Genomic DNA, 576,716 nt, shown 5'->3' with positions numbered 1-576,716 from the left:
TAGTATAACTTATATTGTGAGGATCATAATGATGAAATGCCTCCTTTAAATGTATTTGTTTGATTAACAGAACTAATAACTTTAATGCTGGGAACTGTTTATGTGTCATAGGGATATTATACACCAGTCCCCTGAGAAATCTGCTGACCAAAATCAAATAAATGTCAAGTTTTATCTCCCTCTTCTGTGTTTTTCCTAAAGTAAAGAAGTCTTGAGCAGCACCCGTACCTGCATTTTCCTCCTCCTTGTTTACTCTCTTTATTGTACGATGGGAAACGCCAGTCACTGATGCACCCTTATCCAGCACTGTTTTTAATTATATTTTTGCTCCCTCATCTGCCTCTTCTGAAGTAAATTTTATGATAATGTACAAACCTCCCATGCATATTATGAAGTAATTTCCCTACACCTATGGTGCACGGAGGCTGTGATTCTATGCTGGCCAGAACAGAAAACAGCAACGAGAACACTCAAAATGCACAGCTCAGCAGATGAGAGGTAACTGAGGTGACGGCCCATTCAGAACAAAGGAATGGACTCGCCCAGGGGCCAGCACAAGAATGCATTTCTATGCAGGCACCAAGTCATCTTGTGTGACCTCTAATTCACAATGGAATAGCCCTCATAAAAACTACAGGATAGATGCTCTTCCTCTCTGGAAAAAAAAACACTTGAAACTGTGTGTCTTATTAAGTTACTATAAATATTTGATTAATGTTATATGGTCATTCATACATTGACTGGGCCATCAGCTCTCTTACTGCTACCTGTTAGACATCTGTTCGACATCTTTTGAGCCATGTCCAACTGACTGATTGCTGTGCACCATGTCCCTTATTTCAGATAATTTCTTTTTTATGATACAATATCTTCACTTATAGTGTCACTCCATAGTGAAAAGTCAGTAATAATTTCTCTTGCTCACAGCCAAGTTACTCACTTTCTCGGAAAGATGACAAAGAGTTTCGGATAGCGCAACTCGTGTTGGTTGGTAGCCACTATCTTATCACTTAATTTGCGCACGGTATGTGATAGGCCTACTTGAGCTAACTTTAATTCCGAAACTGCAGCGGACATTTGAGTGGACAACAGAGTGCCATGTTTCTCCGAAACTTCTCTGGACACAGTGTCAAGTCACTGAAATCTAAGCCTGTGCTGCGTGGATGCAGTTTCCTTTGCACAATTTAAAGCTGCAGACATCGTCTTTGTCGCTAAACCTATATTTTGAAACAACTTGTTTCATTAACTAGTTGATTGTGTGCCCTTACTGGTAGATGCTTCCTCCTAATGCCGCATCAGTGTTCTTAGAGGGATTCATGTTCAATTGCCTAGCTATTTTTACCATCACATCAAAATTCCCCCACTTTAGACATAAACAGCATCTACATATATATCATACTTCACAAGCAACCTACCGGTGTCTCGCGCAGAGTACTTCTGGTATCATTAACTGAGCCCTCCTCTGTGTTCCACTCACGAATGACGTGTGGGAAAAATGATGTCAATAAGCCTTTGTATTAACTCTAATTTCTTGAATTTTCTCGTCGTGGTCATATCGCGAGATGAATGTGGGATGAAGTAATATGTTGTCCGGCTCTTCCTGGAAAGTGCTCTTGTAAGTAGGCTGTTTAGGTTTTTATGTTGGTAATACCTCGTAGCGCTCTGCTGTATGAAAATCGCTGACTGCGCTGTGTACAGTCTGTGGCTGGTTGGACTCATTGTTGGAATATTCGCTTGTGTAGGGTTGGGCTGTTGGATGCGAAGAGCGCGTAGCGTAGTTGGAAGTGAGCCGCCAGCAGTGGTGGATGTGTGGAGAGAGATGCCAGAGTTTTGAGAGCGGACGATGTGGACGTGTGTCGGTCAGAAAAAGGAAATTTGTTTAATTGGATGTCACAAAATTATATATATTTTATAACTTTTGAACGCTAAAAAGGTAAATTCATTGTTTGTCCTCTATCAAAATGTTTCATTTGCTAACTATGCCTATCAGTAGATAGTGCCTTGAGTAGTTAGAATCTTTTATTTAGCTGGCAGTATTGGCGCTCGCTGTATTGCAGTAGTTCGAGTAACGAAGATTTTTGTGAGGTAGGCGATTCATGAAAGGTATAGGTTACTGTTAGTCAGGGCCATTCTTTTGTAGGGATTATTGAAAGTCTGATTGCGTTGCGCTAAAAATGTTGTGTGGCAGTTTAGTGATGATCAGAATAAGTAAAGAGAAAACTGTTTGAGTATGTTGAGTTTTGCTCAGCTGTTTGAAAATCAAATAACGTAAGAGTTTTTCCAGAACTGTCATTCTTAATTTTCAAAGGGGACGTTTCACTCTCTCGATATTTTGATAGTAAACCTTTCCGTGATGCACAACGCCTCTCTTGTAACGTCTGCCACTGGAGTTCGTTAGGCATCTCTGTAAAAGATTGACGAAGAATACTCAAGAACCGGTCGATCAAGTACCTTGTATACTACTTCCTTCGTCGATGAATTACATTTCCTTAACATTCTTTCTATAAATCTAAGTCTGGCATCTGCCATGATTCGACCAACGCGAGCAGCAATGTCGCGATACGATAAACCGGAATCGCGATAGGCTACAATCCAACCTTTATCAAAGTCGGAAACGTGATGGTACGCATTTCTTCTCCTTACACGAAGCATCACAACAACGTTTCACCAGGCAACGCCGGTCAACTGCTGTTCGTGTATGAGAAATCGGTTGGAAACTTTCCTCATGTCAGCACGTTGTAGGTGTCGCCACCGGCGTCAAACTTGTGTGAATGCTCTGAAACGCTAATCATTTGCATATCACAACATCTTTTTCCTGTCGGTTAAATTTCGCGTCTGTAGCACGTCATCTTCGTGGTGTAGCAATTTTAATGGCCAGTAGTGTATTTGTCTGCAATACCTGGCAATAGATAAAATTAAACGTAAATGATTGCGTCATAATTTTAAATTTAAATAATCCTTGGTAAATCACTCACGTAGATGCATGTTCTAAAGTATAATTATACGAATAATGAGGGTATGAGCATTCAATGTCCAGACTGGTTTTATTGCCGGATAGGTACACAACCATTACACCAGAATAGTATTGACCAAGGCCATATGAAATGGAGAAAGGTACATCTGTATTCATAGCTGAATCGAGTCGAAGAAGTAAAAAGAACGTTGATTAATTCATTTAGCTCACCGAGCAAGATGATTTGAGTTATTGATGTAACATATACTGCAATATGGCAAATCTCGGTAAATGTGAATAAGTGCAAGATATGTATCTACATATTTTTGCGGCGCAAAGACTGATACATAAAAATTTGGGCGTGCAGCCGCATAAATTCGACTTCTTCTTCTAATACTCCGGCTGAATACCGTCCAGCCATCTTGAGAGTGAGCCGAGGTGGCTGACCTTCAGCACTTGCTCCGTCCTTTTAAACCCGTGGACCGCATCACTACGCATGCGGCCACAGATACACAAGGCGCGAGAGACGTTAATCGGCGGCAAAAAGGTATGGCATATGCATGGAAATAGATCTATGGCTGCGCAGTCGATCCACACTGTGGTATCGATGTAATACTGCGAGCTGCACCGTCGCGACGTCTTTGTGATTTTATTACAGAATTTGCCGGATTCCATGATTTGTCCATGCTGAAGCCGTTATCTATATTAATTAAATTCGTCGCCAGCCGAATTCCAATTGCTCTTTCACTACTGAGTCCACAGAAAGATGAAGTCAAGGCTAAAATATCGACGTTATAGTACACCATAGATTGCCCAGTGTCAAAACGGTGATCTGCCACCGCAGATTTATTAGGTTGTAAGAGCTGGCTGTACCTGCGGTGCTATGTGAATCCCTCCTCGACAGTATGTGTCGTCTGTCCGATGTAGGAACGGCCGCATTCACGGGGGATCTTGTAAACCCCAGGCTTCCGAAGCAGCGTCAGTCACCTCGGCTCATTCTGAAGATGGCTGGACGGTATTCAGCCGAAGTACACTACTTGCCATTAAAATTGCTCCACCAACAAGAAATGCAGATGATAAACGGGTATTCACTGGACAAATATATTATACTAGAACTGATATGTGGTTACATTTTCACGCAATTTGGGTGCATAGATCCTGAGAAATCAGTACCCAGAGCAACCACCTCTGGCAGTAATAACGGCCTTCACACGCCTGGGCATTGAGTCAAACAGAGCTTGGATGGCATGTACAGGTACAGCTGCCCATGCAGCTTCAACACGATACCACAGTTATCAAGAGTAGTGGCTGGAGTATTGTAACGACCCAGTTGCTCGGCCACCATTGATCAGACGTTTTAAATTGGTGAGAGATCTGGAGAATGTGCTGGCCAGGGCAGCAGTCGAACATTTTCTGTATCCAGAAAGGCCCGTACAGGACGTACAACATGCGGTCGTGCATTATCCTGCTGAAATGTAGGGTTTCACAGGGATCGAATGAAGGGTAGAGCCACGGGTCGTAACACATCTGAAATGTAACGCCCACTGTTCAAAGTGCCGTCAATGCGAAAAAGGGGTGACCGAGACGTGTAACCAATGGCACCCCATACCATCACGCCGAGTGATATGCCAGTATGGCGACGACGAATACACCCTTCCAATGTGCGTTCACCGCGATGTCGCCAAACACGGATACGACCATCATGATGCTGTAAACAGAACCTGGATTCATCCGAAAAAATGCTGCAAACGTTGTCGAACTGTTCGTGCAGATGGTTGTTGTCTTGCAAACGTCCCCATCTGTTTACTCAGGGATCGAGACATGGCTGCACGATCCGTTACAGCCATGCGGATAAGATGCCTGTCATCTCGACTGCTAGTGATACGAAGGCGTTGGGATCCAGCATGGCGTTCCGTATTACCCGCCTGATCCCACCGATTCCATATTCTGCTAACAGTCATTGGATCTCGGCCAACGCGAACAGCAATGTCGTGATACGATAAACCGCAATCGCGATAGGCTACAACCCGACCTTTATCAAAGTCGGAAAAGTGACGGTACGCATTTCTCCTGCTTACACGAGGCATCACAACAACGTTTGACCAGGCAAAGCCTGTCAACTGCTGTATGTGTATGAGAAATCGATTGGAAACTTTCCTCATGTCAGCACGGTGTAGGTGTCGCCATCGGCGCCAACCTTGTGTGAATGCTGTGAAAAGCTAATCATTTGCATATCACAGCATCTTCTTCCTGTCGGTTAAGTTTCGAGTCTGCAACACGTCATCTTCATGGTGTAGCAATTTTAATGCCAGTATGGCCCGTATAAATTCGACCTCTTCTTCTAATACACTATTAGAAGGAGAGGTCGAATTAATACGGGTGCACGCCCGAAAGTTTATGGATAAGTGCAACATAATTCCTATAACAAGAGGAACTTTCGATGGATGAGTAAGGTCGTCGTCATACTTACGCCATTTTTGGAAAATAATAAGACTGAAGATGCAATTTTGAGGGTTCTACATTCTTGTGATGGTGATGGAGCAGACCTCCCTCTCAAATTATTGCTCTTGGTAGAGGCAATATGACGAAAACCTGGACGCAAAAAAAAAAAAAGAATTTAGAAAATCTGTATTGTTTTAACTCAGAGTGCGTTGCAGATTTTTGTGTCGAGGTAGGAATTTAATTCGTTAATTCAGATTCCATTTCCTCCGCAGTGACAACGCGAAGACGGTGGCGAAACCACCGTTGAACGGCAAGATACGAGCTACGATGCTGGCGGCTTCGTAGTTAGCCAGTAATAGTCGGTGGAGGTGAGGAACAACACTCAGATGAGCTGATGTTCTCGATCACAGCTGGACGCCTCTGTGGTCTGGATGGTTTTACAAACATAAAGCAGACGCCAAACGAGCAGCTGCGGCTTGTGTCCATAGAGTGCTGCACGAAATGAAACTCACAGTAGTAGACCAACTTTCTTTTTCTTTGTTATATCATTCACATCAACTTCACGGACTGCAGGTGGAACGACAGCGGTACAAAGGTATCCATTGTTCAGCAAATGTATCTAACAGAATCGAACTCTTGCTTAAAATATCGGCAAAAAGTCATGGTTGTGCTGATTACGTCCATATTTATTGAACTGACATAAGGCGCCTCAGTAAAGTTTCTCTGTGGCACTATAAGAGGAGGAGGAGGATATTAGTGTTTAACGTCCCGGCGACAACGAGGTCATTAGAGACGGAGCGCAAGCTCGGGTGAGGGAAGGATGGGGAAGGAAATCGGCCGTGCCCTTTCAAAGGAACCACCCCGGCATTTGCCTGAAGCGATTTAGGGAAATCACGGAAAACCTAAATCAGGATGGCCGGAGACGGGATTGAACCGTCGTCCTCCCGAATGCGAGTCCAGTGTGCTAACCACTGCGCCACCTCGCTCGGTGCACTATAAAATACTGCATGATTCAAGTTAAAGATGAAGTTGATGATGACTGATTTTTTAGGTTTAGTGCCTTCACCGTGGGCTTCTGAATATTGAGAGATAGGAAGCGTGTGGGTAAATAGTTTGTAATATATTGTGTGAAGTAACAGAGTAGTGCAATATTGATATGAATGAACAAATATTATGAGGATTGTGGACGATGGGACAGGGTGGAGGAGGGGAAAAGTGGGAGAGAATGTATTGGTTTAACTATGGACCGTACTGGCTCAGGGTACAAAAGCACACGCTTTGTTTGGTAAGTCAAGAATCGGCTGAAGTACACGGGGAGTTTGAGATTAGTAAAAGGTATTTTACTGGTAGAGAGTTGTGTATGGCAGCTGCATAAGTATGAAGTGGTCAGATCGGCAAAGCTGCAGATGTTATTGGTTACACGAGGAAGTCCATCGGATGCGATGTAGCTGGAGAGCCATCTCGGTGTTTCGGTATTGTTGGATATAGGTAAAAGAATATAATGCTTTAACACACATGAAAAAAAGTTTTGTATCACCTCGGTTGCGAGAGTTCCGTAACCTGTACAGGAAATTGGAATAGAGATCAACATAAACATAATTTCCGCCCTTTTTATTGCTCATGAAAACCACACAATGGATTTTGTACCACCATACAGCGAGACCTTCAGAGGTGGTGGTCCAGATTGCTGTACATACCGGTACCTCTAATATCCAGTAGCACTTCCTCTTGCATTGATGTATGCCTGTGTTCGTCGTGGCATACTATCCACAATTTAATCAAGACGCTATTGGTCCAGATTGTCCCACTCCTCAACGGCGATTCGGCGTAGATCCCTCAGAGTGGTTGGTAGGTCACGTCGTCCATAAACAGCTCTTTTCAATCTAACACCGGCATGTTCGATAGGGTTCGTTTCTGGAGAACGTGCTGGCCACTCCAGTCGAGCGATATCGTTATCCTGAAGGAAGTCATTCACAAGATGTGTACGACGGGGGCGCGAATTGTCATCCATGAAGACGAATGACTCGCCAATATGTTGCCGATATGGATGCGCTATCGGTCGGAGGATGACATTCACGTATCGTAAAGCCGTTACGGCGCCTTCCATGACCGCCAGCGGCGTACATCGGCCACACATAATGCCATCCCAAAACAGCAGGGAACCTCCACCTTGCTGCCCTCCCTGGACAGTATGTCTAAGGCGTTCAGCCTGACCGGGTTGCCTCCAAACACGTCTCCGACGATTGTCAAGTTGAAGGCATAAGCGACACTCATCGGTGAAGAGAACGTGATGCCAATCCTGAGCGGTCCATTTGGCACGTTGTTGGGCCCATCTGTACCTCACTGCATTGTGTCGTGGTTGTAAAGGTGGTACTCGCCATGGGCATCGGGAGTGAAGTTGCGCATCATGCAGCGTATCGCGCACAGTTTGAGTCGTAACATTACGTCCTGCGGATGCACGAAAAGCATTATTCAACATGGTGGCTTTGCTGTCAGGGTTCCTCCGAGCCATAATCCGAAGGTAGCGGTCATTCACTGCAGTACTAGACCTTGCGCGGTCTGAGAGAGGCATGTCATCTATAGTTCATGTCTCTCTGTATCTCCTCTATGTCCGAACAACATCGCTTCGGTTCACTCCAAGACGCCTGGACACTTCCCTTGTTGAGAACCCTTTCTGGCACAAAGTAACAATGCGGACACAATCGAACCGCGGTATTGACCGTCTAGGCATGGTTGAACTACAGATAATACGAGCCGTGTACCTCCTTCCTGGCGGAATGACTGGAACTGATCGCCTGTCGGACCCCCTCCGTCTAATAGGCGCTGCTCATGCATGGTTGTTTACATCTTTTGGGCGGGTTTAGTGACATCTCTGAACAGTCAAATGGACTGTGTCTGTTATACAATAACCACAGCCAGAGTTTATCTTCAGGAGTTCTGGGAACTGGGGTGATCCAAAACTTTTTCTGATGCGTGTAATTATTGCCCGAATTCAAAGGTTTAAAACAGTAAGACATGTCTGACAGTGAGAAACTGTGTATAGATCGCGAGGCAGTGCAGCTTACGCTGCGCAAATTAGTCACACTATATTCATCTGGTATTTGAGAAGGAGAGCAATCAGTGACTTTCAAAAAACTTTCCACATGATTTTTTACAAGTCTTTTTTCCACCGCCAACCCTCACAAAATAAAAGGCAAAAAGTTTATCGCTTAGTGCATTTTCACCATTCATGCAGAAAACCTTCAACGGTAGGTAAAACTTTTTAATTTATTACTTCTTTAGCACGAACACTATTTGCAACATATTTTGCAAATAGTATCCACATATTCCACTGAATGTTCCTGTAAAATTTCATCATTGCACGACACACGGTTCAGGAGATAAGGCATCGTAAACACTGACATACTTAAAACAAACACTGAGATACTTAAAAAACTAACTTTTGCTTAAAACGGAGCGGGAAGTACCTGGATTACACTCATCCAATTTTTGATAATGAGAGCACGTAGCGACTTCCAACAAATTTTAAACATAATTTCGAACCTTTTCCAAACTTTTTCTCGCTTACGTTCTTAATGTCAAATACAGGGCGTTCGGGCTAGAGGTATACATAAACAAATCCTTGTAACGAAAAAATCGACATTTTATGTACTTAGATAAATACGCAGCCGTCATCGGCACTCTCCAAGATGTGATGTTTACCAGCCCGTAAACGGCACAGTCACATGGCGCATATGCGCCAATGACATGGCACACCTGTCTCGACATCTTGGCGAACTCTGCAGTTCAACAGATGCCTCCCGACGTCATTTTTCGGCAAGATGCTGCCGAACCTCACTACCATGGGGATGTTACAAAATTTCTCCATGAGACATTTCCCAAGCGTTGGTTCGGAAGGGAGACGAGTCCCATTGCCTGGGCCCCTCGGTCTCCTGATCTGACTCCGATGGATTTCAGTGCATGGTGTTTATCAAGGACATTATTTACTGAACAATGGTTCTAGATCTGGTACATTTGAGACAACAGATCCACGCCGAAGTAGAGGCTGTAACACCTGTGATGCTTATAAACATCTGCCGAAAACTGAAGTACCGTTCCTATATCTATCGAGCCGCAAACTGCGCGCACATTGAACTGTACCAACATGCATAAAAATGTTTGAACTCCGGTGTATAATTTTGGTCAAATGAAGTTATAAACCTTAATCCGGAAAATAAACGTTTTTGTATACCTCTAGTCTGGACACCTTGTATTTAACACATCACCTCATTTTTCAGGCGTTTGAAGCTGTTTTATACATGGGAGTTCGATTCCATAAAGAATGGGGCGGGGACTGGGGGGGGGGGGAGGACGGGGGGTTTACTGCTAAAGTACAAAATTACTAAATGAAGAAGATGAATGAAAGATGTGCATGGAAGACATCTACCAGAAGACGTAGCAGGCTAGTCGAACCTCTGCTACGGTATCCAGGAATAGTTTGATTGGAAGAAGCAGAAGAGGGGAATAATGTTAGGGTTAGACGTATACTTCAGTCTCAAAACTAGATTATAGTGAGTGATGGTTACACTAGTTAGTTGTAGATATAAAAGGATTACCACATCACAGGAAAAGATGGAAGACATCATGTCTTAGAGATTGCCCTACGTTATCCCGCAGCATAACAAGATCAAAATTTCATTTTTAATAATGCTATTTCTGTGTTGGGCCATAAAAATCAGTTTCCCTCGTAAAACACTGCAGATTATTGCATCATTTCTCCACTTGACAATAAACCTGTCTATAGAGAACAGGACATCGAAAACTATCGAGAGATACTAGAGCGCGAGGTCAGCCTCTTCGCATCTGGAAATAAAAGCTCTAACCGAAGCAAAATGCTGTAGGATATTCGCCTGCGTTCACAGTGGAAGAATGTGCTTCACTGCTGTTACATTTTCGAGTAGAAAAAGGTAAAGTAGTGCTATGAGTAGCTAGTCATGAACAGTGCACTAAAAACAACTTTCAGCGACTCCTGATAGGAAGTCTTCCGTGAAATAACACGAAACTGTTTGCTTTGGTTGACGTATGAGTGCGTAGGCAGTGACAATATTGACCATCTGACTTGTGGATAGAACAGAGGTCGGTTGCGTCCTGTTCCCTTCTCGATAAGGCTTCGCCCTGCGTTCTCTGTTCACCCGTAGGCAGTTTCGACAGATGATGAAAAGAGCAGCTGAGTAAGAAACAGGATATACCAAGCCGTTGCTGGATTTTTTTTTTTTACTTAGCCGGAGCCGCGCCAGCAACTACTGCGGACAAACAAGTGTTGACTGCAGAGGTCGCTGCCGACAATCAGACTGTAAAAGAGGACAGACCGGCTGGCCACAGTGCAACATTTCACTCACCAGTACACTGCTGGCTAACAGCAGTCAATAAGCAGCCATAACATTTAGAATGTTCAAATGTGTGTGAAATCTTATGGGACTTAGCTGCTAAGGTCATCAGTCCCTAAGCTTACACACTACTTAACCTAAATTATCCTAAGGACAAACACACACACCCATGCCCGAGGGAGGACTCGAACCTCCGCCGGGACCTAACTTTTAGAAGCGACCCATTATAAATGTTCTTCTGTTTCCTTCAGTGCACAGCGATTAACATACTCCTAGGAACACCGACGTCAGATGTTCATAGGATGAAAAGAGGATGCATCTCTGTTTCGAACTGAACGCTATTCAGAACGTCCTAAAGATCTTCTCGAGTGGATGGAGAGGGGTCCCTGATATGCATTGACGAACGCTACAGAATTCTATTTGATGCGTTTACATGCAGTACATCTTTCGGGAGACGAAACCCGAATGTCGGAAATCGAATTCGCTGACGAATTTACATGTTAAGGCATGAATCGAATTTCCTAATCTGGTCACGTATCTGTTTCCCAATCGTTAGCTCCTTCACGCTAATGGCCTCTGGACATCAGTTCTTCTCGTCTCTATTTATTCTACGCTGAGGCCGTCTCTCTCCATTGAAATATGGTTGGTTGATAACTTCATGTTCAGACTGATATTTACTTTTCTCTTTCGCTGTACAAGAAGAGCCGACACTTGGAAAATCAAATAGGAACGTGAAAACTCAAGTACGTTTCAAAAAAGATCGTTTAGACGAGAGCGAAAATGTATTGCTCAAGTAGAAATCCAGCAGCTAAATGCTCATTTCCGGAATCACTATCGGAAGTAGTATTGGGAAATATGTTGCCGAAAACGAGATTTAAGAGCCACACATAAACGTAGTGACTGTCCTATCGCATTAATTTTTTCGCCTAAAGCATCCTGCAGATAACGTGTACCTCTTTTGTCAGAATTGTTTAGAACCTACAGAGAATACTCCACGAATAGGGGCACCCTTTTCAGGTTGCCTGACTTCAGTCCTACTGAATGCATCTGAAAAGTCATCGAGGGAGATGTACCTCATATACTCAGTATACGTTTCGACGTACAGCGATGTTCGTATATGGACGCTAAATGGTATATTGTCACGTTTACATGTTTTGTGGCCAGTCACTTACATGCGCGTCTGGTTGTAATGCAAGATTTATGTACATGGATGATTTGATAACGGGCAAGCCATCTGAAACTAGTCATCAATAAATAAATAAAACTTCCCACGCAACTTACAAGTTAGACGGTTCATGTAACAGTTATTGTAGTCACACCTCTATCTCCTGATCATCACAAAATCTGCTTGCTTCATTGTTATTAAAACCAATGAATGATGTGTCTCATTATGTGTGAGAACTCCTCCTTCTCCCATATTATTTCTACGTGAATAAGATGCTGGAGTGTAATCTTTTACTTTTAACTTCTCTAACGCCACGGTTATGTAGTGCTCAGATATAGGCACAAGATGCCTATCTTTTCACAGCTCTCTGAACTCTCCATCGAGACATGCAGCTCTGTTTGTGTCCTCCAGTAAAATGACATAAGGTAAAAGAAACTGCAGAATGAAAATCGAGAAATACGATGGGGTCTTCAACTGTAAGAAGTACATATGTCTAATAGTATCTGTTTTCAGCAGTGATTTTATGTGTACTGACGATTTCTGATCCAATATCGCTGTTGCGTACAAATAATAAATACTTTTGGTTTGAAACGGTAGCAGGTACGTCAACAATTTTCGGTCAGCGCCTGTCCGCCTTAGACAGGGCCGCAATGGTTGTAATTACCGTCACGCGGTAGTGAAGGAACACGAAAGGTTACATGTCTTGTCGACTGGTGCGGTCGCATTTTCGGAACCGTCCTCGGAAGGCGTGGAAGGAAAGCGTAACACTTCTTTCCTAACTCAGATATTTCCCAAGCTACCAAAATGTAATTTATCACTCTCTCTCCAATACTCTCGAAACGAGTTTTGACAGTGTAATGCCTTTTCATTGAATATGTGACCCGCTATTTCAAAAGGACATTAATATCATATTCGCTGTATATCAGAAGATCTGAAAGACTCTACTGGGCAGCACGTTTGGACTCAGATATCGCACGCAATATAGCAAATGGTGTATGATTCTCTTATTCACTCTCCTATCTCTACTGTGAGATACAACTGCGCAAGCTACGTTACAGTGCATGGCGGAGGGTACTTTGCCCCACTATTATCGATATTATGGGCTACTCCATTCGTGTATTGAGAGAGGGAACAGTGTCTCTCTCTGCGTGTATTTGCTCGTACCCTAAAGCAGTTCCCAGCAGTCCCTATCATCGAAGTTCTCCCTAGACTGCTCAATAATATTGTCAGTCACATTGCTACTGGTAGATCTTTCGAAGACCTAAAATTTGGAAGTGTAGTTTCACCTCACACTGTTTGAGACGTAGTTATGGAAGCATGTCACGCAATAATAGAGCATTAATTGATTATATTCCGATAAGTAATGTGTTGTTGTTGTGGCCTTCAGTCCTGAGACTGGTTTGATGCAGCTCTCCATGCTACTCTATCCTGTGCAAGCTTCTTCATCTCCCAGTACCTACTGCAACCTACATCCTTCTGAATCTGTTTAGTGTATTCATCTTTTGGTCTCCCTCTACGATTTTTACCCTCCACGCTGCCCTCCAATACTAAACTGGTGATCCCTTGATGTCGCAGAACATGCCCTACCAACCGATCCCTTCTTCTAGTCAAGTTGTGCCACAAACTTCTCTTCTCCCCAATCCTATTCAATACCTCCTCATTAGTTATGTGATCTACCCATCTAATCTTCAGCATTCTTCTGTAGCACCACATTTCGAAAGTTTCTATTCTCTTCTTGTCCAAACTAGTTATAGTCCATGTTTCACTTCCATACATGGCTACACTCCATACAAATACTTTCAGAAACGACTTCCTGACACTTAAATCTATACTCGATATTAACAAATTTCTCTTCTTCAGAAAAGCTTTCCTTGCCTTTGCCAGTCTACATTTTATATCCTCTCTACTTCGTCTATCATCACTTATTTTGCTCCCCAAATAGCAAAACTCGTTTACTACTTTAAGTGTCTCATTTCCTAATCTGATTCCCTCAGCATCACCCGACTTAATTCGACTACATTCCATTATCCTCGTTTTGCTTTTGTTGATGTTCATCTTATATCCTCCTTTCAAGACACTATCCATTCCGTTCAACTGCTCTTCCAAGACCTTTGATGTCTCTGACAGAATTACAATGTCATCGGCGAACCTCAAAGTTTTTATTTCTTCTCCATGGATTTTAATACCTACTCCGAATTTTTCTTTTGTTTCCTTTACTGCTTGCTCAGTATACAGATTGAATAACATTGGAGAGAGGCTACAACCCTGTCTCACTCCCTTCTCAACCACTGGTTCCCTTTCATGCCCCTCGACTCTTATAACTGCCATCTGGTTTCTGTACAAATTGTAAATAGCCTCTCGCTCCCTGTATTTTACCCCTGCCACCTTCAGAATTTGAAAGAGAGTATTCCAGTCAACATTGTCAAAAGCTTTCTCTAAGTCTACAAATGCTAGAAACGAAGGTTTGCCTTTCCTTAATCTCGCTTCTAAGATAAGTCGTAGGTTCAGTATTGCCTCACGTGTTCCTATATTTCTACAGAATCTTCCCCGAGGTCGGCTTCTACCAGTTTTTCCATTCGTCTGTAAAGAATTCGCGTTAGTATTTTGTATCCGTGACTTATTAAACTGATTGTTTGGTAATTTTCACATCTGTCAGCACCTGCTTTCCTTGGGATTGGAATTATTATATTCTTCTTGAAGTCTGAGGGTATTTCGCCTGTCTCATACATCTTGCTCACCAGATGGCAGAGTTTTGTCAGGACCGGCTCTACCAAGGCCGTTAGTCGCTCTAATGGAATGTTGTCTACTCCCGGGGCCTTGTTTCGACTCAGCTCTTTCAGTGCTCTGTCAAACTCTTCACGCATTCGCGTTTGTATTTTGCATCCGTGACTTATTAAACTGATTGTTCGGTAATTTTCACATCTGTCAGCACCTGCTTTCTTTGGGATTGGAATTATTATATTCTTCTTGAAGTCTGAGGGTATTTCGCCTGTCTCATACATCTTGCTCACCAGATGGTAGAGTTTTGTCAGGACTGGCTCTCCCAAGGCCGTCAGTAGTTCTAAATGGAATGCTGTCTACTCCCGGGGCCTTGTTTCGACTCAGGTCTTTCAGTGCTCTGTCAAACTCTTCACGCAGTATCGTATCTCCCATTTCATCTTCATCTACATCGTCTTCCATTTCCATAATATTGTCCTCAAGCACATCACCCTTGTATAGACCCTCTATATACTCCTTCCACCTTTCTGCTTTCCTTTCTTCGCTTAGAACTGGGTTTCCATCTGAGCTCTTGATATTCATACAAGTGGTTCTCTTTTCTCCAAAGGTCTCTTTAATTTTCCTGTAGGCAGTATCTATCTTTCCCCTAGTGAGATAAGCCTCTACATCCTTACATTTGTCCTCTAGCCATCCCTGCTTAGCCATTTTGCAATTTCTGTCGATCTCATTTTTGAGACGTTTGTAGTCCTTTTCGCCCGCTTCATTTACTGAATTTTTGTATTTTCTCCTTTCATCAATTAAATTCAATATTTCTTCTGTTACCCAAGGATTTTCTACTAGCCCTCGTCTTTTTACCTATTTGATCCTCTGCTGCCTTCACTACCTCATCTCTCAAAGCTACTCATTCTTCTTCTACTTTATTTCTTTCCCCCATTCGTGTCAATTGTTCCCTTATGCTCTCCCTGAAACTCTGTACAACCTCTGGTTTAGTCAGTTTATCCAGGTCCCATCTCCTTATATTCCCACCTTTTTGCAGTTGCTTCAGTTTTAATCTTTAATAAGTAATGTATAAAGATAAATATCTATATAAACTTTTATTCATACCTTTTTATTAATTAATTTTTTAAAACATGTTTCTTTGTGGCCGTTGCCTATACCTTCTGAGCAACATATCATACGATTCATCATTCATAACACTTCTGTTTTCGTACACATCTGCGCTCACATTCCACAATGACGGCAATGATTTACACATTTCGATGGACGTTTATAATACCGCTATTTCGTCTGGTTTTGAACTTATTTTCCATACAACAACAGCAAACCTAACCTAACCTCCTTGGTCTGTGTAGCACGCGAGACTGTCAAGGATATTGTCAGTACTGCTCACAAATGGCACATCTCCAGCCAGCGCAGTATAGGCCTATTTCCAAAATTTCTGATGTTCCAGATATTACTGCGCAACCTGTCAATCTCACTCCTAGATGATCAATATTATTGCCCTTCCGGGATATATTCTCAATATTATTGACCGTCTAGGAGCCACTTAACATACCTTTATCTCGTTCATATGAACATTACGTGGGATATACGACGATGACAGCAGAATATTCGAACAGCATTCTTCGAGTTCAGCTCTCTAAATTTACTGAACAGTGTTTCGCGACAACTGTGTCCCATTTCTTCCAACGATTCTCATTTAAATTCCTCGAGCATATCCGTTACACTTTCGACATATGTTGTCGTCCTTACCTGATAAGGACACCTACTGGCGGAAGCACAAGCTTCTTGTATGCGATTTCCTTTATAGATGTACTGCTCTTTCCCTCAATCTTTCCAACAAATCTGTCTTATTCTCCTTCTCTAATACTGAATTACCTGATCGTCCCACGTCACATCGCTACTATAATTAAAGCCGCCCGTTGTGGCCGAGCGATTCTAGGCGCTTCAGTCCGGAACTGCGCTGCTGCTACGGTCGCAGGTTCGAATCCTGCCTCGGGCATGGATGTGTGTGATGTCCTTAGGTTAGTTAGGTTTAAGTAGTTCTAAGTCTAGGGGACTGATGACCTCAGATGTTAAGTCCCAGAATACTTAGAGCCATTTGAACCATTTACTATAATTATACGATGTGATGTTCTCAAGATGCTCTTGTAATCAGAAGCTATAGGGATATGTCTCTTTTTTATCGTCGTTATCTTGTATTTAACATCTTTGAAAGGAAGTTACTTTTCATTGCACAAAGTGAAAAATTTTGTCGTCGTCTCTTGGATGTCCTTACGATAGTCTGACGATGATGTTTCCATGTTGACACCTGAATCGTCAGCGAACAATCTACAGAGCGGCGAATCCTATAATTGAAACTCGTTTATGCATAGTCGGCTCTGGCTAATTCCAACCTCGATAGGCCGAGGTTCTTGAGAAGTCGATTTAATTGTCTGGCCACTTGAAAAAACCGTCGAAAGATTAAAGAAATCGGGTGTGTTTTGGTACAATCGACAAATCAAATCGATTATTAACAGAGACCGCTCGCAAACACACTATATTTCGCAGTTGGCGGTTACCTAACACTCTGCAGCTCGAGTACTTGTTTCGTCATCCAACTCTTCGTGAATCGCCTATGTTCGCTGAAAAATGCTTGATGCACCGCGGCCTATATGCCACTTAGTTGCGAAAAAGACTTCAAAGAAGTGTAAGTGTTTGACGTTCGCAAAAAAAAAAAAAAAAAGAAAAAAAAAGTTATTGAGACCGTGGAATGTGGAAAGAGAAAAAAGGATGTAGTGACAACTTTTGGGAATCTACCATATACACAGACCTGAAACAGAGAGATGGGATTTCTGAATACGTATCATGTGTCCTATGAACCATGGACCTTGTCGTTAGTGGAGAGGCTTGCGTGCCTCAGCGATACAGATAGCCGTACCGTAGGTCCAACCACAACGGAGGGGTATCTGTTGAGAGGCCAGACAAACATGTGGTTCCTGAAGCAGTCTTTTCAGTAGTTGCGGGGACAACAGTCTGGATGATTGACTGATCTGGCCTTGTAACACTATCCAAAACGGTATTCCTGTGCTGCTACTGCGAACGGCTGAAAGCAAGGGGAAGCTACAGCCGTAATTTTTCCCGAGGGCATGCAGCTTTACTGTATGGTTAAATGATGATGACGTGCATTTGGATAAAATATTCCGAAGGCAAAATAGTCCCCTATTCGGATCTCCGGGCGGGACTACTCAGGAGGAGTCGCTTACGTCAATCTGTTGTAGAATAATGGAACATGTTTTGTGTTCTCGTATTATGACGTTCTTAGATAATACAAATCTCCTTCATCATAACCAACATGGATTCCGCAAACAGAGATCATGTGAAACTCAGCTCGCCCTATTTGCCCAAGAAATTCACAGTGCCGTAGACACTGGCGAGCAGATTGATGCCGTATTCCTGGACTTCAGGAAGGCATTTGATACGGTTCCGCACTTACGTTTAGTGAAAAAAATACGAGCTTACGGAATATCGGACCAGGTTTGTGATTGGATTCAGGATTTCCTAGAAGAAAGAACACAACATGTCATTCTTAACGGTTCAAAATCTGCAGATGTAGAGGTAATTTCGGGAGTACCGCAGGGAAGCGTGATAGGACCTTTACTGTTTACAATATACATAAATGACTTAGTTGACAACATCGGTAGCTCCGTGAGGCTATTTGCAGATGACACGGTTGTCTACAAGAAAGTAGCAACATCAGAAGACTCGTACGTACTCCAGGAGGACCTGCAGAGGATTAATGCATGGTGCGACAGCTGGCAGCTTTCCCTAAACGTAGATAAATGTAATATAATGCGCATACATAGGGGCAGAAATCCATTCCAGTACGATTATGCCATAGGTGGTAAATCATTGGAAGCGGTAACGACCGTAAAATACTTAGGAGTTACTATCCGGAGCGATCTGAAGTGGAATGATCACATAAAACAAATAGTGGGAAAAGCAGGCGCCAGGTTGAGATTCATAGGAAGAATTCTAAGAAAATGTGACTCATCGACGAAAGAAGTAGCTTACAAAACGCTTGTTCGTCCGATTCTTGAGTATTGCTCATCAGCATGGGACCCTTACCAGGTTGGATTAATAGAAGAGATAGACATGATCCAACGAAAAGCAGCGCGATTCGTCATGGGGACATTTAGTCAGCGCGAGAGCGTTACGGAGATGCTGAACAAGCTCCAGTGGCGGACACTTCAAGAAAGGCGTTACGCAATACGGAGAGGTTTATTATCGAAATTACGAGAGAGCACATTCCGGGAAGAGATGGGCAACATATTACTACCGCCCACATATATCTCGCGTAATGATCACAACGAAAAGATCCGAGAAATTAGAGCAAATACGGAGACTTACAAGCAGTCGTTCTTCCCACGCACAATTCGTGAATGGAACAGGGAAGGGGGGATCAGATAGTGGTACAATAAGTACCCTCCGCCACACACCGTAAGGTGGCTCGCGGAGTATAGATGTAGATGTAGATGTTATCAGGAGAAACAAAACTGGCGTTCTGTGGATCGGAGCGTGGGATGTCAGAACCCTTAATCGGGCAGGTAGGTTAGAAAACTTAAAAAGGGAAATGGATAGATTAAATTTAGATATAGTGGGAATTAGTGAAGTTCGGTGGCAAGAGGAACGGGACTTCTGGTCAGGTGAATACAGGGCTATAAATACAAAATCACATAGGGGTAATGCAGGAGTAGGTTTAATAATGAGTAAAACAATAGGAGCGCGGATAAGCTACAATGAACAGCATAGTGGACGCATTATCGTAGCCAATATAGACAGAATCTCCCTCTTACCACAGTAGTACAAGTTTATATGCCAACTAGCTCCGCAGATGACGGAGAGATTGAAGAAATGTATGATGAGATAAAAGAAATAATTCAGATAGTGAAGGGAGACGAAAATTAATAGTCACAGGGGACTGGAATTCGATAGTAGGAGAAGGGAGAGAAAGAAAAGTAGCAGCTGAATATAGAATGTGGGTAAGGAATGAAAGAGGAAGCCAGCTGGTAGAATTCTGCACAGAGCACAACTTAATCATAGCTAACACTTGGTTTAAGAATCATGAAAGAAGGTTGCATACGTGGAAGAGGCCTGGAGACACTGGAAGATTTCAGATCGATTATGTAATGGTAAGACAGGGATTTGGGAACCAGGCTTTAAATTGTAAGACATTTCCAGGGGCCGATGTGGACTCTAACCACAATTTATTGGTTATGAACTGTAGATTAAAAGTGAAGAAACTGCAAAAAGGGAGGAATTTAAGGAGATGGGATCTGGATAAATTGAAGGAACCAGAGGTTGTACAGAGTTTCAGAGAGAGCATTAGGGAACGATTGATAAGAACGGAGGAAAGAAATACAGTAGAAGAAGAATGGGTAGCTTTGAGAGATGAAATAGTGAAGGCAGTAGAGGATCAAGTAGGTGAAAAGACGAGGGCTAGTAGAAGCCCTTGGGTAACAAAAGATATATTGAATTTAATTGATGAAAGGAGAAAATATAAAAATGCAGTAAATGAAGCAGGCAAAAAGGAATACAAACGTCTCAAAAATGAGATCGACAGCAAGTGCAAAATGGCTAAGCTGGGACGATAGAGGATAATTGTAAGGATGTAGAGACATATATCACTGGGGGTGACACTGCCTACAGGAGAGTTAAAGAGAGCTTTGAAGAAAAGGGAACCACTTTTATGAATATCGAGAGTCTTGATGGAAAACCAGTACAAAGCAAAGAAGGGAAAGTAGGAAGGTGTAAGGAGTATACAGAGGGTCTATACAAGGCCGATGTACTTGAGGGCAATATTATGGAGATGGAAGAGGACATAGATGAAGATGAAGTGGGAGATATGATACTACGTGAAGAGTTTGACAGAGCACTGAAAGATCTGAGTCGAAACAAGGCCCCGGGAATAGACAACATTCCATTAGAATTTCTGATAGCCTTGGGAGAGGCAGCCATGACAAAACTCTACCATCTGGTGAGCAAGATTTATGAGACAGGCGAAATACCCTCAGACTTCAAGAAGAACATAATAATTCCAATCCTAAAGAAACCAGGTGGTGACAGGCGTGCAAATTACCGAAATACTAACTCAAATTCCTTACAGACGAATGGAAAAACTGGTAGAAGCTGACATCAGGGAAGATCAGTTTGTATTCCGTAAAGATGTTGGAACACGTTAGGCAATACTGACCCACTTATCTTAGAAGATAGATTAAGGAAAGGCAAACCCATGTTTCTGGCATTTGTAGACTAGAGAAAGCTTTTGACACTGTTGACTGGAATACTCTCTTTCAAAATCTGAAGGTGTCAGGGGTAAAATACAGAGAACGAAAGGTTATTTACAATTTGTACAGAAACCAGATGGCAGTTATAAGAGTCGAGGGGCATGAAAGGGAACCAGTGGTTGGGAAGGGAGTGAGACAGGGTTGTAGCCTATCCCCAATGTTATTCAATGTGTATATTGAGCAAGCAGTAAAGGAAACAAAAGAAAAATTTGTAGTAGGAATTAAAATCCACCGAGAAGAAATAAAAATTTTAAGGTTTGCCGATGACACTGTAATTCTGTCAGAGACAGCAAAGGACTTGGAAGAGCAGTTGAACGGAATGGATAGTGTCTTGAAAGGAGGATATAAGATGAACATCAACAAAAGCAAAACGAGGATACTGGAATGTAGTCAAATTAAATCGGGTGATGCTGAGGGAATTACATTAGGAAATGAGAAACTTAAAGCAGTCAATGAGTTTTGTTATTTGGGGACCAAAATAACTGAAGATGGTCGAAGTAGAGAATATATAAAATGTAGACTGGCAATGGCAAGGAAAGCGTTTCTGAAGAAGAGAAATTTGTTAACATCGAGTATAGATGTAAGTGTCAGGATGTCGTTTCTGAAAGTACTTGTATGGAGTGTAGCCATGTATTGAAGTGAAACGTGGACGATAAATAGTTTAGACAAGAAGAGAATAGAAGTTTCCGAAATGTGGTGCTACAGAAGAATGCTGAAGATTAGATGGGTAGATCACATAACTAATGAGGAGGTTCTGAATAGAATTGGGGCTTATCGTCGACGTTTCACTTTTGTGCAAAACTACGCTCCAGACAAACGCCTTCATAAAATACTTCCTAACACTTGAATTCGCATTCACTGTTAAAAAATTTCATTCTTCAGAAATGTTTCTCCTGCCTTTGCCCGTCTACACTTTATATTCTCTCTACTTCAGCCTTCATCAGTTATTTCACTGCACAAATAGCAACATCGCCTGATTTAATTCGCCTACCTTCCTAATCTTTGTTTTCCTTTTGTTAACGTTAAGCTTATAACCTCCTTTCAGGACACTGACGATTCCGTTCAGCTGCACTTCCAAGGCATAAGTACGTACGCGGTTAATGACAGAAAATAACTTTAGCGAAGGTGCCACCATAATCGTGGACTCTCAATGTGACAATATGTCCATCTTTGAAAAAAAATCAGTTAAAGTTATTTGTTTACTCTTCAGAAAAACATTGCGCTAGATGCGAAGGAGCCACACTGTAAATGTCGTTATTGAGCACACATGAGTTAATTGTTCTTCGTAAGCAGCTGGCAATCGCCCTGATTACCCTCCCGTCCATACTTTCTCCTCTCCAGGAAATATACAGGGTCTATTACCACTCGTCGACCTGACTACGATTGGCGTGCACGTTGTAGTGTACGAGTCTGTAAGGGAAAAAAGGACGAGGGACAACGCAGGGTACTACACCCATAGCGCATACCAATAGCTTCCAAATTATGTCTTTCACTGAAACTAAGCCAGCGTGACATATTTCAACTGTTGAGAAACCTGCGGTGTCCTAAGCCGAGGAAGCTAGTGAAAAAGTCTAAGGGTCTGTTAACAGCCAGCATTTCGAACAGTACAGCGTATAATGACACCTCTTCGGAGGATGGCAGCAAGGGAGAAGAAGGATTGCCTTGCACACTCAATGTGCATGTCTGAAACAAGGTGGAGAGAGTGAGTGTTCCAGCAAGCTTTGAGGTGCAACCAGCTGCAAATTTTGGCAGACATTGGGACAAATGATGCCTGGCATTTAGGCTCCGTAGTCTTATGAGGATCATAATAGAGAGTAACAGATTCGATCATAGAATTTTAGTGAAGTTCGCAATATGTAGCATTGTCCCTAGAATGATTGCCGCCCCCCCTCGCCGCCCCCCCCTCCTCCCCCCGCCCCCCCCCCCTCCCCGTCCTCTCCCCGTCACCGTCACCACCACTGGTGAAAGGTTCTATGGCAAATTGTACTAAGACTTCCTACACTTGCGCCATGGGGTTGAAAGTGGCTTACAGATATGCAGTACATCAGACGCTAACATCCATCACGCTATGTGATTCAAATGACCAGCAGTTTCAGATAAAGTTAGAGTTTGAAACAGTCATAAATAGCAGTGGAAATCAAATAAAAAGGCACAGAAAGCTGGTTGGAACCTGAAACTGACAGCAGTGAGATTTTTGGGGCAAGTCGAAGTTTATATCGCAAGCGAAATTGTGGTGACATACTCGTTGCAGTAGATAGGAAATTCAGTAAACTAAAGCTGCATGCAATATTTCTCAGGTAACATACTTTATCATGTGTATGCATAATTGAAAAAGTGCATTGTTGTATTGGCTTCCAGAGTCACACTTCGATGTAAACAAAACTGCTACAGAAACCCTCAAAAAGATAACACAAGTGGTCCCCAACTATTCCATCATAATTATTAGAAGTTATATTCCACAAACAGTCAGTGGGAATAATAAGGATTTATAGTAAGTGGTGGACGTGACAACATTCTTGTGAAACTATACTAAATGCTTTCTCTGAGAAACATTTATAATAGATAGTTTGAAAGCCCACTTATGAGAGAAACATATTGAATCTAACGGCATACATACAAACATACATACATACATTCATACATACATCGATCCTTGTTCCATAGGTCATGAATACGACATTTCGTAATGATGTGGAACGTGTCACTTTAACATAAGTTTTCTTTACACAAAATAATTAATTAATCCTTTTTTTACAGTTACTACTTCATATCTAAAAATTCATCTACTGAGTAGGCGTTGTCATTCAGAAATTCTTTTAATTCAATAATTAAATGTTGGTTTGGATCTCTAAAATCTTTGCGAATGGAAACATTGAAACTATTGGATACTGACTCTAATCCATCCTTTGAGAGATTAGGAAAATACCTTAGTAACCACCGAAAAATACATACACCTTATTGCCAGAAACACCGATTTAAGACTGATTCTTTGGTAATTGCAAGACAGACCAAATATGAAAACCAACAAACTTCTACCGTACAATTTGTCAAAAAAGAAGAAGAAGAAGCCCATACACACACACACACACACACACACACACACACACACACACACACACACACTCACACACACAATTGTTCCCAGCAGAAACTAGTATCGGTGACCATGAACAGTTGTAAGCAATAATTATTACCAAAATATAAAGGACAGTTGGCAGTAGTGTCATATCTCAACGAGAAACTTCGTGTAAAATAATGTATAAAGCTATGGATCCCTCGAACAAAAAAAAGTACCCAGTTCCTGGAAAAAAGCACAGGTCACACCGTCTACAAGAAGAGTAGTAGAACAGATCCACAAATCTACCGTTGACTATCCTTGATATCGATTTGTTGTAGAGTCTTAGAACATATTCTGAACTCAAGCATAGTTACATATCTTGAACAGAATGCCCTCCAGAATGCCAACCAGATTGGATTCCGAAACCATCGATCATGTGAAATCCAGCTCGCACGACATACGGAAAGCTTTGGAGCAAGGTAGTCAGGTAGGTGCAGATTTCTTGATTTTCGTAAAGCATTTGGCTCAGTACCACATCTACGCTTATTGTCAAAAGTACGATCATGTGGGGTACCAAGAGAAATTTGAGAATGGATTGACGTCATTTTGGTAGGAAGGCACATCATGCTATATTGGATGAAGAGCCATAATCAGATGTAGAAGTAACTTCAGATATGTCCCAAGTAAGTGTGTTGGAACCCTTGCTGTTCATGTTGTATATTAATAACGTTGCAGACAATATTAACAGTAGCCTCAGACTTTTTGCAGGTGATGCTGTTATCTGTAACGAAGTACTGTCTCAAAGAAGCTGCACAAATGTTCAGTCAGATCTCGATAAGATCTAAAAGTGGCGCAAAGATTGGCAAATTGCTTTAAATGCTCAGAAACGTAAAACGGTGCACCTCACCAAACGAAACGTCCTATGACTATAATATCAATGGAATCGGCCAACTCACACAAATACCTTGGTGTAACATTTTGTAGAGATGCGAAATAGAATGATTATCTACGCTCAGTCGTGGGTAAAACAAGTGGTAGACATCAGTTTACTGCTAGAATACTAGGGAAGTGCAATCAGTCTACAAAGGAGATTGTCTACAAATAGCTCGTGCGACCGGTTTTAGAATATTGCTCAGGTGTGTGGAACCCGGCTTGACAGGGGATATTGAACGTATACAGAGAAGGGCAGCACACACGGTCACAGGTTTGTTTGATTATGGGAGAAGAAACTGAACTGGAGCACTCGATCGAGATAAACTATCCCGAGAAAGTCTATAACAGAGTTTCAAGAACTGGCTTTAAATGATGATTCTAGGAATATACTACAACTCCCTGCACATCACTCACATAGGGATTGTGAGGATACGATCAGAATAATTACTGCAAGCACAGAGGAATGCAAAGAATCATTCTTCCCACACTCCATACGTGAATGGAACATGAAGAAACCCTAATAACTGGTACAGTGGGACGAATCGTCTGTCATGCGCTTCATGGTGGTTTGCAGAGTAAAGATATAGGTGTAGATAGAGATGTTTAACGAAACGCAATTGGCTGTCAAAAGTTAAATGCAGTCAGCCGTCAATAACAACCGTAGCAGAATCTTATTTAAAGACCACTCACGAAATTCAAAGAAACGATATTCATATGTAGAGATTCTCAGTGGCACCAGAGTTAGTGTCCAGAGGCTACAGAGAGTTTTAGAAAGAGCATTAGGCAACGTTGGATGAAATAGGGGAAATTAATACTACAGAAGACGAATGGGGAACTTTGAGAGATGAGATACGGAAGTTAGTAGATGATTGCATAGGTAAAAAGATAATGAGAATATCTTGATAACTCATGAAATATTGTATTTAATTGATGAAAGAGAAAATATAAAAATGTAGCTGACGAAAGGGAATACTGGCGTCTAAAATGAGATTGGCGGAAAGCGCAAAATGGCTAAGCAGTAATGGCTACAGGACGAACGCATGGCTGTAGGAATATGCATAATTCTGGGAAAAAGATGCTGCCTGTAGGAAAATTAAAGATATCTATGAAGAAAAGAGAGGCAACTGTACGAATGTCAAGAACTCAGATGGCAAGCCAGTACTAAGCAAGACGGGATAGCAGAAAAGTGGAAGGAGTATACAAAGTGTTGGGAAATTGAAAACTTCCAGGACCTGTAGTGGGGAGTGAGTATATAACGTTCTGAATAGGAACCCATGTCCGGCAACGTACCGTCTCCGTTCTACGAACACTGAAAAATTCAAGAAACTTCCAGCTGCTCGCTTGAAGGAAGCAAAGAAAGCTTCAGAAGGTCGCTTCAAAGACATTTCACTAGTACCCAGATGAGAATCAACCAGAATGACTATACCAATTAATATGAAACAATTCTGTCAGAGCCTTAGTGACAATTTAAGGCAAAGACTAATTTCAAATGACATTCAAGAATTCAGATCTTTCATGAAAGAGATTGATATTTTGGATAGTATAAAATGGTTCTTTGACATTGCAAATCCATGGCTAGAAGGGAAAGAAGATATAAGAAAAATGTGTGGTCGGTTTCTTCGTTCTTTTAAAAATCTAAGAGAAGGTTTCAGCGATTATATAGATAACAGTGCAGAGAACATTCCCGAAAACCTGAAACCACTTTTTGTCTGTGTTGAGGCACTCCCTATAAGTCCATCGGACTGTGAAACAGGCTTCAGCAAAATGGACTTATGTTAGTTATGATAATATTGCGGAATTTGCTTTCTGTTTGCTATCATCTTCAAAGTTTATTTTAATTGTGGGACTCCACTTCATCTATGAATGCCGAGGACTATATCAAAGTAGGGTTCGAAGCAAATGGGCATGCCGAGGACAACCAATACAAAAAGCTCACCTACATGTGCAGCAGTCTGAGGGATAGTCCAACTTCTGTGGTCTTCATAATGTAAGTCCCCAACCTCCCCCCTTCCCGTTCTTTTCATTAGGAATACAGCACTGGGCATTACGTTTACTCCTAATAGAAGCTCCACATAACATAACAAAGTCTGTCATTATAGCGTCGTACTTGTTTTTATACTGTATCACAATTCTTTTACTTTTGTTTTTGGTAATAATAATTATTAAAATTAGCAGTGCCGTATATATCATTACAGAACAGATTTTGCACGCATGCCGGCAAAGCACCCGAAAAATAGTGAAGCTACAGTACTAAGGGGGGGGGGGGGGTCGGTGCAAAACAATCAACGAAGTATTACCTCCCGAGCCGTCTGTTGATCTGAAACTGAAAATCTTACTGCGTCCGCGGTCGGAAGGTAATGCCGCTGCTCTCTGGAAGCTGGCGCTGAAAAATCTCCCTAAAATTTGATATTCATTTTTGCTCGTAATTAATCACAAGGTCAATGACAGATGTAAAATCGGCTAAACTTATGTTCTTATTTTAAGAGAGTTACAAGAGAGCTTTAGATGCCACAGTATGACGAATTTCTTTTACACAATACAAAGCAACCTTTTTTACTTATGACAGATGGACGTAGGGGCCTTGAAGAGATAACAAAGCATAATTAATCTCTATGGATGTATGTAACTTTTACCAGGTGTCTCGTTATTTAATAAGAAATCACACTGAAATACTCTTCAGCATAAAGCATTCCTTGCGCTGCTTAGGCCTAAAATGTCTGCTAATTGTACGGAGATTAAACAAATATTCGACTCCAAAACGGAGATTAAATAGTTGTCATTAGAATATTCCTGTTATAAGTCAGTCATCAATAACAGTTCAAAATCATTATACACCATCACTACTGTCGATCGATTCCCTGCCAATAATCAGCCATCAATGAAACTGCCAGCTGTAAATATTAAAAAACTATGGAGCACCGTTCTTTGCCTGAGTGATTGTTTATTCTGCCTGCCACTGGTGAAAAAAGATTTTTTTCCCTTCAGAAGTAATTTAGAACAAACGGAAGAAGAACACGAGATGTACTTTTCGATCGCAGGTAGATGTTTCGTAGGTGATTAAAAATGACACTTCTACAAGAACCTGACCGTTTTTATGAAAAATAAAAACCTCGTTTAATCTACATCTACAAGATTTGGTGTTAGAGTATAAATATTCTTTGACGCAGAAAACAGCAAACAAATACTGCCATAATGCTCTTCATTTCTCTATATAATGCCGACAACCACAAGCTTATCGAAGATACTACAACGATATGACAACGCAACGTAGATCGCAGAGTATAAAGATGTATACACTCACGTTATGACGTTACCATCGAAACCAGAGCATCATTGCAGCGGTGACGATTTACACTGTTGCCTCATTGCACATCAAGAATATTACTACATTGTATTTTTCAACATTTACACTTATCGAGATTCATAATTGTTTTGCAGTTTCTGAAACTATGGTCCTTTTCTCGTATTTGTTTTTAGTTTCAGAAAACCACCATGATTGATGTAGTTCTTTTTCTTAATCTTATGGCTGTAAATTTCTTTTTTATTTTTGGTTATTGACTGACAGTAAAAACAAACGACAAACATGACGAAAAGCTATTACTTACAAAGTATACTTACCAGATCCATTAAGTGGTGATTTTTATGCTTCATACATGATTAGAAGTGACAGATACTCGTAAAATTCGACCTATCGATTACTTAGATGTAGACCAAGCAACAGTGGAATACGCTGTTATTTGTCAACACTAGCGATAAAAGGCGCTCTGATTAAACTGTGTCATACTGTGGTTTGTTTAACTGCTTGAGAAAGTACATGCAAGCCTTATTGTAAGTCGTGTTCTCCGATAGAATGTTTTCTAGTTTACTAAAGCAACAGTATCTTTGTTGTCACGGAGTGAGAAGCATAAGAACAATTAGGACACCGCGTCGAAGACCTACTTTCATACTAGCGCACGGGAAAGCGGGTCGTGTGGCATCAGTTTCTGTAGCGTTAATAACTCAGGGAGGGAACTGGTTGCAGTATAAGGTGTACATTGCGCTAATGCGGTTTATTTTACTTATAACTGCCTCTAACGTTCAGTGAGCATCAAAATATGCTGCTATTCGTATATTCTCTTGCGGTGCTGTGGTGGGATTTAGCGCGTGTCGTTGTCGCCTGTTCGTTTGCAGTGATTGAAATGATGTATCGCACAATTATACCTGTCAAGGAGAAGCCTGTGTTGGGGCAGATCATCTTGGTATGAGGCTTACATCTTGGCTCATATCTTAATTCTATTTTTTCATATGTTTGTCATTTGGTTGTGAATTAGGTCGTAGGTACAGGTCGTGGAGTTGGTCGTGAAATTGCACTGCAACTAACATCCCTAGGAGCTGTTGTCATTTGTGTTGATATTAACGAGAAGATGAATTTAGCTACAGTATCAGCCGCAAACAAATATAGCACCACTGGAAGAGCATTTAGCTGTATTTGCGACGTCTCGGACAGGGAACAGGTAAGCATGGCAGATAACGTGGATCTGCTAACGACTAACGTGTAAAATTTAAACACATTCCCTTTTTGTTGTTCATTATTGAGCTGTAGAGGCAGAAATGGAACTTTTTACAAGTTAGTTGCACTCTCTAACTGTATTAATAACACCATATTTCAAACTAATACTATATTTGGTAAATATATTCATTTTCGATAGTCTGTTTCCTGTTTTACCGTTATTTTAGAGGTATCAGGAAACCCATTTACAATGTCATTTTGTTCACCATGATGTGTTACTTGCAAACAGAAGACAGTATAGTGTATATTTAAAAAAATATCAAAATGGTTTTGCTCATTAATGATTTTTCCATGTTATACAATCTGTATGTAATTTGATTCATAGATCAGAAACTTTGACATAAGTAAGTAATTCACATGTCAGTGTTTCACTTTAATATGACTTGCCATTAGCTACTGTTTCATATACAATATTTGCTAACAGTGTGGTAGTACAAGCTGAACATCAAGGTGTTCTCCCTCCCCCAGTCATAACTGTGGTAGGAGGAGGATAATATCACATAAAGTATGTAAAAACACTGTCTCGTAAAGGTCTGTAATGTTCAAAACATTTGAGTGTTTTTTCTTGCAAGGAGGAATTTAGCATAGTGTCCTCTCAGTTTCTACACTTCATTAGTTACTTTCCTCAAGATAATGCAGAACTTCACAATGGGAAGCATAAATTAAATAACACCATGCTTTTCAAATATACATGTCATTACACCCACTCAGTGTGACCATCACCCTCTCTTTCCCTGCTAATGTTCATTTTTGTGTGTGAGTGATAAGAGGACTTGTGGGTAAGAGTTGTACACCACATAATATGACACACAAAGTGTACAGAATTATTTTTGACGCTCAGTGCACTAAATCCATATTTAGTAAATGACATAGGGTAACAAGATGCTGGAAGTGACTCCAGGGATAAACTTTGTATCAGCACACGCTAAAGTTACTTGCTGGATTGTTTATTATGACTACTAATTACTGCTTTTCATTAAGTTTTGTCATAAACACTGCACACTCATGTTAATAACTGTTGTTATTATCTTCTAGGTTCTGAAAATGGCAAGTGAAATAAAGAAAAACATTGGCCATGTAACAGGTATAATACATTGCTGTGCTCTTCCAAGTCCTCAGTCCTATATTTATAGAACTGAACAGGAAGTCAGGAGAACAGTTGATGTCTGTGTAATGTCATATTTTTGGGTCAGTATCTGTGGATCTAATATTTAAAGTACAAATATTTAATGCCATTCAGTGTGAGATACACAGCAAATTATTTATTGGAAATATGTAGAGCAATATGTCTAGAATAATCTCTATGAATCACATTTGGCGAGTCTTTACTGTTGAACTGTGAGTACTTTCGTGTTTACGCACAAATGGCAAAAAACACTGAAGGTGAAGAAGCATAAGGTACTGCCTGTTTCTGAACAGTCTAATCAGTGGGCCAAAGATCAACCCATATTGCATTTTTATTTGTGAGTTGGTAGCATCAATGAACTAGTAATTTCAGCCGTACCGAGTTACTCAGTGTATTTAAGCGGTACGAAACATTCCGCACCAATGAGAATCATCTCATTTTATGGTCTATCGAACAGAAACTGAATCTAATCTTAAGTACTGGTCATCAGCTTTGACCCATATATAATGAGGAATACAGGGTGATTCAAAAAGAATACCACAACTTTAAAAATGTGTATTTAATGAAAGAAACATAATATAACCTTCTGTTATACATCATTACAAAGAGTATTTAAAAAGGTTTTTTTTTCACTCAAAAACAAGTTCAGAGATGTTCAATATGGCCCCCTCCAGACACACGAGCAATATCAACCCGATACTCCAACTCGTTCCACACTCTCTGTAGCATATCAGGCGTAACAGTTTGGATAGCTGCTGTTATTTCTCGTTTCAAATCATCAATGGTGGCTGGGAGAGGTGGCCGAAACACCATATCCTTAACATACCCCCATAAGAAAAAATCGCAGGGGGTAAGATCAGGGCTTCTTGGAGGCCAGTGATGAAGTGCTCTGTCATGGGCTGTCTGGCGGCCGATCCATCGCCTCGGGTAGTTGACGTTCAGGTATTTACGGACAGATAAGTGCCAATGTAGTGGCGCTCCATCCTGCTGAAATATGAATTGTTGTGCTTCTTGTTCGAGCTGAGGGAACAGCCAATTCTCTAACATCTACAGATACTGTAGTCCAGTTACAGTAGCACCTTCGAAGAAAAAGGGACCAAAAACTTTATTGGCAGAAATGGCACAGAAAACATTCACCTTAGGCGAGTCACGTTCATACTGAGTTGTTTCCTGCAGATTCTCAGTGCCCCATATACAGACATTGTGACAGTTGACTTTCCCGTTAGTGTGGAAAGTTGCTTCATCACTAAACACAATCTTTGAAACGAAAGATTCATCTGTTTCCATTTGAGCAAGGATAAAATCACAGAAATCGATTCTTTTAATCTTATCAGCTGCAGACAGTGCTTGAACCAATTTCAGACGATAAGGTTTCATAACTAACCTTTTTCGTAGGACTCTCCATACAGTTGATTGTGGAATTTGCAGCTCTCTGCTAGCTCTGCGAGTCGATTTTCCTGGGCTGCGAACAAATGCTTGCTGGATGCGTGCTACATTTTCATCACTCGTTCTCGGCCGTCCAGAACTTTTCCCTTTGCACAAACACCCATTCTCTGTAAACTGTTTATACCAACATTTAATACACCACCTATCAGGAGGTTTAACACCATACTTTGTTCGAAATGCACGCTGAACAACTGTCGTCGATTCACTTCTGCCGTACTCAATAACACAAAAAGCTTTCTGTTGAGCGGTCGCCATCTTAGCATCAACTGACGCTGACGCCTAGTCAACAGCGCCTCAAGCGAACAAATGTACAACTAAATGAAACTTTATAGCTCCCTTAATTCGCCGACAGATAGTGCTTACCTCTGCCTTTTGTCGTTGCAGAGTTTTAAATTCCTAAAGTTGTGGTCTTCTTTTTGAATCACCCTGTATAACCAATATTATTATCCAATACGGCAGCCATGAAGTCACTTTACATTTATAATGGAGACACGATAACAGTAAATGCATCAGAAAATGTATATTCAAAATAATCTAAAAATCAGTACATAAGTAACAGGACATTTGGGAATATGGGGTTTTGGGGAGGAGACAAATAACCCCCTCCACTTGTCAAATATGGAACGACAATATTAAACAAAATCCTACTCTCAAAACATAACAAAATTGTTATTGTCTTCAGTTAGCCTCTATAGCTTAAAATTAACTCAACAACCAATCCTGTAGTGTTATCAGGACAATAATGAGTCATTTACAATGGCAACACTGAAATTGTTATGTACACCTGTTCCATATGGCTAAAATGGACTCCACAGAACCAACCAAACGTGAAAAATCACTATCTGATAAGTAACAAGCCAATTACATAAGACCAGTATTGTTATACGCACTTAACATATGTAGCTAAAATGATCTCCATGACACCCCTCAAGCATGAAAAATCTATTTCCACAAACAAACAAAATAACACCAATGTTAATGTACATTTGGTATATTAACTCAATTTATCTATAAAGCTAAAATGAAGCCCACAGTACCCACCAAATAGATGTAAAAGATTCAGAATAAAATCGAAAAACAGAGTAAACAGTCGCTCACATCATACTTGCTTGTCAAAGATTAAAAGACCTATGTACAAAAAAACGTAGACTAGTGAAAAGCAAAACCAAAAGAATGTAACATGAGCCAATATCCAAAACAAAAATACATTAAATAGATAAAACAAAATAAAGTACTTACCTCATCTAATTGCTTCCAAACAGCAACTCCCACTTTCTGTCCCCCACCCCTCCACAAAAATAAAAAACTCTCCACCAGCAGCTATTCATTTTCCTACACAAAAAACAACACAAACTAAAATTATGTTAGAAAATAAAAAAAAACACCTTTCAAAATAAATCATTACAAACAGAAAATACTTACACATCTTACTCTCTCCTTTTGTATCTAATCACTGGCAGCTATCTAGTGGCCAAAAAACCTTGTATGTGAACAAAAAGTCAAATAAACACTGTCATGGATGCCTGCCTATATTGTTTTGAACAATGTTCCTTACTGAAGTGATTGCCACACATTGTTCTCCTAACAGTGCCACATATGACTATCACTGATAAAGGTTGGGTCAACTTTAATTATTTTCGCAAAATTTCCACATTTCTTTATATCAATCTGCCATTAACAACGTAGGAAAACGATAGATTGCTGTTTACCATAAAGAAGAAACATTAAGTTGCAGACATTCACAATTAAAACACACTTACTTAAAGCTTTTAGCCACAGCCTTCATCAGCAAAAGAGAAACATACACCATTCACAGATGTACAACCAAGCACGCCTCAACTGGAATTGGTGGTCGTGTGTCTGTTAGGTGTGTGTGAATGGTGTATGTTTCTTTTTTCCTGATGAAGGCTGTGGCCGAAATCTTTATGTAAGTGTCTTTTAATTGTGCCTGTCTGCAGCTTAACATGTCTTCTTTATGGTAAACAGAAATCTCTCATTTCCTACATTGTTGATATTCCTACCTGGAGTTCCCATTGTTTGATAATCTGCCATTACATCTACAGCTACGAACACACTCCATGATTTACCGAATGGTGAATGAATACTGTGTACCACCGCTGATCATTTTCTTTCCTGTTCCACTTGTAAGTAGAGCAAGGGAAAAAAGATTTCCTGCCTCCACATGAGCTCTAATTTCTCTTATCTTCATGGTCGTTATGCAAAATGTTCCTTGGTGGCAGCAGAATAGTTCTACAGTCAACTTCAAGTACCCATTCTCTAAATTTTCTCATTAGCATTTTGCAAAAAGAAAGTGATCTTCTCTCCGAGGATTGCAATTCAGTTCACAAAGCGTCTCCCTAATACTCGCTTGTTGATCAAACCTACTGTTAACAAATCTAATGTTATTTCTGAAGGATAGTTACAGTGCTCGCACATCTTCTCTGTCAGCATACTGCTGTTAAACCTCATTTTCTGATCCATCATACAATTAGTGTGAGCAATGACCAAATAACAAAACACACAATAATTTTTGTGAAATCGAAATTTACTATAAGAGAGCATAATCTGAAGGAAAAAACCTGCTTTGAAATGCCTAAGTAATCTTGCACAGCAACTTTCAAATACTCCCCCTGTGTATGATGCCAAATGCCATCCTATTGTAAAGCCACAGATCAAAACCGACACTTAGTACCCAATGCTTTGTTTAACTCTGTGTACCTGCCCTTTGCTGTCCTTCAGTGTAGTGCAGTTACTTCCCATTACTGATATGGGTAATGAGTGGTCAAGGTATTATAACATTGCCAATTTGATTATTACCTATAACAAGATTTAGTTTAGAGAAATTTGTAAGGAATTAAGTTATCAAGTAACTGTTTCTTTTAAGCTTCTAGAAGCATTTCTGCAAGAGATGGTAGAGAAGAATGATGGACACATTGTTGCACTGTCATCTGTAACTGGCCTTGCTGGTGTTAAGCAGCATATATCGATGAGTGCATCCCAGTATGCTGTGCAGGGTTTAATGGAATCACTTTCAGAGGAGCTCCGAACAGCAAAAATGTCAAATAATATTTATATGACACTGGTTCACATATATCCATTCATTGTCAGCAGGGAGCAGGCAAAGGACATCAGGCTAAGGTAATATTGTAGTAACTGTGTTGTTTTCGTGTTATTTCCTCTGTTCACTCACAGATTTCAAAAGTTGTATTTTAAAGCTGCTTTAGACTGAGTGCACTATTCAAGCCACACATTTAAATCGTATTGCAACCTATTTTGTCTTAAAGAACATACTAACACACTTTACTGAACGGAAGTTATTGATTGCTTCTTAGGTGGATCACTCACAAATGAAATGTTGAGATTTCATGAAACTGTACTGAGGTTTTTGGTTTTGCAGGTCATGAAATTTTACTTGGCAAACTAAAATATTGTGATGTTATAAACACACTGTTGTATGGTGTGTCTTTCATTGATAGAAAAAGAGAGATCTCATTTTCAGCTTCACAGAGCAGTTAGAGGGAGATGATAAAATTCTGCTGAATTAATTGGAGGCTTTACTGTTGACTTTGTCAGGCAATTCTAACCAGGGACACTGAAGAGTTGTTGTCCAATTTTTGACTGTTACAGTCAAGTTCTCATTGAGAGTAGAAGAGCATAGTGAAATTGCTAATGTATTTTAACAGGGAACAACATTAAGTGATTTTGATGTAAAAGTAGCCACTAACAGGATATAAAATGAACATGAACAAAAGCAAAACGAGGATAATGGAATGTAGTCGAATTAAGTCGGGCGATGCTGAGGGAATTAGATTAGGAAATGAGACACTTAAAGTAGTAAAGGAGTTTTGCTATTTGGGGAGCAAAGTAACTGATGATGGTCGAAGTAGAGAGGATATAAAATGTAAACTGGCAATAGCAAGGAAAGCATTTCTGAAGAAGAGAAATTTGTTAACATCGAGTATAGATCTAAATGCCAGGAAATTGTTTCTGAAAGTATTTGTATCGAGTGTACCCTTGTATGGAAGTGAAACGTGGATGATAAATAGTTTGGACAAGAAGAGAATAGAAGCCTTTGAAATATGGTGCTACAGAAGAATGCTGAAGATTAGATGGGTAGATCACGTAACTAATGAGGAAGTATTGAATAGGATTGGGGAGAAGAGGAGTTTGTGGCACAACTTGACAAGAAGAAGGGATCGGTTAGTAGGACATGTTCTGAGGCATCAAGGGATCACCAATTTAGTATTGGAGGGCAGGATGGAGGGTAAAAATCATAGAGGGAGACAAAGAGATGAATACACTAAACAGATTCAGAAGGATGTAGGCTGCAGTACGTATTGGGAGATGAAGAAGCTTGCTCAGGATAGAGTAGCATGGAGAGCTGCATCAAACCAGTCTCAGGACTGAAGACCACAACAACAAAACAACAACAAGAATTGACCATGAAGAACACTTAATGTAATACATGTAGTAGAATGATAAATAATGCTCAGTTTGAGGATTTAAAGACAGATTGTAAGAAGGAGACCTACAAGAAAAAAGTGAAACCATTTTAGAAGCAGGCCTGATAGATTATAAATTTGTGCAACAATTTTAATTGTGGATTTTTCTTCTAGGGCATATGATGATAAAGCTGAAAGGAAACAGGGAGAAAGAGTGGGTTAACGATGGGAATACTGCATCTTGTCAACATGACAGAGTACTAATTAAGAGGACAGACTGTAATCCTGAGTTGACTCTCTCATCTCAGTAGTATCATAAAAACTTCAATGCTAAACGGCATGGATGGAAGTTATCCTTACAACACATCCTTTATTCCAGAAGTTGTCCCGACCTCAATTTCGTGTAACCCACTGTAGCACACCCTCCACCCAGTAGTTTCCCCTTCCTGTAACCTGTCACCTACTCCCAATTCACCTCCCTACATCACCTTCAGCGTGCACCGCTCCCTACGTTCTTCTACAGTTGTGTATTACGTGCCTGATCTGTATACCTGCCACCTGCACCTGCCACATTCCTAACCAGCAAACCAGCTGTCTCCCTCTGAGCCATTAGCCACCTGCTTCCAATACCACTCCCTGGCTCCAGCCTCCATCTACCTTTACCACCACCCCACCTGACCTGACACAACCCCCACCACAACCTAATCCACCTGCCAAAATGCAACACTGGCACTCTTAGTCCAGCTGATACCATGTAGGGAACAGAGAGAATATGTGTGTGTGTGTGTGTGTGTGTGTGTGTGTGTGTGTGTGTGGAGGGGGGGGGGGGGTCGGCATTTTTTTTTGTGCATTTCACTCTAGCTCGTGAAAGGATGACTCCCAATTGTAGCAAATTTGCGTTCTTTTTGTGTGTACCTATCGACAACTCAGAGCTTCTGCTTTTGGGTGAGTGGTCTCCTTTAATCCAAAAGTATTTACATTCTTCTAGAAATTTCTACAACATCTTTATAGTATAAGCTGTTTTTATCGTCCTTCATACAGACTGAAAGCATGTTTCTTCATTCTTAGATGTGAAAAGACTGAGTTGTTATTGTTTTGATCTGCTTCAAGAGTTCAGACAGTAGAAGAAATATACAGGGTGTTCTAGGAGGAATGGTGAATATTCGTGGCTGTGACAGGGATGATCATTCAAAGCAAAAAAAAAAAAAAATATTTCTAGTAAGGATAGGCTCTAAAATGCCTATCTTAGTAACTACGAGCATCTCTTGGTCTTCGGCACTGTCAAACTAATCTCTTAAAATTTTCTCTTCTTTGCTAAAAGTTAATTTTTTAGATTTGTCTTTCTTGGGTCAGTGTGACCCAGGGAGCATTAAAATTTTCAGAATGTACAAATATCATAAGTCTGATTTCTAAATGCCTGAGGAATATGCATAATGGTTTTCTATGAGATAGTAAGTATCTGATTCCTTGTTGTTGAAATGTGCGAAGGTTATGCAACAATGCAAGTTGATGATTGCATTTGAATTATTATAGCACATTATTGCCAACAGTTACATTTTATCAACTGTTGTATACAGATGCAGTTTGTGTACCTGTTGTAGTAGTTTCTGTGTGGCTATCATGACAAAATGAGTTCTTTCCAATGAGCAATTGGAAGCATTTGTAAATGCATCTGACAAGAGAAGAATATTTCTGACGAAAAACAATGACAATATTTATCCTTCATCTGATTTAGAAGAGACTTTAGATACTGATACATCAGATGACAATGTGAGGTGCTGCTGAACTGATTCAGTCCAAAGACAAAAAATCACATGGAGCTTGGAGTATTTTCCACAAACTGGAAGAGCATTTAGTGCAAATGTTCTAAAGCTGACTTGTGGTCCAACAAGATATGCTATCACCAGAGTATTTCGAGTTACAATGAATGACAACATTCAGAGTATTGTGGTGGAAATGACTAATATTGAAGTTTGAAGAATTTATGGAGTTAATTGGGAAGCATTATTGATGACTCAACAAAGTGCCTATGGGATGCAGAAACAGATAGAGCCATCTTTCCTGTTGTATCACTGAAACAGTTCTGTTACATCTCACATGTGTTACATTTTGATGACAAGTCTGACTGAAGAGCACAAAGAATGAATGATGACAAGTTAGCACCTCTAAGAGTTCTGTGGGATAAGTGGGAGGAAATACTTCCAAAACTTTATTATCTTGGTAAAAATGTAGCCATGGATGAACATCTGGTGGCTTTCTCAAGACATCTGTTCAAAAAATATGTACTGTGCAAACCCTCAAAATACAGAGTCCGCCAGCAAAATGTACATACTCTTTGTAAGGATCTATCAAGAAATTGTCATTTGATTTGAGTTAAAAGTGTGGTGTAGTATGGTCTTTGGCTCAACAAAAGTACTTTCTTCTCGGTATTGAGAACACAACATGGCTGGAGCACGCTTGACATTCAAGCAGATGTATTGTGAAGTGGTTTTTCAAGTTTGATAATACTGTTGCAGTACAACGTCAGTGGAGGCAGGAGTCTGAAGCAGAACCGCCAACCTGCCTAACAATTAAACACATCATTGACAAGTTTGAATTGCAAGGAACGATTTGTGATATTCACGAAAGATGATCAGGAAGACAGCGTACAGCTACAAGTCCTGCTTCATCGGCTCTCGTGTTATAAACATTTCTTAATTTTCCACAAAAGTCTGCCACGCAATGTGCACGTGAGTACAAGTGTACAAAGAATTCTGAAAGCTACAAAGTGCAAAGTTTACATTCCACAATTACTGCATGCAATTAATGATGACGGTCCTGACCGCCAAATGCAATTTTGCGAATGGTATCAGAAAATGATAACTGATGATGAATAATTTGTGACGAAGGCAGTGTGGAGTGACGAGGAACAATTTAAACTTAATGGAAGAACTGGGTGCTGGAAAATCCGCATGTTTATGTGGATAAAGTGGTCAATCTACCAGGGGTTCATGTGTGGTGTGGACTATCATCTAGGGGCTTAGTAGAACTGGAGAAGTGTACCTGGAAATGTTACACACATCAATTATGTCAGGTATACGTGCGCTTTGTGGAACTGATGAAGGGGGTCTTCTACCAACAGGAAGGAGCGCTACCACATGACCACCTAGCCGTACGAGTTTTTCTGCATGGCAATTTTCTGAAGCATTGGATTGGAGTTCCATCCACAGTTGCCAGATCTAATGGACTTTTACGTGTTGGGAACTGTAAAAGATAAGGTCTATCGACGTAAGCCACGCAAGCTGGAGGAACTTCGCCAGGAGATTACCAGCAACATGTGCAGCGATCTCGACTGTAACATTGACTGATGTAGTTGAGGTGACCGCTCGTTGTTGTGTTATGTGTATAGCAACCAACGGTGAACATTTAAAGTAACTATGTGCTAAACTGAAGGTTGTACAACATGTCTGATCAGTTATTAAACATAAAATAATACATCAGTAATACTTCTCATTCCTTGAAGTGTGTGTACATTTTTCTAGCAGACTCTGTTTTGTCATTGTGTGATAGTGCTACTTCTTATGTTTTGAAGGCACATATCTATACGGGGAAATTACCTTGGAAGCACCTGAGGAATATCAAGGTGTGAGGGTTGTCATGGATCTGACACATGAGCTAATAGGGCAAAATGTCACACATGACAATTTCTTCACATCATGTGTATTAAGCTAAGGACTTGTCACAATACATCTTTTGATGCTGGGGATGGTGAGAAAAAATAAACCTGACTCTCTAATAATATATCAAGTAAAGAAGATATTCACACTTAAAAGTTAGTTTTACTGAGGGTACCACGATAGTGTTTTACATTTCTAGGAAGAACAAGCAGATTGTGGACAAGAAACCAAAAATGATGTTGGATTACAATGCAAGTAAGGGAGCAGTTGACACTTTGGACAGCTTTTTGGCACCTACTCATGCAAGAGGAAAACCACCTGCTGGCTAATGATCATCTTCTACAGTATTGTTGATACTTCTGCCTACAATGCTTTTGTGCTGTGGAAAGAAATAAATCCAGGTTGGAAAAAAATATTATTGGCAAAAGAAGGGTATTTCTCGATGAATTGGAAAAACCTTTAATTACTCCTTACATTGAAGCTAGAAAAATGCTGCCAGGAAATGAACAGTCAGCGGCCATTGTTAGAAGAATACAAACAGGAAGTCAATCAACACCAAGCTTCAGCAGTGGCAGCCAAACCTGCAAACATGCCAGATGCAAATTCTGTCTATCAAGTTGTTACATCAAGACACCATGAAGTGCTCAAATTGTAATAAACATGTTTGTGAAGCTCACGTTAGATACCACTGCCCAAATTGTGGAATTCTTAGTAAAACTCTATTGTAATTTCTCCCATGATTGACAGTTTATACACTAAGTAAAACACTATTGCACAACATATCATTCAGGTCCAGATCTTACATCATTGGTGAGATTGTTGGCATGTAATACTGTAATATTTGTTTATTTTGTAACAAGTAAACCTACATTTAAAATTAGAATAATTTTTAAGAATTTATAATCGTCATGCCGTTCAGATGCCATGTGTGTACAGATTTTTTAAGGAAGATAGCAGGATTAATCCTAAAGTATTTATATTCACTCAATAAAGATTTACATAACATTTTTAAAAAGTGAAATTTGATCAGAGCATAAAATATAATTAAGTGGTGCAGTTCCTCTGGCACAAGGATGAGCAGCCTCTCACTAGGGTGCTGTGTCATGGGCTCCTGCAAGTCAAGCAGTCATAGTGTTGCCGGCCCCAATGACATTTGGAGTGCCAGAGCACCCATTGTTGGTAAAAGCAGTTGAGGTAAATCAGCAATTCTTGAAACATTCCAAGAGACCAATTAGAGCTAAACTCATTCTGCTCATTCAGTAGTGACATTGTTTTGAACCTGGGTCAAAAATGCCTCTTTTTTTCATAACTTAAGCAGTCAGCCAAGTGTTAATTTTCTGCTCAGGTGGCATCTCAGACTAACATTCTGGTGGCAGCACCTTCCATTTGACAGTACTGCATACGAAAGGAAAAATTCTGAAATTGTGTGAAATTAAGAAAATAAATTATTAAGTGCCTATGCAGCTTGTTGTTTTTAGTACTTACTGCAACATGAGTATTAAAAGTACTGAATTCACTGGTATCATTATTGATTGACGTTCCAAAGGGTTTCATAACATCTGCAGTGGAAATTATCTTCTGGGAGAGCTAATCAAATGTACATTTCTATGTTTGTTTCAGAATACCTAGCTATTTTGGAACAATTTATCCCAAAGATGCAGCAAGGCAAATAATTTCAGGAATGAGAAGGAATTACACAGAAGTTAGTATTCCAGGTTATCTGTTGTACATTAGCAGAATACTAAGGTAAGTTTTTGACTATATTTTGAAAAATAAAAGTGAATATTGAAAAATTTTTCTAAGGTGAAAAACTGGAGTGAGATGTGCTAACTAAGAAAATAGAGCAATATATGTGCTCTGGCTCTCACATTATTTTTGCATATTTTAGTTTCATTTTTAATAACATATCATTTATTTTATTTGTTTGCATGTTTGTTTCCCACTGTTATTTCCACATAAAATAATTAGTTTCTGATACGAATATAATAGAGGGAAACATTCCATGTGGGAAAAACATATCTAAAAACAAAGATGATGTAACTTACCAAACGAAAGCGTTGGTATGTTGATAGAGACACAAACACACACACAAAATTCAAGCTTTTGCAAACCACGGTTGCTTCATCAGGAAAAGCTTCCTGATGAAGCAACCATGGGTTGCAAAAGCATGAATTTTGTGTGTGTGTGTGTGTTTGTGTCTCTATCAACATACCAACGCTTTCGTTTGGTAAGTTACATCATCATTGTTTTTAGACATATTAGTTTCTGATACTTTTGAAGTATTTGATAACTGTCTGTCATGTGGACTACCTTTTGTCCACTCTTGTCCTCACTAAAGGTAGATCCCTGAGTGACCTGCCCCCCACCCCCCTCCCCCTTTCTTTTTCTCCCAACCTATCCTTCTCTCCTTCGGGATGAAGGGACTTTTAGTTCTGAAAGTAAGGAAGTTTATCACTTCTGCTTTTATAAGTGTCTTATCAGTATTGCTACTGCTGGGACAACAACAAATTCTGCCTTTTGAAGGTGTGTACTGGTCAGCAGTTCTGTCTCATATTTTCGTTGTGTTGGAGAACAGTTCAATTGAAAAGACTAATAACTTATAATTTCTCATTTATTAATTGTGGTAATGGAAATTTCAGAATAGAAAAATCAATAAAATAAACCTTCAGCTTCATTTCATTTCTAACCCTTGATTTTTACTCATTATCAATTTCTTCTGTCCCTCCTGAGTGAAGATTTGTAGAAACTTCTTAGATGTATGGATGGATGTTTTTATGGTGTGTAGATGCCATAAAATCTTTGAGTTTCTAAACACATCAGTTTATATAATTGTAGAAAGTTTCAGAAAAGTATTATCTTGTCTCGTATTCTGACTAAGACTTTCCACAGCATATACTTTTCCCCTTTCTGTTTCTCATTTCTTGACTTAATCATCTAGGTCAAGATTTGATGTCAGTTTCTTCTTCTTTCTGTTTGTTTTTTGTCGTCCTGATGCAGTTGTCACTATTTTGCAGTTGAAAAGTAGCCTTTCCTCTAACATCACAGAGGTAGCATTTATTTTACCCTTTTAAGGTAGGTTTTCACACAGAAGGAACAACCTGCAAGTGTTGGGGCTATGTTGTAAAGCATTGTATACCATTTAATTTGTGTCAGGGGCTATTCAATTTTAAATTTTACAGAGTGTAGTTAATGGTGCGAATTCCAAAAGTTTTTCTGCAGTTATATGCCTACCATGCTATTTTTATGATGTTAAAGGAAATCTTGAACGTAAGCATTTGGAACTTGTTAGTGGTCTATACGAGACTGAATGGTAGAAATTCAAAGATAATTCGGAAAGGAAAGTCCAAGTTGATGTAATGCATGGAAACTATGCACACAAATGGGTAGGGGGCAATATTTTCCATGTCATGTAATTGTTTTTTATGCACAAACAATGAAAATGAAAAAGATGTAGTCACTGCCTGAATTTCATGCACAAAATTTATTTTGAATATGTTCATATTTATAAACACTGCCATCATTTTCATACGCCAATCAACTGAATTTGACTTTCACACATTCTTAACCAGAACAATTGTACATCTGCATGACACTTCCAAAAAGTGGCTGCTGCATGATAGTATTGTAATGATTCATCAGTGAAACAGCTTTTCTAGATGACATACTGTACTTCTGTAACAGTCTAATAAATTATAGCATCATAAAATGAGAAATAGTCACTGATAAATCGTACATGATATGTAAAATTTTGTTAATGAAATGTTTCATCATCACCACCATCATCATCTTCTACTACTACTCCTTCTTCTTGTGTGTGAATGTTGATATCTGTGATTTTTTTTTTTTTTTCTGTTCCTCAGGATTCTTCCACACAAAGCATCAGTAATGTTAAGAGAGCTTCTGGACACTGGAGTCGATTTTGCCTAGTTTTTCAGTATTGTAAAACTGCCATTTTAGAATGGGTCGATTCAAGACACATGAAAAGCAATATTTTTTACAAAATGAAATGGGTTTTACTTTTAAGACTGTTACAATTTTAAAATGCACAAATTTTGAACATCAATGCACCTAGTATTAATTCTGCAACTTTATTGCATGTCAGTGGAAACTGCTCAGTTTTTCTTGCTAAGTTCCTTGCAGTATCTTGACTTTGCTTTACAAAGGTACTAAACTGAAAGTACCATAACCTTTTGTGAAACTTAAAGTGTATCAGTAATTTGCTACATAATGTAAAGTTATAGCTATTTATTTTTTTAACTGTAAAGGATTTGCTGCTCTGGAGTGACCCAGTTGCCATTCTTCCATTTGAAATAATTGTATTACTCAGGTACTCTTGTTCAAAGAGTTACAACCACATTGTAGTTCCTTTAAACTTTTGACACATGTATTTTTTTCCTTGTTAAGTATTGTTATTTGAAAAATATTACACAATATTTTTTGTAATTTTATCTAGTGTAACAGGTTTCTATGGCAGTATTTTAAGAAGGTGTACTCTATATGATTACAGGTGTACTCTTTTTGACTCCAAAAGAATATAAATGAGTTTCAAAGGGCTGTAGGTCATACTGTTTGTGCAAAGAAATGACTACACTGAAATATTTTACTTAGTTTGAATTTTAATTCTGTACTTAGAATAACAACCTGAAAAATTGACTTCTTACGTATGCTTGAATATTTTGTACTTTTTAAAATTACTATGATTAATTCCCTTCTTTTTATTCAAGTTATGGTTAATTTAATTACAGCCAATGATAATCTCAAATTCTATTTAATAAAGGAAAAAAATACAAAGCACAGTAGAGGCACTTGAAATGAAACCATTGTTCTCATGTTAAAATAAAAATGTTAGTGGTGGTCAAAAAATCTGTCATTCACCACACAGGAGGCACAAATTTTTAATGTTATACATATGACAAGTTGATTGGCAAGTGATATCCAGTTTTGGCCATTTTATTTTGTGCTGAAACAATTATCTGCAAGGTTATACCTACTAATTACTGAAAATGCTCAAAAGGAATTTTCTTATAGTGGGACTTGAAATTAATGTTCTTCATAGTGAGTATTACAGATATAATGAAGAAATTTCAGTGAGACAAAGAAATAGCTATCAATTATTTAAATAAAGTTCCTTGTTTACAATCTTTTAAACAAAGACTGTATTTTACATATCAACATATTGTACTATATTAAGCTGGAAGATCTTAGTTTTTAGTCAGCTTTTTTTTCTGCTGAATAGATCGAATATTTATTTTCTTGCAAACAGTCTGGATTTGTTTTAAATATCGCCATCCATTATAACTATACAGTAGTGAGTGGTCAGGATATAGTGTTATCCATAACTGCATCAACACTGAGATCTGTCAATAAATACAAATACTTTATAAGTTATTTAATATGTGTGTTCTGTTAAATACAAGCTTTTGTTTATTTTCATTTTTATTATAATAATAATTTATAAAACATAATATGTGAGTAATTTAGAATCAGATTTAATGTTTTGGAAAAACTGACTTCCTCTCATTGCTGGCCAGTGCAGTATGATGTTGCTATTTCCTCTGAAACAATGCAGCAGCATAATTTGTTTCATAGTTCACATTTGGAGTCATATTTTTGATACAGTATTTTACACAATGAAGTTATTATACACCAAATCAGATTGTACTTTGAATAATTGTTATTGTTTCATTTTTATTCAGTTTAGTTTGTTGAATAAAAGAAAGAAAGCTAAAATATTGTTTCATGTTTACACAAATAACTTCTCCACATTTCATATATTAAAAATTATTATTGCTTTTTGGGTTGTGAATATATGAAACTATTTCTCAGTAGCTCACAGAAAAAGTGTAATACTGTGTTCTTGCCTTGTCACTTTTGTGATTTTTATTTGAATTTTATTTTCAAATCTTCATTTACTTTTTATTCTTTTGTGGAACATGGAATATCAAATATGGTAATCAGATTTCACATAGACAACACAAAGTAAATGCTCCACAACAAAAGAAATATCAGTTATTGATAACTTATTGGAAAAACTGAAGAGAGATCTTGAGGTGCTGGAAATACATGAGCTCACTAATGGTGTTTAGAGGGTATGTTAGAGGGTACAGGTTAACAGGGGCAGATTAACAGGCTGAGAGAGGTGATTCCTGATGGAGGGTGGAATACGGAACATGAGGAAGTCATCTTAATAAAAAATTGGACTTACTTAACAGAAGAAGAATTTCTGAGTGGAGGACTAAAAGACAGGAGTTGCAGTTGTCAGATGGGTAAATAGAATTACTATGGTGGAAAGAGATGGAAACCAAACCAGTTTGTTAAAACTGCAAAAAAAAGCAACAATATAAAAATGAAATCAGGAATATAAAATAACAGCAAATGGAAAATAGTAATAGTTCAGTACGTCTCGCCTGACCAAGGGTTCTGGGCAACTTTTCTATAACTTCCCATTTCCTAAATCTTGCTAGTCCTTTAACTTCATCGCTCTTCATTTCCCTTCTACCATGGCTTCAGAAGCTTGCACATTTCTGCATCTTTTATATGTGTTTTCTCCTGCTACTGCATAGGGAGTAGATTCTTTTAATCCATCTATATTATATTTTCAGTCATTGACTATTTTGTCAATATTTCAATTTTTAAAAATTGCTGAAGCACTTGCCTCACCATGGCTCATACACTGAAGCATTTCACATATTTCGAGTACAGATTAAGTAAATGGTGTGACACTGGTTTACCACAGTAGATTTCTGATGTGACACTACATAACATGAACCTGAGAGAAATGAAATAAGGAGGTGTTGATTTCATTTATGTTTACAACTAAATAACTAAACCTTTACTCTTCCAACAAAAGAGAGTTCATGAGTGATTTCATTTCTCTTATGCAAACAAAAATATGAACTCACTTTAGGAACTAAGAAGAAGAACAGAGAATTACAATAAAAACAAATAGCACTGCTTAGACAAAATGTTTCATTTGCAAATACTTGGCTATAGGGCGCACCTTTCCTTCTTCCATAGTACTTTGAATGGATAGAAATCACTATGAATGAATCATTAAGGAGACCACAAAAATATTTTGAGAAGTACTGAAGACTAATATCACACACAGAGCCTCTTTCCATTTTATTTTGTAGTAGGTGAGGTGTTCCTCTTATTATGATACCTAATGAGGCCATTCTAAAAAAAATCTGAATAATGTGGAAATAATTATTTATACAGTTTACTTTTATTGTGCATTTGGTGTCGTAACATAGAAAATTATTATTAAAAACCTGTTAACTCGCCCATGCAAAAATGCTCTTTATATCCTAGAATTGAGGAACTATAGTCACTGATAACTGGCATGGTGAGTCACCTGGACCATGTTACAAACTTCTTGCCTCTGGGATTCTAATTGGTGTTGCCATATTCAGTATTCCTCTGGATTACAAGGGAAGCAACTCCCAAGCAAAATGTTCCAAATGAGCCCCTTTTGAATAGCTCCTTATGTGAATGGCCTCAATGTGTGTGCAGTTACTTCTAGTCTTGTCCCACTTTAAACCTTGTAAGAATGAAGTCAAATATTGTCATCTGTTAAAAGTATGTCCATGCGGTGAATTGTTGAACTGTTCACTTATACACTGCAGTTTTCATTATTATAGTGAAAGCAAGAAACATAAAATATTAATTAAAGAAAGAAACTAGCTTGTTTAGAAGTGGATGTTGCATTTACAGGTCATGAATGTAATTGTACGTTAGAGTAATGTTTATGAGTTATTGCTTTGACCGGGGTTAATAGATTATGTGAAAGCTTTTGACTCAAATTTTGCTTGCTCTGTACTAACAGTCCAAGTGAAACAAGGCACATGATTCCACCTGTATCAGTGTACTTAAGAATATATTTGCTAATGCTACAGGTTCCATTAGACTATGTCAGGATAGTGACAAATGTGGAAAAGAAAGGGGAGGGGAGTTACGCAAGGAGATTCCATATCACCAAAGCTATTGTCAGCAACATAAGAGGAATTTTTCATTCTCTGATACTGAGAAAACGAAGAAATCTAGGTTAATGGAACCTATGTGAATGATGTCCATGTTTCAGATAAACTTGTGTTACTTGAATGAACTTAATAAAGCAAGTTTGAAAGTAGGCCAGAATGTAGAAGACAGATCTAATGTACAATTATCAATAGAATTGTTTCATAAATTATCAGTGAAGTCATAGAAGGTTTTGATGATGTAGTTAGGCAGGGTAGTTAAAGACAGTGAGTGGGTTGACAGGAAGAGAAGTAAACACAAGAATAAAAATGGCCTAATATGATTTTGGTAAACTAAACAATATTTTCAAAACAAACATTTTGATGTGACAAACAGAATAGTTACAGTTAGTGTGTATTAGCAGGCTTGGCTTAATGGCAGTGAGTCATGGACTTGTACTACAAAATTTATTTAAGAACTGAGAGCCGCTTAGTGATCAATAGTGAGATGCATGTTGATAAATACCAGGAGAGATAGAAAATATAATGAATGGATCAGAGAACAGACTGGAGTCTAAGAAATATTTACGACCTCATTGAAAATATAAGCTAGGTGGATGAGACATGTATAAAGGAAAATGGATAGTAGATGGTTCAAGGAACTTCTTTGATGGATTCCAAGAGATATGAAATGGCCAAATGGAAGGTGGGTATAAGATATTGGAAAGTATGTTGGGACATTACTCAACTTTATATAACTGAAGAGTAATGTGTGGAAAACCTTGTAGGATGACTATTCAGCAGTGCATGTAGGTTTAACTAAAAGCCTAGTATTATATTAATGTTAGACTTAATTTCAAAATGAATTTTTAAAATTACACAATCATTTTTGCCTAAGTAGAACTTGATTCACAAGTTGCCCTTCCTACTTAGTTAGGTTCATGTTCCATGGATCATTTTACACGACAAATCGTAATGATGAGGGATGAGTCATTTGACATTCACATTGCTAATTAATTTGTAAATATGGCTACAAGCTGAACATTTATAACCTTTAAAAATGTATAGATGTGAGTCAGTAATTCCTAGCACCACATTTTAAACATTACAGTATCAGAAATTCACCTATGGAATAGGAGTTGTCAAGGAGAAACTTTTTCAGTTTGTTTTTAAATTTTACTTTGCTGTCGAAGCCATCGCTGGATAAGTGATCAAAAATTTTTGTTGCATTGTGCACCCCTTTCTGTGGAAAAGACATCCTTAATGTGGAGTAATGAATGTTGTTTTTCCTTCCTTCCTAAACACGCAAGAAGACAGTGTACAGCCTCAGCTTGATTTCCTACCTTCAAAATGCTCTAGGACCTAAGAAGCGCTCCTAAAAGTTTAGTTTAATGGTATATGCACTGCAGAATTATAATATGAAAAATATAATCAGTTTTGCACATGCTGTTTATCCTTAGTTCCCAAATCCAAGAAAACTCTTCTACACAAGCTTCTCCTAGTATCATAAGCAGGCTGAACTTCAATAAAAACACAAGAAGGGAAAGTACTTTGAAATAAGCAGCAATGGTAGGGGGAAAAGGTGGAAATCTGAAAAGGTTAGAAAAGGATCATATCACTCACAAACATAATATCAAAAATGCTTTTAAAAAGTGAGCTAGAATCTTAGGAATTAAAAGATGAAAAAAATACTGAGTTTCTTCTAAGTACTCCGTGGTTGGTCAATAAGTTTTATAGCTGTCTGTATAATCTTCACAGTGCTTACTTATTTTCATAAGGAGATACTAACACTAGTGGAAACAGATCTCCAGTGCAGAGACTAGTAACATAATTGGTAATGTGGTATATTCTTGAAGAATCAACGGAGATTTGCAGAAGATATGGCAAGAATTTTGTTCTCACATGTTGAAGAAAGAGATGTATGCAGTGGTTGGTTTGTGTCTGTAATGTTAGAGGAAAACTGCTAGTGTTTGTCGGTGTCATTGGGACTGTTCACATGGACTATCTAATGCAATAACAGAAGTTGATGAATATTTAGTTTGTTGTTCACCCCCCCCCCCCCCCCCCCATAGTTTTAATCTGCAAATGAGTAGGATTGCAAAGTTTTGAATGATTTAGATTCTATAGTGGCATTGTAATACTAAGCCATAAATACAACTTTCCTGTTTTCTGTAAATCCATTTTCACAGCACTGCATTTTCCTTTTCACAGTCACTTTTAACAGAAAACCTGTGCATTGCCATTGAAACAAGTATACAGCCTTTATATATGTGTGAATGTTTACTAATGTGTTGTGTAACAATTTTGAAATAAGTTAGTCAAGTACTTTTGGAGAGTTTTGATAGCAACACTAGACTGTGACTTGTCCATAGATATACTGGAAGAAGGTGTGACACTGCTTTCTGTCCTTCACAACGATGGATATTGAAATTTAAGGAAGTGTTGTAGTGCACATATATGCTTCAACTCCCTAGATTTTGAAACATTGTCTCTAGAAGTTAGATATTTGGTTTTATCTCCTGCTCTGACAACGAAATTGATTTCAGTATTCTACAAACATTCATGCTAATGAAGAACCAGCAAGTGATGCAGTGTAGAACAAAAATAGTTGAGTGTACTTTCTGACTGCATCCATTCAGGCACCAGTGAATGAATTTAATGTACAATAAGCTTTCTATTATGAAAAAAGGCAATTTTCTCTTCTTATTAGATGGAGCAAGGTGGCAAAGTGGTTAGCACACTGGACATACATTTGGGAGGTCGACAGTTCAAACCAGCATTCAGCCGTCCAGATTTAGGTTTTCCATGATTTCCTTAAGTCGCTCAAGGCAAATGACAGAATGGTTCCTTTGAAAGAGCTTGCTGATTTCCTTCCCCATCCTTGACAATATCTGAGCTTGCACTCTGTCCCTAATGACCTTGATGTCGACAGGGTGTTAAACCCAGTCTTCCTTCTTCTTATTAGGTTGTTTTCATTAAGTGAGTGTGGTAGTACTGAAATAGGCTGTGTTGCCTTTTTCATAACATTCAGGAATGAATGAATCATTAAAATGACAACACCATGAAGATTCCATGTAATAAATTTGAAACTAGCATGGTTGGATATTAAAATTATTAGCATTGCAGACCAACAGTACAAAGTAGATAGATTTATATTCTGTGTATAAATAAATATTACAAAGCAGATTTCTCATTCCTTAATCACATTTGAATGTTGCTTGTTTGTGAAAAATCATGTTATGCCTCATGCAAGGAGGAGGAACACCTACTAGCACAGTCAGAATTGAAAAGCAGCAGCAGGATCATGGCCTAGAAGAGTGTGGTTTATTATATCGCACTGTTGCTGCTCACATTAGTCAGGATCTCATGGCACATGCAAATTGGAATCAATTGGTTTAGGAGAGCCATACACACTGCCACGCAGGATATCAATGGCCCCACATGACTAACATTCTAGAGGCCAGACAAATTGTTCACTCAGCCATGTGGGATTGTGCTGTCATGTCACGTTCCTTGAGCCTGCAAATGAGCTTGTTTGCAGTAAGACAAGTATTGACACGGACAATGTGGCAACACCTGGAGAACCACGGACTGTCAGCATGCGACAAATGTTGCAGTTTCCCTTGACATAGCAGCAAATAAGTGTGCAGGTAGGGATGCATCCAACAAGAACACTGCTTACAGTAGTGTCACCGTGTCATCCTTTCAGGTGAGTTTTGGTTCTGCACATAGCATCACGATGGGCATACCTGTGTATGGAGGCTCTGAGGAGAACATATGTTGACTGATTGTATTCATCATCATTATAGGGGCACAGCACCTGGCTTCATATGTGGTGCCATCAGGTAACAACATGATAAGCTGTTGTCTGCATAGCAGCCATTACAGTTCTTACATGTCAAAGCTGGTAGCTGTGCACTGTCTTTGAGTTCTCCATGACATTATTGTGAAAAAAAATAATTCAACACTGCCGCTATGAATGATGAACTCAGAGACAGATTTGAAACAACAGGGAATGGCATATCCGTATCTATCATTTGAACTCAGTTTAACGGTGCCAAACTGGGGCAGAGCTATTGTTACTGCCAGAACTGTCAGCTTTGTGTACTAAATTTCACATCCATGTATACTCCAAACCAACTACAAATTTAATGATTTATTCTTCCTACTATACTGTATATGCACAATAAGTAAAATTTCCTTATTTACTATCCTTGATGTAAATGTAAGCTCCATCCACAGATCCTGGCAGGTCCATTGGTGCTGACTGAACGCTGTGTCATGCACCACCAAAGCATCATTGGGTGCATTATGGAGGGCCACAGGAGCAGCACACTGCTCTCTCAGTTGTTGTCAGTTTTTGTAACCTGGAGCCTCTAGTACTTGGTCAGGTAGCTCCTCAGTTGGCAACATAATGAGGCTGAGTCCAACCAGTTCTAATCTCACCAATGAAAAATCCCTGGCAGTACTGGGAATTGAACCCAGCTTCTCAGCATGGGAATCAGCTGTGCTGACCATTCCGCTAAGAATTGGACTATTATCCATAATGATGTAGCAGTTTTAATGGCCAGCAGGTACAAGGATCACTTTAATAATTTTATGTTTCTCTTATTTTCTCATTGATTGAGTTTGGAGGAGCAATTGTGTTACCGATATGCATGAGTGCTTGCCATGCTGAAGCATACTGCTAATTAACTCATGACATGAATTCATGCCTATAGGTCCAGCAAGAGCATATCAGTCACAGAATAATGTGCACTGATCTCCAGTAAAAAATGAATACATGTAAGACACATAAAGAGCATGTTGTGCTCTATGAAAGAGGTGTGAAATAGCGATGGGGCCCTTAAGCTGATCCCAACAGTGGTGGAGTAATTAGTTGTACATAGGCCAGGAAAAAGTCCCTCTTTCTCATATGGATGTGGGTTGTTGAGGTGATGATGACTGGAACCATTCAGAGAGCCGTTAATTAAACACTCCTGTTTATGACGGAGGATTGGAAGGTAAGGCACAATAATTTTTTCTCCCCTGGTATTGCAGCCGGAATGTTGAAATTTCATGGTGATATAGTTTGAAGCTTGCACTACAGAGAGTATTTTGTTTTCAGGTGTAGCTCTAATTAGAGAAACCTGAACTATGAAATGAACATGGTGTGCATATTACTGTCATCAACTTGGGAAGAGCAGCAAAGTGTAGTTTGATATTTGAGGATCAAAGGGGATAAACTGTGACATTCACTGGGACATACATGGTGTGTATGGGAACAACTGTATGGACTGTAAAAATGTCTCCAGGTGGTGTGCATCCTTCTAAGAGGACCATGTGAACATTTAGTGATTTGCCACGCTCCAGGCCGCCAGTAACAACTACAACCCTGCAGAATGTCAGAGCCATTGAGGCAGCAATGTAGAATGACAAACATGTGCAACTGCGAACCTTATCACAGCAGTTCAACATTTTGCATGGTGCGGTGTACAATACTGTTCAAGACATGTTGAAATTTTGTAAAGTTGGTGCTTGCAGGGTGCCTAAGAATCTGACAGCCAGCCATGAGGGGCAGCAAATGATCAAGCTTGGATCACTTAACACATTATACCACAGAACGGCCTGACCTTCTGAAAGGAATCGTCACTGGTGATGAGTTGTGGGTGTACCATTACACACCCAGAACCAGGTAGGCCACTATGTAGTGCAAACATGCTGGTTACCCAATATGAAAAAAATCAGAGTGACTCCATCTGTTACGAAAGAGCTTGTGCCAGTGTCCTCAGATATGCATGTTGTGTTATTGGTGGACTTTGCTGAACACAGGACCACTGTGAATGCTGCAGCTTACCTTAAAACTTTGGTTAATTTGTATCGTGCAGTTTGTGACAAACACCACAACATTAATGCTGACAGTGTCAAACTTCATGAAAATACTCGTCACCATGTTGTTGCTCCTGTTCAGGAGAAAATCACCAAATTTGGGGTGGGAGGTGCTCCAGCATCCACCATACAGTTCGGCACTTGCACCCTCAGACTTTCACTTGTTTGGTCCCATGAAGAAATTCCTGGCCAACCAACTCTTTTCAACAGATACAGAAGATAAATCAGCTGTCCGCAGATGGCTGTACTCCAACCAATGGACTTCTATGAACAGAGACTATTGAAACTGCTACCACAGTGGGAGAAACGTGTTGAGAACATTGGTGGCTATGTAGAAAAGTAGGTAAAAGATGTAAGTTCATTTGTGATTTTTTTGTTATCTATTAAATTTTTTGGTAATAAAATACAACAGTCCTTTATTCGCTTTGATACAGAGATGGTATTGCAGTAGGCAGGAGACTATTGCCCCTTGATGACATAGGTGGCTACCAGTGTACTGAGTACTGAGGTCAGCAACTGCTACCTCTGAGGACAGCTCGCATTAACAGCAATGACCATTGGTGAAATAGGAGCTGCCACCAAAGTGTGCCAAGTTCTGTACAACACCTCAACTGTGTTAAAGGAGTGACTTGCCTAATAGCTAGATGTAACAGACTGACCATGCACAGGAGGGCTGTAGTTGTTTATCAGGCACATCTTGCGCTGTTTCTTGAGCTCACCACGTCTTCGAAACACTTGCATTGGTTGCAGAAGATAATGCTCGATCGTGACTGTTTATGAAATTGTGCTGCTAGGTTAAAATGATTGGAAAATGAGGATCTACTTTGCGTTGAAGAGCATGTCAATAATATTTCACAGACGCCTTATTTTTATTTCATGCTATAAGTCTTGCCACGTAATGGTTACCACATCGTATCATTACACCAAATGATTTCACAGTCTGTCACTCATATAATTTGCTAACACAAATCCAGTACTGCTCACAACATTCTTTCATAAATATTCTAATTAGTGAACCAAGTTATCTGCTTTACAGGTCATTCAATTAACAAACCTTTACGTGGAATTGCCTTCAGACATCACATACGCAACCATTCACTACTAATAATACAATATTTCTTAACAATTGGCTACAGCCATCACAAATGCGGCCATTCACATTGGCCATTGCCCATTGCCCCTATAATGTAGTCTTATGATGCAATTAACTATTTTAATGAAATAATCAATGAATCTGAAGTGAAATTCTTTGCAGTGCCCTTAGGTGCATTACTCACTGCTGCCACTTGGCTCTCCAACAATTACAAATTCTGCTTCAGACCTTTCGGGCAATCAGGTGCCAGGAAAATTCTTGCTGCCTTATAAGGTTCTGCTTCCCTCAGCCAATAGGAAGCAAATATGCTGTCACCAGGTGAAATGTGATTCTGTAACTTGGCACCAGGACGATTCAACTTCGTAAAAATCTCCCAAATAGTCAGGATTGCTGTATATTGCACAGTACTACAGTTTGAGGGATACTCATTTGCCATGTATGTTATACTTCCCCCCCTCTCCCCATATCTTTTTTTTTTTTTTTTTTTTTTTTTTTTTTCAAATTGGGAAATTCTCATAGGCAATAAAATTCTTAAAAATTAATGGGCAAAAACCCCTTTGCTGGTTCCTTTGTTGAAAATCATGACATGTTTCAACATTTAAGAAAAACATTGATTAAGGTTAATGGACTTCAATAATATTACAACATAAAGTAATGTTGTTACTTATTGTAAGAATATGTAGGTTATCTCTCATAAATGGTTATTGTCAACACTGCATGTAGTGTTACAGGGCATTTTATCAAATACTGCGGTCCACTGTTGGTATTCATACTTGCTAAAGATGTTTGTAATAGCAGATATTTGTAAAGTAGTGTATAGGAAAGGAGCAGGTACTGTGTGCCCTGGTTTGTGTTTGTACAGAGGATGTGTGCACCATAACAAGGGTGAGCAGTCGTATGATGCACAGCATTCACTTGCTATATGAGGCTATATGTATGCTTTGGCTCTCCATGTAGATGGTTTGATGGGTGGCTCAGAGTAAGAGGGCCACTGATAATTTCAATGTGGGCCCAAAACAAATGAATCGGTTTTATATTAAAAAGAACTTCGATGTACAACCTAAGTCAGACATGTATAAGAATGTTTTAATGTTTGGTTAAACTATTTAGAGTTACAATCATTGCAGCTATCATTGTGACACTTGAAGACTTTAAATACAGAGAAGTGTAAATGAAAGATCATATTTTATATAGTAGCTCAAAGTAGTCATCATGGTCTAGCATTTCAGCATCACCCTACAATGATCAAAGTCCAGAAGAAAAGGAGGTTCGTACACAGCAGTGGGATGAAGTAGCTGGACCACCAGAACAGTTTCTAAAGGTGGCCATTAATCAGCAAGATTTATAACAGGTAATTGACAGATATGACATGATAAAAATGTACCAAGTGCAGACAGCAGCTGAAGTATGCTACTGCAAACCCAATTTTTTCACCACAAGTGCCATCCATGTGGCATCTGTTATATTACCACTCTTCATTCTTGATGCTTTTTCATCCTTACCCCACAACCAATCTCATATACTTAAAACACAATTTACAAAACATGATTAATCTTCCATATTTTGTCATTGCAGTCTGTTGTACTTAAAGGAAGTCTCTTGACATACAGGGAGTCATCTGGAGTGTGGTTCCAGTCCACATCAAGTGAATTAATTCAGTATTACACCATGTAAAATAAGAATTTAATTTGTTACAAGTCATGTTATGTTAAATGTGGAATATAATAAAGTTTGTGTTAATTATTCATATTTCTTATTGCTATTACAATTTGTGTTAAACATTCATATTTCCTGTTGCTATAATAATGTTTTCATAATCTCTCTGGTCCTCACTCTGCTATTATGGACCTCATCATGAGGATATTGCCTGTCTTTGAAAGTGAGCCTGACATGCCGCACAAGCTTCCAGCTGTAGTCTTGACCTATATTTTGCCTTTCTCGTTTTTTATATGCTTCCACTCAAGTCATCCTTCTTAGGATTCAGATGCCCTGCTGTGAGCAAACTTTCCATTTGTTGGCCCATCATGCCAGTAGCCCATAAACATGCCTTACGCTTCACCTCTGCTCAGTCTCCAGTACTATAAACATTTGCCGTAGTTCTACATATTACAAAATCCTTACATTTAAAATATATTTCTTATTGTACTTTTTACTTCAATTTTTGAAATAGGGATTTTGCCCTGTTATTTCATTAAAATACCCGGCACCAAGACCCACAACTGCTTGCTTGGAGCACAGCTTGCAATAGCATCAATCAAACTGCTGCCAAAGTGTGCTAGGTACAGCTTGTGGCAGTCAATTAACTCGTGGTCACCTCAAACAACACCAGGAACGACGATGTTTAAACTGTGACATGCAGCATGGATGAAGTTGAAGGCATATGGCCACACTGGGCAATGATCAGTTATGATAAAGGCTCTCAGGAACAGGTATATAGCATAAAAGAGACTGGATAGCCCTTAGCCCAGGTTCAAACAAGCAGAGCACCAGGGAGGTGGTTGCCAACAGAAGATACTCAACTAGTGGTGCAAAGGTACCAAGTCTTCTGCATACAGTTCCTAGCCCAGGTGGTCTCTTGCTGCTGCTGGAGACAAAGTCCTTGGTACATGACTGGCACTGCAGTGGTGTTCACCTCGAAGCTAAAAGCTGATGAAGATGATGGTTGGTGTTGGGCATCAAGTACACGCCACAATACGGTAATGCACTTCTCCAACGGAAACATACCACAACCTAGAAGAGACAACAGGCTGTAGCAGACTGGATGTCAGTTCTGGTTGGTGATGACTTCATTCATTCTGATTTACTTGTTTAGTCAGCTCCTGCTGCAGGAGCTTAGCTGGAACTGTGGTATTGCCCAATTTCCAATTCAGAGATGCTGGCTAGCTTCTTTCACTTTGTCAGCTTCTTTAATAAGCGCTCTTTCATTCTGAATAGTGAAAGATATTTCTTTCACAGACTGGAAAGCCTATAAAATCCCCATTCTGGAAGAAATCATGAATGTGTAACACATTGTTGTGAACCAGCAATTTTACCATCACTTGTGCATGTTTAACATATACTAAAGGCAGCAGAACTTTAATGTCATGGAACCTTGTCTTTTATTTTGTAAGTTTCACAGTGTATGAACTCATTGATTTCTTTGTATACATGACATATTTTCATAGCATATGACTATCCAGTAATGTACTGCACTAATAGTTGCCTCAGAGTTTTTGGGACTATATAACACAGGGTGGTCATAGCATTTTGGAACTCACACATTATTGCAAATAGGGATCTGCACTAAATTACTTGAATGTATGTCATTGATGTTAATTATAGTTACAGGGAGCAAGGAAACATTAGGACACGGAACAATAAAAATTAGTTTCTGACCCAGTAAGTCATAAAGCTTATTCTGTGTATATGGTTGTGTCGAAGTAAGTTAACTTCCAGAAAAATGTTACTTGACACGTGTGCAGGCAAATGTAGACATTCATTTATTATGTTTCATAGATCCAGTTGTGGAGTAAAACCTTAATGGACCTGCAACAAGTTAATGAATACATCAACAACATCAAGAAACAGCTAGGAATTATATTAGTAGCTAACAGTTGTTAAACTGCTATGTACTATTTTACACTCACTTTAGCTGATTAATATGAACACATATATAAATAACCAGAGGTAAGAACAAATGTTAAATGTTTGTACCACATCTAAGTGCAGAAGAACTGTATTAAGGGATAAACTGTGTTGTGAGGTTGTAACAGGGAGAAAGGGCACGGTGGACATTAAAAGCATGAAGGTCACCGGATTGTGGACATGCAATTCCTTGTTCATAGGTCTGCAAAATGAAAAGCGAGCAGGCAATTCCCCATTCTCTCTGTCACACAAAGTCACAAAAAGCGGCTACAGGATGTTTCACAAAGTTATACCAGCCCTTTTGCATCACATTATGAATCACTGGTGATGGAGTATGCAGACATTGGGAGGGGGGATTATTTACCACAAACTGTATTAACACTATTTGGAATACAGGTATGAACAGCTAATAATAGTAACAGAAGAAACACCTTCTGACATAATTTACATACACACTGTTCTACAGTGCTAGAGGGAAATTGATTCTTATTCATCCTGTATGGCCATTGTAGGGTTTTTGTGGAAAAGACAACTTCCCCTCATTATGAGTGCTGCTTGTTTTTCAGTTTACAGACAGACTGTACCTCCAGAGCATTTCTTGTCCAGTTTTCTCATGTGAGCAGACAAAACTAGTTCACTTAGTTCATGTTTATATAGTGGAGTTATTTTCTGTTTATTAAGTGAGTATTTACTTGCAGTTGTTAAATGATGTGTTATGTAAAAAAGCTCAACAACTGAAGCTGTTGACTGTCTGCCATGCTGAAGAGCCTGCACCAAATGTAGTATGCTGTCAATATGTGCTTGGTAATAACAACTTCATTGTCTCCACTACAGGAATACTTTTTGCAGCTTGAGGGTGTCAAATGCATCACCGGCCTCTCAGCTCTTCAAACATCTGAAGTGGGCCAGGGGCAACAGTTGGCTCACTCTGCTAAAAAAAGTAGGCCACCTAGATGTTATGGAATTTAAGATATTTTAACACAAATCAAGCAATGAATTACAGCCGATTACTCTCCTGGATTGAAACATGTTCAGTCCTATTCCATCAGACATATAGACACTCACCTTGCAAGATATAAAGTCCCAGTAATTTTTGAATGGAAGAGATTTATCAGTTATAACAAAGTTGTCTTACTATCAAACAGGAAAATGTGGTTAGACACTATGTAATTTCATGAGGAACTGAATGTAGACAGTAATGGTAGTTGAAGAAAGGCCACTTTTGAAGCCATGGTGAGTGGAATACTGAGTTTCTGTGAGACAATGCGTTGGCTGTTGGCATTCAGAATCATCTCCTCATGGGCTACAGAAGCCACTTCAAAACACATCACATGGCACAGAGATTAGCATAGGAACATGAAAGCTGCCACTGGATGCTCAGGACATGGGAAAAGGCTGTCTGGACTGGTGAGTCATTGCACATGTTGTGACATATTCGTATGTTAAAAACCTGCACTTTCAGCAGATTGAGCTGTGTCAAAATATTTGCTAAATATTCCATAGACATGAAAGTGATTGATTATGTGGATTCAAAATCATCTGATTTTGATTCTATTGAGGACACAATTTCTATGTCAATGTACTTTGCCAATGCCATCAAGGTGAGAGAGGATGCTACTTGATAGACTGTCTCTAATTCAGTTTCTTATGAGTGTGAAGTATTCCGTCCTCCGCAAAAATTGAAGAGGGAGGAACTGGCTCTCTGCCACACTGGTATGATAGTTTAACTCTGATTTTAGAGGTCACTATAAGACAAGAATGTTGATATCACTATTGCAGATTAGGTAGTATGAAATAAAAATCAAATGTAGGTCAAACATCTCAGAAAAGCGAAATTGGTTTCTCATCAATTAGTTCAAGGTAAACACAACAGACCCATCAGGGTAGCTGAGAGCGCTAATGCGCTGCTTCCTGGACTCGGGTAGGCGTGCCGGTCCCAGATTGAATCCGCCTGGCAGATTACTGATGAGGGCCAGTATGCCGGCCTGCCTGGATGTGGTTTTTAGGCGGTTTTCCACACCCCGCTAGGTGAATACTGGGCTGGTTCACACGTTTCGCCTCAGTTACACGGCTTGCAGATATTTGAAAACTTTCGCACTATTCCATGGTTTACACTAGATGCACACAGCTGGGGTACACTAATTCTGTCGCGGGTGGGAAGGGGGGGGGGGGAGGCGAGGGGGTTTGGGATGGCGACAGGAAGGGCATCCGGCCACCCTCTGCCACTAACACTGCCAAATCAATAGTAAAACTGCCGACTCCAAATTGAAGTAGGACAAAGTCCCCAAAAAAGAAAGAAAGAGAAAAACTTATCAGAAAACTGTACCAGTAAATCACAAAAGTGGACTGACTGTAGAAATATCAACTCATACTACTGCTTACAACTCGAATAAAATAATTCTGTGATTGACAGGTTGTACCAGAGGGCCTGTGTTGTCAGTATGCAACCAGCCCTGCTTGTGAAAGTAGCACTGTTGGCTTTGTGACGATTGGCCCCTGTCACTTGACCCTCAAAAAAGTCAGTCAGAAAGTTATTTTAAACAAAATGTATAATTATAGGGAAAATATCAAGTTACAAAAAAATGTAAGATGTGTTGGGAGGTATTGTGATCCTATTGTTGAGTTTTATAATCCATTCAGTGAAAAACAATTCCTTTCACTTGTAAGTAACTGTACCGTAACATAATTATTGTTATTGTCTCTCGAGAACTTTCTGTTGTTCTCTGAGCTCCATAATCTTGGACAAATGTGGCATCATGTCATAAAACTGAACAGGAGAAAGAGGAGTTTGATCATGCGTGTGTGTATGAGTCATCTGTGAAAACGCAAAGACGGAAAGCTCGTGGACACAATGTAGACAACGGCCGTCTTTATTTCACGGCTAGGGGAGTGCGCGCATTATATTTCGGACGGTCTGGGAGCGGCTATTTGTAGTAGCGAGCAGACAGTTGGCAAGCCCGGCGGGTCTCGCAACGCCGCGTGGCGAAGGCGACGGTCGCTGCCCGCCATCCCGAATTAACTGGACCGTAAGCCGCGCCCAGGCCAACTGCTGTGTGTGTTTGCGCATGCGCTGCCGCATGCTAGCAGAAGACGGGTCGTAAAGTTTTGCACTACAGTCACCCCATTTACATGGGGCTCCCAAAAGCGCATTTCGTAAACTGATTTTGCAATACCGCTTCTGGGTGGTCATGTAAACACTTCAAACGCGATTCTGGAAACCTGTTGCTAGTTTCCTGTTTTGCAATTCCGCAAGTGATTTTCGCTCCCATGTAAACACAGCCGGATTTGAAATGTGCTTGGGCTGTCAGGATTCGTCTTGTTTATAAAAATTTTCGGATAATATGGACGGAGTGGCTTTTTGTACAGTTAAGAATAAGTAGAAATATTAGACTAAAGCTGTTTCATATGGTCTAATTGAAGAGAAATAGCGATGGTGCTGGCTAAATCAGGGGCTTTATTGAACTGGGCTAGCAAATCCGCTTCAGACGTATGTAGACATGACAGCAAAAAACGGTTTTCGAAATTCTGTTTTCGTTTTTCGGAAGATGTATCGCATGTAAACGTAGTGAGTTTATGCTACTCGCCAGACAATAACAAGAAGTGGTGGGTGGTTGGCCATAAAAGGGGGTGGTAAGCTGTTATGTCCGACCCGAGAATACAGGGAGACCTGCATAGGTTGCAGAAAAGGGCATAACCTCCTTGGTGCAAACGTCTCATTTCTGGAGTTTGTTTTCTCTTGTTTGAAATGACGTCACCGTCATTTGTTTCATCTTCATACGCGCTTAAGCATATCTATGGTCGCTGCATTGTTATATTGTTCAAAATGGCTCTGAGCACTATGGGACTTAACTTCTGTGGTCATCAGTCCCCTAGAACTTAGAACTACTTAAACCTAACTAACCTAAGGACATCACACACATCCATGCCCGAGGCAGGATTCGAACCTGCGACCGTAGCAGTCGCGCGGTTCCGGACTGAGCGCCTTAACCGCGAGACCACCGCGGCCGGCTGTTATATTGTACTCGACAACTGCGGAAGAGGGAAACTGAAGTTTTGCCCACTGGTAAATAAGTGATGAAAGTCACATTGTAGAAATTTACCCGAATTTATAACCATTAACAACAGTCTCGGTGTACAATTGAAAGTCTCGGTGTACTAAGAATATCCAGTGTGTTGAATTTAAGGGGAAAGTTCGTCTGCTAAACAAATTACTGAAATACAATATAAACTTAGTTATAGAGACAGGAGGGCATAAAGATGGTTAAAAGTCTGATACGAGGAATTCAGTTGTAAAAGTGAAAGCTGTTCTAAATATCCATTTCATTACCATCTGTACTATTTGATTGCAGTTCATTCCACTGATAACACTTTGTAATGGTTTCTGTGTCTTCCTATGGATTTTGTCCCTAGAAGTTTATTTTCGAAGATATTTTTAATGAAACCGTGATGTCGAATTAGGTGTCCACTTAATTTAGTTTTCTTCTCTGTATTGTATTAATCAATAGGGCTTAACATTTTCTCTTTAATTTCTTTCAGTATTTGTTCATTGGATTTTATTTCGGTTCAGGATGTTTCTGTGACTCTTATCCATACCCATATCTCTTTAGCTTCTAATTTTGTTCCGTTTCCCCAGAGTCCAAACTTCACATCTATAGCTTAAAATGCTCCAAATAAATGTGTCGTTTCAATATGAAAGCGGTTGTTTGTTTATAAATTATTCTTATTCTGAAGGGTTGTTTGGTCATTGCAGTTCTTTCAATATCCATTGTAGTCTACTTCAGTCATCAACTGTTACTGTTCTTCCCAAGTATGAAAATTCATTATAAGCACTAGCATTGTATTTTCAATCTCCATGTTCGTCCTCACTTATCTCTTTGATGTATTTATCAAGATTATTTTAGTCTTGTTTGTGTTTATTTTCAGGTAGTGGCTCTCCAAAGCAACTGATTTTAACATATAATTCATGTCCTCTTCAGAATCTGCTAAAATTTCTACAGAGTCCAATTAAATTAATGTTACCACATGTCAAAAGGCTGAACAGTTTTGCACCACAGGCCGCTGCAAGACTTGAAGGAAGAGTGTCAGTGAGGTTCTGGAAGGTACGGACAGGGATGTGTAGCTGTGATGACTCCAGCAGCGTGGCCAGCTGCACTAGGCTTCTCGATTGTGTATCCATGGTGCCAACAGCCCAGTGGAGGTGATCCCACAGCTTCTCGATTGGGTTAAACGCTGGGGAGTTGCGTGGTCAGTTGAGTATGATAAACTCACCCTGGTGCTCCTTATACAACGCACATACACAGTGAGCTGTATGACACGTTGGATTGTTCTACTGGTAGATGACATTTTGCCGAGGAAAAACAAACTGCATGTAATGGTGGACGTGGTCCCCAAGAATAGATGCATACTTGTGTTGATCCATTGTGCGTTCCGTAATGATGAGATCACGCAGGGAATGCCACGAAATATTCCCCAGACCCTAAAGCTCCCTCCTCCGGCCTGGATCCTTCCGGCGATTGTTGCAGGGGGTTTGCTTTCAGACATTTCATGACATACACGCCAATGGCCAACTTTCTGATGTAGCATAAAATGCAATTCGTGTGAAAAGCCCACCTGTCACCATTCAATGGACTTTCAGTTGCAGTACTGGCGTGCAAATTCCAGCTTTCATCGCCGATGAACTGCAGTCAGCATGGGTGTGAGAACCAGGCGCCTGCTGTGAAGGCCCATGCATAGCAACGTTCGCTGAACAGTCGTTGAGGAGACACTGTTGGTAGTGCCTCGGTTCATCTGGGTGGTCAGTTGCTCAACAGTTGCATGTCTATTCGCCCGTACCGATCTCCGCAGTTGTCGTACACCCCCGTCATCTATGGGCCACAGCTGCCTCGGCGCCAGTGTTGAATAGCACCATTTTTCCATGCACAGTACGCTTTAACCACAACGACATACAAACGGTTGACAAATGTAGCCGTATCGGAAATGCTCACACTGTTTGCCCCAAAGCCAACGACTATGCTCTTTTGACGTCAGATAAATCACTCCGTTTCTGCATTGCGACAATGACTGCCCTGTATTCCGCGTCCCCCCGAAGTGTTTTATATACCCTCCACTGCTAGTGCTGTCGCCTTCCGTCTGTGAGTGGTTATTGCACATTGACGTCAAATATAGGCGATGGTCACATTGATGTGACTGGATCGTGTATATTGCAAGCAAATTGCATATAATATATTTGTTCTCCATTAATTTTGATCATTACATCAGTGAGTACACATCATGAAAGAGAATTCAAGTTTTGTTTAGCGTTAGTAGACATCAACGTGGGATCCATTTGTTGTCGCCGACCGCGGTGGCCACGCGGTTCTAGGGGCTGCAGTCCAGAACTGCGCGACCGCTACGGTCGCAGGTTAGAATCCTGCCTCGGGCATGGATGTGTGTGATGTCCTTAGGTTATTTAGGCTTAAGTAGTTCTAAGTTCTAGGGGACTGATGACCTCCGAAGCTAAGTCCCGTAGTGCTCAGAGCCATTTCATTTTCTGCCTCAGTATCATCCATTTGGGGAAAGAAGTACTCTGTCGACATGTCACAGTAAATGTCCTGTTTATTGTTTTTTTTTTTTTTTTTTTTTTTTTTTACAAAAATGAAAGGACTACTCACACGATCTTCCATCAAACTTCACCAGACATTATCTTTGGGAGAGTCACGTTGATGCTGATAACTTCATGTGGATGCTCTGCCCCCCAAATTCTGCTGTTATGTTGATTAACTGTTTCACTGATATGAAATGTAGCCTCATCAGAATAGAGAACCGTTTTTAAAAAATTGACATCATCATCAATTCTGTGTAGAAAGTCAACAGCAAACAATACCTTTTGATTTTATCAGTAGGTTTTGTTTCATGTAACAGTTGCAATGTGCAGGCACACAACTTAAGTCTTTTACGCACAACATCATACACAGTACCTGTAGGCACCAATGACTTCTTCGGATCTGTTCAACAACATCTTCAGAAGTTCTCAGTCTACCTGGTGATTTTTCTTTTAAAACACTACCGGTTTCCTTGAAAGACTTTAGCCAATGACGGAAAGTTTATGCTGTAGGTGCTTCACCACCACACTGACGTCTAAAATTATGTTGTACTGTCATAACTGACTCACTTTTCACAAGCCAAATAACACACTGCGCTTTCTGTTGCGGAATACACATTGTTGCTGAGTTTCTCTGCACTGCACTGCACATAGGCCTGGACTGAACTGGGGGAACAGAGGAAAAAAAAAAACAGCACTGGTGCCATCTCAAGGTCAAGCAGACCTGCAGCTGCAGGGGTGCCAAACTTGGAGAGTTGATGAATCAGACACCACAAACTAGAATAGTGTATGTCACTCCGTACAGATTCTAGGACACATTCAAATTAGGGAGTTCTTTTTCAAACTCTTCGTATTTTGTTCAAACCATGCGAAGTTAAATGCGGAATCAGAAACACAGTGCGGCCTCATACTTTTACATATACACTCCTGGAAATTGAAATAAGAACACCGTGAATTCATTGTCCCAGGAAGGGGAAACTTTATTGACACATTCCTGGGGTCAGATACATCACATGATCACACTGACACAACCACAGGCACATAGACACAGGCAACAGAGCATGCACAATGTCGGCACTAGTACAGTGTATATCCACATTTCGCAGCAATGCAGGCTGCAATTCTCCCATGGAGACGATCGTAGAGATGCTGGATGTAGTCCTGTGGAACGGCTTGCCACGCCATTTCCACCTGGCGCCTCAGTTGGACCAGCGTTCGTGCTGGACGTGCAGACCGCGTGAGACGACTCTTCATCCAGTCTCAAACATGCTCAATGGGGGACAGATCCGGAGATCTTGCTGGCCAGGGTAGTTGACTTACACCTTCTAGAGCATGTTGGGTGGCACGGGATACATCCGGACGTGCATTGTCCTGTTGGAACAGCAAGTTACCTTGCCGGTCTAGGAATGGTAGACCGATGGGTTCGATGACGGTTTGGATGTACCGTGCGCTATTCAGTGTCCCCTCGACGATCACCGGTGGTGTACGGCCAGTGTAGGAGATCGCTCCCGACACCATGATGCCGAGTGTTGGCCCTGTGTGCCTCGGTCGTATGCAGTCCTGATTGTGGCGCTCACCTGCACGGCGCCAAACACGCATACGACCATCATTGGCACCAAGGCAGAAGCGACTCTCATCGCTGAAGACGACACGTCTCCATTCGTCCCTCCATTCACGCCTGTCGCGACACCACTGGAGGCGGGCTGCACGATGTTGGGGCGTGAGCGGAAGACGGCCTAACGGTGTGCGGGACGGTAGCCCAGCTTCATGGAGACGGTTGCGAATGGTCCTCGCCGATACCCCAGGAGCAACAGTGTCCCTAATTTGCTGGGAAGTGGCGGTGCGGTCCCCTACGGCACTGCGTAGGATCCTACGGTCTTGGCGTGCATCCGTGCGTCGCTGCGGTCCGGTCCCAGGTCGACGGGCACGTGCACCTTCCGCCGACCACTGGCGACAACATCGATGTACTGTGGAGACCTCACGCCCCACGTGTTGAGCAATTCGGCGGTACGTCCACCCGGCCTCCCGCATGCCCACTATACGCCCTCGCTCAAAGTCCGTCAACTGCACATACGGTTCACGTCCACGCTGTCGCGGCATGCTACCAGTGTTAAAGACTGCGATGGAGCTCCGTATGCCACGGCAAACTGGCTGACACTGACGGCGGCGGTGCACAAATGCTGCGCAGCTAGCGCCATTCGACGGCCAACACCGCGGTTCCTGGTGTGTCCGCTGTGCCGTGCGTGTGATCATTGCTTGTACAGCCCTCTCGCAGTGTCCGGAGCAAGTATGGTGGGTCTGACACACCGGTGTCAATGTGTTCTTTTTTCCATTTCCAGGAGTGTAGTAATTACAGAAAGAAGCGAAGGTTACCGTTGGACCACGCAGGCGTAAAAATTCGAAACTCTAGATATGCAGTTTGATGCTTGTGTTCTAAGTCACATGTGATGGATGGTGCTCCATCATCAAGTAGAAGGTTAGAGTAATCGTGGTGGAAGAAATTTTCGTTATCAGCATTTGTATGGCAAAAGAAGGAGAAGTGGTAGTGTACATGTACTACTAACTGCCAGACTGTGCGCCAGTGTGCCTGATTAAATACGAAATCTCTCCGCTGCGACGCATGGAATAGTAGTAAGAGATGCTGCAGGACTGTCATCTGTAACTTAAATGCCGGTATGGATTTTACCGTCTCTAATTTCTCTTTTAACCTTAGTAACAGCACAGACACGATATTATATTATACCTACATTGGTGGTCAAAAGTAAGGACGAAAGTAACATTCACATGGCGTGTCACAGCCAAGTAATATAGCACGATGAAACTTGGACCCCACTTAGAGAGAACTGCTACAGTATAGGCCAGAAGTTAACTGGAAGAAATACGCAATGAGACGAATAGAAATGACACAATGTTCGAAGGCAATAATTACCTTAAAGTCATCCTGATTCATTACGGTTCACTGGACACTGCAAAAAGAGGATCATGGTTCTTAAAAAGGTTTGTGATCACCAAGGACGGCAATGATGTACTCTACAAAGTGCTCCCATGTTGGCCGCAAAATTGGTAAGGACTTCTTACGGTAGAGCGTGCCATTCTTTCACCAGCGTTGTTGATAGCTGCTGGATGGTCATTGGTACATGAAGGCGTGCTGCAATACGTCCTCCAATGCATGTCACACGCGCTCGAGGGGATTTAAGTCGGGGACGGGCAGGCCTAAGAGCTCCTCCACTAGCGTTGTTCGATGCGGTTGCGCTTTGTCATCCATGAAAAGGAAGTTAGGGTCGAATGCACCCCTGAAAAGACGGATTTGGGAGAGGAACGCAGTGTCATAATAGCGTTCACTGGTGAGTGTAGCGCGTTCAAAGATTTGGAGGTCAGCACGCCCACGCCTCCCCCAAATCGTAACACCTGGACCACCAAAACGATCGTGTTCGACTATGCACGTAATCTGATGTGGCGAGTGATGGGAACGCTAATGCGCCCTGGAACATTTACTTTTGTCCTTAAGTTTTGCACACCAGTGTGTATGCAATGATCAGTGTCACCTACACCAAACATAAAGAAGTAACACATTTAACAAGTGTAAGGTGCCGCTGTGTGCAAATTAATAAAAGGTTGACTTGTTTTATGTACCGAAAACATGATAATTTGCAGTTGTATTACAGGCAAAAAAATGACTTTTTATCCGTCATCAACCCCTGGCGGTGTAAGAAATGTAAACTTCTAAGTCAATGCAATCAAAAGATACGGAAATTTGTGTCACATATTTTGGTACTAGCAAAATCACTCATCAAAACGTGTAGGCTACCTCCCATTGACATAGAATCATGAAATTTCTTCCACAGAAATCATACTTAGAGATCAACCGAAGAAGTGTTCTGTACAATTTTTCCACGTCGACAGATAATTCATTGATAAGTGTGGAATTCTTTCGCGAAAAGTAATCTTATACCTTAAAGCAGTGGTCGTCAACTTTTTTTTGCTCAGGAGCCAATATATTGATATTGTGGGGGAGCACCTGCCGCATATGTACTGACCTTACTATTAGTTATTGGTAATGTACATGAATTAGTACGTTATGAGCCCCCCATAGTCTAGCTGTAGTAAGGACGCGATAAGTTGGCCATCGGCTACCAAGTACTAATCGTTAAAAGTCGACAGTATTCGGAGCACTTCGTGTCGACTTTTCTCTGTTTCAGATTACTGCCATCCTCAGCGGCCCCAAAGTTGTGACATTGTAATTGCCTGACGAAGAGTTACAGTGTTGTCTGTGTGAACGGATGATTTAATTGCTTAATAACAGAAATTGTACTTACATTTAGATGCATTATTCAGTATGAGGCACGATAACAGATACTTCTTCTCAGTGGGCTGTATTATAACAGCCTTAATTTAATTTCATATTCCTTGCTACAAATATGTACTTCATTTGAAAATGACCGTCTCTGTAAAGCAAATTCACGAATCCGTGTTACTTGCGTGTCATAATTTATACCGCAGAGGCTTATTGGTACAAGTTCGCGCTGGATAAGGTGGCCGATCCTCAGTGACCAGTTTTCGCCCAAAGCTCTGGGCGCGCCCTTCGTTTGTTTGGAAGCGGAAGCCAAGTGTTTGCTGCCTTTTGGCTGGTCGGCGATGACAGAGTAGACGCTCACGCCCTGCGATCTTTCTCAAACGATTTTACAGAAACTATTCGGTAAAAAAAAAATCATTTTTGTGTTACATACTTAGGTGTCAGGTTCATGATAATGTGCCCATAGTTTCGTTAATGACCATAGGTATTGTGATATTTACACGGAACTAACACACTGCGCGAAATTCGAAGAAGTTTGTGATAGCACCGCGTCAGCGAGGAGTCCAGAATGAAGTATCCACAACGTACCTCATATTTCATATACAGATTGAGATATCGAAATGAAATATTGGCAAATGATAGCACACAAAGAAAAGAGTATTTTACTACATGGTTATTATGCAAAACTTCATTATCTACCTTGTTAATCCACTAACTATCGACTTTTTCGATTAAAAAATGTATTTTTTTAGGGGCCATCGATAGCTGGTGAAACGAGAAATGCAAAGGGTTTTGAAACAACGTAAGTGAAAACAATATACGTTTATTTTGCACCAAGGATGTGCTTTTTTAATAAGCTAATGATCTTACTTTTCCTCAGTTCCTCACTTGTTTGTTGTCGTTGTGGCCTTCAGTCCAAAGACTGGTTTGATGCAGGTCTCCATGCTACTCTATCATGTGCAAGCCTCTTCATCTTCGAGTAACTACTGCAACCAACTACATCCTTTTGAATCTGCTTACAGTGTTCATCTCATGGTCTCCGTCCACGATTTTAACCGCCCCCCCCCCCCTCCCCGCCCGCTTCACTCAAGAACTAAACTGGTGGCCCCATGACGTCTCAGAATGTGTCCTACCAATTCATCCCTTGTTCTAGTCAGAATGGACCAGAAATTTCTCTTCTCCCCAATTCCATACAGTACCTCCTCAATAGTTACGTGATCCACCCATCTAATCTTCAGCATTCTTCTGTAGAACACCACATTTCAAAAACCTTTTATTCTCTTCTTGTCTAAACTATTTATCGTCCATGTTTCACTTGCGTACACGCTACACTCCATACAAACACTTTCAGAAAGGGCTTCCTGACATTTCAATCTACATTCAATGTTAACTTGAGCATGTCTGGGCCGCATGGCCGTTCAGAAGAGATCCCCACCCCCTCGTACTCTTACGGATTTATGAACAACCCTGGAGGATTGATGGCGTCTGTTCCCTCCAGCACTGCTTCAGACATTAGTCGAGCCCATGCCACGTCGTGTTGCGGCACTTCTGTGTGCTAGCAGGGGCCCTACACGATATTAGGCAAGTGTGCCAGTTTCTTTGACTCTTCATTGTAAGCATGAACACTTATCAAATGTTCCTGTTCTCGAATTGGATGAGACAAAAATGTCCGAATTAGCTAAATGTAATAAAGAAGTATAAACTTAAAATGACAATAGGTACCTTGAAGAGTACACAAGTCGTTATAACTGGAAAATATTTCTTTATTCGAACAGATTATCACCGTTTACCGTGAAATAGACTGAGGTGACATAAGTCAGGGGATAGTGATGTGCACAGGCGGTTGTATCGCGTACACGAGGTACAAGAGGGCAGTGCTTTGGCGGGGCTGTCATTTGTTCTCAGGTGATTCATGTGGAAAGGTTTCCGACGTTCCCGCGCGACGGGAATTAACAGACTTTGAATGTGGAATGGTAGTTGGAGCTAGACGCATGGGGCACTCCATTTCGGCAATCGTTAGGAAATTCAATATTCCGTGAGCCACAGTGTCGAGACGGTGCTGAGAATACGACAATTCAGGCATTACCTCTCACCATGGACAAGGTAGTTGCCGACAGCCTTCACGTAACGATCGAGAGCTGTGACGTTTGTGTAGAGTTGTCAGTGCTAACAGACAAGCAACACTGCGTGAATTAATCAGATAAATCAGTGTGGGACGTAGACGAACCGAATTTGGCGGTAATGGGGTATGGCAGCAGACGACCGCCGCTAATGTCATTGCTAACAGCACAACATCCCTGAATATGGAAGTTAATAGGAATATAAAAAAAGTGAGGAAGGTTTATCTGTTTAGCAAGAGTAATAGAAGGCAGATTTCAGACTACCTAACAGATCAAAACGAAAATTTCTGTTCCGACACTGACAATGTTGAGTGTTTATGGAAAAAGTTCAAGGCAATCGTAAAATGCGTTTTAGACAGGTACGTGCCGAGTAAAACTGTGAGGGACGGGAAAAACCCACCGTGGTACAACAACAATGTTAGGAAACTACTGCGAAAGCAAAGAGAGCTTCACTCCAAGTTTAAACGCAGCCAAAACCTCTCAGACAAACAGAAGCTAAACGATGTCAAAGTTAGCGTAAGGAGGGCTATGCGTGAAGCGTTCAGTGAATTCGAAAGTAAAATTCTATGTACCGACTTGACAGAAAATCCTAGGAAGTTCTGGTCTTACGTTAAATCAGTAAGTGGCTCGAAGCAGCATATCCAGACACTCCGGGATGATGATGGCATTGAAACAGAGGATGACACGCGTAAAGATGAAATACTAAACACCTTTTTCCAAAGCTGTTTCACAGAGGAAGACCGCACTGCAGTTCCTTCTCTAAATCCTCGCACAAACGAAAAAATGGCTGACATCGAAATAAGTGTCCAAGGAATAGAAAAGCAACTGGAATTACTCAACAGAGGAAAGTCCACTGGACCTGACGGGATACCAATTTGATTCTACACAGAGTACGCGAAAGAACTTGCCCCCCTTCTAACAGCCGTGTACCGCAAGTCTCTAGAGGAACGGAAGGTTCCAAATGATTGGAAAAGAGCACAGGTAGTCTCAGTCTTCAAGAAGGGTCGTCGAGCAGGTGCGCAAAACTATAGACCTGTATCTCTGACGTCGATCTGTTGTAGAATTTTAGAACATGTTTTTTGCTCGAGTATCATGTCGTTTTTGGAAACCCAGAATCTACTATGTAGGAATCAACATGGATTCCGGAAACAGCGATCGTGTGAGACCCAACTCGCTTTATTTGTTCATGAGACCCAGAAAATATTAGATACAGGCTCCCAGGTAGATGCTATTTTTCTTGACTTCCGGAAGGCGTTCGATACAGTTCCGCACTGTCGCCTGATAAACAAAGTAAGAGCCTACGGAACATCAGACCAGCTGTGTGGCTGGATTGAAGAGTTTTTAGCAAACAGAACACAGCATGTTGTTATCAATGGAGAGACGTCTACAGACGTTAAAGTAACCTCTGGCGTGCCACAGGGGAGTGTTATGGGACCATGGCTTTTCACAATATATGTAAATGACCTAGTAGATAGTGTCGGAAGTCCCATGCGGCTTTTCGCGGATGATGCTGTAGTATACAGAGAAGTTGCAGCATTAGAAAATTGTAGCGAAATGCAGGAAGATCTGCAGCGGATAGGCACTTGGTGCAGGGAGTGGCAACTGACCCTTAACACAGACAAATGTAATGTGTTGCGAATACATAGAAAGAAGGATCCTTTATTGTATGATTATATGATAGCGGAACAAACACTGGTAGCAGTTACTTCTGTAAAATATCTGGGAGTATGCGTGCGGAACGATTTGAAGTGGAATGATCATATAAAATTAATTGTTGGTAAGGCGGGTACCAGGTTGAGATTCATTGGGAGAGTCCTTAGAAAATGCAGTCCATCAACAAAGGAGGTGGCTTACAAAACACTCGTTCGACCTATACTTGAGTATTGCTCATCAGTGTGGGATCCGTACCAGATCGGGTTGACCGAGGAGATAGAGAAGATCCAAAGAAGAGCGGCGCGTTTCGTCACAGGGTTATTTGGTAACCGTGATAGCGTTACGGATATGTTTAACAAACTCAAGTGGCAGACTCTGCAAGAGAGGCGCTCTGCATCGCGGTGTAGCTTGTTGTCCAGGTTTCGAGAGGGTGCGTTTCTGGATGAGGTATCGAATATATTGCTTCCCCCTACTTATACCTCCCGAGGAGATCACGAATGTAAAATTAGAGAGATTAGAGCGCGCACGGAGGCTTTCAGACAGTCGTTCTTCCCGCGAACCATACGCGACTGGAACAGGAAAGGGAGGTAATGACAGTGGCACGTAAAGTGCCCTCCGCCACACACCGTTGAGTGGCTTGCGGAGTATAAATGTAGATGTAGATGTAGAAAAGGAGGTCCACAAACATTATTAGGAAGTATACTACGACTTTTGTATGGCTTTATGATAGGCTTGTTCTATGCTTAACAGTTCAGTTCAGATGACTGCGGACTGAAACGTGTTGTTAACACATAGTCTTTCCTTTCTAACAGGACGAAGATGATTTCAAAATTTTTCTTGGTCTTCCAAATTTCTTATTCTTCAGATAGAGTGTGCGCGTTGTAATACCTCAGACTTTATGCCATACCTCTGAATTTCTGCATCCTTCTTTTCTTCTTACCGAAAGGCGGTTCGTGGTGGTAAAGTCACTGGGCTCGTATTTCGGAGAAGTTAGGTTCAAATCCGTGCCTGCGACTCTTGATTTTAGTTTTCTACAGTCACCTTAAATCGCTTACGCCGAACGCTGGGATGATTCCATTTAAAAGGCAAGAACTGATTTTCTTCTCTATCGTTGTACGGTACAAGCCTGTGTTCTATCTCCATTAACCTAGTCGTTAACGGTAAATTACTTCCCGCTCCTTTCGTTTTCTCATCTCGGACCTAAGGAATTCTTGCAGCAACAGAAGAGTTTATTCGTAAGACTTAGTCGCTTGGGCTTAGATACAATAGATACTGTTCTGATTAACACAAGGACACCAGAGATAATGATATGCATGCTCCAGGATTAAGAAAAGGAATCTTGTTTGCGCGACTGCACTCGGCACCCTAGAAAACAGTGATATATGCGCCAGCGTAAGTAAACAGGCTATCGAAGATAAAATGTTACAACTGTTCGTAGCTATTGGACGACTGTGTTTATTCTACTAGGAGCGAGAATTGGAGGCTTGTACCATGTTGTCTTACAAGTATATTTTTAGATTCGCTAAAGCTTCTAGGAAAACAAGCACACTGATTTAGAATTGTGTTTGGAGCGGTATTTGCTAAACGCGATTGCCTCGAGATAAACAGTTGTTTTTGGAAATTCACGAAGGCTAGTGCGTCTAAATAGCGCAGTCGGGAAGATCGTAGATTACGGAGAAAAGATCTGTGCTCTAATCTGTCAGAAAATTTAATTCACAATGTATTACAAGACTATTAAGAAATATTCCTACTCCGTAACCAGCTCTAGAAAGGCAGTGTATCATTCAGAGATGAGCTAAGAACTTAGTAGCAAAAATCATGTACAGGGCGAATCACTTAAAACTTGCACCTCAAATATTGCGGAAATGAAAAGTGCTATTGATGTACGGTTTTCACAGCATGGGCTGGTGGTAGTCTGGGGCTCATATTGTTAGCCAGTCAACATATTGTATTAATACTTAGAGAGAGTATTTTTTGTGTAAACATAAACCTTTTGAATGGAATAATGCCTGTTGACATTAACAAACTAAATGTAGGGTAAATTAGAATGTCAGTGGTGTTTGTTGCAACGTTCTCCTGCGAGTCGTTTACGAGATATCATATTTTGAAAAGTTTCCACACCTGCACTTGAAGTACAATACCTGTGGTAGCACACACTAAAGAACAATACAAGTGCATACACTAGTTATGTTGACTCTGACCAGTAACGACACAATTAACTATCACATGTTGTTTTCAAAACGACCACCAGCAGTGGCAATACGCACTTCCAGACTGGTATGGAACAACTGCTGTACACGTGCTAGCATTTCAGCGGAGATGTCCGAGCAGGCTGCAATAATAAGTCGTTGCATATCATCAGGTGTAATTGGTATGTCCTTGCAGACAGCGTCTTTCAGCTTCCCCACGGAAAAACGTCTACGGTCGTCAAATCCGGCAAACGAGCAGGCCAAGATACAGGTCCTCTGCGTCCAGTCCAACGATTTGGAAACAATTCGTGAAGACATGCTGTAGTACTTCGTGCTTTATGGGCTGGATACCTATCCCGTTGGTACCACAGGTTCCTCCAAGTTTGCAGAGGGTCGTCTTGTAGCATCTGTAGAAGATGGTCTTTTAGAAGGCTGAGATACTTGGGCGCGTTCAGTGTGAAGCCAAGGGAGACTATCAGCAGACCAATATTGCATGTTTCTGCGGTTTATCTGAGCGTGATTGGTAAATGTGGCTTCATGATTCAACAAGACACATGACGCATCTGGTGTATCCTGCATTAATGCCCATGTACAGAAGTTAACACGATTCTCGTAACCGTTTCCATGCAGCTCTCGATGGAGAGGTGGGGATGGAACATATGTCGATGGACAATGCATAGGACACTTGCCTGACTCATGCCATTCCAGTTAACGTGCGGATCAACTGCAACAGCAGCAAGAATGTTAATTTGCTCCTCTTCAGTCGTCACTTGTTTCCTTCTGTTAAGTTGTCTAGATGTTACACTATCACTTTCACGTATCTGGTTGAAGAGGTTGATAAATAATCGCCAGATGGTTGACGTCTATTGGGATATCTTGCCGCATAAACCGTACAGGAACGAACTGCATTGTTTCTACACTCTCCATACACCACGAGCAAGTCGAGTTTTTCTGCATTGATAAATCCCATCGTCCTCTCACGACCTGCTGCTTGGACTGCCACACACTAACTCACTAACAAGTCGAAGTGCACTCAAAGATAACACATGCACACTCTGAGCAAACATAACAACATCGTACCTAGCAACTACTCATGTTGAATGGCACAAACTAAGTGTCATTGTGGAAACTTGGACCATACTATATCTCGTAAACAACTCGCACTAGACTCCTGCAACAAACACCATTGACATTCTAATTTAATCTACTTTTAGTTTGTTAGTGTCAAAACGCATTGTTCCATTTGAAAAGTGTGCAAATGTTTCAAATGGCTCTAAGCACTATGGGACTTAACATATGAGGTCATCAGTCCCCTAGACTTATAACTACTTAAACCTAACTAACCTAAGGACAGCACACACATCCATATCCGAGGCAGGATTCGAACCTGCGACCGTAGCGTGGTTCCGGACTGAAGCGGCTAGAACCGCTCGGCCACAGCGGCCGGCTTGAAAAGTGTGTGTTTGCGCAAAAATATATACTTTCTAAGTGTTATTACAATCCGTTTATTGGCTAATAAAACGAGCCCCTGACTACCAACCCATTTTGTGAAAACCGAACATTAATAGCACTTTCCATTTTCGCAATATCTGCTGCGCAAGTTTTAAGTGATTCATCTTGTGTAGTAAAAAAACTCGGTGGTATGAATCCTCAGAAGGAATCTTGACTGCTTGCTGATGCCGCTATAGTTTACGGGAAAGCGTCTTTATTGAGTGGTTGTAGGAGAGCAAGGGTGATTTTGACAGACTTTATATTTGGTCTGACGAATAGTAGCTTTCTCTAAATGTGGAAAAATGTAAGTTAATGCAAGTCAGTAGCGAAATAACATGAAAAAACATGTAGTATTTAATGCGGTATTAGTGTGTATCATTTGACGCAGTGACGTCGATGAAATATCTAGGCTTAACGTCGCAAAGCGATATGAAATGGAACGAGCATAAGGTCGATAGTAGGGAAAGTGAATGCTCCACTTCGGTTTATTGGAAGAATTATCGGAAAGTATAGCTCAACTAAAAAGTAGACCGCGTATAGAACATTAGTGCGCTCCATTCTAGAGTATTGCACATGTGTTTTGGATCCCCAAGAGGTCGGATTAAGGGAAGACATCGAATCAAATCAGAGGCCGGCTACTATACTTGTTATCGGTAGGTTCGATCAACAGACGAGTGTTATGAAGATGCTGTGTGAGCTTAAATGGGAATCCTTCGAGGGATGACGTTCTTTTCGCAAAACACTATTGAGAAAATTTAGAGAATGGAATTTTAAATCGACTGCAGAACGAGTCTAGCGCCATTAATGTGCATTTCGAGCAAGGACCGCGAAGAAAACATAAATTAGGACTCGTACGGGAACATATAGACAGTCGTTAACCTCCTTGCTCCATTTGGGAGTGGAACAGGAAATGGAATCACTATTAGTGGTACAAGGTACTCTCCTCCATGCACCATGTGGTGGCTTACGGAGTGGAGTATGTACATAGATGTAGAACACGTTGCTGAAGAAGTCAGGTCGAAAGAAGAAATATCATAAGGTGTGGTTTCAATGCGTGCTGACGTAAAGTGGATATAAAAGTTATGAAGACCGAACTTAATATTTTTTAAAATATGCGCCCGCCAGAACAAATTCTCATTTGTGCTATAACTAACTGCAAGTATACGGCAATGGAAAAATACCGAGCGAGGTGGCGCAGTGTGGTAATGAAAATCATTATAAAGGCAGGGTTCCACGAAAGTCTTAGTACAATGTCTGAAGCATATATGCATCGATATTACTATGAAAGTAGTAGGTACATATAAGATATAAATAACCATGACGGAATTACAAAGTTTCTTTCATAATACGAAAAACAAAAAAAGGCGATCGCGTTTCCTAGATGGAAAATGGCGTAAAGGCACTCGTTGTCCTGTTGTATTATTACTTTGTTGGTACTTTTTCCAACCTCCGTTCTTTCAAATAACGTCAAAAACTCTTTTCGACAACGATTTTGTCAGGGTTTGTAGCTCTTGCACTGAAATTGCAGCCAGTAAGCCAATACTTCACATATCACTCTTCTCAGCTCACATACGGCCTCAATATGAATCGTGTTCTGCTGTATGCTGTCATTCTAAGTTGTGCTGTGTGCGAACAAAATTTACGCTTAAGAATTATATTCTTGCATTGATTAATTGTTCCGTCGGTTGTTGGTAGAACATTTTACACGTTACCCATATGAATGACAACACACACGACATGGCGCAATATTTTACAATATTTATTGTTTGCACCACAAACTGGTTTTCGGCTGTTACGCTATCATTAAGTACGAAGATAAATATGTGACACAGTGACATTTTTGTACGAGCGAAGATTTTAAGCTACTGAACATCAGAGTACCTCCGTTTGCAAAGATGAAAATTATTAATGTTAGATTTAGGAATAAAACGAGAGGAATTATTTAAACTAAAATGCGATGTAAGATTATTTAACTAACAATAAGATAAATTCTGTGACACTTTAACTAATGGACTATATAACAAATTACAACAATTCTTCAGTAGCCATCCCCATAAGCGAAGACAACTTCTAAATTGAATCAAATGCTATCAGATAAATAGCATCAAATAATGGCTACGCTCCACTCTTGGTGGACTCCATAATGCATAAAAACAGTAACAACAAGTGTTCTCTCTTCTCTACACTGCTCTCGACCCACAACCTCAAGAACTCAATCAATGGTGCACAATCCCACATTCAGGAAAAGTCTCCTAAAAGAAGCCAGAAAGCTTAAATCCAGTAACTTTAAAACACCATTTTATGTGCGCAACTCTGTCTGACAACTTTTGGTCAATGTTAAAGGCAACACTTCAGCTTTGGAAAAGAATCGAATGTAAAAAATAATTTGTAATTGTGGCAAATTTTATATAGATCAGTCTCTCAGGGCAATGTGCACCCGCTTAAAGGAACACCACAGAAGTTGGAAACTTGGAGGAGGAGACTCTACTTTTGCAGATCATCTGCTTAAAGATGGCTCTAGCTACGAGTGAAACATGAAGAATTATATCACATCTATAAAGGAAGGAAGATGAACTACCTCGAAATAATGGAAATTAATGAACATATGTTTTTCTATCCAAGCTTAGTACTGAATAAACAACACAGTTCCCTTACACGCCACTTCTAACTGCAGGTACTGCTCCTAATCACATCCAGGCCATGCTGAAAATTACCCCTCTTACTGATACATCCCAATTTTTCCTTTATTTCAGTTTCCGTAATGTCTTTTATAATCTTAAATAATTTTTGCTTTGTATAATCACAGCTGCGTCACTTACCTGCTTACTCTCACCAGCATAATTTATCTGTTTGTGATTTAGGATCTATTAAAGACAAAATTATTTTGTTCAACCACACGCTCGTAACATGCCCCAAAGTTTATTGTTCAGTTTATTTTCTTCTAAGAACAATTGTAATTTGTTATACAGTTCATTTGGTAACGAGTCACATATTTTATCTTGGTTAAATAATCTTACATATCATTTTCACTGCAATAATTCCTCTGTTTTTATTCCTAAATCAAACGCTGGAATTTTTCGTCCTTGGGAACTGAGATACTCTGATGCTGCAATAATTTAAAATCTTTGATCCTACAAAAATTTCACTGCTCCACATATTTATCTTTGTGCATGATGATAGCATAAGGCCAAAAACTGGTTTGAGAAATAAATATTAAATGTTGTAGAAGATTACATCAGTGACGTGTGTGTTTTCGTTCTTAATATTGTATTCTTAGCGTCTCACCAATGTTCTGTTCCTCCATGAGGCGTACCAGGCGCACTCCGTAGTGCAGAAACAATGTACACAACGCAACCTGCAGCGAGTATGTAACATCACATCACTTGCAACTTAGGTGTTCGCAAATATAATGTAAAAGCAAAACACACAGGACAATCTAGAAGATAGTTGTGATTGGTAATGTACTAATATGTCACTTTGGAGGCAAAGCCTCAGATTTCAGGTTTTAATTTTCCACCTTCCATATTGAGGTAAGTCATACCCAGTTCATGACTGCTATGGCGACGTGGCATGATCATTTAGCTTTGTGTCACGAGGGCGACTACCTAATCCCGTCAAAAACAGGAAAGACCAGAAGACCTATGAACAGATCAGCTTGCTTCCGGTATTAAGTAAAGTTTTTGCTTCCGGTATTAAGTAAAGTTTTTGAACGACTTTGGCCAAGACATTTCACCTTCCAGTGTCCAGAGAAGCTATGCTACCGAAAGAACAGTTTCGGTGTCAGAGAAGAACTCTTTACCACACAACAAGTGGTATGAGTTGTAGAAAAAGCCGGTCTGGTCGTTAACAAAAGGAAACTGCGACATTGCCCTGTTTGACGTATCTCGGACCTTCGACAATGTTAGGCCCAGAGGACTCATCTACAAACTCTTCAGGATAACACATACAACTGACAGGCGACAACTTCACTGGTCGAACATTCATCGTAAGGGTCGGCAGTAGCGACTCTGTTGTTAAAGAAATGCGTGCTGGAATGCCACAAGGGTCAGTTGTGAGCCCTGTACTCTACAACACTTACACAGCTGATTTTCCTACATCCCCAAGGATCAGAAAGTACATTTTCGCTTGCGACACAGCGCTGATCATCAGAAGCCGACAGCCTCAAGAGATACAGAGAAGACTTCAAAGATGACAGCACAGATTTCGAACAACTGACGGCAGACTGACGCACTGGATTCAATGCTGCAAAATGCCAAGCGCTCCTAGTAACGAAGAGACGACCATCGGACTTAGGGAACATACCCTTTTAGTCCGCCTATACGATGGACGCAGACAGGAGTTACACCTGATCTCCAAGAAAACTTCCGGGGCCCTGGATGCGTTATACCTACCGAGTAATGAAAATTTAACTCCACCTGTAGAATGTATACTGCAAGAACGCTGCCTGAGGAGCTATTGGAGTGCAGTAGCAGCACTCAAGATGACAGTGTACTACAACGAGAACAAGAGAACACATATAAACAAGCTAAGCTAAATAAACAGCAACATTAACATAAGAATAGTAGGCATTATCGTGGGGTAATATCTCACACCACTCACTAACTAGGCTAGTAGCTTAGAAAGAAGTGGCTACACGCAGGAAGTCAGTTCGTCAGCGCATCTGACGATGGCGACAACTCTAGTCGATGAAAAATAGTGACCGCCGGACACTTTGAATTGGAGTACACATGTGGACTGTTCCTTCAGTCCAACTGATTTTCAACAGTCTCTTCTAACTCTTTGTTTCAAAGGTTTCTAATCGTTTCAATTTTGTATTTCCTATTGCACAAGTTTCGCACACACGTAGAAACATTTAAACTAGCCTACCACTAGCTTTTTTTTTTTTTTTTTTTTTTTTTTTTTTTTTTTTTTTTTTTTTCCGGACCGGTACAAGCTCAAAGTACACCAAAATTAGAATTATATTAATACCTTCAGCTGTTGACGGGCGTTGATATATATCAACGTGGACAGGTGAAAATGTGTGCCCCGACCGGGACTCGAACCCGGGATCTCCTGTTTACATGGCAGACGCTCTGTCCATCATGACATCCCTTAAAGTTCGTTTGTTGATCCTTCCACTAAGTTTTTTATTACAGAGGCCAACCAGCTCTCTGACTGAACACGCTGAGATACCGTGCTGGCTGCCATCTGAGCCACCGAGGTCACAGAGGATAGTGCGACTGCAGGGACTATCTCGTGCACGCCTCCCGTGAGACCCACATTCTCACCTTTTATGACCACACACTACATCCGTAGTGTCCCACCCGAACACACTCATTACTCGTGGAAGACATTCTTTCCAAGTCCTGTAGGAGTTCAGGGAATATATGTGCATCCGCACAGAAGAAGAAGGTCATGGCCGGTATTGCCAGAACTATTTACTTATATGGATATGGTGTCTGTTCTTTCAGCGTGGCGGCAGGAAGGGCATCCGGACACCCCTTAAACATTAACATGCCAAATCTGATTTACGATGGCTGACCCTGCGTAACTGCGGGACAAGGCTCAAGAACAGACATCCATTGATGACCTGCAGCTGTCTAGAACAAAATTAGAATTGTATTAATACCTTCAGCTGTTGACAGGCGTTGATATATATCAACGGGGACAGAGGAAAATGCGTGCTCCAATCGGGACTCGAACCCGGAATCTCCTACTTTGGACACGTCCGAAAGAACAGATACCATATCCATATAAGTACAAAGTACACCATGTCAGCCGTCATGGAATGAGCTCCATTTACAGTACCGTTGAGTATCGGTCGGCCACGAAGCTGAAACAACTTTAAAAAGCACACATTGGTGTCACGAGCCTTAAGTGCTATTTCGTCAAGTCTTTAATGAGAAAGTCCCATCCCTGTCAAAGAACTTTCCAGCTCTATGCACAACAACTACTAAGTCCTACAGTGAAACTCACTTGAACAAAACAATCATAGGTTGCATAAGCTACGACATTGTCGCGAATAAGACAGTGACCCGATATACAATACGTTTCCTTTAATTTACGTCTATGGTCACGAACTTTTTGTTAACAGATTAACGGTTTCGGTCTATAATGACCATCATCAGATCTGCAGCAAAAATAGGAAAAAACATAAATACACTCGCAGATTGTCTAGAGCTTAAAAACAATAAATAGACCATAATGAAAAGTACTACTGACAAATATATGCATTTGTGCGTTTTAAGTATGAATAAGCATACCTGTTTTATAAAAACTAAGTCCTAATGTAGTGCAGCTATAGTGGCATCGTCAAATGTTAAATCCAAAATCAGCACCAGCATCGTCAAATATATATAAATAACATCTTATGGACGAGTCATGTTGTCAGTAGTACCACTGCTCAAAACAAGCTGCCGTACATTAGCCACAAGATGTTTGTGTTGTAAGTTCACCAGATGTCGCTAATATCGGCATACACTAGTTTTCAATAATATTTTTTTTTAAGTGTTGTTGCTGAAGTCTGATCAACTTCGTTTATTTTTACTTCTATAGGGAATGGAGAGGGTAAAAATTTTCGCTTTATTTATTTATTCTTCTTTCAGCTTTAGTTTGGACACACAGAGGGGTCCTTTAACTCGCTGCTTTTGGTGTGTGTTTAAAATCAGTGTATAGAAGGGCTAAAGGACTTTATGTCCTTAAATTATGGAGAATTATGGAGGGATAACATTTACGGAGGCTCAAATACTATCGCGTTCGGTACTTTATATTTGTGATTGCTTGAAGGTTCCACCGTACCTACTGTGGTGAGTTGTGGTGTAGCTACTGTCACGTATCATGTCCAGCTTCCGATTCAATAATTCGCTGAACAGCGTAAAATAAAGGGGGATACAATAGTTGAAGTCTGTAATGAGCATATAACGTATAAAAGGCATTACAGTAATAAAAAACGGTGAAATAGAACACGACAAAAGTCAGATTGTTAAAAAGAGGAAGAGTTAAGAGACAGTAGTTAACATATGCTCTAGTGCCAATATTCTAGATAATGACATAAGTAATAAACACTTTCGATAATGCACAGTATAATATTAAAAACCATAAAACGAATCGCTAAAGAAACCACAATGAAAGAAAACATAGTGCTACACATAAGCAGCGCCCTCTGTTGTCGCTAACGCCAGAATTCCGCATAGGCGAGAAGTGGTTGGAGGAACGTGACCGCCAGAGGGCCTCTCGTACCCTGCCGCACTCCGTTGCAAGAAAAGAATGCATGACCCACATTATCTAATTAATGCAGTCTATGAAAAGAACAGGGAAGGAACAAGAAAATACTAGAGTCATGCGTAAAACGTACGGGAACGAAGCAAATATGTGAGGCACTCAATATTAGGTGAAACTAACAACAAACTACACATAACAGAGGCGTTCAGTGTTTAGAGGAAGACATTGTCAAATAAAGCAAAGTAGGCATTGAGTACAAAGATGCTCTGCCAGTTAAGCTGTTGTACACTGTTGTTATCATTTCAAGAACTACGCGATTCGCTCGCGTAGGGCGTTATCAGCTTATGTGGAAATATAATTTGAGGGCGACATTACGATTAATTCAGCGTGGTCCTATCCTGGACTACTATCACAGTGATGTGTGAACCAGAAAACAGGCTCAATGAAACTGCATAGCAGTATATGGGCTAACTCACGAAAAGAACTATAAAGATACTGCGAAGAAGCATGCAACAGTTTCAGATACGATACCAAATGGAATAAAGTGATAGAAAGAGGCTGTAGAAAAAAACCGGAACAGGGAGCAGTAGATAACATAAGGAGAAAACGGGAGAATGAGTTACCTCATGAGTGTTGGCGACAACACATGTGGCAGCGCGGAACGAGAGCCGCGCGAGGTAACCGTGCGATCTCGTTAGTTTAAGTTAGATCAAGTAGTGTGTAAGCCTACGGACCGATGAACTTAGCAGTTTGTTGTTGTTGATGTGGTCTTCAGTTCTGAGACTGGTTTGATGCAGCTCTCCATGCTACTCTATCCTGTGCAAGCTTCTTCATCTCCAAGTACCTACTGCAGCCTATATCCTTCTGAATCTGCTTGGTGTGTTCATCTCTTGGTCTCCCTCTACGATTTTTACCCTCCTCGCTGCCCTCCAATACTAAATTGGTGATCCCTCGATGTCCTACCAACCGATCCCTACTTCTAGTCAAGTTGTGCCACAAGCTCCTCTTCTCCCCAATCCTATTCAATACCTCCTCATTGGTTATGTGATCTACCCATCTAATCTTCAGCATTCTTCTGTAGCACCACATTTCGAAAGCTTCTATTCTCTTCTTGTCCAAACTAACGTTTCACTTCCATACATGGCTACACTCCATACAAATACTTTCAGGAAAGACTTCCTGACACTTAAATCTATACTCGATGTTAACAAATTTCTCTTCTTCAGAAACGCTTTCCTTGCCCTTGCCAGTCTACATTTTTTATCCTCTCTACTTCGACGATCATCAGTTATTTTGCTCCCCAAATAACAAAACTTCTTTACTACTTTAACTGTCTCATTTCCTAATCTAGTTCCCTCAGCATCACCCGACTTAATCCGACTACATTCCATTATCCTCGTTTTCCTTTTGTTGATCTTCACCTTATACCCTCCTTTCAAGACACTATCCATTCCGTTCAACTGCTCTTCCAAGTCCTTTGCTGTCTCTGACAGAATTACAATGTCATCGGCGAACCTCAAAGTTTTTATTTCTTCTCCATGGATTTTAATACCTACGCCGAACTTTTCTTTTGTTTCCTTTATTGCTTGCTCAATATACAGATTAAATAACATCGGGGATAGGTTACAACCCTGTCTCACTCCATTCCCAACCACTGCTTCCCTTTCATACCCCTCGACTCTTATAACTGCCATCTGCTTTCTGTACAAATTGTAAATAGCCTTTCGCTCCCTGTATTTTACCCCTGCCACCTTCAGAATTTGAAAGAGAGTATTCCAATCAACATTGTCAAAAGCTTTCTCTAAGTCTACAAATGCTAGAAACGTAGTTTTGCCTTTCCTTAATCTTTCTTCTAAGATAAGTCGTAGGTTCAGTATTGCCTCACGTGTTCCAACATTTCTACGGAATCCAAACTGATCTTCCCCGAGGTCGGCTTCTATCAGTTTTTCCATTCGTCTGTAAAAAATTCGCGTTAGTATTTTGCAGCTGTGACTTATTAAACTGATAGTTCGGTAATTTTTACATCTCTCTAACACATGCTTTCTTCGGGATTGGAATTATTATATTCTTCTTGAAGTCTGAGGGTATTTCGCCTATCTCATACATCTTGCTCACCAGATGGTGTCAGTAGTTCTAATGGAATGTTGTCTGCTCATCTACATCTATATCTACATCCATACTCCGCAAGCCACCTGACGGTGTGCGGCGGAGGGTACCTCGAGTACCTCTATCGGTTCTCCCTTCTATTCCAGTCTCGTATTGTTTGTGGAAAAAAGGATTGTCGGTATGCTTCTGTGTGGGCTCTAATCTCTCTGATTTTATCCTCATGGTCTCTTCGCGAGATATACGTAGGAGGGAGCAATATACTGCTTGACTCTTCGGTGAAGGTATGTTCTCGAAACTTTAACAAAAGCCCGTACCGAGCTACTGAGCGTCTCTCCTGCAGAGTCCTCCACTGGAGTTTATCTATCGTCTCCGTAACGCTCTCGCGGTTACTAAATGATCCTGTAACGAAGCGCGCTGCTCTCCGTTGGATCTTCTCTATCTCTTCTATCAACCCTACCTGGTACGGATCCCACACTGCTGAGCAGTATTCAAGCAGTGGGCGAACAAGCGTACTGTAACCTACTTCCTTTGTTTTCGGATTGCATTTCCTTAGGATTCCTCCAATGAATCTCAGTCTGGCATCTGCTTTACCGACGATCAACTTTATATGATCATTCCATTTTAAATCACTCCTAATGCGTACTCCCAGATAATTTATGGAATTAACAGCTTCCAGTTGTTGACCTGCTATTTTGTAGCTAAATGATAAGGGATCTATCTTTCCATGTATTCGCAGCACATTACACTTGTCTACATTGAGATTCAATTGCCATTCCCTGCACCATGCGTCAATTCGCTGCAGATCCTCCTGCATTTCAGTACAATTTTCCATTGTTACAACCTCTCGATACACCACAGCATCATATGCAAAAAGCCTCAGTGAACTTCCGATGTCATCCACAAGGTCATTTATGTATATTGTGAATAGCAACGGTCCTAAGACACTCCCCTGCGGCACACCCGAAATCACTCTTACTTCGGAAGACTTCTCTCCATTGAGACTGACATGCTGCGTTCTGTTATCTAGGAACTCTTCAATCCAACCACACAATTGGTCTGATAGTCCATATGCTCTTGCTTTGTTCATTAAACGACTGTGGGGAACTGTATCGAACGCCTTGCGGAAGTCAAGAAACACGGCATCTGCCTGGGAACCCGTGGCTAGGCCCTCTGAATCTCGTGGACGAATAGCGCGAGCTGGGTTTCACACGACCGTCTTTTTCGAAACCCATGCTGATTCCTACAGAGTAGATTTCGAACGCTACGCTCTTCTAGAGACCTACGGTACACCGCTGCAGGAAGGGGGACAAGTTCCTTCGCGTACTCTGTGTAAAATCGAACTGGTATCCCATCAGGTCCAGCGGTCTTTCCTCTTTTGAGCGATTTTAATTGTTTCTCTATCCCTCTGTCGTCTATTTCGATATCTACCATTTTGTCATTTGTGCGACAATCTACAGCAGGAACTACAGTACAGTCTTCCTCTGTGAAACAGCTTTGGAAAAAGACATTTAGTATTTCGGCCTTTAGTCTGTCACCCTCTGTTTCAGTACCATTTTGGTCACAGAGTTTTTTTTGTTTGTTTTGTTTTGATCCACCTACCGCTTTGACATAAGACCAAAATTTCTTAGGATTTTCTGCCAAGTCAGTACACAGAACTTTACTTTCGAATTCATTGAACGCCTCTAGCATAGCCCTCCTGACACTACATTTCGCTTCGAGTAATTTTTGTTTGTCTGCAAGGCTATGTTTATGTTTGCTGTGAAGTTCCCGGGGCCTTGTTTCAACTCAGGTCTTTCAGTGCTCTGTCAAACTCTTCACGCAGTATTTCATCTTCATCTACATCCTCTTCCATTTCCATAATACTGTCCTCAAGTACATCGCCCTTGTATAGACCCTCTATATACTCCTTCCACCTTTCTGTTTTTCCCTTCTTTGCTTAGAACTGGGTTTCCATCAAAGCTCTTGATATTCATGCAAGTGGTTCTCCTTTCTCCAAAGGTCTCTTTAATTTTCCTGTAGACAGTATCTATCTTACTCCTATTGAGATAAGCCTCTAAATCCTAACATTTGTGCTATATCCATCCCTGCTTAGCCATTTTGCACTTCCTGCCGATGTCATTTTTGAGACGTTTGTATTCCTTTTTGCCTGCTTCATTTACTGCATTTTTATATTTTCTCCTTTCATCAATTAAATTCAATATTTCTTGTGTTACCCAAGGGTGTCTACTTGCCCTCGTCTTTTTACCTTTTTGATCCTCTGCTGCCATCACTATTTCATCCCTCAAAGCTACCCATTCCTCTTCTACTGTATTTCATTCCGCCATTCCTGTCAATTGTTCCCTTATGCTCTCCCTGAAACTCTGTACAACCTCTGGTTCTTTCAGTTTATCCAGGTCCCATCTCCTTAAATTCCCACCTTTTTGCTGTTTCTTCAGTTTTAATCTACAGTTCATAACCAATAGATTGTGGTCAGAGTCCACATCTGCCCCTGGAAATGTCTTACAATTTAAAACCTGGTTCCTAAAGCTCTGTCTTACCATTATATAATCTATCTTATACCTTTTAGTATCTCCAGGGTTCTTCCATGTATACAACCTTCTTTCATGATTCTTAAACCAAGTGTTAGCTATGATTAAGTTATGCTCTGCGCAAAATTCTACCAGGCGGCTTCCTCTTTCATTTCTTAGCCCCAATCCATATTCACCTACTATGTTTCCTTCTCTCCCTTTTCCTACTCTTGATTGACTGATCTGGCCTTGTAACACTAACCAAACTGGCCTTGCTGTTCTAGTACTGCGAACGGCTGAAAGCAAGGGGAAACTACAGCCGTAATTTTTCCCGAGGGCATGCAGCTTTAGTCTATGATTAAATGATGATGGCGTCCTCTTGGATAAAATATTCCGGAGGTAAAATAGTCCCCCATTCGGATCTCCGGGCGGGGAGTACTCAGGAGGACGTTGTTATCAGGAGAAAGAAAACTGGCGTTCTACGGATGGGAGGGTGGAATGTCAGATCCCTTAATCGGGCAGGTAGGTTAGAAAATTTAAAAAGGGAAATGGATAGGTTAAAGTTAGATATAGTGGGAATTGGTGAAGTTCGGTGGCAGGAGGAACAAGACTTTTGGTCAGGTGAATACAGGGTTATAAATAGAAAATCAAATAGGGGTAATGCAGGAGTAGGTTTAATAATGAATAAAAGAATAGGAGTACGAGTAAGCTACTACAAACAGCATAGTGAACGCATTGTTGTGGCCAAGATAGACACGAAGCCCACGCCTACTACAGAAGTATAAGTTTATATGTCAACTAGCTCTGCAGATGACGAAGGAATTGATGAAATGTATGATGAGATAAAAGAAATTATTCAGGTAGTGAAAATTTAATAGTCATGGGTGAGTGGAATTCAAGAGTAGGAAAAAGGGAGAGAAGGAAACAAAGTAGGTGAATATGGATTGGGGTAGGAACTTACCACAAATTTAAATTTTTACCCCAGAACGAGACCAAGCGCACAAAGTGTAAGTATGGCCTCAGAGCAAACCGGTGCCAGATGCCCGTCCGTATTCACACAGAGCATGCATATGAATGATAGAGCACGAGCATACCACTGGGCTAGCAGCAATGGCAAGCAGTAGAGGACGCTGTAAGGAGGAGGGGGACGGGGAGGTGCAGTGCAACAATAGCAAAAAATCGGAAAATACACTCAAAGACAAAAGAAAAGCTACGTACCACGAAAGAATTATCTGAATGGGCAAATGTAATGTAAATGTACAAAAAACAAGTGATTACAACTTCAGAAAAATTGGATGATTTGTTAAAGAGAACGGGCTTCACAAACAGCAAATCAGCAACAGTCTAGCTGTTATTCGGCTTGGCATTGATTACCAGAGTTGTTGTAGGCCCTCCTGAGGGACATCGTGCCAAAATCCGTCCAACTGGCCTGTTAGATCGCCAAAATACCGAGAGGGTATGAGTGCCCTGCCCGTAATGCTCTCAACTGGGAGAGATCCGGCGACGTTCCTGGCCTAGGTAGGATCTGGCAAACAAGAAGACAAGCAATAGGAACCCTCACCGTGTGTGGCCGGGCGCTGTCTTGCTGAACGGTAGGCCCAGGATGGCTTGCCACGAAGGGCTGCAAAACAAGGAGTAGAATATCGTCGAAGTACCTCTGTCTGTAAGGGTGCCGCGAATGAGAACCAAAGGTGTCCTGCTATGAAAAGAAATGGCATCAAAGACCATCACCCGTGGCTGTCGGGCTGTTATGGCGGGCGACAGTCAGGTTGGTACCCCCACGCTATGTGCACCATCTCTAGACACGTCTTCGGCCTGCAATCTCATTGACCGTTGCAGAATTGTCTTCAGTGATAGATCCCGCTTCGAACTGAGCTCCGAGTATCATCTACGATGTGTCTGGAGACGATCCGGACAGCGAAGGAAACCAATCTTTGGTACGTCGTTTTTCTTTTGTCTTTCAGTGTATCTTTCGACTTTTTGTTATTATTGCACTGCACTCTCCCTCCCACCCCCTCCTCCTTACAGCGTCCCCTACTGCCTGTCATTGCTGATAGCCTAGTAGTTGGCTTGTGCTCTTATTCATATGCATGCTCTGTGTGAATGCGGACGGGCCTCTGGCGCCGTTTTGCTCTGGGGCCATATTTACAGTTTGTGCGCCTGGTCTCGTTCTGCGCTGCTATGTCTGTTGTCACCGGCGCTCATGAGATAATACAGTTCTCCCGTTTTCTCTTTACGTTCTCTACTGCTCCCTCTTCCCCGAGTTTTTCTCCAGTCTCTCTCTAATGGTTTGTTTTTCAGATTATCTCATTTGGTATCCTTCCTATACTTGATTCGTGCTTCTCGGCATTAAGTTTTGGTCAGTTATCATACGTACTGCTATGCCGTTTCATTCGGCCTGTTTTCTGGTTCTCACTTTCCTGCTCTAGTAGTCCAGGATACGACCACACCGTGTTAATTGTAATCTTTCTCTCCTTATATTTCCAGATATTTATTTATTTATTTTTTGCAAGTTTAAAAACCTGTTACCTGATTTTTACGTCAGGTCGTACATATTACAGGTTTCGTTCGTCATCTTTTTGTAGTTTTTGTTTTGTTTTTGTCAGCAACATTTGACAAAGAATAATTATTTTTTAAAATAACACTAATTTGAAGTTGAAATATAAATTAAATTCTGTGGTTTTAAGAAAAATATAAAAATATGGTAGGATACAGGAGAGATTTATATTTTCATATAACCTGATGAATGTCGTACCCAGCCTTTGTGGCCGAGCGGTTCTAGGCGCTTCAGTCTGGAACCGCGCGACCGCTACGGTCGCAGGTTCGAATGCTGCCTCGGGCGTGGATGTGACTGGTGTCCTTAGCTTGGTTAGGTTTAAGTAGTTCTAAGTTCTAGGGGATTGATGACCTCAGATGTTAAGTCCCATAGTGTTCACAGCCATTTTTTTATCGTACCCAGGCGACAAACGTCGTTCTTGGGTTAATAAAGAATGCTGTGCAACCTTTGACTAATAGTCCGCGTAATATGGTTCCTGTAACTCCACCCTCGATGGCATGGAATATTTTTTTTTTTTTTTAACAGAAGGTCTTACATCTTCTATCATTTCGCTGAGCCCCACATTGAGACTCTGTAAAATGGCACACCTTTCCTAATAAAACCACTAACTGGTGCTCACTCTCGTGGTTATCGCATTGCAGTAGGACACTCGTTTCTGTTTTACGTTTCTCAATAATTCCAAAGTCTGCTGCCCTTAAACATCATATGTGTTTACTTGAAGCTCCCCTCCTCTCCACTATGGCAAATGATTTCTTGACGTTATAGATCTGGTCTTCCTTAACCACTGCTAGTTTTTTCCTGCTGAAATATCAAGGAAATGCCTCTCTACACTTCAGCTTGTCACAAGACACAAAATAAGTCTGGGCTGAAAATACATAGAGAAAGACGAGGCATTCGACAATATATGTAGTTTACAAGTTCGTCCATTCGCGGTTAAACTATTATATAACTTTTGAGACTAAATTTTAGTCAAGACCTTTGCATTTCCTGAGACGCAGTTCGAAAGCGGTTTTGTATCTCGCGTGCTTCAACAGGTTTTGCGAAAACAGACCAGTCACTGTGAAAAGCGGCTAACAGGTGCAGGCACACCAGTAGGCTCTGTGCACTTATTGTGACAGATGCGCACTTTAACTTTGTCTGAAACAGCGTATTAGTCAGCCATACCGAACAAAGTGCTGGTGTGTTTCAGACTCTGGACCAGAAATCAAGTCCTCATTATGAACTACTGAGTTAGCATTTCATTGTTTTCCGTAAATAGCATCTCTTGAATGCTGATGCTTTGAATGATTAATTATATTGCTTATCAGATCTTGCGGCTTCCTCCAATGAATTGATGTCAAGGAGATATTAAACCCCAACACACTAGAGTAACGCACCACAGAAATAAAAGTATAAAGCAACTATATCACTTACTAAGAGCTTTCCATTAAATAACTGTTTTTATAATATGCGATTAAGTATCAGTATGCATCAGTGACGTAGAGAAGAGACTTTAATTATTCAAACGCTCAGCATCTGTCATATTTCTCAGAATGGATACTATATTTTTGTTTACATAATGTACAGAACGATTAAAAATTATTGGACAGTTTGCTATAGGATGAATTTTCAGTAGCACTGGACGTACTTACGTACAATGAAGATTTTACACAAACCTGAGATGCACGCGATATGAGCCCAAAGTGAAAAATGAAACGAAAGCAGTTCACACCAACAACATTCAAGTAGAACTAATGTAAGTTGTGATAATGTGTCTTGTCAATTAGAGCAATGGTGATGAAACATGAAGGATGTAAAGCTTGTCAACAGAGAAAGAAATTACAAACTGGGAGATTCCGTGAGTGCTCTAGCGATCTAGCGTGTGCGGTAGCAGTGGGAAGAAAACATTATCTGTGCGTGGTGTGAATCCATTCACTGACCTAGTAGGTCAAATGGAATAAAGATTCATCGTAAATACTTTTATATACCATGTACTGTTGATTTCAGCCAAGGTTTAATAGTGTTAGACCTTAACTTTTCCCGGCGAATCGAATGTTCAAATAACTTACGGGTTTGCTGCCGGGTGACGTCGTCGAACACCGCCGATATTTCGACAGGAACACACCCTGCCATTATCAAGGCCCAAATGCAAGGAAGAAAAAATGTGCAAGCATTTAAAATTAAATTTGCTTGCACATTTTTTCTTCCTTGCATTTGTGCCTTGAGGATGGCAGGGTGTGTTCCTGTCGAAATATCGGCGGTGTTCGACGACGTCACCCGGCAGCAAACCCGTAAGTTATTTGAACATTCGATTCGCCGGGAAAAGTTAAGGTCTCACATTGTTTACCTCTACGGGGAGGAAATGTATCGTTGCCTGCGGAGGTTGGATAAACTTCGCAGCAGTAGAGTAAGGTTGGAATGTGCATTATCGTTTTTATTGAAGTGTCGAAATCATAGTGCGGTTCCAACGTTTGCTAAGGATGTGCGTCATATTAATTCTCCTGCCGCCAATCGCATCAAGCAACGTGCTGGTTTAGCTCTTGTTCGTGAAAGGATTCACTATACTCGCCGTCAATTAGATTTTGTTTCTAAGGAATTATTTCAGCTTCATTTAATGATGGCGTCTAATGTTTCTGAATTTTCTTGGGATTGGGTGGACGGTGCCCCTTGGTCGCAGTCTGACTGGGAATTTCAATATGTAACTGCTCGTCATTCGGCGAAGTTTGAACGTTTCCTTGGCTCAGCCAGCCGCGGTGGTCTCGCGGTTCTAGGCGCTCAGTCCGGAACCGCGCGACTGCTACGGTCGCAGGTTCGAATCCTGCCTCGGGCATGGATGTGTGTGATGTCCTTAGGTTAGTTAGGTTTAAGTAGTTCTAAGTTCTAGGGGACTGATGACCACAGATGTTAAGTCCCATAGTGCTCAGAGCCATTTTGAACCTTGGCTCAGTGTCTAATTCTAATTCTCGACGTTCTGTGATCAATCTCACGGAGAAAACATTTGACGACGCAGCTTTGTCTGTGCTGGGGAAAGGTTTGAACTTCGCACCGACGCCTAAGAGTTTAGCAGTCGTTCATTTTATTAGTTCTATCGAACAGGCTGTTTATAAACTACCTTCCGAGGCTGCGGAAGAGGTTAGGAGGGAAGCTTGTCGTGTGTTGACTGGGGTCCGTCCACCCAAGTGTAACATTACAGCAGCTGAGGCGGCTGCTTTACGTTCACTTAGAATGGATCCTGATATTGTTATTTTACCTGCGGACAAGGGTAACGCCACCGTTTTGTTGAACAAGCACGATTACATTCAAAAGATGCAGTGTCTACTTTCTGATTCGGCGTATCGCAAAATCGGTGCTGACCCTACTAAGAGTGTTGAGAGAAAGACAAATAGCCTCCTGAAGAAAAGTTCTTTGTCACAGGAGACCATCAAGAGTCTTAATTCTTACTGTGCTGTACCACCTAGATTATATGGCGTCCCTAAGGTCCATAAAGAGGCTGTCCCGTTGAGGCCTATTGTTTCTAATATTGGTGCTCCGACAAATCGTGTAGCTAAACATCTTGCTAGTTTGTTGAGCCCACTAGTAGGTAGGTGTGAACACCACATTAAGAACTCTGCAGATTTCTTACGTCGATTGCAGGGATTGCGCTTGAATGACTCTAATTTTAGTCAGTTTTGATGTGGTTTCTCTTTTCACTCGCGTTCCTCTCTCTGATTGGTTGCAGCTAATTGAGGTTAAGTTTGGTGTCGAGTTAACAAATTTGTTTCGACATGTGCTGACTTCCACTTACTTTTTATTCAATGGTCAGTACTACGAACATACTGATGGAGTTGCAATGGGAAGCCCGTTGTCACCTATTGTGGCAAATTTGTTTATGGAGGACTTTGAGGAACGTGCATTGGAGTCAGCGACCTTGAAACCTGCGTGTTTTTTCAGATATGTAGACGATACTTTTGTTGTGTGGCCTCATGGTAGTGAGAATTTAAACCGGTTTTTGGAACATCTGAATTCAATCCACCCGAGTATTCAGTTCACTATGGAAGTGGAAAAGAATTGACGCCTTCCCTTCCTTGATGTGTTGGTCAGAAGGAAGACTGATGGTACGTTGGGACATTCTGTTTATAGGAAGCCTACTCACACTGACTTGTATCTGTGAGCTGATAGTTGTCACCATCCAGCTCAGAGTGAAGGAGTACTTCGCACCTTGGTTCACAGGGCCCACGTTATCTCAGACCCTGAAAGTTTGGCAGCTGAGCTAGCACATCTCGACGTCACCTTTCGTCAGAATGGTTATAGTGAGAGGCAGATCAAACGTGCGTTGCGCCACCAGCCTTCTGTGCAACGGGTGAGGGACGATAGCAACGAAGTGGCCTCTAAGTCTATGGCCTTTTTGCCTTACGCAGGAAGCATTTCCAACAGGATTGGCCGTATTTTGCGGAAATATGATGTGAAATGTGTTTTTCGACCACCTTCTAAGATTAAGGCCCTGTTGGCGTCCGTAAAAGATGATCTTGGTTTGCGTAAGGCTGGGGTCTATCGTATTCCTTGCAGTTGTGGCATGTCATATATTGGTCAGACAATCAGGACTGTGGAAGGGGTGTATTGAACATAAGCGTCACACACGCTTACAACAACCGAGCATATCCGCTACTGCAGAACATTGCCTTGACACCGGTCATCCTAAGGAATACAACAACACGGAGATTCTGGCTTGCACGTCCAGCTATTGGCATAGTGTTATTAAGGAAGCTATTGAAATCAGGCTATCAAGCAACCTTATTAACAGAGATGGTGGATTTTGTTTAAATGCTGCTTGGAGTCCGGCCCTGTCTCTCATAAAAAAACAGAGGGACAGAATTAGTGCTACCTCGCCTGCTGATTAATAGTAACTATCGATATTTCTGATGTTGGTTATCTTTGTTTGTGTTGACACTTGTTCTGTGTGTGGTGTCTTCCTTGTTTCTCCTCTGTAAATCGAGGTATCAAATTTGCTTGCACATTTCTTCTTCCTTGCATTTGTGCCTTGAGAATGGCAGGGTGTGTTCCTGTCGAAATATCGGCGGTGTTCGACGACGTCACCCGGCAGCAAACCCGTAAGTTATTTGAACATTTAATGGTGTTGTAGTTTCACACCTCAGAACACCATCTCCCTATTCAAAGAAATTGAAGAAATTAAAACTTTAACATAATAAGCTACAATTGAACAATAAGTTACGATCGCAGTAAGTTACAATCATAATAAGTTGCAATATGTTCCAAAAAACCGCGCGCGAAAATGCAATTTTTAATAGGGTTATACCTCGAGTTCTATTGATCACTCCTCGAGTTCTATGGATCACAGAGTGAAGGGGTCAAATGATTTGAAGAGCACTTGACCCAACGCCCATTTGTATACCTATAGGAAGAACAGATATACTGTAGCTATCCTTAAGTTCAGTCTCAAAATTTGAACTTACACGGCACAGGTAGATTGAGCAAATCGGTTAGTTCTTTTGCGTTCGGTGTGACTAGAGTGGACCCTAGGAGGCTTATAAAATTATAATTTTTCATGGGCGCTACGTGAAAAAACCTCGAAAAACAACGATTTTTGGGTACTAAAAGTACCAACTGTAGAAAATCCAGAGGTTCAAAGTAACAGCACCGATGCAGAACACCGCAAAAAGCGGCTTTTAGCTGTTTTTGCACCTTGGGCTTACATTATCTAAATAACTAACTGTAGCAAATGGCTCAAATTTTAATTGTTCATTGTTCAGACATTTATCTAGCAATGGCCTTTAGCTGCGTCTGTATCCGTTATCACGATGTACGCGAAAAAAGAGCGATTTTTTGATACCAAAAGTACCAAACGTGGGGATGGTCACTTCTATAGTTTCTGTTCTTAGCAAATCATCGAAAATTTTACAATGTGTTCTTAAGATGATGTTTTCAGGGAATCTTGAAACTTTTTTCGCTATCATTATCCGCTGCCGATATCCAGCGGTTCAAAATTACCGTACTTATGCACATAAAACATGTACGTGATATCCAGTCTGAGGCGTAAATGTGTTATTAACGAACATAGTGAAACATAGCAAGGACTCTAGGGTATCGCAAGGGTTCTGATATCACCAAACAGTGTTTTTAGTCAGCACTTTTTTTTTGCCAGTAAAACCTTAGGACGCGCTGTCTCTGTGTAATGGACACTTCAGGTCTTTACAAATATGTCCAAAGTGGCATTGAAGCGATAAAAAATAGGTAAAAAGGGTCTTAATATGCCTGAAAACAACTTAAAATAATTATCAAAAATTATGAAAGACCAGAAATTCAAAAAAAATGTTTGTAACAAAATTTTTACTCTTTTAAGAAACAAATCATAAGCCGGGCGTTTTCGATGAATTGCTATCAATGAGCAAAGTATCCAGAAAAAATATAAAACAAACGATTTTGTGTTAATCTCATATAGGTACTTATTTGTTGTTTATGTGTCAAAGTCTGTAAATGTGTTGAAGTATGTAAATAAACTGTCAAATTTTTACTGACCTATACAGTGCACTTCATATAAGCAGCACTTCCTGCTGTAGCAGGAAAAAGAAGAGAACCAGCGGAAAGATGCTCCTGTCGGAGAACAAAAAAGATGAAAATATTAATTTTTAAAATACTTTGACAGAAAGGTGGGAATCCAGCTGCCTCAATCCTCACTCTGTCCTCCTCATAAAAATTTTGACAGATGAACATATTCGCGCTTTTTTGTGTTGAACGAGAGGCAATGACGATGAAATAGAGAGACGACAGTGTCAATGGGACAGGCAGTCAAGACAGACCTGACTGCCCAGGGATTTGTTGTCAAAACCGTCGAGCAGATGGGCAAAACTGGGGCACAGAGTAAGTGGCCAATATTCCAAGTCACTCTACCCGACATACCGCAGAACAGGCGCGAGATAAAAGCTGTTCCGGCAGTCCCAGTCACCATGGAGCCGCTCCGCCGCAAGAACAAGGTGGTGCAGTGCTTCAGGTGTCAGGGACTGGATCACAATGCCGCGGGCTGCCAGATGCCCGTGCGCTGCAGAAAATGCGCCGAACCCCACGACACCAGGGCTTGCACAATAAAACACATGCACCTGCAGATAAGGTGCGCGGTGTGTGGGAAATACCACACGGCAGGGTACCAAGGCTGCGAGGCCCACAAAAAACACACACAGAAGGTAAAGGGTGTGAAGGTCGCCCCCCACACACGAAAGCAAGACACTGCCACCCCATCAAACCACACAGAGAGACAAAGCAGGACAACACACACAGACAAAACTTGGGTGAAACCAAGGCTTGACCCTCCAAGGGCAACATATGCAGAAGTGGTCTCTCCACCAAAGAGCCACGAAAATGTCGAGAAATCGACGCAAGCCCTGTCACCACAACACCAGATACACACGCAAGAACAACACCGAGAAAAACACAACAACGATCAGATCCACCAAGACAGAGGAAGCTCTAGGGAACCCCACACGCACTCCACCCCCTCGGCTCAATTGTTAGGCATTATGGTCCAGACCATGAACCTTGTCATGGAAATGATGAAGGAATTCAGGCAGGCCTAGAAGCAGGACACTCAGATCCTCATTGCCCTTCAGGCAACAGTCCAGCAGTCGCTCCCCTCTGCGACTTGCTCAGTAGTTACAAAACTCCATCATGGATAGACGACCAAATATCCAAGGCCTGACAATGGGCATCTTTAACGCAGATGGCATTGTCAATCAAGAGGTCGAGTTCAGAGGACTCATGAAGGAGTTCTCCATCGATATATGCATGATGGGGGAAACCCACCTAAAACTGGGAATGAAATCGACAGTTCCCAACTATGTTAGCTACTGTAAAGATTGGTCAACCCAAGGTGGAGGAGTGGCCCCACCACCAGGTATTCATACCAGGTACCAATAAAATCGAAGCAGTGACTGTGAAAGTAACCATTGCCGCCAGACCCCTAACAATCGTTGCAATCTGCCGACCCCCACAAGACAAGATAGACAAGGGAGACATAGCTCCTCTAGGGCAAATTGAAAGCAAACTCATAATAGGGGGCGACTTCAATGCCAAACACCCTGATTGGAACTCTAGAGTAACCTCCAGAGCAGGTGCCAAACTGCAACGACTAGTGTGCGACCATCATTTCGAAACATGGGGTCCGGTCGAGCCCACACATTTTCCAAAAACTGGAGGTAGGCGCGACATGTTAGACATAGACCTCACTAGGAGGATCGCGGGGTTTGCGGCCACAAGGACAATCAACAGAATGTCCTCTGATCACAACCCAGTGATTCTGGAGATTGATGTGGGAGAATGGGTACACTCCCACGCTACCAGACGTCCTACAAACATACAGACTGGGAGCGATACCGAGAAACTGTCGCCTCTGATATCGCTCACACACTGCCACCTACTGCCGAAACAGTAGAACAAGTGCTACAAGACCTAACAGGAACCATCTTGCAGGCAACAGAAGATGCTACTCCCCCACAAAGGGATGGCCGTCCCCTGAAAGTACAACTCCCGGAACATCTACTAGCCCAAATCCGTCACAAGAACAGAGTGGCTAAAGAGTGGAAGATCACCAGAAATCAAGCCACCAGGAGGCTGCTTAGTCGTCTACAGAGAGAGCTGAAGGTAGCACTCAATGAGCACAGAAACCAGCAATGGCAAAACCGCCTCGCAGTCCTCAAAGTAGACGATCACATACTATGGCAAGAACCAAACAATTTACCAAGAGACGCGCTAGGCTGCCACCACTGCATGGTGAGAGGGATCTGGCCTACAGCCATGCTGAAAAGGCCAACGCCCTCGCCGATACCTTCGAGAATCAGTTTCAAGCGGCAGAACCCCAGGAGGACGAACACGAAGAGGTAGTTCGTCGTCAACTAGCTGTCTTCCTCAAGGCTGAGGAGGACCCAGAGGATGAACACCCACTTTTCGCCCCCAAAGACGTGGCAAAAGTAATTAGGTCCCTCCCTACAAAAAAGGCGCCAGGACACGACAGTGTCACCCAACCAGCTAGTTAAAAACCTCCCGCCCTCGGCTATCGAACACCTCGCGGACGTCTTCAACGAGATTACTCGTACCTGCGAGTTCCCAGCACACTAGAAACACGCAGAAGTGGTCGCGATACACAAACCAGGGAAAGACCCTTTATTCCCGCAGCACTACAGGCCTATTAGCCTCCTGCCAACTATCAGCAAGATCTATGAGCGCCTCCTGCTTATTCCCATATGAGACCACATCACCAACGAGCGACTTTTGCCAGATTTCCAATTCGGATTCCGACAGAAGCACTCCACCCCTCAACAGATTCACAGAGGCTACTGCAGGATAGTGCTACTTGATGTAGCCAAAGCCTGGGACTCAGTGTGGCATAAACAGCTGCTATACAAGTTACACACACAGGGGTTCCCTGGGAGCATAGTCAGGTTAATCCAAAGCTATCTCATGAATAGAACCTTCTCTGTCAAGGTAGAAACAGCCACCTCCACCAAAAGGCGTATTCGTGCTGGGGTGCCACAGGGATCGGTCCTGGGCCCCGTTTTGTACAGTCTGTACACTGTGGACCCTCCAACGGCCCCCCTGGTGTACACCACACAGTACGATGACGACACCGCCTTTTACACTCATAATGCGAATAAGGACCTGGTTATTCATAGGCTACAAAGGATTTTAGATAACACAGAAACCTAGGTCCATCAGTGGTGCATCACCATCAATCCTGAAAGGACACAGGCTATGCTGATCACCCGGAGACTCGGGAGACGTGGATCCCCCAATGCCCCCCCCCCCCCCCCTCTTCACCTGCACCTACATGGATCCCGACTCCCGTGGCCAGATCCGCCAAGTATCTCGCCGTAACCTTGGACTCGAGAGTAACGTGGAAAGCCCATATAGACGAGATCCACAGGAAGGTCTGCGCCAAAATGTCCATCCTATACCCAGTCCTCAACAACCAGCTCCCTTCCCTGCTCTGTAGGACTAAACGTCTATCAGGTCCTCATATGGCCAGTAATGAAGTATGCGTGCCCTGTCTGGGGATATGCGGCAAAGCAGCACCTGGACAAATCCCAGAGGCTGCAGAACCGCGCCCTCAGGAGAGCACTGCAGATCTGGAAATAACCTCATCCACTCCTTAGGTCGGTATGACATGTCTAGCGATAAGCATAAACGCCCCATGTCGATCTTTGACGACTAAGTAGAAGAGAAAAATTCCAAAAATCTCCAAATTTTAACACCAATCCTTAATCCTTAAAATACCAAACATCTCGCCAACCTCAGGCAAGTACTAGACACCCCCAGAACACCAACACAACTCACAGACAGCCAAAACAGTCAAAGACAATCACATACTCACAACCCACATTGTGGTGTAAAAGCCAACAGGCTACAAACTCCTCTATACAGTTCCCCAAGGAGGGGAAAGTAAAAGGAGAGAGAGGGAGTGAACCCGACACTTCACCTGAAAATGGCAAGTAAGAAACTTGCTGAAACGTTGCTGGAGAACAACGCATTGACTCGGCTGTCAACCCGAGAAGATTTCATCAACTGAATGAGTTGAAAATAAATAAATCGCCAGGTCCTGATGTACTCCCAATTTGGCCCCTTACTTACTTCCATTTATTATAAATCTCTCACCCAATGTGAAGTGCCAAGTGACTGGCAAAAAGCTCAGAAGGGCAAAAGAACGGACGCGCAAAATTACAGATTAATATTTGTAACATCGGTTAGCTGCAGAATTCTAGAACGTATTCTCAGATCGAATACAATAAATTCCCTAGAGACGGGAAAGCTTATATCCACGAATCAGCGCGGTTTTAGAAATCATCGCTCATGTGAAACTCAACTAATCCTTTTCTCACATGATATACTGCGAACTATGGACGAAGAGCAACAGGCAGAGTCCATATTGCAAAAAATTTAGAGAATCGGCATTTGAAGCTGACTGCAGAACCATCCTACTACCACCAGCATACATTTCGTATAATTAGCACAAAGATAAGATATGAGGAATTAGGGCTCATACGGAGGCTATAGACTGTAGTTTTTCTCTCGCTCTATCTGCATTGGAACAGGAAAGGAAAGGGCTAGTAGTGGTACAGGGTACCCTTCGCCATGCACAGTAAGATGGTTTGGGGAGTATGTATGAAGGGCTTATTTCAGTAGTGGTACAAGTCCATTTTTGTCCATTCTGAGATACAGAGTCCTAAAATTAAATGAGCGCTGAAAAATCTGCAGTTGAGATACCAGAAATATTCAAGTATATGGTTTCTTGCTAGAGATGAACCTTTCTTAGTGTTTGTTTGGATCATTAATTTCAGAAGCATTATAGGCAGAAAAGTGGAGGTAATGGACTTGTACCACTATTGAAATAACCCTTCATATGCATATGTAGATGTAGGGATGTTATGAAAGCCAAATGGCTGCAAGCTGCCTACGCTTTCTTGGTGGCTTTAAATCAATTACAAATGTACAGTCATGGATTGACGTCTGTTCCATTCCAGGACCAAAAGCGCTCATCTCAAGACTATAGGTGGACATTACTTCTCTAAAATTGATCTATCTGATGCTTATTTTCAATTGCCACTAGATGAACAGTCCCACCAATTCCTGGTCATCAACACTCCATTTGGTTTGTACAGATACAATGGACTGAGTTTAGGAATTGCTAGTGCACCAGCAATTTTTCAACGGGTTTTGGAACACAAGACTCAAAACATTCCGTGCACAATCAATTATCTGGACCATTTGTTAACTAAGTGGCGCTTCAGGAGAGCAACATGTGTCGAACTTACGTCTACTGTTCCCGATACTACAAAAAATGCACTATAAAACAACCTACAAAGCTGCAAATTCTTTCAGGAGTAAATTGAGTACTTAGACCAAATATTGAGTCATAAAGGACTTCAATCGACTCAGCAACACATACCAGCCATTGAAAAAATCCAAGTGCCTGCGAACTTAAATGCTCTTCAGTCAATCCTCGGCAAAATAAATCATCACGAAAAGTTTATATCAAATGCCGCCCAGATCGCCAACTCATCAATAGTCTAAGAAAGGAAGAAAGAATGATCACAACAGACTTTTCACAAGTGGCGATCTCTAACCCATGAAAACGTCTTATCCTAGCCACCAAAATATTGAGGTCGTTGTTTATCACAAAAGTGGTAATGGGTATGAAGAACTCATCACATACGCATCTAGAACGTTCACTACAGTACAGCTCAGCTACTCATAAATCGAAAAAGAAACACTGGCTATCATATTTGGCATCCAAAAAGTCCACATATTCTTTACGGCATAATATTTCACCTCATAAAAGACATAAACTATTAATTTCCTTCTTCGGTCCTAAGAACGACGTCCAGAAAAGCGGCGTAATGCCTACAACACTAGGTCCTCTTCCCCAGCAGTTACAATTATCCAGTTCAATACCACTCAACAGCCCAACATGCTAACTTCAGTGACCTATCCCAACTACTTAAGAGAACAGATTCCACATTTGACTTTTGGGAAAACATTATGCTTCCAAATACACCTTGCAAAATCATCTACAATAGTTTCCTGTCACTGCATCCATAATTTCAAAGCATGCAGCTGAGGACCTTATTCTCAAACAATTTACGGAATACATTCACCCAAGTGGTTGGAACGCCTCTCTCTCTATTCCCTACCAGAACTCAGCAAATATTTTCTCTAAAACACAAGATCCAGATGGTACAGAGAATACTGATGCTGATCGTATGACGGCAATTGCTGGGTGTTCGTCCCACCGTCACTGTATCTGCATGTAATGAACCTGCAGCACGTTGACCAATGGAGAATGTGATGCATGAAGGCGAAGGCGTTCGCAAGGAGGCACGACTATTGGCATCATGCTGGACATCAAGACAAGCACCTACTCCTGTGAGAACTTTGCGTCAACCCAGCCAGCAGTCCTGCAGCAGTTCCATGGCTGGCCAGTGTCGCAGTGCCTATTCAAGCATGTCCACGTAGACCCTGCTAGCTCTTTCCTCAGGGAGACCTGGTCCATCATCATATATTCTTTTTCCAAGCTACCTCATGTCAGATACCACAGCAAGACGACAATAAGTACCTCAGAGAAAATATTGGTCAGTCATAGTAAGGGCGCCAGAACCAATCCTTTCGGACAGTGGTCCTCAGTTATCATCCAGCATCTTTCAGGGTTTCTGTTCTGTAACGACATAACGCACCTCACAATGGCGCCATTCCATCCAATCTCGAATGTTGTAGCGACTGGTTCATCCACACATTTGAGATGCAGATGCGGAAGTTTCTGTCAGCAACAACCAAGGCCAATTTCCTGACTCATTCTTGGACTCCTACTGAACCATCTGATAAAGGGGCGCACTCCAGTGAAACTGATGCTCGGTCGCTGTCGCCAGACCCTCTAGGACCTTCTGAACCCTAATACTTACCCACTCATGTGTAACCATCGCTGGGCACAGAGGGTTATGGCTCATTGCTTCAGGAGTGTCGCAGGATCATACCAGGTGTAACCAAAGCCATCAGGCGGACGACAAATGTTCACAATGGACGCCAATGGCACCATGCTGGTATGACATGCCAACCAGCTGCGTCCACTTTCAGGTGTTTCCACTGCCTCACAGAATCGATACTACTTCAAATGATTCCGTAAGGCCCACTGTAAGTACAGAACACAACAGTACCAGATGTCGAGGTGGACTGTGACCCTTTAGCCAGCTTGTCCATCTACACCTACCCATTATCAGTACAGTGATTATGATATCGACAGAGACAATTCCGGCGCTATACGCTGATTGGAGGGGGAAGAATGCTGCATAACGGTCATCCGACAGCCAGGTCGATATCCTGTGGCGTCCGCTATCAACGACTCTGCCAGCGGCCGGTATGAGGCGCCAGCGGATCTTTACTTGGGCCTAGCCACTAACTTCAAGCCGAAGATAAAGCCTGGCCACTGGATGGCTGCAAGACACTTCGAATTGTACTGTGCTAAAGCCTCTACTTCACTTACACCTTACTTTCATGACCTGGCTGTATGATGCATCTCAGCTATTCTGTTCTATGGATTATTCATGGATTTGTATGATCCTGGACTATCCATATTATTGCATTGGTATGTTCTGCTAGAGCTTTAAGAAACCTTGCATAGACCGTATCTTGAAACTGAGTTGCCAGATTAAGCATGTATTTCCGGCAATTGAATTGATAAGACAGCCATCGTGCCAGGTGACCTCCGCCTTCCAACTACACGTGTGGTTATGAAACATTCTCCTCTGACACTGTCCACCAAAAAAAGTCACTTCGCTAAAATCGTTTCCTTCGGGTCATAAATTTCGCAGCTGGGCTTTTAATTTTCCGGTTGGTGCATCAGGGTCTGCTGTAATCTGTTTCCAGTCACCAATAACGATAATAACTGTCCAGTCTCTTCCTTCAGGGACACTGTAAGTGGGCTGCTTCTGTGTTGGCAGCGCTATGTAGCGCTTTGCATTAGATCTCTGACTGCTCTTTCTTTGTAAGAGAGACGGTGGCTGGTTGGACTCGTTGTTGGAAGTTAATCGCCAGTAATGTTAGGCAGTTGGAAGTTAGTCGCCAGCAGTTATGGAAGTACTGTTTGGCAGTTGGAGGTGAACAGCCAGCATTGATGGATGATAAATGTGAGAAGTTAACATTGATGGAGGGTAGAAGTCTGCAGTGTTAGCGTAGGCTAACGATCTGGAAGTATCCGATTTGGAGATTGAAAATTATTCATTATTATATATCTTTGTAATGGATGTCAATGACGATTTATATTCGTGTTTGAACGGGATGTCATATTATTAAGGTAAAAAATACATTATTTAGTTTGCAACAAAATCTTTCCTTTGCTAACCACATGCCTATTAGTAGTTAGTGGCTTTAGTAGTTAGAATCTTTTATTTAGCTGGCAGTATTGCAATGGTTTGTGTTGTGTCTAGACAAGACAGCCTAGACACAATGAGAGGAAGCCGAAAGGCACGCGCTAATCCAAAGCAGGGTGCGTGACGTCTGAAACAGGATACGTTATGAATGCTATAAAGAAAAGTACGTAGCTTCTGGAATACTTAACTTTAATCCATCCTTTTGGTACATCTGGAGATTGTGGCGATACAAGTGAAACTCTTTAGATACATGCTATGTTACTAATGGCGCCTTGCTAGGTCGGAGCCATTGACTTAGCTGAAGGCTATTCTAACTATTGGCTTGGCAAAGGAGCGAGGCTTCGTCAGTGTAGTCGCTAGCTAAGTCGTCCGTACAACTGGGGCGAGTGCTAGTCCGTACCTCGAGACCTGCCTTGTGGTGGCGCTCGGTCTGCGATCACACAGTGGCGACACGCGGGTCCGACATGTACTAATGGACCGCGGCCGATTTAAAACTACCACCTAGCAAGTGTGATGTCTGGCGGTGACACCACATTCCTCCCCCGCAAATCGGCGAACGGTCGTGTTATAAGGCTTCCGCCCGCCGTGGGGAGGACCCCATGTTGACGTATGCGATGAGGTGGGGAGCCTAACAACAGGGGAGGCTGTGCACCCGCACCCGGCCATTCGGTCCGAGGGGAGCTAGGAAACGCCTGAAAACCTAGTCCAGGGTGCACGTCAACATGCGGTGTATGCGCCCGTAAAGAGACAGGAGGGGCCGAAGGGTCGACCTCCATTGCGTTGGGGTACCCGACGCGCGATGACGTCATGTAGTCCGGAGCGGACAAGAGTTCCATGGCGGAGGACAGCTGGTCACTGGAAGCGATCGGCGGCACGTGACCCAGGGAGGCGCTTGGCGGCTGCAGCGAAGCGTCCACTGCGGGCGGCGCCGGCTGGAGGACAGGCGGCGGCGGCGGCGGAGGCGGCAACGGCGCGTCGCCATGGGGCAAAATGGAAGGCAACGTCGGTAACACCTGGGGATGAGGTGAGCCAGTAGATGGGTCCCCAGGGCGCTGACCGGACGGCTCCGTCGCTGAAAGCAGACGGGGAGCGGCAGAACCCGTGCGACGACAGAGGCGCAGCTGATTGAGATGCCGACGCACCTCACCAGAGGCCCCCAAAACCAAATACATCGCGCGGCCGAGGTAGCGAAGAATGCGCCCTGCGAGCCAACGCCGTGAACCTCGATAGTTGCGATAGAATACAACGTCGCCTGGAGCAAAAGCAGGAGTCTGCCGCTGCATAGGAACCTGATGCGGCGGATGCAGCAAAGACATCAAGGTTCGATGAGGACGACCGTGGAGCAACTCAGCCGGCGAGCGACCATCGCGGGGCTGAGAGCGATACGATGACAAAAAGAGCAACAACGCGTCCTCCCGAGAATGCTACTCTTTCAACTTCAACATCTGTGACTTGAAAGTCCGGACCAGTCGTTCAGCAGCACCGTTTGACTGAGGCGAAAACGGCGCGGATGTCAGATGTTGAATACCATTGACCTGGCAGAATGACTGAAATTCTGCGGACATGAATTGTGGGCCATTGTCGGAAACAATAGTCTGCGGAAGACCTTCAATGCAAAAGATAGCAGACAACGCTTGGATGGTGGCAGTTGACGTCATGGAAGACATCCGGACAACAAAAGGAAAATTACTGAAGGCATCTACCAGACCCAACCATCGAGCATTCCAGAATGGACCAGCAAAATCGATGTGCAAGCGTTGCCAAGGGGAAGTGGCCTTTGGCCATGCAAAGACTTTCCGCGGCGGTGCAGATTGTTGTTCGGCACACGCCATGCAAGAAGAACACATATTCGTAATCGCAGCATCGATTCCGAACCAAGTCCAGTGCTGACGAGCAAGTTGTTTCATTCGCACTATACCCCAATGTCCTTGGTGAAGAAGCCGTAAGACAGAGGACTGTAACGAACGTGGGACCACGACTCTGGACTGATCATTATCAGAACGCAACAACAAAACACCACGTCGTACAAAAAGTCTCTCCTTGTGAGCAAAAAATCGGCGAACCAACGGATCCTCGATCTGAGACTTTGACAAAGGCCATTGCGTAGCAACAAAACGTAAAACGGTAGCAAGGACCGGGTCAGCAGCCGTGGCTGTAGCTACACGACGAAAATCAATCGGAAACGATTCGACCACTTCATCGGTTTCCGAATCAATGAACATGCAAGCAAGTTCAGAAGAATCGAATGCTCTATCCTCAGCAACAGGCAAACGGGACAACGCATCGGCGTTTCCGTGCTTAGCAGTGGACCGATACAAGATATCGTAGCGGTACTGCAAGAGGAAAATAGACCAGCGAATGAATTTCTGCGCTGTACGCGGAGGTACAGGCTTGTTCGGATGAAAAAGCGACGTCAAAGGTTTGTGGTCTGTGATGATGGTACAGTGATGACCATACAAGAAATCATGGAACTTAGTAACGCCAAATACGAGAGCCAAAGCTTCTTTCTCTATCTGTGAGTAATTTCTTTGCGCAGACGAGAGCAATTTTGAGGCAAAGGCAATAGGGCGATCATGCGACCCATCTCTGTGCGCAAGCACAGCACCGATCCCGAAATCCGATGCATCTACCATCAACAAAAGGGGTTTCTGGGGATCGAATGGCGTAAGGCAAGTATTGGAAAGCAGCGCCGATTTCAACTGGCGGAAGGCGCGTTCGCATTCCGTCGTCCAGACGAACGGAACACCTGTACGGCGTAAGCGATGAAGCGGAGCTGAAAGGGAAGAGGCATTGCGCACATTCACTCACACCTTGTGATTCGAAATCGTGTAATGTTCTTGCGACCGCATCACACAATGCGTGGGGAACATTGGGCGCTCTGAAAAATTTCGGTTGCGCGTTTACTTTCAGTTCCAAATGTGCTTTATGGTTCTTAGCGCAACCCAGGCCCGGTGCAAAAATGTCTGCAAATTCTTCACATAGACGAGAAACACTGTCTGAAGGCACAGTCTGATTCACTGATAGGACCTGATTTACTATAGACATGTTAAACAACTGAAATAAATCTAAACCAAACAAGTTCACTGCAGTAGAAGAACGAAGAACGTAAAATGAAACAAGTTTTGTTTGTCCCTTATATGTTGCAAGAAGGCTGCACTGTCCTAACACAGGGATATTCTGACCCGAATAACTATTTAACTTAATATTTGCGGCACGCAACGGAGGTTTGCCCAGTTGTTGGTATGTGTCGTGATTGATCAATGAAACAGCAGCTCCGGTATCGAGCTGGAATGCTATCACGTGGGCATGAATGTCCAAATCTACAAAACGTTTATTGTCCTGCTGACGACAAGAGCGACTGTCTCGTGCAAGTTGAACTGACACTTGTACAGAAGCACTTGCGACTTGACGCGATTTCCTGCGACGTCGACGCACAGTATTTGTGGGACGAACACAGTCACTGTTAGAGACAGTGGCATTGGACGATGTGGAATTAACTACATGAATGTCCATGGGCGAAGGTTCACGAGCCTGAGTATTCTTGGTTCGATTCCGGTGCGAAGCAAAGGGCCTGGAATGGTTGTGATTGTCTGATCTGAGCTTTTTCTGGCAAACACTTTGAACATGTCCTTTCTTATTACAGAAAAAGCAAATAGCTTGGCGTGACGGGCAATTTTCACGCGAATGTCTAGTAGCACACCGCGGGCATGATTTCACTGCATTTGTATGCTGTCGCGGCACACCTGGTTTAGAGCGTGGCGGCAGCTGCGCGGACGTGTGCGAGGGCAGTTTACCGGACCATGCAGTGTGCCCGGCGGGCCAGTTAATGTGACACACGGTCGGCGAAGTTTCAAATGATTCCTGTGCAAAATCAAGCGTGTCTTGTCTATCCAATATGTCTATCACTTGTTGAAGGGAGGGATTGACGAGTTTCAAAATCTGTTCCCGTATGCGAACATCAGAAACGTTCTGTGCAACTGCATCACGTACCATTGTATCTGAATAAGGGAGTCCACATTCACACTCAAAAGCACAATCCCTTGTAAGGCCTTGCAATGTTGCAGCCCACTCCCTATTAGTCTGACCGGCTGTACATTTCGTACGAAAGAAAGTATACCTCTTTGCAACTACATTAACTGTTTCCTTGAAATAGGCATCTAAAGCAGACAAAAGTTCTTCGTAGGACAGAGTTGCTACATCGCGTCGGGGAAATAATTTCACTATCACACGGTACGTTTGCACCCCTACACACACCAATAAATGAGGCTGCCGCTCGTTACCTTGAATTCTGTAGGCGGCGAGATGAAATCCAAACTGGCGTGACCACTCCGTCCATGTTTCCTTAGCTGGGTCAAACGGCCTAAAAGGCAGTGCAACTGCGAGGTGTGGCTGCGGTAGCGGTGGAGCGGCGGCTGCCGCATCGTTTTGCAGTGCACGTTGACCCTGGACGAGCTGTCCAAGGGCATCCAATAACGCCTGCGTCTGCTGATTCTGCAAGCGATAAAAGTCGGACAGTACATCTGGCGAAGCCATGACACAAGTAAATGTAAGCAATTAGAAAGAACAAGACCCTTTCCGGTGACTCGTCGCCAAAAATTGTTGTGTCTAGACAAGACAGCCTAGACACAATGAGAGGAAGCCGAAAGACACGCGCTAATCCAAAGCAGGGTGCGTGAGGTCTGAAACAGGATACGTTATGAATGCTATAAAGAAAAGTACGTAGCTTCTGGAATACTTAACTTTAATCCATCCTTTTGGTACATCTGGAGATTGTGGCGATACAAGTGAGACTCTTTAGATACATGCTATGTTACTAATGGCACCTTGCTAGGTCGGAGCCATTGACTTAGCTGAAGGCTATTCTAACTATTGGCTCGGCAAAGGAGCGAGGCTTCGTCAGTGTAGTCGCTAGCTAAGTCGTCCGTACAACTGGGGCGAGTGCTAGTCCGTATCTCGAGACCTGCCTTGTGGTGGCGCTCGGTCTGCGATCACACAGTGGCGACACGCGGGTCCGACTTGTACTAATGGACCGCGGCCGATTTAAAACTACCACCTAGTAAGTATGGTGTCTGGCGGTGACACCACAGTTTGCGCACTGAACACTTTTGTGAGATAAGTGCTTAATGAAATTGTCAGGATGGCTTCTTATTCAGGGCCATTCTATTGTACTAATTATTTGAAGTCAGGTTGTAATTTTTTTTGAGCAGTCTGATTGCGTAGAATACTGTGGGTCAGTGTTGACATGATAAGAAAAAGTTAAGAGAAAGTAGGCTCAGTACGTTCAGTTTTACTCAGCTGTTTCAGAATCAAATAACATAGAAGTTTCATCTTCTCAGTCATCTAGCAATTTAAGTACAGACACACATATTTAAATAAAGAAGTTTCAACACTAAGACTCTGAGGGCGCGTTCAGACTTTTATTAACTGACGAGATGTTTCCTCCCCTATCTTTTGATCCTCCCCTAACGTTTGAGCCTCCCCAATGCAGATATATCATACTGACCCTTTTAGGTAGCCCCGAACCTTCACAAGCCAGTATGATGAGGCCCTGTTTTCTTGGAAAACAAAACGCTATCCATTCTTCCTCCCTATCCTGTGACAGCGCTCTCGTCGAGATTAAAGGCTAAATGTACATAGTTTACACGAAGTCTATAGTATGCTTAATTTTTGGCTACAACGTTAGACCTAGTGACCGTATGGATTTCACAATAACAGATCCAGTTATTGTCTTAAAGAAAGTCATTTTCCTGTATAGGCTAGTCTTTATTTTTTTAAAAACCACTTACCTATTTCGTCTATTGGACTGTTTCACAATAAAAATTGTCATGCTTGCAGTATTCTATATTCCACACATCACTCTAAAGAAAAGTAACATATTTTGATGACGGCCCTAATAAGAGAATCGCACAACTATAGCAGGTATGCGCAAAACTACCTCAGATATAAAATGAAAAACATGCAGCCCTTAATTTAAGACGTAGACCACTCTGTGCGTGTTTTCACTTCAATAATGACTCTAAAGTATTTTAATTTCTTATGATGCATCCATAGTGACAAATCCCTCATAATGGTTGCTCTTTTTCCACTTTATAGTATACTGTACAAAGCAAGATGTTTCGTAAAAATTAGTGGTAAGAATGGTCTTGGTGTGATGATTAAGATGGTGTGCACAATGCAGGCCTAAGACCATTCAACATTGAGTCGTCTCGTTGAAAACTCTGTCAGTTTCTGAGAAACTACTGTCACTATTCTTCTTTCAAGCACTTTGTTTTTTTTTTTAAAAATACATCATTCCATTCAATATATTTGTTTCATTGTCTTGATAGCTGTAGATGTACGAACATGAAGCACGCAGCCAGAGACAGACCAGCTGTTTTGCCTAAAACTGCGTGTTGGAAACATCACTCCAATATCTTAAACCGTTTGTAGAATATTAATGAGGCCTATGTTACATGAAGCTTTCTGTATAAGGAGTCCTACACGAGGAACCGGACATATGTTAAAATTTGGACAGTATAAAGGGAAAACATCAAATATGCCCTCACTGCATTGCCAACGGTTTCCGAGATACAGATGTGTTAAACTCGTCATAGTACTCTCTCTCTCTTATTTAAAAAAAATCGACGCGCCTAGAGGTGCAAATTAGTCACAAATTGCTATTCATACAGGTATCGAAGGAAAATGCAAAACTGTATACTTTGGTAACCGATGGATGAATGTATGACGCTGCAGCGCAATTTCATCGCGTAGCTGGCAAAGATAGCAAACAGGGTTCATATCGATACCAGGGCATAAAGGTTTTGCGAGCTTCATTCTGTGTACTTTGTTGGACAGTAACTACGCCTCACAGACAGGTGCGTGAACAATATCGCAGATATCAGCATTTGAGAGAGCACGTGTAGTTGGGCTCAAAGAAGCCGGCTGGAGCAATCGGCGAACCGCTCAACATTTGAATAGGAGCGACGCCACTATTCGACGATGTTGATAGGTGTGGGTGAATCAGGGCCAAACACTACGTCAAAAAGGAAGCGGTCGACCTAGAGAGATGACAGAACATGAGGTTGGAGCAATAGTCAGAGAGGCACTCAGAGCCCCGGATTCATCATTATCATCAATGCAACGTGCAACTGGTGTTTCAGCGACCACATCAGGTGTTCCACAGGGCTCAATCATGGGTCCCCTTCTGTTACTGATATATGTGAACGACCTCCCTTCCTATCTGAAACAGGAAGTTGAAATGGCACTGTTTGCTGATGATACAAGTATCATTATTAATCCAGTAAAAAAAACTCCGATTGAAAATGATACAAATACGGTCTTTGGAAAAGTCATTAATGGGTTTTCTGCAAATGGGCTTGCTCTAAACTTTGAAAAAACACAGTACTTCCAATTTTCTGCTACAAAATGTTCAGTTCTTTCAATACATATAACACATCAACAGAAGTCAGTAGACAGGGTAGAGCGTACTAAGTTTTTGAGTGTACATATAGATGAGAATCTTAATTGGAAAATTCATATTTTGGATCTTCTAAAGCGACTAGGTTCAGCAACTTTTGCAATCAGAATAATTGCCAATTTTGAGCATACAGAAATTAGTAAGCTAACATACTTTGCATACTTTCACTCTCTGATGTCATACGGAATAATTTTTTGGGGTAACTCAACATTTAGACAAAAAGTATTCACTGCTCAAAAGAAAGTGGTTAGAATAATGTGTGGGGTTCATAGTCGCACATCTTGTAGGCATGTTTTTAAAAGATTGGGGATTCTTACAACAGCATCACAGTACATTTACTCACTAATGAAATTTGTTCTCAAAAACAGTGACATTCATGATTATAATACCGGAAAAAAGAAAGACTTACACTATCCTTTACTCAACCTATTTTTGGCACAGAAAGGGGTAAAATATGCTGCAATAAAAATTTTCGACAAATTACCAGATAAAATAAAATGTCTGACAAACTGCAGGAATAGCTTCAAAAATAAACTGAAATCATATCTCCTTGACAAATCCTTCTATACCATAGATGAATTCTTGAATAGGAATAAATAAATCTATAAATATAGCATATGCATTTTGTGCCATTTAAGGGAATGATGTAAATAATACAAATACTAATCTTTAACTCTGTATTGTAATAAATCTTGTTTCATATGTACGTTTCGTGTGCACTGACACGTTCCACATCATAACGGCTACCGTACCATGCGATTGATCAATGGAACACGCAACCAACTAACTAACTAACATGTGGACATGCTATAACACGTCTCCCCAATGTGTCTCCCACGCCCTTGATCGGATTTAAGTCGTGGAAATGGTAGGCCAGTTCATTCCCTGAATAGCTTCTCATTGCAAGAGCTCCTCCGTCTGCGTTTTTCGATGTGTTGATGAGTGAGCATACCGTGTTCAAAGATTTGGAGGTCAGTGCACCCATGCAACATTATGCCTCCCCATACCATAATATCTGGATCAACAATAAATCATGTTCGACAACGTTCCTGGATGCATTACGTGCCGAAAGGTGGAAACACGTAATGCATCCAGGAACACTTTCGTACACGATAGTTTTGGTGGTCCAGGTGTTACGGCATGGGGAGGCATAATGTTGCATGGGCGCACTGGTCTCCAAATCTTTAAACACGGTACTCTCACGAGTCGACGTTGTTTTGACACTGCACTTCTTCCCCATGTGCATCTTTTCAGGTTTTTTTTTCATTTCTTTCATTTTCATGAATGGCAATGCCAGATCACATCGAAGAACGCAGGTGGAGAAGCTTTTGGAACGAGTGGATGCTTTGGGAATGGACTGGCCTGCCCGGAACCCCCACCCCCCCCTGCCCCATTTAAGTCCCATCGTGAACACGTGGGATGCGTTGATGAGACGTATTGCGGCACGTCGACATACACCAGCGACCTTTCAGATGATGTCAACCGCGCTGGTGGAGGTGTGGAACGCCCTACAACAAGGACTTCTTAATAACCTTGTGGCCAGCATGGGAGCGCGATGCACTTTTATCCTAGGTGATTACACACCCTATTAAGATCTACGTTCCGTCTTTCTAATATCCAGAGGATTATCATGAATCGCAATGACTTCAGTGTAACTATTGTCGTTGAATTAAGGTCCCATTTCTGTTCGTTTCATTGCGTGTTTCTTTTACTTTACCTTCTGTATCATACTGTGGCAGTTCTGTCTCTGTATGCTCTAAGTTTCATCGAGCTGTTTTATTTGGCAGTGGCACATTATGCGAAAGCTACTTTCGTCTCTAAGGGCAGATGTGGGGCAAAAGTGAGAAATAAATTCTTATTTTTTATTGCATAATTTATTAGATTGGTTCTTTAAGAATAACTGCGAGGTGCCGGGGCTAGCAGTGTATTTAACACTAAATTCTTCTTGAATTTACATATGTAAATGATGCTCTAAGCCCCCCCTATTCTAACTCCGACTTTTGCTGTTGCACAAGGATTAAAAAAAATACACGAACTGACTCTAATCAACCCTGCCAGTGGAGTAGAAGAGAGTTTGGCACCTGCAATAATTTAATTTGATAAATAAGTTAAATAAATGAAGGTTTCATTAACACAGTGAGGAATGATAGGGTTGCTCTACCGATTAACAGAATGAAAGTTCTGTCCAAAATAACAATATGATTTATTAAGACTAAACACAAAATAATAAACAAAAACACATGAAACATTTACAATACATCAAAGTGGCTCAAATTGGATACTCAAACAAACGCTGTGAATGTGAAGTTGTCCCTAAACTAGATTGTGAGGATTATGACGAAGTGGTGTTTGGAGCCAATTCCTTGCAACTCAAATCTTAAGAGAAAACACATAGCCAACCCAACATTAATTGCTGCTACCCAAGACAGAACAAAGTTAGAAAAAGACGAACAGGCGCGCTCTGCTGAGCTCTGATTATCACCTAGGAAAATCCCTGTCTGCCAGTGCTGCAGACATACCTTACCAATCTGTCTTCTTAACTGCAAGAACACGATTTGGCGTACCGGAGGCGATGGCTGGTTGCTTCGACGTCCTCGATCGAAAGGCGAGAGCCGACTACCTAGAGCACCCGTACAGGCCGAACACACAACATTCCCGCCCCCACGACAGTGGCCGTGGTTAAACGTTCCAATCAGCAACTCGAAAACCGGCGGAAAATTCCACTCAATTGCCGGAGCACTACCATTCCACCAATGGAGATTCTTGGCGCCAATTTCTGCGCTGATTTTGCTACGTCACGGAGCTATGCCCTGAGCAAACCAATCACAGTTACTATTTTGCAGAAAGCGCGGGAATTTTCCCGCCACAACTGCCTGGGTACACAAGTCATTCCCACGCCTCGCTGGTAGCCCGCCAGAAAGTGTTTTCGCTAAGTTTCTGCGAAGTAACGGAACCTCTAGCCCAGCCGCTACTTCAGACCCCTCCAGGCATGTCTTTTGACAATGTCGGCGTCTGCAAAGCATTCACTCGACTTCCTCACACCCGTCGGCTTAACCCTTTCAAGATCAGCAGAGCCCGCCCGTCACCAGACTATCCGGGTGACGAGAGACACTGCGTGGGAAGTCCGCGTGTGAAGGAATAGCGACTTTTCACTGCATGCAATTAGAGAGGAGAATCGTAAGATAGAAATATGAGAGGGGGCTCATGCCACCTCTCATAGCCCCTACGCCATTTTAGATTGTAATTGGTGAGCGGTTGGCTCACTTAGGAGCAAGGTAGTGAGTCAATCGCCCAAGAACAATCTCGCAAACTGGCTGCACATGCCGCACTCTATAAAGAAAATCACTGCAACTGAAAAATGCAGCCCATAGAGGGAGGATTATTTATGATGTAGCCAACTTCACCTTCTTAATATGGAACACTAACACTCACATCACACATCCATACCCAGGGAGCCCCTTCCAAACATCGGTTCACACAGACATTCACTCTCTAAATATGGCCCGGGCATGTGAGCCAAATATGGAGCAATTTATTCTTTACAATCAGAGTTGGAGTGCTCCACAATTAAATGCCCAAGATGTTACAACAATTTTAATCATTAAACTAACCTGAACTCACTCACACATGATACTATTTAAGTTAACAATCTCTTTGTGAGCTTTCAGAATCTAATTACAACCTCCGATTCATTCTGTCTCCCTGCAGCAAGAATAACCGTTACAAAATGTTCCCTGAACTGATGGTCCATTCACAATGACAGTGGTGGTATCTACTTCAGTTTATGGGGACTTCAGACACACTGTTTGCATACACACAACAATAAATACAAAATACAAAAAAAACATGGTGTGGAGAACAATACAGTAATTTGTAATAAGAATGACAGTGTAAAACACAGACACATACAAGGTATAACATACATTACAAAAACAACACTAGAGAAAGAAATTTAAGAAAAAAAACAAGGTTCATGGGGCATCAAGTTGTGCGTGCACATTGCACAAAGTTCACGACTGTGCTGAGAATGAGGCACTAAATCACACTGTTAGAAATATTTGAAGCACTTCACAAATTCCACAGTACTGACATCACATAGGGCTAAACATCGGGTGTTGTTGCTACGTTGATGCAACGGCAATAGGGTATGCTGGAGCATCTGCAGTACTCTGTTGAGATTGCACCAAGACCCACGTGTATGATCACGGCAGTACGGTAGGAAGACACAGTGATAGGCTCTCCTCACGTCGATTAATTGTCTCTGAGGTCTACTTGTTGGGATACATCACTAGTCTAGGTCTCTTCTCTCGCTGGACAGTACTTTACGTTTCCCAATATTGCAGTTCAACGAGGGATGATGGCACGTGGAGTGACTCCACAAGTGTGTGAGGTCATCCATACAGGATCGAACTAGGAGCGACGATTGCTAAAACTGCTCTCTAATAGAGAGGAGAAGTTATAAATGAGACCGTTCATTTGTTAGAGTGTGTGGCACGATACTGCTTTGTGTATGCAGATCGGCCAATGCTAGTGAGTTGTAAAAACCCAAACAGGTGAGTATATAGCGTCCCTTTCTGTCCTGAGGCACATGAGGCGCAGGTTCTGACACGATATGTGATCTTCTTCGTGTACTCACGACAACGTGGTCTGCCGCAGGGAATCCCTCCAAATGGTTGCCGCGTCCGGAGAGCTAGCAGGCTGTCGCGTGTGGGTCGCGTGTCAGTGTCAACGGCAAGCCTCACTTTCGCTTGTGGCCCGGCGAGGATCCCGCCTAATCCCTCAGGTATACGGCCCGGTGACTGTCAGCTTGCAGGACCGGACGCTTGCCTTCTTGCAGGTAGCCGAAGACCTCTTGTTTTTGCGCTGGCTGGCCTCTGCATTGCCACGATACCCGTCATCTGCACAATTCTGACAAAAATCTTATGCCTAACTTTTTCCCATGACCTTCTATGTTATAATAAATTTACATAATGACACATTGATGGTCTGTCATTTCAGACACTCTTATTTTACTTTTCTAGTTATTAATCTATGGCTATCATTATAACAAAATCTTGGTGTATCAAATTTAGACATGGAAATAATTTATCTTGATATTTGTGTAGCGACCGATCTGACTATTGTATATGGTGTGTGACAACTGATGCTATGTATTGGATGAACAACAAAATGTGTGGGCCCGCACTAATATTACTATTAATTATATAGATCGACAGTAGACATGCTCAAGAATTAACTACCATTTGCCAACGATCTACATTCTATGTCTTTTGAATAAATTATGTTATTATGCAGGTCGAAGTTTTACTGAGCTTATAAAGAACAAGCAACTATTCTACGTTCGCTCGCCGGTCGTCCCTCCATCTTGGGTCTGTGATTTGATGACCTGAAAAATAACATCCCAACAGGGGCGCGCCAAACACTTGTGGTAGAAAACCCCCACAATATTAATCTAGTTATTGTTAAATCATACAGTTTAACTTATCCTAGTATATCGTACCTTCTTTTCTGTTTTTATTGATTTATTTATTTATTTTGTTTACCTTATACAATAGTCTTACATAATTCCTGTTACGTTGAGATGTCTCGCTGCTCGCCGCTATTGACGACAGTGATGTGCGCGCCGTACATGACCTCCGAGTTTTCATTACGCCTCACTGAAACTCCAGAGACTGTGTTAGCCATGGCTATACAAGACAATAAATTTATAGTTGAACTTAATTTTGTATGTGATGCAGTTTTAGCAATGAAAGCGCACCTTTCCAGAGGCAATGTAATATGACCAAGCCAGGACTGGTTCCTGTTGAGGATTCCGTCGCCCAACACACGCCAGCTACACAGTATGTCACGAATATCCAAGTATAAGTCCCTGGTTATTCATCTGTGACAGTCACGAGCAGCACGCTAAATCCCCAACCAGCACATTGGCATGGTAGGCTTTATGCCCGCATTTCTCTCGTCTAGGGCACCATTGTAGTCAAACGCTCACAGGTTCACCCCGACTTGCAAGACAACGATGCAGGCGCAGCTCTGCAAAAAACTATACTGCCCATATTCATCCTCGAAATCACGCAATATACCACAATCTTGCAGTGCACTGACGCGTGCCTGCAAGCATTGGTATGAACGTCTCACGAACTGGTTGTGGCCGCTATGGAGCGTATCACGACTTCTCAGAACGCTTCTAAGAGCACGTTCTTGTATGCGCCCGTTTGTGCGACATCTCGTCACTCATCTTTATCCCTTAACATGGACACCAGATAGGAAAGGACAAAAACATTGCTCATGGAAAGGTAGTGCCTCTCATCGCAACGACAGAGGAGATCCCGAACATAGACAAAAAAAGTTAACAGCAGTAAATTCTTATGCGAGAAAACGCAGCGTGTTAATACTTTAACAATCTTAATCTATTAATGCAACGATTATTGTTCCCCGAAGAAAGGTTCATATATTTGCCTATTCTACTATGTACACCACTTACACTACTACTATTCCACGAACTCCTTTATGTGAGAGATGTGGTGGAGTCCTATGGACTTCTTTCCTTTCAGCGTCTCCAATTCATAAGCATTGTGGTGAGCTGCTCTCCTTATACGGTACGGGCCGTTGTAAACAGAAAAGAATTTTTGGCATTTCATTTTTTGTTTGTTCGAAAGTCGGAAAGACTTCACGAGCACCTTTTGTCCAATTTGGAAGTGTCGTAGACGAGCTCCCCTGTCGGCACGTCTCTTCCTGACCTCTGCTGCAGCCCGTATCCTCTTGAGAGCCAAATCCACTATGGCTTGGTGCCGCGTTCGCGCCCTTGGTGGGAAGTTTACGACCTCGGTTATCAAGTCCTTAGGAATCTGGTTTTTCAGTACTGTAATGGGTGCCAATTTTGTTATCCCATGGGGTGCCTCATTTATCACCTCCTGGAAGTCTTTAAGGAAAACGTCCCATGTCGTGTGCTGTTTGTTACAGTACAACCGGCACAAGTTTCCGAGTTCTTTAATAACCCGTTCTGCAGCATTCGAGCTCGGATGGTGTGAAGATATAAAAATGGGATCAATTTTACATCGACGCAACGTCTCCTTCCATGTTTTTGACTTAAACTGTGGCCCGTTATCAGAAATAATTCTACTCACATGATCAACCTGTGGTAGGAAATCCCGGATTAGGGCTCGTGATACAGTTCGTCCTGTCGCCCTCTTCAGTGGCGTAAAGGTAACGTATTTGGACGTTAGTTCAACAAACACTAATACGTAAGTATATCCTCTTCTTGTTCTTGGCAAAGGTCCCATCAAATCTGTTGCTGCTAATTGTCTTAATTTGGTCGGTACGATTGGGTATAATGGTGCCTGCATGCTCACAGTGGTGTGCTTAGCCTTTTGGCAGTCTTTACACACCGACAGTACCCTCCGAATTCGACGCTCCATGTTTCGAAAGTAACACATGGTCCTTAGCTTGAGATTGCACTTGCGTGGTCCGAAGTGTCCATAGCTGAGGTGAGTATGCCATATAACCTTGTCTATTAGGTGTTCAGGGATGTATACCCCCCATTCATTGTCATTTGCATAATTTCGGTGGAAAATTATGCCTTTCCGCAAGAGGTAGAACTGCCTGATGGTGGCGTGTCTTCTGTCTATCCATTTCTGTTTCAATAACACTAGGGCAGGGTCCTTGTCTTGCTCCTTCTTGATGTCCTGCATACTACAGGTAATAAAATTTTCAAAGGCTACTTTCTGCATATAGAAAAGGCAGTAGTGATTTTCCTCCAGATCTTCTTCAATGTTGTGCTCATATCCGATCGGTGACCGTGATAAGGCGTCTGCAGTAATGTTCTGACTGCCGGGGATATATTCTATCGAAAAGTTGTACTGCTGCAGATATGATGCCCACCTAATGAGCCGCCTGTGATTAAGCTTTGCAGTCATCAAGAACTCGAGTGCCTTGTCGTCTGTGTAGACCCTCGTCTTGCGACCAAACAGAAGGTATCTGAATTTTTCAAACGCCCATACAATAGCCAGCGCCTCTAACTCGGTTACTGAGTAATTCCTCTCACTCTTGGCTAGTACTCTGCTATCAAACTCAATTGTCTTCCACATCCTGTTTCCTTCATGTACATAGTCTTGGAACACCATGACACCCAGACCTGAGTATGAACTGTCCGTTACTATGCAAAGCTCTTCTGCTAAATTAGGGTGTGATAGGATGGGTGCTTGTAATAATGCGAATTTTAATGCTTTCCATTCGGATTCGGCCGCCTCATCCCATTCCCAAGGAATCATCTTTCCTGTAAGTTGATGCAACCTAGGACTGCTCTGAGTTTTGACATGTATAAAGCGGTTGTAAAAATTTGTGATCCCCAAGAACCCCCTTAACTGCTTCTTTGTCGTAGGAATGGAAAACTTTTCAATCGCTTCGATCTTTTCGGGATTTGGCGCAATGCCCTCACCCGTGATGATATGTCCTAGAAATTTGACAGAGGACGTCCCAAAATTCGATTTTTCGATATTGATAGTCACTCCGTATTCCTTGAATGTCGCAAGGAGTTCACCGAGGACCGCATTGTGCTCTCCCCAAGATTTCTCCGCGATCAGCAAATCGTCCACATAGCTGGTGACATGACGTTTCAAATTATCGCTTAGTATGCCGTCCAGCCCCCGAATGAATGCGGCAGATGAAACGTTCAAACCAAATGGTAGACGACGAAACTGGTAACATCTTCCAAATGCTAAAAAGGCTGTGTACTGTCTGCAATTTGGATGGAGCTCGATCTGCCAGATACTCGATTTTAGATCAACTGATGAGAAGATTGATATTCCATGGAAGTTTTGTAAGAGTTCCTCTAATCGTTCCGGTCTGTCTGTTTCGGGTTCTATTATGGTATTAATTTGTCGCGAGTCCAAGACTAAACGAATACTACCATCTGCCTTCTCGACTACTCTTAACGGGTTATTATAGGCTGAAGCCGTAGGTTCTATTATTCCTTCACTCAGCATCCGCGTAATTTCAGCTGCTACTTTCTGTCCATATGCCAAGGGGATTGGATAGGGTGGTACACGAAACTGGTTGTGCGGACGTACACGAAATTCATATTGGAAGTTCTTTATTGATCCTGTCTTGGGAAGGAAGACCTCCGCATGTTCTACTAGTAATTTATGAAGTTCTTTGCGGTGGTCGCACCTTATATTATTTATTGCTTCCACTTTTTCTCCTATTTTCTCCTTTATTTCTCCGATTATTCCGACTTCATTCTCATCCGTGTCCTCTCCCCTACCGGCAACGTCGACCTGTTCTTCCTTTCTGTCTTTCAGACACGCATAGTTTATCCGTACACAGTTAGACGGTAGTTGAGCTGGGATCAGCTGGTCGTCGAACTTAATGTGGACAGGATTCCCTTTCCTCAAAACCACTTCACCTCGTCCTAGATCAACTATCGCTTCATGTTCATTTAGGAAGTCCGTTCCTATTATCATGTCGATCGCCAGATTTGCCACGATCCAGAAGTTAGACTCTATTTTGTGTCCTTGGCAGTAGAATTCCAGTCTTGTTTGTTGGGTGACCTCCGTACATTTACCCGCTAATGCCCCTTTTATTTTGGTTTTCTTAACCGATAGGGCAGGCCAGTCCATCTCCTGAGAGCACCTCTTGTATGCTGCCTCAGATATTGCTGTTATGTAGCTTCCACTATCTATTATCGCATTCATACTCTTTTCAGCTATTGCTACTGTGATAAGAGGCTGCCGATCTTGTCGAGGAGTTGCTTTATGTTCCTCGAGCAGGATTTCTGATAAATCTTCGTAATGTATCATCCGTAGTTGGCCAGGTCCGAGATTACGTGCGAAATTCCGGCGGCCTGTGTTCGCACTAGTCTGGCGTCAATCCCTAGTTAAGCTCCCCCTCCTCTGACGTGCATTAGGATTTGCGGGTCTAGTTCCAATCTCCTGGTTCCACTGTTGTCCTTGGTTTCGCTCTCTCCAATTACGGTCGCTTTGCCGTTCGCTATTCCTCCTATCCCAGATTCCTTGTCTAGATTGACCCTGCTCCCTGACGTTCTGGTTTCCGTGTCTTTGGTTTCCATAACCTTGAATAGCGTAACCTTGACTTCCGTAACCCTGGTTTCCTAACTGACCAGTGCGATTATGCGATCTGTTGTCGTCTTCCCTTCCTGGCCCGTGGTATTTGTTACTTTGCCCCTTCTTCCTGTCCTTTGCGTCTTGTTTATCAAAGACTACTTCGAGTTCGCGCAATAGACTCTTGAATGCTTCTATGTCAGATCCACACTTCCCGACAAGTGTCTGTTGGTACCTAACTGGCAATTTGGAAAAGCAAAATTTAATGATTTCTCCGTTGCTATATGGACTATCTAAAAATTGATTCTTCTTGAGTAAATCATCAAGAAATTTGGTTGCGCTCCTATGCCCGGACACTTCCAGTTCAGGACAAAATATTATTTCCTCTTTAATTCTGTCTTGCGTTTCCTTTGACCAGTAGGTCCGCAGGAATGCACCAACAAATTCCTGATAAGTCCGACACGTCACTGCCACACCCCGCATCTTTTCCGCAGCTTGGCCTTCGATGTGTCCACACATGAATTCTAATTTTGCCTGGGTTGGCCATGATGCCGGTAATGAATTTGTAAACTGCATCACCCAGCTCTTCGGATGCATCGACCCTCCATTTTCTTTGAACTTTTGGAATTTTAGTATCGACAGGAAGTGATTGTGATCAAAATCCTGTCAGATCCTCGCGCTAGTGTTGTCACTCGTTTCCGATACTTGCACGTCTGTTGAGTGTCCTGATCTATCTTTCTAATGGAAATGTCGTGTGGCTAGGGCCTCCCGTCGGGTAGACCGTTCGCCTGGTGCAGGTCTTTCGATTTGACGCCACTTTGGCGACCTGCGCGTCGATGGGGATGAAATGATGATGATTAGGACAACACAACACCCAGTCCCTGAGCGGAGAAAATCTCCGACCCAGCCGGGAATCGAACCCGGGCCCTTAGGATTGACAGTCTGTCACGCTGACCACTCAGCTACCGGGGCGGACATCTATCTTTCTGATAACTGTGATGTGCTACCTCTGTATCACACTGGGAGTGGCATTCAGCATTCACTCTTCTAAGTGGGCTGCAATTATTGGAGCTATTACTCGCTGTTTCTGTGTATGCATTGTTAGTTCCGCATTCTGTCACTGGGCTGGAGCAAGGCGGGCTTTTCCTCGGAGACAGAATTCTGTATAATCCATCATTGGTATCCGAACGCGCAGTACTCGTGTGCCCGTTTCGCTCTAGTTTTGCTATTCGACTCTCTACTTCTTTCATTCGTTTCGTGATGTTCGTAACCGCGATACTACCTTGGGTTTTTAAGAACGCTAGGGATTTTGAGTGAGCTTGTGTAGCACGTCGCAAGCGCCGTACGAGTTGAGAAGTTACTTTTGCGATTTTCATTGCCCCCGTTGCTGCCGTTTTGGCTAGGCCTGCTACTTTTTGTGCAGCCATTGACATTTGTTTTACTTCTCCACATTCTTTCTTTATTGTTAGTAATTCCCCTCGAATTTCTCCTATATGCGAAATTATTGCCTGAGTGTACTTCTTACGCTGTTCGTCAGCTTCTTCCTTCTCCTTCTTACGTTGTTTCTCATCTTCTTCCTTCTCCTTCTTACGTTGTTTCTCCTCTTCTTCCTTCTCCCTCTTGCGCTGTTCGTCAGCTTCTTCTTTCATTGATCGTAGGAAGCTCAATATTGGGTTTACGTCATCTTTTTGATCCTCTTCAAACGTGGGAGATGTAACTCTGGACACCTGGGCGCTAGAGCTCTGACGTGGCCGAGCTAGCCCCTGTCTGCTCTCGTTCGTTTGATTATAAACTTCTGCTACCGTCTCGACCTGTGTGCCTGTCTCTGTTTCATCCTCTACTTCACTATCATAATCACGGCCGCAACGCTGCTCTGAGATCGCGTCCAAATCACCTTCCTCATCAATGACCCTGGCTTCCTGTCCTGCTAAAAATGTGCCCATCTCATCTCTGAACCTATTCCCGTCAGTAAACTGCCCCTTATCCATTATGCTATCCTCTTTTGTTTTAGCTTCGCTCGATAATAGTCGTGCCTTACTTCTCGTTATCATTCATGAAAAACAAATCTATCTAAAATGCACAATAAAATTAACCTACTCCATATATTTTTTACACATAGACATAAAATTTCAACAACGCCTCTCCAACGCTGTAATTATACGCACGATTTGTTGTGGTACAGAAACCGCACACAAACCCGACAAAGTGGGAGGTGATACGGACACACCATCAAAGGAACACAAAAACAATGAACAAAAGAATATATACACTGAAAACAAAAACTGTAATCATGCGCTGCTTCTTAAAACTAAACACGGAACTACCAAAAAAAACTTGGGTATTAATCAATAAAAAAAATTAAGCAAAAAAAAAAAAATTCTGAATGTCCCTACTACTAATAATACTTGCTTATCAGCGATTCACACGAAAGATCCGAGGCTAAGGGTCGCCATTTTATGCGAGGTGCCGGGGCTAGCAGTGTATTTAACACTAAATTCTTCTAGAATCTACGTATGCTCTAAGCCCCCCCCCCCCCTATTCTAACTCTGACTTTTGCTGTTGCACAGGGATTAAAAAACATACGCAAACTGACTCTAATCAACCCTGCCAGTGGAGTAGAAGAGAGTTTGGCACCTGCAATAATTTAATTTGATAAATAACTTAAATAAACGAAGGTTTCATTAACACAGTGAGGAATGATAGGGTTGCTCTACCGATTAACAGAATGAAAGTTCTGTCCAAAATAACAATATGATTTATTAAGACTAAACACAAAATAATAAACAAAAACACATGAAACATTTACAATACATCAAAGTGGCTCAAATTGGATACTCAAACAAACGCTGTGAATGTGAAGTTGTCCCTAAACTAGATTGTGAGGATTATGACGAAGTGGTATGTGGAGCCAATTCCTTGCAACTCAAATCTTAAGAGAAAACACATAGCCAACCCAACATTAATTGCTGCTACCCAAGACAGAACAAAGTTAGAAAAAGACGAACAGGCGCGCTCTGCTGAGTTCTGATTATCACCTAGGAAAATCCCTGTCTGCCGGTGCTGCGGACATACCTTACCAATCTGTCTTCTTAACTGCAAGAACACGATTTGGCGTACCGGAGGCGATGGCTGGTTGCTTCGACGTCCTCGATCGAAAGGCGAGAGCCGACTACCTAGAGCACCCGTACAGGCCGAACACACAACATTCCAATCAGCAACTCGAAAACCGGCGGAAAATTCCACTCAATTGCCGGAGCACTACCATTCCACCAATGGAGATTCTTGGCGCCAATTTCTGCGCTGATTTTGCTACGTCACGGAGCTATGCCCTGAGCAAACCAATCACAGTTACTATTTTGCAGAAAGCGCGGGAATTATCCCGCCACAACTGCCTGGGTACACAAGTCATTCCCACGCCTCGCTGGTAGCCAGCCAGAAAGTGTTTTCGCTAAGTTTCTGCAAAGTAATGGAACCTCTAGCCCAGCCGCTACTTCAGACCCCTCCGGGTGTGTCTTTTGACAATGTCGGCGTCTGCAAAGCATTCACTCGACTTCCTCACACCCGTCGGCTTAACCCTTTCAAGATCAGCAGATCCCGCCTGTCACTGGACCACCCGGGTGACGAGAGACGCTGCGTGGGAAGAATACTATACTCCTTTCCAGCCAAAGGAATGGTCTTCAACTTTTTTGGTGCAGATTCTCCCTTGGTAATCCATTTTTTTAGATTGTTGTTTGGTCTCAGGAGTCCGCATGTGAAGGAATAGCGACTTTTCACTGCATGCAATTAGAGAGGAAAATCGTAAGATAGAAATATGAGAGGGGGCTCATGCCACCTCTCATAACATCGCCACGTTTCATAATCGAATTCTTCCTAGAAACATGTTTCAAAAAGTTCGTTGGTTTGGGCATCTGCACCTGCCACATTCCCTCTTTTCATGCTGCGATCCACACCTTCTCTACGCTAGAAACTTTTTGTGCATTAATTTTCCGTTCACACAATCTAAATGTACTACAGATGAGTCTAGAAGGCTGTGAGAAAGATAATCTTTACTTGTTCCTTTGTGTACAACGTGGTTTTTTGAATAGTACGTCCCACAAACTTATTTCAGTTTTAAGTGTTGCATTTATCAACCTATTTTGCTTGAAATGAGTTGTAACAGTGAGCACATGTTCAAAGAAATGAGGAAATATCGAATTTCACGTGTAAAAGGTACAGGAATTTAAATAACTGTGTTACAGATGCTGCTCCTAAGTATGAAGAACAATTTTCGACAAACCCACTGAGTTCATGGAAGAATAAAACTAGTGAAGCAATTGATAACGCTATGAACAGTGCCAAAGACGAGTTATCCAATGGATTTAGGCTAACTGACTTAGAACTGCTTGCCCATATCATTAATGTTTCATGTGAATGTGGTTCTTTTCGGTAAAGGGTCTTAGACTGTATGATGACAATGACAGAATTGGCATTGTAAGTAATACATGAGGTGCGTTTGAAAAGTCCGGGCAAAAATAAAAAATACTTACGTGTTTGGGGTAAAGCCTTTTTATATTTCGACATAGTCTCCTTTTAGACTTATACACTTCGTCCAACGCTGTTCTAAATTGTTGATCCCTTCTGAATAATAGGAATTGTCCAAGTCTGCAAAATAGCTATTAGTTGCTGCAACCACCTCCTCGTTTGAATAAAATCTTTGTCCCGCCAGCCATTTCTTCAAATTGGGGAACAAACAGTAGTTCAAGGGAGCCAAGTCTGGAGAATAGGCGGGATGTGAAACGAGTTGGAATCCTATTTCCATTAATTTTGCGACCACAATTGCTGAGGTGTGTGCTGGTGCATTGTCGTGATGGAAAAGGACTTCTTTGCAGTCCAATCGCCTGCGTTTTTCTTGCAGCTTGGTTTTCAAACGGTCGAATAACGATGAATAATATTCATCTGTAATAGTTTGACCCTTTTCCAGATAGTCGATGATGATTATCTCTTGCGAATGCCAAAAGACAGTCGGCATAACCTTTCCGGCCGAAGGAATGGTCTTCACCTTTTTTGGTGTAGATTCTCCCTTGGTAATCCATTTTTTTAGATTGTTGTTTGGTCTCAGGAGTACAGTATTCTCCCTGAACAGCTGCAAACAATCCTTGCAACACTACACATGATTCTGTTTTTGGTCAAGCGTGAGCAATCGCGGAACCCATTTTGCTGATAGCTTTCTCAGGTCCAAATGTTGATGTAAAATATTACGTAGCCGTTCATTCGAGATTCCCACAGCATTAGAAATCTCACGCACCTTAACTCTTCCGTCATCCATCACCATATCATGGATATTATCAATTATTTCTGGGGTCGTAACCTCCACAGCGAGTCCAGAACGTTCAGCATCACTGCTGCCCATATGGCCACTCCGAACATTTTGAAACCACTTATGAACTGTACTAATCGAAGGTGCAGAGTCGCCGTAATGTTTATCAAGCTTCTCTTTTGTCTCCTGGGGCGTTTTGCCTTTATAAAGTAATGTTCAATCACCACACGAAATTCTTTTTAGTCCATTTTTTGACAATCACTCGACTTCCTTGATTCGCACGAATGCCAAACACAAATAAATAGACCAATATGGCTGAAACTTGGTGTGCGTTCTTTCCAAAGATGCTAATAACTAAACATGACCTCGATACGCGCCGGTGGTGCCACTTCTTGGACTTTGCACGGACTTTTCAAACGCCCCTCGTACATATTTTTTGTAAAGTTTGTAATTATGATGTTAAGTTCAGGACCTGTGTTCTGCATGGGAAGATGAGGGGAATACAAGACTATAGATGAGATGCTTATGTGTAGGCGTAGAAGGCACAAATTTGTCGTGTGGCTTGATGAAGATGCCTGCACCAGTGACTAGATTCAGTGATTCCAACAGAAGGCTCCTCAGTACTCTTGAAGTTGAGTGCAGCGATGATATGAAAGCAGCTATAGAGGAAGCTGTAATTACTAACAATGAAGGGGGAGAAGGACACTGTGTAGTTAAGACAGATCTGTGTGTCTCTTTTGATGGAACCTGGATGAAGGTGTATCATCTATGAGTGTGGATACAGGGAAAATCTTAGACTTCCAAGTAATGAGCAAATATTGGTCTCAGTGTGTCACAAGTAAGAACAATAATGGCAGTGAAGAAGAAAGGTGGCAGCAGTGTCACAAGAAAGTGTGCAGCAAGAATTACCAGGGGTCAAGTAGTAGGATGGAAGCAGCTGGGAAGAAACTAATATTCCAAAGGTCAGTTGAACAATATGGTGTTAGGTATGTGAAGCATCTAGGCGATGGAGATTCCATGCTTTTAAGACTGATTTAGAGAGCAATCCTTATGGCTCACAAACTAAAAATGAAAAACTGGAATGTGTGGGGTATGTCCAAAGCGAATGCAAGGTAGCCATCTCAGATTGAAGAAAGAAATGAAAGGCAAGAAATTAGAAGACGGAAGGCCACTGGGAGGTGTTAACAGACTGACAGACAAGGAAATTCACACTTTCCTGATATACTGTGGGAAAGCTATCAGGGATAACCTACATAGTGTATAAACAGTACAGCAAGCCATATGGGCAATATTCTTTCACAAACTTTGAAACGTCCCCTTTCAACAATTATACACGACTGTGCTTAACCTGACACACAATATTTTGTTAGCGCAACGCAATCTGACTTTCAAAATTCCCTACACAAGAATGGCCCTGACTAACATTAAACTATACCTTTCACAAATCACTTACCTCACAAAAATCTTCGCTGCTCAAGCTACTGCAATACAGCGAGCGCCACTACTGCCAGCTAAATAAAAGATTCAAACTACTGAAGGCACTAACTACTGATAGGGATAGTTAGCAAATGAAAGATATTAATAGAGAGCAAACAATGTATTTACCTTAATATCATCACAAGTCATAATATATATATCAGTTCATGACAAATTAGAAACCTCCGCCATCTCTCTCCCCACATCCACCACTGCTGGCGGCTCACCTCCAACTGCGCAACGCTACGCGCTGTTCACAGCCAGCTGCCTAACACTACAATGGCGAGTATTACAACAATGCAAAGCAGCCACAGACTGCACACAGCACAGCCAGTGATTGTCATACAGAGGTGGCGTTACCAATAAAAAACCTAAACAGCCTACTTACATAGAGAAAACATGAAAACATAAACAGCCTACTTACATAGAGAAAACATGAAAACATAAACAGCCTACTTACATAGAGAAAACATGAAAACATAAACAGCCTACTTACATAGAGAAAACATAAACAGCCTACTTACATAGAGAAAACATAAACAGCCTACTTACATAGCCCCCATGCTCCCCACAAAAAATTTTTACAAATGGTGTTGGGCACTGGCCAATACAGATTTGACAAAAATTTTTCACAATTACAGTAACAAAGATATAAAATGCACACACTTATTAATATTATGTTGGTCAAAAGATCAAAATTTCTCACAGTCCATAAAGACAGTCCACATTGTTCATCACAGTAAAAATGCAGAATTTTTCTCAAAGTCCAAGCAGTAAAAGAAAATGCACATAGAAGTAGTGGATTTCCATGCAGTCTTGAAGAAGTAGTGTTGTCCTTCCAATGGAAAGACAGTGCTGACTCTCGACATGCAGACAGGTAATGGGCCACAACAGAGCAAACCCACAGCAGAGTCAGTCGAAATTTTGAAGAGTATTGATAGGTAGGTCATCACAGAACAGACCCACTGTAGTCCTTGTAGAGATAACGGTATTGGTGGGCCACCAGAGGTGCAGACCCACTGCAGTCCTTGTAGAAATGGCCAGCAGCCATCTGTTGCGACTGTGCAGGTGCACAATCACCATTGAAGAGTCTTGCGGATAATATAGCAAGTCCATAAACCACCACTTGTGCACTCACAAAGTTTTTGAAATTGTCCTTATAACCAGCAATGCTGTTATCCAGTCCCTTGCTGAATTAGTAACACACGTGCAAACACTAACAGTCCCTACTTCTCACATATTGCCCATATACTATGACCAACAGAAACGTGTGCAGTGAAATGTAACTTAATTTGAAGAACTGGTGTCTGTACAATTATAAATTTACAACATGAAAATACAATTACAAAGGTACAAAATACATCATTAAAGAACATAACAATACAGATAACATTTGTAGTAACACAGGCTTTACAAAAGAATAGAAATAGACATATACATCAGTGTTACAGGAATTATGACATGAGTACATACATAAAAGATCAGAATAACATTCGAAACATCAACTTCACACATGAGCATTAAACAGAACGGAATTAATGTCTAACATCTTTACAAAGTAAATAACATATTATTAATGCCAATTATATTTGAGGATAACAGTATTCCTCCTCATAGTGAATATAGCTTAGTATTAGAAGAGAAAAAAAAATTCTATGAAACAGTACACAGAGACAGGAAGAAAACAAATACTCAAGGGTACACAAACACATAGTGGGATAACACCAATAGGAAAGGACAGGGTTCGTTTTCAGTGTAACATTTGGTACTGCAGTCCAACCCAAAACTTCATATATCTTTCCTCTTATTTCATCCTCTGTTTCCACCAAAAAAAATTCTATCTAAGCATGCTTTCTGTATTTAAATGTTCACACATTTCGTACCTCAACATTTATTTCCAAGAAAATCCTACCTAAACCTGTTTTCTCAATGCATTTCTTCCAATTCATCGCAACTCATTCTCTTAGAGGCTACCCCCTCTTAAGCTAACTTAAATCTACTGAGCTCAGATGCTAAACTAAGGGATGAGGCAATGCAGCAGCACAAAACAAGTAACACAAGCAGCAATGACAAAAAATACAGATTGGCAAAGCTAGCAGCAGCAAATGTAATAACTTATATCAAAACATGACATAGCTCAAGCAGAAAAAATAGTACACTAAAATGGCCATGTCTAATACCTATGTCACATCTTAACATTAGAGTGATGCATCACAATTTATTCTACAAAAGAAATTACCAAGTACTTGAAAAGAAAATTATTTGTTACTGTTATTAGTTCCTTCTTATTGTTCTTTCCTTTCCAAGTGCTCCTTTTTTTAAAGAATGTGGATCATAAAATAATTATTTAATATATCTGTTGACAGAAAGTATTCACATTAGCAAATGCATTTCATTTTATAAAAGCAATGCTGCAACACAGCTGAAAAACAGGTACCAAGTGAAATAAGCAACTACGAAAAGCAAAGCATAAAAACATCATTCAATAGTCATGTGACATTTCGTAAGTCAGTAGCTCTCAACTCTCATAGAAAGACACTTGTCATAATCAGGTGTGCAGATGTACGAATTTTTCCCATCAATTCATAAGCATTTCAGCAATTAGCACAAAGTGCGAGTAATCATATGTTTTCAAGTAACGAGGGTGTCGCATTAGCGATGAAAGGCACACCCTAATGGCTTGTTCTCCAGGTGTTTTCCTGTGCTCTGAAAGGCACGCGCTAATGGCTTTTTCTCCAGGCGTCTGACACAGCTGGGTGCCCACGACGCATTATGTGTAGGTGGTCCGTTAACTTTCTTACGGAAATATTTACGACAGCAGTTTCCGCTACAGAGACAGTCGCATATAAAAATATTTCACAGGTCAAGAATTTGCATTACAAATCTGTAGAAACAAAATGCTATTGATATAACAGTGTCCAAAAAAAATTTTCGTCTGCATTGTAATACATTCACGAGTATACACACACATTTCATAACTCTTAAAGTACGTTTCTTGGTTTCCAACATCCTTTTCATAAATCAGAGTCCCTAAACACTACTCATTATTCCTTACCTCATTATACATATACATATTCGTCGACACTTCTTCAATATTTCATCGTGAGAAATACGTAGCATAATAAACATTCCTCAACAACATAATACACATCGTCGTCGTAATAATAACATCATAACACTTCAGTCAAATCTCAAAATCGTCGTAACTTCCTCCAATAATTTCTAAGCCTAAAATAATTCTCTGCTCATGTCAAAAGTGTCAGCTGCCTCAAACGTACTTTAAAAATCATGATCTCATACCAAATACATCATTCAAAGCTCTCATAGTATCACAATGATTCCGAAAAAATATGAACAGTTTACAAAGTACAGACAAAATACAGTTTCATAAGTGTGAAGTTATCCAACGGTGTAATTGCGTAAACATGTGTCACTGATGCAGTAAAATAAATGTTTGTCTCTCTCAGTTAAATAATCAGATAGCTGTGTAATTTGTGTGTTAGAGAAATATGGTACCGATGTGTAAAGTTGTGTAAGCAAATACCATATTAGCTAGGGCTCCTTGTGGTTGCCACACACATGGTACACAAAGTAAGCGTGTACCCCCCTGAGGATTAATGTAATTATACCCTCAGGTGTTACAGATTACAGCAATGAAATGAAATATATCACGGAAAACTTTCTTTGTAATTAAAAAATCTTTAAAAATAAATGTTTTAAGTACAAAATCTCTCAAATGCGTGTCCTGTAGCGCTAAATGTGCGTCTTGCTGTAAGATAATTCTGTGGAAGTGTCGTAATTATCGTCCACCGAAAGCTAAGTTCTGCAGAAGTCAATGTACTTACCCCATCAGAAACGAAAGTGAAATGCTTTGTGTATAGATATCATAATTATTATGCACATTACTGAGATCAAGAAAATACTATACTGTAAAGTATTGTTGTGCTAAGAAAAGGGCCTCACATTGTAGCTTACTACTAAAACATGTTTTGCTTTCCAGAAGAAATTCAGAAAAACTGTGCGGATATAAAACAGAAACACTGCAAAAGCAACATTGTAAATTGTCACTCATTAGTAGCGTCGTGATAAAATCGTGTAACTGTCACATAAACTAACACTGTGTCATCTGGTATCTCACAGAAAGTACTTTAAATCCAGAATACATTTTCAGGTCAACCAAAATGTTGCCTTAAAATCTCATTAGCAGTACTGGTAAATGTTCTAAGTATGTGAGCCTTATAGTCGTTACGTAATCGTGCAACAAACAAGCAAGAATGTACAAATACAATACTGTGTCGTCTGTTCACTATAACAATGCATTCGTAATTTCTGTTTAAAATGTTCCCTAGGTTCTAGACTGGATATTGTACTTCAAACATTGTTGTATGTTAACAGTTTCTTAAGTCTGACAAAGCATTTAAGTAATGTGAAGCGAAAAGTTTTATGGCAAAGACAAAGTTAAAAGGCAGATTATCTGTCAATAAATGGTTTTACATGAGAAATGTGGTGTAAACCTTTACTCTTCCTAGTACGCAGAGTTTCAACTTCAACGCAATTATCATGTGGTATACGTCGGATTCTGTAAGGTCCATTGTAAACTAGAAAGAATTTGTGACTCAAGTGTTTCTTCTTATGTGACAATGAATGAGCTTTAATGAGAACTTTCTGACCAATATACAACTTCTTTGCATTTGCTTTACCGTGTAGTTTTCTCCTTTTGTCTGCTGCAGATTTTATATTTTTAAGAGCCAAATCAATTATGTCTTTGTGTCGAAGTTTACGTGTATTCGGGAAAGGTACAAGCTCTCTGATTCTGTTCGGTGGTTCTTCATTCTTCAGTACAAGAGTAGGTGGTAAAGCAGTGGAGTCGTGAGGCATTTCATTCAGCACGTTTTGAAATAAGTGTAAATATCTGTCCCAATGCTGATGCTTTCTGTGACAATAAAGTCTACAAAGCTTATTGATTTCTTTCATAATCCGTTCGGAGGGGTTACAATGTGGTGAGTACAATGAAATAAAAACAGGTTTGATTTTATGGTTGCGAAGCATACGTGACCAAACAGCAGATCTGAATTGCGGTCCGTTATCTGAAATGACTTTGCTAACGTGTCCAACTTCACGTAAGAAATTTTTAACAAAGGCGTTGGATACAGACCGTCCAGTGGCTTTACGTAACGGTGTGAAAGAAACAAATTTTGAAGTAAGTTCAACAGCGACTAGAACGTACGAAAATCCATTGGATGTTCTGACAAGCGGTCCCAAGAGATCAACAGCAGCAAATTCTTTTAATTTAGCAGGAATAATAGGAAACAACGGAGCACGTTGTGAGACAGTAGATGGCTTCGCCTTTTGACAAAGTTTACAAATAGACAAGACTCTTCGAATTCGCTTTTCCATATTGTTAAAATAACAAGTCGTTCGAAGAATATGATAACATTTTCGTGGGCCAAAATGTGCGTAGCTGAAGTGAATGTACCAAATGAGCTTATTAACAAAATCGTCTGGAATGCAAAGTACCCATAGCTTGTCATCAACAGTGCAGCGTTTGAAGAGTATGTTGTTTCTAACCAGGTAATAATGCCGAATCTGTGTGTGTGTCTTTTCATGCCATTTGCTCTTGATGTCCTTCCAAATCGGATCTTTATCTTGTTCATGAGCAATGTCCTTTAAAGATGTGGTGATGAAGTTTTCAAAGGCGACTTTCTGAATGTAAAGAATACTGAAATTTTTCTCGAGGTTGCCTTCTGTGGTACTTTTCTCAAGCCCAGCCGGTGCGCGTGACAGTGCGTCCGCAACAATGTTCTCCTTGCCGGGAATGTAGACTATTGTGAAGCGGAATTCTTGCAGAAACAATGCCCAACGTTTTAACCTGTCATGATTTAATTTTGAAGACATAAGAAATTGTAATGCACGATGATCACTGTATACTTTTACGTGCTTACCAGAAAGAAAGAAACGGAATTTGTGAAATGCCCAAACGATAGCTAAAGCTTCTAATTCAGTAACGGAATAATTTTTTTCAGATTTTGTTAGCACTCGGCTAGCAAAAGCAATGGTTTTCTGAATGGTAGTGTCATTTTCTATGGCTTCTTGAAATAAATGGGCACCAAGACCGACTTTAGAAGAATCCGTGCTAAGGCAGAAATCTTGTGACAGATCTGGATGAGCTAAGATTGGCGCGTGAAGTAACGCTTCTTTCAAAGAATTGAATTCCAACTGTGCTTGTTCGTCCCAGTTCCAAATAGTATTTTTTCCAGTGAGAGAACAAAGTTTTGGTGTAGCTAGAATTTGCATATTCAGAAAACGACGGTAAAAATTTACGAGACCTAGAAAACTGCGGACTTGTCTTTTTGTGGATGGCACTGGAATGGCTCTGATTGCTTCTAACTTTTCAGGATCCGGCTGAATGCCTTCAGAAGAAATAATATGTCCCAAAAACCTCACCTTTGACCTACCGAATTCAGACTTTTCCAAGTTAACTGTAATTCCAGATTCTACAAAAATACGTAACAAACTGTTGAGGATGCGATTATGTAGTTCCCATGAAGCTTCTGCTATTAGAATATCGTCCACATATAAGGTGATGTGACGTTTTAAGAACTCAGGTAATATCGAATTTAGCCCGCGAATGAATGCTGCTGAAGAAATGTTCAAACCAAAGGGAAGTTTCCGAAACTGATAACAAACGCCGAAACAAAGGAAAGCTGTGTATTTTCTACATTCTGGATGAAGTTCGATCTGATAAAAGCTGGATCGGAGATCAATGGAAGACAACACTTTTACACCATTAAAATTTTGAAGAAGTTCTTCCAACGTTTGCGGCCTGTCGGTTTCAGGAATAATGATCGTATTGATTTGTCTCGAATCTAAGACAAGCCTGATCGATCCATTTTTCTTCTCAACAACATGTAATGGATTGTTGTATGAGCTTACTGCAGGCTCAATAATGCCCTCGTCAAGCATAGATTGTATTTCTGTTCTAACACGGTCCCTATAATGTGCTGGAATTACATATGGTCTAACACAAAATTTAGTATGCTCACGAACACGAAATTGGTATTGAAATCCCTTGATTGTTCCTGTTTTATGAGTAAAAACTGTGGAATGTGCTTGTAAAATCTCAAAAAGGTCCTGCCTATCAGTGTCATTACAATTCTCAATTGTTTGAATTTTATTCTGAATTAACTTATTAGTGTCAAATGCGCCGTCGATACCATCCCTGTCAGTACTTGCAGAGTGATTGTTAGTGTCTAGTTCCGTAGAAAAGTCCGAACTGTTGTCTAACAGAAGGTAAAGCCGATTAATTTCCTCGTCATGGTTTGAGAGCCAATCTTCAAATTTCAAAGCTATTGACTTACCTTCTTTCTCTAAACTTATTTCAGCATCGTGAAAGTTTAAGATTGCTTTGTATTCATTCAAAAAGTCTACTCCCAATATAATTTCCGTCGACAATAATGGAACAATGAGAAAGTTCATAGAGAAGCTGTGGCTTTGACAAAAGAATTCTAAATTGGTTTGTTGGCGTACATCTACACTTTTTCCAAAGATTGCACCTTGTAATTTAATCTTACGTAACGGAAGTGTCGGGCAATCGTTCGATTTGTTGCATTTGCTAAAGGCTGTTTCACTGATTACTGAAATGGGACTGCCAGAGTCAAGTACTGCCGTAAATTTTACGTCATTTACTGTAATGTGAATCACAGGATATGCAATGTTGTTATGTTTTACGTCGTGTTCTTGGAGTAAAATGTCCCTAATGTCTTCCATTTTTACGTAATTACTAGCTACGGCAGCTGCGTCGTTAGTTTCATACGTGCGTTTTGTGGCTGCCTGCGGTATAAGTCATTGCCTATTGTCTCTTTGTTGGCGCGCGTCGTTATTGGGATTTGGAGACCTAACTTCTACAAATTCACCGTGACGAGAGGGCCCTGCTCTGTTTGAATCCCGCCAGTTCTGATGCAATTCAGGTCTGTCGTTACGATCATATCGTCTGTCGTCATGTCGGTAGATTCCATAGTTTCTTTCTTGTCGGTCACATGGTGGAGAATTTCTCCCTGAATCGTAACTGCGCGCTGGTCCGTTGCGTCTAAAGTTATTCTGTCTCCCTTGATAGTATTTATTTTGGTTCCCGTATTGTCTGTTTATCTTATTGTCTCTGTGATAGTCATTACCACGGAGAGGTGATCTTTCCCTGTAGTTATTACTACTCTGCCAACGGTTGTCATACGGGTGGTGTCTGTTTTGGTCACGATTTGTGTTGTGAGAATAGCCTTGTCGTGTAAAGTTATTACTTCTTTCATCGCGGAATTGCGACGGATGTGACCTGTAATTGCTGTGTTCCTGGTTTCGCGTTCCGCGATTGTCAGTGTCAATTTCTAATTCTTGTAAGAGTCCCTGAAATGCTTCAATGTCGTCTTTGCAACGTCCTGCCAAAATAATATGTCGTAAATGTTCAGGCAGTTTGATTAAGCAAATGCGGATGAGTTCTGAGGGGCTGTATGGGTTTGAAAGATACTGATTCTTATGCAACATGTCTTCAAAATATTTCATAAGACTGGAAAATTCAGATTGTTCGAAACATTTCATCATTATGATGCCATGTTTTACTCTGTCTTGTGTGGCTGGAGACCAATATGCTGAGAGGAAGGCATGGTAAAACTCTCCTTCACTGTGGCAATCGTGAATTACCGATCGCATTCTTACAGCTGGTTCATTCTCTAAGTAGCCACACATAAATTCTAATCTGTGTTCCAACGACCAGTTGGGAGGAAAACAATGAGAGAATTGATGGAGCCATGCTTGTGGATGAATGTCGTTGGCAGAATTCTTAAATGTTTTGAATTTACGTGTAGTAATGAACAGCTTATAGTCAAAATCATCATGTCGGCGAGTCGCATATCGGTCATTGTTACGTCGCTTCGGCGGTTCCATCTCAAAATTCGGTGCACATTCCCAATTTCTTTCATTACTTCCGAAATGCCCTGTGTTATTATTTTGCAGCTTTTCCGTGTTTCTAAGTCCCTCTTCCCGTGTTGGAGCGCGAGTGTCCTCTGAAATACGTAATTCTTGTATTACCTGTGTTAGCTGATCTTGTACTTCCCGGATTTCTCTTTGGTGTTGCGTATCAATTTGATTCAGATTTTGTTTCAGTTTCCTAATTTGTTCGCTCTCTTCTGTGTTATTAAAGACTACCGGTTTTGTGTCATTCAGATTATCATCTACCTTCGTAGATAAATTATTTAGCTGATCCGAAAGTTCAACTACTTTCTCTGATAATGAACTAATTTCCTCCATGTGTCTTTCTACTGTGTCCTTTAAGTTTTCCTGAGTTTTTGCAAGTTGCGTAACCGAATCGGTAGATGCAACTGAGTCAATTTTAGCTTGCAAGGTCTCATGATTTTCATGAACAATAATTTGCAGTTCTTTTATGGCTGCTTCGTGATTCTGTAATGCATTTTCATGCCGCGAAAAAATAGGTTGAAAATGCTCACAAATTTGTGTTTTTACGTCATTACAGACTTTTTGACATTTCGATTCAATGTTATGTAACTCAGTAGTTAAATCTTCACGCGTTTGTTCAAGAGTTTGTTCCAATGAGTCTAACTTTTGAAGCTGTTGCTGTGTTTGTATCTGATTTTGTTCCATTGTGTCTAACTGTTGCTGTGTTTGTCTCTGGTGTTGTTCCATTGTGTCTAACTTTTCAAGCTTTTGCTGTGTTTGTCTCTGATTTTGTTCCATTTGTTGCATTAATTGCAATAATAATGTATTAGTGTCTGGAATCTGTTTCTCTACGCTTTTCGGCAGTGCATTTGCACCGGCAACATTCACATTTTGACAAGCAGAAAATGCGTCTTGACTTATTTGAGAAAACGGTGATAACCCAAAACCTGAATCTACAGTATTTGCGAAATTGTGTCCTGTCATTTCGGATTCCTGAGGCGAGCTGTTGCCGACCGATCGATTGATAATGCTTCCCTCTTCACTAATTGTTTCACTGTCCACGCCATTGTTTGCCGCCCGCTCCATTTCCCTATGCACAATTATCAAATTACTACTTTGAACATCAGTTAATTCATTACTCGGTGGCGCTAACACACTGCTTTCATTTTCACTGTCATTTCTCAGTTTACTTTGGAGCCTAGTATTACGTTTTTCACACGCCATTATTGTCACAGTATTTCACACGACAACACAGAAAGACACAATTTGAAGAGCAAAAATAAGAGAACACATTAACATAACACTGAAAATAATATCTAGTTAATTACAGCTGCGAAATACTTGGTGCAAATCTACATGCATGCCACAACTGTTTTACTATACAACAATGAAAGACTACAACTACAAAGGAGATTCTCTCTACAATTACGCGCTAGCAATAAACAAAAGCTAGACTAAATACACAAACTACAAGAAAAAATTAGAAGATTCCAGTGAGGTATCCTAGGCTAAGGATCGACATATGAAACGTCCCCTTTCAACAATTATACACGACTGTGCTTAACCTGACACACAATATTTTGTTAGCGCAACGCAATCTGACTTTCAAAATTCCCTACACAAGAATGGCCCTGACTAACATTAAACTATACCTTTCACAAATCACTTACCTCACAAAAATCTTCGCTGCTCAAGCTACTGCAATACAGCGAGCGCCACTACTGCCAGCTAAATAAAAGATTCAAACTACTGAAGGCACTAACTACTGATAGGGATAGTTAGCAAATGAAAGATATTAATAGAGAGCAAACAATGTATTTACCTTAATATCATCACAAGTCATAATATATATATCAGTTCATGACAAATTAGAAACCTCCGCCATCTCTCTCCCCACATCCACCACTGCTGGCGGCTCACCTCCAACTGCGCAACGCTACGCGCTGTTCACAGCCAGCTGCCTAACACTACAATGGCGAGTATTACAACAATGCAAAGCAGCCACAGACTGCACACAGCACAGCCAGTGATTGTCATACAGAGGTGGCGTTACCAATAAAAAACCTAAACAGCCTACTTACATAGAGAAAACATGAAAACATAAACAGCCTACTTACATAGAGAAAACATGAAAACATAAACAGCCTACTTACATAGAGAAAACATGAAGACATAAACAGCCTACTTACATAGAGAAAACATAAACAGCCTACTTACATAGAGAAAACATAAACAGCCTACTTACAACTTTCCACAGATGATAATATTCAACATCCCTCTGTGATATATCGTGGTGCAAATATCTTCAGGTAGAAGCCAATGCAAACCCGTACACCTGCAAACATGGTTTGCCACTTGCTGTTTTAGATGTTATAAAAACAACTTTCAGGTATCTAGCCAAACCAGAACTGCTGAAAAACCACTGCTAAAAAGCTACTTTGAATACACAGAATACAAATGAGAGCTACAATCACCTTACATGGATGCGTTTCCCAAAAACAGTATTAGTGTCCTTAGTTGTTGTGATGATAGCTGCATTTGATGCCTCTCTAGCGTTCAATAATGGAAATAGAGGTAGGATTAAGTGCCTGCAGAGACTAGGCTTTCATCCAGGTGCATTCACACTGAAATACTCAGAAGCATCAATGAAGCGCGACTGGACAAAGCTCAGGCAGCAGAAGAAAAAATGCGAAAGATGCCTGGGAAAAGGATGCAGGGGAAGAGATTACTCCAGGAAGACGAGGAAGAGGATAAAGGTTATGAATATGAACAGCATTAGTCACTAGAGGTATAGCAGCACTGTCCAAAATTGAAATAAAAACTTTATACGCAAATTGCCGTAAATTGACGTTTTTGACATACACTGAAGCGCCAAAGAAACTGGTATAGGCATGCGTATTCAAATACAGGCAGAATACGGCGCTGCGGTCGGCAACGCCTATATGAGACAACAAGTGTCTACTTCTGCTACAGTAGCAGATTATCAAGATTTAAGTGAGTTTGAACGTGGTGTTATAGTCGGCGTACGAGCGATGGGACACAGCATCTCCGAGGTAGCAATGAAGTGGGGATTTTCCGGTATGACCATTTCACAAGTGTACTGTAACTATCAGGAATCCGGTAAAACATCAAATCTCCGACATCGCTGCGGCCGGAAAAACATCCTGCTAGAACGGGACCAACGACGACTGAAGAGAATTGTTCAACGTGACAGAAGAGCAACCCTTCCGCAAACTGCTGCAGATTTCAATTCTGGGTCATCAACCAGTGTCAGCGTTCGAACCATCCAACGAAACATCATCGATATGGGCTTTCGGAGCCAAAGGCCCACTCGTGTACACTTAATGACTGCACGGCCAAAGCTTTACGCCTCGCCTGGGCTCGTCAATACCGACATTGGGATGTTGAAGACTGGAAACGTGTCGAACGAGTCTCGTTTCAAATTGTATCTAACGGACGGACGTTTATGGGTTATGAGAGAGCTTCATGAATTCATGGAACCTGCGTGTCAGCAGGGGACTGTTCAAGTTGGTGGAAGCTCTGTAATGGTGTGGGGCGTGTGCAATTTGAGTCATATGGAACCCCTGATACGTCTAGATACGACTCTGACAGGTGACAGGTACGTAAGCATCCTGTCTGATCATCTGCACCCATTCATGTCCTTCGTGCATTCCGACGGACTTGGGCAATTCCAGCAGGACAATGCGACACCCCACACGTCCAGTATTGCTACAGTGTGGCTCTAGGAACACTTTTCTGAATTTAAACACTTCCGGTGGCCACCAAACTTCCCAGACATGAACATTTCTGAGCCTACCTTGGATGCCTTGCAACGCGCTGTTCAGAAGAGATCTCCTCCCCTTCGTACTCTTACGGATTTATGGACAGCCATGGAGGATTCATGTTGTCAATTTCCTCCAGCACTACTGCAGACATTAGTCGAGTCCATGCCACGTCGTGTTGCGGCACTTTTGCATTCTCGCGGGGGCCCTACACGATATTAGGTAGGTGTACCAGTTTGTTAGGCTCTTCAGTGTATAATGTACCTTTTCTCAGGAACTATAAAAGCTAACATCCTGAAATTTGGCATAGTTCTTAAGAATTACTTACTGAAAAATCCTGTGCAGCACTTTTCTATTACCTTTTCTCTGAGAAAAGTTCTCCTATAAAAGTTGAGAAAAATAGAGCCGTCCCAGGTAACACAAAACTGTAAAATTAATTTCAAAGCAACTATCACCTTAAACTAAAATCTGTTCCACACGTTTTATTAGCCTCTTATGCAGATATAAACTATATAAAAAAGCACTCCGTCTTCAGGCCATGAGTGGCCTACCGGGACCATCCTACCGCCGTGTAATCCTCAGCTGAGGATGCGGATAGGAGGGGCGTGGGGTCAGTACACCGCTCGCCCGGTCGTTATGATGGTATTCTTGACCGAAACCGCTACTATGCGGCCGAGTAGCTCCTCAATTGGCATCACGAGGCGGAGTGCAACCCGAAAAAAGGCAACAGCGCATGGCGGCCTGGATGGTCACCCATCCGAGTGCCGACCACGCCCGACAGCGGTTAACTTCGATGATCTGACTGGAACCGGTGTATCCACTGCGGCAAGGCCGTTGCCAGATATAAACTATGAAAATCCAATGTTATTGCTTTCTTAGTTTACGAGAAAATGTACATTAAAAAACAGTAGTAATTAAAAATTGAAATCCTTATGAAATGTAGCTCGATTCGCATTTCAAAACAAAAATTGCACAGAATATTAAGCATTATGTTGTACACAGTAAGCTCAAGTTTTACTATTTTAGCTGTAATATTTTTGGAGATATATATATATTTAAGTACAAGAATGCATTTTGCCCTACGTCGGTCCTTAAAGTTTGCACACCACTGTATTGCTGGTAGCAGCTTGATTATATCTAGGTACCGCTTGAGAAAGAGGGATCGTTCGAAATCGGAATGGGCAAATACAATTAAAAAAAGTAGCTCCTGTGGGTTATTATTATTATTGTTATTATGACAGTATACATTTCGTGCAGAGAATAGAAGTTTTTGAAATGTGATGGTGTAGAAGAATGCTGAACATTAGAAGGGCGGATCGTGTGACAAATGAGATGTACTGAATCGAATTATGGAAGACAGAAGTTTATGACACAACTTGAATGAAAGAAGGGATATGTTGATAGGACACATCTTGAGACATCAGGGAACTGTCAGTATGGTAATGGAAGGAATGTGTGGGTCAAGACTGTAGAGGGACACCAAGGCTTAAATCAAGTAAGGGTCAAATATCCGGGCGGGAAGGAGCGCCTGGTCCCCGGCACGAATCCGCTCGGCGGATTTGTGTCGAGGTCCAGTGAACCTTCCAGCCTGTGGATGGTTTTTAGGCGGTTTTCCATCTGCCTCGGCGAATGCAGGCTGGTTCCCCTTATTCCGCCTCAGTTACACTATGTCGGCGATTGCTGCGCAGACAAGTTCTCCACGTACGCGTACACCACCATTACTCTACCACGCAAACATAGGGGCTACACTCGTCTGGTGTGAGACGTTCCCGGGGGGGGGGGGGGGGGGGGGCTCCAGCGGGGGCCGAACCGCACAATAACCCTGAAAGAGTGGTTCGGTGTGGGGTGGCGGAGGGGTGAAGTGGACTGCGGTAGTCGTCGTGGGATTGTGGACCACTGCGGCTGCGGCAGGGACGGAGCCTCTCCGTCGTTTCTAGGTCCCCGGTTAACATACATACATACGTGCAAGGGTCAAATAAATGTAAGTTGCAATAGTTATGGAGAGGTGAAGACGCTTTCACAGGATAGACTAGTATGGGGAGCTGCATCAAACAAGACTTCAGACTGAAGACCACAACAACAACCTTTAAAAGCGGTGGTCAAACCAAGCAGAATAATACAGATAGACATATGTTTCGTTCCGAATATTATCGCTCGGAATGAAGGCTATATACCACATTGAGATAGAAATAGTGAACCACCTGACAGATATGTCCAAGGTGATTCTACTGATACATTCTTGATCCGTGTACTTTCTGCTGCAGTAGTACGCCTCTAAGCAAAAGAACTTCTCGATCCCTAGTTTACGCCCACTGGCTGTCATGACGAGAGAAGTGAGCAGCCGTCAGCCTAGCCTCACGTCGCTGGTGACAGCGACAGCGACAGCGGAGGGCGGCGACAGTTCGGGCGCGCTCGACAGCTTCCGCCGGCTTCCGGGCGGCGGTCGGCGGCGGGCGTCGCGCGGCGTCGCGGCGCCGCCGGCAGACAGCAACACCTGCAGCAACCGCGGCCGCGACAGGACCTGCTGCATCCCTTCCGGTGAGTCCACGTGGCGGCCACGCCGCGCGCTAGCTCCAGCCGCGCCTAACACACGTCTCTTTCCACCGCCTCCTAACGCCTGCGTCGACTGTATTAACGCGCCGATACCACATTACTCCGCTGTTGTGGAGGGATCTCTCGACACGTTATCCGAACAACGGATACGATGTGGCCCGATGCTGAGGTTGCTGTCTTCGGCTATTGACAACCCTGTACGTTTCAAGTTTTCGGTACAATTTTGCAAATGTTCTTGTTCCTGAAGCCAGCGCAGCTGACTGTTAATACTCTTTGGCTGCGGGTGGACTAAATTTCCGATTTCATTCACATGACAATATTTCATGAAACACGTGTGGGAGTTAATCTACGAGAGAATGCGAGAAGTCGGGATTTTCAGTCGACCTACCCGTGACACATTTAAAACATTGTGCGAGGACAGTACACGATCGAGTATCCTTATGATTTGGAGGCAATATTCTTATACGATAAGCTGTTCAGGCTTCTGCTAGAACCTGTCTCCAGTACAATTATTTACTTCTGGCCACACTGATGTTAGATATCGGCAATCCAGTTGGAACACTAGAAAAGCCTTTCCCTTCTGCTTGCAGAAGAGTATGTGTGACCTTCGTCAATACGAAATTCAAAGGCACTTTATAGATATCTGCTTGTAGATCTAATTGAAACCAGAGTGAGAACCTGCGTGAGACTTTTATTTTTAAGCGTCGTTACAAGTTTTTTCTGAAGTGTCATCCTACCAGGAAGATTATTTTTCATTTTTCTCCCCCAATAGTACTTCTTTGGTAAACCCTGTACCTCAGTTGACTTCTACTAGGAGGATAGATACTTTCAAGGCAATCGTAAACTATGTACTACAGTCACTTATGAAGATGATTAAATATTAATACGAAGCGTATGAGTAGTTCAGACAAGAGTTTCTCAAGTAATTAACAGACACAAGATATCCCTGAAGCCAGGATGCAATAACTAATTACTAGACTTCACTTTCTGAGATCGATAAGTTCTCATACAAACTGTTACGGAAGCTGTGTTACAGAGTTGTTCCAGCTCTTAATAATAATGGCGTACAACAAGTGGGGAAGCACAGCGATTAAGGACTGTGAGTCGTATTCACGAAGAGCTATCTTAAGATCCCTATTCGACCTCCTGATTGAAATTATTTGGAAGTTTTCGTTGATTACTATGGATGAATGCCGATAAGATTCATTGTCCAATGCCTATTTCTTCCTCCAAAACTTCACTACTAATTCGAATGACCTCAATGTCAACGGAACAAATCTCCTTCTTTTTCTTTCCTAATATTCTAATCATGCAACTGATGAAGTCATTAGGACTGTAATAAGGTATTTCTGTCTTCGTATAACCACAATGACGAGAAGATAACTGCATCGCGAACGAGTATTTTCTCAAATCCGTAACAAAATATCCATAAAATCACATAATTCCTTCACGAATTGTATCCGCAGAATATGTGTGGCACAGGACATGCCATTCGTACTCGATCACCTCTTAGGTCTAATTTCCATCGTACTAAATCTTTCTCCTCCCAATAACTGACATCAATTTTCTTTGTGCTAGATAACAACTATAAAGAACTAGCTGTTATCGACGAGATGGTCTTCTTGACCGATCCACACCCAGTGTAAATTTTGATGCATGGTGAGTTATGAGGCACTTAAGATAAGCTATCCTGATGGATCCAATCGTCCAACATCTCAAATTAAATTTCTTTATGAAGTTGCTACAACTGTCGTACTGGCAGAACTCAGTTTTCACGGGAAACTAACCTCTTCGTCACACCCACGTAAGGGATAGCTATAATTTGTGACTGTGAGTGATCCGTTAGGTACCTCCGCATAGGTGGGAAAACAATACTACCCCATGTTTCGAGGCGTCAGTACTGCTTTAAAACTAATATTGAACTGAAAAGTTAGCAGTAGATAGAATTGGGCAAATTTTCATGGATGAGGACGCAGGTCGTAGCAAATTCAGCGTCTGGTGTAGAATGAGGAAGAATAGATGATTTCCTAGCCATCATACAAAGAAATGATGTAGTTTATAAGGTCAGTAACCCTCAGACAATGTTATACGTAAAAATTCCTAGTTTCTGTAATAAGAAGGAAAAGGGAAGACTAGAGTTTAATATCCCGTCGACACCGTGGTCATTAGAGACGGAGCACAAGCTTGCATTACGAAAGGAAATCGGCCGCGTCCTTTTCAAAGGAACCACCCCGACTTTTGTGTGGAGCGATGTAGGGAAGTCACAGAAAACCTAAATCTGGATTGCCGAAAGGTGATCTGAATCGTCGTCCTCCGAAACGCGAGTCCAGTAAGTTAACTACTGCGCCACCTCGCCCGGTGGTACTCTAAGAAGACGTACAGTATGTTAATGTTTATAACAAAGATTCGCACCTGAACATCAATAAGTAAATTAAAAGATCTGGTTGTGTAACACTGCAGAACTCGTGATAAACCACGGAAGTCAGTCACACAAGTCATATACTTCGCCGTGACAGGTCGAAGAAATATAAGGTGGAAGCACTTTGCAAGTATTGTTAGTGGGGAAAGGAAACTTCAGACTCTTAGGTCAGCGGACGAAATCTGAGATAGTAGGTCATCTGTGATAAAGGAATAAAATATATCTCTCTGGAGAACTAAACTTTATCACACTGGGATTTTCACCAAATACAATTGACTGATTAGATGCTAAATGTTCAAATAAGAACTGCATAATATTTGCAGGTCTCAGCTTTCTTTTTTTTCCGCAGAAGAGCGTCAAAGACATCCGCAACGATCACTAATGAAGGAAAGCACAACCAAGTTGCTACGTGCATCGCAACAAATGGTATAGAAAACAGAACCGTAGAATGTATTTCTATGCAGAAAAACTTCATCGTTTAAGGACCACGTTGGTACCGTTACAGTAGATCGTTGCTCTTCAGGATCGAAAGCACGGTCTTCCTCCCCACACACTACCCAAGAATGGAATAGGAGGGGGAATAATTAAGACTGGTCTGCCACGTACCTTCCATTGTATGATGACCTCCGGGATATGGTCAAATGGCTCTAAGCACTGTGGGACTTAACATCTGAGGTCATCAGTCCCCTAGAACTTAGAACTACTTATACCTAACTAACCTAAGGACATCACACACATCCATGCCCGCGGCAGGATTCGAACCTGCGACTGTAGCGGTCGCGCGGTTCCAGACTGAAGCGCCTAGAACCGCTCGGCCACTTCGGCCGCCTCCTCCGGGATAATTAAGTAAATTTAAACGGATAAGGTGATATGCCACAAGACGACTGACAGACTCTCACAGCGAGCTGGAGAAGTGGAAGAGGACAAGACATTGGCCGTTTAATGCCTCTGGAGTAGGACTAAGCTGAGGCAATTAACAACCCTGTTCCTGGAATAGAAAAAGGCCCAAAAGAAAACAGGAGGAATACTACAAGTCACCCTGGCAGAGCTCCGCGGCTCCGTAAGAGATCCATTTGAAAAGTGAGCTATTTATGAAGAGACGGACCTGGCCGTTTAAATCACCGGCTCCGCCACTGGCGCCCTCAGTTTGTCTCCAGCGACGCGTGTCGGGCTGGACGTGAGAGTGTGAACTCGCTGCTGGAGTTTCGGTGGCGCCACGCCGGGCCCAACTTCTCACGGCTGTCCCTGGTAAACGACAGCTGACTGCTTTTGTGTGCGCGCGGCGCGCCGCGCCATGCCAAGAATTCGCGCTCCGGCTTTAAATACCTCCGGGGCGGTTCGCGAGGGGCTCTTCTCTTGTTGCCGTGCGCAGTTCAATGCCCGTGCGAAGCAGCCAGACTCGAGAATACGTTCAACGAACGATGGTACTTCTCCGCGATGGTTACAAGAGATCTCGAAGAACTCTCGATGTGCTCTCGTCTTCTTGAGAAAGTAACTTTAATAATTTTACAACTGTAAATTACAAATACAAATGTCACGTAAGCCTTTACTTCTTTTACGAAAAGTAAATGACGGAAATAAAAGCACGAGTCATTACACAACGATCAGAAAATGATGGGAGCTACTGCCTAGCAAAAAATTCTGCATTATCGCATCGCGACAACCTTGAGGGAGCTGGTTAGCTGCAAAAACAAGTCCTGGAAATTGTATGTACAGATGACACAAAACATTAGGATCGCTGCCCACTGTAAGATTGAAAGGTACACTACTGGCGATTAAAATTGCTACACCAAGAAGAAATGCAGATGATATACGGGTATTCATTGGACAAATATGTTATACTAGAACTGACTTGTGATTACATTTTCACGCAATTTGGGTACATAGATCCTGAGAAATCAGTACCCAGAACAACCACCTCTGGCCGTAATAACCGCCTTGATACGCCTGGGCATTGAGTCAAACAGAGCTAGGATGGCGTGTACAGGTACAGCTGCGCATGCAGCTTCAACGCGATACCACACTTCATCAACATTAGTGACTGGCGTATTGTGACGAGCCAGTTACTCGACCACCATTGACCAGACGTTTTCAGTTGGTGAGAGATGTGGAGAATGTGCTGGCCAGGGCAGCAGTCAAACATTTTCTGTATCCAGAAAGGCCCGTACAGGACCTACAACATGCGGTCGTGCATTATCCTGTTGAAATGTGGGGTTTCGCAGGGATCGAATGAAGGGTAGAGCCACGGGTCGTAACACATCTGAAATGGAACGTCCACTGTTCAGAGTGCTGTCAATGCGAACAACAGGTGAGTGAGACGTGTAACCAATGGCACCCCATACCATCACGCCCGGTGATACGCCAGTATGGCGATGACGAATACATGCTTCCAATGTGCGTTCACCGCTATGTCGCCAAACACGGATGCGACCATCATGATGCTGTAAACAGAACCTGGATTCTTCCGAAAAAATGACGTTTTGCCATTCGTGCACCCAGGTTCGTCGTTGCGTACACCATCGCAGGTTGAGTACACCATCGCAGGCACTCCTGTCTGTGATGCAGCGTCAAGGGTAGCTGCAGCCATGGTCTCCGAGCTGATAGTCCATGCTGCTGCAAACGTCGTCAAACTGTTCGTGCAGATGGTTGTTGTCTTGCAAACGTCCCCATCTGTTGACTCAGGGATCGAGACGTGGCTGCAAGGGCCGTTACGGCCATGCGGATAAGATGCCTGTCATCTCGACTGCTAGTGATACGAGGCCGCTGGGATCCAGCACGGCGTTCCGTATTACGCCCCTGAACCCACCGATTCCCTATTCTGCTAACAGTCATTGGATCTCGACCAACGCGAGCAGCAATGTCGCCATACGATAAACCGCAATCGCGATAGGCTACAATCCGACCTTTATCAAAGTCAGAAACGTGATGGTACGCAATTCTCCTCCTTACACGAGGCATCACAACAACGTTTCACCAGGCAACGCCGGTCAACTGCTGTTTGTGTATGAGAAATCGGTTGGAAACTTTCCTCATGTCAGCACGTTGTAGGAGTCGCCACCGACGCCAACCTTGTGTGAATGCTGTGAAAAGCTAATCATTTGCATATCACAGCATCTTCTTCCTGTCGGTTAAAGTTCGCGTCTCGAGACGAATGAGGAATCGTCCAGGGAAGATACGAGCCACAAAAGGGAAATCCCCAAACGTATGCGACTTTGAAACGAGCAGACTGTTACGGCTTCGCGCCTGGGAACGAGCATCTGGGAAACGGCGATATTAGTTGGTTCTTCACAAGCAAATTTCTACGGAAAGTGGTTGAAGGAAGTTCAGACCTCGAGTAGGCGACAAGTTGCTGGACGTCCACGTACTAGCACAGATCGTGGAGGGGGGACGCTTGCCCTCTATGTGAGGCAGGATAGGAGGCACTCTGTGGGAAATCTGACGACAGAGTACAATGTCGTTGCTAGTCAAGAGGTGGAAAATTTTCCAAACTAATAGCCAATGAACCTAGTGCAGAATCAACACGAACGACAGCGACAGCAAGAGACGCATGACCAGCTTTTAAATCAACATCAGTCAATCCAAAATCATCACAGCCACCACTACTGATGGAACAAATAGAATATCAAAAATCCTAGCGGTATCAACATTGACAACACAGTGTCCCCACATATAAAACAGTCTTTTAGAAACACTGAAGGAAAAAATCACAATACCAAAGAATAATTAATGTAGAGTCTAGGTAACATATTTAAGTGAATAACATTGCAAGGTCACAGGTAAATGTAACCGCAAGATAAGCCATTGAAACTGTGAAATGCTGGTAGATTAATAACCGGTGTCACCGCCGGAATGTTGCACGCAAGCATGCAAGCGTGCATGCATAGTGTTGTACCAGTGAAACTTCGTGGCAGATTAAAACTGTGTGCGGGACCGAGACTCGAAATCGGGACCTTTGCCTTTCGCGGGCACGTGCTCTACCATCTGAGCTACCCAAGCACGACTCACGCCCCGTCCTCACAGCTTTACTTCTGCCAGTACCTCGTCTCCTACCTTCCAAACTTTACAGAAGCTCTCCTGCGAATCTTGCAGAACAATATCCTTTCTTTCAGGAGTGCTAGTTCAGCAAGGTTCGCAGGAGAGCTTCTGTAAAGTTTGGAAGGTAGGAGACGAGGTACTGGCAGAAGTAAAGCTGTGAGGACGGGGCGTGAGTCGTGCTTGGGTAGCTCAGATGATACAGCACTTGCCCGCGAAAGGCAAAGGTCCCGAGTTCGAGTCTCGGTCCGGCACACAGTTTTAATCTGCCAGTAAGTTTCATATCAGAGCACACTCCGCTGCAGAATGAAAATCTCATTCTGTTGTACCAGTGCCGGATGTGGGTTTCTGGGATTCAGTTCCATGCCTGTTGCTCTTGGTCGTTCAATACAGGGACGGTTAATGTTGATTGTGGATGACGCTGGAGTTTTCGTCTGATGATCCACAAGTGCTGGATTCGAGACAAATGGCTCTGAGCACTATGCGACTTAACTTCTGAGGTCATCAGTCGCCTAGAACTTAGAACTAATTAAACATAACTAACCTAAGGACATCACACACATCCACGCCCGAGGCAGGATTCGAACCTGCGACCGTAGCGGTCGCTCGGTTCCAGATTGTAGCGCCTAGAACCGGACGGCCACTCCGGCCGACCGATTCGAGACAGATATGGTGATCGAACAGGCCAAGGCAACATGTCGACACGCTGTAGAGCAAGATGGATTACAACAGCGATATGTGAGCGAGCGTTATCCTGTTGGAAAACACCCCTGAACTGCTGTTCACGAACGGCAGAACAACTGATATAATCACCAGACCGGTTCACAAATGTCAAGACAGGATGCGTGAGATAACTACTAGAATGTTCTTGCTGTCATACGAAATCGCAACCCAGACCACAACTCCTACTGTAGGCCCAATGTGTTTAACACGCACAAGGTTGGTTGCAGGTCTTCAACTAACCTCCTTCTAATCAACACACACACCGTCACTGGCACCGAGGCAGAACCAGCTAGCACCAAAAAACACAACAGACCTCCACCATGCCCTCCTATGAGCTCTCGCTTGAAACCACTGAAGGCGCACATGGCGATGGTTTGAGATGCAAGATATAGGGCGTCTGGCTCGGAGCTGTACTCGAAGTAACCGATTTGTAACAGTTCTTTGTGTCACTGTGGTGCCAACTGCTGCTCATACTGTTGCTGTAGACGCAGTACGATACGCCAGAGCCATACGCGGAACAATGGTGCTCTCCCCTATCGGTAGTGCCACGTGACCGCCCGGAGCCCTGTCTTCTTGCGACTGCACTTTTTCATGACCGCCGCTGGCAGCAATCATGAGCGGTGGCTACATTACTGCCAGGTATTTCTGCTGTACTGTAAAAGGAAATCCAGCTTCTCTTAGACTTTCACACGATCTCGTTCAAGCTCAGTGAAGTGATGATAATGGCTTCTTTGTCGCCTTAAAAGCTTTCTTCACTAACATCGATTCACCATGTCCAGTCTCAAATGTAACTGATGATGAAGCCGTAACAGCGTATTTTTAAAGCAAACTTGGTTTACATTCTCATAGTGGCGCTATTAGCGCCACTCTTGTGCAGCTAATGTGAAATTTGCATATTCATCATCTTTCAGACATAGACTCCTTTGTGTTTCCTTTTTTTCCCGTCAGTATGGTTGGACGCTAACGAAACACACAATGCACGCGGTGTGCATGGTGTGCATCTCGGCGAATGAGAGCACCAGAGCGGTTACTTACATAGCAAAGGGCAAACATGACGTAATAGACAGATAACAGACTTCTTGGGGAGGGAGCAGTGATCTCTGTACTTTGTGGATGTCGAACTCCAGCTGTTTGAATGTGATGCTCGTATTTAGTTTCCTGCCCAACTGCAACATGGCTGCCACGAAATATTACGAGATTGTAAAATGCAGATAATTCTTCGACTCTGCTCCCACATCAGCCTATTCATCACATATTAATATAAAGTTCAAAGCCAGACATAAATAAATAGTTCCAGAATGAGATTTTCACCCTGCAGCGGAGTGTGCGCTGATATGAAACTTCCTGGCAGATTAAAACTGTGTGCCGGACCGAGACTCGAACTCGGGCGCTTTGCCTTTCGCGGGAAAGTGTTATACAATTTTTTTAAATCTGATTTTGTTCGCTTTTGTTCGTTGCGTCTGCTCGGGGCGGACGTCGTAAGACATTCGTTTAAGTCCGTTGTTGATCGATTAACTCAGTTTTTTTATTACAGAGGGCAGCTAACCCTCTGACCGAACACGCTAAGCTACCGTACCGGCACCATCTGAGCTACCCAAGCACGACTCACGTCCCGTCCTCACAGCTTTACTTCCGCCAGTATCTCGTCTCCTCCCTTCCAAACTTGGTAGAAGCTCTCCTGCGAACCTAGTTAGTTTCAACTAAAGAATTCCTTATGCGTATAGACCGGAAGAATTTATTTTGACTAGTTGGAAGGCGGACTATGGAGAAGATAAGAATCTGCAGGCACGTCGAAGATCCGTGTCTAAGATCAAGGATCTACTTGCAGGTAGTATAAAGATCACTGGAAGATAATGTTGCAGTATATTCTTCGACAAAGTGTGGAATGTTATATAATGGGAGGGCTGGCGATGTAGTTCGTTGATGGAATAGTGTGTTGAGATTTTTTTAAAGCAGTTATATTTGTATGATGTCCTCGGTGCAGGAAAATCCACTCTGAATGAGAGAATAATTAAGTGTGATGAGTATTATATGAATACCAACATCATCACTGTTGCTGTTGAGACCTTGCATGAATATCATCAGGTAATACTGTTGGGAACACACCGTTCAGCGCAGTATGTTGAGCAAGGGACTTTGCAGCAAACAACCCCTACGTTCTCCCATATTGACTCCACGACTTCGCCAATTACGACTGCAGCGAAATCATCGAGTTTGGTCTGTGGATCAGTGGAAACATGTCGCATAGTTGAATGGATCGTGTTTCTAATTACAACAGCTCGATGAGCATGTCCGGCTACTCCGTCATACGAGCGAATGATTGCTGCTAACAGGCATCGCCCTTCCGATGCAAGCCAGTATTGTGTTATGGGGGACATCCACTTGTGTCTCACGGGATATATGGTAGTAATTGCAGACACCATGCCATCTTTGGACTATGTGTACATTATTACAGACCACCCGCACCCATTCATAATTTATGTGTTCCTCGACAGCGACGGCATTTTCCAGCAGCATAACCATACACGTTTCAAGGCCAGAATCACGCTGCAGTGGTATGAGGAGAGTGAAAGTGAACTCACAATGATTTTTCGGCCTCATCCGAACCCCGATGGGACGCATATGATGAGCTATCAGGCGCCAGCTCCGCGTCCACTTACCATCGGCCCGTTGTTTACGGTAACTGACCTGTGCATAGACGTCTGGTGCCGTACACATCCGCAAACCTACAAACCTAAACATCGCTGCTGTGCTGCGTTCCATTAGTGGACCAACACACTATAAGCAGGTGGTCGTAATGTTTTGGCTCATCAGTGCGTATACTCCGCAAGCCATTGTACAGTGTGTGGTGGACGGTACATCGAACCAAATTATCAATTTTCTTCCCTATTCCATTCTCGTATTGACTGAGGGAAACTGTCTATACTCCTTTGTGTGTTTTCTAGTCTCTCTTATCTTATTTTCATGCCCCTGTGCAATATATTAGTAGTATTATGGCCGCACAGCCTCCTTCGAATGTCCGCCCTCCGTAGCTCAGAGGTTACCACGGCTGACTGCCATGCGGAGGCCATGTATTCGATTCCCGGTACTGCCAGGGATTTTCCTTGGTGGGAGGACTGTAACAGGATGCACTCAGTCTCGTGAGGCCAGATGAGGAGCTACTTGACCGAGCAATAGCGTCTCGCCGACCGTGGTGGCCGACCGGTTCTAGGCGCTCAGTCCGGAACCGCGCGACTGCTACCGTCGCAGGTTCGAATCCTGCCTCGGGTATGGATGTGTGTAATGTCCTTAGGTTAGTTAGGTTTAAGTAGTTCTAAGTTCTAGGGGACTGATGACCTCAGATGTTGAGTCCCATAGTGCTCAGAGCCATTTGAACAATAGCGTCTCTAGTTCACTGAAACAGACATTCATTGGCGCCATTGGCGGGGGGCGACATGGAGGTCGGTCAATGCCTGTGGAGTTAATTCGTTAGTCAGTCAGTCAGTTCTCCTATGAAACTTCCTAGCAGATTAAAACTGTATGGAGGACCGAGATTCGAGATCGCAGGCAAGTGCCCTACCGAAGGCAAAGGTCTCGAGTTAGTCTTGGTCCGGCACACAGTTTCAATCTGCCAGGAAGTTTCATATCATCGCAAACTCCGCCGCAGAGTGAAAATTTCATTCTAGAGGTACTCCTAATTTACCCAACGGGGTTTCGCTATAACTACGTCATTCTCTAAAATATTCCCACTCAAGCGCTACTGGTATTTCTGTAACAGTTTTGTATGGGCTGCACTGACATGATAATATCCTAGCGGTCCATCTCTGAATTCGTTCACTATCACTTCTTAAGGGTTCAAAACCTTGGAACAGTATTCTAGAATAGGTCACACTAGAGCCCTGTATGCAACTTCGTTTACACATACGTTGCATTTTCCGAGAACTCTTCTGCAAATCTAAATCTTTCATTCGCCTTCTCTAACACTAATTTTACTTGTTCAGTGCAACACCAAGACGCAGTAGATGGTAACTGAAGAAACAATGAGAAGATCATTATCGGCTGGGTACTAGCTCGGTAGGACAAGTTATCATTACGGCATTTGCCTGAGTTAATCGTTGGGAACCGAAGAGGACTTTCAAACATATTGTTTCTTACCCACTGGACTACCGGTCTCAGTTGACTTTTTCAGTCCCGTTAATGACTTATGATTCTGAAACAAACCTCCCTCTTCTTGTGTGCAGCCAAAGAAGGTGGGAGCGGAGAGAAAAGACAACAGCAACCTCAGAGGAGAAATAAATTTAGAAGATGTTAATGTAGAGATAACTTCAAACACAGGAAAATGGGCAAGATAAATTCATACTATAAAAAACGATCGACTGGGCATTTGAAAAAATAAAAGTTGTGACTATTCTATGGTAGTAGAGTTGTTAATCATTGAGGCAGACAATTAACTTAAAGAACTGTTTTGAAAACGATTTCGACCACTCCGTGCTGTATTTTTGAGTGACATAAATATCTGCAAAAAAGTAATTCGACGGTTTTGTATTTCATAACAGAAATGGATAAACGAAAGTGTGGGAGAACGTCTTAAGCTGGATAAAATCCGCGCCAGGCATCTGAAACTCGAAGCTTTTCAGACTCAACAGGGAACACAAAAATGTTGACAGAACATTAAAGCAGTCTTCTTACTGCAAAGCGCAAAAATTGCGTAACAAGAAAGTAGCGTTTTTGTATTTCCATCCTTTCAGCAGGAGGTCTCTGGGACGACAGCCGTTTACTATCGTGACAAAAAATTAAAACACCTACAGCCGTCCTTATGATTTTATTTTATTGTGTCGCTACCAGTTTCAACGCTTCATTGCGTCATCTTCAGGCTGTTTAGATGCGGTACAGCTTGATACGATCCCCATGCATAACCCATGAGTTGCCAGCATTATTGGATTCGCAGTTAATCTGAAACTTACGTGTCAGCACTCCAACCATCAACTGCCAACTAGTTGGCACCTAAGCATAGGCAAAAAATGAATGAGAGAGCACATTTCCCGGATGTTACAGGAATACAATGATCTGAACGAAGTCCAGAGTGTATTATACACAGTTCAGTATTCCCTCGACAAACGTCAAAGGTCGTTACTCACTGTAGACTATGACTGTTCGCCGCGCGGGGTAGCTGCGTGGTCTAGGGCGCCTTGCCACGGTTAGCACGGCTGCCCCCCCCCCCCCCCCGCCCCCCACCGCCCATCCCATCTCCCAGCCCCCCTTCCCTGTCGGAGGCTCGAGTCCTCCCTCGGACATGGGCGTGTTTGTTGTCCTTAGCGTAAGTTAGTTTAAGTTAGATTAAGTAGTGTGTAAGCCTAGGGACCGATGACCTCAGCAGTTTGGTTCCATAGGAAGTTACCACAAATATCCAGTTTCTATGACTGTTCGTACTTTCCTGATCCACTCACATGGTTCGCATTCTGGTCAACATCGTACTCACAGCAGATCATCACTGACTCTAACGAAGAATCTTTCATCTTTACCTATTATCTTCGACATGCTGTGTTTTCCACTTGGGTAACGGATGCAGTCTCGGGTTGGTGATGCGAGGAAACAAACGTGGTGGGCGGAACCCTTGATTGCAGCCTATCTTCCAGAAAACGGTATCGGATGGTTCCACTTGACATAGGGCGCAACATGAGTGGTAAATAGTGCTGTGGATGTCATATAACCAGCAATGGCTGCCCCTCTGTCGCTGTGATCTTGGCATGAGTTTCTATACGAGTACACGCATTATGCCATCTGAAACCAGATCGAGAAAGTGCTTCTCTCTTGGACTACCGGCCTAATGCATTCGCAGCGCTACGTCACTTCCAATTTGTCGGGCTATTCCTCGGAGGGATCATCCGATATTCCACATGCCTCGCTGAAATTAAGTTAAGAGCACATATTCTGCTCGTGGACGACGTCCCGGCCTGAGTGTAACGTTAAGACATAAATATGCTCCAGAGGAAACGGACAGAGCATTACTGCGCAAAGGAGTCAGTTGCTAACGTACTGAGGAGTGTTGTGTGAGAGTACGTCTGTGTGGCTCTTTACGACATACATCCGGTGTTGCAGCAATTTGGAAGACAACCAAATGGCAGATCTGCGTGCTTCGGCTGCAGCTACAATCCGAGCTATAAGATCTTTACCTTTTCATAAGTGATTAATAAGCAACATATCTGACATCTCTGAAGAAGATGGAGAATCGCAGCGAGCCTTAGTCTGGCTATATTGGAGATTTTTATTATTCTCATCCCGAATATTTTTTCTGAGTAAGGTCCTGAAATGCAACAGTGTACCACAAGTACTGGAAAAACATGTCTCGGTGAACATTTAAACACTCTCATAACTGTGTGTTATTTGTCCCGGAGGACCATTATGGAGCATAAGAGTTTCAATGATTTTCCGCAATTGATATTAAGCTATACCATTTTAGAAACGTGTCTGGCTAAATACCTGTACGAGGCATTGATGCTGTGATTTGTGGAGCAAGGGCGTAATTTGTGCACTGAAAGTGAATTACTAATCTACCATCTTCCTTGTTGCGCATCGAAACTAGACTCTTCTGATAGTCTGCAAGCGTAATATAAAACATTTCCCAAATAAGACTTGTTAGGACCGCTCAATTTATCAACATCTGTAAACATTCAATCAGACAGAGCTTCACCACATAGGCATAATAGTCACCTATACTTGAATACTGTTCAGAAAGTTGGGATCCGTATGGACTTGATTTGAGACCGAAGGGATTCATAAACAGACCAGTAGAACTTTAACCGGTATAATCAGTCAATACGATGGTATAAGGAAGATTTGCTGAAAACTGTGTAGAATCTATGTAAGAAATATTGCGAGATCGACTGTTAAAACGGCTGTTGTCTCTACGATACGGTTCACTAAAGAGCCATAAAAAAAAGCAAGAATGTGCGTCGAGGTGTACTAACGGTTCTATTTCTGTCTCTGCATCCACAAATGGGACAAGAAAAGGAACAGATCGTATGTAAAACGAGCTTCCCTGCACTGTGCCTTACGGATTACCTGTTGTAACGGACGAAGCAGACATTAAGAGTGAATAGTAACAATCTACTTAGCAATTTTCTCTTAAAGGTTCTTCATATCTAACTAGGCAATAATCGAAGAAATTTTAGTAAAATGTTGGAACGTTAGCTATTTGTTTGATGTAAGAATAACTAAAAATTCTTTAATAAATCTATATATAATTTGTCTAAACCGCTCTTTTGTATAATCGTCTTAACGTAAACATGGAGAAAATTCGTCTATCTGCAAATTGTATCAATTTTCTAAATTGTGATTTAGAAAGTTACTATTTATTCTTGTATATACCAGATAGCTGATGTTCCAACAAGTTACCAAAAGTAGACTATGTTCTCACTGTAGTGTTACTCTCCCCATTTCTAATTAGTTTATAGCAATATAGAGAGACAAGCGTTGCGGACAGGCGAACTTACCGTTTTGCCTTTATATCTGTGACGACAGCGGAGGCAAGTTTCAGATTTCAATACACGTCGATCTGTCTCTTTTCTAAAATTGATGCTGTCGGATGTATAGAGTTTCTCACTGCCTAGATACTCCTAACGTTGAAGGTTGTTCTCTCCTTGCTTTTGTCGTCAAGGTTTAGACGTTTTAAGCGCCTTCTAGGTGGATTTCTGACGTCAAAACATGGTCTTCACGCAAATATGGAGAAACGTCGTATTCATCTACCTGCAAACTGCATCTCTCTCCTTTACGTAATTATTATGCTAGTTGCTTGCTTATTATGTATGTGTGTGATGGAAGAGGGAAAGCAGCTCCATATTCACCTAGATGAGTAAGGAAAACAGCCTAAAACCGCTTCTCGTCATCTACTGGTCAGTTCCACATTACATAGGTGGTTTCGGATACGTTTGATCAGATAGTGTATATTCCCTTCTTAGAGGAGTATTTGATATCCATAAATATGTCCTTCTTGCACGCCCACATAGTCAAAATAAACGATGCACTTCTAACTGCACTCGTCTCCGTAGCCAAGGTCTCTAATGCAAGCCTATGCGGCAGCGCTCGGCTCGGAGGTAGCCTGATCGAGCGCTCGTGGCAGGCGAAATATTCACCACTAGCATTTGGGTGACAAGAAGAGGAGTGGTTGTGGAGTAAAGTTCCTGATCTGCAGACCTTGCACCATTGTCTTTTATTAAATTTCAACCCATCCACAGTATCTCATGAAGCGAGGGCACACGGCAATGTTGATGGTGATCCATCTACCGAATGGGGACATAACGCTCACACGGACCTCTTGGTGCTATTCGAGGTATGAAAGGGGTGGGCCTGGAGGTCACACTTCTGAAGCCAATTGTACTTGTGTCTCCGGGAGGACTTCAGTGTTGCCTAGCATTCACTGCTGAGCAAGGATGTTCTTCACCCAGGATCGACACATGTAGCCTGTCAACACTGAGGTGGCTGCGAAGTCACTGACCATACAGTCCGCTAGCCTGCGTCCGACTTTGGCGTGGCCTGATTTCGCCCTGGCACTGCACTGCTGATTCTGTCTCGTTTATAACTTTGAACTTTCGCAGCTGGCGGTGTGTCGACATCGGATTTCACCCCCTCAGTTGTTTCATCATCATACAATCCTAACACGACAACACCGCACTGTGCACACACATCCATTACACTCACCTACGTTCAGCAGATGCACTTAACACTCAACTATCACGTAGAAAGGAGGCATCGAATGTGGAGGAAGAAAACCCTTTCAACCTATCCCTCAGACTCTCCCAACCAACAATGTCAAACCACTTCTTTTTCTTTTACTGTTCATTGCATTCTGCATTTTACTGGTCTACAATCGTAAGAAGTAAATTTTAGTGTTCACAGGTACACATATTTTGTTTGAAAGCGTTTCTGTTGTATTTTTTGTGACGCGAGGAACTGCTCATTTCTTTTCCAATAAAAAAAGCTACCACCTGCCCATTTTACACTTCGGCTTAGTGTCTCAAAGATTCCATGTTGCCATAAGTTCAACGACCTCGCTACGGAGACAAGCGAATACTTACCGCGTCACGACAGTCCGACCTCGTTCCAAAGACCGATAACTACGTACTGTCCAAAACAATGGATTAGTATTTGGAAGGGTCGTTGTTAAATTTCCCACGTATCCATCATGATTAAGATTTTCAATGTTTTCGTTGGCGAATTTCGGAATGGTGTCTTGAAGCAATTAACTCCCCAAATGATTTACTGCTCTCTCTGTAACGACCTCTATGTCGACGGTAAATTAAAATGAATCCCTTTTCCTTCTTTCGCTCTGCAGACTATAACACAAGAAGTTTTTGAAGGTTGTTGACATCATCTGCTGTAGATCATCTGTTACAGTTTCTCTTGGACATACTCCAATGAAATGAGAGTCATTTAATATGATGCTTAGCATATCTGGCCAATTGGCACAAGTGCTGACATTCCTCTTACACTAATTTAGAATCCAAGAGCTACCCAAGAAAAACAACCTTCCACATTATCGCGTAGATTTATTTCAAAATATTGTCAGTTAAATTAGAGATAAGCAGTTACACAGCTTGTTATTACAGTCAACATTGTATAGTATTTTCGTCGTGCGGAATACTTCACAAACATTGTAGTGCTCGAAATAACCAGACTAGTCAGTAGGACCGTCTTTGAAGCGCCTCGCTGTAAAAGACGCCGATGTGGCTTGCAATTAATTATACTTGATATAAATTGCGTGCATTGGCGTGATTCGATACAAATACTAGGGAGTGATTTTTCGTGCACTACAAGTTGTCAACGTACAATTCGTATACGTGATGTTCTCCACGTAACATTGTCTTCTCTAGCTGACTGCAGATAATGTACTGCGTACATGAACACCGTGCCGGAATGGAGTTTGGTGTTATTTGGCATACTCGTTTTATGAATGAAAACACATTCTCACTGATCAGATGCCTTCCGCTATGACACAGAACGCGGCCGTATCCCCTGTTCACGATTGCGTATAGACCGGTGAAGCGGACCCGTCCACTGTATTAGAACCCGGCTGTATTATTGTATGACATACCACCTTTTAGCGGTGTACTAAAGGACTAGTGTTGGGTACAAAGGTTCCGAGCTTTTCAGCTCTCATGATTTAGTTATATGTTCACTGAAGTTGTGGAATTTAGTGCCTCCGAAACCTATGGTAATCCAGTAATAAAGGAACCGGTTTATTAACACCAAAGATGGCTACTCATAGTTGACGTTGCCTTATCTACAAGGTTGTTTGCATAGTCATTATCAGTGCACTACCACAAGAGGTACCAACATGTCAGAGAATAAATTTATGTCAAATGTCACGAGCCTTTACATGACAAACTAAACTGAATGTGCCAGTGTTATTTGTCACAAGTTCATGCTCTGACATGTTGCTACATGACTCTTATGTAACGCACCAATGATGACTAGGCTATAGCCAAAATGTAGATCTGAAATAAACTACGGATTCTTGAGAGTGTCTACTGTCCTCTAAATTTGAATATACAACGGTCACTGTTCCACACAAGCGTCCAACGGATTCCAGTTTAGTTAAAATACGTAAGTTAGTTAGTTATTCAACTTCTTTATGTTGGGTTCCATTGCCGTAATACACCACTTGATAGGTAATAGCATTTTTGCACCAAGGCTGTCGACTTTATTTAGAAACGAGGGAAACGATATGTTGTACTCAGTTTCAGATTATTATGGTATGCGATATATGTGCCAGTTACTTTAAACGGTATAAAAACGGGAACAGGAACGTGGTTTTATATTCTTTACGGTGTAGTTGATCTGAGATGAATGTGGTTAAAAGTCAAATTAAAAACGTATAAAATACAAGCTCACTTAAAATCACAGTGTGTCCGATATTCACTGACCTTAGATGTTTCTGGCATACCCACTCTTGCAAAATGTAAAATTTTCAACTTTGTAATTGTTAAGATTCTAACTGAACTATAGAATAAAAGTTATAATAATAACTTGGGAAAGTATGGTTGGCTGATCACTTACAACACATACCTGGAAGAGTCAGCCATCGTGACGACATTCTAACCCTTCTCCCTAATACATTATGGAGCAAACAAAATATTTCACAAATTTAAGGTGCACCACATTGTTATCATCGTTTGCTAAAAGAGATGACAAATCAACTGATAAACTAGTCTCTGGATTCTGTTCTCAATGTGCAACACATACTTTTAAAATGTGAAGTACCGAAATCCGCGAGCCACAACCACTGCACATTGGAGGGTTCTTCCTTCGGGGTAAGTAGTCTTGTGTCATCGAATTGCGCGTAGTCGGTAATCGACCGAGAAGAACTTCATCTCACTTCAATGGCTGAAATGAGGTACGACACTTGAAAAGAGATTCTACGATCGAAACTGGCCACTGATACTACAACAAAATTTAAAGTATTTGAAGAACCTACACAACCTAGTCGGAAAATTGTTTTATCATTTAACAAGTTGTAATTATTAACATTAATAATTTGGACATTTGCAGTGAATTTGTTCATGACCATCTCAGGCTTTCCATATAATGCTATAGAACAAACCAGTACAGTGTCATTTGTGTAATGAACTACTAAGTGCAGCGAAACGTGATTGCCCTTATCGTTTGGTTATAGCAAAGGCTTTCGCCGCTGCTTGCGTACGATACCAGACTCATGTGTCAGTTGTGAATCTGTATCGTCTGCATGACAATGAAAATGGGATTTTGCGTAGTATATTGCCACTGAAATGTTGGGAATATCCTGGGAAATGAGAGGAAAGGAGAAGACAGAACAGACACCACGCAAATATACACATTTGTATAAGACCGCGACGGCTCCTTGACGTTTGTTTCAACGCGGATGCACTAATTACGTCCGAACTCCTACGGTAATTAATAAATTTGCGAGTAGAGGTTTAATGGACGAGAGACGCTGCAATACAGCGTGCGATAAGTTGGAAATTTGAGTCGGTCAGGGGCTGTGTCCATATAGCTCCGTAGTTCCCAAGCTGGGGGTAATTACCCCCTGAGGGATAAAATGAAATTTCCTGAGGGATAAAAAGTAAATGATTCGATTTCGTTTCATAAAAGAATACAGTGTCCATTGTAGGCTGTATTGTGCTTTTTTAAACTCATGCTGTAAGCTAATTTTGGCAGTGAGCTATTATCAAGCACATCTGCTACGTCGTGTATTACATATCGTGCACGATGCATCACGAATTCCTTCGTCATTCATTCTAACACACACACACACGAGCTAAATATCATTCACCTTTCATCATTTTGAAAACGAAAGTGTCCCAAGAATAGTATTTCATTCTATACTTTAGTTAGGTGCCATAGTTGGTGATAATGTAGGGGAGGGGGAGGGGCAACATACGGCAGGGTACTAGCTAACGTGTAATAACACTCAGGAGTAAAGGTCTAACAAAGGTTGGGAGCCACTGGTACAGATGGAGCGGGCCGGCACGGCATCTCAGTGTGTTCGGTCAGAGGGCTGTCTGCTCTCTGTAATAAAAAAAGAAACTGAGTGAGTTGTTCAACGATGAACGTAAAGGGGTGTCAAGTGACGTCTGTCGAGACCAAATGGTGAGGGAAAAAGCACACATAAGGCAACCGCTCATGAGAAATGGTAAATCCGAGTTTGAATTCCGGTTCGGCACAAATTTTCAACTTTCGCCATTGCATTAGCACAATGTACTGTGAATCTAGATTTCAGGAACTCCCACTCACCCCTTCCCTTTCTTTTGCCATTCTCTGTTTCATAAAACACATATAAATTCGTAAAATAAGTGCACAGTCAACTAATCGGGAGTTTTACGCCGAAATTGTTTCGGCTTGACGAAAAAATTCTGCTAACGAAAACAGGTTTCGAAGCAAAGGTTGGAAGATTAGTGAAAAAGAAGCACTAACGGGATTTCAGTACATCATGGATTCAACAGCTTAAATCGGAAAAGTTATTGTTAATCGAATCCGTTAGGCAATTTTTCTAATGAATGTCTTGTCAACTTCGAGGTCATTAGAGACAGAAACAGAATTCAGACCAGCCACCCCCTCGACAGACAATACCACGTCATGCAGTATGGAAACTTTGGTCAAGGACAGTAGTTTTCACAGTAAAAACGAGAGGCTGTACCATATCAGTGTAATGTTCTTTCAAATTAACTGTCTCCGTGGGCTTTATAGCAGATAGTCGTCGAGTATGATTAATAAGAATTACTGGCGTATTTGCAGCAATTTGTGAATTCTAAGTAACATTGCCGTCCCACGAAGGGCTCCAGTGACCGGTACGCTGACAGTAAAGACTGCAGCAGTGTGCTGTCTTTACAGCACTCGTTAACGCAGTGAAATAAATTTTCGTGGGTCATTAGCTGCGCCAGCCGGTTTTTCTGGAAATAGCAACAGGAAATGCTGCAGAAGCGGACAGCGGCCAACGGCAGACGGGCTCGCTCGTGGGGTGGTGGTGTTGGCGGCGACCGCCCACGGTGGACATCTGCGCGACCGATCGCGCCGCACTGTATTTAGGCGCGCGCCTGGACGTCGTTCAAGCCGGCCTCTCTTCTGTTCTGAACAGACAACAAACACGTGGGGGCGTCCGGCGTGGGCTGCCAGCACCCGAGTCACCAGCCTACTCATACTTAACCCGCGAAGCCTCGGCCGTACTCCTCTCACCCACACAGCCCACTCACTGGTTTCCCTCTCCTCGCATGCCCTTCTCCTTCCGTCGAGCTACACTCACAAAGAACTCATGTCAGTAGCCGACGTCGCTAAAGTACCCTCGTACGACTCTGCTCGTCCTAAATATACTCTTCTTGTTCATCCTTGCCTCGTCCCATTCGACTACGACACTACGAGGTAGCCATTGTTATATGAGTTGAAGTAATCTTAGTGAAAGTGGACGGCCGGTTGACCTTCCTGACGCCGCCTTGAGAACCAACTTGATAACTACCTTGTTGTATGTGGAAAACCGCCTGAAAACGGTACCCAGATTGGCCTGCACACTGACCCTCAACGTTAATCGCCCGGACGGATTCCATCCGAGATCGGCGCGTCTCTCCGAATCGCGAAGCGGCGCGTTAACGCTCTAGGCTATCCGGGCGGGCCAGTTCCGCCTCAGTGTATACTGCAGCCTATTATATCCCGACATCGGAAACGGCAACATGTAACATAATTTTACTTATTGGAGTTAAATACACTACTGGATATTAAAATTGCTACACCACGAAGATGACCTGCTACAGAGGCGAAATTTAACCGACAGGAAGGAGATGCTGTGATATGCAAATGATTAGCTTTTCAGAGCATTCACAAAAGGTTGGCGCCGGTGGCGACACCTACAACGTGCTGACATGAGGAAAGTTTCCAACCGATTTCTCGTACACAAACAGCAGTTGACCGGCGTTGCCTGGTGAAACGTTGTTGTGATGCCACGTGTAAGGAGAAGAAATGCGTATCATCACGTTTCTGACTTTGATAAAGGTCGGATTGTAGCCTATCGCGATTGCGGTTTAACGTATCGCGACAATGCTGCTCGCGTTGGTCGAGATCCAGTGAGTGTTAGCAGAATATGAAATCGGTAGGTTCAGGAGGGTAATATGGAACGCCGTGCTGGATCCCAACGGCCTCGTATCACTAGCAATCGAGATGATAGGCATCTTATCCGCATGGCTGTAACGGATCGTGCAGCCAACGTCTCGATCCCTGAGTCAACAGATGGGGACATTTTCAAGACAACAACCATCTGCACGAACAGTTCGACGACGTTTGCAGCAGCATGGTCTATCAGCTCGGAGACCATGGCTGCGGTTACCCTTGACGCTGCATCACAGACAGGAGCGCCTTCGATGGTGTACTCAACGACGAACCTGGGTGCATGAATGGCAAAACGTCATTTTTTCGGATGAATCCAGGTTCTGTTTACAGCATCATGATGGTCGCATCCGTGTTTGGCGACATCGCGGTGAACGCACATTGGAAGCGTGTATTCGTCATCGCCATACTGGCGTATTACCCGGCGTGATGGTAGGGGGTGCCAATTGTTACACGTCTCGGTCACGTCTTGTTCACACTGACGGCACTTTGAACAGTGGACGTTACATTTCAGATGTGTTACGACCCGTGGCTCTACCCTTCATTTGATCCTTGTGAAACCCTACATTTCAGCAGGATAATACAAGACCGCATGTTGCAGGTCCTGTACGGGCCTTTCTGGATACAGAAAATGTTCGATTGCTGCCCTGGCCAGCACGTTCTCCAGAACTCTCACCAATTGAAAACGTCTGGTCAAAGGTGTCCGAGCAACTGGCTCGTCACAATACGCCAGTCACCACTCTTGATGAACTGTGGTATCGTGTTGAAGCTGCATGGGCAGCTGTACCTGTACACACCATCCAATCTCTGTTCGACTCAATGCCCAGGCGTATCAAGGCGGTTATTACGACTAGAGGTGGTTTTTCTGGGTACTGATTTCTCAGGATCTATGTACCCAAATAGCGTGAAAATGTAATCACATGTCAGCTCTAGTATAATATATTTGTCCAATGAATACCCGTTTATCATCTGCATTTCCTCTTGGTGTAGCAATTTTAATGGCCAGTAGTGTAGTAGAGGAGAGTGTTGTACTTGGAGGGCAGAGTACCTTGGAACACATTATGTTTCCTCGTCGATGTTTCAGTACAGATTAATTTCAATAAAGCGTTTATCCGCTGGTTCTCTTCTTTTCCCTGCTACAGCCAGTGGTATAAAACGCATTCGACAAGTATTTATAGGCATTTATATACCTCGAACATTTTAATACTTCGACACATATAAACAACGAAAAAGTATGCCTAATGTAAGGTTACACAAAGTCATTACATTACATTTTTGGATACTTTTCTCATCCACCGCAATTCATTGGAAACGCCCGGCTTATGATTTGTATCTTAAAAGAGGAAAAATATTATTAGAAATATTTTACTCACTTTACAGTCTTTCGAGTTTTAAATAATTTTTGACAGTCATTTTAAGTTCTTTTCAGGCATGTTAAGAACCTTTTTAGCACATTTTTGTCACTATAGTACCACTTTTACTATATTTGCTCAGGCGTGAAGTGACCATTATACAGAAACAGCGAGTCATAAAACTTTATTGGTGAAAACATGGTGACTAAAAACATAGTTTGGTGATGTCAGAACCCTTTCGATGATCCTAGAACCGTTTGCAACGCGTTCATACGTCAGGTAAAACTACATTTACTCCTCAAACCGGACATTACGAGCATAAGTACGCCCTCTGGATCTCTGGATCTCGGTAACGGATAATGATATCGAAAGAAGTTTCGAAGTTCACCAAAAATATCATCTTACGACACACAGTAAAAATTTCAGATATGACATGAATAGAAATAGTGGTGACCATAGCCACAGATGGTACTTTTCGTGCCCAAAAACCACGGTTTTCCGAGGTTTTCTCAGAAAGCACCCATGAAGAATTCGTGATTTTATAAGCTACCTAGGTCCAACCAAGGATACACCTAATACAAAAGATCCAATCGATTTGCTTAATTTGCCGGGGTGGAGGAAGTATGTAATGTTGAAACTTTGACCCAGTACACTCGTTCTTCCGGTAGGGCAGCTATGCCAAGGGTTATCAAAAACACTTGATCCCTTATCTCTGATCAAAAATGGTTCAAACGGCTCTGAGCACTATGAGAATTAACATCTGAGGTCATCAGTCCCCTAGAACTTAGAACTACTTCAACCTAACTAACCTAAGGACATCACACACATCCATGCCCGAGGCAGGATTCGAACCTGCGACCGCAGCGGTCGCGCGGTTCCAGACTGAAGCGCCTAGAACCGCTCGGCCACACCGGCCGGCTCTGATCAAAAGAACGACAGATATGCCCCCAAAAAATCTGCACGGACCAACTGTGTGATAATGTTAGTCGCAGTTTCACGGTTTTCTATTCGTTCTATTGGAAGTCCCTCCTTTTCCCCAACGGTGTGTCCACAACAACTGTATTTGACTGAATGAAAGACTGATCTCTTGTGTTAGGTTAGTAAACATTTTAGTCACGACGAGACTGCGACGCCGAGAACAGTCGGCGCATTTGACTGATCCCCTGCTAGGTGGCACTGTAGCCCTGCTAAGGCGTGGCTGGCTCTTCTGAAGATTTCCCCAAGCAGCTGGGCGTGAGCTATCGCCTGAGCATCTCCGTTGGAACGCCGTGGCAACCAGCTGCACAGGTTATTCTGCCTTGCTTGTGAAAGGCAGTGGCGTAATACTCATGCCTGGATATCCTCATCACACTGCTGAGCATATCGCGGCTGAGACACAAATTACAAACCATGCTGCATCAAGTATATGAGTTAGAACCATCAGAAATCTTTTGCAGGAAGCTATTCTATGAGCAAGGCCTCTGCACAGTATAATTCCTCTAAAACTCATCACCGCGCAGGAAAGCTTGAAGGTGACGTTTAGGAAATTCGTTGAAACGTTGCCTCAAAACAACTTTGGCCCCGGGGGTGATAATTCAAGACGATTTCGCCTATTAAATTTACCGAAAACGCCTGCGTACTTACACTGACATTGTTGTTACAGACGGTCTGTTCTTGTATAACCTTGTGATCATGATCGTATACTATTTACGATATAGGTAATACATTTGTTAAATTTTACTCGTGCGGGACAAGTGCGTCTACATATCCTTCTTATTAGTTCCATTGCTTTATTTGCAATAGCACCACGGGTGACAGAGGTAAGTGCTGTAATTCATAAAGAATGGTGCAAAATTCGTTCAGGAAAGTTAGCTTGTTCCATTGCCGCATTTACGATGTTCGCTAACGTGCGAGGGAGTAGGCTGTCACTACCGCAGACGGATGCGTGTCTTCCGGCCTCGGCAGGTGTGGATTTCCAACGCTAGCTGCAATGACTCACCCGGCTGTCACTGCGTTCAGAAGGAAAGCTTTGGGTGACCTCCGAGCTGTGGCGGCGTATGTACCTTCGAGACTAGCATCCCCGTCTCTGCTTTGAAGTTCAGCTGCCAAACTCCGGCCGGTGTGGCCGAACAGTTCTAGGCGCTTCAGTCAGGAACCGCGCGACCGCTACGGTCGCAGGTTCGAATTCTGCCTCGGGCATGGATGTGTGTGATGTCCTTAGGTTAGTTAGGTTTAAGTAGTTCCAAGTTTAGAGGACTGATGACCTCAGATGTTAAGTCCCATAGTGCTCAGAGCCATTTGAACCATTTTGCCAAACTCCTAATCTGGCATCTCGAAGTGAAGTGCCGCACTAGGATGATCTCTCTTACGGCATTCTGCAAAGAATTCTATGGACGCGTCCATGGACCTGACTGGTCAACTTATGATCTTCTTCTTGGCATTCAGCTTATTTAACACTAACTTAAATAGTTGTTGAGTGCCGCCCTCTTTTCCCATATTAAAAAGACCACACACACACACACACAATCTGTAATAATGTTTCGTTATGGCATCGTTTCGTTATGGCAAGTTGCGTTTTCTCCGATACGTGCAAATTACGAGTGCTTCAGTAGTCGTTCAAACACGATTTGGGCGCGTCTCTGTCCTATCGAGTCCCACAATGACACTTGGTGACCAGCCCACTTGTGGCAGCTTTTACGGGCTACAGCCACCAGCCTCCAGCCCTCTAAGGAAGGAAGAAAGATTAGGGTTTAACGTCCCGTCGACATCGAGGTCTTTAGAGACGGAATACACGCTCGAAATGTTTCAAGGGAGAGGAAAGGTAATCGATCGTGCACTTTGAAAGAAACCATCCCTGAAGTTTTCTGGAGCGATTCAGGGAAACCACGGAAAACCTAAATCTGGATGTTTGGATACGTATTTGAACTGTCGTCCTCCCGAAGGCAAGTCAAATCTGCTAACAACCGCGCCACCTCGCTCTGTCCCATCCCACTGTGGCTGAGGGTGATAGTCCTCTCGTCTATTTCCTGACACTCCGTTTGGAGGGAACATTAAAACATCGATGCTATAGATTCTAAAAACACATTATTCTGCCTTCACACGGAAAATTGTGAAATTCATGTAACATATGAAAATTTTGTGGCATTCCCATCATAACTACAATAATATAGGATACATCTCTATGTATTCGTACAAGAATATGTAATTGGCTTTAGGGTATTCTGGCTGGACTTACTTCTAATTTTCAACGGACTCTGAGATATCCTCAATTCCAAAACCCCTTAGCTGATTCACCCTAACTAAATTTCTCTCTCCCTCAGAACTCACTTTTGCACACTTATTATTAGCATTGGTAGTAGTGCAGCTAGAAGTAACCAAAATGTTTTCTGTAAACAGTGTAGGCCCACTTCAATGTATTTAAAGCGCGGCATCATGCAACCACCAGAAGCTGCTGTAATGTGTATTAACGAGTGCTTAGGGACAACCGCCACGAATTAACATTACATGAGGAGGAAGGTTTCTTGGCGCAAGTATACAACTACTATCGGTTGCAGTATCTGTCAGTTATACATAATTATTATCAGTTGCAGCATCTGTGATTAACCTTCAGAAAGCGTGTAGTACAAGATACTTACTGAAGAATATTACACGTATTAAAGACAAATATTAGCTAGCATTAAGGTTGTTAGTTCTTAGTACTGTTATTCACACCGTGATTAGATACATTCAATTAATTTTTAATAATGTTAATACCACTGCATTACCATATTTCTCAATTGAACTGCAATTTGTATTTGTTGTTGTTGTGGTCTTCAGTCCTGAGACTGGTTTGATGGAACTCTCCATGCTACCCTATCCTGCGCAAGTTTCTTCATCTCCCAGTACCTACTGCAACCTACATCCTTCTGAATCTGCTTAGTGTATTCATCTCTTGGTCTCCCTCTACGATTTTTACCCTCCATGCTGCCCTCCAATGCTAAATTTGTGATTCCTTGATGCCTCAGAACATGTTCTACTAACCGGTCCCTTCTTCTCGTCAAGTTGTGCCACAAACTCCTCTTCTCCCCAATTCTATTCAATACATCCTCATTAGTTACGTGATCTACCCATCTAATCTTCAGCATTCTTCTGTAGCACCACATTTCGAAAGCTTCTATTCTCTTCCTGTCCAAACTATTCATCGTCCATGTTTCTCTTCCATACATGGCTACACTCAAAACAAATCCTTTCAGAAACGACTTCCTGACACTTAAATCTATACTCGATGTTAACAAATTTCTCTTGTTCAGAAACGCTTTCCTTGCCATTGTCAGTCTACATTTTATATCTTCTCTTCTTTGACCATCATCAGTTATTTAGCTCCCCAAATAGCAAAACTCCTTTACTACTTTAAATGTCTCATTTCCTAATCTAATTCCCTCAGCATCACCCGACTTAATTCGACTACATTCCATTATCCTCGTTTTGCTTTTGTTGATGTTCATCTTATACCCTCCTTTCAAGACAATGTCCACTCCGTTCAACTGCTCTTCCAAGTCCTTTGCTGTCTCTGACAGAATTACAATGTCATCGGCGAACCTCAAAGTTTTTATTTCTTCTCCATGGATTTTAATACCTACTCCGAATTTTTCTTTTGTTTCCTTTACTGCTTGCTCAATATACAGATTGAATAACATCGGGAATAGGCTACAACCCTGTCTCACTCCCTTCCCAACCACTGCTTCCATGTCCCTCGACTCTTATAACTGCCATCTGGTTTCTGTACAAATTGTAAATAGCCTTTCGCTCCCTGTATTTTACCCCTGCCACCTTTAGAATTTGGAAGAGAGTATTCCAGTCAACATTGTCAAAAGCTTTCTCTAAGTCTACAAATGCTAGAAACGTAGGTTTACCTTTCCTTAATCTTTCTTCTAAGATAAGTCGTAAGGTCAGTATTGCCTCATGTGTTCCAATATTTCTATGGAATCCGAACTGATCTTCCCCGAGGTCGGCTTCTACCAGTTTTTCCATTCGTCTGTAAAGAATTCGTGTTAGTATTTTGCAGCTGTGACTTATTAAACTGATAGTTCGGTAATTTTCACATCTGTCAACACCTCCTTTCTTTGGGATTGGGATTATTACATTCTTCTTGAAGTCTGAGGGTACTTCGCCTGTCTCATACATCTTGCTCACCAGATGGTAGAGTTTTGTCAGGACTGGCTCTCCCAAGGCTGTCAGTAGTTCTAATGGAATGTTGTCTACTCCTGGGGCCTTGTTTCGGCTCAGGTCTTCCAGAGCTCTGTCAAACTCTTCACGCAGTATCGTATCTCCCATTTCATCTTCATCTACATTCTCTTCCATTTCTATAATATTGTCCTCAAGTACATCGCCCTTGTATAGACCCTCTATATACTCCTTCCATCTTTCTGCTTTCCCTTCTTTGGTTAGAACTGGATTTCCATCTGAGCTCTTGATATTCATACAAGTGGTTCTCTTTTCTCCAAAGGTCTCTTCAATTTTCCTGTAGGCAGTATCTATCTTACCCCTAGTGAGATAAGCCTCTACATCCTTACATTTGTCCTCTAGCCATCCCTGCTTAGCCATTTTGCACTTCCTGTCGATCTCATTTTTGAGACGTTTGTATTCCTTTTTGCCTGCATCATTTTTATATTTCCTCCTTTCATCAATTAAAATCAATATTTCTTCTGTTACCCAAGGATTTCTACTAGCCCTCGTCATTTTACCTACTTGATCCTCTGCTGCCTTCACTACTTCATCCATCAGAGCTACCCATTCTTCTTCTACTGTACTTCTTTCCCCCACTGCTGCCAATTGTTCCCTTATGCTCTCCCTGAAACTCTGTACAACCTCTAGTTTAGTCAGTTTATCCAGGTCCCATCTCCTTAAATTCCCACCTTTTTGCAGTTTCTTCAATTTTAATCTGCAGTTCATAACCAATAGATTGTGGTCGGAGTCCACTTCTGCCCCTGGAAATGTCTTACAATTTAAAACCTGGTTCCTAAATCTCTGTCTTACCATTATACAATCTATCTGATACCTTCTAGTATCTCCAGGATTCTTCCATGTATACAGCCTTCTTTTATGATTCTTGAACCAAGTGTTAGCTATGATTAAGTTATGCTCTGTGCAAAATTCTACCAGACGGCTTCCTCTTTCATTTCTTAGCCCCAATCCATATTCACCTACTACGTTTCCTTCTCTCCCTTTTCCTACTCTCGAATTCCAGTCACCCATGCCTATTAAATTTTCGTCTCCCTTCACTATCTGAATAATTTCTTTTATCTCATCATACATTTCATCAATTTCTTCATCATCTGCAGAGCTAGTTGGCATATAAACTTGTACTACTGTAGTAGGCGTGGGCTTCGTGTCTACCTTGGCCACAATAATGCGTTCACTATGCTGTTTGTAGTAGCTTACCCGCACGCCTATTTTTTTATTCATTATTAAACCTACTCCTGCATTACCTCTATTTGATTTTGTATTTATAGCCCTGTATTCACCTGACCAAAAGCCTTGTTCCATCTGCTACCGAACTTCACTAATTCCCACTATATCTAACTTTAACCTATCCATTTCCCTTTTTAAATTTTCTAACCTACCTACTCTATTAAGGGATCTGACATTCCACGCTCCGATCCGTAGAACGCCAGTTTTCTTTCTCCAGTTTGTATTTATAGCTCTGTAAAACTGATCGTGTCCATCTCTTTGTATGTTTGAGCACACTTTTCCAAAACTACTAGACGAATTTTCATGGCGTTTGCAGAGGTAACTTGAGCATAGCTTGTGGCACCTTATCGGCTCCATTTCATTAAAATAGGAACGCGAAAAAACAAATGCTCTGATTCAAAGTTTTATCTAAAATGGTCGTATCTGTCTGTCTGCCTGTTTAAACACGCTACTCTCTTCCAAGGGGTTTTCACAGGTAATTTGAACATAGCTTGGGGCCCCATACAGGCTTTATTTCATCAAAATCGTATAACGAACAAAAAAGATGTCGTAATTGAAAGTTTTATCCTTAGACTAACAATGTAACTGTGTCAGTTACGATTTTACGACTAACCTGCCGAATCGATTTCGATAAAATTTGATATGAAGATAGCTTGAGCCCTGAGGAAGACAAAGGCTACTTCAGAAAGCGTGTAGTACAAGATACTCACTGACCTGAAGAATATTACACTAATCGGAGACAAACATTTAGGCTACTCTTTGAAATAGCTATTGACTCTCGGCTTTTGATCTTTATCATTTTTGTGAAAATGTTTTCATCGATTGATATGTGCTACATTATATGATTAAAAGTAATTAATACAATGCTTATCCCCTTTTCAATGTATTTAATCTATACTTCCACACTATTTGTTGCAACATGTACACGTTGTATAATGTATAGCTACATCAATAGCACGATGCGCGCTCCTGCCCGTGAGGGCTACGTATGTTGTTGCTTACCTACTCACCATCACTCGCCAAAACAAAACTACTGATATGCGATTGCAGCTATGGATAACAGCTATTAAGAAATAAATATGATTTCAATAATTGTCAGATGTTTTTCCACACTCTCGTGTGGTAAAGAGTTCCCTTCAAATGCTCTTTCACCCTTCTCTTGAGATTACTCCATTAACCTCTAAATACATTTGGATAATGTGACATAAAACAGTCGTGCTTTTTCATATTTCTGCAGGTTTTCCGTGTGTTATGTTCTTCATCTCTTGTAGGACGCTAATATGCTGCTACCTCGGTCGTTTCCATTCGATATTTCTGAGAAGACTATTTACCTCTTCCGTCTGTTATCCTAAGCTCTTTGTACTCTCCTCATGTAAAAATAATCTTAGTGTTTAACGTGTTTCATGGCACTTTCCAAAAGAAAATTTCTGCAGAACAATTTAATCTTCCCCAACTCAAGAGTGGATGTATCTTTCAGTGAAATGTGCTTTGCTTCCAGCAAATCATATTTCGTGTTTTGTACTCTGAGTTCAAATTATGTCCGAGAAACCTGTATGTGACGCAAGGAACGTGTGAACATAGAAAGACCTTCCGCTATTTAATCACTTCGATAGGCGTTAAACAGAAGACTTCTATACGAAATTAGTTACGGGAGCTGGTTAGTAATATAAGTGTATGTTGTAATAGGAAAGTCCGATCTCGAAAAGTCATTTTTGGTCAGTCTTCGTTCATGAATTTATAATCACCCTACGAGGCGCGTAAGCGACGCTCCAGCGAGTATGATTACAAACACGGAGCAAGAAGGGTGCCTGGGTTGCGTTCGAACCTATAATGGAGGGTAGCTTCCTGAGTCCAATTTCATATACATCGTATAGTGGACTTTATGATATGTGTCCACAGGTATTAACTTTTGTGGAGATCATATATTCAGAACTCTAATCGCATCATATCTCCAAATGTAAAACTTAGCTCAGTGAATGGCAGACATAATAGCACGAAGGGACTTATCTGCAGCATATTAGTTCTTTTACTGCGGTTTACCTTTCATGTCCACAAATGGAGCATTAATCTCGCGTAATATACAGTTATAAGATGACGAGGTAAGTGGTGCAGTGGTAGGACGCTTGATTCACATTAGGAAGGACGGCGGTTCGAATCCCCGTCCGGCTATCTTGAGTTAGGTGTTCAATGGTTTCGCTAGATCGTTTGAAATAAAGATCTCAATGGTTCAATTGCTTAAGCTCCGTCTCTGATGACCTCGTCGTCGTGGACGGGCGTTAATCCCACTTCCTCTTCCTGCCGACTGACGACAAACGAATATAATGTAAGCTAACTTAGTATAAAAGTGAATTCAATAGCTGACTTTATATGATTATCAGTAAATAGATGTAGCATCTATACAGTCGTATATGCTGTTATAAGCTAAACAGCCAGTTGAGGAAGCAGAAATTTAGCAACGAAAGTATTGAAACTTTATGCGATTATATTTGTTACTCTTACGTCTCGACATGATATGGGTGAATAAAAGGCACATTTCATGCAGAAGGAGTAAACTTTTACAGTAGCTTAATCCAATTTAAGAATGTGTTTTACTGGTTCAGGTTAATGCTAGAACAGTCTTATTTCACTCATTAATTACAAGTTTTGTTTCCTCTCTTGCAACCAGTGACCAATCGAAATGCAATTCGCATGGAATTCGACCAATTTAGCTAATTAATCAGGTAGTAACATGATGCCGTACTACATCCCTTCAGGTTCAAATTTCATAATTTGACCTTAAAATAAATACACTACACTCTAATAAAAATGGCTCCCACTCTCTCTGTTGAATGTTTTCAACCACTGTCTATGTTTTCAGAATGCTTGTGCTTAGAATACGGCCTTTATCAATTGAAATAGTTATTGATTTTTCCTTCATGGAATACCACATTCATGTAGAACATTTTGAAAAAAACTCTCGCCGTTTGACTTTAAATTACTATTCATTTATTTCAAACAGTCATGACTTCGACTTTTTAGCCATTCTCAGGCGCTAGTTGAACTGAAAATCAATAAAACGTACAGATCATACAGTGCAGGTATAGTTATAGCTTTACTTGAGCTGTTGTCCTTTCTAGCAGCTAGGTAACAACATCACGCAAACATTTACCTTAGATACCTCGATAAACTGAAGAAAAAAACTGTCTTTCTCTTGTAGCCCGTGGCAAAAGAAATGTGGCGTCTGATTCTCAGGAAGAAAACACAAACAGTCACAAAATTCTTGGCTCCTGACACTGTTCGAAAATATCTTTCTAGGGCGCTTATCTAGGTCAAACCCGCTTGATTTGCTTACTATACCGAAAGGCAGCGATCCCAAGTCCATAAAGAATTCTTTTTTAGAACAAAAAAGGCCACGATCTTATGTGAGATGATTTGCTGTTCCCTTCTGCAGCAAAAAAATAGCGATCATCCATTACTCACTTTGCCTTCTCTCAATCTTTGAAGTAATAAGAGAAATTTCGCTGCATTTCTCTGGTTGAAACATCAAACGTATTATCACTGTCATTTCTTACGTGTTTCGAAAGTCTCTTTTTCGCTAACATATAAAGTGGAAACCTGCGGAGGTTGTTTCAAGTGATCAGCTGGATTCATAAGATTACATTGGTAGAATCTCGTTACCGAGGACATCTATTCAAGAATAAACCACTTCCTTAGCCGAGATCGCCAATATGTGTTGGATCAGTGGTGCTCCGTCCAAAGGTTGCGTTTGGAACCTGTAAGTGGATGACAAGTGAGTGCGGTATTATCCTTGATCACCACGAGCGCCTGGATAACTGAAACACTGTTGCAGAATTTTCGTAAACTCCTACATACGGTGGACCCATATGTATACTTAGTACTTCTTGGCCTTATGCAGTTGCACTTGAAATACAGCAGTATCTACGCATGTAATAATACCAACATAAATATTTGAAAATTTTTGGGCAAGTGATTTTCTGTTTTCCAGAGGCAGGCTGACACTTATGCTGAGACTACACGACTGGAATGTCGGCACAGTGGAGGCACTGGGTTGATAATAAATTAGGAATAGTTCGAATTAATACTCCCCAATTCCTTTCATTTTATAATGCTTTACAAATGAGTGAATTTTGTAAGAATACTAAATCGAAAGCTGACACACGCGCCGACACACAAATACACACATAAATGCCAGAGTTATATTATATCCGACTCTGGAATAACTTCTCGCATAATATTAGAGAGCTGAATAATATCTCCAGCTTCAGAAGACAGTTAATGATATATGTACTAAAGTAACAATAATGATTACTATTGTCACTGTACGTACTTGTTACCCTTGCGCATTCTTCTTTCCAACCACATGTTCTTCATTTCCTAGTATTTTTAGTTAGTGCAGCCACCTTAAATTTCCCTTCTCTGGAACTCGCTATAACGGAAAACGTTTTTAGTATCTGCCTTTATCATTATTGTTATTATTGTCATTATTATCGTCATTAGTATTATTATCACTATCGCTGTCCGCCCCCGGTAGCTGAGTGGTCAGCGCGACAGAATGTCAATCCTGAGGGCCCCGGTTCGATTCCCGGCTGGGTCGGAGATTTTCTCCGCTCAGGGACTGGGTGTTGTATTGTCCTAATCATCATCAATTCATCCCCATTGACGCGCGAGTCGCCGAAGTGGCGTCAAATCGAAAGACTTGCACGCGGCGAACGGTCTACTCGACGGGAGGCCCTAGTCACACGACCTTTACATTTACATTACTATCGCTAAGAGTGGTAGCAGCAGTTCTAGAATAATTACTGCCAGTATTAACTTTACAAGTTCATAGTGAGTATTACTTACTCACATTGTCACTATAGACACTCACGTCATTTTAATACCATTTGTCACATTAAAATTGTTATTTCTTAGGCAATTATGATGTGAAAAAGGTACTATATGTGTGAAACCCTGGTCCGCTGTAAGAGAGAGCCTAATGGCCCTAATCAGATCGCTTTCATGGTATTCTGAGGGGGTTGCGCTTTGACAGTGCAGCAGCCCGACTTGAACATATATCAAGTGACAAACTTCAACCAATTAGAGAAGTTTTTGAGATATGAGAAACTACGGTGCAAGACCGTGAATGAACAGTTGGTCACATTTCGAGGCCTACGGCAGTTTTACAACCATAGGGAGAGTGTACGTAAAACTTATTCGCAGTTGCGAATATGGACAAGCATCAGCTTTACAATAGAATGACGACAATGAATATTTGTGCCCGACTGGGACTCGACACCGGATTTCCGCCTAATAGCGAGACGTCATCTTACCATTAGGCTATCCGAGTAAGACTCACGAGCAGACTCAAACTTCCATCTGTTGTTATTCTTATATCCACAACCTGCACTCGTGGATTCGTTATGTTTCTTCCCATACAGGGGAGATACTTCAATTGAAAGTCGAAGTCCAAAGGAACACTGCATCGTATTTCTGATAATCACAGGCACTGTAATATCGTACCTAGTGACGGTAAGTGGCGGGTGGCTAGATGCCATTCCTGTCCGTACCGGCGTAATTCGTGCAGCCCTGCTGCCTGCGTCTAGAGTACAGATCATATTCAAATGTGATATCTGTGCACCTCGTATCTGTGGCAGGACGTTGAAATGAGCCCGGTTTTTACTTTGTGGATGAGAGAAACCGCCTAAAAATCACACCCAGGCTGGGCGGCACACAGATCCTCGTTGTTAACCCGCCGAGAGTATTCGATGCATGGGCTGAGCACCTCCCCGAATCTCGGAAGCGGCGAGTTAACGCGCTCGGCTATCCTGGCGGTTCCAGCTCGCACTCGGTTGGAGAGGGAAAATTAATGTTTAATTTTCAGATATATTTATCTTCGTGAAAAGAACAGTAATGCCATATTGTTTCTTAGAAATGGGCCAACGATGAAATATGAAATTATTTTTTAACTGTTGGCTCTCCAATGATATCGAAGTGAAATCATATCCTGTACGTTTTATGTGAATATTTGATGATTATTATTATACAAATGTCCATTATCTGTGCTTCACTGCTAGGGTTTGTCATGAACAGTTTTGTAGGAGCGCTCGTCTGTTTATGAAAGCTTATCAGAGCATCAACAAACAAGAGTGCTGGAAGTCATTCCCGGATCCTTAAATACCGGGTCCGTCACCTTTAGCTTGCACGTGTCAAAACGTGGCGAGCGGCCAAGAGAAATGAGGCGCGCCGCCTGAGGCGAGCATTTCCGCGGTCTGCTCAGCTGACAGCGGCCGATGCTTCCTGCCTCCTAATGGGGGCGAGGGGCGTCACAAGACTTCCACAGTCCCGAATGTTTGTCTGCCACTCGGCGCCACTAAAATTGACGCGTCACATGTCTGAAACCAAAGTTAGACAGGAGGGAGGCAGTGGAAGATTGGAGCACTTCGGGCTGTTAGGATGGCTCTGTTAGTAAGAGATTTACACACAAAACCAAGGGAGTGGCCGAGCGGTTCTAGGCGCTACAGTCTGGAACCGCGCGACCACTACGGTCGCAGGTTCGAATCCTGCCTCGGGCATGGAAGTGTGTGATGTCCGTAGGTTAGTTAGGTGTATCTAAGTTCTAGGGTACTGATGACCTCAGAAGTTAAGTCCCATAGGGCTCAGAGCCATTTTTGAACAAAACCAACTTTTTCGAGCCCCCGTTTGACACAAAGTAATAATCTTCCGAGAATTTTCATTAAATTTGACACTCCACTGGAGAACTATATACTATTTCTGCAAATATTGAATACGATTATTACACAAGGGCTTCTGCGAATGACATTTATAGTTCGATAGCGTTTTTCGATGAACATCTACCTTACGAACAATCACGGAATTCCAACTCTTATAAATGTTAACTCATGCTCAATAATTAAACTGAGATAGAAGAACAAAAGGCCTTAAGAATTTTGAATCAAACTATTTTCAAATAAGATATAGTCGATGTCTCCTCCAATGTCGACAGAGGCTCAACTACTCGCTTTACTTTCATCTACATCTACATCTACATTTATACTCCGCAAGCCACCCAACGGTGTGTGGCGGAGGGCACTTTACGTGCCACTGTCATTACCTCCCTGTCCTGTTCCAGTCGCGTATGGTTCGCGGGAAGAACGACTGTCTGAAAGCCTCCGTGCGCGCTCTAATCTCTCTATTTTTACATTCGTGATCTCCTCGAGAGGTATAAGTAAGGGGAAGCAATATATTCGATACCTCATCCAGAAACGCATCCTCTCGAAACCTGGCGAGCAAGCTACACTGCGATGCAGAGCGCCTCTCTTGCAGAGTCTGCCACTCGAGTTTGTTAAACATCTCCGTAACGCTATCACGGTTACCAAATAACCCTGTGACGAAACGAGCCGCTCTTCTTTGGATCTTCTCTATCTCCTCCGTCAACCCGATCTGGTACGGACCCCACACTGATGAGCAATACTCAAGCATAGGTCGAACGAGAGTTTTGTAAGCCACCTCCTTTGTTGATGGACTACATTTTCTAAGGACTCTCCCAATGAATCTCAACCTGGTACCCGCCTTACCAACATATATGATCATTCCACTTCAAATCGTTCCGCACGCATACTCCCAGATATTTTACAGAAGTAACTGCTACCAGTGTTTGTTCCGCTATCATATAATCATACAGTAAAGGATCCTTCTTTCTATGTATTCGCAATACATTACATTTGTCTATGTTAAGTGTCAGTTGCCACTCGCTGCACCAAGTGCCTATCCGCTGCAGATCTTCCTGCATTTCGCTACAACTTTCTAATGCTGCAACTTCTCTGTATACTACAGCATCATCCGCGAAAAGCCGCATGGAACTTCCGACACTATCTACTAGGTCATTTATATATATTGTGAAAAGCAATGGTCCCATAACACTCCCCTGTGGCATGCCAGGGGTTACATTAACGTCTGTAGACGTCTCTCCATTGATAACAACATGCTGTGTTCTGTTTGCTAAAAACTCTTCAATCCAGCCACACAGCTGGTCTGATATTCCGTAGGCTCTTACTTTGTTTATCAGGCGACAGTGCGAAACTGTATCGAACGCCTTCCGGAAGTCAAGAAAAATAGCATCTACCTGGGAGCCTGTATCTAATATTTTCTGGGTCTCATGAACAAATAAAGCGAGTTGGGTCTCACACGATCGCTGTTTCCGGAATCCATGTGGATTCCTACATAGTAGATTCTGGGTTTCCAAAAACGACATGATACTCGAGCAAAAAACATGTTCTAAAATTCTACAACAGATCGACGTCAGAGATATAGGTCTATAGTTTTGCGCATCTGCTCGACGACCCTTCTTGAAGACTGGGACTACCTGTGCTCTTTTCCAATCATTTGGAACCTTCCGTTCCTCTAGAGACTTGCGGTACACGGCTGTTAGAAGGGGGGCACGTTGCTCAGTGCCTGGTGGACATCGTTTCGGCGTTTCAAATGTCTAGCGTGTAGTATCGAAGATTATGGTAATAATAATGTTTTAGGTTTTTCAGTTCTTCTCATTTTCCCTGCTTGCTAAGAAGATATGGAGAGGAATTCCGCCTTATGCAAGACACCGTTATAAAGTTTCGGCTCTTTATGTGCTATATTAAGTGTAATTTTTATTTATGTTCTTTCTTATATAACGATATTATAAAACTACCAGCATACACAACTAACAGCGTCACCTGGGAAAGAAAATAAACAAAAATCACATTGAAGGTAGCACATAAAATGCTGAAATATCTTTTGGCAGATACAAAGCTGCGTAACCGTCGCTTGCGCAAGACAGAATTCCTCTTCAATCCGTGTAGCGTGTAGTGTCTCGTTTATGTTGTCGACAATCATGAGACAGGAGGGAGATGGTGAAATCACGTACAGGTGTATAGCCTCCACGTTTCGGACAGCATCAAGGCGTCAACTGAGGTTAACGTTCCAATCTGAAGGACGGATCACAGTCAACAGCATCACACGCACGCACTCCATGGGAAACTGCGAAGAACTTTTCCGTTTAGCTGAAGGCGATGCGATACACGAGTGGGAGGGGGTTCAATATGTGATGCAACACATTTTTTCTCGGCTAATTTCGATTGGAAAAACGCAGAATTTGTTGTGGGACATCGTGGAACATCACCGCTTCAGTGCGTATATTCTCAGGAAGTTTCTTTAGGTGGCGGCTATATATAGTCTCCAAAATGGCGTCTGTAATGAAGTTGCGGTCCAAGCAAAGAGCTGTCATTGAGTTTCTTTTGAAGGAAAACCAGAGCATCGCAGATATTCATAGGCGCTTGCACAATGTGTGTTCAAATGTTCAAATGTGTGTGAATTCCTAAGGGACCAATCTGCTGAGGTCATCGGTCCCTAGACTTAGACACTGCTTAAATTAACTTATGCTAAGAACAACACGTACACCCATGCCAGAGGGAGGACTCCAACCCCCAGCGGGAGGGGCTGCGCAATCTGTGACGTGGCTCTAACCGCGCGGCCTCTCCGCGCGGCTGCGCAATGTCTGTGGAGACCTGGCAATCAACAAAAGCACGGTAAGTCGTTGGGCGATGCGTCTGTCATCTTCGCAAGAAGGTCGCGCAAACCTGCCCGATCTTCCGCGTGCCGGCCTGCCGCACATAACTGTGACTCCTGCAATGTTGGAACGTGCGGACACTCTCATTCGAGGTGATGGACGAATCACAGCCAAACACTTCGCTGCACAACTGGACTCCTCTGTTGGTACTGCTGATAAACTTGTGCACCATTTAGGATACTCAAAGGTGTGTGCCCGCTGGGTTCCTAGCCGCCTAATAGAAAACGGTGAAGAACAACAAAGGATCATCTGCACGGAATTGCTTGCGCATTAAGAGGCTGATCATGAAAATTTTCTGACGAACATCGTCACGGGCAACGAACTAACGGGTTCATCACTTCGAGCCGGAAAGAAAACAGCAATCTATGGAGTGTCGACACACCACCTCTCCTCCGAAGAAAAAGTTCAAAGACCACCCTCAACCGATGAAGTCAAGGGGACTGTCTTCTGGGACTCTGAAGGGGTTATTCTGTGAGATGTCCTCCCTCATGGTGCAACTATCAACTGTCAAGTGTATTGTGCTACCCTCAGGAAACTGAAGAAAAGACTTCAGCGTGTTAGTCGCCACAAAAATGCAAACGAACGTCTCCTTTTGAGTGACAACGCAAGGGCTTCACACAAGTCATAGCACCCCAAAGGAGCTCGCAAAACTTCATTGGACTGTTCTTCCTCATCCGCCCAATATTCTGGATCTCGCACCTTCCAACTTCCATCTGCACGGCCCAGTGAAGGATGCACTCCTTGGGAATCGCAGTACTTGGATGACGGGGAGGTTACTGATGGAGCAAGACGTTGCCTCCGACGTCGACCAGTAGAGTGGTGCCATGCAGGCTTACAGCCCCTCCCAGTAAGATGGCGTAAGCCCGTCGCATTGATCGGACATAATGTTGGAAAATAGGGTTTTATAGCCAAAAGAGTGGGGAATAGTATATTGTATTGGAATCGTGAATAGAACCAACCTGCTTTCAGAAAAAAAGAGGTACATTACTTATTGAACGCCTCTCGTACTTCTGGCGAATTTACCCTTTTTTGAGCCGTCCGGAGTGGCCGTGCGGTTCTGGGCGCTACAGTCTGGAGCCGAGCGACCGCTGCAGTCGCAGGTTCGAATCCTGCCTCGGGCATGGATGTGTGTGAAGTCCTTAGGTTAGTTAGGTTTAATTAGTTCTAAGTTCTAGGCGACTGATGACCTCAGAAGTTAAGTCGCATAGTGCTCAGAGCCATTTGAACCATTTTGAACCCTTTTTTGATTTAAAATATTGTCAGCGATCACATGATTGATTGCTTCAGGATAGAAGCTCTTTGGTCTTATAACCTAAATTTACAATAAGGGATCCTCGCCATATAGTTTAGCATACACTTTCGACTACTTTCTTCTAATTTCGTGTGGCTTTTAATTACATTCTTTTACATTTATTTACTCAAACATATGTCAAAATATAACTCAAGTTTTAAGTTTTCGGCTCCTTTTATTGATTGCTTACACATACTGATAATCAAAACTCTCATTTATCCACAGCGAGATAATGGGTTTTGTCAGAGGTCCGCTTTCATGACCCAATCTCACTTAATCACACGAAAGCCCCGTAGCAGTTGGTATCAGCTACTTTTAGAACTTTTTGAAATAACCGAGCTATCTCAGTCGAACAGGAGGTTTAAATACCCCAGTTCATACACTTGTTTCTTACTCAAGCTGATTTTTCAATTAATGAGTCCTAATTGAAATATTAATATGAAAACGCTGGTTATTTTTCACTGACGCTGCGTAGAAAATATTCGATTCAAATTCATAATCCTATGGTCGAACTATCGTTTAAGATGCACGACAATGACATTTGATGAAATACTTTAGCAAGCGAGGAGCTGGGAGTGGTAAGGTACCAGGCCACAAAAAACATAACGCTTCACTCAGAAAAAAGACAGATTTAAATAAGAAGTTGTGACATTTAACAATCACAAATAAGTGTAAGAAAATGAGATAAGTATTTAATATTTGAAATCCGAGAAATTTTCACTTGAGGTTCGACAGCATGACCTTGCGTAGAGTTTCTGTCTCAAAAATAATTAAAATAACGCATACTATGAATTCAGCCACTATTAGAACACATAGTTAGTTTGCATATGTTCCAAAAAATATATGAATTATCTCTAAAAAGTTAGTTACCACATCAATTAACATCTACAAGCATAGAAAATCAGAACAATGAATGAGCAGCTATGAAATGAATTAAGTATATACCTTTATGTAAATCAAAGAAATGTTATTTGAACTCCTTAAGTAGAATGCAAATAACTCAGGCTAGTTCTATAACAAGAGCGTATAAATAATAATTAAACAACAACGCCCACAAATCTTCAACTAAAACAGCAGGTAGTATGGTTGAATTTAAATTAAAACCTCTATGTACATGCGTTACATTTTCGTCGCGTTTACTCGTTTCAGCATTCTGTGGATGTGAACATTTATTTTACGTCAGCATCTGTCCTTTGTGAAGCCTATGTAACTTCGTATCAGGGTACTTTTAACTGTCTAAAACGAATTGCAGGATGATATGCGTAGTGTTGAGATGGCTGCATGTGCACGTTCTGAAAGTCAATAAATTAATAAAAAGAGAAGTTCCCGGGATATCTTCCACCAAATCAGAAAAACATGCTTTTCGCGCTTGTAAGTTAGTAGAATTAAGCGTCACACACAGCTGTTCAAGGTGATTGTCAGCAGACACGTCTCACATAACTGGCAGAACGTGTGCGTGGATAGACATCCTTCAGTTACCAGTGCTAAGTGAGAGACAAGGGATTTTGATGAGTCTCAAGTATGTTGTAGAGGGACCTGCCCTTAGTACGTGGCTAACAGTTTTCACGCGACGTTCCCCAGTTTCCGAAAAAATCGATGTTGAAGTTTCATACGTACCGCCTGCATCTGTAATGTTACATTTCGATTAAGCGAGCGTAGCGCAGCGGCTGAATATCACGGCTACCACGCTGGCAGAAAAAATTCAAAATTCTCCCGAATGTTAGAGATAGATAGAGAAATCGTTTCTGGGTAAGATTCCATATTAATACGTTCTTTAATTCTCTACCTGTGTAGTGAACCTGCTTACACGGGAATGATCAAATACGTTCGCATCGAAGTTGTCCGAAGAAATAACAGTCTTTTGAATTTAAACGAACTGTTTACTGGTATCGCTTCTTAAAAATACGTATCCTGTAGTGCAGTAGCTTTCGTTAAATATACGTGGTGTTCTAAGAATTTGTGCTTCGATTGCTTCTACGGCAAATACCATCCGGAAGTCTGTTCTAGCACAGCACATGATGCAAGTGACAGCGGGAAAGACGATTCTGTAGTCTATTCTGCAACAAACGAGATACATAGTTTACGAAAGTTCGTTGTAATGATGTACGTACACTACTGGTCATTAAAATTGCTACACTACGAAGATGACGTGCTACAGACGCCAAATTTAACCGACAGGAAGAAGATGCTGTCATATGCAAATAATTAGCTTTTCAGAGCAGTCACACAAGGTTGGCGACGGTGGCGACACCTACAACGTGCAGACATGAGGAAAGTTTCCAACCGATTTCTCATACACAAACAGCAGTTGACCGGCGTTGCCTGGTGAAACGTTGTTGTGATGCCTCGTGTAAGGAGGAGAAATGCGTACCATCACGTTTCCGACTTTGATAAAGGTCGAATTGTAGCCTATCGCGATTGCGGTTTATCTATCGCGACATTGCTGCTCGCGTTGGACGAGATCCAATGACTTTTAGCAGAATATGGAATCGGTGGGTTCAGAGAGTAATACGGAAAGCCGTGCTGGATCCCAACGGCCTCGTCGTATCACTAGCAGTCGAGATGACACGCATCTTATCCGCATGGCTGAAACGTATCGTACAGCCACGTCAGCAGATAGGGACGTTTGCAAGACAACAACCATCTGCACGAACAGTTCGACGACGTTTGCAGCAGTATGGACTATCAGCTCGGAGACCAAGGCTACGGTTACCCTTGACGCTGCACCACAGACAGGAGCGCCTGCGATGGTGTACTCAACGACGAACCTAGGTGGACGAATGGCAAACGTCATTTTTTTCAGATGAATCCAGGTTCTGTTTACAGCATCATGATTGTCGCATCCGTGTTTGGCGACATCGCGGTGAACGCACATTGGAAGCGTGTATTCGTCATCGCCATACTGGCGTATCACCCGGCGTGATGGTGTGGGATGCCATTTGTTACACGTCTCGGTCACCTCTTGTTCGCATTGACGGCACTTTGAACAGTGAACGTTACATTTCAGATGTGTTACGATCCGTGGCTCTACCCTTCATTCGATCCCTGCGAAACCCTACATTTCAGCAGGATAATGCACGACCGCAAGTTGCAGGTCCTGTACGGGCCTTTCTGGATACAGAAAATCTTCAACTGCTGCCCTGGCCAGCCCATTCTCCAGATCTCTCAACAATTGGAAACGTCTGGTCAATGGTGGCCGAGCAACTGGCTCGTCACAATACGCCAGTCACTACTCTTGATGAACTGTGGTATCGTGTTGAAGCTGCATGGGCAGCTGTACCTGTACACGCCATCCGAAGTGTGCTTGACTCAATGCCCAGGCGTGTTAAGGCCGTTATTATGGCGAGAGGTGGTTGTTCTGTGTACCGATTTCTCAGGATCTATGCACCCAAATTGCGTGAAAATGTAATCACATGTCAGTTCTAGTATAATATATTTGTCCAATGAATACCCGTTTATCATCTGCATTTCTTCTTGGTGTAGCAATTTTAATGGCCGGTAGTGTAGTAATGTAATTACTACGGCGAAAATGATTAATTCCATTAATTTTCCGTGATATATACTAATGTATTTAATGGTATTCTGTACGATGGAATTGGAAAAAAGTATACAGGCAGGATTTGAGCCCCATAAGCGCGGTCCCCATAAAACTTTACTAGTGCGCTACGCTTACTTATTCGTAACATGAATAACGTTACTGGTATTGGCGGTACGTATGAAACTTCTACATCGATTTTTCTCGTGAAGTAGGGCGGCCGCATGAAATGGCCCTAGCCAGTTACTCAGGGCTGCTCCCTCTGCAACATATCTGATCTGTGATTAGCAGGTCTGATGGTCGCCTAGTGAGATAGAGCTCACCCGCATCGCCGGCGCGGTAGAGAGCGCTCATGCGCTCTGGCGGGATGCGGAAGAGGTGGTTGCTTAGCTACACAGGGAAGAGGAGTATATCGCACTTCCGATTTCACGTCGAATCGCGCACTGGTCATTTGATTTAATTTTTATTTTTATACTGAAATAGTAAATTTTTGCACGAAAACGTCTATTCGTTCGTCGGTTGTACTTTCTTGTGTGATAAATACTGTCAGATTTGAATCGCAAATAACTACGATGCTAATTGTGTGTATACAGTGGTTGAGCTCATAACGGATATATCATGTCTTTTAAGTGTTTATTGCACAGTATTTGATTTGCCCGTGACGGCATCGTACCATTGTAGGCGCACGCGTGTGATTGTCACGAATTACCTTTGAGTGAATTTATAAACTGGTGTAGCGTGCAAACGTGTTTAGATAGGTCATTGATTCGATTATCGTTGTGAAGAGTTTGCGGAGCACTATTAGGAGCTACAGCGCAACAATAAAAACGTCGACCGGAATACAAGTGATAATTGGTATTAAACTGAAAATTACAAAATAATTAAAGATGTCTCTCATATGTTTCATAAACATGCCCAGAATTATAGAAAAGACAACTTAGAGGAAAGTTCATGTCGAAAGGTATTGTGACCAGATAGAACTTCTTCCGTCTGGCCATAACTGTGGCTTCTTTGACTGCTCTGGGACAAGCCTCATCGCCGGCCGCGGTGGTCTAGTGGTTCCAGGCGCGCAGTCCGGAACCGCGGGACTGTTACGGTCGCAGGTTGGAATCCTGCCTCGGGCATGGATGTGTGTGATGTCCTTAGGTTAGTTAGGTTTAAGTAGTTCTAAGTTCTAGGGGACTGATGACCACAGCAGTTAAGTCCCATAGTGCTCAGAGCCATTTTTTGAACAAGCCTCATCAAATTAGAACAAATGAAATACTAGTTCAGTTTATTACGTAAATGAAAAAAGAAGATTTACCTCACTTTGACACATTTCTTCGCCACAGGATTGTTGTGCAATTTATTACTGTCATTGACTAGCAGAACGTCACTTGATCCACCGATTAACAAACTGTTCTCCTGTAGTACAAAATTGAGCATTTATGGAAGTATATTTCATCATAAACTTTAAGAACAGTTAATGTCCTGTATGATGATGTTGATTGCCATATCTGAGGTCTCAAACTGGGCTTAGCTCTTGCTTATTCGACACCATGTTGACCTGAACGTGAGGGCACCGCTGTGCTGCGAGGGAGGAGTGGTCTTCTGCAGTGCCTTCCATAGGTTGTTACGGACTGCAATGAGCCCTCGCTAATGTCTGTGCTATCTATTCGCGTTCCCTACTTTCGTGTGACACTGCACTCTCTGAATAATACCATAAAAGGGATCCAAGAAACCTAAAAACGAATTCGGGGCTTTGGCAGAGTCGAAATGGAAATGAAAAAACGGTGAAAAGCAATTTAAACTCGTGATTTGTCTATCCTGTAACCATTATGCTAGTCTGAGTAACCATTGCACTAAAGAAATTGATAATTCAGTTACATATTAATTCAAAACAGTTGTAATGATTTTATCCCAACATTTTCACGAAAAATGAGACCTGAAATGAGCACACACAAGGAAATTTTTGAATATATTTTTAACGCCCAATCTGTTTATCATCTTATATTTAAGTCGCAACAAGTACGAAGTTTAAAGTCTTTATCTTCCACATAAATTCGGAAATTTACGTTTGGTGTAGAGGGTGATTTTTTTCCGCCGTGTACAAACTCTAGGAATTGATCGATGAGAGGGTACGGAACAAAGAAAGGTCTAATGAACTTATATCCGGAAATGCACGGTTTCCATTCTAGAGACCATTAATCAAAGATACTTTGCTACAGTGACAGCGGTCTAATACGCGCTGTACCATGCAGCCACAGTTATATTATGCATGGTTTCCTCCTAGAGGGTGATATTGCTCCTCAAACGTCATGCCCTAGCGCCCGCCCTGCCATAGTAATTGATAATGTTGTGTCCGATTCCCTTCACTTTCTGACTCACCTTGTAGTGGGTGTGGTACAGCGTTGTACACAATGGTTCCGTACTCGAATCGAGAGATTGCCCACGCATTGTTTACTTACGGATAGGCAAATGGCAATGGTCGGTGGGCAGCACGGTTGTATCAGGAGACCTATCTCCGCCGACAAAAACCAGCCGGCTACTGTGACCGAGCGGTTCTAGGCGCTTGAGTCTGGAACTGCGCAACTGCTACAGTCGCAGGTTCGAATCCTGCCTCGCGCATGGACGTGTGTGCTGTCTTTAGGTTAGTTAGGTTTAAGTAGCTCTAAGTTCTAGGAGACTGATGACCTCAGTTGTTAAGTCCCATAGTACTCAGAGCCATTTGAACCATTTCACAGAAACTACAGCATTCAATGTTTGCAACATTGTTTCGATGTTTGCCTGAGATAGCATCGTTTCAGGAAGCAGGAAATCATGAAGGACGTACTCGAAGTATTCGGACACCAGACTTGGAGGAAAATGTGATCAACACTATGGAACGCGACTGCCGTGTCAGTACCAGGCAGTTGGTCCGCAGTACAGGGTCTTACAGCGTACTAGCAACAGACATCGTGATCAGTTTCTCGCTGGTTTCTTCACCAGGTAACCATTATTCCGAGATTTGTGTCATCCATCCTATTTACAGATGAAGTCACCTTTACGCGGAGTGATATCTTCATCTTTCATCTGTGGGATAGTAAGCAGAACCGCCATGGTATGGTGACAGCGATTCATCAGCATCGGTGCAACAGGAATGTGTGGGCGGGGATGACTGGCGGCCGTATTTTGGGACCAATCTTCCTTCCACGTCGCCTAACAGGCCGGAACTATCGGCGTTTCTTGCGGATGACTTTCCTCCCCTGCTGGAAGAAGTGCCATTGATGATTCGAATGGTTATGTGGCTGCTACATGATAGTGCTGCATCCCACTTCACCATTACCGTCCGCACCCAACTTAATTGTGTCCTCTCTAGTCAATGGATCGGACGACGGGGTCCAGTTACTTGGCCTGCTCGTTCACCGGATTTCAACCCGTGCCATTTATGGTTATGGGCCCATCTCAAAGGTATCGTGTATGCAGAAACTACTTCGGATGTGGAGACTTTGGAGCCGTGTATTCATGCCGTCTTCTTCACTGTTAGGATGCAGCCTGGCCGATATCAACGTCTGAGACAGGACATGCTACGGCGCGTACACGTATGCGTTGAGGCACACGGAAACCATTTTCAACACGTACTGTATCTGTGGCTGCATGGTACAGCGCGTATAAGACCGCAGTCTCTGTAACAATGTATGATTGAATAAATGCTCTCTGCATGGAAACCATGGATTTCCGGACATGAGTTCACTAGATCTTTTTTGTTCCGTATCCTCTCATCGATCAATCCCTAGAGTTTGTACACGGTAGAAAAAATTACCCTGAGATCTCTTCTGTTCAAAAATGGCTCTGAGGACTATGGGACTTAACATCTTAGGTCATCAGTCTCCTAGAACTTAGAACTACTTAAACCTAACTAACCTAAAGACATCACACACATCCATGCCCGAGGCAGGATTCGAGCCTGCGGCCGTGGCAGTCGCGCGGTACCGGACTGAAGCGCCTAAAAACCGATCGGCCACCGCGGCCGGCAGATCTCTGCTGTGTCTCTTCAGCTTGTTACCAGTCGGTTCTGGGATCAGTGTGACGTTTTTTGTAGAAATAGGCGAAATTTTCGGTCAGGAAACGTTTCGTGCTTGAGAACTGACAGTCGCAATGCTTTGTGCAGAGGAAGAGGGAACATAGTACGAGCTGGTACTGCCATCTAGTGGTTTGGAGACGGGAGTTGTGCAGCGCACCAGCTGTCAAATGACAGCTACACTATATGATCAAAAGTATCCGGACATCCCAGAAACATACGTTTTTCATATTAGGTGCATTATGCTGCCACCTACTGCCAGGTACTCATAGCAGCGACCTCGGTAGTAATTACACATCGTGAGAGAGCAGAATGGGGCGCTCCGCGGAACTCACGGATTTCGAACGTGATCAGGTGATTGGGTGTCACTTGTGTCATATGTCTGTACGCGAGATTTCCACACTCCTAAACATCCCTAGGTCCACTGTTTCCGATGTGATAGTGAAGTGGAAACATGAAGGGACACGTGCAGCACGAAAGCGTGCAGACGTACCTCGTGTGTTGACTGACAGAGACTGCCGACAGTTTAAGAGGGTCGTAATGTGTAATAGACAGACATCTATCCAGACCATCACACAGTAATTCCAAACTGCATCAGGATCCTCTGCAAGTACTATGACAGTTAGGTGCGAGGTGAGAAAACTTGGATTTCAGGGTCGAGCAGTTGCTCATAAGCCACGCATCAGAGCGGTAAATGCCAAACGACGCCTCGCTCGGTGTCAGGAGCGTAAACATTGGACGATTGAACAGTGGCAAAGCGTTGTGTGGAGTGACGAATCACGGTACACAATGTGGCAATCCGATGGCAGAGTGTGGGTATGGCGATCGCCCGGTGAACGTCATCTGCCAGCGTGTGTAGTGCCAACAGTAAAATTCTGAGGCGGTGGTGTTATGGTGTGGTCGTGTTTTTCATCGAGGGGGCTCACATCCCTTGTTGTTTTGTTTGGCACTATCACAGCACAAGCCTACATTGATTTTAAGCACCTTCTTGCTTCCTACTGTTGAAGAGCAATTAGGGGATGGCGATTGCATCTTTCAACAAGATCGGGCACCTGGTCATTATGCACGGCCTGTGGTGGAGTGGTTACACGACAATAACATCCCTGTAATGGACTGGCCTGCTCAGGGACCTGACCTAAATCCTATAGAACACCCTTGGGATGATTTGGAACGCCGACTTCGTGCCAGGCCTCACGACCGATATCGATACCTCTTTTCAGTGCAGCATTTTGAGATGAATGTGCTGCCATTTCCAAAGTAACCTTGCAGCACCTGATTGAACGTATGCCTGTGAGAGTGGAAGCTGTCATCAAGGGTAAGGGTGGGCCAACACCATGTTGTATTCAGCATTATCGATGGACTGCAGCGTCTTTTTCAGCCAGGTGTCCGGATACTTTTAGTCACATGTTTTTGTTGTTGTTGTTGTTGTTGTGGTCTTCAGTCCTGAGACTGGTTTGATGCAGCTCTCCAGGCTACTCTATCCTGTGCAAGCTCCTTCATCTCCCAGTACCTACTGCAACCTGCATCCTTCTGACTCTGCTTAGTGTATTCATCTCTTGGTCTCCCTCTACGATTTTTACCCTCCACGCTGCACTCCAATGCTAAATTTGTGATCCCATGATGCCTCAGAACGTGTCCTACCAACCGATCCCTTCTTCTAGTCAAGTTGTGCCACAAACTTCTCTTCTCCCCAGTCCTATTCAATACCTCATCATTAGTTACGTTATCTACCCACCCAATCTTCAACGTTCTTCTGTAGCATCACATTTCGGAAGCTTCTATTCTCTTCTTGTCCAAACTATTTATCGTCCATGTTCCACTTCCATACACGGCTACACTCCATACAAATACTTTCATAAACGACTTCCTGACACTTAAATCTATACTCGATGTTAACAAATTTCTCTTCTTCAGAAACGCTTTCCTTGCCATTGCCAGTCTGCATTTTATATCCTCTATACTTCGACCGTCATCAGTTATTTTGCTCCCCAAATAGCAAAACTCCTTTACTACTTTAAATGTCTCATTTCCTAATCTAATTCCCTCAGCATCACCCGACTTAATTCGACTACATTCCATTATCCTCGTTTTGCTTTTGTTGGTGTTCATCTCATATCCTCCTTTCAAGACACTGTCCATTCCGTTCAACTGCTCTTCCAAGTCCTTTGCTGTCTCTGACAGAACTACAATGTCATCGGCGAACCTCAAAGTTTTTATTTCTTCTCCATGGATTTTAATACCTACACCGATTTTTTTTTGTTTCCTTTACTGCTTGATCAATATACAGATTGAATAACATCGGGGAGAGGCTACAACACTGTCTCAATCCCTTCCCAACCACTGCTTCCCTTTCATGCTCCCCGACTCTTATAACTGCCATCTGGTTTCTGTACAAATTGTAAATAACCTTTCGCTCCCTGTATTTTACCCCTGCCATCTTTAGAATTTGAAAGAGAGTATTCCAGCCAACATTGTCAAAAGCTTTCTCTAAGTCTACCAATGCTAGAAACGTAGGTTTGCCTTTCCTTAATCTTTCTTCTAAGATAAGTCGTAAGGTCAGTATTACCTCACGTGTTCCAATATTTCTGCGGAATCCAAACTGATCTTCGCCGAGTTCGGTTTCTACCAGTTTTTCCATTCATCTGTAAAGAATTCGCGTTAGTATTTTGCAGCTGTGACTTATTAAACTAATAGTTCGGTAATTTTCACATCTGTCAACACCTGCTTTCTTTGGGATTGGAATTATTATATTCTTCTTGAAGTCTGATGGTATCTCGCCTGTCTCATACATCTTGCTCACCAGATGGTAGAGTTTTGTCAGGACTGGCTCTCCCAAGGCCGTCAGTAGTTCCAATGGAATGTTTTCTACTCCCGGGGCCTTGTTTCGACTCAGGTCTTTTAGTGCTTTGTCAAATTCTTCACGCAGTATCGTATCTCCCATTTCATCTTCATCTACATCCTCTTCCATTTATATAATATTGTCCTCAAGTACATCGTCCTTGTATAGACCCTCTATATTCTTCCTCCACCATTCTGCTTTCCCTTCTTTGCTTAGAACTGGGTTTCCATCTGAGATCTTGATATTCATACAAGTGGTTCTCTTTTCTCCAAAGGTCTCTTCAATTTTCCTGTAGGCAGTATCTATCTTACCCCTAGTGAGATAAACCTCTACATCCTTACATTTGTCCTCTAGCCATCCCTGCTTAGCCATTTTGCACTTCCTGTCGATCTCATTTTTGAGACGTTTGTACTCCTTTTTGCCTGCTTCATTTACTGCGTTTTTATATGTTCTCCTCTCATCAATTAAATTCAATATTTCTTCTGTTACCCAAGGATTTCTACTAGCCCTCGTCTTTTTTCCTAGTTGATCCTCTGCTGCCTTCACTACTTCATCCCTCAGTGCTACCCATTCTTCTTCTACTGTATTTCTTTCCCCTATTCCTGTAAATTGTTCCCTTATGCTCTCCCTGAAACTCTTTACAAACTCTGGTTTAGTCAGTTTATCCAGGTCCCATCTCCTTAAATTCCCACCTTTTTGCAGTTTCTTCAATTTTAATCTGCAGTTCATAACCAATAGATTGTGGTCAGAGTCGGCATCTGCCCCTGGAAATGTCTTACAATTTAAAACCTGGTTCCTAAATCTCTGTCTTACCATTATACAATCTATCTGATACCTTCTATTATCTCCAGGATTCTTCCATGTATACAGCCTTCTTTTATGATTCTTGAACCAAGTGTTAGCTATGATTAAGTTATGCTCTGTGCAAAATTCTTCCAGACGGCTTCCTCTTTCATTTCTCTCCCCCAATCCATATTTCACCCACTATGTTCTCTCCCTTTTCCTACTCTCGAATTCCAGTCACCCACGACTATTAAATTTTCGTCTCTCTTCACTACCTGAATAATTTCTTTTATCTCATCATACATTTCATCAATTTCTTCATCATCTGCAGAGCTAGTTGGCATATAAACTTGTACTACTGTAGTAGGCATGGGCTTCGTGTCTATCTTGGCCACAATAATGCGTTCACTATGCTGTTTGTAGTAGCTTACCCGCACTCCTAGTTTTTTATTCATTATTCAACCTACTCCTGCATTACCCCTATTTGATTTTGTATTTATAACCCTGTATTCACCTGACCAAAAGTCTTGTTCCTGCTGCCACCGAACTTCACTAATTCCCACTATATCTAACTTCAACCTATCCATTTCCCTTTTTAAATGTTCTAATCTACCTGCCCTATTAAGGGATCTGACATTCCACGCTCCGATCCGTAGAACGCCAGTTTTCTTTCTCCTGATAACGACGTCCTCCTGAGTAGTCCCCGCCCGGATATCCGAATGGGGGACTATTTTACCTCCGGGATATTTTACCCAAGAGGACGCCATCATCATTTAACCATACAATAAAGCTGCATGCCCTCGGGAAAAATTACAGCTGTAGTTTCCCCTTGCTTTCAGCCGTTCGCAGTACCAGCACAGCAAGGCCGTTTTGGTTAGTGTTACAAGGCCAGATCAGTCAATCATCCAGACTGTTGCCCCTGCAACTACTGAAAAGGCTGCTGCCCCTCTTCAGGAACCACACGTTTGTCTGGCCTCTCAACAGATACCCCTCCCTTGTGGTTGCACCTACGGTACGGCCATCTGTATCGCTGAGGCACGCAAGCCTCCCCACCAATGGCAAGGTCAATGGTTCATGGAGGTAGGTTAGTTGGTCATATAGTTCATGTTCATATTTCGTCCATGGTTCATGGGGGTAGGTTAGTTGGTCACATAGTGTACTTTAAAGCGGACAACGGTCGTTAGCTCTTCTGATTGTTGTCCTTCGTTCACCCCCTCGCATTTCTTGCGTTCCTTCTTTCTTCGATAAGTTGGAGTAATTTTGTCAGTCTCTGTCCAGTGACAATACTCTGCGGAAATAGACTTGCGCCGAGCGCCACGCCCTTGAGGCCGCGCCGCCGCTGGCAGCGGTGTGGCGCCCACGGCACGCCGGCCCATCCGTCTGGTCGCCATCTGCTTATTGTCGCGCCGCTTGCCGCGCTCGCATGCCGATACGCCTCGGCGCTGGGGGGGCTGACGCTACTGCTCGAGAGGAGGGCGCAGTTTGGCGACGGGGATCAAATACTATTTTAATCTGGTGAGCGGCCACCGCGGCCGGGCACACACCAGTCACCAGTCGTGCGGCCGACGCCACACGGACGGCACGGCTCACGTGAGTTACTGCCCGCCGCCCGCTGCCCGCTGGCTGCTGGCTGCTACTGCTGGCTGTTGTTCCGTCTGTCTGTCTCTGTGTGAGAGTGTGAGTCAGTGGCGTTAGACGTGTCCAGCGTAGCAGCGAATTTCTTCCTGACTGAGAACCGCTGTTTTGTTGGGCCAACGTTCAAGTCCTTCGTCAGACATCCTTTAAACGCGAGCACATATGTTATTTTTGGCCGTCTGGGAAGGAGCGACGAAATAATTTTCGTTGATTAATAAAATCTTGCTATGGCTGTCGGGTGTTACTTAGCCTGCGATGAGACCACAGAGCAATCACATTTTTTAATTTTTTAGGATTCCGTATCTCAGTCAGTAAAAAGGGAACCATTATAGGATTACTTTATTGTCCGTCTGCCTTCTCTCTGTCCGTCTGTCCGATTATTCAAACCAATTCTTTAAGGAATGGGTAGACGTATCAAGTTCAAAATCTGTCACATTTTAAGGTCTACGATCCATTGGCGATGTAAAAAAGTCAATCTTCTAAGTGAATAGCTCAAATGGCTCTGAGCACTATGGGACTTAACATCTGAGGTCATCAGTCCCCTAGACTTAGAACTACTTAAACCTTACTAACCTAAGGACATCACACACATTCATGCCCGAGGCAGGATTCGAACCTGCGACTGTAGCAGCAGCGCGGTTCCGGACTGAAGCGCCTAGAATCACTCGGCCACAGCGGCCGGCTCTGAGTGAATGCTGTCAAAAGATACGGTCATATACGTCACATATTCTGATAGCCGCAAACTCACTCATCGAAACCTACCGCCGGCCGCTGCGGCCGAGCGGTTCTAGGCGCTTCATTCCGGAATTGTGCTGCTGCTACAGTCGCGGGTCCGAATCCTGCCTCGGGCTTTTATATGTTTGATGTCCTTGGGTTAGTTAGGTTTAAGTAGTTTGAAGTCTACGGGAATGATGACCCCATAGTGCTCAGAGCCATTTGAACCATTCGAAACCTATCCTACAGGATACTTCCTGTTGACCTGCAGTCATGGAATTTGCCAACGACCACGGTTTCACAGTAAAACCAAAGGAAAAAATTCGAAATTTATTAATTTGTAATTACATTACACACAAAAGAAATTTTGTCATTTGTTACCAGACTGTCTGCCGTGCGTTCGTTGAGACCCTTTTCTGTCAGGGACGGGTAGGCGTATCGGGTTGAAATTTATTTAACATACTAAGGTTTATAGTCCCTTGGCGGTATAATCAACGTTAGCTTTTAAGTCAATGCAGCCAAAAGATACGGCCATATAGGTCACATATTTTCATACTCGTAAACTCACCATCAAAACCAACAGGGTGCTTCCCGTTAGCCGGCCCTTGTGGCCGAGCGGTTCTAGGCGTTTCAGTCTAGAAACCTTGCGAGCGCTACGGTCGGAGGTTCGAATCCTGCCTCGGGCATGGATGTGTGTGATGTCCTTAGGTTTCTTAGGTTTAAGTAGTTCTACGTTCTAGGGGACTGATGACCTCAGATGTTAAGTCTCATAGTGCTCAGAGCCATTTGAACCATTTTTTGCTTCCCGTTGACCTAGATTCATGAAGTTTGCCAAGAAGCAAGATTTCACAGTACTACCAAAGAAAAACATCGAAAAATTGGTAATTTCTAATTAATCACACGACAAAAATTTTTCTTTGGTATTTGTTATCCGAGTTCAATCTTGAAATTAAAACGTTCTCGAAAATCTTGGGAGTTCCTGGAACCTATATCTTGCCAGTATCAATGTCGATAACAGACAAAAACTTCGAAATCCTCATTCCGGGAATGGATGAACTGAGTGTTTAAATTACTAAGTTTATACAGAATTCTCAGTGCGCGAGTCCTGCTCGCACTTGGACATTTTTTTTTTTTTTTTTTTTTACATCAGTGTCGGAACTCAAACATCAATCTACCAAAGCAGTTCCATGAAACGCTTAAAAATTCTCGACAAAATCGACTTTGAACTTTTCCAAGTGGCCTTACACCCTACAAAGATATCGTTTCCCGACGGGTCGTTTGGACGTGTGGCAGAATGCTCATCTGCTAGGGGGGTGGGCTCGGTTCGATTTCCAGCTGTGGTAAATTTTTAAACAAAGGTTCATGTTCCATGAGCATTTCTGTGGAGCGTAAAATATACAAAGACGAAAAAATGTAATATTGTTTCAATAAAAATATTTATTAACAATCTTTTATAAATATCGGTAATTAAGAATTTATATTTGCAATGAGAATTGGATTTTTGTGTGCAATGTGTGATTATAAATAAGAAGACCCGGATTTTCCATAAAATGTCAGTTACATCTTAATTAGCATATATTTGTTCCATTTTATATTTAAATGACGTAGGTATTCGAAATGAACAGAAAAAAACGGAAAAGATAATGACCAAAATAAGATTCGAAACAGTGATTCAGCGATTGCCAGTCTCGAGGGCTACTATTTTTTTCCAACTTTATGTGTATTACACTTCAGGTTAATGCTCATAGGGCAGGCATTTTTATTTAAAAATTTGCTTCAGCCATAAATCGAAACTACGGCCGCAATATAGTAACCAAGCTGCCTGTCGAAAAACCGACTGTAATTTAGATTATTAAAGACGCTTGGAAAATTTCAAAGTCATTTTTGTCGGGAATTTTTGAGCGTTGTATTGATCTGCTTTGGTTTGAGTTCTGAACTTCACGTAACATAAATACAGAAAATTACAAAAATCCAATTACCTTGTGGTCTTCTTGTTTGTACCAATAAACTTGAGAATACAGGATGTTGCAGAAAGATCCATCCGATTACACGAGACTACGCCTTCTGCATGTATGAAGAGAGAAACTTGGGATGAATTTTAAGTCACACGCTGAAACTAAAGCTTTACCTTGGCACCAGCTGTAAGTGGCCTGTGCAGTTAACTCGCTTGCTCGTTCATTAATCAGTGTCCGTCTGGTCGAGATGACGATAACAAAGTGATAAAAGGAGTTTTGCATTCTCCATTTCAACAGATATAATTCAGTTACAAGAGTGTGCTGCGTTGTCGTGGACAACACTGCACAGCACCTCCTACAGATCAAGACGTTCAACGATGACACCAATATATTTAAGAAACAGGTGTTTATGTAAGCGGAAATCCACAGGTCGCCCCGGTAGAGCGCATTCAACTGAGTTTTACGCGTAGTCCGCAGAAGTCATGACAGTTGAGGGCTGTTCCTCGTACGTCTTTCTGGCGTGTTTTACGAAGATCTTTGCTTTTCAAATTCACCGGAAGTGCTGAAAATTTCATTTTTCAGAAGGCTGGAGTACCTCCGCGCTGTCACTTGCATGTAAGAGCATTTCTCAACAATGCGTTGTGTCACCGATCGATGAGCCCTAAGGGACCTGCGGGTCTTGAATTACGCTATTGACCTCCATGGTCGCCTGCTCTCACAACGTGTGATTTGTTTTTTGTAGCGGTTTATCAAAGGCTTAGTCTGAAAGTTTCATCTTCCAACTACTCTATACGAACGGGCGTAGCAACAACAGTCAATGTAATAACTTGCAAACACTCTCAGAAAAGCATGGAACGAGTTTGACCATCGTCTGGATGTTTGTTGTACCTCCGTTGGAGAGTACATTGAACATTTGTGAAAGGTAAAGAAAAGTCTGACCGAAACGTAATTCTAAAACATACTCCAGAATTGTCTGAGTTTGCGCCCAGAAGATACTTCTTTCTAAGGTCGGATGGTCGCTTTGAAAATAAAAACGCTGTAATCCGGTGCGTAAGTTAAAATTCATCCCTAGTTTTTGTTTTAATTCGTATAGATGACACAGTCGTGAAATAGCACGACTCTTTATGAAACACCCGCTATTCGAAGGAACACCCACACGTCATCTTCACGCGACGACGCTGACGTAGTCGAATCAACAGTCATCATGAATACCTGAAGTTCAGAAACAGGAGACTGGCGAACGACTGCAACGATTCAGCGATACTACATGACCTAAAGGCCAAGAGCAACAGGAATCAGCACTGCGAACGACTGACACAGATCAACAAGCGAGTATAGCCTCTTTGAAGGAATCAGCTCGGCGTTAACCTGAAACAAACAGACGTCACCGCAACAAAATGCACCTCGATGGCCGGATTGTCGTATCCTACCCACTCGTCTAGTATAGGGTGCCTAGGAAGCTGTTTTCTCGGATAGCTAGACAACAATTCTAGCAAATCTTATTAAGGGAGTTTATTACAGTAAGTTGAATTGACAATACTTAACTTTGCATTTTCACAAGGGGGTGTCGCAGGCAATTGGCGACATGCGAATAATCAATGTCCTTTGTATATACAATTTTAGTGCAATCAAAATACAACAGTTCATAATTTAAGGCTAAAGCGTTTTGGTGACAGCTCTTCTTCTAGTCCAGCCGCGGCTTCGCGGCGCAGCACTTATGTTCTCCTCGTATAGTGGCCGCTCCTGCCGTGGTGTCGTCCTAGACAGCGTGCTATTGGCTGAAGTCGTCTCACAGACCTCTCTGCTGTAACGTTCCAGACCCACGTGCCGGCGCTTGATGTTACGCCGGCTCACCGACGATGTTTGAAACCAGCCTCTCAAGAATCCAAATTTATTGCCTGATCACTGTGTTACCTCGTTCGGTAGGACACTTCGAAGTGTTCTACGTGACTGAGATTTCGATTGTAAATGTAACAAGTAACAGTGGAGAAAAAAGTTAACATTTCTGTTTATTTTACTACTTTGCAGCTGGTTTGTTGTTTAAGAGAAAATAACGATGTAAAAAAAAAATCGTCGCATACGATCAGGGTGATCGTCGCAGGACAGTACGCAAGGGCAGCCCATCCAGTCCAAAGCAGGGTCCGTATTTCCTTATTTTAACTTTCACAGACTGGAAAACAAGGCAATTTTTATAAAACGCTGTGCGACGGAGAGTATACTGGATTTAATCATCCGCCTATATTACAATTGCGTGTCGGGCTTAACTCGAACCGAAATCTTTGCCTTCCTCGTGAATCCCGTTAGGAGAATGATTGTGAGGGAAGATTAGCTCCAGGTTAGAGCTTCTGTGGCCCAAAATTTTAAATAATCAGAAACGTACAGGATGACTTTCCATTCTCATAAAAACATCCAAATCACGAAAACAGCGGTCCTCGCAGGACGATAGAAAAGCTAGGAAAGGCGGAGAGCGATTGATGACAACAGTTTACGAACTGCATAAAGATAATATGTCAGCCTCTTGACACTGACACTTTACCAGTAACAAATGTCAAGATGTAAGTGCAGAAAACGCCACAACTGGGAGTCTGCGTAGTAGTGTGACCTTGCAGCACATACTGTTTAGTCGTTCAATGGGAGACGCGTAGCTTTTCCTTTCGCACTGATGACAACCACAACTCTTAGAGGTCCTATGTGAGATCTGGCACAATAGGTAGATATAGCCAATAGTCACATTCTCTTCAATGAGACTGGCGGAAATAGTAATAAAGGCATTTGCATCCGTTTTGGAAACACTCGAGATGTGATCAACACAAGTATGGTGGCTGAGGGACCAAGCCCGTATCCTCATGTTTGTGGACCGAGTGAGACGGCACATTTATTAAGACACTGAAATCTCATTCGGTGGACGGCAGTTCAGATCTTCGTACGGTCATTCATATTTACGTTTTCTATGATTTCCATAACCCGCCGGAGACAAATGTCGGGATGAAAATAATAAGGCAACTTTCCCTTGCCATCTTTTTCCAGTCTGGGTTTGTGCTCCGTTGCTAGTGATTTGTCGTCAGTGGGGCGTTAGGCTACAATCTTCTTTCCCTGTTTTTCATTTTTGCAGAACGTTTGTCAAACGTTGAAATATAATTCAGCAGCAACGAAGCGTCGTACCTGTCTTGGCGACTGTGCAGTTTGTCAATGGACTGCTATTTTTTTAATTTGTTGGCTTTTGGGTCGTCCCCATACAGCCAGCTAAATAGTTGAATTTCAATCCTGACGATGCGGAACGTAAGGACAGCACAACACCCAGTCCCCGGACGGAACAAATCTCCGACCAGACGGGGAATCGAACCCGGGCCGGACTGCTATTTATGAACAAACTGGAGCACGTGATCTCCCGCACAGCCTTATTTCGACAACCTATGGGGAACGGGGCGATGGCGGACATTCTTGGTTCTCATTTCATCCCTCCCAGGCGTTTCCATTAAGAGTATGCCACCAAAAAACTTCAAAAGTACCTGCTTTTCGCAGCACTCCTACCGTGCCATTTTTATGTACAATTATGAACTGAAGTTCAATATTTCGGGTGATATTTCTCGAAAAAATGTTCAAATGTGTTTGAAATCTTATGGGACTCAACTGCTAAGGTCATCAGTCCCTAAGCTTACACACTACTTAACCTAAATTGTCCTGAGGACAAACACACACACCCATGCCCGAGGGAGGATTCGAACCTCCGACGGGACCAACCGCACAGTCCATGACTGCAGCGTCGCAGACCGCTCGGCTAATCCCGCGCGGCTGATATATCTCCACAGTCCAAGAGATCAATAGTGTGCTGTGCGCAGAAGGTAAGGGCTGTGCCCTGCGAAGTATGTTTAGCAGAGTTGGGTCGTGTGGGAAGTTGGTTCTTGTGAGCCAGCGTCTGGAAATGGATCTTGGTGACATTCATGCTCGTTTAATGTCAAGCGCTGAGTTGATGGGCATTTTGCTGCTCTATGATTGCGTGAGCTATCCGATGATGGCTCTTGCAATCCACTGTTGTTAACACTACAGTAGAAACTCTCGCCGTGTGCGGGCGGCCATTATCTTGCTGAAATATAAACCTAGTATGACTTGCCGTGAAGGGCAATAAAACGAGGCGTAGACTGTCCTCGACGTACCGATGTACTGTAAGGGGGCCGCGGATGACAACCAAATGAATCCTGCTATGATCTGAAATGGCACCGAAGACCATTACTTCTGGTTGTGGTGCGACATTCAGACTCGTATACCACCGCTGTCGGACGTGTCTCCATACACGTCTTCGGCCTGGAAGCTCATTGACTAGAGCAGAATTGTCTTCATTGTTGTGTCCCGCTTCGAATTGAGACCCATGACCCTGTATTGCATCTTGCTATATTTCGGGTCCTAACTGTACAGTCATCTTCAAGGCGAGTCAGTGGTTTAGAAGACCGCTTGACACAATGACGTACCGTAGAATAAATGCAACCAAAGGATGATAGAGCCTTTGATGTCACTGAGAAAGTGGCGTTTCAAAAGGGTAGTAGTGCCTTCAATGATGGAGTGTCCTTTGGTTCTAATCACTGATCGTTCCCACTGCGATCCTCTGACTTGTCCGTACTAAAGATACCGTCAGAGGGCCAGTGGAAGTTGTACCAACACAAACGCCGCGAGATCTATTCCATTCATTGAGGCAACAGGCGATATAGCTCTCCAACATAGCGACTACTGCTAATATATTCTGAAGAGCCAAGGAAACTGGTATACCTGCCTAATATCGTGTAGGGCCCCCGCGAGCATGCAGAAGTGCCACAACACGGCGTGGCATGGACTCGACTAATGTTTGAAGTACTACTGGAGGGAAATGACACAATCAATCCTGCAGGGCTGTCCATAAATCCGTAAGAGTACGAGGGGCGGAGATCTCTTCCGAACAGCACATTACAAGGCATTCCAGATATGCTCTATAATGTTCTTGTCCAGGGAGTTTGGCAGCCATCAAAATGGTTCAAATGGCTCTGAGCACTATGGGACTTAACTTCTGAGGTCATCAGTTCCCGTAGAACTTATAGCTACTGAAACCTAACTAACCTAAGGACACCACACATATCCATGCCCGAGGCAGGATTCGAACCTGCGACCGTAGCGGTCGCGCGATTCCATACTGTAGCGCCTAGAACCGCACGGCCACTCCAGACGGCTTGGAGGCCATCGGAAGTGTTTAAACTCAGAAGAGTGTTCCTGCAGCCACGCTATAGTAATTCATGGGTAGTCGCTGAAATTGCCCAAGTCCATCGGAACGCACGATAGACATGAAGGGATGCAGGTGATCAGACAGGATGCTTACATACGTGTCACCTGTCAGAGTCGTATCTAGACGTATCAGGGGTTCCATATCACTCCAACTGCACACGCCCCACACCGTTACAGAACCTCCACCAACTTGAACAGTCCCCTGCTGACATGCAGGGTCCACGGATTCATGAGGTTGTCTCCATACCCGTACATATCCATCCGCTCGATACAATTTTAAACGAGATTCGTCCAAACAGGCAACATATTTCCAGTCATCAACAGTCCAATGTCTGTGTTGACAGGCCCAGGCGAGGCGTAAAGCTTTGTGTCGTGATGTCATCAAGAGTACACAAGTGGCCTTCGGCTCCGAAAGCCTATATCGATGATGTTTCGTTGAATGGTTTGTACGCTGACACTTGTTGATGGCCCAGCATTTAAATCTGCAGCAATTTGCGGCAGGGTTGCACTTCTGCCATGCTGAACGATTTTCTTCAGTCGTCGTTGGTCCCGTTCTTGCAGGATGTTTTTCCGGCCGTAGCGATGTCGGAGATTTGATGTTTTACCGGATTCCTGATATTCACGGTACACTCGTGAAATGGTCGTACGGGAAAATCCCCACTTCATAGCTACCTCGTAGGTGCTGTATCCCATCGCTGGTGCGCCGACTATAACACCACGATCAAACTCACTTAAATCTTGATAACTTGCCACTGTAGAAGCAGTAACGGATCTAAAACCGCGCCAGGCACTTGCCTTATTTAGGCGTTGCCAACCTCAGAGCCGCATTCTGCTGTTTACGTACACACCACTGGCCATTAAAATTGCAACAAAGATAACGTGCTACAGACGCGAAATTTAACCGACAGGAAGAAGATGCTGTGATATGCAAATGATTAGCTTTTCAGAGCATTCACACAATGTTGGCGCTGGTGGCGACACCTACAACGTGCTGACATGAGGAAAGTTTCCAACCGATTCCTCATACACAAACAGCAGTTGACCGGCGTTGCCTGGTGAAACGTTGTTGTGATGCCTCGTGTATGGAGGAGAAATGCGTACCATCACGTTTCCCACTTTGATGCAGGTCGAATTGTAGCCTATCGCGATTGCGGTTTATCCTATCGCGACACTGCTGCTCGCGTTGGTCGAGATTCAATGACTGTTAGCAGAATATGGAATCGGTGGGTTCGGGAGGGTAATACGGAACGCCGTGGTGGATCCCAACGGCCTCGTATCACTAGCAGTCGAGATGAAGGGCATCTTATCCGCATGGCTGTAACGGATCGTGCTGGCACGTCTCGATCCCTGAGTCAACAGATGGGGACGTTTGCAAGACAACAACCATCTGCACGAACAGTTCGACGACGTTTGCAGCAGCATGGACTATCAGCTCGGAGACCATGGGTGCGGTTACCCTTGACGCTGCATCACAGACAGGAGCGCCTGCGATGGTGTACTCAACGACGAACCTCGGTGCACGAATGGTAGAACTTCATTTTTTCGGATGAATACAGGTTCTGTTTACAGCATCATGATGGTCGCATCCGTGTTGGGTGACATCGCGGTGAACGCACATTGGAAGCGTGTATTCGTCATCGTCATACTGGCGTATCACCGGGCGTGATGGTGTGGGGTGCCATCGGTTACACGTCTCGGTCACCTCTTGTTCGCATTGACGGCACTTTGAACAGTGGATGTTACATTTCAGATGTGTTACGACCCGTGGCTCTACCCTTCATTCGATCCCTGCGAAACCCTACATTTCAGCAGGACAATGCACGACCGCATGTTGCAGGTCCTGTACGGGCCTTTCTGGATACAGGAAATGTTCGACTGTTGCCCTGGCCAGCACATTCTCCAGATCTCTCACCAACTGGAAACGTCTGGCCAATGGTAGCCGAGCAACTGGCTCGTCACAATACGCCAGTCACTACTCTTGATGAACTGTGGTATCGTGTTGAAGCTGCATGGGCAGCTCTACCTTTACATGCCATCCAAGCCCTGTTTGACTCAATGCCCAGGCGTATAAAGGCGGTTATTACGGCCAGAGGTGGTTGTTCTGGGTACTGATTTCTCAGGATCTATGCACCCAGATTGCGTGAAAATGTAATCACATTTCAGTTCTAGTATAATATATTTGTCCAATGAATACCCGTTTATCATCTGCATTTTTTCTTGGTGTAACAATTTTAATGGCCAGTAGTGTGTTTGTAATTGAATACGCATGCCTGTACCAGTTTCTGTGGCGCTTCAGTGTATATGCTCATCTCTCACTCCCCTCCCCTCCACCCTCTCTCTCTTTGTGTGTGTGTGTGAATGTGTGTGTGTGTGTGTGTGTCTGTGTGTGTGTGTGTGCGCGCGCTTATGCATATGACATGGGAAAATGCTTTTGTCTGTTCATGAGCCCATACATATATAGCAGCGTGCTTGTTTTAGTTCACTACGTGCACAGTTGCTTTTATTTGATTACAAGCGTGCATATGTGTCGTATGTGTGCGTTTGGAATCGAATTTCTTTCACACCTCTTACGCACCAGTGACGCAACGATGAGGTGATGCAGCAAGTGTCAAGTTTCCGCTAAAACATCGGCGCAGCTGTCACACACTGCCGTAACTGTGAGCACTGGCGGCGCTCCAAAGACACATCGGGACGCTCACAGATCACCGGCCCTGGAAGGGGGCTGGCTGGCTGGCGACTGCGCACGACCCCAGCCTTCCTCCTCGTACATTATGTCTCTCGGCATCAGTTTGATAAATTGATTTATTAAATATAAATTGCTCATTAACGCACTTGCAATGTACTGGGTGGTTATAATTAAGGTGCAGCTACTTACGTAGCTCCGGTGTAGGCTGTAGTTATCATCTGGCAGCGAAACTTGGCAGATACGATAATGCTTTAACGCGGAACCGATTTACGCTGAAAAAAATAGTCTCAATTTTGGCAGAGGGGCAAATCTGGCGGAGGTATCTCGTCGATGTCTCTGGTGCTCATATTGAACAAATTATGTAAGCGCCGGTTAATAATAAATAACATTATATCTTTCTCACTTAATCATATGAAGTTGACGTTCCTGAGAAATACTGAGTCTCACCTTTATCTACGATCTATCGAAGCAATGAATTAAAATTTGTACCATTGCCGGAGTTCTTTCTCGCTTGTATAGCCTTTTCTGCACACATCCCCTTCCTAATCCATTACATAACGAAACATTTCTATACGTCTTTCTTGGATTCACAGAGCCAGATTTGCGACTGATGGTAAAAAGTGGAATTTTTTACGGCATAAATCGATTCCGAATTAACGAATTATAAGATCTGTTAAGTTTTGCTGGCTATACGATAATTACAACCTAGACTGGACCGCTGTGAGTAGCTACACTTTAATTATAACATCCAGTATAGTTATTCAATGGATATGGTGCAGGCATAATAACTGAAAAATCCCCCCCCCCCCTTGCTTACAGTCTGAATATCACCCCACTAACCGTCTTTCCACCAGCGAAAGAATCTGGCTTCCATATTCAAAGACAGCGTTATGGTATAGTAAGTCAGTCTACTGAATTACCACTGTTGTGATGTTCATGCCTCGACCAGTCATCTCAAACTGACATACAAAATCGTCTCTTACCAAACCTCTTTTTTTAAGTGTAATGTCTACACAATTACCAACAAAAGACACTAGTATTCAGAATGCTGAAGTAAGTGCAACATTCAAAGTTACCTACCTCGGTTGTCTGTTTTGAGTCTGTTATACGATCTCTGTTACTTGCATCGTTTCCCCTTTCTCCAGTATCTCGCTACGCTTCCCAGGATGCTAAATTTCAGTATCAGTGTTTGCCCTCCATATCACGGTCTCAAGCACCTGTAATGAGATTTTAAAGGATTAAAACGTGTATGGTTCTCTATAAAACAACACGCAATGGCTCTGCACCATGTAAGTCTCTGTTGTGCATCCCTATTTAACACGTTATAATACGGAAACCAATTACCGTACGAGTACCAAACTTGGTAGCATTAATGTCCAGAGTATGGGGTGCATGATTTCCAAGGCGTCACAGAGCCACCATCCAGTTCCAACTATGGCCCCCATGTACCGTGATCACTCATCGTGATTCATAGTCTCATACACCCCACCAGTCGCAGTGCACTTGTTGGCGTGTCAACAAGAGCATTGAGAAAAGGAGCAGGGCATTATTGGTGAAGCTCTATTATCAAAACAACAGTAACGTTGCAGCTGCACTTCGAGAATATCGCCGGCTGAAAGGATTACAAAAGGGTCCTTTTTCTCCACCTGCTGAGCGGAGCATGATGAAGAAGTTAGAATCAACTGGAGAACTGGCCGTCGCTCCTGGAAGAGGCCGACGACCGGTTGCACCATAGGCGATTGATGAAATCGCTGTTGCTATGGCAGACAACGCTGCGCGCAATTCCCGGCTGGTCAGGCAGTGTGTGTGCTGTGTCATGAGAGTTGAACATCCCGTGGTCCACTGTACGGAAGATGCTTCGAACCATTCACAAATGGTATCCGTACAAGATCCATATCGTACAGCAGCTTGTACCGCAGGACGCACAACGACGTGTTGACTTCGCTCTCCACTTTCTTGCAAGGATTGAAGTTAACGACGGCTGGCCCTGAACCATCCTAGGGACAAACGAACCCCATTTTTCTCTGACAGGTGAGCTGAACACATAGAATGTCGAGTGTGGGGATCTTCACCGCCAGTCACTGTGCATGAAGTTCCTCTGTACGGTTAACGTGTCACCGTATGGTGCGGCTTCACGGCTACGTTGATCACTGGCCCATTCTTTTTTGAACAGATTGGTGCTCAAGGACCAAAGACTTGCAGTGTGACTGGCCAGCGCTACTGCGGTATGCTTCGCCAGCATGTCATGCACGCCCTACGGGAGAGAGACACATTGAACTCAACAGTTTTCACGTAAGACGGGGGTCCCACCGCATATCACTCGTAAAGTTCACCGAAATGATCGAATTATCCGCCGATCGTTTCCAAATGCTTGGCCGGCACAATCACTTAATCTCACTCCCTGTGATTTCTGGTTGTCAGGCTACCTGAAGGACATGGTTTACCAGGGTAACATTCACACATGTGCTGATCTGATGTGCAGCATATCAAGAGAGGTAGCCAGCATACCTATGAACATGCTTTGTTCTGCTGTGCATAATGCAATCCAGCGCTTTCAGTCTCTTCTGGACACTAGTGGGGGCCATATTGAGCCCCTTTTGTAGCAGTAACAGTACCTGGTGTAATGGTATGATGCAATGTAGCAGCACATTAAAAGTGTTTCAACGGAATGGATTCTGCAATATTTCTCTTCCCTGTGTCCTTGACATTAACGCTACTAAGTTTGGTTCTCGTACAGTAATTAGTTTCCATGTTATAACGTGTTGAATAGGGAAAGTTTAATTACGACCACCCAGTACAATGGTGTCAGCAGTAGACGACCGATGGCAGCTCGAGACCGCAACCCAGGTTCCAGTAATCTGTTCCCGATGGTAAGTGGTGACTCTCTATCCGGAGTTTAGCTACTCTCATCCGTCTATTCGTCACAGCCAGTCGAAGAGTCCTACGATATTCTCGTGGTGTTGTCCTTCTGAAAGGAACCTTGCTCGCTCTTCTTGCTAGACTATCGCCCAACCACCTCTGCAAAGTCGATGATGATGGTATGGAGCAAGCGATGAGGTTGATTTCAGCGGCACTCGCTTTCACGGAACGTACAGATGCTTTATTTTCTAGTAGGAACTGAAGCTCTACCTTCCAAGAGCGGTACGCACACTTTGAATTATTATATAACTAATGAAGTGTGTTTTCGTAAGTGGAAGCTACAATTCGTTCAACAATACAGGGTGTTTATAAATGAATATCGGGGTTTTAACGCTTTATAATATTTATTACATTAAACTTACAGTTATAAATGATATGTCAAATGAAAGAGCAACTCAAACAGTTGTGTTTGGCACCAGTGCACGTGCGCAGCGCGCAATGTTTCCGCCGCAATCCGCTAGACAGCGGTAGTAGCGAAGATGGCGACTATAGTTCAATTCTTTTATCTTGGCGGCTCGCGCATGCCCGCCCAGACGCGGGAGATTGCTGCGTTGCCAGTTGCACACGACACACGCGCCAATAGAAGCAGCGCCATAGTATAGCATAGTTCGCAAGCTTACGTTTAGGGGGAAGCGCGCAGTTCATGAAGTAAAGCCACCACGGCCGCATTAACCCTTTCGCTGCTACAAAGACGTGCTCCCTGCATTCCGCGCTGTGTGCGATTTTGTCACTGCACTGCTCGCCTGTGCATACACATCGTGTTCCGACTGCTTTGACACTCTTATCATTCGATTCCACAAAGATTATTTGGCCCAAAAATTAGATTTTTACACATCTTCTTGACTGATACCTTCCCCCCATAAATGACTTAATTTTGTTTCGATGTTCAACGCAGTTATTATGCAGTATTAAATATAGTAAAGCATTGCACGAAATTTTGAAGAGTTTGCAGAGGTAAAAGTCCATAGAGTATTCTTTCCGTATGGTCGATTTTAGTTGCCACAATGTTGAGAATGAAATGTAGACAAGATACCTAAATTTCATATAAAATTTACTGTATAACAATATCTCATTTAATGTAAGTACCACATTGGTGTCGTATGTAATATTGAGAAATATTCCGTCTTTCGCGACTGTAACAAAAGTTTTGTTTACACTGAGCACGTTTGGCTTTATTTTAAAGCACTTCAATCAATCAAAAGGAAGTAGACAAAATACGTTAAACAAAACTGTGGACTTACAAAAACATTAGGACTTGAATATACCGTCTATCAGTGAAGTGCTCTAAGCTATGTCAAATATAATTTTTGTGTGTGGCACACACAAACATCATTTATTTTCTAAAACACTGATCAGCCAAAACAAACGTTGAATATTGTGTTACCGCAGCACAAAACTACGAAAGGTGACTTGGCAATGGAGGAGACAAAATACTGTTCACTGAAGATGCTTCAAAAGAGAAAAACGCGTCTGGTCTAAATAAGTCGCTTATTACAGTTGCAGAAGAGGAATATATTTCAGTACCATTGGTAAAACTGCGACTGTGGAACAAAAACAAGAAAGAGAACATGAGTACCATTGTGTATGTGCCATACCTTTCATTGATTGAAGTGCTTTAAAATAAAGCCAAACGCGTCCGGTGTAAATAAAACTTTTATTACAGTCGCGAAAGACGGAATATTTCTCAATATTACCTACGACACCTATGTGGTACTTAAATTAAATGAGATATTGTTATACAGTAAATTTTATATGAAATTTAGGTATCTTGTCCACATTTCATTCTCAACATTGTGGCAACTAAAATCGACCATACGGAAAGTATACGCTATGGACTTCTACCTCTGCGAACTCTTCAAAATTTCGTGCAATGGTTTACTACATTTAATGCTGCATAATAACTGCATTGAACATCGAAACAAAATTAAGTCATTTATGGGGGGAAGGTATCAGTCAAGAAGACGCGTAAAAATCAAATTTTTGGGCCAAATAGGTTTTGTGAAATCGAATGATAAGCGTGTCAAGGCAGTGGGAACACCATGTGTCTGCACAGGCGAGCAGTGCAGTGATGACAAAATCGCCCACAGCGCGGAATACGGGGAGCACGTGTCTGCAGCAGCGAAAGGGTTAATGAAGAGACAAAGCACTAGAATTTTCAAAAAATTGCATTCAAACGAATATAATTCGTGAAGTAAGGCACTTCGATATTGTTTTTAAATAATGAAAATATTAAGCACCGTACAAGGTTTGAACACAGAACCGTTCACATAGAAGCCAAACACCTTAACTGTTGCGCTATCGCAGTTCGTCTGCTGACAGCATGCCATGAGGACTATTTGACATGTCACGCAAAATACTGACAAACACTGCTGGTATAACTATGAATTACTCACGCTTCGTCGAAGTACAATAGGAAATAAACAATTACCGCTGTTCTTTATTGCGAAAAAGCAGTATAAAAGAAAGTTTGCTATCAAGACATTGCTTTTGTTCTATTACTTTATTTATGACTGAACGTTTCTAAAACTGAAGCCACTCGTCCATGCTCTGCACTGCAGTCGAGATCTGGCAACGTCGTTCTCTGTTCATTGGCTGACTGTGTTTTGTGACGTCATATGCGCAGAACGAACCTAAACTCGGCCGCCAACATAAATGACGCGCACTTTAGTGAACAGAAAGCGTTTTGTGTTCTGTAGTTTGCAAAGGTCGAATCTTTAGTTACTGTGCAACGTGCATTCCGGCTGAAGTTCGGCAGTGATCCTCCAAGTGATAATAACATTCGTAGATGGTATCATCAATTTGATGCCTTTGTAAAGGGAAGAGCACAGGACGACCAGTTAGTGAAGATACTGTTGAGCGAGTGAGAAAGTCGTTCACTTGTGGCCCAAAGAAATCAGTCCGGAAGGATAGTCGTCAATTACAATTTCCTGTGTCGACTGTTTGGAAAGTTTTAAGAAAACGCGTTCAACTACATCCTTACCGTTTACAGTTATTACAGGCTCTAAAGCTGGCAGACTGTGGATTACATGCCAACTTCGCAAACGAAATGTTGTTTCATGACGATGAAGATTTTCTGGATCATGTTGTTTTCAGTGATGAATCGACCTTTCACCTTAGTGGACATGTTAACGTTCACAATGTGCGCATCTGGGGCTCAGAAGATCCTCATGAGGTGGTACAAATGCAACGAGATTCCCCTAAAGTGACTGTTTTTTGTGCCGTATCCCGGCGGAAAGTTTATGGGCCTTTTTGTTTTGGTGAACCTACTGTAACTGGAACTTCTTACTTTGATACACTAGAGCAACGGCTCTTCCCTCAGTTGGAAGAAGATGAGCCAGAGAACTTCATTTTCCAGCAAGATGGTGCACCACCTCACTGGCATAGCGAAGTACGTGATTGGTAGAACTTCACTTTACCCAAGTGCTGGATAGGCCGCAAGGGACCCAATGACAGGGCTTGCTTTGCATCGCCTCCACGTTCACCCTACCTATCGCCATGCTATTTTTTCCTTTGTCACCTCATCAAGGATCGTGTGTACATGACTCTACTACCAGCAGACCTCCCTGAATTAAGAAACTTGATTGAAGCAGCGGTTGCTACAATCACTGAAGACAAAAAAATGGTTCAAATGGCTCTGAGCATTATGGGACTTAACATCTTTGGTCATCAGTCCCCTAGAACTTAGAACTACTTAAACCTAACTAACCTAAGGACATCACACAACACCCAGTCATCACGAGGCAGAGAAAATCCCTGACCCCGCCGGGAATCGAACCCGGGAACCCGCGCGCGGGAAGCGAGAACGCTACCGCACGACCACGAGCTGCGGACACTGAAGACACACTTATCAACGTTTGAGAAGAACTCGGTTATAGACATGATGTGTACTGTGTGACAAATGGTGCTCACATTGAACATTTATAGGGTTCTCGGTAAAACTGATTGAGTTGATCTTTCATTTGACATATCATTTATAACTGTAAGTTCAATATAATAAATATTACAAAGCGTTAAAAACCTGATATTCATTTATAAACACCTTGTATAGTAAACGGAGAGAACCAGACTTTGTTACACCATAATACAATTAAATCGGAGCAATGTTATAGTGCAAGACAGTTGGGAGGAAAGACACTGAAAAGGCATAAGAACAGAAATGCTCCATTACCTAAATAACAAACTCGTGCGAAATACGTTGATGAGTCACAACATGATGACCAATACCCAGCGCGAGATTGAATGATGCCTTGTGATGTTGGTGGCACGTGACAACGGGGTAAGGAAAGTATATAAGCGGGTCAGAGTGTGGTGTCACCGCCAGACACCACACTTGCTAGGTGGTAGCCTTTAAATCGGCCGCGGTCCGTCAATATACGTCGGACCCGCGTGTCGCCACTATCAGTGATTGCAGACCGAGCGCCGCCACACGGCAGGTGTAGTCTAGAGAGACCCCCTAGCACTCGCCCAGTTGTACAGCCGACTTTGCTAGCGATGGTTCACTGTCTACATACGCTCTCATTTGCAGAGACGACAGTTTAGCATAGCCTTCAGCTACGTCATTTGCTACGACCTAGCAAGGCGCCATATTCAGTTACTATGAATGTATTCTGAACAGATAATATTGTGAATCATGTACCGTCAAGAGCGACGTTCATCATTAATGGATTAAAGTTAAGAATCAAAATAATTACGTCCGCTTTCTGAATTCTAATTCCTTGTCGTGTTCCAGACCTCACGTCACTATAGTTCTTCCCTCCTCACGCCAGCCTGCGTGAGCTAAAACGCGTGCATTTCGGCCTCCACTAGTAACACAGTGTTAGCTCTTCTGCCAACAAAACACAGAGCTGACTGGGAAGTTATTCTAGTGACAATACGAGTTGCGGACAGAGAAATCCACTGACATAACGAGTTTGACGAACGACAGATTCTTAAGATGCGACACCTGGGAACGAGCATCTCCCAAATGGCGAAGCTTCTCGGTTGTTCGCGTGCTACTGCCGTGAGAACCTCCACGTCTCGTAACAGAAGGTCGAGGTCGGAGTCTTTCCCGCTCTGTAAAGCAGGATAAGCAGCGATCGGTGGCAAATCTGACGACAAAGTACAATACTGGAAAATACAGTTCAGCTCACATTGTTGAACATGGGGCTCCGCAGTAGGTCATCCCTACGTGCTCCCACGTTGGCTCAAAAAATCATAAATTTCAATTGCAGTAGGCACGATAGCGTCGTAAGTGGACTTTGAATCAATGGAAAAGTGTCCACTGGTCGGGTTCAAAATTTCTTGGTACAACAGGTCGACAGTCGTGACCGGGTGCGCTGTTAATCAGGCGAACAGCTGATCGAAATATGGACCGCGTCACGAACGCAGGCCGGCGGAGGCTGGGTTGTGATATGCTTCCATTGGAACTGTGGTACTTATCGAAGGCACCACGACTGCTGTGGACTGCATCAACATTATTGTGGACTACTTCATGTAACGTCCCCTTAGACAAATTAATGAATTACTGTGCTGATAAACCCCTTACATTATTTTCTTTTCAAACAGCTGAGCAGAACTGAACGTACTCAGACATTTCGCATTTCGCTCTTTACCTATTCTGATCAACACTAAAATGACACACAATACTTTTAGCGCAACGCAATCTGACTTTCAATAATCCATACAAAAGAATGTCCCTGGCTAACATTAAACTATACCTTACACAAATCACTTACCTCACAAAAATCTTCGTTACTCAAGCTACTGCAATACAGCGAGCGCCACTACTGCCAGCTAAATAAAAGATTCAAACTACTGAAGGCACTAACTACTGATAGGCATAGTTAGCAAATGAAAGATTTTGTTAGAGAACAAACAATGTATTTACCTTAATAGTGTTCAAAAGTCATAATATATATATCAGTTCATGATATCCAGTCTTACAAATTTACTGTCTCTGTCCAGATCGTCCGCTCTCAAAACTCCACCATCTCACTCCCCACATCCACCACTGCTGGCGGCTCACCTCCAACTGCGCAACGCTACGCGCTGTTAACAGCCAACTGCCAAACACTACAATAGCCAACAACAATGCAAACCAGCCACAGACTGCACACAGCACAGCCAGTGATTTTCATACAGAGCGCTACGTGGCGTTATCAATATAAAAACCTAAACAGCCTACTTAAATTCATCCCTCCATCCTTCATGTCTTTTCCGACGGCAGTCACATCTTCCAGGGGACAATAGTTCGCAACTCGCGTTGATGACCTGGCCACCAAATTTGCCTGATCCGAACCTGATGGACCACATCTGGGGCGCTATTAGGGGGCTAGCTTCGTGCCCACAAACCACAGGCTGGTAATTTTACGGAATTAATACGACCTGTGCATAGACATCAAGTGCCAAATACCTCCTTACAACAACTAAGGAATTGTCGAATCTATGCTACGCAGAATCGCTGCTGTACTGCGTTCCAGAAGTGAGCCAACAAATCAGAATGTTTTCGCTCATTAGTATACATCGCAGCTACGATTCTGAACAAGGGGCATGTTTACAGGACGTTTTATTAGAACAGCTCGAAGAATGTACATGAGTTCGATATGTTTTCACGACAGATTATAGGAGGCCGCCATGGATGCGACAATCACCTAAAACTCATTTACACACATCAAAAAAAGTTTTGCATCACCCCAGTTCCCAGAACTCCTGAAGAAAGACCTTGACTGTGGATATTGTATCACAGACACAGTCCATTTGACTGTTCAGAGATGTCACTAAACCCGCCCAAAGATGTAAACAACCATGCATGAGCAGCGCATATTAGACGGAGGGAATACGACAGCCAGTCAGTTCCAGTCATTCCACCAGGAAGGAGGTACACGGCTCGTGTTGTCTGTAGTTCAACCATGCCTAGATCGTCAATACAGCGGTTCGATCACATCCGAATTGTTACTTTGTGCCAGGAAGGGCCCTCAACAAGGGAAGTGACCATGCGTCCCAGAGTGAACCAAAGCGATGTTGTTCAGACATAGAAGAGATACAAAGAGACAGGAACTGTCGATGACATGCGTCGCGCAGGCCGCCCAGGGGCTACTACTGCAGTGGATGACCGCTACCTACGGATTATGGCTCGGAGGAACCCTAACAGCAACTCCACCATGTTGAATAAAGCTTTTCGTGCAGCCACAGGACTTCGTGTTACGACTCACACGGTGCGCAATAGGCTGCATGATGCGCAACTTCACTCCCGACGTCCATGGAGAGGTCCATCTTTTCAACCACGACATCATGCAGCGCAGTACACATGGGCCCAACAACATGCCGGATGGACCGCTCAGGATTGGCATCACGTTCTCTTCACCGATGAGTGCCGCAGATGCCTTCAACCACACAATCGTTGGAGGCGTGTTTGGAGGTAACCCGGTCAGGTTGAACGCCTAAGATACACTGTCCAACGAGTGCAGCAAGGTGGAGCCCTGCCGTTTTTCGGTGGAACATGGGGCCGACGTACGCCGCTGGTAGTGATGGAAGGCGCCGTAACGGCTGTACGAGATGTAAATGCCATCATCCGACCGGTAGTGCATCCATATCGGCAGCATATTGGCGAGGCATTCATCTTCATGGACGACAATTCGCGTCCCCATCGTGCACATCTTGTGGATGCCTTCCTTCTGGATAATGACATCGCTCCACTAAAGAGGTCAGCATCTTCTCCAGACATGAACCCTAACGAACATTCCTAGGATAGACTGAAAAGGGGTGTTTATGGGCGACGTGACCCACCAACCACTCTGAGGGATCTACGCTGAATCGCCGTTGAGGAATGGGACAATCTGGAACAACAGTGCCTTTATGAACTCGTGGATAGTATGACACGACGAATACAGGCATGCATCAATGCAAGAGGACGTGCTACTGGGTATTAAAGGTACCTGAGTGGAGCAATCGGGACCACCACCTCTGAAGATCTCGCTGTATCGTGGTACAACATGCAGTGTGTGGTTTTCATGAGCAATAAAAAGGGCGGAAATGATGTTAATGTTGATCTTTATTCCAATTTCCTGTACAGGTTCCGGAATTCTCGGAACCGAAGTGATACAAAACTTTTTGTTATGTGTGTACTTGTTAGGAGCTAATTATGTCAACGAGGTGAATCCGAGCACAATGTGCGCGATTTACGTTTTTGCTAGGAACATGCTGGGAGATGGCGTCCTATCTGGGCCATGCACTGCAAGTACAAGGCTCACGTTATCCGCCTATTTGCATTTTTATTACTGAATTGAAGATTCCCATGGCAACCAGCGAAGTACAGAGATCAAGCTAAGGGTTCCGTTCGGATAATTATAACTACTACAGGTCTGTTAAAACGTACAATGAGCACAAGGTGCATTGCATTAAAAATCACGTATTATGAAGAACTTTTCCGTGGCAGAGTTCTCTACCGGAAACCGCTGCAAGTGGAATCGGTGCCGAGCAGCCGGGGGGAGATTTTGTAACACCGACAGAGAGGGCCGCCCAAGTCGGCGCCCTGTGCAGAAGCGTCCCTTTGATCTTACCTTGGACCGGACGCCCGTACCAGACAACGGCGGCGCCTTCCGCGAATTCTGGAAGCGGCGCCGGTGTGGTGCTTGGACGACTGACCGCAGCCAACGGGTGCCTACCGAAAGTAACACTGATCGGACAGCCGCTGGGCATCCACACAGCGAGCGGGAATGACGGTGACGGGTAGTTCGTAAGAAAATTATTACTCTCGGACGGCCCCTGGAGCCAACTCCGTCTGGTACCTACAGAAATTAAGTACCCCGTTTTGGCTTCGAAGGGAAGCGTAGCCTTTGCTCCGGCCCGTGCAGAGAAGTTTTGTTTTTCGCTCGGCAGCCCATACATTAGTTTTGCACATAAGCGATCATCACAGCTGATCCACATCTCGACACCACGAGGGGGCCACCTGCTGTGGTTTCGTCGTTCAGAGAACATCACAGGGCAAATATCTGCAGCTCCGGCCGTATTCAAATCGCTCTTGCCGAGGCAGATACGGAAGGGAATATATGCTGTTCAGTGCTTGCTCAAAGTATAATTTCCTTCTGCATGTCAGTAACCTTCACTTTGATAGGTAAATCAACTATAATCTCGTGCTCTCTGTCAGTGATAGAAAAGGTGCCAATCGGTACCGAAAAATGGAAAAAATTAGTACTTTCGTGTTAGTTGTCATAACCTCATCATGCATATTGAGTTGTTAATGTGAAAACCTAGTAGTAATAAAAATTTGTTTCATTTTCCACAATATTTCTGGCTTTCAGTTACAAACTGCCTGCCAGTCTCCTCAACCCAGTCATTCTTTTGGGAGATTATTCTTGTGTTTTTATTAAATTGATTCTTATTATATGTACGGCGTGTGTCCTCACCTGGCATGGTTCTTCAATAGGGGCAAGGGATTAAATGTCAGATATTGCGTATAGGAGTCATGTAATAGGGATTCTTTGTAGAACTCCGAGTTCGCATAATGCACCATCTGTAGACCGCTTCACGGTGAAATAAACACGGAGGACGCCTCTCAATGTACCGGGTGATCAAAAAGTCAGTATAATTTTGAAAACTGAATAAATCACGGAATAATGTAGATAGAGAGGTACAAATTGACACACATGCTTGGAATGGCATGGGATTTTATTAGAACCAAAAAAATACAAAATTTCAAAAAATGTCCGACCGATGGCGCTTCATCTGATCAGAATAGCAATAGTTAGCATAACAAAGTAAGACAAAATAAAGATGATGATCTTTACAGGAAATTCTCAATATGTCCACCATCATTCCTCAACAATAGCTGTAGTCGAGGAATAATGTTGTGAACAGCACTGTAAAGCATGTCCTGAGTTATGGTGAGGCATTGGCGTCGGATGTTGTCTTTCAGCATCCCTAAAGATGTCGGTCGATTACGGTACACTTGCGACTTCAGGTAACCCCTCAGCCAATAATCGCACGGACTGAGGTCTGGGGACCTGGGAGGCCAAGCACGACGAAAGTGGCGGCTGAGCACACGATATCACCAAACGACGCGTGCAAAAGATTTTTCACGCGTCTAGCAATACTTTTTTTTTGGTTCTAATAAAACCCCATGTCATTCCAAGCATATGTGTCAATTTTTACCTCTCTATCTACATTATTCCGTGGTTTATTAAGTTTTCAAATTTATACTGACCTTTTGATCACCCGGTACAACATAATTTTTTTTGTAGCCTCTGCGTCTCCATTTCGGACCAAGTGCTCGGCATCTCTTAAGCTCCAAATGATTTACTGGGAGCTACGGTTTGTTGCCTCAGTTCTGACGTCCACATGGATCTCTGTCGTCTGTTAGTGGCCTACAAGAGGCAGAAGCGCGGTGTGTGTATTTCCATGTTGTCATCCGCGCGTGTCACTGTGCAGGCTCACAGGTATACTCGCTATGATGGAAGGTGTGCAGGTGCGGGTAGTATCAATGAAATGTCAATGTGTTCCTTAGTACTTCCCGGATATCTGCCTACCGTCACAGAATTGTTTCGCAAAGGGGAACGCTGTAGTGAGGTTTGGAAGACAAAGCTAAGGGAGAGGTACTGGAAGATTGAAATTTTGGCTTAGGATATGCAACGTTGTCGTAGGGCACAGACAATAAGTGTTCCGGGATGTCATATAGTTTTAGTGGCAGAGAACAATCTTTTCAATAAAATTATCGGAATTCTGCGCTGACGATTGCAGTTGTGTTTGAGCAATGATAAATAACGCGGGAAGACGACGCAGATGAAGATGAGACGGGAGATATGGTACTGAAAGAAGAATTTTATAGAGCAGTAAAACAGCTAACTCGAAACAAGGCCCCGGGAGTAGTCGACATTACGTCAGCACTACTGACAGTCTTGGGAGAGCCACACATGAAAAAACTCTTCCATCTGATGTCCAAGATGTATGTGACATGCGAAATACCTTCAGCCTTCAAAAAGAATATATTAATTCGAATCACAAAGCAAGCAGGCACTGACAGATGTGAAAATTACCTAACAATCAGTCTCATAAGTGATGATTGCAAAATATGAATACGAATTCTTTACAGAAGAATGGAAAAACTGACAGAAACCAACATCGGAGAAGATCAGTTCGGATTCCGGGGAAATGTAGGAACCCGTGAGGCAATACTGACCCTACAACCTATCTTGCAAGATGTATTAAGGCAGGACAAACGTGCTTTATATCATTTGTAAACTTAAAGAAAGCTTTCGACAGTGTTAACGAAGTACCCCGAAATCCTGACGGTGACAGGGATAAAACACAGTGGGCGAAAGACTATTTACAACTTCTACAGAAACCAGTCGAATCGAGGGTGACAAAAGGGAAGCGGTGGTTACAGAAGGGACTCAGACAGGGTTGTAGGCTATCCTCGATGTCATTCAGTCTGTAGACTGAGGAAGTAATAAAGGAGACCAAAGAAAAATCTGCAGTAGGAATTAAAGTTCAGGGAGAAGAAATAAAAACTTTGAGTTTTTCCGATGGCATTGTAATTCTGTCAGAGACACCAAAGGACATCAACGGAAGAAAAACGAGGATAATGGACTGCATTCGAATTAAATCAGGTAATTCTGAGGGAATTAGGTTAAATAACGCGACACTTAATATAGTGGATGACTTTTGTTATTTCGGCAGCAAAATAACTGATATAACTGATGATGGGCGAAGTAAAGGAGAATATAAAATGTAGACTGGCAACAGGAAGAAAAGCCACAAACGTATAGCTCAAAATTTTAGACGAACAGTTGGTAACGGGTAGGTTTTTTAAATTAAAATACAGATCGTAGGTACATATGAACATTTTGTTTCTGTTGTTCCAATGTGATACATGTACCCTCGTGAACTTATCATTTCTGAGAACGCATGCTGTTGATTGTGTGATTACCTGTAAATACCACATTAATGCAAGAAATGCTCAAAATGATGTCCGTCAACCTCAATGCATTTGGCAATACGTGTAACGACATTCCTCTCAACAGCGAGTAGTTCGCATTCCGTAATGTTCGCACGTTCATTGACAATGCGCTGACCCATGTTGTCGGGCGTTGTCGGTGGATCACGATAGCAAATATCCTTCAACTTTCCCCACAGAAAGTAATCCGGGGACGTCAGATCCGGTGAACGTGCAGGCCTTGGTATGATGCTTCGACGACCAATCCACCTGTCATGAAATATGTTATTCAATACCGCTTCAACCTCACGCGAGCTATGTGTCGGACATCCATCATGTTAGAAGTACATCGCCATTCTGTCCTGCAGTGAAACATCTTGTAGTAACATCGGCAGAACATTACGTAGGAAATCATACATTGCACCATTTAGATTGCCATCGATAAAATGGGGGCCAATTATCCTTCCTCCCACAATGCCGCACCATACATTAACCCGCCAAGGTCGCTGATGTTCCACTTGTCGCAGCCATCGTGGATTTTCCGTTGCCCAATAGTGCGTATTATGCCGGTTTACGTTACCGCTGTTGCTGAATGACGCTTCGTCGGTAAAATAGAACGCGTGCAAAAAATCTGTCATCGTCCCGTAATTTCTCTTGTGCCCTGTGGCAGAACTGTACACGTCGTCGCCATGCAGTTCCTGGGGCATATAAATATGGTACGGGTGCAATCGATGTTGATGTAGCATTCTCAACACCGACTTTTTCAGATTCTCGATTCTCGTGCAGTTTGTCTGCTACTGATGTGCGGATTAGCCGCGACAGCAGCTAAAACACCTACTTGGGCATCATCATTTGTTGCAGGTCGTAGTTGACGTTTCACATGTGGCTGAACACTACCTGTTTCCTTAAATATCGTAACTACCCGGCGAACGGTCCGGACTCTTGGATGATGTCTTCCAGGATACAGAGCAGCATACATAGCACACGCCCGTTGGGGATTTTGATCACAATAGCCATACATCAACACTATCGACCTTTTCCGCAGTTGGTAAACGGTCCATTTTAACACGGGTAATGTATCACGAAGCAAATACCATCCGCACTGGCGGAATGTTACTTGATACCACGTACTTATACGTTTGTGACTATTAAAGCGCCATCTATTACAAACCGAAAAAAGTGGTCCAACTAAAACGTTCATATTTCTTTACGTACTACACGAATATGTAATAAAAAAACGGGGGTTCTTATTTATAGAAACGCAGTTGATATCCGTTTGACCCATGGCAGCGCCATCTAGCGGGCCAACCATAGCGCCATCCGTTTTCCCCTTCAAGCTAGATGAGTTCCGTTCTTTGTAGTTTTTTCGTTTGATGCCGTCCGCCCCCGGTAGCTGAGTGGTCGCCGGCACGGTAACTCAGCGTGTTCGGTCAGAGGGTTAGCTGCCCTTTGTAATAAAAAAACTGAGTTAATGGATCAACGACGAACTGAAACGGGTGTCTTGCGACGTCCACCCCGAGCAGATACAACGAACGAAAACGAACAAAACGAGAGTAAAAATAAAAAAAAAAGTGGTCAGTGCGACAGACTGTCAATCCTAAGGGCCCGGGTTCGATTCCTGGCTGGGTCGGAGATTTTCTCCGCTCAGGTACTGGGTGTTGTGTTGTCCTAATCATCATCATTTCATCCCCATCGACGTGCAAGTCGCCGAAGTGGCGTCAAATCGAAAGACTTGCACCAGGCGAGCGGTCTACCCAACGGGAGGCCCTCGTAACACGCCATTATTATTATTGTTTGATGCTTATTTCGTGAGATATTTGGCCCGGTCACTATCAATGAACCACCCTGTATATACGTCTTTCTTGGACACACAGCGTCAGATTTGCACCTGGTAGCCAGAGTCGGAACATTTTTTTTTTTTCAGCATAAATCGGTTCTGCGTTAACACATTGGAATGTCTACCAAGTATCGCTGCCATACGATAATTACAGCCCTCACTGGACCTCCGCGAGTAGCTGCCATACGATAATTAGAGCCCTGATTGGACCTCCGCTGCAATTTAATTATAATTACCTGGTAATAATAATATTGTTATATTTTCATCCCTTCGGAGAGTGGCATTAGAAGTTCTCGCTGGTCACGGGTCTTAATGGGCTCGGAGTACCGATGGGCAATCACACGGTGGGAGGTGTGGGGGCGTGCGAACTAGGTCGCAGCGGAGCTGTTGGGCCAGTGCGCCGGTGCACAAATAACCTGGCAGCGGAGGAGCGGCCGCGTTCGCTGGCGCCAGCGACAAGTGCGCGCTGTCCGGTCCGCGGCGCGCCATGGCGCGCGAGGTGCTGGGCGCGCTCTCCGAGGTTATGCAGCGCCTGCAGGGCGTACAGGTTAGTCGCTGCACATGCCTGCAATCCCACTGGCCCGACGCGTCTCGCCAGTCCCCTGTCTGCTAGCTTGGAGTGGCGCCACTCGTCTGTTTTCACGCTGTCTTGCTTACCATAACAAAAGGCCGCATGCACTATTGCCTCGAGGCTTGGCAGCCTGTCAACAGTAAAGTCAAGGGATGATTTAGTACCAGAGTAGCTTAAGGTACAACGAACAGCGGAGGTAATGTTGAATGTTCCCCATGGAAAAACAATAGGACCACACCGTTCGTATTACACGTATTTATCCCGATACGTCACAACCCAGAAGAAAGTCTGCGTTTGTGCCAAGTGTCTGATCATAAACTACGCAGATGTAACAATACGCACACATGTGCTTTGGCATCGTCTGAATCCGCAAGTAGCAAGGTAGACACACTTTAACAGATACCTAGATTGGGCTATTTGCCGACCAAAATGACATAGCGCTTAAGACTCTGAATTCACATTTAGCAACCCTCATTACTTTCTCTGTAGTTTCATTAAATCACTTTAGGCGAATGTTTCGAGATGGTTTCTTTTCCGAAAAGGCCACGTAGTGATTCCTGCCACATCGAGTGACTTCGAAATCGATGAGATCCTAATCTCTGACCTCATAATAGTCTTACAGAAAACGGCGGTTCCTATATCTTCACGAAACATAAATCACTGAGAGTGACACAGCTGAGAGAAAGCTACAGACTTCGTGTCTGTTGCACTGACACTCACGTAAATATAGGCAGATCTAACAATATAAGAGCGTTGTCGTCGTTCGTGACCAACAGAAAGAAGACACTGCAATCATCTAGAATGAGTATTTCACGCTACAGGCATTCTGTGTTGACGCATTCTGACAGGTCAAAACTGGTGTCGGGACGTAATTCGCACCCTGGCCAATGCCTTTCGTGCAAAATGCTCTTACCATCTGGGCTTTCGAACCAAAACTCACATTTCGCCTGTGCTGCTATCGATAACAGCGTAGCATCGTGTCAAACAAAGCATTACAATGAAACACAGAGCCTCCTGTTTTCGACATCTGTCGAGCACCGTGAAAATTGACTACAGAAATGGCGGCTGTGCACAGTACGACAGGAGCCATTCAGTATTGTCAGATACGCTTTCATGTTCTTCCAGTTTCATTCACAATAAAACATTGAAGACTAGAATTAGTATGGTTTTCTATGCGCTATATTGAACCAGCGTCGATGAGTTACACTTATAAGGCGGTCGTAAAATATATTTACGTAGCTGTGACTGATAAAAAAAATTTCGAAGCAAAATTGTTACGACTAGAGCGTGCAGCACTCTCCCTTTAGCGTTTTCGTAACAATTCTGAGTAGTTTCAGCAGTTCGAAAGTTATCCTCGTTGCCATTCGGTAAGTTTGTTGCTCATCTGAGCTTCTGGTTTTTAACTGTAGCCAAGAAAGCGTTGTGGACTACAACCAAGCAGCAAACATATGCTACACGTTTTTGCTCCGATTATATCATTGCCAAAGCAACGAAGCATGTTCCAAAAATAATTTTGCGTTTCGCCACTAGCGATTGACTGTGGGAAGGCTGCCAATAGCTGTTTCTGAGAGCAGCTTGAATGTCTGTTAAAAGAGCAGCCCCTTATAACAGAGACAGCACTGCCTTCGTTCTTTCTCGAATAACTCCAGTGAAGAAGAAAATAATAACTCCCGTGAGCTTCATCTTTGATGTCCAATATTTACCCAAAATGCACATTGGAGAACGTGTATATTCCCAGAAACCCTACCGCTAATTCACTCAAGAACCGACGCCAATGACTTATTTCGAAATGTCTAACGTCATTACTTCCAAATTCATTGCAAATTTGTATCCTAGAACGTAGATAGCATAAACTATGTTATTTTTCAGATTTCGTACAGATGGTGTACAGCTGTAAGTGTGGCGCAAATGGCTCTGAGCACTATGGGACTTAACATCTGTGGTCATCAGTCCCCTAGAACTTAGAACTACTTTAACCTAACTAACCTAAGGACATCACACACATCCATGCCCGAGGCAGGATTCGAACCTGCGACCGTAGCGGTCACGCGGTTCCAGACTGAAGCGCCTAGAACCGCACGGCCACACCGCCGGCTCAGCTGTAAGTGTGAAAAGCCATGAGATACTTACCTCATGCCGTTTAAAACACACTTAACACCGTTCATGAGCGGCATTTCAGGCTCACTATCTGTCTCTTTCTCTATCTATCTGTCTCTCTTTCCCTTTATGTCTACGGACGTCTTTCAAACGTACGTTTAATTAAGCCAACTTTCCCGGTGCCCAAGAGCGCGTTTCCTAAAGGCTGGAAAATTTTGACTTGGATGCGATGTATGGCCGTATTCCAGAGGTGCTGGGCTGATTTCATGTGTGGTGATCCAAACTCACATCAGTTGTTGACATTGTTCACGGCGTTTTATAAATGAATAATGAACAATTTTGCTGCAGCACCATGCAACAATGTCATCCTGAGCATTGGCTTCGTTAATGGAATATCTTAAATCTTTCAAAGGAAGCTGAGCGAAGCGTTTCCATTTGATAAATAATTCAGTTTAACAAGAAAATGCAAATCACAAAGTAAAACTACGTCCATACCATTACCAAGCCTTGATGAGATCCTTAGTTCCATAAGCCCAACGATGACCTGAACACTGCAAGGCTATCACGAAATCGCGATACGTTTCTTGTGAAGTACAGGTAGACAGGGCACTAACGTAGGCCTTCCACTTGACCATCTCCGTGTCAATATCAAGTTTCTCTTTCGTCGCTCGCTGGACGCTGTGTCGCCTGCCTATGAATGCGGATGATTCAGTTGAAATGGTAGTGGTCAGCATCACTAGGGAGATTTACTCATTCGCTATGTTGTCTGTAAGGGAGGAGTATGATTAAAATCCCCATCTGACTACCCCTGTTCAGGTCTCTTATCGCTTCCCCAAATCATTCTAGTTGCATTCCCAGATCGTTCTTCCAAAATGCCATCCCCAATTCCTTCTCCCATTCTTGTACAATTCCAATTAGTTGGCCGCCTTTACTGATCTTGATGTCGATTGACAGTGAGATTTCAACCTTCCTTCCTGCTGCTAAATGGCACCGATGGTAATGTGCGTGCAGTCCTAATGCGGAAACACATGACTGCCTACAAATCGAACCTAGCGATTCCCGCTTACCGTGGTAGAAGAAGTTTCACCAGAGGGCTAAAACCATGTCGCGAAAGTTTGCCCGTGCCAGTACTGAATACCTGTATTCTTTACAGCGTCCCACAGCCAGCTAGGTGCTTTGTGACTCGGAATCCTACACGCTCAATGACCTTGTGTCACATAGCAACAACTAGCGCAGTGATTCACCGAACCAGACTAAGTTTCTACGCTTAAAATACGATCGCCAATCTCACGCACGAAAAGGCAGCTGCTGGTTTCGAAGGCATGCTACACCAGAAAGCATATTGTCGTCTATGTTCCGCTGCCTTTAGCGCACTGATCTAGGCATCAAATATCTCTTACGTCTCACTTTACATCATATTGCTTCCATGAAAGCACATCAGATGTTCGTCAGACTTCGGTGATCACAGTCAGTAGAAAGAGATAATTGCAGCGCTGTCCATGATGGTACATGATGCCTCTGAGAATGTACTTTCAGTGAGCTATTGGATCTCTGCAGCTAAAGATGTTAAATTGCAGTATTACTTTGGCCATGGAATGAGGCCAAGACCTTGCCCCTACAGAATTCCCGCATCAAAATTGAGACAATTCTCTTTGTGATCCCATAAACACGTCAGGTTACACTTCTGGAGCACGAAAAACTCTGCAGCCGGCCGAAGTGGCCGTGCGGTTAAAGGCGCTGCAGTCTGGAACCGCAAGACCTCTACGGTCGCAGGTTCGAATCCTGCCTCGGGCATGGATGTTTGTGATGTCCTTAGGTTAGTTAGGTTTAACTAGTTCTAAGTTCTAGGGGACTAATGACCTCAGCAGTTGAGTCCCATAGTGCTCAGAGCCAACCAAAAACTCTGCATTTTAGGCTCTTACATGCACCACTTGGCAAGATGCATACTGACTGACTGACTCCTCGGCTCTGCACCCCTTGAAGGGCCTTGGCCCGCATCACAATATCCTGCCATTCTATCCGATCCATGGCTTTCCGTCTCCATCCTCTGACACCCAGCTTTTTCATGTCTTCTTCAACTCCATCCACACATCTCTTTCTGGGGCGTCCCCTCCGCCGTCTGCCCCCAGCCTTGCCATCAAACATCCTCTTACATGTTCTGTCTTCTTCCATTCTGACCACGTGCCCTGCCCACCGCAGTCTTCTTATTTTAATGATAATGACAATGTCAGGTTCTTCAAAAAGGTGTTCTGCATTCGTACGGATGCGCCAACCTTCTTGATCATATATTGCGCTATATATTTTACGTAGCACCTTTCTCTCCCATATGCTAAGGATCCTTTCCTCATTTACAGTCATGGTCCACGTTTCGGCACCATACATAACATCTGGTCTTATAATTGTTTTGTAAATGAGGATTTTGGATTTTCGTGATAGAAGCGAACTCCTAAGCATGGGTAATGCGGCAAAGTAGCATCTGTTACCTGGTGCTATTCTGGCTTTCACCTCACTGCCAATGTCATTTGTCTAAGTAATAGTCGATCCAAGGTGCACTGTACACACTAAGCTCTAAGACTAACCTTGTTATTTACTGCGTGCAGCATTTCCAGAAGCTGTAAGTACGATATTCAGATTTCAAGAAAGCCTTCTGACTAAAGCCATACCTCCGTATACAAAGCGTGCAGTACAAACAGCCAGTAGATTTCGGACGGAGAATGAAGCAAGTGCAAGTGGGAACCGGACCTTAGCATAACGTTGCCAGTTTATCACATGCATATGGCGGTACGCCATCAAAGTCATACGACTAGTGGACCATCGGTTAGTTTACGAAACATCCTGCTAGAAGTCAGGTATCTATTACTATTGGGTGTTGCCGTTCTCGTAATTCGACTCAGGAAGGTAAGCTCATGGGACAAAATGTTACACACACCACTAAAAAAGCACACTGTTCTCCTTTGAGAGCTTTAGGTGGCGTCAAACTGATCCCAGGCGGTCATGAGTATGGATTTAGTGCCTTGGGATGAGACGACGTGGATGTGACAGAATGGCAGAGTGCGCGTATCGTGTTTGGATGTGCTCAGGTCCACTTCATGAATGTTAACCAATTTGTTGGTGTAGCAACGCTGGCTGTCAAACATGTCCACGAGGAACAGTACACCGCGCGCACCCAATTAAGCGGTCTAATGCTTCATCCTGTCACTCGTTGACCAGTATGGTGTGGCAGTAGACGATAGCAAAAGGAAAGCTGATGTTTTAAATTTCGCGTTTAGGAAATGGTTCGCGCAGGAGAATAGTACAAACTTATCGCCGTTTGACCAGTGCACAGACTCTCGAATGTACGACACAATAATGGGCAATCCTGGCGTAGAGAAACAATTCAAAGAATTGAAAACAAGTAAGTCTCCAGGTGTGGTTGGAAGCCCAATTCGGTTTTACAAAGAGTACTCTACGGCACTGGCTCTTTACTTAGCCCACATTTATCGCAAATCTCTCGCCCAGCGCAAAGTTCCAAGCCACTGGAAAAAAGCTCAGGTGACTACTGTATATAGGAACGGTAAAAGAACAGATCCGCAAAATTACAGACCAGTATATTTAACATCGGTTTGATGCAGGATTCTTGAACATATGAGTCTGAATGTAATAAATTTCCTTGAGACGGAAAAGCTTCTGTCCACTAATTAGCATGATTTTAGAAAGCGTCGCTCTTATGAAACTCGGCGTGCCTTTTTCTTACACGGTGTACTACGAACTACGGATGAAGGACAACAGGAGACGCCATATTTCCAGATTTCCGGAAAACTATTTGACACGGTGCCCAGTGCAGACTGTTAACGAAGGTACGAGCATTCAGAATAGGTTGGCAGATAACTGAGTGGCCCGAAGACTTCTTAAGAAATAGAGCCGATTATGTTGTCCTTGACAGCGAGTGTGCGTCAGAGACAAGGGTGTCAGGAGTGTCGCAGGGAAATGAGATATGACCACCATTATTTCCTGTGCACGTAAATAATCTAGTGGACAGGGTGGGCAGCAATGTGCGGTTGTTTGCTGATGATACCGTGGTGCACGGGAAGGTGTCGATGTTCAGTGACTGTAGAAGGATACAAGATGATTTAGACAAGATTTAAAGTTAGTGTGATGAATAACGTGGAAAAATGTAATTTAATGCAGATGAGTAGGAATAACAAACCCTTAATATTCTAATACAGCGATAGTAGTGCCCTGCTTGACACAATCACGTCGTTTAAATATCTGGGCGTGGCGTTGCAAAGTGATATGAAACGCAACAAGCATGTGAAGATTGTGCCAGGGAAGGCGATTTGTCGACTTCGGTTTTTTGGGAGAATTCTAGGGAAGTGTGGCTCATTTGTAAATATAGACCTATTCTTGAGTACTGCTCGAGAGTACCGGATCAGAGGAGGAGAAGGAGGAGGTTTAGTGTTTAACGTCCCGTCGACGTCGAGGTCATTGCCCTTTCGAAGGAACCACCCCGGCATTTGCCTTAAGCGATTTAGGGAAACCACAGATAACTTAACTCTGGATGACAGGACGCGGGTTTCAACCGCCGTCTTGCCGAATGGGAGACCAGTGTGCTAACCATTGCGCCATCTCGCTTTCGGATCCTCACCGGATCGGATTAATGGAAGACATCCAAACAGTTCAGAGGTGGGCTTCTAGGTTTGTTACCGTTACCTTCGAACAAGCAAGTATTAGGGAGATAGCTCAGGAATTCAAATGGGAACGCTGTATGGAAGACGACGATCTTTTTGAGAAACAGTATTGAGAAAATTTAGAGAACTGGCATTTGAAGCCGAATGCAGAACGATTCTACTGCCGCCGACATACATTTCGCGTAAGGATCACGAAGATAAGATACGAGAAATTACGGCCCTACGAAGGTATGTAGACAATCGTTTTTCCTTCACTCTATTTGCGAGTGGAACACCGAAAGGAAATGACGAGCAGTGGTACAGGAGACCAACCGCCACGCACCGATCGTTATCTTGGGCAAGATGTACATAGATGTAGATGTAGAAGTAACAGGGTGTAAGGACGATATTCGTAAAAGAACCGACGGCGACCAGAGGTGAATATCACACCCTGTCAATGGCAATCGGTTTCACTCCCGACAAGAATCGCTGTTGTCAGCGAATGCAGGTCTACCTCAACGATTTTCCGAATTAAAACAGCGAAGGGAACTGGACAACTGGAGTCAGATGCCACGCAAAAGGCCATAGCTCACAGCACACGTGAATGGAACGTCTTAAAAAGGCCAAACATCACAGTGGCCAACTGAAGTCGTGTACAGTCTTCCAACAGGTCACGATTTTGCTTCTCTTTTTTTAAAATTATGGAAAGACAAAGTGAGGATATGGGCCAATGAGGTGATAAACCTGTGGTGTGTGGAGGGTGTAATTGAAGCCAGAGGCTGTGTGTAATATTTGGGGGTGTTTTTCGTATTGTGACTTGGGCCCATTATTACTGATTAACGTGAACACGAGCAAGGATGTTTGTTTTTTCATTCTCGGTGACCACTTGTTACCCTTTATTGTACATCTTTTTGATGAGAATGCTGTGGATACTTCCGTCTTCCAAGGTCACAACAGCTTGTTCACAGGATTAACGGATACATTCCCGGTTTGACGAAGACTCAGGCACTCCTTGTTCTGCCTAGGTAAATCAACTGAACGTAATCCCACAGAAAATGTCTGGGATTATTTGGAACTGCAGCTGAAACGTAGCAGTCAACATCCCCACTTTTTGTAGGAGTACGAGATGTGATCATCCGTGAGTAGCTTCAGCCTCCCTAGGATTGATTATTTTGTTGTTGGGTATATATATATATATATATATATATACTGCGTGATTCAAGTACAAAAACCACGCACAAAATTTTCATATTATCTTGTTTGCTCCACACTATTATCCCCATAGAAAAAAATGAACAGGACCCAGGACCATTCTGTAGGAAATTTAAGTTAGTTAAATTTTGTACTGATTACGTTTTTTGCTGGAAGTCACAGTTTTCGAGTCATTAAAAAAAAAAATCTCGTTCGAAGGACACTTCTGTACGTTTTTCTTGAACAATTCGAAAACTACAGTCTCTAGCGGAAACGTATCCCAGTACAAAATGCAACTGCATTAAACCTCCTACAAAAAGTCCTTGTTCATTATTTTTGTAGGGCTAATAGTTTGCGTGTAGCGAGCGAGACAATATGAAAATTTTATGCATGGTATCTGAAGGTGTTGCAGGTTGCTTAGAACCCATAGGTAGGTGCAATTGAATCGTCCTGTACAAGAAGCATTCGCTGCGTTACTTCCTTTAAATGAACAACATCTCTTGCCGACTATTGGGCTTCAGAAGGAGCAGTGGCAGCAGCCGACACACCAATGCAAGTCAGCGACGCTGCGCTTCCTGAGACGTCAATCGTCTCGTCTGGCATCAAAGTGCGTGAGGCTGCGAGCAGTTGGAGCCCGTCACATGTAAACACTCAAAGCTTTCATCCGTCCGCTCTGTGGCAACCGGTTTCAGGCGCCCGTTGGACGCACGTTTTGTGTCTGCCTCTCTCGCCAGTCTCGAAATAAGCACAAATCGCTTTCTTCTTCGAACGCGGATGCAGTACAGCTGGCATTTTATCGTATTGCTTGAGCCATTTGAAATGGGCCAAACACAAAGCACAGCGCTGTTCAGACACATCAGGCACGTAGTGTTAAAGACGCCACACTGTCTTACGTTTCCATCATAATGTTGTCGGATTTGATTCGTATTGTCAAAGAAAAAAAATTCAGAGGTCATCTTAATTGAAACAGTACGCTCCAGAATTAGTTCTCCTACTACAGCCTGAAACACTTAACAACTCATCTGCTGAAAAAAGAGAAGCCTTATGCAGAATGAAGTGCACCTCGTAGTGAACGGATGTTAAGTTTCTCGCACAAACGTGATAAAATATTTGCTTCTGTCCCTTTCTTTTCGATATGAATGCTGAAACACTTTCAGTAGTAAATAAATAGTAGAGTACCTGATAGCGTCGAATATTAGGGTAAATACTGAACGAAGCATTCTCATCCTCATTCTAGCGGCATAATATCGCAGTTACGTTCCACATATCGTCAAAAACTGAGCTGCCTTTCTTTCAGTTTTGTCGATGTCCTCCGTCAATCTTACTGAGTAAGAATCCCATACCGTACAGCAATACTCCACAGGAGACGGACAAGCATAGTGTGGGTAATCTCATTAGCAAATATAGTGCATTTTCTGAGTGAGAATGTTCTGCATACTTGTCGTATCTCACTCTAACAGAGTTTGCGTCGGACGTTCTCAGCGGAATTGATACTCAGGAGAAGTCGCACATTCGTAATTTGTAAACCACATTCAGGTCGAAATGTAATACTATATCTCCATGATATCCGAATGAGCTCGAAAAAAGTGTCCCAGAAAAATTCAGTTTGTGCATTGGTGCCCATAGCGAGCATACTCCTAACAGACTTGTTGGCCGGATTAAGAACCCTAGAGACGGTCTGATTTGTCTCATCTGATATCAGGTTTGACGCGTTGGGTCCCAGTATAGTCGTGTGTCTAAGCCACTGGGGTACCCAAATAATGTCCCCCGGACATTGGATGGCTGAGAAGATTGAAGCGATTGGAGCGACCCTCCACCAGTTCTCCCTGTTGGTTATCGTGTGTGTAAGTCGGTAGCTCAAAAGGCTGCGGCTTGGGCAGTGGCAGGAGCTGAGAAACAGCCCTGTGCCTCTCCCCTCTCGCAAGCCTTTTGCTACTCATTGCCAGAATCCTGTCACTCAAATGCTCAAATGTGTGTGAAATCTTATGGGACTTAACTGCTAAGGTCATCAGTCCCTAAGCTTACACATTACTTAACCTAAATTATCCTAAGGACAAACACACACACCCATGCCCGAGGGAGGACTCGAACCTCCGCCTGGACCAGCCGTACAGTCCATGACTGCAGCGCCCAGACCGCTCGGCTAATCCCGCGCGGCCTATCCTGTCACGTCTGCATTTCTGCGCTTCGTGGCTGTTTTCCGTTCCGTTCCGTTCTCCCTTCTCTCGCCGAGTGCAATGATTGCGGTGACTGAGTGCTGAGAAGGATTAAGTGCCTTTGGTACCAGCTCAACCCTCAGAATCACAAGAGACATACGAAATAAACGGACATGGCTTTATTAGAGATCAATCGGAAAATGAAACTGACAGTGTCTTTGTGGGATTTGAAAAACAAACTGGAAAACTGCACTGTTGCTGTCAATGGCACACAGGTGACTGTACTCTCTTGGTTGCGCATCGTGCGTGTAAGTACATAAATATGCGTCTAGATGGTGTGATGAATGGCAGGTTGTTCTAAAGGTAAAAAAAAGTTAATGTCGTGTGACTAGGGCCTCCGTCGGGTAGACTGTTCGCCGGGTGCAAGTCTTTCGATTTGACGTCACTTCGGCGACTTGCGCGTCGATGGGGATGAAATGATGATGATTAGTACAACACAACACCCAGTCCCCGAGCGGAGAAAATCTCCGACCCAGCCGCGAATCGAACCAGGGGCCCTTAGGATTAACATTCTGTCTCGCTGATCACTCAGCTACCGGAGGCGGACTGTTCTAAAGATAGAACATTGTGATAATGCAGATGAGCAGGAAAACCTGTTCCATAATGTTCCAATAGAGCATTAGTAGTGCGCTACATGACGGAGTCCCGTCGTTTAAATATCTAGGCGTAACGTCGCGAAGCGATATGAAATGGAACGAGCACGTCAGACTGATACCACTGAAGGCGACGGTCGACTTCGGTTTATTGCGAGAATTTGAAGAAAGTATGCTTCATCTATAAAGGAGACAGCGTATAGAACACTAGTGCGACCCATTCTTGAATACTGCTCGAGTATTTGAGGTTAAAGGAAGACATCGAAGCAATTCAGAGCCGTGTTGCAAGATTTGTTACCAGTAGGTTCAATCAACATGCGAGTATTACAGAGATGCTTCATGAAACTCAAATAGGAATTGAGGAGGGAAGACGATGATGCTTGGTTTGTGGGGCGCTCAACTGCGCGGTCGTCAGCGCCCGTACAAAGTCCCAGTTTTCACGCAGTCCAGTTTTTTCACAATCCAATCTAACCACTCTCACGAATGATGAAGGCAATGATGAAATGATGAGGACAACACAAACATCCAGTCCCCTGGCTGAGAAAATCCCCAACCCGGCCGGGAGTCGAACCCTGGACCCCGCGATCCAGAGGCAGCAACGCTAGCCACTAGACCACTAGCTGCGGACTGGAGGAAAGACGACGGTCTTTCCGTTGAACACAATTGAGAAAAAATGTAGAGAATCGGTATTTGAAGCTGACAGCAAGATGATTCTACTGTCGCGTAAGGACCACATCTCGAAGATAAGATAAGTCAGCGCTCGTACGGACAAATATAGACCGTATTTTTTCTCTCGCTCTGTTGCGAATGGAACAGGAAAGGAACTGACTAGTACCGGCTTGCGGAGTATGTATGTAGATGCAGATCAGTTGCAATATGAAAATTCTTTTCCAGGATTCCAATAAAAATGACAATAACAAGAACTATATAAATGTTTGGTATTCAGATTTTTTTTAAGTTCCTCCCAGAGAGCAAACAAGAGGTTGGAATATGAGGTATGTCTAGAATTTTCCCGGATTCTGGTACTCTCCCTCACACAGAATGCTCAACGTAAAACGCATGTCATCTTAGGAAAATACTGACGTGACAATGTCTCACTTTAAGACATGAATGTATAAAAGGTTTTCGTGCAAAATGAGACAACAAAGCGTAATTAATTGATCGTGAATCAAAAGAAATTAATTTCTTAACTAGTCTGTCCCGTTTTCGGTGTGACGGCAAGTAAACTTGAAAACAACATTAAATCAACATCAATACAGCAACAAAAAATCTGAAGTTCATTACAGCCCTTTTCAGTAAAAACATGGAAGGACAAGAAACGTTATACTAGCGACGCAGAACTGATAGCAGTAGTCTCTATTACGTGTCTGCGATGAAACAGAAACTTGAGAACAGTCTGCCCGACGATGTCTCCAATGATATCATATCCGACAAATAGTACCTCCTTTAGGGGAGATTAGGGTAATGACAATGTTTTATTATTGCACGATACTGTAGCTTTCGCTTTTGTTGTCCTGTATTGCACCTTTTAGGAGAATTCTGCAGTATGGTGCAGATTAATTAGGCACATTTGCTACACTATGAGATTAAAAGTATCCGGATACCTGGGTGAAAATGACTTAAAAATTCGTGGCGCCCTCCATCGGTAACGCTGGAATTCAACATGGTTTTGGCCCACCCTTAGCCTTGATGGCAGCTTCCACTCTCGCAGGCATACGTTCAATTAGGTGCTGGAAGATTACTTGGGGAATGGCAGCCCATTCTTCACAAAGTGCTGCACTGAGGAGGGGTATCGATGTCGGTGTGTGAGGCCTGGCACGAAGTCGTCGTTCCAAAACATCCCAGAGGTATTTTATAGGAATCAAGTCAGGACTCTATGCAGGCCAGTCCATTACAAGGAGGTTATTGTCGCGTAACCGCTCCGCCACAGGTCGTGCATTAACAGGTGCTCGATCGTGTTTAAAGATGCAATCCTCATCCCCGAATTGCTCTTCGACAGTGGGAAGCTAGAAGGTGCTTAAAACCTCAATGTACGCCTGTGCTGCGATAGTGCCATGCGAAACAACAAGGGCCCCCTCGATGAAAAACACGACCACACCATAACACCACCGCCTCAGAATTTTACTGTTGGCACTACACACGCTAGCAGATGACGTTTACCGGGAAATCGCCATGCCTACTCTCTGCCATCGGATCGCCACGTTATGTACCGTGATCCGTCACTCCACACAACGTTTTCCCGCTGTTCAGTCGGCCAATGTTTACGCTCCTTACACCAAGCGCGGCATTGTTTGGCATTTGCCAGCGTGATGTATGGCTTATGAACAGCCGCTAGACCATGAAATCCAAGTTTCTCACCTCCCACCTAACTGTCATAGTACTTGCAGTGGATCCTGATGCAGTTTGGAATTCCTGTGTGATGGTCTGGATAGATGTCTGCCCATTACACATTACGACTCTCTTCAACTGTTGACGGTCTCTTGTCAGTCAACAGACGAACTCGGCCTGCACGGTTTTGCGCTGTATGTGTCGTTTCACGTTTCCACTTCACTATCACATCGGAAACAGTGGACCTAGGTATGTTTAGGAGTGTGGAAATCTCGCGTACAGACGTACGACACAAGTGACACCCAATCACCTGGCCACGTTCGAAGTCCGTGAGGTCTGCGGAACACCATACTCTGCTCTCTCACGATGTCTAATGACTACTGAGGTCGCTGATGTGGAGTAGCTGGCAGTAGGTGGCATCACAATGCACCTAATATGAAAAACATATGTTTTTGGGGGTTTCTGGATACTTTTGATCACATAGTATATATATTCATGACTTGTTTTGATATAAAAGTCAGTTCTCATGTCAACAAAAAATCACAGCAGAGTGTATGCTTGTTCCTCAGCAGTTGTCAAACAGCGTAAATCAATAGCCGCAGGCAGACTACCAAAAACTTTCTATGGTAAAACTGGAAGAGAGCTTCATTACTACGTTAACAATGTGTAAATGAATCGGCTTTGTGTAGTGTATTTGAGGTAAAGAAGTGCCAAACTTTTTCTCCTTCCTGTTCCTAGTCCAGATTTACGTGTGTGTGTTTTCTCTTCCTTATGCCTGTCCATCGTCAGCTAGAACTAACTTCTGTTTACGTGTGTGTGAGAGGCGTGTGTGTGTTGGCGAGAGGCGTGCGCTCTGCTGGTAAGACGAGGAGTGACGGCCGCCGTCTGCTTGCATGTTGCAGGCCGTGCTGCAGCTTCGGACCCAGACGCCCCCTGAGCACCTCCAGCAACGCCCCACAACAAGGTAACAGACTCCAGAAAATGCCGTTATTACTACTTTACGCCTCTCTCAAGTGTGAAACCATCCTAATAGCGTGACCCCTGTCTACAAGCCTTGACAACAGCTGCAGTTCGCTATGGGAGGGATTGGATTTGAATGTGTGACGGAAGCAGGAAACAATAGAGCGAAATACACAGTTGTTCATTAAATTTCGCGTTTAAGAAATTGTTCACGCACGAGGACTCTAAAACGTACCGTCGTTTGACCGTCGCACGGACTCCCTTAAGGAGAACATACTCTTATTACACTACAGGCCATTAAAATTGCTACACCACGAAGATGATGTGCTACAGACGCGAAATTTAACCAACAGGAAGAAGATGCTGTCATATGCAAATGATTAGCTTTTCAGAGCTTCCACATAAGGTTGGCGCCGGTGGCGACACCTGCAACGTGCTGACATGAGGAAAGTTTCCATCCGATTTCTCATACACAAATAGCAGTTGACCGGCGTTGCCTGGTGAAACGTTGTTGTGATGCCTCGTGTGAGAACGAGAAATGCGTACCATCACGTTTCCGACTTTGATAAAGGTCGGATTACAGCCTATCGCGATTGCGGTTTATCGTATCGCGACATTGCTGCTCGCGTTGGTCGAGATCCAATGACTGTTAGCAGAATATGGAATCGGTGGGTTCAGGAGGGTAATACGGAACGCCGTGCTGGATCCCAACGGCCTCGTATCGCTAGCAGTCGAGATGACAGGCATCTTATCCGCATGGCTGTAACGGATCGTGCACCCATGTCTCGATCCCCGAGTCAACAGATGGGGACGTTTGCAAGACAATAACCACCTGCGCAAACAGTTCGACGACGTTTGCAGCAGCATGGACTATCAGCTCGGAGACCATGGCTGCGGTTACCCTTGACGCTGCATCATAGACAGGAGGGCCTGCGGTGGTGTACTCAACGAGGAACCTGCGTGCACCAATGGCAAAACTTCATTTTTTTCGGATGAATCCAAGTTCTGTTTACAGCATCATGATGGTCGCATCCGTGTTTGGCGACATCGCGGTGAACGCACATTGGAAGCTTGTATTCGTCATCGTAATACTGGCGTATCACCAGGCGTGATGGTATGGGGTGCCTTTGGTTACACGTCTCGGTCACCTCTTGTTCGCATTGAGTACACGTTGAACAATGGACGTTACATTTCAGATGTGTTACGACCCGTGGCTCTACCCTTCATTCGATCCCTGCGAAACCCTACATTTCAGTAGGATAATGCACGACCGCATGTTGCAGGTCCTGTACGGGCCTTTCTGGATACAAAGAATGTTCGACTGCTGCCCTGGCCAGCACATTCTCCAGATCTCTCACCAACTGAAAACGTCTGGTCAATGGTGGCCGAGCAACTGGCTCGTCACAATACATCAATCACTACTCTTGATGAACTGTGGTATCGTGTTGAAGTTGCATGGGCAGCTGTACGTGTACACGCCATCCAACCTCTGTTTGACTCAATGCCCAGGCGTATCAAGGCCGTTATTACGGCCAGAGGTGGTCGTTCTGGGTACTGACTTCTCAGGATCTGTGCAGCCAAATTGCGTGAAAATGTAATCACCTGTCAGTTCTAGTATAATATATTTGTCCAATGAATACCGGTTTATCATCTGCATTTCTTCTTGGTGTAGCAATTTTAATGGCCAGTAGTGTAAAAAGCTTCCCTGACGCAGACAATCAACTGAAAGAGTTGAATACAAATAAGTTTCCACGTCCGGATGGAATCCCAGTTCGGTTCTACAAAGAGCAGTCCCTTACGTAGTATACATTTATCGCGAATCTCTCGCCCAGCGCAGAGTCCAAAGCGACGCGAAAAAAATGCAGCTGGCTCCTTTATATAAGAAGGTTAAAAGAACGGACCCACAAAGCTACAGACGAATATCCCTGACGTCGGTTTGCTGCTGAATTTTGAACATATTCTCAATTCGGATAAACCAAATTTCCTTGAGAAGAAAAAGCTTCCGTTCACAAATCAGCACGGACTTTCTCGTGCGATTATTCTGCGCCCTTTTCTCATGTGATGCCCTGTGAACCATGGATGGAGGGCAACAGGCAAATTCCACATCCCTCGATTCACACAGCGCCCCACTGCAGACAGTTGACGATGAAACGAGCATGCGGTATAAGTTTCTATACACGTGAGTGACTCGAAGACTTGTTTAGTAATACAACTCAGTACGATGTACTCAAGGGCGGGCGTTCATCAGAGACAATAGTAACGTCGTGAGTGCCCTGGGGAAGTGTAACAGGATGGCTGTTATTCTCTGCACACATAAATGATCTGACGGTCACGGTGAGCAGCAAGGATGCCGCTGTTTGCTGATGATGCTGTTGTGTATGCGAAGGTGTCGTCGTTGAGGGACCGTAGGTGTATACAACATGACTTAGACAAAATTTCTCGTTGGTGTGATGCGGATGAGTACGAAGAACAATCCCGTAATGTCCCAATACAGCATCAGTTGTGTGTTGCTTGACACAGTCGCGTCAGTTAAATATCTAGGCGTAATGTTGCAAAGCGATGTGATGTGGATCGAGCACGTGAAGATGGTAGGGGGCGAGGCGAATGGGCGACTTCTATTTACGGTGAGAATTTTAGGGAAGTGCAGGTGTACTTAAAGAAGACCGCGTGTAGAACGCTTAACGCGACCCATTCTTGAGTGCTGCTCGAGTGTTTGGAATCCCGATCAGATCGGTTTAAAGGAAGAAATCGAAGCAGTTCAGAGGCGGGTTTCTAAGTTTGTTACCGATAGCTTCGCTTAACTCGCAAGAATTACGGAGATACTTCGGGGAGTCAAATGGAAATCCCTGGTTGTAAGGCGGCGTTCTTTGCGACGAACACTATTGAGAAAATTTAGAGAAAGGCGTTTGAAACTGACTGCAGAACGATTCTACTGTTGAAAATGTACATTTTGCATAAGGACCACAAAGATAAGAGGAACTAGTGCTCGTATGGTGGATTATAAACAATGGTTTTCCTCTCGATCTATTCGCGAATGGAACAGGAAAAGGAATGAGTCGTAGTGGTACAAGGTACCCTCCGCTAGTAACTTGCGGAGTATGTGCGTAGATTGCAGATAACGAAATTTGTGCGTCTACGGTATAGAAGGAAGAATATGTGATTAATGTGAAGGTGGTTGGGGTGGTGTACATGGTGTCAATATAGCAACATATTAACACCTTCTTTCGGGCACCAACAGTGGCTCTAAACCACATGGGCACCAAGTCGAAGTGAGCTTAGATGACAGATACGGGTATAACCTTCCATGCTGCTACATCTCTACACCACAATTCATCAAGTCCAGTGGTGGCCCTCTTGACAATCCATGACCAACATTTGGAGTTGGTGAGATATATGAAGAACATGCTGACCACAAAACAGGCGACCACGCTCTGTATTGATATAGGTCATGACAGGTCATGCAACATACATTCTTACGCTATCTTTTTGAAAGATAATGTTACGGAGATCAGGCGCTACAGTCTGGAACCGCGCGACCGCTACGGTCGCAGGTTCGAATCCTGCCTCGGGCATGGATGTGTGTGATGTCCTTAGGTTAGTTAGGTTTAAGTAGTTCTAAGTTCTAGGGGACTGATGACCTCAGAAGTTAAGTCCCATAGTGCTCAGAGCCATTTGTTACGGAGATCTCAGAGATAGTGCAAAGCCATGGGCCTTAACAGAGCAGAAATGTAACACCAGCTAACCAGATTAATGGTAATGTGAACCAGAAATGAACGTGCTGTGTACTCAACCGCATCACGCTAAGTGCTGGGCCACATGACGGTGACGAATTCAGTCTGGTAATGTTCCTTCTCCTCCGGGTCTCCACACGCGCGTAAGTCAATTATGAGGCTGTAAACAGAACTGGGACTCGGCTGAAAAGGCGATGGGATGCTAGGGATGGAAGAAACCGACCGGTTCAAACCGATACCGGTATTTTAGTTCTGATTAACCCGTACTTTTCGGCATTCCTTTGATCTCGGTTAAAACAGCTGTTTTCGTTTCTCACTGATAACCAACCGGGTGTAAAATCAAAATATCAATCTGCCATAGCAGTGGTGATAATTTTTTTTTGTTTTTAAGTGAAACAGTTTTAGAAAAGGACCTCGGTTGGATGTTCTGCGGCTTCTGCAAGATTACTATCGTCTTTGAATGATGTTTCTAATGGAGTTTACTTACAGATCAACACATTATAATACAAGTATTTATGAACAGACTGGACAACAAATATTGGCCAGTGGCCGGCCGGAGTGGACGTGCGGTTCTAGGCGCTACGGTCTGGAACAGAGCGACCGCTACGGTCGCAGGTTCGAATCCTGCCTCGGGCATGGATGTGTGTGATGTCCTTAGGTTAGTTAGGTTTAATTAGTTCTAAGTTCTAGGCGACTGATGACCTCAGAAGTTAAGTCGCATAGTGCTCAGAGCCATTTGAACCATTTGAACCATTGGCCAGTGGAGTAATTCGTTATTGAACTTTTAACTTCTGCCATGTTGTTTTTCCTACTATCTAAATAGTTCATTCGATTTTTTTGAAGGAGGTTTTTCGGTCCTGACAGTAAAGCATCAGTTTTAGTCAAATTCCCATTAAAAAGTAAAGACATATTTGACTAAAAATGAATTTTCCATTCGAAATAAATAAATAAATAGAACGCTACAAATTTCCACAAAAGGTTATTATTTGTCTCCCATTTCTATGAAATAACATGAGAAAGGAAGTTCTGTAAGAGTTATAAATTAAAAATTAGCATTTCGTTCATAATTTTAAACGATAATGGAAAATAGTTGATATGCTGTCAGTGTGTACGTAATACGCCTTTATTTTCTTGTAACCCTTGGAAACAGACAATTTAACATGATCATAATGGCCAAATAGTCGTATTATCCTCGATTACAAAGCATTTTTTTAACAGAGATTCAAAACAAATTAGGATCAGTTGGAGAATACTGATAAATTTTTTGTAGTATCCAAGTCCACATCACTTCTCGAGCAAAGCAGGGATGCTGAACAGATTATGTTTGCTTTTATTTACCTATTTTACTTGATATTTTGATTTATGCGACTTGAGACATATACTGCAAAAGTCGGAGGAAGTCTTACAATTTGTCAAATTTTCTTTGACGTCTGGACTTATTGCTGGAAATAAATACTATCAAAAACAGAAAATCAGTTTTTTCTGAAACCAAATATTTTGAGCGGATTTTAAATTCAGGTAAAACTGGAGACGGAAAAACTGTTATAATCGAAAACCGGTTGTTTCAGCGATAATCGCCATCGCTATGTGGTGCCAATTCTGTGTCCAGCATTTCGGATGCGCAGTTGTTGCGCCTCTTTCTGCTGCCGCGACAAGGGGAACTGCAGCATAGGTCGCCTTGCTGACAATCCGCGGTGCTCCAGACGTAGTGGCTAAGTGCGTACAGAATAACTTGGTCGCTAGATGCGCGGTCGGCAGGACACGCAAGGGGTGAGCAGTAGTGGCTGGCGCTGTAGGGGAAATGCTCAGCGCTGGAGGGGAAGTGTCGTTCCAAACTGAAGCATACTCTCACATTTCTTGTAAATATTAAGTGGAGTCCCTTCACTCCCAAACTCGCATGGGGACCATTCGAAAGATCTACTGTCACCTCTGTTTTGGTTAGTATCTAGAAAGAATTTCGCTGAAAATGCACCAAAAGCAGCGATTTTATTATCGCCTGGCTTGTTAACCATTTTTAGTTTTCATAGAATTTTACGTTAAACCTACATTTCGCTTGTTGCTGTGTTAAAATTTGGTTTCTTTTCCAAAATACCGACGAGTATACACAATGTCACCCCACTAACATGTTGTGCAGATGCCATTGAGAGAGAATTCTGAAACTGTGGTTTATTGAGTTTATTCAGTGACATAATTAGGAAAAGTAAAGTCAGTAGCTTATGAAGAAGAACATCCTTGGTAGAAAAATAAACGTGTAATGTCTTCACTTATGTCATTCCAAGATCCGCAGAATTTCTCGTTTCACCAGCTACCGATGGCCCTTAAAAATTACATTCCTTCATCGAAAAAGTCTGTAGTTAATGGAATAAAATTGAAGATAATGAGGTTTTTGCATAATAACCATACGGCAAAATACTCTCCTATTTGCGAGCTATCATTTTCCAAAATTTCGCTTCGATATCTCAGACCATTTATGAAATACGAGGAATATAGATATTTCATTCTAGCTTTATCGCTGGCGCGCGTGATCGCAGATGAGTGTGCTACATCAGATCAGTTTTCTCGGTATTGGTGACAGAAGGAGACCTCCATTGAAGTCTAAAGAAAAATTCAATATGTTAGCTGAATTTCATATGCATTAACATATTATGTAATATACACCAAACGCAAGATCATAGTGAGTCCTACTTTTCATTGCAGACTTTTTCGAATTTCCCACAATGTCTCACTTAAATCCAAATATCACAATAACTATGACTTTTAACGAAATAATGGGGTTTATGTGAAATCGTTTAAGAAGTACTGCAGGTTATGCGCTTCGATTCTGTCATCGCGGCGGGCCGAAAACCGGCCGAAAGTGGGCAAACAATGTACGCCTACCCTTCCGAACAAAATAATGAACTCTCCCAGTGCTTTGGACGAAAATTGATCACTGGGCATCGGCCAGCGTATACTGCGCTGTATCTGTGTGAATACCTGTCTTGCTGCCAACGAGCCCATTTCAGACGCAAGACACATGACATGGCAGTACGATCCCGTACAGCGAGTACACATCTGTCATCCAGGGCGTTAGTAACGTGTGGCTGTTGAGAGCTTGCGTGGTGTTGAATAAGGCATGTTTTAATATCCATACCAACGCAATGTCGAGGAACGATAAACAGCAATCTTGACAGGCTACGATTCTGCCGCTGTTGGTGCCCGACACTGGTAGACATTTGTTTTTCTTACATGAAATGTAACAAGGTCTCCTCGCAAACGACTAAGGTCCACAGGCGATATCCGTGAAAAATGAAAACACCAACACCATAATCTCCGTAATCTGTTCTTGCATACGGAATGTAGATGAACTCACTCCTACCTAATATTTGGTTCAGCGTTTTTTTTTTTTTTTAATCATTAGCTTATCCAGTCATGGGAAACACATCAAGCCAAGTTGAAGTTTGTTATGCCGCGTTCATCATGTTGCAGTTTTAACGGCCAGCAGTTTACTACCGTTACCACTCGGGCAGGGTGGCCAAATACCATGGATGCCGTCCAGGATGTTTGTCGCGTAATTACGGTCCGTCTCAGCGATTTTTCGTGGGTATGAAATTTAGGATTTTTGCCAGTTGGAACTGACGTGTAATTGCTCTCGAACTTTGATCAAGCCAAACATTCACAGTTTTAGCACAGGGGATCTAAAAATTGTCAGATTGGTACATATCGCTCGTACTGTTACGTCAATCTATAAGTTGACCGACAAAGGCCATATCTTAGTTGTCCATCAGCTCGATATTATCTTCCGGATTCAAGACGCCCTCACAATGCGAGCAGTCCCATTTGTCTCTCCAGTCATGAGCTTAAGAGTTGTTCGGGTCGACCGAGCAGCGAAGCTACCTACGGGTGCATTGCGAGGTGTCAGCAATGAGCAACTTCTGAACACTGAGGCATCCCTAAGCACCTGATTACGACGGCCTTATTCTGGGGTGGGGTCCAGAATAGCGAAAGTCATAAAATGGGAACAGTAGCTGTGCATTATAAAACATAAACTTCCACTTCCAGTATTATCACACTTTTTAAAATACCAGCTCTTTAACCACGGTTTCGCCCACGTAAGCGTGTATCACATATGTCTCATTCTCTACTGTTTTACACCATACGACACCAGAGAGGTTGTTACATTTATCTGTGGTATTCAGCTATGTAATGTGATCCTTTCCATCTATATCAGTGCTTCACAAGTCCCCTAACAGTATGTGGCGAAAGGTACTTCTTGAACAACAACTGATGCCCCCTTCCCTGTTCCATACGCGAATGGCGCGTGGGAAGAACGATTGTCGGTAACCCTCTGCCATCAGCTGTAATTTCTCGGCCGGCCGCTGTGGCCGAGCGGTTCTAGGCGTATATTTTCAGGAACTTCCTGTAGGTGGCGGCGATATACGTCTAGTCTTCAAAATGGCGTCTGTAATGAAGTTCTAGGTCCTTCAGTCCGGAACCGCGCTGCTGCAACGGTCGCAGGTTCGAATCCTGCCTCGGGCATGGATGTTTATGATGTCCTTAGGTTAGTTAGGTTAAAGTAGTTCTAGTCTAGGGGACTGATGACCTCACATGTTAAGTTCCATTGTGCTTGGAGCCATTTGAATAATTTTGTAATTTCTCGATGAGGTCATTGAGCGAGACGTATGTGGGAGGAAGTAGTATGTTGTCCGACTCTTCCCGGAGCATACTCTTTCGGAGTTACAATAACAAGCCACTTCGGGATCCGCAACGCTTCACTTCTAGCGTCTGCAACTAGAGTTTGTTGAGCATTCTGTAATATTCTCGCACCGGCTAAACGATGCTGTCACGAAACGCACTGCTGTTCGTTGGAACTTCTCTGCCTCTTCTAATAGTACTCATGCCTGGTAAGGGTCCCAGAGTGATGAGCAATACTCAAGAATCGGCAAGCAACTGTTTTGTAAGCCACGTCTGTAGTGGCTCAGTTATATTTCCTTAATACTCTTCCTATGAATCTCTGATAGCATTTGCTTTTGTTACTATGTATTTTATGTGGTCATTCCACTTAAAACCCTCCGGATTGTTACTCCTTGATATTTTCCTCTGGATGCTCTTTTCAGCAAATTGTTATCAATGTAGTTGTACAGAAGTGAATTTCTTTTCCTGTGGATGCTCAATATATTACATTTTATTTACGTTCAGGGTGAACTGCCACAGCCTGCACCAATACTCTGCGGTCCTCTTCCAAGTCGCTACTGTCTTCTGGCGTTGTTACCTTCTTGCAGACAACCATCATCTGCGAACAAACCCCTGGATCTGTCAGCTTTTTCTACTAGATCATTTATATATACTGCAACCGGTTACGCTTCTATCACACTTCCTTGGGTACTGTTCATAATCACCTTTCCATTTGCCGATTTTGTTACGTTAAGAGCGACGTGTTGAGTTCTATCGGCTAGTAAGTCTTGAATCCAGTCGCAAACTTGGTCCGACACTCAACAAGCTTGTGTTTTTTTTTCACTAAACGGCAGTGCGGAACGGCATCAAAGGCCTTCTTGAAGTCGAGGAACACAAAATCAGCCTGAGCGGCGTTGTCTACAGCGCTACGGACCTGAGGGAGCTGAGCTTCGCAAGATCTCTATTTTTTGCGGAATCCATGTGGATTCTTATAGAGAAGATTTTAGTTCTCCAATAACTTCATAGTTCTTGAGCATAAACCATGTTCCCTAATTCCACAACATACTAGCGTCAGCGATATAGGCCTATAATTTTGTATATCTGGCATACGATCCTTCTTGAAAACGGCTTTTTTTCAATTAGCCAGGGGACCTCCGCTGCTCCAACAAACTACGATAAACTGCTGCTAGTAGGGGAGCAATTCCTTTCGAATAATCTCTGTAGAAACTCTCAGGTATCTCATCTGGTCCCGATGCCTTTCCGCTCCTAAGCGATTGTAGTTGCTCTTATACTCTGCGATGTCTGCCAGTTCCATGTTCGTACGACGATTGAACAGAGGAACTGTATTACGATCTTTCGTGCTGAATCAACTTCGGAACACCACGTTCAGTACTTCGGGATTCCGTTTCCCTGCGTGACTGAATAGATGACTTCATTCTGCCTACTGATTTAAGTAAGGCCAAAACCTGTTAGGATTTTTCGTCACATATGTTGGCAAAATTTTATTTTCAGTTACTGAATGCTTCTCTCATTACCCTCCTTGCGCTCATATTCACTTCGTTAAGTTCTTATTTGTCAACTGGTTTTGACTTCCCTTGTCTGTGACGAAGCTCTCTTTGTTCATGCAGTGGTTTTCTAACATGGTTATTAAACCACGGAGGGTCTTTTCTTGAGACCTAGCTTGGTAGATACTTGTCTGAAGTATAATGAACGATGCTTTTGAATTTTTTCCATTTTTTTCTCCACATTTTCGTCCTCACACAGTTAATCTCGGAACTGTCTTAGGTCCCGAAACACGTTGACAAAGTTACTGACTCGCAGCTGTCTACGTCTACATCTATATCATACTCTGCAAATAACTGTGAAGTACATGACAGAGGGTACGTCCCACTGTACTAGTTATCAGAGCTTTTCCCGTTCCATTCACATACGCATCACATAACATGTTTGCTCCATAAGGGTACAACAGACTGACGTGCTGCATTTAGTCTGATCCTGACCTCATAGTCCTGAGGGAGCAAAATATATGAGGCTGTACACTCATGTTCAGAAAAAACAGAACGCCTTGACCGACCGTAGATAGGACGTTCATATTTACAGGACATGTAAATTAGCATGTTCTGCAGAAACGATTAGCTTTTCAGTCACCTCGGTTCAATATGTGTCCTGTTGCCTAGAAGGCACAGCGATGCCATGGATGGCATCGACGAGTATAAGGTGCGAATGGCGTTCTGTGGTACAGCCATCCGAGCTGCATTCACGTGGTTCCAAAGTTCATCTGTGGTGGTTGGCATTGGGTCACAGCGCTGGACCCGTCGTTTCACCATATCCCACACCTTTTCGATTGGCATCAAGTCTGGTGATCTGGCGGGTCAGGGCAAAAGGCTGACATGCTGTGACACCAAAAAGGCACGTCTTTGTGCAGTAATATCTGGTTGTGCATTGTCTTGCTGAAAAATGGCGTCTGGGGTGTTGTGCGGAAAGGGTATGGCTACAGGCTACAGGATGTCATTCAAGTGGGTCACACTGGTCACTGTATCCTGGACATGTGATTAGTGGTTGTACCAAACAGCACCTCACACCATAAGACCTTGAATTGGCGCTGTACATCTTGTTAGAATGCAGTCAGTGATGCTGCTACCCTCTCTGCGGCGAACCAAAAAGCGGCCATTGTTTTCAAACAAACAGAACCTGGATTCGCCCGAAAACATTATTTGATGTTATTCCTGTCCCCAGTGACGTTGTTCCATATACCATTGCCGTCTATCATGTTTCTGCACGTTCGACAAAGGTTGTAGACGCAGAAGCGGACGACGCGCACGACGGACGCAGATCTGTCCTGCAATGCCATTCGAATGAGGTGTCGATCTTCTCGGGGGGGGGGGGGGGGGGGGGGGGGGGGGGAAGGGGGCGGGGGCGTCGGTCTGAGTGGTGCGACTTGACCGATCTCGTGGTGTTCTACGACTTGACCCATATGGTCGTGTTCAACGGCCATCCGTAAACCATTCTGTACACACCCGTTGCACTGCCAAAACACTTCGTCCCACACTAGCAGCCAATAACGCGCCCTTTTTCAGATTCACTGATTTGACGGTACCCATAATGCTTACGTCTACGAGGCATCCTGCACATCTACTCAAGTCATACTGATCCATTACCTTCAGTTTATAGCGAAAACGAGAGCCGCTGGCACATTTTACCAGAAGACAGTGATGCGCCGCGTGCCGGCATGGTTCAAACGGTAATTATTTCTGCAGAACATACTAATGAACATTTTCTGTGAATATGAACGTCTTATCTCTAGTCGTTCAAGGTGTTCTGTTTTGCCTGAACATGAGTATGTATATTCCTAGAGTCATCATTTAAAGCCTGTTCTTGAAACTTTGTTAGTAGACTTTCTCAGGATAGTGTCCGTCTACCTTCAAGAGTCTACTAGTCCAGTTATTCCAACGTCTCTCTTACAGTCCCCCGCGGATCAAACAAACCTGTGACCATTAATGCTGCCCTTCTCTGTATACGTTCAGTAACCCCTGCTAGTCCTGTTTGGTACGGGTCTATCATCCTTGACCAGTATTCTAGGTTTGCTGCACTAATCACTTGTAAGCAATCGGTAGACTAATTGCATTTCCCTAGTATTCTACCAATAAATCGAAGTATGTTACCTGTTCATCCTCGCGACCTGGTTGACATACTGAGCAGCACACGTAAGAGACAAATTGCACTTCACACTTTTAATACATTCCAATTCAACAAGATACAGGAAATAAATACCAACAGATCGTTTCACCTCCTTCTCATCCCCGTCCCTAGGGGTAGTAGGAGTATCTTACACAGTACTACTACGCAAAAAATGACTCACGTATATACCATATTTGCTTCAAATTGCTCCAGGTGTACCTGAGCTACGCTTTTATGTCACCTCTTTTCACCCTCCTCCCCCAACCTCAGCTGTAGGGGTACTAGAGGGTTTTACTGTAATTTTTTTTCTGCTTGCAAGTGTTTGTAATTATACACCAATCACCATCTCCAGACACACACACACACACACACACACACACACACACACACACACACACACACACGGGCGCAACGTCATCAGGACCGTCGCCAATGAACCTACGTCCTTTGTAACTCATCTTGTATAATGGGCAGTCAGATGAAAACGAGACAGGTGGAAAAAAGTAATCACCATAACTATTAAAACATTTATCCCATTGTGAGACAAGACGGTTATTACCTTCATGGAAAAATGTTTGCGTTTGTCTGCGGAACTGTGATTTTACCCAGGCCCGCACCTCTTCGTCCGAAGCAAATCGACGGCCACGAATGTCGTTTTTCAGCGCTCCAAAAATACGTAAATCGCACGGGGAGCGATCGGAACTGTAGGGAGACGTGCAAGAGCTTCCAAGCGAAACTTCTGTAAAACTTCTACGGTCAACTTGCTGCCAAGGTTGTTTCATCTACGCTATAGAAGTTTCGCTAGGAAGCTCTTACCCCTTACAGTCCCGGTCTATCCCCATGCGATTTCCATTTTTTTTTTCCAACCCTGAAGATTTGCTTCGGACGAAGAGGTGCATGCCTGGGTACAGTAGGCAACGGCGAACATTTCTTGGAGAAACCTACCTGCAGAGGTCATCACCAAAGGGGAATTGTAGCGTGTATGCAGGTCCGCTAGTGACGGAAGTAAATTTACGTGTCTCTGCGATCCTGCGCAGAGGCGTGACGTCACATGGTTTGAAAATTAAAGAGCAGTTGGGTGTTGTCGCTTTCTGGTATCCACTATACTGTTATCACTTTACGGTGGAAGACTGATACACAAATTCTTTCAGCATCAGAATCCAGATACCATTCAGTTTCACACACTCCTCCTTCCGATTAAAATTATCGACCTGTTTAAAAATATCTAATCCTCTCTGTGGTTAGCCTATCTCAGTATCGATCAACCCATTTATTCTCTTTTACAGTTTCCCTTGTGCTCTTTTAGTCGGTTTTCCGACGTTCTTTCTGTAGTATCCGCTCACTCGACTTCTCTTCTTCTTCTTACTCGTGTTCGTTTATTCGGATGTCTACCGTTCATTTCGTGGTAGCAGCTTGCTCCTCTCCACCACATTCCTGAATCTTTCGGATGGATTTGTAGGAGACGATTTGGTTTCGCAGACGGTTATATATCAGTACGCTCTTTACGTGTCGGTCTTAACGCTCTTTTTTATTTCCGCCGAAGATTACTCATTCCCAAGCAATATGGTAGTGAAATATTTCAATGCTGCGCCAAGCAGCCCCAGTTGACAAGAATTCCTCGTTCGACCCGCTATCGCTTTTGTTAACATTGTGCTCTGCAGTGGATGGTGATTTGAATATCGTGGAAGGTACCCGTTCGTGTGTGTGGGTTTGCTGTTTAACGTCTGGACCAAACTAGTATATCCAGAAAATGCAACCTCCCATCGACGTCCTCCTCCATGGTGACCTGAATCTTCCGATTAATCGTGCTGAGGTGTTCATCAATACGACCTATTTCCTCTGTGTCATGTCTTCTCAGAAATGTATCGTCCATATAACAAGATTTTCGTTTTTTTCTTTTGTTTAGTGGAGAAAGTAAAGAACAGATTACAACTTGTGGATGCGTTAGTCTTGAAGGAAGAAGATGATAAATTAGGTAAAATCAGTCAAATTAAGTTCCGGCATAAAGTTGCTTAGAAGCTCTGCGACCATAATGTAAATTGTGAGCACTGGCTATACACTGTGTAATAGGTCGCTTAAAGACAATCGTTCCCTTGCTGCTAAAAAAAAAAAAAAAAAAAAAAAAAAAAAAAAAAAAAAAAAAAAAAAAAAAAAAAAAAAAAAAGAATTGCCATGTTCGAGCTTAGTCCATTCCCATAACGTCAAACAAAATGCTTTCATACATAGTGCAGTGTCACATGTACGCAGGGTGAATCACCTAAAACTTGCACCTCAAATATTGAGGAAATGACAGGCGCTATTAACGTGCGGTTTTCACAGAACGGATTGATGGACAGGGGCTCGTATTTTTAACCAATGCTTTGCAAGTGTAGTTTTCGTGAAAACATACACTTTTTTAAATGGAACAATGCCTATTGACATTAACAAATTAAAAGTAGGTTAAATTAGAATGTCAGCAGTGTTTGTTGCAGGATTCTGGTGCTAGTCGCTTACGAGATGTAGTACTTTGAAAAGTTCCCACACGGACACATGTACAACACCTGTGGTAGCACACATTAAGGAATAATGCAAGTGCGGACACTAGTTACGTGGATTCTGACCAACGAGACATTCGACTGCCATAGGTTGTGTTCAAAATGACCACCGGCAGCGGCAGTACACGGTTCCACGCTTCCGGTTTGGTACGGAGCGACTGCTGCACACGTGCTAGCATTTCAGCGGAGACGTCCGAACAGGCTGCAGTAATACGTCGTTGCGTATCATTGAGTGCGCTTGGATGTCCTTGCAGACAGCGTCTTTCAGCTTTCCCCACAGAAAAAAGTCTGAGGCCGTCAAATCCGGAGATAGGAACGGCCAAGGTACACGTCCTCTGCGTCCAATCCAGCGATCTACAGACCATTTGTGAAGGCAGACCGCAATACTTCGTGCACTGTGGGATGGACAGCCATCGTGTTGGTGCCACAGGTTCCGCCTAGACATCAGAGGAACGTCTTCTAGCATTAGTGGAAGGTGGTCTGTTGGGAATCTGCGATACTTGTGCGTATTCAGTGTCTCACACCACGTATTTACATCCCATAGACGCTGACGTTCCACCTGACGAAGCTAACTATGATTGTCAACAGACCAAAAGTGGATATTTTGGCGGTTTACCTGGCCATGATTGGTAACAGTGGCCTCATCACTAAACAAGATACGTGATACATTTGAAGTATCATGTCTTAATGCCCATGTACAGAAGTTAACAGAGTCTTATAATCATTTCCACGCAGCTCTCAATGTACCAACTGCAATAGCTGCAAGAACATTACAGGGTGTTTATAAACGAATATCGGGGTTTTAACACTTTATAATATTTGTTATATTAAACTTACTTTTATAAATGGTATGCCAAATGAAAGAGCAACTCAAACAGTTTTACCAAGAACCTTATAAATGTTCAATGCGAGCACCATTTGTCACACGGCACACATCAAGTCCATAGCCGAGTTCTTCCCAAACGTTGATAAGTGTGTCTTCAGTGATTGTAGCAACAGCTGCTTCAATCCGGTTTCTTAATTCAGGGAGGTCTACTGGTAGCGGAGGCACGTACACACGATTCTTGATGAAGCCCCAAAGGAAAAAATCGCATGGCATTAGGTCGTTTGAACGTGGAGGCCATGCAAAGCAAGCCCTGTCATTGGGTCCCTTGCGGCCTATCCAGCACTTGGGTACAGTGAAGTTCAACCAATCGCGTAATTCGCTATGCCAGTGCTCACACTGAACATTTATAAGGTTCTTGGTAAAACTGTTTGAGTTGCTCTTTCATTTGACATATAATTTATAACTATAATAAATATTATAAAGCGTTAAACCCCCGATATTCATTTATAAACACCCTGCACTTCCTCCATCTTCTGTCGACACTTGTTGCCTTGCACTATCGCTTTCACGTAGCTGGTTGAGGGGGTTGATAAATAATTGCTGAAATTGTTGACGTATATTGGGATATCTTGCAGCATGCGCCGTACAAGAACGAATTGCATTCTTCCTTCACTTTCCATACGCCATGAGCATGTCCGCTTTTTCTCACTGGTAAATCCCGTCGTCCACTCACGACTTACTGCTTGGAGACTATCACGTTCCAACTGACTAGTAAGCTGCAACACACCCAAGGAATACACAAACACACTGTAAGCAAACATAACAATGTTGTAGCTATCAACGAAACACTCTCAGTGGCACAAATAGTGTCGGCGTAGAAACTTTCAAAATACGACAATCTCGTAAACGACTCGCACTAGAATCCGGCAACAAATACCATTGACATTCTAACTAGCCCTACCTTTAGTTTGTTACTGTCAATAGACTTTGTTCCATTAACAAAGGGCATGTTTGCACAAAAACTACACTTTCCAAGTACTTTTTCAATCTGTTTATTTGCTAACAGTACGAGCCCCTGACAACCATTATAACACATTCCGTTTCCGCAATATGTGTGGTACAAGTTTTGAGTGATTCACCCTGTATATTCTCAATACTGGTGCTCAGACACAGACTCCAGAAAGGCCAGTCTATTTCAAGAATGTTATTGTCAACAAACCATTCCCTCATAGATGCTTATTTATGACAGGACGCGTTGTCAGGCTGATAAACACATTCATACTCTCCAAAATGTTCCTCTACTATAGACAGTATACAATGTTCTATAATGTGTTCATATCCTTCCGCTCTTAGCGGCTTCTTAAGCACCACAAGAGGACTAGACCTTAACCACGAGGAACATCCCCTATACTGTAACACTAGCTCGTTCATTTTCACTGTTAGCACTACCCTTGACGGCAGGTAACTTTCTCCAGGAATCCGCCAAACTCAAACAATTCCATCGGATTGCCACAGGGTATAGCGCGATCTGTTATTCCAATTCACTTGTTCCAGTCATCGGCATTCTTTTTACCTCACGAGTGATTCTTTCCGCTGATGTCACACGAATTTATACAACCATCCTCCGCAATGAAACTTCCTGGCAGATTAAAACTGTGTGCCGGACCGAGACTCGAACTCGGGACCTTTGCCTTTCGCGGGCAAGTGCTGTACCAACTGAGCTACCCAAGCACGACTCACGACCCGTCCTCACAGCTTTAATTCCGCCAGTACCGCGTCTGCCAGGAAGTTTCATATCAGCACACACTCCGCTGCATAGTGAAAAAAAAAGAAAATTTCATTCTGGAAACATCCCCCAGGCTGTGGCTAAGCCATGTCTCCGCAATATCCTTTCTTCCAGAAGTGCTAGTTCTGCAAAGGTATGCAGGAGAGCTTCTGCGAAGTTTGGAAGGTAGGAGACGCGGTACTGGCGGAATTAAAGCTGTGAGGACGGGTCGTGAGTCGCGCTTGGGTAGCTCAGTTGGTAGAGTACTTGCCCGCGAAAGGCAAAGGTCCCGAGTTCGAGTCTCGGTCCGGCACACAGTTTTAATCTGCCAGGAAGTTTCATATCAGAGCACACTCCGCTGCAGAGGGAAAATTACATCCTTCGCAATGCTCGACGCTTCCTCTAGGTCAATACCTCAGTTCTGCATGGTTTCGGATTATCTACGGCTGTCCTTCTCGTTTCTGTCACACAATCGCAATAGTCGCCTTGTGTAGCTTCTGAAAGATTGAAATTTCCCTGACGGATCTGTTACGCAGGTGACACCAAATGACAAGTTCACGTTCGAAGTCACTGAGATCTCGCCGTTCTGCTGTTAAAGCTTCTCTGCTGACAACAAAATATACTGGCGGGTCGGTCTCTCGTGATATCTAGTGGCCAAATCTGTATTACACTGTGGTGCCCGGAAACTTGTGATCAGATAATGTAGCCTCTCCTCATCGTACAAATGGGCAACTTTCAGAGGTAGGCCAAACTTTCATTGTGGACTACTTACAATTTTGCTGATAACAGCGAAACTTTTCCCCTATGTTACGTGTAGAAAAGAATGGCTTTTCAGTTATGTGACGTTTGTGTGCCAGTCGTTGCTGAACCTGGAGGTTTCCACTGTGTTCGCGGATTAAGGTTCGATGCGTCTGGCCACGATGTCTTCTCCTATGCCATGTTCTTCATATTAGAGTAGCAAACTCACCCATCTTCCGCAGTTATTTGTTGGATATATTCCAATTCATGTTTACGCTTTCCTCTAGCACCATCGCAGTTATTTCCTGAAGTCATAACACAGTCCTGTCATCCTGTTCTTTCTTCTTGTTAGTGTATTTCTTTCCTCGCCGACTCCACAAAGAATCTTCATACTTATTATCTAATCAGTCCAATGAGTTTTCTACATTCTTCTGTAGCACCATATCTTTTCTTTGCTGGTTTTCCAGCAGAGGATGCTTCGCTTTCATACAATTCTTTGTTTTAGATTCACACTCTCAGACACTTCTTACTCAAATTAAGGTCTACGCTTAATACTAGTGGACTTCTGTAGTGCTGAGCACCACACTTGCCTGTGCTACTCTGCGTTTTACATTCGTCTTACTCCACCAGTCATGTGTTATCTTGCTTCCAGTGTGGCAAAATTCCTTAACTTCGTCAACTGCGTGGTCCCCAACTTTGATGTTAGGTTTATCGATCTCATTTAAACTACTCTCCATTAGTGTCGTATTTCTTTGTTTTACTCTCAGTATAAATTCTGTGGTCATTAGAGTGTTCATTTCATGCAAGAAGTTCTGTAATTGTGTTTCACTTCCACTCAGGATAGCAATGTGTTCAGCGAATCGTATCATTGATATCCTTTCACACTCAATTCTATTCCCTTTTCTGAACCTTTATTTTATTTCCGTCGTTGCTTCTTCGATGTACAAGTTAAAGAGTAGGGTAGAAAGTCTGCAACCTTGCGTTAAAGCTTTTTTTAATCGTAGCACTTCTCTCTAGTTTTCCATTCTTGTTGATCCCTTTTGTTGTTTGTACAGATTGTGGAGGGGCAGTCAACTGAAAACAAGAACATGAGAAAAATGTAAATAAACTGTTTATTGTTCCAAAAGTAGTCGCCATAACTATTGGTACATTTATCCTCTTGCGAGGCAAGACGTTCAAACCGTTCTCGGAAAAATTATTGCAGTTGCCTACGAAACCATGCTTGTACCCAGGCGTGCGCTTTGAAGCAAATCGTAAGCCACGAATGTCTTTCTTCGTGGATCTAAAAATACACTAAAGAGCCGAACAAACTAGAACACCTGACTAATATCATGTGGGGCCCCCCGCGAGCATGCAGAAGTGCCGCAAGACGACGTGGCATGGCCTCGACTAATGTCTAAAATAGTGCTGGAGGGAACCGACGCCATGAATCCTGCAGGGCTATCCATAAATCCGTAAGAGAACGAGGGTTGGGGATCTCTTCTGAACAGCGCGTTGCAAGGCAGCACAGATATGCTCAATAATGTTCATTTCTGGAGAGTTTGGTGCCCAGCGGAAGTGTTTAAACTCAAGAGTGTTCCTGAAGCCACTTTGTAGCAATTCTTGGCACGTGGTGCGTCGCATTGTCCTGCTGCAATTACCCAAGTCCGTCGGAATACACTATGGACATGAATGGATGCCGTTGATCAGACAGGATCTTACGTACGTTTCACTTGTCATAGAGTCCTATCTAGACGTATCAGGGGTCCCATACCACTCCAGCTGCACACGCCCCACACCATTACAGAGCCTCCACCAGCTTGAACAGTCCCCTGCTGACATTCAGGGTCCACGGATTCATGTGGTTTTCTCCGTACCCGTACACATCCATCCGCTCGATACAATTTTAAACGAGACTCGTCCGACCGGGCAACGTGTTTCCAGTCAGCAACAGTCCAGTGTCGGTATTGACGGGCCCAGGCGAGGCGTAAAGCTTTGTGTCGTGGAGTCATCAAGGGTACACGAGTGGGCCTTCGGCTCCGAAAGCCCGTATGATGTTTTGCTGAATGGTTCGCGGGCTAACACTTGTTGATGGCCCAGCATTTAAATCTGCAGCAATCTGCGAAAGGGTTGCACTTCTATCACGTTGAACGATTTTCTTCAATCGTCGTTGGTCCCATTCTCGCAGGATCTTTTTCCGGCCGAAGCGATGTCGGAGAGATTTGATGTTTTATCAGATTCCTGATATTCACTGTACACACGTGAAATGGTAGTACGAGAAAATTCCCACTTCATCGCTACCTCGGAGATGCTGCGTCCCATCTTGATAGCCTGCCATTGCAGCAGCAGTAACCGATGTAACTAGTGCGCCAGACACTTGTCATATATATGCGTTGCCGGCCGCAGCCCATATTCTGCCTGTTTACATACCTCTGTATTTAAATATGCATGCCTATACCAGTTTCTTTGGCGCTTTAGTGTATGAAATTCGCATGGGGAGACATCGAGACTGTATGGAAGATTTGTAAAGGCTTCCTAGCGAAACTTCTACGGACCCACTTCTTGCACGGTTGTTTAGACGACACTGCAGAACTTAAGCTGGGCCCACATGTTGCCAAGACTGTTTGAATTACGCTGCAGAAGTTTTGCTGGGTAGCCTTTAACATCCTCCGTACCATCCTGATCTCTCCTCATGGGGCCGGCCGAGGTGGCCGAGCCGTTCTAGGCGCTACAGTCTGGAACCACGCAGCTGCTACGGTCGCAGGTTCGAATCCTGCCTCGGGCATGGATATGTGTGATGTCCTTAGGTTAGTTAGGTTTAAGTAGTTCTACGTTCTAGGGGACTGATGACCTCAGACGTTAAGTCCCATTGTGCTCAGAGCCATTTTCTCCTCAAGGGAGCTCCATATTTTTGGTGCCCCAAAGAAAGACATTCACGGCGGTTGAGTTGCTCTGAATGGAGAGCTGCACCCCTGGTTACGTCATGGTTCCGTAGGCAGTTGCAAACAGTTTTCCATGGAGGCATTGAACTTCCTGTGGGATAAGTATATTAATATTACCTCTGAAATAATGAACAGTTTACTTACTTTTTTCCGTCTGTCTCGTTTTGATTTGACTGTCCTTTATATGTTACACGTCCTTCCCTATCGCCTATATCTATTTTGCTGTGAAATTCCAACATCTTGCACCAATTTGCCGCACGGGATTAGCCGAGAGGTCTGAGGTGCTGCAGTCATGGACTGTGTACCTGGTCTCGGCGGTGGTTCGAGTCCTCCTTCGGGCATGGGTGTGTGTATTTGTCCTTAGGATAATTTAGGTTAAGTAGTGTGTAAGCTTCGGGACTGATGACCTTAGCAGTTAAGTACCATAAGATTTCACACACTTTTTTTTCTTACACCACTTTACTTTGTCGAACGCTTTTTCTATGTCTGCAAATTCTATGAGAGTGCTATGGTATTTTAAAGGTTTTGCCACCTTCATTGAGCGCAATGCTTGAACTGCCCCTCTGGTGCCCTTACGTTTTCTAAATCCAATTTCATCGTCATATAACAGAACGTTCATTTTCTTTTCCATTCTTTTGTGCACTATTCTTGTAAAGTATTCGGATACATAAGCTGTTAAGTTGGTTGTACCATAGTTTTCGCATTTATCTCCTTTTTGTATGCCCAAGAGTTTACGGATAAAATACTTCCGAAAGTCGGATGGTATATCTCCAGTCTCATAGACTCGCGGATAGCTTTGCTCATATTTCTTCTGTAGACTGCTGGGTGGCGGTTGGCGGTGGGGGATGGGGGGTGGTGGGTGGGGGGAGTACATGGAGGAGCTGCGGTTTGTGTAGACGTTGCAGAGGCTTTGCCGCCGCCACCCGCTCTGCTTGCCTTAGGAGTGTTGGGCTCTGGGTGTCGTCGCATAGGCAGTCGCACACAGCCAGAGGCGGCGCGCCGCTGCTGTAGGGAACACCCAGTCGTAAATAACCCGTCCGGCGCGGCTATTTCGGCAGCACAGCCACCGTCCGGGCTGCGAGACCGTCGCGATCCTTGTCTCCGCACAGAGGAGCTGCTGCTGAGCCCAAAACCGTAATGCCTCCGCGATTAACAGCCAGCGCCGAGTTCAAAAGCTCATATGAAAAACAGTGTGGCTGGGTTGACGTTACACACGCTATGATGGAGTAAGTGACACGATTTCTAGCAACAGTCCCAGGGAGGAATAACCAAATCGATTAAGTTTGGTCCCATAAGACTACAGCCATCTTTTGTCATAAACGTTCAGTAAATTTACCCAACCGCATTTCGGCAGAAGCTTTTTTTCCGAAGATTCCCCATTCAGGTTCCTTGAGCATCTGCGATACCATTTCGTATGGGTCGTACTGAAATATTACGATCCTGACAGTGTGTTTCTAAATTATTTCGATGTGTGCTCTCCTGCCTGCAAGGTAAGGACTCTGAACGCTAGAGCAGAACTCTACAATTGGTTACCCTAGCGTCACGCGTACATCTTCCATCACAGATACGGTTTTAAAGGAGAGAAAGTTGTTCAAATCTTCAACGTCTCCAGAGAAGCAAGCCATACGTACGAAATAAAGTAACCACCCACTAGCGCGATAGGGAATCAAGAGATGTGCGCACTGGGCTAATATTCGAGAGAAGTAGGGATAAAATCTTCGCTCGACAATCCTAAAGGAGATTCGATACAATTTCTTTAAACCATTTCACGGATCTGGTGGTCAAAGAAACTGTCGCCGCTTGTATTTGCGTGGAAATGGCTGGAGAGATGGCGCAACGTTCCTCGGAATCATATAATGTGAGTTTGGCTCTCATTTAGGACTGTCGGACGGGGATTTTAACCCCACTTCTCTCAGATATTAGCCCAGTGCGCATGTCTCCTGATTCCCTATCGCGCTAATGGGTGGTTATTTTATTTCGTACGTATGGCTAGCTTCTCTGGAGAAGCTGAAGTTTTGAATAATTTTCTCTCCTTTAAAACACAATGTCCTATGGAATGAGGAAATGCGAATCAATATCCCTCCGTCAGATGGGGGATGTTAAGTTCGGATTCCCTCTGGTGCTGTTCGGAAAACGTAGGCGACGTGTCTGTACCTCGTTTCACTTGCATCCCTTCTACATCTTTGTCATCAAAAAACAAACACGGCACCACGTTCTTCACGTCCCCAACACACTGGCATACAAGAAACAACGCGCATGCACGAGCCAACTTCACACTTTAATTTAAATATATGGATATGAATAAAGAAAACTTTTCAATTAAGCACCTGAAGTCTGGGAGCAATGTCGTGCACTTTTGTTGGGACAATTTCCGGCTTCCTGCAATAAGACCGAGGCAGACTTCCTTACTTACCCTTGTCTAAGTTAATTCTTGGTTCGTTTCTAGTGGCAGCTATGACGACGAAACGCTAAACTGTAACCTTACTTCGAATGCGACACGTAAAAGAATTGTGCACCTGGTTTAAGCAATCAAGCCGGCCGGGGTGGCCGAGCAGTTCTAGGTTCTTCAGTCTGGAACCGCGCGACCGCTACGGTCGCAGGTTCGAATCCTGCCTCGGGCATGGATGTGTGTGATGTCCTTAGGTTAGTTAGGTTTAAGTAGTTCTAAGTTCTAGGGGACTGATGACCTCAGATGTTGAGTCCCATAGTGCACAGAGCCATTTAAGTAATCAAACATCAGTATGGATGCCAAAATCAGACAACAATAACAGATAGGACCGTATACGCTACGCGTGAAACGTTATTTACGTACACTCTCACTGTCTGTCCACTGCACAGACTCTCAGATAGACGATACATAAATTAGAAATGCTGTTACTTGAGTCGCATAAAACGCCATGCCTTATTGTAGTCCCTGTTAGATTTTACAATAACTGCATTGTGCATTAGCCACTGTTCTTGATCACACTTATCTCCACTTTCACGAAGGTTATGAGGCAAAACATGGAGTAATTTCGAAATAATAGGTATACTGATCATGTCAGTGAATGACAGTACACTCTCACCTCATAGAGGAAAATCGCACCCAAATAACACTGAAACTGATCTCAACGTACTTAGGGACAGAATCTCTTACCAAAAGCTCACAACCGAGGAGAATTTCCAAACACAAAAAGCAGTAATACAAGACAAGAAAGAATTGAACAAATACACAAGACTCTGCAGAAAAACGCTATTTACGATACTTAATGAATTATACAAAGTCACTTCCTCAAAGAAACCCTAGCATTCGGATACTTCCTATTATCCAGAAACACCTTATTCTCAGCTCTGCTCCTCCACCTCCTACACCGAGCGAGGTGGCGCAGTGGTTGGCACACTGGACTCACATTCGGGAGGACGACGGTTCAATCCCGCGTCCGGCCCTCCTGATTTAGGTCCTCCTTGATTTCCCTAAATCGTTCCAGGCTAATGCCGGGATGGTTCCTTTGAAAGGACACGGCCGACTTCCTTTGCCGTCTTTCCCTAATCCGATGAGACCGATGACCTCACTGTTTGATCTTCTCCCCCAAAAACAACCCTCTCCCTCCTCTCTCTCTCTCTCTCTCTCTCTCTCTCTCTCTCTCTCAAACACACACACACACACACACACACACACACACAGGCACACACACACTAATCAGATAAGTTCTCCCTTATTTCCTCTACCACAAAAAATCACATTCAACATTCAAAAATTAGCGCCACAAATCAATGAACAAATGAGCGGCGACCATAACATTGCATCTCTCGAAGAGACTGTTCACAAAAACTATTCCTAAATATCATATTCGTATAAGAAAATTTGTGAAGTTTGGTGAGGCTCATGCGAAAAATAATTATAATGGACAACCAAGGCAATAAAGATCTACAGTACTTCGTATAACAAAAGAACAGAACCAGTACTACCGTTACTCTTGTAGGAAAAATTCAAAAGTAATTTCTATTTGAACAAAGAAACAATTTCTTCTATTTACTTTACAAATGACATGCTGTCAAACGATGAACATTCCTTTAATCAACCCAGCCCCTGCATTTACATTTTCGCAATTAATGTACTTTGAGATGCGTAACATAAACTGTTAAAAGTGCATGCGTTATAGTTGTTAGGCCTAAAACAGAAAACCAACCAACAGAAAACCAACCAAGAACTTCGTATAATATTTTTACAGACATAAAACCCACTGAAGATGATACGTGTGTGTCTAAACATGTTTGATGAGTGGTTCAAATGGCTCTAGGAACTGTGGGACTTAACATCTGAGGTCATCAGTCCCCTAGACTTAGAACTACTTAAACCTAACTAACCTAAGCACAACACACACCTCCATGCCCGAGGCAGGATTCGAACCTGCGACCATAGCAGCAGCGCGGTTCCGGACTGAAACGCCTAGAACCGCTCGGCCACTCCGGCCGGCAAACATGTTTGAGTAATGAAATAAACTGTGTTTGGCAGAAGGTTGAATTTTAAAAACCCAAACTCCTGTCGTTCGGTTACGATGCTGTTGTCTGATGGTTGGTGTCGTCGCTGAATAATTGTAAGGAATCCAGAATAACGAAGAAAATACACTGTCTGACAAAAAAGTGAAGCATGCAGAAGACACTGTCGGACATCAGTGCAAATTTACATACGTTCACAGCATCGGCAAGAATGTAGATCATTTCGGTTTAAATTCTCTGTGATAGGTAGAACGGTCACCACAATTCGTTAGTGTTGTTACCAGCCCTGGTGTCTCCATTTGACCAGATGGTCTAATTGTGCAGTATCCCTTTTTGTGGGGAATTCGTATGTGGCAGTCGCCCGAAGTTGAAGTGAATGGGATCGTGAGTGGCACGCACACACATTGTCAAGGTTTCGGTCGACCACGTCTGATCATAGCAAGGGAACATCGCCGCATTGTACACCTAGCACATAGTAACCAATCCATAACTGTATCTGCCATCTGAGAACAAGCAGAGTTCTGTGTCTTCCTGTACCATTGATCGGAACAATCAGCAGCAGCGGCACTAGGGAATTAACGTCCTACGCGTAGGTCACCGTTAACACCACAGCAGAAACGGCTGCGTTTGTAGTGGTACCGTGATATGGAAGCATGGACTACTGATAAATGGCGTCGCATTGCGTTCAGCGACGAATCGCGGTTCTGCACTACCCCGGATTACCATCGTCGAAGAGTGTGTCGGCAGCCATAGGACAGGTCCCATTTTTCCAATGGAGGCGCAGCGCTGTTGCTCCTGACATCGTGGTATGGGCTACGATTTCACCTCACGGGTGGTAGGGATTGAGGGAAACCTGACGGCACGACCGTACGTCACTGACATCCTGCATCCTCATGTCTTACTTCTCAAGTATTGTGGTGCCATTTTTCATCAAGGCAATGCTCGTCCACACATCACACAGGTCTCTATGAACTGCCTGCGTGATGCTGAATACTCCAGTGTCCAGCAAGATCCCCGTATCTGTCCCGGGGCGCGGACGACAGCTCCGTCCCGGTGCCAGAATCCTGGATAACAAGGACCAGTTACAACAGTTGTGGGCCAACTGCTTCGGAAGAGAATACAACAGCTTTATGAAGCCCTTTCCAGCCGAGTCAATCCATACAACCAAGCTGCAAGGAGTGCAACGTCGTAGTGATAAATGGGCCCACTGCAAGCACATTGTAAATTTGACTCGATTTTGTAATCATTGAAATTACATCACAAACACTCTCAACCAGAAAGGTTTCATTTAGTTTAGCGAATGGAAGGTTGTCACAAAGGTGGAGAATTGTAGAGGCACGTACATTTTATTTATTTATTTACTTATTTTTTCTTTGAGTTGTCAGTCTTCTGACTGGTTTGATGCGGCCCGCCACGAATTCCTCTCCTGTGCCTACCTCTTCATCTCAGAGTAGCAAATGCAACATACGTCCTTAATTATTTGCTGAATATATTCCAATTTCTGTCTTCCCCTACAGTTTTTATCCCCTACAGCTCCCTCTAGTACCACGGAAATTATTCCCTGATATCTTAACAGAAGTCCTATCATCCTGTCCCTTCTTCTTTTCAGTATATTTCATATATTCCTTTCCTCGCCGATTCTTCACAGAACCTCCTCACACCTTTCCTTACCAGTCCACCTAATTTTTAACATTCTTCTGGAGCATCACGTCTCAAATGCTTATATTCTCTTCTTTTCCGATTTTCCCATAGTCCATATTTCACTACCATACAATTCCGTGCTCCAAACGTACATTCTCAGAAATTTCCTCCTCAAATTAAGACCTATGTTTGATACTAGTAGACTTCTCTTGGCCACGAATGCACTTTTGCCATTGATAGTCTGCTTTTGATGTCCATCTTGCTCCACCAGTCCTCGGTTATTTTGCTGCCTAGGTAGCAGAATTCCTTAACTTCATCTCCTTCGTGATCACCAATCCTGATGTTAAGTTCCTCGCTGTTCTCATTTCTGCTACTTGTCATTACTCTCAGCCGGCCGCGGTGGCCGAGCGGTTCTAGGCGCTTCAGTCCGGAACCACGCGACTTCTACGGTCACAGGTTCGAATCCTGCCTCGGGCATGGATGTGTGTGTTGTCCTTAGGTTAGTTAGGTTTAAGTAGTTCTAAGGGACTGATGGCCTCAATGTTAAGTCCCATAGTGATCAGAGCCATTTGCACCATTTGAATTTGTCATTACTTTCGTCTTTCTTTGATTTACTCTCAATCTATATCCTGTACTCATTATAATGTTCATTTCATACAGCAGATCCTGTAATTCTTCTTTACTTTCACAGAGGATAGCAATGTCATCAGGAAATCTTATCATTTATATTCTTTCGCCTTGAATTTCGATTCCACTCTTGAACGTTTTATTTCCATCATTGCTTCTTCGATATATGGATTAAACAATAGGAGTGAAACACTACATCCGTGTCTAACACCCCTTTTAATTAGAGCATAATGTTCTTGGTCTTCCAGTCTTATCGTTCCTCTTGCCTCTTATACATATTGTGTATTATCCGTCTTTCCCTATAGCTTACCCCTACCTTTCTCAGGATTTCGAACATCTTGCACTATTTTACATTGTCGAACGCTTTTCCAAGGTTGACAGATCCTATGACTGTGTCTTGATTTTGCTTTAGTCTTGCTTCCATTATCAAAGCAACGTCAGAACTGCCTCTCTGGAGCCTTTATCTTTCTTAAAGCCAAATTGATCGTCGTTTAAAACATCCACAATTTTCTTTTCCATTCTTCTGTTTATTATTCTTGTCAACAATATGGTCAACAACTTGGATGCATGAACTGTTAAGCTGATTGTGTGACAATTCTCGTACTTATCATCTGTTGCAGTCTTCGAAATTGTGTGGATGATGTTTTCCTGAAAATCAGATAGTATATCGCAAGACTCATGCATTCTACACACCAACGTGAATAGTCGTTTTGTTGCCATTTACCCCAATGATTTTAGAAATTCAGATTGAATGTTATCTATTCCTCCTGCCTTATTCGATTTTAAGTCTTCTACAGCTCTTTTAAATTCTAACTCTAATACTGGATCCCCTACCTCTTCTATATCGACTCCTGTTTCTTCTTCTATCACTTCAAACAATCTTACTCCTCACAGAGGCCTTCAATGTACTCTTTCCACCAATCTGCTCTCTCCTCTGCGTTTAACAGTGGAATTCCCATTGTACTCTTAATGTTACCAACCTTACTTTTAATTTCACCGTTGGTTGTTTTGACTTTTCTATATGCTGAGGTAGTCCGTCCGACAGTCATTTTTTAGTCGATTTCTTCCTATTTTTCCTGCAACCACTTCGCCTTAGCTCCCCTGCACTTCCTATTTATTTCATTCTTAAGTGACTTGTATTTCTGTATTCCTGAATTTCCCGGAATATTTTTGTACTTCCTTCATTCGTCGATCAACTGAAGCATTTCTTCTTTTACCCAAGGTATCTTCGCAGTTAACTTCTTTGTATCCATGTTTTTCTTTCCTATTTCTGTGATCGCCATTTTTAGAGATGTCCATTCCTCCTCAACTGAACTGTCTACTGAGCCACTGCTGTATCTATAGACCTAGAGAACTTCAAGCTTATCTCTTCATTCCTGTACGTAACAAAATGTTAAACCCTTTCGCAAGAAAGGATGCTAGTTTGGAGGTACTTTTTTCAGTGAAACGTTCACAGACAGAAATAACACTAATCACATTCAGTACTTTGGGATGGATGGCTTTAAGCACTATGGGACTTAACAGCTGACGTCATCAGTCCCCTAAACTTAGAACTACTTAAACCTAACTAACCTAAGGACATCACACACATCCATGCCCGAAGCAGGATTCGAACCTGCGACCGCAGCAGCCGCGTGGTTCCGAACTGACGTGGCTAGAACCGCTCTGCTACCGCGGCCGGCTTCAGTACTTTGACGTAACTGTCTGCAAAGTAAACATAAGTCGCAGAACGACGTTTGAACAGCGGAAGACATAGAACCGGCGACTGCTTCTGTCACTGAAAGAAGTGTGAGTAAAATATAGAACATCAAAGCAAGCAAAGAAGCCACTCAGCACAGGGGAAGTCGGAAACGAGCGCTACGGGATGTGAGCTCCACGAGAATAGATAACATGAGGCAGCACGAAAGGACGTATTGGAGGAAAAACGAACGGTTCATTCTACAGTTAAGCAGGTAGAAATACCTTCATAACGGTCAACCAGAACCATCGTGTCGAAAAGGGCATAAAATGTGCTCGACTTGTATAGTGGGACCTTGCATCAGTTTTGGCAGATTTTCTCAAAATTCCTATTACAGGCAACAGTGACAGACCGTTCCTGTTCTTGAAAGCACTCTAACTGGGTGTTATGTTGGTACTTTGGTTCACAACCTATGGGAATATAGGCGGTTGCAACATGTTTTTAGCATATTTTCCAGCATTATAATGTAAAGTGACAGCAAAATGTTATTCAAACTTTTTTCACGTAGAACGGTCGTGACTACAGGGGTAATATTATTCAAAAGTCTCAGAACGACAAACGAATTTTGCACACAGCAGTGTCACTACCGGCAAAATCTCCGAATGTCAACTCGGACCCAGTTCTGTCTATACCGAGCTTGCAAATGCAGCATCGCTGCTGTTGACTAGCATTTATGGCGTACGTTGTTAACAGGAAAGGAGCTCTAGATACTCGAATGGCCCACTAAGCATCTATCTATCCCATCTCTGTAGCCCAAGTCGCTAGTGCGGAGGCGTTCATCCACAGGTATAGCCCGTCAGAAACCCGACTGTGGGGGAAAGTTTCATTATTGGTATGCACTCTGTTGGCCGCTTCCGTAGCTGTGTGGTCAGCGCGGCTGACTTCGATGCAGGGGGCGGGGGTATGATTCCCGGCCGCATTGGAAATTTTGCCCGCTCTTGGACTGGGTGATGTGTTCATCATTATTGACACGCAAGTCGCCGAAGTGGCGTCAGATACAATTACTTGCACTAGGTGGCCGAATAATCCTAGATGGTATCTTCCGCCCAGTAATTCCATGCGATCATTTCATTTTTTGCCCCCTATTGTGCCTTAATATTCAGTGTTAAGTCTCAGAACTCTTGGCTGTGTATCTCAGAGTGAAAGAGTGTGACACTGCTACGGGCAGCAATGAAAATGAAATTGCGTTTATGCGGCAGCGTCCTCTGGCTGGACTTTAAGAGAGTTATCAAATTTTACATCTTTTAATTACGCGTCCTTATAGCCATCAAGATAAGAAACACTGAATATTTCGGTCTTGTTTTGAGATATAACGAAAGGTACTCCCATCTCGAGGTGTTGCACGTTGAAAGCTACATATTAATGGTGAACTGAACTCTGTCCGAACAGGCCTCGGAAGGCCCAACGGTACCGACCGACCGCTGTGTCATCCTCTGCCGACAGGCGTCCTGGATGCTGAAGTAGAGGACCATTTGGTCAGCACGGCGCTCTCCCGACCGTTGTCACTTTTCGTGACCAGAGCCGCTACCTCTCAGTAAAGCAGGTCCTGAATTGGCCTCGTAACGGCGGAGCGCACCCCGCTTGCTGACAGCGCTCGGCAGGTCCGTGTACGGTCACCTATCCAAATGCTAGCCACGCCTGACACCGCGTTACTTCGATAATCTGACGAGAACTGGTATATCACTGTGGCAAGGCCGTTGGCACTGGTGAACTTGTTGTAAGAAAAATATCCTCATTAGTCAGCGTAAAATATTTGATGAAAGACGTCTCTTTTGGCATAATCTTTCAATAATGATTATATTTCCACTGATATTGTCATTTTGTATAAAACTGAAAGTATTCATGTTCAATTGATAAATTACAAAATCTGGTACTTAGCTGGTTTTATGTTGGCTTCGGTGTCTTCTCCAGGCTATGACTGCTGGGACAAGCTTTCCAAGCTACAAATTTCAGTTTTGAATATCGTACATAGTAAGGGTTGCCATAACTTCCTGTCTTCTCGATTTTTTAAGGTTTATAAGCAAACTGTTTCACAATGACAAACCAACTTTCACAGAAATACAACTCCCTGCGACCGCACAAACACGTCTCTCTCTTACAACAGTCCAAACATGTCTCTTCGTTGCCTCCGACTCTTTAAGAGGCACTCTTACAACGACTCTTCTCGCCAAATGCGAGGTAGAAAGACAGAGATACAACAACTGTAAGTAAAGAGTCCTAGTATTTATACAGCTGTCGGTGAAAGTATTTACATTTTCATTACAAAACTCGGTCGCACCATTATTGTAAATAACTGTGCAAAATTAATGTATGTACTTTTTTGTTAATTAACTACAGAACTGTTCAATTCATGTCAAATGAAAGCAATAGTTTACAAGGTATACCGTTTACTTAGAAACCGATTTAGGCAAAGTTATTATTTTTTAGAAATTAAGTGATCGATTGATCGATACTCGGTAAGATTCCTAATATCTATTAGCCTTGGTCACATCACACTCTGCATGTCTTTTCAAGGCAGCAGAGGATAAAAACCGATTTGGCACCTCGATAGGCAACACGCAGTACTTTTGAAAAAGCGCAAAAAGCAGAACTACATTTGAGGGATTTAAGAATTTGCCTAGATTTGTGAAATAATTGTCTTTTCGCCGTTGCAGGTTAAAGTCATCGTAGAAGGTTTCTTTAACTACTCGAAATGGAACAAGTACAAAAACTGAAAGATGTAAACTGAAACCTGATGATCTATTTTCATTTCCTTACCAACTGAATGCGATTTTAGATCATACATCTGTCTTCCATCATCTATCAACACGCAGTCAAATTTAACATGTCTCTATGAAAATGAATGCTACACCTCAGTTCGACCCGACTTCTTTGAAAATCTGAAATTGACACACACACACACACACACACACACACACACACACACACACACACACACACATATATATATATATATATATATATAATTTCAGTTTGAGTGTTGTCACTTTTGGATGTCAGATTCTTAACTCAGTGTGCATTATCTTAAATCTAATTATGACATACTTATGAATTTAAAATTCGCTTCAAAAGAGAATTAATATTAATGCACGACTATTTGTGTTACAGCAGGTTCCTGAACGAGAGAAAACCAGAAAGCAGTGACAAAATGGAAGTAACTCCCACAGGAAACGTCGTCTCCAAGGAACATTCCTCCAGCATGGAAGCTTCCTCTTCGGAGGTAAGATATCAAACGAGACGCTGGAGTGCACTGATAAATATTTAGGAGTACTTCCTACCCGAGGAATGAGCGGTAGGTAAACATAGAAGTGGACGCTAAGGTTGAGAGATTTCTCAAGTGCAAAAAAATAGTTCTCTGCACACTTGTTCCCGTTCATGCAGCAGTCTCATTCATGGGCGATTCCGCACACTTAGAGATATCTTAACAGAAAATTTAGTATTCGCAGCATTTGCAGAGATGTGGTGTACCTGTCTACTCGGAATTAACATCTTGCTTATCACTTTTAAATAAAACATTATTTAATTTGAAGTTAAAATAAACTGATGTCTTCAGAATCTGAATTATGCACATACTCAGCAAGCCACTGTACAGCGTAGAGCTGTTGATAATCTGAAGTTCAGAATAGAAAAGTGGAATAAGTTGAAGTGAGGATTCCCAAAAGACTGGAAGTACATATTTCTTCAAATAACAACCATCAGCTTTCATTACCTGAATGTGCTGCTCGTATGTTATAGGGAAAACATAGGTTTGAGGCGCGTTAGTGGTCTTCCTATGTACTGTTCGTCCTGGTTTCATTCTGTTCTACGACAGCCATTATACGCCTCCAAAAGCACGCCAGAAGAGACGAGAAACAACTCAGTTCATGCTCCATGTGATTGACCGCTGTTCTATCACTTTCATTGCTAACAATAGAGTGTAAAACACATAGTCTATATTTTTACTTCAACTGTTACTCTGTAGCGGTGTGTTTGCGTATGTTCACAACCCAACAGATTAAAACTATGCACTAACAGAGGTTCGAAACCACTCCTTTGGCTTCCATGTACACGAAGCGCCTCACAGCCCACTTCATTGACCCAAAATGGCCATTCTTCTGAAAGTTTCTGCAGCCTGTAGATCCTGTGTTGCGGCTACCACGCGGAAGAGACGTCAAAAGTTTAATAACCGTACGATTAAATCCTTTCTATACAATGATTTGTGTTATGACATGAAAACGTAATTTTCTTTTAAAAAGCATGTCTGATACCCAACAGATACTATGTACCAAAGACATGTGAAAGGGACTTCCAGTGCAGTAAAGTACGGCTAGTCAGCCGAATCCGTAGACTTACATTTGAAGTGTTAGCAGTTGCTAGCCTGTGATAAAGCATTTATAACAAATTCCTAACCTCTCATTGACGTCGTTAGCTTTCAAATGCGTGCGTGCAAACTAACGTGAGAAATACTTTTCAAGGGACTCATTGCAAAAGCTACCGGTCCCAAAATTTGCAGTAGAATGGGCGGGGGTGCAATTCCCGCACGGATGTTCAGACACCTCATTGAAAGTGTCGCCAATAGAGTTCAGGCCGTGATAAAGGCTGTCCGCTAATGGGTGGTCGTATACTTTTGATCAGGTATTGTAGAAATTACTGCTCGACTAGAAGCACAATGCCGGCCGGTGTGGCCGTGCGATTCTAGGCGCTTCAGTCTGGAACCGCGTGACCGCTACGGTCGCAGGTTTGAATCCTGTCTCGGGCATGGATGTGTGTGATGTCCTTAGGTTAGTTAGGTTTAAGTAGTTCTGAGTTCTAGGGGACTGATGACCACAGCAGTTAAGTCCCATAGTGCTCCGAGCCATTTGAACCATTTTAGCCAGAAGCATAACATCTGGAAAAATGTGACCCTCACGCTTAAAATGCCTGTATGAGAGGCTGACGTCAGCACGTTTCGTTCCAGGAGCGCCGCCAGGTGGGCGGCCGGCAGATCCTGGAGAAGAAGAGCAGCGTGGAGCAGAGCGAGAGCTCGCACGTGGTAGAGGCGAGCAGCTCCACGCGCCGCCTCGAGAGCTCCAGCGTCATCCAGTCGTCCGTGTCCAGCGTCTCCTCCTCCGTGTCCTCCCAGAAGGTGGTCTCCTCCTCCTCCGTGGGCATCGAGTCCAGCCAGGTAAAGAGGATCGAATTCTGAGCGGCGCGCCGGAAGAGGCGCGCTGCGCTGCCGAGACCACCGACCCCTGCCGCAGCTCACCTCTGTTTCCTCCACCTCACCGTGCTCAGGTGTCAATTAGCTGTAGCGATTTCGTCTTGTTTAAAATTTTCTCATATTTTTCATTCTCTTTGCACAGGCTTCACACTCATCAAGTATATGCTCCGATCGTAACGCACACAACTACCACCCTCTCTTCTATTTTTTTGCGAATGTAGAGAGCCAAATATGGCCACTGGGAAAAATATCGTTGTCTCGGAATTGGATGTACTCATTATAAAACGACATTTTGGCATGAATATGTGACTCAGATGTACGAAACAGATTGAGAAATGACAATATCGCCATATTTCCTAATCCAGTATTGGTAGGAATAAACGAAAACCCTAACCAATGGCGTAGACCACTCTTGTAATGCTGACTTTCAATGCTTTTTCGTGATGTGCTTGACATTAACATCACTATCGCGACTCTTTCGAGTAACGTCATAATTGAGCAAACTCTTGAACACTGCACACAATGGCTTTTTTGAATCTTTTTTGTTTCTGTTGTATGAACCGTGTTGAGTTGCTTTTTTTTTGAGTTCCCATACCCAAAGACATCTTTTTAAAAGACATGAACCTTGTGATGTACCACTGTGTGAGATTTTTGTGATTGTTTTTGTCCGATTATTAATCTAACAATAATCGATTTGTAGAGAAAAGAGTTGCAACTTGTACTCATTAGTTTATTGCACAGAACTGGAGCTCTGCAACGCGTGTCTTTTTTTTTACGAGTGTAATATGTTGGTTGAACATCAAACCCTTGTTCGTTTCCCTTGCGTCTTATCATGTTGACTCGTGTTTCGTGAAATACTTTAGGGTTATACAGACCTTCATGTGTGGTAAATCATTTTTTTTCCGTGCTAATTCTATACTTCTCTGAAATCTTTCTTGTTTTAGTGTAAGAAATAAATGTCAAAATGGTGATTAAATTATGTTATTGGACTGTTATTTTAAGAAATGTCACCTGTATGCAAAAAAGACGAAACTGCACATTTCATTTCATTTATGAGCACGTTCCCATAAAAATGCAAAACAGCTCAAGCACATGATTGTAATTAAGTGTAAACACGTGGCTGAAAGACGAATAAAGTTTTGTGTCAAATTGTAAAACATAACTTCATTTTACTTGCAGAACGTAGCTTCATAATGTTTTGGAAGTAACGACAGCGAAATCTTGGCAAACTTGAGTCATTTATTTAAAAAAAGTCTTATTTTTGCAAGAGAAAAATTATGAACACAATTCTGATTTTTTGTGCTAAAAAGTGTTTAATACCATTCGTCTGTAAACCTGGACGATTGTGTATTGCAAGAAGCCAAGATTTCGAATCGAAAGCTTTGGTACATTTATTATTCAGACCCAGTTCTGGGACTCACAGTCGCAACTCTCTTCTCTAAGAGCTTTTATCCTAACTTTCTTTCTTTTCGTTGCTTTCAGACACAAAACAGAATGAGCTTACTCACTAAAATCTTAAGTAGACCTTTCACGCTTACCAAAACTCTCTTGTTATATCTTCCGAAACATTTTGAAGCTCCCCTTTGACCCAACATACTTATCCTCTTTCTTTGAAAGTCACACAGATTGATTGGAGCACACCATTCATTTATGTGAATGTAACATCCAGTACATTAACCTGATTATCACAATATATAGAATGATCTGGCATCAAACATACTAATAATGAATAATACTTATACGATACATGCAGGCAGTGTTGCAGTCGTATGGGACATAAACCTCCAAATGGTTTTACATTATGAAACCGTCTTCAGACCTTTAATTACAGGCACGTGCTCAAAGTAACTTACTGTAAGCGTGTTGCTTCTTTAGACAAACTTCAATAGAAGACGATTATTTTCAGCAACGAAGGTATGACCCTTACGCATCTACTGATAGAGGAAGTTGCTGTCAGAGAGTAAGAAGACAGAGTTGTGTCTTTTCGCGGCAGTAATCAAGCGACATCGTGTTTTTTGTGTGGTCATATGAGAACAAGAAATTGGTTTGCTGAACAGCAAGAAGATCCACTGAATGCTCCAGGCAAAGGGGCACTATCAGCATGTGAGAGCCTCACGATTTCCTAATCAGGTTGGGTAAATGATGATTTATACAATGGAGTGAATAATTTTGTACATGATGCTTATTGGCGAAACTCATCCTTTTGGAGTAACCAAAAAAAATATGTTTTAAAAACGAAATGCGGCATTGTTATGACATAAATTTTATAATTTAATATATAAGAAACTGTCAGCCTCGATTGCGGTAATGAACCAACCTTCTCCTAGGTTTCAGCCCAAGTAATTGAGCCTTCTTCAGAAGATGTACCTGAATCTATAATATGACGGCATGGTCTAGAAATGAAACTAAAAAAGCCTGAATAGGCGTAGTCACGTTTTAAAAATGCGGTACATAAGTACTAAGTCAGGCTGTTTTAGTTTTACTTCTAGACCATGCCCTCAAAGACATATCGTAGATTCAGGTACATCGTCTGAAGGAGGCTCAGTTACTTGGGCTGAAACCTAAGTAAAGGTTGGTTCCCTTACCAGAATCGAGGCTGATAGTTTCTGATATATTAGATTATCACGATTGCTGACCGTACTGCAATGTTGAAAATACAAAAATTGTATAATTCTTTAAGAAAGGAGCGCTGCGATTTAACATTTTTCAATACGTGCAACGAAACATTTCTTAAAAATGCGAAATATGAAATAAAGAAATAATCGAGAGTAGATGTTCGAATTAGCTTCAGGTTGGGAAACGGTGACGATGAAGATTTTGTACTGCCGATTAAATAAGACTTTGTGGAAAGAAAAGAAACTAGATTAAATAAAACAGAAAAGGAGCCTCGTGTCTACAATTCGTAAGTGAAAACAAAAACAAATTTTGGGCACATATTCGACATAGCCGATTCGAGGTATATGTCTTCGAAAGAAAAATGATGAGAGAGAGAGGGGGGGGAGGGGAGGAAGATATAAAATAATAATATTCAATATTCTCAAGGCAAAAAAAATCTAAATTACCAATAAATGTAAGAACGACACAAAATAGGGAAGAATTATTGCCGTAACAAGGCATGGTCTTTACAAGAAAAAGAAGTATATGATAGTGATACTGATGTCTAATTACGATTGATTACATTTAGCCACTTTTCGAAGATAAGTACGGTTGAGTAACGTTGGTGGTGTCCAAACAGCATGGGGCAGCCTGTAGAACACTCACAAGAGCACGCAGGAATGTAAAGTGAATAAACTCAGCCACTTCCAAAGAACAAAATACACATACTCTCACCAAAACAACGATGTGGTGATCAATGAAATTTCCCACACTTATATTACTAAATGAGTATCCGGTTCCAACTGCAGGTTCCCTATCTAACGGCGTACATAGGCAACAAAAACTGACTTTCAATATTTCGTGAGATTATTGGCCGAATTTAAAATAAAATTTAAATTCTGTCATAATCTGTTCGTTAAGAGACGTGATCAGTTGTATACCAAAGGTGTAACACAACAAGACAAGTATTACAGGCATAGGAACTGTGTGTCTGAGACAGAGTAATTGACGGTGCGCACGTAACTGTCTTTATTCATCCACTATTCGTGAATGAGAGCACTTAGCGGCTTACAAGAACCACTCAAGTAATTTCAAACCTTTACGAAAATTTTTATAAGTTACGCCCCACACAAAATGATAAATGGAAAAAAGTTTAGCGCTTACTACATTTTCACTTTTTATACAGTAAGACTTCAGTATCAAGTCTGACGTTTCAATTCATTACTTCTTTACGACTATCTCTACTCCCAACAACTTTTGCAGACAGCATCAATATTTACCGCTGACTGTACCTGCAAAATTACACTGACAGGAAAAAAATCGCAACAGCAAAAAATAGTTAATGTGGGGTAATAGAATTTCGGGAATATATTTGTCTAGGTAACATATTTTAGTGATTGGCATTGCAAGATCACAGGTCAATGTAAGCACGAGATAAGCCATTGCAAGTGTGAAATGCTGGTGCATTAATAGCCATTGTAACTTCCAAAATGTCGAATTCAAGCATGCAAACGTGCAGGCATTGTGTTGTACAGGTTCCGAATGTCCGTTTGCGGGATGGAGCTCCATGCTTGTTGCACTTGGTCGTCCAATACAGGGACGGGGAGTGGTGATTGTGGATGACGCTGCAGTTGTCGTCCGATGACTTCCCATACGTTCTCGATTGGAGATAGATCTGACAATCTAGCAGGTCAAGGCAACATGTCAACACTCTGCAGAGGCTGTTCAGTTACAACAACGGTATGTGGGCGAGCGTTATCCTGTTGGAAAACACCCCCTGGAACGCTGATCAAGAATGGCAGCCCAACAGGTCGAATCACAAGACTGACGTACAAATTTGCAGTCAGGGCGTGCGATAACCATGACAGTGTTCCTACTGTCATACGAAATCGCACCGCAGACCATAACTCCAGGTGTAGGTCCAGTGTCTCTAGCACGCAGACAGGTTGTTTGTAGGCCGCAGAACCAGATTTCATCATAAAACACAACTGACCTCCACCCTGCCCTCCAACGAGCTCTCGTTTGACACCAGTGAAGTCGCAAATGGCATTAGTTTGGGGTCCGTGGAATGCACGCTGCACGGCGTCTGGCCCGGAACTGGCCTTGAAGTAAACGATTAGTAACAGTTCCTTGTGTCACTGTGATGCCAACTGCTGCTCAAATTACTGCTGCAGATGCAATACGATGCACCAAAGCCACATGCCGAACACGATAGTTTCCCTCTCGGCCGTGCCACTTGGTCGACCAGAGCCCGGTGTTCTAGCGACCATACATTTGCGTGATCACAGGTGACAGCAGTCATGTATAGTGGCTACATTCCTGCCAAGTTTACCTGCAATAACGAAGAAGGAACGTCAAGCTTCCCGTAGCCCTATTACACGACCTCGTCCATACTCAATGAAGTGTTGATAATGCCATCTTTGTCGCCTTAAAGGCATTCTTGAGTAACACCAACTCATCGAGACCAGTCTCAAAGGTAACTACCGTAACGACCGTTGCACCGTGTATTTAAAGCAAACCTGATTTGCGTCCTCATAGTGGCTCTACTAGCGCCACACTTATCAGACTGGCGCGAAATCTGAACAGACATCATCTTTCAGATGTAGAAACACGCATGCCAACTTTCGTTTATGTCGCATAACTCCTTTTTTTACCTCCGTATATATCACTGTACGACACATGGTTCAGAAGATAGCTTTTGCTTGAAACGGAGTGCAAATTATCGACACTATATTCATGGAGCGTTTTTCATAATGAGAGCACTTAGTGACTTGCAACACGCTTTAAGCATACTTTCAAAGCTTTCCTAAGCTTTTCTTCGTTAAATACTTAAAGTCAATTATTTAAGACATCAGCTCATCTGCAAAGTAATCAGAAGTTTGAAGCTATTTTACCCATGGGAGTTCGATTCTTTAAAAAAATCGGGATTGGACTGGTACTTACGGAAAACATGTTTCATGTCTGAAACGCCCTGGCGGAAAGAAATTAATTTTTTGCCACTTGCAACTAACAGCTGTATACGAAAGGAAGGGAATTTCCCAAAACTACAGTCTACTTCTGTCGCCAAATCAGTACCTCCTCAAAATCTCAGCGTACTCATTAAAAGCTTTCGAGCCGTACAACGTGAAGTCCTTTTAGGCGCGTCGTGTGTTCTTAGGCTCCGTTGCTTCGACCAGATTACAGTTTTCTGTCACTGAAGCCCCATTCGATGAATGTTCATATGCTTCACCGGCGAAACGGCCGGCGAACGGTCATTCTGATGGAAAGACAGCTTTGCCGTCTCTCAGGTGACACAAGCTGTGAAGTTGTCCTACTGAAATACATCCCCAAGAATATACTGAAGTTAACAACAAATGCTGGAGCATGCCAGTTATTACAACGTTGGCAGAGGGGTGGACGGCCATTACTGCAGTTCACAACTGAATTTTCTTAAGATGAACGTAGGCCTACAGTTATTTTCACTACTTTTGGAAATGTATCTATTGCTGCCAGCATGATGCTAGCATATTAGAAAATTACATGCAGTTACATGAGACCTCGTATTTGTTGACAACTGTGTATGCTATAAATAGCAAGAGAAACATAATCAAATTGTCGAAGGTTTTATTGCAACAAGATAACGGCGACGGTGTACCACTTGTCCGAAACAACCAAAGTTTTTCTGTATGAGGCAGATTTATGTTTTTACTGGCTTAGCCTCTCGTTAGTCTTGTCGCCCATTGAACGTTCTGAGGATATGGTCTTTCAACAAGAGACGTATCAACGCCCTTCAGGTTATTATCAGTTAACTGTCGACTTACATGACAGTTACGTGTCAAGTAATATTTTGGCGACGTATCCAGTGAAACTTGCTTCCACGAGTTCAGCATCAGGCACGACGTTTTAATTCATTACTTTTTTATTCCTAAGTCTGTTGGCAAAAATCCATATTTACCACTGAATATGCCTGCAAAATTACAATGAAGGCAAAAAATCGCAACATCAAAAAGATAATTAATGTAGAGTAATTAATATTGTCGCTGTTATCTGGGATATTGTTTAATTATTTTCGACAGTGTTAGCGATTTGCGGCTTTAATTTCCTTCGCCGATAATAGATCACCACTTTTCGTATCACTTCTGCTACTGCGTTCGAGTAACACAGGTAAGTTGCACACCACATTGATGTCTTGTGGACTCTAAAAAAAAAAAAAAAAAAAAAAAAAAAAATATGGGACACCGAACAATACAGCTTCTCAAGGTAAGTACATCATCAATGCCTTCGAGTTCATATGTTACGTATGTTTCATAAGAGTACGTAAGCGGAAGATTAATTTCTTATATTTATAATAACAGGTAATCTAATACAAGGTAAAGCTATGTGAATTTTTACGTGTACACACGAACAACAGTGAGCAAACATTACAACATCCATTTTACAAAGCATTAATTGAAAAATACGTATTTTCAACACACTCACCTCAGAGCATTAACGTACACGTCACATCCTATCGGCCGTACAGTTGCCAAAAAAGTTCGCATATCGCATTGTCAGCTTCCTTGTATTTGTGCATTCTTTGGAGAACCAATGATACGATAAAGTAACTCACCTCGCGTATTCACGTATCGCTTGTCACCTTAGACTTTGTCCAAACTCATAAAGAAAAACCTAATGGCTTAAGGTCTGGCGATCTTGGTGTCCAGTTAATTGAATTACCACGACCTGTCTAGCGATTAGGATTAAGTCCGGTTGAGATGTTCCCTCACACCTCCGGTAAAATGTGGAGGTGCTCAGTCATGCTGCAAGTACACTGCAGTCCGTGCGACCAAAGGAACGTCCTCAAGATGTTCACAAACGAATTTTCCAAAAAATACAAGTAATTCAGTCCCGTCATTCGCTCTTGTAAAATGGCTCGACCCATCAACATGTTATCGATCACGTCACAACAAACACTGATAGAAAAACGAATTTTAAAATTGGTTTCCACTGTAGCTTGTGGATTTTCCAGCGGCTACCGGTGATTATTATGTGTGTTATTGATTCCATCCCGTGTAAACGTGGCTTCATCAGCGTTTAGTATTAATGGAAGAAAATGACGATTGTCATTTAACCAGTGACACAATTCAAGTCGTGAGGCATTCTCGGCAATGTGAAGATTATGGTACAAGTTTTCCACGTGTGATGCTCGCCATGCACGTGTTCATGGGTCACTGATACTTGCAGAAAGTCGCCATGTGCTGGTCGCAAGACTCCGCTGCACCATGTCAACAATGTGTTGCTGCTCCTGCATGGGTCGTTGAACAAGGCCTTCAGGAGAAAACTGGTAACATGGAAGAATACCAATTTCACGCAATGCGCTGGAAACTCTGGTAAACATCTACGATTAGAAATTTGACGTGTCGGAAAACGCCGACGGTATTCTTCGACAGCAGCAAGAACACTACCATCGCGTAAGTCGTAAACATTCACCACAACTGCGTCTTCTTCATTACTGTGAGTGTGTGAAATTTTAGACAGTGCGTGCACAAACATAGTTAACCGATGGTTCTCTTTGATACACCTTCATTCGCTCTCACTACTTCACTCACAACGTACCATGGACAACTGCACCCTCAGCGATCTAGTTTAACGGCAGAAAGACATCCCGAGAAAAGAAGTTGAAAGCGACGAGGTAGACTGAATTCGAATAAAATATCAAAGAGGTTTGGTGGAAAGTACATATATGTGCGCGCCACTAGCCTAAAAACAAATGTACATTAAATATGTTCTAGCTTGGAAACCATTCGAAATAGGGCATATGTTTAAATGAAGGTTTTTGCTTCAAATGACCATTCTTGTCACCTCTGAGTACTGCCCATTCCCTCTCTGATACCCTGTATACGGGATTCCATAGAACTAGAGAAGCAAGAGACAGAGAGAGAGCAAAATCCTCCATGTTAACTCTTACTGTAAAGCGTGAACACAGTTTATATATTAAAGTTTGAATTTACATATTAATGTTTGTGAAAATTACAATGGTACTTCATAACACAGATTAGCAACGTGACAGTGCACAAACGATTAGAATGCAAAATGGATATGGTTTTGAGAAGTCAACTACGAGTCTCGAAACGTTGTGGTATGGAATCAAATCTGAACCTCCATATTTTCTTGAGTAATCTCTGTCAGCATTAATGTATCAACAATTGTTGGAGAACCATGACGAACAACCTCCAAACCATAATAACCGAGATGCATTACGTCCAGTGGGTGACTTAACGGGCGAACCTGCGCACCAGTGAGGTAGTAGTAACCGTCGCTCTTCCACAAGCTTTTGAGTATTCCTCGAGATCTAACACATCCATCACGAGGCAGCTGCTATGAAGACTGCATTTAACATGTAACAGGCGAGATCGCACGTCGTATCCAGTAGCAGCCCCCTTCCCCACTACCCCTTCTCGACCAGTCATCAGTCTACTGACTGGCTTGATGGGGCCCACCACGAATTCCTCTTTTTGCCAACCTTTTCACCTCAGAGTAGCAGTTGCACCCTACATCCTCAATTATGTGTTGGCTATACTCCAATCTCTGTCTTTCCCTATAGTTTCAGTCATCTACAGCTCCCACTAGTACCATACAAGTTATTCTCTGATGTCTTAACACATGCCGTACCATACTGCCCCTTCTTCTTGTCAGTGATTTACATACGTTTCTTTCTTCGTCGATTCCGCGGATAATCTCCTCATACCTTATCTTGTCAGTTAACCTGATTTTCGACATCCTCCTATAGCAACCCACTGCAAACGCTTCGATTCTCTTTTCCGATTCTCTCGCAGTCCATATCTCACTACCATACAATGCTGTTTTTTTTTCTCCCTCCCTCGCGTTGTTCGGGAGTGGAACGTTAAAGAGAGTGAAGATAGTCCGATGAACTCTCTGATAGACACTGAAGTGTGAATTATGGAGTAGTTATGTAGATTTGGGTGCACAGTTTTAGTCCATCCGGAGATCCATCGCTCAACGACCTTTAAATTAAAACAGTTTGTGTTCATAAATATGTGTCCAGTCCTACCGTGTAATGAGTAGCAATATTAGAAAATAGGTATTTTCAAAATCCGACTTTGTCATACATGTAAATGTCTTCTACCATTCATACCCGCTAGCACTTTGCGCCTTTCTCAGATGCACAGGTTTGAAATGACAGCATATTTTACTTCCTGCCAATTGTATGGGGCTTCAAGGGCAGTCTAAGGACGCTGGAAGATGATTGTTCTCTCCAAACGCCTATCCACAGCATTTCTACCAAACGTAGATTTGCTTTCTGTAAACACATGCTGCCGATTAGGAAGAAATGTAAATGTGTGAGCAGACGTATCCATACTGGCGCCGCTAGATTGGAACTGTGTCCTAATAGTCCTAACTGTCTAAATTTGAACGACTGACGAGTTAATGCGATACAGAAAACGTTAAGACAGTGAAGCTTCCCGGTAGATTAAAACTGTGTGCCGGACCGAGACTCGAAATCGGGACCTTTGCCTTACACGGGCAAGTACTCTTCCATCTGAGCTACCCAAGCACGACTCACGAGCCGTCCCCACAGCTTTAATTCAGCCAGTACCTCGTCTCCTACCTTCCAAACTTCACAGAAGCTCTCCTGCAGACCTAGCGCTCCTGGAAGAAAGGATATTGCGGAAACATGGCTTAGCCCAGCCTGGGAGATGTTTTCAGAATGAAATTTTCACTCTGCAGTGGAGTGTGCGTTGATATGAAACTTCCCGGCAGACTAAAACTGTGTGCCGGAACGAGACGCGAACTCGGGACCTTTGCCTTTCGCGGGCAAGTGCTCTACCATATGAACTACTCAGGTAGGTTGCAGACAAGGTAGCAGCGGAACTGAAGCTGTGAGGAGCGGTCGTGAGGCTCGCTTGGGTACATCAGATGGAAGGGCACTTGCCCGCGAAAGGCAAAGGTCCCGAGTTCGAGCCTCGTTCCGGCACACAGTTTTAATCTGCCAGGAAGTTTCGTATCAGTGGACACTCCACTGCAGAGTGAAAATTTCATTCAATTTAAGACACTACCTAGCGATAGAAGCAACAGCAAATGGCCGATACCTGGTGGATTGGCAGGAAACTCAGTAAGTCCTTGCCAAGTGGTCATGGCACAAGTGCACAGATCTGGGGCAACGAATAACTGTTTTTTTTTTGTGGTAATGTCTATGGGACCAAACTGCTGAGGTCATCGGTCCCTAGGCTTACGCACTACTCAATCTAACTTAAACTAACTTGCGCTAAGGATAACACACAACACACCCACGCCCGAGTGAGAAATCGAACCTCCCACGGGCTGAGCCGCGCGAACCCTGACAAGACGCTCAGATCGCACGGCTACCCCGCGCGGCCGAATAACAGTAACCCAGTAGAAACTTTTTTAGGAAAGTTGCACTGTAGAGTTGTAGCAGTAGTACACACGGTTTTTGGCAGAATCAAACACTGAAGGTAAAATCTTGCAGGTTGTTAGGGCTCGTTAGTTCTCCTTCAATATCTTCTTAAACAATCATCGGTTACCTGAACCAGGTACACCAGAAGACTCTGAGCAGAGGGGTCTGAACGTCGATTGTGTAGGAAGAAACTGAAGAGGAATATGACGAACTAACATCCTAGAATAGTTTACTATCAAGACAGCGGCCACGAAAGGCTGCAGACTTACATATAATTACACATGCACGTATCTAACAACAACAATAAATTATTAGAAAGCTATAGAATGTCCATGGGCATTGAAATACGGAACTAGCAGCACCGACACGATCAACATCAATAGAGGCTCAATGTCCGGGCCCCTCGATTTGTATTCCGTTCAGGTCTTCCCACAAGGCCATTGTCACGTGCTGTCCCTACCCTTCTCCTCAACAGCTAGTGTCACATCTCTAAAGTAGTCAATGTTAACGAGCACTAATTTATTTCCCCTTTCTTACAATTTTAAGACCATTTCCGTCGTCGCCATTACTACTGCAACCGGTAGTTAAAACAAAATTCCGGACGTGCGGTGAGTTATTGTTTAATCACATAGCATCAAAATAATTATTTTCAGCCATAATGGCTTAGTTTGTAAACCGTGACTGTGTGGGATAATTATTTATTTCTAGTTTCTGCTACCAGCCACTTTTTATTTTATGTTTAATCTAACATAATACAACGCGTTTCGAACATGTTTTGTTAATCTTCAGGCGTTTATACATACATACAAACAGAGAAATGCTACTTAATAAGTGATCAACTGCCATATAAAAGCCTTTCACAGTATTTTCGTAACACATAACTGATGCAAATCTATCTGCATACTATACAGGCTGTGTTATCATACACGGTCAACCACAAGGAAGAAAACTAGCAGAAGACATCACTGATTTCGATTTCTAGCCGTACACTGCCCCCCCCCCCCCCAAATGCCACACCAGCCGCTACAGTAACAAACAACGGACAAATAGCGATAGATTAATCTAGTTGAAGACTGTTAATTTTTAAGTAACATTTCTCTGTATGTATGCATGTATAAATCCCTGAAGATGAAATGAACATGTTCGAAACGCGTTGCATTATGTTAGATTAAACATAAAATAAAAAGTGACTGGTAGCAGAAACTAGAAATAAATAACCAAAATAATTAGTCGATGTGGCCAAATTGTCCCAAACTGGCGAACGCGTTGCAGCAGATGCCGAAGGTGGATGTCTGCTCTCTGTGTTCTAGTTAGTGTGTGACTTCTTGTGCACCTTTTGTGCGCCATCGCTTCACGGAGCAAAACAGAAAGGATGCACTGCCGGACATAAATCTCCACTAGTTACTATTGCATAACTGGTACAGCAGACAGCTCAGGAGAGATCCCTGTTCAGGTGAGGAAGGAACAAGGTAAACATTCCTTCCCCTCTCTCCCTCGCACCCTCGCCTGTCAATGGACTGTCTTATGTATACAAAAAATATCTCCACTACTAGACTTCGTTGTCAGCGTTGCTGTGCTTCACTGTTCGCTGTTTGTGGTCTCTCATTTTGAATGTACAGCTCCAATGAGAAAGGGGGTAATTCTAGTGAGAAATGGGTGGAGACATCGTATCCCTATTGTATGGAAGAATCGGATAAGAAACCTGTACCACTGGCGTTATGTTAACTGAATAAAACGAAACGAGAATCGTAGTGAAACAACGTATTTCAGTATTAGTTATGTACGAGTACACAGTAACAGAATTAATAACTATATACACAGCAGTTACCGATACCGTCAACACACAAATGAAAAATTTTACCAATATTATTCAGAAATATCGGTGTGCTGTAGAGGTGACAATGTAATATATTTACATCACTCGAACCACATTGTTACAATGTTGATGTAATTTCATTTATGTCAATGTCTTTAGAACGGAGTGTACCAACTGTTCTAGAGCACATCACAATGCACACCTTACTCGCTACCGCATTTATACAGCACGCCCTGTTCTCAGCGAGAGACATTACTTCAAGAGCTTCCCTGTCAGTTTTGCCTATGGCACACCATCTGTAATACCTTAATGCTAATAATAACAGTTTCTATTGGACATTGCGAGTTCTGGTGTTGTCTAGGCTCAAATGGATCTGAGCACTATGGGACTTAACTTCTTAGGTCATCAGTCCCCTAGAACTTAGAACTACTTAAACCTAACTAACCTAAGGACATCACACACATCCATGCCCGAGGCAGGATTCGAACCTGCGACAGTAGCAGTAGCGCGGTTCCAGACTGTAGCGCCTAGAACCGCTCGGCCACTTCGGCCGGCGGTGTTGTCTAGCGTGGGACCTTCTGCACAGCTGCTTCCGTCGTGGAAGAAGATCCCTGCCCTTTCTATTTCTCCGCTACCGCCAAAATACGAAAACTTGCACAGCTGAAGACTAGTGGAAACCTCGCTAGGCAAGCATATGAGCACAGAATCCCCGAGTGCAGTCCTCTCTTTAGGAGACAGCGGCCTATGGAAAATGTATGCAGTGCAACTTTTACATTACATGGTGAGTGCCGGCATAATCCTCTGAGCAAGGGCTCGGCCACGACCTTCTCACCTCATTGCTGTCTGTAATGGCCTGGATCTCCAAGGTACGTTTAATATTAACAAACAAAATACGCCTCACATACGAGCCAAATGCAACACAGGACTGTACTGGAGTGCATTCTTCGCAAATCTCTCCCTAGTAGCAAAGAAATCGGTTTATTTTTACAAACGCGCGGTAGGAGTGACTCGTTCTAGACAGAATCCTAAAAACAACTCGATCTGCAGACAAAAGCTCTGGCTGCGCTTTGAGTAAGCAAACGAATAATTTAAAAGAATAACAGCGGATTCTCAAGTGAAAGGGACGTGGGTCAGTAATAGAACTTGTGGAAAATATTGGCGAGCGTCGTCGTGCTTTTGTTGACATGAGCGCCGAGTATAAATAGCGGCGCTCATAAAGACAATGCGCTCGCCAGGGGGCTGGGCGAGCAGCCAGCGCGCCCGCCGCCCACGCTGCCCTTCGCTGCGACCTCAGGGGCCGGCGGTGTCTGCTCCTCCGGAGACGCTTCGCGAATCTACACACACGTACGTAGTGAGGACACTGCGTCAGAATGTGTGGAATTACCCTATCACCGACAACACGACTTAAGACGATTAATCCTTTTACTGTAAGTAAAGTAAGCTCAACGGACAAAATAGTAGTCACTGCAGTAAAAGAGCACACTGATTCCTCCGGAGTACGATAAATGGTGTAGAACAGGTACCAGTCAGTACTTGTCTACTTGTACTTGTCTACAAAGCATGGTGTACCAGTCGCAAGCCATGTAACACGACATTAAGAAGAGTGATCGTAAAGGGCTCCTAACCATCAGGGAATGGAGAGCAGCGTGACGCATTGTCAATGAAAATCGTTTAAGTCGCCATGAATTATTGGTGTCAGTGACTGCACGACCATGTCAACCAGTTTCCGAGCGAGCACTGTGAAGGGACACTTGGAATCACGTAACTTACAAAAGACATTGCTCACAGAGGCATATTAAGTTACACATCTCCAATAATCCAGACAACACTGAAATCGAATAGCAGGTCAAAAAATGGCTCTGAGCACTATGGGACTTAATATCTTAGGTCATCAGTCCCATAGAACTTAGAACTACTTAAACCTAACTAACTTAAGGACATCACACACATCCATGTCCGAGGCAGGATTCGAACCTGCGACCGCAGCAGTCCCGCGGTTCCGGACTGCAGCGCCTAGAACCGCACGGCCACCGTGGCCGGCTAATAGCAGGTCACTTGAAGCATGTAGTGTGGTTTTCTTTTCCAATGAAGCGACTGATGGCCCAATGAGGCGTTTAAGCCGCAGTGTGCGATTGGTTTTGTTCAGGCCGAAGGTGGTTCTCTGTGATGTTTTGGGGCGATTTCCGTATCCTCTCATTTAGGTTACCATGCATGTGAACCAGGATGGTTATCTCAACTTTCTCGATGACCAGCTGTTGCCCTTTCTCTTACGTCTTCATGATGAGTATGTTGCGGACAGTAGCGTCTTCCATTATCACAACACAGGATTGCACGGATACATTACTGGGTCGACGGGCACTTAGGCACCATATGGCTCAACTAGCCCACTAAAACATGGTATCTTTAATCATACAGAAAACATCCAGGACTTTTAGGACTAGTGGGTGAAACATGTCAGTCAACATCCCCGTAATTCGATAGCTCTAGGACACCTAATAATCAATGAGCGGCTTCAGCTGGACAAGATACTTCTGAAGAAATGTGCAGACTCTTGCTCGCCGAACTGAGGCGAGGACAGAGACAGTGTTACCCATTATTAACATCCTGTCTCCTGGGAGTGACTTAATTTTTTTATTCGGTGGGCTTATGCTACGCTTATTGTCAGTAGCTAGTCAACACTGTGTACTGGACCAGAATTCGATCTCCGATCCTTGCCTTTCGCTAGCAATGCGTTCCCATTCGACCACACGTCACGGATCGACGCAAAGCTTCAACATGTTACTGGCTCTTCCATCTCTTTCCAAACTCTATGTACCCTTCCTCATAACACTGTAAGCCAAGCACTCCGTGAGATAGGATGTAGCGGGACGTCCTGTGTATTGACAGTCTCAGGATTTTGCTAAGAATAAACTGTTTCACTATGAGCAGAGTATATACTACCTGCCGGCCCAGAATTCAAAGCTATTTCCCCGGCTTTCACTATCAGCGCAATATAGGTTACAAATTTCCAAACATGTCTCAAGAATCGACACAAAGCTTCATACCATCAACACTACTGCCGATTAAAAATGCAAAGCCAGGAAAGATGACAAACAACTAAATTTTGCTCATTATGCATACACATTATTGCAGGAAGAATACTTGATTGACGCTACAGGTAATTTGGGGTATACAAGGTGCTAAATGCAGCATACAGAGTTGCCAGCTCTAGGAGAAATAATGCCTTTAACTTGGCTGGGTATCCAGCTTGTATGACACATAAGCCTACGTCACTCCATGCTGCTTCAGCTCTGTCCCAGCTTTCATCAACCTTAGCGGCTGGTGATGGTTCCGTGTCAGTCTCATGGCAACACATAACAGGTGTTTTCAATGGATGAGAGATCTGGAGAACGTGATGGTCAGGGCAACAGTCGAACATTCTCTGTATTGATGTACTTCAGGGCAGCACAGGCAACTATTTCGTTGTCTTGTTTAAAGATGATTCCACGGAGACCTCGAAGATAAGGAACAATCACCGCCCTTAATACACAGGCCCTCGGCCCCAAAAAAATGTAATCACTCAGAAGGGAAGGTGGGGTGTCAACGTAACTTTGTACTCGTACATGCCATGGCGGATATGTAAATGATTACAGTTGCTACTCTTTGTGACGGGCAGAACGGCGAACAAAGAACATTATTGTTGTTCATATTTAGTGTTGTTACCAGGCCCACGCCTGGTAGGATATAAAACGGGCGTGAACAGCGCCAGACGTTGAGTGAACATTGTGTTGACACGGAGATACCGCCGTACTCGTGAGACACAGCGCTGTCAGCACCTCTCACAATTTGAAAAGGACCCCATAGCGGGTCTCCATTTGGCCAGCTGAACACATGGTGCAGCACCTAGATTTATTAGGCATTCGGATGTGCCAGTGATCTGATGTTGCATTCCCTAAGAACGTGAGAACAGGCTTACTCATCGTCAACGTTCTCCTCGACCACAGCTGACTACCAGAATGGTGGATCGCATATTGTGCACTAAGCACATCGTAACTCCTTCGCATCTATGCCTGGCATTCAAGAACAACTAATGCATTTCCTATCATATGCAGTGTCATCCCAGACCACTGGTTGACTACTAACAGCCGCTGGACCAGAGAATTACCGTCTAGTACGAAGGTTGACGTTGACACCAGAATACAAACGTCTGCGTTTGGAGAAGTGGCGTGTCTGGGATCAAGGGCTGCTGATGAATGCCGTCAGACTATTTTCAGCGAGGAATCGCAGTTCTGCACTACCCGGATGACCATCATCATCAAATAAGGCGGCAGCCTGGCAAGACGTTCCATTCTTCCAATGTCACGGAGAGTACAGCAGTGTTACTTCTGGCGTCATAGCGTGGGGAGCTATCGGGTATGACCAGAGGTCACAGCTCGTAGTGATTGATGGAACTCAGTCAGTAGAGCTCTAAACGTCGTCGCACTGCCTGTATTGACACTGGTCTCGCTTCAAACAAGCTCCAGCTAGAAGACGTGGCTGTATGATCCTGCACGGTTGAGCGACAATATGTCATCTCAGGCGCTAGTTGCGTGAGACTTCTGAAGTTCTGCATGTCGTCGAGTATACAGTTCATGCTAGCTAGACGTTTGTTGCATACTACATTCGTGATGTAGCAGTTGTAATGACCATTAGCGTAGTCATAGCAGGTCGACATACTCGAGCACAAATGGTACAATTAACTGCATTTCAGCGATTCCTGATGGCACTTCGAAGAACTATCGAAGAAGTTAAAGCTGACGTGTGTCAGTGCTGTTGCCTCGGTTCCGAAAGATGGTGGCACATAAATTGATGCCTGTTGTTACACAGAAAATGAGCAGCCATTCGTGACTGCACGACGAATGAAGCTAAAATTAGGATCAATATTTCATATTTCATCCAGGATGTCAGCTAGCACCATCAGCAAAGGTAAGCTGGAAATGGAGTTTCAAGTAACAGTGCTGTTCACCATGCTTCTTCACACACCTCGACACTGTTCAGCTCACCTCCAATGGTGTCGCAAAAGACGCAACTGGAGGAATGAATGGTGGAAATTGTGTTTGGCAACATGAGCAGATTCTGACTTTGCACCAGTAGTGGTAGTTTAGAAATGCAGCATCGAAGAGGAAAGTATCAAGTGCCATAGTGTTTCAGGTATGAGGAACCACAGAACAGAACAACCACACACCTCTAGTATTTGTTAAGAGAAGAGTGAACAGGAAGGATACATCACCAGCTCACTCTTTTGTAATTCTTACAGTGTCTTTAAAATATGCTCTTGTGGCAGAATAATGTTTGTTCATACACTCTCCACTTTATCCAATTTTCTCTCAAGATGGTCGTCAAGTCCTGCGACCTGCTCTTCAAATGGTTCAAATGGCTCTGAGCACCATGGGACTTAACATCCGAGGTCATCAGTCCCCTAGAACTTAGAATTACTTAAACCTAACTAACCTGAGGACATCACACACATCCATGCCCGACGCAGGATTTGAACCTGCGACCGTAGCGGTCGCGCGGTTCCAGACTGTAGCGCCTAGAACCGTTCGGCCACTCCGGCCGACGACCTGCTCTTCATTGTGTGTACAAAAAATTATCGTGCGGCGTCTGGTGCAATCTACATAACCTGCAACATATCGTAGTCTAACGTGAGAAGAACAGAAGCACAGTGAAATAATGTCTTTCAAATTGACACCCCTGTTATTGAATTATAACCTATATCAGGTCTTCAGAGTATCTTAAGATGTTGAAGACACCAACTAATAAAGACTATGCGCACAAAAATATTATTATTTTGGAACTCTTGAAATGACTATCACTCAACTAGATTTCAAATCCTTACGCAGTTCCTATGAAGCTGTATAAAAAATTCTCAAGTTAAATAGTTTCACTCATGATCACAATTCGCCACATATCTTTTTGAGACTGTTCCTAAGAAAGAGCTAAAGCCATATTTACTCTCAAAGAGGTGACAGAACTGAGACACAGAGTGTAGTAATATATCACTCACCTTTACTGACATCAGAGGGTTTTTTAAAATACACTCCTGGAAATGGAAAAAAGAACACATTGATACCGGTGTGTCAGACCCACCATACTTGCTCCGGGCACTGCGAGAGGGCTGTACAAGCAATGATCACACGCACGGCACAGCGGACACACCAGGAACCGCGGTGTTGGCCGTCGAATGGCGCTAGCTGCGCAGCATTTGTGCACCGCCGCCATCAGTGTCAGCCAGTTTGCCGTGGCATACGGAGCTCCATCGCAGTCTTTAACACTGGTAGCATGCCGCGACAGCGTGGACGTGAACCGTATGTGCAGTTGACGGACTTTGAGCGAGGGCGTATAGTGGGCATGCGGGAGGCCGGGTGGACGTACCGCCGAATTGCTCAACACGTGGGGCGTGAGGTCTCCACAGTACATCGATGTTGTCGCCAGTGGTCGGCGGAAGGTGCACGTGCCCGTCGACCTGGGACCGGACCGCAGCGACGCACGGATGCACGCCAAGACCGTAGGATCCTACGCAGTGCCGTAGGGGACCGCACCGCCACTTCCCAGCAAATTAGGGACACTGTTGCTCCTGGGGTATCGGCGAGGACCATTCGCAACCGTCTCCATGAAGCTCGGCTACGGTCCCGCACACCGTTAGGCCGTCTTCCGCTCACACCCCAACATCGTGCAGCCCGCCTCCAGTGGTGTCGCGACAGGCGTGAATGGAGGGACGAATGGAGACGTGTCGTCTTCAGCGATGAGAGTCGCTTCTGCCTTGGTGCCAATGATGGTCGTATGCGTGTTTGGCGAGGTGCAGGTGAGCACCACAATCAGGACTGCATACGACCGAGGCACACAGGGCCTACACCCGGCATCATGGTGTGGGGAGCGATCTCCTACACTGGCCGGACACCACTGGTGATCGTCGAGGGGACACTGAATAGTGCACGGTACATCCAAACCGTCATCGAACCCATCGTTCTACCATTCCTAGAGAGGCAAGGGATCTTGCTGTTCCAACAGGACAATGCACGTCCGCATGTATCCCGTGCCACCCAACGTGCTCTAGAAGGTGTAAGTCAACTACCCTGGCCAGCAAGATCTCCGGATCTGTCCCCCATTGAGCATGTTTGGGACTGGATGAAGCGTCGTCTCACGCGGTTTGCACGTCCAGCACGAACGCTGGTCCAACTGAGGCGCCAGGTGGAAATGGCATGGCAAGCCGTTCCACAGGAGTACATCCAGCATCTCTACGATCGTCTCCATGGGAGAATAGCAGCCTGCATTGCTGCGAAAGGTGGATATACACTGTACTAGTGCCGACATTGTGCATGCTCTGTTGCCTGTGTCTATGTGCCTGTGGTTCTGTCAGTGTGATCATGTGATGTATCTGACCCCAGGAATGTGTCAATAAAGTTTCCCCTTCCTGGGACAATGAATTCACGGCGTTCTTATTTCAATTTCCAGGAGTGTATGTACTGAGTCCAAGACCTATAGGGAACCAAACAGTTTCCCAATGGCTACCAATATAGATAAAAGGCACAAAATATCTCTATTTTCCTATAAGCCATGAGCTGGCATAGCCATGTTTTCATTGTTTCTGTATTTTCCAAACTCATTCGAAACAGTAACGCACCGACTTCTACTAAAGAAAAGTGTCACTGGATAAAAATTTATCTCGACAAAAAAACAGTGTGTATCATAAACTGTAAGCAATCCTTAATGTATAAAAATGCGAAGTTTCATGTAGTAGCCATTGACAACATCATAATGAACCACACGTAAAATGCTGTATCATGTGGATACTTAGCAGCAATAGTACGTGGAATATGAGTCAATCAGTAAAGCGAACTGCAAGTATCTATTAACTCTTAGGGTAATGGAAACTGAAGTTCACTTATGAAAAAGTGAGCTTACAAAACATGTTTACGGTATAATTATCATACTGCTCATATGCATGAGGTTCCCACCACATCAGGCTAATAGGACAAATCAAGCACATACAAAGAATGGCAGCGTAAGTGGTCACTATACTATTGGACCCAGAAGGACATACCTGAAGAATGACACCTAAAATTACGCTGAAAAATGCTTTGAAATTTTCAGAAACCGGTTTTAAGGTAGGAAACCACGAGTGTTGTTCAGTCACCTCGCTCCGCTCTCGTGGAGACTGTGCAAATGAAATAGCACGAATAGCAACTCGCACAGAGGTATGTGAGGAGATATACTTGTACCACATTTTGATTTCACACAAAAACTAACAGTGTGAGTAATGGTTTGTGTGTGTATATATTTCTTCACAATGAAGGGATACAGTACCTGAAAGTAGACAGAAAAAAATACTATTTTGCAATATTAGTACGTAAAAATTCACAACGTTTATATTTTCCGATTCCAGCAAGACCACAAAAAGACGACTGCAGGGCAAGAGAAGCTGAATAACACACACGCGAATACCACATAAATCAATAACGTAAATATTTGCACTTGATAATGTCAAAGGTATCTAGCTGTGCATGAAAAACCTTAACTGGTTCAGAGTTTTATTATTCACATCATGAAGGACACAGTTCAAAGTTTTCAAAAAACACCAATTATGACGAATAAATTAAATAATATAGAGGCAGCATTGGGAAACCGGCATCTCGGTACTTACACCTAGCGTCACTAAATTCAATGCTTGAACCACGAAGATCTGATGGTTGATTAAAGGACAATACTGTACAATAATATACCATTTAGATTGTGTTTATTAGGTACTGGAACATCAAAACATCGTACTGTCGCATGCCACATTCCGTCAGAAATTCCGTCACGGACAGGCACATGACAGCAAAAACGAAAAGCTGTAAGTTACTCGAAGCTATATCGTGCACCGTCAAACATTGTTGTTATGGCAACCGTGCCAAAACATCTTTAAGGAGTAGGCCGTCCGGAGATAATGATGCGACCTGTATGTGTTTAAGACTCTATCCAAGAGACTATGCAGAAGTTCTGTAGATGTTGTTTCATTATGCGATTACACAATTTTCAGAGATTATAGAAAAATGTTCGACCCGTTTTCTAAGTGAGATCTACGCACGCTCTGTTGGATTCAGGTCCAACAAACAGGCAGTTCCTCACTTTTTGTGACGTCTTCACATTCCAGAGTCTTTGGTATTCCAACATTGCTGTCCTCCACGGAAACTAAGTCAGAGCCCACCGCAACGCGCAAAAGGTGAACACATACTTCTAGTATCTGTATACAATACATGGGATAGCGATATGCAGATAAGTAGATTGCGGTAGTATCGCGTACACAATGCATAAGTGCACTGGCAGTGCATTGGTGGAGCTGTCATTTGTACTCAGGTTATTCGTGTGAAAAAGTTTCCGACATGCTTATGACAGCACGACGGGAAGTAACAGCTCTGAAAGCGGAATGTTAGTAGGAGCTAGAAGCATGGGACGTTCCATTTCTGAAATCGTTAGAGAATACAATATTGAAAGATTCGCTGGGTCAACAGTGTTCCGAGAATACCAAATTTCATGCATTATCTCTCAACATGGACAACGCAGTGACCGACAGCTTTCACTTAACGACAGAGAGCAGCGTAGTTTACTTATGGTTGTCAATGCTAATAGACAAGCAACACTGCGTGAAATAACCGCGGGAATCAATGTGGGACGTATCCGTTCGGACAGTGCGGAGAAAAGTTGTTAATAGGCTATGTCAGCAGACGACCGACACGAGTGCCTTTGCTAACAGCACGATATCGCCCGCAGAGCCTCTCCTGGGCTCGTGACAGTATCGTTGGGACGCTAGACGACTGGAAACCTGTGGCCTGGTCAGATGAGCCTTGATTTCAGTTGATAAGAGCTGATCGTAAGGTTCGAGTGTGGCGCAGACCCCAAGCTGTCAACAAGGCACTGTGTAAACTGGTGGTGGCTCCATAATGCTGTGGACTGTGTGTGCGAGGAAAGGATTGTGTCCTCTGGTACAGATGAACCGATCATTGCCTGCAAATGGTTATGTTCACTTAATAATCGAGAGATCGATTCGTGCACCAAATCTTGCACCGGCAACACTTCCGCAGTTATGTGATTCTACGAACAAACGGAGGGAGTCGCCATGGGTAGCCCACTCTCACCGGTGGTAGCGAATTTGTACATGGAGAACTTCGAAGAGGAAGCCCTGTCGTCATGCGTGTGGAAACCTACTTGCTTTTTCCTTTACGTGGACGACACGTTCGTCATCTGGCCACATGGTATGGATAAACTCCTTGACTTCCTTACACATCTAAACTCCATACACCCCAACATCAAATTCACTATGGAGACTGAAACGGAGGGTAAATTACCTTTCCTTGACGTCTTGGTCAAGAGAAGGGCTGACGGCACCCTAGGTCATGGGGTGTATCGGAAGACAACGCACACTGATCTGTATTTGCACGCAGACAGCTGCCACCACCCTTCACAGAGGAATGGGGTACTTAAAACTCTAGTACATAGGGCGCGCACTATCTCTGACGCAGAGAGTCTACCCCAGGAATTGGAACATCTGAGAACTGTATTTCGAAAAAATGGGTACTCAGAGTGGCAGATTCAACGTGCTCTCCACCCAACCACTGCAGCACAACCTGTTGAGATGGATGAAGTCACGAGGGAGGAGGTAGGCACTGCATTTATTCCATACACAGGCGCACTCTCGGGGAAAATCGCCCGCATTCTGAAGAAACACCGGGTCGGAACTGTGTTTTGTCCTCCAAATAAAACTCGTGCACTGGTGGGGAGCGCCAAAGATGACCTCGGTTTGAGGAAGGCCGGCGTGTACCAGATTCCGTGTCAATGTGGCAAGTCATATATTGGTCAGACGATGCGTACCGTCGAGGATCGATGCCGTGAACACCAGAGGCACACTCGACTGATGTATCCGAGCAAGTCGGCGGTCGCTGAACATTGTTTGTCGGAAAATCACGCCATGGAGTATGACCGCACGAGGATTCTGGTACAGACGTCGAGATACTGGGACAGCGTTGTTAGAGAGGCCATCGAAATTCGCACCAATGACGACCTCATAAACCGTGACTGTGGCTATAATCTTAGCAAGGCTTGGGAACCAGCGATCGGGTTAATCAAGAGTAAATCGAGCAAACGTATAGTTGTGACGACCACAGCGGACAGAGCCATCACACCGACGTCATCTCAGACGCCGTCACAATCTGTTCCACCGCGCAACCGTGGCGCGGGGCGCGGACGGCGGAGGGAGCGCGCCGCGGGCGGAGGGTATTTAAATCGGCCCCCGCCGCGACAGAACCCAGTTCCCTCTGAGCAGCCATAGCGTACGGATCTCCGTGCCGGCACGTTCACAGGAGCTCAGTCCGTCAGTTCACCTGATGATGGCGACATGTATGATCGCCGAAATATTGTGCCCGTTGAACACTATAGACCGGCAGCATACCCGTGGATATTTTGACTTCCGCAGTTATGTTCAAATGTGGGTGAAATCTTATGGGACTTAACTGCTAAGGGCATCAGTCCCTAAGCTTACACACTACTTAACCTAAATTATCCTAAGGACAAACGCCGGCCGAAGTGGCCGTGCGGTTAAAGGCGCTGCAGTCTGGAACCGCAAGACCGCTACGGTCGCAGGTTCGAATCCTGCCTCGGGCATGGATGTTTGTGATGTCCTTAGGTTAGTTAGGTTTAACTAGTTCTAAGTTCTAGGGGACTGATGACCTCAGCAGTTGAGTCCCATAGTGCTCAGAGCCATTTGAACCATTTTGAACCTAAGGACAAACACACATACCCATGCCCGATGGAGGATTCGAACCTCCGCCGGGATCAGCCGTACAGTCCATGACTTTCACAATTATGGACGGCTATAATTACAGCATGGCTCACTATTTCTACAGAGGACTTCTAACGACTTGTTGAGTCCATGCCACGTCGAGTTGCTGCTCTACCCGGCCCGAAAGGATGTCAGACACGATATCAGGAGATATCCCATGAATTTTTGTTACCTCAGTGCAAAGCTACCCTGTGACCGACAATGTCGAGAAAATACACAGTTGTCCTATTGCAATGGTCATGGTATCCACTGAAATTGTTGTGCATCCATCTTTCTTCGCCATTAGAAGGTACCATTCTGCAACACTTACTACACTGAATCGGTATGCACCCAATTATTCGTACTGTTGGCGTCAGTAACGATGTTCAGTACATTGGCGGGATCTGACTCGCCGATAGACAGTATTCAGTAGCACGAGAAGGTAGACACAGGCCACTCGTCGCGAAATTGTTCTGAGGAGAACCATCTGTGATTAATGCACAACAAAGGTAAGTAGAATCTTTTTGTTGGCGTACGTGGAAAGGACATTTGGATTACGTACTTGTTCTCGCTGCACGTTGTATACCACCCATCCCTGATAAGTTCAACGATGCACACACACACACAAACAACTGATCCCTTGGAAACAGCAGTTTTCTTCAGCGGTACGATTGCCCTTATTGTGACTCGAATCGCACTTGTTTCCGGTGGCATTTCGACCAGTCACAAGGTTACCAACTACTCTCCCACGGTACAATCACTCAGATAACACGTTTTGGCTATCTTCCAAGAGGATTATTCTCTGTACACGCCAGTTGATTACTTCAACCTTTGAACCTCTATCGAGTCTGTGCCTCACAGAGCAACAATAACAGGTGTTTCTCCGATTAGTGAGCATCGATAGCGCTTTGCGTAGACGGTTTAAAAGACCAAGTACCATTGCCCTCCATAGGCAATATCAACCAGATACAGTACTGCAACCGAAGTAAAACTTTAGTTCTTGCCAAAACAATGTCAAGCAAGGTGTTCAGTTGTTGGCTAAGAAGATGCTAAGATTATGGTTGAGTTGAGAATTTTCAATAACACTGATTTTTAAATACAGTGGAATGTAAATAACTGAGTTGTTCCGACTACTTAAAAGAGTATAGGAGCTTCTTCGGGTATGGCCAAATGACATAAATTCTATCTACTTCACTTACTGATGCAATTTATATAAACATCAGGTCGCCTTACATCACAGCTCTCTCATTCTAAGTACTGAAAAAAGTTTAGTGTGGTATCCTGGCCCCTCGTGTAACATCGGGTGCTTTCTCGAATAGCCAAACAACAATTCAAGCAAATCACATTAATGGTTTTATTACAATAAAGCATACTGACAATACCTAACTTGGCGTCTTTACAAAGATTGGTGGCAAGCAATTGGCGACATACAAATAATCAGTGTCCTTCAATGAATACAATTTCCATGCAAATAATGATGCTGTTCACAAGTCACGTCTCGCCTTCCAGTGCGGCTCTTCTAGTGCGGTCTAGGCTAGGCTGCGCGTCGCTTTTCTTCTCTTCGTGTAGAGGCCGCTCCTGTCGTGGTGACGTCCTAGTCAGCGTGCTATTGATGGCGTCGCCTCACAGCTCTCTCTGCTGTATCGTTCTTGATCTTCGTGCTAGCGCTTATCCTTACGCCGGAACATATACCTTCATTAAAAGTAAATGCTGCACACTCTGATGATGGAAACCGTTATGATTCACATATAAAGAGGAAAAGCATTTCCTACTGATTGTAATCTCCCCACGGAAAATTACCCTCTACCACGCAATAATTAATAATGGTCAATCAAATCATCCACATTTATTCACTTTTGAAAAGTATCTGATCGGATTTTCTAGTAATATATGCGCCGACAGCTCGTCGACGCCAAGGTATTTTTCTAGTACGTTTATTCTTTGGAACAACAGAGATACATATATGTATTCTCCATGGTTATTATAGACGGGTAACGAGGACAGCTTCGGAAGTATCTGTTGGAAAATTGTCGGGTTTCTAAAAGAGACATATTTGCTCTTCTTCTTGCTAAAGCGAGCTATTAACGTTTGTGCCACTAGCGAGTTATTTGAAGAGAGAGAAAAACTGTAAATGCAAATTAAGTAAGACTTGGAATCAACAGAAAACGGAACATGTAATGTAGATGGATTGAATACACAATTTTCCTCAAAAATAAGGTTTGTGACCCTTTTATTCTAGAGTGAATGACGAATGAGTTCTTTGTCTGAATCATTGACGATCGCCTTGGCCCTGTAATTAGTGGGGAAGTTTCAGCTGTGACGAAGAGAGCCTGCAATCGACAAGTCTTTATAAAATCGTCCAAAAAGGCTTCGGACACATCTGAAATTCGAAATCTGCCGTAAAAGGAACGAATTGTTCCAACGATCGATTTTCCCAACTGAATGCAGCGCTTAACAATAATAATAGATATAAAGATCTTTTACAGCAAGCCAGTCGCTGAATGTTAAGACGAAGGGCTCCACCAGAGATTCTATTGGGCTGATTTCACGTAATGAAATATTATATTTAAAATTGTACATAGATAAAGGAGAGAGAGAGAGAGAGAGAGAGAGAGAGAGAGAGAGAGTGAATGAAATTAGAGAAAATACTCAGAATCCTCCATTAGTATAATTGTTTGCCTGTCTTATCACGGATCAGCCTAAAGACAAAACAGGAGGCCCTTACTTTACTGTGCAGATTTATGTGTGAGAGTGAGTGAATCATAAAGGCAACAAATACACGTCTTTACAGACAAAACATTACACCAAGTTAGCGGCAAGCTGCATTCCCAATAACATTATATAATCCATTATATGATGTCCGCGTCCTATAATTTTTGTTATTATGTTATTTGGCAATTTCGATTCTGTTGGTAGTTCTTTGGACCAGACTATTTGCATTTGCAGGCGTAGTCTTTCTGCGAGTTTCTCGCTCCCTGCCTGGATCATCTTGGCCTGTATTCTGTATTCCCTGGGCTCTTATTCTTCTTAAGCCATTTGATTTACATTTCGATCTCATCCAATGTGGGTGGGGATAATCTGGGTCACCTGTATTTAGAGACTGGAGATCGAACCGTACTTCGGTTTCACCACAGTTGAGAAACTGATCGAAATACTCATTCCATCTTTCGGCGATTTCATTTTCTTTGATCAGGATTCTGTCATCAGAGTCCTCGACAAACTTCTATCTGGATTGGTACCCTTTGCTGAAACACTTCAGCTTTTGGAACATTTCTCTGGTTATTTCCTCTAAAGTCTGCTTCCACCTCAACGATGATGTCCTTAACATACTCCATCTTTACTGTTCTCGGAGTTGCTTGGGTAGCTCGCCAGACTTTACGCTACAACTGGTTTGTCTCCCTCAGCCGCTCCCTCCTGACATCCTGCCTCCTTCCAAAGTGTCAGTGCGTTATTTTCCAGGCCAGATCGTCTTGCTAGCTGGTCTCTCTCAATCGTTTCCTTTGCTGTGTCAGTCACTGAGCTGCTGATGTGTCTCCATTTTGTTCAGGGGTCTTCACTGCCGTCCCGTCCACTGAGTGCTTCGCAACGGTTGTTAAGTTGCAACTGATATTCGGTCATTATTACTTCATCTTTGAGCTTTAAAATGGTATCTTACATCCTTCTGTAGCTTATCCCTGGTCCTTCCTACACAGTAAACTTCTAACGGGCCTCTGACCAGAAAATGGTCACTTCCACACTCCTCACGCCGCGCCATCCTAACTCATCTTTTGGCACTTATATTGTCCTCCCATCTGCTGACACCAAGCTTTCCTAAAGTACATCCTTGTGCTAGAAATTTGTGCTGGAGATGAACAGACCTGTTGATGCGACGAAGCTAGTGAACCTCACATCACCATCGTTGCTTAGTCCATGCAGGCTATGTCTTCCTTTTGTGTCTCGAAATACTTATTCTTTCTCAGTTTTAGTATTCATATCACCTATAAGCTTCCTCAAGTATCCGCTTGGGACGGTATCCATCACTGCTTCAAGCTGCGCATGGAACTCATCTTTCACTTCAGTCATACTTTCTTCCTTGAGAGCTCGACAGCTCACGAAAGTCGCCTTGTTATGCTTTGCAGTCACCGTTAAGACACAGATCCTTGGGCTGACAGGCACAAACTCTGAAACATTAGCGACCTTGCAACGCCAGCAGTTTCTGAATACCATGAATACCAGGGTGGTTTTCGGATAGGGCGGTTAACAGTGGATCATATATTAGTTCTCTGCCAGCTCACTGAAAAACTGATGGAACACGAAACAGAGCTACACATCATGTTTGTTGATTTGAAGAAGACCATTGACTGCATACACGCAAGAGCCTGTTCGCTTGTATAAGGGCGTTCAGGATGCCACAGAAACTCATCAGCCTGGTAAAGATCGGCCAGAGTGAAACACATAGTAAAATGGAGATGAAAAACCGAGTAACAGATGATTCTGAAATTACGACGTTCTCAAGCAAAGAGACCATTTACCATGTTCAATTTTGCATTTGAGAATATCATACGAGAGGCTTTTAAAGGCAACTTCGAAGGGGTCCAGTTCGAAGGAAGAAATCTTGCATATCTGCCCTACGCAGAGGAACTGGAACAAATGACTAGGGCTCTGGGGGTGGCTGCCAGCAAATTTGGGCTACTAGTAAACGAAGCCAAGATGGGTTACATCGTTATGACTCGTCGACATGGTCAAGATACTGGACAACTGCAGTTCCTGTGGGTGGGAGACTGGTCCTACAAGAGAGTACAGTGGGAACGCTTACCTCGGAGAACCCGTCATGCGAAGTGAAGATCAGGATCCAAGCCGGAAACTAATCCTTCTACAGCCTAACACAAAAGCTTCGGTCCAGATGTCTCTCGAGACAGTTCAAGATCCGGCTATATAAAATCTGATCCAATCCATGAGACCTGGAGTGTACCGAAACTGGACCTTCATAAGCTTCTTTTATTTGAGACAAAAGTGTTGCTGAAGAACTTTGGTCCGATGTTGAACTCCAACACGGGTGAATGTAGGATCGTACACAACCAACAGTTAGATGAACTGCACCGTGATGCAAGTGCAGCAGGACTCATCAGAAGCAAGCCGCTAAGTGGGCTGGACGGAAGATGACAAGAGAGTACGTAAGCTCCTGGAATTCATCCTCTCAGGCAGGAAACTTGCGGGAAGGCCAAGGAAAAGGTGGAGGGATGGCCTCCACGAAGACCAGCAACCGTCACCGACAGATGGGGACGAATAGCAGATAGCATCGATGGATAGAAGACGATGGAATAGCTAACATGCAGCAGCGCGCGTTCCGTTGGGCTTGATCACGTTAAAACACAGAAAATAAAGTGAAATGTTTTGTTTGGTCCTTTAAAGAGTTCGTAGAACCACTGGCTGGCTGTAATATTCATTTTCTTCATGTCTTCCCAAAATTTGTTGATCCTGCCACTATTCGTCTATCGACAGTGTTTTAGTTTCAAACTTTTTTCTGTTATTTTTTCAAATTTTATATCTTTATATTGCCCTTGTATTTGCCAGTGAATCGACCGTAACTTCCTCGAGACCTTTTGGGTATTGGCTAGCCATTGTACTTTGGTTTCTTGGGACACATTTTTGACGGTTTGTCGTAAGTCGGCCAGTTGTGCTACATGTAGGTGAAATTTCCGACGTCTTTTCTGTGCAATGAAATTGTTTCAAGGAATGCAATCCTTCTGAACTTCTACGCATTCAAATACCGTTTTGGATCTTGCTCGCGCCTATTATACAAGAATCTCGTTTTTCTGGGCCTCATTAGTCTGGATATCTGGTTTATGTCAACTCATTTTTTGTTTCGTTTCCCTATTTGTGATTGCACCACTTAACTTCGTGAAATTGTCAACACCTCTTAATTCCCTGAAATGTTAGCAAATATTTCTAGTTGTTCGAATACAGACAATAGTGACATAGATGCCTGGTTCCGGAATGATAGTGACGCTGTTTACGGTATGATGACCGATGATGAAATTTGTATTACACATGTTGTACTACGGAGAACGACAGTGGTGCCGAAGAGGACAACGAAATGAGCGTTTCAGGAGAAGAAATGATGCATCATGTGGAGGCAACGGCACAAGTAGAAAAACTACTACTTAGAACGTCAGCCGGAAATAACTCCACCCGAACGGATGTTAGTGAAACGTCTAAGCGATCGTGCTCCTCTCAAAACTACTGATCTACACAGACCAAACTTGTCTCCTTCCTCGGCACAAACAAGCATAACATTTCAGTATCAGGTGCAAGAATGCGGAACACACAAGACATTCCATTTGTCTGACACCCGCATGCATGGTGCATTAGATGGCAGGCAGTGAGCGCTCCGTTGCCCGGCGAAACAGATGTGTCGCCCGTCTACTGTTGCAGTACTAAATTTAAAATATATGGAAATAAATTTTGTTCTCACTCATCTCATGTAAGGAAGTGTTCGAGCTGCTGCCATTGTTTTCGACGTATTTCTGAAGAAATATTCATCACACGATGTAATTCTGTTTGAGAAGCTGAATTAATTGACTCACCCATATTATCCTTGTGTTCCTGTAACGTGTGCGGGACGGCCGCGGTGGTCTAGCGGTTCTAGGCGCGCAGTCCGGAACCGCGCGACTGCTACGGGCGCAGGTTCGAATCCTGCCTCGGGCATGGATGTGTGTGATATCCTTAGATTAGTTAGGTTTCAGTAGATCTACGTTCTAGGGGACTGATGACCACAGTAGTTAAGTCCCATAGTGCTCAGAGCCATTTGAACCATTTTTGAACGTGTGCGGATTTGTTATTTACGCTTTATCCTTTAATTGCTCCCCACAAATAGACATCACAGGGGGTTAATTGTGACTACGAGCAGCCAGATATTGTTGCTAATGGCGTTGTCACGGACCACATCGTGAATTGTGTGCAAACAAATATTGGCCGTATGTGCCCTTGCTGAATCCTATTGAAAAAACGCGAAGCTTCAGTCTCTTTCATTCAATTTTAACTGAAAAATATTTCAAAATATTTTGCATGTATCTTTCACACTTAACTGTATCCATAAATAAAACTAGGCGTCTCATTCTGTCACCACTAACTGTGCACCACACTCGTGAGCACTGTCTGATCGTGTAGGGGCTCCTCATGAAGCAGAATAGGCCTATCGGTGTTCCAGCGCCGACAGGCTTAAGTTCTTGCACTAGTGTTGTTTTATAGAACCTTAGCCCAAGTAACTTAGTAGCTCTTTGTTCAGAATGAAAGAAATCTGCGTTTGCTTTGAAAAACTTCTAAGAGACTTTTTTGGGGAATTTTCCAGGCCATATGCAATGTCTTCGAGATGAGCTTCTGCGTGCATTGTACATCGTCGTTTACGCTTCTTGTCATGAACACTCCCCGTTTAGCGAATGTATTGACTAATCAAATGCCGGCCGGGGTGGTCGAGCTGTTCTAGGCGCTACAGCCTGGAACCGTGCGACCGCTACGGATGCAGGTTCGAATCCTGCCTCGGGCATGGATCTGTGTGGTGCCCTTAGGTTAGTTAGGTTTAAGTAATTCTAAGTTCTAGGGGACTGATGACCTCAGAAGTTAAGTCCCATAGTGCTCAGAGCCATTTGAACCATTTATTTGTTTCACTATTCGAATGACACTGACCGAAGAGACGCGTAGTGCGAGAGGCTCTAGAAGGCGTAGGCGACGCGGCACTAGGGTTGCCATACGTCCCAATACATCAGGACCGTCACCGTAATGGACCTTCTCGTCCCGACGTACCGACAACACCCAATTTTGTCCCGATTTTGCAAAACACTATTATGAGCTTGGCTCAAGTAGTGAAGTGAAGCCACCTATTAGCTCAACATATAAATGTAGCCTCAGTTTGTTTTATTTATCTCAACAAGTTTATATTGACAAGGTCGTCTCACAGATGGCGTTCCATGTTTCGTATCCAACATCAACGATGCAAGTACCTTCTACATATAGCACCATCGTTCGAGAAAATACCTTGCGAGGTGCCGGGGCTAGCAGTGTATTTAACACTAAATTCTTCTAGAATCTTCACATGGAAATGATGCTCTAAGCCCCCCCTTTTCTAACTCCGACTTTTGCTGTTGCACATGGATTAAGAAGAAACGCGAACTGACTGTAATCGAACCCTGCAACTGGAGTAAAAAAGAGTTTTGCACCTGCAATAATTTAATTTGATAGAAATTAATTTGATAAAGGAAAGTTTCATTAACGTAGTGAGAAATGAAAGCGTTGCTTTACCGATCCACAGAATGAAAGTTCTGTCCAAAATAACAATTTGATTTATTACGACGAAACTCAAAATGATAAACAAAACACATGAAACATTTACAATAAGTCAAATTGGATACTCAAATAAATGCTGTAAAGGTGAAGTTGTCCATAAACTAGCTCGTGACGTTTATGACCAAGTGGTATGTGGAGCCAATTCCTTGCAACTGAAATCTAAAGAGAAACACCCAGCCAACCCAACATCAATTGCTGCTAAAGTAGTGAGAACTCAGACAATGAACATCCAAGACAGAACCACGTAAGAAAAGACGGGAACAGGCATGCTCTGCTGAGCTCTGCTTATCACAGAGCAAAATTCCCTAATCTGCCGGTGCTGCGGACATACATTACCAAACTGTCTTCTTAACTGCAAGGACATGATCTGGCGTACCGGAGGCGATGGCTGGTTGCTTCGACGTCCCGTCGTGGTGATGATAATGTCACGAGTATAGCCCGAAACAAATTATCCTGGTCTGGTTGTTCCAGACTAAAGACTTGCTATCAATATAAATGCGCCTCTGAAGGAGACGAAGAAGGCTCGCCACACAGTCATTGAAGGTACAGTGATTGATTTTAATAAGCAAAGTCACACAGTAACTCCGATACAGTGAACTTTAGTCAAAACTGCTCAAGATGGACAACATAGTCCACTTGTACGCAGATCACCAATTGCCAACTGTACTCGGAAAGTTACGTTGAAGTTGAAACTTCAGCAACTTCGTCAAACAGTTACAATTAAATGAAAGTGTATTAGACAACCAACGCAAGGCAGGCTGTGCAGAGCAGCGAGAGCTCAGTCTTGTAACCTACCCCGACCGAAAGGCGAAAGCCGGCTCCTTCAAGAGCACCCGTACAAGCCACACACAGAACATTCCCGCCCCCATGACAGTGGCCGTGGTTAAACGTTCCAATTAGCAACTCGAAAACCGGCGGAAAATTCCATTCTATTGCCGAAGCACTACTATTCCACCAATGGAGATACTTGGCGCCAATTTCTGCGCCGATTTTGCTACGTCACGGAGCTATCCCCTGAGCAAGCCAATCGCAGTTATGATTTTGCAGAAAACGCGGGAATTTGCCCGCCAAGACTGCCTGGGAACACAAGTCATCCCCACGCCTCGCTGGTAGCCCGCCAGAAGGTGTTTTCACTACGTTTCTGCGAAGTAACGGAATCTCTAGCCCAGCCGCTCCGTCAGACCTGTGTGGGCGTGTCGCCCCCACTCTTATGACAATGTCGGCGTCTGGAAAGCATCCACTCGGCTACCTCACACCTGTCGGCATAACCCTTTTAAGATCAGCAGAGCCCGCCTGTCACCGGACCACCTGAGTGACGAGAGACGCTGTGTGGGAAGTCCGCGTGTGAAGGAATAGCAACTTTTCACCGCATGCAATTAGAGAGGAAAATCGAATTACTCAGAGTAAGATAGAAATATGAGAGGGGACTCATGCCACCTCTCAACCTGACTTCCCTAGTTATACCGGGCTGGAACTATTTAAGCAGCGCAATGCGAAAGATTCAGGCAATTCCCATTTGAATAGCGATTTGATAAAACGATTGTTTCTAAATGTAATATCAACAACGAGTGCAAATTAGTAATCTTTGAAATGTTTACTACGGGTACACGGGGCATGAAGTGTATAGTGGCCTGTACTTCGATGAGTGAAGTGTTATTGTCGATTGTTTACCGTCTAATAAACTTATCACAGCTTACGGAAATGCCTAAGAAAGGAAATATAAAGTGTCACTTTTAGGATGACTACACAAAAGAATGGTCTATTGTCAAGAAAGGACGTATGGATAAAGAAGTGTTGTTTAACATTTGTAGCTGTTTCGTCTCAATAACTCACGAAGCTAAGGCAGATGTGAGGTATCACATTTCTACAAAGACTCATACAGATAAATTCGCGGTCGAGCATCGACATCGAAGCCTTTTTCTACATTCATGATTAAAGAAGATACCCTGCTCGTTGCTGCTGAAGAACTAACAATAGCATATAAAGTTGTCAGACATCATCAATCCTTCAGTTATCTTGACAGTACTGTGAAAATGAATGCCGCAATGTATCCTGACTCCAAACTCGTCGCAAAGCAGTCTACCCAGTACCAAAGCTACAACGATTGTTAAAAATATTCTCGCACCCCGCTTCGTGTCCCAATGGATAAAAAAATTCCAAGAAGCTTCATTTTACGGCATAGTCACCTACGAAATGAACCACAAAGCTGAAAAGATGTTTCCTTTAGTTATTCCACGAAGCATCGGAGACGATTGCAAAGTTTTGTCTAGACACTTTAAGACAACTGCAAATTGTATTAGAAAAATTAATCGCTTTCTGTGGAGACAGTACCAATACCAACTTCGGAGGGCTTCATGGACGCGGGCAGCGGAATGTGTTTCACCAAATTAAAGAAGAATTAGGAAAAAATGTAGAAGGAACTGGGTGCCCTGTCCATATTCCTCACAACCCTTGTACCAAGTGCTGCTGGATTCTTAACTGTCGACACTGAAATAATTGTCATTTGCTCTGCCTGCGTGGCTCTAGTGGCCGGCGAACACAACCCGGTGCTCGCAGTCATCAGGTGAGTGGAACACCCTCTATAATGAATAGTGGGTAGTAGCAAGGGTGCTCAGAACAGTCTGTTGCGAAATCTCAAACCGCGAAACTAATGGGTTATCTCCCATCCTAGCGTAGATCCTGGCTCCGGTTCGATTTTTAATACCGTCATACGTCCAATTTTTGTATCGCTCTCTTGTTCGATTTTTAGGAAACCAAACGTTTCACGACACCGTCCCTGGTTGGGCCCCTTGAATTAGGGCGCGCAACGTCCTGATTGGTCGACTTCAGTGCCAATTATCTCGGAAACGGCGCAACGTACTGGATTTTTTTCTTAGCAGCTATTTCTCAAAACAATTTGTCCTGCAACACCCTTGGAAGCTTTCCTGACTGTTTCTGACCACCCTATATGTGACGTGAATCCGACTGTTGCCTCCAAACATCGTGGCATGGTTTCAGAGAGGACCTGGATACGTTCCTGAGGAATTACTCTCCATGTGCTTTGTATACAAGCCTGCAAAGCATCAACAAGTTTTGATAGAGGGCTGTGATCAACAAGCAACCAAGCAATGACATCACAGACGTGTTTATGAACGACCGTTCTTCCCCATTCGTAGTCATTCAACCGCTAATATAGCAAAAATGGCTCTGAGCACTATGGGACTTAACATCTGTGGTCATCAGTCCCCTAGAACTTAGAACTACTTAAACCTAACTAACCTAAGCACATCACACACATCCATGCCCGAGGCAGGATTCGAACCTGCAACCGTAGCAGCAGCGTGGTTCCTGACTGAAGCGCTTAGAACCGTTCGGCCACAGCGGCCGGCCAACCGTTTAAAGAACCGCCAGAATGATGCAGAGATAGCCACAAGTTCAACGGGTGATAACTCAACTAAAAACATTAAAATTCGCAGAAAACGTACCAACGAAAAACAAAATTTAGTTAGATGTTTAATTCAACGTAGTACTAATGGCTCTGTTGAATGGAGTGCTGGATATGAGTACGCTATCAGTAACTTCTAATATTCTCCTGCCGCAGCTGTTATACTGGAATAATATTTCAAATCCCTTTTGTTACGCAGTAATTAGTTATGCCTCCACCCCATTACCGAACGTAATCATGGACTAGAATCCTGCATCTCTTTCATAGAGTCTTAGCATCACTTTTGCACCAGCAGTTTGTTAGGTGGAGTGTTACCTTGCTGAAGCATGTTTTTGAAGAAGTATTGTCGAGAAGGAGGAAGTGTCTGTTCTGTAGAGTTTTCTTGACCTCTTGCTCTACTTAATGTCTGTGTTCTCTATAATCGACACTCGTAACAACACTGCCATCTCCGTCGGAGACGATAGAGCTACAGGTAATGTCTTCTCATCATCTCATAATCTGCCGGTCTTTTTCAATGTCTCTCTGACAATCCTGCGTGCCGACCCAATTTCGCTGCTCGTAATATCACTGCAGTACAATCTGAATATCCTAGGTGACGAGAAGTTCCCTACAATCAAGTTTCAGGAAATCTGATTTCGACGATCTACCAGTGCTTGAAACGCTGATGAATTCATCACTGCTCGATGCTACGTCTCATTCGTCTTCCTTCCCGCCAACTATTCAGATAGACAATTGCTTTATCTTTTGCTTCCCGGTTTCATATAAATACTCGTTCTGGAGGTTTATACATCTACATCATACACCGCAAGCCACCTATTGGGGTGTGGCGGAGGATAGATCTGGTAACGTATTACTAACTACCATTACTCGAGACGTATGTGGGAGCAAGTAATATGTTGTCAGACTCTTCGTGGAGAGTGCTCGCTCGTAATTTCAATAGTAAAGTGAGGAAGAACGCCTCTCTTGCAACGTGTGCCACTGGAGTTTGTTGGACATCTCTGTAACGCTCTCGTCCGACTGAACGATCATGTACGAAACGCGTCGCTCTTGTTGGATCTTCTCTATTTCTATTAGACCTACCAGGTAAGATCCTATAACAATGGTAAATACACAAGAATCGGTCTAATGATCGCTTTATAAGCCACTTCCTTCGTGGGTGAGTTACGTTTCCTTACGATTCTTCCAACGAATCTCAGTTTGGCATCTGCTTTTCCTACACGATATTTGTTTTATGTGGTCATTCCACGTAAGTTCGCTCTGAATAGTTACTCCTAGATGCTGTTTCCAGTAATTTGTCATCAATAGTGAGTTGTACGTTAGTGGCTTTCTTTCCCTATGTATTCGCAATATATTACATTTATTTATGTTCGCGGTCAACTACCAGAGCCTAAACCATTCATCAGTCCTCTGCAGGCCATTCCGCAAATCGATACTGTCCCCTGACGTCGCTACTTTGCTTTGACAACCGCATCATCTGCAAACAGTCTTAAAGATCATTGGACTCTTTCTACTACACTCATTCTCATAAATTAACGACAATGCTGATACATGGTCAAACAACGCTCTGGTGGGAGGATTGCGGGTTTAAATCACCTCGGGGTGTGACCATGCGGTGCATTTGACCTGCGGTCGTCGCACGGTGGCGCTGGAAGCAGTCCACATACGCAGAGATTTGTTGGTGCAGGTCAGAGTACGGTGCAGCGAGTAAGTGTGCAGACGGTTTCAGACGTGCTAATGGTGATTGTGTGTTGAAAATGGCCCAAAGAACATATACTGATGACGTTATGAGGGGTAGAACACTAGGGCGACTAGAGGCTGTTCAAACAGCAGGTTCGTAGCACGGGCCCTCCGTGTGCCACAAAGTCTGATCTCACGATTATGGCAACGATTCGAGCATATGTGGCCATGCGCTACAGTACGGGACGTCCACAGTGTACAACACCACAAGAAGACCGATTTCTCACCATCAGTGCCCGCAGACGGCCACGGAGTACTGCAGGTAGCCTGGCTCGGGACTTTACCGCAGCCACTGGAACAGTTGTATCCAGACACACAGTCTACAGACGACTGAAGAGACATGGTTTATTCGCCCGGAGACCTCCAAGGTGAATTCCACTGACCCCTGGTCACAGGAGAGCCCCTAAAGCCTGGTGTCAAGAAATCAGTACATGGTCATTGGAACAGTGGTGCTAGGTTATGTTCACGAACGAATCCAGATATAGTCTGAACATTGATTCTCGCCGGGTTTTCATCTGGCGTGAACCAGAAACCAGAAACCAACCCCTTAATGTCCTGGTTTGTTGATGTGGGGTGGGATTATGATTGGTGCACGTACACTCCTGCATGTCTTTGACAGAGGAACTGTAACAGGTCAGGTGTATCGGGACATGATTTTGAACCAGTATGTCCGCCTTTTCAGGGAATTATAGCGCACGGCCCCACCGAGCTGCCATCGTGGAGGAGTACCTTGAAACAGAAGATATCAGGCGAATGGAGAGGCCTGCCTGTTCTTCAGACCTAAACCCCATCGAGCTCGTCTGGGATGCTCTCGGTCGACGTATCGCTGAACGTCTTCAAACCCGTATGCACTTCGGTAGCTCCGACAGGCACTGGTGCAAGAATGGGAGGCTATACCCCAGCAGCTGCTCGACCACCCGTTGCAAAGTATGCCAACCCGTTGTGCGGCCTGTGTACGTGTGCATGGTGATCATATCCCATATTGATGTCGGGGTACATGCGCAGGAAACAGTGGCGTTTTCTAGCACATATGTTTCGGGACGGTTTTCTCAACTTATCACAAATATCGTGGACTTAACAGATCTGTGTCGTGTGTGTTCCCTATGTGCCTATGCTATTAACGCCAATTGTGTGGCACCAAATTCTGCAATTATCCTTAATTTATGAGCATGAGTGTAGATCGTTTATATACATCGTAGACGGTAACGGTCCCATCGCACTTCCTTAAGGTACTCCGGAAATTATCTTTAGATCTGTCAATTTTGTTCCGTTAAGAGCGACGTGCAGTGCAGGACGATGTCAGATGCGTTCCTGAAGTCATGGATCACGGCGTCAACCTGAGCACCGTTGTCTACAGAGCTATGGATCTCATTGGGGAACAGGGCTAGCTGAATCTCGCAAGATCTCCGTTTGCGGAATCAATGTTGATTTTTATAGAATATTCATATGTGCAAACTGAAGCGAGGAATGAAAACTTGTACCAAGGCCAAGGTTCGAACTCAGGTCTCCCGCTCGCTAGGCAGATGAGCTAACCACTAAGCCACCCTGGCGCAGTGGCTTTGCACGACAGCACGGACTACCCCAGCAGGCCTCCTCCTCAATCCAAACTGTCATTCACGCCTCAGAACACTTGGTATTTCCTCTAAACTCAATCAGCGTTGCAGAGGCTCTCCAAGTGTATTGGAGTAGCACCTCAGCATCAAATGAAACGAGGGGTCCTGCCGTAAACCCAGGCACAGGAGCTTTAACCAAATGAAAAGTTAGCGGTTAGCGCATCTGCCTAGTGAGCAGGAGACCCAGATTCGAATCCCAGCCTTGATATAAATTTTCATTCATCGCTTAGTTTGCATATATACATATTAGCTGTAGAGACTTGAAAAGGTCTCTGGAACCTTATGGTTTCAGAGCAGAAAACATGTACCATAATTGTAAAACAAATTGACGTCAACGGTATAGGTCTATAATTGTGTGCGTCTGTCCTAGAACTCTTCTTGAAAAGGGGAATGATCTGCAATTTTTGCAGTCGTTAGGTACTATTCGTGATCCAGCGATCTACGATAAATAACATTGAGTAAAGCCATTCAGATCCTCCTACATAAACTGTCACTATCGACACGTAGTAGAGGGCCCACACATGTAAAGTACCTACAGCAATATCTTCCGCTTTTTCTCATTTTCCTGAGTGCGTGCGCATTAAGTATTTCAACTCTTTATTGAATCGTCAACTTTGGGTAAGTTTCAGGATGGTTTTGATGTGTCTTTAACAATATACTATAGATTATTTTAAAGGCAGATCATCAGACAGGATAGCCGGCCGGGGTTGCCGAGCGGTTCTAGGCGCTTCAGTCTGGAACCGCGTGACCGCAACGGTCTCAGGTTCGAATCCCGCCTCGGGCATTAATGTGTGTGATGTCCTTAGGTTAGTTAGGCTTAAGTAGTTCTAAGTTCTAGGGGACTGATGACCTCAGCAGTTAAGTCCCATAGTGCTCAGAGCCATTTGAACCATCAGACAGGATAATATTAGGAACGTAATATACTCAGTGATATAAAAGTCAAATCGATTATTTCTCTCAGTCACTTATTTTCTTATTTATTCTAGGTGAAGAAAAAAGTGACGCAGATAATTACTTTAACTTGTCTTTCTTATCCTTGTCCATAAACAGCCAAAGTTTCCTCAGGTTACATTCGATAATGACCACAAAAGAATACATAATTACAACTAGTTTGCCGCGTCGGATTAGCCGAGCGGTCTAGGGCGCTGTAGCCATGGACTGTGCGGCTGGTCCCGGCGGAGGTTCGAGTCCTCCCTCGGGCATGGGTGTGTGTGTTTGTTCTTAGGATAATTTAGGGTAAGTAGTGTGTAAGCTTAGGGACTGATGACCTTAGCAGTTAAGTCCCATAAGATTTCACACACATTTTTTGAACATACAATTAGTTTGTGGTTTCCTTATTTTTTGTCCATGTACACGAAATAGAATTCCAAAGGCCAGTTTAAAGGGCAAAAGATATAGCAAGACTGATTTTCGGACACTGTTATGAATGTTGCACATTAGATACATTTTCTTGATTTTCGGACCTCTACATGCTGTCACTTAGAATACATACTTAGTAACTTCGTGTCAGATGCGGCTCTTACTGACCAGTAACGTACGAGTATATCTGACTCATTGCCAACAGAGACGACAGAAAGCGTGGAAGTGACTTTGGCTTCAGGCTTGTAGGAAATCAGAACATAAGAAAATAAGATGTATTTCAAACGACAAAGGAACATGACATGTCTTCGGTTGATGAAATCGGAGAAAGTTATACTCTCTTCGCCATTATTCTAAATGAAGCAATGCAAGTGAAACGAATAGTCGAATATAGTATATCTGATATCTAACAAAAACATTGAGATAGTTTATTTTTGAATTGGTGTTCCAAGTGAAATTTCACACTTTTGTAGTAGTAATGAAAACCAAACAGTGAACAGTTAGTGCTGAATAGAAACAACCAGAGGAAAACAACATATGTGCTTTGGAGAGACTTGAACGACTAGAATGAGGTAAACAAAGATTCGTCTGAAAGAGATTATCTAACATGAATAACTTCAGAAAGTACATTTATCTCCCAAGTCAAGAAGCATCAGTCTGCCTGCTCAGATTTTAAATACACAGATGTACTGAACTGCTTGAAAAAAATGGAGAGAACATTATAAACAGACATGAAAAATTACGGATCGACATCATCTGTTCAGACACTTACTGATCGTAATACCATCGAAACGGAGAGTGACAGAGAAAACCGAAATGCTACAATTCTTTTTCCAAAATTGTTTCACTGAGAAAGAACTTACCACGGTTCTTCCTTCCAATTGTCGCACCAAAGTCAAATGATGGATAGCGAAATAAGTGACAACAGAAAATAAATGCAACTTAAATTGCTCAAAGCGACTGGATCCAATAAACTTATACTACGATTATACAGGATGACAATTATTGAACTATATGAAAGAAATGTAAATTATTTACAAACTGCAGCGTGCACACACTTTATTCTGCATGCAGACGTCACTGCAGATATTCAGATTTAGATTATGACACGTTCAATACGCCTGCCATCATTGGTGGCGATGTTGCGCAGACGAATAGCGAAATTCTGCGTGACTCGCTGAAGTGTCGGAACATCGACGCTGTCGATGACCTCCTCAATGGCTGTTTTCAGCTCCACAATGCCTTCACTTCTGCCAGTATCTCGTCTCCTACGTTCCAAACTTCACAGAAGCTCTTCTGCGAACCTTGCAGAACTAGCACGCCTGGAAGAAAGAAAATTGTGGAGATATGGCTTAGCCACAGCCTGGGGGGTGTTTCCAGAATGAGATTTTCGCAGAAGAGCCCCTCCGAAGTTTGGAAAATGGGAGACGAGGTACTGGCAGAACTGAAGCTGTGAGGACGGGTCGTGAGTCGTGCTTGGGTAGCTCAGTTGGTAGAGCACTTGCCCGCGAAAGGCAAAGGTCTCGAGTTCGAGTCTCGGTCCGGCACACAGTTTTAATCTTCCAAGAAGTTTCATACAGCGCATACTAATTCCCATAGAGGCCCCGCGGCCAACAGTGCAGTTTGGACGCAAACCCTACTCAAGTTATGACGTTTTTACTTCATGTACTTCAATAATTCCCACCCTGTACAAAGAGTACGCGAAAGAACTTGCTTCTCTTGTAGCAGCAGTCTGCCGTTAAGTCGCTGGAGGAGCAAACTGCTCCTAGTACTCGAAAAAAAAATGAGCAGACCATTCCCATTTCCAAGAAACACTATGGAACAGACGTACAGAACTATAAGCTTAAATTACTGTCATCAGTCTGTTATAGAATTTTAGAACACGTTTTATGCTCGTATTATGGCTGCTCTGGTGACCGGAAATCACCTCTGTAGGAACCAACATGAACTCCGCAAACAACGATCGCGTAAAATCTAGCTCGCTCTTCGTCCACGGACCAAGAAAGGAGTACTTTCAGGCGCCCAAGTTGATGGCTTGTTCCTTGACTTCCAATAGGCGTTCAGTACGGTTCCTCTGTGTCGCCTGGTGACTACGAGAGCACGGTGACGTGTACGGGTCGTCAGATTACAACGGCTCGCACACGTAGTATTGGGTTTTGATGCTGCGAGGTGGGTGGAAGAACTGTGACAGTGCAAACAAATTATTGACACACAAATACGAGTATACACTTTATTGCACTGCAGTAAATAACTAAAGTTGTACAGCAACTCGTCGGATGTGCTTACAGCCAGATACAAGTAAGAGTGGCATGTCAAGGCCTGAGTCATTGAATACAATGTCAACAAGACTACGTCCGTCCTGGCCTCCACACTGTCAATCACTGTAGTGAACACTTGCTCCTATGCGAAGGCTTAAGGCGACATCACTTGTAGACTAAGTCTCACAGGCTGCTCTTCACTACGAACTGTAGTTACGAACTGCGACCCTGGAACTCCGTACCAGAACTGTCGTGAGCCAATGGCGAACATGAACCGTGCGTTTCTGCGTGTGGCCGCCGCTTTCACACTGCGGAAGTCATCTCATGGGCAGCGGCGAGGAGGTTGCTGATTGGGCTGCAAGTGTGGTTGGCGGCGAACTTCAAAGCGCCGCCAGTGGCACCAGTCGGAAACCAGCTCCGGTTGCGTCCATTGTCGAGGACACAGCACACGGAATATCAAATCAACTCTGATAGTGGATTCTAGAGTTTTTAGCAATTAGAACTCTGGGTGACATTCTTTACAGAAAGAAATACTTAGACCTAAAATTTCTAGGGTAGCCCAGAGAAAAGTTGTAGGACCATTACTGTTTACAATACATGTAATGTAATGGATAATAACGGAAACTCAATGAGGCTGCCATTTGATGTAGAAAAGTCGTAACGCTAAAAAATTGTTCCAAAACGCATGAAGTGACAGTTCTTGGTTTTGGGACTGGAAATTGACCCTCAACACAAATAAATGTAATGTATACCGCATACATAACCGAAATGATCTGTTACTACATGAACACACAATTGCCGAACATGCTCTGCAAGCAGTCACAACCATTACATATCTGAGAGCTTGCGTACGGAATGGTTTAAAGTGAAACGACTGCATAAAACGTATCGTACAAATAGTAGATGCGAGGCAGCTTTAACGGGAGAATCCTCAAGAAGTGTAGGCAGCTTACAAAACCGTCGCTCCACCGATACTTGCAAAATGCTCGTCAGTCAGGGACCCGTACCAGAGAAGACTGGTAGAGGATACAGAGAAGTCCACAAGAAGTGCGACGCCTTTCGTCACAGGTTCTTTTAGTCAGCGTGAAAGCGTCAAGGAGATGCTCCGCCAGCTTCAGTGGCAGACCTTGCAAGAGGGGTATTCTGCATCTACATCCACATCTACATATACATCTACATCCATACTCCGCAAGCCACCTGACGGTGTGTGGCGGAGGGTACCTTGAGTACCTCTATCGGTTCTCCCTTCTATTTCAGTCTCGTATTGTTCGTGGAAAGAAGGATTGTCGGTATTCCTCTGTGTGGGCTCTAATCTCTCTGATTTTATCCTCATGGTCTCTTCGCGAGATATACGTAGGAGGGAGCAATATACTGCTTGACTCCTCGGTGAAGGTATGTTCTCGAAACTTTAACAAAAGCCCGTACCGTGCGTCTCTCCTGCAGAGTCTTCCACTGGAGTTTATCTACCATCTCCGTAACGCTTTTGCGATTACTAAATGATCCTGTAACGAAGCGCGCTGCTCTCCGTTGGATCTTCTCTATCTCTTCTATCAACCCTATCTGCTACGGATCCCACACTGCTGAGCAGTATTCAAGCAGTGGGCGAACAAGCGTACTGTAACCTACTTCTTTGTTTTTGGATTGCATTTCCTTAGGATTCTTTCCAATGAATCTCAGTCTGGCATCTGCTTTACCGACTATCAACTTCATATGATCATTCGGTTTTAAATCACTCCTAATGCCTACTCCCAGATAATTTATGGAATTAATTGCTTCCACTTGCTGACCTGCTATAATGTAGCTAAATGATAAGGTATCTTTCTTTCTATGTATTCGCAGCTCATTAAACTTGTCTACATTGAGATTCAATTGCCATTCCCGGCACCATGCGTCAATTTGCTGCAGATCCTCCTGCATTTCAGTACAATTTTCCATTGTTACAACCACTCGATATACCACAGCATCATCCGCAAAAAGCCTCAGTGAACTTCCGATGTCATCCACAAGGTCATTTATGTATATTGTGAATAGCAACGGTCCTACGACACTCCCCTGCGGCACACCTGAAATCACTCTTACTTCGGAAGACTTCTCTCCATTCAGAATGACATGCTGCGTTCTGTTATCTAGGAACTCTTCAATCCAATCACACAATTGGTCTGATAGTCCATATGCTCTTACTTTGTTCATTAAACGACTGTGGGGAACTGTATCGAACGCCTTGCGTAAGTCAAGAAACACGGCATCTACCTGTGAATCCGTGTATATAGCCCTCTGAGTCTCGTTGACGAATAGCACGGGCTGGGTTTCACACGATCGGCTTTTTCGAAACCCATGCTGATTCCTACAGAGTAGATTTCTGGTCTCCGGAAAAGTCATTATGCTCGAACATAATACGTGTTCCAAAATTCTACAACTGATGGACGTTAGAGATATAGGTCTATAGTTCTGCACATCTGTTCGACGTCCCTTTTTGAAAACGGGGATGACCTGTGCTCTTTTCCGATCCTTTGGAACGCTACGCTCTTCTAGAGACCTACGGTACACCGCTGCAAGAAGGGGGGCAAGTTCCTTCGCGTACTCTGTGTAAAATCGAACTGCTATTCCATCAGGTCCAGCGGCCTTTCCCCTCTTAATTGTTTCTCTATCCCTCTGTCGTCTATTTCGATATCTACCATTTTGTCATCTGTGCGACAATCTAGAGAAGGAACTACAGTGCAGTCTTCCTCTGTGAAATAGCTTTGGAAAAAGACATTTAGTATTTCGGCCTTTAATCTGTCATCCTCTGTTTCAGTACCATTTTGGACACTGCTAAAATTCCGAGAGCTTACGTTTCTAGCCAATCAATACATTGCTTCTTCCTATGTGTATCTCGCGAAAAAAACTTGTAGGTAAAGTCAAGGCAATTCGAGCTCAGACCGGGGCTTACCGGCATCGTTCTGGAACAAGGAAGCGTGAAAGTGATAGACGTACACAAAATACCCTCCGCCGTTTACCATGAGGTAGTTCGCAGCGTATAGATGTAGATGTACTAGATGATTCGCGATCACACACCCGTGCAGTCGAATGTGCTGCACATGTCTTCCGAAACGTTTCCTACATTACGTGGTCTGCCACTGATTACGTTCACCAGCATAGTAATAACCCGAAACTTAATCAGCTGTGGTTGTCGCAGGACGAGCCCCTGGACGACAACGGCAACCAAGTGGCTGAGGCGCCGCCGCCGCAGCAGCAGCAGCCGCCAGCAGTCACCAGCTACTCCAGGGAGGTCACGCAGGAGAGCTTCGTCCGCGAGCAGGACGGACAGGTCGTCGAACAGGTAAGTGCTTCCCTTTCTCCCTCACTATCTGCGGCACCCGTGTCATCAGATCAATATTGGTGCATACAGGCATTAGATAACAAAGATCAATACCCAATTAAACCGAGTGGTCAAAAATCTAGGGAAGGGTTGTCCCATTTGAAAATGTGCTGTGTATGACGTCCGAACATTGTGCGGCGGACAGCCCGAGTGTAAGCTCTGTATCTGAGCAGTCTGTTACAGATAGCTGTGTTGTAAAAACGACAGCTTGTTGCCAGTCAATCGAATTTGGACGTGGAAAGATAAGCGGCACAGTCGCATTAGTCAGAGCAGATCGGTTTTACAAGAATTCGGTTTTCTGTGCACAACAGTGTCTACGGTGGGCCTTCAGTATCGCTGAAACAGTCTTTCTACATGTGTAAGTCACTTCAGAGGACGACAGTTACCTCGCCGCCGATTTGGGCATCAGGAATCCCTTTCTACCGTCACTGTACTAAGTAAGACAACACACAGCATAGGCTTCGTTAGCCTACGACAGAGCCGTGCCCCGTTGCCTTTCTACGACTTTGGTCCACTCAGGTTAATACGGTGCAGGACCTCATTTAACGACCGAAAATGGATAAATCCTCCAGCGAAGCGATGCCTAGAGAAGGTCCAACAAATGTTATACTTGCATCATTCTTTGAGGAAAATAAGGTCTTTGAGAGATGCTGAAGAATAGCAATATAATCCTAATACAGAGCGTCTAATAAGTGGACATTTCGGTCCGTGTCCAAAAGGGACTTATCTTCACATAAGACCCTTTCAACTACTGAGAACAATATCTGCGTTGCAGAATACTTACGGCCTCCTGAAACGGTTCCGACACCTCCGAGTGAGGTGGGACAGTGGTTAGTACACTGGACTCGCATTCGGGAGGAAGACGGTTCAAACCCGCGTCCAAACAACCTCATTTAGGCTTTCCCTGATTTCCTCAATCACTCCAGGCAAATTCCGGAATGATTCCTGTCAAAGGCATGCTGACAGCCTTTCCCACCCTTGAAACAATCCGAGAAATATAAACTTTCTTCGTTTTCATACACCTCTATGGCTGTATTTCGTTTCAGTGTGTATGCACAAAACCTTCCGAAAGCTATGACTGTTCACACCATTACAGAACTTCCGTAATGTTTCACGGTCCGAAGAGAGTCTGGATTTCACCCTTCATATTCAGTTGTCACTAAGTAAACACATGTTGGCAGTATGTAACAGCATGAGAGTCGACTCATCGGACGTATTTTTCTATTCGTCGGTAGTCCACGTTTTGTGTTAAATGTATCGCTGTAGCTTTATCCTTGCGTGTATCTGGTTTACGGGAGACCTACTGTAGTCCACGTTTCGTGTTACATGTATCGCTGTAGCTTTATCCTTGCATGTATCTGGTTTACGGGAGACCTACTGATGTAGAACAATGAGCAGTACGCTAGATTATGAGACGTGAGGGGTTTTGGGGTGGGGTGGGGGTGATCCACACCCGAAATGGGTCAGTGCACCTGACAGTCTCCTACGTTCTGTCCAACTACAGCTGGCTCCCCTTGCTGTCGCTGTCCCCCTCTTGCTTTCTGTTATTGCTACTGCCTCATTCATTCCTTCCCACTGCTGCTGTCTCTTCCCACTTTCATTCTTGCTCGTTGTCGTTTCATATACTCTCTCTCTCTCATTATCACGGGTTCTCAACCACATTCACTTTCTCCTTTTCTTTGTTCCTCTCCCACAGGCATTGTCTCCTTCACTGTGTGCTACTGCTACTGGGTCCCTCTCTTTCTCTCAAACTACCATTTTCTCCTTCGCTTTTTCTTTACCACAATCACTGACTCAGATGCAGAGAATGGCAGCAGTAGTGGCGGAAAGTTACAAATTCGGCCATAGCATCTGTGATTGGCTCTGAGGCTGTCTCAGTATGACCATCACCTAAAGCGTTGTCTGCTGCAAGCGCAGATGGAGACAAAGTGTTCCCTCTCTGGAGCTCTAAGATCAAGTCCCGACACACTTGCCTTAGAAAAATCTTGCTGGTTCTGGCAGCACTGGATTTTCGTTAACCAATCACTGTGGGGCTTCCAAGTTCTGTCCAATGAAAAATTCATGAAAATATTACCAGTCTCCTCCTTAAAAAATCTGCAGCGATTAACCTGTAACATACATTTCTCCATCAGAGTAGGTGAGAAAGCAAAATACCTCTCCCACAACGAGGTTGTTTCCACGCTTATCCCATTGATAGCAGCTGCACGTAGACACTCGGACGTTCTCATTCCTGCTACAAAAATAATTTTCGGGAGCCAATCCTGGGATCTCTTACAAAATACAGTATAACATCAATTAATGCTAATGTCTTTTGAGTGCGCCAGATTCCTCTCGTGTTTTCCTATCCCCGTGCAGTTCACTATCTTTTCAGAACGCGTTCTTGTAGCTGTCCTCACGTTGCGAGTTTACATCTTGCCGAGTTCTGCCTCTCGTCCTCTGGTGCGGCCGAGCTCTATCCCAAGTAGCTCCTGTCGCCCAGAGCATACCTGCCAGGAACCTGCCTTTTAACGAAAAACAGTTTTAGGACCGGCTTGCTATTCTACCCCTTTGGCCCTCGCGTTATCGCAGTCAGCCAGCAGACTCAGCTCACAGAGAAATTGCACAAAGCCTTCACCACCATATAGAAATAAAATGAAAAAGTAGTTATTACATTTACAATCATTGGTGTTTGTTCCAGTTACATGAATATTTTCATGTATCGCTTGTGATTTGAATTAACATGGTGGTCTAATAGGAGTAGTGGGTTATTAATAAGATTATGGAGAAGCTTTAGGAAAAACTGCCCCGTAATATTCCCCACTGCTGAAAACTTTTCTTCTAGTCGTTTTCCACCTTTTTACCCTTTGGGGGAAGTGCAAGAAAATTTTAGTTGTAAACTGCTCTTGCGTTACCTCTGAGATGACCAGACTGACGTAATTTGTCACAATCTAAGATGACACATGAGGCCGAAAACAGTAACGTACTAATACAAATAAGCAGTTTCTCAGTGAGTCGAGCAGTCCCTTTTCGTTTTTGCCGGGGCTCATTACGCTATGATTCTCAAGCCGCGAAAGTGTATGATAATGTCTAGAGGGTCCCGTGGCAGAATCAGGACAAACTTGGAGGGGTGCCGACAACAGGGCGAATAGCGTATCGGGTGAACAGGTGGCTGCTCTATATTTTTTAGTTCGTCTGATGTAAGGAAAGCGATATTGTTTGTAAACAGTGCCACAGATTTCCAGCTTCACACTTATGATACGATGCGACTATGTAAGTGATTTCTCCTGACCACCTGTTAAAAAGTCAACAAGTTCTGTGGTCAGCGGCCAGATATTTTAGGGGAAGTGAGAACCATTTATACCTTTCATATCTCATGTAACCCGTTTTGACCATCGCCGATCTTGCATGGAATCCAATATGCAGATTTAATCTTAGGTGATGTATAAGCTGTCTAAAATTAGACACTGACGATTACGATACCTTAAGATTTGGTAGATATCATCGTAAGCTGCTAAATATAACAACACAATGCTAAACAAATCCATTAAAAAAATCTCGTAAACAGGTAATCTACGATACCCGGTGAACCTTCTACACTGATGTGATACAAGTCATGGGATGGCAATATGCACATATGCAGATGGCGGTAGTGTCGCGTACACAAGGTGTGAAAGGGCAGTGCATTCGTGGAACTCTCGTTTGTACTCAGATGATTCACGTGAAAAGGTTTCCGTAGTGATTATGGCCGCATGACGGGAATTACCAGACTTCAAACGCGGCATATTAGTTGTAGCTAGACGCATGAGATATTCCATTTCCGAAATCATTGGAGAATTCAGTATTCCGGGATCCACAGTGTCATGAGTGTACCGAGAACATCAAATTTGAGGCGCTACCTCTCACCACGGACAACGCAGTGGCCGACGGCCTTCACTTAACGACCGAGAGCAGTGGCGTTTGCGTAGCGTTGTCAGTGCTAACAGACAAGAACACTGCACGAAATAACTGTAGAAGTCAAATTCTAACATATCTGTGCGACAAATTTTGGCTTTAATGGGCTACGTCAGCAGACGATCGACGCGAGTGCCTTTGCTAACAGCACGACATCGCCTGCAGACCTTCTCCTGTCCTAGTAGCCATATTGGATGGGCTCCAACGACTGGAAAATCTGGCGTTGTCAGATGAGTCGCGATGTCAGTTGATGGCGGGGTTCGAGAGTGGCACAGATCCCACGATGCCATGGACCCAAGTTATCAACAAGGCTCTGTGCGAGCTGGTGGTGGCTCCCTAATGATGAGGGCTGTGTATACATGGAATGGACTGGGTCCTCTGGTCCAGCCGAACAGATCATTGAGTGGAGATGGTTATGTTCGGCTACCTGGCAGATTAAAACTGTGTGACGGACCGAGACTGGAACAAAAATGGTTCAAATGGTTCTGAGCACTATGGGACTTAACATCTGAGGTCATCAGTCCCTTAGCCTTAGAACTACTTAAACCTAACTAACCTAAGGACATCACACACATCCATGCCCGAGGCAGGATTCGAACCTGCGACCATAGCAGCAGCGTGGTCCCAGACTGAAGCGCCTAGAATTGCTCGGCCACAGCGGTCGGCAGACTCGAACTCGGGACCTATGCCTTTCGTGGGCAAGTCCTCTGGATTCATAGACTTCATGTTCCCGAACAACCACGTCAGTCACTGAGTGACAATTGTTCACGATTGGTTTGAAGAATATTCTGGATAATTAGAGCGGAATGAGTTGGCCAGCCAGATCGCTCAACATGAATCCCAGCGAACATTTATGGGACATAATCCTGAAGTCAGTTCTTGCACAATATCCTGCAGCGACAACACTTTCGCAATTATGGACAGCTATAGAAGTAGCATGGCTCAATATTTTTGCAAGGAACTTCCAACGACTTTTTGTGTCCATGCCACGCCGAGTTGCTGCAATACGCCGGGCAAAAGGAGATCCGACACAATATAAGAAGTTACCTCATGACTTATGTCAGCTCAGTGTACTCGTATAATGAGATGATGTTTCTTAAACGTTGTACGAATTTGCCTACAAAAGTTTAATCTATGTACAAAAGTCTTTTAAAATGTTCAAAATAGCACAAACTGGTCTGTGATTATAACGAACTGGAGAAAGCGGTTAAAACAGAACAAAAAAACAGAGTAAGTATCAACTACTGATTGAACATTTAAAATGGACAATATTTATTACAAACATTAAACTGTTAGAATTTACTGGTATTGGTTATCATGCAGGATCGACAGAATGTTCTAGAAATAAAAAAGTAGTGAGTGATTTTTAATTCTTTCTTGTGAACAGTGTTGTCAAACTGATGGATATCTGCTGCTATTATGTCGTTCAGTATGTTATTCATGTTGGACATAGAGTATCGGCAATATGATTAATCCATCGAATCTATCACAGCTCTAACTGCATAAATCTATTTCTCAGCATCATCGGTTCCAGCTATTACCCAAACCTCAGGTCTTCTGTAAATACACCCTAAGAAAAAAAAAGCAGCACGAAGGATTGTCAAATGGGACGGAAATCGATAGATGTCATTTATATGTTTAGATAAACAAATTGTTAGATTTCAGATAAATTGGATGATTTATTCACGAGAAACAGCTTCACAAATTGAGCAAGTTAGTGACGCGTTGAGCTACCTCTGGCCCTTATGCAAGCAGTTATTCCGCTTGACATTGATTGATGTGTTGTTGGCTATCCTCTTGAGGTATATCGTGCCAAATTCTCTCCAACTGGCGCGTTATATCGTTAAAATCCCGAGCTGGTTGGAGGGCCCTGCCCATAACGCTCCACAGGTTCTCAGCTGGTGATATATCCGGCAACCTTGCTGGCCATGGTAGTGCCCAAGCATGAAGACAAGCAGTAGAAGCTCTCGTCGTGCGTGGGAGGGCGTTATTTTGGTGAAACGTAATGGCTTGCCATGGAGGGCAACAAAGCGGGGTGTATAAAACCGTCGAGGTACCGCTGTGTTGTAAGCTGCCACGAATGACAACCAAAGGGATCCTACTATGAAAAGAAACGGCGCCAAGAACCATTACTCCTGGTTGCCAGGCTGTATCTTGGGCGACATTCAGGTTAGTATCCCACCACTGTCCAGGGCGTCTCCAGACACGCCTTCGCTTAGCCAGTGAGATTCCAGGCTAAATGTGCTCGACCCCACTGCAAACGGACTTGTTGGTCTACAGAGGTCAACGGCAGTCGGCGCAAGGTGAGCTGTGAACTCAGCCCCCCTTTCCCTGAGCCGCCTAGTAATGGTCCTTATCGTCACTGAAGCACCAGTTGCATGTCGAATAGTGAAAATGATGAATCTGGGGCTCTGAGTGCCTCTCCGACGGTTGCTCAGCCCTCGTCTTCTGTCATCTCTCACCTGCTTGACGACTTGTTCGGCCACGGTTCACCCATTCCTGCCAACACGGTCAATTAGTGGCTTAGTTCCTATTCAGGGTCGCGAGCTGACTATTCCAACCTGCTTCATTGAACTCATTTACACACCCTCTCTCAAAAGCTGACATCTGTGTATACTGTTCACGCGCCTGTCTGCGAGACATACTAACTACCCAACTGAGTACACGTAATGAAGGTCTCAAGGACTTTATGCCCTGGTATCAACACGTCCCCTGTTTATTATCTTTGCCATCTGCGTAGTGATGCTACACTGGAGCGTCACACATTCATCCATAGCTAAAGTTTACAAGTTTGCATTCCGTTGGTACCTACATGAATAACAATTTGTGATAATTTTGCATAATTCCTTCGTGGTGCCCTTTTTTGTCTTACTTCTTTGTTGTGAATGTACTACTGTTCGGGACACACTCAACACCTAGTGTCCTCGACTGCTTCCAATTTTCTGAATAGGTCACAGCTTTAGTTGCTTAAATACATTTCTCATGAAGACCATTTTCGACTGTCAGGGCATTTTGAAGTATTTCACGCAAGCCATTTTATGTGTGAAACAGTTGTTGAACACTTGAGAATGGACTACTCATCGAAACCAGTAGTGATGGGAAATATACATCTAGAGCAGTGTGATGTATTCAGAGTTACTACCATTAATTCAACCATGTTTCGAGAATGCTTCCTTTGATCGTGGATATGTAGATCTAGAACCATGCTAGACACTTTTGCTAAAAACGAAGTTAGGTACTATACCTGTTTTACCGCAAGACAATATGAAATCCGTACAGTGGAAGAAATTTAGAGAAAAAATATGTTTAATACTAAACCAAACACGTTAAAATGCGACATTCCGCCTCGAACGTCCACAGGAGAGTTCAGATACTGCCGGGTGCGCTTCTAATTCTGTTTTCTCGGGTTTTTGTCCGCGGCTGAAACACGATACATCCCTGTACAAAGCAACGTATCCCAGAGTCGCTCCAAAGCCAATGAACGACTCCCCGTCTGGCTGCTTCAAACAGTCTGACGGTGTTTGGGTTAGCAACGACAGCAGACCAAATACCTCAACGCAGTGCTGGTACTTCCAGTCGCTCAAAGACACGGCGCTCGTCACTGTAACAGGAACGCTGTGAGTGTTTATTTTACAGCTATAAACAACTACATGCTTTACACCAAAAACATCTCTGACATACATGTGCGACTGGAAAGAAGATTTCGGCATTCATACACAAAAACAGCCTCAGGAAGTAACTCTTTCTCATGTACGAGCTGGATGTCTCTAAAACAAATTAATGTCAATACGAAATCAAGATAGTTGGCTCCAAAGCTCGTACTAAGGTTCTTCGTTTCTTGCGCTCGATAATATGATTGTTTGATCGCAGAAGCAATAAAACATGGATGGATGAATGAACGGTTAGATAATACACAATAGTTAAGCAATAAAAATATTTATTTTTTGTAATGCCACAGATAAAGATGTAATAAATAATTCAGCACGTATTTCTTGCAATGATTATTATTCTTCATTCATAAACGTAGGCAAAAGTAAAATACATAAATGAGTCGTCAACATAATGACCCTGGTATTAACATCAGTAAGAGTAAAAAATAAAAGGTTAAAACCCAGTTTAAGATATATTACGATAATAACTGCGAGCCAGTATTCCTTATCTCAAATTGATACCTCTTTTTTGAACCTCTGTCCCACCATCACGGAAACATCTCGTTATACGTAAAACACTAGCGCATTTAACACCACATTCTGTTAACGCGAGAAATCAACGATTAGAGCCTATATGAAATTTCACATTTCCGCTCATTTTTCTGTGCATATTGTACTAGAACGGTTCAGTTTTTCAATACATATTTTTCCTCTAAAGCATTCTATGAATTGTAGCTACATCTTTTTTCGGCCGTAATTTATATTTACTAAGTTTCTCTGAATATTCCCCCCTAGGAAATACTTCGTTTGCTTGCATCATCACCTCTAACTTTCCATTGTATACTGTTCATGTATTTGCAACAATAGCATCCCCGAGTCTCTCATTTACAGTTACGTTGGTTCAAATTATTCCTCTATATACCTCGAAATTAAAGTCATCCGGTGGAACACTATCTCGAATGGCAGTTGACATCAAATCAGAAGCTACGGAAGTCTTCCCTCCTGCCGGAGGTTCGAGTCCTCCCTCGGGCATGGGTGTATGTGTTGTTCGTAGAATGAGTTAGTTTAAGGTACTTTAAGTAGTGTGTAAGTCTAGTGACCGATGACCTCAGCAGTTTGGTCCCTTAGGAATTCACACACATATTCTTCACGGCTCCAGTCATTAAAGCAAGTTCAAAGAAAAATTTGGATAACACAAATGGTTAAAATTCAGCATACCTCTACCTTGTAAGACTTATTCAGTCAACAACACATAAATATTGCGACCAAAAAGTTGGAAATGGGGAAAGAATCTGGACTAGATGGAGTATTCTCTTATTTTATTCGACAGATTGGAATACGTGGAAGAATATGGTTCACGAGATTTTTTAATGATATTTTAAACACTGGGAGTATTTCTGCTGACTGCAGCACACTCCGACAGTTTCGAAACGGGATTTAAAAAAATAGAGACAAGTCAAAATGGTTGTTTTAACACTTCAGATACTTGAGTTCAAAGTACAGAACGTCCATGCATGTGAAACTGCGTCACATTGGTTGGAACGTCGATAATGTAGTCATGCGAATCTCTGCACTTCGTCGTTTAGTGGTAGGTTATTATTGATAATACCAAATCTCGTCACACGTGATGATTTTTTCCAGAAAAGAATTTCCACTTTTTGGATTTCTAAAGAAGTCGCGGCAGACGTCCACGCGTCGTTGTTTTTTGTTAAGGAGACAAGATGTGTGGGACAAGCTTTGCACACACTTTTCTCTTCTTCAAAACATTCTGGAGAATGTCTTAAACACACTTGATTTAGTAATGTTGTTCCACTGCGATTTCTAACACAAGCACGTTGACACATTACGGTCACTATGGTCGCACGTCCACAACTTAACACCGCCTGCTCACAGCTGTAGGGGCGAATGAACATCAGTTAACTCAAGCGCCGATCGTAGTTAATTGTGTTGACGGCGCTTATACTCCAGGAATAAAATCAGCCTCGGAATATTTTTGACTGACGCACTGATAGTTCATGTCTTAATGACATTTATATGAGGAATGGAGACTATGCATCAAGCTATAGACTTATACCATTATTCAGCTGTTTCATACTCCTTGAATGTTTACTACTCAGGAGTTGAACACCATCTTTAGCATACCAAATATATTTCCAAACAAAGCAAGCTGTTGTGAACAGGTGCTAGCACTAACATCTTACATCGAATCTGGATTCATCTGTAGCTTAACTGTCTACAAGCTACTCGTATGGTACAGTATGTCTGGATGGACCCTGGCTAAACTCAAAACGTGTGCACGAAGCGAAAATCTGACCACTCTCATTAAAAAGTTCCAGCACATCGCAAGAATTTCTTTCAAAGCAAACAAAGATGACCCCGAAGTTCCTACATTGGTTCCTGTGTTATTCAACCTGCATACGACTGACTTTTCTGACACGGCTACCGTCAGTTTCTGTTCCCGATCGCGTTTTTCTGTCCATATATAGAGGATACTCTCAGGAACTACTGTAGAGATTTTGATACGCTTTGAACTAATAGACAGACTGATTCACGTTGACGGTTTGTATGTATAGGCTGCCCTAGGAGGAATGGTCAGTATTCATGGATATGAGACGAACGATAATTCGAAGGCTCTAAAATGCATAGTTTAAGAGCTATCTGCACTTCTTTATCTTAGACACCGTGAAATAAATCTCTTCTATCGCAGCCTCTCGCTTTCCAAGTTTTAGGCATTAAAATGCATACCTTAAGAGCTATGAGCACTTGTTTCTTAGAGGAGATATGTTTCACAGAGCAAAGATTTACAAGTGCTGATAGCTTTTAAGGTATGCACTTTAGAACTTAAGTTTACAGGACATAATTTTTCTTGTTTTGGTCCACACTAAAACCCCTCAAAATGTGGAAAGCAAAGAGCTTGCAGTAGAAGTCTGTTCACAATATCGAAGATGAACAAGTGCTCCTAGCTCTTACGGTATGTTTAATAGACCGTTTTGTTTCGGATGATCGTTCCTGTCATATCTATGACTACTGGCCATTCCTTCCGGGACGCACTGTGTATTTTGTTACCTCTAAGTCAAACAAGTCGAACGACTGCAGATACTTGGTGCTACCCGTGCGAAGCACGGCAGGTCGCTACTGTTGTGTAGTAATGATCTGGAAGACAGTATCAATAATGTCAGACTTTTTACAGATGATGCAGTTGTCTATAATGAAATCAAATGTTGATAAGATTAGAAAGAGATGCAAAGATTGATAACTTGCACTAAAAGTTCAGAAATGTAAAATTTGCGCTTCACAGTATACAGAAAGGTAGTATCCTATGTCTCCAAAATTAATGAGTCAATGCTGGAGTATAAAGACCTGGTTGTAGTCTGAAGAGGTATGAAATGGAATGATCATATAGGCCCAGTTGTAGTTAAAGCAGGTGATAGGCTTCGGTTCATTGGTAAAATACTGGGAAACTACAATAAGTATGCAAAGAAGATTGCGCACAAAACATTGGTCAAGCAATCTTTGAATATTGTTCTCATGTGTAGGACCGTTACATATTGGACTAACAGGGGATACTGAACGTGTGCAAAGAAGGACAGCACGACTGGTCAGAAGTTGGTTCGACCCATGGGAGAGAGTCCCGCAGATGCTACAAAACCTGAAAGATCAACGTTTGAAGATAGGCGCCAACTATCACGCGAAAGCCTGCTTACCAAGTTTCAAGTAGCAGTATTTGGTGTGTTGGGCCTTATGGGCGCTCAACATCGAGGTCATCAGCGCCAAGTAGCAGTATTAAGTTAGGAATCTTGGGATATACTACAGCGTTCTGCGTATCGCTCTCGTAGGAACAGTGAAGACGTGATTAGACAATTACAGCGCGCACAGAGGGCTTTAATCATTCTCCTGAGAAACAAGCGCGAATTGATTAGGAAGAAATCTTAATATGTGGCAAAAACACAAGACCTCTGCCGTACACTTATATTGTTTTCCAGAGTATAGATGTATATGTAGATTGATCATCCAACTAGCAACGAAAGGTAGATATACACTATCCAGACATCAGTCAGTGAACATTAATATGTGTCTACCCTTCGCCTATATGACGGCTTGAACTCTGCTGAGGACACTTTCAACGAGGTGTCTATATGTCTGTGGAGGAATGGCCGCCAATCTTCCTCAAGAGACGAAACCAGAGAAGGTAGTGATGTTGAATGCTAGGGTGTGGAACGAAGTCCACGTTCGAACTCGTCCCAAATGTGTTCCATTGGGGACTCCATTATCGCCCAACTGTTCCTCTACTGTATGCAGTACAGAACAGTGATCCTATCCTTCCACACTTGGCGTTTTCTTAAGCGCTATAAACGGATCATACCCTAATCACGAAAAAAAACATATCGTAGTACCACCTTCTCTATACCTCAGTGCAGGCACTACACACGACGGCAGGTAACATTCTCCAGGCATCCGCTAACCCGGAACCCTTCCATCGAATTGCCACAGAAGACAGCATGATTCATCACTCCAAATCACTTGTTTCCAGTCATCCACTACCCAGTGACGTCGATATTTACACCACCTCAGGTACTGCTTAGAGTGACTACAAAAGACCTGTGGTTTATGAGGAGCCACTCAACCGTTGTATCCCATTCTTCTCGACTCCCTACGCACAGCCATTGTGCTAGGTGTACTACTGGTAGCATTTTGGAACTCACGAGTGATTCCTTCCACTGATTTCAAGCTGTTTTTTACAACCAACCCACGCTATGGTCGACTGTCCCTGTCAGTCAGTACAAAAGGTCTGCGTGTTATTGTTTTTACTGTGATTGCTCCTTCGCGTTTCCTCTTCTCAATCACATCACCAACAGTCGAGTTGAGCGGCTTCAGAAGTTTGAAATGTCCCTGGTGGATCTGTTACTCAGTTGACATCCAATGACTAGCCCACGTTGGAAGTTACTGAGCTCTCTATTCTACTGTTGTTGTTTCTCTCCTGACAACCACAATACTCCCCATTTCCTTTTATACTGGTGGGTCCACCGCTCGTGACATTTAGTAGTCAGTTCCGCCTTACACGTGGGTGTCCGGATACTTTTTTTTCAGCTAGTGTAGGTCTGTAATCCAAGCCACTAAATTTTGAATTTTGTATGCTTTTATTTTATTTTGTAAGTAGCTTCTGTTTTCTCACGTTAATAAATAAATTCGTCAAAATAACTTTTTTTTAGTTTGGTACGTTGTTCACTGTTTTGGCGTAGTACATGAGTATACAAGATACCATAACAATAAAACTAAACGATCAAGTTCTGACTGATAATGTGCAACCTGTGAGTACTTTTTACAATCACTTTTTAAATGTACCAGCAAAAGTAGACCTAAATTGTTCAGTTGAAGAAGCAAAGAATATATTAAAACTCCCAGTCCACAAAACTTAAACAACTGGAAGTAGCACCAACATCCTTCACTGAAGTTAATAGAGCTATAAAAATTCTAAAAACATAAAAGCTCATATGGTGTCATTGATATTTGAAACAGAATTCTGAGGAGTTCTTTCAATTTAACAAGTTATGTACTTAGTGATTCATATAAAGCATCAAAGGCACAAGGAATTTTTCTAGACAGGTTAAAATATGTAATTATTAAACCCTCATAAGAAAGGTAACAAGAAGGAGTTAAACAGTTATCGACCAGTTTCCTTACTGACATCAATTTTTAAAATATTCGAAAAAGTAATGTACTCAAGAGCAGTCTCATACTAGAGTAAGGGCAATTTACTTAGCAGATCAGAGTTTGGTTTCCAGAAGGGTTGCGCGCCTGAGATTGCTCTTTACATATTCATTCACAAATTAATAAACTTAAATAGTATAATATTGTCAGTTGGTATGTTATATGATCTTTCCGAGGCTTGAGATTGTGTAGATGATCTTAGGCTCTTAGAAAAACACAAGTTTCACGGAACTGGTGTTTTTACACAAAGTTTGTTTCGTATTTAGTTCTGTACAACAAATACAATCAGCAGATGAACAGGAGTCAGTGAGTAGGGTAGAATGCTCCAAATTTTTGTGTATAAATTTTGATGAAAACGTGAACTAGAAGACGCATATTACTGAGGTTCTCATACAATTACGTTCGTCTACTTTTGCTCTGCGTATAATTACTGTTATTAGAAAGAAATGAATTAAACTCATGTCACATATTTCATAGTTCTACTGAATAACGTCTTATGAAATAATTTTCTCGGGTAACTCATCACTTAGAAAGAAAGTACTGATTGCACAAAATCAAGCAGTAAGATAATATATAACCGCGCGACCGCTACGGTCGCAGGTTCGAATCCTGCGTCGGGCATGGATGTGTGTGATGCCCTTAGGTTAGTTAGGTTTAAGTAGTTCTAAGTTCTAGGGGACTGATGACCTCAGATGTTAAGTCTCATATTACTCAGAGCCATTTGAACCATAAGAATAATGTATGATGTTCACCCAAGGACATAGGTACTTCCTCAAGGATCTACGCATTTTAACTGAGCCGTCACACTAGATATATTTGCTAATGAAATTAGTCATAAATAATCCATCACAATTTCAGAGGAACAGTGAGGTACATATCTACAACACTAGAGGAAAATTACATTTATTACCCATTATTAAAGTGGCTCAGAAAGAAATTCAATATTCGCCAACAAAAATTTTTGACCATTTTCCCAATACCTTACCATGTCTGACAGATAGCAAAGGAAGTTTTAAGTCTAACCTAAAATAATTTCTCCAATATAACTCATATTCCATTGACAAATTTCTATTTAAAAATTGGTTGCCAATAAACAAGTGTTAATGCTAACCGTAATAACGTATAGATATCCTGATAACTGTTCGTTCCACATCGTTTCGATAAAACGACCGTTCAATTTAGCTACGGAAGATGAAACTAACTAACTATTGGGTTGGCGCATAAGTTCGTAGCGCTTTTCCTTAAGTTTAATAAACACAAAGATACATATAAAGAGATTTTAGTAATCTGTAATATGTTCTCCTTCACTATTTACAACAGTCTGACAACGCTGGGATAGCTTTCCGATTTCACGACCTCAGAAATCACGTGGTTTTGAGGGGAAGAACTCGTCGAGCTACAAAGAACTTTGTACAGGGAGTTGCTGCTTTGTGTGGGCTCAACCATTCCTTCCTTTTTCTTATGTTAGAACAAGGACACCATTTCTCGTCACCGGTAACGGTACAGGATAGGAATGGTCGGTGTTATTCACGAGCCAATTGATGACAAGTAAGCAGATGCACATATGGCCACTCACTGATTTTTGTGATTTTGGCTTAGATCATGCAGTACCCACACATCCGATTTCTGAATCTTCCCCATTGAATGCAAATGTCGCATGTTGGTGGAATGATCACAGCTCATCACATTTGCCAGTTCTCGAATACACGGAAGTGGATCATTGTGGATTACTGTGTTAAAACGATATCTGTGTACGCCGGCCGCTGTGGCCGAGCGGTTCTAGGCGCTTCAGCCCGGAACCGCGCTGCTGCTGCGGTCGCAGGTTTGAATCCTGCCTCGGGCATGGATGTGTGTGATGTCCTTAGGTTAAGTTAGGTTTAAGTAGTTCTAAGTCTAGGGGACTGATGATCTCAGATGTTAAGTCCCATAGTGCTTAGAGCCATTTGAACCATATTCATGTAATCTCGAAAGCCTTCCTGAACGTGGAAAGTCACTAACGTCAGGACGATCCTGCTTAAAACCAGAAAACCATTTTCTTGCCGAACTCTGTCCAATGACATGATCCCCCTTCAGAGTGCAAGTTTTTCTGGCTGCCTTCGCTGCTGTCACCCATCTATTGAACTCAAACAGAAGAATATGTCGAAAATGTTCCTTTTTCACCACTTGACACTCCATTCTAGCGTCAACAGCTACAAAAATGAGAACGTGACAATACGCAAACTTGAGTAGTAACAGTGAATTACGAGGGCATTTCGAAAAGTAAAGATACAATGGCTTGCAGTCCTTAAATAGAACATTTATTTAGAAAACGTCAGTTACATCTTATTAAGTGGATTATTTGTTATTTTTCGACATAATCACCACCGTTATCCAAACATTTGTTAAGTCGGTGCACAAGCTTTTGTATCCCACAGTCATAGAAGGTTGCCGCCTGTTGTCAGAACCACGTTTCAACTTCATCTTTGATCTCTTCATCGTCGTGGAATGATTTTCCACCAAGATGTGACTTCAGGTAACGGAAGACATGGAAGTAGGTGAGCGCAAGGTCCGGGCTGTACGACGGATGGTCCAATACGTCCCATTTGAATTGTTTCAGTAGTGCTTTGGTTACGAGCGCTGTGTGAGGTCGAGCGTTGTCATGAAGCAATCGGATTCCACTTGTCAGCATTCCCCTGCGTTTGCTTTGAATTGCCCTTCGAAGACGTTTCAAAGTCTGGCAATATGCAGCAGCATTAACTGTCGTTCCAGGAGGCATAAATTCCAACAGAATAATGCCTTGTCTGTCCCAAAAAACAGAAGCCATGATTTTCTCCGCTGAAATCGACGTTTTGCATTTCTTTGCTTTTGGTGAATTCGAATGGCGCCATTGCATTGATTGTTGCTTGGATTCAGGTGTATGGTGATAAACCCACGTCTCGCCACCTGTCATAATGTGATCAAGGAACTCATCTACTGCTTCAGCATAGCGTGTGAGGAAGTCGAGTGCAAAGTCCATCCTTTTCTTTTTGTGTTCTTCCGTTAACAGTTTTGGAACCCAGCGCACACACAATTTCCTGTACCCTAACTTGACAGTCACAACGTCGTAAAGAGTTGTCATTGACACGTCCGGTATGATCTGATGCAATTCTTTCAATGTGAGACGTCTATTCGCACGAATTGCTTCCTCCATTCTCCGAAGAAGGGCATCAAAGATCACAGATGGCCGACCTGTTCTTTGTTCGTCATGAACATCGGTCCTACCTTTAGAGAAATGACGATACCATTTCATTACATTTTATCGATTCATAATGTTCCCATTAACAGAAACAATTTATTTGTGAATATCCGCTGGTTTTGCATGAAGAGAACATATGACGGAGCACACTTCGCATTTGGCGGGATTCTGACTCGGCGCAGCCATTTTGAACACGACCTACTCCAACCAGAAGCAACGTTCAACTGCCGAACGACCGCGAGGAGAAAGCCAACGGTTCAAGGTTAACACCAGTGTTGCCAACTTGCTCGCCAAAACTCTTCTGTTCCTCTGGCGTAAGTTGTATCTTTTCTTTCCGAAATACCCTCGTACAAATGAAAGATGACAATCGATAAATAAACCACAGGAATCGAAGTACCAATAGGCAAAACAAAAACGCTACATACTGATGCACCAACCTATTAATGTTCCATCTTCTCCTTGTAGGAAGCGCCACTGATTTGAAATTTGTGTCGACAAATATTGTAAGGCGGCGCTGTGTTTGTTGGCAGCACTCGTCAGTATCGCAGCAGGAATCCAGCAGCGGTGGTGGTGACGAGGGTGGGGGAGGGGGAGGAGGCGGCGAGAAGGAGAAGACGGTGCAGCTGGAGCTGGAGGCGCCGCCGCTGTCGCCGCCCGCCGCCGGCGAGCCGGACCAGCCCCGCCAGGAGGCTCAGCAGCTGGAAGCTCAGCAGCCGGACCAGCAGACTCCTCAGCAGCCAGAGCAGGAGGCGCCGCCCCAGGATCAGCAGCCGGAGCAGGCGCCTCCCCAGCCAGAGTCGCAGCCCGCAGAGATCCACCAGGAGAGCATCAAGAACACGCTCAAGGAGATCATCTCGGAGATCGAGGAGGCCGTTGTTTCGGAGGTCGCCTCCGACAGCACTGCTGCTCCACAGCAGGTACTACCCACGTCCTGTAGGATATTAGTATATACCAAATACTTCCTCAGCACATGTCACACAGTAGCTTTAGAGTTCCGTACCTCAATCGGTAAAAGTGGAACCCATATAGCATCAATTTGTTGTCCATCTGTCCGTCTGACTGTCAGTCTGACTGTTAAGAACCCCTTGTCTCAAAATGAGTAGACGAACCAAGATGAAATTTATGTCACATACTAAGATATGTGGTCCCTTGTCGGTGTAAAAAATTGAAGCTTCTACGAGGGTCACTCCAAAAGAAATGCACACTATTTTTAAAAAAAGAAAAAAACCATATTTTATTCTACATGTTTGAAAGTTTTACAGTGTGTAGATACATCCTTTAGGAACAATATTTTCATTTCCCCATAATTTCTATCCCTCTCAACTGCCTTACGCCATCTTGGAACCAGCGCCTGTATACCCACACAATAAAATTCTGGACCAACCTGTTGGAGCCACTGTTTGGCAGCGTGCACAAGGATGTCATCATCTTCAAACCTTGTTCCACGAAGAGAGTCTTTCAGTTTCCCAAAGAGAGGATAGTCACATGGAGCCAGGTCAGGACTGTAAGGTGGGTGTTGCAGTGTTGTCCATCCGAGTTTTGTGGCGCTTCCATGGTTTTTTGACTGACATGTGGCCGTACATTGTCGTGCAACTGCAAAACATCCTGCTTTTGTCGACGTGGTCGAACACGACTCAGTTGAGCTTGAAGTTTCTTCAGTGTCGTCACATATGCATCAGAATTTATGGTGGTTCCCCTTGGCATGATGTCCACAAACAAGAATCCTTTGGAATCGAAAACCACAGTAGCCATAACTTTTCCAGCAGAAGGTGTCGTTTTGATTTTTTTTTTCTTGGGTGAATTTGCATGATGCCTCTCCATTGATTGCCTCTTCGTCTCTGGTGGAAAATGATGGAGCCATGTTTCATCATCTGTCACAGTTCTTCCAAGAAATTCATCTCCACCATTCTCGTACTGTTCCAAAGGTTCGCTGCATACCGTTTTTTTGTTTCTTTGTGAGCCACTGCCAACATCCTGGGAACCCACCTAGCACAAACCTCTTTTAACGCCAACACTTTCAGTATTCTGCAAACACTTCCTTCCCCTATCCCAACGTAGCGTGACAATTCGTTCACTGTGATGTGTCTGTCAGCAGTCACCAATTCGTTAACTCCGTCTAGAGTGTGTGCAGTACGAGGCCTGCTGCTGCGAGGACAACCTCAATATCGCTGTGCCCGCTTTCGTCACATAACCTGCTTGCCCACCGACTAACTGTACTGCGATCGACAGCAGCATCTACATACACCTTTTTCAACCTCCTGTGGATGTTTCCCACTGTCTCGCTTTCAAATCACAGGAATTCTATGACACCACGTTGCTTCTGATGAACGTCAAATGTAGCAGCCATCTTGAAGACATGCTGTGATGGCGCCGCTCACGGGAACAGGTTGAACTAAGTTTGACAACAAGCGGGAAGGATGTATCTGCACACTGTAAAACTTTTACACATGCAGAATGAAAACTGTATTTTTACAAAAATAGTGTGCATTTCTTTTGGAGTGACGCTCGTACGTCAGTACAACCAAAAGATACGATCATTTACAACACATATTTCCATACTCGCAAACTCACTCATCAAAACCTTTAGGGTACTTTCCGTTGACCTAGAATCATGAAATTTGGTAGGAAGCAAGATTTCACAGTGCAAGTCAAGGAAAAAATCCAAAAATTGTCAATTCGTAATCATATCAAAGAAAACCCCCCCCATGAACCATGGACCTTGCCGTTGGTGGGGAGGCTTGCGTGCCTCAGCGAAACAGATAGCCGTACCGTAGGTGCAACCACAACGGAGGGGTATCTGTTGAGAGGCCAGACAAACGTGTGGTTCCTGAAGAGGGGCAGCAGCCTTTTCAGTAGTTGCAAGGGCAACAGTCTGGATGATTGACTGATCTGGCCTTGTAACAATAACCAAAACGGCCTTGCTGTGCTGGTACTGCGAACGGCTGAAAGCAAGGGGAAACTACAGCCGTAATTTTTACCGAGGGCATGCAGCTTTACTGTATGATTACATGATGATGGCGTCCTCTTGGGTAAAATATTCCGGAGGTAAAATAGTCCCCCATTCGGATCTCCGGGCGGGGACTACTCAAGAGGATGTCATTATCAGGAGAAAGTATATAGAGGGTCTATACAAGGGCGATGTACTTGAGGACAATATTATGGAAAGGGAAGAGGATGTAGATGAAGATGAAATGGGAGATACGATACTGCGTGAAGAGTTTGACAGAGCACTGAAAGACCTGAGTCGAAACAAGGCCCCCGGAGTAGACAATATTCCATTGGAACTACTGACGGCCGTGGGAGAGCCAGTCCTGACAAAACTCTACCATCTGGTGAGCAAGATGTATGAAACAGGCGAAATACCCTCAGACTTCAAGAAGAATATAATAATTCCAATCCCAAAGAAAGCAGGTGTTGACAGATGTGAAAATTACCGAACTATCAGCTTAATAAGTCACAGCTGCAAAATACTAACACGAATTCTTTACAGACGAATGGAAAAACTAGTAGAAGCCAACCTCGGGGAAGATCAGTTTGGATTCCGTAGAAACACTGGAACACGTGAGGCAATACTGACCTTACGACTTATCTTAGGAGAAAGATTAAGGAAAGGAAAACCTACGTTTCTAGCATTTGTTGACTTAGAGAAAGCTTTTGACAATGTTGACTGGAATACTCTCTTTCAAATTCTAAAGGTGGCAGGGGTAAAATACAGGGAGCGAAAGGCTATTTACAATTTGTACAGAAACCAGATGGCAGTTATAAGAGTTAAGGGACATGAAAGGGAAGCAGTGGTTGGGAAGGGAGTAAGACAGGGTTGTAGCCTCTCCCCGATGTTGTTCAATCTGTATATTGAGCAAGCAGTAAAGGAAACAAAAGAAAAATTCGGAGTAGGTATTATAATTCATGGAGAAGAAATAAAAACTTTGAGGTTCGCTGATGACATTGTAATTCTGTCAGAGACAGCAAAGGACTTGGAAGAGCAGTTGAATGGAATGGACAGTGTCTTGAAAGGAGGATATAAGATGAACATCAACAAAAGCAAAACAAGGATAATGGAATGTAGTCTAATTAAGTCGGGTGATGCTGAGGGAATTGGATTACGAAATGAGGCACTTAAAGTAGTAAAGGAGTTTTGCTATTTGGGGAGCAAAATAACTGATGATGGTCGAAGTAGAGAGGATATAAAATGTAGGCTGGCAATGGCAAGGAAAGCGTTTCTGAAGAAGAGAAATTTGTTAACATCCAGTATTGATTTAAGTGTCAGGAAGTCATTTCTGAAAGTATTCGTATGGAGTGTAGCCATGTATGGAAGTGAAACATGGACGATAAATAGTTTGGACAAGAAGAGAATAGAAGCTTTCGAAATGTGGTGCTACAGAAGAATGCTGAAGATTAGATGGGTAGATCACATAACTAATGAGGAAGTATTGAATAGGATTGGGGAGAAGAGAAGTTTGTGGCACAACTTGACCAGAAGAAGGGATCGGTTGGTAGGACATGTTCTGAGGCATCAAGGGATCACCAATTTAGTATTGGAGGGCAGCGTGGAGGGTAAAAATCGTAGGGGGAGACCAAGAGATGAATACACTAAGCAGATTCAGAAGGATGTAGGTTGCAGTAGGTACTGGGAGATGAAAAAGCTTGCGCAGGATAGAGTAGCATGGAGAGCTGCATCAAACCAGTCTCAGGACTGAAGACCACAACAACAACATCAAAGAAAAAAATATTTCGCGTAATTTTTTGTTATTTGATAGTCTCTCTCTATTTGTTAAGGCCCCTTTCTTCTCAGGAACGAGTACACGTTTCAAGTTGAACTTTATGTCCCATACTAAGGTATATGGTCCCTTTGTGGAGTAAAAACCTTAAGCTTGTAAGTCAATGCAATCAAAAGATACCTTCATTTATGTCAAATATTTTGATACTCCAAACTCGCTCATCGAAACGTATATGGTACTTGCCATTGATCTAGAATCATGAAATTTGCCAAGCAGCAAAGTTTCACCGTACAAGTAAAGGAAAAAATCCTAAATCACTTACTATCTTATCACATCACACGAAACAAAATTTTTTTGCATTTGTTATACGCCTCTCTGTCTGTCCATCTGTCAAGACCCCTTTTTGTCAAGAACGGGTAGACGCATCAAGCTGAAATTTATGTCTCATACCGAGATCGAGTGTTAAAAGCAGAGCAGAGATAAGATAAGTGGAAAGAGTACACTGAAGGCCTCTATGAGGGGAAGACTTGTCTGATGACGTGATAAGAGAAAAATAGGAGTCTATAGACAAGAGATAGGGGATATAATGTTTGAACCAGAATTTAAAAGAGCTTTGGAAGACTTAAGTTCGAATAAGGCAGAAGCGTTATATAACATTCCTCAGAAATTCTAAACTCGTTGGGGGAAGTGGCAACAAGGCGAATACTCACGCTGGTGTGAAGAATGTATGAGTCTGGCGATATATCATCCGACATTCGGAGAAGCATCATCCACACTATTCCGAAGATTGCAAGAGGCGACACGTGTGAGAGCTATCGCACAATGAGCTTAACAGTTCATGTATCCAAGTTGCTCACAAGAATAATATACAGAGGAATGGAAAAGGAAATTGAAGATCTATTGAACGACGATCACTTTGGCTTAGGCACCAAAGAGGCAATTCTGACGTTGGACTTGATAATGGAAGGGAAATCTCAGAAAAATAGAGATAAGATATAGGGATAAATGGGTAATATGCAATATGTACAAGAATCAAGTGTGAACAATAGGAATGGAAGACGAAGAACTAAGTGCTCGGATTAAAAAGGGTGTAAGACAGGGATGTAACTTTTCGTCCTTATTGTTCAGTCTATACATCGAAGAAGTAATAACAGATATAAAAAAATGTTCAGGAGTGGAATTAAAATCAAGGTGAAAGGATTTCAATGATAACATTCGCTGATGACATTGCTATCGTCAGGGAAAGTGAAGAAGCATTACAGGACTGCTGAATGGAATGAACAGTCTAATGAGTACAGAGTAGGGATTGAGAGTAAATTGAAGAAAGACGAAAGTAATCATAAATAGCAGAAATGAGAACAGCGAAAAACTTAACATCAGGACGGGTGATCATGAAGTTAAGAAATTCTGCTACCAAGGCAGCAAAAGGTGGGAGCAGGGAGAACATAAGAACCACACTAGCAATGGCAAAAAGGGCATTCTTGGCCAAGATAAGTCAACTACTATCAAACATAGCCCTTAATTTGAGGAAGAAATTTCTGAGAATGTACGTTTGGAGCACAGCATTGTAAGGCAGTGAAATATCGACTGTGGGGAAACCAAAAAAAGAAGAGAATCGAAGCATTTGAGATGTGGTGTTACAGAAGAATGTTGAAAAATATGTGAACTGATACGATAAGGAATGAGGAGCTTCTCCGTAGAATCGGCGAGGAAAGGAATATATGGAAAACTCAGATAAGAAGAAGGAATAGTATGTTAGGACATCTCCTAAGACATCAGGAAATAACTTCCATGGTACTAGAGGGAGCTGCATAGGGTAAAAACTGTAGAGGAAGACAAAGACTGGAATACCTCCAGCAAATAATTGAGGACGTAGGTTGCACACAGGGGAGAATTCGTGGTGGGCCGCATCAACCCAGCAGTCAGAAGACTGATGAAAAAAAAAAAAAAAAAGAACACTAAAGTCTATGGTCTCTTGGCGATGTCATTAATTTAAGCTTCTACATCAATGCCATCAAAAGATACGACCATTATTGTCACGTGGTTTGGTACCTTGCTAACATCGGTATCAATAATAGGCGAAAATCGTCGAAATTCTCGATTTCCGGGATGGACGAACAGTCTGTATACATAATTAGGTTTGTACGGAACTCTCGGATTAATGTGACTCCTACTCGCACTAATCCGAATTTTTAACAAAGAGGAACAATAACGACGCGACAAAATCAGAGCGTCGACACCCATCTGTTCAACTCTTTCTCGTTCCTATTTTCTGCAATGATCACGATGACCTTTAGACGATATAAGGTGTCCCATTTGTCTTGAGCGCCCCAAATTACTTTTTGTCCTGAAGCAAAATAAAAAATTTTATCAGTCAAATGTAGTTTAGCAAATGGTTGAAATGGCTCTGAACATTATGGGACTTAACATCTGAGGTCATCAGTCCCCTAGAACTCAGAACTACTTAAACCCAACTAACCTAAGGACATCACACACGTCCATGCCCGAGGCAGGATTGGAACCTGCGACCGTAGCGGTCCCGCGGTTCCAGATTGAAGCGCCTAGAACCGCTCGGCCACACCAGCCGGTTGTTGTTTAGCAGCCAGTGGGAAATTAACCAGCATGATTGCCTTTCTTTTAACTTTATTTGTTACTAAGATATAAGCAGCAGTACACCCTTTTTAAACAGCAAGTTGCATTTTTTTCATCGCTAACCCATTTACTCCGTGTCGTATCGGTAACTAAGATGGCAAATAAATACAATCAGATGTGTACAGAAAGGTAACACGTTAATAATTTTTTAAGAAATTACTTACATTTAATAATTGTATTATACATACTTCTGAATGCTGTAAGTTCTTATGAGGCACTGTGTTATATAACAGCGTAATGTGCTCGATAGAAGCGAATGGTGTCGAAAGCTAGTACACTTATACACTGAGGTGACAAAAGTCGTGGAATACGTCCTAACATCGTGTGGGAGCTTCTTTTGCTCGGCGTAGTGCAGCAGTTGGACGTGGCCTAGACTCAACAGGTCATTGGAAGTCCCTTGCAGAAATATCGAGACATGTTCCCTCTATAGCCGTTACTAACTGCGAAAGCGTTGCCGGTGTAGCACTTTGTGCACGAACTGACCTCTCGACTACACTGAATAAATGTTCGATGGGATTCACGTCGGGCGATTTGGGTGGCCAAATCATTCGCTCGAGTCGTCCAGAATCAAACCAATCGCCAACAATTGTGGCCCGGTGACATGGCGCACTGTCATTCATAAAAAATCCATCATAATTTGGGAATATGAACTCCATGAATGGATGCAAATGATCTCCAAGTAGCCGAACGATCGGTTCAGTTGGACCAGAGGACCCAGTCCATCCCACATAAACAGAGCCCATACCATTATGGAGCCACCACGAGATTGCACAGTGCCTTGTTGACAACTAGGATCCATGGCTTCGTGTCACCTAGAACTCTACCATCAACTCTTTCCAACTGAAATTAATTCTCATATGACCAGGCCAAAGTTTTCCAGTCGCCTAGGGTCCAAACGATGTTTTCACCGGCCCAGGAGAGGCGCTGCAGACGGTGTCGTGCTATTAGCAAACGCTCTCGTATCGTTCGTCTGCTGCCATATCCCACTAACGCCAAATTTCGCCGCAGTGTGATAACGGATACGTTCTTCGTACGTCCCGCATTGATTTCTGAGCTTATTTCACGCCGTGTTGCTTGTCTGTTAGCACAGACAATTCTACACAAACGCCGTAGCTCTCTACATCTACATCTACATCTAAATTGATACTCCGAAAGCCACCGTACGGTGCGTGGTGGACGGTACCCTTTACCACTACTAGTCATTTCTTTTTCTGTTCCACTCGCAAATAGAAAGAGGGAAAAACTACCGTTGTATGCCTCCGTATGAGCCCTAATTTCTCGAATCTTATCTTCTTGTTCCTTAAGCGCAATGTATGTTGCCGGCCGCAGAATCGTTCGGCAGCCAGCTTCAAATGCTGGTTCTCTAAATTTTCTCAGTGGTGTTTCTAGAAAAGAACGTCGCCTTCTCTCCAGGGATTCCCATTTGAGTTCCCGAAGCGCCTCGGTAACACTTACGTGCTGTCCGAACCTACTGGTAACAAATCTAGCAGCCCGCCTTTGAATTGCGTCGATGTCTTCTTTCAGTCCGACCTGGTACGGATCCCACACAGTCGAGTAGTATTCAAGAATACGTCGCACCAGCGTCCTATATGCGGTTTCCTTTAAGGGTGAACCACTCTTTCCTAAAATTCTCCCAAGAATCCGAAGTCGACCCTACCACAGATTTCACATGCCCCTTCCACCTCATATTTCTTCGAAACGTTACGTTTAGATATTTAAACGACTTGACTGTGCAAGCAGGACACTAGTAATACTGTATGCGAACATTAAAGGTTTGTTCTTCCTGCTCATCCGCATTAACTTACATTTTCCACATTTAGGGCTAGCTGCCATTCATTACATCAATTGGAAATTTTGTACAAGTCATCTTCCTACATCCAACGTCGACACCTTACCGTACACCACGGCGTCATCAGCAAACAACCGCAGATAGCCGCCCACCCTGTCGCTCAAATCATTTACGTGTGTAGAGAACAACAGTGATACTATCACACTTCCCTGGGGCACTCCAAACGATACTCTTATCTCTGATGAATACTCGCCGTCGAGGACAACATACCGTGTTCTATTATTTAAGAAGTCTTCCAGCCATTCACTTACATGTGAACTTATTCTGTACGGTCATACATTCGTTAATAGCCTGCAATGGGGCGTCTTATCAAATGCTTTCCGGAAATCTAGAAATACGAAATCTACCCGTCGCCTTTCATCCATGGTCCTCAGCATATCATTTGAGAATAGGGCAAACTGAGTTTCGCACGAGCGATGCTTTCTAAAACCATGCTGATTCGTGGACGTAAGCTTCTTAGTATCAAGAAAGTTTATTATTTTCGAACTGATAATGTATTCAAGGATCTACAGCAAACAAAAATTAGGGATACTGGCCTGTAATTTTGCAGGTCCGTCTTTTACCTTTCTTATATACTGGAGACACCTGCGGTTTTTTCCAGTCGCTTGGGACTTAGTGCTGCGCGAGAGATTCACGATAAATGCAAGCTCGGTAAGGGGCCAATATCGTAGAGTTCTCTTCGTCAAATCGAACTGGGATTCCATCCGGACATGGCGATTTATTTGGTTTCAAAACTTTCAGTTGTTTCTCTATGCCAGGAAATCTGGATTCTATGTCGTCCATGCGGGAGTCCGTCCGAGGGTCAAATGACGGTATGTTTGTGCGGTCCTCCTGTGTGAACGATTTCTTGAGCGTGAAATTTAAAATTTCTGTTTTCGTTTTGTTATCTTCAACTGCCACACCACACTGGTCAGCAAGAGACTGAATGGAAGCCTTAGACCCACTTAGAAATTTTACATACGACCAGAATTTTCTCGGGTTCTCTGCCAGATCTTTTGACAAGGTATCATGGTAGTAGTTGTCGTATGCTTCTTTTAACAGACGCAAGAATCACTAATAACCATCGCTTGTTGTCACTTGTGCGTCCCATTTTGAACCTAGAGTGCAACAGCGTCTGCTTCCTCAGCATCTGCCGAATTTCGTTATTAAACCATGACAGGTCATTTCCACCCTTTATCTGCTTACTTGGCAGGATGGGTATATGTCGCGAGGGAGTTCGTGGTTCAATAGAGGGAGGCGGCTGAAATTTCTTTGGGAGAGGACGTGAAGTATGTGCAAGTGGAGAATTGGTGGGTTGTGTAGGTAGGGGCGCGGCAGCACAATAGCAATGGGAGGGAGAGGGGACACAATACGATTTGCGGCTGGTGTATGTTATTTGAAGTTGTTGAATGTGAGTGAGGAGAGGTGGGAATTTGATGATTTGGTAAAGGATCTTTGTAGATAAAAGTAGGCGGATGCGGAAAGCGAGACGGAAAGCATGAAGTTCGAGGATCAGGAGGGACTTACAAAACTTGGATGGGGTGGAGGAACGAGCTCTGAATTGCGACTGCTTAGAAGGATGCGTCGACCAGTCCGAGTCTCGAGCAGTGAGATCATGTGGATTTGCGTCCTCGGCTGGTGTATATGCGTGGCGCCTCTCATCAGAAACAGTGAGCGACGGAATGACGTCCTCACACATCTTCTGACCGTGCGCGTGTGAGTGAAACACAGTCGCCTTAATGGTTCTGTTGCTACGATATTAATCCAACTAAGTGAGCAGAAGGTCCGAAATAACACGATCCATATTAATGATGAAGTTTATTTTTCCACAAACACAAAAAAATTGCATGCATGTCCAAAGGAACAGGCACCGTGGCGACTACAGCCGTTATCAAATACATTAGATGTATTCGCAATTTCTAATATGGACAACCATCAGCTGTAGAATGGAATGACGACGATGAAAATTTGTGCCGGATCGAGACTAAGACCCGTACTTCCCGTTTATCGCGAGCGGTCACCTAAGTCGTCAACCATGCGTTTTTTTTTTTACTTGAATGTCGCTTGCCCGGCATGCGTGCATGTCCAAAGGAACTCTGCATCGTAATTCAGAATAACAAAGGCACTGAAATATCGTATTTATCTGCCAACTCCACGCGAGCTACTTTCAGGTAAAAAATGTCTCGCCTGTGAGGGAATATACATAATGGATGTGCGAATATGGATTATAGACGCATGGTTGACGACATAGGAAGTTTTGATCTGGCGGTGAATCGTGCACGGATAGCCAAATGGTAAAGCGACAGCTCGCAATAAGCAGGAATTCCGGTTTCGAGTTCCGGGTGGGCACAAGTTTTCGTTATCGTGATTCCATTCTACAGCTGATGGTTGTCCACATTCGCAATTGCGAATACAATTAATAGAAGTTCTATTTCCTCACCTTTTTTAGTTCGTCCAACTCTGGACACACACAAAAAAAATGGCTCAAATGGCTCTGAGCACTATGGGACTTAACTTCTGAGGTCATCAGTTCCCTAGAACTTAGAACTACTTAGACCTAACTAATCTAAGGACATCACACACATCCATGCCCGAGGCAGGATTCGAAGCTGCGACCGTAGCGGTCGTGCAGCTCCAGACTGTAGCGCCTAGAACCGCTCGGCCACTCCGGCCGGCGACACACATCACCCTCACACTGGAAACACTAAAATTTGATAGCTGATTTCACGTACCTGTATTAATAAATCTTTATTTTTGCCGCGGAAAAAAAATTATAAATGATATTAGCGTTCGGGTATGCTCGGGCATCCTGCTCCCACAAGTGATGAACAAGGGTACGATTCGACCGTAAAATGGTACGATCGGTATTAGCACAGTTACAAACACAATAGGCAACAGAATCACATGATAAAGGAAACAAAATACCACACATTTCAGATTACAAGGGCATTCTTCGGGAGGAAGATAAGCTCAGACTTAAGCACAAATGGCATATCGATGGAACGAGAGACATAAGTTTAATATGAGTTTCTCATTATTTTTTCCTTGTTTTGTGCGTCAACAGAATTTGATTGATGTTACGTTGTTGTCAATTTCTTCCGCTTGTTTTGAACCGGTGCTCTGCCTTTCGACCAGTGTGATCCTTCCTCCATTCGTCCCTATCGCTTAGTAATCTTTTCATCTCGACAACCAATCATCAGTAATCTTTCACAAATACTGATCATTGTTAGCCCCTGCGGTTTTTTCTCTCAGCTGCTCCAGAGTGCTAAATCGAAAAACAATTGTGCATAATTTAGCACACACCTTACTGACATATCGCCTCTTCTGGTAGCACTTTCATGTAGGCTTCTAACCTCATTGCTTTCTCCTGTTTCACAAATTACCTGTTCACTTATTTTTTAATATATTCCCATGTCACCACATTTGAAATGTTTAAAACTGATTTTTCTTGTCTTACAATATCTAGTTTCACTTTCATAGAATACAGTGGTTGAGATTTTCTCTGTTTGGAATTTTTCTCTCCATACCAGTGGATGTCTAATACCTGTCGAGTCATTCAGTTAGCAAATGCTTTGCAAGTGCCGATCACTTTCTCATGTGAAATTTCACGTTTTTACCAGTATTGTTCAGCTATAGTACCTTCTCAGATAGTAGTAGCTGCAGAACAACCAATCGTTTGCAGGTGCTGTGTACAAGTGTACATGAGTCACCTTAGTGATTGGTAACATGCCAAGACTTCATAAATTTATTCTTCCGATGTATTCTTTGCTTCTGCCGTTTTGCGAAAAAGTATGTCCTATGTAGCAGTACTCCTTCACTTCTTCTGCTGTGTCTTCTCCCATTAGATATTTAGCAAATCTAGTCTCTTTTACAAGAGTCCTCATCACGTTTTTGTTTGATTTGCTCATTTTTAACCCAAAACCTGCGATAAGTGGTTTTGTCTGCTCCACTCTATAATTCTCCACTATTTCGGGTTAGAAGGGCGATGTAATACTCAATCGTTTCGTTACCTAGTGCCTTCAGTAACTGCTACAGCACTTTCATTTGCATTTATTTTTTACCCCCTTTTATTTCTTGTATTTTGAAATTATACAGACCTTAATTTGTTATTGACACCTCTTAAGTTTTTTTCCTAGATGTCTGTTTCGTGTAGTCAATAAAGGAAAGGAACGTAAATTTTCGTACATAATTCGCTCTCAGATGATAAAGTTATGATCCTTCTACATAAAATGAAAATGTCGTGACTTCCTCATGGATAAATGGGAAATATGGTTACCAGTACTTGGTATCAAATGACACACCACTCTTAGGAGTAAAATATAATTTGCATTTATTTATTATAGTAGCTAATAAGGAAAAAGTAAACGAAACGATAAGCAATTCTCGAAGATTACGAAGGCTTCACATTCTGTCAACTGGAGACAACACGCGACATCGGAGGGATATGACATTTATGGATGTAAGAAGACACAGTATATACAGTTCCACATAGTAAATGGAATGATGCCATTAATAAATATATACTTCGATCAGAAATCGGTAGCTAAGGTAGAATATTCAAAATTTCTAAGTGTATGCATTGATGAGCGGTTGAAATGGAAAAAACACACTGAATATCTGCTGAAACGTTTGAGTTCAGCTACTTATGCTGTTAGGGTCATTGCAAATTTTGGCGAAATACATCTCAGTAAATTAGCTTACCACGCCTATTTTCATTTTCTGCTTTCGTATGGCATCATATTCTCGGGTAACTCATCATTGAGTAAAAGAGTGATCATTGCACAAAAGCGTGTAATCAGAATAATTGCTGGAGCACATCCAAGATCATCCTGCAGACACTTATTTAAAGAACTAGGAATCTTCACTGCAGCCTCACAATATATATATTCACTTATGAAATTTGTTATTAACAATCCGAACGAATTCAAAAGTAATAGCAGTGTACATGGCTACAACACTAGGAAAAAAGATGATCTTCACTACTCAAGATTAAATCTAACTTTGGCTCAGAAGGGGGTAAATTATGCTGCCACAAAAGTCTTTGGTCACTTATCTAATAACATCAATAGTCTGACAGATAGCCATATAGCCTTTAAAAGGAAACTAAAGAATTTCTGAATGGCAACTCCTTCTACTCATTAGATGAATTTTTGGATATAGTAAGTAAGTTCTCCACCCCCCACCAAAAAAAAATATTAAGTGTCATGTAATATTTTGTGTAATGTAATATCTTGTATAGACGCCGTTTATTATCCTGACACGTTCCACATCATTACGAAGTGTCGTATGCATGATCTATGGAACATGTACTAATCTAATCCAATCTAATCTAACAAATTAAAAGTAAAATGGAATATAGTTCAAATTTTCACATAATCTTGTACATAGACATTAGCTATTGCACTATTCGGTCAAACCACTTTTTCCTGACCCTCTTCAGGTCACTACATTTTAAGAAATATCACTGGTCCTTTAGTCCGGATTAATATCATCGTACACTTTAGGTCTCTGTTTTTCAGTATTATGCCTATTATACAATGATCAGCAAAAATACGCAAATACAGCAAATCTGACAACAGACGAGACAAATGTATTATTTTCAGTATTATGCCTATTATACAACTGATCATCAAAAATACGCAAATACAGCAAATCTCACAACAGACGAGACAAATGTATCTCCATAAAATACTATAAGATGATTGAAACAAATAAAGATTACCAGAACTTTTCCCTCATGTGGAACCATAATATATTACCATTATGTGACAGTCCCACATTTTCTCATTATGGTGCCACCTGTTCGATTCTACCTAAGTTCTACCACACAGTACATAAATATAAAATAGATATCTTCCTCGTGACTCAGTTTAATGTATCACAATTTTTGTCATAAATAATGCACTCTACATTAGTAATCTGTAACACACTTCATTATTGAGAATTTGTAATATTCCAGCTTCCTCAAGAGAAACCTTTGACCTTTATATTATTCTGTCTATCCCAAAAAATGTCCTACATTTATTTAAGATTCCTGCTGTGCGGATTGTGATACCTAATAGCATTATTATTAGAACAGGGCATTTCTCGCAGAAATAGCCTAGGTATTTAATTTGTCTGGATTGTAAGGCATGAGCTGTGTTATATGACATTTCGTTCGAAGAATGAAGATGAGAGCTCTCCCTCTTCAAGGTTTCTGTATTCAACTATATCCAATCAAACATCAAGACATCAATACGTAGATGGAAGACAAATATGCCAATAATTTATGAAACAATTATTTATCGTTTATAATAGCTAGCCTGTCTGCTTGCATCTATACAATTTGCTTACATGCACACGTTTTCAAACCATTATTGATTACTTGTATTATTACCCCGGATTTAAAGTTTCTTGTCTTCTCCTTAATCAGACTAACAAACTGTGCATTATTATACAACTGGCGTTGTTTCCATTTCCTTGGTGTTTATCACCGTAGCTTCTTGAAATGCTTATTACGATCTATGATAAGACAAGCGCAAATTACAGATATTTGTAAAGTTAAGTTCTTAAATCAGCAGCTCTAATTACCTTGTTAGCATCGAAACGAACATACGTAGTACAAATGTCACTGAGCTCAGAACAAAACAGTATATGTGCTACTTTTTCATTTACGAAGCCAGCCTCAGCTGCACAATATAAGGCAGAGTTATCAGATTCCCTTTGCATTATCCTAAAGTTAGTCTAACTTTTCCTTTCCTAACTTGTACTGGAATTCGTGGCTATGGCTTCGGTAAGAGTCTTAAAGTGTACGTCAGATTTTGGATAGGACATAACTGTCTCTAATTTTCTATGACATATGAAACATCCATGTTACATTAATATACAGGTTTAAACATTTTAGGATAATGTGTGTTATCGCCAGGGCCACGGAACCGGGCGACTGCTACGGTCACAGGTTCGAATCCTGCCTCGGGCATGGATGTGTGTGATGTCCTTAGGTTAGTTAGGTTTAAGTAGATCTAAGTTCTAGGAAGCTGATGACCTCAGATGTTAAGTCCCATAGTTCTCAGAGCCATTTGATTTTTTATTGGGTGTTATCAACTGACTAATTATTTTTGAGATTTTTACCTTTACAGACGAGAACCTACCTGATATGCAAGAATATCAGTTTTCTCAATACCACTGGTCTTTGAAGTGAGTGGAACTGGCTAGACCTATCGATACACAGTAGTCTCAATCTTTATAGCACTCTTTTGTACACATGTACTATAGTTTTTACATATATTTCACTACTCCTGTTTACTTCGTAGCTTTTAGCTTGTGTCATACACAAAATCCTTGACTTGTCTGATGAAATCTTCCGTTCTTCTTTATGCGTGATCTACCACAGAATACATCTTCGATATCCGGCTTTATGTATTTTAATCCCAGTCACCATGTCTTACTCTATGGTCCTGCCTGCATTTTCGATTCAAGTATTTCTTAAGGATTTAAATATATTCTCTCATTTGGCAATATAGTGTAATGTTTCCTTGATTGTTTTTCTGTCTGAAATGGCAAAGTTGCAAGCAATTCATCTTTAAGGGTTTTATATTCTCCGATTCTCCTCTTTTCATGTTCGTTTGTTGACTATCAGTCCCATATAAAGACGTGTCCAAAGAAATCTAACGCCAGATACACACTTCATTGACTGTAGTAGAATTCAGAATTGCTTTATCGACGAGATCTCTTGACCAATTATGCCATTTCCATTTTTTCACTGAAGAAAACTTTTCTTCTCTGGTTAATTTACTATAAATGTCTTTCATGTTTCAGTTGTCTTTTCCTTCTAGAAGATATAATTTTCTTTATTTTCCTTTTAATTTTTCAACTTGCTATTTATGTTACTCATTTGCGTGGCTTACAATAATAATGTCTTCCTTCCGAATTTTCTTAAGCCAAATTCGTTAATAAATGTTCTACTAGCTCCACGTAACCTTTCTTTGTTTCCTACAACTGTAGCCAGATTAAGTATATTGTTGGTAAACATTTATATTCTCTTTTTTGTCTTACTTCCGTTTTGTTTCAGTACGTCCACTGATTCTTCAATAAAAAGACAACAGTGACACTGAGACTTTTTTTTGCTTTCCTCTCTCTCCTTAATAGCTCCATCTTTCTCTCAGCTCTCAATTATATTTAAAAAAACCTAATGTGTTGAAAATCTAAGTTATTTACCTGACACTATGTCTCAGGATACAAAATTCTAATCCTATTTACTTTACATGATCTCTCAAGCCGCACGGGGTAGCCGCACGGTCTATGGCGCCTTGTCACGGTCCGCGCGGCTCCCCCCGTCCTAGGTTCGAGTCCTCCCTCGGGCATGGGTGTGTGTATTGTCCATAGCGTAAGTTAGTTTAAGTTAGATTAAGTAGTGTGTAAGCTTAGGGGCCGATGACCTAAGCAGTTTGGCTCCATAAGATCTTACCACAAATTAAAAAAAAAAAAAAATTATCTCTCAAGTGTTACGTCTTTTACAATGCTGGTCCTATGACTTTTTAAGGCTACGTATGTACCACTAGACTTTTCGATCTCCTGTGTCATATGTAAGATACAGATTGCTTACCAAATAAATGCACCATTTTTCTAGAATGTCGTTCATCTTAATTACATCCGTATCAGGTATTTACAACACAGGAATAGAGTATAAATAAGAAAAGAGAGGGCTTGTTACAAAAATTCTGGAATATATTAACTGGAAGATGCTGTTATCTCGATAAAATGTGCTTACACATCACCAATGTGTGGATTTAGTCAGAAACCTTGGAATATCCTGCAGTCCGCTCCATTCCGCTCTGGCAGATATTGAAAACACAGTATCAGATTAATTACATTTCGCACACAGTGAAACAGTTAGCATGTTTTTCGCACTCAGTGAGTAAATGCACAGAAAACAGCAGTCTGTATCTGCTGCCTTCAGCCTCCAATCGATTCTTGACGAGGCAGATCGGGATTTTACTTCTGGGCTATGAAAAGGCCACAGGCTCGGCTTGAAAAAGATTATAAAGTAAATCAGTCATGCTCTTTTCAAAAAAACCATCCCTTCAGTTGTATTAAGCGATGCTCATGATGTTATCATAGAAAAATTTGACCGTTTAATACGAACATAATTATTTGCTCATATCGCCAATGGAACTGAAGATGATACTTTTCAGAAAGTTCGATAGTGAATGTCATGTACTCGTAGCTTAAGCCTGGACACTAAACAACGATTTTCAGGTCACTGCGTTATCACATTACTATGGTATCGGCTTCTTTCGGTGAAAAATACATTTGCTGTAAGTAGGCGGATATTTCGTAGTAGTTAAAAAGCTTTTCTTACGTGAGCCTCATCTTTTCGATTTTGTATCCTGCCACGTTTCCCCATTCTCATAGAGCAATTCTGTCTCATTTCCCTAGAAATTTTAGTTGTTCTTCTTTTTTGTTACATTCAGATCATTAGAATTCTCTATGTAGTTCCTGTTTACTAAGCATGTGCTTGCAAGGAATTTTGATCGTAGACCATACTACAGACTTTGATGGAAGTTCTCTAGTTTATGTTCCGAAAAATATTGTTATTTAATATGTTGTTTATACAGGAGTTTTGTGTGCGTTCATTCTCTTAAAATTTTTCTGGCATACCATTTTTCTTGACGTAATTGGTAGGAGATCTGTGTAATGATTATTATCCCATGTTCAGAACAACAAATTACGACCAATTATACATAGTAATGCAACAATCTCGTGTATATGAAAGCGAAGAGTATGCAAACGTAGCAGTGATTGAGTCGTAACGTTTATGCCACACTTACTGTTTTTCTCAATGAGAACAACAGAAATTTCTGCTATTTATTGGGTGAAGATATCTGTTTACGAGATCTCTCTAGAGAAATAACTCACAGGTGATTTATATACAGAATCCCTCTTTTAATATTTGAGATTGGGACGGCTAACAGTCCGTGAACATAAATATCATCGTCATGGTTCTGACGTTTCTACAAGTCACTATCTGACTATATTTTCTTACTTAAAATAAGGGGCAGAGATTATTCATATAACTGTAACTTATTATGGAGAGCAGTCCCTGCTTTGCTATCTTTGTCACCAGATTTTACACCAGTCACACCTAATACAACTTTTCTAAAAGCTGCGTACGTTTCTTTGCTGTTCTTTTGCCATGAACTTAACATATTTGTAACGAAGTGCACCAGGAAAATTTAGACAACCTTTCGAAGGTATATGCTACGTGTAAGTTACTCCTAAAAATAGAGAGAGAGGAGAGAGAGAGAGAGAGAAAGGAATAGGTGTCGGGTATTGGTGCATTTAATGGCGAAACATGATAATATAAACTGTATTTCTAGGAAATACAAATCAGTTAGTTGCGATATTACTCTCATATCTGCTTACATATTGGACTGAATAAATGTGGGGAAAACAACAAAGCAATTCAAGTAGCTCATCAGTGATTCACATTGACTCACTAAATGCACTACACCTTTCACTTTCGATAAGAAATAGTGCTTCTAGTGCTATTGAACTCTAGCCAGCTCGTTCTTTGGGCCTGGTGCTCAGGAGACGTGGTGCTACAGTCGATTCCCTGTCGAGAAACAGAAGGGGAAATACACTGCTCTACCTGAGGCTGACCGCCTTAGTGCAATTTATACGCGTACGCATTTCTTTGATCTGCAGCTTGTGATACAGAAATAAAATATTTTCAGAATTAATGATTTCTTAAAGACTAGAAAAGGTAATTTTTCATGTGACGTGCGTTAATACCCCAGGAACAACATAATAGGAAAACTGAAGACCAAAAAAAGGGTTATAATGTGCAAAACAGATTACAGAAGATGTAGCATATGGTAGGTATGCAGACATGAAGAGATCAGCACGAGTCGAAAGACTGATCTCTTACAGGAACAAATAGGAAAATAGAATCAAATAGCTCTGAGCACTATTGGACTTAACATCTGAGGTCATCAGATGGTAGGATAGCAGCTAGTCAGTCACGCTGTGAATCAGCAGATATCACTGGAGTGTCCAATAGAAATGCTATGTGACTGAGGAAGCGATTCAGTAATGTGTACGACGAAGAGCAAGGCGAGGTAGACCACGAGCAGCTACAACCAGAGATGATAGTAAACTCCTGCTCACAGCCACCCAGAATAGCTTGCAGAAGGTAACTCTTTTTTTTTTAATCCGACAAACAGTAAAACGCAGATTATACAATCAAAATATCCTCAGTTGTTTTTGTGAGGTGGTCTCTACCTATGTAAACCCATTGTATATGTCGCATCTGTAGTAGTCCGTGGTCCAGGAATAAATTGGACACAGACACATCGTAGATCGGGGCCTATCGAATGATGCTTTATTTCATTGTCTTACTAACTGCAGTTTAGTGTCAGACCTAAGAATCGACTTTATCTCAGGCGATGCATCCACCTCATTTGAAACCGTTTGTTGTTAGCTCACAAGACCAGAACCATGATGGGCCTGTGTTTGTGTTTGTGTTTGTGTGTGTGTGTGTGTGTGTGTGTGTGTGTGTGTGTGTGTGTGTGTGAGTTCAGTTGGATAATTTACGGTTTGTGTGTGTGTGTGTGTGTGTGTGTGTGTGTGTGTGTGTGTGAGCTCAGTTGGATAATTTACGGCACCGCCCACGACTGTACCAGAACTGGAGACTGATGTTTTTGAGGAGCTGCCAATGAGAAGTGAATCAGTTTTGTCTGTTCGCCCCTAAACATATAATACACCAGGTCATACTGTAACCTACCCACATATGTAAAGATACTGAATTCAGTCCTTACGTTCACATAACGTGTTATACCTCATTGAATACCCTAGCAGTATCCTATTGTATATAATTATAATTATAAAATCTGAACTTTACAGCAACTTTTTGGGGAATATACTATGCCTTAAAATATTTGGCTGATAATTTACTGGTTCTGCAGTTGGATGTACATATACATTTTCTCTTAAAGATAAATCATAATAGCAAGGTGAACAAATTCGACACCGAAATTAGTTCCGTTACCTGTGGAATTTTGATTGGAACTATAACTTTTACAGGCCAAACCGACAACAGCAGAAGAAACAAAACCGCCGATTTCCGGCAAAAAGACTTTGGAGAAGCAGACTTCGACAACGTCCTTGGAAGAAGGTTACTATTATATCAACAAAGAGGTAAGCCAGCCTCGAAGTAAAGGCCTTACTAGAGGCAGCATGATCTGTACTCTTACCACATTTCCGTTATGTCGAAATTTCACATTGTTATCCAAAAGTTAATAGTATTTCCTTGTCCATTCATATGTCTGACAATTTCAAACGTATTTTTAACTGACACAGCATTCAAATTTCTGTTTAATTTGTTACGTGTTACAATTATGTTTTCATTGTCAACATTTTAGAAGAGTGTCACTTTTAAATTATCCAAAAAGGGAACAAAATACGGTTTGCTATGTATGTTTTCAATTTTTGTGTTGCTTACCTCTCCCTTATCACCTTATTCCCGTAGTCCCGCACGGATTGCATGGTATGTGAATTAGCTTCCAAAAGGTCCTCTTCATCTTCCCACGTGTGTAGTGTCAGGAAAGAGCAATAAGGGTTAGTAATAAATTCTTTTCAAAGACTGTAGAATCAAAACGTTTTCACACTCTAACCGACTCCCAATGCAAAAAACCGTTATAGTCCTTTAACCGGCTATGGCGAGAATTTGAGAACAGTCATCAATGACTGGGGACTAGAATTCTAAAGTCCAGGTACCTACGGGAAGTGAAAGACTGTCTACAGCTTGTACGGAAACCAGACTGCAGTTTCTAAGATGACACGAAAGGAAGCAAAAATTGACACGAGTGTGACACGTGGATGTAATCTACACCACATATTATTCAAATTGCACCTCAAGTGGGAGGGAACACTAAGCAGAAAACTTGGAAACGGAGTGAAAGCTCAGGAGGCAGAAATAAAAGCTGCTAAGATTTGTCTATAACATTGTCATACTGCCACAGGGGGCAAACGGCTTGAATAATCAGTTGAAAGGAATGGATAATGTCTAAAAAATGTATTGCAAATTGAATTAAGTCAGATGATGATGAGGAATTAGATTGGGAAATGGGACGCTGAAAGCAGCAGACGAGATAACTGACCGCAGTAGAAGTGGGGAGGATACAATTTGTATGCTTCCAATAATAAAAGAAGCTACCACTAAAATGAGAAACGTATTAACATTTAATATAAATTTAAGTGTTAGGAAGTCTTTTCTGAAAGTATTTGTCCAGAGAGTAGCCTCGCATAGTCTTCCTATAAACTGAAGATCGAGGAGGCGTGCATCCACTTTGTCTACGCAGAGAGGATAGAAGAACTTACAAGTTGTTTCACAAGGTTGTAGCAACCTTTCCGCAGTGCGCCTTTGCAACCAGCGCGCAGACACGTCTTGAGGTATTTATTTTTCAATAAATGCATCAACACTGTACGGAATACAGCCATTAGTAACTAATATAACTAACATAAGAAACTTTCACGAAAAGAATCTTACGTCAATCGCCGCTTGCTGCGGCACAGTGAGAGACCGAAAACTAATTCATATTGTTCATGTACGGCAGTTGCAGCGTCTTTTCGGCAAAACCTTCCTCCTACACCGCGAGGGCTTTTTGCGCTTCAGTTTACAGACAGAATATTTGCAAGGGGCTTACCGAAGATCTGAGCTGACGGAGGGTGCAACTCATGCAAGTTTTGTGGTGGTGGCGAAACAGTTTTTAGAATTTGTGACAGATGGCTCTCGGTACACATGCTACCAGTAAATATGCCTTACATCCTTTCCTTGGGTACGCTGTTGCTTGTGTGTATGTGAAACGTGGAAGGCAAGCAGCTCAGACAAGAAGAGAATAGAAGCTTTTGCAGTGTAGTACTGCAGACGAGCGCTGAGAATTCGATTGCTAGATAAGGTAACTAATGAAGAGGTGCTGAAGCGAATCTGGGAGAAAAGATATTTATGGTACAACTTGACTAAAGAAGGGGAGAGATTGACAGGGCACAACCAGGGGCTCTAAGGGATATTTTATTTGGTAATGAGGGGAACTGTGGGGAATAAAAACCGTAGAGGGAGACCAAAGTTCGCGTATAATAAGTAGCTTGACATGGATGTAGGTTGCAGCTGTTCTGCGGAGATGAAGAGGCTTACACAGGATAGACTATCGTTGAGAGTGTAACGACACAATATACACTGCCTGACATAAAAGGTTAAGCTCGTCCGTTGTTGTTTCCGTTCGGGCGCTAACGACTACACTGTTGAGCGCCCATAACACCATATCCATCCATCCATCCATAAAAGGTTAAGCATCCTGAAGGGGAGGAGGAAACGGAATTTCACGGACTGAGAGGGTAAGAGTCCTCAACTCCGTCCGAACAGGCCTCCGGAGGCCCAACGATACCAACCAACTGTTGTGTTGGCAGAAGAGCCGACACCGTGTTACGAGAGGAGGCCGAAATGCACGCGTTTTAGCTCACGCAGGCTGGCGTGAGGAGGGAAGAACTATACTGACGTGAGGTCGGGAACATGACAAGGAATGAGAATTCAGAAAGCGGACATAATTAGTTTGATACTTAACTTTAATCCATTAATGATGAACGTCGCTCCTGAAGGTACATGATTCACAATATCAATAGTAACTGAATATGGCGCCTTGCTAGGTCGTAGCAAATGACGTAGCTGAAGGCTATGCTAAACTGTCGTCTCTGCAAATGAGAGCGTATGTGGTCAGTGAACCATCGCTAGCAAAGTTGGCTGTACAACTGGGGCGAGTGCTAGGGAGTCTCTCTAGACTAGACCTGCCGTGTGGCGGCGCTCGGTCTGCAATCACTGATAGTGGCGACACGCGGGTCCGACATATACTAACGGACCGCGGCCGATTTAAAGGCTACCACCTAGCAAGGGTGGTGTCTGGCGGTGACACCACACCAACCACCATGTCATCCTCAGCTGATAGGTGTCACTGGATGCAAGCAGGATAGGCATGTGGTCAGCACACTGCTCTCCCGACTGTTGTCAGCTTTCGTGACCGGAGCAGTTACTTCTCAGTCAAGTAGCTCTTCAATTGGCCTCACAAAGGCTGACTGCACGTCGCTTGTCAGTAGTGCTCGGCAGACCCGGGCGACCGCTCAACTAAGTGCTAGTAAGCCAGACAGCACTTAACTTCGGTGATCTGGCGGGAACCGATATTACAACTGCGGCAAGGCCATTGACGATGCTGTTTCAGTGATTACAAAATCGACTCAAATTTACAAAGAACTTGACAGTATGCACCCACTTACCAGTATCACGTTGAACTCCCTCTGGCTGCGACGTATGCACTTATTCAGTTGGAAAGGGTATCATTAAGGGGTTGTATCCCCACCTGAGGCAAGCTGGCTGACAACTGTGTTACCTCGTCCTTGATATCCTGGATAGTGGCAGTGGGATGGAGTTGAGTTTCGAGCTGGTCCCGTACATATTCTGTCACATCTGTTTGTGTAGTGATGTTAATAACAATTTACATAGGAGACTATTTCTGCAGTCTGACTGCTGCTAGTCTTCTGTCAATGATTCAGGATGATACAGGCAGTTCTCATCATGGGGCAGGCACAGATGTGAAGAGGTTGTAATATCGGTGGTGCACAATATGGTAACCCTCCCTTGTGGTGGTCAGGCGTGGTTAACTGGAATCTTGATGATAGGTATACTTGCCCTGACATTCTGAATACAGTCCAACATCTGACCACTGTCGCATCCGAATGCCCCAAAAATCTGTAGACTGCACGATTCCACCAACCAGCCAAATGGGAATGCTGTTTCACTCTCTGTTAGGCGCTGATAGCACTGTCTCCCACGAATATTCCGTATTTATGTGTCCTTCACAGTGACCACTTAACATCTTACTCTGTTCATGCCCTATACACTGAGGTGACAAAAGTCATAGGATACCTCCTAATATTGTGTCGGACCTCCTTTTGCCCAGTGTAGTACAGGAACTCGACACGGCATGGACTCAACGATTGATCGATGGAAGTTCCCTTCTGAAATATTGAGCCCTGCTACCTCTATAGCCGTCCATAATTGCGAAAGTGTTGCCGGTAAAGGATTTGTGCATGAACTGAACTCTCGATCATATCCCATAAATGTTTGATGGGATTCATGTCGGGCGATCTGGGTGGCTACATCATTCGTTCGAACTGTACAGGTTGTTCTTCAAACGAGTCGCGAACAGCAGTGGTCCGGTGACATGGCGCGCTGTCGTCCACAAAAATTCCATCGTTGTTTGAGGACATGAAGCCCATTAATGGCTGCAAATGGTCTTCATGTAGCAGAACATAACCATTTCCAGTCAATAATCGGTTCAGTTGGACGAGAGAACCCAATCCATTCCGTGTAAACCCACACCATTAAGGGGCCACCACCAGCTTGCGACGTATCTTGTGGACAACTTGGGTCCATGGCTTCGTGGGGTCTACGCCACGCCCTAACCCTACCATCAGTTTTTACCAACTGAAATCGGGACTCATGGAACCAGGCCACAGTTTTCCAGTGGTCTAGGGTACAACCGATATGGTCATGAGCCCAGGAGAGGCACTACAGGCGATGTCGTGCTATTTTCAAAGACACTCGCGTCGATCTTCTTCTGCCACAGCCCATTAACGCCAAATTTCGCCGCCCTGTCCTAACTGATACTTTCATCTTGCGTCTCGCATTGATTTCTGCGGTTATTTCACTCAGACTTGTTTGTCTGTTAGTACTGATACCTCTACATGAACGCCGCTGCTCTCGGTTGTTAAGTGAAGGCCTTCAGCCGTTGCGTTGCCCGTAGTGAGAGGATATGCCTTAAATTTGGTATTCACGACACATACTTGGCACTGTGAATCTCGGAATATTGAAAACCCTAACGATTTCTGAAATGGAAATATATAATTGCCCACGTCGTGTTGTGCCGACTCCACTGTAGCTTGAATGGATTTTTAAGTTTGTTTTATATGCCCGACTTCTAATTTCACCACACAGGTCTCCAGGGTTGACCAGTTATTGCCCGATGGCGACACGCAATACAGTTTGTTAAAGCGGAGTTCGCCGTTATTAATTATGTTTTTAGATTTAATTTTATTACTCGTACAGAGACTCAACGTTCCTTTGTTTAACAGCGCGTCGTCAAAACAAGTATGAAATGCTAATACATAATGTCGACAATTGAGTTAAAGTTCGTCCTTATTTTGCCATTTTAGAGAAGAGAAACCTTAAGCGCTTCTGCTTCTATAGTCTCAGTATCAAATGTTCACTAATTTCAATTTACTTCCTATCTCAGTTCAGTATTTAACACAAATTATATATCAGTGTCATTTCAGAGATATTACGTCGGTTCCACACTAACGGAATAACACGTAATTGTCATTAAACATCACGTTTATTAATAATCCTTTTTCTTGACGTAAATGTTAATGAATGATCACTATCTAGGAGGAAAGCGGGATTGATCCTAATCATGAGATAATAGCTTTTAATGAGCCCGCAATCGTTAATTAAATAAAAAGTCACGTTCAAGGATGATATGCGAACAACTTTCGTTACGTCCGTTTTCACGTATCTGTCAAAACTAATCCTGTCGCCCACAATTCAAATTAACACTGACGTTAACCCCTTTTGTCGGAACATCGAATCGCAACTATTATGTGAAAGTTTATTATAGTCCCCGAACTAATTTCTTTCAGATACGCGCACGACCGAACAGTAGAACGGAACACAAGCGACTTGTTTTAACAACCGAACAACGCAATGACGTTACATTACGACAATGTCCGCCCAATGAACATCTCTTTGACTTTATCTTTTCTACTCTGTTGTATTAAATTATTCCTAATTACAATTTATTCAGCTATTTAACGAAAACATCTAACAAAAATAAAATAAATTTATCCTAACATAGAAGATCCGTTATACATTCCACGTTCCAAGTCTGTTAATTCCCGCCAGAAACCTTTACACATCATTCGCCTGAATACAAATAACAGTTCCGCCATTATCTCTTACACCTCGTGTACGCGATATTACCGCCATCTGTATATGTGCAAATCGCTATCCCATGACTTTTATCACCTTAGCGTATCCCCGTCAGGCCTGGTAAAATAGTAAACACGGAGAAACTGATGATCTTTGGTGGGCACTCTACATGCCAGAAAGAACTGTAGTAGTAATCACTTACAGACCTGCAAGTGGTGTGTACATGTACGAAATTAGACTGATATCTGACCATGTGCTATGGGTGCTTAACTTTTTTTGTTGGGCTGTGTAAATGAGCCAGGTATTGGAAGGGTAGACCGTGATCCTGAGCTGTGTTTCCCACGTCCCTTTCCCCTGCTCTCCGTGCCTGGACCCCCTGGGACGGGCTGGCACGCTGAATGCTGAGTGTTGCTCGCTGTTGTGGTGGCAGGACGAGCTGGTGGATGCGCTGACGCTGCCACCCTGCCTGCGCAAGGGCCGCCGCCCCCTGTCGCTGCCCGCCGGAGCGCTGCTGCACCTCTGCCAGAGTGTCAAGGTATGTAGCTACACCCGCCACCACACGCTCAGCTGGCAGATGCTGATCATACCTTACGAATTCTGTTCTTCAGTTCAATAACACAGACCACTGACAAATAATAAACACTATAAAAGAAACATCATGTAGCAAAAACATATACACTACTAGCCATTAAAATTGCTACACCAAGAACAAATGCAGATGATAAACGGGTATTCATTGGACAAATATATTATACTGAAACTGACATGTGATTACATTTTCACGCAGTTTGGGTGCATAGATCTTGAGAAATCAGTACCCAGAACAACCACCTCTGGCCGTAACAAAGGCCTGGACATTGAGTCAAACACAGCTTGGGTGGCGTGTACAGGTACAGCTGCCCATGCAGCTTCAACACGATACCACAGTTCATCACAAGTAGTGACTGGCGTATTGTGACGAGCCAGTTGCTCGGCCACCATTGACCAGACATTTTCAATTGGTGAGAGATCTGGAGAATGTGCTGGCCAGGGCAGCAGTCGAACATTTTCTGTATCCAGAAAGGCCCGTACAGGACCTCCAACATGCGGTCGTGCATTATCCTGCTGAAATGTAGGGTTTCGCAGGGATCGAATGAAGGGTAGAGCCACGGGTCGTAACACATCTGAAATGTAACGTCCACTGTTCAAAGTGCCGTCAATGCGAGCAAGAGGTGACCGAGACGTGTAACCAATGGCACCCCTTACCATCACGCCTGGTGATACGCCAGTATGGCGATGACGAATGACGCTTCCAATGTGCGTTCACCGCGATGTCGACAAACACGGATGCGACCATCATGATGCTGTAAACAGAACCTGGATTCATCCGAAAAAATGAGGTTTTGCCATTCGTGCATCCAGGTTCGTCGTTGAGTACACCATCGCAACGCTCCTGTCTGTGATGCAGCGTCAAGAGTAACCGCAGCCATGGTCTCCGAACTGATAGACCATGCTGCTGCAAACGTCGTCGAACTGTTCGTGCAGAAGGTTGTTGTCTTCCAAATGTCCCCATCTGTTGACTCAGGGATCGAGACGTGGCTGCATGATCCGTTACAGCCATGCGGATAAGATGCCTGTCATGTCGACTGCTAGTGATACGAGGCCGTTGGGATCCAGCACGGCGTTCCGTATTACCCTCCTGAAACCACCGATTCTATATTCTCCTAACAGTCATTGGATCTCGACCAACGCGATCAGCAATGTCGCGATACAGTACACCGCAATCGCGATAGGCTACAATCCGACGTTTATCAAAGTCGGAAACGTGATGGTATGCATTTTTCCTCCTTACACGAGGCATCACAACAACGTTTCACCAGGCAACGCCGGTTGACTGCTGTGTGTGTGTTAGAAATGGGTTGGAAACTTTCCTCATGTCAGCACGTTTTAGGTGTCGCCACCGGCGCCAACCTTGTGTGAATGCTCTGAAAAGCTAATCAATTGCATATCACAGCATCTTCTTCCTGTCGGTTAAATTTCGCATCTGTAGCACGTCATCTTCGTGGTGCAGTAATTTTAATGGCCAGTAGTGTATTTTAAAAACAACCATCTTCCCTGCTTCATTCAATTACCATGACGTTGTTAATTTTCGCTTGACGTGATTTGGCAGCATGTTTTCATCATTGGGTAATTACGCCTGACTGTATGTGACACATTATTGGTGATCAGGCTTGGCACCTCATCCACCTGGCGCTGCTGTGGTCGTCAGAGCCAGTTTCCAGTATGTAGGAGAAGGGGGCACTGTTCAACCTCCAGATGATGGTCTAGTTTTTTCCGTGAAGAATGAAATGATCGTAAGGCACTGATGGCTGGGAGTCGCCACATGGGAAATTTTGGTAGCAGTGTTGCAAGTCTTTTCACTTGATGCCACATTGGGTGATTTGCTTGTCGATGATGATAAAATATGAGGACAGCACAACACATAGTCCCTGAGTGGAGAATAATCTCCGAACGGGCCGGGAATCGAACCTGGATGATACCCCTACATATAAAACAATTTTCGTGAAGCTGCTCGGAGCTTGTCACATTCAGGAGTCGCCGACAGCCTTCAAGGGTGTAGGAGGCAAACAGTAGGCCATGTAGAGCGGAAGTGATGCTTTAAGAGTGCTGTCAAGTCAGCAGCGAATAATTCTCAGCGATCCGTTGTTCTGCCAGTACGGAAAGTTTTGAAAGAGTACGCACGTGCATTCCTGTATGCAGATCTGGAATTCTTCTTAATCCGTCAGTTCTCTTGGCGAGTGATGCGTATAGTAAATGTGTGCGTGCTACATAGTAAGAGGTCATTAGCTGTCTAGAGATGGTTTTTGATAAAAGAGCCGTAACTGGTGAGGTCTAGTCGAAGCCAATGAACCACATTTTTTTCTGTGTAAACTCGAGATGCTGTGTTTTTGTGAGATTTTATTCCAGTTTAAATTTTAACCACTACGCTGTCTGGTTCTAGACCGGGAGTAGCTAGAAATCAGCTGAAGGTGGTTACTTTTTTCAGTCTGGTGATGTGACTGCGGAGTCTCTCTGAAATTGGTAAATCACTGAAGGGATTTTATTAGTAGTACAAATGTAGTGACAATTTTAGCACTGTCTCGGGGGTCAGAGCGAGGTAAGCAACCCATATTTAAATTTAATAGTGTAGCAGCGGAGACCATTAATCCGAATCCGTCAAAAAACATTTGCGAGTAAATTTGCGGAGCAAGAGGGCGTGTAATTGGGCCCGCGCGCCGCATTTCGCTTAAAGCATGTGCATCGGCGGCCGCGAGTGGCTTGTTTGTTCGAAGCCTCTCAAACTCCGAGAGGAGATTGAAAGAAACGTTCGGTATCTATCATGAGTACGATGTTTTGTTTCTCTTATTTATGACAGTAAGGTTGGGTGGCGATATTCCGTTAGCCTTAATGACGAAACTGTTTCTTCAAAGTATACAGGTTGGGAATATATATAGCTGCGGGTAGTGTGACACAGTTCTTTAACAGAAGGGAGATTGTTTTTATTTGCATAAAATTTTCATTGTCAGAATTCGGAAGGTCTCCAATGATTGGGTAACGATAATCCGGTCCTAGCAGAACCTGCAAGATTTTGAGAAGGAGAGCAGTGGTAAGTGGTACCTAGGACCGAGTGCTGGAATCTGGGCTACAAGTGTGGATGCCGCTTGCCAGACAACTCCTCATTGCTCCAGCTTCTAATAACGTAGCGAAAGACACAACCCTGGACAAATTTGCACCAGGATATTTATCTTTACTGATGACAGCAGATTCCGTCTCTGCATCACTAATGGTCGTGAGTGCCGTGTCAATCAGCTGAGAGGCTGAAAAGTGCAGGATACGTGAAGAACATTCCCTGGCTCATTCTGTTCTGTCGTCTCTGCATCACTAATGGTCGTGAGTGCCGTGTCAATCAGCTGAGAGGCTGAAAAGTGCAGGATACGTGAAGAACATTCCCTGGCTCATTCTGTTCTGTCGTTACAATCTCGAGCGTGAGAGCTCTTCCAGCCGGATAACACCTAACTTGCTCTCCAAGATAATCATCAACTTCATTTGCAGGAATTATTACCAGGCCTCTCCATCATTGAGCATGTGTGGAACATACCGGGGCGATCTCTGGTCCAGTTGCCACAACAGCAATGTACTTTGAGCAATTGCAACAACAGCTGGCTGCAGAGTGCATTACTGTCTCACAAGAGACATCTAATAGTTCTATGATCGTATCTACATACTGTTTCGAGACAGCATAGTACTGAAAGGAATCTGCCCAACAGTACAGTCTATCCATAGACATGTGAGCCTGTCAATATGATCATATACACTTTACGACATGTTTAGCTTGTTCATAAAACTCAATTCATGTACAACCAGTGCTTAAACGTGTGGATATTCACAAAGTCACTGTAACTTTGCACTATAAAGACAGCCTCTGACGTGGTCAAAACATGGATATAATACATGGCATGCAGTTAGCATATTAGTGAAAGATATTAGTTTCACAACCTGCTCTATGCCCGTTATCTAAGTGATTCATCATCAAACAGATCGGACATTTATCAAGTTTCATCCATATGCTCTCTTGATTTTTCATAAACAAGGATTGTTTTTAGACTGCCTCCTATCTACCATAATATGTAATCTAACACTATGTGGCGATAGCGTCCTGACAATCAATTTTCGCTTAACTTCCACTCAACGAGTTATTGAGGAAATCACTACCGCTAGAAAAACTACCGAAGTAACATTAGCAAATTTAATACTCAAAGAGCGCGAATACATTGAAATAATTACATACAGGGTCCATGTAACAACCAAATTTAAATTCACAGATGGACACATATATAAGGTGAACGCTGTGTTTAATGTGACATAAGTTAGATGGATTGTAGAAAAAAGCTTTATTCCTCTTCTTTGCTTTCATGATGAATAAATACCTCCTTACTGACTGAAGAACATAATTTTCAAAACGGAAATTAAAAACGCATTCTGCCTCTAAATTTTGTATGTGACTTTGCATCTGCTAGCTGAATTCACGTTTCTACCTCCAGCTTCATTTTAAACTTGGTTACAAAACATACACTGAGGAAAGCTACGTTAAATGTAGTAATAAGATCCATTCTAACACTTAACGCAATTTTAGTAAAGGCACTTAATTATTACCCTTATTGACACAAAATATTGATAGCATTTCACCAAATACTTTTTATTATGTAGTATAACATTCTCTTTTCTAAATTATTTTCATGTAAAGATTGAAATAATTGAATAAAAAACTTGTAATAATAAGTGTTCCTACAGCAATGATACAAATTCGTTAATATTACTGTGATGATGAACACATTTCTTTTACATTGACTGAAAGCCAAGAGTCGAAAAATCTAAGTAATGGTGTCAATCACTGGTAAAAAGACGAGTTTATAATAACAGCAAACGCCCATACTACCTTTCCACTGCATGTACATTACTAAAATAATACGTATTTATTACTATTAAGTGGTTGTACATTAGAGTTACTGTCAGCGTAAATTAAATAAATGCACTACGCGAGTTAATAGTTTCATTAGAACCAAATTCAACACTGCCATCCACAGACTTCACAGAAAGAATTATAAATATTTTATTCCCCAATAATTCTCTCGTCTTAATTTTTTAACTTTGAAAATGTGTGCAATGTTAAAACTTTTCCTTGATAGTTTCGTTTCCCATAAGCTGTGTATATGTTTATTTTACAATCTTTTAATGTAAGGTGCAAACTTTAAAAATAGTTTATACAAGAAGTAATTTGGATATCTATAAACGATGTATTTTCTGTTCAGGCACAAATTCTAATGTTCTATATTTTAATTTAAAAGACAACCTGAAATTGAAGTATTTTGAAGACATTCGGAGAAAATGATGAGTGCACTAGTATATATGATTCTAATTATGGAGTTACTTGTTATAAATGTTCTATCCTTGGGCGAAAATATATGGAATTAAAATGAATTCTGCAACAAATTAACCATTCATCATCTTTGGATATTGTTATTATAATATTATGAATTACAGAGCAACACTAGGAAACAAATTATCCGAAAAATCTCTTTGATTTAAAATACAACTGTCTTTCAACGGCTTTGATGTCGATAGTCTCTTAGTATCATCCTAATCTTGCTATCTCTTCATCATTTGGAGTCGCTGCTCTTGCATTTGCCGTGTTTGCAATTTAAATTATTTGATGTAAGGTCCGCATTTCATGCAAAAACAAAGACAAACACACACAGAGGTGCTGAAACATGTTTGGTTCATACGAAAGAACAGTGTTTTGTACGATAGGCGGACCTTGCATCCAATCACTTGCTACCTCTGCACATCTTGTACCACCAGTGTTGTCTATAGCTTTCTTATATTTTAATTTTTGTCTCCCACCATAACATTTCATTCTCTACTCCTCACTGTCGTGTCAATGTCGTTCCAATTGTTCTACAAACTTGTGTCTTATTCTCAGACGAGTTTATAGCAGACATCTTTCCTTGGCTACACTTTTTTCTAACTCTTCACTTCGTACTTTACATAACCGCTTCATTTTTAATTATTTTCAATGCCAGCACATTTCAAAAGGTTCAGTTTTTTCACTTGCATCTACTAATGAAGTCTTTACAGTGTGGTCCTTTTTCTTCTTTCAATATGGGTCACATCCGGTTACTTTTTAGTTGGCGTAATTGGTTAGCTTGGGTGCCAAGTGTGTTAAGAGTTTATGTGTAGCGTAGCGTTGTGTTTGTTTTATTGTCCATGATGATATTATGAGAGATGGTAGAGGACGAAACCCGGTATTAGCACATAGCATGCTTCTCTTGAACAGCAACGACAGACCCAGTTCTTCAACAGAAGTGTATGCCCAGTTTTGATGTTTAGAACATCGCTAAACGCCTCTCCAATACTCTTCGGCATTTTCTTCTTTGCTCTGTTTATAATTAATCTACATTCTGTGCTAAGCAGGTGTTTCATATACTAATAATTGTTTTATGTCTTCATTCTGTCGAGCAGTGTGGCTATAACTTATGCGAATTTACTCGTTGTACCCCACTGAATACATTCTCTTTCTGAAAAATTGTTGTAAGTTAGTTCGCGCGCAATTATTTAATGTTCCTCGTTAGTGATAGACGTAACCCACGATCACAACAAGCACTATTGCTGCACATCAAGTTTTATAGAGCAGAGCCTAGTACCCCAAGATACTAGAGGACATGGTTGGTAGAAGCAGCTATCCTAGTGATACAGTCCCCGTAACTTTAGCGAAACATTTTGTAAACTAAATTCTTCACATCACACGATATGTATACATGGCAGATGATTTTTCGATTTGTCATAGAGCATAAATAATTTAGCAAATGGAGTAGTGCCTGAAGTCAGCACATGATCATCAGGAGGATCGGTTGTCAGTTACATGCATCAAAACAGGTTCTCGTAAAAGGGATATGTTTTACCACATCAAAATGTTTAATTATTTGTGATGTATCAAAAGTTGTTTACTTTACTTATCGTCCCTCTGTCAGATGGTGGGGCACATTACACGAATTTGCACTTATAACTAAGTATATATTTTCTTATTCTGGCTTCTCATACTCCACTTTCCATAATGCGAAATTTTCAATACAAAATTACCTACTTTATGAATAATTTTTGCTCACTTTGCTTCCTTGCTTTCATTTAAATAAGCAAAACACTGCAATAAATTTATTCGTAATGTTAAATTTTCATGTTTCAGTTGGTAAACGTTTGAAAAACATCCCTCACACCTCTGCAGTAAGGAGAGTGCTGTGAGAAACACATACAACAAATTTCAGAATAAAAATTAATCCAAAGCTAAAAAACCTGGGAAAGAGAAGGATCAATGTTAAACTGCAATAATACACCAACGTAAAATTCATGAAAGCACAAAAAGGCAAAACTACTTTTAAAACCATTTTCTCAGTTTGGCGTAAGCAACAATAACGTTCCAGAGTTGATTGTCTGTGCCACGTATAGTCCTACATAAAACACAGTTGAACCACGCAAAAAGACATATACAAGCTTTTATTGGCTGCTTAAAGTACATTAATATTTGGCTGCCGCCCTTGCTTCAGATCCCTACTAATAAGCATGCCGGCGTGTTGCAGATAGCACAGGAGCTGAACCAGGTGCTGGGTGGAGAGACCAAGGAGTCAGCACCCAAGGTAAGCCAACAGCACAACGGCACGCTTACGTATTAACGTTAAGCCTAATGATTTTAAAGCATCAGGCACCAGGTAAGGCACGCTGATTCTGAAATCAGCTGTATTATAAGTTAATGCAGCTGGAGGTGCGAGGTAAGTAAATTCCTCTTACTCGTTGATTATTAACAACACTTCAGGTTACGTCGACATCCAGAAAAGTTATGATGACGACAAACGAGTCGTCGCCAATGTTGACTGGTGGCCAAAGCTAAACAGAAACATATAAATCACAGCAGGTTTGTCAGTAACGTCGATAAGATGCTGGCTGCATAGGTGGATCTGCAACGACTAAAATAGTTAGAAGTCGTTGGTAAAAAATAATATATATTGTACTTAACTGGATGTACAGGATTCTTCTTGGCTGCATACGTATAATTATAAACAGATAGCTATTGAGGCTACTTAGCGCCTTGTTAGAGGTTGCTTCCTATCAGCTGAAGGCTATGCTGCTTAATACTTGACGTCCCGAGCAAGAGTGGACGAGAGCTCGCTAGAAACTTGATACAAGCCGTGGAGCGGCGCTGGTCGCGACTCGCGGGTCCATCGATACTAATACCGATGCGGTCGATAACTGCAACCCCTAAAAAGTGTGGTATCGAACGCTGATACCACAAGAATGAAGAAACACATGTCTCATCGAGACCTGACCGGGAAATTACACATATAAACGTGGCTTTGGCTAAGAGTTGAGGATATAGCGATTACGTCCATGATTTGAAAACTTGCGAACTTTAACCTCCAAGTAAAAGTCCACCAGGATCATGAAAGCTGTCTGACAAGGCATACAACGCGTACAACAAACGGAATTGTTCCTCAATTAGACCGGAGTCATATGAGTGGTGCAGAGCTCTCTTTTATTCATGTGACGAACTACTATTTGGTCATATCCATTAAACAGTAGCAATTCTTCTTTACATTTCTCACACAGTCAGATGCACTCATTTTCAAACAAAACATGCAAATTACCCGATTTAAACGATTTAAAGAATTTTCTGATACTAAACGAATTGTGATTATTGGGCAGACTCATCACTGACCACTTGTTTAAGGCTTTAAGTACAGGGTGTTTCAAAATTTACCGGTATATTTGAAACAGCAATAAAAACTAAACGAGCAGCGATAGAAATACACCGTTTGTTGCAATATGCTTGGGACAACAGTACATTTTCAGGCAGACAAACTTTCGAAATTACAGTAGTTACAATTTTCAACAACAGATGGCGCTGCAAGTGATGTCAAAGATGTAGAAGACAACGCAGTCTGTGGGTGCGCCATTCCGTACGTCGTCTTTCTGCTGTAAGCGTGTGCTGTTCACAACGTGCAAGTGTGCTGTAGACAACATGGTTTATTCCTTAGAACAGAGGATTTTTCTGGTGTTGGAATTCCACCGCCTAGAACACAGTGTTGTTGCAACAAGACAAAGTTTTCAACGGAGGTTTAATGTAACCAAAGGACCGAAAAGCGATACAATAAAGGATCTGTTTGAAAAATTTCAACGGACTGGGAACGTGACGGATGAACGTGCTGGAAAGGTAGGGCGACCGCGTACGGCAACCACAGAGGGCAACGCGCAGCTAGTGCAGCAGGTGATCCAACAGCGGCCTCGGGTTTCCGTTCGCCATGTTGCAGCTGCGGTCCAAATGACGCCAACGTCCACGTATCGTCTCATGCGCCAGAGTTTACACCTCTATCCATACAAAATTCAAACGCGGCAACCCTTCAGCGCCGCTACCATTGCTGCACGAGAGACATTCGCTAACGATATAGTGCACAGGATTGATGACGGCGATATCCATGTGGGCAGCATTTGGTTTACTGACGAAGCTTATTTCGTCAATAAACAGAACTGGCGCATATGGGGAACCGAAAAGCCCCATGTTGCAGTCCCATCGTCCCTGCATCCTCAAAAAGTACTGGTCTGGGCCGACATTTCTTCCAAAGGAATCATTGGCCCATTATTCAGATCCGAAACGATTACTGCATCACGCTATTTGGACATTCTTCGTGAATTTGTGGCGGTACAAACTGCCTTAGACGACACTGCGAACACCTCGTGGTTTATGCAAGATGGTGCCCGGCCACATCGCACGGCCGACGTCTTTAATTTCCTGAATGAATATTTCGATGATCGTGTGATTGCTTTGGGCTATCCGAAACATACAGGAGGCGGCGTGGATTGGCCTCCCTATTCGCCAGACATGAACCCCTGTGACTTCTTTCTGTGGGGACACTTGAAAGACCAGGTGTACCGCCAGAATCCAGAAACAATTGAACAGCTGAAGCAGTACATCTCATCTGCATGTGAAGCCATTCCGCCAGACACGTTGTCAAAGGTTTCGGGTAATTTCATTCAGAGACTACGCCATATTATTGCTACGCATGGTGGATATGTGGAAAATATCGTACTATTGAGTTTCCCAGACCGCAGCGCCATCTGTTGTTGAAAATTGTAACTACTGTAATTTCGAAAGTTTGTCTGCCTGAAAATGTACTGTTGTCCCAAGCATATTGCAACAAACGGTGTATTTCTATCGCTGCTCGTTTAGTTTTTATTGCCGTTTCAAATACACCGGTCATTTTTGAAACACCCTGTACATATTCTTATATGGTTGATATTAGCTGTCGAAACAAGCAGCTTCGAACTTAATTGAAAAATAGTAGTCTGACGCAGTGTGCCGTAAGATATCCTTACTGTTTAGACTTGCAAGTGCCTTAGTAATACATATGAAGATGACATGTTAAATAAATCAAACCGGTAATCGCCAAAAAAAATGTATTTGTGATCCTGCAGGATAACAAACATTATGTTAAAATGAGAAGTGATCACGACCTTCTCGTAAACACAACATCATTTTGCAGTGAACGGGATTTAGGGCTCTTTGTGTGAGGAGTGTAGTCATATGAGTGTTGTTACGGTTGCAGTGAAATGTTTTGAACAAAGCAGCTGGATACAGCCGGTAAATTGCAGTTCTAACTCTGTTGCCGCGTAAATGTTGTGTAACGAGAGGAAAATGCTGTCTTGGCTTCCCGATTTAGTACATTTTCCGCCTTTCGTTCCATTTATCTCAAATGATCTTTAATACAATGTGTCAAAGTAGATTAGGTCAAACATTACGAGAATATAGTATGCAGACGCCTTACGAGATACTACGAGCTATTTCATGTCATTCAATCCCTGCAGTGCCTGGAAGTATCTACTGACATTAAGATATGTGTAACGAAAAAGTTAAATCCTGTAAATAAGCGTGTGTAGAAAGCACGCAGTTCACTGCGACATTTTGTTTTCACATGACTTGTTTTAAGGATATTTACGTTGCTGAGCGAACACGAAATGTCTACAGCGCCAAGTACATCACCTTTACACTTTTCTTCACTTCCAGATATCAGCGATATATAACTCCCGTGTATCACTAAATTAATAATAGTCACACTTACTAAAATATCTGTCGATAAAGTATTTGACGAGGTCTGGTGTTTAATAAATGTTTTATGTACAGGACGAGTCACGTAGAACGTAAGATCCTTTTATTTCGTGGACCATTCAAGATTTCGAAATGAGGCTTCCAACAAATGATGGTACGCAGAGGGACGCGTAATAGTGATTTATAGTTGAGCCATTTAACTCCTGTAACAACTGATATTTTGAAGCGAATACGGGTTTTATAATGGGTCGGTGTACTGCTTTAACAGCTACTGAACTCTCTTGAAAAGTCGAATGATATAAAGTTGGTGTTGAAAAATTTCGCAAATACCCAAGAGATACATTAAAATTGAAAGGTGAGACTATGGAATTGGTAATTGCGGAATAAACATCTTGAAAAGGAAGGCAGCTCGGCTATATAAGGACGGAAGCAGCAATCATTCGACTGTCTATTTCACAATGGGCAAGGAGCACTCGGACGAAAACTTGAGGATTTTAAATCACTTGAGGCAGCTGGAAGCCCGAGAGAATTTTAATAAGCGTTGTATCACTCTACTCATATCTTTAAAAAGTATAACGTTCTTTCCAAAATAAAAATTAAGAAAAAGTACTTGATTCAATGTTTCAGTTGAAATAAGTTTTAACAGTATTAACCATTCAATAAAATTACGTGCCTCTCTTCGTACTATCGTTTCACAGACATTTGGGATTCGGTGTATTCAACTGTTCACAAAACGAAAGGAGTATTATGCCTTAAGCGACTCACCTCGTGTAACGGGCAGTCAAATGAAAACGAGACAGAGGGGAAAAAAGTAAGTAAACTGTTTATTATTTCAAAAGTAATCGCCGTAGCTGTTGACACATTTATCCCAGTGAGACAAGACGGTCAGTACCTACATAGAAAAATGTTTGCGGTTCTCTGCGGGAAAGTGATTGTACACAGGCTTCCACCCTTTTTGCCGAAGCAAATGGACGGACACGAAGTTCTTTCTTCGGAGATCCAAAAATACGGAAACCATATGGGGAGAGATCGGGACTGTGTGGAGGACGTGTAAGGGCTTCCCAGTGAAGCTTTTGCAGTGCACTCGAAACAACCTTGGCAACATGTGGGCGGACTTTTTGTGGGCAGGTTGTTTCGCTGGGAAGTCCTTACACATTCCTCATACAGTCCTGACCTGTCTCCAGGCGATTTTCATATTTTTGGAGCCCTGAAGAGAGACTTTCGTGGCCGTCGATTTGCTTCGGACATTGAGGTGCACGCCTGGGTACAATCACGTTTCAGTAGACAATCACAGCCATTTTTGCATGAAGATACTAACGGTCTCGTCTCACATTGCGATAAATACATTAACAGCTATGGTAATTACTTTTGAAATAATAAACCGTTTACTTAACTTTTTTCCATCTGTCTCGCTTGCATTTGACTGCATATGGATAGTCCTTCAATCCATACTCCATGAGTGAATAGAATAGGAGAGGTAGTCTAGAAGTAACAGATACATGATCCTGCTAGACTAACTCTCCTATTCTATTCGTGCATGGAGTATAGAGTGAGGGAGAAACGATTACCTATATGCATTCAAATGAAAGCGAGACAGGTGGAAAAAAGTAAGTTAACAGTTTATTATAAATATATATACTTCGTTCCACATCATTTGGACGCAAAAATATTTCAAATGGTCTATGGAACACGTAACTAACATCCCGTCGATAATGAGGCAAACAGCGACGGAGGTTAAGCTCTCATTGGACAAGGATACGGTAAAAAGTCAGACTTGGCATTTTCAAAGTTTCCGTACCGATATATGCCTTAAGTGAGTTTTGCAAGCACGGAATACCTACATCTAGATGGTCTGATGGGGATTTGGGTCCCGGTCCTTCCAAATACAACACCAGTGTCTTAACCGCTAAGTCTCATCTGAAAGAAAAATGCGTAAAGCCACAAAGGCAGATGACGCATATTAGCATGGAATTCCGGAACAGTGTGTTATGATCAAACTGCATCACACTGAATCGAACGTTGAAAACGACTTACCGAGGTAGCGTTTAAAGTGATTCCCGTGTAGGAGCTTTTGGAGATAACGGAAGACTGCCAACTTCCAGTTTGCAAAAATGGTTCAAATGGCTCTGAGTACTATGGGACTTAACATATGTGGTCATCATACTCCTAGAACTTAGAACTACTTAAACCTAACTAACCTAAGGACATCACACACATCCATGCCCGAGGCAGGATTCGAACCTGCGACCGTAGCAGTCGCGTCCAGTTTGCAGTTGTGCCTGTAATTAATATTGGCTATCGACGTTAATTTGAGCAAGCTACCTGTTAATGAAATTGTCTGTTAAGCTAAAGTGATGAACTGTTCTTGCGAAAAGAAACTTTGACTAGATCTGATTTGCAACTCCTTTTATGGCAAGGAAAAGGTGTTGCACACCTAATGATGGAGAAAATTAATGAAAAAGAACGCAGAATTACTTATTATAGCTCAAATGCGAAGGCAAGCAACATTTAAGTATGGAAGCACGTTTTCCAAGATGTGATAGGCAGCCTTTCCAGAAGAGAACACCACGGCACAAATGACTGTATCGAATGTTAATCTGTATAGAGATATGCTAGTGCTTCAGAAACAGTTCAGAGTTTCAGCTGCAGTACGCTGTAGTAAATAGTAAAATATCAGTCCTCAAGTTAAGTATTTATGTTGCAATTAAACACAAATCTTTTATTGCCTGATATACGTTTTGGAAAACAGCTGTTCAACACAATGATAATCATTTCATTCTTAAGAGAAACGCAGAAGAATATTAATCAATGATGGAGAACATTTAACTAAAATATACCTCATGTTCGACTACTATGTTAGCTGTCGGCGATTGCTTTCTGGCTACAAAAAAAGAAAGCAATGCTTCATAAAAGTAGCGAAAGAAGCAAAACAGTTGTCTTCGATGTTAGACGTTATGATGTAAAAATTTCGTGAGTGCGTGTGTATTTTCTCTGGCTCCTTATTTTAAGGAAAGGAAACGCCTATTTAGAGAGCCTAACACACCACTGTACAGAGCTTTAATGTGCACAAGAGACCCTATATAGGCTCTTTCTCTAACGTGCACCGGACAACGGTTCCATCTGCCGGCGCTTCGTGCTACTACGTAGTGCACGTCTTAGCATGCGTTCCAAACTCGAACAGCATATCGAATTACCCTATTAGTTATTTATTCCAATGATGAACGCCATAGACCTCACTTGCGTTGGTTGGTTGGATGGTTTGGGGTATAAAGAGACCAAATTGCAGGGTCAATAGTCCCCTCACTTGTGTGATCAATGATTAACGTCCTCAGCAGAATATGCTTGTGTCATTTGGAGTGGTAAGATGTAATCAAGAAATAGTGAGATGTATCGAAAATTCACTATTAACATATATCCATATTTGATTACATATATTAAATAACAATGTAATTGGCTAAATAGCCAAAAACTACAACAAATAAAAGAGCTTGTAGTGGTACTGACCTGTTTGATTTCTGTCGCTTTCTGTCAAAGCTTCACGGTTGGTTAGGCCTCATGTTATTTTCCTCCCTTCATCTGAACAAAACGACACGCAGTATTAAATTTGCTTCGTATGTCTACTCAAAAACTGAAAAATATTTATATTTCATCCTTACTGTATTTTCATAGTAGAAATAAGTGAACGAAATCAACTGCACTCAGTACCCTTTTTACCTCTTACTTCGTTAGCCAAAACTGGAGAGTAATTCCGCCTTTTGCAAGACACCGTTTTATGGTTTTGTTATTACCAAAACGTGCTTCAGCATTTACGCGCTATTCTCAGTGATATCTGTTTTTATTTCCCTTCTGAAAAAAATATTTTTACAATTTAACGTCCTCATTTTTGGCCCAAAAGTATTTGCGTTTGTAAAGGAATGATTATTAGATGCCAAATATTTTACATTCGTTTATGTGTGGTATACCAGGTAATATGTACGTCGCTGAGTTGATACGAATGTTGTTCACTTACCCTACGCTTAAAGATACTAAATTTGAAAATAATACGTTGGTTCACATACCTCACGTGACGCAAGTAGTTGTGTATGCTGCTAGCTTTATAAATTATCTGCTGCACATTCTACTGCTTGTCATCTGCAAACAACGAAATTGTTTCTATTTTTCTGTTTTACGTTCACTTCAGGGCGAAAATCGCTATATATCCCATTAGCTATCGTGTTACTAAAAGTTTTATGTAATGTTTTGGTTTTTCTTCTCTTGTCTGTGACGTGTTAGAACTTATTTGTTTTGCTGTTGTCATTTCTTGCTGTATCACAAGCATTTGATATAATTTCACAGCAAAGCACAAGTTTTCTGCGACTATTTCACGTGTAGCTACATTGTTCATTTGTTTAGTTTCGAGCTACAACATCCGAAAGATGATTAAAATCTATGACTCTTCCGCTCATGGAACTTAACGAGTAGTCATATATTTAATAAAGTAACACATCGATCTAAAAATCTGCTGTTTCTGGTGTACATACTGGTCTGCCGTGCTGTAAATTTACCTGTGATAAGGAGCGAGAGGTATTATGCTTGTTTTTAAACTAATTAATGTATTAGATTTTACATTTGGATGAAGAGATGCCAAACTGACATTAATGGCTACTTCAACGGATGGATCGATGATACAACCTGTATTTTAAATATTATTTTCTGTTCGATCTTTTTGAATCATTAAATTGACACACTTCTTATTGCAGCGGTATAGCCAACCTGATCACTTCTTGATCAACACAGCAGTCTCTTCCAAGAGTTTATCCAGAAACTGCTTCTCTAAATGCTACTTTATATTGTGATCAGGGCGAATAAATTTTTAGTGAACTATTACGGATATCGTATCTTCATAACCTGACACTGTCAGGTCTTGCAAGTGTAATTTATGAATTCTTTCAAACTATTTTTTGAAAGTCGTATCGTGAAATATCTACTATCCTTTTCTCGGAGCAGATGATACTGAATGTTACTCGCGGAGGGTATTTTTATTTTGCTATTTCGTTTGTATAAATAAATCCATTCTTCTCATCACATTATTTCCGCTATCACTGAAACTCGCCATAGGCTAGAAAGGAGTTGGCGCGCTGAAACTGGCGCCCCGGTGTAGCCCGGTCAACGAAGGCCAAAAATGGTCGATATACATTTCTTGCATAAATGTTATTAGTAACTCATATCTGTGCTGGGTATTGTTAACATAGGCCTACATTGTGGGAAATAAACATCCCCTGGGCGTGTCTGCGCACTCGTCGCCAGTAGCTCATAAGGCGCCCTGCAGAAGTGTCGGGTCTTAGTGAAACATACTGTAGTAGCTTCTTGTGAGGTAGTGGGGTAGGTAGGAAATAATTTGCTCGCTCTTCAGTCTGGACACCTACGAAGGAGGGAAGTGTGTGACCACAATTCGGCGCTCTACCTTCCCTCTCGTTTCTACCCTCCACCCCTGCTTCCCTCCACCCTGTTACACCCCCAGAAAACAGTTTGTCCCTTAAAACGGCTCTACTGCAGCTAGATGCTGTACACGTATCTAATATCTCTCTTTAACCTATTTTATTTAACAATAAGCACTAATTTTATACCATTAAAATACTATCTTCAATAATCTACGATTTTTCCGCCCCTGCAACGGGGAAACTGTTAGTCCTATAAATAAATGAAGGGGCGATATCTTTTGCGGGAAATTTAATGTAGTTACAGGGAAACATTTTTACTAAAAGCAGTTGTCTTCGAGTTATTTAAGAAAAACATAAAAACGTGACCTTTAAACTCCCCCACCCTATGGTTGCTAAGTTGTACGTTTTTCCCTTATTCTTAAGCTTTTTTTACCGTTAATTTGGCCTTACGTTTTTTATTTTCCCCTACAGTACTTTCTTCCATTTTTTAATATTCGGCGCTGGCCTAAAGGAAAACCCGACAATTCTATCCCTTAACATACATGTAACAAATATACACATTAATTTGAGTATATTTATTAGTATCACAGTTCGGATATAAATTTTAGGGTATTCTATGTTTAGCTTGGTACTTCTGTAGATGTCTCGATCGTACAATCGATAATGTTTCCGATATACTTAATTTCTGATTCTGATGTTATACACATCTTCGTAAAGTTCATTGCAGTGATAGTTTTTTGGATCTATACAGTATATACCCTAGTTCCCTTAATTTACTTTTGTCCGAGAATCGTAATCGTTTTATCAACGAAGAGGAAACGCTAAGCAACAGCAGTACAAAACATGTACTTAAAGAAATGGGAAGATACTTTCACGTGGGTTGGATCTGGTTCAGCTTCTGATAAACATGCTTTTTGTGTATTGTTCAGGAATGAATTCATCTTTTCACCTGATGGACAGTTTGATCTCAAGCAACATGCCCAGCACAAACGACGTCAGTTAAAGAGGAAAGCAAGTAGTCAAACCACGAAAGTGTCTAAATATTTTGTGAACACTAAGAGACCTGAAGCCAGTAGTGTCACAGCTTGTGTGTTAGGGCTTTTGTACCACACAGTCAAACATAACCTGAGCTGTGCAAGTTTGGACTGCAGCAATAAATTGACGTCATGTACATTCACAGATTCAGAAACAGCTGTAACACTTTCCTGTGGCAACACGAAGGCACAAATGTTAGAGAAAAGCGTATTAGCACCTACAAGTGCCAGTGATTTTGTCAAAATTCTAAGATCTCCTGAAAGTAGTAAATTTTTATCAGCAGCAACAGATGCTTCCAAACAAACGCAACAAAAAGATGTTCCCATTTCGTATAAGATGCTTTGAACCGTTAGCAGACGTACAGAACGAACTGTCGGCATTGTTTTAAGACGTAAATGTAAGTGATTTGTGATCAAAAATGGCATATAATAAATGGATGGATCCATGAGTCATTAAGAATATGTCCATGAAAAATCTTCTTTTTTGTGAAGAAAGTGGCAACCCTACCCCACCGCCACACTGACAAAACACCGGTCGGGATGTTCATGCCACTCCGTCCGCCCACTGTACAAAAATTTGCGACCACACAAATTTATTCCCCCAATTTTCCTTCGTTGACAAGCTACTCCATTGTATTTGACGTATAGTACGAGGCCAGATGCAAAGATCAACACTAGGATCGTATCTGAATTGTTGAAACTGTTGCTGTGGTACTGGAGGACATTAGATCACGAGTTAACGAAGTGGAGATATAGCCCCTGTAAGATGTGTTTAGTACAAAGTTCAAAGTGATATCCAGAGTCTCTGAAATGCTTCTTACTAAAAGCTTTAACCCACAAAAGAAAGGAGACTGTTCAAAGCTACAGACGACAATCAATTGCTTTTCACGTTCCGTTATCTGAGCTGCAAAATCAAGATTCTCTGTTTCTAACATAGAGCCAGATCTTTAGAAAATGGTACCAAAAACTATGGGCGGAGGGATCTTGTAATGCGCTATCAGCTTTTGAATCAATTCTATAGTGGTGTAAGACGGTTTGAAGTATCCAGTATGCGAAAATAAGCAGCAAATCTCGAAACAGTTCTTTTATCCAGTTTGTGTTCAGCAATGTGGACGTCCATGTCGACAAAATTTATAGTAACCAAAACCAGTACCCATGTAAACAAATATATTGTCGTTTACTTTGTGTTATTCGGTTTGTTTTATTGTTTCCAAAACTATTATAACTATTATCTTGATGCATATGATTTCTATCAAATCGATAAATGCCGATATTTAATCATCAGTGACGTTTTTCGTTACTTTCTTAGACTTTTCGAAAACCCACTTCGATGCTCTACAACTTTCCTCTTATACAGCTTTGCGTCCGACTGATCAGTTCTCGGATATTGCAGGTATCATGTTGTTGTTGTGGTCTTCAGTCCTGAGACTGGTTTGATGCAGCTCTCCATGCTACCCTATCCTGTGCAAGCTTCTTCATCTCCCAGTACTTACTGAAACCTACATCCTTCTGAATCTGCTTAGTGTATTCACCTCTTGGTCTCCCTCTACGATTTTTACCCTCCACACTGCCCTCCAATGCTAAATTCGTGATCCCTTGATGCCTCAGAACATGTCCTACCAACCGGTCCCTTCTTTCTGTCAAGTTGTGCCACAAACTCCTCTTCTCCCCAATTCTATTCAATACTTCGTCATTAGTTATGTGATATACCCATCTAATCTTCAGCATTCTTCTGTAGCACCACATTTCGAAAGCTTCTATTCTCTTCTTGTCCAAACTATTTATCGTCCATGTTTCACTTCCATACATGGCTACACTCCATACCAATACTTTCAGAAACGACTTCCTGACACTCTATGTTAACAAATTTCTCTTCTTCAGAAACGCTTTCCTTGCCATTGCCAGTCTACATTTTATAACCTCTCTACTTCGACCATCATCACTTATTTTGCTCCCCAAATAGCAAAACTCCTTTACTTCTTTAAGTGTCTCATTGCCTAATCTAATTCCCTCAGCATCGCCCGACTTAATTCGACTACATTCCATTACCCTCGTTTTGATTTTGTTGATGTTCATCTTATATCCTCCTTTCAAGACACTGTCCATTCCGTTCAACTGCTCTTCCAAGTCCTTTGCTGTCTCTGACAGAATTACAATGTCATCGGCGAACCTCAAAGTTTTTATTTCTTCTCCATGGATTTTAATACCTACTCCAAATTTTTCTTTTGTTTCTTTTACTGCTTGCTCAATATACAGATTGAATAACATCGGGGAGAGGCTACAACCCTGTCTCACTCCCTTCGCAACCACTGCTTCTCTTTCATGCCCCTCGACTCTTATAACTTATAACACTGCAACAGCATTTACGTAGCTTGTATTATGAAATACCAAATTTGGTTTACGTACTATGCCCCAACAGAACAAGTAGTCCTGTCACGGAAAAGCCACGTATAACACTCCTGTCTGCTACTACTGTACCATAACCTTAAAATTGGAAACAGGTTATGAAATAAAACTATTTTGTTCAAGCAATTATGGTATATAGCAACAGAGCAGTGTTACCCTCTGAGGGGAATTTTGTTAGGTTGACCGTGCTGTACCTAACGGGAATGGCTTATCGAAAATGAAAGTCAGAATTACGTAAATATTTGAACAGTACGAACAAAATTTTGTCTATCTGTACTGTTCAACTGAGAAAGAAAACGGTCGCCAGCCTAACTAGGCAAGAGAATGGTTAACATTCTCTTTTAAGAAAATAGTTATCAGTAGCTATAACGGATCCACACAACCTATAATTTGTCACACGCGAGTGCAGTGAACTATTACACATACATATGTTTACGGTAAGATTGGAACTAACAGAGCAGCAGAAACAATTTGCAAAATTATAACAGCTACCGAAACACACTATTACTTTCAGGGCTTACACAAAGTGAATGGTCTTTATAACATTAGTATTAATATGCACTTCTAATACACAAGAGAGACAAACACTTAGTAATCATGAACATATAATTTCCTACTATGCAATTTTCCACTTTTACTACCGTGAGACATAAAGTTAACATTTATGTAAGATACTGACTCACTTTCTGCGATTTACAACAGGCAGTAATGTGATCATTTACTAAGCAAAACTTTATAAGCCTCAGTCTTAAGAACTTTTAATTTGAAGTTGGCAACAACACAATAATAAGCAGTTTTACTAGGAAAATTATTTTCAGCAAGCATCATTAACTTTAACTCACTCTCTTGCCACATTAACTTTAACTTTCTCTTTACTGTGTTCAGGAGGCATTAATTAGAAAACTGGGTTTTAATGTACTTTCAGTAAGGACACTCGGTAATCACTTTAGTTCAAACGGAGAGGACCCAGAGAGGTGTTATGATGAGGAGAAAAGTCAAGGTTGGTACATAAATTCAGATATAAATTACCTTATATTTCAGCACATTAGCACATCCATTAAGCTGATCCTTCACTGTACATCATTATAGTATTACGTTGCAATGATTGCGCAGTGTGGTGGCAACTGCATGTTGGTAGGTGGAATTGCAGACAGAATTGCTGGACTCTGTCATTTCTTGGTGGCGACGACAGATACAAATTCCAGAATAGTTCCAGCTGTTTACCCATCCATCCGAGGCATTGGAAAGAAGCACGAAAAGCCTCTCTCGAAATCAGCACAATATGCATCTTTTACATGGCAGTGCACGGACTGGTGGCTCGTCCCCGACTCGTAGCTCGTCCCCGACTGACTATCAGTTCCACCTTTTCCACCTAGGCCAAACACAATTTTCGCGCGCTACACAGTTCCGTTCCCGAGGGGAACCACTACACCTTTTACATACAAACTAACTAGGAACCCTAAGTGAGGATCAGCAGTTTACATAACAGTAAACAATCATTTTAAACAAACAGAACATTTGCACATATAGACATTTCTACAAAAAATTATTCACACAAAATTACAATTATATACAGTAAGTTTTGTTCCCTCCAAATGGGACAAAGCATTTAAACGACTGCATAGAACCAAACCATGACATCAAAGTTTGTGCAAAGAAAGAAATATACAGTTTTATGTTATCGACTCAATCACACACATTTACAGAAGCTCAGCGATGTAACATTAAATGAAACAAAGGCAGCGATGTAACGTTAAATGAAACAAAGGCGAAATAAATCAGTACAACATTAGAGCTATGGTCTTACAAACTGCCTATATAATTGTAAATAGACTTTCGCTCCCTGTATTTTACCCCTGCTACCTTTAGAATTTGAAAGAGAGTATTCCAGTCAACATTGTCAAAAGCTTTCTCCAAGTCTACAAATGCTAGAAACGTAGGTTTGCCTTTCCTTAATCTTTCTTCTAAGATAAGTCGTAAGGTCAGTATTGCCTCACGTGTTCCAATATTTCTACGGAATCCACACTGATCTTCCCCGAGGTCGGCTTCTATCAGTTTTTCCATTCGTCTATAAAGAGTTCATGTTAGTATTTTGCAGCTGTGTCTTATTAAACTGATAGTTCGGTAATTTTCACATCTGTCAACACCTGCTTTCTTTGGGATTAGAATTATTATATTCTTCTTGGAGTCTGAGGGTATTTCGCCTGTCTCATACATCTTGCTCACCAGATGGTAGAGTTTTGTCGGGACTGGCTCTCCCAAGGCCGTCAGTAGTTCCAATGGAATGTTGTCTACTCCCGGGGCCTTGTTTCGACTCAGGTCTTTCAGTGCTCTGTCAAACTCTTCACGCAGTATCGTATCTCCCATTTCATCTTCATCTACATCCTCTTCCATTTCCATAATATTGTCCTCAAGTACATCGCCCTTGTATAGACCCTCTATATACTCCTTGCACCTTTGTGCTTTCCCTTCTTTGCTTAGAACTGGGTTTCCATCTGAGCTCTTGATATTCATACAAGTGGTTCTCTTTTCTCCAAAGGTCTCTTTAATTTTCCTGTAGGCAGTATCTATCTTACCCCTAGTGAGATAAGCCAGGTATCATATAGAGACATAAACGCAAAAAGGGTGAGAGATTATCATATTGCGTACTCTAGCCACTCCTCTCATCGTTGCAGCTTTGTTATAACTGATGAACTACGGAATAGTACCCCAGCGTAGTGTCATAAACAAAGCTTCATAGCGTTTGACTGCAGTAGACGCAGTAATGTTTGTTTTCCTGTCGCGGAGAGAGAATGACGACGTAAAGAAAGTGGAGAGGCCCGACAGACAAGTCGTTAGCTTAGGCGCGCCGTCTGTGGCTCGCCGCACTATAAACGAACACTTAGCCGTAAAAATAGCCGTTTAGTTGTTATTAATTTTCGCAGTGTCTCGCTCTGTCAGTTCTTTATTTAGCTGTGAACGAAGAGTCTGAAATATTGTCCTGCTGTCTTGTGTCGGTGGTGGGGTCGGGCGGGAAGGGGGGGGGGGGGAGGGGGGAGGAGTTTTTATAAATGGGTGAAGCAGTTGCGGTGTTTCTCTCTGCTTTGCAGAAAATGCGGATTGCATTTGTAGTCATCGTAGAAGAAACAGCGGCTTCAGACAGTGCATTCTATTTAATATCAAATTACTTCACTTACAGAACACTTTAAAACGCTGTTCTACAATTACATACCTAGTCTACCATTATGCATCGAAAGTTAATAGAAAAATCAATATTTTTAATAATCTGAGAATCATTTGTAGCAGGAAATGGTTTTATATTAATGACAGTAATGAACGATGGTGGGACGAAATGTTAGTGGATAATACAGGAAAAAAATCTTCCACTTCAGTAGTTGGATTCCATGCTGACTGCCATGCGGGGTCGGGTTCGATTTCTGGCCGGGTAGGAGATTTTATCCGCTCGGGGAGTGGGTGTTGTGTTGTCATCATTACTTCCTCATAATCGACGCTCAAACTGCCGAAAAAAGTAAAAAGACTTCCACTAGGTGGCCGAACAACCCCAGATGGGGTCTTCCGGTCAGTAACGTCATACCATCATCTTATTTCACTGGAGTACAGAGAGTTACAGGAATGAATGCAAGCAAAATGGGAGCGCAAGACCAGGGTGAGAGTAATTGAGAAAAGATAAAATAATTAATTGCTGCTGAGCTGTAGCACACATTCTTCTTAGTTCTTTAACTGTCAGGTCGGTAGCACCAACTCTCCATATTTTTCTGTCTTCGGCCTTCCTCCTGAGAGTGGCATAGGTGGTGCAGCGGGTATCCTCCATTATCTAGTTGATGTATTCAGCCTTCCCTTCTACTGTCCCTTCAATAATACTTGTAATGATACTATCACGTCTCGGCAGCTGGCCGACCCATGAGTCCTTTCTGTGTTGGATAAGCTTGAAGAGATACGGCTTCTCTTCCTCCACTCTGTGGAGCACCTCTTAATTTGATACCTTGTCTACCCAAAAAATCTTTACGATTCTGCGGCAGCTCCACACTATGTTTAATCTTCATTACCTATCAAAGTGTAGTGCGTAGTGTCGCTTGCATGATGTTGCGTACGTAGCGTGCGGTTACCGGTATGTCAGTTGGCAACCAGTGTAAGTTGGGATATTAACATATAACCGTCTATTAGATATTTACAAACGTGCATCTGAGGATGAGACGCGAACTCTAGAAATCGATACTGCAATGAAACTTGTAATACCATAACTGCAGTCTGAAGCTAATTTATTTATTGTAATTACATTTTTTTTCTTCGGAGTGTCCATATTCACCTCAGTACAGCAGCCTATTCCAAAGTAACGCCTTTATGAGATCTTTCCCGACATCGTCTATGCAGCTGGATGTGGATAGATTTCTTCTCTTCTTAAAAGCAGCATTTACCCGGTGGATTCGGCGTATAATATCCTTCTCTGATGTCCCACAAGATATAATTTTACTTCCTAGGCAGGCGACAGATTCGATGGTCTCCAGTCGCTCATTGTCAAGTGAGCACTAGGCAGCGATGTTTTGTTCACTCACCACTAAGATTAGATTTTCAGATGTTGTTGTTGTGGTCCTCAGTCCAGGGACTGCTTTCATGCAGCTTTCCATGCTACTCTACCCTGCGCAAGCTTCTTCATCTCCGAGTAACTACTGCAACCTACATCATTCTCAATCTTCTTGTTGTGTTTATCACTCAGTTTTCCTCAACGATTTTTACCTTCCACGCTTCCCTCCAGTACTAAATTGATGATCCCTTGATGCCTCAAAACGTGTGCTACCACCCGATACCTTCTTCTAGTCAAGTTGTGCCACAAATTCCTCTTCTCACCAATTCTATTCACTACTTCCTCATTAGCTACTTGATCCACCCATCTGATCTGCAGCACCCTTCTGTAGCACGACAGTTCGAAAGCTTCTATTCTCTTTTTGTCTAAAGTATTTATCGTCCATGTTTCACTTTCATACATGGCTACACTCTAAAAAAATACTTTCATAAAAGACTACTTGACACTTAAATCTATATTCGATGTTAAAAAATTTCTCTTCTTCAGAATCGCTTTCCTTGGCATAGCCAGTCTACATTTTATATCCTCTCTACTTCGGCCATCATTAGTTATTTTGTCCCCCAAATAGCTAAACTCATCTACTACTTTAAGGGTCTCATTTACTAATCTAATTGTATTTACAGCTCATACAAAATAGATACGTGTTTCAAAGTTTTACTGACCTTCAAAGTAGTCACCAGCATAGAGTATTACCCGTTGCCAGGGATGTGGAAGTCGTAGGTTGTGTTCCAAAAATGAACAGCGTAGAGACAGAAGTGATGACACTTTCTGCAGGACCTGACCATCATTTTGCAGGATAATGCTCAAGCACGTACAGTGCAAGCTGTTACTGATTTGTTTGACTGATGGGGTTGCTAAGTGCTATAACACCTGCTGCACTCCCCTGACTTAAGCTCTCGTGAGTTCAACTCGATTTCTAAACTGAAGGAAACACTTCACGGCATTCGCTTCAGAACTGCTACAAATTCATCGGACAACAGATCGCGCCGCTCGATCTGTCAACACAACTGGCACTGCTAAGAGTATCCCACGACTATCCTTATCAAAAGCTTTCTCTAAGTCTACAAATGCAAGAATCAGTTTTTCAGATACAAAGCGGAAATAATTAAGTAACTCAACAGTTACGTTTCCCCCGCTTTTCAAAATTGGTTCAAAATTTTCGTTGGAAATCTCTTTCTATTGTGTAGTGCAATCGTTTCCGTATTTATCTTGAAATGTAGGTTCATTTGTTAAGAAAAATTTGTTAATATGACTCGAATGTTGGCAACGACGGAATCTTTCGAAATTATAAATGGCTGAAGCAAAGCAGGGCTTACAAAATGTTACACGAAATGATGTGTATCAAGTATGGAGCGAATCACTTCTAATTGTTAGCTTTCGGCGCTGGAAACATGACTTTTTCGTGTTATTTACTAAGTTATTATTAAGCCACAGTTGTAACATGGAACAAGTCAAAGTTTTTCATAGTAGTGGACACAGTAAACAAAGATTACTAAACAAAAGAAATATCTTCTAACAATAATACTCTTTGTCTCTTTCCTTTTCGTATCTTTTAAAGTATTGCTTAATCCTGTCTACTGTAATTTTTACTTCGTAGGATAGAATACATAAATCGAGATATTTACAATTATGAGCAAAAACCCTCTTTTCACACTGACCAGCTAGGCTCACGTAACAATCTCAATTCCTCTTCTTTCTTCGTCGTTTTCTATTTTGTCAGTACTCCTTAATCTTTTACCCATGCTACTTTCCCTTTCTTTTGTCTATGTTGTTCTCGATTTCTTATTTCTTATATTTTCTTATATCTTGAAAATCTCCTAAATTTATTGCTTTATTCTTAAAATGGTTATTTTCTGTTAATTCTTCTTTAATGTTGTTTCTTTGTAATTCTTTTCTTATTTCTGTAATCCACACCACTGTCGATTTCTTTTTCTAAAAATACAGGAATACGCGTACTTATTTCGTTAGCCTGTTCTCTTTCATTCTGAAGAGGTGACCAAAGTAGATGGCTTGCCATTACTTCTGGTATTTTCTTTATGTATTAGCAGATCTTCTCGTACTCCTCTGATCTTAAAACTGTGATATACATTAGTTCTTATTTTCTAGATATGCGTTTCTTGTTTTAGATATTTTTGTCAAACCGTATGATCTTTAAGTCGTATTAACTTTTACGGCTATTTCATATTTTCCTAGTCTATTGTGCTGTATGATTTTTTCAAGATTTTTATATTGTCTAACTCGCTCTATTTTACCTGTTAGTGTATCTATGTTTTTTGGTGCGTTTTTTAAAAATATTTGCCATGCATTTTGTTTTTTCAACAGATATTCTGAGACCAGTTCTGTTCGCTGTTTTTTTTTTCAGAAAATTTATTTGAGTAACTGCTGCTGTCATACATTCTGAAAATACAGCAAAATCGTCTGCAAAAGCCAGGCAGCTTATCATTCCACTTAAGTTTCTTCCCAGATACACTGGTTCAGTTTTGTGGTTATTTAGCTCCATATTCCTTACAATTTTTTAAACACAATTAAACGGTAAAGATAAGCCGCTCCCGTGTCTAACACCAGTTTTTATGAATGAGGTATATTTCCTAGAACTTCGGTTTCGATACCGCATTTGTTAGAGTTTCACGAATTATGTTTGGTTATTCTGCTTTAACATCATGTTCTACAATGAATTTGTCTGTTGCATCTCTGTCTACAACATCACATGCTGTCTTGAAACCAATAAATATTATAGGTTTGTTGGTTAACATTCTGTTATGTGAAAGATCTTCTCTTCCAAAAACCACTATTTCACTCTCGCAGTAGTTGTGTAAAATTTCTTCAAACCCTGTTCAAGAGAAATTTTAATACTATTTCGTTGTGACGCTGTCGTGGACTTTCCCACTATGGACTTGGTGACTCGTAACGTTAACGTGGTGTTTCCGACCACAAACATTTTAGCCGTCACTTTTCCGACCGCCAAATAAAGCCGCTACAGTGGCGGAGGCCCTAGTAGAAAATACCACGGTGCAAAACTGGTTGATGTTAGCCATGGCTTTTTCGACTGTTTTTAATACAACTTATTCATATTTTATGCAGGCTTAGGACTGGCTATGGTTACAGTAAGCAGACATGTTTAAATTTTTTTCATTTTTTTAAAATTTTTAGTCTGATTAAAAAACGAAAGATTAAATTGCTGCTAGTGAAACTTACAAATGCAAATATTAGGCTGTTTTTTTCCAAATATGTCGCCATTTCCAAGGGTATGGTTAGGCAGAACCCTACGGGTACATCTTAAATTGCTGCGTGTGAAACAAGCAGCGATAACATTTATATTCTTGCTTTTCACAAATATTTCATTGTTCATTTCCAAATTTGTTGCAATTTACGAGGATTTGAATTGGCAGGAACCTAATGACGATACTTCCCTCGGCTGCCGCGTCAAAGGTAGCCACTCCAGGGGGAAAGGTCTTTTCAGAAACGCTACGGTGCAAAACTAGTTAGAAGAGTCACTGTACCTGCTGGAAATACAAAATGATTGGAAACGCCACGGTCAGAAAGTCCACGGAGCCAACGTAATACTCCCCTGTAACTGTTGACATTTTTGTGACCTCCTCCCCCAAAATACACTCCTGGAAATGGAAAAAAGAACACATTGACACCGGTGTGTCAGACCCACCATACTTGCTCCGGACACTGCGAGAGGGCTGTACAAGCAATGATCACACGCACGGCACAGCGGACACACCAGGAACCGCGGTGTTGGCCGTCGAATGGCGCTAGCTACGCAGCATTTGTGCACCGCCGCCGTCAGTGTCAGCCAGTTTGCCGTGGCATACGGAGCTCCATCGCAGTCTTTAACACTGGTAGCATGCCGCGACAGCGTGGACGTGAACCGTATGTGCAGTTGACGGACTTTGAGCGAGGGCGTATAGTGGGCATGCGGGAGGCCGGGTGGACGTACCGCCGAATTGCTCAACACGTGGGGCGTGAGGTCTCCACAGTACATCGATGTTGTCGCCAGTGGTCGGCGGAAGGTGCACGTGCCCGTCGACCTGGGACCGGACCGCAGCGACGCACGGATGCACGCCAAGACCGTAGGATCCTACGCAGTGCCGTAGGGGACCGCACCGCCACTTCCCAGCAAATTAGGGACACTGTTGCTCCTGGGGTATCGGCGCGGACCATTCGCAACCGTCTCCATGAAGCTGGGCTACGGTCCCGCACACCGTTAGGCCGTCTTCCGCTCACGCCCCAACATCGTGCAGCCCGCCTCCAGTGGTGTCGCGACAGGCGTGAATGGAGGGACGAATGGAGACGTGTCGTCTTCAGCGATGAGAGTCGCTTCTGCCTTGGTGCCAATGATGGTCGTATGCGTGTTTGGCGCCGTGCAGGTGAGCGCCACAATCAGGACTGCATACGACTGAGGCACACAGGGCCAACACCCGGCATCATGGTGTGGGGAGCGATCTCCTACACTGGCCGTACACCACTGGTGATCGTCGAGGGGACACTGAATAGTGCACGGTACATCCAAACCGTCATCGAACCCATCGTTCTACCATTCCTAGACCGGCAAGGGAACTTGCTGTTCCAACAGGACAATGCACGTCCGCATGTATCCCGTGCCACCCAACGTGCTCTAGAAGGTGTAAGTCAACTACCCTGGCCAGCAAGATCTCCGGATCTGTCCCCCATTGAGCATGTTTGGGACTGGATGAAGCGTCGTCTCACGCGGTCTGCACGTCCAGCACGAACGCTGGTCCAACTGAGACGCCAGGTGGAAATGGCATGGCAAGCCGTTCCACAGGACTACATCCAGCATCTCTACGATCGTCTCCATGGGAGAATAGCAGCCTGCATTGCTGCGAAAGGTGGATATACACTGTACTAGTGCCGACATTGTGCATGCTCTGTTGCCTGTGTCTATGTGCCTGTGGTTCTGTCAGTGTGATCATATGATGTATCTGACCCCAGGAATGTGTCAATAAAGTTTCCCCTTCCTGGGACAATGAATTCACGGTGTTCTTATTTCAATTTCCAGGAGTGTATTTAAAACATAGTGTAAAGAAGGCCACAGTGCAGATGGAGTCATGGCGCTACTGTTCACAACAAACTACAGTACAGTAGCGACAAAATACGTTTGTGCTGTAAGTTCGTTTAATGTCGCTACTGTAAGTCTAGACGTAATCGCCCATTATAAACTTGTACACAATGCAAAAAAGGAAGAGTACAAAAGGTAAAGTCTACAGCGATGTTGTGAAATGTGTTAAGTTATTACGATGACAAAAAGCAATAATTAAAAACGCGAATAAACTTGAATTTAAAAGTGTTAAAACGGAATGGTTAAGAGGTAACAAGTGATTCTGAAATGCTCTTGTGGTATTTCGTCTCCCACATTTTTCTGCAAATATGAAGATGGCCATTGCTGACCGAAACCGGCAATCCAAGGACAAAAACGTTTGTGATCATTGGCGGAAATTAAAAAAAATATTCTTATTTAGTGGATCACTGCTTCACTACGCTTTCATGTCTCTGCTCGTGAAAAGCTTTTGTGTTTTTGTGTCTGTCAATTTCCAGATTTCACAGTTAGCTTTCTGAGAATAAAGTAGGATGCAAACTAAGAGTCGCAAGTGATTACAGATATTTTAAGCTACGTATAACAGAGGGTACGTTTCACGTGATGACCTGCCCATATGGATATGCTTGCGGTCCGGCCGGTAATATTCATGTCACGTAAATGCGCACTCTGGAACCGCGCGGCCCCTACGGTCGCAGGTTCGAATCCTGCCTCGGACATGGATGCGTGTGGTGTGCTTAGGTTAGTTAGGTTTAAGTAGTTCTAAGTTCTAGGGGACTCATGACCTCAGCAGTTAAGTCCCATAGTGTTCAGAGCCAAATGCGCACTCTGGCTGTACCTCCTGCAACAACAAATCCGACACGGTTTGTGGGTCCACAAGGAGAACTGGCAAACAAAAGAGAGACAAAGTGGGGCACTAATGGGAAAGAAATGAAAACAAAAAACTTTTTTTTACTTCCCAAACACAGATGGAAACGAACTAAAGACCCCCTTAAACATCCAACAACCACAACAACAACCGAACTAAAGAAACAGTAGTCCAGTCAATTACACGTTCGCATAGCCATAGTCTGTAGACGTATTTTCACAGTGGTAGTGCTTGGTGAAATAGTGTTAGCGGTAAGTTATATGGTGTAAGTTATACGTTGTCAGAGTAGTGAGAGTTTATTTGTATTTGCAGCATTGTTGGCGTAGAGCGTCTAAGAGGTCATTAAATTTGACCGTAAAGATTATCAGTCAGCGCTAAACTGTCAATAGTCCATAATGCTTCTTACATTAGCCAGTGGTTGCGTCAAGGTGCAGAAGCAGTATCTCCTCAGGGCTCCTACTAGAGAGCTGACTGTTGCCATCATAGTTCTTAAATAACTTGCATGACACATATACCTCTCATATGTTCAAACACACAGTTTTTGAATGCCACCAGTAAACCCCCGATTCTTTAAAGCATCGAATTCCAACGTATAAAACACCTTCAAACGTCTGATTACTTTACGAGTGAGGTAATGTGTATTGGACGTGAAGTATGTAAGCGAGAATAACTTAAGAAATGGTTCAAAATTACGCTTAAAGTTTGTCAGAAGTTATTATGAAACGCTGGGTGAATATATTGTAAGTAATTTGCGCTCCATTTTAAGCAAAAGCAAGCTTTTCACGTATCTCAATGTTTATAACGTCATATCTCCAGAACCACGTGTCGTACAGTGATATAATTTTGCAGGTACTTTACGTGGTATATGCGGAAATTGTCTGCAAACTGTGTTGCTAATAGAATTAATAGTAAAGAAGTAATCAATTAAAATGTCATGCCTGACGCTGAGGTTTACATGTGTGGCTAAAATGTGGTAAATGATAAACTTTTTCTTTCACTAATTTATGGGGGGTGTCAGCAAGAAAAAGTTTGTTGGAAGTCGCTAAGTGCTTACATTCTCAAACACTGGATGAATATACTCTGGTTAATTGCGCGAGTTGACTTACCCTGCCGCAAGACATATATACGGTTCCTACCTTTAATACTGGTCGTGCTGTATTAATTGAAATGGGTCTGAGCACTATGGGACTTAACTTCTGAGGTCATCAGTCCCCTAGAACTTAGAATTACTTAAACCTAATTAACCTAAGGACATCACACACATCCGTGCCCGAGGCAGGATTCAACCTGCGACCGTAGCGGTCGCGCGGTTCCAGACTGTAGCGCCTAGAACCGCTCGACCACACCGGCAGGCGTGATGTATTAAATCTTTAAAGTAAGATTATACCTCTTCATGAGCAGATTATGAAAGCATTTAAATTGTTAAATTCGGTAAATAATTAAATGGAATATTGAAAATAAAATTTTCTGTTCCCCCTGGAACACGTTAGATTTACAACGTCGACCTTAACGATTTACGTCTGATGTCTACCCATAAGTGCCGTTGATTCGTAGCTGCATTTAATATTGGCTTGTTTGAACTGATGTAAGCTACAGTTTAAATAAGGCAAAATCGAACTTCAACCCATTGTCTAACAATGAATACGTAGTGTGAAGTACATATGCAAGGAAGACTCACTAACTCCCCTACTTTTATTGTTTCATTCTCTCCCATTAAAGATACATAAGTTGAGTTATGACCCATTGTATAATCAGCATCTTTTCAGTCAAAAATACCAGATGAGCTAGTAGGGGAACAATGAGTCCCAGTTGGGAATGTTTGAGAAAGGATTTCTAGTTCCAGAATTTCACTTACAACCGAGAGAAACATCCCCTAAACTTTGGTCAGAATTGGGTATGGGAACTACTTGTTATTTAATTCTGGGGCATATGAAACCCTAGTGTATGTGTAAATGTAAGGACGTACGAAGTAAAGTCGATGACTTTGTCGACATGTGCTGTGTAGCCATATCGCTGCTGACCGCAAGCGAAGTGATCGATAGCGATAACAGCCAACGTTCAGATCGTTTTCAAATTTCTTGCTCAGATTCTACTACGGCTAAAATTCATCCGTGCCTGTCTACTTTGAAGTATGTACCAAAGAGAATGGGTTTGTACTATTCAAACTACCTTCTGTATCAAAGCCTACACAGAACTGTCAACACATAGGAATCAGAAATACTTATCGACTCTCGACTGTTGTACATCAGGAAATGCATGTGTTCTAAAATACGTGCGGAGAGGTTCGAGCAGAGTAATAGAATGCGAAATCTGAAGCTGACATAGAACTCTGCGTCGTAGCTAGTTGCAAACAGCTGCAGGAACGATGTTGGAGCCATCTGGCAGCGATTGTTGGCTCGATTTGCAGAGCTGCAAACACGATATATTTCTGTTGACTTCTCACACCCGCTCGATAACAAATCTCTAGCAAGTGGTGAGTTTAAGTGAACGCTGTACGTATGCAGGGATGCCAGCCAAGTGTATTCTGTGCCAAGTGCATCCAAATTGTGTTCCGCGAAAAAACAAACTAAAAACAAAATTGTCGTGAAGAAGTAAAGTTCGGTTTCACAAAAAGCGACTTACTTGGTACTAAAAGTCAGCTTTCCGAGTATTTTTTTAACTAACATGTTCATCATACACACTGTGTGTTTGCTGTGACCACCTTTAAAATTTCTTAAGTTTGAAAGCTATTGTTTTACGCAGTGGATTCTCAAAGTTTGAAGAGCGTCATGTGATAAATGCTCAATGATACATTTTTGTGATTTTCCAATGTATTCACCCTTAAAATAAAGTAATACGCAGTCCTGGAGCAGTTAACGAACATCAACTTTGTGAACAGCAAATAAGAATTAAATCATAAAATCTGAAAAATGTGCACAACCAGTTAGCAACCGCAACAGTCACAGATGAGTTAGTAGTGTACTTAACTGGTGATTTCCAATCACCAATTGGCAGAATATACAATTTTTATCCTTTACAGCTTATTTTGCTGTCGTCAAGTTCGACCCCTACTATGTAAAAACAGTACAGGCATTGTAGTACGAAATAATTTCTTGAATATAGAGCGTTCCCCGAAATAACATCTCGTATAGTAGAAGACTGTCGTATTGTTTCCGTATAAGATATTAAAGGATTTCCAAAAGTAACTGACGTTAAGGTGCACATTTTGTTCAGCTCGTAGACATTTGGAAAAGTAATATTTCAAAGTCGCCAGGAGGTGCTGATGAAACAAATCTTTGTTAACTACCGATTCGAACGCCCTATGATCAGTTGTCATAAAATTATTTACATCAGGTTGTATCACAACGTTATTGCTGTAGCGTCAAATAAAATAAAAACTGAACTGCGTCATTATAGTCGGTAGTAAAATGCATTACACAGTCAGTATTAAAATGCTTGCTGTAGTTAACTAATACTCGTATACTGTCGTTATCACATTCCATCCTTCTGTGTAGAGGACGCTCGGCGTATTTAGAACTTAGAACTACTTAAACCTAACTAACCTAAAAATGTTTTCATGGCATGACCTTGATGATGGTGTCATTCTGGAAGGCACAATGGATCAATGCAAGCATGTATCTGTCCTTGGGGACCATGTCCACCTCTACCTGTAGTTCGTTTTTCCTCTGTACGATGGCATCTACCAGCAGGACAATGCAACATGTCACACACTTCGCAGTGTACATGGGTGGTTCTAAGAGAACCAAGATGAGTTTACCCTACTCCCATTGCCGCCAAACTCTCTGTATTTAAACCCAATCGAGAATCTGTGGGACCATCTCGATCGGGTTGTTTGCGCCATACATCCCAGTCATGTGTCTCGACAGTACTATTGGTTGAAACTCAAGTAAACTAAAGATTACATTATTCGAAGAGCAGTCATTCCGACAGTGTTTTCTATTTCTGCAGAGATCCGTGCATGCATTATCGCTGCCCTCAAATCGCTCGGATCGATCCCGCTTCACACGAGTGATTTACAACGCAATTTCAACCAGAATTACGAACGCTACTGTGTCGAGAAGTTCTGCTATGGAAAATGAACTACTATGTATCGCAGCTGTGACAGTTCATCTCCATAATTGCAAAAATCAATTTAAAAAGCTATAATTGTGATTTATCAAGCTCGTTTTCATACGCTTAGCTTGGGAATCGTAGGTTACGTTACTGAATGTATTACGGTTTTCACTGGCGCCAAGTGGGTTATGTATATCTTTCCAATGTGCTAACACAATTAGTTTTTGTTTATTATTCTCAGTTCTTTTTCCATTCAGTAGTTTTATTGCTTTTCAATCTCGATTTGTCTATACAAACGTTGTCAATATTAGCATTGCTGATTACCATCACTCTTGTTGAAATTAGTATGAGAGAGAGTTATATGAAGTGACAAGGGATTTCAGTGTGTCTCATGATAGATTTGCCCTGAAAATTTAAATTAAACCTGAACATTTAAATTAAAATATACAATTAGTATTACGGTATATCATTCTATTTAAAAGTTCAAAACGTTAGTAATCGTGCAATTTTTTCACAAATAGCTTGAAATCATCCGATGAAGCGCAGTGTATCGCGATTATTATTATCAACTTCCCATCAACTCTGCTTCTACAACACGAGCTTCAAACAGCAAATCACTGCAAAATCGGAGAGTATCTTTCCTATTAATTCTTGACATAAATGGCAACTGCGGCCTCAACTTCACTTCTTAGGGTGGTTCGTGATTCCTGAATAACTATAACTTCTGACGAAAAGTTATTAAACGTTAACACAGAGAAACGAAACAAAACTACACTATTCCAACTAACATTTATTTCGTAACGTGTACATCCACTGCTTGGTTTATCACGAATACACGTATCACTTTTGATTCATATAGGCCACTATTCGTTTTGCGCGGGAACACCATTTCCTTATTAATTTTGAGATTGGTCTGAATTTGACGTATACCGAAAAAGCATTCATGTTAAAGATGGGAAATTACTCAATACCAGTGGTGCATGGAAAATTCGAAAAAAAAGATGAAGCGAATCACCATTGATAAAAAAATGTATAATTGCGCCGTAGCTTGGCGCAATATACTTACGTACTAAAATTATGAACTTTATTTAAACTTTATACACGAAAAAAGTTTTGCAGTGGAATCCTCTTTCTAAAAATAACGAAGACTTCCTATTAGTCAATCTGTCGGCTACATTTCTCTGGCGGGGCAAAGACTGATAATCTTATCAGTTATCATTATAGCATTTTGTACAGTTTTTTTTTTTTTTTTTTTTTTTAGAATATTGCATTAAGGTACAGACATGTTCACCTGTAAATTAGGATACAGCGAATATTTGCCCCAATCACTGTTTTGCTACTGCTACAAATGTTTTTTCGTGATCAGTCGCACATCTCACAGACAATTGCGGGAGCTGGAGACCAGTTAATTGTGAGACAGTACACTTTTCGTCGAGTTTTAGTAGACTTTCGGAATAATACATTAGTTTGAAATGTGAGTAGCATAATCGTATTGACTACCGTACATGACTTCAAAAGATTTGTGTGAGACACAATGAAGTATGAAATCTAACGATAACAAAGAAGTTACATTGTTATTTTTATGTGGTTTACTAAAGTCACTGAAATCACACAAGCGGTCAAACCTAATGACTGAAACTATAACATGAAGATAATGTAAGCAGACCTCCCAAATGACAGCAGTGATTTTACGTAGCTTATAAAAATAAGGGAAAAGAGGAATATGTATTGGTGGAAAGAGAATAGAAAGTATAAGATTTGCTGATGGCATGGTATTAGTGGCAGAAAGTGAGCGGACAGTGAGTAACATGCTGAAAGATCTGGATGAAGCTCGTGTGGAAAATGGGATGCAAATAAACACAGCAAAAACAAACATTATGGTCATCAGTATAAGACGCAGACTGTCCAATATTAAAATCGGACAATCTACCACTAGCCAAGCAAGTGTATTTAAGTATCGTGGAAGCACAATAACTGAAGACTTGAGATGTCACCAGGAGGTGAAAACTCGAATTCCGGAGGAGGCATTCAACAGAAAGAGAAGACTGTTATGTGTCAAATTAGATAAAGGTCTAAGGAAAAGGCTTGGCAAATGTTTTGACTGGAGTGTGGCACTATATGGGGCAGAAACACGGATGCTGAGACGAGAGGATGAAAAAAGGCGAGAAGCATTTGAGATGTGGATGTGGAGAAGAATGGAGAGAATAAGCTGGATGGAAAGAGTGAGTAATGAAAGAGGATTGGAAAGGGTTGGTGACAGGAGATATCTGCTGAGACTATTAGAGAAACGAAAACGAACTGGTTGGGACATGCATTGAGAAGGGAGTGCTTACTAGCAAATGCTTTGGAAGGACTGGTTTGTGGGAGAAGACTGAGAGGAAGAAGGAGATACAAGGTGATAGACGACACAAAGGGAATAGGAAATTATGCAGACCTGAAGAGGATGGCAGAAGACCAGACAGCCTGGAGAACACTAGTGATGATGATGATGATGATAAAAATACTATAAATTTTAGTCATATTTATTAAGGAATAACTACAGGTTTATAAGATACTATACATACTAATAATATTTAAATTCTATTTCCACATATGGAGATCCTTTTTCCCCTTTCCGTAAGTGCGTATTATTTCCTGGCCTTTGTAAATTAGGATTTTTTTGTTATCCCTTAGAAATTTGTAAAGATCTCTAAGAAACAGTGTTAAGCAAAGACGTGATTTGTTACATACCTACATGCTAATACAATTCGCTTCTGTTTTTCTTCTCAGTGGAATGAGAAATTCACTTCGATATTCCTCTCTGTTTTCGTGTCCATGATTTACTGGGGACGCGTCAAATTGTGGCATGGGCCAAGGTGCATACTCACTGGTACATTGTCGACAGAGAGGCATTCAGTCACCTAATAATCCGCTGGACTGACTTTTGTGCTGTACTCTGTTCTGAGAGGAGCAGGAAGTAGCTCATAAACATGGCACCCAGACGACCGTAACCTTCTTGTAAGCTACGATCGTCTCTCATTCACTTGTATCGTGCTCTTATTTTCTTTTTATAGCGTACAGACAGCTGCAACACGTGATAACGACGTGAAGAAACTATAGTCACATAAATCGTTACGTGGGTTTTTACGGTGCAGTCCTTTGCTGTGTTGATCGTTATATGTAGTCAGGGCAAGTGAAGAAATTGTCTACTAAGTATAATATTTCACAGATCATCATGTCAGTCTCCTAACCAGGGAAATAGATCCTACATGTACCGTTGTTCCAGCAAGCACTTCACTTGATCTTGCTGTACGATAATGCTTTTCTGGGCCACCTTGTGAAAGAAAAAGAATAACTTCAGTCTTTCATTACTAAGCGTTTTAAGACGATTGCGATCTAATTAATTTCTAAGCATTGCAGACACTATACTTTATTTTTCACAAAAAAGTGACCAAAGGTTAAGACTATTTGTATATGGTCAAGTTAGTATCTTCCTATTCACTTAAAAATAAAAGACAGTTAGTGCGTTTGACTTATTGTCAATTGGGACCTAGAGGCTGACGTCACAATGCAAACAAAACAATTGATTTTTTATGGATTCATTACCGGTTTGGTACATCCATTATTATCATTATTAAAATCTCTCATAAAAATCTGCAACCATAACGCAGCCACTGAACGGAATATTATCTATCACATAATTATACTGGTTGAAAGAGCTGCTAGAATTACTTGACTCTAACATGTGTCAGTAACTCGAAAGACTGCTACGTCGGGCACACAGCTCACGTTCAATAACAACGGCACCTGAAGCACGAAATTTAACAGACTGAGAGCGAATTCTCTCTGTGCTGTTTGCACCGAGGTAGTGGTGGGAAGTCCGGGAAGTGAGACGTACTCGATTCCAATGAGTTCTCGGTGTTCTCAGGAACCGACGTCTCTGTTCTCGGTTTTCATTTCTCTCTTTTTCGGCCTCGCTTCTTGGCTCGCTGATGTGTCCTTCCCGTTAAACAAAACGAGACCGAAGTTCTCGGATTTGTATTCGTTTCCATCTTGTGCCTGTCGCCCGTTACTGCCGACGTTCTGGGAAAGTCAGTCTTTCGTTCGCTTTTTATACAAAGTAGAACGTTATATTGGAAGATGTGATAAAAATGTGATACTTTTTCTTTGTATAACAACCACACATAATTACTCTACGAAATGATCCGTAAACTTTCAAAAATGTTTTAAAATTCAAGATAGTGAAATATTCTGAAAACAAGTTCTGATGAAAATGCTTAAGTTATTTAAAGACTAATGTTGGGAGTAGAAGCAACAGTGTTTTCGGACCCTCCGAAGATACCAATAAATGCCACCAAGGATTGGCACGGAGGTTGACTTATAGGCTGTCCAGACGCAGTAAGCAGTAAGCAGTAAGCAGAGAGTCCTTTGGGGATACCGATTTCGGAATGTGTCACTGCTAAGTATTTCCTCTGTAGAATGATAATTTCAACCAGCATTAGATGCCAGATCGATGTGTTGTCATGTGTAACAGAAATACTGATAGAAGTAACACTGAAATTAATATATTAGTGTATGTTTCTGCGTATGTGAGATATTACTTTCGATGTATTTAGTATATGTGGGTACAAAATTTATGACCAATTTACAAATGCTTTTATTGTAAAATACATCGAAAACAAATGGACACCCATTGTTAGCATCTGTGAGATGCACATCTTTTTTAACTGTACGAAGAAATGCGTGAGAACTACAAAAAAAGGAGGTAGGTTACTGTACTCATTAAAGAATCCACTTCTCGGACACGTATCTGTTACTGACAAAGTGTCAAATCATGTATTGTATAGAATACCTAGCCAATGTATAGAATGCCTAGAAGTTTTTGGTAAATTGTTTAAGTTAATGCTTTTTCTAGAAAATGTATAAAATGCCTAGGTATTTTATAAAATGTGAAATGGACACAGGAAAACTATAAAATTGCAATGAAATAACGTGTACAAACCAGATGTCTACATATTTAATGAAAGTTAAATTAAAACATGAAAACTGTCACAATTATGTGTGAGTGGAAACTGGCTTATCCTGAAGATGATGTGTCTTAATAGTTTTTTAACAATTACTAATATGTAATAAACAATTGAAGAAACAGATTTTTTGATAATTATTAAAAATGTATAATAGACTATAAAAAATCTAAGCTTTCAATTTTTATATACTTCAGAGTTGTACGTATTTTATACTTTATTTATTGCAACAAACAGAAATGAAATTTTGAATTGCAAATAAATTTTCTTTTTACGTGGAAACACCTGAGATCCTACCATTTATTTTTGCACATGCAATTCACAAATAATTGTCCAGTCCCAGTATACTGTTGAGTTGCAGCTGATCTGAGTAATACTTCTTTGTCTACAGGAACATCTTCAGACTTTAGGAGAGATCTTTCTTTCATACTTCGCCCCAAACGTAACCGGCTTTTTCTATTAAATAACTTGGCAAAGTATTAAATAAGATGCTTTTCATACGCTACCTAATGATTTTTGATATTCTATGTACTGCCTAGGCATTCAATAAAAAGCTGAAAGATGAATAACTAGCGAAACACGAGCGCGTGCTTGCTAATGCGAAGCGCACGCGACCGAAAGCTGCTCGCTTTCTGAGATAGACTAGCAGTCAAGTTAAGATTTCGGGCCATTGGGGAAACTTCCGAGTCGTTGGCTTTTGGAACAATTGTAGCACATGCATTATTTATAATAAAGAACATCGACTATTGCTGATAACACTTCTGCTAAATTAATAATAAAGACCCAGAACCTTCCACGCCGTGACGACACCTACTTCTTAACCACGTGAGTTTTCACGTCTCTTGAGAGGACGGCTGAAGGCGTGATTGGTCAGCCCAAGTGGCAGCGCACTGCCCGCGAAATGCAGGGATCATGGTCGACCCCTTGTCTGGCATACTGCTCTAACGCATCAGAGACAGTGGTACCTGAATTGTTATCTAGCACCGTAGAATTTATTCAGCAGGCGGGTTTAACCATTCAGCATTCAATAGTAGTCGTTTCGGAGCTCGTTGCGTATGTATCTTGCTTTAATTGTTTTCTTGTATTATTATATTCCTATTTTACTGATATTCTTTTGTTGCTGAATTTATCTCCTATTTAGTATTACTTTCTCGTGCATGGAGCTATTGACTGCCCCCTCGAGCGGCATAAAACGAATGTCAATATGTTAATACGTCTGTTCAGTTCCTGCAGAATAACACAGGAAAATGATTTTTTTGTTTTCTTTTTTCTAAAGTAGGCTTACATTGTTTCTAAGGAAGCGATGGGAAAGTATAGAACGAAAAAAAAAAATAAGCAACTGTTCATGGACTGAGTGGGACCTGTTTGTTACATGTTTCGTGTGGTTGATACTTTCTCTATATGAAATTTTGTTTTCTTAACATAATTCTTGAGTAGCTGGCTTGCTTCTACCAGAATTCGTGCGATAGTTCATGTTTTTACTTTTCATTTTACTTAAATGAGCATGTTGCAACCAAAATTAATGGGATAAATCTTACTTAAAAGTTTGTAATTTCACTAAAGCATAACGAAAATCAGATTGCATGTTTGATAACATATACCGCAGCAACCCAGACAGGCGATTTCTTTTGTTATAGTCTGCTTGAAATATAAAATACAATGGTGGTAGTTAGCGACCTGGCTATTCATTAATTGAAAAACGCACGAATAGCAAATTATAAGAGTGTTCAGCTTATTCGACAACATATTGCTTGAGTTGTTGACAGCAGAGCAGTCCTAATAAACGAGCGCCAACTAGCACTGACAGTCCAACAATAAGTCACTTGTTCGACGTCACTTTTATCCGCGAGTCAGTAGCTGGCAGGTATTTATAGGTGGACACACGAACCAAAGTGACTAATAGATTAGTCCACCATGTCTGACGTGCTATGTTCTCCGACAGCCAATGGAACGTTCAGTTGCTCTCTGGAGGTTGTGTTTAGAAAATATTTCTTACTGCGAGCTCTTGAGTATACACACTCCCTTCAAGCGCGAAGCAGAAAAAGACGGTATGATTTTAGATGACTTCACTTCTCGTGGAAGTAGTGCACCTGCTCCATGCTTGTTCAGCTGTTGTAGTCTGAAACTGGCAACGCCGCTATTACTATCCTTGCTTCACTGCTTGGCCTGTCTTCGTCGTGACTCAGACTTTTTATTATAGATCGTTGTTTTGGCGCGATGTTCCACACTGTTGTAGGGGACTGAAACACCTAAAGAATTACTGTATTTTCTTACAAAAATGGGAAACACTCTTTGTTTTCCTTGGGTTTAGCTTCTTAGCGTTTGTTATACTGATATTTTAATACCGTGTTGGATCTTGTATGCAAGGAGACGATGAATGAAGGAGTAGTATAGTATGCTATTTCATATCCAGTGCGTGGCTAATGCAATGAAAAACGTATATCTTTAACACATCGGTTACTTATAGTAAGACAAAACATGATCTGTAAGGGAAATCAGCGAAGAAAAAGCAGAGCCTAGGGCAGTGAGTATAGTTTCGCAATTTACTGTAATAGATGTATACCACACGGCAAGACAGTCCTTTTTTTTAACATAGCTCCAATATTCAGCGAAAGATTTTCGAGCTAATCACCTAACCATAGTTCTGCCTTTTTGTAATCTGTTTTAGTTGATATTAAAATAGGTTTTAAGAATTATTGTTATGTATAGACATAGCGTACTAGCTCATGTCGACGGGAAAGAGAAAGGCAAACTTCTAAACTTGGCTCGGATCTTGCATTCAACAAAATTACTGTTTTACTTGTTGTGGGCATGTGGTGTTTGAAGAACGATATATTGAACCACATTAACCCCCTGCATAGCACAGAAGACTGTCGCTCGGCGTGTCTCAGTGAAGACGTCGACGGTTGCTGCAAACATTTTAGCAGCGTATCAGTCTTGTATTGGCCCATCTCAACGTTGCTGCGTCCCAGATTGTCGTAGTGCACCACTGTGTCAACAAATTTCCGTATATTTCGACGGAGCACGTGCTCGTCTTTGGTAATATCATGTTCAAGTACCATCGTGTCAAGATGATGAGAAAGTACTCCGTCTACATATCGCAGAATTTTAGCTACACCAATGAGCATTTCATCCGAATGCCTCAATAAGAACAGAATTACAGTTATTTGGATAATGAGATCAACTGCGAACCGTATGATTTCAACTGTTACTTTGAGACACAAAGATAGACTTCGCTTCATTGGTAGGAACTGGGATAATGCAGTCAAATGCTTACAAAAATTTCTGAGGTGCTTGGCACCCACACCAAACAGTAGAAGCAGGGGATATTTAACGTAGGTGATAGGAATGTTTGGCCCACAGGAGAACTGAACTGGGAGATTGCGTAGGTACCTATAAGATTTACATGTACAGAAAAACGAAATGTATTAATTCATACAGGTGCTAGATGAATGCGCCAAACGTACTAACTCATATTACGCCACATTAATGCAATCTGAGAGGGCGGCGGAAAAGTTAAAAACGCTATATCTATTTTAACACCACCTCTCTTGTTTTAATGTTTGCAACAAAGCTCTTCTGTTCTCGTCCACCGTGGAGTACGGACGTATCTTGTTCTATATGCGCCTAGCAAACAAAAAGTGGATAGCTCGTGGAAGAATAGTATTTTATTCCTACGAATTTCAAATACACCTGTCCCCCTCTAGGTGTATCACGAGCCATCTTCGGAATGCACGGAAATAATCTTCAAGAGGACGACCGCCGCATACTCATCGGCATTGTCGTTCTACGAGAGACAAGAGGTAATTATCATTAACAGGAAAAAACAACTTTCGAAGTTCATTCTTCTTACTTCATGTTACACAAGGTTCAAAGCTGTATCTATCGTCCAGTTCTGCATGGTGTTTGTGTAAAGGGGAAAACTTTCGACAGTGTGTAATGGAGAAAACTTCCGTCAGCAATTATTGACAGTGCTCGTCAAATTAAATGTATCTTTATAAAATGCTCGAAGAAAGACGCCTACTTACAAAGTCTCAGGAAACAGTGTTAAGTGAGGAATCTAGGAATATACCACAACCCGCAGCGGATTGGTCCCGTTCCGTAAGGACAGCGAAGACTAGAGTAATTATAGCGCGTTTAGAAGTGTTTATTCACTCATTCTTCACGCGCTCTATACGCGAATGGCACGGGAATAAACCCCAATAAGTTGTAAATGGGAAATACCCTCTGCTATGTACTTCATAGTCATTTGCAGAATACAGATATAGGAGAATATGTATACCAGATTGTGGTTTCCTAAGTAGCAATTTTCTGCCACTTTAAACGAAATAGCGTAATTGAGCTGAGTCCTATTTCGTATGTTACTATTCTCGACGCAGCGGACTAACGCTGCATTTAACGAGTCATTTCGCAAAACGTTGTCAGTTATCTACTTATAAAATAACTGCTGGAGCAGAAATCAGTTTCGTACTAAGGAAATAAGTGTTGGTTGCAATCACACTAGTTCAGCGTTACATAGTGAGCAAAGTCTTAGTGAAGATTATTCGTCGTTGTCCTTCTCCTGTCTATTAAGAAATGTCAAGTGTTGACTGACGGTAATGTTCTGGGTTCGTGTTGTTATGGATGAAATTCCATGCCGCCACAGTGCCTATTCCTCCTTAACTGAGATACTAAGCTAAACGTTTGCATCCGATGGTAGAATCTTTATAAGCAGTATCACATGCCCTCATTTCATTAGACTCTTCTTCACAAACATAACGCTACCTCCTACATCGTTCTGCTGGCCGAATACTCGCCTTGTAATTTTATCCTACCACCAAGATTCTAAACCGCTACTTCCATCTCGAACATAGCTGCATAACCGTGCGTTAACGATCTAGGCTAGCCACCTTGCAAAAAATTCCCGACATTCTACATCGTTTAGTCATTTCTGTTTCTGTGTTATATTTATTTAAGCTCTCCTACCTTGTACCTCGGTTGAACGTCGAGAAACGTTCATTCGTATTCTCATGTCACGCTGTACAACGTTGAACTGATGACTCAGATATCGATTTCAAATGTCGACGACCCGGCCGGGCCTGCGTTGTGTAAGCTGTTGTGTTCGGGTGCCGACGTCGTTAGCCGTCCTGTCTTACCGCCGGCCGCGTGGCTCGATGCCAGCAGATGGCCTTTACTAGCATTCTCGAAATCACCGCTTCGGAACACGTAAGCCATGGTAACGGCTTTGAGCAACAGTAATGATTAAATAGTTCAGTTGCTCCTAGAGGTGTGCTCTGATTTCGAAGGAATAAATATCTCATTTACATGTGTAACGCGAAGGCCATTTTTTCAACCTCCGATCGGTCGCGAAATTAAAACCACAATGAAAATCTGGCGAAGCTTTGTTCAGATGTGTTGCACAGTGTCTCCAGTATGCCCGTCTATAGCGTCATGTCACACTTTTCACTTCTGAAAGTATAGTGAGTACGTAAAGTCTTCCACCAAATGTGATAGTGAGCATGTGAAGTCTTCCATCGAGTGTGAAGTCCTGCAGAGCGGTTGCGCCTGATTTGATGCAGCCCACATAATGTAGCTGTCATGCGTTTCCTTTTTCGTGACAGTTCTCGGCCAGATACTGCAGGTGCAACGAACAGGCCCCCCTATGGCGTTTTCTGTGGGAAGTGTTTGATCACCCACCATTCAGCCAGGACTTAACTCCCTCTGATTTCTCACGTCAACCGCTGGCTACGAGGGCAGCATTTTGGCACAGACAACGAGGTGCAGACCAGTGTAGGGAATTGGCAGAAATCATGGGCTGCTGCCTTCTATAATTAGGGTACTGGAAAGTTGGTACCATTCTAAGACAGATGGCTAAGCCAGAGCGGCGACTAAGTAGATAAGTAGCTGATAGATGTAGCTAAATGTTGCAAATAAAGCATGTTTTATTTTCATTGTGGTTTCCATTTCACGAGCGACTGGCAGCTGAAAAAAAATAGCCCTCACACTTTCATATCTTACTTTCCCCCCTACGAGACAGTGATGGAACTAATTTCGTAATACATGTGTCGAATGTTCTTTGTCATGCGATTTGTCCACACCAGTGAACATCACAAGTAATTTTACACCTAGGGCACCACTGTATGAACAGGATTTGGGAGGGTAAATCGTTTATGGCTTGGGATGGGCGGGTGATGAATTGCTCATCACCTGTCAATACGTTAGAGCGTAGTGAAATCGAAATGACACCGCTCGACATAATTATCAATCATTATATATCGAAAAGTGGGGAAGAAAGTGGTGCTGGGTTCAAGACGAATACTAATAACCGCTATTCTCTTTGCAACACATTTGACCTCATTTCTTGGACTATTGTTAACTCATTTCTTTGACATCAAGCACACAACAAAGATCACTAGAGTTAATGCAGTGACTGACGACGTCCGTATATTTCTGACAGATTAAATGAGCGTGTGCTCTGTACTTAACTCGCGTGTGATATTGCTATGTACTGTTAACTATGGCTTCTCGGCTAGGTGGTCGCCTGTTGACCATGTGCATTTTTAATAAATTCGTATTGTATACAAAATTTTCCTAACAAACAAACACTAAGAGACATCACAAACAAAAAACTTGAACGACTTATGTCCCAATTGATTTATCTTCTTATTCAAATGACATGACACATCCTTAAGAATTTATACGCGACGTGGATGAGCGTTGTATTACGAATACTTTCGATCACGGATGATATGACTGATGGCTGGGATAGGAGAGGGAGTGATGGGCAGATGTGAAGCATACTATTTTTCTCAGGTTATATTTAACTCTGGGTTCCATAGTTCGAGATTGACAGTACTTGGAAGTCTTCCAGTAAACTGCGTTCAGTTTGTTCGCTTTGTATTTAACCCTGGGCTTGGTGGGTCTAAACTGGCAGACGTCGGAAGTCCTTGGCGAAACGAAGTACGCGTTTTGGACTTTGTCTCCCTTTGAGAGCAAATTATGTGATGGCGTAGCAAGAGTCTTATGACTGTTAATTGTGAAAGATTGTCTCTCGTCGCTCAGTGTAGCGTGTGCATTTTCTGAGATTTCAGATCACACGAAATATTTAAGCTTTCCCAGAATGAGATTTTCACTCTGCAGCGGAATGTGCGCTGGTACGAAACTTCCTGGCAGATTAAAACTGTGTGCCGGACCGAGACTCGAACTCGGGACCTTCTGCAAGGTTTGCAGGAGAGCGTCTGTAAAGTTTGGAGGATAGGGGACAAGATACTGGCAGAAGTAAAGCTGTGAGGACGGAGCGTGAGTCGTGCTTGGGTAGCTCAGATGGTAGAGCACTTGCCCGCGAAAGGCAAAGGTCCCAAGTTCGAGTCTCGGTCCGGCACACAGTTTTAATCTGCCAGGAAGTTTCTTATTTAAGCGTTCATTACTTTTGCAGTACATTTTAACTCAATATACTGAGAAAGAAGTGCACAGTTACTATTTCTTAGATTAGGTTAGCAGCAGTGTGAGCGAATGGGTGTGAGTGAGGTGGTGGATGGGCGTAGTCACTGACACCACGCCTCTCTCCACGCGTTGTTCTGTAAGTGGAGCTAATACCATATACTGCCTGCACCATTCTCTGACAGGGCTCAAGAAAACGTAAACAAACAGTACTGGCATATTTTATATTCATTCAATGATGTTAATAACTTTATCCTCTTTTGTGCCACAACACTAAGTGCTTGTGCCACAACATTTGAGTTTAGAATTAACGAAACGTGTGCTTCTCGAGGAGAATTATTTTTGTACCTGTATCCTGATCTGCTAGGTCCACTCATAATGAGTCTTTGCTCACACTGCATTCAGCCCTCAGTTTCGTGTACAGATACACTTCATAGCGCCAGTGTGAAAGGAAAGATGCTATACTTCCCGAATCGTATGCTGTGTTTCTTTTTGAGATCCAGGGAACAGGAGTTATAATCGCTTCAGCTTATGCGAGACACGGCCAAAAAATCGCTCTAGGACCAGCCAATTTACCATATCTGCAATCCTCAAGGTCAGAAAAAGTCTGAAAAGCTTGTAAGGCTATTACTGGGCAGGTTGCCCGAGAAGTAATTGTTAAAAAAATTCGATACGTTTGCTCCGTTTCCGAGTTAATTAGCACTGAAGTTAGCCATTCAGGCCGTTGCGCAATTTCAAGTGGCCCGCCAGAGTCTGTGTCGGCAAATGTGTTCATTCTTTGGTTTCCTAAAACCGAACTACAAAGCGATACAAAAATTGGACATGGGATGATGTAAGGGTCGAACCGAAGCCAAACTCCGAGCACTCTCGTGCGCTATCATCTACGCTATAAGAACAGCTGACACTCATTGCCTGTGGCGGGCCGCTTGAATTTGCGCTCGCAACGGCCTGACTGGCTAACTTTAGTGCTAATTAACTCAGAGACGGCGCAAACGTATCGAATTTTTTAAACAATTATTTCTCAGCACAAGCTACCCTACAATACCCTTACAAGCTTTTCAGACTGTTTCTGACCACCCTGCAGATGGGCTGCACTTTAACATACACCCTGAACCAAGCTACAAGTGAAATTTTTGCTTTAAAAACCATATTGAAAGAAATAACTGACATTAAAATAAAAGCAATGACTGACTAGACATCAAACCCAGTACTTTAGGATTATTAGTATGACTCTTAACGGCTGAGCCACACACAAGTAATGTAATCACTGTATAACATTTGGAGTAGTGACTTGTATCTGCGCTGGAGTCACATTAAGAAATTACTTCAGTGAGGTTAAAAGTCATATAGTTATTTGTAGTATCTTCACCCATTTTGATTCCAGGTGCGTGACACTGTTTTGATGCTCGTTCTCCCAGCAGCGAGAGAAGACGGAATCTTCGAATAAGTTCAGAGAAATTATGAGATGATATGTTTGTCTGAGTGCACGACAGCCATGTCTTTAGCTGCGCAGTGAAATGAGACAGACTCTGTTACTAGAGGACCTGCAATTGGACGTTTTTTTTTATTTCTTTTTTGTGGTGTTCTTGCTTTCTTCGGCTGTTGGAAGTTTGACTTTTTTACTGTTATCTTGGTAGGAGTAATTCGCATTGGCAACGCTTAAACTTCCATTACAGGGGCCACTAATCCGCCACCGGTAATAGAGGATGAATCGTTGACAATGCACGCAACAGTTTAGAAAAATATACACTTTTTACAGTTGTGTATCTTTATTGATGGCACATGACCTAAATGGACAGCCTTTTTACATTACACTTTTGAAATAAGCTGTAATAAAAACATCTATGGTACATTTTCATCGTTGTTTCTTAAAGTATCCAGGAAATACTTACGATCTCTTCTCCTGCCAGCAGACGACTATTATGGCAGTATGCTTTCCTCGGCACTTGTCTCTATTAAAAACTAGCCATAAGGTAACTATTACTAATTTAGCCATCAAAACTACTTATTAAAAAAAACTGCCACCTAGTATTAAAAAAATCTAAAACAATGAAAAGATAACCAATAAAAACAAAAAAGTGTGTGTGTTTGTCAGAGAGAGATAGAGAGAGAGAGAAGATAGAAAGAATAATAGAAAGGAAAAAAAGAAAATAAAGAAATTTATTGTTATTGCAAACTACACATGATGGGAGGATAAAAGTGCTACGACAATTTTTGTTTTATCTAATGCAATCTAAGTGGCTAGCGTAGACTACGTCCAGTTTCTGTTCCGCACTTGCTTCAAAAAGATCTTGGATCTGGAAGCAAGTGGAGGGACTACTCTAGTGTTCCCCTTTTTACCACCGGTGTGGTGGGTTAGCTACTGGAGATCGAGCCTCTCTTTCAAATCCGACTTCGGACTTAAAAACGACTCGAATGGAAGACAACTAACTGTTACTTTCCGGGCAATGAGCCGTTCCCTTTCCGCACGGTACTCCTGTCCTTGGCACGCATCAGCTGTTCACCTTTCTCTCTTTTGGCTATCAATAAGAAAATTGTAACTATTTCGTTCAAGGGAACGAATTTATCCTGATTTCACAACGTCTTGTAAACAGGAGTGTGCTGGAGCTCCCATCAACGGCTCATAAACTAGATATTCCACTACGACTTGGTCGGATATACCAGTAGCCCTCATGTGCTGTCAGTTACTACCGATGACCAGCAGTGGCCTCAACATCAACCACTGGGGGTCCGTACTTCACATTAGAAAAGAAGCAATATGAGTGCCTCCGAGTAGCACAAGAGTTCCATTTCTGTTATCACAAATGCATCGTACGCTGTCTAATGAAGATAAACTTATCTTTATAACTCCCAAGTATATCACTTTTGTGGCCTCCTTACCTTCGTCCAGTAGATGGCTACTCTTTGTGTGGCATACAATTACAGAGTAGGACTCCAAACACTACCTGTAATGCTTTAATCTGGGTGCCATGTGCATCCGCCCTGCATATTACACCTGCACCATCAAAATCTACTACACTTACATTTATACTCCGCAGGAGGTGTGATTTATGGCGCAGGATGCTTTTTGTATCAGTGTCACTTTTTCTGTATGGTTCACGGGAAACACGACTGTTGGTAAGTTCCGAGTGAGATCCAATCTTTATAATTGTGCCCTCTTGGTCTTTACACGGGATATACGTAGGAGGAAGCAATACCGTTTGCAGAACACCTCTATCGCAACGTCTGCCACAGGAGTTGGTTAACATCTCCATGACGCTTGCGCGCTTGTTAAATGAACCTGCAACGAAACGCGCTGCTCTTCTTTAGACCTTTTCAATTTCTCCTATCAATCCTATGTGATACGGATCTCAGCCTGACGACCAGTGCTCAAGTACTGGTCGAACAAGTGTTTTATGAAGGTGAACTGCATTTCCTGAGGATTCTTCCAACGAACATCAGTCTAGCATCTGCCTTACCTACGATTGCTTTTATGTGCTCGTTACACTTTAAAATGCTACATTCACATGCTCATAGATATTTTGTTGATAAGACTGCATTCAGTGATTTTTCTGCAATCCTATAACGATAAAGTAATAGGTCCATTGCCTGTTTATGCGCAGTACGTTACATTTGTTGATGCTGAGGGTCAGCTGCCGCTCCCTACACCAACCCTCGGTATTCTGCAGACCTTCCTGCATTTCGCTACAATTTTCCAGCATTGCGACTTCTCTGTGTATAACAGCATCACTCGCGAATAGCCTCATGGAACTTGCAACGCAATCCACTCGGTCATTTATATATTTATATTGTGGAAAGTAATGGTGCAGTAACACACCCTTGGGATACACTCGACGTTACTTTTACGTCTGAAGATTTCACTCCGTTGAGAATGACATAATGTGTTCTTTTCGTAGAAACTCTTCAGTCCAGTCGCACAGCCAGTCTGATACTCTGTACTCCCATATTTTGTTCATTAGGCACCAATTGGGAACTGTACTGAACACCTAACGAAAGTCAAGGAACACGACATCAACATAGGCCCAGGTATCTACTGCTTTCTGTTGTGGATCTCGTGGACGAAGAGGGCGAGCTGGGTTTCACACGATCGTTGTTTTCGGAGCCCATGTTGATGCCAACAGAGGAGATATTCACTCTGCGGAAATATAATAATATGCTAGCACAAAACATGTTACAAAATTCTACAACAGATCGATTTAAGAGATTTGTAGTTTCGTGCGTCTTTTCGACGACTCTCCTTGAAAACCGTAATGACGTGTGCTTTTTCCAATCATTAGGAACTTCTGCCACCAGCCTCATACCATGCGCCCGCACTGGCACCATAAATCACTATGGCCGCTGACATCACCTCGTGATAGAGATGAGATCAAATCTTGTTTCTGCAATGTCAGCGGTCTTGTTCGTTACATACAAACCTTCCTAGTATACTGCATTTATGTGGGTACTAAAATTTAATTTCTCAGGTGCACACCGAGACACCTACAGGTGAGATCTTTCAGTATGGCCGCATCATCCCGATTTCGGCTGTAGCTTCTTCTTCTTTTTCTTCTTCTTATACCATCATGATCCAGGCTATAGGCCGTTCCATCTTCTAAGTATGCAGCCATCTATGTCTTCCTATGGATCCTGTACCTAAAGGTCTTAAAATTTAAGGCTTGTTTTGGTAGTCTAGAATCTGGCGTTCTTTGTAGGTCCTCTAGTCAATTTTGTCGATTAGACTAGATCTCATTTATAGCATATGTCTCAAATTCTGCCCTTGTATCTTCATTTCTTAGTCTATCTAATCTTATGCAGGCCTTCACTCCTCTAAGAAATTTCATTTCTGCTGCTTGGATTCTACTTTCTTGCTTTTTAGTATTTGTCCTAGTTTCACTTTCAAAGAGCAATGTGGGTGTGGCCGTTGCTTTATAAAACTTTATTTTTGTGTCCTTTCTCAATCTATTTCTCAATGTTCTACTGATCGTTCCGCATCTCATTTGAGATTTCTGCAGTTTGTTGTCGATGTCGAGTTCGTTCTGGTAGCTTATAATATTTCCCAGGTAACTGAAATGACTATCTTGTTCGATGGTTTTGTTTCTTATTATAATCTTGACCGTCACCTGTTTTGTCCCTTTGAAAGCCATCACTTTTGTTTTTGGAATGGATTTCTTCCTGCCATATTCTTGAGAAACGTTGGTAAGTTTGTAGGTAGATCTTTGTAGCGAAGTTTTGCTATCCTGTATAAGTGCAGGGTCGTCTGCAAAAAGCATTGTATTAAAAAATACCGGGTGATCAAAAAGTCAGTATAAATTTGAAAACTTAATATACCACGGAATAACGTAGATAGAGAGGTAAAAATTGACATACATGCTTGGAATGACATGGGGTTTTATTAGAACAAAAAAAAAAAAACAATGTATTGCTAGACGCGTGAAAGATCTCTTCCGCGCGTCGTTTGGTGATGATCGTGTGCTCAGCCGCCACTTTCGTCATGCTTGGACTCCCAGGTCCCCAGACCTCAGTCCGTGCGATTATTGTTTTGGGGTTACCTGAAGTCGCAAGTGTATCGTGATCGACCGACAACTCTAGGGATGCTGAAAGACAACATCCGACGCCAATGCACCACCATAACTTCGCACATGCTTTACAGCGCTGTTCACAACATTATTCCTCGACTACAGCTATTGTTGATGAATGATGGTGGACATATTGAGCATTTCCTGTAAATAACATCTTTGCTTTGTCTTACTTTGTTACGCTAATTATTGCTATTCTGATCAGATGAAGCGCCATCTGTCGGACATTTTGTGAATTTTTGTATTTTTTTGGTTCTAATAAAACCCCATGTCATTCCAAGCATGTGTGACAATTTGTACCTCTCTTTCTACATTATTCCGTCATTTATTCAGCTTTCAAATGTATATTGACTTTTTGATCACCCAGTATATTATGTGATATTCTTGAGCCTGGATCAAATTGTTGTCTCCGTGTTTCAATCATATCGTCAATGCATATATTAAAAAGTGTGTGTGATAAGCTACATCATTGTCGGTTCCTTGGTTTATACTTTTTTCTTATATAGCATGTTTAGAGTTTATTCTTATTTTTGTATCTCTATATAGGCTTTCCATCACCTTTATTTTTTGCCGTGAATATCCTTTTCTGTATAATACGTTCGAGAAAATTTTGCTGTCTGCGTGATCGAACGCTTTCTCTAAATCTATTAATGGAATTTGGGTTTCTGTCTTGACCTCTTGTTTCTTTGTGACTTAGCCTGCCTTCTGTCGTCACGTAGATTGATTTCAGAAGTATGATGGAAAGTTCATTGATTCTGCACTATTTCTGAACTGTGTCCACCTGTACTTCCACGTTCGCTTCTAGCTGTAATCTACTGTTGCCTTTGAATAGTCGCAAGAAATGCTCAGTGCACGCAGGTACGCCCAAAGCTTCGCTTTTTTCTTGTAGGTTGTCCAGAAGGAATCCTGGGTTAATGTATAGTTGTCTTCTGAAGAATCCGAGGAGAATGCCAACAGGCAACACGTATTCCGACGGTTAACTAGCGGTTACATATCGAGATATCTCGCGGTATCGTTTTTCGTCGCGTTACGTAAAAAGCGCCGACCGGGGGTGGGGGCGGCGGGGCGCGATATTTTGGCCGGCGCTATTCCTGGCTCCGCGGTGGGCAGGCGAAGCGGGCAGGCGGCGGCCGCCGCGGCGGCGGCTCGGTCAGTGCTAGAGCTGCCGCTGCCGCTGCGGCCGCCGAGGTATGTGAGCCGCGCCGCGCCGCGCCGCCAGCACAGCCGAGCGGGACGTCGCGACGCCGGGGGCAGCGCCGCCGGCCGCGCATGCGCAGTCGCCGCCAGCGTCCGTACTGCAAACACGCCGCGCGCCTACTAGGCTCGCCGGCGCGACTGCGGGAGCAGGTGGTGGGGGGTCCGCGCGCGGGGAGTGGGGAGTGGAGGGGAGGCTCGTAAAACCTTAACGGCCCGTGAGCGTCTAATTTGACATCTTTAGAAACGAAGCTGATACAACTGACGTAGCCGAAGATCTCGCACTTTATTAAGCTTGCACTCAACAGCCCTCAATACTGATGAGGTAACAGAACACTGATACAAGAGTTTAGTGCTTTCTGTTTTCGTAACCCAAATTCTTAAGTAGAATTCACTTTGAAACACAAAGCTTGCCTGAGTGCATAAACATCATTCTATAATAATTTTCCGCTTTCAGAATTCTTGATGACATTCTACCACATAATCATTTCAATTTTCTTACGATAAAGAACAAACATATAGCGCTATCGGACATGCAGAGTCGAACTGACGACATAGTAGCTTTTGTTTAAAAGTTGTAAAAGAGGTAAAATCCAAAACATTATTCATTTAAAGTATTCGAATTTCATTTGGATTTACCGGAGTAACAAATTAGTAAATATAGTTTTTGAAGTACTTAATTATTTGTGTCGAGGTGTAATACAACACAGTTCGAAAGAGGGTTGACTTGGTATCAGTCGATAATACACATCGGTGTTCGGAATTCGGTTGTTAGAAACTGACATTGATGCTTGGAAGAAAGTCACCAGACACTGACTTAGGGGAATACAGCATACAGCGGCCATTTAGTAAACGATTTTCTTTTCTCTTACATGTTTCAGCCTCAGCTCACACAGATGTTATCATTACCGGTTTTGACGACTTACAAAGTCGCCATAGGGGTCTGTTTGAAAAGAAAGAAAAATTAGAATAGTAAAATACTGGGAAATTAAATCATAAAATTAAACTAATTCTACGTGTAGCTAAACGCACTTGAATATGTTAAACAGTAACTCGTCACAGTACAACTGGACAGAGCAGCAGTGTTGTTCACAATGTAAGCACATCTGTACTGTAAGTGGGGACTGAAGGCTAAAATTAACTACGTAATAGCAAAGATCGCTGAAAATTATTGTTGCTACATGATCTGGAGTAATGGTATAAAGTTAACAACTTGAAAATCGCAGATACAAGATTGAAATGCAGTAGTCGACACCGGTGATGATATCATTTACGTGGCTTGAGGCTGAAATATGTAAAATCGCTAGAACTACGCCTACATGCTGTAATGCCTGTGTAATACTTTTCTTCCCATTCTTCAGTCCTCCACTTACTCTTCATTTCTCTTTCTTTCTTATTTCGCTTTCAAATTATTTTGAAATTGGCTGCGGTGTTGACATTATCTCGCAGAAAGAGAAATAGATACCAATTTCACGATCGACTTGCAGAAAAGATTGCCACATGTTTATTCGTTAAACATAATTTCGCCTAAAGAAAGGAAGTAATTAATGGTTTGTATTCGCAACAGTTTGGGTATCCCTTTGCAAACAAATTACACCAGGCCACTACAGACAGACAGCGTCGTGGGACGTAAGCTGCGGATGAATTATTTTGTTTGGCTGCCACCACTTCCTCCATCAGGCTGGCCAACCTCTGCGCAAATAAACGGCAGAAGATTGTGTGGGCGATGTTAGGGCGTAGGGGAGGCGAAACCAAAGAAAGTGGGGAGGGGAGTAAGGAGGGAAAGAGGGTGGGGGCCCGCTAGGTGTCTCGGATGTCCCGCTCGGCCCGACTCGGCCCTTTGGAACTGGAACAGTGCCAGCACTTCACACACCTGTCGCCTGCGAATCGCCGCAGCTACGGCCACGCGTGCTCTTGTGGTGCACGTCACTGCTGTCTTACTACATATCGCCAACAAAACAGCTGGCGGGGTGTTCCACAGCATACGACGCACAGCTTCTCTAATGTCATCGTGGACCTCAAACTACTCAGCTGGTGCAGATGCTGACGCTGAAATATATATTTTTATTCGGAATATTTCGCGGGTTTGTTGGATCAGTCTCTGTCTCCCACAAGCTCAAAACTTGCGAGAAAGTTCCAGTTCTGAAGAGACTACGGGCAGCATTTTAGACGTCACGTTTTAACGCAGAATTTGTGGATTACTAATCCTCATAGCAGCTACAACAGTGTAACAGAAAACGTCACTGTCATTTCGTCTATAGTTGCCTTTGGAAAAATTTGACTACACAGACGTTGGCTTTCCAAAATGAAATTCCATACACATAACTTATGAACAAAAATTTTGATTCAGAAAGTTCGCAAAACTTTTCTTTCTGGCCCGCAGAAGGAAGATTGTGCACAGCTGTTATTTTGTAAAATTCTGTTATGCTCTGCTTTTCAATATAACTAGGTTTGAAACACCATTCAGTCAGAAGTTCGCTGCTTAATGAGTTTTTAATTTACTGGCGTTTATAGATTACAGAACCCACTGCATAGTAAAATCCGAAATAATTACTTTCAGACTAAATAACCTCTCCCTTTAGCCACCTGAAAATTTAAGATGCAATTATATTTGAAGAAATTTGCCCATTTCCAACAAAAACACCTATGTACCATGAATTATTCATTTGAGCTTCTTCTCTTGATCTCTGGAAGGCGAAGCAAAATTTATCTATTATTTATCAAAAACTTTTCAAAGTAAAATACATGTACTTTCCTGTTGTTCACCTTGCACCAGATGAGGAAAGATACGGTGTGACAAGGAAACCCAGTATTTTTCACGTTTACAAAAAAAAAAGTTATTTAGAACAAGCCCATTTTCCTGATGCATTTGTACTAAGTGGCTCTTATTTAATTACTTTAGGCGATTGCCTTCGACTACGTCCCAGTAGACTCAATTGTTGACTGCTTACCTCTTCTTCTACCTTCCATACACCATGGCAATCATGGAGTAAGTGTATCTGTGAGAGTATACTTCAAAACTGTGATACTTCTCTGATCCAAACTCAAAATCTTGCCCTTAAACCAACATACGTTGCATAAACCATGGAGTAAGTGTATCTGTGAGAGTATACTTCAAAACTGTGATACCTCTCTGATCCGAATTCAAAATCATGCCATTAAATCAACATGATTTACATGTTTTAAACCCTCTTAGAACTTAAACACAAGCATTGCATCTTGATGAAACTGTTACCTGACATATTAATTTCAAATATTAACAAATCCATTTCAAATATACTTGTTTTGCCTGCATCCAGACCAACTGTGAAGCAAGCTACACAAGAGCAAATTTTGTCGATTGACTCATTATCCACACAGCTGCTGCTAGCAATCCGTTTATTTTTTATTTTTTTTTTGTCGTATAGTCCTTCAGCTGTTTCTTATTTCAGCATACTAGCTTTTGACAAGAGAAACCGGACAATACAACAGTTTCCAAAGTTTTTACAAGAAAATTGATATTAGGGACAATGGTTCTTTTCGCTACACAGTTGGAGCAGTGTGTCTGTCAACAAGCACCTGAGAACTGGTTGTATCAATCACTACATCAGTTAAGGAAGACCGTGTTACAATTCATTTTGGAGGCAGCAAAGTGTTTTAGCAGCATTCTTGTCACCAGCAATCCTCTTACTCGCTCATTTAGGCCAATCGATGAGACGAGTGTTTTTGAAATACACACCACCAGCGTAGAACCGTTTACAAAACGTGAGTCAAGCAACAGGCCTCACAAGTCTACTAGGTTTCACACAGTGCCTACGCGTTCATTTGTAACAGCTATCAATCTATTTCAGCATCAGACTTTGATGTCTGACTCCCCACCCCCTCCCACCATTTTTAAAGAAAATAACGAATAGTTAGTCCTCTGTCACACTGAAATCTTTGAAATCTTGTGATGGATACCGAATGATAGTGACGTTTTCGTTGCAATTTTGTATATTACTGCTATAGAACAGCTCTAAGTTGCAATCCAGAATAGCTCGTATCGCACGCCAACCAATGCCTTACGTATCAGGAGCACTCACCGATTGCCCGAAAATATGAAAATAATTTAAGTCTGATTGTTTGTGTTAGTATTGCACTCAGCAACTTGTAATAGGCCATCACTCTCTGAGTAGCTGCATCAGTTCCTACAGCCAGGTAACTTGAAATCTTCGCGAGACTACTCAAAATGGCTATCAGTTAGCACCAGTTGACCAAGGAACACAATTACCGTAATCAGCCCACAGCAGAAAAAATTATAGGTCCAAATTTTCCTGAGCACCAGATGCGTTAGCATTAGAGTACAAGTTGAGACTAGGATGTCGTCCAGACATATCTACGAAATGTTTCGCTAGTACACTCTAAGAAGCTGAACAATACATCTTTATTTGGCAGCAAGATTGTGCGCCGCCTCACTGGCATAACTCATTATGCGACTGGTTAAACGATGTTGTATCCGACCGGTGGATTGGGAGCAAGGGGCCGGTTGACACTGCATTTTATGCATGACCTCCACGTTCACACACGATCTGACACGATCATGTGTATGTGCCTCCGACACTAGCTGACCTATCCGACTTTCGAAACAGTGTTATTGCAGCAGTTAGTCGTGACACATTGATCAAGGTTTCCGAACAATTCGCCAATCGACTCGATGTGTGGTCGGTGTTCTCACTGAATATTTGTAAGAAAAACTGTTTGAGTTGTTCTTTCATTTGACATATCATTTATAACTGTAAGATGAATATAATAAATATTATAAAGCGTTAAAACCCAGATATTCATTTATAAACACCCTGTATAGTAAACAGCGGACATGTCGACACCAGGGCATAAAGACTTCACGAATTTCATTTCGTGTACTCAGCTGGACAGTAACTGTGCATCGCAGACAAGCGCATGGGCAGTACAGGGTTATTACAAATGATTGAAGCGATTTCACAGCTCTACAATAACTTTATTGTTTGAGATATTTTCACAATGCTTTGCACACACATACAAAAACTCAAAAAGTTTTTTTAGGCATTCACAAATGTTCGATATGTGCCCCTTTAGTGATTCGGCAGACATCAAGCCGATAATCAAGTTCCTCCCACACTCGGCGCAGCATGTCCCCATCAATGAGTTCGAAAGCATCGTTGATGCGAGCTCGCAGTTCTGGCACGTTTCTTGGTAGAGGAGGTTTAAACACTGAATCTTTCACATAACCCCACAGAAAGAAATCGCATGGGGTTAAGTCGGGAGAGCGTGGAGGCCATGACATGAATCGCTGATTATGATCTCCACCACGACCGATCCATCGGTTTTCCAATCTCCTGTTTAAGAAATGCCGAACATCATGATGGAAGTGCGGTGGAGCACCATCCTGTTGAAAGATGAAGTCGGCGCTGTCGGTCTCCAGTTGTGGCATGAGCCAATTTTCCAGCAAGTCCAGATACACGTGTCCTGTAACGTTTTTATCGCGGAAGAAAAAGGGGCCCTAAACTTTAAACCGTGAGATTGCACAAAACACGTTAACTTTTGGTGAATTGCGAATTTGCTGCACGAATGCGTGAGGATTCTCTACCGCCCAGATTCGCACATTGTGTCTGTTTACTTCACCATTAAGAAAAAAGTTGCTTCATCACTGAAAACAAGTTTCGCATTGAACGCATCCTCTTCCATGAGCTGTTGCAACCGCGCCGAAAATTCAAAGCGTTTGACTTTGTCATCGGGTGTCAGGGCTTGTAGCAATTGTAAACGGTAAGGCTTCTGCTTTAGCGTTTTCCGTAAGATTTTCTAAACCGTCGGCTGTGGTATTGTTTAGCTCCCTGCTTGCTTTATTCGTCAACTTACGCGGGCTACGCGTGAAGCTTGCCCGCACGCGTTCAACCGTTTCTTCGCTCACTGCAGGCCGACCCATTGATTTCCCCTTACAGAGGCATCCAGAAGCTTTAAACTGCGCATACCATCGCCGAATGGAGTTAGCAGTTGGTGGATGTTTGTTGAACTTGGTCCTGTCGCCATTTTGTCTCACTGCGCTCTCGAGCTCTCTGGCTGCAGAAACCTGAAGTGCGGCTTCAGCCGAACAAAACTTTATGAGTTTTTCTACGTATCTGTAGTGTGTCGTGACCATATGTCAATGAATGGAGCTACAGTGAATGTATGAAATCGCTTCAATCATTTGTAATAGCCCTGTATATACGCAGATGTCAGCGTTTGTAAGAGGATGTGTAGCTGGGCTCAGTGAAGCTGGTTGGAGTAATTGGCGAATCGCTCGACATTTGAATAGCACGTTCGGCATGGCTTCCCACTGACTGGAGTAGAATTGTCTTCAGTGATGAGTCCCACTTCGAACTGAGCCCCGATGACTGTCGAAGACGTGTCTGGAGCCGCCCGAGACAGTGGTGGGATACCAACCTGACTGTTACACCCCCTACGGCCCGACAGCCGGGAGGGGTTGTCTGGGGTGCCATTTCTTTTCATAGCAGGACCTCTTTGGTTGTCATTCATTGTCATTCAGGGCACAGCGGTATGTCGACGATATTCTGCAGCCCGTTTTGTTGCCCTTCATGTCAAGCCATCCTGGGATTACATTTTAGCAAGATAATGCCCGCCCGCACACGGCGAGAGTCTACTGCTTGTCTTTGTGGTCGTCAAATCCTTCATTGGCCAGCAAGGCTGCCAGATGTCTCCCCAACTGAGGGCAGGAACTTCCAACCGTCTCAGGGTTTTGACGATATAACGCGCCAATTGGACAGAAGTTGGCATTATGTCCCTCAGGAGGATATCTAATAATTCTGTCAATCATTGCCAAGTGGAATAACTGCTTGCATAAGGAGCAGAGGTGGATCAATGCGTTACTGATTTGTACAGTTTGTGAACCTCTTTCTCTTGAATAAATCATCCAATTTTGCTGAAATTGTAATCATTTGTTTGTCTGTACATGAACATCACACTACCGATTTCCGTCCCACCCAGGTAATGCCTTCCCGGTGCGTGTTTTTTCCACATGGCAAAAGTTGCTGATCAGGTAGTCATGGTTTGTCAATAGAATTCATTTCTACCATTCATTTATCATTAAAATAAAATTTCTGTTTTCATAATTACAGAAATACTGCCGACAGCGTGACATTTCTCTTGTCAGTTCACTATAAACTGTATAGAACTTGGCAAGCTGCCAGCTTGGGTTGATTAAAGCTATTATCTGGATAATTTTAAGAAGAGATACGGGACTGAATTTCTACGTTATGAAAAGACTCTTTTTAAAAAAATCGGTGTAAGAGTTGAGGGAATATTACGTAGCCAGTGAGTAATTCCTCCGCCGAACATAAGTTGAGTAAAATACGTGTACATCGTTCGACACTTTTTTGATGAGACTGTCCTAATAAATTAATTTCACAGAAAGTGGTTAATAGTCTTATTTATTTGATTAAAGCATGCGTTCCTCTTATCAGTGTAATGAATATGAAAATCTACCGAATACTGGAACGGTCTTTGCATTAGCCTCCCCAATGAAAATAATATAAAATTATGACTGTTTTTCGCCAGGATAAGTTGTAGGCGAACAGCCGTTCTGTTATAGGCCTAATATAAACAAACATTTATTTTGGAGGCTAAATGTTTTATATTGTTCTATGCTATTGGCTTTCAGTCGGCATATTGTGCGGAAAAATCTAGAGGAGGCCGTTATCCAGCAGCCTGTGTCAAACATTTGATGATGCTGATTATTCGTGATGTAATCCGACCTGTTCTCGAAGAATTTCGAAACGAGTAAATCCATATAGCGACGTGGACGCCTTCAACGACAATAACGCATGTAGTTTTTTATGTTGCCCGATTAAATAGAATGCTATTTATTCACAGGAACAGGCAACTCGAAGTTATAGCAAACTCGTGCTTAATGACTACGGAAGGACGAAGATCATTCCAACCTCCCAACATGCGTGGTGCAACCTCGTTACTTCTGTATATGTCATGACCCTATGCCACCATAGAAGCTGCAGGAACTGGATCCCTTCAACATGCCATGCGCGACTACGTGTAGTGCGAGAGAACAAATGGAAGCGTTTTGAGTGGCACTGTTACAGGAAGGTAAAGGATGCTGCTGGGTGGCATGACTTCGTGTCAATGAATATTGGGTCAATATTGTCACAGCAGGCCGTCGTATGTGAACTATATTAAAACCACAGAGAGCAGTTTGTCCAGAGTAATCTCAAGAAGATTCAAGAAGCTTCAATGTCACATTACGGACTACAATAATATGAACCACCTTTGTAGTCCAGGTGCCTGCTAATCCGATGCTCCTTGACGTGGAGTTAGCAGGTGCGAATACTGGTGATAGCCGAAGTTTTCTTCGCCAGATTTTCGCCAGCAAGAGAAGCTGGCTGACAAATTCTGACTGTACATCAGTTCCCTGAGTTCAGTTGCGGAACATCCGCCCGCTGCTTCGCACACGTTCTGGGCAAGTGATGTTTTGGAGATGTTGTTGTTGTGATCTTCAGTCCTGAGACTGGTTTGATGCAGCTCTCCATGCTACTCTATCCCAGTACCTACAGCAGCCTACATCCTTCTGAATCTGCTTAGTGTATTCATCTCTTGGTCTCCCTCTGATTGTTACCCCCCACGATGCCCTCCAATGCTAAATTTGTGATCCCTTGATGCCGCAGAACATGTCCTACCAACCGATCCCTTCTTCTAGTCAAGTTGTACTACAAGCTCCTCTTCTCCCCAATTCTATTCAATACCTCCTCATTAGTTATATGATCTACCCATCTAATCTTCAGCATTCTTCTGTAGCACCACATTTCGAAAGCTTCTATTCTCTTCTTGTCCAAACTATTTATCGTCCATGTTTCACTTCCATACATGGCTACACTCCATACAAATACTTTCAGAAACGACTTCCTGGCACTTAAATCTATGCTCGATGTTAACAAATTTCTCTTCTTCAGAAACGCTTTCCTTGCCATTGCCAGTTAACCACTCAGTAAAGCTGCATGCCCTCGGGAAAAATTACGGCTGCAGTTTCCCCTTGCTTTCAGCCGTTCGCAGTACCGGCACAGCAAGGCCGTTTTGGTTAGTGTTACAAGGCCAGATCAGTCAATGATCCAGACTGTTGCCCCTGCAACTACTGAAAGATAGGTTCATAAAATGAGGACGGTAACCTTGGCGCTCTGTTAGTACTGTGTAAAAGGAGGTTATTATTTGCCACCTTCATCTTTCACTGTCTACCCTTCCTCTTTCCTTACTCATCCCACAATAATACGAACAGTACACTACACTGCATAGGTGTCACAGTTGACTGCACGTTGCAGGTGTATATTAGTGGGGCGGGGAAGAATATTGACAATGAAATTACAGTGAAATCCAGACCATTAGCTGCTTACAGGCGTTGATAAATATCAACGGGGACAGTTGAAAATGTGTGCCCCGACCGGGACACGAGTGCGGAATCTCCTGCTTACATGGCAGACACTCTATCCGACTGAGCCATCGAGGACACAGAGGACAGTGCGACTGCAGGGACTTATCTCTGGCACGCTCCCCGTGAGACCCACATTTCCAGCTTACTGTCCACACACTACATTTTTAGTGCCCCTGTCCACTATACTCCCGGTCGGGGCACACGTTTCCTGCTGTCCCCGTTGATATTTATCAGCAACTGTAAGCAGCTAATGGTCTGGATTTCATTGTAATTTCGTTCTTCGAGAGCTGCAAGATCGCCAATAGTACCTGTACTTTCGGACTTGTGAAAGAACAGATACCATCTTCATACAGAATTTTGACAAGGTCGTCAGGGAGTTTAATATGCCATCGATAACAGACATAGCTAATTAAGGAAGCAGTGACGATGCCGCTTACCATTGATCGAATTCGACTTTCGACTCCTATGCGATTGGTCGTGACAAAGCCAGGGTATTTCTGCTACTGAAGGAGTGTTATTTGCCCCGCAAATTTATCACGGAGGAATAAACTGTCACTGTCACTCACGTGTTGAAGAAGACTTGAGGTGGAGTAACAGCACTTCGCTGATATGAATAACTTGCCAACTTCTAGACTTTTAAAGTTGTGCTCTCTACTTGTCCATACTACTTATCCAAGAAATTAATCTGGCGGTGATGATTTTCTAACCACCAAAAGTGATATCATTGTTGTAAGGCTGCGTTCTTGATGTTATTATATTCAACAAAAAAGCCAGAAATAATAATAGTAAATAACAATAATCCTACCACTGTTGGCTATCTTGTGCAGATTTACTGGTTCTACATTTCTGGTTATTTATTTGACTTCACTTGCACCCATAGACTGAGCTGGCAGTGTCGCCAAGAACCGTGACTGATAAACAATTCCAGGATTCCAGTAATAAATATTATATAGAGTACGTTTAACATGTTCTAAGAATATAGTACGCACTTTAAGTCAATGTCACAGATTTCTGCCTTCGGAATAGACAATAGACAATGCGATCGATAACAGTCACATTTGACAGTTAGGTATTTTTCCAGCAGTGTTGGAAGTAATTCTTCCACACCCAAGGACCAATCTTCAGTAGTCTATGGATGTGAGGTGAGAAGGATCCGAGTATTTGCTGGACAGGACTACGTACGATATTACTTGGCATTTCTGCGAGGGATGCTAGGAGCACAGATGCACGATACTCACTTAGCACTTGTGCTGCTCCAGAGGAAGGAGCAGTATTGGGATAATTCGAATTGGTTAGGAAGTTTCTTCTTTTAAGGGTACAGAGCAGGCAGGACAATTAGCATCAACACTGCATTCACAACACCTACGACAACTGCGGCTGACAGGGTGCTGTATTGTTTCCTAGCTAAGGTTGGCAACGGATGAAAACAATTCGTACCGCTCCTAATCATCCGACTTCCACCGATTACTCCGCTTCCAGAAACATGTTACTTGTATTGCGCGTACAGTATGCTTCCCTGTAGACAACAATCAGTGTGGTGCAGTACGAGCTATTGCGGGTTGCGCTAGTTGGCGACCTCGTGTGCTGAGTGTGGCGGAGTGTCTGCAGAGGAGGCGAGGCGGCGGCGATGAAGCTGAGCGCGAGCCGGAGCGCGGCGGACGTGCTGCGCCAGGGCCCCAAGCTGCTGGGGACTCCCCTGCCGCTGCGCCGCTCCGCCAGCGCTGCCAACTGCGTCATCGACAGCAAGCGCGGCTTCAAGCCCTCGGACCGCTACGACCCCCACAAGCGGGAGTTCCTCACGTCGCTCACCGCCAAGCTGCTCCACATCTCGCTGGTAACTTCAGTCGCGGCATTTGCATTGGTCACCACATTTCACGACTTCACCCCACCATATTTAAAACAATGACAATTTGTTATTATACTATTACGCATAACCTGAACATCCCTCAGATTTAACTAACAAGTCAAGGCATCGTAAATGAGCATTTAGCAAATGACAGTGGCGAAGTAGAGCAAATATTTAGCTTTTTGTTCAATACTCAAAACCCATTTATCTAATATGCTATTGAATAATATTGCTATAGCGAAATTCGCAGTTCATGAACGACATTCTAAATCTTCTGAGAAACTTGGAAAAAACTGAACCAAATTTTTTGGAGAGAAGAAAGAACTGCAGTAAATATGAAGGGCAAGGTTCGTACCAGTGCATCTTACATCCCGTTTAGCACATGTACCACTTTTTGTTAACACAACGAGCGTTTTTATACGAGCAGAGTCAGGACTGCTTTTCTCTGTTGAAATAAACTGTGCTTGTGTTTGTATCAAGGGAATGAAATGGGTACAGTTACTAGTGAATCATCGTGTTTCAGTGTCTTTACATATAGGTGTCCACACTAGGTGACTAAATTTGTATACAGGATTGTCAGAAACAGTCTGAAAACTTGTAATGGTGTTAGAGGGTAGGCTGTATAGAGAAATAACAGTTAAGAAAAAATTCCATACGTTACGCCGTTTCCGAGTTAACTGGCACTGAAGTTAGCCAATCAGGCCGTTGCACGCGCAAATTCAAGCAGCCCGCCAGATACAATTAGTGTCAGTGGTTCTCATAGCATAGAAGTAGATGATAGCGCACGAGGCTGCTCAGCCTCTGGCTCGGGTTCGATCCCCACTACCGTCTAACGTCCAATTTTTGTATTGCTCTCCTGTTCGGTTTTAGGAAACCATATGAAGAACACGTTTAACGAAACAGCCTCTGATGGGCGACTTGAATTTGCACGCGCAACAACTTGATTAGCTAACGTTAATACTTATTAACTCAGAAACAGTGCAACGTATCGATTTTTTTCATAGCATTTATTTCTCAGCACAATCTAACCTGCAACATCCTTACAAGCTTTTCAGACTCTTTCTGACCATACTAATCGTTATTTAACAAAGAAACTCGTCAAACAGCCGTGCAAACTGACAAGATATATATATATTTTTTTATTTTCGATACGAGTTTCGGCAGTTCAATATGCCATCTTGAGGCCCCGTATGCACCTCTCAAAATTTATCGATATTAGCATATTCGGGCCATCTGCTTCTGGATGTAATGAATTCTCTAGTGCTTCCTTCGAAGACTCGACTACAACTCAACAGGGACCCTATATAATGTCTGGAGTATCGTCTCTTAGCATAATGCTATTCATGTCTGCCTAAAGATACTGCTTCGGTTCCCATTCATTGGAAAAAACCATCAGAACCCTCAGAAGGATAGTTCCTACGGAAGACAAAACCAAAACAATAATAGATAATGGAAAAGATACGTACCCAAGATGAAACAGAAATATCTGGTGGGTACTAGTAGGAGATCTGCTGATTTGGACTCAGATAACGATCTTATTTCGAGGTCACTCCCGTTCCTATGACGCAAGTGTGCGTGGCACATTCAAGATCAGAATGTAAGCTGATAACTGTCACCTATCCCCTCCAAGCTCACCCTCGCATCTTGGACAATTGTGTGCCATAAAAATTTGGGCAAAATTAATGTCGCCGTCTCCTTTCTCTCTCTAGACCAATTGGATGACTTAAATCAATTTCACCTCCCTCTCCCCCTTTTGTTACTACTCCAGCTGTGTGAGTTTCGTCATTCAGAGTCTGCGCACCTCACTGAAAGGATCATGAAGTGACAGCAGTGATCAGCCACCAACCCCAAGCAAAAAAGAATAAGAAGCCTGTCACAGGCGAATGTAAGTATTACTAACCCCTTCTTCTCATAATTAATTGCTATTTACAATTTTGTTACATACTTGATCGATTTTTTCCTCCTTTCAAGATCGTCAACCAAAATGTAAATATAAGGCTTTTAATGTGTAACAATTACCACACTGCATTATTTAAAGAAATACACTCTTGCCACATACCAAAGTGCTTTATTTAAGCAAGTAAACTACTGCTGCAATGAGCTTTGGCCTGCATTGCCGATGATTTTTTTTAAAAAAAGAACATCTTAGTGTGTTAAAAATAACGGCCACAAAAGAGACTTTAGACGTTAAACAATTTCCACAGTACGATATTTTAACAAATACACCGAAATCTCATATTAAACAATTATCACAGTAAGAAATTATAACAATTACACAGATATCCCAGCACAGAAACACATCGACATCCCATGTTATGCAATTAGCACAGTGTGATAATTTTAACAAATACACCAATATCCAACATGAAACAAACAGCACACTGCAATAAATAGGCGTCCAGTATACAAGGAGCCTGTATTATTAGTTTGTTCAAAAGCAATGATGTCACTATGAGGTTACACACTGTAGAATTATAGGAGACTTGTAAATAATGATGGAAAAATCCGATTATGTGCACTCGCAACACATCGCTAAATTTGCACTGTAAAAATCTACCACCACCGCTGACATTGGATAGGAAAGGTAGGGGAATGCACTTCATTTAAAACAAACTAAAAATGCGGTATGAAGACCACGTGTCATCGTCTCCTATGGGCACGGGCGAGTCTCCAGACTGCTGACGAAAGTTTGACTGTCCTGATGTTTTCAGCTGCCATATGCCTCTGTACCTTGCCTATATACAACATAACAGCTTCTGGTCAGAGAACCACAGTTTGGAAGGGAGAGAGGGACGAGAGAGAGGGGAGGAGAGAGAGAGAGAGAGAGAGAGAGAGAGAGAGAGAGAGAGAGAGAGAGAGAGAGAGAGACTGAGACAGCCCACAGCTGAACGTTCACACAACTGAGGCTAGACTGGCATGCTACAGAAACAGCTAGAAAATCACAGGCACAGACTACAGGTTGCTGTCGGTGTCCGCGAGTGGTGGCTTCTTCTGATATCGTAGTGGTCTAATCTCAGTTGTGTGACCGCTCAGTTGCGTTTTGCGGTCACTCGATGAGACTATTCCCCATCTCTCTTTCCAGCAGCATTATCTATCATGTTTAGTCACCCCTTCTGATGGCTTCCGAGAAACCAAGATGATATGATGCACACAAGTTAAAGCATACGGGCTACAGATTCTTAAGTAGGCGTCCAGACCTCTCTCTCTCTCTCTCTCTCTCTCCAACAAACTGTGGTCCATGACCAGAAGCTGTTATGATGTATATACGCGAGGCACAGAGGCGTCTAGCGGCCGAGAGCGTAATGCCAGTCGAACCTTCGTCAGCACTCTGTAAACAATGACACATGGGTCTCCCACATCGCGTTTTCAGTTTCTTTTAAATAAAGTACATTTCCTCTGCAATTCCTATACAGTGCCCATGGTGGTGGTAGTTGCTTAGAATGGAAATTCAGCCATGTATTTTGAATGCTCATAATCGTATTTTTCTGTTGTTATTTACAACTCTACTGTAGTGGTATAGGGTCATATTCCTATAAGGCAACTAGTAGTGCAGCGGTGAATTCCTTTTAGACTCGGTACATGTTTATTGCAGTGCGCTATTTGTTTACTGAGGGACATCAGCATATTTGTTAAAATATCGCACTTCGCTAATTTATTTAAAAAGGAATATCGATTTCTTCGTTAAAATATTGAACTGTACTAATTACTGAACATGGGGTATCGGTGTATTTGTTAAAATATCACACTGTGGAAATTGTTCATCATTTAAAATCTCTATTGACATCATTATTTTTAACACACTATCATGTCACTTTTTAACACAATTATAATGCAGGGACAAGTTCCTCATAACAAGAGTTTAAATAATGTACTGTGGCACATAGTAAGAATATATTTGTTTAAATAATGGGTTTTGGTTATTGTGAAACATTTAAGGTCTGGTATTTACATGCATCTTTATTTGAAGAACTTGGAAAGCGGCAAAATAAATCCCTAAAAATGTAACAAAATTGTAAATGGTCATTGATTATGAGAGGAAGGGATTAGTAACACTGGCATTCGACTGTGACAATCTTCTTATGCCTTTTAGTCTACCTGGAGACGGTGGTTGTTCTCTGGTGGCGCTTCGTAATCCTTTCACTAAGGTGCGCCGACCCTGAATGACGGAATAGTAATAAAATACTCGAATAGTAATAAAAGAGAAATCGATTTAAGTCATTCAGTTGGCCTAGGAAGACAAAGGAGTAAGGTGAGGGTGACCTTGATTTTCCCGACATTTTATGTCACGCAGTTTCCCAAGATGGATGGGTGACCTCGGAGGGGACACGTAACGGCTACCAGGTTATATCCTGACCTTGAATACACCACATGCAATTGCCCCAGAGACATAACCTGACTTTGACATAAGATCGTTATATGAACTCAAATAGGCATGAATATCCTACTACTAGTAATAAAGAACTATTAGACTGAAGACGAAAACTTAAAGCTGACATAAAATTAGATAAACGATTAGGCAGAGCAGAAGATTATGAAGTAAGAGAGAGAGTGGTGGGTGAGGTACGTTAATTTGAGGATATGAAGAAACAAATTACGTGAAATGGGGCCATAAAAATATATAAAAGCGAGAATGAAAAAAATATGCACGGCATAGATGCAGTTATGTGTTGGTAACTTTCTGGCGTCAAACTTGGGAAGAACTGGTGTTGTAAAGGTGATCCCAAAGGAATAACTCTGCGATGAAATTAAATAATTATTTCTTTTATGAGCAATATCCCAGGAAGGCGGCATTTAAATTGAGTGCCTTCTACATCTACATCTACATGATTACTACGCAATTCACATTTAAGTGCTTGGCAGAGGGTTAATCGAACCACAATCATACTATCTCTCTACCATTCCACTCCCGAACAGCGCGCGGGAAAAACGAACACCTAAACCTTTCTGTTCGAGCTCTGATTTCTCTTATTTTATTTTGATGATCATTCTTACCCATGTAGGTTGGGCTCAACAAAATATTTTCGCATTCGGAAGAGAAAGTTGGTGACTGAAATTTCGTAAATAGATCTCGCCGCGACGAAAAACGTCTTTGCTTCAATGACTTCCATCCCAACTCGCGTATCATATCTGCCACACTCTCTCCCCTATTACGTGATAATACAAAACGAGCTGCCCTTTTTTGCACCCTTTCGATGTCCTCCGTCAATCCCACCCGGTAAGGATCCCACACCGCGCAGCAATATTCTAACACAGGACGAACGAGTGTAGTGTAAGCTGTCTCTTTAGTGGACTTGTTGCATTTTCTAAGTGTCCTGCCAATGAAACGCAACCTTTGACTCGCCTTCCCCACAATATTATCTATGTGGTCTTTCCAACTGAAGTTGCTCGTAATTTTAACACTCAGGTACTTAGTTGAATTGACAGCCTTGAGAATTGTATTTATCGAGTAATCGAATTCCAACGGATTTAACACACTGGTAGAATCGTACTGAATGCTGTCGAGACTTTAACTGTGCGCACTGTCGGAATTTGTAGGGACAAGTTTAGACGCTCATGTACTGCATTGTCATTGGATGCCAACACCAGCTCAACCCATACCTCCATTACCAGAAAAACTGCCAAAATGTAGGTTTCATTCATTGCACTACTGGTAATTACGCGCAAGCACAAATGATACCGTTAGGAGAGCACCAGACATGCGGCATTCTGCGAACGCTGAGCGAATGCTCAGCGGATGCCAGATAGGCATGGCACTCGCCAGGGTGTCAAGGAGTAATCGCCAGATTGTGAGCGCATTGAACCAGATCGGGTTGTTGGCGCCATCGATCCTCAACTGAGATAGTTGATAGTGTCGGAAGTTCCATGCGGCTTTTCGCGGATGATGCTGTAGTATACAGAGAAGTTGCAGCATTAGAAAATTGCAGCGAAATGCAGGAAGATCTGCAGCGGATAGGCACTTGGTGCAGGGAGTGGCAACTGACCCTTAACAGACAAATGTAATGTATTGCGAATACATAGAAAGAAGGATCCTTTATTGTATGATTATATGACAGCGGAACAAACACTGGTAGCAGTTACTTCTGTAAAATATCTGGGAGTTTGCGTACGGAACGATTTGAAGTGGAATGATCATATAAAATTAATTGTTGGTAAGGCGGGTGCCAGGTTGAGATTCATCGGGAGAGTCCTTAGAAAATGTAGTCCATCAACAAAGGAGGTGGCTTACAAAACACTCGTTCGGCCTATACTTGAGTATTGCTCATCAGTGTGGGATCCGTATCAGGTCGGGTTGACAGAGGAGATAGAGAAGATCCAAAGAAGAGCGGCGCGTTTCGTCACAGGGTTATTTGGTAAGCGTGATAGCGTTACGGAGATGTTTAGCAAACTCGAGTGGCAGACTCTGCAAGAGAGGCGCTCTGCATCGCGGTGTAGCTTGCTGTCCAGGTTTCGAGAGGGTTCGCTTCTGGATGAGGTATCGAATATATTGCTTCCCCTTGCTTATACCTCCCGATGAGATCACGAATGTAAAATTAGAGAGATTCGAGCGCGCACGGAGGCTTTCCGGCAGTCGTTCTTCCCGCGAACCATACGCGAGTGGAACAGGAAAGGGAGGTAATGACAGTGGCACGTAAAGTGCCCTCCGCCACACACCGTTGGGTGGCTTGCGGAGTATAAATGTAGATGTAGAGGTAGAGCAGGTGGCCGCGGCACAGGAGTCATCATGGCTCCACACTCTGACGGTACTGTCCAGAACCTCATCGTCTCTCTTACCGCGTGTTTCGCACCTGTCCACGCTGCAGAAGGTGGTTATTGAGGCTTCCCACAAGTGGTCACATTAATGTGACTGGGTAGTGTATTTCTGACAGCGTCAGGTCAAGTTCCTCTTTCATGCTTTCGATACAAAATACTTTCTTCAGTGAACAATAGAACCCGTAATCTGACTTCCCGTTTGAGAGTCTTTCCAGTTTTGTTCTTTGCATCTAATCCCATTTTCCCTTCCTTGAGCATGGCTGAGGAATCTCAGGAAATTCTCAACAACTGACAACGGTTCTACCAGTGGCAGACACGTATCTTCTAACTCCGTTATAGTAGAGGGCAATTTAAAAAAGTTTGCCTTAATGTTTATTAAATCCTGCTGCACATTTGTTCATTCATATCCTGCTTGTGCGTCTCTGATACATACGGCATCATCTCATGAGAAAATGTCAAATACCCAAAAATGAAGAAGTACTCACTTTACAACTTAAATATTTATGCATTAATTTTGTTGTAATTTACCAGACATCAGTTTAATGGCATCAAAATTATCAGAGCAAAACACTGCAGTTTCCAACCAAGTACTCCATCTAGTATTGATGGGCTGAAGAGGTAACGGTAACTCAGTTAGAATCTCTTTGTAATCAGCTACAAGAGCAGGAGCTTTTCAAAACACCTATACAAAACAAAGTATCTTTTTAAAGTAAGTAATTTATTTTTGCAGCTAAGGGGCCATTGAAACTGATATATCCCTAAATTTTACACATACCTTTTTAGTTGAGGATATCAGATTACTGACATCGTCATAATTAGAGCGTGTTCTTTCTGCAACACTTTGGACCATCAGCAAGATTTGATGCGATTTTCTTGCAAGCAGTCTCCACAACGCTCGATAGTTTCTGTCCGTCAGTACATGAAGGTTGCCTGGTCTTCGTTTGGCTGTTGTTTCGCGTTTCCACTTCACAGTCACAACACTAAACAGTCGACTTGGAAAGCCTTAGAAGGGCTGGAATCTCTCTGACTGATTTGTCAGGTGATATCCAATGGCTTGTCCGCGGTCGAAGTCACTGATGTCTCCTGACCGCTCCAATCCGCTGTTACTGCCTCTATATGAACAGCCGGCCGGGATGGCTGAGCGGTTCTACGCGCTACAGTCTGGAACCGCGCGACCGCTACGGTCGCAGGTTCGAATCCTGCCTCGGGCATGGATGTGTGTGATGTCCTTAGGTTAGTTAGGTTTAAGTAGTTCTAAGTTCTAGGGGACTGATGACCTTAGAAGTTAAGTCCCATAGTGCTCAGAGCCATTTCAACCATTTCTATATGAACAACGCTACACTCCCTACCTCCCTGTATACTGGTGAGTCCGCGTCCCGGGACATCTAGCGCAATTAATAGTATCACTACTGTTGTATGGTCATGGAAAAATAATTGCTCAGTTAATTCCGCATTACCTGGGTGTGTCCGGACACTTCTCATCAGACAGTATGCACTGATCAGCCGGAACATTCTGACCACTCTCTAACAGCCGGTACGTACACCTTTAGCACAGATAAAAGCGGCGACACGTCGTGGCATGGAAAGAATGACGCCTTTCTGGGTCGCTGGAGGTAGTTGGCACCACATCTGCACACATAAGTTACTTGCTTCCCTTAAATCGCGGTGAGGGGCGCCATGAGCTCTGACGCCACGTACAATCACATACCAGATGTGTTCGATCGGATTCAGATCTCGTGGGTTTGGGTGGGGTCGGGTCGGGAGGGGGGGGGGAGGGGGGGGGAGGCAACACATCAATCAGAACTCGCCACTGTGTTCCTCGAACCACTCCATCACAGTCCTGGCCTTGTGAGATGGCGCATTATCTTGTTGAAAAATGCCGCTGCTGTCTGGAAATACACTACTGGCCATTAAAATTGCTACACCACGAAGGTGACGTGCTACAGACGCGAAATTTATCCAACAGGAAGACGATGCTGTGATATGCAAATGATTAGCTTTTCAGAGCATTCACACAAGGTTGGCGCCGGTGGCGACACCTACAACGTACTGACATGAGGAAAGTTTCCAACCGATTTCTCATACACAAACAGCAGTTGACCGACGTTGCCTGGTGAAACGTTGTTGTGATGCCTCGTGTAAGGAGGAAAAATGCGTACCATCACGTTTCCGACTTTGATAAAGGTCGGATTGTAGCCTATCGCGATTGCGGTTTATCGTATCGTGACATTGCAGCTCGCGTTGGTCGAGATCCAATGACTGTTAGCAGAATATGGAATCGGTGGGTTCAGGAGGGTAATACGGAACGCCGTGCTGGATCCCAACGGCCTCGTATCACTAGCAATCGAGATGATAGGCACCTTATCCGCATGGCTGTAACGGATCGTGCAGCCAACGTCTCGATTCCTGAGTCAACAGATGGGGACGTTTGCAAGACAACAACCATCTGCACGAACAGCTCGACGACGTTTGCAGCAGCATGGACGATCAGCTCGAAGACCATGGCTGCGGTTAACCTTGACGCTGCATCACAGACAGGAGGGCCTGCGATGGTGTACTCAACGACGAACTTGGTGCACGAATGGCAAAACCTAATTTTTTCGGATGAATCCAGGTTCTGTTTACAGCATCATGATGGTCGCATCCGTGTTTGGCGACATCGCGGTGAACGCACATTGGAAGCGTGTATTCGTCATCGTCAAACTGGCGTAATACCCGGCGTAATGGCATGGGGTGCCATCGGTTACACGTCTCGGTCACTTCTTGTTCGCATTGACGGCACTTTGAACAGTAGACGTTACATGTCAGATGTGTTACGACCCGTGGCTCTACCCTTCATTCAATCCCTACGAAACCCTACATTTCAGCAGGATAATGCACGACCGCATGATGCAGGTCCTGTACGGGCCTGTCTGGATACAGAAAATGTTCGGCTGCTGCCCTGGCCAGCACATTCTCCAGATCTCTCACCAATTGAAAACGTCTGGTCAATGGTGGCCGAGCAACTGGCTCGTCACAATACGCCAGTCGCTATTCTTGATGAACTGTGGTATCGTGTTGAAGCTGCATGGGCAGCTGTACCTGTACACGCCATCCAAGCTCTGTTTGACTCAATTCCCAGGCGTATCAAGGCCGTTAATACGGCCAGAGGTGGTAGTTCTGGGTACTGATTTCTCAGGATCTATGCACCGAAATTGCGTGAAAATGTAATCACATGTCAGTTCTAGTGTAATATATTTGTCCAATGAATACCCGTTTATCATCTGCATTTCTTCTTGGTGTAGCAATTTTAATGGCCAGTAGTGTATGATCGTTATGAAGGGGTGTACGTGGTCTGCAACTAGTGCACGATACTCTTTTGCCGTCACGGTACCTTGCACAAGCTCCACTAGACCCATGGATGCCCACGCGAATGTTCCTCAAAGCATAATGGGGCCACCGCCAGCTTGTCTCTGTCCCGCGGCACAGGGGTCAGGGAGCTACTCTTCTAGAAGACGACGGACTCGCGCCCTCCCATCAGTATGATGAAGTAGGTATCGGGACTCGTCAGACCATTCAACGATCTGCCACTGCGCCAACGGCCGGTACCGATAGTCACGTGCCCATTTCAATCGTAGTTGCCCATGTCGTGGTGTTAGCATTGGCACGTGCATGGGTCGTCGCCTTTGGAGGCCCATCGTTAGGAGTGTGTGTGTGTGAAATCTTATGGGAGTTAACTGCTAAGGTCATCAGTCCCGAAGCTTACACACTACGTAACCTAAGTTATCCTAAGGACAAACACACACACCCATACCCGAGGGAGAACTCGAGCCTCCGCCGGAACCAGCCGAACAGTCCATGACTGCAGCGCCTTAGACCGCTCGGCTAATCCTCCGCGTCCTCGTTAGGAGTGTTCAGTGCACTGTGTATTCAGACACACTTGTACCTGACCAGCCTTTAAACCTGATGTTAGTTCCGCCAAAGTTCGCCTCCTGTTCTGCTTTATCAGCCTGCCCAGCCTACGAAGTCCGGTCTGGACGTGGTTTCACCTTGGTTTCGCCACTTGTTGAAGACCACAGCACTCCTTGAACACAAGTTGCGCAGTTTCTGAAATGCTCGTGCCGAGCCTCTGTGTCATCACAATCTACCTTCGCTCAAACTCAGATAGATCGCGCGCCTTCTCCATTCTACACATGGACAGCATACTCAGTGATACTACATGCACCGTGCGTGTGTCTGACTAGCAGTCATTCCTCGCCAGGTGACGGTGCTATCTCCTGGACGAGTTTAGATCAGTGTACGTCGCAGCGGAGACAACATTGTACTTTCAGTAGTTCCACCTCCTTTCTCCTTCTGGTTGGGATCGGAGCCAGCAGCACGCAGGTGTCCTTGGTACACAAGCTGCATAAGAAGAAACAGAAGCAGATGGAGCGGTTACACAACGTCGCGACGTCTGAGGGAGTACGCATGAGTACGCTACGCAACATAGCGGAGTGCGTGCGTGGGTGGAAGCAGACTGGCGCCTTGCCCGCCTGGGCCGACAATAGTGTTTGCGACATCGTCTGCCTATGTTGCAGCCGCGGGCAAACGAGTACCGTCCACTGTGGCTTCTTCGGCGCAGCACCATTCTATAACCGATACACTAATTCTAAACGGAATAGGAACTTACAACTAACGTCTCCTCCACCGCGTGTACGAAACAGCTTCAGATGTCTGATTACTTTAAAATGAGTTATGTGTTGAATTTTTGTCGATAAGCATGTAACCAAGAAAATGTTTTGAAGACGTTCGAAATTATGTTAAAATTTGTTGCATTATCAAACACTGAGTAAGTGTGATTCGGGAAATTCGCACTTCATTTTGAGATAAGTTAGTTTTACGCGCATCTCAATGTTCATGGTGTCTCATCTCCCGTATCATGTGTCGTAGACTGATATAATTTGGCAGGTACACTCTTTGACATAAAACTTGACCGGCGGCCGGCCGCTGCAGAGGCTAAGTCCGCGCCGATCGCGACATGGGACAAATAAACTGACCGACTCGTTAATTCTCTAAGTCCGATTATCTGCACAATCTGGCAACACTGTAGACTGCGGCACTTCCTGGAGGAAGTCTTGTCCCATGATAAACACCAGGCTGTGGACGCCTGTGGTCTAGCGGTAGCGTGCGTTGCTGCTGTTCCCAATGTTTGTGGATCGAGAGCAGCTGGCACAAAGTATTTTTATAGCCTCTTCAGTCTGAATGCTGCGGATGTGAATGTGATGGTAGCGCAGATTCAATATATTTCGCTTTCGGACACACCGATATCAAAATTTTATCGAGTAACGATTTGTATCCATGTATGGATTCATGAAGTATTTAACGATGATCGCAATGATAGTTAAGGTCATCAGATTTAAATCAGAAAAATTTGCACTTCATAAACAACCTCCTGACACGTTAGACCTATATGGCGAACAAAGCTCAAATTCGTATCTTTGACAATTGGTTTGAATCTTTTCAGGAACTATTTTACAGTGAAGCAACTTGGCATTTGCAAAGCAGACTTCCATAACATTAACATAATCTACTAAGTCGAAATTGCACGAAGATTGATGAGTAAAGGCATTCTTCAGATTTTGTATAAGGAATTTTTACTGGCAGTTTGCAACTCCATTAATCAAAATGGAAAATAAGAGACTGTATTCAGAGGCTTTCATCGATACTGGAACTGCAATCTTAAATAGCACTAGCATCGCAACGCACAAGGGAACCACTGAGCTATCGACACACTGGCGGCAACGGGCGGATTATAGTCATTGCGATATTGCCTGAGCCTCAAAACGCAACCTTAAACACACAAACAGGTATTACTTATGTAAAAAACGTCGTTCTTGGAGTCCAGAAATTAAATATACTTTCTAAGGGTCTCATCTTACAGTGGATTATATCGTGTGAGTCTTCGATGTGGAAAACGAATGTCAAGTGAATTTAGCGAGGTGATGCCGGGCTACACCCGGAAGTAAATACACTATCACAGTGTTGACAAATACTTGTTACGACGCTGCCAATTCTCGGCTCTCTTACGAGGCAGCTCTAGCGAAATGCTTGTCGTGATTGTCCGATACGGTTCTTCAGAGGGCAGACGCGCGCGCACGTTTGCTTTTTATGCGGCGTTCTCCCCTGATAGTTTCTGACGTCGCTTTGTCGGCTACGTATACATTTGAGGCATTCAATTATCATTAATCCAGAATGATACTAGTTTCAGTTTCCGGCGTGGAAGAAGGCTGTTGACGCCGACATTATATCATTTCAACTTAGGGAAAGCAAAACGGATGATTCAGTGTTTCTCATTCAGTATAAAGCCTGAGAGATAATTTTCCGTAACGTTCATAATCATCTCAAAATACATACGAAGTAAAAACACATCGGAAGCTTATTTGAATTGAATATAATGTAAGGTATCAAACGCTTTGCATCTAGATATCGAATGTGTCCACGTGCAATCTTTAGCAGCATTCATGTAGAATGTCATGATTACCACGAGAAAGAAGAAATATGTTGGTAAGGATGGAAGCAAGAAGAGACGCAATCAACAAATATTCGATTCCTCATGGCATTCATTTCATTTGAGATGTAAGAAGAGGTAAAGCGGGATATTACTTCCGTTAACACGAGAGATATGCCGCACATATGGATAATGAGGAAGTCTGTGTCTTCATACGTTTCCTTCTCGAAATCTGTATACTCTGTTATATACTAAGTAGACTGATTGTTGTTTCCGTAATGTTACCCTCTTGTTTGGCCCCTTAACGAAGAACAGATTCCAAATGCATGTCTCTGCATGAAAGTAGTTGTTCGAACCCTTCCTGCGTTGTTTTTTGTGTTTTTTGCGGGGAATTCATGAAGCAGACCAGTGTGCCTCCCCCCTTGAGGGTTAGGTCTCAAAACTAAACCTTTTTTATCCAATGTCATAGTTTATTCAGACAGCATCAGCACAAGAATATCAAACAAAGCCTTCAAGGGTAATCCACGGTCATGGTCCGAAGTTAGCAGCTCTCTGCTACTGTGGCAAAGTCCGTTCTACATTTTCGATTCCGCAGCACCAGTTTGTCTGTTAACACTGTGTTAAAACAACAGGAGCAGTTGCAGAGTTGTGCTAACATATCTGTCCTCCCATTGTCAGCTTTATGTATCTCACTTCTCCTGTAGCGTTGATCGCGAGGAGCCGAAGTAAATGAGTGTATTCTGCATGACGTAACATTCAATATTCCCTTCTTTCATAGCCACTCTTCATGGGCATCGATACCAAATAAGGATGTGAAAACTCTAGCAAGTGAGAGAATGACTATAATAACCGTAACAAGAACAACCATATAATGAATGAAGTTTATTGCAATGCAGAACGAGAATGGTTGTGAAAGTAAAAAATCTATAAAAACAGGTTGATCGTTGAGTTGGCACAATGCAAATATCTTCTTAGAATTTTGTTACTGAATTTAGTTCTGGATGATTGCAGCGTAAAAGGAAAAGTCGGTACTTGTCGCTAGTGTAATATAATGTGAACCAGCAACTACCCTTTCCTTAGAACACGACTCAGGCAGGTCCCCAAGTAGCTACCAAGGCTCTGCTGTATTCTGTTCCCTGACATTGCTCTGATGATGGTTAATGCAGATAGTTCTGATTATGAAATACAAAACGTATTGCAGGTTAGTTCCTAGGATCGTAATACTAAATTTGCGTTGTAGATGGCACATGAACGTGACGACTATCCAGATTACTCATCAATATAAAAAGACAGTATTGTGGGAACTGAGCAGGATTACTCAACATGAATTTTGAAATTGGGTGACTGACCTCACAGGTGCTTAAAGTCGTCAAGAATATACGAAGTAAAATGATAATTAAATAGACACCCTAGCTGCAAGCAGGCGTTGATACACTTCATTGGGGACATGTTGAAAATGTGTGCCCCGACCGGGTCTCGAACCCGGGATCTCCGGTCGGGGCACACATTTTCAACATGTCCCCAATGAAGTGTATCAACGCCTGCTTGCAGCTAGGGTGTCTATTTAATTATCATTTTATTTCTAGCAAAGCTGCATTGTCATCCACGGTAACTGTTCTTTCGGGAACAGATACTACCGTCATATATATAGTTAAAAATCGCACTAAGAACATGAAGATCGTCAGCGACAGCTCGCAGCTTTCACATTGCTATCTCCACACTACTCCAGACAGCCCTCGGTGGAGCTGCACTAAGTTTCCGATGTAATGGAAGGCCTTCAAACCGACAAGAGACCACATATTGAAAAATACAAGCGAATCCTCTTGCAGCGTATGCTTATTGTAAGTAATCTAAAAAATGATTGGAGAGCAACATTGTCCTATTAAAAAATGGTTCAAATGGCTCTGAGCACTATAGGACTTAACATCTATGTTCATCAGTCCCCTAGAACTTAGAACTACTGAAACCTAACTAACCTAAGGACAGCACACAACACCCAGCCATCACAAGGCAGAGAAAATCCCTGACCCCGCCGGGAATCAAACGCGGGAACCCGGGCGTGGGAAGCGAGAACGCTACCGCACGACCACGAGATGCGGGCTGTCCTATTAAAAAAAAGTAAAATGTTACACACTGTTGACGTAAGACGAGCATTATCTACGTCCTGCCTTGTGTCCTACTCATCTATAATTTCAGGTATACTATCAAAATGATTATATATAATGCATGCTAATGTAACGCATTGATGCCAAATGGTGAGTTCACAACACTATTGATGCGAAAATAAAACAGAAGTTCGCAAAAGTGCAGTTGTGCATTTTCGTACGTTTTCACCTCCAGATCTACCACAGATAGTGCATACTAACAAACTTGGTCATTGTCCCTGTAATTTTTTCGCTCTTGTTTCAGACCGAGTTGATTAAAAAAAGTATAAATTCGTGACTCTTACAGATGCTTCGAATCTGTTCAGTAATTTTGTCAGTAATTTTGATGTGACGTAAGATTAGTGACGTCTACGATCATGGCAACCCCTGCGAGCTTGCTAGGACACACTTACATGTGACAGGTAGCACCTGATTTAAAACTTATCGAAAGGAATTGATACATCTTTTGCAGCTAATGTGGAACTGCTTTCGGAGGCAACTACCATTTTATAAAGTCACTACTTTACAACTACGCTGCCAAGGACTTCCTGCATAAACATTGTCATTGTCATAATCGCGGCTGCAGTAGATAAATGATAACTCGCAACTTGAAGGATGAGACAAGAGGTAGCTTCTGCATGAAACTGTACTCACAAAATATTCAGAATAATTCATACAGATAACAAGAAAATGTCAGGTGAATTTAGCAGGATAAATCTGTCCCACAGCTGCAAATCTTTGTTATGCCAACAGGGTTGCCAAAGGATGCCTGCAACGTTGCAGTCTGGACCACGCTGACAACAAGAAGAACGTGTTTTCGTAGCCTGAATATTTCATGATTGGATCCAGACATCCAATCTATCGCGAGAGATTCTGCTCTCGAAATTTTATGTGGTGTGGCCATGTTCCTACAATTTAGTAATAACCCTCTGATTGTTATTCCCATTTATGTGATTCGGATGGCGAGAAAGCCCTCCCATGGTTTACCTATATGTCTACTGAAAACAAGCGACATTGCATAATATCAGGAAGCCTGTCAATAACTTTCCGAGAAGGTTTCCTGAACCTCAGATATATATGATATATATCCTTACCCCGTCAAAAAGGATTTCTTGTTATTGCATTTTACATACATTTTACTACTGAAGGCCTCAGGTTTCTTGATTCCCACATAGCAAACGATGGTTACCACTCTCACTGTCGCATGTTATACCCTAATTCCTTCAGCATCATCTGGTTTAATTTCGACTACAGTTCATTATCCTTAAATTTATGCCAATATTTCAAAAACTATAAGTATCGTCTCTACGTAATGTTCACTGCGGTGTTACTCAAGAAGCTTTTCGAATAGAAGCGAAAATCGTTTAGCGGATGAGAATTTTATTTCGTGGTACACTTCAGAACGAAAGAAACAAAATAACAGGTAGTGCAGCTGTCTCATCATATTGAGCGTGGGCACGGTCAACGCGGCGCCATGAATTTGGCCACATTCCTCCGAATTTACTTCCTGATAGCCCAAAGGTGGTGTCACTACAAAAATATCAGCATATTCACACGGGAATTACTATCCACATGCAATTGCTAGAATACCATGCTACGTCAAGTATCAGAAGCTGTTATCAGACGCTCGACCTGAGCTGTTAATTTTTATTGATCCAACCTGCTGCCTTAAGGAAATTGATCAGAGCAACTGGATGAGATTATTATTTTGGTATAATGTATGAAAACCCACTTTTCTCACTTATCCTATCCTAAATAGTCGGCAATTGGGTTGAGAGCAAGGTAAATAGTATGCAATGGGGATAGAATGGGAGTGAATATCGAAATGAAATTATTAGAGTCATGGGAAGGCAATGACGTATCGATATGCAGTGACATGAGTTTTCTGTGGTAAAGGTCTGTCTCTGACATTGGAGAGACGGGGGCTAGGTTAGCCTGTATTCTTACGTTAAGCTCATTTAGTAGAAAAGCGCGGGCAGATTTAATTGTGTGCTGGGGAGAAGACAGCCGGGAGTTTCAAATGCTTGAATTTCTGGAGCCTTGATTGGCCAGGATGCACACCACCCTCGCCGTAGGTAGGGAGAGAGCGGTAGCGTGGTAAGAGAAAGGCACTTGCCTGGGGACGACTCAAGCAGCCGGATGGACTAAGGAAGTGGCGGAGCAAAATGCTCCCCGCAAAGGGAAAGAAAATGGATATTTAAAGCTTTAATGTTCCACCTTACGTGGAAACCTTGTCTTTCAGGGTAGATTTAGTTTAATATAATATTTTGGAGGAAACCAAATTGTTTATAGGCAGGTAAAAGATAGGCGAATGTGAGAATTCTATGTCGCGACCTTGAAGAGTAACTTGGAAGTTAACGGAATTTGATATTTCGTTTGAGTAATTTGGTGAACAGGAAAGTGTTAGAATTCAATTGTAAAGCAGGTACGACACATTTAGGATGCATGTGATGAACTATCATAGCCTAAAGACCTGGCACTCACCACATGGAGCTGATGAAGAAAATGATGATTTACTTGAAAGAATATTATTCGTAGGCATAAATGGTTGGCTAGCGCTGTTATTCGCTTTATTATCTCTCTCATTCTAGTCCTGTTGTGGCTGAAGTGTTGTACTTTTAATGCCATCAGTTTTTATTGCTGTGTTCATGTGTTTATTACTTTTTCTCATTGCCATTACCATTTGTTGTTGTTCTTACATTCCAGTGTTATTATTACCTCAATTTTCGGATAATATCTGCAAAATGTTGTTCATTTTGTTTCTAAATCTGGAACTATTAGTAAATAGTTAACAAATGTGATGTAGAGGATCTTTTTATAATTGAATTTAACTGTTCATGTTAACTGTTCCGTTGTTTGTATTGCTTCTGTAATATATATACACGGTGTTAAGGAAAGTGGTATTCCATACTTTGCGAGTCGGTAGTATGGACTGAAACGAGACAAACTGCATATCGTAAGAGCTACACGCACTTCTTCAGTGCAAGACAAGTGTTTTAAGTAGAACAACAGATGTGTTTCACAGTGGTAAAGGTGAAGAAGTGCTCATTGCTCTTAAGATATTCATTTCAGACTCATTACTCTTGTTTACTGGATATGTTTGCCTTGTTTCTGTCCATCCTATCAGCTCTCGAAATATGGATTACTTGTTTTTAATACCCTATGTTCGAAGCAGATATGTAGACAACGGACGTCCTCGCTTACTCATTTCCAGACGTTATATTCCTATTTTACTCCAGTTTTATTGATTATTGGGGCTATGATGTATTCAAAAATTGGAACTAATCAACTCAATCCATGCCAGTTTTTTTTATAATAGTAAAATTATACCTTCCATTTCGAACCATTCCTAAATCAATGAAGGAATTATTTCTTTATTCGGTTCATTTCTTCTCTTTTAACTAGCAGCACATACAAACCTGTAATTGATCTGGTTGTTCTTACTTTGTTCCCGAATAGGCCTGCCTCAATAAACCGATCTATATCTCCTTTTATTAAAATTGTACGATACTCGTACGTTTCTTGGAGGCATGCTGTACTTTTCACTGTTGACAGCATTGGCTGATTTTTCTTTTAGAGTTAAGCATAAGATGAAATATACTTTATAGTACTTTACTAACATTACAGTCATGATCTATAACATATCCCCCAAGGTATACATTCTTTTTCTCCAGGTCACTTCTCGTAACTTAGAATATAATTGCGCAGTAATGTCCACATGTAAAATTAAAATGTGTTCAACGTTTTGGTAAGTGTATTTCCTCACCTCCTGGCATGGGTGAATGATAACACATCTGTGAAACAGGAGAGGCGAGTTCTATATCAACTAATCCCAGGTCGTTCGCGTTCGTTTCTGCAAGCCACATTGACATGGGATGTGCGTAGTGACGGGGCTAGGAATCTGAGAGTGAACGTACTGGTGACGAAGTTTGAGGTTCCTGGTGTCTCAACCTAAAGACGTTCACCCTAGTGTGCTTTCTGTCAGGAAATATCGTCCTTGAAAAGTGGACAGGATGGTTTTCTCATCCTTTGAAATTGTGAGATAGCCGCATCAGCACGTTTCCAGGATAGTACACAGTTGTTCTTGGGTTCGAGATTTGTTTCTCGTATATCTTTTTCTTTATTCCTCCTTTACATTCAATTTTGATATAAGCTGGCAACTGCCCACATTGCCTTGATTAAAAATTATATGACAAAGAAGCAAATTATTTTTGTGCTTAATATTCCGGAGGTGCATGAATTAGTTTACGGTTTACAGATTTTACGATCTTAGTCATAACAGTAACGTTGCATGCACGAATTGTTCTTGAGCAATGAGCATTACATAAAGATACGTACTCGTAGTGGTATTTAGTTCTCACTAATATGAAGGGAAGACTTCTTTATTAACATTCCGGAAATGGGCTATTTATCTCAACTGTAGGCGTTTACTCCGAGCGCGGGGACGCGTTGACACGAGGTGTGAACAGGCGACGTCAGCGGCCACGGTCGCCTTCGGTAAATGGAACACATTGAGCGAACGAGCACGTGTAAAGTTCGTAGAGAATATCTCGCTATAAAACAGATTTGTTTCTTCTATATATCTTTGTCAGTGGAAAGATTGAAAAAAAGAGTTCTATAGTGACGGCTAGCAATCGTTTTGAATAAGTGAAGCAGATTAGCTTTACAACCATGTAACGGAGTCTAACAGTTCAACAGACTGCTGCACTGTATTGAACAAATAACAAACACCACCTCATCATTACCAAAGGATAGGAGGGCGGTATATTCTGAAAGAAGGCCTACCGGCGTGTTGTCACTGGCGCCTTAAACTATTTTACCATTCGCTCTGTATTCTGATCTCCGTCCCAGCACCCTCCCCTTGTCAATGTAGGTTTTTGTCAACAGCTATCAGCAAAGTATTTTGGAATGTGGAATCCTCCGAATAATTTATAAACCTGTAGTTTAGACTAAACGGCCATTGCAGTTGTCGAATTTTTTCACAGTATGGAAATTAAGTATTCACACTATTAGAAGTATTGAGTTTCTAAGTTAATGGATGATCATTTCTTTACATGACCATAGCCCGATTCATAATATCAGAGCCGTCCAGAACTGGTTCCAAGGTCAGCAGAGAATAAAACTTCTTCCTTTCATGCCAAAACCACCAGACCTCAACCCCATTGAAAATATGTGGGCGGAGGATACGAGATCGTTACCACCTGGGTCAAGGTATTCAGAAACTCTGTGGGAAAATATAGAGAATACATGGTGGGAGATAAACAACCATTACAATCTCTAGAGGAATTTAGCCTTATCACTTCCCAGACGCCTTCGAGCTATTATAGACAACGGGGGAGGTGGGTAGGGTACTGAAAGAAAAATAAAGGCCAAACCAGTTGCGAGGTCCTAAAGTGTTCCGAAAACCTACTAAAGCTAAATGGTCTCTTTGTATTCTCATTAAATGTGTCACTGCGTGCTTCTTACACATAGCAACTACTAATTAAATTCTTTACTTAAAGAAATGAATAAACAAATATATCCGCAACAGGTAAATGTTTGATTTTGTAGTATTAACCCCAACTTTGCTACACTGTTAATCACCCGACTGTGTTTCAAGAAAATGCGTAAGTAACCGGAATCGTAACTGGACCTGCATAATAACTCCTTCTCCATTCTGTAAGCTATTTCTTTTCTTCTGTCTTACTTTCATGTCTCAAAACATAATAACGGTATTACCAGTAACATACAGGATTAAATTGCCTAACAGCTGATCTGGTAACAACACATATAAACATATTTCTACTTCCTATGGTCTCTTACGAAGATAACCTTTTTATCACCCACGGGAAGGAATGAAGGATAGCCCACAATGCTTGATTCATACAGTCACAGCCAGACACTATCACGCTTATTACAATTGGACAAAGCAATGATCGTATCTCCACGCGGACTAGTACTAGAAAAATTCTCTAACTTCTTCAGTCACTGTCTGATCCCAAAAACACCTTTCACTTATTGACGTGCCTCGATGTTAACTAAGTCTCGCGTGGTTGGAAAGTTCGCGCGGTCGCGATTATGAAATTTACGTTCCCCTCATATTCGTGCGCGGCACGTTACTGCAACTGAAAAAAACCTCCACAAGTTACTTAGACTGATTTCTTATTATATCTCGGCACCATTAAATAATATACCATCCAAAACCTCCCCTCCAAAAGATACATAAATACACACACAGAACTTTTCACAATACTTACAATTTGTGTATAGCGCGAAAAGCATGGCTACACGAATTACTATTATGCTGTTTCCCCTTTATTTATTACAGGAAAGCGATCTCACTGATTCCCACGTAACTTTCAAATCTCGTTGTTCTAAAAATCAGCTTCACACGTAAATTTCACAAAAGGTGACTTCTTATTGTTTCATATTAAATTAGCAACCTTGCCTTTATCCATGAATTTCTGAAACTCATCAAATTACAAATTGAAACACATGCAAGCTACAAATATCTTCTTTGAAAACTATTTCTTTCAGATCAAAATTAAGAGCATTACTTTCTACCACGAATTTCTGTTAGCAGCTCGATTAGTTAAAGCCACGAGATAATATTTTCCTGCACTTCCACATCAGATTTTGAAACAAACTAACTAAAATCATGAATTTAAATTGACCATTAATAAAAAGAATTATGGTAAATCAACACATTCCTACTTATAAACTAATGGTTCCTAGCACTATTTACTAATAGTTCCAGATTTAGAAACAAAATGAACAACATTTTGCAGATATTATCCGAAAATTGAGGTAATAATAACACTGGAATGTAAGAACAACAACAAATGGTAATGGCAATGAGAAAAAGTAATAAACACATGAACACAGCAATAAAAACTGATGGCATTAAAAGTACAACACTTCAGCCACAACAGGACTAGAATGAGAGAGATAATAAAGCGAATAACAGCGCTAGCCAACCATTTATGCCTACGAATAATATTCTTTCAAGTAAACATACAATTGATAGAAATATAGAAAAACATTGCAAAATGGATGATGTGGAGCACTCTTTTCTTTGGAAGTGAAAGACTGGATCTGAAAAAATTAAGTATGGTCCGCCTACAGGTAACAGGATACTGAATATAGTGTGAAATGACCTAAACAAGGTAGAAGGAGACAGAGACAAATCGCAGAGTAGTATAAGAAGTAGCTGTGGAGAGAAGTCTAAGAAGAGAAAAGGTAAATAGGAAAATGAAATTGATATATATCAGTTACTTATACACGGCGTCTTCCTTACGCATACAATTATGGAACGAGGCACTAAGGAAGAAACTTAGATGATGCCCGGGAAAGCTATATTTCACGGCCATCAATATCAAAGCAGGGTGGCGATATCAAAATTATACGACTGACAAAGTAGAGTAGTCGCTTCGATAAGAAGTAGAGCTTATCAAAGTAATGAATAAATCGTAGGAAAAACCGGAAATACTCTTTATTGTTCCACACGTCCACTGTTCATACCTGCAGAAGGTATATTTCATCGTCTGGGTACAGCATTTCAGCACTCAGCTTCATAATGGAATTCAGTATGCTATTGTAGGCCTCGCCATTGAGAATTCCCTCTATTCTCCAGAGAGGACCTGCCACATGAGCCGAGATGTAGCTCCATACAGCAACAGAGAACCGTCCACTTATTTGTCTTTCGTTAAAATACATTGGCTGCAAGCGTTGTCCTCGTGGGCGGTATACCTAACGCAAAAAAACATTTGCGTGTTAATGCAAATATTCACAAATTCATGGGTCACATTTACTTACCAGATGAGGGATAAACTACTAAAATCGTGATATTGGGAACTGTTTATATTTATCATTTTGTGCCTACTACAAATGTAAAGTCACTAACAGCATAAACTAATAACTTTATGGACAAAATTTCGTGCTCATCTGAACAGGGGCGTCGCTACAGGAAGAAAATATTTTTTCATCCGAAAAGATTACTCTACTCCAGTCAAAGTCGATATATTCTGCTGCAATAGCCATGCGGTCAATCCTCTGATAGTTGGTCTATGCTTTATAGCAGCTCTACGACAATATAATCCGGCGTCTTTCAGCCTCCTCGCAACACTCTTTCCATTGCCGGGAAACTGAGTTACCTCTTTCAGGAAACGGCAGCTGAGGAATGGACTAGAAAGAAACGATAACCATTAGGCAAGAGCCGGCCGAGGTGGCCGAGCGGTTCTAGGCGCTACAGTCTGGAACCGCGCGACCGCTACGGTCGCAGGCTCGAATCCTGCCTCGGGCATGGATGCGTGTGATGTCCTATGTTAGTTAGGTTTAAGTAGTTCTAAGTTCTAGGGGACTCATGACCTCAGCAGTTAAGTCCCATAGTGCTCAGATCCATTTTTTGACCTGCTATTCAATTTCAGTGTTGTCTGGCCATTAGGCAAGATATTAAACGATGCTGTTGTTCATTTAAGTCAGCCCACAAATATGCAATAAAATGTTAATTAAGGTTTCTGTCCCACTTATAATATTCATGTAATCCATTTAACTTACTACTTGAGTAACATGTTGAAAAAACACTGCGCCCTCTTGACACTGCCACTCACAGCATGTGACGTCATGAGCAGTGTGCCCAGTCACGTGGTGTTTGTGTTGATGAAACAGGAACGTTGCGGCAGCCATTGTGATGTAGAAATAGCAGTCAGTCTTGACCATGATCACATCACTCGACTACCCAAAAAATTTATTCAGACAGCATCAGCACAAGAATATCGAACAAAGCCTTCCATTTACAGTTGCAACACTCTAACCAGCAGCTGACCCAAGGGTAGTTTTGTGACCTAACCCTCGAGGGGGAGAGGCACACTGGTCTGCTTCATGAATTCCCCGCAAAAAACACAAAAAACAACGCAGGAAGGGTTCGAACAACTACTTTCATGCAGAGACATGCATTTGGAATCTGTTCATCGTTAAGGGGCCAAACAAGAGGGTAACATTACGGAAACAATAATCAGTCTACTTAGTATATAACAGAGTATACAGATTTCGAGAAGGAAACGTATGAAGACACAGACTTCCTCATTATCCATATGTGCGGCATATCTCTCGTGTTAACGGAAGTAATATCCCGCTTTACCTCTTCTTACATCTCAAATGAAATGAATGCCATGAGGAATCGAATATTTGTTGATTGCGTCTTTTCTTGCTTCCATCCCTACCAACATATTTCTTCATTCTCGTGGTAATCATGACATTCTACATGAATGCTGCTAAAGATTGCACGTGGACACATTCGACATCTAGATGCAAAGCGTTTGATATCTTACATTATATTCAATTCAAATAAGCTTCCGATGTGTTTTTACTTCGTATGTATTTTGAGATGATTATGAACGTTACGGAAAATTATCTCTCAGGCTTTATACTGAATGAGAAACACTGAATCATCCGTTTTGCTTTCCCTAAGTTGAAATGATATAATGTCGGCGTCAACAGCCTTCTTCCACGCCGGAAACTGAAACTAGTATCATTCTGGATTAATGATAATTGAATGCCTCAAATGTATACGTAGCCCACAAAGCGACGTCAGAAACTATCAGGGGAGAACGCCGCATAAAAAGCAAACGTGCGCGCCCGTCTGCCCTCTGAAGAACCGTATCGGACAATCACGACAAGCATTTCGCTAGAGCTGCCTCGTAAGAGAGCCGAGAATTGGCAGCGTCGTAACAAGTATTTGTCAACACTGTGATAGTGTATTTACTTCCGGGTGTAGCCCGGCATCACCTCGCTAAATTCACTTGACATTCGTTTTCCACATCGAAGACTCACACGATATAATCCACTGTAAGATGAGACCCTTAGAAAGTATATTTAATTTCTGGACTCCAAGAACGACGTTCTTTACATAAGTAATACCTGTTTGTGTGTTTAAGGTTGCGTTTTGAGGCTCGGGCAATATCGCAATGACTACAGTCCGCACGTTGCCGCCAGTGTGTCGATAGCTCAGTGGTTCCCTTGTGCGTTGCGATGCTAGTGCTATTTAAGATTGCAGTTCCAGTATCGGTGAAAGCCTCTGAATACAGTCTTTTATTTTCCATTTTAATTAATGGAGTTGCAAACTGCTAGTAAAAATTCCTTATACGAAATCTGAAGAATGCCTTTACACATCAATCTTCGTGCAATTTCGACTTAGTAGATTATGTTAATGTTATGGAAGTCTGCTTTGCAAATGCCAAGTTGCTTCACTGTAAAATAGTTCCTGAAAAGATTCAAACCAATTGTCAACGATACGAATTTGAGCTTTGTTCGTCATTTAGGTCTAACGTGTCAGGAGGTTGTTTATGAAGTGCACATGTTGATTAATATAGTCGCTCTCTTCTACATTTTTGCGATAGCATTTAACTGCAGACGTTTTCTGACACCGGCGTTATCAATTCCTTTCCATTCTCTGAAACCTCCAAAACGATAAATTTTTCTGATTTAAATCTGATGACCTTAACTATCATTCCGATCAACGTTAAACACTTCATGAATCCATACATGGAACTCCAAATGTTCAGTGTTCTTGCACTGCTACAGAGCATGCATTGCAAGGTACTCGCACAGTTTATCTCATAGACTTACCATACTTTACAACACAGGCGCTCACTCTGGCTTGACGAATACATCTGAATACTGGCCAAAAGTTGCACAAATAATTGACTTTGAAAGGAAAAGAACCACCTACTGATCTGGGCATCTGTCTCCGTTGCTTTCGAGCGTGAATGGAAATCGTAGAAATTTTCTGTGGAGGAACATTTAATAATAAAGTGTTTTAAATTATCAAAAGCGGTGAGCGGTGGCAGGCGCTTTCGTTAAAAGAACGGGGGAGAGCAAGGCCACTGCTGTCGCCACGGCCGCTGCCGGTAGCCAGCAAATGGATCCCGGAGCCTTTCCACATACGGCGTCCAGAGGAGGACAGTCTGCAGGAAATCTGCCGCAAAATCGTTACTGGATAAAATTTTGATATCGGTGTGTCCGAAAGCGTAATAGATTGAATCTGCGCTACCATTACGTTCACATCTGCAGCATTCAGACTAAAGAGGCTATAAAAATACTTTGTGCCAGCTGCTCTCGATCCACAAACATTGGGAACAGCAGCAACGCACGCTACCGCTAGACCACAGGCGTCCACAGCCTGGTGTTTATCATGGGACAAGACTTCCTCCAGGAAGTGCCGCAGTCTACAGTGTTGCCAGATTGTGCAGATAATCGGACTTAGAGAATTAGCGAGTCGGTCAGTTTATTTGTCCCATGTCGCGATCGGCGCGGACTTAGCCTCTGCAGCGGCCGGCCGCTGGTCAAGTTTTATGTCAAAGAGTGTACATACAGTGGTACATGTGGATGCTGTCTACAAAATGTGTCACAAACAGAAATAGTAGATAAGAAGTAATAAATTAAAATGTCATGTCTGACTCTGAAGTTTTACTGCATGAACAGCGAAGAGTAAACTTTTGTTCTTTCTTTATTTTGTGTTATGTGCCATCGAGAAAATGTTTCGAAAAGGTTTGAAGTTATGTGGAAAGTTTGTTGGAAGTCGCTAAGTGCTCGCATTCTAAAATTCTCAATGAAGATAGTGTGCGTAATTTGCATGGCGTATGTTACACTGCCTCACGACATATACACAGTTTCTTACTGAGCACTTGTCTCACTGTTTAAAACCTTTAACATAAGCTTATACCCGTAATGAATAGATTAAGAAAGCATTTTAAATTTTTAAATTCGGTAGATAAAAAGCAAACTCCTCCCGAACAGGCCATGAAAGCCCAACGGCACCGATCGTCCGCCGTGTCATCATCCGCCCACAGGCGTGACTGGATGCGGATATGAAGGGGCATGTGGTCAGCACACCGCTCTCCCGACCGTATGTCAATTTACGAGAGCGGAGCCGCCACTTCCCAATCAAGTACCCGGGTTCCCGGGTTCGATTCCCGGCGGGGTCAGGGATTTTCTCTGCCTCGTGATGGCTGGGTGTTGTGTGCTGTCCTTAGGTTAGTTAGGTTTAAGTAGTTCTAAGTTCTAGGGGACTGATGACCATCGATGTTAAGTCCCATAGTGCTCAGAGCCATTTGAACCATTTTTGAACCAATCAAGTAGCTCCTCAGTTTGCCTCACAACGGGTGAGTGCACCCCGCTTGCCAACAGCGCTCGGCAGACCGAATGATCACCTATTCAAGTGTTAGCCCAGCACGACACCACTTAACTTCGGTGATCTGCCGGGAACCGGTGTTGCCACTGTGGAAAGACAGTTGGGAAAATTCTGTTGATAATTATATAAAATACTGAAAATCAAATTTATGTTGCTTCTGGAAGCCGATAGATAGGCATTTTGCAACTGAGACCTTGCAGCATGCACTGTTTTAGCAATTAAACAACATACTTTACATATCCATTATGACAGTTACATTTGTAGATCTCTCTTCCGTTGCAAGTTGCTGTCGGAAAGCACAGTAACGTCATGATTCTATTCGAGCAGAATTTCACTTGTGCCAACGGCCTTGCCGCAGTGATACCACCCGTTCCCGTCAGATCACCGAAGTTAAGCGCTGTCGGGCTGGGCTGGCACTTGGATGGGTGACCATCCGGTCTGTCCAGCGCTGTTGGCAAGCGGGGTGCACTCAGCCCTTGTGAGGCAAACTGTGGAGCTACTTGATTGAGAAGTAGCGGCTCCGGTCACGAAAAAATGACAACGGCCGGAAGAGCGGTGTGCTGACCACATGCCCCTCCATATCCTCATCCAGTGCTGTCTGTGGGCTGAGGATGAACGGCGGCCGGTCGACACCGTTGGGCCTTCATGGCCTGGTCGGACGGAGAGAATTTCATTTTGTATCGCTATATAGTTGATTAGACAGCACGAAATATTTACACAACAGTTCGCAAAAACTGGACGTGAAATAGCGACACAGGAAATGATTTCATAAACGTGTTCTGAAAACTCATTAGACTCACTCGAGTTGGTAGCTGATGTCTGCAGACACAACATAATTGTTACAGTTTCCTGCGGAAATCAGTTCATAGATGCTGGCCACCGATGTGGACCGTGTATACAATCGGAGTTCACCCCCTTCTCTACATCTATATCTACGTGATTACTCTGCTATTCACAATAAAGTGCCTGGCAGAGGGTTCAATGACCCACCTACCAGCTGGCCGCAGTGGCCGAGCGGTTCTAGGTGCTTCAGTCTGGTACCGCGCGACTGCTACGGTCGCAGGATCGAATCCTGCCTCGGGCATGGATGTGTGTGATGTCCTTAAGTTAGTTAGGTTTAAGTAGTTCGAATTTCTAGGGGACTGATTACTTCAGCTGTTAAGTCCCATAGTGCTCAGAGCCATTTGAACCATTTGAACCACCTTCCACCTGTCTCTCTACTGTTCCGCTCTCGAACGGCGCGCTGGAAAAATGAGCACTTAAATTTTTCTGTGCGATCTCTGATTTTTCTTATTTTATCGTGATTATCATTTCTCCCTATGTAGGTGGGTGCCAAAAGAATGTTTTCACAATTGGAAGAGAAAACTAGTGATTGAAATTTCATGAGAAGACCCCATCGCAACGAAAAACGGCTTTGTTTTACTGATTGCCACTCCAATCAACATCAGCTAAAACCTGAAGATGGTCACCGAAACTGGTTGCCATATGATAAATTAACATCTAAATTACGCTTGCAGGTGTTTCATTTTATTACGTACTTGTTAAGAGGTTGTGTGATCAGCATAGACGGCAGCGGAAGCTATGCAGCGTCATCCCATTTTGGCGACAAGGTTGTTAAGGAGTTCTCGTGATAGGGCGTGTCAGTGCTCTACCAGCGCACTTCACAAGTGCTGGATGATGGTTGGTTCAAGTGCACGTTCTGCAATACGTCTCCCCAACGCATCCCACACGTGCTCGATGGGGATGGGGAACGTTCAGGGCAGTCCATTCGCCGAATATAGACTCATTTCAAGATCTCCTCTGCTTGCGCAGTTTGAGGCGCTCTCGCATTGGCATCCATAAAAATGAAGTCAGGGCCGAATGCATCCCTGAAAGACGGATATGGGGAAGGAGTATAGTCTCACAATAACGCTGACCAGTGAGTGTACCATGTTCAATGAGTTGGAGGTCAGTATGCCCATGTAATACACTCATGCTCATAAATTAAGGATAATTGCAGAATGTGGTACCACATAACGTGGCACTACACAAAACTGGCGCTAATAGCATAGGCACTTAGGGAACACACACGACACAGATCTGTAAGTCCACGGTATTGGTGATAAGTTGAGAAAACCGTCCCGAGACACGTGTGCTACAAAACGCCACTGTTTCCTACACATGTGCCCCGACATCAATATGGGATATGATCACCGTGGACACGTACACTGGCCGCAGAACGGATTGGCATACTCTGGATAAGGTGGTCGAGCGGCTGCTGGGATATAGCCTCCCATTCTGGCACCAGTGCCTGTCAGAGCTCCTGAAGTGCCCTAGAGGTTTGAAGACGTGCAGCGATACGTCGACCTGATGGCATCCAAGACGTGCTCGATGTGGTTTAGGTCTGGAGAACAGGCAGGCCACTCCATTCGCCTGATGTCTACTGTTTCAAGGTACTCCTCCACGATGGCGGCTCGGTGGGACCGTGTGTTATCATCCATCAGGAGGAAGGTGGGACCTACTGCACCCATGAAAAGGCGGACATACTGGTGCAAAATGACGTCCCGATACACCTGATCTGTTACAGTTCCTCTGTCAAAGACATGCAGGGGTGTACGTACACCAATCATAATCCCACCCCACACCATGAAACCACGACCTCCATACAGGTCCCTTTCAAGGACATTAAGGGGTTGGTATCTGGTTCCTGGTTCACGCCATATGAAAACCCAGCGAGAATCACTGTTCAGACTATACATGGACTCGCCTATGAACATAACCTAGGGCCACTGTTCCAATGACCATGTACTGTGTTCTTGACACCAAGCTTTACGGGCTCTCCTGTGACCAGCGGTCAGTGGAATGCACCTTGCAGTTATCCGGGCGAATAAACCACGTCTCTTCAATCGTCTGTAGACTGTGTGTCTGAATACAACTGTTCCATTGGCTACAGTAAGGGCCCGGGCAAGGCTACCTGCAGTACTCCGTGGCCGTCTGCGGGCACTGCTGGTGGGATATCGGTCTTCTTGTGGTATTGTACACTGTGGACGTCCCGTACTGTAGCGCCTGGACACGTTTCCTGTCTGCTGGATTGTTGCCATAATCTTGAGATGACACTTTGTGGCACACGGAGGGCTCGTGATATAACCTGCTGTGTTTGATCAGCCTCCAGTCGCCCTAGTGTTCTACCCCTCATAACGTCATCAATATGTGTTCTTTGAGCCATTTTCAACAACCAGTCACCATTAGCATGTCTGAAAACGTCTGCACACTTATTCGCTCCACCGTACTCTGACAAGCACAAGCACACCTCTGCGTATGTGGACTGCTGCCAGCGCCACCGTGCCACGACTGCAGGTCAAATGCACCGCATGGTCATACCTCGAGGCAATTTAAACCCACAAACCGCCCACCAGAGCGTTGTTTCACCATGTATCAGCATTATCCTTAATTTATGCGCATGAGTGTATTATCCCCACACACATACACCTCGGCCACCAAAACGATTATGTTCGACAATGTTCCTGGTTGCCTTTATATGGTGAGAGGTAGGAATACTTAATGCACCCAGGACCATTGTCGAACATCATCCTTTTGATGGTCCAGGTGCTACAGCGTGGGGAGGCAAAATGTTACATGGACGTACTGCGCTACAAATCTTTGAACACGGTACTCTCCGGGCAATGTTATTGTGACACTATACTCCTTCCCCATTGCCTCTTTGTAGCGGTGCATTCAGCCCTTATTTCACTTTTATCGATGACAGTGCGCGACCAAATCGAACTGCGTAGGTGGATGAGCTCTTGGAACTAGAGGATATTCGGCAGATGGACTGAGCTGCCCGTTCTCTGGAGCTAAATCTCATCAAATAAGTTTGGGAAGCGGTGGGCAGCTGTATTGCAGCACGTCCACATTCACGAACGACCACCCAGCAGCTGTCAAGCGCACTGGTGGAGGAATGGAATGCCGTACCATAAGAACTCGTTACCAGTCTTGTGACCAGCATGGGAGCACGTCGCAGACCGTCTGCATCCCTTCATGTCTGAAGCCTTCCCTTACAGTGATGGCATCTTCCAGCAGGATAAATGTCCTTGACACAAGACCAGAATCGTGCTACGGTGGTTTGAGGAGCATGAAAGTGAACTGACGTTGATGTCTTGCTCACCAGATTCGCCTGATCTGAACCTGATGGAACATATCCGTAACGTTTTTGGGCACCAGCTCCGCGTCCGCAAACTACCACTCCGTAATTTTCAAGAACTGCGTGGTGCTACATACTTCCGAAAACTGCCAAGAACTTTCCGAATTCACTCCACGCAGAATAGCTGCTGTACTGCGTTCCAAAGAAGGACCAGTACGCTATTAATTAGGTGGTAAAATTTTTTGGCTCCTCAGTGAGAAGAGTGAGAAATGTATGTATCACATCTTAACGATTTAGTTCGTTACTTATAACCAGAATTTGTGCCACCCAGCATGAACAGAGTCTTCGATATCTCAAACTGTTTGTAAGTTTTGCAGTCCTTGGCACTGGTATCCATTGATGAAGTATCCATTAGTTTCGTCAGAGGCTAAGGATGGACTTCCGTGCCCTGACTCGTCATTGGCAGAATTTCTCCTTCTTATTCTTCGATATTATGCTCTTCATAAGACTTTATACACAAATAGACATCGCGATTGACTTCAATAGATATTTCGCCTTTCGCATGAAAAAAGCAAATCATAGTATCAGAGGGGAACTCTGCGTTGGCATATGTACTCAATTTACAAGTGGTAAAACTGAAGTCATAAGCAAACAACTCTGCGATACCAACAACCAGTTTTATGAGACTCACATATTAACTTTGCAGAGAATCCTCGTAATATGACAGTTTGACGTATCTGTAAATAGTCTTCTCGTTTTTGCTTGTAACTTTCCTCGCCTGACGAAGAAAACTTTGGAAGTGCAGAAATAGCTTAATCTGTCGCTTTCAAAGAATTTTGTCAGAAAAGTCATGTTTTAAGTATGTCTGCGTGATGCTGTGACAAACACTCATGTCGCATAGTCCATTAAATTTCGGGCATGCAGCTGCGCAAATAAAATTTCCTCCACTGATATTTCGGCCGCGTATCGTCCGGCCATCCACAGAGTGAGTTACAGTCACAGTCTTGTGACTCACTCTGAGGATGGCCGGACGATACGCGGTCGAAATATCAGTGGAGGAAATTTTATTTGCGCGGCTGTATGCCCGAAATTTAATAGACTATTCATTACGTCGTGAGAAGTTGGAAATGCACTCAGGTCGTAATTTTTCGGTTCACTCGGCTGTTTTTCAGTAAATAAGTCTGTAGTTTCGGCGTGTCCTATCAGCGTTTGTCCACTATAGACATTTCGTCCATAATTTTAATATTGGCAGCATTTCAGACAACCCTGCAAAAACGTTAAAGTCTCGCAACTCGTAAGTACAGTACCAATAGCATACCAAAATTTTTATTCAATAGTAAAGAGAAATTGCAACCCTTGGCACGGAGTAGTGTGTATAAAATCACATGCAAGCAGTACGGAAAAGTAAGTGTTGTTCTATCAGACACAGCTGTGGCAAAGAGGCCATTTGAACATGAGAGGAGGTAGAGATCGAGGAACAAAGATTCAACTCTTGCTGATCATCTTTTAACAGAAAACCATTCATAGGATGTAGAGTGTGAAGTTTTACATTCTGTTAAGGAAAGCAGAAATACTGGAAATCTACAAACACGTGACACAAAATGCCAGCTTTGTCTTAAATGATCATTCTCAATTGCCTGCTTTCCTTTTCTTAAATTAAGTTAATGTAATTATTTCTATGAGACGAAAATGTATTGTTTTCCAATGTACGCGCACTGTCATTTTTTTATCTGCTGTACAAATAATATCTGTGTAAGTCGCAGATCATATTTATCTATGTTTACGACGATCAGCTGTCATCTGAAGATTGCCTAAGGAGACGAAAGCCAGTTCGTGACCAAATCAATATAATTCCGCAGAACGTTAAGAAGTGTTTTCCGTGTTAATATTATTATCATGTTCTGCCAAGTACCGACGGAAAATTCAGTTAATTTCGCTCCTGTTTGACTGATGGTGTTAACTGCTGTGGGCGCATTTACAATCACTCAATCTTTCTGATCAAATAATATTACATTCATATATAGAATACATTGTGCCAAAATATTGTGTATTTCATTCCTGATACAAGAGACGCTGTAAGATTATTGGTTACTCCGAATATTTTTTGCCTTTATGCATAATGTAGAAAGTGCATTACACAGCGTTCGTTCTTGTTGCTTCAGTGTAGATGTCCATATCGACGAGAATTTAAACAGGAAAAAGCACATCTTGGAATTCCTAAAACAACTTAGTTCAGTCACATTTGCACTTCGGAGGGGGGGGGGGGGGGGGGACAAATCAGTAAGTTGACATATTTTACATATTTTCATTCAGTAACGTTATATAGAGTAATGTTCTGGGGTAATTCACCATTAAGAAAGAAAATCTCGGTTGCTTAAAAACGTGCTGCAAGAGTAATTTTAGGTGCTCACCACGATAATCTTGTAGATACCTGTTTAAGGCAATGGGCATTCTGACTGCTGCTAAGCACTGTATTTATTCCCTCATGAAGTTTGTAGTACATAATCCACTGCAGTTCAAAAGGAACAATGATACACATAATTACAATACCAGAAGGAAAAACGACGTTCATTACTCCGCGTCAAGGTTGTCTTTAGCACAAAAAGGGGCGCTGAACGATGCAAGAAAAGTTTTTGATCACTTAATATAAAAGGACTGACAGACAACAAAGTAAAATTTGAAAACAACCATGAAGAAGTCTCTCCTTGACAACTCCTTCTGTTCCGTAGAAGAATTTCTATTATTGTAGTGTGTAAAAGGTCGTGGATAGGAATTACTAACTCACTTCTGTATGTCATTTTTTTCTTTTTGTAAAAAACACTCACGCTTACATATGTTCAGAATGTAACCAAAGTCTATGTACAAATTAATCTGCGATGTGAATCTAAAATGATTCTTCCACATCATTACGATTTATCGTACAAAATGATCCACGGAAAGTAAAACTAACTAGTTGTATGCTGCTAAAGGAAGTTTCGCGTACACTATGCAACCCATAATGTAAGTGAAAACGGACCAGCTCACAGAGAGTCACATACCCAACGCACGATTGAATTTTCAGGCCTCACTGACCAGTCGCTATCTGATATCAGACGAGTTCTTGATACGTCATCATCAAAGCAATGTCTCGACGTTCAAAAAGATGAACGGTTATTTACGTACATCGGGCTTCTGTAGCCGAACAAAAAGCTCAAGATATTTCTGTAATCAAACGATTCGCCGTCTGATGTAGGGTTTAAGCGTTTAGGCTTATAATCGAGACTACATAAGCCAAGTGGAGCATCCTTCTTACAGAATGTAGTATTAAGAGAGATTTAATTTTGAAGCATCATGACTTACACTTTGTGGCACAATCTGTATTTATTCTTATACCGTCTTCGCAGCTAAATGAAAGGCAATTTGTTTTCTGCCACAAGCGTTTCGCTTCCTTTATTTGTGAAGTATCTTCAGTGGCCTGTTCAAATGGTTCAAATGGCTCTAAGCACTATAGGACTTAACATCTGAGGTCATCAGTCCCCTAGAATTAGAGCTACTTAAACCTAACTAACCTAAGGACATCACCCACATCCATGCCCAAGGCAGGATTCGAACCTGCGACCGTAACAGCAGCGCGGTTCTGGACTGAAGCGCCCAGAACCGCTCGGTCAAAGCGGCCGGTCAGTGGCCTGTAACAAATATTCCTTCTCTGCTTATAATAAATCGTAAGTAACACCAAACGATAATATAACTTCAGGTAACTTGTGCTACGAAAATTGTTTCTAACCTGAAAAACAAGAGTAAACGTAATATAGTAACATATTTGTAACTATCATATAACGCATTTATTATATTCTGATAACAAATATGTATTCCAGGCCCCTGAAGATGCATCGCAAACAAAAGAAGCGAAACGTTCATAGCAAAAAAAAAAAAAAAAAAACAGTTTGCATTTAGTTGCGAAGACGAAATATACCTCTATGAATTTTGAGGCAACTAAGGAAAGACGGGAAATCGGAAAAAATGACGACCTCATTATGTATTTCACACAATACTACTTCTTCACAAACCACTGCAAGTATATCCGTTGATATCGGAGTTATTCTGGTGTAAATGTTAATGTGCCGTTTTCTGGCAGACTTTCAGCGATATACATTACTTGCGCGGACAGTTGAGGCAAAGAGTTTACTAAATCGCAGGATAAAATAGATTATCGCACCAGCTGATGTCTACTGTAATATTTTTATGGCGCGTATTAGATAAAACCGCAACAGAGACAAAGCTGCGTCGTCTTTAAATAGCACATTGTAGAGAGCCCTGCTCTTTGAGGGCCACGCGCCTGGAGCCCACCCACAAAACAGACGACATATCTGCAACGCGTGGAGAACAATGGCCTGTTTCATGCGCTCCAAACCATTACGTTCCTCTTAAATTAAGTATTGGCTGCGCCCCAAGTGAGAGAATTAAGAAGCGTTTTCCTCCTTCCTGGAATAAAAAAGCAGCAACGTTAGCCGCCGCGGCCGTGTATTTGTGAATCTGGCGGGCTTTCAGCGACGCTGTGCGCCAGCCATTACGCTCCAGGTCTCTTTTTCCTCTTTTTTTCTTTGGTTGCTCGGCCGTTAGCCGAAACGATGCAGAATTAGACGCCGCTCCTCGGGGCACTGCTGCACGTGTTTACGTGGCGACAACCAAGTCGCACCCGGCTGTCTTCCCTCACAGCGGGTCCGAATCTTTAAGTAGGCTGTTCTCGCTCGAGCGTACAGACCAGGGATGGGAAAAACCGACCGGCTAAAACTGCTACCGGTGTTCTGAATAACCGTTATTTTTTGGTATTTGTATGGTCTCAGTTATAACGGGTATTTTTTATCTTTTGCTAATAGCCGAGTAAAAAACCCGAAATATCTATTAGCCATACTATTAAACAAATGTTTTTTTTAAAAAAGGAGTAATTTACAGTTGTAAAATTTGCGTTGGTTTGAAATACTGTATCATAAAAGAAAATCGAGAAAGTGATCAGTACTAACAACGCCGACAGAAACAAGCAACAAACTTGTGGCATAAGAATTTTTGCAGCACTGCTGAGGCAATGATGTCCCTGTTCCTATGAGTCGTGACAGGGTACGTGTGTACGTGCAACGAACAAGACTTGCCTCCACCTGATATATACGGTAGTTTCTCCCTGTCGTTGCCAGACATCCGTTGTATTGCGGAATGGCACCAACCCTAGCCTGGTAATATTTTTACTAAGTGACGTAGCAATGAAGTAAAATGCTTCATTTGCTTTCAAAGATTAAAGATTTGTCTGCCATTTCTATGAAATAATGAAAAAGGAAGGAAACTGTGGTAACAGTAATAAATTAAAAACTTCACAACAATTCATTCATAATATATAGTAAAAATAGTACGTAGTTGATCTGCTGCCTATGTCTATACAATATGCGTTTATCTGCTTGTAGCCCTTGAAAACGGACAAATTAATATTAGAAACAGTTATTCAACCTCAGTTTTCACTCTTTAGCACTGACTGTTCGTTATGCCCAAATAGTTGTGCGATCTTCGATTACAACATGATTTTTTAGCAGACTTCAAGAAATTGGAATCAGTAGGAAGATACTGGTGATTTTTTGTAGTACTCAGCAACTTAACCACAATTCGAGAGAAGCAGCGAACGGTATATTAAAACTGCGAGAGTCAAAAATTTTCAATCTTTGTTCGAATTCTACGTTTATTAGAGGGAATATCAGGAATAAAAAACCGAAAATCTGTTATTTCAACAGCGAGTTATTTTGAGCGGTTTCAACAGCCAGATTAAGCTAATGTGGAAAAACCGATATAACCGAAAACCGGTCGTTTTAGCGATAACCGCCATCCCTAGTACAGACTAGCTTATCGTTCTTAGGCTCTTGACGAAATAACTTAGAAAATATCAGTTTTAATAATTCCTCATCTCAGCGCCGTAAGCTAGCCGTCTGAAGGTCATCAGTGGATGGTCCCAGATCTATTAAACAAAGATTTTATCAACGGATGGCACAGCTGTCACAGCTATTTCTTTTATGAACGTTTTTGTTCGAAGCTTTTCAGCTAGCGACTGGTACAAAATATAAGGCGTTTCAGTAGCGACGTACAAACTCTGCTAATGGCATTTTTCGCACAAAAGTCAGAAAAATGAATAAAAAGGTTTGGAGCAAGTTTCATAGGTTCAGATTTTGAAACAGCCAACTTTAAATCTTTTTATGAAATTTATTCACAGTTGAGGACTCTTTCTGACTTTAGCTGCATTAGGTCCTGGAATAGTGCTCGGACAGCCGAAGTTGTCAAGGCAACTGTTCGCGACAAGCGAGGATACGGGTTCGAGTCCCGGTCCGGCATTTTCATGTGTCACCGATAGGTAATGTCTTCATAACTAATGCAGATAATGTTAAAGATTCCGCAGCTGCGAATAATTTTCAAAAATTTAGAACAGCTGCAAGATCCTCACCAATGTCTGTTTCTTCAGAGATTGTTAAAAATAAATTAATTTTTCCCACGAAACACGAGTGTTAAAAAAGAAGGAAGTGGGGTAAACCAGATATGAAAGGAAAAGGATTGAAAAGCTACGAAGTTTAAGCGTCAGCAGCGTAGCCCTAAAATGTCAACTTTTATAACGAATTCATTCGAGTGTCCAGTCTTATTTTAAAATTTGATTCTTATGCGACAGATGTTCATCTCTCCCTTACTACCAAAATAATATTTAATAGATACGAATCACCTTGCATTCTCAACAGATGATCTGCTCCTTTAAGATCACTGACTCTTGCCTTTTATGCTCCTGTATTCGTTTACGCAACTGTTTATACCCCCTTTGTTGCTTGCTATTGACAATCCATGGCAATTTCATTAAAATTTCTCCGAAGTAGAAACTAAGAAAAAACGCTGTTGGTCATGGTAGTCGTCACAAGCAAGCATGATGGAGTTAGATTTTTCCAGATTACTTGCTTGAATGTGACGTTAAAAAGTGTAGGTATGTGACAATAGTTGAGGAACTCATCAACAATTTTTTTAATGGAGCTCGTACTTAATTTTGGCTTACACGTCTATTTCGGACAATAATTTTTACCAAAATGAACGATTAAGCTAGGTAGACTTTGTTAGTAGTCTACTAGAAGAGTGATGTTTTGTAGTTTCTGTTTAAAATAAAATCGTATGATACGAGAAGAGATTTGTATGGACATATGCGTGAACAGAAGAGGATAGAACTAATGATGAAACACAGTTTCTACATTTTTCTTTGGTTTTTTAGTTCAATTATTTAGTGTACTACTCTTTTAACTCAGAGTAGTCCACTTATTGCATCAGCAAAAAATTGGACGTATCGAAGACCATCAAATGATGAAATACGTTGCGCACATGGAGACTATTTTGCAGGTTGGTCATAGTGATTATTACGAATTTTTTGATCGTTGCTTATGAAGATTACAATCGTATCTGAGTCACAAAAATCAATTCTGAAACTCTTTGGAAGTGTATTAATGAGTTCAAAATCAGGAATTCTGCTCACATCTCCGGCAACATGACACGAGCAGCAGAGAGTTTGGCTTCTTCTTGTGCTGTTTTTAACCGGGTTTTGTTAAAATCTTGGCACTCTCACCCAAGAATGTGGTCGGCAGAGATTTGACCGTTCCGCGCAGTGGCAGTCAGGATTCTGAAACACAGCGTTGTTGAATCCTGGTGGAAAGCGCATAAACCACCTATTGTTATAAATGCTCCTAGGCAACTGTAGCCGACCTGTAATTGTGCTCTTGTCCTTTCTGTTACAGCGTCAGCTAAGGCGGCGGTTAACAGCGTGAGCATCGCAATTGGCTTACGGGGAAAAGGAAACTATTTGCTTGGCCAAATGAATCATGCTTTCTGTTACATCACATCAACTATTGTCATCATATTAATATTATTGCTGGGCGCTTGAATCCCTTTGTGGCTGATGTTTTCTCCGCAGGAAATTTCATTTTCCAGTACTAAAACTGTTCTGGGTGCAAATCGACTTTTGTGCTATAACTTTTTGAGTAGCATGGTGCTCACAAATGTGGGAAATTCAGCCCTGTGAAATATACCTGGAATGATCTCACTTTCCCTATCGTTGTTCACTCTACACTTCCTTTTTGCAACGTCACACTGATAAGTAGGCTCATACTGTCACTTCCTTTGTAAACTTGTCTCGATTTTGCGATCACTGAAACGACATCACAGCCCATGAGCTTCCGTTTCGTTCTCCCCTTCTGGGTGGATAATTTTCTGTATCAGACAGTGAAATATGGGATTGTTCACCCATACTTAATTTTTAAAGTGATAAGGATTATTCTCACGGACTTCGCGTAATAGAGGCGTAATATTTCCATAGTGTTCTTTGTCTTCGCGCCATCTTTTTTTTAAACCCTATTTGTTTCTCTTCATATTTTTCTGTGTTGAAATAAACGTATAATCCGGCGCAAGAAACTGCACAAGTTTGTAACTTTCTTGGAAACTGCGAGACGAGTGTACTTACCAAAGCCACAGTTTGGGATTGTGTTTGTTTTCTCTGTGCGTACACAACAAGCGCACGCTCCTTAGTATCGGCACTCTGGCCTGCGGCTCCTGAACTGGCAGTTCAACTACTGTGGAGAACTTCATAATGCCAGCTCTTCCGTCTCGACCTTAATGTGAAGCCCAAACGAGTAGTCTGTACACAGTTCTGCCCCACAGCTTGATGGAATAGACGATGAGGCTTGGCACGTTTTAGGCAAGAAAACGTCATGAATCTTACTAAATAAAAATCATTTAGTTGACTTCACGCAGACATCTCTACATAATTGACACAAATGATTGAAGTCCTCTCAAACGACCTCTCTGTACCTGGCATAGTATTAAACTTTAATGGTTTGGATGTGTTCCAGCCATGTGCCTATGTGTAAGCTACTTAGCGATTTTTACAAGAGGTAAAAAAATTTTATTGTTCCATTGTACATTAATTGGTAATTCATATCCAGACAATGGGTACACTGTTGCTAGAGTCCTATATTTTGTGTCTATGCTTCCTTGTTTTTCTCTTCCTGTGTTTTCAGGTGCACTAAAAATTCTCAGGCAGTGTCAGATATTACATGTCTTCTTTCGAAAACAGAGGCTTATTCTCTCATGTGTAATATGAATCCCTCTGAACAGCCTTCCAGTTCAGTTGTGTTTTTCGCCTGTTAGACCTATCCTACATTTATCTCAAGTGATTATTCGAGATTCATTTTAAGCGTAGAAAAGCCATTCTAGTATTTATTGAAGAGTGTCTCAGTGTGTTCACACGTTATGAATTGAACGTATCATATGACAAGGGATCAGCAGAGCTTCACATATATAAAAGTGACAAATATGCCCTGTATATTTCCCTTATTCGATGTCGATATAAACCATGAGCTCTTCCTCGGCAATTCCGGTTTATTCTAGAGGCCGCACTGCAAGCTTCTTATCTACTGTAGTCTTCTCAGTTCTCCCTTTCGTAGAATATGCCTGTCATAGTTTTTGTAACATGATATACAGTACATTCCTTTTACATACTTATAGTGATATCTTTATACTCTACTTCAGAAAGCAGCCTTTTGTCTACGAGCAGCATGCGAGATTCAATCCATGTGATATGCTGCCCAATACACAACCGCTACCGACAGTTTGCACTGTAGGGGTCACCCTCTGCTAGGCTGGGAACCCCTACTGTTTTGTCAGGATGCAGACGGAGGACCTGTGTGGCGTCATTAGACACAATCAAACAATATTCAATATAATTCCTTTTATTACTCAGAATACAAGTCGTTGCCGTTCAGTTGATCGATGAAAGAAGGAATATGAAAATGTTCAGGGAAATTTTGAAATAAACACAAGTCGCTAAGGAATGAAATAAATAGGAAGTGCAGGTAAGCGAAGATTAAATGGATAGATGAAAAATGTGGAGAAATCGAAAAAGAAATGATTGTCGGAAGGAGTGGCTCAACAAATGGGAAAGTCAAAACAATCTTCAGTGAAATTAAAAGCAAGGGTGGTAACATCAAGAGTACAACGGGGATTCCACTGTTAAGTGCAGCGGAGAGAGCGGATAGCTGGAAAGACTACACTGAAGGCCTTTATGAAGGCAAAGATTTGTCTGATGTAATATAAGAAGAAGAAACAGGAATCGTTTAGAAGAGATAGGGGATCCACTATTAGTATCAGAACTGAAGAGGGCTTTTGAAGAGTTAAGATCAAATAATTCGTTGCCAAAGAATAGCAGTTAGCGTGGGTGCATGAACAAGGCACCTTCTACGGAGGCCCATATGCAGCAACGTTCGCTGAACGGTAGTTGAGGAGACGCTGTTGGTAGGCCCGTGATTCATCGGGCGATCAGTTGCTCATCAGTTGCACGTCTGTTCGCCCGTACATATCTCCACAGCCGTCGATCATTCCTGTCATCTGTTGACCGTGGTGCACTAGAGTTGATCAGCCATTGTTTTGGATAGCCCCATTTTGCCGTGCACGGTACACTTCAATAACGGTATACTTCAATAATGTAGCCGTTTCGGAAAGGCTTCCGCCCTTGGGCCAAAAGCCAGTACTATGCTGTTCTGAACGTTCGATAAATCGCTTCGTTTCCCCATTACGACAAAATTGCCTTGTTTTCCTCGACCCTCTACACCTCTTACGTGCCGTCCACTGCTGTCTGTAAATGGTTATTGCACGCTGACGTCTAGCGTAGGCGGTGGTCACATTAATGTGGTCCATTGATAGTGACCGGACCAAATATCTCACGAAATAAGTATCAAACGAAAAAACTACAAAGAACGAAACTCGTTTAGCTTGAAGGGGGAAACCAGATGGCGCTATGGTTGGCCCGCTAGATGGCGCTGCCATAGGTCAAACGGATATCAACTGCGTTTTTTAAAAATAGGAACCCCCGTTTTTTATTACATATTTGTGTAGTACGGAAAGAAATATGAACGTTTTAGTCGGGCCACTTTTTGCGCTTTGTGATAGATGGCGCTGTAATAGCCACAAACGTATAAGTGCGTGGTATCACGTAACATTCCGCCAGTGCGGACGGTATTTGCTTCGTGATACGTTATCCGTGTTAAAATGGACCGTTTACCATTTGCGGAAAAGGTCGATATCGTGTTGACGTATGGCTATTGTGATGAAAGTGCCCAATGGGCGAGTGCTCTATACGCTGCTCGGTATCCTGGACGGCGTCATCCAAGTGTCAGGACCGTTCGCCGGATAGTTACGTTATTTAAGGAAGCAGGAAGTGTTCAGCGACATGTGAAACGTCAACCACGACCTGCAACAAATGATGATGCCCAAGTAGGTGTTTTAGCTGCTGTCGCGGCTAATCCGCACATCAGTAGCAGACAAATTGCGCGAGAATCGGGAATCTCAAAAACGTCGGTGTTGAGAATGCTACATCAACATCGATTGCACCCGTACAATATTTTTATGCTCCAGGAATTGCATGGCGACGACTTTGAACGTCGTGTACAGTTCTGCCACTGGGCACAAGAGAAATTGCGGGACGATGACAGATTTTTTGCACGCTTTCTATTTAGGGACGAGGCGTCATTCACCAACAGCGGTAATGTAAACCGGCATAATTTGCACTATTGGGCAACGGAAAATCCACGATGGCTGCGACAAGTGGAACATCAGCGACCTTGGCGGGTTAATGTATGGTGCGGCATTATGGGAGGAAGGAGAATTGGCCCCCATTTTATAGATGACAGTCTAAATGGTGCAATGTATGTTGATTTCCTCCGTAATGTTCTACCGATGTTACTACAAGATGTTTCACAGCATGACAGAATGGCGACGTACTTCAAATATGATGGATGTCCGGCACATTGCTCGCGTGCGGTTGAAGTGGTATTGAATAGCATATTTCATGACAGGTGAATTGGTCGTCGAAGCCGCGCGTTCACCGGATGTGACGTCCTCGGATTTCTTTCTGTGGGGATCGTTGAAGGATATTTGCTATCGTGATCCACCGACAACGCCTGACAACATACGTCAGCGCATTGTCAATGCATGTGCGAACATTACGGAAGGCGTTCCTCGCTGTTGAGGGGAATGTCGTTACACGTATTGCCAAATGCATTGAGGTTGATGGACATCATTTTGAGCACTTATTGCATTAGTGTGGTGTTTACAGCTAATCACGCTGTAACAGCATGCGTTCTCAGAAATGATAAGTTCACGAAGGTACATGTATCACATTGGAACAACCGAAATAAAATGTTCAAACGTACCTACGTTCTGTATTTTAATTTAAAAAACCTACCTGTTACCAACTGTTCGTCTAAAATTGTGTGCCATATGTTTGTGACTACTACAGCGCCATCTATCACAAAGCGAAAAAAGTGGTCCAACTAAAACATTCATATTTCATTACGTACTACACGAATATGTAATAAAAAATGGGGGTTCGTATTTAAAGAAACGCAGTTGATATCCGTTTGACCTATGGCAGCGCTATCTAGCGGGCTAACTGTAGCGCCATCTCGTTTCCCCCTTCAAGCTAGACAAGTTTTGTTCTTTGTAGTTTCTTCGTTTGACGCTTATTTCGTGAGATATTTGGCCAGGTCACGATCAGTGGACCACCCTGTGTACAGAAGAAATGTGCTGCCTTCGCAAATCTCATATAATACTGCTGTGTAGAAGCAGACAGCGCAGTAATTAGATATTTTCGTCGGTGGCACTCGAAGACCCGTATTTTTAAAAATACTTGCGATGGCTGCCGAGGATCGGGAAATGCGGCCAGCGCTGTGCTCAGAGGTCAGCCGCGCGGAAAGGGAATTGGCGTGTCATTTACTACGACCGCGTGTCGGCCGAGGGCGGCGCTATTCCTGGCTGCAGCCCCGGGACGAGGACGGGAGCGCCGCACGAGGACACCCGAGTGCACCCGACGACACCCGAAGGCCGGCGGCGGCTGCGGGGCTACCCGTCGACTGCGACGACGCCGCCGGACCAAACTGTGTCGTTGCATGCATGCTCCGCCAGTCATTGCAAAGAACACGACAGAAGGTGCTTCGTATAGTACAGGTTTAGTGTAAGGAAATGACCACTTACATGCTTCTATTACTCGCACTTTCCATCGCGACTTTTATGTGGTCGATATGAAAGCTTTGGAAGGCTATTAGAAGCTTATGCTGTGCGAAACAGTTCTTCGGATTTTGCAAGGAATCACAACAAATTAGTCACCCCAAGAACACATATTGCTAATACCGTGTAATGCGATCTCTAGCCTTGACGAAAGAAAAAGGTTCCAGAGGTTTCTTCACGTACGTTACATCCACATGAAGCCACTTGTTGATGATAGTTTCTTGTAGAACTGCAAAGGTATTGTTTACCATGTTTAAGCCGCTCTTTCAAATAGTCCCAGAAATTTTCTACTCGCCTTCAGTCAGCTACAGTCTAGTTTCAGTGTATTTGGCCCATTGAAACGCGCAGCATTATGTGTCGCCGGGAATCATAGTCTTTAGTGACAAGCGACTCCAAACGTCCATTGCATACAGTTTTCTTCGCAGTGTTAGCTCAGAAACTGGTTGAGACAGACCTGCATTCACTGACAGCAACAATTCCTGTGGCGGTTGAAACCGATTCTCACTGACGATATGCATCGATTTGTTGCAGAATTGTTGAACATATTCCCATTTCGAATACCACAAATTTCTACTCACAAATCAGCACGGATTTAGAAAGCATCACTCTTGCGAACCGGCTTGCCCTTGTCTCACAAGGTTTCCTCCGAGCCATGGATGAAGAGCAACAGACAGATTCCATATTCCCAGATTTCCGGAAAGCATTTGACGTGGTGCCCCACTGCAAACTGTTTAAGAAGTACGAGCATACGGGATAGGTTGCCACATATGTGATGTGTCTCGAAGACTTCTTAAGTAATAGAACCCAGTACGTTGTCCTCCATGGCGAGTGATCATCAGAGACAAGCGAACGTCAGGAGTGTCCCCGGAAAGCGTGATAACACCGCTTTTATTCTCTGCATACATAAATGAATTGACGGATAGGGTGAGCAGCAATCTATGGCTGTTTGCTGACGATGCTATGGTGTACGCAAAGGTGTCGTCGCTGAGTGACTGTACGAGGATACAATATGACTTTGACACAATTTATAGTTGGTGTGAAGAGTGGCAGGTCGCTCTAAATGTAGAGAAATGTAAGTTAAAGCAGATGAGCGGGACAAACAATCCCTTGAAGTTCGAATACAGAATCAATAGTGTGCTGCCTTATACAGGCACATCAGTTAAGTATCTAGGCATAACTTTGTAAAGCGATGTGAAATGGAACCAGCACGTAAGAATGGTAGTAGGTAAGGCGCATGGTCGATTTCGGTTTGTTGGGAGAATTTTAGGGAAGTGTGGTTCATCCGCGAAGGAGACCTCGTATAGAACACTAGCGCGACAAATTTTTGAAAACTGTTCAAATGTTTGGAATCCCCACCAGATCGGACAGAAGGAAGACATCGAAACAATTCAGAGGTGGGAAGCTAGTTTTGTTGCTAGTAGTTTTGATCAACACGTATTACGGAAATATTTCATGAACTTAAATGGGAATCCCTGGAGAAAAGGCGACATCCTTCTCGCGGAACAGTATTGTGAAAATTTGGAGAATCGGCATTTGAAGCTGACTGCAGAACGATTCAACTGCCGCCTAAGTACATTTGGCGTAAGGACCACGAATATAAGATACGTGAAAGTGGGGCTCGTACAGAGGCACATACACAGTCGCTTTTCCCTTAAAGGAATGACCAGTAGTGGTACAAGGCAGCGTCCGCCACGCATCGTACGGCGGTTTACGGAGGTGTACGAGGGGACGTTAGAAAAGTCCATGCAAAGTCCGAGAGATGGCACCACCGGTGCATATCCAGGTCATGTTTAGTTAGTAGCATCTTTGGAAAGAACGCTCACCAAGTTTCAGGCATATTGATCTATTTCCTTGTGTTTGGCATTCGTGTGAATCAAGGAAGTCGAGTGATTGTCAAAAAATGGAAGAAAAAGAATTTCATGTGGTGATTAAACATTATTTTATGAAAGACAAAACACCTCAGGAGACTAAAGAGAAGCTTGATAAACATTACGGTGACTCTGCACCTCCGATTAGAACAGTTTATAAGGGATTACAAAATTTTCAGATTGGCCATATGGGCACAAGTGATACTGAACGTTCTGGACGCCCTGTGGAGGTTACGACTCCAGAAATCATTGATAAAATCCATGATATGGTGATGGATGGCAGAAGAGTTAAGGTGCGTGAGATTGCTAGTGCTGTGGGCATCTCAAATGAATAGGTACATAAATTTTGCATAAACATTTGGACATGAGAAAGCTATCCGCAAGATGGGTTCCGCGATTGCTCACGCTTGACCAAAAACCAGAATCGTATGAAGTGTTGCAAGGATGGTTTGCAGCTGTTCAGGAAGAATCTGCAGGACTTCAAGCGTCGTTTCGTCAATGTGGATGAAACATAGATACATTACTATGCTCCTGAGACCAAAGAACAATCTAAACAATGGTTTACCAAGGGAGAATCTGCACCAAAAAAGACGAAGACCATTCCTTCGGCCGAAAAGGTTATGGCGACTGTCTTTTGGGATTCGCAAAGGATAATCCTCATTGACTATCTGGAAAAGGATGAAACTATTACAGGTGCATATTATTCATCGTTATTGGACCGTTTGAAAACCGAGCTGCAAGAAAAACGCCGGTGATTAGAGAGCAAAAAAGTCCTTTTCCATCACGACAATGCACCAGAACACATCTCAGCAATTGTGGTCGCAAAATTAATAGAAATAGTATTCCAACTCGTTTCACCCCCTCCCCCCCTATTCTTCAGACTTGGCTCCCTTGGTCTGCTATTTGTTCCCCAATTTGAAGAAATGGCTGGCGGGACAAAGATTTTATTCAAACGAGGAGGTGATTGCAGCAACTAATAGCTGTTTTGCAGACTTGGACAATTCCTATTACTCGGAAGGGATCAACAAATAAGAACAGCGTTGGACGAAGTGTATAGGCCTAAAAGGAGACTATGTCGAAAAATAAAAAAGGGTTTACCCCAAACACGTAAGAAGTTTTTATTTTTGCACGGGATTTTCAAACGCCCCTCGCATGCACATGTAGATGTAGGCACGGTGTGACACTCGCCTAACACCCCTGTCAGTTGGGATCGCTAAACAGTCACTGACACTGCGCTGTATCACAGGGCTACGTGTGGTATACCATTCCTTGTAGACTTATTACGCTGATTCCACACAACCGACTGGCTATATACACGCCTTCACTACCATCACTAGGTCTGCGGTAGTCACGTGACTGACAGGTATCAGTTCCAAAGCTACCGATCTCCTCTTTTGAGGTGGCTCCTACTATTTTGTCCGGTGAACTTGCATGTTCGCTACGTGTTAAGGGCCTTCCGTTATAGAATACAGACACTTTAGCGGTGCTCCTGCGACGTTTCACCCCGAAACCTTCACCGTGACAGGATAGACATGCTGGTACAGTGGCGCCAGACGAAGAACACAGATGGCTAATTCTCCAGCTTTCTTTCGTGGTGAACACAACCAGATTTTCTATTAACGGAAGGATGGCGCCGACGTGGCACCTGCACCAGCAGCGGTAGGGCAGTACGGTGTGTTAGAACACCTTCAGTAGCCAGTGTGTAAGCAGCAGCGTGTTTTAATTTTGACATAATCTGCATAGCTTTGCCTTTAGCTTTTAAACTTATTTGACTTATATATCTAAGGATCTTCCATGTCGAGTGAAATAGGTAATTCGTTTGAAATTAATGCGATTGTGTCGGCTAATGAAGTATTTTCAGTATTAAAGAAAGATGACACTTATCTTAGATGCTCTCAGCCGTCAATGAAACAGAAGAAGTTGCTTTCATGTTTCTTTTTCCCCTTTCCTCTCTGCGCTATTGTACTGTCAGGTATACAGGGGATGGACAAAAACTTGGAAACAATACGAGAAATGTATGCTTGAATATGAATGCAGTTGCTAGTCCAGCCTGTAGGTTGTGATGTTCTATCCGACCAAGAACGGCACTTGTACAATGTCGCCAATACATTGCAAGTGCCTGTCTTGGTCAGAACAGCTTTGTGTAGTTGTGAGTACATTCTGTCGGAGCTAAGTCAATTCGAACGTGGGCAAATTATTGGTGCTCGAAAAAATGTTCAAATGTGTGTGAAATCTTATGGGACTTAACTGCTAAGGTCATCAGTCCCTAAGCTTAAACACTACTTAATCTAAATTATCCTAGGGACAAAGACACACACCCATGCTCGAACCTCCGCTGGGACCATCCGCACATTGGTGCTCTTATGGTGGGTGCTTTTCTAACCAAGGTAGCTGAAGTGTTGGTGTTTCAAGAGAAGCCATATCAAAGATTTAGTCTACATACAGGGAAAGCGGAAAATCATCATCCTCTAAGTCACAACTCGGACGAAAGTATGTGTTAAGTGATCGTGACGGACAGTCATTGAAGAGGGTTGTGACAAAAAGTAAGACGACGATAGTTGCAAAAGAGACTGAAGAACTGAACGGTGCACTCGCGAACCCTGTCAGCACCAAAACAACACGAAGGGAGTCCATAAGCAGAGAAGTGGATGGAGAACTGGAATCCCAAAGGCACACATCAATGATGCAGGTGCCTGTAACAGGAAAACGTGGTGCCAAAGCCATAAAACCTGGACTATCGAGCAATGGAAGAATGTCATTTGGTCGGATGAGTCTCGTTTCACACTTTTTCAGGCTTCGGACCGAATTTACGTCCCAGGAGTGAAATATAGCGCCGGTTCGGTGATCGTTTTGGTGAGCATATCGATTTATCCCAGGGGCCCCATTCTTACTCTACAAGGTCGCATTATTGCCAAGGTATATGTGATCATTTTGGCCGATTAGAGCCATCCCATGGTACAATGATTGTTCCCCAATGGTGATGCCGTGTTACAAGAGGACAGGGCCCCTGTCCACATAGCTGGCATCGTCAAAGAATCGTTTTGTGAGCATGAGGATCAATTGTCCCATCTGCCCTGGGCACCACAGTCACCAGATCTCAATGTTATTGAGCCTTTGTGATCTGCTTTGAAGAAAAGGGCACGTGATTGTTATCCAACTCCATCCTCGTTACCTGAACTTGTCACTAGTTTGCAGGAAGTATGGTATAAGATTCCCTTGAAAACCATACTGGACCTGTATTTATCCGTTCCGAGACGACTGGAAGTTGTTTTGAATAGCAACGGTTTTCCTATACCGTATTAGGCATGGTAATTCGTTATGTGTTTGGTGTTTCCTCATTTTTGCTTTCCTTCCATCCCCCTCCCCACACCCACACTATACGGTTGCAAGTAAACATTGTCGCTCATCTGGCTGAAAAATATATGATTATAACGGGCTGGTACGACCGACTTCCACTACAGCAGATTGCGTTTTTGCGTCTCCTGAGCCTAAATCCACTATGCAGGCGCCCGACATACTCAAAGATACATACAACTGGTTTCTTTCCCAAATGTGTTATGGATTTCCACAGTCCCTTATCATTAGCTAGGAGGCCTCTAAATAAACCGAATTATTCAAGGCAAATGTATTACGACCTCTATTATTCATAATACACACAACTGACTAATGTCGGTAGCTCCCTGAGGGTACTGATAGTGGAACGTGCAGTTGTATGCAGGAAGGTAGAAGGTAGATGATCAACGCATGGCGCTATGTTTGTCGGCTGATACACTATCTGATCAAAAGTATCCGGACACCTATTAGTGGACATTAAATTGGGGTGTACCCATCCTTCGCCTTCATGACCACTTGAACTCCGCTGAGGACACTTTCAGTGTGGTGTCTGGATGTTTGTGGAGGACCAGCAGCCCAGCCTTCCTCAAGAGCCGAAGCTACAGAAGGTAGCGATGTTGAGCACTGGGGTCTGGAGCCAAGTCGACATTCCAACTCAACCCAAAAGTTTTCCATTGAGTTCAGATCGGGACTCGGGCAGACCAATCCATTTCAGGAATGCTGTTGCCCACACAACCATTGCCTCATAAATGCTGCTTTATGACAGGGGAATTGTCATGCTGACACAAAAATCATCGTCTCGGAATCGTTCCTCTACTACACATAGTACACATTGTTGTAAAATGTGTTCATATCCTTCTGGATTTAGCGTTTTCTTAAGCATAATAAGGGGACCGCACCTAACCACGGAAAACACGCCCATACCGTAACACACCTCCGTAGTCCACTGTTGGCAGTGGACATGGTGGCAGGTAAAGTTCTGGGGCTATTCCCCAATCCCAAACACTTTCACGGCATTGCCACAGGGTATAGCGAGATTCATCATTCCAGATCGCTAGTATTTGGTTATCCGCTGTCCACTGACATCACTGTTCACACTACATCGAGCGTATCTTAGCGTTGAGTACAGAAATGTGTGGCTTATGAGGAACTCCTCGACCACTGTACCCATTCTTTTTAAATCCCTGAGCACAGTCATTGGACTAGCTGAACTGGTGGTAACACTTTGGAACTCACGCTTCGGCTGATTTTATGCGATTTGTTTACACCTACCCTCTGCAATGTTCGACGGTACCTGTCCGTCACTATATAAGATCTGCCCAGTCTTAGTTTAGCTATGGTTATTCCTTAGCGTTCCCACTTCACAATCACATCAACAACAGTCGACTTGGCCATCCTCAGAAGGCTGACATGACCCTAATGGATATGTTACTTAGGTTGCATCCAATGGCTAATCCGCATTCGATGTCATTGAGCTTTCCTGACCGACTCATTCTGCCGTTACTATTTCCCTATTGACAACAATGATCCGAACCTTCTTTCGTACTGACGGATCCGTGACGTCTAGTACTCCGTTCCGCGTTACATAGCGGTGTTCAGATACTTTTGATCAAATGGTGCATATTACTCATAAGCAGGCAGAAGGAATCGATATTGTTCGATTACACAATCGATGATTAACTTTTAGAATCAATTGCAACCACCAACTGTCTAGTATGGACTAGAATCAAATGGCTCTAAGCACTATGGGACTTAACATCTGAGGTCATCAGTCCCCTCGACTTAGAACTACTTAAACCTAACTAACTTAAGGACATCACACACATCCATTCCCGAGGCAGGATTCGAACCTGCGACCGTAGCAGCAACGCAGTTCCGGACTGAAGCGCCTAGAACCGCTCGGCCACAACGGCCGTCTAGTATGGACTAGAATTTGCTGTACCAACAATTACACTGGTGAAGTTGTTCCGTTTGATACAACTAAGCACGCTTGTACGGATGATGAAAATTGACATTTCCTGGGCTAATGAGGAGTTATTAATACACTCCTGGAAATGGAAAAAAGAACACATTGACACCGGTGTGTCAGACCCACCATACTTGCTCCTGACACTGCGAGAGGGCTGTACAAGCAATGATCACACGCACGGCACAGCGGACACACCAGGAACCGCGGTGTTGGCCGTCGAATGGCGCTAGCTGCGCAGCATTTGTGCACCGCCGCCGACAGTGTCAGCCAGTTTGCCGTGGCTTACGGAGCTCCATCGCAGTCTTTAACACTGGTAGCATGCCGCGACAGCGTGGACGTGAACCGTATGTGCAGTTGACGGACTTTGAGCGAGGGCGTATAGTGGGCATGCGGGAGGCCGGGTGGACGTACCGCCGAATTGGTCAACACGTGGGGCGTGAGGTCTCCACAGTACATCGATGTTGTCGCCAGTGGTCGGCGGAAGGTGCACGTGCCCGTCGACCTGGGACCGGACCGCAGCGACGCACGGATGCACGCCAAGACCGTAGGATCCTACGCAGTGCCGTAGGGGACCGCACCGCCACTTCCCAGCAAATTAGGGACACTGTTGCTCCTGGGGTATCGGCGAGGACCATTCACAACCGTCTCCATGAAGCTGGGCTACGGTCCCGCACACCGTTAGGCCGTCTTCCGCTCACGCCCCAACATCGTGCAGCCCGCCTCCAGTGGTGTCGCGACAGGCGTGAATGGAGGGACGAATGGAGACGTGTCGTCTTCAGCGATGAGAGTCGCTTCTGCCTTGGTGCCAATGATAGTCGTATGCGTGTTTGGCGCCGTGCAGGTGAGCGCCACAATCAGGACTGCATACGACCGAGGCACACAGGGCCAACACCCGGCATCATGGTGTGGGGAGCGATCTCCTACACTGGCCGTACACCTCTGGTGATCGTCGAGGGGACACTGAATAGTGCACGGTACATCAAAACCGTCATCGAACCCATCGTTCTACCATTCCTAGACCGGCAAGGGAACTTGCTGTTCCAACAGGACAATGCACGTCCGCATGTATCCCGTGCCACCCAACGTGCTCTAGAAGGTGTAAGTCAACTACCCTGGCCAGCAAGATCTCCGGATCTGTCCCCCATTGAGCATGTTTGGGACTGGATGAAGCGTCGTCTCACGCGGTCTGCACGTCCAGCACGAACGCTGGTCCAACTGAGGCGCCAGGTGGAAATGGCATGGGAAGCCGTTCCACAGGACTACATCCAGCATCTCTACGATCGTCTCCATGGGAGAATAGCAGCCTGCATTACTGCAAAAGGTGGATATACACCGTACTAGTGCCGACATTGTGCATGCTCTGTTGCCTGTGTCTATGTGCCTGTGGTTCTGTCAGTGTGATCATGTGATGTATCTGACCCCAGGAATGTGTCAATAAAGTTTCCCCTTCCTGGGACATTGAATTCACGGTGTTCTTATTTCAATTTCCAGGAGTGTATAATTAGGCGACGTAGTCCCTGTAGGAAATTATGTACGTGCGGTGTACCAGTTTTATCGTATAAGATACTAGTTATAGCATCCACTTGTCTGTTAAGGGGCGATTTGTATCATCGTGCAGCTCATGTGCCTTCTTTGAAACTACCGTGGACATGTCTTCCTGCGGCAGGTGGAAGGCTGTTGAACGTATCGGGCGCCATACAGAGCTTCGCTACTCGCAGACCGAAAAAGTCACCTCGTCTCGTCGGCAGAGAAACGAACCGTTTTTACAGTAGCGTGTACCTTATGTTATCGGTTACTTCCAGTTGCAGAATTCGCCATTCACTCTGCGTCTCTCTCGCATCTGCGTCTGCAATTACCATTTCGTCACTGTACCGACTAATCTTAACAAAAACTAGACTTGGTAGTGTCGCTACTGCAAAAGAAAGCAAACTACACTTTAGACTAAAACAATGCTATGAAAAAAAAAATTGACATGGAGTGAAACTGGTGCCACAAATGGCTGACTATCATCTATGTAAATAGTTATGGCTTCATCTAATACTGCCGAATAGCTGTTGAAACTTCATGAGCTGAAATAACAATTTAACGGCATCAAATAGCGGAAGTGTTGAACGTTTTTATGGAGCTTTGCATGCCGAGTGGTTCTGGGTAAACTGCACAACTCATTGATACTTCCAGGGTAAAACAGAATGGCCAGTTGTCGTTCGACCACGAGGTATACATGTTCACAGGGAGATGCCTAGTAAACGGTTTGCGGGAAAGTGAAGTCACCTCCAGGTACAGCGAAAGAAGAGGTGGAGCGTTCTCGGCATCATGTATTAGGACGTTGTCGAGATGGAATACAACATTAGTAATGTGATGAAAGTGTGTTACGTCCAGTACCTTTACGGATTGTGTGAGGTAGTCGTTATTGTTGGAGTACCTACAAGTTGTAGCCGTTGAGAACGTCACTAATACTGCATGACGCCCCAGTGCATCATGACAGTTATCTACCCACTGCAACAATCTAAACCGCGTGCTGGGACATGAACCTGATTCTTTTCACGTAAACTAGCACTGCAATTATAAAAAAAAAAGAAACACATTGCTATTCCAGATAAGGTGTGGTGCAAGTTCTACGATATCTGTAGAACATGTGGAAAAAGCAATATCTAAAGTAAAATGTTCAAAACTTCTGTGTTCGCATTGATAGTAACTTGAATTAGAAATTACATATTATAGACATTCACATTCTTAGACGCTCAAGTTCATCAAATTTTGTGAGTATGTGGTTCCGGATTTCAGTATCTAAAAATGTACGAATGCTTCTATTCACTGACGTCGGCTGACTTGACATTCTGTTATACAAGGTGCGTCTGAAAAGTTCGGTGAATGGTCTCAGGAAATACAAAATAGCATTATTGACCTGCAAAGTTATCATCATTACATTCAAAACACTTCTGACAGCGGTTGTAAAGCTGTTGAAAACTGTCAGCAAACGCTTCTTGTGGAATCGTTCGTGGCATCTTGGTCACGGTTTGTTGGATATCTGTAACGTCCGTATGCTGAACTTTCCCAAATTCATTATTTTATATTTCGGAGCTTCATCTCCGCCTCTTGTAGGTAATGTACTATCGATTTTGCGGCTGTTCTCACTCATTAATGTTTTAGTGCTTGTTGGTAATGGAATCTTCATTTTTGCGATGTTTTTCCATAGTTTATTTTGATGTGGAGCTTACTTGGAACATCCCAAAATGATATGGTGTAGATCTCCATTGTCTTCTGGAAGTGGGAGAGTCAATCACTCCATTCCTGCAGGGAAATATGCTTGTGCCAACCCTATTCTAGTAACTGATGTTGCATATCTCCTTGGGAGATTTTTCTGACTGTACCCCGATTTTGTTGGTATATTGCGCTGAAACGAAGCGAACAAAAAGCCCTTTTCTGCTGCGATATCTGCCACTTTCGTTCCCATTGACTGTCTGCCTCTTTTTTTTTTTTTAAACATTGAGAAAGTCTCAGTATGACAGCTGTGTAAATATCAGGTCCTCTTCTTTGAAGCTTTCTTTTAGACCGTCTACTACTTCATAACGCCGAATATTTGATTGCCCTTCTGAGAGCGACGTCAGACGATTTCTAAGTGCAGCGGTAGAATGTGCTTCAAATATCATCGACAGATCAGAATTTGGAAGCCTTTAGTTGCATCGTCTACACTGTTGGCCTAACATACAGTTGAATAGGTATACATGGCCGCTTGAGAACTGACTGAAGGTGATCTTGTAACAATCAGTGTCACTAAATGCAGGCTCCGATCGAAGCGTATAGCAGTTAATGTTGCAGAAACTTCCTTTTGGTATGATATCTAGAAGTAAATAAGGTCTTATTTTATTTAGAAGTGCTGTAAGAAGTTATTAGTTATTCGCACCACCTCTAGTCTTAGGTCGCAACAGTTGTGATGCACTTCCTGACAGTTTCAGTCTCGGGTGTATATAAAGGCCCCAGTGAGCAAGATGGCACAACAGCTACGGATTTAAGTTTTTTATTTTTTGCAATTTCCGAAAATCCATTTCTTGCAAAATTCAATGTCTTGTCGATGCTGTTACTTCCATCTCAACGCTCTTTATTTCGTCGAACAACCACGCTCTTCTGAGCAGCATTAGCACCGTAACGCTGAGCTCGAGATAATATGGATGATGTTAAAACTATTGACTAGATTCCTCTACCATTGTCGCCCGCTAAGATGGTTCCTTCCAGATTCTGCGTAGGCAGAGTGTATCCGCGACATACTGCGCTCGTATATTACGATTTACGCAAATTTACTAAAGGACGGCGCATTTCTGTGATAACATCCTGATGCATCCAGCAAAAATCAACAAAAAAGAAGTAAAGATTTAACAACTCTATATTAACAGGATCTTCCATCAAGCTACCTTCCATTAGGAATGTGGGTGCACTCAACGACTGTGATATGACTTTCAAGACTTGAATATGACGTTCAAGACTTGAACGAACCGTCACAGAAGCCCGAAAAACAGGGGACTGACGTATTGATACCGCGAAATAGTGCATTGATAAAGGCTAGGCACTAGTCGAAATATAGATTTGCCTAATAAAACCTGAAAGAAAAGGACGACTCACTGCTGTAAACAAGATATTGCTGAAAACAGGATATTTACCAATGTTTCTTTTTCATTGGGTTGTCACACTTAGGCTGCTTCCCTGGCAGAGATTACTTCATTACAGTGTATACAGACCTGGAGGTTGATAGCTCGAATTTCGACTGTTAAACAGGTTTTCACTGACAGAATCTATAAGATGGGTAAAATGGAAATGAGCGTTTGGCGTCATTGACCGGGAGGCCCCTTGCGGGGCAGGTCCGGCCGCCTTGGTGCAGGTCTTATTACATTCGACGCCACATTGGGCGACCTGCGAGCCGGATCAGGATGAAATGATGATGAAGACAACACAACACCCAGTCCCTGAGCGGAGAAAATCTCCAACCCAGCCGGGAATCGAACCCGGGCCCGTGGGACGGCAATCCGTCAGGCTGATCACTCTTTTTTTTTTAATCTCATTTTGTTCGCTTTCGTTCGTTGCTCGGGGCGGACGTCGTAAGACACCCGATTAAGTTAGTTGTTGATCGATTAACTCACTTTTCTTTTTTTTTTTATTACAGAGAGCAGCTAGCCCTCTGACCACTCAGCTATCGGGGCGGACTATAAGATAGGTGATGACGGGTTATAGTTAAAGAACGTACGACAATGTCCTAGCAAAACTGCAAATCTCTCTGCAGTAGCTTAAGGATGCTCCATAATATGATAATAATCTGTCCATGGGACATTCAGCGCGGCGGACCATTTAAAAGTCGAGAAAAAGAAACATTCCATGAGTAGCATTATCGTGTATCTATTTGTTTTGGAAGGGAACCGTGTGTCTCTCACTGTCAGACATATATTAACGAACAATTCTTGAGCACGTAGCTGGTGGCAAAGGAGCCAGTGGTGGAAAAAATTGATTCTATGTCAGGCGGCGTCACAGGACACAGTGGTTGACGACCAGTAAACAAGAAGGCATTACGAAATCTAGTTTGAGACTACCGAACACATGCCTAAACCGGTCACTAATTTACAGGTGAGTTTCCTTCAGAAGCACACGCAATATGTTTTCTGACTGACAGTTTTGCATCTCCCGTTTAGAGATTTGACGCAGCTGGAGCATTCATTAGATTTAAAAATGAAAAGAAATGATCTGACCTGCAGAAATACCGTTGCTTATCTACATAAGGCGACTGATAAATATTTAGAAGAATTTCGCTTATAGCGTCTGGAAATTGAATTTCTCTAGCTACTGATTAATGTGAGTTGAAAGGATATTGTCATACACATTCTAAAATTAAATGTGAAGTATTATTGCTACACTGTTTGTCGTTCAATAAACTCAGCTAGTTACACTTACTAATAAATAATGATAATGAAATAGGTTCCTGATTACTAGACAAATGCACTATCTGTTGCGCCACAGTGGCTCTGCAGATACGCATGTATTCCAATTTTCAAGAGTGCAGTATGACTAACGTATTATGTTAACTGCCAATTTACTTGTAAATTTCGGATGGGAAAAACTGTTGGTGCATCAACTGATAGCGCATGTGCCTAGTAAGCAGGAGACTCGGGTTCGAATCCGGTGCTATAACGAATTTTAATTCACTGCTTCAGCCTACATCATTATCGTAGAGAAAGGTGAGACTCCACATGTCTCAGGAACATCAACTGTATAGGATTAAATAAACTTCCAGTTACAGTAAAGTCCTTGTTATCAGAATGACAGTTTATTACAGTTATATTTTTTATAAAGCAAGCTGGTACGGAACATAACCTTGAGGCTACTACATACCTTTTGTTTCTGGATGAATCAGAACTACCCCGACAAACTTTAAATGGTTGTACAGGGATACCTGCTTTGTGTTTTGGTACAAGAGGCCCACTTTCTCCGGCGGATGGTTACACAGTACCAATATATTTATGATTTATTCATTTTGTTACCCCAGTTACCTTAGTAAAAAAGACTGTTACATGTAATAACTGAAGCGCATAATGCAAAACACAGGATTCGGTTTATCGTATGCGATTATGAACACATAACCAACACTGTCGGGAAAAAAACCTACACGAAAACGAACAGTACTGAGTGCAGGCTTGAGGACAACGGGTTAAATGAGGCATTACTGTTGTCAACAGCAGGCACCTTGAGCGAATGAAAACAAGACACACTATGCATATCGTCGACATTTGCACTGATGTGCGCTATTTTCAGCGCAATACAGATACAAAACTCACTGGGACAAGAAACCAAACTAAATGCAAGAACTCTGTAACGAGCTGCCGGAGACCGTGGTTTGTTGATACCAAAATACTAAGAACGTACCTCCGAGCGATCTCGTGAAAGTTTGTCGGAGTTCTGGTGTACCCTGTATACTTACATTTTGATGTAAAATGTCTTGTTGCTGTTACTTTTATCACCTAGTCTGGGTCCAGAGCACTTCGCTTTCAGTTTACCAGGAAACAAAGCTCTCCTCTCCAGAGAGTACTGATATAACTGACAAACTTAGAATTATTGTCGAACAGATGTGTACTTAATATGCATTACTATTTAACAGTAAATTTAAAGTTGGTCAAAATGATTAATTCATTGCTACTCCTTGGCACCCCATGTGCTGAGTTAATATGGCATACGTTAGAACTGAATCGTGAAGGGGAAAATCTCCGTCGTAACTAACATAAAACAGCATATTGATAGTTGTCCAAGCCATAAAGCACTCATGTATTCCGATTTTCAATAGTGCAGTATGACTAACGAATTACGAAAACTGCCATCCACCTGTAAATTTGTGATGACAAAAACTGCTGGTACGCCAAAAAAAATTAAGTTTTCAAGCACTTTGTGGCGATTAGATTAGATTAATACTAGTTCCATGGATCATGAATACGATATTTCGTAATGATGTGGAACGAGTCAAATTTTCCAATACATGACATAATTAGGTTAATTTAACAACATACTTAAGTTAATATAACAACTTTATTTTTTTGTGTTTTTTTATTTTTATTTTTTTATTTTTTTAAATATTTTTTTTTCTTAATTTATATCTAAAAATTCCTCTATGGAGTCGAAGGAGTTGTCATTCAGAAATTCTTTTAATTTCTTCTTAAATACTTGTTGGTTATCTGTCAGACTTTTGATACTATTTGGTAAGTGACCAAAGACTTTAGTGTCAGTATAATTCACCCCTTTCTGTGCCAAAGTTAGATTTAATCTTGAATAGTGAAGATCGTCCTTTCTCCTAGTATTGTAGTTATGCACACTGCTATTACTTTTGAATTGGGTTTGGTTGTTAATAACAAATTTCATAAGAGAGTATATATACTGAGAAGCTACTGTGAATATCCCTAGATCCTTAAATAAATGTCTGCAGGATGATCTTGTAGCTTTATGATTCAACGTAAAGACGTAAGATCGAGAACTGAAAAACAGCGTATAAAAATTCCCGCAATATCTGAAACACGATGACAAATGTTCATCAAATTTGATGTTAAGGAAGTATTTTTCACATCCGTACATTCTTTTCTACAAAAAAAGGGAGAAAATTGACACCGTCTACAGACGTTTCCAGAGCGACATAGCAATCGCTTAGCAACAAGGAGTCAACAGAGTCAACTTTAACGAACGTTTCCAACAGGGAGTTAGTTTAACGTCAAGATCTTTGGCAACCCATTACGATTTCTCGTAAGAGTTTGGGTCGAGGCAAACCATAAACTACCTAGTCTTCAATTATGTTGTAGCAGTGGTAATGAACACTTTGGAGATCTAGAGTAATCACTGTTGTACATGCACGCTTTATCTGCACAACAAATTGAAATTCAGAGAAGAAAAGACTGCTACGGCAATATTGCAGGCGAGACCATTACTTGTAAAGCTTTTGGGCTTTTTTCCCAGAGATGATGATCCGGCACGATAAGCAGGAGCGCTTCTGTGAATGATGGGCGAGTACGCTATTGGCTGGCTCATGCCTGGAGCTGAATAGCGTACCGCTCCAGGATGAATCGATTGGTAAGAGCGTTGTCTAATGAATGCAAATATACAGTTCGAGTTCCGGTCCAACACACTTTTAATCTGTCAGGAAGTTTAATTAGAGCCAGTGTAAACTCTATCGTAATGTGAGAAGTGCACTTCGGAATCTAGAGGCTTTTGCCTAGTAGCGTGGATTGGTAATAGAATTACGATCGCCCTATTCGCGGGCTTGGATTTTTTGTTGTTTCGCCACCTCTCAACGGGCATGTGAATAATAAAGGCTGAGCAAAACGAAAATTATTAGCAGATGGCGCGTTGACACGGTAGCCTCAAGAGCGAATGGGTGCCGCAGCATCATAAACTAGGCGTCAAGAGGCAAATCGATGAGCTGAAGTTTCGTCTATTTTTAATAAGCGCCGTGGCGCCCGATGCCTGTCCAAGAAGCAGGCTGTAGGATCGCGGCCGCCATGAGAGCCGGTCTGCCGCTCATCCTCGTGTGGTCTGACAGTGAGGTGAGTAGTTTCTGTTGCTGCTGCCGACTGGATCAAGTTTTGGGACGCATCGGAAGTATGACCGTAACAGATGTCACGTGGTTTGCACGATTTCACTCTGGCACACTTATGTTAAAGTCGCGATTGATTATAGCAACTTTCTTTGGTGAATTCAGGCAGCGATACATATTGTAAGAAAAATGGAACGTATTTCCTAAAAAAAGTTGGAAAGTGATACGTGAAGACGAGTGACGCGTAAAGCAAAAACAGAACGTGTACTCCGTTTTCCTTGGTTTATCCACTGACTTGCTTCTCAGGAGCTGAAGTTAATACTCGTACCGGTAAATGGAACAACTTTAACACATGGCCGACGTGGGACACCTTTGCCGGCTCTAAAGAACGTTTATATTTCGTGTAGTTCCTGAACAAACCAATAGAGGCGCCACTGTTTACATCAACAAGAAGGCATTTAACAATGATAGTTCTGCTCGTTTTCAGCATTGTAATGTGTGTATATATATATATCTTTACCGATGGTTTTGTCTGACTATTGGAGGAGATGATTGATTTTTTGACAGTCCAAAAAAGTATCTCTCTATGCTATGTATTTACAGCTGAGCAAAAGCTGGTTTGAGTAACAGAATCACTTTTACGATCATACCAATATCCACACGTATCTGTTATTGAGACAAAGGATTTTTAAGTTATAGGTAACGGTACTGTACGCTGGATGGCTAATGCGCAAGTGAAACGAAAGTATCATTCTGTAAGAGCCCTCAAATACGTTTTAAAACTATTACCACGGCGTCCTTAGTATGCAGAGCCATTTTATTAGATAGCGTAGGACACACTCTCCAGTTGTTCACTGATCGTGTTATTAGGCTACCTGCAGAAAAGTATCGTAGCAGGATGCTTGTAAGGAAGATCATAACGATATAGACATTACCGGTACTGTATTTCACTTGGTGTGCTGAACGGTACCCCCATTTAAAAATGGGTGAATGTCGAATAATGCTCACAATGAAGAAAGGAACACAATATTATGTGATTAGAAGATTCGTAGCAATCCTCTGAATCCAGTTAGTCATTTATATATCTATGAGTTACATTACGAAGTTATATAAATCAGACGAAATAAATACGTGAAAACGAATGATAGGCGAACCGATACATTTGTTGAAAACTATGGAAAAGTACGATATCGGTATGTGTTTTAGTGAGACCTATTCTAGTGCACTGTTAAACGGTGTGGAGTCCGTAGCAAGTAGGGATGACAGCAGATATCGAAGGAATCCAGGACGTAACTTCACGTTTTTGGTGTAGTCCATTGGGTTGTAACAGAGATTCCCAGGAAATGTAAATGTGATTCTTTGAAAGAAAGATGATGTCCTCTCGAAACCAAGTTGGGTAAATTTTGAGAACCAGAATTCGCGCAGACTGCGCCAGGGTGCGATTTGTGCTTTTACCAGTGGGGGTGGTGTCTTCGGGGGTTATTAGAATTATATATGTTAGTAGCTTGGACCGTGGCGTTACGCATGGTTAAACAGCTATTTATAAATAGATGTTAATGCCGAAACTCACTATTCACGCACATGCACTATCAGAAAAGCCATCCCTTGTTATATCTTTAAAAGTACATTATAGGTAAAGCTTATTTACAAAATCCTCTACATACAGGTATACTAGGGGAATTCAAAAAGTAGAGGCACATTTGTGAAAAGCTGTACTTATTCTGATGATAGAAAACTGACACATATTAATAGTATTAATAGTAAGACTTATTAAAAACTTTCAGTGTTCGGCTCCACAAATTTAAATTATATGTAAGGTTTTACTCCAGTGCGTGGCAAATAAACATCCCAGGTTGGGACGCATAAACTAACACCAGAGTAGGGGATGGTCTGATGCAGAGGGGGGGAGGGGGGGGGGGGAATCCCCCCCATCCCCCTCTGCAAATCGCACACTGGACTGCGCAACAGTTCTCCATCACCAATTTTACATCTCTCGTACGGATCATGAAAATAACAGAAGAGAGATTTTAAGGCGGATACAGAAACAGTCTGTTTTCCTCATCCCATCAGTGAATGACTTGAGACAGAGAGTGACTAAAGGAGGAGCAGTGGCCCTTCTGTCATGCACTGTACAGTGGCTTCAAAATGTAAATATAGTTCATCCGATATTCAACCCAGCTTAACCAATAGTTTTGTGGAGAGAATAATCTGCAGATTATAACCTGCCTTTTCGAAATTTTATAGTTTCCCCTCCATGGAAATAACTTGAAAAGTTTTAGTATTTTTGGAAAATACTCTAGGAGAATTTACTTTAGAATGAGGTTTGAACTTCTGCTGATACACATTCAACATATGCATGATGGTAATTTGATGAATACTAACCTAGAAGCCTCACAGTTCATTGTGCGCATCTTTATGTAGCTTTGTGAGATAGTTTAGGAGATGTCCATTCAGAGCTGTGACTCCAACTGAATCGCTCTTGAAAAATGTAATCCCATATTTGATGTCTAAACTGCTGAAGTGATGTCATCAAAAGTGTTGCACGAGGAATTACCTCTATTCCTCAAGCAAATACTAGACAGAATAAGCTTAATTTTTCTATTCATTTGAGAGAAAGGGCCAAAGAAATTAGACAGACAGTAAAAACTTGCAATGGCGAGAAAGTTTAAGTGGCTGGGAAAACTGTTACATAACTATTTTATTCACAACTGAAAACATTATTGCAGGAAGATAAGTTGTACCAAGTCTACTCATAATCTGGACTCTAGTGATTTATGTTTATCACAAAATCTCTCTGTAAGCGAAATTTACATTGATGAATGTTAAAACAATCATAAGCCAGCATGCATCATGTGTGAAGAATGACCTTAACAGTCAAAGTAGTTCCAAATTGAAGCTCCTTTCTTCCTGCTGTGGAATGGAAGTTTAAAGAAAGCTTTTGCATCAAAATGGCATAAAAAGTTATTAAAATCTCATGAAAGCAGGTGTTTGTGCCATTATTTTGTGCTATGGTTTATCCTCAGTTTATCTTTTCTCAAATTAATGGTTCATTTAGTAATAAATCAGAAATGTTTTCCTTTTGGCCAGCATGCATCAGTGTCATTTGAAGGTAATAAATACTGCTGGTTGTGTTGGTTATTATCTTTTTATACATTAATATTATTATATGGATTATAAACAAAAAGCAGTAATTAATTAGAAAATATCCATGGTGAATTTAGTTTATTCTGTATTCAATATAAACCATTCATGCACTTCATTATTAACCTTTTCTGTTATAAACAGCTTGTAAACCCATCTGTAAGAAATTAATTTAACTTTATGTGTACCAATTGACCCGAAGACATACATGTGCCCTTTCTCCAAATAGTCTGCTTGTACTTTCTAATGTGTACTTGCAGTATAAAATGATACACTAACTTGTCTAACAGAAAAAGAAAGTATATTAATACACTCTAAAATTTGTTTTTTCAGTGTTACTGTCACTATAAACCCATTTATAAAACGTTCATATCAGCAGCACAGCTCTGATTCAAATTCATCTGCAATTCATTACTGCTTACCTTAAAAAAGCTTAAATTATTTTTTACTGAAATTGCCACAAGTATAAAGTCAGTAAAATTTATTACTTGTTAATTTAGTAAATGACAAAGTCTGTGTATACTTTGTAGGAATCTCTGTATTTAATAATGTTTCATTATTATTCTTCCTTATTCTATTATGCAGTCACCACAGTGTTGTTTCTTCTTTCAGGATGAAAATTCAACAGATGGTTCACACCACAAGGCTATTGATTTGGAGAAGCTGTTTACACCAGCTTCTGACTCAGGAGAAGTCACCCCTTCCCGACACAGTAAGCAGTAACTGTAGTGATATAGCAGTGGAACAGCTCATTCAGAAAACTATTTTGAGTGGTATTTTCTATATATTTTGTCACTCTGTTAGAAAATTGCAGTAGACTAGTGTGTTCCCTTTTATTTTTGTTTCATTGGTGTCAGGGATTGGATGTTTCTGTGTCAGTGTTCAAGCTGCATATTCTGTGTATAGTAACATTTCCACTTTTTTCAATAAAACCAAGGAAAACTGTGCAGATACACAATGACATAAGATGTTTACTTGGAAGGCAACTGTAAATTTGTTTCATAAAATAGTTGTATTGTCGATGGGTAAGATATAGAACAACTGGTTACATGTGATCAAATAGGAATGACAGAATTTCTAATTCAATACTTTCCCATTAAGTACATTTCCCAGAAAACATTAACAACTTTTACAAGTTTTAAGTTCATTAGGAAAGATAGAAACATTAAAATTAAAGCAATAAGAATTTTTTCATTTTGTTTGCAGGTTATCAACTATTTCCAACAAAAAATTAAATGTAGTGCAAAAAGCATTTATATACATACTTCATTTTAAAGTGTCTAGGAAACCCTTTTTTTCCTTTCAGGGAGAATGTATGCATCATCCAGCTTTTATTCCCCAAACCACCCAACAGTTGAAGATCAAGTGGAGTTAGCCAGGCGCATATCAAATTCTCTCAGTGATATTAGCAATCAACAAAGCAAGGGCCAGTCCATGTATGTAAATCGTAAGAAGAGATCAGTTAAATGGATCCATGAAGGTAAGATTTCCTGTTCTCATGTTTTTCCTCCACAAAAAGACCATGTGTCATTTATCAAACTTATCTATAATTTTTTTAATAATTTTAAAGCAAAAAGTTATAACTGCAGCTACTTAACATTAATTTAATGATGTAACCACATACCTATGGTATTACATATTTGACATAACCCTGGCAGTGAAATATTATTTCTTGTGAAGAGTTTTATTCATCTGACCACTAGTACTTTTGTGTTATCAGGTGTCTACTAATCACTAAAATGTTATCATATTTGAGTACATTTGTAATTTAAGGTCATGAGTAACTTCATATCGCAATTCGCTATATATACACTGAAGTTCAGAATCCAAAGAAGATAATAAAAAGAACTAATCTTCTGTGTCAAGAAAATGAACTCAGAGAACTCCAAAAATAAACTTTAGTAATCTAATTAAAAATCTGTTTTAAATAATCATTATTATATATTATGTAAAACACATTTTGATGTCTGGTTTGGAATTTCCAGACAGACGTTTTACAAGTTCTGGAACCTTCAAAATTTTCTTGACAGGCTTTGTAGGATACTTGGATCATACATTCAAAAGCTTGTTATGCGAAAAAAATAGTAGGAAGGCTCAGCACTCAAGTTGTGTTTTTGTTGCTCCTAAAATACTATACATAACCCTACTGGCTACACTGCTGCCAACTGTGGACTCACAACAGGAAGAGGAGAGAGTCAGAGAGAGGAGAAGGGGTTTTCCCCAGTGGTGGTAAATAACATTTATAGCAAAGCTATTTCAGAATGCCTGTTGCTTTGTCTGGGCCTCTTAGTGTTCAACACTCTGTGAAATAGTTCAGTCAGACACACAGTGCAGTGAGGAACAATGTAGTGGACAGTGATGACAACACGTGTGGGATGGATACCCTGCATAGGGCCACCTCCACCACCTGGTACCCCCACCTATTTACCAAAGAGAAGGCAGCCCTCATCAGGAGAAGGTACACAGATCATATTGTGAGTGGTGTATTTCTCTCTCTGCAGCATAAAATGGGAATACATTTGAAGAAGTGAATAACAGGCTGTTATGTGGTAACATTCAAAAATATTTATGTTTAAGATATGTGAATTATTTTATTAATTGTTTGCATAAAAACTTTAATGCTTGTGGTGTGTTGCAAGATTATAATGTACTAACATTAAAACATACAGATTCATAGCATCATAAAATACTGCATTTCTGACAACTAAAAGGCCAAAAGAGTAGCTGAGGGAGGATTTACACTTTTCAGTCAGACATATTCTACCCTCATTAGTTTTCTAATAGGATTATCTTTTTCGTAGTACCTTTTTTAAAGCTTAGATGTTTTCTTGCACCATGTTTGTTTCTGACTGTAACTGATATGGGAAACTTGGTTCTTTACTGCAACATCACATATATTTTTGGACAGTACTTTCCACTATATAATTAAATTCTAGAAAAAAATAAGACATGAAAAAACACAGCAGCTGCAAAGATGATTATGCCATACTGATTTTGAAAATATTTCTTCCTTTGGGATAGCAGTGCACCTTATATTAATCAGCTTATAATGCTATTCTTCTTTTCTGATTCTTCACACAATGCATTGTACTCTTTTTACTCATAAATGGAGTGACAGACTTCTAAAGAAAATTAGTGTTTGTTATTTGGTACATACTCAAATTATGAGCTGTTAATAACTTCATGTTAGCAGTTGTCATATTATTACAGAATTAACCTGTTATTCAGTGTGGAGCAGAGTTACTCAATATATAAGTGTCAATTTCTAGAGAATTCCTATAGCACAGTGGTCTATGATTAAGGGCCCAGTTTTAATGCAGATTTCTTACCTCCTGGCTGACAACAAACAGTGACAAATATAGGCATCCATACATGTAAGTTGTGCTTATTGAAGAATTTGTTGAGAGGCACAAGAATCATACTTGTTTTATTTTAAGTATAATTTTACTGCTGCTAATCATCATACCTTCTGGTCATTTTCTATCATTTTTTACAGTAAGTGATTCAAAAAATGAAATACGGTAGATGGCAGATTAGTGTTCTTGGTGAAAAGCTGTGTGATAGCTTGATACTCCTTTCAACGACATGATGCACATAGTTAACTGAATAGATAGTCTCTTCTCAGTTTCTTTTAACTGTAATACGGTTAGTCATTATAGACACATAATATGCAATAACAATCAAATCAACGTTCTTTATCTGTGTATTTTCCTCCTGCATTGTGTTAGTTCCTAAATTATATTAACCAGTGAGCCATATTGTTAAATTTGTAATTATTGTATTAATTTGTAATCTATGAATCTACCGCTTGCACGGTTTGTAAGAATGCCTACTAAAATCCAAAGGTTTACTTGTTTTCATAGTGTTTGTGTTCTACATTCAGTTAATTCACATGAATTAACAGCTCATATTTTTCATTAATTTATTTTGGAATAGTGGTGTCCTTTGTATAATTGTATTTTGATTGGGAGTGTGTTGTGGTAAAAGTAACCACCATTTATAGGCGTCTTGTCAGTTAAATGAAGCTGTGTTTCTCGTATGTAGTAATCACTCTTACACCTTGTATTATAATTTGTTAAATGAAGCACAATTTATGTTTACTTGCATTATTGTTTCAAATGTATATAGTGCAGGAGAGTTAGTATTAATTTTCTGAATGGATTTTTTCGTGACTGTCTTGTTGTAAATTAGCTGTGCCCCTGAATGCTTTCTTCTGTAGTTTCTCCACTTTTTGAACATGGGTATCTGTAGCATATCCCCATATTGGGATGCAGTGTGATAGGTGTGAGTAAATTGGATCATAGCACTTTGTAGTATATCTGCATGTACTGTTTTTGATGTCTCCTCATTATGAATATATTTGTATTTGTTTTTTAAGCAGATTTTATTTGTGTAGTCATTCCCTGTAATATGCATTACATGTCTCAAACATTTAGAGGAAAATGTAAATCAACTCAGTGAGAAATATTGACACATGTACACCAAAACATGTCACTTGGGACAAGTGGTGGAATAAACCTTCTGGATTGTTGCGTCTACATCTGGTGCTATGCTCTAAAGTGTATGCCAAATGGTAGTTTTTATCATATCATATATTTTAGTTTCTTCTTGATCCATTCATGGATGGAATGTGGGGAGAGTAACTGCTTGTATGCCTCTGCATGCAACCTGTTATTGATCTGATTTTATTCATACTGTGTCTCCTCAGGAGCAGTGCAAAGGAAGCTGATGAATGTTTGCAGCTTCCAATCTAAAAACTGCTTCTTAGAATGTTTAAACTAGGTTTTGTGGTAATGAAATGAGATTTTTAGTATTCTCACCATATTATCCCATGGGCAGTCTTGTGATTGTTTGTGCTATCTCCTGTTAATCCAACGTGATATGAACCTCACACTCACATGAGGACTATTCTGCTACATCTGCTAGAAATGATTTGTAAGTAGCCACTTTCACAGAAAAGTGGCAGTTATCCCAAATCCTATCTGTACACTGAACTCCACCATTTGCTTTATCTAGAATAAATCTTACATGATCATTGCACATTGTACTCTTACACAGTCATGGTAACTGAATCAAATTGTAACACTTTGATCTTATATTAAATTTTTATCTTTTGTGAAGTAAACATTGTTTCATTTCTCTATATTAACAGCTAGCTACCAGTGTTTATATAAAGTTGATAGTTTATTCATATATGGATGGATGTTGATCCAGTATTTATCAAATACTAGGAAATTTGATAAAAATTTACTCTCATCTCGCAGAAAGCTATGACTTTATGTAGATGACTCTATGTAGATGTGATTCAGAAAATATTCTGTTTCTATTTCATGTTCATCTAATATCTGCAGACTTCAATAACAGGTTACATATTCTCTAAGAGAATCTAGTTGCTCAAAATCACACTTGATTACTAGTTTGAATCATAAACAGTGATCATCTTCAGGTCTGAAAATAAAATAAAATGAAATGAAACATTAAGAAATAATTATATCTTTAGATGACATAGATAGAAAAAAATTAAAAATTAAAGACATTAAAATTATACCTACATAGTGAAATAACAAGGATTAACATTGTCTAAAATATAAAATACATAAAATATTAGCTGATGAATCAAGAGTAGTAAAAAGTCACGATTCTTCAGAAAGAAAAACATAAAGTTTTACAATAAAGGTAACAGCACAGAAGTATGCTTGTGAGTGGATTCCATGGCATCAGGCATGATACTGAACCCACTTTGCAGGATGCAAATCCATAGCAATGAATGATGGGTTGGGGGAGGGAGGAAGGTGGTAGGAGAGAGAAAATGCTGGTATGTGCACTATGAAAGCATAACAGAGAACTGTCTATTAAAAAGCAAACAGATAATGAAACCTGACATTAATACATGACACAGCTCATTTAGATTAATAAATAAAATAAAACACTGAACTAAAATGTAGTGCGTGGACAATTTCCACCAGATGGCATCTGAGGTGTATTGGGCTCATGTACACTGAGCTCGATCTACTTGCGGCCATGCTGCCAGTCAGCCAGTCACCAGTGAGTGCAGTGACCTGCTGAGGTCTTGTTCTGCCAAGTGGGGCTGCAGAGAAGGTTGTGAGCTGCTACTGACTGGGCTGTCTAAGTACAGAATTCTTGTAGTACACTGAATTTTTGTAGTCAAATAGGAGATTAAGACTTTATCTGGTTCTTTCAGGTGATGTCCATATGTTAAAAAAGTATCCCTTAAATACTGTGTCTTAAGTTTTGAGATGTGTATCTATTGGTCTGACAGAATGTTAAGTCTCATTCAGATGATCTCCAAATGCTGTCTTATTATTTCATCATGCTGTGTGTTCTTTAAACTGGGTCTCAAAAGATCTACCACTCTGATCTATATACTGTTTGTGATAGTTATTGCACTTTATCTTAGAGACTTATGACACACTAACTTTGCAGCTCGAATTTATATCTACCATATTTTATCCTAAATCAAAGAGTTTAACTTATGCAAACTTATTCTTAAACTTGTATTACAAAATTGTTGAGTTATTGTTTGTGTCACCCTTGCTCCATATTTTACAGGCAAGTGCTTTGATTTTTGCACTTGATGTTCATTTTTTAACATAACAGTCTGTTCTTCATATGTTCTCTGTTTTAATTTTTTGAAACATTTAATTGTTTGTGTTAGTTGATGTAGTAAATCTGTGTACAAATGTGCCACACAGTGAAACCCGCAATTTAATTAAAAACAGCTACTGGTGCACAAAAGGTATCTGTAGGAGAAACAATGGAGTTAATAGAATTGTTGTAATTGGCAACAGCTTACAGTTACTCTATTTTTATGGTAAAATTTACCACCAATCAGATCTAACAGCTAGTAACGCCCTTGCTAGTGTTATGGCAGAAATATTCGTGAACCATAGAGAGCAGAAATTTTGCAATGAAAATCCAAAGTTTGCTAGTGAAATAATATACTGTCATCCATGTGTGGATGATTTCATCTTATTATTCAAAGGGAATGTAAATGAAATCATTGAAGGTGTCATGAAGCTTAATGCTTTTCACCCCAAGACAAAATTGCTGTTCAACGTAAATGCAAGAGGTGATCAGTTTCCTGTATGTGATTTCGCTAAATAAGATGGTAAGCACAGATCCAGCATTTATGAGAAACTCACTTGCTAAGATCTCATTACATCCCTTACATTCTGGCATCTCATTGTATATAAAATCCCACATTTTTGCTCCTTAATTAACGGACTGCTCGAACTACCATTTTGTGAGCAAGATAGGAAAATGAAATAGCCATTCTTAAAAAAGTCTCTGTGAACAGTAGTTACATGCTTGAAATAGTTACTAAAATGTTTCAGAAAATGAAAACAGAGTACATGTAGAGAACAGACGTTAATATTTTAAAAAAATGAGCGTAGGTACATAAATCAATATATATGCCTGTAAAATGAAGAGGAAAGATGTCAGATACAATAACACAACAATTTCAGAAAACAGATTAAAGAATATGCTTTTGCACAAGTAAAAATCTTTGATTTAGGTTAAAACATGATATAAATAAATATGAGTTGCAAATTAGGTGTGTCATGAATTTCTACGGTCAACTGCAATGACTCTCATAAACAGTATATTGGTCAGAGTGGCAGAACTTTTGAGATCCAGTTTAACCCCATAATATAAAATCATGAATTACCTCGTTTTTATTATTTTGGCAGAGACTTAAAAGCCTGAGTACACTTGGGCAACTTAAGAACAGACCTTCGGAAAAATAAAACTCTTCTTATATCAATTTCAGCACTGATAGTTAAGCATTTGACCGCAAGAGAGCACCTGGCCCAACATTTGTAGCCTGGCTGCTGTCTTACACTTGTAGCAAGGCTGTCATGTTTTTGTTGAGGTAGTTGCTGCTATATTCATTGTCTTTATTGTGTGCAGCTTTGGATGCTCAACAACAAACCACATGCTTTCAATCTCTTTCCTGTATTGCTGTCTAGGCAATGCTTTCCAAAATGATGTCTACAGTGATCCTGAGTTTGGCATGGAATTTAGCGGCTCAGAAAGTGAAGAAGAATGTGATGTTACTGTATTAGGGACTGAAAGTAATGGCAGGTCATCATTTGAGTGACAAGAACTCTTCATTGTTATGAGATAAATACATTCAGTGTGCTCCACCCAGCTCCTCCAAGATTTACGTTCACAGGAAACCATTATGAAATACATGGTTAGACTTCGTAGCTACACAGAAACTAAGAAGTGACTTCAAGTTTCAGGGTATTTTAGTGAATGTCCAGCACACGAGTATGCTCAAGGGTTTATTATTGGTGTTCTTCAAAAATTCTGTAACTCATTATTTTGCTTTTTAAATACTACCTTTATATGTCTTTATGTAATGTCATTCAGGATAGGATGTTTTCCTTAAATAAACATTTTTTTAGCTTAATTTGAAAAAAATTGTCATATTAAGGGGTTGAAGAACACAGTACTATGAAATAATAGGACAGCATTTGGAGATCATCTGAATGAAACTAAACTCTCCATCAGACCAACAGAGACACATCTTGAACTTTTACACATGACGTTTAAAGGACATTTTTTAAACATGTTGCCATCACCTGAAGGAACCAGATAAAGTACTTAATTTCTAGTGTAACTTCAAGAATTCAGTGTGCTTCAAGAACTTTGAGGCTGTACTTAAACAGCCTGATCAACAGCATTTCACGACTTTCACCACAGCCCCACTCGGCAGAACAAGACTTAGCAGCTTGCTGCTCTTGCTGGAACTTGGCTGAGTGGCATCATGGCTGCAAGCAGCCCAACAGACTCCAGACACCATTTGGTGGAAACTGCACATACTCTATGTTTTCATTCAACGTTTTATTTTGTTTACAAGTATAAACAAAATGTGTCACTTATTAATGTTAAATTTTGTTATTTATTTTCCTTCTTAATTCCAGATCATTTGTACTACCCCTTTTAGACACTTTTTTTGTTATATTTTAATAATACATATACCAGTATTTCCTCTCCCCTCACAACTTCATCCCTCCCCTACACATTATTCATGATTATGGACTTGCATCCTGCATAGTGGGTTGAGTGTGTTTCATACCATGGAATATGCTTACAAGCATACTTTTGTGATGTTTCCTTTATTGTACAACTTTGATTATGTTCTCCTTTCTGAAGATTTGTGACTTTTCAGTACTGATAATCAATCAGGTACTCTTTTAGATATATATTTTAAACATAGGGCAATCTATGTAATTTCAGTATGCAGTACAATTGTAACATGTTTGCTTTGAAATATCTATATCATTTAAAGTAATAAAATAACAGAAGGTGTAGGATGAAATAACAACAATATGGAAAGGACAGGCTGATACTCAGCACATAGAGGAGTCATCGAGTCACAAAAAGGCACAATGAAGACTGCCAAAGTACTTAAGCGGTCAGACAAAGTTCTTCTTCCAAAGTAGAACACATGTGCACGTGCACACACCCACCCATCCACATACATACACACACACACACACACACACACACACACACACACACACACACACACTCGCACACACTTGCACACACACACACACACACACACACACACACACACACACACACATTCACATAAACACCACTCACACTCAGATGGCCACTGCTTCTGGGTGCTGTCATGGCAGCCGGGCCCAAAAAATTAATTATTTACTAATCTTTTTTTACTTTTAGACCTTAAGATGACCATTGCTTATGATCAAAACTAGTAATAAAGTGTGAATCTGTGCAATGTAATGACTGTAATGATATTTTTTTAATCTACAAATTTATGCATAATGTCAAGTGTCATTATTCTGTTTATTGATCTGTAGCAGTTGTAATCTTTGCAGCAACTATGACTTACACATGTGACAAAATACATATAATATTAGTTTCTCCGCCGGCTGGTGTGGCCTTGCGGTTCTAAGCGCTTCAGTTTGGAACCATGTGACCGCTACGGTCACAGGTTCGAATGCTGCCTTGGGCATGGATGTGTGTGATGTCCTTAGGTTAGTTAGGTTCAAGTAGTTCTAAGTTCTAGGGGACTGATGACCACAGATGTTAAGTCCCATAGTGCTCAGAGCCATTTTTTTAGTTTCTCCACTGAAAAATAAATTGTAGAATGTGAAGTACTAATGTAGTAAATACTACATTTCTTGTTGTTTATGTCACACAAGGTGTACAATCTGTTTCATGTGCTCTTTTGTTGCTGTTCTCTAAGGCATTACTCTACTCAGTGTCCATTCTTTCTCTCCCTTCCTGTGTTTTCTTATCACTGTCCAAACTGCATATGCTCTGAGGCATTCTAGCCAAAACAGCCGGTGATAGTGGTCGTGGGTGGGTGAGGTGTATTTGCTTGTGTGAATGTGTGGGTATTTTTCTTTCTGAAGAAGGCTTTGGCAAAAATTCTAATGTGTAACAGTCTTTTGTCATGCCTGTCTGCAACTAAACAGAAGCAATCTACCCTTTTCATAATTTTGTTGATATTCCAACCTAGACTTTGCAATATGCGTGTTTATGGCTGAAGTTTCTCAGTATTACCATAAGTAAGCCTTAGCACAAGTTCATATCATATCACAAATCAGAGAAAATTTAGTTTAAATGAACATCAAAGTAATGCTAGGGTTATATTTTCTGTAGCATTTATTCATCATTCATTCATCTGTTTATTTATATGATTCAGTGGCTATAATTGGCTGTTAACTGTCGAGATTCAAATTTAATGAGAAAAGTGCACTTAGATTGAGCATTAGTATACAAGTTTAAGCAAATTTTATTCTTTGCTATAGTCCTGTACAGTTTTTGTTCTTCTCATATATACTAAAATATGATATTTTTTACATCCTTGTATGCGTAGAACATACTTACACCCTTCAGTCGGTTCTTGGAATTTGTGTTTGGTACACATTTTATGATGGTACTCGTGTATTGCGAGTCTTGTTGTTACATGTGTCTGGTTCCTGCAGTCTCTGACCCAGCTGTCATCCAGCATGGTTGGTGTGTTGTAAAACTCTTACATCTATTTCCTTCTTCTTCTGATCTATGAAGTTAATCACTTCATGATATGGTCCTGCAGAAGGTAGCCAGTGGGGTAATCTGATGTTGTCTATGAAATAAGTCTTCTCCAAGAGTTCATATTTAAGTCGAGATGATCCTACTCTTATAAACTGTTTCATTAATATCATCTTGACTTTTTCTGTTCTTTTCAAATCACCGACCCTTAATTTTCCCCACATGATATCTATTCCATATACTATGACTGCTGCTTAGAATAGTGGCATTGTTGTGCTTGTTGATATATTGGTAATGTTAGGGATATTATATGAGATTTTGATTGCTGCTGCTGCTCTTTCCTGACTTTGTATGCCAAAAGATTTGATGTTGTTTGTAATGTAATTTCCAGGTATTTATACATCTCTACTATTTGTAGTGGTTCACTGTATGGAGTATAATGTCCTAATTCAGAATCATACTTTGTTTGCCCATCAGCCCTCATTGTTTGCTGTTGGGATGTAGTTATTTAATATGTACTTCTGTTGAGAAAAAATAGAACAACATTTTAAATAACTGGACACTTTTTCTGTAATGAATGTGCAGCTTTACTTTCTTAAATATTCCACTGTCACAGAATTCTGTGTCCACCTAGTTATTTTGTAGTTTTAAATGGCTGTGGAAATAGTTTTTATTTGGAATTGTTGTATAATTAACATTTGATGGTACTAATAATAAAATAAAAGTATACTCAATGAACATTGCATTCAGGGGTTTATTTTAACTAAAATGTACATTATAATTTATTACAAAGTTTCAGGAAATATGCTCTAATGTCCACTGCTCAAAACTTTGAATTAAAATAAAAAATTAATTAAATATAAGTAAAAATCAAACAAAATACTCACAAACCAACAATTTCAGAAAGTTACAAATTATTTGATACAAAATTTATTTCAGTGGTTCTCAGTATTTCCTGGATATCCTTTTGATTTACTGTAATCACTGCCTTGACTTTGCACAGCATGGAGTCTACCAGTCAGAGATATTCTGTGTGAACATTTTGAGCCTTGAATTCATGATGGCTTCTAACAGCTCCCTCTCATTACTGAAATTCCATCATGAAACCATAATTTTTAGTCTTGATCACAAGTTCTCAATCAGGTTGAGGTTGGAACTTTTGCCAGCCCACAGTTGGCACACATATGTGATGTTCAGCAAACCATTTCTCTTGATTCTAGTGCTGTGCTGTGCTCTCTTCTTGAGAGATACACTGATTGTTGTAACCTTGAAACCTAACAGAGGACAGCAATTTCAACACTGAGACTTCTTCTTGGTACTTCTTGGCATAATGTTGCCCTGTGATACTTGTAGACATTCAGTGCCATGTTGCGTCATGCGGCCCCACACCATGACACTGATGGGATGCTTGATAGTGGCAGTCAACAAGTCTTTGCCTGGTTGACAACAGATGTACTTAATTCCATTACTTCCAGAGAAGCTGATCTTAATGTCATCATTCCAAATGCCTCTAGCTCAGTCTTCTTGTGTCCACTCCCTGTATGGGATTCCTTCCCACCTCTCCTATTCTGTCAGATACACATAATTGTACTTTGGCTTACACCATGTTGGCGGACAACTTGCCTGAAACTTGTACTAGGGTTTGTCTTAATATCCTGTAGAACTCGGTCCTCCAAATCTAGTGTGTGCCAAGTCAACTCCCTCCCTGCATGTTCTTCTGTCTGAAAGGATCCATGATCACACAACTGCCCAAAAAGGGTTTGAAATGTTGGATGATGTGGTTGGTGTCCATGAGAGCACTTGTTTTGGTATTGCCGTGCTGCCTCTCTACCATTTTCCATCTGTTTGGTCATACACAGACACCATCTCAGCTTGTTCCCAAAGTGAATACCAGACCATTCTCCTGCTTACAGTGTGCTGCATCAATCACATAGCCTGCAGCATACATGGAACACATGGCACATGGTAGAGGAACTTTCATTCATCAGCACTTTCCAATGTGACAACGATGCATTGCTGAATGCATGTGTACAGCACCCTTTTCCCTTCATTTCCAGTCAGGAATCTGTCCCTGCAGTTTGTCAGTTTTATTAATGTTCACCCTGTATGTATAAAATAAACATATTCACAATTTCTTACATATCTTTATCACATTCATTATTTGAATAGTTGTAGGTTTTTTACAAAAATTATGTAATTAACACTTGTACTGAGTGTATGGTCCAGCTCAAGTCAAATACAAGACTGACTTCTGCATAGTGTGGCAGCCTCATGCTCATAAAACCTAACCTTGTTAACAATAATAATTATTATGAGATATATTTGCACTAATAATTACTGCAGGGTACTTATTGCAAATGGAACAAACAGCTGTTAATAATTTGTGTACATGTGGAGAACTCTGTTTTGACCAATGTTTCAATAACAATAAATAATAATTTGTTTAATAAATTATATGTGCTGTAACTGCATCACATAGCTCTCTCAACATGTATCTGAGGTCAGTACCTTTTCATTGGTGTGCTATATGCGTCCTTAACCTGTATGGAAATAGTTGTACGGTAGTTATAAGTAATAAATATTCTAGCAGAAATGGTTCTTAAACCATAAGTTATATGACTTTGAGGAGGACAACAGTTCAAACCCGCATCCGGCCATCCAGATTAAGGTTTGCTTCAGGCAAATGCTTTGATGGTTCATTTCAAGGGCCATGGCCACTTTCCTTCCCTATCCTTCCCTAATCTGAGCTTGTGCTCCATCTCTAATGACCACATTGTCAACGGGACGTTAAACACTAACCTCCTCCTCCTTTTGTATGACTTTGGTGATAATTTTGTTAGAATCTAGAGCTTCTGCCAATTTTAAAAGTGTCTACCATTCCCATAACATACTTGTAAGTAATTTTAACAGTTTATGTGACTATATAGTTTTTCTGCCTAATATTTCAGTTATTAGTCCATGGTGGCTTTCATTCCGTATTCATGTGGGATCTCATGTCACGACACCTTCACCGTGACACACATCAATCCCTGGCCCAAAAGTACATAACAGTCCACCAGATCTTGAAGCTTCAAATGACATCATATAAAGTAATGCAGCCAAGCCCTTGTTATGTCACATGCCACACCTAATCTGCTCCGGTGGCTGTATGTGGCTGTATGTCACATGCCTAATCCTTGCACCTACCACCCCTCCCTCCCTAATTCCTAGTGCCTAAACCTGCTGCCTTCCTCTGAACCACTAGCTACCCATTCTCAATCCCTCCTCCTGCTTCCTGCCTCTTTCTCCGTGTACCTACCCCACCCAACACGACTCCTACTCAAGACATCTGCCAGACTGCCATCTCTGCATCGTGTGCCCATACAGCACAATGTGAGCACACAGGTGTGTGTGTGTGTGTGTGTGCGTGTGTGTGTGCGCATCCCCAAGCTCATAAAAGTGCTTTTCAAAAGGCTAGCAAAGTTTTCACTATCATTTGTATGTGCTTGTCAACAACTCAGTGCTTATACACCACAGTGAGTGGTCTCCGTTACTCTTAAAGCTTTCAGTTTTAATTTGCTTTACTGTACATAATTTGTTGAGTTTAGTTTCGTTATTACTGAGCAAGACAGATATGGTCAGGTCAATGAACTGTAAATATGTTGAGAATGTCCTATGCTAAGTTCATTTTGATACAGATGTTGTTCTGTGATATCATTGGAGGCAAACATTCTCAGTAAACAATGGCCTATAAACATGTTATGATCCATTTAGTCATCTCCATGTCCTAGTGACATGACGTGATGGCCCTCCATGCACTCTTGGATATTGTTTTGATCCTCCGCTTCAAGGTCACTTCGGTACTTTCTTCTCCTTGTTTTTCCTCTGTTCTTCTGAGCAAAACAGCTTTTTCAAGAAAGTTTTCTGCTCTTATGATATCCTCAAAATAATCTGCAGTTTTTACTCTAATGATAATCACACTACAGCTCGTAGATGGTATATACTGTTTGCTTCTCAGTACAAATCAATAATTACCTTTTCAGTAATTATATATGTGATGTACATTCTTTCAGACTTATCTGAAAGAAAAGAAATCATTTTGATCCTGCAGTCATTGTGAATATCAACAGAAAGGAATAATGACATTCAGTTGCTAGTGGGCATTAATTTATATCAATAGGGAAAGTTGAAAATTTGTGCTAGACTGGGATTTGAACATGGGTCTCCTGCTCACTAGGCAGATGCTCTGACCACTAAGCCATCCGGACAGCCAATAGACATCACAACTGCACAGACTACCCTAGCACACCTCTCGTCAGACTCTAATTATCCACGTGCTATTGACATAGTGCTGCGGCTAATTATCCTCATTACTCTTGGCGTTTCGCCAATTCCCATAAGAGTTCGGGCACGTTATGCATCAGCACTGAATGGATCACTGGCCAGCCTCATCTTAATTATGTATGTGCTGTCTGTTCTTTGGGACATGTCAGTGCAGATGCATACCACGCTCAAACTCTTATGGTAACCAGTGAAATGCCACAAGTAATGAGCATAATGGGCAGGGGCTCTGTGTCAGTAATGTATGGATAAGTTGAGAACTTGGGTCTGATGGGAGGCACGCAGTGTAGTCCATGCAGTTGCAATGACCACAGGGTGTCTGGATGGCTTAATGGTCAGAGAGTCTACCTAGTGAACGGAAGACCCAGGTTCAAATCCCAGTCCAGCACAAATCTTGAACTTTCCCCACCGTTGTAAATCAATCCCCACTAGCAGCTGAATTTCATGATGTCTTTTTCAGTAATTTGCACAAAGTTAATTTATTTAATCAAATCTCGTGAGGTGTGTTCCACTTCTATATCTTTGATAAATTCCTTATTCACACAGATTTATATTGCTATGGGTGAAACTTGGTACTCTACTAAGTGCCGTGTGGTATGTCATATCGATTCTTGTAGTTCTAACACACCAATCTTAATTGGTGTTTCTGAGCTGTGTGGGGTGATCAGTTTAAAATTACTGCACTATGTTTATTATACACCACTGCTCACTGAATAAATGACGAACAGTGCAGCAAACTAACTGACCTTTTGAATCAAATCATTCTTTTTTTCTCTCTTTCTCACATGCATATGCAGCAAATAAATGAATGTTGAACACTAACAGATTTCTAGAAAAGGATAATTAATTGCTGTTTGTGGTGTGAGTGTATGTGTGCATGTGTTTGTGTATGGAAGAAAGATAGATAGATAGATAGATAGATAGATAGATAGAGAGAGAGAGAGAGAGAGAGAGATGTTCATTAGTTTACTGAAGAAAGATTGTGCGTAAGTTCAGCAGGTAATCGTGCTAATTTGTGGAACTTGACTGCTGCTCAAGATACCTTGTCTTTTCATTGAGTGCTTTTGTATTTCTAACCCCATCAAGTTATTAACTCACCTGTTCTTCTAACACCATAATTCTTGCTGTAATACCCTGTTACCCTGAATGTATTTTTTGAGGTCTCACTTCATTGTGGTCTTCACCTTTATTTTAGAGTAATCCTTTATATTCTGCTTCTACAAATTACCACTTTTGGTACACTGTAAAATGCCAGTTTTTATTCCTAGTCTTTGTCAGTTCACAGATATAACAGTACCTATTATGAAAAAATATGGCACTGGATAGCTTTCAGGTACTTTTATGCAGCATCTTGCATTGTTTCCTCATAATCTTCAAAATGATTCTTCTTCAGTTTCCCTGAAAGAGTTAAAATAGGACAAACAATATTATGAAAGGGATAGTTGCTACTACTCACTATATACCAGAGATGATGAGTCAAGGGTAGGCACAACAAAAAGTCTGTTGGAAAATGAGCTTTTGTCAAAAATAGACAATACACACACACACACACACACACACACACACACACACACTCACTCATGCAAACACAACTCACACACACATGACCACAGTCTCTGGCAGGTGAAGCCAGACTGCAAACAGCAGCACATGGTCGAAGAGGCAACCGGGTGGTGGGGGTAAGGAGCAAGCTGTGGTGGGGAGGGGAGGGATAGCAAGGAGGGGTGAGGGGTAATAAAAAGCTGCTTATGGGAGCATACTGGGATGAGATGGAGAGAGGCATAGGGCAGTTAGATGTGGGTGGGAGCTTAGACAGAAGGTGGGGGGGGGGGGGGGGGGGGGAGGGTGGGCAGGGTGGAATAGGAGAGAAGTTAGAAGACTGAGGATGTGTTGGTGGAATAGAGGGCTGTGTAGTGCTGGAATGGGAACAAGGAAGAGGCTAGATAGGTAAGGACAATACCTAACGAAGGCTGAGGCCAGTAGGGTTATGGGAACATAGAATATGCAGGGTGAGCACAAAGTCTTGCCCTGATTATAACAACTTATTACAGAATAACTATTTGACATCATAATTTACATTTGGTGCCTTTACATGGGTTAGTGTTCCTACCTTTTTTTTTTCTTTTTTTTTTTTAGACCACTTACATTAGTAAACCTCAACTCCCTTGATAGCTCGAAGAATGTTGAGGCAGTATTCCAGTTAACGCCAGGTGTTTTGTAACATGTGTTCTGTCACAGTAGCCACAGCAGCTTGTATCCTAGCCTTTCGCTGTCTCGCTGTAACTGTACAGTAGCATGTGGAGACTCTGAACCTCATATACGGGCATTATGCCCATTTACCATTCCACTGACATGAAAGGGGATTCATCAGTAAAGCATATGCGATTTAAGTAATCGTTAGTGCCATCAATGCTGACAAGAATCTCAGTTGCAAATTCAGCATGTGTCAGCAGCAAATCATTCGGTTGCAAGGCCTGCACAATTTTCTTTTTGTAAGCATGCAACCTAAGCCTTTCATGAAGAATCTTCACCACACTTACTTGCAGTATTGCGGTATTTGAAGTTCACATGATGCTTGATGAGTTGATGTAGATGGACTCTGTTGAAACGATTGCTGAACACGATCAACAGTTGCATCACTCACATGGGGCCTGCCACATTGAAAACAATCTTCAACGTTGCCTGTTTCATTAAACTTTGCATATGATCATTTTATTGATTTAATGTCAGGAGGTCTGCATCCATAAGAGGCCCAAAAGTTACACTGAACATTGATGGGCGATTTTGTTTTGTGAAACCAAAGCACACGTTGCACTTCCTCCAGCCTCGGCGCCATTTTGCCAGCAACTGACGTGACCTAACAGACCGCATTGCTATTATGGAGCAGTAGTGCCATCTATTGGTCACAAAAACTAGTAACACCAACCTATGTAACTTATTATGTCAAATGGTTATTCTGTTATAAATTTTTATAATCAGAGCAAGACTTTGTGCTCACCCTGTATTGCAGGCAGAGTTCCCACCTGTGCATTTCAGAAATGCTGGTGTGGGTGGGAAGGATCCAGGTGGCATAGGCTGTGAAGCAGTCATTGAAATGAAGAATATCATGTTGGATAGCGTGCTGAGCACAGTTAGTTGGTGGCCATTCGTGCACAGACACACTTTGTTGGTTGTCATTCATGCATAGAATACAGCACAGTGATTGCAGCTTAGCTTGGAGATCACATGAATGGTTTCACAGGTAGGTATTTTGTGATTTTGTTGTAAGTTCTTCTGGGACCAATCTGCTGAGGTCATTGGTCCCTACGCTTACACACTACTTAATCTAACTTAAACTAACTTATGCTAAGGACAACACACACACACTCATGCCCAATGGAGGACTCGAACCTCCGACAGGGGGAGCCTCACGAACTGTGACAAGCCACCACAGACTGCGCGGCTACCCTGTGCAGCCCACAGGTAGGATAGGTGAAGTTTGTGACTGGACTGGAGTAGATGTTGGTGGGAGGATATATGGGACAGGCTTTGCATCTAGGTCTGTTACAGAGATATGAGCCATGAGGCAAGGGATTGGGAGCAGGTGTTGTGGAGGGATGGACGAGGATATTGTGTAGGTTCGGTGGGTGGCAGAATAGCACATTGGGAGAGGTGGGAAGGATAGTAGGTAGGACATTTCTCATTTCAATGCATGACAAGAGGTAGTCAAAATCCTGGCGGAGGATATTATTCAGTTGCTCCAGTCGTGGGTAGTATTGAGTCATGAGGGGAATACTCCTCTGTGGCCAGTTGGTGAGACTTTGGGAGGCGGTAGTGGCAGGGAAATTATGATCTGTGAAGGACTTAGTATGACCTTGGCTATATTTTGAGAAGTACCACTCGTCACTACAGATGCAACAGCCACGTGTGACCAGGCTATGTATGGAAGGGAATTCTTGGTATGGAATAGGTGGCAGCTATTGAAGTGGAGTTATTGCTGGTGGTTGGTAGGTTTGATATGGACAGAGGTACTGATGTAGCCATCTTTGAGGTGGAGGTCAACATTGAGGAAAGTGGCTTGTTGGGTTGAGTAGGATCAGGTGAAGCAAATGGGGGAGAAGGTTTTGAGGTTCTGGAGCAATGTGGATAGGGTGTCCTCACTCTCGGTCCAGATCACGAAGATGTCATCAGTGAACCCTAACCAGGTGTGGGGTTTGGGATTCTGGGTGTTTAGGAAAGGTGGTCCAAAATAGGTTGGTATAGGATGGTGCCATGCGGGTGCCAATTCCCTCGATTTGTTTGTAGGTAATGCATTTGAAGGCATTACATACCCACTCCCCACTATCCTTTGCACCTCTCCCACAGTGGTATTTCACAACCCACCAAACTTACACAACATCCTCATCCTTCCCTACACAACCACTGCTCCCAACCTCTTGCCTCATGGGTCACATCCCTGTAATAAATCTAGAAGGAAGACCTGCCTCATACATCCTCCCTCCATCGCCTACTCCAGTCCGGTCACAAACATCACCTATCCCATCCAAAGCAGAGCAACATGTAAAACCAGTCATGTGATCTACAAGCTAAGCTGCAACCATTGTACTGCATTCTATGTGTGAATGACAACCTACAAGCTGTTTGTGCGCATGAGTGGCCACCGAAAAACTGTGCCAAGGAACAGCTGGACCACCCCATTGCTGAGCACACCGCCCAACATGACATTCTTCATTTCAGTGACTGATTCACAGCCTCGGCCATCTGGGTCCTTCCCACTTAACCAGCTTTTCTGAAATGCGCAGGTGGGAACTCTGTCTGAAATATATTCTATGTTCCTGTAACCCTACTGGCCGCACACTTCGCTAGTCATTGTCCTTACCCATCTAGCCTCTTCCTTGTTCCCATTTCAGCACTACACGGCCTCTGTTCCATCAACACATCCCCAGTCTTCTTACTTCTCTCCTTTTCCATCCCCCCCCTCCTTGTCCCTCCCCCCCCCCTCCCCCCCCCCCCACCCACCTTCCCTTTTAACTCCCAACCACACCTAGCTGCCATACCCCGCTCTCCACCTCATCCCTGTATTCTCCCACAAATAGCTATTTATAGTACCCGCCCCTACCCTGCTATCCCTCCTCCTCCCCACCCCAACCTCCTCTTTACCTCCACCACCCAGTTGCCTCTCCCACCATGCACTGCTGCTTTCAGTCTGGCTTCAGCTGCCAGCGACTGTGGTCATGTGTGTGAGAGTTGCATTTGCACCTGTGTGTGTTGTTTATATTCATCAAAGGCATTGTTGTCCAAAAACTCACTTTCCGACAGTCTTTTTTGTTGTGCCTATCTGAGACTCAGCATCTCTGCTGTATGGTGAGTAGCAACTACCCTTTTCATAATACTGTTACATTCCATCCTGGATTTTCCATTGTTTAAAATAGGACAAAGCCTGTTCTGATACCCATTTCTTCCCCAGTACAATCATACAGTTGTTTTGTGTGCTGAAAATAAAATAGTTTGTATATGTGTGGCTAACCCCCATTTTCCACAACATTTAGAAACACTGATTTTGCTTTTAATCAGAGTTTGCTCCATTATGCTTGTTTCCTTCTTGAGATAAGGACCCTACCTTCTCCAAAGTGATTCTTTCACTTTCATAATTGTTGGTCTAGCTTCTCATGCAATACAAGTTGTAAAGATCACATGAGACAGGTCAAAGGACATAATATAACATATAATACCAACAAAACAGTAAATAGATACTCATTCTTATAATCAAATTCTTGTCAGTGTACATTTAAAGAACAGTTACTGTTGAGTAATTCTTGTGTGAGGTAGAAACAGTGCATGCTCTATTAGAAATGTTTTCTGTTTGCTCTTTAACATTGGCACTTAATCTGGAATACTTTTTTCCTTCTTCTGGCATGTTGTTGTGTAATGTGTGGCCAGGATGAAATACACTTCTCTGGTAATAAGATATACTGTAAAATTTTTTGTGGATATTTGATTGTTCTCTGATTTGTATACATTCTTGTTTTGCTTCAATTTGCAAAGTTTTGTAAGTAGTGCCTTATTAATAAAGATTTCAAGGATATATAACGAAGGATCATTTATGACACCAGACTTAGTACTGTGAGGTTCAGGAGATTCCAGTTCTTTAGAGTCACAAAATATTCTTAGTATTCTTTTTTCAGTAGTTTATAAACCTTCAAGGGCATTCTTATTAGACCACTACTTCTATTCAGCCACAGAATTTTTGAACCATTTAAAGTACAGCAGACCTGAAGAGCAAGAATGCACAAAAACTGCTGGTAAAGCAAGATATTATAGAATTAATTTACTGTACTCTTTCAGTATGTTTTGATGTTATATGCAGTGTGTGTGTGTATGTGTGTGTGTGTGTGTGTGTGTGTGTGTGTGCACCCTTACCAGTGTGTGTGCTCATGTGTAAATGAGGTCCCACAATCTGTAGAGATTTTCTGGGTGAACAAAGAATTTGAATTTTGTATTGTAAATACATTTACACCATTAATAGCATTTCCCTAGAAAGTGATCTATGATAAAGAATAAACAGAACTCTGCATAGTATGCATGAATCACTATTAATTTACTTGAACATGTCTGTATTCTCAGAGCACAACACATTGCAAACGGTCAACACAGTTCTGTGTGTTTCTTTGAAAAGTTACTTATATCCTATTTCATTTCTTGCTGGTGAGATGGTACATGTGTTCCCTCTTGCATCAGAATCCACTAACTAGCTTTTTACTCATACAATTGTCAGTTTTTTAAGATTTTACAAATGGCAGCTAGGTGGCACTGTTGGGATATGACACTGCTATTGTTTTAAAATTTGTCATTTGTTACTGTTAAAACAATGGAAGCTCAGAAATTCCCCACTAATTTGTTTACAGTGAACATTTAAAGAAACAGTGTTGTAAGTAAATGGCATTTCCTCACAAAGTGTTTCATTCGATGGTTTTTTTTACAATCTTCATTAACTGTAACTAAGCAACAAAGACTCAGCTCACTTTGTTCAGCTTTTGGTAATCACTCACATTCAGAAAAATGCTGTTTGTGGTTGATTTGCAGAATTTCATCATGGTTGTGCTTCCATCAGTGATGAATTTCATGAAGATTGACCAAAAGCTGTTATTTTCCCAAAAATACATTGATGTGTGCAACGCGATTGAGAGGACTGGCATGCTACTTACTGTGAGATAGAGGCATCCTTAGGTGTATCAAAGACTGCTGAACGTTGAGTCTTGCATGAATGTTTAGCTGTTTGAAAGATCTGGCCTTGATCAATTTCCCACAGTTTGACAGACCTAGAGAAAAATGTTCATGTCATTTAGTGTCAAAAAACGCTCAAAAAATTTGATGAAGGGAAATGCATAATACATATACTACATTGCAACAGTAGCTGAAACTTGATTATATTCATACAAGCCAAAAACTAAGCAGGAATCAACTGACTTGGTGTTCCATGATTAATTGAAACCAGCAAAGTTTTTGTTCATGATGCACTTCCAAGAAAATGATTGCTTGGGTCTTTGGTTACACTGAACATCTCATAGACATTGCTTTAGAGGATCAACTGTTAATGCTGAGTGATGTACAACAATTTGTCTCATTTCCTGTACTCACCTGATTTATTGCCTAACGACTTCTTTTTCTTCTCTAATGTCAACAAAATATGTGTGTACAGAGATTTTCATGACCTCTAGTGGCTGTTGAATTCTTCAAAGGCCATGTTTTTGAGGCAACGTCAGCATAGAAAACGTTATCAGATTTGTTTCGAGTGCACACAAATATTGGTGAATATTAAAGGTGACTATTTTAAAAATAATAAAACCATTTGTACCATAAACTTTTTTAGTCATTGTTTTTGTAAAAATTTAAAACACACCGATTTGTACCGTGTGCTGAGATCCTTGCAGGATGCTGTCAACTGGGCCACCTGAAATTATTTATTTATTATCTTTTTTAATGAGGTTACAACTCTTCGGAGACACCCACCTTCATAAGATTTTAAACCTTATCTCTGTGCTTGTAATTGTTATAGCACAGTTGCAATATGTTTATCGTAGCTACTACAAGTACCTAGAAACAATGCACAACTCAGTTAGACTTTTAGTTGGAATTAAATAACTATCTATCCTGTCTGTCTGATATACAATGTAAATAAAAACAAGCGTAATTTCTTATCAAATTAACAACTTCACTTTCTTGCTTTGATTTGTAGTGGTGAAGTTGAATATGTAAAGAATAATCAAACTTCATTGGACAAATGTAAGTATCGAGAAGCGCACACTTCCCAGATTTCTGATTGTATAAAGTAAATGTATGTCCTCAAATTTATGTGCATATTTATTCTACCAAATCTTATTGTTAATTAATGGAGAAAATTCTTGATACTGTGTTAATGACTCAATATTTTCCTATTTCCCCATAGGACAGGGTACAGGCAAGCTCAGTTCCAATGAAGAATACTCCGAAACTACTGATGAGAAGCTGTCATTCAAAATACCAAATGTGGGTCCACAGGTATGTCTGATTGCTTGTAGACTAAAAGGAATGCGTATAATATAAATTAACAAAATATGAAATAAAAAATGCAAAAAATATGCCACTATGAATATGAGTTAGTGCTATGGAAAATACCACAATGCATGTCTAATCTTTCTTAGAAGCACATACAAGGGAAAGCTGCTTCAGAGTTCAGTTTTCATTTTTGAACACCTGACATACTGTGGAAATTGATAGAATCTAAAAATAAATTGTGTCGTGTGGTCAAGCAGAGCGTTACTTAGCAATGAGTATAACAATGTGCTATGCCTAGGGTGAGGAGGGGGGAGGGGGGAGTTAGCAGTTGGTTTACTCTCCTCCACAGACAAGAAATACAAATTTGTAATATATAAAAGTTGTCACACAATTCTGAAAACAATTGAAAAGGTAATTTATTGAAAAAAATAACAAAATACGAGGGTTGCCCAGAAAGTAATGCACCACTTTTTTTTCTTCAACAATTCTTTACTGAACATAATGAGAATTACACACATTTGATCTACACAACCTATTTTTCCACACACTCTCCATCCTGTTCTATGGCATTCCTCCAGCACGAAACCACTGCATGTATGCCCCGACAGTATAAATCCTTGTCCTGGTGGCAGAGCCAGTGCTTCACTGTGTGAATTGCCTTCTCATCATCCTCAAAATGTGTTCCATAAAAGGCAACCTTTAATGGCCCAAACAAATGGAAGTCTGAGGGGCCTAGATCAGGGCTGTAGGGTGGATGGGGTAACACTGTCCAACCCTGTTTTTTGATGTGCTCTGTGGATCATGATCTTTCCAGAGAAAGCAGTTTCTTTGAATTTTTACCTCTGTGGGGAGTGGAAATGGTGCCATTCAGTCAGCTGTCATTTTGTTTTGGGCTCAAAGTGGTGAACTCAGGCTTCATCGCCTGTCACAATCTGGGAGAAGAAGCACGTCCCCTCCCCTTCAAAATGTTGTAACAAATCAAGACAAATGTTTTTTCTGTGCAATTTTTGATCCACCATTAGGTACCATGGGACCCAGCTTGCACACACTTTTGTATATCCAAGAGTGTGGATAACTGCATCCACACTTCCTTTGCTGATTGACAGATGTGGTGCCAACTGCCAAGTCACAGTGCATCTCTCCTTGCGAATGACTACATCAGCTCGCTGCAAAATGTCAGGTGTGACAGCCGTTGATGGTCTCCTCGACTGCCAAAAATCATGGAGCTCTGCCAAACTGCCTTCTGATAATCTCACCCTCCGTGACCAGCAACTAACTGTACTTCTGTCGACAGCAGATGCTCCATAGATGTTGCACAAGTGTTTGAGAATTTCTCTGCAGTGAGAAATTCAATGATGGCACATTGCTTGTAACCTACATCACCTGTAGATGTAATTTTGAAACAATCCTGCAGCTACATTATCTGTTGGAAATGACGGAACCTTGGGGCGCTCGCTCAGGAGACTTCAGATAATACAAACATAACGTTTTGCATTCATAGCATTGTTTTCGGCTGAGAAAAGAATGTGGTGCATTACTTTTTGGGCAACCCTCATATAAACAAGTAGTAGTAAAATGAACTTTTTCATTTTCGTTATTTCACACATTGTTTATTGTGAGCTGAGATTGCTTATGGTTGAGCATAACAGAAAAAATGAATGTTGGCCCTCCAGGCATATCATTTGCTTGGTCAGATAACTCTTGTTCACATTAGCTCTCCTCTGCCCATCTTTGGTTATAATATTTCTGAGTGATAATTGTAAATAACATTGTGATAACATTGGTGTACCATTGATGCTGACAAATGGTACAATACCTTTTTTAAGTTCAATGAACCGTGCTAAGTTTGCCAAAAGCACGAAGAAAATGTAATGAGTGAAATCATTGTACAGTGTGTCTCTTGTTGATGTGTGCAGCAGAATATCTTGAGAAACATAAACCCTCTGACAAAAGTGTTTCACATAAAACAGGTTACAGACTGGGACTCCTGAGGTAATCCTATTTGTTTCATATTAGATTGCACTACAATTCCCAACAGCTGTGTAAACATATTTTACAATAGGAAGGACCTGCCATGGTTCAGTAAACATATTAGAAAGTTGTTATGAAAGCTAAGAGAGCTTAATCATACATTTATGGGAATTCAACAAAACAGAACTGAACAAAGCCAAAATGAGCATAACGAAAGGAATGTGAGAAGTTTTCAGTGGATTTGAAAGTAAAGTTCTGATGACCTGGCTGGAAAAAAAAATCCTAAGAAAATTTGGTCTCACATAAATGGATCAAAATCACCTGTCTAGTTGAGTGACCACACTGTCACTGCAATGGAAGATGAAAGCCAGGAGGCCAAACATATCGAATCTGGTGTCTGAAATTGTTTAACTGAAGAAGGTGGTGTTATGGGGCAGGATGGACCAAGCATTGTTGACCCTGGAATTGGTCACGATTACATGCAGAATGGTAGACTGGGCAGCAGGTATGAAGAACCAGTTTCTCAGCCATAGTGAAATCATAAATGCAGTAGCAACTATGTGATTTATTCAGCAGAATTCATACAGCCAATGTAGACAGCATCCTAGTGGCCTGCAGTGACCATGGGTGGCAGGGATGACCACAGCAAATCAAGGTTTCATGTGTGGATGGCCACAGTAGCTTTACTCAGCAAGGCACAGTGATATGTCACCTTGTATGGTATGCTTTATCAGATGCCGATGCAACACAGGCAGCCGAACACCAGTCATGCCACTGGCAGTGTCAAACTCGAACAAGCATAGACCCTGGGCCAGGCAGTTGCATAGAGACAAGGCATGCTGCGCCTTTAACATGGTACCCCAGTGAAGGATGCAGTGTCAGTCGCCCTCAGATGTGGGTCTGTGGCAGCAGGGTGTTAGCAAGCAGGGCAAGTGGTGGCAATTCTGGTACGAGTGACACATGGACATGAACTGTGACCAAGGACTGCTGGGAGGCACCCTTTATCTACATCTACATCTACATCCATACTCCGCAAGCCACCTGAAGGTGTGTGGCGGAGGGTACCTTGAGTACCTCTTTTGGTTCTCCCTTCTAATTCAGTCTTGTATTGTTCGTGGAAGGAAGGATTGTCGGTATGCTTCTGTGTGGGCTCTAATCTCTCTGATTTTATCCTCATGGCCTCTTCGTGAGATATACGTAGGAGGGAGCAATATACTGCTTGACTCTTCGGTGAAGGTATGTTCTCAAAACTTTAACAAAAGCCCGTACCGAGCGTCTCTCCTGCAGAGTCTTCCACTGGAGTTTATCTATCATCTCCGTAACACTTTCGTGATTACTAAATGATCCTGTAATGAATCGCGCTGCTCTCCGTTGGATCTTCTCTATCTCCTCTATCAACCCTATCTGGTACGGATCCCACACTGCTGAGCAGTATTCAAGCAGTGGGCGAACAAGCGTACTGTAACCTACTTCCTTTGTTTTCGGATTGCATTTCCTTAGGATTCTTCCAATGGATCTCAGTCTGGCATCTGCTTTACCGACGATCAACTTTATATGATCATTCCATTTTAAATCACTCCTAATGCGTACTCCCAGATAATTTATGGAATTAACTGCTTCCAGTTGCTGACCTGCTATTTTGTAGCTAAATGATAACGGATCTATCTTTCTATGTATTCGCAGCACATTACACTTGTCTACATTGAGATACAATTGCCATTCCCTGCACCATGCGTCAATTCGCTGCAGATCCTCCTGCATTTCAGTACAATTTTCCATTGTTACAACCTCTCGATACACCACAGCATCATCTGCAAAAAGTCTCAGTGAACTTCCGATGTCATCCACAAGGTCATTTATGTATATTGTGAGTAGCAATGGTCCTATGACACTCCCCTGCGGCACACCTGAAATCACTTCGGAAGACTTGTCTTCATTGAGAATGACATGCTGCATTCTGTTATCTAGGAACTCTTCAATCCAATCACACAATTGGTCCGATAGTCCATATGCTCTTACTTTGTTCATTAAACAACTGTGGGGAACTGTATCAAACGCCTTGCGGAAGTCAAGAAACACAGCATCTACCTGTGAACCCGTGTCTATGGCCCTCTGAGTCTCATGGACGAATAGCGCGAGCTGGGTTTCACACGACCGTCTTTTTTGAAACCCATGCTGATTCCTACAGAGTAGATTTCTAGTCTCCAGAAAAGTCATTATACTAGAACATAATACGTGTTCCAAAATTCTACAACTGATCGACGTTAGAGATATAGGTCTATAGTCCTGCACATCTGTTCGACATCCCTTCTTGAAAACGGGGATGACCTGTGCCCTTTTCCAATCCTTTGGAACGCTACGCTCTTCTACAGACCTACGGTACACCGCTGCAAGAAGAGGGGTAAGTTCCTTTCCATACTCTGTGTAAAATCGAACTGGTATCCCATCAGATCCAGCGGCCTTTCCTCTTTTAAGCGATTTTAATTGTTTCTCTATCCCTCTGTCGTCTATTTCGATATGTATCATTTTGTCGTCTGTGCGACAATCTAGAGAAGGAACAAAAGTGCAGTCTTCCTCTGTGAAACAGCTTTGGAAAAAGAAATTTAGTATTTCGGCCTTTAGTCTGTCATCCTCTGTTTCAGTACCATTTTGGTCACAGAGTGTCTGGACATTTTGTTTTGATCCACCTACCGCTTTGACATAAGACCAAAATTTCTTAGGATTTTCTGCCAAGTCAGTACATAGAACTTTACTTTCGAGTTCATTGAACGCCTCTCGCATATCCCTCCTCACACTACATTTCCCTTCACATAATTTTTGTTTGTCTGCAAGGCTTTGGCTATGTTTATGGTTGCTGTGAAGTTCCCTTTGCTTCCAAAGCAGTTTTCTAACTTGGTTGTTGTACCATGGTGGCTCTTTTCCATCTCTTACGATTTTGCTTGGCACATACTCATCTGACGCATATTGTACGATGGTTTTGAACTTTGTCCACTGATCCTCAACACTATCTGTACTTGAGACAAAACTTTTGTGTTGAGCCATCAGGTACTCCGTAATCTCCTTTTTGTCACTTTTGCTAAACAGAAAAATCTTCCTACCTTTTTTAATAATTCTATTTACGGCTGAAATCATCGATGCAGTAACCGCTTTATGATCGCTGATTCCCTGTTCTGCGTTAACTGTTTCAAATAGTTTGGGTCTGTTTGTCACCAGAAGGTCTAATATGTTATCGCCATGAGTCAGTTCTCTGTTTAACTGCTCAAGGTAGTTTTCAGATAAAGCACTTTAAAAAGTTTCACTGGATTCTTTGTCCCTGCCACTCGTTATGAACGTTTGAGTCACCGAGTCTATATCCGGCAAATTAAAATCTCCACCCAGAACTATAACATGGTGGGGAAATCTACTCGAAATATCTTCCAAATTATCCTTCAGGTGCTCAGCCACAACAGCTGCTGAGCCAGGGGGCCTATAGAGACATCCAATTACCATGTCTGAGCCTGCTTTAACCGTGACCTTCACCCAAATCATTTCACATTTCGGATCTCCGTCAATTTCCTTCGATACTATTGCACTTCTTATCGCTATAAACACGCCTCCCCCTTCACTGTCCAGCCTGTCTCTGCGGTATACATTCCAATCTGAGTTTAGGATTTCATTACTATTTACGTCTGGTTTCAGCCAGCTTTCTGTCCCTAGTACTATATGAGCGTTGTGACCGTTTATTAATGAGAGCAGTTCTGGAACCTTTCTATAGACGCTCCTGCAGTTCACTATTAGCACATTAATATTGTTATTCCCTGTTGCATTTTGCCTACTCCTACCTTGCCACGTCTCAGGAGGCGTCTTGTCGGGCCTAGGGAGGGAATTCTCCAACCTAAAAACCCACATGTGCACTCCACACGTACTCCGATACCCTTGTAGCCGCTTCCGGCGTGCAGTGCATGCCTGACCTATTCAGGGGGACCCTACATTTCTCCACCCGATAGTGGAGGTTGAGAAATTCGCACCCCAGATCTCCGCAGAATCGTCTGAGCCTCTGGTTTAAGCCTTCTACTCTGCTCCAAACCTGAGGGCCGCGATCGGTTCTGGGAATGATACTACAAATAGTTAGCTCAGATTCCACCCCGCGAGCAAGGCTTTCCGCCTTCACCAATTCCGCCAACCGCCTGTATGAACTGAGGATGACCTCTGAACCCAGACGGCACAAGTCATTGGTGCCGACATGAGCAACAATTTGCAGTCGGGTGCACCCAGTGCTCTCTATCGCCGCCGCCGCCCTTGTGTCAGTTGGTATCAGCCAGCAGCAGGCCCCAGCTGGAAGACATCATTTCAGCTCATGGCAGCATTAGGACTGGGTGCGGCTGTGACGTTCACCTGCTTTAGTTCTTCATTGACTGTCCTCGGTGTCAACGTACAGCGTTGCTACACTGGCTGAAAAATGGGGGGTGGAAGTTCAATACTGACTACTTTAAATGATGTAGCCGACAGGTGCACATTTGCATTTCACAGTTCACAACCTCCCAATTATACACAGTTATATGGCCAGTGCACTATTGTTTAACTTTCGATAAGTCTCATCAATAGGTTGCAAGCAAACAGCAACATACTGCTACAATAGTTTACTGTTGAACATCTACAAACACTAAAAACCTAACCGCATAGTTCTTGCCACATAATATGGTACGTATTGAACAGACACTGCCATTGTTTTAGCACGCAGCCTATTACACTTATTTCAGTTAAGTGGATGCATTGTTGTTAATCTAACCAATATGAGTTTCTTGTCTGAAACTTGGCCATGGACTGTCTGTCTCCGGACCAAAAATCGGGCCCTTATATATCGTCATAATAATAGGCACTGAAACTACACATTGTTTGATGTTTAATCTACAGAACTTACAATTAAAACTTAACTCATTAAATTAACTAAATACATCAAAAAATTGCGTCTTTTACAGTTTCTTCTGCTACAAGAGTTAGGCCGAATTATTTGTTTAAATGATGAATATAACAGATATTGTTATGCAAACAATACATTTGACAAAACTAATAGTTTTGCTTCATCACACGGCCCATAGACCAGCAGCTAGTGGAGGAAGTGGCTACTTGTAGCATAGAGTGGATGACCGACAGCGCATCAATGGCTTTTGTGTGCTATTTCTTGCTGAAGGCAGTGGTTGAGGACAGATACCGTTGGGTCTTGATGGCCAGCATTTATAGTGGTCAGTACTGCAAGTAGGGCTCACATTAGATTTATTAGGGAAAGGTGATGCTTCCCATCATTGTTGTGCTATCTTCAGTGCCGGAACAGAGGCTTTCATCATGCCAGTTCATCACCTTTTTCGGCTCTGGTAGCAGAATGTGGTATACAACCTGCTGGCTCGCCTCACTGAGCTGAGTTAGGAAGGTGGTGGTTTAACAGTTGTAATACTTTTCAATCACTGCACAAAACCTTAAAATGGTGGACATTGAGATAAGTTATCTCAGTATAGAAAATCCACCGACAGAGGAAAGAAACTGAATCTGAAGAGATAACTGTATGATATCATAAATATATTAAGTAAACAAACTTTCTCCCTTCACATCAGCAATTTATTGCAGGTTGGTCAAGCATGCAGGATTTTAAGAGATTGGAAAAAAATCATTCCATATTTCAAAACTATTAGTCAGACAGATGCATATAATTTTAGTCCTTTATTGGTGATGGCAATCTTTTGTACAGTTATGGAATGTGTTTAATGCACGTTTATGGATAACAAAAATCTCCTCAAAGGAGTCAACATGGAATCTGCAAACAGAAATCTTGTGATAAACAAATAGCTCTGTTCACTCGTGTATCCAGAAAACCATAGACATTGGTGCCCAGGATGGTGCCATGTTCCTTGACTTCCAGAATGAATTTAATATAGTTCTACTCTGTCAGTATGCGCCGAAAATAAGTGCTTAAGGAATATTGGACAGGTTTTGTGACTGGATTCAGAACTTTTTAAAGGTCATATGCACGTGGCTAGAAATACATTATAAAGGCACACCAACTTGAAGGTGGAGATAAAAGTTCTTTGACAGTGTACACTTCAGTGATTGAGAACATTTCATGCAAGTGGGAAAGTTCAATCTGTACTAATGGTTTAGCACTACACTTAGGCGGGCAATCAGCTGGAGCAGTAGTCACCATCATATAGTAGCCACATACCCTTTGCACCACCAAAGGCACATCTTCCAAAAGTGGATGCAGGGTCACTTGCAGGAACTGCAGATATACCTCACCTGTGAGACGTTGTGGAAGGATGACTGGTCCCAAAGGCAATTGCCAATAACCCATGCCCACACGATGAGGCTGAACTGGTGCTGATGTTTCACTGCCACAATATGACGGGGATTTTCTGTAGCTCACAGGTGAGAGATGTATAGATTGACAATACTTCCCCTATAAATGTTGCCTCATCTGGGAATAGGATGGAAGACAGAAATCTCAACACCATGGCGGCCTGTGTGACGAACCAGCAACAGACCATTGACACAGAGGCAAGAAATAATGTCTGCATGCATTGTAATTGGTATGGATAGTGGCAGTTGTTGTGGGGAATGTTCCATATATATATATATATATATATATATATATATATATATATATATATATGAGGTCTTGTGGATAAAGCAGAAGCTTCATGGGGGGATTTTGTAGATAATACTGTTGTTTATAGGAAAGATGCAGTGCTAGAAAATGATAATGAAATAGTTCCTGCGTGGGACTAGCAATTTGGTCCAGCAGCTGACCATGAATGTAAATAAATGTAACATCTGCGTAATTAGATAGAAGGACCAATTACAATGTTGGCCCTAATTCGCTGGCAACAGTAACAAGTAAGGGAATTGTATCGATCTTTAAACATTGCTACTTAACTTGCTTTGGCCTGTGGTTCATCAATGTTGTGGATGCTGTGAATAATGAGAATATCACGAAAATTTGAAGCTTGAGAAATTATTTATTGACATCAGCTGATCAACAGAACTGACATAAGTGCAAAACAACTGACTAAACTGAGCTAAACCGAACTGAACTGCACTGACTCCAGAAGTAAACAAAACTTGACTGACTGACTGTCTGCGCAGCCTTGCTGTGTCGCTTTAAATACAGTTTTAACAATTGCTACCATTGTTAATTCATTACAAACTGCAACTTACAATTAAAAACAATTTCATCTAAACTAACTGCTGTTGCATTTGTACAGGTTATAAAATGTAATGTCAGATAATGTAATATTTTTATCATCATCTTGGTTTTATGTGTGAAAATTAATTCACAATCTGATTTCAACAATTATTTTGATTTTACTTTAATTTCATAATTAGTGACTGTATGGATTTTGTTTGAAGTATACACATCGTGCTTCGCCAGATTACATAAATTAAATACAAACGTTTTCTCAAATACCGGAATTTCGTAAATGTGGGTAGTGTAACTAACAAGAGGTAAATATCTGTGTAATTTACAAGCATCTTTAATTACAATGAATTACATAAAAATGAATAACAAATGAAATTAGATCATTGGATAAAGATTGTTATTTTCATTTGAATCGTAATGAGGTTTTTATGTTAGCATCTTTACAAATTGCAGTTATGGTAATTAGAGGCGTACATGCTAACATTTCCACAGCCTCTTAATATTTATTGCTAAACATTTATTACTACAATTTCATGATCTCTGATATTTAATTTGGCATATGTAAATATTTTTGTTAATGACAACAATCTATTAACAATCACGAGAATGTATGTCATTCCAGAATATTTTATATGTATTTACAAAGAAGAACAGGTTTTTGGGCAAACTGAACTGAACAATACCTATAAAAATACACACAAAAGGCCCTAGGAAGCACTGATTCATATGATAAATACATGGATGCATATAAAAAAAGGTGGTATTGGACAGTTCATAATGATCTTTGGAGAGGCTGTTGCATAATAGAACATCCATCTGGAGCTATCTAAGCGAAATGATCACTTAAAACTAGTGCTATTAAAAGCAGATGCCAGCTCAAAACATGCACTGGAAGAATTATAAAGAAATGTAACTGATCCACAAAAGGCATGACATAAAAAAAAAAATCAATAAAAATAAAAAAAATAAAAAAAAAATAAAAAAAATAAAATAAAAAAAAACTAGTTTGACTGCTTCTTGATTATTATTGGTCAGTCTGGGGCACTTATCAGGTAGGATTCATGGAGGAGCTAGAGAAGATCCAAAGATGAGAGATGCATTTTTTCACAGGTTCATTTCATAAACAAGGAAATGTTATGTAGATGCTCATCAAACTTGAACAAATTTGCTGCAACAAAGGCATTTTGCACCAAAAGAGGACTCCTGTTAAAATTCCAAGAATATTCATTCCAAGAAGATTCATGCAAGGTATTAATTGCTTTCATTAACAAATGGAACCGGGTAGTAGGAAATTGACAAAGATGATACAAAATTCAGGTGTGTACATTTGGATGCAGATGTTGCTAAACCAGTGGAATGGTGACATCAAATGGACATCTCTGAGCAAGTAAATGACCTTATAATATATAGACAGCTTCATAATAATTTTCCCTCACTTTACCAAGACACATCAGAATATATAAGGGTGCAAAAAAGGGCAGCTCATTTCGTATTATCACGTAATAGGGGAGAGAGTGTGCCAGATATGATACGCGAGTTGGAATGGAAGCCATTAAAGCAAAGACGTTTTTTGTCGCGGTGAGATCTATTCACGAAATATCAGTCACCAACTTTCTCTTCCGAATGCAAAAATATTTTGTTGAGCCCAACCTACATAGGTAGGAATGATCATCAAAATAAAATAAGAGAAATCAGAGCTCGAACAGAAAGGTTTAGGTGTTCGTTTTTCCCGCGCACTTTTCGGGAGTGGAATGGTAGAGAGATAGTATGATTGTGGTTCAATGAACCCTCTGCCAAGCACTTAAATGTGAATTGCAGAGTAGTCATGTAGATGTAGATATAAAATATTATTGGGAGTGTAATCTTACACATTTAATGCACTACATTTATGTTGATAGAAAACTGAGTCAAAATCGGTTTTACGTAGTTTTAAAATTAAAGCATACAAAAGTTACTGGTATTGCTTTTATTTGACTGAAATAAGATAAATAAAGTAATTAAAAACATAAAAGAGAAATAAGTTATATTTACACCATGGAAATTTCTTTGACGTATTAGACTGGTTATGGAGAACATGTGACATTTTTATGGATTTACCCTATATGTAAAATCATTGTGTGCCATTAAAATAGGAGTTCTGATTTCATTAAAAAATTGTTTTATCCTCTTTTCACCAATTAGAGAGTCATTTTCAGATGAGTGTTACTTTTCACAATAGAATAGTAAAATTAGAAGAAACTGCCCATTGCAGTTGAAGAAAAAGACAGTGTACCATATTTTCACTGAGAGAAGCACCATCTGCACTGAAACTGATGTGGTTACCTTGTGAGCCCCTTTGTGTGCAAGTTTTATTTGAAAATGTTTGTCATAGGATATATATGAAATGGAGTTTATTGTTAATAGATAGTCTTATTACTCACTTCTACTGAACATTATTTTCCTGTTAAACACTGATAATTGCTTATCAGTTGCATTTAAGCCTGTTTGTGAAAAAAAATCTTTAAATAAATATTTTAACAACTGAAAGCCATTTTTATGTTTGCATTAGGAAATGGTGTTTAAGGAGCCGAGTAAAACACCATTGAAACTTGTTATGGATCCCAGAGGTCAGGTGCAAGATTTGGCAAGTCTGAGACAACAAGGTTACAACATTGAAACTGGAGCTCTTAGTCCGGACATTTGCCTTGATCTTGTGCGAGATCTCAATGCAACAAAAGGGAAAGGTAACAACCAGCACATTAATATAACACTTTATTCAGCCACAGATAGTGTTCCATAAATCCCATCATAAAGGAGAGCCTTTAGGGATGTGTAATGAGCCAATTTATAATCATATTAACAGGTAGAAGCAGCCACTGCAGGATATTTCTGCAAAGTTTGAATGCAACAGGTTACGACTATCATTACTCTACTCACACCAATAATTACAAGAATTAATTAATTATATATTATTATAATTAGGTATAAGTATATTAGGAGAAAATTAGCCACTTTGAAAGAAACTCATTTTAGACAACTCAAATGCTGCTTTTATCTAATATTTCCATCAAATCATTTGTGGAACATTGTATGGAACACTATCAAGTGGCTGTATAAAGGCAGAGACGAGATCTGTTTAATGTTAACATTGGAATGACGCAGAATTGTTGCCCCTAAGCTCAAATATTCTGATAAATAGTAGAAGGAACTGCCAGTAAAGCATTATACTAATTTGTTTTTTAGTGCCTGGGGATTTTGAATTTCCTGCCAAAACTCTAGTGGGCAACCTACTGCAGAATTTTGCACCACAATATTAAACACCATTTTGAGCCTTTGATAGGCCTACAATATGGGGTGTAATGCAGATGCTCTGATTAACTTCTTAAGGGGCCTAAATGGTGTCTTGAGGGACAGATTGAGAAGAGGCACCCATGTCCAGAAATTTTATCTAACAATGGTACAGAGTGTTGAAGTTATAAGGGAAACATCTATATTGGGCCACCCCTTCAGCAGGAAATACGATTTGTAATGATAACAGACCGCAGGCCAAACTCCACGTAATGGACCTGAGAGTATTACCAATGTTAGAGTGCATCCACACCTGCCACAACAACACTGTAGAGACTGTTAAGCACAGTGAAGGCAGAGTCTTACATCACACTTTTGTTGCTGAAGGAGTGGTTTGGTAGCAGAAATTTTCCCCTGTAACTTCAGTGGTCTCTAGCAGCATTGGATGATGTATCCAGGCATGGGTACCTAGTCTCAATTTGTTTCCCAAGAGACCAGATACAACCCCTAAAAATCTATTAATAAAATTTTGTTACATCCTGTATATGGGAATTATTATATGGGAATTATTTGCAACTGTAGAATTATGGTTTCGTATTGCACAGTTGTCCTAAATTCATTCTTGCTTCAAAAATTAATATTAGCCATTTTCTTTTGAAATTAACATTAAAGAATAGCTTTCTTTGCTCTTATCATTACCTAGATTCATACCAGTTTCAAGCATGTATTACTTTCATTCACATAGGCATTCAGTAATGTGTTTTACCAGGTGTAGAAGTATGAAACCAGAATTTGGTTGCAATAATTACATGTCTCTTGTTTGAAACTGATAAACAATATTTTGTTCAAAATAATCTCCATTGCTATTTATACATTTCTTCCATCTCTCCGGAAGGCTATGAATGCCACGCCAAAAAACAATTCTTCTTTTGAAGTGAACCAGTCAGCGAGCCATTCTTGTACATTTTCATATGAATTGAAGCATTGTTCAGTGAGAGCGTGTCCCAGTGATGCAAATAGATTATAATCAGACAGAGCCAATTCTGCAGAATAAGCCAAATGCCCTAGTATTCCTGAACTGAGCACCTCGATCATTTCCCTAACCCATTTTGCTGTGTTTGATGGGGCGTTATCATGGAGCAATATGACTTTTTGTTGTCTTTTTCCATATTCTGGACATTTTTTACATAATGCTCAATTGAAATCAATCATTTGCTGTTGGTAGTGATCAATGTTAACTGTTTCACCAGGTTTTAGCAGGTCATAACAGACGACACCCTTTTGATTCCACCACACACAGAGCATTGTCTTCTTTACAAAGCAGTTTGGTCTTGCATTAGATGTTGATGCTTTGCCTGGATTCACCCATGATTTATGATGCTTAGGATTCTCAAAATACAACCTTTTTCATCACCTGTTACTATTCAATGGAGAAACAACTTTCTTTTGTATCAGGTGAGCAGCATTTCACAAGTGGTCTTTTGAGTTGCTTGCTGTCTTTCATTCACTTCATGCGGAACCCATTTTTCCACTTTCTGCACCTTTCCCATAGCTCTCAACTGAAGAGAAATGGCTTTCTGTATCACATTCAATTGTTCCGCAAGTTCCTGTTGAGTTTGAGTATCATCTTCATCCAATAATGTCTGCAATTCGTTGTCTTCGAACTTTTTTGGTGGTTTCCCAGCACTTGTCATTTCTCACATCAAAATCACCACTTTTGAGTTTTTTGAACCACTAAAAACACTGTGTTTTCCAAAGAGTATGTTCACTGAAAGCTTCAACAAGCATTTGATGTAATTGTGCAGCAGTTTTCTTCAAATTACAACATAGAACCAATGCTGTCCACAAATCATAGTTTGAAGGCACAAACTCGACATGTTTACGGGTTTGAAATAGATACCGAATAATGGAACTTAGATTACTGTGTGTTGACATTCATTGTCAGCCATTACAGGATGCAGATGGTGCTGCAGACGTGGTCTCATGGGCCCTACACTGACAGCTAGCACCGTCTATAGGGAAATTCTGGTTTTATACTTTTACACCTGGTATGCTTACGTATTAGGGAAACTTTGCAATTTGTATTAAAAGCTTGAAACTGAATTGGCAATAGTGAAGAATACATCTGATAATTTGAAAGTTACTCTTTGGGTTAATACAGAGAGCCAATAGCTCTTCAATGTGAATTGCCAAAAGCCAGAATTAATGGCAGCTCCATGTTTGCTGTGAGCTGTAGCTTTGGTGTCTTGGAGAACTGCACTGCATTATGTCTATGAAGTATCTTTGGCTATCCACAGTCAGTGGTATGGTATACATTGAGTTCTTCAAAGAAAGTGTTTGGCGACCAAGGTTACTTAATAATTATCTTGAAGAGGGCTTGTAGAAGTAGGTATGAGAACTGTTAAAGAATAGCTTAGACTTCTTTTGCTTGCTAACTGCTGACTAGAGTAATATATTGGAAAATATGAAGAAAAATTGAGGAGGCACTACATAAAATTAGATTGCGATCAGATTAGGACATGAGAGCAGTGATTCTGACTATGTATGGCAAAATAGAAGGAAGAACAGAGAGTCACCACTGTTTAAATTTTAAATTTGAGAAGCCATAAAGAGAACTGAAAACTATTTCTGAAAAGGATGCACTGAAACAATGATGAACTAATAAAATCATTTCCGAAACTGTGAGTTTTGAATACAGCAGTATACAGAAGCAAAAAATAACTGCAGGAAAACCATAGTAGAAAGAACTGGGAAGTACTGGAGAGATGTAGTGTAACAGAGGGTCACGAAAAATTTGTGGTTGGGTGTGGTAGATGTGCAGATAAGAAAATACCAGCGCAAGATCAGAACAGATAGATAATGGCATTAAAACAAGTCAAATGACACATTATTTAAAAATGTGAGAAGAATACAGAAGAAACAAACAGTAAAAAAAGGGATGCTAGCAACAGCTTGAACTGTAAGTCAATAAAAAAATATAAAATGATATTACCAAAATTATGAAGACGTACTACACACAAATGTGAACATTATTAACATTTTGATCAGTCCAGGGTTAAGCCTTAGATGGGCCACATTGCACTTTGTACAGTTGAAAAATCGCACAGACATCTGAGTGATGTTAACGTATGAACTTGGATGTCCTGCGTATTTGATGGCATAAACCTCAATGTATAGTTGAAAAGTTATTTGTTACCAAAAGTTTTATCGTGAGGCCAGACATAATCTCCCCAGTCCTTATAGGTCTTTTTAGAACAAAATGTAGAAGTTTTGTCAAACCTTGTTAAGAAAAGGGAAAAAAGAAAGAATCCTCTCTTCAGCATCAACGCAATTACTTGAAAAATTGGTATGTGTTCTGGCTGTAAGAAGAGTACATGAAAAATTACAAAAACTAATTTTATGCCACACAAACAACTAACTTGGATTTGGCTGTTATTATAATAGTGTTAAGTTGGCTGTAGACGTCATAAAAACTAACCGTCAAAGTAATAATATTATTATAATATTTCCTTCTCATAATATTGTTACATTCCATCCTGGATTAACATCAGAGTAAGTAATATAATGAACTGCTGTCTTTCAAGACCTAGAAAAAAACAATCTTTGACAGACTGGTATAGAAAATCACAGCAGAAAGTACTCTCATAAATCACATTCCTTTATTCATCTTATACCTTGTTTACAAATTGTATCCGTGGTAGGGTTCACAGGATGTGTGTGTGTGTGTGTGTGTGTGTGTGTGTGTGTGTGTGTGTGTGTGTGTGTGTGTGCGCGCACAAATGTGCTCATGCATGTGTGCAGGCAATAGTGGGGGGGGGGGGGGGGGGAGGATTTAATTAACGACAGATGTTTTTACATTTGTAACCATGCGACATCAAATGTCCAATATTTGTAAAATAATTATTTTTCGTTTCTTTTTGAGGTGTCCTTGTCTTCGTACACATTTGTCTTTGTGGATTTGTTCCTCATGTACCCACCCATTTTCGATATGATACTCAACTGTCTTATTTTGTTCTTAGCTGTATCAAATGACACTTATATGCAGTTTTTGTCATTGCATTCAACATAAGCAGCTCAAATTTGAGCTCACTATTTCCATATTTTTTGTACTGCACCCCCCCCCCCCCCCCCCCCCCAGTCCTTCTTTTATCCAACTATTCCAAACAGTTTTTCTCTGGTTCTAATTGCATTAAGCTACAACATCAAATAACCTAGCAAATTTCAAGTGTTATAATACTCCTCTGTGACATTGCAGGTGCTGAGCTCTTTGCAAAGCGACGAAAGAAGTCTGAAAAATGGGTGGTTGATGAAACTACTGTGAAGAAGTCCAGCACAAGCAGCACAGTTACTGATTATATTTCTTCATCAAGCACTCTGCAACGCCAGAGTAGCATTGGGACTCCTAGTCAGCTGCCACCAATTGTTCCATCATATTTAGATACATCACGTGTGCAACATGCACAAAAACTGAATGAGATACAGGTAACCAAAGCATCAGAGGTCCACATTAAAGGATTTACTTGAAGTGCAGTGTGCACACTTTTCCTTAGTCTGTTTCAGTAGGGTTTGGGAGGGTAAAAGGAAGGAAATTGTGTGCCATTCATATTCTGCCACCAGGTGATTGATGTTGAGAATGGGGTATTCTCAATCTTCCTCAATCAAAACAGGTACAAGATAAATGAGATTTTCATTTTGTGCTTTGTAACACGCATTTACAAACTTTAAACAGTGACACAAAAGTAACAAGCAGTGAACCAGGAATTGCTTCATTATTCGTACTAGAATGATGAAACGTGTTACTGTTTAATTGCTTAGATTGGTAACATACTTTCAAGAAACACAACAGACTCAAAGGCTTCAAACTGTTGTTGACTGAAATAAGAAAACTGAGAGGTCAATGAAAATAATGTGCATACTGTACTAATACATGGGACAGTAAAAAAACTCAGCAATATGGCTGTGATGCTCATGAAAAATTAATGTGGTGTTAAGTGGTACAAGGCAACTGGTCTTATCAGTCGGCAGACAGTGAATTTTCACGTGTTATGGGAAAAAAAAAGATATGTCAGCATCTGACAAAGGAGAAGTCATGAGGAAGAAGTAGATAGGGAGAGATAGAGAACGAGAGTTATGTTTGATGAATATGCATACTGTAGGAGAATATTTATAAGGGGCTTCACCTAGATTTTGTAATGTGACATGTTACTTTGTAAATTTATGTATCCCTTATTCTGTATATGTTTCTTAGTAACCACAGATTTTTGCTTACTCCAGGAAAATTTGTCTCAATTCCAAAAACATCACCCATACACTGTAAAGAAATTGTGAAGATTTTCTGGTAAATGGCTTGCTAGTGTTACTTTACAATAGTTATTAAATTGATGGTTCACTGTTTACTAAAATGATTGTTCCAAGTTTGAGACTCAGTATCAGTGGCATAAAACTTTTGAACCTAATGTTGGGTGAATTTTTATAACAATAAGGACTAGTTTGCAGTCCAAAACATCATCTGTTTTGGAGATTTGCTGCTTATTTTTAAAAAAAAGGGTACTAAGTTAGGCATGAAGTATTCAATTTTACTAGTGTGATACTAAAACATTGCCATAATTTGGCCACTGGTTTTAATTGATGTTGACAGTGTAGATGTAGCATTGCAAGAATCTTTACAGATTCCTGCTTCCAGTCTTCATTTTCAGTAACTGCATGAAGCAGTTTCATCTTTGTTTTGAGTGAAGTAGCAATTTTTTCTGTCCCATTTTGCCTGTTATTATGTGCAGAAAAATAACAAGCTGAAATTAGAAAGGAAATCTGATGTCAATACACTATTCACTACCTTTCACACATCGTTCACCGTATTTGAAAACTGACTAAAGTGTTTGTCAATGGCAGCAGCTGAGGATAACTGATAACATAGCAACATAGTAGCCATTGCTTATTTTGGTCTAATAAAAAACAAAGGTCAATGAAGTTAGGCAACCATGTTACTCTTCACTACTTGTTCTCCCAAGGGTCAAAATCTTTCTGCATTAAACAGATTTCATTGTGCTTTAAAAGAAACAAATGCATGCAATGTATGAGTATTTTTTCCAGGCCTACAGTATTATTTTGTGTTAACTGATTTTTCATGTTGAGCATTCTCATGTTTCACTGTATATAGAGAATGGGCCACTCAACAGAGATGCAGGATTTTGGGTCAGTAGAGGTGGCAGTAGTGCTGATATTTCTTACTCTCCTGTCCGCCAAGTACCTGCACTTCTCAAGCCAGCAGCAATATAAATTGACTAAGTAAACCAGTTTGCTATAATCGAGACCTTATATCTCAGACCATTGTAACCAGTAGAGAGTATACTGAATAACCAAAAAAGTCAAAGTTGTATCTCCCCCTCCCACAATTTGTTGTTGTCACTACTATTGCCAATGGTAAGGTCTCTTTTTTTCAAAAATACAAGAGTAAGATTTACAATAAACTTTTTACTTATCTTCTTTCTCGTAGTTGGCTCCAGTTCTTCATGTCTAGGGGCTGATTCTTGAAGATGAAATTTTTGACATTTTAGGCTCTCACGGTTCTAGTTGACATAATTAACTTTGTAGAATGCTTGCACTGTATTTTTGTTTTCACAATAATTCATTGTCTCACATTTTATTGTATCACACTGTCTTTTGAATTTGTGCTCTTCCAACATACTAAAACACAATCGATCACATCAGAGGCATGCCCACTACTCCTTCACACTGTGGTAATAACAATATTCCAAAGGGTTTAAAAATTTTCTTGACAAATGAATTTCTATTAATTTATAAATGAATCCAGAAATAAATGTAATAAATAGCGCCAAATTGTGTAAATAATAATAGAAATTTTAAGTGTGCTAAATATTTCGTAATCTTCATGTTTCTAAAAAAATAATTTTAACTGTACATCCAGAGCTAGTACATATTGATTGTGACAGCAAAAATAAAGTAATTTCTTTTTATAGATTTTATCTTGAAATATAGCATCTCGTCTACAAAATCATATGAATTTTTTTTTGAAAAACAGCTGAGATAATATTAACCTGTTCAAAATTCTAAAATATTTCTGGTGTCGAATACTTCTGTCCAGGTAAAGCAATGCTAGGGGAGGATGTCCCTTTACAAGAGACAGTAATGAAAATTGTAAATATTGATTTTTTTTCATGTCTTCTTTTCAACTATAAAAGTGTGAGACTTGTTTTACCAACAGGAGCGGTTTACTCTACCAAGGCTTCGCCTTGTGAAATCTCCATGGGAAGCTGCTCTGGAGACTGGTTCCGTGGATGCAGCTTTCCAGGAACTCAAACCACTGCAGTCATGGAGCTTTTCTAGTGCTCCAACACCAGCTGCCCCTGAGCCAGTTCTGAGTTCAACATTTGACAGCTACAAATCAACAACACCACAACCTGTATCAGCTGAACCAGTATTTACTCCTCTTACACCCTCTACTGGTGTCAGTCAGCCTCCAAGCCAAAGAGTTTCTGGTCATGAAAAGGACTTTCTGTACAAACCTAAGGCACCAAGAGGATGGAGCGGTGCACAACACTCACAGCAAAGTTATGGTAATCACATGAAAGATTTATTTGGAGAGCTTTTATTTAATTATTTTAAATATTGCATTTTGTCCAGTAAAGCTTTAATCATGTATTTGTTACTCTGGTAAATGTATGTTGATTTTACTAATGATGATACACTCGTATAGCTGCATGACTGTAATATCTTTGATGCATGTGTTTTTATATTAGTTTTCCTTCATCACCAGCTAATTGTAGTATGATGTTCATAATCACTGAAACACAAATCATAGCTAAAACAGCCAGTAAATACCCTAGAATACAGAACATACTTTGTAAAGGCAATTTGTGGAAAGCAACACCAGTTAACAAAAACCTATTTAAATATAGAAACGTATCAGTGCTAATTTAATTTATCTTGTATTTCAATAATTTCATTTATTCTACTTTTTTGTATTTATTTTCTTGATTATTGAGCTCTTTACTACTATCTTTCCTTAAAATAACAAGACCGAAGTACTTGTAGAACTCGTTTTAAGTTAGTTCAATTTACTACCAATTGTATGAAAGATCTTAGTTGGGGATAGTGATATTTTGGATTGTTTTAATGCAGAAATTTCATTGTTAATGCATGTGAAATGCATTAATTTTGTAAGCCCTGTCAACTTGCATTGTTGTGGGGATGAAGGCTTTTTGTCTGTTGAAGTGTACATGTCCTAACATAGTTACAGATTTGTAGCTCTCTTTTTTCCACATTTCCGTTTTTTATCTCTTCCCTCCTTTTTTTCCATACTCCCTTTCTTGGTCCAATACATATTAGAATGCTACTGTATAAACCTTTGTGGCAGTTTGAATAAACATACAATTAAGTAATCATTAACTACAGAGCTTATACTTAAATGTACGACTTGAGATTCAATATGTTGTGCAAAACAGACATTTTCCAGTATGTTGTCAGCTCGTGTTACAAACCAGTTTAATTTAAGAACAAGGCAGAAACAATTTTCTTCTTGAGACTTTGATTTTAATAATATCCATAGGTGATGTAGCGAATCATGCTACAAATCAGAAATACCTTAAGCATTGGTTGGTAGGAGATTTTCCTTATCGCCATATTAGAAAGGCATTCTTTTCCATAAAAGTGGAAAGGGGCAAGTTTGTTTCTTATGTTTCATTTCTTCTGCATTTATAGAAAGATCTCTGTAATTTACCTTGCAGTATATTAGTTTATATTTATGAGGATCAAGAAACAAATGTAACCATGGATAACAGAACTAACAGGAAAGTGAACATGAAGGAGTATATTGTGTGGGGACAACATTTTGTAACAAAGAAGAAGACATAGAACATAGGTTTCATATAGGAGAACAGAAGAACCTATAGGTGTGTGGATGAGGAAGAGAAAAAAATTATCATCTGATTCTCTCCCCCCATGAACCATGGACCTTGCCGTTGGTGGGGAGGCTTGCGTGCCTCAGCGATGCAGTTGGCCGTACCGTAGGTGCAACCACAACGGAGGGGTATCTGTTGAGAGGCCAGACAAACATGTGGTTCGTGAAGAGGGGCAGCGGCCTTTTCAGTAGTTGCAGGGGCAACAGTCTCGATGATTGACTGATCTGGCCTTGTAACATTAACCAAATCGGCCTTGCTGTGCTGGTACTGCGAACGGCTGAAAGCAAGGGGAAACTACAGCTGTAATTTTTCCCGAGGGCATACAGCTTTGCTGTATGATTAAATGACGATGGCGTCCTCTTGGGTAAAATATTCCGGAGATAAAATAGTCCCCCATTCGGATCTCCGGGCGGGGACTACTCAAGAGGACGTCATTATCAGGAGAAAGAAAACTGGCCTTCTATGGATTGGAGCGTGGAATGTCAGATCCCTTAATCTGGCAGGAAGGTTAGAAAATTTAAAAAGGGAAATGGATAGGTTAAAGTTAGATATAGTGGGAATTAGTGAAGTTCGGTGGCAGGAGGAGCAAGACTTTTGGTCAGGTGAATACAGGGTTATAAATACAAAATCAAATAGGGGTAATGCAGGAGTAGGTTTAATAATGAATAAAAAAATAGGAGTGGGGGTAAGCTACTACAAACAGGATAGTGAACACATTATTGTGGCCAAGATAGACACAAAGCCCATTCCTACTACAGTAGTAACAGTTTATATGCCAACTAGCTCTGCAGATGATGAAGAAATTGATGAAATGTATGATGAGATAAAAGAAATTATTCAGGTAGTGAAGGGAGATTAAAATTTAATAGTCATGGGTGACTGGAATTCGAGAGTAGGAAAAGGGAGAGAAGGAAACATAGTAGTTGAATATGGATTGGGGGGAAGAAATGAAAGAGGAAGCCGTCTGGTAGAATTTTGCACAGGGCATAACTTAATCATAGCTAAAACTTGGTTCAAGAATCATAAAAGAAGGTTGTATACATGGAAGAATCCTGGAGATACTAAAAGGTATCAGATAGATTATATAATGGTAAGACAGAGATTTAGGAACCAGGTTTTAAATTGTAAGACATTTCCAGGGGCAGATGTGGACTCTGACCACAATCTATTGGTTATGAGCTGTAGATTAAAACTGAAGAAACTACAAAAAGGTGCTAATTTAAGGAGATGGGACCTTGATAAACTGACTAAACCAGAGGTTGTAGAGAGTTTCAGGGAGAGCATAAGGGAACAATTGACAGGAGTGGGGGAAAGAAATACAGTAGAAGAAGAATGGGTAGCTCTGAGGGATGAAGTAGTGAAGGCAACAGACGATCAAGTAGGCAAAAAGACGAGGGCTAATAGAAATCCTTGGGTAACAGAAGAAATATTGAATTTAATTGATGAAAGGAGAAAATATAAAAATGCAGTAAATGAAGCAGGCAAAAAGGAATACAAACGTCTCAAAAATGAGATCGACAGGAAGTGCAAAAGTGCTAAGCAGGGATGGCTAGAGGACAAATGTAAGGATGTAGAGGCTTATTTCACTAGGGGTAAGATAGATACTGCCTACAGGAAAATTAAAGAGACCTTTGGAGAGAAGAGAACCACTTGTATGAATATCAAGAGCTCAGATGGAAACCCAGTTCTAAGCAAAGATGGGAAGGCAGAAAGGTGGAAGGAGTATATAGAGGGTTTATACAAGGGCGATGTACTTGAGGACGATATTATGGAAGTGGAAGAGGATGTAGATGAAGATGAAATGGGAGATAACATACTGCGTGAAGAGTTTGACAGAGCACTGAAAGATCTGAGTCGAAACAAGGCCCCGGGAGTAGACAACATTCCATTAGAACTACTGACGGCCTTGGGATAGCCAGTCATGACAAAACTCTACCATCTGGTGAGCAAGATGTATGAGACAGGCGAAATACCCTCAGACTTCAAGAAGAATATAATAATTCCAATCCCAAAGAAAGCAGGTGTTGACAGATGTGAAAATTACCGAACTATCAGTTTAATAAGTCACAGCTGCAAAATACTAACGCGAATTCTTTACAGACAAATGGAAAAACTGGTAGAAGCGGACATTGGGGAAGATCAGTTTGGATTCCGTAGAAATGTTGGAACACGTGAGGCGATACTAACCTTACGACTAATCTTAGAAGAATGATTAAGAAAAGGCAAACCTACATTTCTAGTATTTGTAGACTTAGAAAAAGCTTTTGACAATGTTAACTGGAATACTCTCTTTCAAATTCTGAAGGTGGCAGGGATAAAATACAGGGAGCGAAAGGCTATTTACAATTTGTACAGAAACCAGATGGCAGTTATAAGAGTCGAGGGGCGTGAAAGGGAAGCAGTGATTGGGAAGGGAGTGAGACAGGGTTGTAGCCTCTCCCTGATATTATTCAATCTGTATATTGAGCAAGCAGTAAAGGAAACAAAAGAAAAATTCGGAGTAGGTATTAAAATTCATGGAGAAGAAATAAAAACTTTGAGGTTCGCCGATGACATTGTAATTCTGTCAGAGACATCAAAGGACTTGGAAGAGCAGTTGAACGGAATGGACAGTGTCTTGAAAGGAGGATATAAGATGAACATCAACAAAAGCAAAATGAGGATAATGGAATGTAGTCAAATTAAATCGGGTGATGCTGAGGGAATTAGATTAGGAAATGAGACACTTAGAGTAGTAAAGGAGTTTTGCTATTTAGGGAGGAAAATAACTGATGATGGTCGAAGTAGAGAGGATATAAAATGTAGACTGGCAATGGCAAGGAAAGTGTTTCTGAAGAAGAGAAATTTATTAACATTGAGTATAGATTTAAGTGTCAGGTAGTCGTTTCTGAAAGTATTTGTATGGAGTGTAGCCATGTATGGAAGTGAAACATGGACGATAAATAGTTTGGACAAGAAGAGAATAGGAGCTTTCGAAATGTGGTGCTACAGAAGAAAGCTGAAGATTAGATGGGCAGATCACATAACTAATGAGGAGGTATTGAATAGAATTGGGGAGAAGAGAAGTTTGTGGCACAACTTGACAAAAAGAAGGGATCAGTTGGTAGGACATGTTTTGAGGCATCAAGGGATCACAAATTTAGCATTGGAAGGCAGCGTGGAGGGTAAAAATCATAGAGGGAGACCAAGAGACGAATACACTAAGCAGATTCAGAAGGATGTAGGTTGCAGTAAGTACTGGGAGATGAAGAAGCTTGCACAGGATAGAGTAGCATGGAGAGCTGCATCAAACCAGTCTCAGGACTCAAGACCACAACAACAACAAACTCTTTATGAGGATAATCCTTTATTAAGGAAATCATAAGACTTTAATTTTCTACATGGCTGGAGCAGCAACCATGGAATGAATTCTTCTTGTAGAAATGGTAAAACAACCAATCATTTGCAAATTTGAAGGTTTATTAAAACCCATTTACCATGGTTTCAACATTTATAAAAAGACTAGTCTTTATCTGTGGCATAAAACAACAGAACTTTTGCTGGAGTATTCTTATACCCCAAGAAGGATATTTCATAGTCTCTTACTATTTTCATTTGGTATTTTTGCTTAGAAGGTAATTTATCCAGTCATAGTAACATGTGTAATTTCTTCTTCTAGTGCGCCTCACTTAAACATTGTTCAATTTATCTATAAAATCTCATAGCTTGGTATAAAATGATAGTTGTCAAGAAGATGGATATTGTGTTCCATTGTTATCATTCTTTCATAAAAATAATAGAAGAGAATAAAAAGAATCCAGATTGTGAGCTTCTGAAAAGGAGTTCCATGGTATGTGTAACTTGAACAAAATTCGATATTAATATATTAAATTAAAGAAAAGCAACCACTTACCATCCCTAATTAGATATACATCTACCAAGATTCAGCATAGACAAGTACAGTTAGTATATAGGTGTGATAAGCTCCAGAGACAAGATTAAGATTGGTTGGTGGGGAGAGTAAACGGACCAAACTACAGGGTCATCAGTCCCCAAGATTAAGGAAATGTGAAGTCAGTAGAAAGAAGTCACGTGACGTAATAATTTTATTGTATCACTGACCCAATTTGATGTTTGTACATGTGGTATTTGTCACCGAACACCAGGTCTAGATTCATGTTTTGATTTATTTTATTTTCCCAAACTGTAATTAATTTAATTAAATGAAATTATATGGTTCCAGAGACCTTTTCAAGTCTCAGATATCTATGACATATGTATGCAGGCTGAAGCTGCAGATGAAAATTTATACCAAGGCCAGGATTTGAACCCAGCTCTCCTACTCATTAGACAGATGCGCTAACCATTACAGCACCTTGGAACAGTGGATTTGCACAACTGCATGGACTACCCTAGCATGCCTCCATTCTCAGTCCCATTCATGCCTCAGCCCACTTGATATTCCGTCTAAACTCAAACAGCATTGCATTGCTGAGGTGCTAGTCCAATACAGTTGAAGAACTTCTGCAATACTGTTATGAGTTTATCAGGAATACCAAGTAAGTTGAGGCATGATTGGGAATTTGGATTGAGGAGGGAGGTGTGCCAGGGTAGTCCATACGATTGTTCAAAGCAACTTGCCCAATGTGGTATCATGGTTAGTCTATCTGCCTAGTGAATGGGAGACCTGGGTTCAAATTCTTGCCTTGGTACAAATTTTCATGTGTCACTTCAGTCTGCATACATACAACATACATGTAATTTGTTTCTTGACATTTAATGCCAACGTCTTTGCATTAACCAAGAGTGGACATACTTTAGGATTTAATCAGTAGTTGTATGCAGCAATTGCTGTGGCACACCTATTATCACACTAGTATCATCTTCGAGTAGTACAGCATTGGCTGTAATATTCCAATGTGTGAATATAGACATGGAATAATAAGGGACACAGACTGTTGTCTTATGGTACTCCTGTTTCCACTTTTTTGCATCTGATACTAAATTGATTTTATGGTTGGAGTAAGCTGTCATCAGTCCTACACTCTGTGTTCTGTTTTGGAGGTATGATTCAAACTACTTCTTTCTTCCAAGTTTTCTAAGAGGATGCCATGTCTGAGAGTATCAAGTGCTTTGGAGATTAGTTAGTTTGTTAGCTAGTTAGTTATATAGTTTTTTTCATGATCCATGGATAATTTTGCACAATAAATCAGAATGATGTGGAATGAGTCAGTTTACATTCCATCGCATATTAATTTGTCAATATGACTACATGTTGACCAATTATAAGTCATTTTTTTCTTTTTTTAAATACAGGTGTTAATAATTCCTAACAGCCACATTTTACACATTTATTATAATAAATTTTACTTTGCTATATGCCAGACATTTTACATCACTGGGCAAGTAATCAAAAAAATTTGTTGCAGCACTGTGCATTCCTTTTTGTGCTAAAGACAACCTTAATGTCACTTTTCCTCCTGGTATTGTAACGATGTACATCATTGTTCCTTTTGAACTGTAGAGGATTATTTACAACAAACTTCATGAAGGGATAAACATACTGTGAAGCATTAGTCAGAATGGCTAACTCCTTAAACAGAAGTCTACGAGATGAATGTGGGTAAATACCACATATTATTTTTACAGCTTGTGTTTGAGCAATGAAGACTTTGTTTCTTAACTCTTAAGTGGGCACACAGTGTTTTTTGTAGTATGAGTGGGCAAGTGACATACTTTGAACACCTGTAAGGAATAATTATATTTATGAGATTGGTGGAGGCTAAAGAAATGAATTAAAATTTGTGCTACGGCTGGGACTTGAACTTGGATCTTTTTACTTACTAGGCAGAAATGCTGACCATACACCACCATAGCACTAGGGTAACAATGCTGCTTAAATGTATCAGGGAAAATTTAATTATAAGAGCTATATCTATGTTACAAAGGTAAATATATATAACCAAATCACAGGTTTAATGAAACAACGATAAACTATACTTATATTAAATGACTAAAGCATTGTTTAACTAAACAATAATAAAATAAACTTCCATCATATCACTCTTTTGTAACAGACAGTTGTTACCCCACAGTAATGAACCACTTGAAACATTAAACAGCACAGTTGCATCAGATCCCAAGCCAACCCCTTATTCGATTACTAATTATCTCATACACAACAGCCCAATTGTGGGATTGTGCTACCAGCTTGTAATCTGGGTCATTTTGTTGCATGGATCATAAATTTTTTTCTCATTCAGCTCATCATTTATTTTATATTGCTGCTGCTCACTTGCACACGTCAGCACAATTTATCCCTGTGTTAGATGAAGCATCATGACGGAGGAGGTATGGGCTCACAACTGTGAATCAACAATGGAATGGTGCAAAACAATTTTATTTGCAGTGGCGCACTTTATGCACAGGTGCACCCACTCGAGGGTTAAAGATGAGCTACCCCAGAACATTATTCCGTATGACATTTCAATGAAAATATGTCAACTTACTGATTTGTCCCTCAGCAAGATTTGCGATTATTTTAAGTGCAAATATGGCTGAACAGAGATGGTTTAGGTGTTCCAAAATGTGCATTTTTCAGTTTAAATTGTCATTAATATGGACATCTAAGAATTTTGAAGTTTCCACCCCATTTGTTATTTCCTCACCATGTGTTGCATCTGCCATTGTTGTAGTACTCGTAGATGGGCAGAACTGAATATGTTGTGTCTTTTTAAAATTGAGGGTGAGATTATTTGCAGAAAACTAGTCAATACTTTTATGAAAATTGTTTACCAATTCTTCTGTTTCTGTGTCTAAATTTACTCCTACAATTGGAGTCACAAATGACGGTGGTCGAGTTTAGGCTTGATCTGCGCACCTACTTCAGACATTCTCTGACAGCCAGTGGGTATTTAGTAGTGTTCTGAGCACCCCGCAGTGAACGTCGTACCTAGTGCGAGCGTCACACATGATCAAAACGAGTTATTTAGTGAATTTTTATTTTGTTTGCTGCAACTTCTCATGGCTGATGGTGGTGCTAAGTGACAAATTCTGTACAAGCAAGCAAGAGACATAATTTGAAGGCTACACACTTTCATTAAGTGCAAAGCACGTGTATGCATGTACAGCAACTGTCACTTGGAACCAGCAACAGTACAATCCACCTCCATACCTCCACCTTCACAAAATACCGTCCTTCAGGGATTGCATTGTGCAATACTATTGTTTCTTTCCTAGATTTCGGGTTATTTGATAAGTATAGCACATTGCTGTTATTTCTGTGTTTTTCTTGCGTGGAAGCCATGCTGATTTCTGTTTAGTAAATTAGGATCATTTAGATATTTGTTGATTTGGTGCTTCATATATTTCTCTAATATTTTTGAAAATGTTGGAAGGAATGATGTTATCACTATTTTTAGCTAAATTAGAATTATATTAATAGCTTCAGCTGCTAATGGGCTTTGATATATATCAATGGGGACAGGTGAAAATGTGTGCCCTGACCGGGACTCGAACCCGAGATCTCCTGCTTACATGGCAGATGCTCTATCCATCTGAGCCACTGACGTGACAGAGGATAGTGCAACTGCAGGGACTATCTCGCGCACGCCTCCCGCGAGACCCACATTCTTACCTTGTCAGACATGTCCGAAAGAACAGACACCGTATCCATATAAGTATATAGTTCTGGCAACACCGGCCATGACCTTCTTCTTCTGTGCAGATGCACACATATTCCCCGAACTCTTACTGGACTTGGTAAGAATGTGTTCGACGAGTAATGAGTGTGTTGGGGTGGGACACTACGAATGTAGCATGTGGACATACAAGGTGAGAATGTGGGTCTCGCAGGAGGCGTGCGTGAGATAGTCCCTGCAGTCGCGCTATCCTCTGTGCCCTCGGTGGCTAAGATGGATAGAGCATCTGCCATGTAAGCAGGAGATCCCGGGTTCGAGTCCCGGTCGGGGCACACATTTTCACCTGTCCCCATTGATGTATATCAACACCTGTTAGCAGCTGAATGTATTAATATAATTCTAATTTCATTCTAGATGTCTGCAGGTCATCAATGGTGTCTGTTCTTTCGGACATGTCCAAAAGAACAGACACCATATCCATATAACTATATAGTTCTGGTAACACCGGCCATGACCTTCTTCTTCTGTGCGGATGCACACACATTCCCCGAATTCTTACGGGACTTGGTAAGAATGTCTTCCACAAGTAATGAGTGTGTTGGGGTGGGACATTACGAATGTAGTGTGTGGACATACAAGATGAGAGTGTGGGTCTTGCAGGAGGCATGCATGAGTTAGTCCCTGCAGTCGCGCTATCCTCTGTGCCCTCGGTCGCTCAGTTGGATAGAGTGTCTGCCATGTAAGCAGGAGATCCCGGGTTCGTGTCCCAGTCAGGGCACACATTTTCACCTGTCCCCTTTGATATATATCAATGCCCGTTAGCAGATGAAGGTATTAATATAATTTTAATTTCGTTCCAGATGGCTGCAGGTCATCATTGGTGTCTGTTCTTTCGAACATGCCCAAAGTTATAATAAGGGTCAGAATGTTCTTTGTACTTATTATATATCTAGATTTAGCTGTTTTAACTGCTTGTGACTATGATTTCTTATCAATATTTCAAGAGTGACAAAGTATAAATTTTAACACTTCTATACTTTTCTCCCATATAAAACATGCTCTGTTAAACACTCCATTCAGCAATAATAAAATGGATAATGCTGTGCAATTACTGACACAATATGCTGAGGAGCTGTCAGTGACATTAAATGTAAAACCTGTCAACTTCAAAAATTAATCATTACCGTGTCCATATCCCTAATAATAAACCCTAGGGAAGTATTAAATAATGTTAATAAGTATACTCATTATTATGTGGCATTACTTAGACTTTTGAGTACTTAACAGAATTCTTTACTGTAATTTTAATATGAAACCCAGAATAAGTAATTTACTCAGAAACAAACAAGTATCCAGACATTTCCATGTCTGTCAAGCTGACCTACACGATGTTCTCAGAATATAATCAGTATTGTGCTTAAGTCCTCTTTCTTATTTCTCACTCCCAATGTCAGTGCCGCAAAATTTGTATACAGTTTTATATGTTGTGATAAAATGAGAGAATAAATCTTGATGACAAGGTCATTAGAGGCAGAGCAGGGACAGGGAAGGAAATTGGCTGTCTCCTTTTTAGAGAAATTATCCTTGCATTAACCTTACTAATTTATGGGAGCCCCCCAGAAAAGGTTTCGCTGCAAAGGTTACTGTGTGGAATAGCTGCACAAGCTAGAAACCACTCTTCACATAAATCCAATTTATTTCTTTTCTGATCTCTCTTAGATATGTAATACATATGATGCATGATCAAAAAGTAACAGGGAATTTTTTTATTTTGCAGGCTTTATACTTCTGATTTTCAAAACTTTTTTTTTTCTTATCTCATTGGTACACATATTCCTGATATATTTGTATTTTCAAATGTTTTGAATATGTACTTTATTGTTGACAGTTGAAAAGGTTATATGTATTTTTGAGTGCTTGGTGAATTTTTACTTACAGAAAAGATGGCTCAAAGAATTTGCATTAAATTTTGCTTAAAAAATGGAATAAAGTGCAGCACCACATTCAAAATATTGACTATGGCTTTTAGTGAGTCTACTATGAGTAAGACAAGAGTTTATGAGTTCTATAAACATTCCAAAGAGAGTCAAGAAGACATTGGAGACGACGGCTGCCCTCATTGCTCTAGCACAACAACTACTGACAACAATGCGGAAGAAGTAAAGAAAATGGTTCTGTAAAAATCACCATCACAGAGGTTGCTGATGATGGTGGCATATCCTTTGTCTCATGGAAAGCAATGTTTTTGTATGCTTTGAGCATGAAATGAGTAGCAGTAAAGGTTGTTCCGAAATTGTTGAATTTTGACCGATAAAAACATCACTCAGACATGCTAAGAAATTGCTGAATGAATTCAACAACAACCTAGAACAATTGGGTATATGGGCATGACATCAAAACCAAAGCCCAATTGTCCCAGTGGAAACTGCTTGAAGAGCCAAGACTAAAAAAATTCAACAAGTTCATTCACATGTGAAGGTTCTTCTGACTGTTTACTTTGATTACAATGGTAGAATGCATCATGAGTTCCTGCCGTATGGTCAAGAAGAATACTAACTGGAGGTTATATGGCATTTGCATGAAGCAATTGAAAGAAAACAACCAGAATTGTGGCAAAACCACTCATGGAAATTGCACCACAATAATGCTCCTGCTCACACTTGTTTATGATTTTTATGATTTTTTGGCAAAAAATGAAACTTTTTGTTGCCTCTGTGAATATCTAACAAACATTGCCTCCTGTGACTTCTTTCCATTCCTGAGGCTGAGGAGAGCCATGAAAGGATATCATTTTGCTACCACTGATGAGAGAAAAACAGGATCGCTGTAGGAGCTGAACACAATAATGAAAAGCAAGTTCCAGATTATATCTGAGGAAGAGAACTTTGAAGGACACACAGTTGATGTTGATGAATAAATAAAGATACATTAAGAAAAACAAAAATTCCCGTTACTTTTTTATCACAACTGTTTTCAAAGCTTTATGATCTAAAGCATAGGGCATAAGCGTCAAGTAACAATGTATAAACAGTTGATATAGAAACATCTAATTCAAAGATATATACAAAAATTTTCATGTAGGAACATGAAAATTCGACCCCGCTAAAAGTTGTCTGTTCTACGATTGTCATAACTATCTGAAAATTCTTATTCCCATCTTTCTAAAGAATATCTTATCTTTTGTGAAAACTATGTAGTTCATCTTTATTCAAGACTGTATGTGTCTACAATGTTAGAATCTTAACAGGCAATCTTTTCAAAGATGCAGTCTCATCATATTGTAGTCCTAATTTTTCTGATTCCAACAATACACAATTTCATCTTAATAATATGTTAGTTAGCAAAATATTTCAATTGGAAAATCTGTTTCTAGAATATTTTTGATGGGCTTTTGTAAGATACACTCAATAACCACCTCATAAAACAGAACCATCATTTCTAACAATTTAAGGATGTTGAGCCAACTGTTAACCAAAATAGGTTTTCTGTCTAACATGTATCTGTATACTACACCTTTTTTTTCCACATCTACATACATACTCTGCAAACCACTACACAGAACATGGTGGAGGGTACCTATTACCATTGCTAGTCAATTCCCTTTTCTGCCCACTGGACAAGTGGAGCAAGAGAAAACTACCCGTCTATATGCCTCGGTATGAGCCCTAACTTCTCTTATCTTACATTTGTGGTCCTTACACCAGATGTAAGATGGTGACAATGGAATCGGACTGCCTTCAGTCGCATAAGCCAGTTCTCTAAACTTTCTCAGTAGTGTTTCATGTAAAGAATGTTGTCTTCCCTCCATGGATTCCAATTTGAGTTGATGGTGCATCTCCGTAATACTTGCATGATGACTGAAACTACCAGTAATAAATGTAGCAGCACACCTCTGAATTACTTTGACATTTTCCTTTAATCTGATCTTGTTGGGTTTCAAACACGAAAGCAGTACTGAAGAATGAATCACAATAGGGTTCTATGTGATCTCTTTTATAGATGAGCTGCAGTTTCCTAAAATTCGCACAATAAACTGAAGTCGACCATTCATTTTCTCTACAACTGACCTTATACACTCATCCCATTTTGTATTGCTTTACAGTATTACACCTAGATGTTTAATCGATGCAAGCATGATAACACTGCTTTCCTTGATATATTGTTAGGCTGGCATCTATTGTGGGAGGATCAACTTGATCTTTTATGTCAAAAATTAAGAAAATCAATCAAAACAATGAAGACTAAAGCACAAGTTCTTAATTATGAGCAAATGAGTATTATTTACCATTCTTTATGGACACTGCAATGGTTAATTTTTGAAGTTGACAGGTTTTACATTTAATGTCACTGACAGCTCCTCAGCATATTGTGTCAGTAATTGCACAGCATTATTCATTTTATTATTGCTGAAAGGAGTGTTTAACAGAGCATGTTTTATATGGGAGAAAATAATAGAAGTGTTAAACTTTGTACTTTGTCACTCATGAAATATTGATAAGAAATCATAGTCACAAGCAGTTAAAATAGCTAAATCTAGATATATAATGAGTACAAAGAACATTCTGACCTTTATTATAACTTTGGGCAGGATTCATAACTGTGTCGTTAGTGTTTCGTCCTCTTCCCATATTCATCAACATAGCGAATAAAGCAGCTTATTTTTTAACATAAGGTGTTGAAAGGTAAATCTGTGAGAGAGGTTGCAGCTGTTATTTTATGCTTCATGGTTTATGTTGTGCTGTACATTCCTGATCCTTTGGAGTTATGGTGGTATACAATGATTTCTCTCATTCCTTATATCTGTTAGAACATGCTTCATGAGAGAAAGCATCCACACTATGTATAAGACAGTTACACAGAATTCTGGGGAAAAAAATGTAAGACCACAGTGTACATAGTTAAAAGTTGGCTACCATTCTTCAGTGGAAGTAATCTGCAGTCATGACAACATTACTGACAGCACACAAGTCAATATCTTTAGAAAGACACATTATGTGGCTCAGCATATTAGTTGATAAGATTTCAATCTGTAGCCTGAAGTTTTGACAGTTTAACTTCCAACTTATACTAACACTATTTAATGTGACTTCCAGCAATGGCAACAGTAAGTTGTCAACTGCAAAAAAGTAAATAAAAGCATCACACTTTGTTAAGCATTCCACAGTAACCCTTTTTCTGGGAGAACCAGTTCTTTGGTAAGAAGAACACAATGAATACCACTATAATAAGATCATGCCTCCTGAAGTGCATTGGTGTTCACACCAACCTGTTAACTAACTTTTATTCATGCTTAATATGAGATTTTTATTTATTCCACGAGATAGTGTTGTGTGGATTCAGAGGATTGGTTCTGTGACATGTGATGTTATTATTTAGTATACATAGTGCAATTGGAACATGCATTTTTTTATTTATCACCTAGGTCATACCAAGACCCTGGCCTTTACCCGGTGCATATTGTAGCCACAATCTAAGACAATGTGAAAAATTTTACAGAAGATGGTGTCGTGCATGATTTTCAATAAACTTCACTAGATATTTAAAGTTTGATGTATGCATGTGTAGGAAATATCAATATTGGAACTTGGTAGTGATGTGATGTGAGTCTAGAAATTGATTTGTGAATTAACAGTGTGATTTTGACACATGATAATATTTTATTTTCTGTACACAGATCTGCCTAGCACAATTTTGAAAACAGTAAAATAACAAGCTGGTTAATTTCTAAAATTAATAAGTATTTTATATCCCCTTTGTATCAATATAATGTAAATGTCATAAAACATGGCTATCATTGCCTGCATTTTTCTGTAAATAAATTGCTTTATAATTTAAGGAAACTCTCTTACAATTCATCACTCCTTAGCCAGAATTATATGACTATAATATAGATTTAATTTTTGTTTTTGTGTAGATATATTCCATGTGAGAGGTGAGTGATTATTTAAGATTTTTTAAAATACTTAGTGCCAACACTTCATAGTGATGACAAGAAAATCTCAGTAAATTATTACTAAAGTTGATGCAAGAATATTTACAGAAAATTATTACTAACACACTAAGTTTTCTTAATTAAGTGCTGCACAATTTGAAATGCCATGTTTTTTTGAAAGAATATTGCCTCATAATTTTACAGCACCATTGCTGTGGATGTTTCACATATGTAAATTTGGAAAGAAATATTAACTAAATGTTACTCATTAAGAAGAACTGTGTAATCATTTGCAAGAAAAATTTTATTTTATTCTTCTACATCTCAAGAGATAAGGAGGTATTATAGATGAACGTAATCTTTTCTTTCTTCCTGTCACTACTGTTTTCTTTTTCATTTTCCTATGTCAGTTACCTTTGATTCATACTTCTGTGCCACTCCATGATAATTACAGTTTTTATGCAAAAAGAAATACTTCAGTTGTCTACAATATTCACAAAAAGTGACATTACTAACATCAGAAATCGTTCTTTTTGAAGGACAAATAACTGCAACAAAGCATTTAAAAATTTTCAACTTTTTTTTTTCTTTTTTACCTGTGCCAATCAAAATTAAAGACATGTGGAACAATGATTATGTAAGTCTACATTTTTCTCAGGAACTGAAATCAATGTTCATGTTCCTTCTCATACTCTCGTTTTAAAAAACAGATATAATATACTTTAATTTCTACTATATGTGATGTGTAACACACTAATTTTGAATAATCTGTAACAAAATAACACTGTGCAAGTCTTAAGGAGTATAACTTGTCATCAGGTCAGTCCACCACTACCGCTACTACTGATGCTGCTGCAACTAACATCTTAGGCACGGAGTCTAGTATGATACCTACTGGTAGTACTTTCAGTGCCTCATCATCTTATGCCACTTCAATGAACAAGGAACAAGTAACAGAAACTGTTTCTTCAGTTCACAACATAAGTAAGAAAACTGAGAAACAAGTGAAGAAAGAGGAGAATAGTTTTATTACTAGAGCTGTTTCTGAAGACACATCATCTCTAAAACAATCTTTAAGTGAAATAATCAAGGGTGAGCAAGTTTCTCCAAATAAAGTGGCTGAGGAAATGACAAGTGCAAAATCTACCGAATTTATTGAACAAGGTATAAGAGACGCAGCTACATTTCCACCATTGCAGTTCAGACAGTCATCATCTGCAAAAGAGACCGCAAAAGAAAATATTATTGAGTACACAAATATCCATAAGCAATTAGATACTGCAGAGACTGAGAGTGGTGTGTTGTACGAGTCAAAACAGCCTGTTAGAACTCTTATAGAATCATTTGAGCAGAATACAAGGCCACCATTTAAGTATAAACAGGTTCAGCCAGAATCACAAATGGCAGGAATTTTACAACAGAAGCAAGAATCAAAGCCACACCCAAGTTGCTATTACATTGCAAATGTTGCAAATGTGAAATCACGAACATTTGATGTGCCACTACAACAGGGCATTGAAACAAAAACAGAGGGTGTTTCATTTTCATCTCAAATAACAGAAAAAACGCATATCGAATCAAGCTACGAGCAGAAATCAGAAATGCGTACGAGTACTTCTTTTTTCTCACAACAAGGTGCATCCGCACAGCTCACAGAGCAAAAAACATCAGTACCAACGATTCCTAAGGCCCAGCCTCCACAGCACAAGACAGTATCATCCACAACCGGATCTGTCCAGCAGCTTCTAACAAAAACAGCAGGCAAGACCTGTTTTTTTGTTTCACTCCAGTTTTTTGAGTAGATAGACCCATTTTTGATTGCTACTTGTGATTTAGTATTTCCAATTAACATAAATAACTTTTAGATGTAAATAAATATTAACAAATTTGATCAGTGCCTTCCTACTGATAGTAGCTATACATACATATTTAATATTTGCATGCTGACATATGTGCATTTGTGATGACCATAAATTGCCATTCAGCCATGTTGAATCTTATTTCTGCAGAGACTTGCTCAGTTCCAATGCACTATTTTTTAATCTCTGCTTTGTTGCTGGCAATGGCATCTATGAGGCATGCAGGCCACAGTGTTTTATTATGTGAAAGATTACAGTCCTCTTCAGGCAGCACTTTATCAATGTTGAGTTTTCATTCAACATGCAGGGTCGAGACTGGAATACCCATTTCATCATCAGTTGTATCTGGGAAAGCAATCACAATTATATAGATTCAGTTAAATTCATCCATGTATGGATAGCCACTAACCACTGATATCCAGTCAAACCATTTTACCATGCAGGTAAAATCACATAAGATCACACAAAAACTTTAAAAAAAATCCAAACTGAACATCCGTGTAGGTTTCGTATCTGTATGGAAGTTTTCAAATATCTTTGCGATTTGACTTACATGGTAAAGTGGTATGGCAGGAAATGGTCAGCTGATAGCCATATATGGGTATATTTCTTTGGTTCAGTGCAGATGTGGTTGATATCCCAGATACATCTGATGATGGAATGATTGTTCTGAAACTGCATATATATTGTATGAATAAATAATATTTATAAATGTGCACCCTAAGGATGTTTGTAATCTCTCATACAATAGTCTGTATAACTTTTTTTAAAAAATTTTTTTAAAGTAGATTGTATTTGTTTCAGTTACAGTCAGTTAGCTTAGTTCTAAAGTGTAGTATGTGGTGAGAAACTAGTATGGAAAAAAGTACGCTTTTTCTCAAAGTGCAAGCTGTGGAATACTGAAAGTGAATTTATTTAGCATTTGATGCTCTTGAACTATTAGAAGTATATTAACAATTACAAACAAATAAATAATGAACAACCAGTTACATAAACACTAGGAAACCAAAGGCCACTGTCCACATATCCCAACAACTCAGTTTCTTTATAATCAGCATGATGTAGTTCTTCCAGGGATCTGGCAAAACTACACAATAGTCAGCCCTGAACAAGATGTGCATCTCTGCATCACCTTCTGCAGTCACAGCTTGGGGCTGTCCCACATCTGATTTAGTTCAGTTTGCACCAAGTGATGCATGGGAGTTGACATTTGGTTTTCAACTTGTAGGAAGCCTTGCTGTGGTCAACACTCCAATTTCCAGGCAGCCACAGGATGACATTTCTGGTAACAGGCTCATGGCAGTTCTCCAGGTTGGTTGACAAGACTTCAGTCAGGTTACAGAACGTTGCTAGGGGACAAACTAGTTTTTGTATATTCTTGGTCATGACTGAGTATTTGCTCTGTTTTTACATGAGGTAGAGTGATGTTGGGCTTAGCACTGGAAGCCATTGAAGTAGCATATGCAGAAGCATGCTATATACAATCAAATGGCCTTTCCACTTTTGCAACTGTTTTCAAAAAGGTGGTGTTGGTAGGTGAATGGCCTATCCAAAGTGATCCCTAATACTTTGAATTCCTGTCACATTGTAACACACTGCCTCACAATATTACCAGTGGACAGTAGCTGCTTATTTGTTGCTCAGAATGAGTGCTGCAATATCTGTCTACATTGGGTTTGGTTTTCCTCCTCAGTGCACATGTCTTCTGTCAGCCTTTTCATCTGTCTCTGACAGACATTGAACCACCATATAGATGACACAGATGTGCATAATTTGTGATACACAGTTTCTGGTAGGCAGGCTAATTTTGGTTTGTGGAATTTACTCTTCATATGTTTGGAGTAAACTTGAAACAGGTAGTTAATCAGCATATTATTCAGTAAGAGTTGATCTTTAAGTATACAATTTCTGTAGAAGTGTCTCTGTTCAGTTTATGTCATATGGCGTGGACAGGTCGAGGAAGACAGAAACAATTTTTTTTCTTTTTTCTCAAAGGCGGTTTCCAAATATGAAGGTGGTTTGAAAATTTCTTGAAATCATCACAAGAGGTCAGTGCGAGTGCAAAGAGTTGTTCACGGGATATTCATTGGACTGTTGTCTGTAAACATGTGCCATGGCAGTGCTCTTGGAAGAGAGCTGTGGCGGTGGTGTGGCTCTGCTGTTGTTCCCACATAGTGATTTGCAAAGATGGAAAAAAATTGAGATTCGAGCAGTGATTAAGTATTTCGTAAAGAAAGATATGAAAGCAAAGGACATTTATGCTGATTTCCAGAATACACTGGGGGATTCTGCTCCTTCATGTTCAACTGTTACCAAGTGGACAATGAATTTAAATTTGGTCAGGAGAGCTTAGATGATGATCCACGCAGTGGTCGACCGAGATGTGTCACTACTCCAGAAATCATTGTGTAAGTTCACAAATTGGGCGTGGAGGATTGCCGATTGAAAGTGTGTGAAATTGCTCATGCTTGCCAGATGCCATCTAAAAGGGTGCAGCACATTTTAACTGAAGAATTAGAAATGAAAAAATTATCTGCAAGATGGGTGCTGCTACTCTTGATGCTTGCCCTCACACATGTGCCATTGCCATGGCAAAATTACACGAACTAAGGTATGAATTGTTGCCACATCTGCCTTATTCACCTGATATGACTCTGTCATTCTTTCATGTGGCCAACGGCCGTACCATGTTGAATACACCGGTTCTCGTCGGATCACCGAAGTAAAGCAACATCGGGCCCGGTTAGTACTTGGATGGGTGACCGCCTGGGAACACCGGGTGCTGTTGGCTCCCTCTCATCCCCCATGAACCATGGACCTTGCCGTTGGAGAGGAGGCTTGCGTGCCTCAGCGATACAGATGGCCGTGCCGTAGGTGCAACCACAACGGAGGGGTATCTGTTGAGAGGCCAGACAAACATATATACACTCCTGGAAATGGAAAAAAGAACACATTGACACCGGTGTGTCAGACCCACCATACTTGCTCTGGACACTGCGAGAGGGCTGTACAAGCAATGATCACACGCACGGCACAGCGGACACACCAGGAACCGCGGTGTTGGCCGTCGAATGGCGCTAGCTGCGCAGCATTCGTGCACCGCCGCCGTCAGTGTCAGCCAGTTTGCCGTGGCATACGGAGCTCCATCACAGTCTTTAACACTGGTAGCATGCCGCGACAGCGTGGACGTGAACCGTATGTGCAGTTGACGGACTTTGAGCGAGGGCGTATAGTGGGCATGCGGGAGGCCGGGTGGACGTACCGCCGAATTGCTCAACACGTGGGGCGTGAGGTCTCCACAGTACATCGATGTTGTCGCCAGTGGTCGGCGGAAGGTGCACGTGCCCGTCGGCCTGGGACCGGACCGCAGCGACGCACGGATGCACGCCAAGACCGTAGGATCCTACGCAGTGCCGTAGGGGACCGCACCGCCACTTCCCAGCAAATTAGGGACACTGTTGCTCCTGGGGTATCGGCGAGGACCATTCGCAACTGTCTCCATGAAGCTGGGCTACGGTCCCGCACATCGTTAGGCCGTCTTCCGCTCACGCCCCAACATTGTGCAGCCCGCCTCCAGTGGTGTCGCGACAGGCGTGAATGGAGGGACGAATGGAGACGTGTCGTCTTCAGCGATGAGAGTCGCTTCTGCCTTGGTGCCAATGATGGTCGTATGCGTGTTTGGCGCCGTGCAGGTGAGCGCCACAATCAGGACTGCATACGACCGAGGCACACAGGGCCAACACCCGGCATCATGGTGTGGGGAGCGATCTCCTACACTGGCCGTACACCACTGGTGATCGTCGAGGGGACACTGAATAGTGCACGGTACATCCAAACCGTCATCGAACCCATCGTTCTACCATTCCTAGACCGGCAAGGGAACTTGCTGTTCCAACAGGACAATGCACGTCCGCATGTATCCCGTGCCACCCAACGTGCTCTAGAAGGTGTAAGTCAACTACCCTGGCCAGCAAGATCTCCGGATCTGTTCCCCCTTGAGCATGTTTGGGACTGGATGAAGCGTCGTCTCACGCGGTCTGCACGTCCAGCACGAACGCTGGTCCAACTGAGGCGCCAGTTGGAAATGGCATGGCAAGCCGTTCCACAGGACTACATCCAGCATCTCTACGATCGTCTCCATGGGAGAATAGCAGCCTGCATTGCTGCGAAAGGTGGATATACACTGTACTAGTGCCGACATTGTGCATGCTCTGTTGCCTGTGTCTATGTGCCTGTGGTTCTGTCAGTGTGATCATGTGATGTATCTGACCCCAGGAATGTGTCAATAAAGTTTCCCCTTCCTGGGACAATGAATTCACGGTGTTCTTATTTCAATTTCCAGGAGTGTATATATATATATATATATAATAGAGGGAAACATTCCACGCGGGAAAAATATATTTAAAATCAAAGATGATGTGACTTACCATACGTAAGTGCTGGCAGGTCGATAGAAACACAAACAGACACATACACACACACAAAATTCAAGCTTTCGCAACAAACTGTTGCCTCATCAGGAAAGAGGGAAGGAGAGGGAAAGACGAAAGGAAGTGGGTTTTAAGGGAGAGGGTAAGGAGTCATTCCAATCCCGGGAGCGGAAAGACTTACCTTAGGGGGAAAAAAGGACGGGTATACACTCGCGCACACACACATATCCATCCACACATATACAGACACAAGCAGACATATTTATTTTAGATATATTTTTCCTACGTGGAATGTTTCCCTCTCTCTCTCTCTCTCTCTCTCTCTATATATATATATATATATATACATATATAATGGAAGGAAACATTCCACGTGGGAAAAATTATATATAAAAACAAAGATGAGGTGACTTACCGAACAAAAGCGCTGGCAGGTCGATAGACACACAAACAAACACAAACACACACACACAAAATTCAAGCTTTCGCAACAAACTGTTGCCTCATCAGGAAAGAGGGAAGGAGAGGGGAAGACAAAAGGAAGTGGGTTTTAAGGGAGAAGGTAAGGAGTCATTCCAATCTCGGGAGCGGAAAGACTTACCTTAGGGGGAAAAAAGGACAGGTATACACTCGCACACACGCACATATCCATCCACACATACAGACGCTTGTGTCTGTATGTGTGGATGGATATGTGCGTGTGTGCGAGTGTATACCTGTCCTTTTTTCCCCCTAAGGTAAGTCTTTCCGCTCCCGAGATTGGAATGACTCCTTACCTTCTCCCTTAAAACCCACTTCCTTTTGTCTTCCCCTCTCCTTCCCTCTTTCCTGATGAGGCAACAGTTTGTTGCGAAAGCTTGAATTTTGTGTGTGTGTGTTTGTGTTTGTTTGTGTGTCTATCGACCTGCCAGCGCTTTTGTTCGGTAAGTCACCTCATCTTTGTTTTTTTATATATATATATATATATATATATATATATATATATATATATATATATATATATAGAGAGAGAGAGAGAGAGAGAGAGAAACATTATATATATATATATATAATTTTTTTTTTTTTTTTTGTGGTTGGAAGAAATAGTGAGGAACTGAAATCATTGATAAATGCTATACAATGCTATGCACATTTAATTATGGCATAGTATGAGCTTCATAGATGCTGCTTTGATAAATTGATGACAATTATATCATGTAGTACATAAAATGCCAGTTGCTCAAGAAGTACTCAATAACAAAATGGTAATACCTACTGAGGCTTATTTTTGCAAGAACAATAAAATATTTTGAAATTATTGACAGAAAATGAAATTCACATTAAGCACACTCTTTAGTTTTTAATGTACAAATTATGGTACTTGTGAAATTCCTTGGTGCATACTTGAGCTGTATTTTTCACTGACTCTAAGTATTTTGGAGAGGTTATGTGTGATTAAGTACCTTTTACACTGACTGAATATGAGGTACAACTGGGACACCAAGTGATTATCAACTGCTTAAATTTCATTTCCAATGAGGTAGCAGAAAAAATTAGTAATCAGGATTTCACATAAAATATTATTCCATTTTGTACAATGGAATGAGTATTTATTTATTTGTAGAGACCTTGTTGGTATGTAGAATGTACATAAGATGTTGGGCATCATTTAACACAATATTGTTTCTATCATTTTAACATCATTAATCTCGTATGGTTACACTACTCATTATCAGTACATTATTTGTATTTTTTTTAGTGGTTACAATGTTACAGTGGTTTCAGTGGATTCATACTAGCATGTTGTTATTCATCAAAATGCTTTTTAAGGCTGTGGAAGCAATGGGATATGCCTTTACTGCAACTTTGAACCCTGCTATGTTGTTTATTGATTGTGTGTTGCTTGGTAGTTTCCTGAATATTTTTCCTAAGGTGCAGAGCTCCGTTTGACTTGCAAATAATTCAATTTCACAGTGTATGAAGAAAAATTGAAAATATTCAGAAGAGATACACATTTGTTATTGAATTAGTAGCAGAGTAATTAATATTAAAACTAAATCTTGTCTAGCTGGAACCATACCTTCTATTATTCAGATAAAAAGTGGTTGCATAATCTGTTGATGAAGAAACTACACTCAGACCAGAAATAGATTTGAATCTGAAGTATAAGAGCTATATGCCCACAGACTCACTACCAGGAAACAGAATTGTGACGCATATTAAGATCTGATGGACAGGTGATTTAAGAAATAAAATGAACCTGTTGAAATATTTACAGCAAGGAAAAAATGAGCTGTGCTGCAAGATATCAGTCATCAGAATGCTTATTTCTGTACATTATTTAATGATCTGACATGCTTTTGAACACAACACATTATTGGAGAAAGAGATTAAAATATGGGAGCAGTGGTGCAAATAGGAAAATTAATTATGAAAGATGCCACAACAGAACAACGAATGGTGAACTTCTAATGTGTGTGACTGGAATAGTAATATACTGAGCATAGTTGAGGTTACATTAACTACAAATAAATTTTAAAATAGTACTGTACAATGAGTTTATACAAGAATGGATCACACACTTATGCTGAAACATGAAATGTGGCTTGGTGTATGTGGTAGGAACTGTGTGTTCCTATGATGTATTTTGAGCACCCCAAGCCTTCCAGTGTGACTTTTTTCCTCAGCTTAGCACCAAGAAATGAAACTTAAAGAAAGTACAGAGATTTATACCATACCTGCTTCAACTGTCCAAGACACATTTTCAGTGAAGGCCTGTATCTGGGTGTCAACTCACTTTACGTTAGAAAATTTTAATGTTTGGAAACCTAAAAGAAAAATCCACACTATTCTGATATGTGTCACTTCAGCAGATAAAAAATGTATCAATATTGAATACTTCTGTTCAGTTAAAAAATCTCTGTCATCTATCCTAGAGCACATATGACGGTAAGTCAATCAGTAACTGAGATTTTGCTGATTGTTGTTAGGTTGGCTCTATGGTTTTGTGTACACACCAACCGCTACATGGCACTAGTAGGTTGCCCTACTATCGTGTTACTTCAAGCTGTTGTGACGTATAGATGGCCATGCCACACTCTGTTTACACTATAGAAGAACAGCATTCTGTAGTCCATTTTTGTGGTCTGAAAGCTTACCAGGAACAGAAATTCATAGCAGACTTTCAGCATAGATAGAACAGTTCAAAAGTGGTCGAAGGAATGTGAAGGAAGCGGAAAGAGCAGGGCATCCAGCTACAGACACAACTGATGCTAATATTGAACAAGTCTATGTCTTTATTCTGAGTAGCAAACAGGTGACTACTGATGATGTTGCAAACCATATGCAGATCAGTCATGGTTCTATACATGAAATCATGCATAACCAGCTCAACTTTCACAAAGTCTGTGCAAAATGGGTTCCAAAGCAACTTGATGGAGAGCATAGGCATAACTGTCTGAAAATCCGTCACCTACTAGACCATCAGGTTAACAAAGGTGAGATGTTTCTAAAACAAATGATTGATGGAGATGATCCACTTGAATATGTGTTGATTTATGGAGATGATCCACTTGAATATGTGTTGGAAGGCTACCGATTCAGCTTTGATCAACAGGTGAAGGAAGCAGTGTGTATGTGGATTGCTGTGACACCAAAAGGCTTTTTTCAGAAGGTATCAGAAAGATAGCGTCTTGGTAAACCAAGGGCATTGAAAAGCAGGGTGAATGTGATGACAAATGATATCAATAAAAATTGTGAACTCTTGTTCTCTTGTTGTACTAAAACTTTGTTTCTATGAGGAGCCACAACTTCTAATTACCTTATAAAAGAAAACATGGTCTGTTGTAGGCTATTCTTGTTAGTCATTTATTTCCACTCTGATAGTCTGAATTTTGCTAAAAATTAAATGAATGCATTCGCACATCCAATCCACCACACAAACAAACAGTGATTGGTATTCACCTGTTTGGGGTTATTTAGCTCAGGTCATATAGCCCTCTCCCCTTTTGTCTGCGGGCAAGTTTTTTATTTCTAGATGCGACAGGGATTTCCCTGGCAGAGGCATCACATGCCCTATGCATGCATTCAAGCACTGGGTAGCAAGGTGTGTTGTGGAACATGGTTTTTTATTCAAGAAATGAATTTGGTGCCCCCTGAAATTGCTGCCCAGGGCAAATAACCTGGCATCACATACTGTGATGTCTCCCCATCCTTTCTCCCATTACCTGCCCACACAGTGTGTCAGGTGGAGTGGTATGGTGATGGCAGCACTGAAGGCTGGGCATGAATCTTGGTTTCTCAGTACTTTTGTAGCTCCTGTCAGGCACAGAACTGAACCTTGGCTGATGCCTTGATTTTAGTTGCCTCTGTGCTGGGTCCCAAGCTTTGCTTAGGGCGTAGTGAATGTCTCTGTTGGTCATCCTGTTGGCCACTCAAATTTCAATAGCCTCCATTCATTTCTTCATGCTTCATTGGGTCCCCTGTATCCATGAAATGTACTGCAACCACAGATTTTGTAAGTTCCTTAAGTGTCTTATGTGTTTCTTGTATCTTTCTTTAATTGTCTGCACAGTCTGACAGCTGTACACCTTACTGCATTTATGTAGAGTGCAGTTCCAAAACTGTGGGGTCTGTCTTAATACCTCTATTTCTTCATACTTCATTGAGTCCCCTGTAGCCATGTAATTTTGTAGGTTGCTGAAGTTCAGTGTGTGTCTTAACACCTCTGTTTCTTCATGCTACATTGGACCCATTGCAGCCATGTAATGTTCTGCAATTACAGATTTTGTAAGTTCCTTAAGTTCAGTGTGTCTTCTGTGTTCCTTGCATCTTTCTTTGGTTGCCCGCACAGTCTGCCCATTGTATGCCTTACCACATCTACATGGAATACGCTATACACCTGGTTTATGGAGCCCCATGTCATGCCCGTAGTTGAGCTATCTTGGCAGGCTTTCTTCCTCCAATATTGGACAGACTAAGCTTTGCTTAGGATGTAGCTGGTGTATTGATGAACCTGTTGGCAACTCAAATTACAATAGCCTTCTTCAGGACACAGTCCCAAAACTATGAGGTCTTTCTTAACACTTCCATTTCTTAATACTTCATTGAGTCCCCTATAGACATGCAATTTTGTGGATTGTTTAAGTCCAATGGGTGTTCTATGGTTCTTGGATCTTTCTTCAGTTGCCCTCACAGTCTGCCTGATATATGCCTTACCCTGTTTACATGGAATACTGTAAACACCCAGTTTACAGAGCTCCAAGCCACCTTTCACCATACCTAATAGAGCATGCATTTTCAGAGGTGGATGGAAAACATATTTAATGTTACATTGAGCCAGGACTCTGCCCATTTTATTTGATACTTTTCCAGTGTATGACAGATAGAACATAATCTTATCCTCCTCATCGTATTCTGTTCGAAAATACAGAACACGTTTAATGTTACTTGGAAGCAGGATTATGCCCATTCTATTCCATACTTTGATAGTGTACAGCAGATATGCCATTGTCTTGTCCTCCTTATCATGTTCTGTTTGCAAATAGAATGTGACAAGTAGCATAAGACAATGACATATCTGCCATACACCAGCGAAGTCTCAAATAAAATTGGCAGAATCCTGGCTTGATGTAACATTAAGTGCACTTTCTTTCCATCTCCAAAAATGTGTGTACTATCAGGTACGGTGAAAGACAACTTGGGGCTCCACAAACCACATGTTTACCATATTCCATGTAAAGGCGTACATTGGGCAGATTGGGCAGGCAATTGAAGAAAGATTCAAGGAACACAAAACACACACTGAACTTAAGCAACTTATTAAATCTGCAGTTGCAGAACATTGCATGACTACAAGGGCCTCAATGAAATATGAGGAAACAGAAGAGACTGTGGCTACACACAAGCAAAGTTTGGGACCCAGTGTAAAGGCAACTAAAATCACAGCGTTGAGCAAGAGCCACTCACATGCCCGATGGAGACTACAGAAGCACTGAGAGACCGAGGTTCGCTCACAGCCTTCAGTGATGCCAATCCTCCAGTACTCCATCCGACGCCTCGCATAACCAAGTAGTGGGGAAGGGGTGGGGAGAGATTACAGCACAAAGGAGGTAGGATGTAGCAAAGATGTATCATGTGAAGATGACAGCATGGTACACTGTCAGAGTATCCTGTTACAAAGACAACTGCACCATGGCTGGATACCTGACAGCAGTACAAACAGTCAGTTTGCTGGTAAAACTTAAGATTGGACTGGAACAAGTTTTACATACTTATTCTTGTTTTTGTGGCTTATTGTTACAGATGTATCTGTAGAATGAAACTTCAGTAAAATATTTTAGTGATCAAATGGAATGAAAACAATATGATATACATTTAGACAATGGCAGGCACAATTTTAAACAGAGACAAATAAATGATAATTGATATATTTCAGCATGGTAGTATTGATTTTTCAAATAGGATTTATAATGTTGCAGGAGTGATGTAGTTATAGCTTTATGTAAGAGTTCTGTTGCCTTTTGTAGGTAAAAGTTTGGAACTGCACGTTGTTGATTAATAAAACAATATTTCAACCCAACATTCAAGCTTCTGCATGCAGAGGCTACATCTGTTTTTGCATTTTTTGTATTACTACTAATTGTAACAAAATATAGCTTCTCAAACTAAAGAGCACTGTTTTGATAAAATATCTTTGTGATCTTATTGGGTTCGTTTCATCATTTCTGCAGGACCTTTTCTCTTTGCGAAATGAATGCTCAGTAAGCAACAATTTGCCTACTGAGATATCACATCATGTCTTGTGAACCAAATGACAGCCTCAATAGTCCCTAACATCTTTCCTACAAATCAACAGTAATAATGCTGAAGAAACTGTGAATGGGATGGAGAATGCCATTTAACAATCAAAACTGTGTTTCTATATTACAACTTGAACAAATAGGTGACCGTATTATGTGGAATTTTTTTAAAATTAGGAACTATATTTTATTTATGTATTAGCCATCCATTAACAATAAATATTTTATGTGTGCTGTCCAAAAGATGTGCAGACAATGTGTTGGGCCAGGTGTCGTATATGGTGAGTCAGCATGTCTAGTGAAGAAAATAACTGATCTCTGTTAGTCCTGGTCCTGCTCACTGTTTCAATCTAGCATGCTTCTTGTTTTTGTTTGTAATTTGTGAAGAAGAACTGTTGATTGTAACATACTTAGACTGTTTATTATAGCTATACTTTTCAGTCAGTGTGATAATGTTTCTCATCCTTACAGTGAAGTAGGTTTTATCTATCCATACTCTAATATGAAAGTCCTCTTTAAAAGAAGAAATATGTTGTATGTATTTTATGTTAAATGTGAAATCAATGCTGGGGGTACTGCAAATGAAAAGCTGTCATTGAATGTATTAAATATTTCAAGCTAACACAATATAAATTAAAGTCATGATTTCAAGACTTGCTTCAAAATACATGAGCAATACAGAAACATGTAACATTTCATTTAGTGGGTATCTGGTAGCATCAATAACTTTCAAAATACATATTGAGGATAACATAATTTTTCCTGATTTTGTTGTTGTTTAGCACTATATTAAATCTTTACACATAAGCTGTCCCAACTTACTGTTTATCTGGTGAAACATAAATATCTTAATGTGCAAATAAGTCTGCTCACTTGCATACTTTCAGTCTCAGCACCAGACTACCTTTGTGACAAGCATCCATTGAGAACAGTCCATGTGCACCATGTGCTGCTGGATAGACTGTAGGACAAGCGTAAAATGATACAAGTTTGTGACACTGCCTCTGTAAACATATTTACGCAGTAATGATATCCTCAATTTTCAGCCCTCATAAAGATTCCAGGAAGTAAAGTTATAACAGCTAAAATATGTCAACAGCATGGTTATGAACTTTTTTTTATCCAGGAGTGCACCCAGAAATTATTGCCATTCAGATATGGGTCAAAACAACAAATATATTCCGTAAGCTCAAAGTGTCTCTGAATAGTTTTGTGTTATATAGATGTGATGTAGCTCTCCAAAATAAATTTTTCTATTTTATGTACAGCAAGTTTGCTATATAGAGTGAAAGTTGGGCCAATTTGTATGGCAGTGATCAGCCATTTCCATGTGACATTGAGTAGTAGCAGAGCTTATTGTTTTTTTGTTAATACACACTGATTTTTTTCTCTCATTAGTGTTAGTTCTGTCTCAGGTTTCTTAATTTCACGCTTGACACAGCATTTTTCTGCTTTTGCACTTCGCTCCACTTTTTCACTGATAATGTTAAGCACATATTCACGAGTTTCATGAGCTTGCCTTCTGCTATTTCTTCAAGATACCTGTCAGCTATAGGGTGGAACAGCAGCGGAAGTGGCTTTAATAAAGTGCAATGTAGCCACTGCATTCTGCTTTAAGATATTCCTTTGTGGAAATTTCACAGAGCTGAAAATATTGATCACATTTCTGGGTATTTGGGGAAATTATGATTAGATTTCTGATTACATTTTTCACATTAAGTCACAGCCTAATCTCAAACAGAATAATAAAACTTGATAGAACAGAAAAACAAAGCACAACAGTACAAAACTTACTTGCTTCAGCACATAAGAGCATGTGTGAACTGAGTGGAGCTTATTGATAGTGACAAAATGTGCAGAACGGAGGTAAATCTCATGCACAAACATTGGGTTCCCTTGACTGAAGACATTTGTGCTGTTAGTTGTTTAATGTACATCTTGTTACTAATTCACAGCCATATCAGTGTGTTACAATACGTTGGTTGCTGATCAGCCAAAGTTTAATATATAATTTGTTACTGTATTCTTGTATTTAATATTAATGCATTGAATGTGCACCATTTGCTGGTGAAGTTCTTAATTGTCTTTGAAATTCTTAATTTTCTTGTGCATCTTCAACATTAGTAAATTGTACTTATTTAAAACAAGAGTAAATTGACAATTAATGTTACCTTCTGCTTTCAGTGCCTCCAGCTCCAGTGTACAGTTACGAGCCTTCTATTGAGATAGTTCAGGAACAGCCTCCTGCAGCCAGATTTTCATTCAATACGCTGAACAATTACAACACAGCACCCAGAGGCTGGGGCCAAGGACTTGACTACTACAGACCAGTCACTTTTGCACCTACAAGGATAGGTTAAATACCATGTGCCATAATAAACTCATTTCATTGAAATCACCATGCTGCTCATAATTTCCTTTTTTCGATAAAAAACTTTTTAAAATGCAAGTTATATACACTATTCACATCAAATATTGTTTATGTAGTGTACCTGATGGAAATGGTTAAAGCAAAACTTGTGAGATGTGCCAAATATTTTGATGAGTGTTGTACAGTATTTCATGTACACCATGAGTCTTACTTAGTAAAATACAGAAAAAAATTATTACAATATTTATTTGTTACTGTTGCTTCCTCATTCATATTTTCCTATGTGTAACCATTCTGCAGACACAAGATTCATTAGTGGCCATTCTACCCATTCTTTTGCTGCTTACAACATCGCTGATTAGAGCTTAAAGAAGAGTTTCAGTTGAAAACTTCCTAGATTCCATGTTCTTTCAGGTTTGCAAATATTTAGTTCAATAATTACACTGATTACTTCGTCCGCCCCTGGTATCTGAGTGGTCGTAATGACAGAAGGGCCTAGGTTCGATTCCTGGCTGAGTTGGAGATTTTCTCCGCTCAGGGGCTGGGTGTTGTGTTGTCCTAATCATCATCATTTCATCCCCATCAACGCGCAAGTCACCGAAGTGGGGTCAAATCAAAAGACTTGCACCTGGCGAACAGTCTACCCAATGGAAGGCCCTAGTCAAACGACATCTACATTTTACTGATTATTTCTGACTACAGTTTCTGCAAAAATATTCACTAAAAAATCAATACATGTCATAGGAGGAAATGCCACAATTGGTATAGAACTTCTTGCTTAATTAAACATATGACTGTCAGCCTATTCTCGAGTAGCCACCAAATTATGGTTCCAATTTCCGGATCATAAAAATTATCCCAATAGCATACAAAAATCAGATGAGCTTATTTTACAGTTCACCACAAAAGAAGAATTACATTCACTCTTAATTTTGTTCTCTGTGCAGGCTGCACATTAAAATTCACCTATCTCAGAACAGCGTCTGCTCGATGTCCCTTCACTCGGCAACATAGATACTTACAAGATGATGTAAAAGCAGCGTTGATAAAAAACTCCATATCTACAATTACTGAGGATGCACAACTCTAGTAATGAAAGAAAAGTCTCTAGAAAAACTATCATTCAATTTTATTGGGCAGTAAGAAAATGGATTAGCTTCTGGAAAATAATGTCCGAAATTTCCACACAAAAATGTTTATTTTGTCCTTATAGCCAAAGAAGTGGTACTATTCAGTCCACATTTAAACTATTGGCTATTTTCTTCCAGTTCACAATTCATAACACATTTCATACGCACAGCAGCCAGAAATCTGTCCAGACCCGACCCGAATTAAACAACAGTTTCACAGTCATTAATTTCCGCACTAATCTGAGTTATTACATTCAGTCCTTCTTGTGGATTTCTAAAAAAGAAATTGCTCACCAAAACTGCTCAGTAGTTGAATACTGAAACATTCCACACGGATACTCTGAAGGCCAAATTTTCACACGCTAATATCTTTCCCATAAAACAATTCCAAAACTTCCAAACTTCACAAAACTGTCCATAAATGCAACTGCTATCATGGCCACACAATCTGGACTCAAGGAGCCAAATATTTCTTCATTTGATATGTTATTTTGACTCGCACTAGTAAAATGACCGTCCGCATTCAAAGCTAGCGAGTGACTCCCTCCTTGCAGCCTCACTCCCAGTATAACTATCAGCTAACGAGTGGGAACCATCTCAATTCTGTCTGGCTGACCAAACTCGATGCCAATCAGAATGCTCAATGCCAAAACTGGCCTGCACCAATCCTTATACACAGATGCATTTACGTCATTCTGACATACAAATATTAAAGTAATGTTTAATAAACGAAAACGAAAAGGCAATAATTCTGGTAATATTCTTTATATACTGATTTTACTCCAGCTGACTTTCTGGCTGCTCTGTTACAATAACACACACCTAGACATACGTCATCAGCAAAGTGAGTAAATCCTCTAGGATCATTTTCCCACGACAGGCTTGTGTAACTCTTGCAGGTTACTTAAGACGGTATATAATGCAACACATATACAGTCCCACATATACAGTCTCATTTACTCAACGAAAATGAAAAATAATTATAGTTTTAATATGAAAATGTCAATAAATTATTTCTGCACACTGAGAGTTTGATTTATGTTTTCCAATTATACCAAAAGATGAACTATCATATTTCCTAATTGAATTTAGTTCCCTAAGTGTCGGTTTTTTACTTTTTAGTAATTTTTTTATCTCCGAAACTATGATAGTTACAGTGTTAAAATTTTTATAGAATCTTCTCCTCAATGACAAAAGGTAGTGTACCGATTTTGAAAATGTTTGAATTATATTTAATATCATTTATTTAAGTTCAAGGTGGTATGAATATACAGTCGCTCAAAGTGGCATAGGAGCCATTCTCACGCTGCAGTAGCAGCAGGTGTATATGACTCATAGGTAGGACACCCCCCCATGAACCATGGACCTTGCCGTTGGTGGGGAGGCTTGCGTGCCTCAGCGATACAGATAGCCGTACCGTAGGTACAACCACAACGGAGGGGTATCTGTTGAGAGGCCAGACAAACGTGTGGTTCCTGAAGAGGGGCAGCAGCCTTTTCAGTAGTTGCAAGGGCAACAGTCTGGATGATTGACTGATCTGGCCTTGTAACAATAACCAAAACGGCCTTGCTGTGCTGGTACTGCGAACGGCTGAAAGCAAGGGGAAACTACGGCCGTAATTTTTCCCGAGGGCATGCAGCTTTACTGTATGATTAAATGATGATGGCGTCCTCTTGGGTAAAATATTCCGGAGGTAAAATAGTCCCCCATTCGGATCTCCGGGCGGGGACTACTCAAGAGGATGTCGTTATCAGGAGAAAGAAAACTGGCGTTCTACGGATCGGAGCGTGGAATGTCAGATCCCTTAATCGGGCAGGTAGGTTAGAAAATTTAAAAAGGAAAATGGATAGGTTAAAGTTAGATATAGTGGGAATTAGTCAAGTTCGGTGGCAGGAGGAACAAGACTTCTGGTCAGGTGACTACAGGGTTATAAACACAAAGCCAAATAGGGGTAATGCAGGAGTAGGTTTAATAATGAATAGGAAAATAGGAATGCGGGTAAGCTACTACAAACAGCATAGTGAACGCATTATTGTGGCCAAGATAGATACGAAGCCCACACCTACTACAGTAGTACAAGTTTATATGCCAACTAGCTCTGCAGATGACGAAGAAATTGAAGAAATGTATGATGAAATAAAAGAAATTATTCAGATAGTGAAGGGAGACGAAAATTTAATAGTCATGGGTGACTGGAATTCGAGTGTAGGAAAAGGGAGAGAAGGAAACGTAGTAGGTGAATATGGATTGGGGGGAAGAAATGAAAGAGGAAGCCGCCTGATAGAATTTTGCACAGAGCACAACTTAATCATAGCTAACACTTGGTTTAAGAATCATGATAGAAGGTTGTATACATGGAAGAACCCTGGAGATACTAAATGGTATCAGATAGATTATATAATGGTAAGACAGAGATTTAGGAACCAGGTTTTAAATTGTAAGACATTTCCAGGGGCAGATGTGGACTCTGACCACAATCTGTTGGTTATGATCTGTAGATTAAAACTGAAGAAACTGCAAAAAGGTGGGAATTTAAGGAGATGGGACCTGGATAAACTGAAAGAACCAGAGGTTGTACAGAGTTTCAGGGAGAGCATAAGGGAACAATTGAAAGGAATGAGGGAAAGAAATACAGTAGAAGAAGAATGGGTAGCTCTGAAGGATGAAGTAGTGAAGGCAGCAGACAATCAAGTAGGTAAAAAGAAGAGGGTTAGTAGAAATCCTTGGGTAACAGAAGAAATATTGAATTTAATTGATGAAAGGAGAAAATATAAAAATGCAATAAATGAAGCAGGCAAAAAGGAATACAAATGTCTCAAAAATGAGATCGACAGGAAGTGCAAAATGGCTAAGCAGGGATGGCTAGAGGACAAATGTAAGGATGTAGAGGCTTATCTCAGTAGGGGTAAGATAGATACTGCCTACAGGAAAATTAAAGAGACCTTTGGAGATAAGAGAACCACATGTATGAACATCAAGAGCTCAGATGGAAACCCAGTTCTAAGCAAAGAAGGGAAAGCAGAAAGGTGGAAGGAGTATATAGAGGGTCTATACAAGGGTGATGCACTTGAGGACAATATTATGGAAATGGAAGAGGATGTAGATGAAGATGAAATGGGAGATACGATACTGCGTGAAGAGTTTGACAGAGCACTGAAGGACCTGAGTCGAAACAAGGCCCCCGGAGTAGACAAAATTCCATTGGAACTACTGACGGCCTTGGGAGAGCCAGTCCTGACAAAACTCTACCATCTGTTGAGCAAGATGTACAAAACAGGCGAAATACCCTCAGACTTCAAGAATAATATAATAATTCCAATCCCAAAGAAAGCAGGTGTTGACAGATGTGAAAATTACCGAACCATCAGTTTAATAAGCCACAGCTGCAAAGTACTAACACGAATTCTTTACAGACGAATGGAAAACATAGTAGAAGCCGACCTCGGGGAAGATCAGTTTGGATTCCGTAGAAATACTGGAACACGTGAGGCAATACTGACCTTACGACTTATCTTAGAAGAAAGGTTAAGGAAAGGCAAACCTACGTTTCTAGCATTTGTAGACTTAGAGAAAGCTTTTGACAATGTTGACTGGAATACTCTCTTTCAAATTCTTAAGGTGGCAGGGGTAAAATACAGGGAGCGAAAGGCTATTTACAACTTGTACAGAAACCAGATGGCAGTTATAAGAGTTGAGGGACATGAAAGGGAAGCAGTGGTTGGGAAGGGAGTAAGACAGGGTTGTAGCCTCTCCCCGATGTTATTCAATCTCTATATTGAGCAAGCAGTAAAGGAAACAAAAGAAAAATTTGGAGTAGGTATTAAAATCCATGGAGAAGAAATAAAAACTTTGAGGTTCGCCGATGACATTGTAATTCTGTCAGAGACAGCAAAGGACTTGGAAGAGCAGTTGAACAGAATGGACAGTGTCTTGAAGGGAGGATATAAGATGAACATCAACAAAAGCAAAACGAGGATAATGGAATGTAGTCGAGTTAAGTCGGGTGATGCTGAGGGTATTAGATTAGGAAATGAGACACTTAAAGTAGTAAAGGAGTTTTGCTATTTGGGGAGCAAAATAACTGATGATGGACGAAGTAGAGAGGATATAAAATGTAGACTGGCAATGGCAAGGAAAGCGTTTCTGAAGAAGAGAAATTTGTTAACATCGAGTATAGATTTAAGTGTCAGGAAGTTATTTCTGAAAGTATTTGTATGGAGTGTAGCCATGTATGGAAGTGAAACATGGACGGTAAATACTTTGGACAAGAAGAGAATAGAAGCTTTTGAAATGTGGTGCTGCAGAAGAATGCTGAAGATTAGATGGGTAGATCACATAACTAATGAGGAAGTATTGAATAGGATTGGGGAGAAGAGAAGTTTGTGGCACAACTTGACCAGAAGAAGGGATCGGTTGGTAGGACATGTTCTGAGGCATCAAGGGATCATCAATTTAGTATTGGAGGGCAGTGTGGAGGGTAAAAATCGTAGAGGGAGACCAAGAGATGAATACACTAAGCAGATTCAGAAGGATGTAGGTTGCAGTAGGTACTGGGAGATGAAGAAGCTTGCACAGGATAGAGTAGCATGGAGAGCTGCATCAAACCAGTCTCAGGACTGAAGACAACAACAACAACAACAACAGGTAGGACACAACTTGTGGGCTCCTTCACAGCCTCTGGCTCCAATACTGCAGGCTGTACTGCAATGTAGCTTACTGCAATAATTGTTATCGCGCATTATTTCGTGACATCACACATGGCCTAAGAACCTAAAATTTCTGCTGAACATATTTTGTGGTTCTTATTGCAAACAAAAGTTGAATCTTGAACTACCATGACAGTGTTATCAAACTTTGTTTTCATCAATTAACCAAATATCTAAACTTCATGACAGTATTATATACAATTACATTGAATATCAAAGGCTAGGACTGAGTAGCATACAATCAAATTAATTCACAGAAAATTTCCATCTTTCTCCAAAATCACATTTTTCTCAAAATTAAATCAGCAATATATTTACATTGAACTTTTCTTGAAATTACAATCTTCTCTGAACAAAAGTACTTAATCTTTCATTTTGACTTTAAGAAAAAAAATAGTAATTTTATTACGTCGCTTATCAGCATTCAAAAAATTAATAAAATACAATTTAGGCACTGTGAAGGGTGTCCTTTTCTGAACCTTAACAGAATATAGTCACTTCATTATGGGGGTCATCTCTTTCTTTTCTTTTCTTCTCTCTCTCTCTCTCTCTCTCTCTCTCCCACCCCCCCCCCCCCCCCTCCTCTGTACCTGCAAAATACATTACGTCTAAGTATCCATGGTTAATATCGACATCCTAACCTAACACACATATATACTTTAGCCAGCAATTGCTGCTCTTAATTCAAAAGCAAAGAACTCCATGAAAAATGTTTTGAAAATTTTACTGTCCTCCACATTTTACTTCTTATTTAGACAAAGCCTTTTTGTCAGACAAATTCATAGTTCATCAGAACTCAGCATATTATATACAGTAGTTAAATTCAGTATTAATCACCTCAGTAAAAAGTGAATTAACTGTCCCACAAGAAATCAACAGTACCCAATATTGGCACTACTACTGAAATCTTTTTCCAAAATCTGTTTCAATCATTAAGCAAGTTACTGTTACAAATTCTGCTGACTATACAACATCATAAAATATCCTGCAAAGTTATCTCTGCCACCATCTGTGGCTCTGAAAAACATCATTACACATTACATAAAGAAATACAAAATTATTGAGCACTGAAAATCATTCAGTCCACCTCCTGCAGTACTGCAGCTCCTTCTATATACATCTTACAAAAAAAGAAAAACAGTTTTATGAAATCACTGA

The 576,716-nt window shown here is 41.9% G+C and overlaps 2 protein-coding genes, 1 non-coding gene and 1 pseudogene across 13 annotated transcripts; all 4 read left to right on the top strand.

Moving 5' to 3' along the window:
* Nucleotides 1-28,913: 28,913 nt before the first annotated feature.
* Nucleotides 28,914-45,829, top strand: LOC124549117 (short-chain dehydrogenase/reductase family 16C member 6-like). Of its 3 annotated transcripts, none has more exons than XM_047125219.1 (6): nucleotides 28,914-29,199; nucleotides 29,272-29,454; nucleotides 30,546-30,698; nucleotides 34,967-35,220; nucleotides 41,801-41,926; nucleotides 44,041-45,829. In XM_047125219.1, the coding sequence occupies exons 1-6, from the start codon at nucleotides 29,056-29,058 to the stop codon at nucleotides 44,105-44,107; spliced, it is 927 nt and encodes a 308-aa protein (XP_046981175.1). In that variant the 5' UTR covers nucleotides 28,914-29,055; the 3' UTR covers nucleotides 44,108-45,829. The 3 variants fall into 3 exon arrangements, with proteins under 3 accessions (XP_046981175.1, XP_046981176.1, XP_046981177.1); XM_047125220.1 differs by lacking the exons at nucleotides 41,801-41,926; nucleotides 44,041-45,829 and adding exons at nucleotides 37,593-37,605; nucleotides 40,661-41,704; XM_047125221.1 differs by lacking the exon at nucleotides 30,546-30,698.
* Nucleotides 45,830-145,741: 99,912 nt separating this feature from the next.
* LOC124616597 (probable basic-leucine zipper transcription factor N) lies at nucleotides 145,742-569,965 on the top strand. Of its 9 annotated transcripts, none has more exons than XM_047144956.1 (17): nucleotides 145,742-145,839; nucleotides 240,926-240,987; nucleotides 273,423-273,531; nucleotides 275,248-275,454; nucleotides 322,000-322,143; nucleotides 339,216-339,602; nucleotides 359,947-360,060; nucleotides 366,327-366,431; nucleotides 374,047-374,103; nucleotides 496,144-496,243; nucleotides 496,838-497,011; nucleotides 519,320-519,411; nucleotides 531,096-531,270; nucleotides 536,070-536,296; nucleotides 539,037-539,388; nucleotides 555,103-556,044; nucleotides 569,536-569,965. In XM_047144956.1, exons 3-17 carry the CDS (start codon nucleotides 273,460-273,462, stop codon nucleotides 569,709-569,711), a joined length of 3,324 nt encoding a protein of 1,107 aa, XP_047000912.1. In that variant the 5' UTR covers nucleotides 145,742-145,839; nucleotides 240,926-240,987; nucleotides 273,423-273,459; the 3' UTR covers nucleotides 569,712-569,965. The 9 variants fall into 9 exon arrangements, with proteins under 9 accessions (XP_047000912.1, XP_047000905.1, XP_047000926.1 ...); XM_047144949.1 differs by having other exon boundaries at nucleotides 273,420-273,531; XM_047144970.1 differs by lacking the exon at nucleotides 145,742-145,839 and adding an exon at nucleotides 198,947-199,070 and having other exon boundaries at nucleotides 273,420-273,531.
* Nucleotides 459,299-459,416, top strand: LOC124555551 (annotated as a pseudogene).
* On the top strand, nucleotides 558,815-558,933 carry LOC124558332. Its single transcript, XR_006968768.1, has one exon. It is a non-coding gene; the product is annotated as a 5S ribosomal RNA (ribosomal RNA).
* Nucleotides 569,966-576,716: the final 6,751 nt, after the last annotated feature.

This window comes from Schistocerca americana, chromosome 1 (assembly GCF_021461395.2).
Source record: "Schistocerca americana isolate TAMUIC-IGC-003095 chromosome 1, iqSchAmer2.1, whole genome shotgun sequence".
NCBI lineage: Eukaryota > Metazoa > Arthropoda > Insecta > Orthoptera > Acrididae > Schistocerca > Schistocerca americana.
Note: the sequence above shows the minus strand (reverse complement) of the source record. Positions and strands in the feature narration are given on the sequence as shown.

Bases quoted from the DNA above. Each gene is read 5' to 3' on its own strand.
- LOC124549117 (XM_047125219.1), top strand. From the start codon at position 29,056: ATGCTGCTATTCGTATATTCTCTTGCGGTGCTGTGGTGGGATTTAGCG. The intron at 30,699-34,966 runs GTCAGTATCTGT...GTTTCTTTTAAG, and splicing joins GTGTAATGTCATATTTTTGG to CTTCTAGAAGCATTTCTGCA. The intron at 41,927-44,040 runs GTAAGTTTTTGA...TCTGTTCCTCAG, and splicing joins TACATTAGCAGAATACTAAG to GATTCTTCCACACAAAGCAT.
- LOC124616597 (XM_047144921.1), top strand. From the start codon at position 226,869: ATGGCGCGCGAGGTGCTGGGCGCGCTCTCCGAGGTTATGCAGCGCCTG. The intron at 339,603-359,946 runs GTACTACCCACG...TAACTTTTACAG, and splicing joins GCACTGCTGCTCCACAGCAG to GCCAAACCGACAACAGCAGA. The intron at 536,297-539,036 runs GTAACCAAAGCA...TTTTACCAACAG, and splicing joins AAAAACTGAATGAGATACAG to GAGCGGTTTACTCTACCAAG.